This window comes from Periplaneta americana, chromosome 16, assembly GCF_040183065.1.
Source record: "Periplaneta americana isolate PAMFEO1 chromosome 16, P.americana_PAMFEO1_priV1, whole genome shotgun sequence".
NCBI classification, from domain to species: domain Eukaryota; kingdom Metazoa; phylum Arthropoda; class Insecta; order Blattodea; family Blattidae; genus Periplaneta; species Periplaneta americana.
The window spans coordinates 11,647,240-12,137,500 of NC_091132.1; the positions used below are offsets into that span (position 1 = coordinate 11,647,240).

General features: G+C 35.7%; 4 protein-coding genes across 5 annotated transcripts; 3 read left to right on the top strand and 1 right to left on the bottom strand.

The window, feature by feature from the left end:
- Positions 1-4,139: 4,139 nt before the first annotated feature.
- LOC138690931 (uncharacterized) lies at positions 4,140-38,150 on the top strand. Its single transcript, XM_069812498.1, has 4 exons — positions 4,140-4,186; positions 4,318-22,586; positions 24,711-25,019; positions 28,443-38,150. Exons 2-4 carry the CDS (start codon positions 4,434-4,436, stop codon positions 28,551-28,553), a joined length of 18,573 nt encoding a protein of 6,190 aa, XP_069668599.1. The 5' UTR covers positions 4,140-4,186; positions 4,318-4,433; the 3' UTR covers positions 28,554-38,150.
- A 9,074-nt stretch (positions 38,151-47,224) lies between these two features.
- mtDNA-helicase (mitochondrial DNA helicase) lies at positions 47,225-68,192 on the top strand. 2 transcript variants are annotated; one of them, XM_069812740.1, is made up of 6 exons: positions 47,225-47,893; positions 49,897-50,135; positions 51,263-51,554; positions 55,636-55,937; positions 60,559-61,218; positions 64,012-68,192. In XM_069812740.1, the coding sequence occupies exons 1-6, from the start codon at positions 47,437-47,439 to the stop codon at positions 64,141-64,143; spliced, it is 2,082 nt and encodes a 693-aa protein (XP_069668841.1). In that variant the 5' UTR covers positions 47,225-47,436; the 3' UTR covers positions 64,144-68,192. The 2 variants fall into 2 exon arrangements, with proteins under 2 accessions (XP_069668841.1, XP_069668842.1); XM_069812741.1 differs by lacking the exon at positions 49,897-50,135.
- A 3,793-nt stretch (positions 68,193-71,985) lies between these two features.
- LOC138716520 (glycosyltransferase 25 family member-like) lies at positions 71,986-97,270 on the top strand. Its single transcript, XM_069849668.1, has 5 exons — positions 71,986-72,230; positions 80,675-80,906; positions 86,862-87,204; positions 88,897-89,016; positions 97,077-97,270. The coding sequence occupies exons 1-5, from the start codon at positions 71,995-71,997 to the stop codon at positions 97,268-97,270; spliced, it is 1,125 nt and encodes a 374-aa protein (XP_069705769.1). The 5' UTR covers positions 71,986-71,994.
- A 22,610-nt stretch (positions 97,271-119,880) lies between these two features.
- LOC138691064 (melanocortin receptor 5-like) lies at positions 119,881-438,709 on the bottom strand. The gene is made up of 4 exons (XM_069812739.1): positions 438,528-438,709; positions 165,840-166,550; positions 147,987-148,434; positions 119,881-132,724 (listed from the first exon to the last, which is right to left on the bottom strand). The coding sequence occupies exons 2-4, from the start codon at positions 166,466-166,468 to the stop codon at positions 132,437-132,439; spliced, it is 1,365 nt and encodes a 454-aa protein (XP_069668840.1). The 5' UTR covers positions 166,469-166,550; positions 438,528-438,709; the 3' UTR covers positions 119,881-132,436.
- Between the last annotated feature and the right edge of the window lie 51,552 nt (positions 438,710-490,261).

Here is a 490,261-nt window from a genome sequence, read left to right on the forward strand (position 1 = left end):
TACTCTAAACTCCATGTTGGCCTCACTGGAAATTTCCATACGTTGGCAGCACTAGAAATTAGCTGTTTAATTCTTATTTGCGGAGTGTGAAGATATAGTGGAAAGTATTGTGGTTACATAAGAAAAATTAATGTTAAAAACTTCCAGTAGGCAGTCTGAAGAACAAGAGAATGTCCTGAGACTAGTGATAGATTTGATGTACAACATTGATCTTCCCAAAATACCTGTACAAGATATTCTCTATTATCGGCAACTCACTGTTAATGGTTTTTTTTTTTTTTTGTGTATTTAATTTGAAAAGTGGACATGGTTATTACTACATCTACCACGAAGGTGAAGCCCACAAAGGTGCAAACGAGGGTGCATCATTTCTACTAGATTACAGTAATAATTATATGGCTGCAAAAGGGTATCTGTCGAATACAGTGGGGAGAGCCATTAATCCTTCCCATTGAAGGCTTTAAGGAACCAACCTGGACAAATACCCAATGTCCCATCCCTACCTTCCCGTGGTGCAGCTGTTAGTAAGCATAATTTTACAAGCTGAACTAAAGGGAGGGGCTACTCATCAATTAGCACTGGTCAGCTTGATGAGTTATTGACTGATTTTGGTATAATTTTCCTCTATCCAATACCTAATTCCCTCTTTACCCTTTCCTATCCAGTCCTCTGACTGAACTCTTACTTTCTTCAACCCCGACAGTATTAGAGCATTCGAGGCCTAGGGGTTCATTTCACTTTCCTTCCTACCCTGCCTACTTTTCTGTTCCTAGTGCTGACCTGCTATGGCACTAAAATCGTCCTCCAGTGGTTTAAGGAGGGAAAGCTGGTGATCAACAAGATCTCACAGCTAGGTCCAATGGACCCGTCGACCAACAGCAGGTGTGGTCCTCTAGACATTCTGGGGGTTGTGTGTGAATGAAGTAGCCACCAAAACGTTAAAATATGGTGTTCACTTAAATCGGCTACAACTTGCCATTTAATCTCAAAATCTGTGCTTCAGTGGCTGGTCATGATAATATCTTTGAAAAATATTAGAGTGCAAGAGGACAAATGACTTTATTGTCAAACGCCTGGCATTAGAAAACAACAACAGTAATAATTATGTACCGTCTAGTATCAACAAACTCCATCTTTATGTAGACAACTGCCCTGGCCAAAACAAGAACTACACGTTTCAAGAATTTGCCTCGCACTTACTGACACAGGACGCTTTAAAGTGATCAAGCAATTTTTCCCTACAAGGAAACACTCTTATAACCCATGTGATCGGAACTTTGCCATAATCAAACGTCCTATTAGGAAATGTGATAGGATCTACACAGCAAAAAAAGTAATAATAATTTATTTATTCTGGAAAAGCTAAGGCCAGTAGGCCTTCTCTTCTGCTCAGGCAGCCAGTATGTACCCTTGTTACGAATTTCTCCAAGAAATCGCAGATGGCATTCTTGACTGTTCAAGCTGATGGAGCAGATTCTACAAGAGATCAACTATCTCACTTGAATCACAAGGCAGACAACATACAGTGGGGGTACATTTCAACATTTCAACTTTTCACTACTTTGAGTACTCATCAAAAATGAGAGGAGTGATCAAAGCAAGTAACGAGATCAGTACCTCAGCAAATATTAATTCATTTCGGATGAAAAAGTCTGAAATGGTTGAGTTGCCATCTATGAAAGCTTATCCTGCAGGAAAAGTGCCGATAAAAGAAAGTAAAATAAATGATTTGAAAAAAGTTTATATGTATATTGCTCATGAATTTAAGGACTTTTATGATGAAATTTTATTGTGGCCAACATCTCAACACACAACAGACTGGGATGACTGATATTTTGTAGGCTCAGAATTTAATGTTTTCATTTCTATATTTGTTCTCAAAATGTTTTTGTTCATACCTGAAGCAATAGTCATGATCATCTGAAATGAAATGAAAAGAAACTCAAAACATAAGATTATTTAAGGCCAAATTAAAGAAGTACCTAATTTCTCACGCCTTCTATTCTGTAAGTGAATTCATGACATTCAACAATGCTTCATGAATATTTCTGTGTTGTATTAAGTATTGTTACTAAAACTTTGTGTTGTACTAGTAGACTCTTCTGTATATATTTCAACTAGACTGTGACTATAATTAAGACTATGTACTATTAAAATTTTTTTATATTTTTCGTTTGACTTGTTCCATATTCTAGCTGTGAAGCGATGTACGAATACCATGAAATGTAAATAAATACAATACAATACAATCTGAGCACAAAAGTGTATTTCATGTATAATTTCTCAATTAATCAGAAGAGTATCATTGTAAATAGGTACCCAAAACAGAAATTCTCCATTACAATGAGTCAAAATTATGAAATACTTTCACAAAACGAAGTGTTTTTACATGCCAGGGATAACTTCTATCCCCCTCACAAAATATAATTGTTTTAATACAAGTATAATTACTTTATAAAGTACAATATAAAGTTAAGCAAATAAAATAACAGCCTATTAATGTGTTATCATCACCGGCAAACTGACAACAATCAATAACTTAGGAACTACACATCTTATCTTAAGCCTGCTCATGGATATAATTATTATTATAATCAAGATGCAAGACAAACAACAAAGTGTTGAGCCATATTGAATGAGGATAATAATAATTTTATGTATGGTATTCTCTATTTAGGATTTTATCCCCCCCCCATCAGAAATCTTAATTCGCACCCTGCCTATACATAATTTAGCCATATAGCCTATTTTTATGTGATGGTAGTTTGAAAATCAGACAAAATTGAAGAAACGTGTACGGGTATTTAATGTTTTGAAACTATTTTAATTAGGAGGATACTTTTATAATCTTACAAAAGGAATAATTCCATTGAAAATGTGGCTGAATAATAAGACTTGAATCCAATTTTTTTCTCTCTCTCTCTCTCTCTCTCTCTCTCTCTCTCTCAATTCTGTAGTTATGTATCTACCATTTAAATATAACTTTGAAGGTCAATATAAGTTTTTCTTCCTTTCCGATCAATATTTTGCTTACAAAGTTTGTCAAACTCAGGCAGTTGAGGTAGGTCATTACTTTAGTGTAGCAATAACCGGTAACAGGTGGCACCACTTGCAGACAAACATTACAGTGACTGTATTCATAGAGCCACTGTACATCAAATAGGCATATTCTACGAACACGTGGAGCATTACTACGCGTGAACACTCTTGGACAAAAAAAAATCGACTGTACCCTAATGAAATACAGCTGGAAACTGTTAATTTTTTTGGTGTGCGCAGCGTTTATGGAGATAAGATGACAGATGACCTTCTTGTTGAGCATAAATTTTGAACATAATCAGAATGTCATATTTTTGTTCTGTAATGTCATCTATCAGAATAGCTTCGCGAAATCATGTCTAACAATTAGACATTTTCAAAATGAAATAATATCCCAAGTCTAATATATTTATACCAAACGCGAATAAATAGTAGAATATAAGTACTGAATAAAAATATGTCTATTATAATTTCGAATTGAAGTTAATGGACACTATTGACCAAAAAAAAAAAAAAAAACAACGGCTATGCGGAGCGGTGATGTTTCAAGTCAAAGAACCGAGTTCGAATCCCGGCATTGTCCGGACAGGTTTTCTCGTGTTACCTATTTTCTTACACAATTTTTTCGATAATTATAGTAGTAAACAATGACAGTAGCCCTTGCGTCACTTTTCCTCAAAATGATCGGTACTGCCTCATCGCGTGACCCTGCGAGGGAGGGGAGGGATGGGTCAATGCCGCATCAACGTTGAACTACTTACTTTACCTGTCATATTTTGCTGAATAGTGAGCATTAGTATTTATTGACTTCAATGCGCCGTTTAATTCTTCTTCTGTTTTATAACCTCCAAGCATTATTCCTTTATGCGAATATTGCTGCCGTACGCGCTACAGAAGTATTTCTTTCAAGGTGACGACTAAATTGAGGAAATATGCTGTTGATAGATTGTTTAGCAACATAAACAATCGCAAGAATTTATTAAATATTATAGCACAACATTACATTTTCTTATAATCGATTTTCTTCGGCGCAGTAAACTGGATGAACCACCATGTGTCCAGAACGCACCCATTTATTTACGTATTGTGCGGCTTTGTGGTTTTCAAGATGGCAGATTTCCTGCGTGTTTGTGAGGAGTTTGTCATGGTAAACATGAAAATATTTTTGTAAGAGTTATCAAGCAAGATTTTATATTGAAGGAATTCAGAGGATGAGTATATTAATACATTTTCGTTGCTTTTATATTTTTACTGGAACTGTTGTTTTTGTTTCGATAGGTTTGAATGTTGTTATTGAGGTGGAAGCAGATTTCATCCTGTCATGGCGAGGAAGATTCGGCTGCTAACACGGTAGGACATATCATTTCCTTTTATGCAAAGTAGAAATAAAAGACATGTTTAGCGGGTATAAAGATGCCACATCTTGTTATAATAATCAGTCTCTCTTCGAAAATCGCAGCCAGGCCTCATTCGTGCCAGGAGATACCTCCAAACAATCAGGTTCTCCATGGGATTACACTCAGCAACCGTTCAACACTGTGCCTTGTTACACGGGGGACCAGAATATGAATCACAGACATTCATCTGGCCTCCACAATTCTCAAGTCTTGCCTCAGTTTGAGAATAACAACGTTCTTGCTCATTATAAAAATATTAATACAAGTAGTAATAACCATCAGTCTGTTGTTAGGCCTAGAGCAGTGATAAACTGTCAGTCTAATTGTAATGCGTGTTACAATCATTCTGTTGCGAGAATTCCACATCATTGGAATGCATCTCCAGCAGATGCCGTACGATATGTCGCAGGAAACTCCGCAGCTCCTCTACCATCCGATGAGATTTCAAGGTTTGCACCAAATATTGCCAGTTTCACACAGCACGAGGATGCTAATCATCATTTAACAAGTGGTTTTGCAACGCATCTAACAAAACTTTCAAGATATACAAAAGATCCTTCACTAGGCGTTTCATCAGCAGCAGCTTCCTCAAAAAAAGATGTTGCATCACCTAGTGAAGAATGTAGTGTGCTCAGTCATCAGCATCCAACCAGAGTGGAGTCTATGCAGGAGAAGTATATTTCATCTCTATCGAGTGAAAACTCTTCTACTAAGAAAGATGCGTGCGTAACTTGCCGTGGTGCATGTAGAAGATCTAATTGCAAGGTTTACCAACAACAGACTCTTAAGTTTCCTGGTCTCGAACCCATTCCAATACAGCAGTACGGAGTGCCGAGAGAGAATGTGGTGAGATACACAGGACATTCTGCACCCACTATAAGTGGTAATAATGCATCGTGTAATCAGTGGCATCAGCCGCCCGGCCTCTGGCTGCAGAATGGCCGCCCGCCTGGCCTGTGGATGCCTCCACCCGATGACATTCATAACATGGGAAATACAGGTATGGCAAATTTTTGGACTGATAGAAACAATTGTGAGATTTCTGGTCAACAGCTGCCCCCTCCACCTAACTACCATGAAGTAACTTCAAATAAACCAACAAGGTCCCAACAACAACAGCAACAACATAAGGGAGGAACATCTTTGCACGATGGGGAAAGAAGTGACAAACTTCACAATAGTATGGCACAAAGATTTCAGAAAATAGGTGATATGCCACAAAGATATTCGGAGATGTTGATGCGAAGGAAGGCACCAGAGGATATGGTGTCAACTGAGAATTCATTGAGGTATCAAGAACAAACGCCACAGACGAGAAGTCAGCAGCAGCAGCAGCAGGAAGCACTAGTGGATTGCAGTTTATCTCAGGACGTTCAATATCAAACACAAGTGTTGAGATCACTGCCGGTGTCTCAGGGTAGCAAGGATGATAGAGGGCACTGTGAGCCAGTTAGTACAGTCACAGAACTGTGTCATCCAGACATCTCTAGGTCAAATATTACCTCAAATGGTGTTAATACCGGTTCTGCAATACCAAATTTTACCTCTCCTGGCGAATTGCATACAGATCTGACAAACCAATTACAGCGAGATACTGCGAGAAAATATCCTCCATCCAATACGACTAATTTTTCATCATATCCAACTCATGAAGCTAAAGTTCCCCCTTCATCTTCAAGCTACTCTGCAGTGCTCGGTATTGCACAACCTCCATCACGATATAGTTCTAACCTAACTTATACTCAAAGCAAAATATCTAGAAGTAATAATTACATGAGATTGTTTCCAGAAAATTGTGTAGAAGATTCATATAATCCTCATTCTAGCGATGGAGTGAGAAATAGTTTTGTTTCTTCATCGTCCAACAATAGTAATCCTATTGGCAACATGTTGCCAACTGCTGGCATGCCTCATCAGCACATTCCATACCACAAAGAAGTTCCAAGTGCTGGAATGAACTGTTCACTACAACTCCAACCCTCTAACACCTCATTAGGAACAGAGTCCATTATTAGGTACGGCAATATGAAAGACCCAAATGAAGTGTCCACTGCAGTCACAAGTGCTACAACTCAAGTGTCTCCGCACCTACAATCCTGCGGAAGACTTTCATCTGAAAATGCTCCTCCATATCTGTGTGGTAGTGCAACTATGCAAGTTGTGGAAAGTAATCCTGCCTGCAGTATGGGTACGTCTGTAGGCCTCAATATGGACCCCAAACATCTAAATAACTCTTTTATGAGCACTTCTCATAAGCGGGAATCAGTTGTGGCTGGCACACAGCATGCACCTTATCAGAATGTACTAACAGGCACTGGATCTGAGAATTTGTCTGCATGTAACATGTTTTGTGGCCAAGCACCAGGTTCTTCATTGCATCCTGTTCCATTCGGCAGATGTGACGACTCTAATAAGAACTACAGTGACATTCACGTTACAGGGGCAAAAGTAGGAGTAATCAGTAGATCATCAAAAGAAAATTGTCACCTTTCATCGTCTGGCATTTATCTTCAGAATCACAGTTCTGCATTGCCACTGCATCCTGGTTATAATGATTGCAAACCACATTTGTTACCATTAATGGAAGATGCCGGTACAAGCCGTCCTATAAAAAAACGTAAACCACGTACAAAGGGTGTTACAAAACCTGAGCAACTTCAGATGATGGGCAGATGTTGGGAGCAAAGCAGAAATAATCTGCAGATGACATCAGCTCCAGTGCTTGATGTTCGACAGTTCTTAGCTACTTGGGATGAGGAAACTGATGACCTCTCACCAGCTCCTAGGTTGCCAGATGTGGTTCTCAGCAATAGCTCAGCAGAAAACCCATTATTGGTATTAGATTGTAGAAATGTCAATAACAACGGTGTAGCAACCTTATCAACAGTAGACAGAAATTCATTGCTAGAAGGAGGCGACCCAGGGAACTTAATTCATATGTACCAGCAACAGATAGTTAGTCCATCAGCATCAAGTACTGCTAGCAACGATGCAACCAAAATTGAAAATTCTGTATTGACTAGGAATTCCAGCAATGGTGGACCACAACCACTGGGTGAATGCCCCAGTTTAATTCCAATTGACGAAGATAAGGTGGAAAAACTTGATTCTCCAACTACCTATCCCCAGTCTTTAGAAGGATCAGGCCAAAGAATAACTGCAGAAAAACATGAGCAGTCTTTCTACCGGACAGAAGAATGTAGGCAGCCTTTACTAAAACATGGGGGTAGAGATTCTGCTAATAAGTCTGATATTGTTGATAGTTTGATAGAGAACTCTAACCTTCTACCAGAAAATTCAGTCATCAGTTCTCTGAATAATGAAAATGGCATCAGTAATATGTACAAAAAGTCTGATTTCACTGACAGTTCCGCATGCCAGGATTGCCATACTTCAACTGAAGCTTTACAGTCAAGACTCGACCATTTTTCTGAGGATGCTGGTCATAGCTATCAAGAAATGAACATAAAAAGTACAAATGTGTCAGAAAATCAAAACACAGAAGGCCTTGATTTGCAAAATGTAAACTTGAATCAAGAACAAAACAACAGTCATGCTTATAAAGAAAAACATAATTCAAGACGTCTTGAAGCCTTTAATCCAAATCAAAATATGTCATCACCTTGCAATGAGATGACAAGTTCTAGTCACATGTTTGAAAAAAAATATGTTTCAAACTCAGATGTCCGACACAATAGGATCACAAATTTTGAACACAAAAATGAATTGGCAATGATGCCACTAAATCATCAAACAGTCATTCACACATTAAAAGCCCTCTGTACATCTGTGATAGAACGCACCACCCACATACAGCAGACAGATAAAATTAAATTGCTGAATAATACAGTTCCTGCTGCTGATACAAAATTATGTGTAGCTAAAACTGTAATTGAAGAGAAAATTGAACAATTAGAAGACAAATGTAATTCAGATTTTAGCAGTAACGAAGATAATGCTGATATTCCAGCTGCAGGAGACAGTTCTTTGAATTCAGCTTCCAAAACAGTTACAAATAGTTCAGAAGATTATTCTTGCAAAGATTTTAATGTTTGTGCTTTAGAATTGCCATCCTTGCCAGACAAATGCTCCACATCACAGATATCGGGAGAAAATTCATTGGACAAAACATCAAATGAGAAGACAAGCTGTAAGGAAAAAGATACACTTAGAGGACACAAACGTTCGAAACGCCGAAGGAAAAACAGAGCCCCTCGCAGTGTGCTTGCCGAAATGAAGAGATACAAGAGAAAAGAGTCTGATAGTGATTGTAAAACTGATAATACTAATTTTCAATTGGAAGCAGACTATTCAAGTGATGGTGTTTCATCACATTTGAGTCCTTGTTGTGATAAAGGTGTTGAAGAATCACCTGATACTCATTTTTTTGAAAATAAAATCCATCCTGTGATTGTTGACATTGAACAAACCAACAGATCCCTAGAAAATAAACCAATTGATACTGTTGCTTCTATTCCACTTCCTGAGAAGTCATCAGACTTGATCAATGTCAAACCACTTACAGATGGTGAAGCTCTTTCATCTAGTAATAATGATAATAACAACAACAACAACAACAGTGATCCCGAAGGCAGTGAGTGTGCAGAGACCGATAACAGCCAGTTGAACATGTCAGTGGAGAAAGTATCCCCATACAACAGTGACATAGGAGAGGACTTGGATATGTCTGTAACTTCAAGCATTCCAACGACACCGGTCAGTGGGGGTGATGGGGATGAAGATTTAGACGATGACGTTTTGGACGTGGCACCTGAAGTATCAGACATTTTACAGGAGGAAATTAGTTGTTCAGACAGTGAAAGTGATCTTAAAAGTGCCATGGTTCTGCAGTCAGCTAACCCCAAGGAAGTTTATGTACATGAAGGAGTGCACATTCCCAAAGAATCTACAGGTGTCACATCTGAAGAAGAAGAAGCAGATGAAGATTATACTCTATCAGATCATTCAGGTGATGAATCAGGCTATTCAAGAGATGAAGCTCAAGTTGTGGAAGAACCTCATAAATTGAATATTGAAAATGTAACATCAACTGTAATGGAAGAGGATAGAAGGGAACATATTTGTTCAAGATCTCCAAGTAACAAAGATACAGCAGATGATCAGTTAAGTCCAGGGACTGATAATGTGATAAACGAAAATGAATTTGATGAATTGAAATTAAGTGAGAATACTGTGAATCTACCAACTTGTTCCCATTTAATTGACAGTAAATGTTCTGAAGATGCCCATGCTCCATCAGAAATGCAGAAGTTAGATTCAAAGCCTTGTCAAGAGTTAGAAATAGATCAGAACTCAACTTCACGGCAAACTACTCCTTTCAATGTTAATGAAGTTGAAACAAGCTTAACTGCTGAAACTTCCAAGAATGTATTAAAGTCTAGTAATGATTCTGACTCTGAAATTCGAATCACTGACAAAGAGGCCAATAACAATCAATATTCAGAAAGTAGCACATTCAAAGAAATAGACTCTAAGATTGAAAAATCAACCAGAGACATTTCTTCGAAAGAAGACAACGATATTAGCTGTGTTAAAGATTCATCTGATAAATTTTTAGTAGAGAAATCTATCAATTCTATTAATGAAGCAGAACGTGAACCTGACTTTAATTGTTCAGAAAAGTGTGAAAGTTCATTAAATTCAGGACATGGAAATAAGATCACTTCCCACATTTTTCGTAATGAAACATCACAATCATTTGTGTCTTGTCATAAATTGAGTGTAGATCATGATAAAATTTTAAACAATGATAATGTAGAAGAATTGTTACCAAATGAAAGATTAACAAATTCAGGTATCCCAAATAGCAATGTAAAAAATGTATCGTCTGACAAGTTAAAGCCTAAAATTGTTTCTGTTTCAAGTGATGCAAATTGCGTAGAAACTTGTGATAGCAGAGTTGATAATGTTGTCAGTTCTCCATCATTGCCTGTTATGTCAGGGAGCCCAGTGTCTTCTGAGAGAAATGAAGTTGACAGCATTTGTCAACATGACGATACAACTGCTGAAGTAGATAATCCATTACATACCGAACAAGTATCAGTAGAGAAATCATTGAATGAAGAGTTCGAAAAGAATAGTGATGAAATAGTGACTGCAGGTGGATCAAAAAAATCACAAAATAAAGTGAAGTGTAACGAGTCACAGAAGTCACCAGTACTGAAAAATATCAGAAGTTTAGTATGTTTAGAAAATAAGAAAGACTGTATTCAAAATGCTGCTGACATAAATAAAATGACAGAAACAGACAGAAGTGAAAACAGCTTATTGCTTCATAATGATGTCATGGAAGAAGAACTGGATTCTACAATAGCCAAGAAGGAAGGAATATCGGAATGCCATAGTGCTAGTTCAGATAAAGGTGTACAGGACTCTGATAATGATGAAGTGTGTATAAAAAGTGATGGTAATATGGAAAACCCTAATTCATGTTTATCTGAGAGTCATGAACAGTGTAAACATTCTTCATTCAATGAACAAACGTGTGTCTTAGAAGAAACTGATGTAACAAGTTGTGACGAAGATGAACGTGAGTGTGAAACACAGTCCAAAATTAAAAATCCCAAAAATTCTGTTCTACCCTCTTTTAGCTCTGAATACCACACAGACAATGTCGACCAGTCTGCAAATTCCGATTTATTTATCAATAAGTCTTTACTGGAATATAGTGAAAAAGAGTATGAACGTGTTAGAACGGTAAATAGACTTTCACCTAACAAAACATTTGATCAAGATATGATTATAGAAAAATATAAACCACCACAATTCCTTGATGATACCGTACTTACAGAACCAATTAATTTGTTCAAGCGTTCAAGTTCTGATAATTCTTCAGAAGAGGAATTAGTTAAAAATGTTTATGAATCACCACTCAACGCTGAATCTCAAGATACAAAATTATTACAAGAAAACACTAAAATTGAGAAAGTCTCTGAAAGGGAGAATAATGTTTCAGTTGTTGTAACTAACAACGTCAATAGAGAAGATTCTTTTGCCACAGCTAGTGATGAAGAGACTGATTTTGGAACCTCTCATTCCAATGACAGATTGAATGAAGAAAAGTGTGTGAATTTGGCTATTAGCACCAATAAAAATAATACATCAGTTCCTTTTGATAATTGTGATGTAACTTTTAATGATGAAAATGAATGTAGAGACATCGAAACTGATATTGTTGATGATTCTGAAGTTTCCAGCACCTGTCCTGCTAATGTTGATGCAAACAACACTGATACATCCTCTGTTGAAGAAAATAATGGAGCCATTTTGGTTGATGATAATTTTGTTATTGATAGTGCTGTTCTTGCTACTGAAATTGATAACACATGCCTGGACAAGGATCTTTCATGTACAGATCCAGTCAGCAATGTTATTGATAGTGAAGATCCTGGGGATGTTGATATGCTAAATGTCACACATGTTGTAGACACTGGGAACATTGAGGTTGACATTTATCACCATGATATTGAAAATAATGTTACATATTTAGATAGTGATATTGTTCCTGGTAAAGTAGACGACATGGATGGCAGTTTTACAGTTTTTAACCGCACCATTAAAAAATCTAGGGCCAAGATTGTCGATAATGATGTTGCTAATATCAGAAGTGGTACAGAACCAGATTGTGAGGAGGAAGATGTTGAGTCAGCTTCAGTTTGTGATGATAGTGATGCAGATCCTGGTGACAGTACTGCCTGCAGTTTTGACAATAATGAAGACATTGCTCTGGATGGAAATGCATTTAGTGCAGCTGGTAGTGATGGTGGCAGTGATGATAATGGTGATAACATTAATGATGATGATAATGATAACGATAATGATGTTTGTAACAAACTTAAGATATCCTGCACAACAGCTAAAATTACCACTGTTACCATTCATAGTACTAAGCATTCTGAATCTGATAATATTGATGATAATGTAATTGTAGAAAATGAGAAGTGTCTGTTAAAACACAGCTGTACTGATCCTTGTGGTTGCAAACAAATAAATCTCCATCCCATTGATGGCATTGAGAAATATGAAACACTTATGAAAAAAGCAAGCGAGATGTCACAAATGAATTGTTCCCAGGATATGGGACAAAATATAACTCAAAGTGAAATACCATATTCTGACATTGACAAGGGAACAAATTCATTATTTAGTACCACCACATCATCTGAAAGTGTGAAACAAGTTTACAAAGCTTCCAGTATACAAGAAGGTATTATGAAAATTTCAGACTGTAATCTTGACATTCATAATCCAGTTACAACCAAAGAAAGGAAAAAGAAACAATTAACTCAAGAAAACGAGTTAATTCAGGAATCTGTTGATAAAAACAACTGTGATACTTTTGAAAATGAAGTGGTTCCTGATTTTGACTGTGCTTATCATCAGAGTGATTTACCAGCAGTAGCTGATCTTGAGCATAAGAATCTGGCATGTGAAAGTATTGAAGAGTATGAAGAAAAAAATCATGAAGGAAAAAATCATGCTACATCTGAAGTACATAGCAAGTCACTGCAGCAAGGAGAGAAATTAGACGGTGATGACATTGAAAACAGTGAAGAGAATGTAAAATCACTTCTGAAACGTGATGTACCACCAATTATATCAGTTGATTGTGAATTGAATGCAATAGAGAATACACCCAAAGACATACGTTCATCCTTAAGTCAAATTGTAATCAGTGATAGTAGTTATGAATCAGAACCGGCCAAAGATATGTCTATAACTAAGCCAGTTACAGGTGTGGTACAAAACTTTGAGTTAGACATGCCTGAAGATTTATCAGGAGATACAAATTCACCCCTAATTGCATTTGACAAAAATAAGTCTAGTAACTGCGAATTAAAAATTCCAAAAAATATATCAGAGGATATAAATTCATCCATAAAAGAATCTGATAAGGATATAGTAAATGACGGAAAATTGAACACAATGAAAGATTTATCAGAAGACATCAGTTTACCTCCATCTGAATCTGTTGTGGATGAAAAAAGCAGTTGTGAATTAAACATTGCCAAATACGTGTCAGAAGATATAAACTCACCCATTACAGAATCTCATGTGGATAAGATGAACATTCTTAGAAGTGCATCAGATGATATAAACTCTTCCCTAATTGAATCTGATGGGGATAACTTAAGTAATTATGAATCACACACAACCAAAGGCTTTTCAGAAGACATAAACTCACCGTTAACTGAATTTGATAGAGAGAAATTAAGTAATTGTTTATTAAACATACCCAAAGATGTATCAGAAAATAGAAACTCATCTGTAAATGAGTCTGATGAAGAGAAGCTAAGTACCTGTGAATTAAACATGTGCAAAGATGTATCAGAAGATGTAACTTCATCCTTGACAAAATCTGTTATGGATGGGGCAATCAATTCCGAATTAAACATACCTAAAGATGTATCAAAAGATATTGGCTCACCCGAAACTGAGTCTGATAGAGAGAAGTTAAATATTTGTGAATTAAACATGTCCAAAAGTGTATCAGAAGATATAAATTTACCCTTGACAGAATCTACTGTGGATGAGGCAAACAATTCTGAATTAAATGTTCCTAAAGATGTTTCAGAAGATGTAAGATTGCCTGTAACTGAGTCTGATGGAGAGAAGTTAAATACTTGTGGAATAAACATGTCCAAAAGTGTATCAGAAGATATAAATTTACCCTTGACAGAATCTACTGTGGATGAGGCAAACAATTCTGAATTAAATGTTCCTAAAGATGTTTCAGAAGATGTAAGCTCGCCTGTAACTGAGTCTGATGGAGAGAAGTTAAATGCTTGTGGAATAATCATGTCCAAAGATGTATCAGAACATATAAATTCACCCTTGGCAGAATCTGGTGTGGATGAGACAAAAAATTCTGAATTAAATATTCCTGAAGATGTATCAGAAGGTATAAACTCTCCCGTAACTGAGTCTGATGGAGAGAAGTTAAATACTTGTGGAATAAACATGTCCAAAGATGTATCAGAACATATAAATTCACCCTTGGCAGAATCTGGTGTGGATGAGGCAAAAAATTCTAAATTAAACATTCCTGAAGATGTATCAGAAGGTATAAACTTGCCCGTAACTGAGTCTGATGGAGAGAAGTTAAGTACTTGTGAATTAAACATGCCCAAAGATTTATCAAAAGATACTAATTCACACTTATCAGAATCTAGTATGGATAAGGCAAACAGATCTGAATTAAACATTCCTAAAGATGCATCAGAAAATACAAATACACCCTTGACAGAATTTGGTGTGGATGAGGTAAATAATTTTGACTTAAACATTCCTAAATATGTATCAGAAAGTATGAACTCACCCATAACTGAGTCTGAGGGAGAGAAGTTAAGCACTTGTGAATTGAACATGTCCAAAAATGTATCAGAAAATATATATTCAGCCCTGACTGTTGTTGAGTTGAATAATTCTGAATTAAACATTCCTAAAGATGTATCGGAAGTTATATATTCACCCCAAACTGAATCTGATGGAGAGAAGTTAAGAAATTGTGAATTGAATGTTAAAAATATGTCAGAAAATATAAATTCACCTCTAATTGAATATAGTGGGGAGAAGTTAACCAATTGTGAAGCAAACATTTCAAAAGATGTGCCAGGAAATATAAAGTTAACTCTTACTGAATCTGATGGAGAAAAGTTAAGCAATGCTGAATTAAATATTCCCAAAGATGTATCAGAGGACATAAATTCTTCCCTAAGTGAAGATGATGAAGAGAAGTTAAATGATTCTGAAGGTCTATCAGAAATTATAAGTTCATCCATAACTGAATCTGATGGAAAGAAGTTGAGGAATTGTGAATTGAATATTAAAAATGTATCAGAAGATATAAACTCACCCCTAATTGAATATAATGGAGAGAACTTAAACAAGTGTGACGTAAACATTCCAAAATATGTATCAGGAGATATAAACTCAACTCTTGTAGAATCTGATGAAGATAATGTAAGTACATGTGAATTAAACATTCCCAAAAATGTATCAGGAGATATAAGCTCACCTCTTGCAGAATATGATGGGAAAAATGTAAGCAACTGTGAAATAAATACTCCAGATGAAGTATCAGAAGATGTAAATATATTGCTAACTAAATCTGATGTAATTAAGATAAGTGAATCTGGTTTAAAAGCACCTAAAGACATATCAGAAGTAAACTCTTTCTTCACAGATCCTAATGGGGACAACTTAATTAGTTGTGAGTTAAATATTTCCAAGGATGTATCAGAAATTGTAAATTCGCCTCTGACTGAATCTAATGTGGATAAAAGAAATGACTGTGAATTAAACATTCCAAATGATATATCAGAAAATATAAATTCATCCCTGACTGAATCTAATGTGGGTAAGGTAACTGGTTGTGAACTAAACATTTCCAATAATATATCAGAAGATATAAATTCACCCCTAACTGAATCAAGTGTGGTTAAAGGAAATGATTGTGAATTAAACATTCCAAATTATATATCAGAAAATATAAATTCATCCCTGACTGAATCTAATGTGGGTAAGGTAACTGATTATGAACTAAACATTTCCAATGATATATCAGAAGATATAAATGCACCCCTAACTGAATCTAGTATAGTTAAACGAAATGATTGTGAATTAAACATTCCAAATCATATACCAGAAAATATAAATTCATCACTAACTGAATCTAATGTGGGTAAAGTAACTGATTGTGAACTAAACATTTCCAGTGATATATCAGAAGATATAAATTCAACTCTAACTGAATCTAGTGTAGTTAAAGGAAATGATTGTGAACTGAACATTCCAAATCATATACCAGAAAATATAAATTCATCCCTAACTGAATCTAATGTGGCTAAGGTAACTGATTGTGAACTAAACATTTCCAATGATATATCAGAAGATATAAATTCAACTCTAACTGAATCTAGTGCGGTTAAAGGAAATGATTGTGAATTAAATATTCCAAATCATATACCAGAAAATATAAATTCATCCCTAACTGAATCTAATGTGGTTAAGGTAACTGATTGTGAACTAAACATTTCCGATGATATATCAGAAGATATAAATTCAACCCTAACTGAATCTAGTGTGGTTAAAGGAAATGATTGTGAACTGAACATTTCCAATGATGTATCAGAAAATATAAATTCACCCCTAACTGAATCTAATTTGGATAAAAGAAATGATTGTGAATTAAACATTCACAATGATATTTCAGAAAATTCATCCCTGACTGAATCTAATGTGGATAAAAGAAGTGATTCTGAATTAGACATTCCCAATGATATATCAGAAAATATAAATTCGCCCCTAAGTGAATTTAATTTGGATAAAAGAAATGAGTGTGAATTAAACATTGCCAATGACATATCAGAAAATACAAATTCATCCATAACAGAATCTAATGTGGATGGAAGAAGTGATTATGAATTAGACATTCCCAATGACATATCAGAAAATATAAATTCGTCCCTAGTTGAATGTAATATGGACAAGGTAACTGATTGTGAATTAAGCATTTCCAATGATATATCAGAAAATATAAATTCATCCCTGACTGAATCTAATTTGGATAAAAGAAATGATTGTGAATTAAACATTCCCAATAAAATATCAGAAAATATAAATTCACCCCTAACTGAATGTAATATGGACAAGGTAACTGATTGTGAATTAAGCATTTCCAATGATAGGTCTATATCAGAAAACATAAATTCACCCCTGTCTGAATCTAATGTGGATAAAAGAAATGATTGTGAATTAAACATTCCTAATGATTTATCAGAAAATATAAATTCACCCTTAGCTGAATGTAATATGGCCAAGGTAACTGTTTGTGAATTAAGCATTTCCAGTGATGCATCAGAAAATATATATTCACCTCAGATTGAATCTAACGTGGATAAAGTAAATGATAGAGAATTAATCGTTTCTAAAAATGTATCAGATGATACAAACTCATGCACTCTTGAAAATGAGGTGAATCAGTTAAGTAAACTTAATGATGAAATAAACATTCCAGAAGGAGTATCAGAGGAAATAAATTCATCTGTAACTGAATCTGATATGGATGAGATCAGCAGTTGCGAACTGGATATTACTAGAAATGTGCCAAAAGATAACAACTCACCCCTAACTCAATCTGATGTGGATAAGATAAGTATTTGTCAATTACACATCTCCAGAAATATAAATTCACATCTAACTGAAGATGCAGTAGAAAATGCAGATTCTGTTGTAGTTCTAAAACGCAGTACTGAAGTAAACATTTCAGAAAGTAAAGAATTTAATTCACAAAAGTTTCTCTGCACAGAGGAAACCGTTAAAGATGAAATGTGTAATTCTGAAATATTTGCAAGAACTTGCAAATCTCCAATAGAATCAACTAAGAATGAAAGCATACTTGGTAAGACATTAGGACAGAAAGAATTCCTGCTTCCTGTTGAGTTAGGTACAAAGGAAGTTAGAAAGTCTGAAGTAAGAGAACCAATAAATGAGACACACATGTCTCATGTGTTACAAGGTTATCAGTCTCCTAAGGAATGTGAGAAAAGTATGGCTTCATCTAGTGAAACAGAAGTGTCTGAATATTCAGATACAAAGCACAAAAATGCGTCATTCCTAGAAAACAATGAGTCAAATTCAGCTAAAGAGTGTATAGCATTCAAAGACAATCAGGCTCAGGATTCTGCTACTAACATTGACAGTAATGTGAGTCATCTGGAAGGTGTTCTGAATTCTCCGCAGTCTCCCCAAGAATGTAATTATTTCGAGACAGGCTCTTCAGGAGAGACAGATGATATGCCACACCTTGAAATAATTAATACAGAAGTTTCACCAAACAGTTCTGATTCACTAGAAATGCCCTGCCTTGAACTAATCACAGATAATGTAGAGCGAGTGAAGGACATTGAAGATCGATTTGTGCCATTGTGCGGTATTTCTTCTTCACAAGCTTCAACAGAAATGGAGTACAGTACCAATGAATGTGTGACACACAGAAAAGAAAGTACTTCAGCATCAACATTGGAATGTGAATTAAAAAATGAAGATAGTTTTGAACTTAAAGTGACTCCAGAGCAATCCACTGCATTGTTGCAGAATAAGTCAGAACCTCTTTCATTACCAACAGACGACTCACCTGTTTTGACCATAAATATTCCGGTAATGGAAACATCACTGTCTTCTGGGTGTACTGTCAACCTGAGAGAAGAATCTTTAATAAATGTGACATCATCAGAAGAACATGATATGTCTGCAAGACAGAATACTGATATCTCTACGCAGATGCCTATTGATGATGTTGCCTGTGAGGAAACAGTTGAAGTCTCTACAGATGCTAGCCAACAAGAAATAATGACAGAAGAATTTGATTTAAACGAATCTGTTGAACCAGGTCAGGAGTGTGAGATACAAGAGGTTCCAGTGAGTCCGGAAACATTACAAGCTCTGTCAAAATACTTGGATTCAGGTGTGTCCTCCGTGCAAGTGGTTGAAGTAAATCCAGAGGACATGGAGGTGTTACAGTCCAATCTGTCGGGAGAGTGGGAATCTTTTCAGCTAGTCACTTCTGCAGAGGAATGTGTTTCCATGAACAGTGAAAAGTATGAACATAATCCTGAACACAATACAGTGACAAATGGGGGAGAAATAGTTTTGTCAGCTGATAAAGGGAAGGAAAATACCAATATTGATTCAAACTTGAGTGTTTCCAGAACAGATTGTAACATATTCCTTTATAGCAATTCATCAGATGCGGAGATTAAAGAAAGTGCAGTTTTGTCTTCTAAGGTTGATGAGAATGTGAACTCTGCAACATCTACAGATTCGACTGTACCATGCAGCGAATTATTACCAAATTTAGATCCAAATTTAAGAGAGGTTCTGCCTGTTGATTCAGTTTCAAATTGGCCTTACCTCGAGGAGGAGGTACTTTCAGAATTTCCAGCACCAGATACAGACTCAAACAATGTCGCAAGCTCTAGCATTTCTTCTACTCCTTCCACCCATTCACCAGTACCGGCTTCTTGTTCCGATACAGTGCAATCTGACTCATTTTCAAGAGCTGGGAGTTCAACTGAGTGTGAAATAAGTTCATCAGCTATTCACATTCAAAACGATTCAGTGCAGTCGGACTCTGTTGTCATGAGTGGGTTAAAATGTCGTCTTAGTTGGAAAAAAATATTTGATCTCTCAAAAGCAGAAAATGCTATGAAGCAGAAAGGAGACTTTGATTGTAAACAACGTGTTACAAAGGAAAATGATAAGTCTTGCCTGAAAACTGATCAGCAGTCTAAAACAGATTTTGAAATTTCAAGTGCAAATGAGTTTATGAACAAAAATGGACTTGAACCAACTGACAAGTGCAGAAAATTAAGTGGAAATACAAAGAGTCAGCAAACAAGGATTCTTGAATTCAGAAAAAGAAAGCTTGATGGATTAGAATTGGGTCCTGCCAAAATCGAAGTACGTTTAACACCAACTCCTCCACCGAAGGGTGTACCTAAAACTTGGCAAGTAGTGGATGCACCAAAATCTGAAAGAATTTCCACCCAAAGCAAATCAAATGATACGGAATCTGTTAAGAAGAATAACACTGCAGACATTAACAGTGCATCAGAATGTGCCAGCAACACTCCCAGTGTAGTTACACAGCTGCCCATAGTACTAGTGAAAAGGCTGATACTGAAACGGAGGTGTGATGAAGATATCGACATAGAGTCCGATAAGAAAAGGAAAAATTTGCCAAATTCGAATTCCAGTTCTGTGATCTGTGCCAACAATATTGACACCTCTTCATCTGCTGATGGAAAAGAAACAACATGTGGCACTTACAAAGAAACTATTGTAGGTCACGAAAAGGTAGAAAATTCAAAATCTCTTAAAGAGAGTAATGCTTCATCAGAGAAGTTAGACTTAAATACATCTCCATTGGATAAGCAGGATGTTGCATGTAGTAAAGGAGATATTAATAGTTCAAAATCAGAAGAAGAAGAAGAAGAAGAAGCAGGGAGCTCTCATATATCAGACAAAATTAATAATGTAGAATCAGATGTTACTGAAAATGATGCCGATAAGTTAAATAACTGTAGCTCTGTTTCAGATACCGAAGTTATCAGAAATACCAACATTGAAAATAAGGCTGTTGATGTTTGTATTAATGAAAATAAATCTTGTAACACTGTTTTTGATGCAGATGGAAATTCTAATTCTGCATTTAGCGAATTTGATTCGAGCAACAGTACTGCAAGTGAAAATTCTAAACAGCTGCTACCCAGAGTCATAATTAAACGTACTGTAGGTATGGGTAACACAAATAACTACCAGAGTTTCCTTCGAAGTGCTTCTTCATCCAGCAACACTGCTGATAGGTGGCAGCCAGTTGTTCGTCTTGAAAGAGATCCCTCGTTAGATTCTCTGGCAAAAATTCTTGTATCAAATGGTGATACAGTTAGAAGAACAGATAGAAAACTGCGACACGGTCTGAGAATTAGTCTCAAATCTCCACCTGTTCAACCACTTGTTACGTTGGTTCCTTTGTCTTCATTAGTATCTACTTCTACTCCTAGGAATAGAACACATTCAGAATCATCTTATAATCGTTGTCAGAGAGGAAGATGCAAGAGGCAACAAAGTCGAACATTTCTTTCTAGGATAAATTTGCGACGTAGCAGTTTAAATAATAACTGGAATTCACAAAGACTTGTGAAGAAAAGTTCACCCACACCTGAAACTCTTTCCACACAACCAGAGCTCTGTTTTGATTCACCACAACCAAATAATACTCATCTGCCTAATTCAGAATCACAGAGTCCATCAATCAAGCTAACATTTTTTAATAACTGTAACAAAGTACAAAGCAACAATAAAGATGAGGAGTCAGCTTTAACATCAGATGCAAACAAAGATGAATATTCTGCTGTTGAGAGTAGCAGTAAGGTTTTCGAGAATGACGAATATGTAGTTGTTGAAAACAAGAACCATACCAAAGATAACTTAACAAAGATAACTTTTCAGAGGAATAAGAGAAAGGAAGTTTCATTTGCAAAGAATTTAAAAAGAAAAATTATGAAAGTGAGGAATAATGTAAGTGAGCTAAACATGCCAGCTTTCTTAAACCAAGACGACAAACGAAGTACTTCAGTGAGTACAGTAGTAGAATGTGATGCTTCAAACACTGGATTGGAAATTCCTTGTGACGTTGATACAACTCAGGAGGATGGAAGCAAGCAACTGCCCCCTGAACTTGAAACGTCATCAAAAGATGAGTCACGTTCTCTTAAGAAATCCATGTCAAGTAGCAGTTATTCCAGTTGTGACACTACCGACTGCTCCCAGGACCCCCCTGTCTTTGACACATCTGAAAGTACAGTATCTGTGGAGTGCTCCGAATGTGAATCATTGAAATCTGATACCATGTCACACAGTGAGACTCTGTCTAAGACCCACTCCACGAAAAAAACATCAGGTAAAATTTGTCTAGGTAATTCTAGATTAAAAAAGAGGCGATACGTTGAGAACATGTATCAAGAAGATGTATTTCCACTCTTCCAACCTGACAGAATATTATCAGTGTCAAAGAGAAGACGATCGAATTTAAAACAAGAAAGTTCCCACTTTGATAGACAGAGTTCAGAGGAAGGAATACAGAATTTGACTTCTCACTCTAGTATGAATACTTTTGGAAACAACTTGAATGAAATGCTGTCTAATGATCTGTCGGAAGACACAGTTTCAAAAACAGACACTGTGCAAAATGACGCAAAAATGAAAATTAATTTTGATGAAAATTCGTTAGACAGAAGTAAATCTTCGAGAGAAGACATCCACAAAGGAGTTATTGAAGAGTCGGTGAAACACTCCCAGCTGTTTCCGAGTGACACATCCATAGCTTCAGACAGTACTGAAATTGAAAGTGACGGAATTACAGAAAATGGCAGAAAATCGCAGGGTGTTTTTAGTGATTTGAAAATAGATGAATATTCCGAAACACAGAAGGATGCCGCAGCCAACGAGAAGGATGATTCCTGCCAGGCTTGTGGCCATACTTACAGAAACCAGGATGAGAGGACGGCACACATCAGGCGACACCCTTACCATTGTCAGCGCTGTCATCTGGCATTCAGATCAGAGGTAGGTGTCTGCAGGGTAACACAATTCATTTGAAGACCTCCCCGGAAAAAGGATGTAACATCAAATTAATGAAATATGTGACTTAGGTGGAAATAGTACATTATGCAACGAGCCTATAATGAAGGTAATTAAGAAGTGAGTATGGATATTTATGAAACGAGCGCAAGCGAGTTTCATTATTTTCATACGAGCTTCTTAATTACCATTATAGGCGAGTTTCATACGACTTTTTATGCTCGACCATATTTCTAATCTGATATTATTAATTTTATTTGTATCTGAACTTGAGCAATGTTCCGTATGTTGTGAGATGTGCGCAGACGCGAAAGTATTGATTTTTTCCGAGGAACAGATGTCCACATTGACCTTGCTAGGCCATAAGAACCTACAGACATAACATTGAAATTAAATTAGACATTGAAAAACGAGATGACAAATTTAATTTATTTGAATATTATTTACAATTAACGCTAATTATTATAGTAACAGAACATAACCTTTGCGACAGTATTGGATTTCCAGCCTCCGTGACTTTTCGCTAATTCTCTTTCGATTGCATGTCCGAGAATAATCGATACTTGCGGTTTTATAACGGTAGAAAGCTGACCTGTCATTGGCTGAACAGTTGTAACCTGAGTCGTCATTGGCTGAAAGACCTGACATTTAATGAGTAGGTGTACTTTAATGACATGCATTAAAGGTCTGCTACCAGGTGTATAATTACTACATTTCGGCATGGTCGAGCATAAAAGTAATTTTGAAACATTAATTTATAATAGTAAATGATTGCATCCAATAACTGAATAAACCTGTATCCTTGATTAGTCAAGTGGTTCTGTTAGTAAATATAGGCCTACTGAAATGTACCCTTGAAATTATTTTCCTTTCTCCTGAAGCGTGTGTTATAGATTTGTTGTTGTTGTTTTCTAATGCCAGGCGTTTGACAATAAAGTCATTTGACCTCTTGCACTCCAATATTGATTAAATGGCAAGTTGTAGCCGATTTAAGTGAACACCATAATTTAAGGGCTACTTCATCCACACACAACCCCCAGAATGTCTAGAGGACCACACCTGCTGTTGGTCGATGGGTCCACTGGACTTAGCTGGGAGATCTTGTCGATCACCATCTTTCCCTCCTTAAGCCACTGGAGGACGATTTTAGTGCCATAGCAGATCAGCACTAGGAACAGAAAAGTAGAAAGAGGAGGAAGGAAAGTGAAATGAACCCCTAGACCTCGATATAGATTTGTTGGTTACACCCTTATTCCAGGGAGGTCTTCAATTATCTGTCATACTGTTTAAGACATTCTATTGGAGAAAACATGCAGTTGATTTTTAGTTTATTTTTAATATTTGGAGTCCATTTCATACTTCCATTGAGCATGTTTGAGGCACCTAAAATCGAATTTTTAGAGCCTAAAAATTTTAAGTCTACTGACAACATAGCCATTGTACATAACATGGCTTGAAAAACACACTCGTCTGTTTGACTGTGATAAGTGAAAACATTAAGCCAGGTTATGAACCGACTAAACAAGAAGTAGTTGGCAGGGCGAGAGGAAAGTGCGGGTTAGAGGGGTAGCCTGTATAGCGGTGACACATTGAGTATGGTGGGGTGGAGGGGGAAGGAGAACGGAGGTTTTCATTGGACCTCACGTGAAAATGTCGTCTGCTAACGAAAATCTGGCAACGGAATCACGGAGACAGTGTAGCCAAACTTCTCAGTTCCTTTGGAGTACCACATGCATTACGAGTCGCATTTCGTACCAGCGTCATTAGCTCGTGCTTTCTTAAAAACCATGATTTTAATTACTAATATTGTTGATAGTGTTATCGAGAACTATATACAGTAGTTATTTTAAACATATCGGTGACAAATGCTGAACACGCTTTGAATCTTGCGCCACTATGTGACAATAGAGCTCAGAAAGCGAGCAACAGAATGTTGCTTCCGGTTTAGTCGGTTCATAACCTGGCTTTTAGTATAGCGAAATTTTAGTGTAACTGGTGAGCCACCATAAAATTTTTAACGTCCTGTACATATAGACACTGTTGCTTTTCAGTAACCTAGAGTGCTTGAATTTATTTGTTTATACTTTGTTTGTTATTATTTAAATGCAGGTCGACTTCGTGGGTCATCTTTCTGAACAACATCCCCGGACTAGAGAAAGACATCATTGTTTGTTGTGTGAGCGCAGCTTTCCAACGGCAGAACGCCACAAGTTGCATCTCGCAGGCCGCACACATCGCCATTTGGAACTCACACAACGTCGTACCATTCATACCCTTTTCTCTATCTTCACCGGGCACAATTGCCCGGTACTGGCTCCACTCACAGATAGTGAATTGGCTGGACTTAACTGGTTTCCCGTGGAACCCGGCACCATACACTTCTACCATCAGGCCACACCACTGCAGCGTGCAGTCCAGGTAATATAATGCTTGTTTTGTATGTGAGTGAAACAACTAATTGTTGGGGTGGAGGAGCGAGAGGAAGGTGGGTCCTTTAGTCCTACATTCACAGATTCAAGAAACTACTCACTAAAAATGTTCACTACACTTTTGTAAATTCAGTAAGGCTTGAGTTACTGTCATCCTCCGAGGAGTTTAGTGCTCAGAGGAATGCGGTTCCGACTAGTCTAGTGCAGTACTGGAGTGGGAGGGAACAGTGACAGCGACAGTCTGGAAGGAAATACAATCATACTGAAAACATTCGCCCAATTTATGAGAGCAGTATGCCTATTAGTTTTCTAACGTATTTCTGGCGAGATAGAGATACAACCATTCGTACTTACGTGTTCAGAGAAGGAAAGTAATGTAAAAAATGTTATTTATTTATTATTTATTCTGGTGAAGTTAAGACCATCACACCACCAGAAATACAAATACAATAAAATAAATAAAAAAAAAATATAATAAAACTACAATAATATAAATGAAAAGAAGAATCATACTATAAAATTTAGTGATTAGTAGAATTGAATTAAATTTGTAAAGTAATCAATTTAAATATACTCTACTGCTGAACTCACTTGAAAAGTAAAACTACTTGATTTCTATTTTAAGATATCACCAACAAATGATTTTCGCATGACATTATAGGAATCTGTTTTTCACGATACCAATCACACATATTCTAAAATTCCAATAGAATAAATGAAAAACTTTTCCATAGCATTTTTCGTTAACATATTAACATAGCTAACATCAGGGAGATGTTTGAGCAAAAATTGCAACAATATGAAGAGTCCACTGCAAGAATGATGGATGTCTCTTTCTTGTCGAAAATGAACCAAGACTGTCAATGCTTAGATTAAGACATATAGAATGTACATACAGAGTTATATGGCATTAACACTGATAGTAATTGTCCAGTAAAGATCGAAAAATCACAGTTAAGCTTTGAGCGGTAAGCATTTCAAACATTCAATTGCTTCTCCTGCAAAATGTATTCCAAATGATATCCATCATTCTTGCAGTGGACTCTTCATATATTTAATATATTAATAACAAAACCATATAGGCCTAGGTAAACATTATGTAGCGTATATGAAATATTCACACACTACTACAAACTGAAGACTGCATATTTTTGGACGATTAATACTTCCCACTCTGCTCGGTTCGGCTTGGCTGTAGCAACAAAAGAATCTACCTGCAACCCCCCCCACACCGATGGCAAGAATACCTCAGGTCCCAGCACTAAACTCGTCGGAGGAAGACAGTACAGCAGATTCGATGCAGCAGGTAGCTGTTTGTTATGAAAACCAAAGCAGCTTACAAAAACTTTCCTCAAAGCATTTCTTGTTCAAGATGTCATGCTGCCTGAAATACACATTTCCGGCCATTGATTCCCTTTGTCATAATCCTGATGCCCACGTGCATCAACGTTGGTTAGTGTAACCACCAATTAAAATTGCCACCTAACCCTTAATCAAGCATTTTTACGGTGCATCGACCTCGGTTAGGACTTAAATAGGAGGTTAACCATTGTAATCTCTAACCTGCCATATTCGAGTGGTTAAAGGAGATAAACAGTGATTAGTAGGGCAAGTAAAACAAAATGGCGGCCAGATCCATAGGTGATTATTTCGAAGAAGATTATTATTTTACAGTATTTGAATTACTTGGATAGAGATGGTGGAGAGTGTGAAGTTTCTTTAGTAGAAAGTGAGAATTCTTACGAGGAATTAGGTGACAGAAAATTCCAGGAGGAATTTCGTTTATCAAAATCTACAAATGGGTCACTTGAAATAACACAAAAACAGTCATATTTCTTCTATGGATCAGCTGCTTATATTAGGATTCTATGCAACTGTTATTTTCTATATTTTAAGAGGGAACACTCGAATATCTCTTTCTCTACTTCACTGGCTGAACGAAGAGAGGTTATGGATGGATCTTAGGATACTGCTTAGTTCCCTGGTGTAAATGGGGTCTTCGATCGTACACACATTCCTTTTCCTTTATGGATATTCCATCTTTTTTTTTTATATAATATATTTAAATCTTGTAATTAAGTCTATCGATACTTCAACCTCACATTGAAATATAATCATTTTTGCATTCAGTTTTCCATTTTGTACGATTTTAACCTAACAATACTGAAAAACAAAGAAATGCAACTCGCAAACAACAGCAGCCAAAGGCAAACAAATGCAACGCGAAAATATAGGACAACAGTGTACCATCATAGACTTTACTCTGGTTAAATGAGGTGCATAGGCAGAGAGAACTGTTTCTTGTTGGGGGGGCAAAGCAAAACCATAGAATCCCTATATAACGGGGTTATGGGAGACATCATTTACCTCCATGAATTATATTAGGTGACGAATACAATGTATGCAGTTCTGCGTTGTGTAACTTTCTCCATTCTCCTGTAACTTCATCCCCCTTAGCCTCAAATATTTACCTAAGCGTTTTATTCTCGATTGAATACCCTTAACCTCTGTTCCTCTCTCAAAGTGAGAGTCCAAGTGTCACAAGCATACAGAACAACCAGTAATATAATTATTGAAGAGTACAGGGAAAAAACAATCAAAGTCACAGTTCTCTTAAGGGTGATATCATCATATAGTTCAGTATATTACTGTAAAATTTATTGCTGTTCCAATGGAAAAGTAAGAAAATATGACTAAATCCGTAGTGATAATAATTATCCTTTACTAGTCTTGATAAAAAAAAAAAAACATAAATTTTTCAGTAATGTACTGAATTAGATGATATCCTTATGAGAATTGTGACTTCGATTGTTTTTCCTCTGTACTCTTCAATTGTTTTATAAATTCTAACTTTCATTTTTTTAAAGCAAACTGGATGACAAAAGCTTCTCAACCGAATAATAGCAGGCATTTCCTATATTTATTTTGCGTTTAATTTCCTCTAGAATGTAATTTATATTTGTTACTGTTGCTTCAAGGTACTTGAATTTTTCCATCTTTTCAAAGGATAAGAATAGTCTAGCTTGACCAGCCTCATGGGCTAGTGATCAGAGCTTCTGACTACAGTTCATGGGGATCCCTGGTTAGGACACAGGATTTTTTTCTTAAAGGAAAATGTTCTTGTGTTAGTCCATGGTCTGGAAATTAGGTTAGGCTTAAGTTCAAGACCTCTCCTGGCACTTCATAATCATCCTATCGTAATATCATCAGGACAGCATAACTCTGTCTTCCAGGCACCCCAACCGCAGAAGTGAGTTACAAATAAGCCATTGCCAGGAGAGACCAGAAATGTCAAATGACAACCTGGTGGGTGGCATTGGTGGAAAAAAAAAAAGCCTAGCTCGTAATCAAATTATAAAAAAGAGTGCAGTAATCATATTGCTTCTTTTTCCTCTCTCTTTCTCACCTTTAGGATTTACTGTTGAAGAAGAAAGGGGATTGCAGCACTGCAGCGTCTGTGGTCACAAGAAGAAATTTGAGGACTTTGGAAGATGAGGCGAGTAGGTCTTCAGACCCTCCATGATCGTCATTACAAGGCCAGTTGAGTAGTTGTGTGCAAATGTGATCATTTCTCCTGAAAATGAATTTGCATGTGTGACAATATCCTTACGATTTGAAGAAACCTATTAGTTTCTACATGTTTTTGATTAATAGGCTTAAGATTTTTGAAAAAATAATGCTCATTTTGGTCAGTACGAATGATATTGCATTCCATTATACCGCACGTTGTGAACTGAATTTTACTGTTTTGCTGTGCTTTTGGTCGTCATATATCCATACTTTGCATAACAAACTATAAGTAAAAAAAAAAATAAATAAAAAAAAAGTTTTATGTACAACCTAAACATTAAGAGGAAAATGTCGTACTATTTTGAGAGCTGCTTCAAAGAGAAGTGATCTTGAAATTGTTCAAATGCATTAGATTTATCATGTAATTGTTATCCATCATGAAGGACTGTATGCATTTAAATTATTATTATATGCTATAAATGTGTTCAGAGAATTCCCATTAAATAGCAGAATTAATTATTTTCTGCTGTTCGTGGAAGTAGGCCTACTAATGAAATTCTGGCTTGTTTTAATATTTACTATGTTAAAGGATTTATGTTGCTATCCTGCTGAGACGTTTTGTTTTTGTACTTACTTTCGTTAATTGCTCAAAATTATATAGTTTAGTACGATATTATTTATAAAATGTTGAATGATTATGCAGTCTTCTTTGAAGATGCGTATCAGATTTCTCCCGTCTGAATTTTTGGGTCAGACTTTATTCAAATTAAGAGTGTGTTACTTTTATTATTTTATGTAATTAATTGAATTAGATTTGATAGAATTTTGGTAGGTTTGCTGCTATAAGATCTGAATGAAAGCCCTGATTTTATTTTAATTCTCCATAATTTAATGGGTACTGCTGTATTACTCGTTATGGCGTGCTTCGAAGTTCCCATAAAAAGGTGTGAGAATTATCAGTTTCTGCTGTTAAGGTTTAAGAATGTGTGTACTCTTGGTAACCATCTGCTCTTCAACAGTTCCAGTATGCATGTGTGTAAATACAGAGACAACACACAGGTTATATGTGTGTATGTGTACACATTTTATCCATACATAAAGAAATTTGACTCATTATTTTTAAACATAAGTCTTTCAGAGTTCAGCTGTGCCGGATTTTATTCAAATTTTTACATAAGAGTTTGTTAACGATAATTTTTATAAATCGATATTTTAATTCATGCAACTTTTAACATTTGCACACCACTACCATATTTAATGGTAATCAAACATCAGTTCAAAACTTATTCACTAAGTGCATTCATTGTTTGTAAACCATAATCTATTTCCTTCATGTTGCTTAGCATCTGTGTGTCCAATATGACACCAGACGAATCAGATGAAGGTACTAATGATACGTATGTATTTTGCTACACGTATAATTTTGTTATGAAAATGTAACTAGTTTGTTCTGTTACAACAGAGTTACTAAGCAGTAGCCTTGTGTCATGTTGATGACATGACAAAGGAGACATCCAGCTACCAGTGGATTCTATTGTTAGTTTAAAATCAATCATTCCTGTCCAAAATCACTCATGGACATGAGTATAGAATAGGCCAAAGGAGTAATTTTTAAAAATAAAATAAAGCTAGAGATGATGATGACGACGACGATGATGACAGTTTCTTTTCAGGAAAAATGTTACTTTTTCCTTTACTTGATCTCATACAAGAATTTGCTGCTTCAGTAACATAACTGCCTGTGTACAAATGTAATTTTAATGTATTACTCATTATATAACACACAAACCTTCACGTTTAATTCATTAAAAATACCAGGTGTTTTTCTGATTATAGGATACAGAGAATTAAAATTGTCATTTAAAATTTATATATAGTATAAACTTTAAAGGTATGGCTTATATTGTGGGTCATGTTTGTGAATTTAGGAGATTTAGGAAAACAAAAGAACATCTTCTCATTTAGCCATCCTAGTGTGTAGGCCTACATTGTTTATATCAAATGTAATATTGAAACATATCAGTGATTGCATGCCACATAAAATATTAACTTTAATTTATTAAATAATACCAGGTGTTTTTCTGATTATACGATACAAGGATTTATTTAACATTGCCATTTAAGATCTATATATAAAATTTAAAGGTATGGTTATAGGGTGGGTCATAGCAAACTCAGAAAAACAATTGAAACACCCTATATAATGAGATATTCTAAACTAGAGGGCATAATTTCAGGTATGTATTCCCCATATGTAGACAATACGAAAAGTTCATTACAACATGTATCCAGAAATGCTTGGTTTCCGAGTTATGGTCTTCAAAACAGTGATATTCACCGGAACATTTTTCTTCCTGCAGGTAGTTGCCTTTACAGTAGAATTCAAAATGTCCACCTCCTGCTTGAATACAGACCTCACATCGATGTCTCATGGCCCTGCAAACATGATCCCAAATTCCAGGAGTATTGCGTATTTCCTCACAACCTGCCACAATTCGATTCCGAAGGGATTCCATGTCAGGCACTGGAGAGGAATATACCAATGATTTTAAATGGTCCCACAAGTAGAAATCGATAGGGTTCAAATCAGGTGAGCGTGTAGGCCAAGCAATTGGGCCACCTCTACTTATCCATCGATCAGGATACGAGCCAACACAGCATTGCTGTCTGCCTTACCGTGCATGAAGTGCATTTCTGCCTGCTCCTGAGATTTGACTGCATGTTGCATAGTATAATGCCAAACACAACACTCAACGTACCCTTCGCCTCGGAATTAACTGTTAGGGTGTCCTCTGTTAATATCTTCTGTCATGGCGCCTACCTGCGGGAAGAAAAATGTTCCAGTGAATATCATTGTTTTGAAGGCCATAACTCGGAAACCAAGCATTTCCGGACACATGTTGTAATGAACTTCTTCTATTTACATATGGGGAATACATACCTGAAATTATGCCTTCTATTTTTTAAACACTCTGTATAGCTATCCTTGAAGGTAACTATATACTGTTGGATAGTTTTCGTTACTATTAGGTTATACTTACTTACTGGCTTTTAAGGAACCCAGAGGTTCATTGCCGCCCTCACATAAGCCCACCATTGGTCCCTATCCTGAGCAAGATTAATCCATTCTCTATCATATCCCACCTCCCTCAAATCCATTTTAATATTATCTTCCCATCTACGTCTCGGCCTCCCCAAAGGTCTTTTCCCCTCTGGCCTCCCAACTAACACTCTATATGCATTTCTGGATTCGCCCATACTATTAGGTTATACACTTCTATAAAACAATGTTACTACCAATTTTATATTTAGTTTTTCATGATAATTAGTTATGAGTAGAGCCCATGATTTTTATTACTGGATTAACATTATGTCAAAGTTTACATAGATTTTAATATGTTTCGAGGTGCGTAGAAGTGATAGGACCAATTTTTATGTTTTAAGCTCTTTCTGCCTATTTTAAAAATAAGTACCTATTTCCGCTTTATTTTTCATTTTAAACATAAATTGAACATTTATTAATTTATGGATATTTTAAGTTATCTTAATAACCAACATTTTAATTGCTTTCTATTTACACTTCTTATGTGTGAGTTTGTTCGCTATCCCACAAATGTAACTTATTTTATTATATAAACAAATCTTCTCCCACCCACCCACGCACCCACATGCCGTTAGTGAAAAGTACAAAGTGTATTGCCTCTAAATACTGGCTTACTGGAAATAAAATATATCTGTCAAATAATAGGTGATACTACAGTTGTGGTAGACAAAAGACAGTCTACAGACGTGCTCCAGTTACGTCAGTTGATGTAGAACAAACTTTTTCTGTGATAAAACTGTTCTAGTCGATAGACAGTAGAGTTTAACATCAGAAAGCCTATCATGTACCTTGGGGTAAAGTGCAACCAATAGCAAGGTGTGTTGCTTGAATATCATGTAAATTAGCCTTTTTTTTTAAACATGCTGTGCCTTTTTCATGTTAGTCTTAATTGGCTTTTTTTTTACCTCTTATTATGGCCTTTAAAATTCATAGCATCTTTTTCATGTTTTTAATTGCTGTTTTGCCTGCCTGCTTTAAGTATTATAAATGTCTAAACATCCGATCTCTAGTTACAGTTCTTTATTGATAGCAATACTTAAAAATAATACAGATGAAACTTATTTATAAGCTTAAGTAGTAATTCATGTAACAAATTAAAGAATAAAACTAACAAATTACAGACAATTCAAGGTACTTCAAACGACGCTCAGACAAGCCACTCACTGTATTGAATATGTCTTGCACCTCTGTTGGCGAATTTCCCTTTAGTACAGTTTGACAAACAAAATATTTTCTTTTCATGTAACATCCATTACTCCTTTTTATTTAAACTGTTAAAAGTGGAAAATAATTGAAGTTTTACTACCGTAAAAGGTTGACTGTAATGTGATGTCTATTGTTTTCCTAAACTTACTAAACTGATAAACATGATGCATCATGTATGCTATATCTTGAAATTTGTTTTGTATGTCTACATTTTAAATGGCTATGTTAAATCCTATGTCCAGTACTCGATAAAACGTCTGCTATATGCAGAATCTATGGAGTTTAAAATTGACCTGTTTTTATTCAATTTCTTGATGTAATAACAGAGCCTAGTCTTATTCAAGGTAAAGTGTTATACACCAGCATTCGGTTTTATACAAGACTAAGTGGGTCTCACAGCTTTCCTGATAGTTCCGGTGAGGTGGAAAATCTGGTCATCACCTGGACTTGAACCTAGACTCTCAATAAATTATAAATTCCACTCTCTTGTCTTGTGACTTGGGCAGTGCATGGTGGCATTTTCATTATTCACAGTACCTCAGGAGTCATTGTTCATCATTGTTCCACTTGCTTGCAGAACTGACTAACTCTGTTGTAGCATTAGTGTTAGGGAGAGTCTGTTCCATTCTGCATTATCTGCCATATCTCGGTGTTGTAATTGTTGGATAATGTAGATGGAAATCTGCTCAATTATTGGGACCAAAATGAGAACATATATTTAGATTTTAAAAGATTGTTGTTTTGCTTGAATTTATGGAAAATGAAGTTGAAACTATAGATATTTATCTATACATGTTTAGTGATGTGTATATATAATCCCAGCATAAAAGAAGTATCTATTTGGTGTTGACAGGTGACACAATCTGTAAGTTCCTAATTTTTTCTTGCTAAGATCCCCCCCTCCCCCCCCCCGAGTGATTTTTAACCAAAATCAGTATAAAAACAGTATAAGTTTTATTGTTTTCGAAGAAAGTGTAAAATAGTCTGAAAATTGAGAAGCATGCAACTTATTTAGATTCACAGTGTTCATAAAATCAGGAATTGTCAAGGATTAACCTTCTTATGATTAAAAACACTATACATTCCTTTCCTTTCAAGCATTATCTCTCGACACGGAGTGCACATTGCATTATGAGTTGTGTTATGGTTAAGTCTCGGATTTCTAGGCTATAAGAAGGTGTATTGTATAGTTTTGCAAAGAGAGGAAAGTATTTTAGCACACTGTTACATTTAAAGCATTGGATTAATGCATTACATCGTTAAAACAATCATTCCACATTTCTTAAAAGCAATGAAAACACTTTGATATCTGTATAACATTCACATTCATCAAATAGTATTTTGTGCACAGCCTAAAAACACTTTAAGTGTATTGCAGCATTCGATGAAATGAAATATTGTGGAGATTTTCTGGTGTAAACTCTCTTTCTTAAATTAAAATAAAGTACTCTTGAAGAGTGAAACAATTTGATTACTTAACTATTGCAGTATTACCAGCGAATAGGGATTATAAAGAATGGACACTTCGCGTCGGTACCTTTGATGTAGCCGGACTGATTTCAATGACCTTCAAGCCAGCTAAAGCGTCAGATTCTGCTTTCTCCCTAGAGTTGGCGCTGACATCACACCAGCTAGCAGTTGACACAGCGGAAATATAACACATATAATTAATACATCTAGGTACATTATGTACTCAAATAAAATAAATTGGATCCATAAAATAATAAATCCGTCATTAACTGTAATGTCTAGACTCTAGAGTTCCTTTATAACGAGAGTTGAGACGTTGACCCCAACAACAATTAAAATATGTAATGATTTGATAGCACTGAAAATGGAAAAACAAAACTCTTATGAGAAGTAAAACCATATACCTATATTATATTACATACAAATATTAAACGAATTTGATACATAATTTTATGATGTATTATATTATTTTATAATATAATTTATTATATCTGAAATATAAAAAATTATTATTACAACTAGTTCGTCACTGAGAAATAAGGAAAAGCTGTTAACTTGAATTTATTTGAAGCAAAGCGTTACTGGATTATGCAATAAGGTAGGCGATGTTTGAATCCTGTGTCTCAACTCTATTCTCAATTATTATCTTAGCCTATGCTCGATTACACTAACCTCTAGCGCTTGAAAGTAAAACTATACGCTGGCGCACAGAGAAACAAAACACAGGAAAATTCGCTCAGTGTCCATTCTTTATAATCCCTATTCGCTGGTAATACCTCTTCTCTTCAATAAGTAAATAAATAAACAAAAACACTTCTCTGAATAGTTAATGTAGTGTAAATTGAAATATTTTATTAGGATATTTTTAGGTTCTAACTCCTAAATTAGAATAAATGCTTTTATATTCCCGAATTCCCATATTTTGCTCACCAGAACTTGAAATGTAAAATAAAGTTGAAATTTCGACATCAACAATGTAGAAATGGAGCAGGTTCAGACCTAGAAATCTGAGACTTATTTTTGGTACACTGAAACATATTTTTATCTCGTCTATAAAAAATTAATTATCTGTAATCTTATTGCTTTCACTGATAATTCTTTATGTGTCAGAAGAATCAAGTACCTGCGTGGAGAGTTACGGGTTTTGTATTGCAACTATTGAAGACTGGAATATGGGCAAAGGTGAGGGGAGTCGGTATGGACTTTGTGCAATAGATATTTTGGTGAGGTAAAGAGGAAGGAAAAATTAGCAAACTCTAAATCTTGTTGGTGTTTTATTGTCTGCAGGCCTCTTTGTCTGTGTCCTAGTACTTCTTTAGCTGTAAGGAAAGTAGTGTCTTGCTCAAAAGATTTGAGTCTGTAAACTTGGATTCAAATATTTCACATGTATGTGATTGGTTGGCTGCCTGTGCCCAATCATTTGGGAATGAAACCATCCGCCATCTTGCAGTGAATAGTCTTGAATTAGCTTAATGCTGTTAAGGAGGATTGTTAAAGTAGCAATTTCAACAGAAATTAGTGAATTACAAGAAAATAATTAAGCCAGAATATCTTTAATGTAGGTTTTAATCAACATAATACAGCATATGCATTCTTTTGTTTTATAAAAAGAAACATTTGAAAGCTAAAAATAGTGGAAGTCTATGAATTCCAAATAGTAACATAATTATTGTTATATCATTTCCGTAACCTTTAATTTAGGGAAAATTATGGAAATTCACTACTCTGTGTATGTCCTGATTTCCCACATCTTGAAATTCTTCTGTAAAGAAGGCTCATATTTACCAAAATGCATTTGTTTACGTTTCTTTAATTCTAGTTTTGCTACTATCGAATAGTTTGAAAGGTTTTTGGCATGCTTGCTATAATTTACATTAATTTCTTTCATGCTCAGAATTGTGCAATCAAAATTTTGCTCGAATGATAAAACCTTAAATTATTCTTACATAAATGTAATAGCGTTATATCAACAGATAAATATTTTAGTTCTCAATGTGATATCTATATATTGATGTGATACAATCTATTTATAGTTACCAAGTATAATTTGTTACTTTTTCTTACCTGTGATGGCTTCTGTCTATAAAGCCTCGTATACTAAAACTTAAAACATTTATTCTCTCGTTCATTCCAACTTTTGCTAATCCTTTATAGAGGGAGGGAAAAGGAACTGAAAAGATATGTTGAATTACTTATTTATTTTCATTTTACATTAATTGGTATTACTTAAAAATGTATAATATGCTTTTTTTTATTCTACATAATCCCCAGATGTTGAATATTTCGTTAATTGGAAAGCTATTTTGCAATAGCCATCATAGATGTTTAATTGAGATTGAACTTACAAGTTCCCAACAGCAGTGAATTACTGTCGACAGTATTTTTTTATTTCTCATTATATGGAATGTGAAAAAAAATTATTGTAGATTGCTGAAAATCATTTGCAATGTTTTAAAAGAAGTAAACATACCTAACCAATATCGTTTTGTGTTAAATTGTATGTTCTACAAAAACAATAACATTATAATGGAAGAAATGCAATGTGACTAAACAAAATAATAATTTTAGCAAAGAAATTTTTTACAGTGGACGTCAGCATATTGTGGAACATAATATAAAATGAGATCTCAGTCATATTGGCAAGAAAGGAGGAACTGAGGAAGTGAAAAATAAATATTCAACTGAAACGAAAACACACTGAACACCAGACACTTAAAGTCTATAATCATGTATTATTCCATTGACTTTCAATTAATTATGCAGTAAAAGTCATTAAAACCATTAATAAATAAATAAATGTAACAAGAAATGCTATCAAATTTAAAAGTCGGTAAAATAAATGATACCACTTTGCAAGCGAAATGTGTATCTGTGAACTGTGCGGGGTCCAATGCAGGAGATATCACATTCTCGAGTGTAGAAGGCGTGTAAAATCTATTAAGGAAACAATACAGGAGATAGTATAATCGTACCTATGCACAGTGTGCGCAATCCCAAACTATTAAAATAAATGATACGAACATTTTAAGCAACTATGTGCAGATTACACTGATCTTAAAAAAAAAAAAAAAAAAAAAAAAACTTTTTGTCTGCTACTGAGGAAATTTCAAGTGTTTTATACTGAAATTGATGCGCTGATTCCAGATCTGTAACCAGATTTATCATAGCACGTCAGGTTTTTGAGTTATGGGACTGTAACATTAATTCTAAATCTTACTATTCAGTATATACCTGTACCGTAAAGTCAGAGATATAAATTGAGCTTAGTTTATATATTCTTTGCAAATTGTTATATTTTATTATTTTAAATATACTTACAATGTGTGTAGTAAGCACTATAAACTCTGTTAAAAGTGCTTGAGAGCTCTGCTTTTCTGCTTATATTGGCATGTGGTTGATTGCTGTATGAACCAGCAGAAATCACCCATCATGCTCGGACCATAATGACCCTGATACCTGAATTATACCGGATATGTCCTGATGAAACCTCTCACCATGTTCGTCACTTACAGCATCGAGATTTGATGGAAAAAGGTCAAGATGTGAATGAAGAAAGTGCATTTTTAAAGACATACAACAACCTAGATTCTGAAATGCTCTTAAGCATGTAATTTCCTAAAAACCTAGGTGACACTAGTACAAAATGTGTGTCCCAAGCTTCGAGTTCAAGAGCACTCAGTTTTGACTTGAACGTAGTGTCATACATTATAATTAAAAATCTAAAATATTATTTTAAAATTGTGACGTGATAAAAAAAAAGACTTTAAGAACTGTAATCAGCACACTCAAATTAGGTTCGGTACACTTGTTTTTGTTCAGTAGCAAAATTACTGTAGACCAGTGTTATATAATAGAAACAGCTGACACACGATTAAATGGCTTTTAATAATAAAAGGACATAAGTTCATGTATTATTGTCTTATTATGTTAATATTTTATCCCCCTTTTATTTAATATTAATGTATCAGTAAAAGATATGGAGAGATGATGCTTCTTTCTATTCCACACTTCTCTTCCTGTCCCTAGTGATGGACAAAATGAAGCTTAAAGTTGTATGTTTCTCATGAGATTATTTTCCTTTATTATCAGATGAAAGTGTTAATTTACTAGTTTAAAGAAAAGCAAAGACTACATGTGTGTGTGTATATAACAGTACAAAAATATATGCATTCAGTTAGTGAATGGAAGCACAGCAAGTATGGCTGTGGATGAAGAGTTCACAATTAATACAGAAGATATTCTTCGTGTATTAATGCTGTTTTTATATATAGTAGCCTGATTATGGTGTTAAATTTGGAGACTCTTGAATCTAATGATACAACTTTCTGCATTTTATTTTCGTGTTATTTATAGACAAAAAATTACTGATTTAATATTTTGATACTTGCCATCATATTGTAAAAAGAATAATTCAGATATATTTTGATGATAACTGTATGTAATAAATGTGGTCTTGTTAAACGTAGGACTAAGAAATTTTCGCAGTTTTCTAATTCATATAAAATTATGGGACATAGAATATTTCACAAAGTTTGATTTTGATAAATACAAATTATGAAAAATGTAATAAATTTCTCCTCTCAAGTTTTCACCTAAGAACCTCGATTACCATATAAATGATTTCTTGATATAGCAAATGAGTGCTTTTTAATATATATTTCAAATTTATTAGTTCTCCTCCATTCAACAAAAAGTTTAGAAATGGTACCAAGTGAATCAAAAAGAGACCAGTCATTTTGATAAAATGTAGATTGTAGAAATGGTAACAATAATTTAACTAAGGACTAGTCATGGCCTTCTTGTTCCTAATATATGTCATCTCTTCATTTTTTTAATCCCCAATTTGTTGTCTGGGACCACGTGTTAATAACTTGGTGTATAAGACAAAACAAGTGAAATTCATTTAGCAGTATGAGGACAAAGGACTACAGTCTAAGCGTCTAGGCATAAAATTAAATGAAAAACAAATATTACATAAAAAAAGGATTTTTTAATACAAAACTAAGAAAAGAAATGTTTGACATGTGATTGAATAAATTAGATTTTTGCGTGGACTCGTGCATTCTGTGAGCAAATGCCAACTGCTGTCGTCATGGTAACAACACTCTTGCCAATGGAATATTATGTGTTTCATTCATGTAATATAGAGTGATGTAATATATGATCATCCTGTATTTTCTGAGCTCTTGATATAGTAGACGTAATTGAGGCAGTCTCTGGATCAAGAACTTAATTACGAAATCTTGAATTTGAGGTACAGAACATCAGACATTTTGGATCTGGTGTAACAGCCGTTATAGCTGATTTCTGTAACCTGGTTTTACTATCTAGCTAGCTCTCCAAATTCATCACGATGCTGGGTGGGCACTGATCCCATACATTGGCCGAAATTTGATGAGACAATTCCTTCTTCATGAGGATTCAAACTAGTGCGTATTCCATAACGTGAGTCCAGACATGTTGCTTTAGACCACAACGCTATGATGCAGAACATAATAGTAATAATAATATCACACCATATAAGTAATTGAAATATAAAATGTTGAGACATCAGATTGTCAGATTGCAATGCCTTCACTTTGATAACTCAATAACGGTTAAATTTGTAATAAATTGTTTAACATTGTCAGGTAAATCGCACAGAAGAAAAAATGCAGAAAGATGCATCATTGGTCTTAAATATCAGACTTTGTTGCGTTCTATATCTGTTTTCCATCAGTGTTACAATCCTGTGATAATAAACAAAACACAGTAGCAGTTCTAGCATTGAAGGACTACATGGTGTTTAAATATACCAAAATTTAAAAATATATAGAAATTACTTTCTATGTTTTCTTTGTTTTTTTATACTGTTGACTATATTACATTTTTTGTATGCACTATTACTGAGTGGACAAGAATTTGAAATTTCCTTTTTTTATATATAAGATAGATATCGTTACTGTTGTAGAAGTCACATTGTGGGCATACTGTTTGTTTTGTAAATATTTGTCATTAGCATAAATGTGTTGTATAATAGTACATCTTTATATTGTTAAGTTTCCATATTATAGTAGTATATTATTGTTTTTGTTACCTACCTTTGAATTGAAGTAATGCTAGTTCATCAGTACCAGGATCTCTGGTTCGTTGTATTTATGTTGTTCTGTGTTATATTTGGACAGAGTTATGTACAAGAAATTACGTAATTTTCTATTACAAAATTTACGTAATTTTTTTTGCTTAAAATAGTGAACAAAATTTTATCGTCATCTTTCACAGAAATGTGATTTATATATATATATTGCTCATGGGTACAAATGCGAGTTACCACCATCAATAGGGATTTATTTGTTAATGTATGAAATAACAACATTGGAACCTTGTATGAATATCTTTGACGTAGCCATAATGGGGCAGAAAGGTTTTTTTATGTGAATTGTTTTATGAATGGTTAAAATACTTATAAATGATGTTATGAACTATAACGTTATTCTATTCATTGTTGTGATATATTCAGTTTCCGCCATATTATGGGTTCAGGTACACATTTAAGAATACAAGTGGGCTCTGTTAATTTGAAGTATACAGGGTGTTTCAGAATTAAGTATAGAATGATAGGTTGGATCTAGGCTATCATTTTATGTCCTCCTCAATGGGTCATTTTGGAAATACATGCTGCTAAAGTCGTAGGATAAGTAGCCAATAGTGCCTTGGTATGTCATTGTGGGATGGACAATACAGAGGAAGTTTAGAAATACAATAGTGGTATAGTGTCTTAAACACAGGATGTTTGAAGAAGAGAAGACAGTAGAGGTGTGGAGAGTATTCCACAATAAAAGTTCAAAGTGTCCGCCATTGCCTTGGTTACACAACTCAAATCGTCGGACCATGGACCATTGGACTTTGAAGAACACTTCATGTGCTTGATCACCTGCAGCAGCGGCAATTAGTGCTACTGGTTGTTCCGGAGTATTTCCGGGGTTCTGATATACAAGAGGCTTCATGTGTCGTCATAAATAAAAATCAAGTGGTGTGAGATTATACAAACCTTCGATGACAGTTGATAAGAAAAATGCAAGTTGAGAACACATCCACCGAAAATAATAACACAACATGAAATGAGCAGTCATCTGATAAACTGCAGAGCATCGCGTCTTCGAAAGGTGACATACCAATGTAAACAAACGAAAGTAGACCTCTAAGTGCCCTGCTGGCTGCCTAATCTCCAGGTGGAAAGGCGGCAATTTGGCATTGCATGTTGAAATTACTTGTTTGAGACCCTATGTTCATTTTACTTAAAATGATTGCTTAGATCCAACTAATCATCCCTTAGAAATTGTTACTTATTTCGGAAACACCCTGTATGAATTTCTTTCAATACAGTTAGTTTTTGTATATACTGATATTTACATATATCTGTTCGCAACATATTTAGTAATTTGATTTTTGTTACATCATGGATATATTATCACAGGGACATTCACACACATTTTAAGAGTAGATGTTGCCAAAAAAAAAAAGCAACCTGCATACTCAATTATTACCCATTTGATCCTTTCTTTGCTGGAGAAGAAATTGTATATGTCTGGTTAGTATTTTACTGTAAATTATTTTTCATACTTGTTGTTAAGGACCTGATTAATTATATACTATATGTCGTCATATGATTTTTCACTACAATATTTTTACTTTTATGAAACGTAATGTAATATACATAAAGAAATATATTTATATATGTTCCATATTTATTTTATTTTATATGGTGACGTGTAGATAATGCTAATTTTACTTTAATGAGAGAAATATGTTAGTACTCTCAGTTGCACTCATATAGAAAATTGGTGTCAAATAAACTGAAATCTGCTGATAAGAGTCAGTCACTTAATTTTGAAGTGCTCGACTTTGAAAACTAGCCAATCATGATACGAGGAGCATTGTTTCAGAACTTATTTTTTCCATTCTTAAAAAAGTTGAACATGTTGCTCTTTTTTCTCTTTAATAAGTTCTGTAAACGAAGAATTCAATTTGCAACAATAACATAACAGTAGCCACCACAGTGGTCTAGTGGCAAGAGCGCTGAACTTATAATCCTGTGGACCTGGGTTCGATCCCCGACATATCCTCGATTTTTAATTTGTGTTGGGCAAGCCCATGATCTAGGTAACACAGAGGTTTTCTTCAGGAGGTCCGGTTCCTCTGTGGCATTCCAATAAACCTCCATAATCATCTCATTGTGGGTGTAACGTAGACCAGCCTCCTATGGCGCACCCTGGGCAATGACTCTGTCGGTAAATTGGTCTACATAATTGGCTTCATATGGGTGAAAAGTCAAGTAACCGCCCTTAGTTAAAAAAAAAAAACAATAATGTAACAAAACGAGATTTCTCCCATATTAATATGATGTTAAAGAGGAAGTGTTGGTCAGAGCAGACCGGATCTTTATCATTTCACGAAAAAAAATTACTAAGATAGAGAAAACTCATTTTGAAACTATGCTCTTCATATGTTGCTAACTATTGTTGTCTTTGTACCACGATATTTGTATTGTAATTAGTTGGTCTAATGGTAAACTATATAAAAGACAGGATATTCAATACAAGGAAATTGTATATACAGTAGAACCCCGATTATCCGTTACTCTATTAACCGATTGACGGCTTATCCGACTGTTCCTCGCTTCTTCTTTTTTTCTTTTTGCTACAGAAACATTTGAAGTACTACTTTACGTTATATTATTATGTATTTTTTCTAGAGTGTGTTATTACATGCCTTTTCACTTACACAGTATGGTCTACTCAACTTCTGTATAAAATGTACTCCAAAATGTCAAAATAAAACGTGTTGTGCTAAGTATCGAAAAAAGTGCAAATAATTGAGTAGTTTAGGGAAAGAGAAACTGTGACACATCTCGCATCAGAATACGATATTGGTACGGAATGTTACATTTATGCGCGATTTAATAAAAATCAAGGATGAAATGTATAAAGTATGTAAACATACAACACGAGACCTCTACTATTTCTATCTTTCCGCCTACAGCCATTACCGTAAACTGGGGTAAAGAGGATCACATGTGGTAAAGTGGATCATATGTGTATTGCCTAGATAAGGCAGTGCCACATGGATCACACATGAAAAGAAAACCTTTCTTCTATAAGTGCCACTAAAAATAGTTTTCTTTGCATGTGTGATCCATGTGGCGCTGACTTATCTAACAATACACATATGATCCACTTTACCACATGTGATCCTCTTTACCCCAGTTTACGGTACAAGGAGTTTTCTTGCCCCTTAAAAACCAGTCGTTGACAACCAAACTTGAATGAGTGAACTTCTGATGCACTACCTTGCAAGTCAAACACAAGATCATGGAGAAAATTACGAAAGTACAAGTATTATTTACTTAATTTACGGCAATACTTTATGATACGGATTATCCGATTTTTTCGATTAACCGTTCAGTTCACCCCTTTCATTACCATGGATAATAGAGGTTCTACTGTATATGAGATTCTTTAAATTAAAACAAAAAGCCTTCGTAACTACTTACATAACTGTACAAAAATAAACATTTTCTTTCTTCACTTTCATGGTTCATTCTGTGACGAACAGATCTGAACTGCACTGTTCTCTTTCTGCATGTGCACTCTTATTGTACTGGATCAGATTTTCAGTTTCTGCTGATACAGAACATTTTGGAGACATTCATTTCAATCAACATTACGTCTGGGACCATTATAAAGATGTTTAAGGTATAACTCTGTCTAAGTAACGTCTGTAGATTTAATTTAGGTTGTACCTGTCATATATATATATATAACCATATATGGTGATGTTAGTATTTACCACTATGGTACTTAAGAACTTACAGGGATTTTCAGTGTGTATGTTTGGATGTGTTTATTTTTGTATGTGTGTAGTTTGTTATGTGGATTTCATACTCGTGTGAAATACAGCAGATTTGAGGCCTACGGCTGTTTATAAATGAGTCAATATACAATTTAATTTCGTTTTCAATCGTGCTATTGCCAAACCAATGTGTGATAAGTGATATTGTGATTTGTGTGACATCAGCACTGACCATTCCTTATCAGATTATATTAGCAATATTGTTGAAGTGCGAGCAGCACTATGTTATGGTTATTCATTTTGAAGAAAATATTTCAAATTGTTTGTGACATGTCTCACACAATGTGCCTCTGTTTCAATAAATTAGTATATAAAAGATTTCAGTACTTAAATTATTATTGATTCTAGTTCTATAACAGTATTGTTTTTCAGACTCCTAGCTTCAGCTTTTGACTTCTGTTCACCATTTTGGCGACCTTGTGGTCTTATATCCTTCGGTATCATTGATTACTACTTACTTACTTATTTACAAATGGCTTTTAAGGAACTCGAAGGTTCATTGCCGCCTTCACATAAGCCCGCCATCGGTCCCTATCCTGAGCAAGATTAATCCAGTCTATCATAATATCCCACCTTCCTCAAATCCATTTTAATATTATCCTCCCATCTACGTCTCGGCCTCCCTAAAGGTCTTTTTCCCTCCGGTCTCCCAACTAACACTCTATATGCATTTCTGGATTCGCCCATACGTCTACATGCCCTGCCCATCTCAAACATCTGGATTTAATGTTCCTAATTATGTCAGGTGAAAAATACAATGCGTGCAGTTCTGCGTTGTGTAACTTTCTCCATTCTCTTATAACTTCATCCCGCTTAGCTTCAAATATTTTCCTAAGCACCTTATTCTCAAACATCCTTAACCTATGTTCCTCTCTCAGAGTCAGAGTCCAAGTTTCACAACCATACAGAACAACCAGTAATATAACTGTTTTATAAATTCTAACTTTCAGATTTTTGGACAGCAGACTGGATGATAAGAGCTTCTCAACCGAATAATAACACGCATTTCCCATATTTATTCTGCGTTTAATTTCCTCCCGAGTGTCGTTTATATTTGTTACTGTTGCTCCAAGATATTTGAATTTTTCCACCTCTTCGAAGAATAAATCTCCAATTTTTATATTTCCATTTCGTACAATGTTCTGATCATGAGACATAATCATATACTTTGTCTTTTCGGGATTTACTTCCAAACCGATCACTTTATTTGCTTCAAGTAAAATTTCCGTGTTTTCCCTAATCGTTTGTGGATTTTCTCCTAACATATTCACGTCATCCGCATAGACAAGAAGCTGATGTAACCCATTCAATTCCAAACCCTGCCTGTTATCCTGAACTTTCCTAATGGCATATTCTAAAGCAAAGTTAAAAAGTAAAGGTGATGGTGCATCTCCCTGCTTTAGCCCGCCGTGAATTGGAAAAGTATCAGATAGAAACTGACCTATACGGACTCTGCTGTATGTTTCACTGAGACACATTTTAATTAATCGAACTAGTTTCTTGGGAATACCAAATTCAATAAGAATATCATATAATACTTCCCTCTTAACTGATTACTAGAGAGCGGAATTTTAGGCCCTAAAAAGTGGTATTTTAGGCGCCTAAAATAAGCTCAAACTCCTTTATTTAGGCTCTATAAAATAAAAAATAGGCTTTTTTTTTGTTAAAGAATGGCAATAATATAAGAGTATTTTTCATTCACCAATCACATTTCCATAGTTTGCTTCACAGTAGATGATCAGCACCTATTGTGGCTATTGTGTTGCTTACTGCTGTACTTACAAATGGTGAGGAAAAAGGGGTTGTTATCTGTCTTGGAATGTAACGGAATAGGCTACTTATTCGAGTTCAACTCAGCAAGTTTGTGTTAAATTGCTGACAGACAGAGGAAGATATAATAGTAGTAATAATAATAATAATAATAATAACAACAACAATTTGTCTCGCAGGAGTTATTTTACATGCCAGTAAATCTACTGACATGAGCCTGTCGCATTTAAGCACACTTAAATGCCATTGGCCTGGGCCGGGATCGAACCCGCAACCTCGAGCACATAAGGCAGCGCTATACCGACTACGCCACCCAGGCCCCCTCCCTCTCTCTCTCCACTCCCTCTCTCTCCCTCTCCCTCTCTCTTTTTTTTGTGATAGGAAAGACTAAAGAGGACATGGCAGAGAAACATCTGCTGTATAAAAAGATATAAAGTATAAGCAGATTTTCAGCCTACTCAGTATTTACACCTTAGCTTTAACACTGGAGATAAATACATTGGTTTTAAAGGGAGATAGGTGACTGTGATTTTAAAGTGAGATGGAGATATTAGTTTTAAAGGGAGATTGATACATTTTAAAGCAAGATGGACACTCCGATTTTAAAGGGAGGTAAGTTTGATTTTAAAGTGAGTTGGACACATTGGTTTTTAAGGCAGGTAGATGGATTGATTTTGAAGGAAGATGGACATACCAGTTTTAAAGGAGATGAATGGATTGATTTTAAAGCTGAGATTCCTACGCAGGACACTTTCATTCAAGACCGGTCAGCCTGCATTCCAGGATGACGGCAATCTGCTCTGTTTTAAAGTGTTGCTTAACATCAGGAACAGAAACAAAATATAAAAACGTGCATATTAGAATAAGATTGGGGAAGAAATAAAAACTATTATACTTTACAAATGTTCTTCGATATTCAAGTACAAAAATAATGGTAACATTAAATGTTAGGTGCGCCATCCCTAGTGCCCTCACAGACAGACCGCCAGTGTCTGTAACTCATTTTGAATATATGACAGGGTCACCGCTGAGACATCACAGGACAGTCTCAAGACTTAACACCCACTTTTGCGGACGGAAAATAAATTTCTTCCATTGACTACGCCGACAATTGATCCTCGGACTGTTTATTTAGGAAGTGCATACATTATCCGCATAATCTGAATCAAACCACTACCGTCATCACGAAAAGGGAAATTGACTTTATCGAATGTGGATATGCTGTTTAACTTGCTGTAACATAACATATGAGTTGGCTACACTGATTGTGATTGTGAAATTGTTTGGCGGTGTTATGATTACAGAGGATAAAATGAAAAGGTTTTAAAAAGGGAATATTTTCTGTTGTATCGTACTAGTAAAAGTTGCTTTTATACTAAAATCAGTTATGACATGAAGAATATATTCGGAAATCCATTCATTCAATCCAAGAAGTGCAAGAGACCTGAAATAAGTAATGTTCACGTGGTTTAAAACCTTGCTTTATGTACGTCAATTCCACAATAGTGAATTAACAATAAATGTTGGCAAGGAGATTCGTGCATTTTCTTTCTGTAATCCACGGACGACAATGTTATACCACAGTGTATCTAAGTATTCACAGTCGTATACCTGTATGAGCAGACGATATGGCATGCCTTCGAAGTGGCGTAGAAAATACTCCAGTGTGCCCGTAATGTTGCCATACAATGTTACAAACGACTTCAGAGTTGTTAATAAAGTTATTATGTGTCGACACTTTGTTACGAACTTGGAAGATGTATCGTCTGTGTCGGAATCGCAAATTAGAAAAATATTAAGAACTCACGGTCTTAATATTGTTGATGGGTTTACCTGTTTGACGGCAGACTGTCCTGTATGTTCGCTATACATGAAGAACCAAATCGGAAAAATGTATATTAATAAAGTTACAGGTAATTTGTGTTAATAGTAGACTCACATTTTGTATTATGAAGTTAAAACTTTGATAATAAGTTATGACTGCATTCAGTAGCTTTGTATACCATTGAAATGCAAACTAGACAGGATTCTTCATAAACTTAAGTTTAGTCAAAAAATGTATACAAGAAACGTTATGAATTATTTAGGCTTATTACGGTGAAACTTCGATCCCACTACGCACTACACGAAGAAAAAAAACCCACTTAAATGGGCCTGATTGAAAATAACCTCAAAATTGTAACACAGCTCTCGGGCGCGCTTCCGTACAGGGGCAGTGATCACTGCTATAAACCCATCTAACCCGCCACAAATACATTCGTTCATAACTTATATCCAACTCGTGATTTTCTCCGACATTTTCACACGAAATAATCATGTAACCGAGTGATACCACCATGACGTTGCACTACGTGGGAAAGCACTCCTTTCTTTGGTCTAGATAAGTTAAATGTAGTTGTGTGTCTATCTACCAAAAAGCGTACTTGCGAGGCATACCTATCAAAAGTCTGAATAAGCCAAACCTAACTGCTTGTCACTGATCCTAGACCTTACGAAAACTCTCTATCTAACTTATGTATCAAAAAATATATTTCAAGACATACCAGAAGTCTGAACAAACCAAAACCAGTCACTAATCTTCGGATCTTATGAAAACTCGCTTATTTATTTTTCCAGATATATGTGTACTTATTTGTAAAGTTACATCATCCCTCAATTTAATTTTGTCATGAAATAATTAACGCATCAGAAATCGGATGTCAGTCCCGTGTGTGGTGCATAGTGAGATTGTAGTTTGAATTATATAAATTCAATACATGTTGTATTACCTGTATATTGTAAATTTTTATACTAAACAACAATATAATTTTATTATTTCAACAATTACTCTTCACTTTCTACAATTTAATTCTGCTCCCGTCAACAATGGGATTTGCTCTCCACACAGTAACACAGTATTCGTTATTGCACTCCACAGACGACAATGACAATTTACTTGGATTATTGAGAACAACAATGAACTGTTAATTTTTACTAATGTTCACAAAGCACTATTTACAAATCAGAACTGTCAGTTCTCAGTTCACAGGTCTTCTAGCTCAGTCACTCGAGTTCACAGTATCTCGAACCCCAGACCTTAGAGACAGTCCACTGAACTTCGAACTCAGGTCCCTCCAACTGCGGTCCACTGCACTCACACAAGTCGAACTCCGGTCTCGAAGCTGGCTTCACTGTTACACTGACTGGCTGCTTGCTGTCCACTGCTGTAACAACACTGGCTTACTGACTGATTCAAGTTCACTCGCGTCTTGTATTTATAACTAAACCATAGTTGCGAGAGAGTTCGCGATCTAGAGATTTCCACGCGTGTCCATTCTCGAATCATCCAGATATCTCTCCTCTCTGCCGCGGTCGCTCTCTCCCCACTCCACTCTACTCCCTAAGCCACAGCACATGCCACAGGAAGCAGATGCGCGCGTAACCTCCGCGCCGGCCGACCTTGCACTTCCTTCTCACGTGGCTGTCACAATATTGTATAAAGTTTTAGCGGGACTGACCAGCCACTAGGATTAATCATTACCGGTACAGTTATTGTCCCCATGAAGGATTAAGTTTTATTTATTTATTTTTAAGTTCTGGACTGTTGAATTTTGTAGTGCTCCTTTTAAACAGTCCACGTTTCTGCCTCTATATAGGCTAGAAGTAATTGCTTGGAAGTAATTGGTGTACCTAGTTTTATTTTTAAGCCACCATATCAAATGTGTTGTATTTGTTATAAACTGATAAAAATTTCTTCACGACATTGTAGCATTGGTTCACATTAGCATGTAACTTAACTCTTTTTAAGAATATTTCAGTTTTCTTAATAAATCACAAAATAGGCAGGTAAGTAGACATGCATCGTCATGACCTAGTAGATACATAGGCAGTTCTAATCTTATATGAATTTGAGATTTTATAATTTATGTGGTTATAGGATTTTTTATGTGCCATGAATGCAGACATTCTGGTGCTTGGGACAGTTTGGTAAGACTGCTTACTGAAAGAAAGAAAAACAAGTCGCAGTCAACCAAGGATCTTGAAGTTCTTCTTAAAGAAACCTCACCAGACAGGAAGATGGATGCTATTTGGGGGCAGCTGGAGAAGACAACAAGACTGATATCATCTTTTCCAGATGACGCGATTAAGAATATTTTGAAGACATTTAAACTGCCAGTAAGGTTCGCAGAAAGTGTGTTTGTTTAATGCTGTTTGTGTTGAATGTATGTCCAAGATATTTAGAAACTAGGTTCGAATTGTTGTCGAAATTGTTCAGAAACCCTATATTTCACAACGAGTAATTTTTGGAGCATTGAAAATAACCACAGTTTTTTTTTAATTTTCATGGATATCATGCCATAGTAAATGTGTAATTACCCGAGAAAGCTACCCAAGCAAGGGATATAATAGTTTTTTAAGTCAACAAAAGCATGCAAGATGACTGCTTAGTTGCAATGACTATCATTCCTTCTGCAACCGAACTTTTGGTAGAAAAGCAAATCAAGTTAGATTTTATTAATATAGTACCCATAATTGAACGGGTTACATCAGCTGCTTGTTTATATGGATGATGTGAATATGTTAGGATAAAATCCACAAACGATTAGGGAAAAGACGGGAATGTTACTTGAAGAAAGTAAGGAGGTAGGTTTGGAAGCAAATCCCTAAAAAACAAAGTATATGATTATGTCTCGTGACCAGAACATAGTACGAAATAGAAATATAAAAACTGGAAATTTATCCTTTGAAGAGGTGGAAAAATTCAAATATCTTGGAGCAACAGTAACAAATATAAATGGCACTTGGGAGGAAATTAAACGCAGATCTTGCATGTTTTTTTTTAACATAACCTGTTTCTATAAATGTTCGATACCACAACATTACAGAATCGTATTTAGGTACATTATGCACACCATACTCACATCGAAATTCTTTTTGAACTCGTTTAATACTCTCAAATTTAGCATACCAAAGAACATATTGTAGCCATTTAAATCATGTACGATTTTCATTCTTACCATGTATGGAAACTCCCATCTTTTAAGCATAATATTACCAGCAAGAAATTTCTCGTACTATCATAATAGCTTTATAATAATAAATTAATATTATCCATAGCGAAATGGGTCAGCCTGTATTTATTTATCACTAGGTCTGTGAGAGTTATGATTGGCAAAATGATAGGGAGAAAGATTTACTCCAAATACTTAAGTTTGGTCAAACATCGTTATTTTTCATTGCTCCATAATATTTTTGAAGAGCCTCTTAGTTTAGATACCATTAAATAAATAATTATGTTTCAGGATGTTCAGTCGAAAGTGATTGAGCAGATTGGAATGCGTGTAGATGATGCCAAGTCTGCTATATATATTCCACTGAATAATGCAGAAGGAAAAACAGTGGGATTCAAGATTTTAAGGCTTAACAATGAAATAGAAGAAGAAACAGTTCCTCCAGTAGCTTGCAGTGGAGTAATTCTTCTGCAACATGGTAGAAGTCTGAAGCAAGATACCACAGTAATTGTCTCTAGTGTTGCTGATGCTCTAGCATTGGCGTCGTGCAAAACAGGCCATCAGATTGTTTGTTTGCCTCATGGTAAGTTTATTTAATCTCTTGCTGTTGTATTTATTTTACTTTTTATTAGCCGTTGGAATACAATATTATTAATGGCATGTCAGTTTACATTAATTTAACATTGTTACAATGGATAACATGTTGGAAACAGAATATTTCACAGTCATCTGAATGTAAGATAAGATATCACTCACTTATTAAATGGGACACTAATTAGTTAGAATATAAGTAGTCACTTAGCAAATAGTTTACTTTTTTTACCCAATCATTAGGTTCGTTCCAACAAGCGATTCATGGATCAGTTCATGTACGGTTTCTGTACCATCTTATGCGCATGCGTTAGTTGAGCATCTGCTATGGGATTGAAACTGGACTGGATGTTGTTGGAATGTTTTCGCGGATCGTTTTGTACTAAATCCAGAGATGCTATAACTGTCATCATCTTTGCTAATTGTAGAAAATAGAATTTCAATCATTTTCTATAAAAAAATGACAAAAAATATGGAAGGCAAGAATTCCGCTAATTCAATGTCGTGTACTGGAGGGCTCTCATATAAAAAATAGTTCTTTTTTTTTTAATTATTAATGTATGTACGTTATTTATTATACTTTTAATCAAAGCTGCATGTTGAAAGTGTAATTAACTATTTCAATACCGAAATAATTTCCATTCCCTTTCTTTTTGGCGAAAATTTAAATTAAATCTAGCTTTATTATTCGTCTGCACTGTCACTTTTCATCTTTAACCTCATTGATGTGAACAGTCGATCATGTCTTTCTTCGGTATCCAGGAGACGTCGGTGAGCTTATGCGCATGTGCGTCTCGCGTACTCTTTCGTACATGCCTCAATCCACGGACTATTTCTGACTGTTCCGAACCCGTGTCAAAAGCTTGTTGGAACGCCCGACTGCAGTACATGTTTCCGGTTCAGGACTGGTTCGGATTGTGTTGGAACGCTTTTTCTGTACTGCGCATGCTCACGATGGTTACGGATGGTTCCTGACTGTTGTTGGAACGAACCTATTAATGCATAATACATTAGATCAGTGATTTCCAATTACTTCAGAGTTGCTGATCCCCTTTTTATTTTTAAGCCAATCTAAGAACCCCACACCTTTAAATTTTGATATCCACGTAAAAGTAGGAGTTGAGAGATAGATAGTAATATTAACAACAATTAAATTGAACATATAGTGTAGATATCGTAGGAAAAATCGCACCCTCTTTTTGTTTCGGACAATTCTTTCCACAGACGCCAACTCAGAATCTTCTGTTTACTGCTGGGGATCACTTTGTCTTTATAAAGAACCAGTCTTTAACCACGCTTTCATTTTAACAAGATGTTAAAAACAACTATCTGTATAATTAATATGATAAAAGCATGAACAGGCTGCAAACGCAACAAGTAATGATACTGTATTAAGACAAATGCCACAAGCATTTAAACTTCGATATTACAAATGGCTACTAACTTTGCAGAATTGGCGTTAATGTTGACGTATTTAAATATTCATCAACAGAGTTCAGGACAGTTCAGGACAAAAAAAATAATTTCTAAAATTACTTACATATTAGACTGATAAGTGGCTTACTTGGCGATAATGCAGACTTCCAGCTGCAGTTTGTTTCTATTTTTACTGACAGATGGCTAACGTCACGGCATTCTTCCGCCTATACTATTGAAGAGCTTATAAAATGTTGGCTTTGCAAAATTGAGTGGGTTATAAGTTATGAGATGTAAATAATGCCATGAACTCCCTAAATTTGTTTCACGGACCTCCAGGGGTCTGTGGACCACCAATTAGGAAATAGTGCATTAGATGGTTACTTGTAAATTAGACACTTAGTTTCTTTTAAGAGTTGCACTAATTATTTTTTTCATCATCATCATCATCATCCTTCACGAATTAGGCCTCTGTAGACCTGTTTCGGCCCCATCTAGCAGTCTTCTTAAAGGTCTTCTGTCGACGATGTCCTCTAGGTTTATATTGCATCATAATTTTTGGGATTCTTGAATTTTCCATTCTTCTTACATGATCTAGCCAATTGAATTTGTATCTGCTGATTTTTTCTTCTACTGACTCTACTTCTAATTGTTCTAAAATTTCTTCATTCCTTTTTCGGTCTAAAAGAGTATATCCTGCTGTCCTCCTCAAAAATTTCATTTCCGTTGCTTTGATTCTGTTCATGTCTTTTTTCTTTAATGACCAAATCTCGCTTCCGTATAAAAGGGAGGGTAATGCTAGTGTATTATATATTTTTATTCTTGTAGATTTTTGTACTAATTTAGCTTTTAATGCATTGTTTATTATTCCTAGAATTTGTGTAAATGTGGTAATTTTCTTGTTCACATCTTTTTCATTTTGATAAGATATTTCACAACCCAGATAATTGAAATTTTGCACTTGTTCGAGGCATTGGTTATTGTGTATTATCTTACTTCTGACTGGGTCTTGTCCTAAAAATGCCATTACTTTTGATTTTTGTGCTGAAATTTCCATCCCAAAATTTTTTAATATTTTATTTAATGTATACAATCCTCTTTGTAAATTATCCTCTGAATTGGAAATTATGACTTGATCATCGGCATAGAGTAAGGTATTTAATGTTAGAGCACTGGTTATTTTGATTCCTGATTATTTTTTTATCACATACTATCTGGCAAGCGACTTCCTTTCTTGAGTCTTCATGCTACTTTTCTTCCAGTAGGGTCTCCAGATACACAAAACAAAAGAGAACAGAAAGGCAGTTCACAGAAGAATAAATGATTCAGTTTTAAAACTTTATATCTACATAGTCCTTTGTGCACATTAACATGTGTGTCTAATACACTTTTAACTGGTCCCTCAAACATATTCTTGCTGTATGTCTTAATATGTGGTGGAATTTTATTACATAAATTATTGCCAGCATGTGTAAGGAGCAGTAGCGGCCTGCGGTTACAAAGGTTGGCAGTTCTGCATGAAAAATAGTGTATTTAGCAAACGCATACTGTTTATTGCATCTAAACCAGATAATGCGTGTAATTACAGCCCCTTCTCAAAGTTGACTCTTCACTAGAAATTGTACTTCAACCATCCGCGCGCCCTACCCACACTGTGTGCTACATCTCTCCCACCCGGCACAACTACTCATAATGGAGATGCTCCACATGTTGATACCGGAATGAGCAACCATCAGGAAGTTTCTAACGTTCAAACCATTTTAACTCCTACCGAATTTCGTTATGCCAACTTTTCTAGCCTACACCCGTAGCGGCAAACAGGATTATAAGACATTGAGCTTTGAGTTCTCTGTGTAATTTCTCTTTTAATTTAGAAAACGGTTGGTCGTTTAGGTTTGCATTTCATTCATTTTAATATAAAACATTTCCTTAGACACACTGACTATCACATCACACCACCCACAGTACTTAACACACTGGAACTGTAATGATATACAGTAATCCAGAAGCCTATGTGTTCTAACGCAGGTCATAAAGAGATGAGGATGTTCACGGTTCTTTTGTATATTCGGAGAGAGCTGCTTCGGTTGCAGCTCTAATGCAGTCTTATGGGAGGGTGAAGGAAACCAGTTTTCTGCTACCGACTACCCTACGTTGAGCTTCAGAAACTGCTGATCAGAGATCCGAAAAGTACACTACAGATAAAATTCTCGAACAGTTCAAGGCTCCCACAGACAATAAAATCTCGAATCGAAGGAGAATGAATTGGAAGTATAAATGAAACAATGAACTAGATTACATAAAAGCACGCTTTACATTTTACAGGTCCATGTAAATGGCGGTTCTGCAGCTCTGCAGTTCTTATTGTACAGCCACCCCTGGTAAGGAGTAAGGGTATTAAGACTTAAGAGTATGTCTGTGATAATTCAAATGTCCCTCCTCCCCCCAAATACCACCAGGTTATCACTCGACATTTCTGGTCTTCTCTCTTGGAAATGGCTTATTTATAACCCACTTCTGAGGTTGGGGCGCCTGGAAGGCGGAATTACATTACCCCGATGACATTATGATAGGATGATATAACCAAATCACTCTGTAAATTAAGTGGAAGTTAACTGTGGTTAAATATTTATTTCATTGTGATGGTTTGGTTTCAGGTCTGACCAGCTTACCACAACAAGTCTTACCTTCATTAGAACAGTATAAAAAGCTCGTACTGTGGTTTGGAAATGATGTTGTGTGTTGGGATGCAGCAAGGAATTTTGCTAAGAAGCTTGGTGAAAATAGATGTTATTTTGTTAGACCTACAGAGAAGCAGCCTTCACCTGCACTGGCATTGTTGCAGAATCAGGATCTGAAAGCTATTATAACAGGCGCACAACCTATTTGGCATCAAGCTATAACAACGTTTTCTACCTTAAGACAAGACGTTCTGTCTGATCTTCAGAACAATGATAAAGTGAGTAGGCTATTAAGTTTGTGTTTAAGATTAATTTTCGAGTCAGTATTCCTAAAGTCTGTGTGTTGTATCTTGTCTCACTGTGAAAAGAGAGAGAAAGGAGATATGTCTTACTTCGTCTGTATTGTTATGGCGATGGGGGGAGTGGAGCGATGCCGTCCATCCATCCAGTGGCGGAAGGGACTAGTTGATACATTCTGTAGCGCAAAATAAAATTACAAAATATCTCTCTTCGTACTGTGTAGTTCCGTCACTGAGCTTGTCTTTCAGGAAATTGAAATCCGGTAGACTGTACAATAACAAGGTTTTGAAAGGAATCCTGAAAATTTACAACTCTCCTATAATCTCCACCCTTATTTGAAGGGACTTGGTTGTATTGCTACTGAGACAAGATAAACCTTACCAGGTATAGTCATATGCTTTAAGGGTATAAGAGAGAAGGAATTTTTCTCTTTAAATATAATACAAAGTAATGTAAATGAAACAAAAAGACACACGAATCTGTGTTTAAGTCATTTAAATTAGGATTAGATCAGTTTACATTAAAGTAAATGTGACACCAGGAGAAAATTATTCTGTCAGATTGAGATAGGATTTTGTAATCAGTCGTGAAATATACTGCATACTTTCCATTAATATCTTACATAAGAAAAGAAAGTTACAGAAATTGTGAAAGTTTTCAGAGTTGAATGTAAGACGACGAATATCTGCATGGAAATATCATATGTACTTCGATACATTAAAATATATATATGAATGTATGATGTTACAAAATCACTAAGACAGTGAACACGTGTCTGTCTATGAGGACAGGGAATTCACTTCCAAAACTTATGCACATTGTAATTTTTGTAAACTTCGTCAGAGAAATTGCTTTCCGTCTGTGTTGAGTTTGTTATTGCTTCTTTGCTACATAAGTCTGAAATAAAGTACTGTCAGAAAAAGTATTATAGGGCACTTTAATATGGTTTTTACTGTTAATTTACACCCATGTAATATTTAGACTTACTCGTGGATCATCTGGTATGTGTGTGTTTTTTTTTTCTTTCAGAAAATGTATTTTATTCCTTTTGTACACATTGATTTACTTTTATTTCGCAACCCTTCTTAAAATGGCACCTTGATCCCCCTGGTGGTTGCAATCCCTAGTTTGAGAAACGTAGTTTTAAACTCATTAAAAGAAGAACATTACCGGTACAGTTATTTTAATTTTCTTATTAAAAGAAAAATATTACATTTATCTTAATTTTTCTTCTGTTTATACAGGGTGATTCAGTAAAAGAATGCACAAATTAAACAACATTTTGAGTTATGGAACTTGGGATCTGCGAAGTTAGATGAAGGAGATAGAAGCTTAATCATGTCTATTGCTATCACTTACTATTTTCCATATTATATACATTTATTATTTACATATTTTCTTTACATTTTAAAATTATTTTCATATTGTTTGCAAATCTGAATTAACAACGTACGGTACTATTGTGTACCTCACAACAGGTACTCGAAATGACGGCCACAAACATTCATTGTTTACATTTATTATTTACATATTTTCTTTACATTTTAAAATTATTTTCATATTGTTTGCAAATCTGAATTAACAATGTACGGTACTATTTTGTACCTCACAACAGGTGCTCGAAATGACGGCCACCAACATTCATTGTTTACATTTATTATTTACATATTTTCTTTACATTTTAAAATTATTTTCATATTGTTTGCAAATCTGAATTAACAACGTACGGTACTATTTTGTACCTCACAACAGGTGCTCGAAATGATGGCCACCAACATTCATTGTTTACATTTATTATTTACATATTTTCTTTACATTTTAAAATTATTTTCATATTGTTTGCAAATCTGAATTAACAATGTACGGTACTATTTTGTACCTCACAACAGGTGCTCGAAATGATGGCCACCAACATTCATTGTTTACATTTATTATTTACATATTTTCTTTACATTTTAAAATTATTTTCATATTGTTTGCAAATCTGAATTAACAATGTACGGTACTATTTTGTACCTCACAACAGGTGCTCGAAATGATGGCCACCAACATTCATTGTTTACATTTATTATTTACATATTTTCTTTACATTTTAACATTATTTTCATATTGTTTGCAAATCTGAATTAACAATGTACGGTACTATTTTGTACCTCACAACAGGTGCTCGAAATGACGGCCACAAACATTCATTGTTTACATTTATTATTTACATATTTTCTTTACATTTTAAAATTATTTTCATATTGTTTGCAAATCTGAATTAACAATGTACGGTACTATTTTGTACCTCACAATAGGTGCTCGAAATGATGGCCACCAACATTCATTGTTTACATTTATTATTTACATATTTTCTTTACATTTTAAAATTATTTTCATATTGTTTGCAAATCTGAATTAACAACGTACAGTACTATTTTGTACCTCACAATAGGTGCTCGAAATGATGGCCACCAACATTCATTGTTTACATTTATTATTTACATATTTTCTTTACATTTTAAAATTATTTTCATATTGTTTGCAAATCTGAATTAACAATGTACGGTACTATTTTGTACCTCACAATAGGTGCTCGAAATGATGGCCACCAACATTCATTGTTTACATTTATTATTTACATATTTTCTTTACATTTTAAAATTATTTTCATATTGTTTGCAAATCTGAATTAACAACGTACGGTACTATTTTGTACCTCACAACAGGTGCTCGAAATGACGGCCACCAACATTCATTGTTTACATTTATTATTTACATATTTTCTTTACATTTTAAAATTATTTTCATATTGTTTGCAAATCTGAATTAACAACGTACGGTACTATTTTGTACCTCACAACAGGTGCTCGAAATGATGGCCACCAACATTCATTGTTTACATTTATTATTTACATATTTTCTTTACATTTTAAAATTATTTTCATATTGTTTGCAAATATGAATTAACAATGTACGGTACTATTTTGTACCTCACAACAGGTGCTCGAAATGACGGCCACAAACATTCATTGTTTACATTTATTATTTACATATTTTCTTTACATTTTAAAATTATTTTCATATTGTTTGCAAATCTGAATTAACAACGTACGGTACTATTTTGTACCTCACAACAGGTGCTCTAAATGACGGCCACAAACATTCATTGTTTACATTTATTCTTTACGCGTAGGCAATCCATCATGTTTTGTTTGTTGACCTATCATTCACAAGGTGGTTCTGTCGTATTTTCATAGTCACATTACAAAACATGATCTGAGCCAACAACAGACCCTTTCATATTATTTGAAGAGTTAATTTCATTATCGTAATGTACAGTATGTTGTTAACGGAGATTTGTAAATGATATGAAAATAATTTTAAAATTTAAATGAACGTAAATAATAACTGTAAATAGTAGTTGTAAATAAATGTTGTTGTTTTCTAATGCCAGGCGTTTGACAATAAAGTCATTTGACCTCTTGCACTCCAATACTTTTCAAAGATATTGTCATGGTCAGCCACTGAAGCACAGATTTTGAGTTGTTCCGAATCCATTTCTTGATTTGAATTGCACAATGGACAGTTAGGGGACTGATATATTCCAATTCTATGCAGATGCTTGGCCAAACAGTCATGCAGCTACAGACAATTTGTGTGGTAAATTGGGAATCAACTGTGGTTATGATGCAGAGAGTTCCATTTTTTCCCTTGAGATTGTGTTATCAAATTTTGTTTGTTGAAGTCTAAGTATGTAGATTTAATAAATCTTTTCTCAGAGTAATACGTAGTAACAGGTCGTAAGTAGCAGTGTTGCCCTTCTTTGCTAAAGCATCCGCATTCTCGTTTCCCAGGATTCCACAATGGAATGGTATCCATTGGAATACAATTCTTTTATTGAGTGTTATTAGTTGAGAGAGCATTTTGTTATTTCTGCTGTTTGAGATGAAGGTGTGTATCTAAAGACTATTGATAGAATAGCTGCTTTGGAGTCTGACAATATAACTGCATTTTTAAATTTACTGATGTGGGATAGAAGATTCCTGAGACTTTCACTTATTGCAATGATTTCTCCATCAAAACTTGTTGTTCCATATCCAAGAGATCTATAAAGTGAGAAGAGATAGCACGTAACACCTGCACCTGCACCTTGTTCCCTGGAGATCAAGAATCCGTCGGTGTATAAATGAAGCCAGTTTTGTGGAGGGTACCTAATATTAATTGTCTCTAAAGACAATTGTTTCATTATTTCAGTGTTTACTTCTGATTTCAGTATTTATTGTGTTAAATTTAGATTGTACTCTTTATTTAATAGCCTTAAAGGATTTGATTTAATTTGTAAGTTTTCTTTTAAATTGTGGATGTTGATTTGTAAATAAATGTAAATTAAAAGTATAAATAAATGTAGATAAAATGGAAAACAGTAAGTGATATTAATAGACATGTTTAATCTCATTTCTCCTTAATCTGACTTTGCAGACCCCAAATTCCTATCTCAGAATGTTCCTTAGATTTTAGAACATCTCCTATTTCTTGTTTAATTTGTGCACACTCTTTCTAAAACACCCTGAATATTGCGTGAATTTTTTTGTACGAATACTAAACTTTTTACAGGTACAAGGTGTAAAATGGAAAAGGTATCCAGCTCTCAACAGGATTCTAAAAGGACATCGTCGCGGTGAATTTACAGTTCTCACCGGTCCAACTGGCAGTGGGAAGACTACCTTTATGAGTGAATATTCATTAGATCTAGCAGTGCAAGGTGTGAACACGTTATGGGGGAGTTTCGAGATTCGAAATGCTAGACTGGCTCGCACCATGCTCCAGCAAATGGCAGGAATACCACTAGACTCTCACTTAGATCAGTTTGACAACTGGGCCGACAAATTCGAACGTCTTCCACTGTATTTCATGACTTTCCACGGTCAGCAGCCTATTAAGGTGGTGATGGAAGCTGTGGAACACGCTGCCTACGTGCACGATATTGCTCACGTGATAATTGATAATGTGCAGTTCATGATTGGGGTCTCAGATGATGCCAGGCACGTTGACAGATTTTGGAAACAGGATGCCATAGTAGCAGGCTTTCGTACCTTTGCTACAAAAACGAACTGCCATGTTACTTTAGTAATACACCCAAGAAAGGAGAGGGATGTGGAAGATCTTACTATTAACTCCATTTTCGGTGGTGCAAAAGCTACGCAGGAAGCTGATAATATTCTTATAATTCAAGATAAACGTTTAACATCTGTACGAGGCAAGAAGTATTTACAGGTAAGATTTATTTTACTTTTAATTTAAAGAGGAAAATCATTTTATTACCAGACTTAGAATGTATGATGAACTAAGATATGGCCTGTAAACAATGCTCTGGATGGAGAAAGAATAACCTTTTAAATTGGCTATTATATTAACATGGAGTATGCTTATAAACTGTGTAGATACAGAGCAGTCCATATAAACCTTTACCATTTTAATGAGTTATAATTTCTCTTTGAGAGTTACTATTAACTTGAAATTGAATATTATGAGCTCTGTGGTTTTGAGAGAATTTATATTGATAATCCTGGCACAGTAATTGCCGTCCATTGTTGATCTTGGCTATTATTGCAGAATGTATGTAGTGATTAGTTCACCATAATATTGCAACATGCAATACTCGCTTCGTGTTTTTGTGCTGAAAACGTTGGGGAGACTGTTATACTACAGTCTAATATATACAGTTACGAAGCTTGAGTTGTGAGGGTGCTAGGAACAATAGACTGTGCCGGTACTATTTCGCATTGTCTGTGAAGAGGCGATAGTAGCGATCCTAGTGGTTAGCTACTATCTATGGATGCATATTTACTACGTATTGAGCTTAGTGACTGTATATACTAGACTGTACTCATACCTTAAATCACTTTTCACATTTTATTTTTTTTTTAATTTTGGAAAATGAAATTTTTTAAATGAAAGAATGCTTGAAATAATTATTTATTGAAGATTCCTTTACAACTTCATACAGGTATTTTCCTGTTCTACACATCTATTAAGGATGAAAAAAAAAAAATTAAAGGATTTGTAAAGTGTTCCATGGTACATGTTCGTGAACCTTTGATCATACTCTCGTGTACTTTAGAACATTGGAACAGAGGGAATATAGGAGGAAATGTAGCCGTAAAAACTCACAATCATTTAAAAAGTGTATTTGCCATCATTTTCAGGCTTTCCTGATTGAGATTTTATTTCCTGGAGGAACATAACTGCTTCAACAGCTTTCTACAAGGCATCCGGACCAATTGGGGTCCTCTTAATTGCACGCACGCACACACACACACACACACACACACACGCACGCGACCCCCCCCCCCCACTCTCTTTCTCTCTCTCCCCCTCTCTCATGCTACCCTTAATAATATGCCTGTTGTACTTCATTTCCTTGAATTATCATTTACAGGATGCACAAAAATTAATTCATATACTGTGCATCAAGGTAAATTGTTTTTTTTTTTTTTTGCATTGCACAGAAAAACATCTTTTTTATAGTCTGAAAAAATTATATGTTACTAGTGGCATTTATTTTCTGCATTAATTTTCTTGCAGTGGTTATGATGTGCATTAAAATTCAAGTTCTTTGTTTTATGATTGGGATAACATACTTCTCATCAAGCAGTCGATTATTTAGAACTAATTAAACAAAAGTTCTTTAAGATTACACCATTTAATGATTATTTTGTACACATCCTAACCTACAAACATCCAAACCCATAAAATCATAGAACCACCAACTAGTTAAACATTCCATGCAGTTATGGGGTTCTGTCTGCAAATTCCCTGCCATTTTTTTAGGTAGTGGTGACTCTGATATAACAGCTGGTTCAGTCTGCCTATACTGTAAAGTAGGTAGCATTTAGCCTACAATGGTAACTTTCCTGCTTGCTTCTTCTGCTCTCAGATCCCTTAATGTAATGCATATATTTCTGTTAAAATATATATTATTTTAATGTACCGAAGTACATATGACATTTCCATGCAGATATTCTGCGTCATCATACGATGAAAGAGTCCTATGTTCATAGACATCTATGGCATAGTGCAGAGGGCGGCCACTAGAGGGAACCCAAGAGTTGGATCTTAAACTGAGACGATTCTGTCCGACACCGAGATGGGTATCTGATGTGGCTTAGTGGATAAAGCATCAGCACGTAGAGCTGAAAACCCGGGTTCAAATCCCGGTGCTGGAGGGAATTTTTCTTTATTCCATTACTCTTTCATTGTAAGATGACGCAGAATATCTGCATGGAAATATCATATGTACTTCGGTACATTAAAATAATATATATATGATATGCGTAAATCACTTCGTGGTTTAAGACGGCGCTTATTCCGCCGGATCCCGGCCAACTAGTCACTCATTACGAGTGCACCTCAGCACATGTGTGGACTTTGGTCCTAGGTTCATAAATATCTATGATGTAGTGCAGAGGGCGGCCACTAGAGGGAACCCAAGAGTTGGAACTTAAACTGAGACGATTCCGTCCGACACCAGGATGGGTATTCTGTGTGGCTTAGTGGATAAAGCATCAGCACGTAGAGCTGAAAACCCAGGTTCAAATCGCGATGCCGGAGAGAATTTTTCTCCGTTCCATTACTCTTTCATCATATGATGACGCAGAATATCTGCATGGAAATATCATATGTACTTCGGTACATTAAAATAATATATATGATATGCGTAAATCACTTCGTGATTTAAGACGGCACCTATTCCGTCGGATCCTGGCCAACTAGTCACTCATAACGAGTGCACCTCAGCACATGTGTGGACTTCAGTCCTACGTTCATAGACATCTATGACGTAGTGCAGAGGACGGCCACTAGGGGGAACCCAAGAGTTGGAACTTAAACTGAGACGATTCTGTCCGACACCGAGATGGGTATCCGGTGTGGCTTAGTGGATAAAGCATCAGCATGTAGAGCTGAAAACCCGGGTTCAAATCGTGGTGCCGGAGAGAATTTTTCTCCTTTCCATTACTCTTTCATCGTATTTCTGTTAAAAGATTTAATATGCAATTACTGTTTCAGATTGCTAAAAATCGCTACAGTGGAGATCTGGGTGTCATGCCATTGGAATTTGATAAAGACAGTCTTAGTTATGGACAGAGGAAAAAGAAGCCTGCTGACGAAGGTGAACCTCGGCCTCAGAATGACAGTTGATTTGTATTTTAGTGATGATTAATCATTGAATTAAGACTATAACACAGCCACTGAAACTAACCTAGTGAGGTCAGAAAGTTAATGCTGTCGATGAACATTTTGGTTTAAGAGAATTGGAAAATATGGTACAATTTGATACTGATGCAGTAGCTCTAGCCAGAAGTGATAGCAGGCTGGAGAAGTGTCTCTATCACCTTTTCCTTTCGTATCTTTCATCAGCTCTGCACCCAATCAAATTTACTCTTTTCATTTGGACTTCACCCGTTTCATGGCAAGACCCAAGAGATCCAGGATCAAGTTCCAGGCACTGTTTGTGCGGATTGTGTCATAATGGCCTGGATTACTTCTTTTCAGCAAATTTTTATAAATGATCTTGCCTGTGTAGGCCTTTCATGGAAAATCTTACAGCGTGTTTCATAAAGATTTGAGGAATTACAAAACTTCATTGCAACTAAACTATTCAACTTAAGTTAATAAAACCAGTCCAGAATGAACGAGGAATTCAAACAAATTGTGTTGACACCTACAAATATTCATTGTATGTACCACGATAGTCTAGTTCTTGCCACACTCGCATCAGCATGGACCTGTTGATAGTGTAAACCACTGTGATGATACGCTCCCTTAGGTCTGTGACTTTACTCGACATTGATGGGATGAATACCCTGTCTTTGATATAACTAAAAAAAAAAAAAGAAGTCACTGTGTGAAGTCCGGTGATCTTGGGGGCCGCAACGCACGTCCTATCCAACATTTTAGCAGCACTGTGTCCAGGTTGATGGGCGACCAGGTGATTTTTTTTTTTTTTTGCACAGAAAACCTGTTTCTTTAAATTGTTTGTACCAAGCACGAATTGAATTGCCACTAGGTGATTTCTTTTCGAATTCTCTATGAAATGCACGTTGGACAATATGACTGATCTAGTAGTGTGAGATTCTAAAACACAACGATTTTTTCACACGTGTAGCTGCCATTGTACAACAGTAAGTAATACGAGCTGAAACTGAACAACAGTGGAATACAAGTTTCAGCTGCAGCTGAACAAAACAAAATGGCCTAGTGGTAGGAATTTGAAATCTTGGCTTAAAAAAACATACACGCACAATCTAAGTTCCTTGTTCGTTCTTGAGTGGTTTCATTAACGTAAATTCAAAAGTTTACTTGGAATAAAGTTGTTTTTTAGCCCCTCAAAACTTCATGAAACATTGTGTATTGTCATAATTGTAAATGGTTTTGGGCGAAATCTTTGTCAGTGGTGATTAATAGAGAACAGACAGTGCACTCACCATTTCTGTTTAGTCACAACATATTTCACAGTGGCTCTGTTATAGTCGTGAGTATGGAAATTCTATTCTTGCGTGTATGTGTATGTAGTATGAGTTTGTATTTAAATATTTTATGATGTACAGTCTTAGAAAAAGTTTTGTTGCACAGATACGTTATAATTCCCAGAAAGAAGACGGTGCGCATGATTAGACATACAATGAAACAAAACTAATTTTATTACCTCAACTACAATCTGTACGAAACTAGAAAGATATTGAGAGTTCAATGGCTTCAAGACATCACCATGGTAACTGCTGAAACCAGCCAATCAGGACGGCGTTGCTGACTGTTTCACAGCGAGCACGCAATAGCCAGCTGTTTTGTTCGGAAAAGTTCAGTCTTCGTTACTGTGTCACAGCAAGTACTGGTGTTCTGTTGTGGCTGTTGTTTCCGTAATATTCTGTCGGCATGTATATTTATATTACTATGTTAAAAAAAAGATGCGGAATCTTCCATGGCAGTGTTTCTTCTCTGCACGGTATGGTAAAGAATTTAGGTTTTAAATATAAAATTCAATGGCCGCAAGATCTTAATGGAGATAATTGACACTATCTTGTTGTTTCTCATCATTCCTCGTGGTTCTGTAAAACAAGCTTTTACTTAAGTATACATCAGAAAGTCAACAATACATTGCCTGCGTGAATTTTCTAAAATCATTGTCCATATTTTGAGTAATGCAAATTTCATTTAGCGATATTATTGCGAAGGGATTAATTTGTTATTCACCTTGTAGGATCGTCAGAAATAGGATCACTATCATCTTTCGCCCTATTTAAGTCGAGATTAAATGAAATAGGCCTAATTGATTTGCGTCATTATTACTGATACTAATATCTGAGACACCTGACTCAGATGAGCCACACGCCCCACTATTTTCTGTACTGTTCGTCACATTATGACACTCAGATTTATGTAGGCAGACACTTCTCCACGAGACATTATTAGCTGGTGTAAGGTAGTCTGTAGTCCATGGAGCTAAGCATTGTATCTTTCCTTTATAACTTCAGATTTAAATAATAATCAGTGGCGGCAAGCCCATGAAAGGGCCAAGACTGACCAGCGGCTGCTGGCCTCACGGCCACATGCCGAAGCAGAGGTGGACGATCATCCAACCAGAATGGAGGTATCGTGTGGTTAGCACGATGAGCCCCCAGCCGTTATAGCTGGTTTGCGTTACCGGATTTCGCTACCTATCATAGCTCCCCAAGTGCATCATGATGCTGGGTGGGCACCAGTCCCATACACTGGGTGAAATTTCATGAGAAAATTTCTTCCCCTGTGAGGATTCGAACCAGCGCGCATTCCGTAACGCGAGTCCCAGGCAGGATGCCTTAAGGCTCATTCACAATGAAAATTAAACATAATGTAAACTTTAACTTAATGTTACAGTAAAATCAAGAAGTCATACCATCATTCACGATGGGAACATAAACATAACAGCAAACATACTAGGTAACCATGGAAACATAACAACGACGTCATTTCCTCATATTCTGTCGTATACTTCAGCGCTCCACGATTGTGTTCTGTTTGCAATTCACGTAAGCATAAGCATGAAAGTTTGGAGTTTGCAAACTTTCATGTTAACGTCTTATGGTAATGTTTATGTCAATGCTTATGTGAATCATTGTGAATGATCCCATTTGGTAGCCTAGGCGCAAACTTCTGTGTTTATGTTACGGTTATGTTTAATTTTCATTGTGAATGGGCCTTTAGACCGCGATGCCACAGTGAGGGACTTAACTTCAAATTTACAGCATGAAATCTTGATTACGGTTTATACACATCATTTACAACTGTAACATATTCACATTCACTCTTCAATAGTAATAATAATAATATATTATTATTATTATTATTATTATTATTATTATTATTATTATTATTATTATATTTGTCTAGTCAGAGGCCGTATGATACAAATTTACGAGTTTGCGTCAGCTGCGCAGTTCTGACACAGCAGTCAGGCTGCCTTTCCACGTATGAGAGAGAGAACTGTCAATACCTTTCTAGTTTTGTATAGATTATAGTTCTTCTCTTGTGAACCAGGTCGCTTGTCCTCTGACATGTGCACTGCCTTTTTTTCTGGGATTTGTAAAGCATCTGTGTGACAAAACTTTTTCTAAGACTGTACACTGCTCAAAAAATAAATTTAGGTACTCCTTTAGATATTCATAACTTTATTTGTTAATACAAATATTGAAATTAAAATCGAAATAATATGAAAAATCCTTTTATTTTCCATAAAAAAAATTGTAAAAATCTCACTTCTATCCCGTAAAGAAGAAGGGATATTTTCATATTATTTCTGTTTGAATTTCAATATTTATGTTAAAACATGTATAAAGTTATGAATGTATACAGGACTGATTACATTTATAGTCGGAGCAGTGTAGAAGTGAACTAATGCTTCCAGTGACTAAATTACAGCATTGAAGACTCCTACAGGTATATGTGGCATAAAATTTATCACATGTCAATACAGTAGATTTGAAGATCAACTGTATGGTGCTTTGAAGAGTCTCATAACTCTGTATTTAGTCGAGGTTTATGATGATGCAACTGATAGTGTTTCATACGAAAATACAATTGAGTATTTTAACATTCAGAAATATATTTTTTAGAACACAATTTGCTATTGACTGTGACACTATGTTTCAAATGTGCCAGTTTATTGCTGTTGTCATTTGTTAAATGACTTTGATTAAAGTAAATGTTACAGATTCATTTATTTAATTCTCTCCCGTCTTCCTGGTTACTGTCATCCTGTTTGTTCCTCAATAAGTCTTCCTGAATCATATTTTCGTGATTTTGCATACAAAATAATATTTAAATACTTTAAGATTTGCGAAACCCCTAGAACTATATAATGGATATAGTTGTCAAGTTCTTCACAACGGGAAACTTTCTCAGTCTATTCCTGTAAAGAGTGGTGTGTGCCAAGGATGTGTCCTATGTCCAATATTATATATACTGGTGTTAGATGATATAATGAACTCAGTAACCATAGACCGTGTGAGGGGTATTAGGTGGAACATGTTTGAGAGTCTTGAGGGTTTGGAATATGCTGATGATATTTGTCTTCTATCTTAATGTTTCGATCATATGCAAGACAAAGTTAATAGTTTGCAATCAAATTCAAATTTAGCAGGTCTTAAAATTAATATAAAGAAAACCAAAGAGCTCCAGATAAATTTGAGAATGCCAAGACAGCTTTTGGTTGGTAAGCAAGTAATAGAACCTGTGAACTCATTTACTTATCTTGGAAGTATAATCACTTTTTTTTTTTTTAGTAGGTTATTTTACGACGCTTTTTCAACATCTTAGGTTATTTAGCATCTGAATGAGATGAAGGTGATAATGCCGGTGAAATGAGTCCGGGGTCCAACACCGAAAGTTACCCAGCATTTGCTCATATTGGGTTGAGGGAAAACCCCGGAAAAAACCTCAACCAGATAACTTGCCCCGACTGGCAATCGAACCCAGGCCACCTGGTTTTGCGGCTAGATGCGCTAACCGTTACTCCACAGGTGTGGACTATAATCACTCAATCGGGAGAATGTTATAAACAGAATTAAGAGAGCGAATGCTATATTTGTACAACTTTACCTTGTCTGGAGAAATATATCTCCACAAACAGCAAATTAAAAATTTTTAGAAGTAATGTTAAAGCCGTTCTTCTTTATGGATCAGAGACTTGGTTCTCAAAGAAAGCAATCAATGCAAAATTGCAAACCTCTGTCAATAGATGTCTGCAAAGAATTTTGAACATTTTTTGGCCAGTAATAATAAGTAATAAAATCTATGGGGATTGGCAGATGAAGATCCAATTGAAGTACAAATCAGGCTATTGAAAAACAGGCATTAGAGGGAAGCCCGAACAGTGGGTCGCCCAAGAGGCACATGGAGGAGATCTATGAGAGAAGAGGTTGAGAGCACTGGAAGAGTGTGGAATGAGGTCAAGGCTATTGCTGCCAATTGTGTCCGATGGAGATGTCTCATTGATGCCCTATGCTCCACCAGGGAGTGAAAGGACCTACTACTAGGATTTGTTACGGTTGCATGGAACACACTTTGATAAATGCTGCTATAGAACAACCATATTTACTTTTCTTTGCATTCCTACAAATTTGCATCATTCTTAATAAAGTCATAAAAACACTTACAATTTACACTGTAATTTAATGTAATTTGCAGAGACCGGAAGTTTAGGCGTTATGAATCATTAAAATAGGCAGGCAAAAAGGCATCATAAATAGCTAAAATAGGCAGGCAAAAAGGCATTATAAATAGCTAAAATACGCAATAAAAGGCAATTATAGAAACCTTGCACTAGACCCACAACCTTGCATTTTCCACAAAGTGATTTCAACAGCAAGAAAAGCTTTACATAAGTCGAATGCAAATTGAGATTTTCGACTCGATGTTGCAATTACTGTTGGAAGCAAAGAAATCTTCTTCCCAGTAACATTGGATAGTGCATTTTTGTGTTTGGTTGTACTGATATGTTGCGATATGAAATATTTAGCTAGTTACAACAACGTCGCAATGAAAACTGAAAGAAAAATAACAGATCCGCACTCATTGTTGCCTTGTCAAATAAACACAAGCGATAATTAAAACTCTTACTGTTACATATTTTTGCACGCAGCACTCATTGTTGCAAAGAGAATATGAACTAACTGAAAGACAAAAATATACATTCGGTGAAGTCACTTTCATTGTAGCGGTTATAGAAATAAATTGAAATATACCTGTTGACAATTTTTAATAATAAATTAATAAATAATAGATAAATAATCAAATAAAGGCAAAAAAAAAAGCATTTATCTTGTAAATTAGGCATTTATATTAAAAAAGTCAGAAAAGGGCAACATAAAACTGTAACATTTCAATCACAAAGGTATAATTCGTACAGATTTACTTTCAAAATGAAGATAGGCTAGATTTAACACATTTAAAAAGGCATTCTGCCAAAGTTCTGGTCTCTGGTAATTTGAATTTCAGACTTTATCAGACTCATACAAGTTTTTACCCCTTTTAGTGTTCCACTTTGTATTTAAAATTGAAAATATACTCTCTACATAGGCATTTAAGCTTAGAATGCTTAAAAAAAAACAAGAGGAAATATGGGATTTTTTAATACCTGTACCCAGTACGACCATCATAATGGATGAGGTTGGATAGAGTTTGATGTAGGGCTGCATTTATGAGAAGTCTATCGAGTTAGCTCTGTGGTAACACGTCTGCCTCCAGACTAACTGGCCCGGGATCGATTCCTGGCGGAGTCTGAAATTTTCGTGTAAAATTTATACCTCCAGACTAGGAGAGATGGTGGTGCACAACTTCTAATCACCAGATTGTGCACAAATATGCCTGGGTTAAATCCCAAATCTCTCCGCAGCGCATATGAAGAGAAGGCATATATCACTGTTGATAGTGATTCGTCTGTTGAATGGGGATGTTAAGCTTGACGGCACCCTTGGTGCTATTCAATAGGAGTAGGCTACGTGCCAGCATCGAGTTTCCCCTTCTCCCTTCCTCATCTTCATCGTTACTCATTCCCAACATTACACTTACACTCACCCTGCTACACATGCACAGTGTGGCCCACTGAAGTGGTGTGCAACTTGAAAATGGGTCACAGTCCTGCCATCTATCCGCAATATGCGGAACCTGAATCGTGTAATTGTGGCAAGCAGCCTCACTGCCAATGACAAGGTTAGGTAGGATTTGTTTATTTAACGACACTGTATCAACTACCGGAACTATGTTATTTAGCATCGATGTAACTAGAAATAGATGGTATTTGGTGAGACGAGGCAGACGTTCACTTTACGGTTGGGAAAACATCGGGGGGGGGGGCGCTTCCGTACAGGGGCAGCGCCAAAATGGCGCCAAAAAAAAAGAGAAAGAAACTACATAATATAGCAATGAAATATCCTGAACGATTTTGAAGAGAAACGCACCATTTCCGAGAAAAAAAATATACCATCACAACACCTCAAAAACCGCTTAAGGCAGAAACAAAAAAAAAAGTATCATTTATCTCTTATCCTCTTTTTCCACTCCCTCTACCTCCCTCGCACACTCTTCTACACTCTCATTCTTCCATCCTTTTTCCCCTTTCTCCGCACACAACTACTTTATTTCTACTACCTAATTTTACATCTACATTACATACCTTATTATTAACAGCCGAAGTGGGAATCGAACCCACGCCCGAACAAAAGTCCAGAGTAGCAGACAAACGCGTTACCGCCTGAGCTACGCCAGTTACCGTGTAGGGTTAGGATTTGATCTGAGTTTGCCTTTAGTTTTAGTCGCTGGTTGCGCGAATTGTAGGAAAAGTAAATAGCAGGTGTTCATATCACCACCTGACATTGTTTTAAAATTCGCGGCTATCTGATATTACCTTCGTATGCTTTCGTGCTTTAGTGGGAGTGGACAGGAAGTGTGTTAATGGAAGGCTCTGGAACACGTGTTTGAATATTTCCCACCTGATCTTGACAGAATGTAAACACAATGGCGGCAATGAAACGTGTACAGGGAATAAATAATTTTATTTTGATGAAATGGTTGTATACTTTGGTACTATTTATGTTTATTTGTAAGACAACACATTGTGATGAAAGCGAGAAAGTAAATAGGGCGTCTACTGTTGTCATTGCATTGCTAGTAAGAAATAAAGCTCATACGCTACCATATTTTTTGACGTTACTTGAGAGGTTAGACTACCCAAAAGACAGGATTTCTTTATGGTAAGTTATGTTTTCTGTTTAATTTTAGATCGTTACTTAATAACATAACCATTGAATGATATTACATATTATGATTCCAAGAAGTAATACTTTTGAAACGTTTTGACGTGGGTACCGCGTTCTGAAGTGGTGATGTAAAATATACATTACTATGCTTAATTCCACATTAAAGTGGGCGAGTTTTTGTGGAGAATACAAATATAGCAGTTTTGTTACCTGAATAACTTGTAGCTTTAATTTTGAACAAAAATACAATCAAAAGACGTAATTAACGAAATCTATTTGGTATCAAATTAAAGCTTCGCTCCTTAATAATTCTACGTCATTGTTATCAAGTTATCGCAGAAGAAATTTTACATTAATAATTCTTTACAATTGCGTTACCAAAGAAGGATAGGCCAATCTATTCATACCCACGTATCGACCAAAATGCGTAGGCTATATGCAAGGCATACCAAAAGCCTGAACTAACCAAACCTAACCTGTCACCGATTCTCTGCTTTATGAATACTCGCTTTCTGTCTGTCTGTGTAGGGGCTACCTACCAAGAAGCTTACATGCAAGGCATGCTGTCCCGCCTCTCTGCCTGCCATCACTTTCATAACAATTTTCCACCTTTATTCTGGTGCGAAATTGGCGTCGCCACTCAATTTGTCTTTTGTTTATCATACATATGACTCGATTAGAAGCCAAGTATGTAAATACACCCTTCCTCTGTTTAGTAACGCAATTGTAAAGAAATATCGTGCAGTATAACTTGTTATGCGTCTGTCATTTTAGAACTACTATCGTTAACATTTTATTATTATTATTTTTCGTTTATTGATGTACTTAGATTATACGTTTATTTGATGACCGTGGAATAATATTTAACTACAGCCTGATACAAAATCGACCTATTTCCTTATTATGCACAAGTTTTACACAATGTCAAATTCCATGTTAAATGGCCGGTATGAAATGCACAACAATGATAACAATGGGATTGGTTTTGCAAAGAGGCGACTGGGTTAGGAAATAAGGGTGCAGGACCTGTCCTGGTTGAGGATTTTTGGAGCTTTCCCCCAACCCATTAAGAGCAAATGCTGGGTAACTTTCGGCTCTGGATCCTGGACTCATTTCACTGGAATTATCTCTTCATCTCACTCAGACGCTAGATAACCATCACAGTTGATAAAGCATTGTAAAATTACCAATTAAAAAAACTGATATTGAAGTATTTTTCGGCATATTTTGTAGACAGGAAAAAGAAGAGATCCCCCTCTTATTACATTTCCTTATGTTTGTAATAAATAAATTCAATATTTTGTATTTGTTATATATCATTCGTTATCTCGTGAATCCAAATGCTTGTGTGCACTGTAGCATATAGTAAAAACCTTATGGTGCGGGTAAATGAGCTCGCTGGCTACAAGTAGAAGCGTAGGGAGGAAGGTAAGGTTCTCACGTCACTTTCTTCTCTCCTGACATGCAGAAAAGTTTCATGAGATAATGGTCTATACAAGGTAACTATAGTAGTTGAAAAAGCGTCATAAAATAACCAATTAAAAAGTTTTGGGAGGAGTATAAACTGAAATTAGTATAAAGTGAGTTTGATATGGTAGCGGGATAAAACTGAAAATATTGCAAAGAAAGTAAAACTAACTATAGGAAATCAGACCTAATCTAATATAAACAAAAATAACCAAAAAGAACTAAACGATAGGTTGGTTTCTGCAGCAGTTTCCAACCGTCATGAGCTTGTGCACATCAGCTTTACTGTTCATGCAGTTCATTTCCTGACAGTTAGAAAAAATTGCAGATCAAGCACAAACCAATCTCAAATCACATTGACGCATGCACATTAAGATAGTTACGCTTTACTTTTATCCACTGAACTGGCACACACGTACTTTTTGCATTAATGTTTTATGTTTCCATACTAATCTACATTTGGTTATTACAATATACTGTAAAATTTAATTACGTCTTCAAATACGAGATTGGTAAATTATTTTACAGTGCATGAACATTTGAGTAGAGATGGTTTGAAATTAATTTCACACTTATCATTGCTGATGTTGGAACAGTTTTCAAACTGTTGTGAAACCATCACAAACTCGCTGCAGAAACAAACCTATATGAAGAAACCAAACCTAACCTAAACTAACTAAAAATAACTTGAAGTTACTAAATGTAACCTGGGAATACCATAAACTAAATGTACCATGAATAATCTAAACACACTAAAACTAACCTGAAAAAATGAAACCTAACCTAAATAAAGATTTGATCTTGAATCCTTTGTTTTTAATTGAGATAATTAACTTGTCACTATAAATTTGCTATGCCTCATGCTTATGTGAATTTCAGTAGGAGGTCCTTGGAGTCATGACGCTAAATTTTGATCTCCATTACTGGTGATCGCCGTTGCACTACTTATTTGCGTCAACGCTTAAGTATTGCTATTCAAAGCGGAAATGCAATGAGCGTTTTGGGTACTCTTCCAGAGTCCAGCCCTTTGGACGAACTTTTTCTCCTGTAAAATTTTTTTTTATCTCTATGTAAATGTTTATATTTAGTGTAATTGTAACGGTGAAAATATTGTTAATCCAATAATTTTTTATTTATTTATTTTTTTTTTCATAAGTGTATATTATTTTTGGGAGTGTTTTTGTAAGTAATTTTATGAGGTTGTTATTGATATGCTGATAAATTATTTGTAATGATATTTCATTATATAACATATTGCAGTAATAAGTTTTAAGCTAGCTTCATTTTGTAGATCTGTGGTCCTTGTCAGTTTCTTGTTGTTTTAGCTATTTAATTAAGTAAACAATGTTTTATATTAGTTGCTTGTCTTGGTTACATAGCCTAGTTCAAAATTAGAGGAAAACTCATAGAAAATTAAAAAAAAAAAAATGGAAAAATGTCACATAGATCTGGAAAGTCCCCTGTTTGGCTACGAAACGCCTGTGAATAAGAAAACTAATTTCTTAATTTTTATATAAAACTATTATTTTCAACTGGTCTAGAAGTTTAACAGAGAGACCAATAAAGCATTGATGATACGATGATGACAAAATACTGTTACTAATAATTATTGTATAAAATGGCTAATCTTAAAGACAATCAATTACATCTCCTGGAGGGTGTACTGAATGTTGTGCAAGAAAGATTTAAGTATCTAGTCAATTTTATGTCCAATTAGGGGCACACACAAGGGGGGCTTTATCGGGTTTGAACCCCTCTCTTAAACTTTTTGAAAAAAAGTAGGCCTATATATTTAGATGTACTTTTTTTCTTTTCATAATCGTTTTCCCTTCTGTAATTTTTCACTGTCAGAGTAACACAGTCTACATCGACATAAGGCACAGTCCTCCTACCCCTCCTTCAATATAATACCTGTACTTGGTGCTGTGCACGTTCAAATTATAATAATGCTATCTTTATTAGAGACACCTACTGCCTCATAACGACCTTATAATAAAATGAAGCCGACACAATATGAAATTTAATTTATTGTGAAACATATTGAAAAGGTTGTTTTGACAGTTCTGTACTGCAGATGTTAAATATTGTGCATTGTCGATTTTAAACTTATTTTAAGAGTGGCATTCACCCATTTGTTAGAGTTCTGACTTTATTGTGATATGTTTGTTTAAGGTTTGTGGATGTGACAATTGATATTTTTAATATAAACTTCACATTTTCGTTCGGGGTTCTTTGATATGTCTAAGCAAGCACAAAGCTCAATTCTACAATTTTTTAGCAAAAAGTCGTGTAATGATTCTCGTGAGTTTGGTGAAAATTTCACATTGGCAAACGTTTCTTCGTAGCCGCATCATGACCGTCCGACAATAATAATAACAGTAATAATAATAATAATAATAATAATAATAATAATAATAATAAACGATAATAATATAATAATAATAATAATAATAATAATAATAATAATAATAATAATAATAATAATAATAATACACAACATTTAAAATGCAGACATGTAAATTGTAAACAATTTTAATGACACCCCCCCCCCCTTTGACAAAATTCTGTGTACACACTGTGTCCAATCCAAGACATATGATATTGTATATCTGTAAATTATAAAACATATAAATATGAAGTGTCCCGTGCTGTGGCGTCGCTGTCTAAGGCATCCTGCCTGGGACTCGCGTTACGGAATGCGCGCTGGTTCAAATCCTCACGGGGGAAGAAATTTTCTTATGAAATTTGGGCCAGTGTAGGGGACCAGTGCCCACCCAGCATCATGATGCACTTGGGGAGCTATGATAGGTAGCAAAATCCGGTAACGCAAACCAGCTATAATGGCTGGGGGCTCATCGTGCTAACCACATGATACCTCCATTCTGGTTGGATGATCGTCCACCTCTGCTTCGGCATGTGGGCGTGAGGCCAGCAGCCGACAGGTCGGTCTAGGCCCTTCATGGGGTGTAGCACCATGGATTTATAAATATGAAGTTAACAAGTAAATTAATAATGTTGCATGCACTATCTATCTGTGTAACAGAGATATTTTACTTTTTATTTTAGTAGGTTATTTTACGACGCTTTATCAACATCTTAGGTTATTTAGCATCTGAATGAGTTGAAGGTGATAATGCTGGTGAAATGAGTCTGGGGTCCAGCACCGATAGTTACCCAGCATTTGCTCATATTGGGTTGAGAGAAAACCCCGGAAAGAAACTCAACCAGGTAACTTGCCCCAACTGGGAATCGAATCCGGGCCACCTGGTTTCACAGCCAGACGTGCTGTTACTCCACAGGTGTGGACAACGGAGGTATCTATAGCACATTAAACAAAAATGATTTCGTTAAATTATTTATATTGTGCATATTTTTATGAAATTAGTACATAAATAATGTGATACTCATGGATCAAAAAATTTTTGTACAATACATGATTGATTTATCGTACTTTATGATGATGATGATGATGATGATGATGATGATGATGATGATATGATTTATTTTTTTTAAGTGGTGATGGCCCTCCACATTTTGTATTCAGGGACTCATCATCATTATTTACAGAATTCTTTACTACACTAACCAGTTCTCAAAATTATAATCCTGCCCCCAGCTTGAACCCATTATTCATCCTCATATAATATTCTCCTCAACCCCCCATCCTACCACATTTCCACCCTACCTATTCTAACGACCATTCTCCAAATTCATCTAATATCTGACTAACTATTCCCCCTTTACACCAGAGTAGATTACTGTCCTACCCTATACATAATAACAATGGCGGCTCGTGATAAAATATTGCGTGTGTTCACAATTTTGTGTTTAAAAATCGAAGAGAGTTAGAAATCGTACTTTTAGCCTAATATGAAATGTCATGATTCCAATATTTCACTAGCGAAAAAACCGTATATAAATTCAAAACAACATGTAATAATAATAATAATAATAATAATAATAATAATAATAATAATAATAATGGTTGTGAAACTTGGACTCTCACTCTGAGAGAGAAACATAGGTTAAGGGTGTTTGAGAATAAGGTGCTTAGGAAAATATTTGGGGCTAAGCGGGATGAAGTTACAGGAGAATGGAGAAAGTTACACAACACAGAACTGCACGCATTGTATTCTTCACCTGACATAATTAGGAACATTAAATCCAGACGTTTGAGATGGGCAGGGCATGTAGCACGTATGGGCGAATCCAGAAATGCATATAGAGTGTTAGTTGGGAGACCGGAGGGAAAAAGACCTTTAGGGAGGCCGAGACGTAGATGGGAGGATAATATTAAAATGGATTTGAGGGAGGTGGGATATGATGATAGAGACTGGATTAATCTTGCACAGGATAGGGACCAATGGCGGGCTTATGTGAGGGCGGCAATGAACCTTCGGGTTCCTTAAAAGCCATTTTTAAGTAAGTAAGTAATAATAATAATAATAATAATAATAATAATAATAATAATAATAACAATAATGAAACCCAGTCTTTTTATTTCCAATTTTTCCTGGTAAGCCATTTTACCCAGTTCTTTACTATTCAAAATTACTTGAACAGAGTTAATTGTTCACGTTTGTTAAAAATTAATACATACCACAGTGCCGTTATTTACAAATGCGTGTGTTCAGTAATATATTTTGATTCACAACACACTGATACACTGTAGCCTATACCAGTACTGTAATCCCATTTGTATAGATTGATTTCTATAAATACATGCCAGTAAATATTATTCTTAAATAATATACACCACCATACAGATATTTAAATTCATACCACCATCACATTCAGCCAGCACGTGTTTGAAAGCCAAACTATGCTATAGTGTAGTAATTCACAAACTACACTCTCGTAGCAGCACTGTACACACACCCACATGAAGTAAACGTTCTGACAGTGAGATGCTGACACCTATAGGCTATTAAATTTCCTCCTCGAGATATAGCACGTGAATGATAGGGATCGATGCACCTGACATCTGTAGGATAGATTCACTGTTCACTTAACGCTTTGTGCTCTTGACGAGTCATAAGCGGCCAGCGAAAGACAATTTTCTCCCGCGCATGCGTGAAATTCCTGTAACCTTCTTGAAAAGAGCACGGCTTGTACGTGAACAGATGTTGTCAAGTTTACATAAGAAGTTTATGCAAGATGCGGGAAGTTTAAAATACTCGATCGTGATATTATACATCCCCACTACGTCAATACGGTATTAAATAATAAAACTAGTCGTGCATTAATGGAAACAAGGTGTTCACGTGCTCTTGTGCTCTTATTGACGCACCGCCACTGCATAATAATAACAATCACCACGACAAGAGCCACTGGATTAACTCAGTCGGCTAAGGCGCTTGCCTGTCGATTCGAAGTTGCATTCGGGTGCGGGTTCCAGTTCCGCTTGGGCTGATTACCTAGTTGGGTTTTTTCCGAGGTTTTTCCCCAACCATAAGGCAAATGTCAGGTAATCTATAGCGAATCCTCAGCCTCATCTCGCTTATCACCAATCCCATCGATGCTAAATAACCTCGTAGTTGATACAGCGTCTTTAAATAACCAAGTAAAAATCACAACAAATTCTACACACTATTATTGTTTTTGGTCCATTCTCAATTCTACTCCATTATTTACTCTTGTTTCCAGAACGTATGTAACATTTCACACACACCACACTTCTTCATGTAGGTAACTAACCTTCTTGGCCAACCTTCTAACACCCTCACTCCTTTCCCGTTTACCTTGACCCTTCCCTGTTTCACTTGAACCCTTCACACCAATTCCGTAAGTCGTAATATTTCTTATTTTTTAACACTCTTATCTTCTCCTTCTTACCAGTTCCCCTCCCCGGCTCCTTTTTCTTTCTTACAAGGGAAGGGTTTCGGCTCGAACAGGAATTTTTGGTTAAAAATTTGTACATAGGCTTACCTCACAATGGTGATGAAGACCGTAAAAGCATTCATTTGTGTAACTCTCCGTTTGGTTGGTATTGGTCAATACACTTCTTTAAAAATGTACATGAGGATTCTCTATAAAATGCATGAAACAGCATGGAGCACAGTAATAAGCACAACACGCAGAAGCAACACCTGAATAATCTTCTGAACCACACTCCAGTGCTGAAAAATCAAATGCCACCTGAATTACATTTTTGAAGTCCGAGACTTGTTCAGGATTCACGTAACCAGCTGACTGCCAGGAACACTGAAGCATAGGGCAGTATACTGGAGCAGACAACAGGTTATGAATAACAGAGTGCATTTTCATTACAAACACTCGATTTCCCAAGTTAAGTTCTAGATTCTCAGCAAGAGTCCTTATGCAATCTGTTATCCTCTGAGCATATATTTTGTATTGTCTGAGGAAATAGATATTCAGAGGCTGGATATATTTAGTTTTTTTTAGGTGGAATGATCATACATTCCATGTCTTAGCCTTGGAATAATTTATTTCTTAAGGTCGTGTCCTTGTGCACATTCAATGACTCACACAACAGTGTACATTTTTGATTAACTGCAATATTTTCAGACAGAATGTTGGAGAAAAATGTTCTTAAATGGGCTCTAGACATTTTACCACTCGCACTAGCTTCTAGGCTAGGCTAGGCTTACGGGTAAGATCCCCCACCCCCTTAACTTGTGCAGTGTTCTCCCCACCCCTCAACTTGTACAGTGCTCTAACAGACAAACCACACATTACACAAACGAATGCTTTTGGGAGCTTTACAGAGATGTAAAGACGAGCCTGTATACAAATTTTGGATACGAAATTCCTGTTTGAGCCGAAACCCTTCCCTTGTTAGTTCTTTCACTCTTTTCGGTATTGCCCCCAACAGCTGTTCCCGTTGACTTTGCTGAGTTTGCACTTCACTCACTATCACGCACGCATCCTTATTCTTCATTGTCACACACTGATTGCCTTCACCTGACGTCACTAGCTTATCATAGTTTATATCCTTTATGTTTTTACAGGGTTCGTAGTGATCATAATGAAGATAATACTCTAGAAATATTAAAGATTTGGCTCTCATCTGTTGAGGGACAATATCACTCAATAAACTCAGAACTGCTCTCGTCGCCTCCTGAACGACTGTCTGATCAAAAGGGTCCAGCACATTGGTCTTCATTACGTTTCACACATGTTATTCAGTTGCGGGAAGAGGCTTTGGTCGCTGCCAGACAGTTGTGGGCTGATTATTTATGGGTGAGTGTTCGGAGTTCTTACCTTTTGTTATTGCCAATTGTTTACTTATCTTGAAGTGGGTTGCAAGGAGTAGTGAAGTGCATTCCATAACCTCTCCTACTCAATTCCCACCCTCACCTTCCCGTGGTGCAACCTGTTCTTAGCAAACGAGGCTCTGGGGACCGAGTCACAGCGGTAAAACTGTACTATCAAAATGGAGAAAAGTCCATTTCAACATTCTGACCTGCCATGGCATGCATAAATGTTTTGTAAGTGGTGAAGAGTTGATGTGGTCGGCAGAGTTGCCTGATAATTTTCCCAGCTAGGTCATATGGTCTTGCTAACAAACTGCATGTTTGGTCCTCCAAACAATTTGAGGGTTGTGTGTAAGTAACTGCCATAACATTATCTAGGTCCTACACATGTAAACAAAGTATTTATATTACAAAACAAGGCCATCCGGGCTTCCAAGACGTTAAGTCCATTGAAAGCATGTCCATGTGACTTATGTCCTCTAATATTTTTGTCCATTTTCATTTATGTGCACATTTTATGTGCGACCATTTTTTTTGGGTCCATGACTGTTATGTCCACTTTCATTTATGTCCAATTTTCTTTAAGTCCACTTTTATTTATGTGCGTTTTTATTTAAGTCCACTTTCATTTATGTCCACTTTTTAATGTCCACTTGTCATGGATCAAAATGAAGGAGCTGGAGCAGGAGCTACTTGCCAATACTTTTCTCTTTATAAAAATGTTGGCAAGTACACAACAAATTTTGATGGCGAAGTTGAAGCCATTTATACATCACTTCAAACTGTATTTGTTTGGCTAAACCAGTGCAAAAACATAGTCATCCTGTCTGACTCCAAAGCTGCATCCAGTCCATCAGCTCAACTACATCCCCTAAAATGGAAAAAGTAAAAGAAATTCATTGCATGGTAAAACAAATTCAAATGCTAAATAAAAAAGTGGTCTTCCAATGGATCCCGGCCCACTGCGGACTGAACGGTAAGGAGAAAGCAGATATGTTAGCAAAGAAAGGAACTTATATCAACTTAAAAACAAATTTCAAGTTCCCATATGAAACAATAAAGCGAGTCATAAAAAGAATAAGTTACAGCGAACAGGCAAAACATCAAAATTCAAAATGGAAAGAATCATTCAAAGATCCAAAACTAATTCCTGATCTGCCTCGAAAATCTGCCGTGGCAATGTTTAGATTGATTACTGGTCTCCACATTCCTGTTTGTGCAACATCTTGCATTACACACATCTCTCTTTCATTTCTCCAGTATCTCTTTTGCCCATTACTGCCTCAGTAAACACCTCTATCGTATTGGAGTACTGAATTCACCTAAATGCTTACTGTGCACCAGAGAAGAGGACATGGAGATGGAGCACCTGGCTAATTGTGAAACTCTTAGGACATTTGTGGACCTTCCATCAAAATATTGGGAAGCAAGAAGGATGATGACTTCATTGTTAAATCCAGAGCATTAGATACACACACACATTTAATATTACATCAACAGTATTCTTAGCTTCCTGTTTCATTGTTCATCGAAACTATGGAAACAGCTACCCTCTTTCCTCTGCAGAGTACATTGAGCCATAACCATGGATGAAGCAAAATTGATCCAGCCTAAAAAAGGAAAACCTTTGCTATTGTATAAAAGTTTTTGTTATCATCATCATTCATACAGCAGTAATGGGCAAAAGAGATACTGGAGAAATGAAAGAGAGATGTGTGTAATGCAAGATGTTGCACAAACAGGAATGTGGAGAATGGCATACAAATCTTTAAAGAAGGTAATTATACGCATATCGCAGACCCGGCCGAGAATCGCGTCAAGGAATAGTCGCTCGAGTGAAACGCAGGGCTGAAAGTCAGCGAAACCCATCACTAACGGAAACATCATTTTTGCCCCACAGTTCTTTTACATGCCAGTAAATCTACCAGGGGCAGCCCGTCCTTATGTGCTACAGTGCTACAGCACAATGATAATTTTTGCTCAAATAAAGTGTTTGCAATACCAAAGTATCTGATCTGCCATTTGACAATTTCCCGTTGTTATGTTCATGACGCGTTATAGAGTGTTTAGTCTTCGCTCTTTGGTGTCTCAGGGGGTTCGTTGTGCTACTCAAAACTTACATGAGAATGTAGACAGTTAATGCGCATGTGCGAAGCTGAAACAACTGCTCTGATTGGCTATTTTTACGCGGGGAAGTGCTGTAGTCAGCTTCAGCACAGCACAGCTTGGAGATTGCAAAAGTAAAGCGTAAGGAAAGAATGCTTGTTTGTGGAGGAACTCGGAACTATGTACAATGTATTTGGTAATTCAAATGTTCGACTGCTGCTGCCATCTACCAGTTTTTTGAGGTTCCTCCTGAATCAATCAGCAAGCGACGGAAAATTGAATCCCAGAAAATTGATGCCAAGGAAGTATGTAACCGTATAATTCAGGAAACTACTCATCGTTTCCAATCTTTAAGCTACCTAGACGCAACAAAATTGTTAAACAGCGAATTTTTTGACAATTTTTTGCATAATTTTCCAGAACGCGAACTTGAAGTTGCTGTCAACAGCTATACTGTACTGAACAAAAGAATGTTAAAGACACAACTTGGAGTTCTATACGGAAGATCCGACTTCCGAAATATAGATGGCTGTTCAATTGTTACAAAACATAGTCTCCAACAATTCACAGAATCCATTCTGTGAAGTAATGAAGTTGTTAAATATTTTGGTTACAACACCAATCACCACTGCTGAGCCAGAAAGATGCTTTTCTTGCTTGAAACGCATAAAAACGTTTTTAAGGAACACTATGTCCCAGGATCACCTCACTGCTCTTGCAATACTGTCAATAGAAAAGAGTATGATGTCCAGGATGGAGGGATTTAACGTTTAACACCAGGGTAATTGACAAGTTCTACAGTAGGAAGGAACTCCATATTTCGTCACTAGGCGAGTCTCAAATTAAGATAAATGCTTATAAGTGTATACAGTAGGCCAATATAGAGATTGCAGCACACTCATTATTTTGACCACCAGCCGCTACTGAAATCTACTGATATAAGCCTGTCGCATTTAAGCACACTAAGGCTCAACTCATACAGTTGACATCTTTGCGATTATTTTGCAGTTATGTGTGATTATGCTGTGGGTGGTCAGGAATTAGTATTGAATTATGTGGAAATACATGATGCTAACTCACACGGACCACAAACTGAAGTCATTGTCGTTGTCTGTGGTCGTGAGACGTTGGTATCACCCACAGCACAACTGCAGAATTGTCGCTGTCGGTGGTCGAACATGCAACATGCCGACCACATGCCAACCACTCGCCATCGACACCGTATCCTTGGAAATGATAGATGCTTTCTTGGCAAATAGCAATCTTGCAGTGTGGTTGTCTGTGATTGATATGGACTTCAAGCGACGACAAAAAAGAAGCCCGCCTGTGGTCGGTTCCGCCGACAGCACAACCACACACAAACTGCAAAATAATCGCAAAGTTGTCGGCCATGCGAGTTCAACCTTAAATGTCATCGACCTGGGCCGTGATCGAACCCACAACCTCGAGCACAGAAGGCCAGCGCTATACCGACTACGCTACCGAGGCCGACAGCATCCATAAATGTTCCCTAAGTGGTGAAGAGGGGATATGGTCGGTGGAGTTGTCTGGCAATCCTCCCAGCTATACTAAAAGCCAGGTTATGAACTGACTAAACAGGAAGTAGTTAGCAGGGCGAGAGGAAAGTGCAGGTTAGAGGAGTAGCTTGTGCAGCGATGACACGTTGAGTATGGCGGGGCGGGGGGGGGGAGGAAACGCAGTTTTTCATTGGACCTCACGTGAAAATGTCGTCTGCTAACGAAAATCTTGCAACGGAATCACGGAGACAGTGTAAACAAACTTCCCAGTTCATTTGCAGTACCACGTGCATTACGAGTCGCATTTCGTACCAGCGTCATTAGCTCGCGCTTTCTTAAAACAGTAATTTTAATTACTAATATTGTTGATAGTGTTATCGAGAACTATATACAGTAGTTATTTTAAACATATCGGTGACAAACGCTGAACATGCTTTGAACCTCGCGCCACTATGTGGCAACAGAGCTCAGAAAGAGAGCAACAGAACGTTACTTCCGGTTTAGTCGGTTCATAACCTGGCTTTTAGCATAGGTCATATGGTCCTGCTAACAGACAGCATGTTTAGTCCTCCGAACAGTTTGGGAGTTGTGTGTAGGCAGCTGCCATAACATTATGTAGGTCCTACACATGTAAACAAAGTATTTATATTGCAAAACAAGGCCATCCAGTATATTCACTTGAAGCTTTTTAGTAAGATATATCTCGCTTGATAGTCCTATGTAAGCACAGTGGGCTCCCACATTCCGGTCTCCCGACTTGCTGTTATGTGTAACCTCACATAAAGGGGTACCCCTTTCACTGTCTGTACATCGCTGAGGTCTTCATTTTTTACTCCTAAGGTCAGTCAAGAGATGCACTATATTGGATAAAATTAGAAATTATTAAATAAGAGAAATGAAGATGTTTTCCTAGCAGAAAAAATCACAAATTATAGGAATTAGTGGGCAGAACATGTTAATAGAATGGTACCAGAAAGGATCACTAGAAGAATGATGTCCTGTAGACCTAAAGGGAGAAGACATCCGGAAAGACCTAGGAAGCATTAGACAGATACACAGTGATGAATCCATAACAGGCGTATCCCTACTCCTTGAATTGAAGAAGAAGAAGAAGAAGAAGAAAGAAGAAGGCCATTAGAATAATGACAAACTCTCGTATTGACGAACATTGTCGTCCATTATTTATGAGAGAGAAGTTTGTTTATACTGTACATTTGAAATTATTGTTATTCATGAGAGATCATACGTCCTTCTGGTATGATGCCGTAGATATTAATGAATATTGAGTATATTTACAGGAAAGAGATTCTTCATTACGATACAAGGCAGCAAACTGTGTTTAATATGTCGTCTGTTAGATTAAGTTAGACCAAATGTAATTTTGAATGTATGGCAAGTATCAAATAAATGATTTCTCCTTCATTTGTTTAATTGTTTTACCTTTTTAATATGACAATATTGCATTTTTTATGTTCATGGAATGTTAATATAGAATATAAAACATAACTTATATTATTTATGACCTCGTATCAACCAAGAAGAAAGAAATTAGACAGGTCTAAACGTGCTTTGAAACAAGAACCTGTGAACTGATGAGAGAAAAAGAAACTGACAGAGGAAGACTGGCAGGACAGAAACAACTGTAGTCTGGAGAATGGAGATAAATTGATATTAAAGCAGGCACAGAAAGATATGAAAATATTTTACAGCCTGCTAAATGAATGAATAAAATAAATGGATGAATGAATGGATGCACAGACGGACTGACAGACAAATGGATGGACTGACTGACCGACCTGCAGACAGACAAACAGATGAATGAATGGATGAATTAATGAGTAGATGAATGAATTGATAAATGAGCGAGTGAATAAACTTATAAATACGAGTAAATGCTTGAATAAATAAGTGAATAAATGAATGGATGAATAAATGAGCTAATTAATGAGTGGATGAATAAGTGAGTCATTGGATGAATGAGTGAGTAAATGAGTCAGTGAGTGAATGAATGAATTAAATAAGTTAATGACTGAGGGAATGAATGGTTAAGTAAATTAATACATAAAAAAATACATTAATAAATGAATGAATGGATATATACATATTGTACATACATACATGAATGAATCATTACGTAAGTAAGTAAATGTTATATTGCAAGTGTTATGAAGTGAATCGTAATCAGGAAATTAATATTGTATACAGTACAAAATAGAAATACTTTAATAACATAATTTGCATTGCAAGTATTTGGGAAGTGTAATAATTATCTAAGACTTGTATACCTTGCCTCTTTTGATTGTTTCATTGTGTTTCAGTTCCTTGACTGTGATGTCTTCATAACAAATCCCAAGATTCTGAGGTTGCTCATTTCTAAAGGCCACACAGTGGCAGCACCAATGCTCAAGTCAGATGGATTGTATTCTAACTTCTGGTGTGGGATGACAGAAGAATACTACTACCTCCGAACCGAGGACTACAAGCCCATATTGCAGCGTGAGCGTGTTGGGTGTTTTCACGTGCCCATGGTTCATTCTTCAGTACTCATTGATCTCCGCCGAGCCTCTTCCAATGGCCTTACCTTTTTATCTAGTAAAGTGCCTGATTATAAGGGACCACATGATGATATTATCACATTTGCACTTGCTGCTAATAAGTCTGGTATGTATGCACGTTGTTTATCACACTTTGAGAGTGTTTTACTTTCATATTGTATAGAGCCGTGTTTCTTAATCGTTTCTATAAACATACTCCCTTAGGCTTTCAATATTAGTTAAATATCTCACTTTTAAATATCACATTGACAAACCAATTTCAATGTGTAACAACCATTGATGCAGTGGCGGCTGCTGCATATTTCTTAAGAGGAGGAAAGAAGTTAACAGCCTACATGCATACATGTAAGACCAGGTAGTGTTGGGGTTGGCCTTCGCTTCTGTATAGCAATAATCTGTTCTTGTAAACTGAGTTTCCTAAATTGTCCAAAATATATTATGTTTTCACTTCCATTCATTGTTGAATAATTGCGCAAATTAACAATTACAAGGAAATTCACAAACTCGTAGAATTTTTCGAGCACACTACAGCATCACACGTGTTGGAAGAGAGTAGCTACGAACTCATAACCGGAACCGTTTTACGGAAATGGGAATGGTAAATAATCTGAGGAAATCGAAAACACTGCACCCACCCACGTGGTCTGTATTGCCACATATACATTTTACAAGTTCATTATCACATGCTTTTGAAGAATGTCAGTTCTTGTATCATACTATCATTATTGTTCAAAGCTACCAGTGGCCGATTAATTTTTTATGTTAAAAATGATGTAGTTTGGAGCACCTACTTTCAGTTTCAAATATATTTGCACAAAACTGACAACTTGGTTGTTGCCCTGTCTAGTAAACAATGAATAGAAGTGAATTTCAGGGGCCACTACGTAGAACTACTTCCTCTTTGTTTTACATAAACCCGACTTTAACTTTCAAATATCCACGTAAGTTTCAAACCATGAATAGTAGCCTATATAAAGTGCATGTTTCTTATACTGTTATATCCATATCCACGATGTTTCGGACTGAGTTATATAGGGCTTCAACTGTAGGTCTACTACAAATTATAATAGGGCATAACCATAGGCAGAGTTATGGGAGGGTATGTGGGAGCACTGCCCCCCCCCCCCCAAATTTGTCTGAACTCTGTTAACATAATAAAATATTGAATTCAAAAGACTTTTTTTGCTTTTGTTTATGAATGCGATATTATTTGTAAATGCTACCATCTTATCATCTTCCTGGAAAATGGCTGTTTTCACAAAAAAATCTTTGGAATATGGTTGTTTTATGAAAACTACTGAAAATTATCATTCCTTTAACATGGGACTATTGTGTTTTTTTTTTTTTTTTTCACTAACACCTAATTCAGTAGATGGCCGCTGCAGACTTCTAACACAGGAGTACAGGCTGTTGCAAAAGAAACATTACAGTGCTTTCATTCCTCAAACGAAGTATAGGAATTCTTACACATTCAGAAATTTAAAATAAATATTATAGTCTAGACACATGATCTGAAGACATTAATTCGTCAATTTAAGCACAGAAACTTAATCATAAACAAAAGCAAGAAAAGTCTTTTGCATTCAATATTTTCTAATGTTAATAGAAAAAAGAAAAAGAGTTCACACAAGTTTGAGGGGGCAGTGCCTCCCATGCCCCCCCCCCCCCCCCATAACTCCGCCTATGCTTTTAGGGTAGTTTGCATAATTTTAAAATTGAATTAGTCGTGAAGAATGTATATTTTGCCAAATGACTCTTTTAAACTGTAATATGACTATAGGTCTACTTCTTGTTTCAGGTGTACCGTTGTACATTTGTAATGATCATATTTACGGTTTTGTGATGGTTCCACTGGAACAAAGTGATTCCTTAGAACTTGACTTTATGCAGTTAACAAATTTGAAATTGGAAGTACTGGGTACGTATGATTGTTATTCCTTCATTATACTGTATATAGTATTTATCCAGCTCACATTTTGCTTTTCCTTAAGCATCTCCCAAACCTCCTGAGTCCTGAGACATTTGTTGTTTTATTTTAAAGTTCAATATAATTCTTCACCTCACCACTGGCATAGCTCAGTCGGCTAAGACACTTGCCTGCCAATCTGGAGTTATGTTCGGGTGTGGGTTCGATTCCCACTTGGGCTGATTACCTGGTTGGGGTTTTTCCGAGGTTTTCTCCAACCATCAGGTAATCTATGGCGAATCCTCGGCCTCATCTCGCCAAATATCATCTCGCTATCACCAATCCCTCGTAGTTGATACAGCGTCGTTAAATAACCAAGTAAAAAAAATTCTACACTTCAAAAAAAAGTCATTGACATGAGGAAAAATGCTGAAAAAATTTTGCAGGTTACAGTTAGGGCACAAATGTAGGTATGTTATACTATACTTTGGATCTCTGCACATACATCTTAAATCATAATCATGTATGAGGTATGGTATAGTATAATCAGTGGCGGCTCGTAGAACTTGTGGATTGGGAGAGCTGCAGCAGATTTTGGTACATACAAATTTCACTTCTTGATACCATTACTAATAAGTATAGGACAAAAATAAATGCACTACATATCGAAAAACCAAAACTTGCTGACTTAGTTGGGAGATGTCTGTGGCATCGTTTGCTAATCGCTAAAAAAACTAATACCATCGATTTCAGTCTGAATTTCTGATCGGCAGACAGTAAACTTGCAATCTACCAGTTCATTCTGAATTGTCTTAGAATTACCTTTAAACAGTGGCATGTTCCAAATGATTTTTGAGAGGCTGGTTTAGATTATTCACGGACTGTAGCAACCCACGAAATACACCAGAGTCCTTCGAATCGTTTTTTGATCATGTCCCCTAAGGGGAAGTTCATATTGGCCACAAAATTTGATACAATCAATATTTTTTAAAAATAATTTCACGAATTTTTTCTCACTTCTTGATCATGTTTGAGAATGTTTGTTTTGTTCGTTTCACTTAATTGCGCAGCAATATTAGTTTTACCTAACATAGCCAATGAAACAACATTTTTCAGGTGAGATTGCGAAGATTCGTGCTTTGTAATTTTTAGGGGCAAATGTCCTAAATCTGTCACACCACTCCTAGTCAATGCAGCATCACTACCGAAGAGGAGGCAACGACAAATGCTCAGCGTAAATTTCATTGTTATACTTCCTAACATATATGTACTATTTCGGCTGGATGAAGCTTGAGTAAAATTTAAGTTGGGTAACGAACGACCCTTTAATTTCACTTTGTTACATCAATTTTCTCCGCAAGGTAAAGTTGAGAAAAATAAAATTAATATTCTGTAATTCACACACACTCATGCTTGCACATTTTTGCACTGGTTAAGTTACGGTACTAAAACGTCACACCAAAGCAACACTCAGATATACTGATGGTGAACAATTTTCTAAAACTGGAAAAGAAGTCTCTTTCGTATTTTACGTGCTATATCAAAAGGATTATACTCATGCAATCATCTTGAGTTAAGGCAAATATTAGATTCTGCTGGAGGCTGGATATATATGTAATAATAAGGCAAAAGAGAATATTAATTTCGTTATATTAACTCGATAAGATTCTACAACAATAAGTATGTGAAGAGAAAATAAAAATTTTGTCATTAAGTTTCAAGGGAATAGAGAATCCATTTGATGTAGCGTTACAATAGCAGTGTGGGAGGGGAGGAAAGATCTTCCCTTGTTGCCTGGCTCTGCAAGCCACTGCAGCGAAATATGGGTTTTAAACTGCGGCAGTTTCCCTCTCCTTCCCTTCACCTCTCTACCCCCTGACCTAGCAAGACACACACTCTATGATCTGTCCCATCCTGCAGATCCCAGGACGACTTTGAATGCAGTGTCAATTCCAATACAGTCGACGCGCAAAAAGATTATGCATAAGATAATAGTACATATTCCCAGCCAGATGAAATATAAAGCAATTTACCAATAAAAGCTGTAACAATTCTTCTAAAAATTAAAATAAATATTATTTTTATTTTCCTGTCAAAGGCATATGACTCCGTTAAGAGGGAAGTATTATATGATATTCTTATTGAATTTGGTATTCCCAAGAAACTAGTTCGATTAATTAAAATGTGTCTCAGTGAAACATACAGCAGAGTCCGTATAGGTCAGTTTCTATCTGATGTTTTTCCAATTCACTGCGGGCTAAAGCAGGGAGATGCACTATCACCTTTACTTTTTAACTTCGCTTTAGAATATGCCATTAGGAATGTTCAGGATAACAGGCAGGGTTTGGAATTGAACGGGCTACTTCAGCTTCTTGTCTATGCAGATGACGTGAATATGTTAGGAGAAAATACACAAATGGTTAGGGAAAACACGGAAATTTTACTTGAAGCAAGTAAAGCGATCGGTTTGGAAGTAAATCCCGAAAAGACAAAGTATATGATTATGTCTCGTGACGGGAATATTGTACGAAATGGAAATATAAATATTGGAGATTTATCCTTTGAAGAGGTGGAAAAATTCAAATATCTTGGAGCAACAGTAACAAATATAAATTACACTCGGGAGGAAATTAAACGCAGAATAAATATGGGAAATGCGTGTTATTATTCGGTTGAGAAGCTCTTATCATCCAGTCTGCTGTCCAAAAATCTGAAAGTTAGAATTTATAAAACAGTTATATTACCGGTTCTTCTATATGGCTGTGAAACTTGGACTCTCACTCTGAGAGAGGAACATAGGTTAAGGGTGTTTGAGAATAAGGTGCTTAGGAAAATATTTGGGGCTAAGAGGGATGAAGTTACAGGAGAATGCAGAAAGTTACACAACACAGAACTGCACGCATTGTATTCTTCATCTGACATAGTTAGGAACATTAAATCCAGACGTTTGAGATGGGCAGGGCATGTAGCACGTATGGGTGAATCCAGAAATGCATATAGAGTGTTAGTTGGGAGACCGGAGGGAAAAAGACCTTTAAGGAGGCCGAGACGTAGATGGGAAGATAATATTAAAATGGATTTGAGGGAGGTGGGGTATGATGATAGAGACTGGCTTAATCTTGCACAGGATAGGGACCGATGGCGGGCTTATGTGAGGGCGGCAATGAACCTTCGGGTTCCTTAAAAGCCATTTGTAAGTAAGTCAAATCAGGGAGTGCTGCAGCTCCACAGCTCTTATGGACGGGCCGCCCCTGAGTATAATACTACACTCTCAGCACTCAGGAGGCTAAGTAAATGTAGGATTTACTTATAATTAGAGCCCGAATTTATTTGCAGAAATTGTTGCTAAACTAATCATGCAAATATGCACAGATGTTTACTAAAATCTGCGCTGTAAGGCTGCTTGTCCATAATCAAATTTTCGTGAAATTCAACGCTTCACAAGAGTCTTCAAGACTTGCCAATCCATCAGGCTTTATTGCCAAATCATTCACAATACTTTAAAATTTTTTTTATTGTCCTGGAAGTAAAGAATGGTTTAATTGATCAAAGACTTGAGAATTCTTTGAAGGAATTGACCAATGGGATTCGAAAATATTATACCGCGAAGAACCACGCAAAAAAATGTAATAATAACATGGCGTCCTGGCCGAGAAAAGTTGTTTGCTAGTTAATTCAATTATATGACTTAAACTCATGCCTGTGTGCCGTGGGTTCTGTGGAACATCAGAACAAAATGAAGGAAAATAATGCTTATGAGGAAATAGCAGCGCAGTTACCTCCAGTTAAATACCAATACATAATACACTCAGGGACAAAAAAACCGGACACTTCTATATTTGCTTGTATTTTGTTGCCAATTATTTCAAAATGAAACAAAACCCATTTAAACAAAATAACGTTTCATTTAGCACCTTATACGACAACATTTGAAAAAAAAAAAAATTCTCTGATGAGAAAATTTACAACAAATTACAAAGGGCGTATAACTATGGCATCGTTTGGTCTAACTGTTTTTTCATTTTATGGTGCCTTAAACATTAAAAACTCTTTTTAGTAACGGGTATTACTCCCTCTGGCTTGAATAACTGCATCCATATGTCTTGGCACGCTCTCAATTTGGTTAGCAATGTCTTCTTGAGGAATAAGTTCCCATTCTTCGCCAAGTGCTCGCCTCAACTCTTGTAACGATTCTGGTCTCGGTCGTCTATTCTTAACACGCCGTCCCAGCATGTGCCACACGTGTTCAATTGGGTTCATGTCTGGACTCCTTGCTGGCCATGGAAGAACATGGATTCCCACTTCTTGGAGATAATCTCCGACCGCATGAGCAATATGCGGCCGTGCATTATCATGCATTTAAAAACAAAATTATCGCCTACAAATTGGCCAAATGCACAATATGATCAGCCAAACATTCATTTATATACCTATCAGCTGTTAGTCTTCCATTTCCAACAAAAACCAACTCTGTACGAGCATCCGTACACACTCCTGCCCAAACCATCACTCCACCACCTCCATACGGCACATTTTCGGAAATGCAACACTGTGAAAATCGTTCTCCCCTCCTTCTCCAAACTCTTTCACGTCCATCAGGTGAGCACAGATTGAAACGGGACTCATCGGTGAACAGAACACATCTCCACTGTCCATTTCTCCAATCCCTGTGATCATTTGCAAAATGCAGTCGTTCAACTCGATGCATCCTGAGAAGTCTGGGACCAGTTGCAGGTCTACTTGATATCAGTCCACTTGCTTTCAACCTCCTAACTGTTTTGGCCGAAATTGGGCGTCCATGCATGTTAACAAATTGCTGGGCTACACTAGTAGCTGGCAGGTTGCGCTCCCTAAGAACTCTCAACACCATATACCTGTCTTCATTTGGATTTGTAGCTCTTGGACGACCCGAACCTGGTCTTCTGGTATATTCTAGGGTCTCTCTATACCGTTTTATGGCATTATGGGTTGTGTTTCTAGCCATATTCATAACATTTGCAATGTAACATACACTGCGTCCATCATCGTAAAGGGCTACAGCTCGAGCCACATCTTCAGGTCGCATCTTGTTTTAAGACAAATGTTACAACCCCATTTAAACTCAGAAAATGTAAAAATAAAAAAATAACGAATGATAACGATAATGAAGCACAAAATGGTTGAGACAAAATTGTTATAGCTGAGACTCCGAAAGCAAAATTGGAATATTTGGTTGTAATGGCTTGTTTATAAAACAAAAAACAATCAACAATGTATACACGTCTCCATAACAACAGATGGCTACCATAATATTGTATGAGAAGATAATGTTTTGCAAAATACCAGCAAATATTAAAGTGCTCAGTTTTTTTTGTCCCTGAGTGTATATTTTTTGAATGAAGAAGATTCTAACCTATAAACCTGGCAAATATTAGTCGTAAATATTTTGTTTTAAACCAATATGCATTCATAATATTCTTCGTTTTAGAGTTGAGTATAGTTAAGTAATATAAATATTGTACTGTGCCTAGTTATTCTCCAAAGAATATACATATTTATACTGTAATATCATGTTTTAAAAATTTGTCAAATCTTCAGCAGCATAAAACAGTCTTTGGGAAATATTTTTTCAATATTGATCAATCTTTGGCAAGTTTTCTTGTAAGGGAGCTATTGAATTGGAAGAAAATTTGACCATGTACAAATACCTTTAGTCTTATCATATTCGTACTAATATTAGTATGATATAGCTACAAATGAGTTAAGGTTTCGACAAATTATTTGTGAGAACGATTGGCATGAAGTGTGCAGTTAAACATTGATAAACTGATTTGTAACATTCACTGCAAAATATGATTTATTCTCGGTGATCACTGATTATGCAATTCACCCAATGGCATGCCAGTTTGTTAAGCAGTTCACTGACCTCTGGCAAATAAAATTGTGAGACAAGGCATAGTATTTAAAGAGTATCAGTTTTGCATATATTCCATTTTTTTTAATTGGTTATTTTACGACGCTTTATTAACTGCGATGGTTATCTAACGTGTGAGTGAGATGAAAGTGATAATGCCAGCGAAATGAGTCCAGGGTCCAGCGCCGAAAGTTACCCAGCATTTGCTCTCAATGGGTTGAGGGAAAACACCAGGAAAAACTTCAACTAAGTAACTTGTTCCAAACCAGGGCCTGCTCGTTTCAGGTCAGATGTGCTAATCATTACTCCACAGCAGTGGACCTATTCCGTTATGTTATACGAAACTTGAATTTTGCATATAAATTTGGGCTGCAATTATTATAACTGTTAGGTTAATTCCACCATATTAGTGCTACTGGTGTCTTAACTTTGGTAGTATATTTTTATTGATGCTGTATTTAGATAGATCACTCTTCTGGTTAGGGATACATTAATGTACTTTGCTGTATGCTGTATCATTCTTCGATTAGATGTATACACAAGCTTCCTATTCTAACAGTTAGTGTTCTGTAGTTTGTACATTTGAGATAAATATTTGATTCTATCAGCAATTTCCAGTAATTTTTATTATAATAGAGAGTTTTGAGAGAGCAGAAATTTATTACTTGAAAAAATATACAGGGTGTTTCAGAAATACTTTGACAAACCTTGGAGGCATGTTTCTCACACCAAAACAAGAAAAACGTTCATATAAACGCATGTCCGAAAATCCATAGTTTTTTAGTTACTAATGAAAGAACATAATGAAACATCTGTCATATATTGTCAGCTTTGTAGCAAGTGTTGCAACTTTAATCAATTCAGAAACTCATAACAATGAAAGTTTACGTTGAACGCTTTCGAGGTACAATCCAACAACTTAATTTAAGTTTGTAACCAACAATATTAATTTTGTTAGATAATCGAATAATGTTATCAATAAAAGTCTGCTGACGCACCCATTGTATCCTAAATGGCTATGTGTTGCCAAGGAGACTTGTTTACTACAGTCATTTGTCATTTGAACATTTATTATGAGTTTCTGAATTGATTAAAGTTGCAACACTTGCTACCAAGCTGACAATATCTGACAGATGTTTTATTATGTTCTTTCATTAGTAACTAAAAAACTAAGGATTTTCGGACATATGTTTATATGAACTTTGTTTCTTGTTTTGGTGTAAGGAACATGCCCCAAGGCTTGTCAAAGTATTTCTGAAACACCCTGTATTGTATAAGAAGATTAAAATATTACAGCCTACTAGCAATGCAGGTTAAAAGAAAAAATCATAGCATTTTAAAATTTCTATTTTATACACAGTGTTACAAGCTAATTTGTTTTGCCTCATAACTTTCGAATGATTGGAGTAAAAAGAAATCTACTCTATACAATGAAATCGAAATGCATTATTGTGTAAAGGTTTAGCAATATAGTTTTAGGAATCTAAGATTGATTCAACATGAAGTCTGGTATTATGTGTATAAACAAGGTTTATAATGTATCCTTTTTTTTTAAATTGAAAATATGTCTACGAAAAAAAAAACAACAGATGCATAGTTTTACTAGGGGGAAAAGGGGAAGGCAAAGAGAACAAAAGGGAACCAAGGAGAACATTCGGAGAACATGGGAAAGACAAAGAAAACGAGGCAAACACAAGAAGAACAAGGGGACTAGAAAGTGAAAACAAGGAGAACAAGGGGAGTAGAAGGAGAATAAGGGCAACACAGGAGAAACATGGAAATAGACGGAGAACAAGGGGAACACGAGAACAATGGGAATACAAGAAGAACAAGAGGGATATAAGTAGAACAAAGGAAATATACGAGAAGAATGGGGAGGTTGCTTTTTTATGTGACGGTCATTTCCCAAGTTACCACTTATACCTAATGAGGAGAAACTTTTTTAATCCGATAGTCAAATCATATTCAGTTGGTATTGTCAGTTTTGTTCGATAGGAGTTGCCATAGAAACTTTACTGAACATGTGCTACTCTTTTCTTTAAGTTTGAAATCTTTATAATAATGTAAATTGTAACAGAACATAAGTCACATCCTGCAATTAATAAATGAAAATGGTGAAATAGATAATCAGAAGTCCTGCTATCGATAGTATTTTTACTTATGTTTTTCTTATTACCAGTGGAAAATAGTCCTCTGCCAGTGAGTGAACTTTTTGCCCAGTATGTGAGCTATCCAGAACAAGACACAATGGATTTTGACAGTATCTATATGATTAATCTTCTCCGGCGACCAGAGAGAAGAAAGAGAATGCTGAATTGCTTCAAAGAACTTGGCATCAGAGCAACGATTTTGAATGCTGTCGACGGACTGTGAGTACATGCACATTTTATCACAATTTGATTTGCTTCTTAAGAAATACTCAATGCTTATTAGTAGAGAACTGGTTTGTGATTTGTTTTCAGCTGTATTTTTATATTTTTTGATAACATATGTAAGTTTTGTCTCTTGCAATATCTCATGAAAGTTTTTAAACATTCTGCATTATTCTGATGATCTACATATCTTCAAGAAACAGAACTGGCGTGCGTTTACGTAGTCTACTTGCTTACTTCGAAATATTTGTCCACTTTGCTTGTAACGCAATCTTGTCTCAACTAGACTGACCAAACATGTTGTGTAAGCGAGTTCTTAGTTTACTCCATAGAGTTTCTATCAAGGTATATGTAAGCGAGTTCTTAGTTTACGCCATAGAGTTTCTATCAAGTTATATGTAAGCGAGTTCTTAGTTTACGCCATAGAGTTTCTATCAAGGTATATGTAAGCGAGTTCTTAGTTTACGCCATAGAGTTTCTATCAAGGTATATGTAAGCGAGTTCTTAGTTTTCGCCATAGAGTTTCTATCAAGGTATATGTAAGCGAGTTCTTAGTTTTCGCCATAGAGTTTCTATCAAGGTATATGTAAGAGAGCTCTTAGTTTTCGCCATAGAGTTTCTATCAAGGTATATGTAAGAGAGCTCTTAGTTTTCGCCATAGAGTTTCTATCAAGGTATATGTAAGCGAGTTCTTAGTTTTCGCCATAGAGTTTCTATCAAGGTACATGTAAGCGAGTTCTTAGTTTACGCCATAGAGTTTCTATCAAGGTATATGTAAGCGAGTTCTTAGTTTACGCCATAGAGTTTCTATGAAGGTATATGTAAGCGAGTTCTTAGTTTTCGCCATAGAGTTTCTATCAAGGTATATGTAAGCGAGTTCTTAGTTTTCGCCATAGAGTTTCTATCAAGGTACATATAAGCGAGTTCTTAGTTTTCGCCATAGAGTTTCTATCAAGGTACATGTAAGCGAGTTCTTAGTTTTCGCCATAGAGTTTCTATCAAGGTACATGTAAGCGAGTTCTTAGTTTACGCCATAGAGTTTCTATCAAGGTATATGTAAGCGAGTTCTTAGTTTTCGCCATAGAGTTTCTATCAAGGTACATGTAAGCGAGTTCTTAGTTTACGCCATAGAGTTTCTATCAAGTTATATGTAAGCGAGTTCTTAGTTTACGCCATAGAGTTTCTATGAAGGTATATGTAAGCGACTTCTTAGTTTTCGCCATAGAGTTTTTATCAAGGTATATGTAAGAGAGCTCTTAGTTTTCGCCATAGAGTTTCTATCAAGGTATATGTAAGAGAGTTCTTAGTTTACGCCATAGAGTTTCTATGAAGGTATATGTAAGCGAGTTCTTAGTTTTCGCCATAGAGTTTCTATCAAGGTATATGTAAGCGAGTTCTTAGTTTACGTCATAGAGTTTCTATCAAGGTATATGTAAGCGAGTTCTTAGTTTACGCCATAGAGTTTCTATCAAGGTATATGTAAGAGAGTTCTTAGTTTACGCCATAGAGTTTCTATCAAGGTATATGTAAGCGAGTTCTTAGTTTACGTCATAGAGTTTCTATCAAGGTATATGTAAGAGAGTTCTTAGTTTACGCCATAGAGTTTCTATCAAGGTATATGTAAGCGAGTTCTTAGTTTACGTCATAGAGTTTCTATCAAGGTATATGTAAGAGAGTTCTTAGCTTGTGTTACCTGGTTTCTATCGAGGTATATGTGAGTTCTTTTTGAGTAGGCCTTGATTATAATAATAGTTATATCTATGAGCAGGCTTAAGATATGACGTGTACTTCCTAATTTATTGATTGTTATCAGCTTGCCAGTGATGATAATGCGTCAATATTATTTTCTTTGCTCATTTTATAGGTATAAAGTATACTTGTATCAAAACAAATATATTGTGTGAGGGGGAAGGATAGAAGTTATCCCTGGCAGGGATGTTAATATGAATTTATGAGAGGGGGATAAGTTTCCATCAGGGAGGAATTCCCCCCCATCCCCCCGTTAATTCGCACCCTGCTAATAATATAAATATAAATATTTTGTGACATTGATGAAGTATTACTAATCGTTTAATTTAAGCAATTAACGGAGGACATAGTTAAGGCTGGTTCACAATAAACCGGGAACGAGAACCAGAATGAAAACTAGAAGCAGAGGACGTGAATATGAAAATTTTTGATTCACAATAAACCGAGAACGTAGACGACTATGCATATCGATATGTAGGTATGTCAATAACTATATGTAAAGTCGATATTACGCATTCTGATGTTATTTGTGTATAATTGACCAATGGCGTTCTCTCATGAGTACAAGGCAGCCAACATAAACACAGGTTAACCAACTTCGAAATTTCAACTGAAAAATTTCATTAGGTACGGTACTATAAATATGCCCATGCATCTTTATTATCACAACCTATTTTAAGTCTACCATAACGTAAAATAATTAGAGAAGAAACATTTGTAATAGAACAAAAATGAACACAGAAGCGTGAATATGTAGTGTGTAATACAACCAATGCAGTAATAAAATATGATTCGCTTCCGATCGGTATTCAAAGATGCAGCTATTGAAAGTCACGTATTCTCCTTCATTTTCTTATCTTTATACGAGGCGCGCCGCTTATCGTAAACGTGAGGATTTCAATATTAGAATCTCATCAAATAAAACTTGCTCCATGATGCACAGCACAGAACAAAATAATGCATAGGTTATGTCACGGTCTTCTTGCTACAAAATATACGACGACAAAATAGCTTTTAGATGGCAATAGAATGAATCTAGTGGGCTGTGATCGAAAACGTGAACGCCAAAGTTGAAACTTGGTCAACTCTCCGTTCCCGATCTCGGGCTCTGGCGAGCTTTTCGTTAATTGTGAATGCTCACATTTAAATGTATACATTTTAACAATTTTACGTTTTCGTTTTCGTTCCGATACTCGTTTCCGGTTTATTGTGAACCAGCCTTTATTCTACCAGAGCTATACAATTCGGTACCGTAAATTATGTACGGTGTTAGAAAATGGACTTGCATTTCAGGTGTGCGGTAGCCTAGCTTCACTACATTCCACTCAGATGTACGTCTGGCATAGATATGGCCTTGGGCACTGAAATCCAATCAGAGGCAGCGCTAATAGTATTAGAATCTAATATTGTAACGTGAGAGTATTCGACAGTTTCATGATACGATTTTACGAACAAATGACAATCGAAATTGCCCTGGGAAAACATTCCGTTTTGTATTGTATTTTGTTACAAAGTATCTGTACTGGATATATACCTTTTTTTTTACCTAGAAGTCTAAACTTGCTACTTTAGTATTCGGAACGGGTTTGGTATGAATTGAATTACATTTAGAGGTTGCCATTATCTCTTGTTATTACCCTAACTTCTGTGTAGTGAAGTACTGAGTTAGCACTATGAAACAGTACCGGTATTGGGTTTTCGCCCATGACTAGTTTTCGATTCTGTGCTGACTGCTGACCGAAATGTCTGAAACTATGTTTAAAGGGCGTTAAGGACTTATATTAATAGATGCACTAGTACAATCTTCGATTATATTAGCCAGTGAAAAGTGGGAATTAATGTAGGCCTAATAACTAATTTGTGAAGTAGCGGTAGTTAGTCTAAAATATCATCAACATTTTCCGTGGCAGACAAGGCATTTGTCCGGTATCTAGCAGAAATTGACAATTAATATTTGAGGAGAAAAACTCGCTCCGGCGAATCTATAATATAGCAGAAATTGGCCAAAGTTATGTCCCTCTGTTGGAAGACAAAAAGGCAGTTATGTGCCAGCCGTGAAGTACGTGGAAATGACCAGAAAATATAAATATGTTATTGTTAGGGGTGTGATTTTATGGTGATTATTTTACTCTGATTTCGGTAATTAAAATGGTTTAATTTCGGTGAATATTTCATAGACAAGAAGCAATTTCGTGCATATTCCGCACCTTAAAGAAACTTAAAAAATAGCTTTTAAATTGTTATTGAGACAGTCCCTTTGAAACTTATTTTTCGTTGGAATTCTCCATAAAATCTGTTTTTTTTTTATTAAAAATATCGTGATTATGGAGTAATTTCGTGATTTTCAATCATTTCACGAAAATTCGCGGATATGTTTCACTTAATTTTGGGACTTTCATTAAGAGATTTGCATTTTCAATGCATAAAATTAAGTTTTTAACCCATTTCGCGCATATCTTTAATACCAAAAAATCGCACCCCTAGTTATTGTTATTAGTAACAAATATATTCTTCTTAATTGGCACAACAGCCCAGAAGAGCCTTAACCTCCTCGATGAACCTCTTCCATCCATCTCTATCCTGCGCATAGTCTCCTATTCCTTAGTCCTAATATTGATAAGTCTCGGTTTACACAATCACACCATCTGGATCGTGATCTTCCTCTCAATCTGGTGCCATCTGGGTAGTTATATAAAATCATGCCGGCCCCGCTTGTCGGTTTCATCCGTTCTATATGCCCTAACGACCTTAATCTTGATAATCTTACGAAGGATTTTATGCTCGACCATGCCGAAATGTAGTAATTATACACCTGTTAGCAGCCCTTTAATGGACCTCATTAAAGTACACCTATTTATTAAAGTTCAGGTGTTCCACCAATCAGAAAACACCATTGTAGCAATATGAAAGCGCAAGTATCGATTATTCCCGGATATGCAATCGAAAGACAATTAGTGAAACGTCACGGAGGCTGGAAATCCAATACTGTCGCAGAAGGTTATGTTCTGTTACTATAATAATTAGCGTTAATTGTAAATAATATTGAAATAAATTCAATTTGTCATCTCGTTTTTCAATGTCTAATTTACGAGATATTGCACAAGGTCAGTTCCGCTCCCCAGTCAGATAAGAGTAACATGAATATTTATGAATAATTTCAAGTTAGAAATATGGTCGAGCATAAAAAGTCGTATGAAACTTGCCTATAATGGTAATTAAGACGCTCGTATGAAAATTATGAAACTCGCTTGCGCTCGTTTCATAAACATACTCGCGTCTTAATTACTACCATTATAGGCTCGTTGCATAATGTACTATTATATCCGTTTCATTGTGCATTTCATACAAATCCTTGATGTGCATCCACCCTTGCAGCACCAAAAGTCGTTCAGGCTGGTATTTATTTATTGTTTTATACTTTATTAGCATCTCTGCCTTTATTGGTTGGCATATTTTATATTTATAATTTTTTAGGTTTATTATATATTCCTTTATTAGTTAATAATTTTTATATTAATAATTTATTTTATTTATGCATGATTATAGCATTTTTGGTCAAGATACCAATGTTTTTAGTTCATTTATGATTACTTAAGGCTCATGTAGAGGCTCCGGTTTCAGGTTCAATGATTTTGGCTCAAAAATTTCCTTTCAAATATGGCGATTGTGTGCATATATCTTTATTTAAAGTCCATGTCTCAGCCCAATAGGTTAAAACTGGTCTTATTAATTTTTTATAAACCCTTAATAATCCTCTGATTGAATAAATTGTGTCGGATAATCAAGTAGTTTATGCAGACAAATTTTGATGATACGTTTTTGTAGTAATATTAATGGAGTTAGGAATGCTAATTCCATATTTTTGTTTCCGCTTGGTAATTCTGTTCGATCACAATAGTTGATAGATTTGAATTGAACTGAAAAAATATGAAGACGAAACTATAGACTCAATTTATTTCTTAAATTTCTCTGTTTTTAAGGGCTCGCCTTATGCAGGAAAGTGTCATGTAATCTATACTAATAATAAATCTGTAGCCAAAATTTTTCTGGTAATTTTCGATTTTCCAAAAATAATTGGTGTTAACATGTATAATTAACCATCCTGAAACCGAAAATCGCTTTTTTGAAATTTTTGTTTGTATGTCTGTCTGTCTCTCTGTCTGTCTGTCTATCTGTATGTCTGTCTGTCTGGATGTTTGTTACCTTTTCACGCGATAATGGCTGAACCGATTTATATTAAAATTGGAATATAAATCAAGTTCGTTGTAACTTAGATTTTAGGCTATATGGCATTCAAAATACTTTATTTAAAAGGGGGGTTATAAGGGGGCCTGAATTAAATAAATCGAAATATCTCGCTTATTATTGATTTTTGTGAAAAAGTTTACATAGCAAAAGTTTCTTTAAAAATGATTTCCGATAAGTTTTATTCTTTACAAAATTTTGATAGGACTGATATTTAATGAGATAAATGAGTTTTAAAATTAAAATAACGCCATCTAAGACGGTGCAATGAATTAAGAACAAATGACTTCGTCTATAAGGGGCCTTGGACAACAACAATCGAAACAGGGGCCTTGGACATCAACAATCGAAAGCTCTTAGACATAGCCTACAGAGAATGTTTCTGTGTTTGTATGAAGTAATATCAGAAGCTAAATTAACCGATTTGTATAATTAATTATTATTTCACCATTGGAAAGTGTAGTTTCTCTAGATGGACATAATGCTATAATGTTATTACAGTAACTTCTGAGTAAATCGAGGACAGGTAAGATTAAAATAGCTTCTTATGCACAGAAAATTTGATAGGCTATTTTGTACATTCGTTTTCTGTATTTCTTAAAATAATATTTATGTACACCCATTTTAATCTCAGAGAATTAACGAACAACGAGAGTGTATTGATTTAGTATGCAGTAATAGTACGTTAGCTTAGCAATCCATTATTTTATAATTCAAATTTTAACTATGCTCAATTGAATCGTGTTAAAATACATAAAAAATATATGCAATAAATGCAATGCAAAAAAAAAAATTGGGTAATGAGCGAAGCAGATTATGTTGCGCTGTTGTAAAAGTTGTTCCCTGGATCAAACGTCCTATTTTAATTATGTAATTACTTTATATTTATTTCTAACAGGTGCAGCGGAGCGCACGGGTACGGCTAGTAGGAAAATAAGGTATAATTTATTTTCGTGTTTGCTTCTTTTGTTTTGTCCTACTTTCAACGGAATAGCTGAAAGGAAACGTAACTGAATCGATTCTTCTAAATGAATCAGGCTTCCCTCCTCTACATCACTCATTCCACCCATTCAGAATGCCTTTAAGCAAACTTACTTCTCCTTCCAGTTTTACGTCTTATCTGCCTAATCAGTGTGTAAATCGATATTATCTCCCTACTATATTGATACTCAGCGCTGTAGCATCCCAAACTTTGAAGATGCTGTAGTAGAATATCCATTGAGACCACTTACAACGGACTCAAGGGTCTTGTAATAGATGTAGCTGCCAAAGTTTGTCGGTTAGTCGTTCAACAATATGAAAGCAAAGAAAACAAGGCCATGAAGACGGCAATGCAAATGAAACATAATGAGATACTGCCCTGTATTACCTTCTAGAAGTTAGTTTCAGATTAAAATTAATAGTACCACAATTACCCTCACAAGTACTAACATTGTAACTCTCTTTCTTACATTTTTCAGGAGATGAAAATGAAGTTTTAAAATGATCGTGTAAATTAGTATATACAGATATGTAGAGTAACAATAAGATTTTACATACAATTGGGGAGGTTTAGAGTTAACAATGATAGTACTGGACGTGGGCTGACGAAACGCCAGAGACCCACATCGAGTGCACACAATTTCAAGTCACACAGAGTTTGTGTGCACTCGATGTGGGTCTCTGGCGTTTCGTCAGCCCACGCGAGTTGTGTGCATATAAAGGGAAAGATTGAGACGGTGTCGGGTGGAGTTCCCGGGTAGCTCAGTTGGCAGAGCGCTGGTACGTTCAACCAGAGGTCCCGGGATCTATACCCGGCCCCGGAACAATTTTTCCCTTGAAATTATTCAACCTAACAACATTTCTAAATTAGTTTCTGTGAGGTTCTTGCGCTTGTCAGTCAATACGTTTTTGTAGGCAGAGAATGACCTCTGTACATTGCAAGAAGTTATGGGTGCAAACTTGAACATATTTGTTTTCGCTACAAATAACCTTCACTGAACAAAAGAATCCGTATCCCGGGTTCGCGTTTATGACACCGTCCAGTTTATTTTAAAGAACTTTTGTAATGTTTTACAAAGAACAACTGTCATAGAAAATATTTGGAAAGAGAGTAGCAGTGCTTAGCTCTTTACTGCAACAATCGCAGAATCCGACATCCCCATCGAATCTAATAAAATCCTTTCTTTTAATCCACTGTGCAAAGAGAATTTACCTCCCTGAAAGAGGGTGCTTGTGACCTAAATTATTTGTTGGCAGTTTCCTTGAACCCTCTATATTTCCTCTCTATTATTCTCAAAATATCCAACGCAATAAATCCATTTATGACACGCAGTCTGTAGAGGGTCGTAGGTAAAATGTTGCAAAAGTGAACTTCCGTCCAGAGAAAGGTCCTCTAACATCTTATTGTGAAAATCTTAACATTTGATTTCATTTTTCTGTTATTTACTTTTTCTTTTTCAATCTTGATTTCTGCAGCTAAAATAAGGGACATAAAAATAGAGAAACTGAAGTGTTCACTCAGAACCATTAAAATATGCATTTAAACTGAATATAATGTATATTATATGCATTATTAAACTAAAAATAGCTTAAATATGCATTATGCATGTTTTTATCCCCAAAAAGGCCAAAACAGCAAATATGCACGGAAAAAGTACACATATTTGGAACCGGAAAGTAATGAAATGGATAAGTAACTTACTAAGTTTGAGCTATGTTCTGTGTTCCTATAGAAACATGCATTTGCATGAGATTCTCGTCTCTATTCATGACTAATGTGCATAACGTCAGGTTACTATGTTAAGAAATGTTTCTATAAACATGGGTCTAATCTTCAAAAGCGTCAGAGATCATTCGTGAAGCAGAAAAAATAGAGATTGGATTATTTAAAATTATAAAATTAAAACGAAACGAAAATTATAACAGTCTCAAAACTAAGATTTCATAATAATTAGTCTAAGTTATTAGGTTCGGTGTTACAGTTCTCAAAAGAAAAAAAAAAATCCGCTTAAAGTTGCGGTAGAGTATCATGGAATACGAAATGACAGTGTAGATTACGCCAATTTTTATAGCAATTCAACTTTACATACACCAGGGTTGTGTTAGTTGCATATACAACAAGGCGATGTTATAAATGCTCTTAAAATTGCGGTATACTAAGGAGGTTCTGTTTTTTTTTTTTTTAGTACGAATTCATTGTCTAGAGACCAGCATTCCTGACTACAAATAATGAGATTCCGGGTTCGATTCTCGTCTTGAGAATGGAAATTTGTCCTTAAAGAGACTATTTAATACTTTCACTAGAATAATATTTTTCTGAAATATAATAACTTATTTCTGGAACTCATAAAATACCAGGAGATAGTAGACTATAAAATTTAGTGTTCACTTACAAAAAATAGATTTTTCTGATATACTATGTTTCTCGAACTCGTAAAAATCTAGACGCTAAATGAGTGTAGGCCTATATAAAGGATTTCTGTAGGTTCAAGCAAAGATCCTCAGAATCCTATGTCTGAAGGTCGGAACTGCACTAGGCCTATAAACAAACCATGAAAAACAAGAAGGAAGCCAAATATAAATATTGGGGATTGGTGTACCATAATGCAGTGGCCACCCTTTTGAGAGAACATCTATCTAGGGTTGCCAGGTGGGTTTTGTAAAAATTAGAAAAATTCCCGATTTTTAAATACAAATTCGGGAAATCGGTACTTTAGACATCTTAAATGTATTACTTTGTTTCTGAAACTTAATAAGGTTTTTCGGTAATTTCCTACAAGACGGGCAAAATCCAATATGGCTGACGGAAACTACCAAAAACGTTCTGCCAACTATGAAGTTCAAATGCCACCAAACATCACAAAATCAAAGATGGAAAATCAAACATATATTCATGTTTTTAAAAAGAACTAGCCCTTGAAAAAAATGAAAATATGTTTAATTTTCCAGCTTTGATTTTTTTGGTATTTGGTGGCATTCAAACTTCATAGTTGGCAGTACTTTTCTGGCACTTTTCGTCCGCACTTTACCCCCAAAAATCACTAAAACACAAAACATAATAATTGATCACCTTATCAAATAAAATTCAATTCTCATTGACGTCTTCAACGACAACCACTTCACTTCAAGTATACGAGACAGATTTCGAGGCAATCTAAACTTAAGCCATGCAGGCAAGAAAGAACTAAGCTAACACTTTGTCTTACAGTCAACTTCGCATAACTAAACCATATATTTACACAAAATGAAATTCTCATCGAAACACACATTACACCTTAACTTATACGGAAAATTCAGTAAATAATTCCTTGGAACCACAGAAACACAGTTTTCTCCCGAGCAATCAACACAATTCTTATTCACCAGCGAAAAAACTTAACCAAAATAGATACAAAATTTAATAATATGTATGTTCACACTTCTTTTACACATATCATAAAATAACAGGCTCTCAATAGTTTTAGCATTAGACACAATATAACACCACTCACGTCAAACAACCAAGAACAACTGAAAACGCCATTACCTATTCAAAATTAACGAAACTTATAGAACAAATGGCAATTATAACCAATCAAATCGAAAGAAAATCACAAAACTCATAAAATGACAAACTTTCAAACCTTTAGCCATCAGACACAATATAACACCGCTCACGTCAAACAACCAAGAACAACTGACGTCATTACCGATTCAAAATTAACGGAAATTCTAGAACAAATGAAAGAAAATCATAAAAATGACAAACTTTCAATAAGCTTTAGGGTACGTACACGTTGGAGCAACGATAAACGATAAAAGAAACGATCTAGCGACGCTTTGGTATTATCAAAGAATCAAGTGTTCATATCGGAGCGACGAGGACGCGGGAAGCGAACAGTTTGATTTATCAGTAGAAGATATTCTATGCATTCACTTAATGAAAGAAGATATATAGGAAATATCAGCTGCCAAGTTCAAGGTTAATATAACTTAAATACGTACAAAATTGAACCCGTTTCTCATCCCAAAGATAGTATAAATTCGTTGTGTTGTGATTAGTTCTTGTGATCACATAACATATGACCAATAAATACACAATATCTACAATAATTAGTTTAATATGCCGAAATAATAATAAATCGATTAATATTCGGATATATTGATAACCACCGTTAATTATACAGATTAATATTATCTTAATCAGAGATCATATGAACGACAAGAGCGAAGAAAATGCAGTTTTTCTTTTTCGTCGCTTTTATCGTTACTCCAATATGCACACCTCAATAACAATGCATGCTTCAATTCTCTCTGATATAGCATCGCTGCCTCTTTTATCGCTTATCGTCGCTCCAACGTGTACGTACCCTAAGCCATCAGACACAATACAACACCACTCACGTCAAACAACCAAGACCAACTGACAACGTCATTACCTATTCAAAATTAACGGAAATTCTAGAACAATTGAAAGAAAATCATAAAAATGACAAACTTTCAATAAGCTTTAGCCATCAGACAATATAACACCACTCACGTCAAACAACCGAGAACAAGTGACAACGTCATAACCGATTCAAAATTAACGAACATTCTAGAACAAATGACAACTGTAATCAATCAAACCGAAAGAAAATCACGGCGACTCCTAGTATAAAAACCTAGAACATATAAAAGTCACTAAAAACTCACTAACATGTAACCCTAAAATAAAAAAGTTGATAACACTTACTACATTCGACCAGGTGCCTGTCTTCTATGAAATTAATGTTCTACTAACTGAAGAAAAAACATTTTTATTAAACTTAATGCTGAGTTTCATAAAGAGAAAATATTTTCAAATTTACGTCAGTTTGTTTACATTTCTCTGAAGATCCAGCATCTATTAACACTGACACATAATTTTTTACATTATAAAAAGAGTCCAGTTTTGAATTCTGATTTTATTAAAATGGAAGATAATCTGTTCTTACCGTTTGGTCATCTGTGCCTCATTGCGAGCTTCAGTGGGGTTATTCCGCAGAATACAATTACACACATTTTCCCAGCTCTTTAAATAAACTGCTATTTTTTTTTTTTACGGAGGATCCTCTTCAGAATCACGCTTCCCTAAATATTTAGTCGGCAAAATAATTAAAACACCGATTACTTTGAATTTACATTTCATTACTTGGGCCGCACAACAGAAACACGAACACACATTTCCAGTCTGCATTTCCGCTTTCTCATGACGTCACTATCGATTAGTGAGCGAGTGATCATGATCGAGTGATTACTCGTACCATAGAGCTTAACGCAAAGAACTGACCTACAATTTTACAATCGATTAGTCGCATGTTACCAAACGTGCAAAATTAAAACTGTTGGAATTTAAATTTTACAAAATTTAACTTGAAGAGGAAAAGCGGGAAATTAATACCTGAAATCGGGAAACTGGAAATGATAACGTAAATTCTCTAAGCTTCGGGAAATCTGGCAACCCTACCACAATCTGTCAAAGAAATAGTTTCGAAAACAATAGATAGAAAACTGTATGTATTGTTTAAGAAAAGTATTGAAGTTTATTTTATTTTACGACGATTTCTACCGTAGGATACCCGATTTTAGTATCCTACCAAAACTACCAGGCCGCAACTCTACTCATGAGAGCCTGGCATAGAGTTATCCGAGACACCTACTGTCTTGAAGCGCCGACCTAGCTATGCAGTGTGATTCATTATTTCAGTTGATCACCCATGTAGTATGTTTATCAATTATACGAAAATAAAGAGGAGTTTTTTCCCTACCCGCGGGAAATTGACACCCCTGTAGCAGACGAGAACGTTGTGCTTATCCGCTACACCGTAACAGTGAATAGGCGGGAAGGTGGGCGGGAGAACAGCACGTGTAATTCATAGACTAAGTTAGCTTATTTTACGGAAAACATTTGAGAATAGAATCAACTTTGATTTGAACTGGATCGCAGTAATTCTGTGGTTTTGACTCCAAAAATAGACTCATCAACTTTCCTAGACAGTGAATATGAACGAAATTCGATTGAAACTTCGATATTCTGCCACACACAACACTGACGACTGATTTAATTAATTTATCCCGGTAGAGATAAGGACATCTTGAGCTGATGTCTATAATTTAGAAAATGAAATATAACACATAATGCTGTTGCTACTTCTCTACTGCCACTTTCAAACATTCATAAGAAAAAAATATATTTAGCTTTCAATAATTTAATATTTAGAAGATTTGGGTGTATCAAGGCAATATAGAATGAAAAATACAGATATAACACATGCTATATGAAAAAAAAAAATTAGAAATTGTTTTTTAAATGTTTGTTTGATTTGCATGTTAGAATCTGGTTAAATATTTGCATTGCTGTGCTCATCCCTTAGTGGCAACCCATAAATAAGTAGGTCTGTTATTGTTTTGAAATTTAATATAGGCCTATTCATTTAGAAGCTAGCCAGTAGACTACGTAGTTGTTTGTTTTTTCATATAGTGTGTAGGCAGAGGCAGTAGGTATACAAAGGTACAGACAATTATGTTTAGCATTTGTTTATGTACTTTAATTACGCAGAAGTTTGAAATTTCCCTCAAATTGATGCACTCTTGGAACCTGTCAGCGACACCACGATACACTGTAGAACACAAAATGCTGTTCCCATAAATAATTAAAGTGCAACTGTCTTATTGTGCGTGGCTTTCTTCCATAAGCCTCATCCTTAACCATCTTCATATCCCAAAAGAAGCCATTATTATACACCTTACCTTTGAGCCTATGGGTATTTCTGGTCGGTCGCCATGTTGCTATTGCTCGAGGCTTTTATGTAATAAGTTGTAAGAGTTAGGCCCAGTTTCATCAAGCTTCGTTAAAATAACGCTAACAACATATTAACTAACACGTTGTTAAAAATTAAACATCCTGTTGGTGTAATAGTGTTTCACCAACCATTTCAAGTATTTTGGTTAGGTAACGTGAAATGTTAAGAGCAATGTAACAGGAATCAAAGAGGCAGTGTTTGTATGGAAGTTACTGAATGTTCCTATAGTTGTGGCGTAGTCATTTGTTTTAGTCGTTTGTTGTATTTTTTCATTATGGAAGAAACGCTTCCTCACGTCTTGGGTTTCTGCCATCATGGAGAATTGCTCCGAATCAACAGACATAATACGGTTCGTTCTCTCATCGCAGCTTCAATCCGTCAGAATGCTTCCTATGAGGTTTATGAGGAGGTTGGTTGCGTCTCTTCTGATGGCTTTACTAGACGGGCTGATATCATAATTGATCGGCAAAAGGATAAGGGTGTCATTCTTGATCCCACAATCCGTTTTGAGATGCATGAGCAACAGCCACAAGAGGTGTGTCGTGAAAAACAAGTCATATATGAGCCTTGTTGTCAGCATCTTGGAGCACAATACCATATTACACATTGGACAGTTTTTGGGCTCATGTTCGGTGCCCGTGGCACGATCCCACGTGAAACTTTAAATCAACTTAAACAATATAAAATGTCTGATGCAACGATTGATGCCATAGGATCTCACGTGTTAAAATCATCATTAGCTATAATTAGTAATCATTTGTACCCAACAAAATTTTTATTGTAAATGATTTCCTACGTTTTCTTATCGTAATGTTTTTTCTTTTTCTTTCCAAGTGTCACAAAATTGTTTTATTTACTTATTATTCTTTATGAATTGATTAGTAGGCCGATCTTTCGAACCCTTATTTAGGGCGGCTTTTGTTTCTACAAATTATCTAGACTAATATAATTATAATGGAAATCGAGAAAAGGAAACGTGTAAGGAGCAGTAATTTTACCTCGTATGAGAAACATAATTACTCGTATTTTAGTACATCTAGCAACTAATTATAAGAATAAACAAGCGTGGGTTTCTTTAACCCAAGATTTCAATCGCCATTTCGATGTGAAAACGAGAATGTGAAACAAACCAATGTTATGAAAGATTAAGAGAAACACTAAGAAAAATTATGCGCAAGAAACGTCTGAAAACTGGCGGTGGTACTACCTTGACTCTGAAAGTTGATGATAACCTATGGGTGCGAACATTTTTTTTCAATTATCCAGGATCAAGTAGAACCAATAAAAATGAAGATAATTGTAATGCTGAATATAATGGTAAACGTTAATATTATTTTCATAGCTTAGATAGGCCTACATATTTTCACACGTCATTAGTCATAATTACATGCAAATTGTCAAATCAGGAAGTAAAGAAATATCGTTTGAAAATGTGCAATTATGTCTGAGTATTAATACGGAATGATAATCACATAAATGCTTACATTAATAAGCACACATCTTCTCTTTGTTACGGATGCAGTGCTGATATTAATATCAACCATTTTAGTGTTTATGAACATATCTCTAAATAATTAAAAATGATTAAGTAGTGATTGCAGCTAATTCTTTTCATTGCAAATATATCTCGATATAATAATGCAGCTTCTAATATATGTTCCCTGGTAGCCATGATTCACGCTGTAAGATGCGCGTTCACTACATCGTATCGCACTCCTCGGACGAATCGCACGCAACGATATTTTAGGTAGTGTCACTAACGGCTCTATCTCATCGTCTCATCAGATTCTTTATCAGCTGTTTAATACATATGACGTACGATATTGACAGTGCTGAAAAAAGGAGTTTTGAGGTTAGGTCTATTAAATGTTAAATGTTATGTTTTATTTAACGACGCTCGCAACTGCAGAGGTTATATCAGCGTCGCCGGATGTGCCGGAATTTTGTCCCGTAGGAGTTCTTTTACATGCCTAGTAAATCTACTGACATGAGCCTGTCGCATTTAAGCACACTTAAATGCCATCGACCTGGCCCGGGATCGAACCCGCAACCTTGGGAATAGAAGGCCAGCGCTATACTAACTTGCCAACCAGATCGACTAGGTCTATTAATCATGAGTGTTAGCGAATAAGAATTTGTAATTGTTTCATGCCTCTTAATTTAAGAGGAAGAAACGAAAGAGATATTGGTTACGTAATATATACAGTAGCCCATGTAAGAAACGTCTTGATTACTGTAATGGGAACGCCTCAAATTATATAATTCTTTGCAGTTTTCTACAAGCGAAATAAGTTTTCCGTCCGCCATTTTGGCGCGACACTGAACATGACACAACCTAATAGTAACAGTTGAGCAATTAAAATTGATTTATTAAAGAAGGCCATGATCACACGCATCGGAAAAGTTGCTCACCCGAGAAACGTGGACGGATTTACCGTGAGCCGATGCGTGCGATACGATATAGTAAACTACCTTAAGAGAACGTTAAGGATTTAACTGCGATAGTATGCTATGTTAATTTAATAGTGGGTTTAACATGGTTTTAGCAATAACAGTAGTTGATGAAACATCTCTTCTGTTTGTTTACTGTTAAACTGCCTTAACGACATGTTAAATATTTAACAAAGGTTGTTGAAACCAGGCCTTAGAATTTTTGTTGAAGGCGTTTAGTTTGTAAACAATCGCTAATTTTTCTAATGATTAGTACACAATGAAATCTCTCCTTATGGATATAGAGAGTCCTGAAATACGGAAAGATTTGTATGTCCCATCAGAAATAATACAGAAGTAGGCCTAATGATAAAATCAACTCCCATTTAGGACACGGACACCTGTTTCAGTCCTGAAGCTTGCTTTACCTCTCGACTATAGAAAAAACTTCGATTTCAGAACTTCATACATTACGAAAACGAAGGATACATGTCGGAAGTGTTTACTGAAAGCAGGGATTCGTACTGATGAAAACGAAGTCGAGCTACAAGATGACGCTGAAGAAGTGCAGGAATCGAAGGATTGGAATACATGACTGTAATTGGAGCTGAAATAAGATTTTTAGGATCAAGCGTGTAATAGGATAATAAAGAAAAAAAATCATCCTGGTTTAAAAAAGAAACTCACTTGAACACACATTAAGTATGGAAAATACAAATATGACCGAGCTATGCTTTATAAACCAGTAGGGGTGTAACTCTTTGTGAGACCAATATAGTGGTGGGACGGACCACGTGGACAATATGAAGATGGTGATGAGGGTTTAGGGTCATCAGTCGATAACATTCATAATAATTTAATATAAATTTCACAAAGAAGCAAACATATGGACTTTACATTTCAAGAACAATTATAGGTCAACCAAGATTTAATTACTGTTTAAGACTAAAATGGAAAGTGCAGTCTGATCAATATTCTTGAAAGCATGCTCGCACGTGTTACATAGACTTAATTAATTTCTTGCAATAGCCTTTGTTTCGGGAGGAATCGTTGTGCCTGATGTGGTGTATAATCTTTCCTTTTTTCTCGATTGCGTCAATAACCTTCAGAGTGTCACGTTCAATCTACGTAAATGTAAAGGTACGGTCACACGTCTTTACTTTTGCTGCGCAACTTCTGTACTGCAGCTGCAAAAGTTGCGTGTCGTGTTCACACGTAAGCCAAAAGTAGCGCGCTGCACGCTACTTTTCGTGCTGCGCAACCCGAGTGCTGCAAAAGTTGCAACTGGAGGTTGCGAGTCTGTTCACACACAAGGCGCTACTTTTGCAGCCGCAGTCATGCTGCAGGATTCCATCTCCTGTTGACTCCTCAATATACATTTTGTGGTATGTTCGCATTATTAAGAAACTCATGCGAAAGCTTACTTATCTATTATTTGCTTTTCTGTCCTAACTAGTTTTCAGAAATTGGCATTATTTTTACTATAAAGCTTTTAAAAACGCCTATATACTTAAATGATAACTAACAGCATATTCACGTAGCCTAATCAATGTTGGCAACCCTCCTGTTTGAAACTACGCTCGGAAAATTAAAAAAAATGAATTATATCGTCAGCAAATATGCTCAGACTGTGTTGTGTATTTAATAACTGTTACAAATAATTTATTTTCATCACATCTGACATTAAAATATATCCAAGCAATAAAAGTATCATTGACACATTTGGGTGGTAACACTGGTCGCAACCGCAGCAAAAGTTTCAACAAAACCGATATCAAAAATGCTGCGGCTGCAACCCTGAGAACCCTGTTCATTTCACACGTCGCTACTTTTAAGCTGCGCGCAACATGAAAAAGTAGCGGGCAGCAGGTTCGGCAGCCGCTACTTTTCGGGTTGCACCGTTGTTCACACGTTGCAGTACGAGAGTTGCGCAGTTTTTTATATTGCAGCGCTGCAAAAGTAGCGCCGTGTGACCGTATCTTAACGTACCTTACCATGAATGTAGCCATCTTCATGAAAAAAGTGACAGCGTTTTATTTTGTGTAAATAAGGTTTTTAACTAGCTCCCGTTGCTAACATTCACTCCTGACTTTTCCCGTCTGTTGTGATTTTCTTTTACACCGAAGCAGTTTGACTTATTGTGCCTCTGTTATCTGCCCAGAATTAAGTAGGCCTACCGCTCTTGATGTAACCAAGTGTTATGTAGTTGCTCGTCATTAAAAGCTGAAGTAGCGCATATTTGTTGCGTGCAAGCAAATATTTCCACAAAAATTAAGTGGAATTGTTTAATTTTAAAACAAATTTATCAGAAAAAATGTATTGGTGTATCCCTCACGACAAAAAGTCAGTATCAAACATGTGAAATGATCAAACCAAGTATAGTACGCTCCCATGTATGTGAAGCAGACAGACAGAGCTACCTTCACGTTAAAAACCAGGACAAATTCTTGTAAACATAATCGATTTTCGAAAAAATTCGGGAAGGAAGTCCAAACTTAGAGCAAATTGAACATGACGATATTTACGTGACTGACGTATGCATCTCCTCTAGACCCAAGGATTGCGGATTCAAACTCGGCTGGCGTCGATGAATTTTTCAGGACTTAAAAATCCGGAGCGCAAGTCCCTCGGGAGGGACTTTAAGCCGTGTGTCCCGTATCTGAGTGTTCCGGCACGTTAGAAATATACAAACCTAAATTAGAGCCTGTGGACTAAATTTCTCCTCTCTCGCAACCTGGTAATATCATAGTTGCATACTAGATGCTGTTTGAGGCGATGAGCTTGAGCTTTTTACTTGCCCATCTGCTCTCTGTCGAATTCCTTGTAGACACTGAAACTTCCGCTAGGAGGTACCTGTGTTTCGACACTGGAACCATGGGCTGAATGAATGAATGAATGAATGAATTAATTAATTAATTAATTAATGTATAGTTATGAATTTTACTAGGCTGTTCCGCGAAATTAATTGCTATCTTCTAGCACTCTACGTGGAACCATTTTATTGTCATCTGTTAACAGCTCTACGGGAAACCATTATAAGCTTTGAGTGAAAAGAGGGATAATTTAGCACTCATTAGAGATTTTTCTGAGCTTTTCAGAGTAGCTTGAGGATTTTCAGATAAATACTGTTGCTGGTGTGTAGAGTATAATAGTAATTTGTAGATAGACACTAGATTTTTATAAACGTTTAGCGAAATATTATTAGATTTGTCTCGTAGCTGAAACAGCTGGCTTCGCGGGTTTATAAACCAACGAGGATACTACGTGGGAATATCTTGATCAAATATAGAGGAAGCAAGGCTGAATTTTGAATAAAGAACAGCCAACGTTTGATTAAAATCCATGTTACGTGAAACTTAGAATATAAAATATCACTAGATATCGGGTGTTAAGGCACGAATTAAAAAGACCAACTCTGTAATAGTAATATGCATTACAAGAGCGGTATGTTGACGTTTTCATGTTCGAGGAAAAGATTGAAAAAGCGAAACGTAGTTGAGCTTTTTTAATTTCCGAGAACATGAAAACAAACATACCGCTCGTGTATCGTACATTATTTTGTGCGAAGATCGTTTATTACATACCTGAAAGACGAATTTCTAATTAGTTGCAATGAAATCTCCATGTTGGTTTCTGTTTAATGACGCCAACTTCGGAACACCAAAATATCTTTCTTCAACATTGTTGCTATAAAATGTTTTCTGTGTTTACTATACTCCAGCAGGCCGTGATATATGTCTGTCCTTTTTTCCCCCAGTCTATAAATGCGAACTTAAAACAAACGGTAAGGTTATGTAATGATTTATTTTTCATTTTAATATTTTAACAATATTATTTATATAACATATTGCAGTAATAACATTGGCATCTGGAATCTCGTTGATTTTTTTCACGGCTTCCTTAATGTTACTTGTATCAGGAATGCAATAAGTTTCGTGGAGTAGTAGACTTTATTTAATTTTTGCAAATATTTAAAAACAATAATTAACATTGCAATTTAGGTGAAATTGCAGTGGTAAGTTCCCAATTTATAATTATTACTATGTTAAACGTCTCTAAAAATAATATGTTAAAAGCCTGAAGCAGTAAAATGAATGTCGCGCTTAAGCGGTAAGAAGAGGGAAATTGTTGTGTGTGTTACGTTGGGAATACTGAATGTGGTATTTCACACTTACCGCGTATTGGTTCTGTGCTGAAAACAAGCAAATACGCACGATCTCGCACAAAAGAATTTGAACGGAACTTCATGTCAAATATGTAATAAATAATGCATTTAATATTGGCTATATAATATGTAACTAATTAAACACTTATTAATACCTACCTCTTTTTAACAAAAATAGCACATTATGGTACATGCTACCCGTTACAGTTTGCGGCATTATGCATAGAGACCTATCCAGAATACGCATTGATTTATATTTAACAGATGAGAGTTTTAATAAAAAATGTAAAAGAAATGCTTATAATATATGAAAAGTGTTAATTGAAAATCTTTATGTTATAAATATTTGTCTATGCCTGTGAGATAAAAGTTTCTTATCCCACTCATTTTGCATGAGATAAGAACTTCATTACGTCACTACATATTCTTCAGTACCGCTCTCTCTTTTTTAATACTGAATAATAGCAATAAATATCAAACGTCAAAATTTACTAGAACTCACCTTACAAGAATAGAAGTTCCTCTCCTTACCTTGCGTTAAAATCTCCTGGAAATAAATAACGCAACTTCTAGAACATGCTCTAAAATGTGGAGGTGCATAAAACTGAAAAGGAAGGAACAAGTGAATCCACTTTTTGTAGTTTACCGTTTAGTACTCTCACTGACGAGCTGTGTCTGGAAATGGATGATTCACATCTGATAGGTAAAAAAAATTTTTTTGTTATTTTCTTGTGGCTTCTATACTTGGAGAAAAAGAGTTCTAATACCTAAGTTGAAAGATTACAAAATAAATTAACAATGCAAATGACATTTCTGAAAAACAGACAAAAATTGATGATATAAAACTTAGGTTGCTTCATCTTTTGTGATTAGTGCATATTTACTTTCAGATACTCAAAACTTTAATTAGTATAAAATAGGTATTTTCCTACACATCCGATGTCTAGTAACAACAGTAGTGTCACCTGATATTTTCTATCTTGCGCCTTATTGAGATTAGGGGAAGACGGGGCATATTGAACATGTGAAATATTTTGTTAGCCTTTCGTAGAAAGAGACCTGGTTAGAGGGTGCTGAATTGCGACCAGTTTCACAAATAATTTTTATTACAATACAATACGTATTTTTCAAGTTTTGTGTTATCAAACTTGGGATTTTTCCCATTAGAATATATTTTTATGAAGAAAACAATCTTTGTATAGTGTCAGTAGGAAATACCTTGAGATCTAACGAGCGGTGGAGTTCCCAGCGAGGGGATCAGAGCTTTGTTCAAATGTTTACAGTTCAGCATTGGATCTGTAATTAAATTTACAAATGGCGAAATATGCAAATTAATGATTGGAAATTTTTTCACTTCATTGTTTAACTTCAAACAAGAACCAACGACGTTTTTAGAATAGCGCCAGTGAAAATGTGTAATGTTAAGTAAGTAAATGAAGTTCATGGAAAAATAAATTCATATACCCTAAATTTCGTTGAAAACTTGCACATATACGGATAAATTTGTAGAGTTGACAACACTGTTGAACAGTTGTTCTCCAACACTACAAAAACTGTTCACTTATTGGAAAACTAACGATCTTGATTGTAAAAAAAATGATAGCGAGTATGAAAATTCAGGTGCAAAAAGAATGAAATAAGCTCTATTTTATGTCATATAGGCATTTTAGACACTGTAGAGGCTTCCAATAGATATATTTTATGTAAAATATGAACCTAATTTACAATTCTTCATTTTTCCTGTAAAATAATGATTTATTGTTCGAAATCTGTTAGCTACTTTTTGAAGTAATTCAATTTAAAAAAAATATGATTGTGTTTGATTACAATGTTTGTTTTGAATTATTGAGTGTACATTGAAATTTACTGAATTTTACTCTTTTTTTTGTTGTTGTTAAGTTTACCGAATTTGCCTCTGTGCGCGAATGAACTTCGGCAGTTGAATCACTTTACAATAATCTTTCTGAATACATCTCGAATTTAAGTTTTATTTGAGAACCATTGCAATAGGCATTAATTGTGTGAAATATGAGTACATTTACCCGTCAGATATTTGCCCTGTCTTCCCCTATACAAGTATACATTTCCTAGCAATATGGGATACCATAAAAGCATAAATGCTTCAGGCGACAAGGTACAGTACACATTGTTGGGTTGTGACACGAACTGAAAACAGAAACAACTGAAACAATAGACATATCAGTGAACAAGTAATAATTACTTGACAAGCTGCTTGACAACTTTTATAAATTAATTGTGTATTGTGTAAGGTTTCTAGACAGACACACCGTATTTTGCCAGCTTTGTGCTATTATGAATATTATCGTGTTTTTTTTTAATGGATAACAATGAATGCACTTGTTATAAACATTTAAGTAAATATGACATCTTACATACTCAATTTTCGATAAGGTCAAATGGGGTAAGTGGCACTGGGGTTACTATAAGACCATTTACACCCATCCCATCCATCCATCCGCCCATCTTTCTATCCATCCGTTTACTGGAACATGTTTACGACAAGGGATAGGCACCTTCTGCTCATCTGTTTGTCTGTGCTTCTGTATATGGCTTGATGTAGCCTTACGAGTTTTTGGGACTTAGAAAATTCGTAATGAAAAGTATAAAGTAATTATTCTGTATGTAATAATAAATTTCTCTCAGGAAAGTATTTTTTACCTCGATACTTCGTCATCTCATTCTGTCAATTATTCTACGTAATGAAAAATCGCAGATGAAATCTTTGGATTTGTTTGAGATTAACTTACCATTGCATGGGTTTGATTTGAAATAAATACCTATAATTTTTTCACAAAATTGTTACATTTCATGTACAGCGTTCGCTGATAAGTTCGGCATGCAGTAGTTTAGGAAAAATCGCTGTACATAGATGTCTAAAAGCACTTTTCCACCATCAAGAATGGTGAAAGTGCGTATTTGTGCGAAAATTTCCAAAATCAAGTCTGTGATAAGAAAATCAAAGACAAGACAAGAGATTCACAAACGGAATTACACTACAATTGTGTTTATTTATGTATAGATTACACTTCTCTCAAATGGCGGTCAAAATGTAGCCTACAGACAGTCTTTTAAAATAATAATGAAATCATCAGGACCGAGGTAATGGCAGAAACTTGAAATTTGGTACACTAGTGCATCTTAACATTATGAACATACCAATTTCGAAACGAATCAATCTAAAACTGTACAAGCAAAGAATGTTTTTCTTTAACGCGAAAAGTTTTTCTACAAATGTATCTTCTCTCTGAAAATTGAAGATTTTGCACTGAATTTTTTTGTTATGGTTTCCCAACGATTCAATTAAGATCCATGAATTGTATTAGGTCATACATTAAAAAAAGACTTAAGTTTGAAAAACAAAAATAAAAGTGTCAAAATTTTGTGCATTTTTTTACATTGAAATTATTATAATTTTTTAAACCCACAAAAATCTTTCTGTTTTAGTGTTAACCACAGTTTAGTTTCCAGTCACAAATAATTGTTGTTCTAGGACAGTATGTGTGGGAGAAAATACAGTGGATTGTAAAAGACGAACAGTTACAAAAAAATTAAAGCCGATAATATGATTTTAAAGTTTTGATATCTATACCGTTTAAATTGTGCAAATATTTAAAATGGCTACAAAAGCTGCTGATTGTATGGACGAAAATTATTGAAACTTCGTGTACATATTAAATAGACATCAGGTATTAATATTAGGCCCTAAAGAAAAAAATGAAATTGAAGAAATTTCACTTCATTTCTCGCTTAAAGAACTTCTCAATACAATTTCTCTCTCTAAAAAAAAATAAAAATAAAATAAAATAACTGTTCTTATTTTGGAGCATTACTCTGAAGCACAATCTTTGTATTTCACTTACCCCATTCGACCTTAGGTCTTACAACATAAGATATACTTATATGCTATTTACGTGCACTGTTTTGGAGGTATAAATCATTATATCGAAAGATATAATTGATTTGCAATTACACAACGTAGATAAAAAAGTATTTTTCGCCCTGCATTGCATCAAATATTACTTTGCTCTTAATTCAGGTGTAGTGAAACTCTTACAAAGCGATCATGTTTAGTTCATTAAAAAATCTGTCTTTAAGGGAAGTGATATTCAATAAATGTTTGTATTTTAATAACCTTTCACTCGTCAACATTTCTGCTTTCGCAGAATATTTTGTCATGTGCAGCCATTCCTTACACAAAAATTGTCAACACGAATCTTTGCAGCAATTTGAAACACTTTTCCGTTGGCATCAGTTACCGACTTTTTTTGTTTTTTGTTTTTTTTTTGCACACTTTTAAAACATTCTTATAAGTTGCCAACATTTCCTTATTGTTTATCTTCATTTCTCGATTTAATTTTTACTTTCCGTTCCTTAAACTTTTATTCCATGGCTTCAAAATTGAACTCACTTGAGTTTGTCGAACACGCTTGGATTTCCTACCGGTTGTCTTTCTTACATTTCCTTGTCACTTTTTAAAATTTCTTCCGGACAATCCTTGCGACTCGAAACACTTCACTTTTCTCTGCAGCACACGACTTTATATGATAAATGTCTTAATGTGGGAGTAGTAGCTTGATACAATCACTCCAGGTGGTCGTAAAACCCCGAGAACAATCAGGTATGGTGTAGCGAAATACCGGAAGTTCGTATGTAAAGATATAATCGGCGGGACGTTGGCGTAGTTCTTTGCTTACATATTGTGAGGTTCACAATGTCGTGGGACAATGCGAGTGGGATGTGATTTATAGGTCATTAGTGTAATCCTTTACTCACATAAAATGAGGTTGATAATTTCGCAGTACAGCACTTTGTCAAGATTAAAATTTGAGTGATAGGTCATTAATATAACAATTTGCTTGTGGGTGACCCTGCTGCAAAGCACTTGATTAAAAAAAAAAAAGGAATTCCTTTAGATTTTATGATTATAACAATTTAAAATTACTTTTTTTCTACCAGGAACGAAACTCTCATAATCGAAGCGGTTCAGCAGTCAAAATCCGTAAAAGGGTGGTGATTACGATCAGGACCAGGTTTCTTTTGGTGAAAAATTTTCGAATGTTTCGGGAAAAATTAATACAATATCGACTTATTGTCAAAAATGTGACAGTAATTTCATGATTATTTCTATTTCACCATATAATGGCATACACTAATGTACAAGCTGTAGCCACCGGCGTGGCTCAGTCGGTTAAGGCGCTTGCCTGCCGGTCTGAAGTTGCGCTTGGGCGCTGGTTCGATCCTCGCTTGGGCTGATTATCTGGTTGGGTTTTTCCGAGGTTTTCCTCAACCGTAAGGTGAATGCCAGGTAATCTATGGCGAATCCTCGGCCTCATCTCGCCAAATACCATCTCTCTATCACCAATCTCATCGACGCTAAATAACACAGTAGTTGATACAGCGTCATTAAGTAACCAACCAAAAAAAATGTACAAGGTGTAATCAACACATTTCCGAACTGCACTTGTATTTATTGTACCGATAAACATACATGCGCGTGTTACTGAAGATCATTGCTTCATGCCTGTTGAGTTAAACTATCAGACAGCATCAGATTGTCTTTAAGAACTGAGCTTATACACGTGATTTTGTGCAATCATGTCAAGGACCTATTGCGATTTTTCCTGGAATCTCGCCACATACGCCTTATGGCTAGTCTTCTACTCTGTCTTTCAAGTGATGCATTTAGTGTAGATTCCAGGCGTTTCCATGGTTCTATGTAACTTCTCCATTTCATATGTCGTCCACACCTGTGGAGTAACGGTCAGCGCGTCTGGCGGTGAAACCAGGTGGCCCGGGTTCGAATCCCGGTCGGGGCAAGTTACCTGGTTGAGGTTTTTTCCGGGGTTTTCCCTCAACCCAATACGAGTAAATGCTAGGTAACTTTCGGTGCTGGATCCTGGACTCATTTCACCGGCATTATCACCTTCATTTCATTCAGACGCTAAATAACCTAGATGTTGATACAGCGTCGTAAAATAACCCAGTAAAATAAAAAAATGACATTTCATATGCCCTATGTGTTGCCTACATTCAAAGCAGTCCGGAAACTTACTGATTGCCCCTTGTACAATCTTAAAATCTTAATTAGAATAATGTTATACACAACATTCATGACGAAATAAAGCTGTTAGTAATAATAATAATAATAATAATAATAATAATAATAATAATAATTGTACTCTTGGTGAATCAGCCTTATTGTTAACTCAGTTTTATATAAAAAAAAACCAGTCATCAGTGGTCCTGTTGTAGGCCATTAAAGAGAATAGCATAATTCCGAAACAATAATTTGTCTCCCTACTCTTTTGAAAATAACATCTTCAAAAGTAATATAGGTATTCTATTTCTTTAGAATAATTTGTAAGACGTTCTTTTTCGTTTTTATCGCGGAAATGAAGATTTTTCGCAGAAACAGCTTAGTGTATGGTAAAATCTGAATATCGATTGTGTTGACCAGCAAAATTTTGAAATTTATAGGAGAGCGAAAAAAAAAAAATTAATGTTTTGATAGCGAACAGTTGTCTGAGAAATGGCTATTTAAATATCTTCTTGTGAAGTATGTATCCGTGCCAGAACATAAGATGTGTTGGCAGAAGATTCGGAGAGACTTTTTTTATAGGATAAAGTGAAATCTCATTCGTTCATCTTTTTTTGACATACCAGGTTGCTGTTCAATATCATCGATATACTTCTAAGTGCATCTGTCACATTTCGTTTCGGTAATAATAACAAAAAAAACCTGGCCCTGATGATGATGATGATGATGATGATGATGATGATGATGATGATGAAACTTAAGACAGGATTAATTGTTGGTCAACTTCTTCGTAAGACTCCAACGTTACATTACATGTATACAAAGTGTTTAACATGAACATAGGTCCATTTAACATAATTTTTTATTTGCAAAACTTTATACGTTGTACTGTGAACCAGGCTTGTAACTTGTTCGTGTCTTAATACAAACAGTGGGGCGTGCACTAAGGAGAGTTGGGTTCTGCTGTGATTTGAAATGCCGGGATATGTTTATGACAAGTCAGATCTGGTGGTATCAGCTGTCGATGAGTAGGCCTAATATCATTTGTATAGTAATCTTAAAATGTAAAATGTCCCTTTAGAGACAAGGCGAAGTATGTATTATCAACATGACAGTTCCTCCCTTCCCTCACTGTTTTTTCTTTTTAGTAGTAGCCCAAACAATATTCAAGTGACAAGTTATTTGTCCGTATTCTGAACGCTGCTGCTCTTATCAGCCGTGCTGAGCTACGAAATGCTACGCGCGCGATTCACAAATGCCAAATGCGTTGAAGTGAAAGGAGGAATATTTGAAAATTTTGTTTCAGACTGATATATGCTTATTTTATGTTTGACACATTATTTTTAATAATCTTTCTTGTCTATATTTAATTGATTCTCTTCAATTCTGCTGACACCTGCTCATTATTTCTTAGGACACGAACAGTTGTAGCTTTGAAATATTTTGTGGTGAATGAAGACTTTTTTGCTGTTGGATTAACCTAGAATGCTTGTTATCTACATGGTAGACAAGCTAGAAATTAATTTTTAAATTTCAAAGTTTTATTATCATTATTACATTCCCAAGAAACTAGTTCGATTAATTAAAATGTGTCTCAGTGAAACATACAGCAGAGTCCGTATAGGTCAGTTTCTATCTGATGCTTTTCCAATTCACTGCGGGCTAAAGCAGAGAGATGCACTATCACCTTTACTTTTTAACTTCGCTTTAGAATATGCCATTAGGAAAGTTCAGGATAACAGGCAGGGTTTGGAATTGAACGGGTTACATCAGCTTCTTGTCTATGCGGATGACGTGAATATGTTAGGAGAAAATCCACAAACGATTAGGGAAAACACGGAAATTTTACTTGAAGCAAGTAAAGCGATCGGTTTGGGAGTAAATCCCGAAAAGACGAAGTATATGATTATGTCTCGTGACCAGAATATTGTACGAAATGGAAATATAAAAATTGGAGATTTATCCTTCGAAGAGGTGGAAAAATTCAAATATCTTGGAGGAACAGTAACAAATATAAATGACACTCAGGAGGAAATTAAACGCAGAATAAATATGGGAAATGCGTGTTATTATTCGGTTGAGAAGCTCTTATCATCCAGTCTGCTGTCCAAAAATCTGAAAGTTAGAATTTATAAAACAGTTATATTACCGGTTCTTCAGTATGGTTGTGAAACTTGGACTCTCACTCTGAGAGAGGAACATAGGTTAAGGGTGTTTGAGAATAAGGTGCTTAGGAAAATATTTGGGGCCAAGCGGGATGAAGTTACAGGAGAATGGAGAAAGTTACACAACGCAGAACTGCACGCATTGTATTCTTCACCTGACATAATTAGGAACATTAAATCCAGACGTTTGAGATGGGCAGGGCATGTAGCACGTATGGGCGAATCCAGAAATGCATATAGAGTGTTAGTTGGGAGACCGGAGGGAAAAAGACATTTTGGGAGGCCGAGACGTAGGTGGGAGGATAATATTGAAATGGATTTGAGGGAGGTGGGATATGATGATAAAGACTGGATTAATCTTGCACAGGATAGGGACCGATGGCGGGCTTATGTGAGGGCGGCAATGAACCTCCTGGTTCCTTAAAAGCCATTTGTAAGTAAGTATTATCATTATTACATCACTGTACATTTATTGGTGCACTTTATTAATTTTATATAGTTCTGAAGGTAATTCAATTTGAACCACTTGTTGTCAGAGGACACTAAATTAAAACCATACAATATAATTTTAATATGTCCATTATTTTAATAATAGGGCTCAAATGAATATTCGACGTTTAAAATAATGACTTTCTCTCTTCTAGAAAAATGGATACAAATTAGATTTTTTTAAGATATTTTAAAATAACTGCGTCATTTAGACTGTCACATATGTATTAATACGCCCAAAATTTTCATAAACTCAAGATAAATAATTCCTGAAAAAAGTGTACCAACGGAATGAATCTAAAAATATTTTTAAATAAAAAAAATGATTACTAGTTTACATTGCAGTGGATAATAACGATTCTAGGTTCATTCAATAGCAAAACGTTCCCTTATTGAGCTAAAAAATTTTCAAAAAGCTAGTATTATTAGGACCAAATCTATAGTAATCTGATTTCAGGCGTTTTTTTTCTTATTTTTCATATACCATAACAACCGTCTTCCCTTAAATATTGATCATCGGACCTATGTTTATATGACAATTTCTACCTATAAAACTGATTCCTGAAGTGCAGGTCATGCTACATGAAACACTCTATACAGGGCGTAAACGATATAAACTGCCAACAAATACTAGCGATAAAGCATAAATAACTGAAGAAAAAGTCAAATAATGTTTGTCTGTAACTGTTAAGGTTTGCTCAGGAAAAATGTTTTTTTTTGGTCTTTTTTAAAATGAGAATAGACATTTACTTTGCCCGATACGTACTGAAGCAGTCGTTTGTTACTGTATTGTTTTTACCAGTGGCGGCCGCTGAGGCATTCTGGTGGTGGTGCCAAAAATGAAAAAAGGTTTTACGCAAATTACCCAAGTGAAACTGATAATCGCAGCTCACGTTTACATTATGTTAAATAAAACACATTAATTGAACCAGCTATTTTACCAGGTGTGCAGTTAATAATGCATCTAGTAACAGTTACAATAACATTTCCGAAACTAATAACGAAATTTACAGATACAGATAATCAAAACTTTCGCAGTATTGTTAGTCAAATACAAATAACTTTTATAACTAATAAAATTACTGGCAAAAACACACGAGATAAACAGTGATATAGATAATAAACGAACACGTTTGCATTTTATTTAACAGGCCGATGAATCCAAGGCAGCGGCCTGAATAACACATGTTCATGTCCTGCATAGATCTCATGTAGCCTATCGTTAACAAAAGCATAAATACTATTCCAACAGTGTAGCGATATTTAGTTGCCGAAAAATAAAACAAATATTACACAACATTAACAAACAGAGTTACATAATATGAAAAAAATATTTATCTTTCTAAAAAGAACCATGACTATCTCTGCATTCAATATAGTTAAACGGATAATACTTTACACATTCAAATCCAAGTTATGTGCATTAGTTTTGAATTGGCAACATTACATTAACATTTGGCGCGGAACTTTAACTTGTGTTTTCGTGCAAGTCTGCGGTTGATGGTTCCCTTCCTAACGTCTCCAACAACCCTGCCATCTAGCGAAATTTCTGCATTACTGTGCTCTAGCGGGCGGAATATTAACTACTGAGTCAAACTGAATTCGGCTCATAGTCTGCCATAAGAAACGTATATAAACTAGAATCAGTAGCCTTTTGTACAGTGAAGCAGTGCCACACAGAAGTGGCTCCAAAGTTCGGAAAAACGCTGCAAGAGTGCGTCCCGATCTGTGCGCGCGCTCGTTCAGATGAAATACGAATAAAAATGTAGAAATAAACTATTACAACTGCTTTTTAGGATATTATTTTTGTTTATTTCATTGACGGTGCCATGGCACACTGGCACTACTCCAAAAGCCGCCCCTGGTTTTTACTATATGTTGGGCGCAAGGTCACTGGTAGTGGCATTCACTTTCAGTTTAAACGTAAACGAATAAATTAAACCACTATCAGTCTTAAAAACATAGTATTTTGCAAATTAAAATTAAATACTAATAAATAATTAAATTTCACTAGACATTTTGTTCAGTAGACGATCTGTACTGTCTATATAATTTTGGCAGTTTATAGAGTTTACACCCTGTATAGTGTCTTCCACTTTTCTTGCTTCTCTGGTCCCGTATATTTACCCTCATCACAGAATATTGTCGGTGGGTCTTCTGACAGAGTACAACATAGTTAACACAAGTGACACAAACTAGATTAGTATAATCCGTTACAGTTAACAGAGGTGACACTAAGTTGATTTTGAGCACACTGTTCAGAGAGGAGCAGAGCGAAGTCTGCATTTGCAGGGATAGCAGTTCGGATCTTCTCTTCGCCCCGCACTCTTCTTTAGTATAACCAAGGGAAACTTGTGGAAACAGTAAGTAAACGTCCTCCATTTACAATCAATACTGTTATAAATTAGTTATATACAAAAATGAACTTTGGCTTGACACTTTCAGCGAGTTCCAACTTCTACGCATTTCCCTTAAATTTTAACGTACAGGTATGTGTGTTTTTTTTGTAGACGCTGAATAATTTTTTTCCAATATTACGAGTTTGGTTATAGTACATTATGCAACGAGCATATAATGATAGTAATTAAGACGCAAGTATGTTTGTTTATGAAACGAGCGCAAGCGAGTTTCATAATTTTCATACGAGCGTCTTAATTACCATTATAGGCGAGTTTCATACGAGTTTTTATGCTCGACCAATTTTCTAACTTGCAATTATTCAGTATTATTCATTTTATTTGCATCTAACTGAAGAGCGGAACTGACCTTGTGCAATACCTCGTAAATTGTGAGATGTGCGCAGACGCGAAAATATTGATTTTTTCCGAGGAACAATAATGTCATTGACCTTGATGTAATGTAACATGAACTAATTTTGATATAACCTGGAAATTGATTTAGAATTGAAAAACGAGATGACAAATTGAATTTATTTGAATATTATTTACAATTAACGCTAATTATTATAGTAACAGAACATAACCTTCTGCGACAGTATTGGATTTCCAACCTCCGTGACGTTTCCCTCGTTGTCTTTCGATTGCATATCCGAGAATAATCGAAAACCTGAACTTTAATGAATAGGTGTACTTTAATGACATGCATTAAAGGACTGCTACCAGGTGTATAATTACTACATTTCGGCATGGTCGAGCATAAACTAATTTAGAGTAGTCTTACGGAACTCCATCTTATATCGGTACTTTATATAGGGTGTTCCAAAAAATGTTACCACAGAAATGGGGAATTTGTACATCTTTTCTATGTACATTTTTTTGCAACTGATTGAAATAGCAACGAGTTTGAATTTGGAACAACGAAGGAGGTCGCTGCATGGGTGGAAGTCTTCCAGTCACCCACAACGGTATGGAGAAGGTATAAAGCATATTTTAATTGTAACCCTCCTTCAAGGTTTTTTCCTTGACAGATAACTTCTGCATCACCTGCAAATGATATCCAAATACTTGTTTAAGATTATCCACATAGTTTCTCGTGGAATGCTACAGTCTGCGCCGTGCCGCATGCTTGATTTCTTAGGGCTGTGTAAGAACGATTTCATTCTCAGTGGACCGGCCACTGTTCCCTTCGCAATCATTAGTAAGAGAGATAGTTCTGATAAACTTGCTGTAAGTGCGGTAAACTGTCAACCTTGGAGGAAGGTTACAGTTGAAATGTGCTTAACATCTGCATACCACTGTAGGTGACTGAAGACGCTCCAAATTTAATCTAGTTGCTGTTTCAATCAGCTGAAACAAAATTTACACAGTTATATACAATAATATATGTTGATTCTGTATATACAGGGTGTTTAAATAAAAGTATGGCGTATTTGCACACCAGGTAGTACTGATTAAAACTTGAAAAGAAGTTCCCAAGAATATCTGACCGGAAAGAAATCCATTTTGAGATATGGACCAAGTTCTATTATGGCCTGTTATCCTCATCTGTTTGTAGAGTAGTCATTCACTGTAGGAGGGTAAAAGAATATTACAAATAGAGAATGAACTGTTCAGAAGTATCATTCCTTTATTTGGGTAGTATTATGAAGCTAAAAATGTGCTGTGTTGTGAAATTCCTTAGTTGCTGTGCACATTTTTTTTTTTTTTTTTTTAATTTTCAACTAAAACTTACATTATTCTTACGCACTTATCACAACAATTGGCCCAAATCATACGACTTCTAGGAACTTGATTCTTTACAATTCAATTTTGCATCCTAATTTACAGTCTTTTAAAGAATTTACAAGAGTGGCGTGATTTGTAAAAATTGCTGTGATAAGTGCGTAAGAAGTATATAATTTTGTAGTTAAAAATCGAAAAAAAAATTCCTGATATTCGTTTACCCTTAAAAATAAAGAAAAAACTTATTTTACAAACAACTTGAAATTAGTGCAACTCTGAAAATATTGAGAATACGACCCATGTTTATATGACATTTTTTGTTCAGAGTGTCTTCGAAAATAAGCTCCGTAAGTGGCAGTAACTTCTCGTGAATCACCCTGTATATAATATATATATATGTATATATACAGTAGAACCCCGATTATCCGTCACCCTATTAACCGATTGCTGGATTATCCGACTAACTTTCTCTTGTTGTTTTTTTTTTTTTTTTGCTACAGACATATATATAGTCTGTCTTCTTCATATGTACTATTATACGTTATATTAGTACCAGTACATATTTTTTCTAGAGTATGTTATTACAAACCTTGACACTTACATTGTATGATCTGCTGTTAAGAGTTGCCGTACTGTAGAATTTCTATATAAAATATATTCCATGAGTATTAAAAGAAAAGTGTTGTGTTAAGTACCGAAAAAAAAAAACGGAAATAATTGAGTGGTTCGGGGAAAGAGAAACCGTGAATCATCTCGCATCAGAGTACGAGATTGGTGTTACAACTGTGCGCGATTTCACAAAAACCAACAGTAAAGTGTATAAAGTATGTAAATCTACAACACGAGACCTGTTATTCCTATGTTTCCGCTGACAGCCAATACAAGGAATTTCCTTGCCCCTTAAAAACCCGTCGTTGACAACCAGATTGAATGAGTGAAGTTTTGATTCACTACCTAGCGTGTTAAACACAAGAACACGGAGGAAATTAAGAAATGCAAGTATTATTGACTTAATTTACGAAAATATTTCATGGTATGGATTATTCGATTTTTTCGCTTGACCGTTCAGTCCACCCCCTTCATTACCACGGATAATAGAGGTTCTACTGTACTTACACACAAAGTCGTGTAATGGTTGGTCTTTCATTGTGCTGATTGTGACTATAAGCGAGTATTTCTGTGCGTCATTGAACTGACTGGATAGCAGCCTAGATTATATATGTAACAGATATGTTGGGGTTATAGGCTTTGAGGTTAACAACTTTTGTCATGTAGGGCTCTGAGTTCTGCAGTCACAACTGGCCTACGTCTATGTTCATGATACAACGGAGTGGGCTATGGAAATTCAGCTCTCCTTGGCAACGGTTTTGTTGTGAATTGTTTTGTATCTTTTCTTACGAGAAATAAAAACTGTTCTTGAGTTTCATTTACTCAGTATATTGTATTCTAGCTACAATATTGGTGACCCCGACGTGATATGAACACGCACGAAGATACAAAACAATTCACAACAAAACCGTTGCCAAGGAGAGCTGAATTTCCATAGCCCACTCCGTTGTATCATGAACATAGACGTAGGCCAGTTGTGACTGCAGAACTCAGAGCCCTACAGTCAGGTTTACTACGCTGCCATCTAGTTGTTACATAAGGAGTCACGTCATAATACCCATTTGAATTGCATTAGCGACTGTGCTGCCATCTTGTGTTCGTTTACGGCGGATGGGTGGCGATCCTGGCGGTTGTTCTCTTCAAAGTGCTGCCGATTTTAACGTAGTGAGGAGTTATCTGTTACATATATGATCTAGGATAGCAGCAACAGGACTTGGCATTCTCTTCGTCAGTAAATAAACCTTGGTCGACCTACGCTTATGTATAAATAACGTAATGTCTTGCATCTCCGACACTCACTTCGCCGCGTTACAAACGCTCGTCCGTTCACGTGTGGACACGCACTCCGCGGCTCACAGGTCCGTGCTATAGTCGTCTTTTCTCCGCCGGTGGTGGTAGTGCCCCCGAGTGCTCTTCCTCTGCAGCAGCTCCTGCGCCTGCGGGTTGCCGTTGCTCGCCGTCGTGGGGCAGGAGTGCATGCGGTAGATGGTGGTGTTGCACCTCAGCAGGTTGCCGGAAGTGTAGTACTGCGACATCCGGTGGTGGCTGTGTTGCGAGCGCTCGCTGCTCTCCGAGTCGCCGTCCGCCAGACGCAGGCAGCAGCAGTGGCACAGCGTGGAGTGCATCCTGGGGATCGCCATCTGCAACCAGTGTCATGAGCGTGCTTACCAATGGCGGCTCGTGGGTATTGAATTAAGGGGGGGCTGCATTAAGAAACAAACCAAGCAACTTACTTTATTTTTTATATTATTTTTTATATATATATTTGATGTCAACATTTACAACCATGTAATGTGGACCTCACAACTTACTTTATTTAAAGATTAGTTCCATGCGCCTTATCTTTAAGTTGTGTTTAAATGAGACAGGCTCATGTTAGTAGATTTACTGGCATTTAAAAGAATCCTGAGGACAAAATTCCGTCACACCGGCGACGCTGATATAACCCCTGCTGTTGCGAGTGTCGTTAAATAAACCATAATTTAATTTTTTATATGCAGATTTGAGCCTTAGAAATATCTAACTGGCGATGTTGTAGTTGATTGTATAATATATATACATGATACATCAATAAATGAAAAAAAAAAACTGAGCCAGAAATTGAATTCAGGATCTTCAAGAGTACGCACCAGAGCGCTTGCCTCATTTATTGTGATGTCAGATGTTTCAGATTCCATTATGGTTTGAAAACATTCTAGCAATGGCTCCTTCTTCTCATGAACAACATTTACTGTTCTTATTTTAAATCCATCTTGTTGCCCCAGCTGATGGAATTGTCTTTGAAACACATTAATCTAATACAGATCGAGAGAAGAAAGCAGGGATACTGGATAAATTAGCAAAAAATATGCGAGCTTTGTAGGCTATTTTGTTTACCGGCTCTTTCCATTACGACATTCAACTGATGGGCACTTAATTTCACATTTCTCCTGAATTGTTAAGGTACTGAACTGAATAGATTGTAAATATTGTACAGAATTAAACATTGTTGCACTTGTTATACTCACAACATTAAAGAAAATTTATTTAAAACTGCGCGCTACTGACAAGCTGCTGTAAATTTTGCAGCGCCAGTAAACTCTGGATTCATGGCCAGGGATAGCAGGGGGAGGGGTAAAACTAACGAGCAAAGCAACCGAGACGAGACTGGCAGCTCCAGGGGTGGAAGTGGCTTCACCCATAGTCCTTGTCTCTGGTTTCGCTCTGGCAGCACCAGGAGAGGAAGTGACTTCACTAACGATTGCCTGCATGTCATTGAGAGCAAAATTTAAAAAAAAATTCGAGCCGCTAAATAGAGACTGTATAATAAATGTTTTTCAAACATAAAACGAGACAAGAGCCACAAATGTCTGGGGGTGCTGCAGCTCCGCAGCCCCTCTTCGAAAGCCGCCCCTGGTGCTTACTTACAATAGTAATATACGTTACAAGAGCGGTATGTGGACGTTTTCATGTTCGAGGACAAGATTGAAAAAGCGAAACGTAGTTGAGCTTTTTTAATTTCCGAGAACATGAAAACAAACATACCGCTCGTGTATCGTACATTATTTTGTGCGAAGATCGTTTATTACATACCTGAAAGAGGAACTTCTAATTAGTTGCAATGAAATCTCCATCTTGGTTTCTGTTCAATGACGGCAACTTTGGAAAACAAATAGGCCTATATCTATCTTCAACATTGTTGCTATAAAATGTTTTCTGTGTTTACTATACTCCAGCAGGCCGTGATATACTGTACGTCTGTCTTTTTTTTCCCCCAGTCTATAAATGCGAACTTAAAACAAACGGTAAGGTTATGTAATGATTTATTTTTCATTTTAATATTTTAACAATATTATTTATATAACATATTGCAGTAATAACATCGGCATCTGGAATCGTGTTGATTTTTTCACGGCTTCCTTAATGTTACTTGCATTACAAATGCAGTAATTTTTGTGGTGTTGTAGAGTTTATTTAATTTTTGCAAAGATTTAAAAACAATAATTAACAGTGCAATTTAGGTGAAATTGCAGTGGTAAGTTTCCAATTTATAATTTTTACTATGTTAAACGTCTCTAAAAATAATATGTTAAAAGCCTAAAGTAGTAAAATGAATGTCGCGCTTAAGCGGTAAGAAGAGAGAAATTGTTATGTGTGTTAGGTTGGGAATACTGAATGTGGTATTTCACACTTACCGCGTATTGGTTTTGTGCGGAAAGCAAGCAAATACGCACGATCTCGCACAAATGACGTTCACAGAACCCGGAGGTTCATTGCCGTCCTCACATAAGTCCGCCGTCGGTCCCTATCCTGAGCAAGATTAATCCACCTCCCTCAAATCCATTTTAATATCATCCTCCCATCTACGTCTCGGCCCCCCCCCAAAGATCTTTTTCCCTCAGGTCCACCAGTTAACACTCTACAGTAGAACCCCGATTATCCGTCACCCTATTAACCGATCGGCGGATTATCCGACTGTCTTTCTCACGCTTTTTTTTTTGCTGCAGAGAAAATACGAAGTTCTGTACATTACGTTACCAGTGTACGTATTTTTTTATAGCTAGAGTTATTGTAATCCTTTACCACTAGCGTTACACAGTATGTGTAAACGATTAGGGAAAACACGGAAATTTTACTTGAAGCAAGTAAAGCGATCGGTTTGGAAGTAAATCCCGAAAAGACGAAGTATGTAATTATGTCTCTTTGACCAGAATATTGTACGTCCACTACTCTCTCGGAAGGAAGTCCACATTTCCCACCAGAATCAAGAGCCGACTTCCAATATTATCATCAAAATTTATCATCACACCAACCTATGTATGTCACTAATTAACAGTTTTTGGTTCACTGAGAAGCCCACTCTAGGTTGCCCTCAATTCTACGTCACGTATTGTATTTGTATCGATCAATAACTTATTAAAATGTAGTCGGCCTGGGTAGCGTAGTCGGTATAGCGCTGGCCTTCTGTGCTGGAGGTTGCGGGTTCGATCCCGGCCCAGGTTAAGTGTGCTTAAATGCGACGTGCTCATGTCAGTAGATTTACTGGCATGTAAAAGAACTCCTGCGGGACAAAATTCCAGCACACCGGCGACCTGATATAACATCGGCAGTTGCGAGCGTCGTTAAATAAACCATAAATTAAAAGAATGTATATAGCCTATATTAAGAAAGGCTTCGTAGTTGAGAACTTTGTAATGATCCTTGCCTCTAATCACTATAATGGTACCATAATTTGGATTATGAGAGGCAGATGTCCAGACTAACACTGGGAAAAAGATCAGCCATTTGCCGTAATTCGAACGTAACTCGTGATTTTATTTTCTACAATATATACACCACGGCTGCCCAAAGAGTTAAATAATAATAATCTAACAGTTACATTTGTTAACTTCTAAGGCCTTCCCCTCATTATGCAAACTTCAGAAGACTTTTCTGTTAAGTTTTGTATTCAAAAGAAATTTAATGAGGTGTTATGTAACAGTTGATGTAGGAGGCAATCTTTTAGACAAGTTGTTAAAGTTTGTTCTGAAAGTTGTTCAATTTCAAGTACTAATAAAATTCTCAATGCTCTATTGGATACAGTTAATACTTTCTCCCAAGTTGTTATTGCTTCTTGGAAATGTAGTTCAGCTTCAATGTGTCGTTCTTGACTGAATTCATCAACTGCACCTGCTCGCCGTCATATACATGATTCTCTCATTGTGTTATCTCGTTATAATACAGGGCCTTTCATAAGTTTAGGTTTAGGGCAGTGGCGGCTCCTGCGTATTTCTTAAGAGGAGGAAAGAAGTTTACAGCACGAAATGACACCTTCTTGAATGAAACATGCTACAAATTAGCCAACATGCATACATGTAAGACCAGGTAGTGTTGGGGTTGGTCTTCCCTTCTGTACAGCAATAATCTATTCTTGTAAACTGGGTTTCCTAAATTTTGCAAAATATATAATGTTTTCACTTCCATTCATTGTTGAATAATTGCATAAATTAACAATTGCAAGGAAATTCACCTCGCAGCCTATTTCGAGCACACTACAGCATCACACGTGTTGGAAGACACTATAGCTACTAACACGTAATCGGAACCGCGGAAATGGGAATGGGAAAGAATCTAATGAAAGCGAGAACACTGCACCCACCCACGTGGTCTGTGTTGCCACATGTACATTTTAAAAGTTCAGCATCACATGCTTTTGAAGAAAATCAGTTCTTGTAAAGTCGTACTACCATTATTGTTCAAAGTTGCTGGTGGCCAATTAATTTTTTATGTTAAAAATAATGTAGTATGGAGTACTACTTTCAATTTCAAATATATTTTTACAAAACTGACAACTTGGCTGTTGTCCTGTCTAGTACACAATGAATGGAAGTTAATTTCAGGGGCCAAAAAGATCTGCGATACTAACGTAGAACTACTTCCTCTTTGTTTTATATAAACCCGACTTTAACTTTCAAATATCCTTGAAAGTTTCAAACCATGAATAGTAGCTTAGCCTATATAAAGTGCAATGAATAATATTTTTGATTTATAATTTAAAAAAAAGTTTATATGGTGTCTTTCATAGCGTTGCGTTAAAACTGTTTTTTTTGTGCCTCCTCCTAGATGTGTTATAGTCTGGTTGAATGCAGCATCGTTAGATGGCAGCGATAGCGAGCTTGCTGTACGACCAGTTGGTTTCTATTTCCCGCCCATGACTGATTCAGAGGAGGATCTCCTCCCTCTCCGTTCATTTACTCGCTTTAAAACTCTGCTTCTTTCTCTGGCCGCTAGTGCGCTGTTGTCTATGTGTGCTTACTGCAGTAAAGGAGGAATGGATTGACTTTCTTCCACACAAACAATCTCGCACCCTTCTCACAGTTTTCTAGCAGCACATGAGCGCGCATCGTTTAAAACTCGATCAACCGAGATTTTCTTATAGCTGTGAACTTAAAAATTATCGAATCTTCCTTGAATTTCAAGGCACATATTTTATTTGTTATTTATTTTCAAAAGAAGAAAAATGTGATGAGGACGTTCCTCCCTTCCCTCCCCCGAGGAACCGCCACTGGTTTAGGGACTCCACTGAAAGCTGGCCTTAAAATTCGTCTTACATTTTAAATATCTCTTTATCTTGTGATAAAGCTTTGAAAATGCTCAGTATGATATGGTTGAGTCTAATGTAAAATGATTGACTCCAAACTGAAGGGGTGAGAATTACAAGAATACTGTCATTTTATCGAAATTGAGATAAGCGTGTTTTCTTATGTAATCTTGTGCCTATCAGTATTTACAAACTTTGTTTTTCTTATCGTGCAAAGTGCATTTCAAGCCTTAGTGGTTGATCAAGAAAAACAAGTCATTTACCTCCCATGTGTTCCTCACTTGAGTGAGAGGTATAATGCAATTGGTTACACATGGGAGGTGAGGGGTTTGCTTTTTGGTGCCCGCGGATCGGCTTATAAATATACTACTGACATTTTAAAACAATGTAATAATTATGACATCCCAAGATATTAAAAATATTTGTTTAAATATCATAAAGAAATCCATACGCATTTTACATAATCATTTGTATAATGTTTAATTTTTTTAACTTTCTAAATTGATTGTACTATGATTGCTACCTATTGTATTAATTTTTCTCTTTATTCCATATATGCATTTTTTTAATTATTTTCCGGACCTATATGGTCATTTGTTATTACAGGCGGATGTATTAATAAATAATATGACAGTTAAGTACCCTTATAATTCCCAACCGATCATATTGTTACGATTTGTTGTAGGTTAGAGTAATACATTTGTTAACACACTTAAAATTATTACATATTTTGCATTTTTAATAGCATCTTAACTTATGGTATTACAATTTGGGTAGGGGGGAGTCGGGTAGTATCGGACATCGGGTAATATTGGACAGTGCGTTTCTTTCACCTACCACCATATGGTAGTACCTGAATGACATGGTTACGTTTCTCTATGCGACATCACAGAAACGTAACCATGTCAATCAGGTACTATCATCGTGTGGTAGATGAAAGAAACTCCCTGTCCGATATTACCCGATGTCCGATACTACCCGACTCTCCCCTAATTGTAGTCGCATTTCAAAAGTTCTTAAATTACAAAAGAAAGCATTTCGTACTCGTATTTTGGTTTGATGTTCGGACCTGTTAACGATGGATAGGCATGGAGGATGAGAGTTATATAGAATGTACAAATCTCCCGACATTATACGTTCAATTAGGTTCTCCAGACTGAGATGGGCTGGAACATGTCAAGAGGATGGAAAAGGATGAGATACCGAAGACAGTTATGGAATACAAGGTTGAAGGGAAGAGGAGAGTTGGACGACTTAGATTTCGGTGGTAGGGCTGTATCATGAAGGACATCAGAAAGCAGGTGCAATGCATTTGCGCCAGATTTATTGTTTATTTGCAAGTGAAAAGTACGGTCATATTTAAGGGTAATGAGTTTGCGCCAACGACAGTTTTGGGTAAGCATTTTCATTTTTCTTAAGTTGGTAGAGCACGAAATCTACTATACTGTTTTCGTTGTAAGAAAAAATCCCAATGTAAACACAAGCACGTGGCTGTCATACCAGTGATTGGCTCACAGTCGAAACACTCACACGACGCAGAAAACTATAGTTCGTATTTGGAAACTATCATATTGTATTATTTGAAAATAAAAAATTGAATTCTAGTTGTTAAATACAATTAAACATATAACTTCACTCATATGTAAAACGCTATGTAAAAGAAAAGCTACTTTTATATTTTGTTATGTACTATGAACGCGGATGAATACCAACAGTAATACCGAGGTAGTCTGTTCTTGTAACAAGCTGGAGTCACTTGAGCTCGTAGTTGTTCACGTAAGCACGTGGTACTGAAGTATGGCTTCTGCATCCTCGGTGTGTGTGGTTATTAATCATAAGATTAGAAACCCTCTCAAAAGCGGAGAAATACAAACAGTCTTAAATGTATATAATAAGTTATGTGAGTTTTAATTACAGTAATTATAAAGTAAATGTTTCCTAAGCAAACGAATGCATAATAGTGAGGTTAGGTCTACTTGACGAGTAAAGGGAAATGTTTATCATGAAACAGAATGTACAACAATAGGCGGGAACACGTACTGAGAATCTATGGCGCCAAACAGCGGCCAATGAAGCCTCACTTCAGTCACGTGCTATTGTTTATATTAGGATTTTTCTTACAGCGAAAAGATTATAGTGCACGATACCCAGGTGGCGTGTTTTGTTTTAGTAGTATAACTGAGTGGGAGGACATAAACATTGTGAGGGAGACTAGTGACTAGTGAAGGTTGTCGTGGAGGTAGTCCAAAGGTGCAGCAATAGAGGCAGAACTTACTTGTAAGAGATGGTTTTAAGTTTCGTAAGGCGTACACATAATATGTAGAGGACGTATACGTTGGCGTTGTACAGTGAAGAATTGTCCTGCTAAAATACTTACAACTTACTTACTTACAAATGGCTTTTAAGGAACCCGAAGGTTCATTGCCGCCCTCACATAAGCCCGCCAGCGGTCCCTATCCTGTGCAAGATTAATCCAGTCTCTATCATCATACCCCACCTCCCTCAAATCCATTTTAATATTATCCTCCCATCTACGTCTCGGCCTCCTTAAAGGTCTTTTTCCCTCCGGTCTCCCAACTAACACTCTATATGCATTTCTGGATTCGCCCATACGTGCTACATGCCCTGCCCATCTCAAACGTCTGGATTTAATGTTCCTAATTATGTCAGGTGAAGAATACAATGTGTGCAGTTCTGTGTTGTGTAACTTTCTCCATTCTCCTGTAACTTCATCCCGCTTAGCCCCAAATATTTTCCTAAGCACCTTATTCTCAAACACCCTGAACCTATGTTCCTCTCTCAGAGTGAGAGTCAAAGTTTCACAACCATACAGAAGAACCGGTAATATAACTGTTTTATAAATTCTAACTTTCAGATTTTTGGACAGCAGACTGGATGATAAGAGCTTCTCAACCGAATAATAACACGCATTTCCCATATTTATTCTGCGTTTAATTTCCTCCCGAGTGTCATTTATATTTGTTACTGTTGCTCCAAGATATTTGAATTTTTCCACCTCTTCGAAGGATAAATCTCCAATTTTTATATTTCCATTTCGTACAATGTTCTGGTCACGAGACATAATCATATACTTTGTCTTTTCGGGATTTACTTCCAAACCGATCACTTTATTTGCTTCAAGTAAAATTTCCGTGTTTTCCCTAATCGTTTGTGGATTTTCTCCTAACATATTCACGCCATCCGCATAGACAAGAAGCTGATGTAACCCGTTCAATTCCAAACCCTGCCTGTTATCCTGAACTTTCCTAATGGCATATTCTAGCGCGAAGTTAAAAAGTAAAGGTGATAGTGCATCCCCCTGCTTTAGCCCGCAGTGAATTGGAAAAGCATCAGATAGAAACTGACCTACACGGATGTCCTGCTAAAATAATAATCTTAAACGTGAAACGAAAATTTTAGGCGGCCGTAAGCACCAAAGTAATGAAAGAGATCTCGTACAGCAAAAAATACGTGCGTCGTGTAAAGGGAAAGCGACTAGCGACTTAAGTGAAAATCCAGGCATCATAATATCTACAACATTCAATGAGAATCCAGAGTCTTGTGGTAGTGTGTTGCATTTCACTGACGTTAAACTATTACGAGAAGCAATCTACGGAGAACCACATCACCATATAACGAAACTACCAGCAGCCTTACTTGGAGTTCACGAAGCTGTAACTGAATTGCAACCAATGTTCTCCACAAACGAAGATTTTGTATGGTATCGTAACATCTTAAATATTTTTCGTACCAACCTATGAACAAAAAAGTTGCATATTACGATTGAGTTACTGGCGCAAACACAATACGGATATACATTAACCAATTTGGCGCAATTACAAGTGGCGCAATCGTGGTGATCCGCAGTAAGCTTGGAGTTAAGAACTGGTGGTCGGTGGTCAAGGATAGGGACTCATGGCGAAGGATCCTGAAAGAAGCCGAGGCTCGATCTGGGCTGTAGTGCTACTGATGCTATCGCTGGCATCGATGGCACAGTGTTGCAGAGCGTTTAAAAAATATGCTGACACGAGCTGAGAAGCGTCTTGAAATTCAGAGAGGTCATTTCCAACATCTTCTTTAACGGCATGTGATGTATCGAAACGCGTTCCTTCTACTGTACAGTTGGTATTACTGTACATTAATTATCCGCTCGTGCATGCATTCTATTGTACGGATCTACTTTTTCGTGACTCGCTTTGAGTATAAAGCCCTTTTGTTCTGCGCGCGAACTTGGTCGTAACGTTCTTTCAGAAAGAGATTCCAAATCCGGATTGACAGAATGATGTACGAACTGCGTCGGATTGTTATAATTATCTGCACGTGTCTGTAACTCAAAGCCAGAGGGGTTAATTGTATGGATGACATCGTTGTATTCATTTCGCGGCACTAATTAATAAATATATCCAGTTACGTTCTTGAACCTTTGTGAAGCGATGACATTGACAGAGTTGAGACAAATATCTGTTTGGATCTTTTAAAAATAAAGCATTAATTTCATACAGGATTAAAGATGTCACGAAGAAAATAAAAGCAAAGTTAAAGTGTGAATTGTGAGCATCACTGATGTGAAAAATGTGAATATTAAGCTTGCAACTTTGTGCATTGTTTTGTATTATTCATTTACTCAATTGGAATGATGCACTCTTTACGATAGATCCATGTGTCCTTTCAAACAATGAACAGCATGAATACAGGGTGTTTCAAAAGTGATGGTAAACATTTAGGGATGAAAAGTAAAAACGAAGAGAAGCAAAAAAAAAAACACTTCCGGTAAACATGGGTCCGCAAATTAACCGTTTACGAGATAATTCCTTTTTGTGCTGGTTGGAGCCCTCTGAATATTAAGTACTAATTCCAACAAAATCAGTGACAATTTTAATGATGTCAATCTAATATAATTAGTGGTATTATTATGCAAAGAATGTAATTACAAACTCTCTTGTTATTATTATACGTATAGACGTAATTGTTGTTATAAAGTACACTTAATAATAATAATAATAATAATAATAATAATAATAATAATGAATTAATTAATTTATTTATACTGGCAGAGTTAAAGCCATAGGGCCTTCTCTTACACTCTACCAGGTGACAAAGTATACAAGGAGTGAAAATTTAACAAAAAGTTAAAGTACAGGATACTAACATATTACAAAAAATAATAGCATAACAAAATCGACACTAAAGAATATGAAAATAATACCATAATAGAAAAAAGAAAGTAAAATACAGATCTAAAGTTTGGAATATAATGAAAGCAATCCAGTTTGTACAGATAGTTAAGAGGGAAAAACGTAAGGAAGGCTACAGCAAATGGAATGTAATAAAATAGTAAAAAAAAAAAAAATACGAAATTTAAATAGAACCAACAATAAAGAGGGTACGATAATAAATTCATCTGGTGATCAAGAGAAGAAAAAAAAAACATATATTTTTACAAAACTATCGCAGAGAAAAGGGCTTATAAGTGAAAGGAATCTAAATTGAAAAAGTGCGACTTAAGTTTATTTTTGAAACTAGATAATGTCCGACAGTCTCTGACATGTTGTGGTAGAGAGTTCCAGAGACGGTGAGAGCTGCAGAGACGTAAAATTTAAGTCACTATTCGGTTTAAGTACATGCCTGTTTCATATGGGAAGTCATTGTTCTATATTATCAAATATATCCACGTAATCATTTGTATTGCAGGATAAAATAACCACTGCAACAATAGAAAATACTTGTAATAATGTCTAATGAACGGCTTATAGTAATAAATCAAATTAAAAATAAGAAAATCGAAAATATGCTCTTGTATTGTCTCCTGTTAAAATTCGTCGGCCTGGGTGGCGCAGTCGGTAGGGTACTGGACTTCTGTGCCCGAGGTTGCGGGTTCGATCCCGGCCCAAGTCGATGACATTTAAGTGTGCTTAAATGCGACAGGTCATGTCAGTAGATTTACTGGCATATAAAAGATCTCCTGCGGGACAAAATTCCGGTACACCGGCGAAGGTGATATAACCTCGGTAGTTGCGAGCGTCGTTAAATAAAACATAATTTAAATTTAAAAATATTGGCGTCAGCAGTCGTGCGGATTATATTTGTAATCCACTCTAAAAACATATACGAGTATATTGCTATACCGAAAAAAAAGTTACAATCATACAAACACTCCAAACATCAGGGTTAAACTGTAACACGAAAGTACTGAAAATTTCACGCTATCAGCATTGAAAGCGGAGATGCAATGACGTAATAAACGGCAGTAGATTACAAATACAGTAGATTAAAGGTGCCTAATTCCGTGATACCCCAAATCCCGTGATAAAATTTCAAATGACTGCCATGGAGTTGTGATTTCCGACTTTGAAGTTTTTGAAATACCTAACAGACGCCAGGAGATGTCTTCTTTTCAATTCTATTGACTACCCGCCTTTTGAATAGAAACAGTCGACTACAGAAGCTTTCGTTCAGCTAAAGGTGATCAGTAAGTTTTTCTTTCTCTTGTGATCGCTCCTGAAGAAACATTTTATATTTGAGTTAATAATTAATATAGCATTATAAAAATGATATATTACTGTAGATTTTAGTCAGCTGAATCAATGAGTATGACTATTTAAACATTGTGAGACAATAACAATGCTACATGAGCTTTTCCATTTTCGGATTTATTTTCATATTTCTCCTTCCTGGCTCACTCGACAAGTGATGCCAACGCCAAATTGTGAAAATTAATGTCTATGAAAGAAAATAGTTCGTGGAAATAATAATAGAAATAAGTTATAGAAAACATCAATTATAATTATAATAAAATAATAGGGCATGTAATTAACTTAATTACTGCTGTTGTTAGGAATATAAATAATGAGAAATAATTGTTATAATTCAGTTTATTCAAATTTAATTTTGTATTGAATTTAACTTTCAGTTTATTTTGTTTATAATATATTAATATGTAATATGTATTCCTGTAGTTAACGCAAGTATTTTCTATGAAATTTGTCACTTAAGCCCTTTTTCTATGTTGTAATTTCTTGCTTAATCCATATTAAAACAATATACCATGACTTTAAAGTGTTTTTCCAAATACACGTTTGTTTTCTGAGCAGTTAATGAGGATTATTTTAGTATCACGGAATTAGGATATCACTCACGGAATTAGGAAACCACTATCACAGAGTTTGGATCCCTGTCACGGATTTGGGAGCCACAGTGAAGAATCATATATTTTATATCAAACTTGTGAAACTGTTGACACTGACAAGGGAAGAGTTTCGGCTCGAACAGGAATTTCGTATCCAAAATTTGTATACAGGCCCATCTTTACATCTCTGTAAAGCTCCCAAAAGCATTCGTTTGTGTAATGTGTGGTTTGTCTGTTAGAGCACTGTACAAGTTGAGGGGTGGGGAGAGCACTGCACAAGTTAAGGGGCTGGGACACCTTACCCGTAAGTCTAGCCCAGCCTAGAAGCTAGTGCGAGTGGTAAAATGTCTAGAGCCCATTTAAGAACATTTTTCTCCATCGTTCTGTCTGAAAATATTGCAGCTAATCAAGAATGTACACTGTTGTGTGAGTCATTGAATGTGCATAAGGACACAACCTTAATGAATGAATCATTCCAAGGCTAAGAACATGGAATGTATGATCATTCCACCTGAAAAAAACTAAATATTTCCAACCTCCGGATATCTACGAGTATTTCCTTAGACAATACAAAATATATGCTCAGAGGATAACAGATTGCATAAGGACTCTTGCTGAGAATCCAGAACTTAACTTGGAAAATCGAGTGTTTATAATGAAAATGCACTGTTATTTTTTTTATTTTAGTAGGTTATTTTACGACGCTTTATCAACATCTTAGGTTATTTAGCGTCTGAATGAGATGAAGGTGATAATGCCGGTGAAATGAGTCCGGGGTCCAGCACCGAAAGTTACCCAGCATTTGCTCATACTGGGTTGAGGGAAAACCCTGGAAAAAACCTCAACCAGGTAATGCACTCTGTTATTCATAACCAGTTGTCTGCTCCAGTATACCGCCCTATGCTTCAGTATTCCTGGCAGTCAGCTGGTTACGTGAATCCTGAACAAGTCTCGGACTTCAAAAATGTAATTCAGGTGGCATTTGATTTTTCAGCACTGGAGTGTGGTTCAGAAGATTGTTCAGGTGTTGCTTCTGCGTGTTGTGCTTATTGCTATGCTCCATGCTGTTTCATGCATTTTATAGGGAATCCTCATGTACATTTTTAAAGAAGTGTATTGACCAATACCAACCAAACGGAGAGTTACACAAATGAATGCTTTTACGGTCTTCATCACCTTTGTGACGTAAGCCTATGTACAAATTTTTAACCAAAAATTCCTGTTCGAGCCGAAACCCTTCCCTTGTGAGTGTTGTAAAAACTTTAGCTAAAAGTCCAAATAACGTCATTTAGGTATTATTTGAAAATGTTTAGTACAATTTTGGCATAAATATAGACTTCATTAAATATGTCACGGAATTAGGCACCCTTACCCTGTATTCCGCGCAAGTATAGGAGGGTTACTGGCGACACTGTATTTGAATATGGCCCCTGTTTAATGTATTTCGCGAGTAAAAAATGAATTGTCACTCTTTTTTGACATTCCTTCGTGCAAGGCACTGTTCACTGTTTGGGTATACAGTAGAACTTGGTTATAACGACATCCAAGGGACCTTAAAAATTATGTTGTTATAAACGAGTGTCGTAGTAACCGAGATTCATATTATTAATCTAGTGAGGTGGAAAATGAAAAATAACAAACTTAATTAGACTTATTTTAGATTTATGTATTGACTTTTAAGCCTACAATGAACATAATAAAATACACGTAGGCCTATAATTATAAATACAGTATTCTGTATTAAAACAATTTGTTCAGTACTCACCAAACTACTTTACTTAGAAGTGAAGTAATGTCATTTTACTCTGTTGTCTTCTACTTGCCCAATACACACTTTCTAAATTACGTTCTATGTTCATTATTTCAGTTGCAATTTCACTGCTCCCTTCCCTAGCTTCATAGAACATGTTCATAATTCTACTAAAGCGTCACTCACTTCTTTTAGTGGCCATACTGCGTTAAAATGTGTGCACTTAGTGAAAACTTTCTGTCGAAACTGATCTAATACCGCATGAATTCGGGCAGGTTACAATGGGGTGGGGAATCCGCCTGCATTCCAGAGGTCTATGACAGAAGGAGACTGTAAAGAATTTGTCAGGGTCAGATTTCAACAAAATATTTCTTAAGATACTTTGGTTCTGAGAAAATCTTATTCCAAACTGAGGTTGAAAATGACGTTATATGCGAGGTAGACGCATATGCGTTTGTCGTATTAAGCAAGGTAGGAAAGCATATGAGGAGGATTTGGAATTGAACGGGTTACATCAGCTTCTTGTCTATGCAGATGACGTGAATATATTAGGAGAAAATACACAAACGGTTAGGGAAAACACGGAAATTTTACTTGAAGCAAGTAAAGCGATCGGTTTGGAAGTAAATCCCGAAAAGACAAAGTATATGATTATGTCTCGTGACCAGAATATTGTACGAAATGGAAATATAAAAATTGGAGATTTATCCTTCGAAGAGGTGGAAAAATTCAAATATCTTGGAGCAACAGTAACAAATATAAATGACACTCGGGAGGAAACTAAACGCAGAATAAATATGGGAAATGCGTGTTATTATTCGGTTGAGAAGCTCTTATCATCCAGTCTGCTGTCCAAAAATCTGAAAGTTAGAATTTATAAAACAGTTATATTACCGGTTGTTCTGTATGGTTGCGAAACTTGGACTCTGACTCTGAGAGAGGAACATAGGTTAAGGGTGTTTGAGAATAAGGTGCTTAGGAAAATATTTGGGGCTAAGCGGGGTGAAGTTACAGGAGAATGGAGAAAGTTACACAACACAGAGCTGCACGCATTGTATTCTTCACCTAACATAATTAGGAACTTAAAATCCAGATGTTTGAGATGGGCAGGGCATGTAGCACGTATGGGCGAATCCAGAAATGCATATAGAGTGTTAGTTGGGAGACCGGAGGGAAAAAGACCTTTAGGGAGGCCGAGACGTAGATGGGAGGATAATATTAAAATGGATTTGAGGGAGGTGGGGTGTGATGATAGAGACTGGATTAATCTTGCACAGGATAGGGATCGATGGCGGGCTTATGTGAGGGCGGCAATGAACCTTCGGGTTCCTTAAAAACCATTTGTAAGTAAGGAAAGCATATGTCTTATGGAGAATTAGTTGGGACCACAGAATATTTGACGTTATAGGCGAGGTGTCGCATAAAACGAGGTCGCTATAACCAAGTTCTACTGTAAGTGGCTCTAACCTTTATCTCGTGCATCCGTGCCGCGTAGATGATGGGGTTGAGTAAAGTCTTGGAGATTATGAGGAGGTTGACGATCGTGTAGATGAAGAACGTGACGAACTTGTTGAAGGAGTTGTTGTGGTGGAACAGGCAGTCCTCGCACAGCAGCAGGTAGGAGAGCACCGCGGGCATCCAGCCCACGATGAAGGATCCCAGGATGAACAGCGTCGTGTGGATGGCCTTCACGCTCCTCGCCATCTGCTGGTTGTGGGGACCGGACGACGACGACGAGCTGTTGCCGTTGGAGTTGTGGTGTCTGGAGCCGTGGTTGATCTGGCTGAACCTCAAGCGGTTCACTTGGTGTTGCCGAACGATCGAGAAGATGTGCATGTAGATTATGAACATCAGCAGCAGCGGCCCGAAGAACAGACTGGAGAATATTGCGCGAAACTTTAGGTGAACCAAGAAACTGCAAGCAGAACAACAACTTTATCTTTTTATCTACGTTTCATTTGGTAAACAGTCTGTTTTTCCGGAATAATTAAGAATTAAACTTTGACTCCCGCTCGACAAAGTCGGACATCCGCTTTCCGTTCTTCTGTGATACCCAAGAGGTGTTGAATTTTGATTAGACAGTACATGATTTACGTGTACGTTTTCCTCTTTACTGCCCATCCTTTGCGGTTATTATAGACATGAATATTGGTTTTGTATTGTTTTATGCCTGAAGGATTCCTGAAATGTTGTATAGGTGCTCATTCACTTTGATTATGTAATGTGTAGCCACCAGCGTGGCTCAGTCGGTTAAGGCGCTTGCCTGCCGATGTAAAGTTGCGCTCGAGCACGGGTTCGATCCCCGCTTGGACCTACTATATGAAAGATTACCTTACGTACTGTAAATTCAATCTTCACTTCTGCCCGATCCGAAAAGATAAAATTACTCAGACATACTATCTATTGTCTGTGCAAGTGGTTATGTCGTAGGATCGTAGAAAGGGAGGAAATCACGTGACAGTTAATTACTTAACGAGACCCTTTTATTTAAGTTATTTTAAACAGTTGTATAATATTACGTAGACGTCCAATTCCTAACAGAAATTAATGTTCTCAGAAAAGAGCTAAGACAGCCCAGCCACTAGCTGGCGAATAAAAGCTGGTGGGGGAAACCGGGATACGACGTAGGCAAATGGACAACAGTACCTGTGCGAAAATGATTCAATATTGAAAGCTCTTTCGTCACGCGAACATATCTTTGGAACGTACTGTTTACTATGACCGTAAGGCTACTACGTCTGTATATGCGGTCTTGGATCTGTGTGGAGGACGGTTGAACTTCATTAGTAGAAGGGGTGGGAGTGAAGTACAGTGAAACCTCTCATTTACGGACATCAAAGAAACGTAACAATCTGTCCGCATCAGGGAGGTGTCCTTTATTGGGAGGGAGGCTCCCCAATCTAACACTAAATTTATAATATGCATTATGTATCCCTTCACGCTTTAAATGAAATGTATTGCTGTAGTTTAATTCTAAATACAGTCTACTGTACTGCAGTAAATTCTTTGTAACTTTGAACTACAGTAGATAAGACCGAAAAAGGAAAATACAGTACTGTGTTATGCAGTTTTATTCTAGGTCTACAGTTATACTGTAATTTACAGTTTTCAAATTAATCTTTACGTTCAGGTGCCATGTCTCTCGAATCAGAATAACTGATTCAAGTGAAGAGAATAATCCTACTAACCCTATCATGTGTCGAATACAATTTCATGATCGCAGAAACCTTGGATCCATCAGACAGGTTAAATTTTATGATTTTGTTTATCCACCCGCTTCCAGCTAACAAGGGATAACCTACGAGACCCTTATTGTCTTCTTTCATGTTAATGAATTTCTGTACAGTTCTCAAAACTAAATTTTCCATTTTTGTAACACATTAGGTCTTGAAATCCAAGTGCTGTCCGTAATCAGGAGGTAAAGCAAGCTTTAGGACTGTGAAACAGCTGTCCGTGTCCGTGTCTGAGAGTGTCCGTAAACGAGAGTTAAATTTATCATTATTTCTATATTATTTCAGTTGCGACATAAAGATCTGTCCGTATGTGAGGAGTGTCCGTATCTTGGGGGTGTCCGTAAGGAGAGGTTTCACTGTACATTAAAAAATTCAGGTACAATAAAAATTGAAGTAAAAATAAAATGATGTCCCTGTATAAATAGGGAAAAAAAATTAGAGTATAAAAAAATACGAGGTTTTTTACTGATCGATTTCATATGGAATAGCCCGTAAGTAGAACGTCATGACCGCACTGGTAGAAAAGGTGGGTGGGATAAGAAAGGGGAGGAAAAATAGTCGCTCGGAGGAGCTACAGTTCTGCAGGTCTGCGTTAGGCAGTCAGGATGCAAGGTTACAACGGCCTGGTTGTAGACGGGCGCGTGACAGGACTACATGCCAGGGGAACAACGCCGCCGGGTCGGGCCCCAACTGGAGGCGGCATACGCCACAGTGGCGACAAACAAACGTGCATGGCATGGGAGTCCAGGCCGTGGTTTGTGTTAAGGATGCGCCCTTAGCTGTTCCGCACACACACAACTTATTACATTAATTAATGTTGCTGACTGGAGGTAGGACTCATATCCTGCCTCGCTCTCACCTCAACGACCTCACTTAAATATCCTCGGGCGAGTAATAATCCCCGACACTCACGTGGTATCAGCCCTCGGCCGATTATAGTGAACATCTGAATATTTCGGTACACCACTCTTCCCGTCTGCGGCTTTTTCATTGTTTTGCTAAGGCTGATATCGGAATAAGCCCTCATGAACTTACTTACTTACTGGCTTTTAAGGAACCCGGAGGTTCATTGCCGCCCTCACATAAGCCCGCCATTGGTCCCTATCCTGAGCAAGATTAATCCAATCTCTATGATCATATCCCACCTCCTTCAAATCCATTTTAATATTATCTTCCCATCTCCGTCTCGGCCTCCCTAAAGGTCTTTTTCCCTCCGGCCTCCCAACTTTTATTCTATATCTAGCTAGTTCTTTTGCTACTAATGTTACCCCTCCTGTTCTATATAGACTTGTAACATTCCAAGTACCAAATCTCAAAACCTTATATCTTTGCTGTGGTCGTACCAGAGAATCAGTCCCATTCCGAGGCTTATTTGAAGGATTCGTAACAAGCTCCGATTTTTACGGTGTTGGGTTGTTAGCCCTTCGCCCAACCCCCAAGCTGGAGGACCACCCCTCATCGGCTGTCCGCGACTGCTTATTCAATATATTCACAGCTACCCTCCATATCTGGAGGCCGTCTCCTCGATCCGCAACCTGAGGACGCGCCATGCCGTGGTGATAGGGACCCACAATACATGATGAGCCCTCATGAACACTGATCATTTGTCTCCTGAAACGTAACTTCGCTTTTCACGTTTTTTTAGTTGGTTATTTAACGATGCTGTATCAACTGCTAGGTTATTTAGCGTCGATGAGATTGGTGATAGCGAAATATTATTTGGCGAGATGAGGTCGAGGATTCGTCATAGATTACCTGACATACGCAATACAGTTGGGGAAAACCTCGGAAAAAACCCAACCAGGTAACCAACCCAAGCGGGAATCGAACCCGCTCCGGATCGGCAGGCAAGCGCCTTAGCCGGCTGAGCTACGCCGGTGGCTACTTTTCACTTACTTAATTCAAGAATGGGAATCAATAAAGCCTAGAAGCGCTATGTTACATACAGCAGACTTTTACAGATGACCAGATCTTGATGGAAAAAAAGTGAAGTTCTGTGTCTATCATCTGTTCTTATAGAATGTAACATAAAAATTTAAAAGCATTACACTTAGTTAGTGGCAGTAAATGTTAAAAGACTTTAACAGTAAATATGTCGATAAAGAAAATAATTGAGCAGGTAGCAGATTAGGCCTATGTTTTGCGTAATTGGAAAGTCATATTTTACAGTTGGAACAGAAAAAGCACGAGGGAAATTTAGTAAAATATATCACGTAAATTTTCGTCACATCCGTGGTACTGATTTTTTTGCCTTACTGTACTGTAATTAAATTTGTAAATTTCGCTCACTCGTAAAGAAACATGATTGGGATATTGCCAAAACATTATTTTTTTTATCTGTAATAGTTATTTACGATATGAGTGTCGTAACGTTTCATATTACAATACGAGATTGGAAAGTTGTCAAATGAAGCCGCAGGCCGGTCGAGTATTGTAAATTGAAGTATATCGTGTAACGTTTTATCCACTTTGATAAAAAATATTTTTATTATTTTTTTATGGAGAGGCGATTGTGTTATTATTAGTTTATATTTGCGAGAGGCGATTCGTTTATGTTTTATTAGTTTCGAACACGTTAGGTTTTTGTTTATAACAGAAGAGCAGCAGTACTAGGAGAAATAAATAAATATTGTTCAAATGAGTTCAAAGGGAGACTCAGATATTGAATATGCTGCAAATTCTGCAATTGAATATTTAGTATCAAATCGTGAATATATTATTGTTAATGTTTTAATAAATAAAACCAATTCCATTTTATTTTTATTTAATTTAATGTGTGGTTCACATTACTTAACGAGTTACGTAATAGTAGTATTATTACCTAACTAGTTGTGTAATAGAAGTATCATTACTTAAATAGTTGCGTAATGAATGTGTTTACCACATTTTTATTAGATGTTAAGTCCACAGCACATAATCAAAGTGGATAAAGGACTTTTAAGAGTAAATATGTTGATAAAGAAAATAATTGCGCAGGAAACAAATTTAGTATATTTGGCAAGTCATATTTCACGCTTAGAACACCAAAAACGCGAGGGAAATTTAGTAAATATATCACGTAAATGTTCGTCATCTCCGTGATACCAATTTTTTTGTCTGTACTGTAATGAGATTTGTAAAATTTCGCTCACATGACCCGAATATTGCCTAAACATTATTTTTATCCTGTAATAATATATTAGCCACCGACGTAGCTCAGTTGGCTAAGGCGCTAGCCTGCTTATTCGAAATTGCGCTCTAGCGTGGTTTCGATGCCCGCTTGGGCTGATTACCTGGTTGGATTTTTTTAGAGGGATTTCCCCAACCGTAAGGCGAATGTTAGGTAAACTGTAGCGAATCGACCTCATCTCGCCAAATACATCTCGCTATCACCAAACCCATCGACACTAAATCATCTAGTAGTTGATACAACATCATTAAGTAACTAAACGTATTATATTCGTTGGAGTGTTTATTAAGTAATGCCTTTAAAATCCATTATATATATATATATATATATATATATTATTTTCGTTGTTGGCAAATCTATAGCATCTATTAGATGCTTTATGGTTGTGCTAACAGATGGAGTAACTTGTCAACAATGTGACGCTGAAACGTGTGTTCAGGTTACTGAACAGCGACAGTCCTGATGTATTTTTATATTTGTGATGATTGGTTAATTAATATTAACCCGATATTAACCCGACACACTCACATTCATACAAATTTCCAGACTCTAGATCTAGACACCCAGGGAATTTCTCTTCTTCTATCCAGAGCCGAGCCCGGGAATCGAACCCGTGACCTCCTGATCTGGAAGCCAGCATGCTGACCAACAGACCACGGAGGCAGTCCATAATATTTTAACTTTTATTTTAACAACATTATTTTATGTTAACAGAGTAGTTGCTCTTTTGTCTCTTCTAAGTTTTTTTTAACGAGAAACACTTTTTCCCATTTTATTTATTTTTTATCTTGCACCATTTAATTATCATGAAATTTGGCAAATATATTCAAACAATTTCGTCACAGTAAATTAATTTTACCCCTGTCGGTCGAGCTCTCTTAAGCACCCTGATTATAATGCATTCATATAATCGTTTTTAGTGCGTGATTTGAATTCCCCAGTCATGAAAACCGGACGGAACAGCATGCTTTAACTATCCAGTCCCTTTAGCTAATAGTGTTATACGTAGTTAAAATACTTGAAATTCTATCAACACCGTAACCACGACAGTTTTGCAACGTGTGGTTTTTTTATCATGACAGGAATCCTGAATTGTAGAGCTTATGTTGGAGCTGACGTTTCTGAAATTCCGTTTGTTTGTGGCCGCATTTCTGCGAGTGAAATGAAACCAGTAGCGACCATGTCGTCAGAACAGCTGCATTGCTCCGATGTCATGCAGTTACAGCAGTGATCGCTTTTAATCTGAGATATAAATAAACGCTAGAAACGCCGTTTTTAAGAACATGTTACTTCAGTTATGACTAGGCTTCGAGACTTGTATGTATTTATTCACACTGCAATGGGTATATACCCGGTGGCAGTGGTGACTAATTACAGTCAATAATGACAATAATAAACGTATTAATTAAAATACAATTAATAATACTAATAATTAATACTAATAATAATAATAATAACAACAACAACAGGGAATATCCTAAATTAAATGAGACGATCACTTAAAATAACATTTGAAATAAATCTAATTTGTATTTTAAAACTAAGATCGAAATAAAACCCACGAGTATGATATGTTCATATCTGCACAAGTACCTTTCAACACTACACTCATTTCGCTGTCAACTCACTCACTGCACTGGAACTACGACACATTTCACTGATTCTATCCTGATTTCACTAACACTTCAAAAACATTTCACTGTTCAAATACTTTGCACTGCCACTATAAACTATAAAGCTTCACTGACACAACACACTTCACTGACACATCTTCACTGATACAACACTTCAATAACAACATATCATTTACACCCTTTAAATACTGTGTATAATTACCGTCTACTTCGGCCCTAATAGAGCAGTTCAGTGGGAAATCCGCATAACGGCGTACTGAGTATAATGATAAAGCGTACAGTGGGTGGGGGTACTGTAGAATGAATACCAACAAATACGCAAAGGAAAACGCTCTGGATTTGAAGGTTCTGACGAATAATTTGGTTTTTATACAAACCCATTTTCAAACTGTGCCTGAAACTATTACACTGTTAGGAAAGTCAGAGCAAGAGATGCCGGAAGCCCTCAAATTAGTTGAGGAAATGACACAGAGAATTAATGAGACACCAAGTACACCGGTTACTGAATGTGTAAAACAGAAGTGGAAATCAATTTTATGTAAAAATAATGGATATGGAAAGCAAATTAGTGCACATAGAGTCACCCGAGAATAAAGGATTGTGTCTTAGAGACTACAATGATGTTACGTTTTTTCGTTTTGCTCCTATCACGTCATGCGACATAGAGCGCAGCTTTTCACAGTACAAACTGTGTTTGGCAGATAACCGAAAAAGATTTACGTTTGAGACACTGAAAATATATCTTGTAGTACATTACAATTCGGTACTGTAACTGCACTTCCTAAAGACCACCAATAGAATAAATGAAATTAAAATTGCTACATGTTTATTTCCATCATTAACACTGTATATAATTAAACACAAATGCTTATAAAAGACACGAGAATAAATGCTCTTCACGTTCTTTTGATATTGTCATTGTGTAATGTATATTTACTTTCAGAATGTACATATGTGTCTTTTCCCCATACTACCGTACTCTACTCTAAATAGCAACGTTGTTACCTCAACACATCTGTAGCGTTCACTACCTGCAGCGAGTCAACAACCTATAGTACATGCGTAGTAAACTTATTGTATCGGGTCCCAAGTCTCGAAGCCTGGACTTACAACAAAGTACAATGGTGATCCCAGAAGTAATGCCCAAACTTAACTTCATTGGCACGCATTTTATTTTTTCAATTCACTTGCATCAAGATCGTTCAAAATAGTCCCCTTGAAGTGTTATAACTGCTTCCTAACTTTGTTGTTACTTTCGGACGCCGCTTAATTCTCCTTTGAAGTTCAGGTCTCGAATGCGTTGGGTCAAAGTGTATTCAGGTCATTTAACATTACAAAAAGTTGACTCCCAAGTGGATTTTCACTTTCCGGAAAAGATCATAGTCAGATGGATTCATGTCCGGACTGCAGGCTGGCTGAGGAAGGATCGTGTACAAATAAATAAAAAAGGACATATTTATGAAATGAACAGAAATGATCTTGCGCCATCAGATGGCAGCACGTTCGTCGTTTTCAGTCCTGCTGTGCGTTTCATGTACAGTGTTGCCAAGTGAGCTGTATTGTAGCTAAATCTGATGTTTTCAGGACTATGGTCAGCTACAGAATTTTACCGTCAGCGGCTAGCTATTTATTTGGCGTTTTTTGATGATTCCGACAGAAGGAGACGATATTTTTAAGCTTTTTTTCTGTAAAGATATAATTTTTTTGTATGTACTTGCGGACAACAATATTAGTTAATCATAAACCAGAGATTAATATGGTATTATCACAATTTTTCGTTGTGAGAGTATAAAAGTTTTATGTTAACTCGATTTGATACAACCACGTCCATTTTCTGCCTCATCCATTGTTGTTGTACAAATAAGGTATGCCACATTTGTTAAATTCTTAGTCTAATCATGTATGCATTGTTTTTCTAATGAATTCATATATTTAATCATAAAGAGTAGATAATGAACTGAATTATTATTTTCATTTATGATAACTTATATTATGATATATTATTTAATTTATCATTCCGCATTATAGTTTACGTAACACAGACATATTTAAAATTTAAAACCAAACTCATATTGGCAGGCACGTCTCCAGCTTAGTGTGAAATCAGATTATGAACCGACTGGTGTGATTGTGAATATGATATAGTTTCCGAAGTGTCCAGATTATTCTTGAGCTATTTCATTAAATTTTGAAGAAATATTCCCCGTAAAACTCCATACGTTCTAAAGTTTAGAGATGTGGGGGGTGGGAAATGTGTTGAAAGATAAGGTGGGAGAAGTTGCCGGTGATAGCTGGAAAGCTCGGTGTAAAGTGATAGGTATACTGAATGCAAAATATTCAGATTTAATTGTCCATACGATTTTGCATAGAACATAGAGCCTACAAAGTGATACACACTTTCCATAATTTAGTCTACATTTTTATAAAATTCTCCAGTTCCTAAAACTGTATAGTTTGTATTTCAAATTTGGAAGTGATGTGTTAAGAAAAATCTGTAGTTTTTCAACTACAGTTTAGCGGTTTCTTAAGCTCTTGCAGCGGTAAATGGAATTCAGAGTTGGCAACACTGTTCATGTATTTGTGTACAATAGCATTCCTGCCTGTCGAGAAGTCATTATGTGTGCTCTGTTGTCACGAAACACAGTTACAGTAGTGCAAGGGTCTTTTCGAACTCGATATCACAAGAGGTCACCAACTCGCCTAACCATTTGTAAGTGTTATGAACAGTTCGTGCATTTGCAAAGGAAAAAAGCACTGGACGTTGCAGCATAAGTGAGGAAACTGGAGCGTTTGTGGCTGAGAGCTAGCGTTGCCCCGGACAACAGTGTGAAGGGTGCTTGCTACATAGACGTTTGAGTTCGCATCCGTAACTTCACTGAAGCCTAATGACAAAGATGAGAGATTCCATTCTGAAATCCTAGATATGCTTGACAATGACCACACCATACTTGAAAAACTAGTCTTCTCATAAGAGAAGTACTCGAGTTGCCAGAAAGAAATATTGGATATTTCTATATCTTTTATTTTTTTAATTTTATTTTATTGGGTTATTTTACGACGCTGTATCAACATCTAGATTATTTAGCGTCTGAATGAAATGAAGGTGATAATGCCGGTGAAATGAGTCCGGGGTCCAGCACCGAAAGTTACCCAGCATTTGCTCGTATTGAGTTGAGGAAAAACCCCGGAAAAAAACCTCAACCAGGTAACTTGCCCCGACAGGGATTCGAACCCGGGCCACCTGGTTTCGCGGCCAGATGCGCTGACCGTTACTCCACAGGTGTGGGCATTTCTATATCATTAACAAGAACTAATGACGTAGTTATCGAATCTAAAAAGAAACATATGATTACCCAGTGCCTTTAAGCAGAGGCAACCTTCACACTTGTCACGTTACATACGAAATAAATCGCAATATATAAAGAATTCCCATTTGTTTACGTTCATGCGTCCGACATAGAACTCCAAACATCGCAAAGGTCATTAGTTATATATGCGGATATGCCAGTGATGAAATGGCTCCCAAGATCGCCAGATCTTACACCACTGGATTTTTTCTTGTGGGGCTATGTGAAGAACAATGTTTTTTTTTTTGCCTCTTGTGACACTGCAGAAATTGAGACAACGCATCGTCAGTGTAATCTTGGAAATTGATGCAGACATGCTACGAAACATGCGGCGAAAGATGAGAGTATCGATTTCATTTGTGCCTTCTCACTCAGGGTGTACAGTACATATCGAACTTTTAATATTTTAAATTTGACTGTTGTTCTTTAATTTGTAGAAAGATGTACTGGAATTGTATAATTTTGTAGTAATAAACGATTCAATTTGAGCACATCGTTTTGAATACCCTCGTATTTTCTCGGAACAATTGTAATAAGAATTGAGGCAGTCATTATCTGTAATTTTATCTTCCTGTAACTTTTGTATGTTAATTTACGAATTTGAGAGAATCTATTGGGTGTGTCCTTTAATTATATCGACTTTAACGTATTGTTTCATTTCGCATGGAACTCTATACGGTTCGTATTACATACGTTAAATAGACTCGAAATAAGGGAAGATTAGAGAATGCAAGCGTTACTAATTGTCTTATTCCATTAGCGTTTATATAGTTGTTTAGCACTGAAATGAAAAAAAAAAAAAAACTAGGATTTCGATTTTTTTTTTGTGGAAATTAAGCAACCAAATGTTACTTCTCATCGAGTCTGTCATTTGTAAAACAACACGAGCACATATTTTTATGGAAACAAACTGTATTGATACCATAGAAAACTAGAAACAGAATCGAAAAACAACACTCGCTGGCAGTAGCGGCCGGTGATCGAAATCCTCGGTGAGGCCAGATGCAACTAGTTTAAGTGCCTCCGATAGGAAATGTTTGTTTATGATATTAATTATTATTGTTATTATATTATTAATATCATTATTACTGTATTATTATTGTTAGTATTATTATTATTATTATTATTATTATTATTATTACTCGTACTATTAATGAAAAACAATAATTTCATTCACCAAATAAGCTGTTATGCTCTGAGTTTCAGTGATTGTTTCAGTGTGATGAAGCAACCCATATATGTTGAAATTCCCCTTTCTTTCTTTTCTCTTTATTTTTTTTTTCCTTTGACAGCAACAAACAAGGCCAAGAGAAGTTTATTTTGCATCACATTACCACTTAACCATTTATGTGTCCCATACTAGGATGCAATAGAAACTCGCGTTTTAAGATTATCTGTCAGAAAAATTGTCACCGATGTCGTAGGTATCTCGGTAGTCTCTCTCTTTATTTAAAACTTCCTTTATTTCAGTATTATTTCTTCTCGAAAAAGGATACTCTAACAATGAATTAATTGCACCAGCATTATTTCTCTCATTTGTCTCTGTTTATATTTTCCCGAAATATATAACATTTGCCCAGATTCACTACTCTACTACGAAGTACAACAGTAGAACACCCTCGCTTATGTCATAAACTAAGACATAAGGGGAAAGAATAGAGTGGGTCTCTGCCTGCCAAAGAGCTGAAATTTTGTTATTTATGACCTATTTAGGAAGACAAGTCACCACTGCTATTCCCACCCCACTCTACCCTTGAGGCCGGCCCATGGATGGGAAAAGTGAAACCTGACCAGGCCAGACGAATTGTGCCTCAGCTACAACGTTTTAAGCGCAAACTCAAAGCCCGCGAAAGGACATGAAATGCATAAGCCAGACCCGGCACGAACGATTCTGGCCTCAGGAACAAATTTTACTGCAAAACAGGTCTATATACATCACAAGCCAGACCGGCACGAGCGATCCTGGCCTCAGGAACAAATTTTACTGCAAAACAGGTCTATATACATCACAAAGTTTTCAAATGCTTCTACAGCGATATATGCTTCATTCAAATAACTAATACATTATATAGAAACACAAAATTTGATTTCAGTTAAGCCAAGTGACTGAGGCCCGGCCTCACTTGCCTCAGTCAATCAGCCGCCACTGCTCGCTGGTGTATTTCCTCTTCGTTTTGTGTGCATTTCAAATTTTGACTTCTTTTCAAAATCACATCATAAATGATTTGAAATGTGGGGTTTAAAGAAATGTCTTTAAGGACAAACTCCCAACACGGTCGTATACGACCTTCCAATTAAAGACGACCTATGTTACATGGAAACTTATAAAATAGGCATAATACTATATATGTAATCTATAAACCAGCCCGTTAGAAAGCCAACTTATGTGACCTCGCCGACCTACTGCTAGTACGAAGAGAAAAAATTGAAAATGAATATTAAGTCGACACCAGTGCCCTCCATGGAAACCAAATAACCAATCATATGACAATCGATTTTTTTCAGAATAACAGCCCAATTTCCATATCTCATTATAAAGAAAATGACAACTCTTGAGAATGTGCGTGAATCTCTGAACGTGGTCCTTTATATCTTCTGTGAGTGTCATTATTTTCAGAATGATCTAGGCAAGAAGTTGGCTTGACGAAGCTGACAAATGACTGATTCCGTGTGCACAACTCGCTTTAATGAAAGTGTTGTCGTGTCGGACCTCCACGTTCTGAAATTATGCCATTAATCTAATTTTTTCTCCCAATGATGGATAGATGTTCAGATATTTTTCTGGGACGCAATTTGTCAGACATTCTCTATTCGCTATTGAAAAGTTTGGAGGCTAGGAGACCGTTCTTTATAAAGTTACGCTATGGAGTCACTGAACAAGATCAAAAGTGCATTCATCGGTAAAAGTAAGAATATTGGCCTCAAGGAAGGAGGGCTCCCACCGTAATACTGTTTTCGTCAACTAAATTAGGCACACATTACAGGGTGTTAACTAATCTATGGAAGACATTTGTGGAATGGATAGAGCACCTAAAAACAAGAAAAATGTTTAATGGAAATATGTAATCTACTTCCCTTTGTTATATTTCATGTATTAGTTGGGCATGTTTATTAAGACTTTGGATCTGTGAAATTTCTAACTTCTACATTTTTAAACCAATTAATTTGAAACTTAACCTTTACCACACATTCTTACCATGTGGACATGCAGTACACTAATTTTCACTTAGATATTCCAATTAATTTACTTATAATTATTTTTTGTTGTTTTTTAAACACTGAATTTAATTGTCCCAATTTTCAAAGTTTACGTAATTTTTATTTAAATTTATATTAAATTTATTCCTGATAGATATATGTAAAATCTGTCACATGCTTCTCATATTTTGCCAATTACTTCTTGAGAAAAAAAAATTACTCTTTTAGTTGTTAATTTTTCAATTTTTTAAAATACTTATCATGTCCTCAACATATGGTGATTTATGTTAAACTGTAATTTATTACCTTAAAACTTATGTTAGATTATAATTTATTAGCCTAAAACTTATGTTATATTATAATTTATCACCCTAAAACTTATGTTAGATTATAATTTATTAGCCTAAAACTTATGTTAGATTATAATTTATCACCCTAAAATTTATGTTAGATTATAATTTATTAGCCTAAAACTTATGTTAGATTATAATTTATCACCCTGAAACTTATGTTAAATTATAATTTATGTTAGATTATAATTTATTAGCCTAAAACTTATGTTAGATTATAATTTATCACCCTAAAACTTATGTTAGATTATAATTTATCACCCTAAAATTTATGTTAGATTATAATTTATTAGCCTAAAACTTATGTTAGATTATAATTTATCACCCTAAAACTTATGTTAGATTATAATTTATTAGCCTAAAACTTATGTTAGATTATAATTTATTACCCTAAAACTTACTTTAGGTTATAATTTATCACCCTAAAATTTATGTTAGATTATAATTTATTAGCCTAAAACTTATGTTAGATTATAATTCATCACCCTAAAACTTATGTTAGATTATAATTTATTAGTCTAAAACTTATGTTGGATTATAATTTATCACCCTAAAATTTATGTTAAATTATAATTTATTAGCCTAAAACTTATGTTAGATTATGATTTATCACCCTGAAACTTATGTTACATTATAATTTATTAGCCTAAAACTTATGTTAGATTATAATTTATCACCCTAAAATTTATGTTAGATTATAATTTATTAGCCTAAAACTTATGTTAGATTATAATTTATCACCCTGAAACTTATGTTACATTATAATTTATTACCCTAAAACTTATATTAGATTATAATTTATCACCCTAAAACTTTTAGCCAATATGAACTAAAAATTTTGAAAACTTTGTTGCAAGGAGCTTTTTTTTTTTTAGTGACATCAATATGAAATATATTTTAAAAATATAATTTCAAAACTGTTAGCCCTAATGGCACCAAATTTTGTACAAATGACAGTATTGTAGGCATGTTTATGTAATTAAAAATTCATAATTTTGGATGAAAATTGTAGAAGTTTTAAAAAATCACATGTGTCCCCTTAACACATTGATGACGTTGAATTTCTACCACCAAATTTTCCATAAATATGTTCCGTCCCAAAATGTTACAGAATGCTAAATTGTACTATAAAATGCTAAATTTAATTTTTAAAGTGCTACATTATAAAATTTAAATTGCTAAAATCTCCCTTCTCTAGGTACAGTAGAACCCCGATTATTCGTCACCCTATTAATCGATCGGTGGATTATCCAACTGTCTTCATCACGCCTTTTCTTTTTGGTGCAGGAAAAATACGACGTTCTGTACATTACGTTAGTACTGTTCGTATTTTTTCTAGAGAGAGTTATTACAATCCTTTAGCACTAGCATTACACAGTATGTAGTAGGAATGCTTCTGCCGATGTCGACAACATGAACAGCTGTGTGGGAGGGGGTGTTTTCTAAACTTGTAAAATAGTCACAATCTGCCCAAGAACTTCCACACATCTGCAAAGCCGTGCACCATCCAGTGCTATCCTCCTGTTCGAGTGGCCGTACTTCAGTCTTGCGATGCCGACTAGTATTTTAGAGCGAGAGCTCTTTTCTGCCCGCTGCGCGCGCGCGGAGCTCTTTTACCTGTAAAGATTGCTAAAAGATGTACAGATCTTAGAACACAGCGCATCATGACGGAACTGAAGTGCTTAAAGCTTTCAAGGAAGAGTGGAAGATACAATATTTAGACTATGCTTCGAACATGGTGATGAAGTCCAGTGTTTGTTGTGTAAAAAATATATCATTTGCAAAAAAGCAACATAAAACAGCATTATGAGACGCAACATGAAAAAAAAATAAATAGGCATTATTCAGGAGAAGAGAGAAATAAATTGCTTTCGGAATTGACATCGAAGGTAAATTAATTTACATTTGGGTCAGTAGACTGTATCTAGATTCCTTCTATTTCTTTATTTTAAATGTGTTGTTGATGTTTTATTTGTTACTTGTTTCTGGATATTTACTTTTATTAGACTACGTGTTTCTTTAATTTAGAAATAATATTTTATCTTTGATTGCACTTTAACTTATACTATTACTAAGCTCAAAAAGCTAATTCACTTTTATTCCAATAACTATTTTCAGGATTTTGAGCAAATATGAACTAAACATTTTGAAAACTTTGATGCAAGGAGCTTTTTTTTCAATATAAAAATATACTTAAAAATATAATTTCAAAACTATTAGACCTAATTGCACCAAATTTTGTACAGATGATATTATTATAGATCTGTTTATATAGTTTAAATTTCACAAATTTTGGCCGAAAATTGTGGAAGTTTTAAAAATCATACATATCCCCTTAAATGATTGACCCCAAAAATTACAATGGATCTCAATATCTTAATTTAATCAATTTGTTTTTTCGTATTACGTGCATCTCACAAATCGCTCTAAGAAAACTCATTACATAATCACGACTGGAGAGTAAGGACTACATTTTACAATCACACAATCAATATACCCTATTTCAATCAATACTGTCATTATTTTTTCAACAAATACTCAAAAGTACTTAGAGATCACACACGTGGAGCAGGTAGACCCTATTAGTTCCTCCTAACCAATGAAGTGAAGTATTTACATAATAAATAATTGCTGTTAACAAGAAAATGGTTCACATACAATTAACTTTTCCTATTTCTCTTTTTGTTCCTAAAAACCCTTCCCTTTGCGATTTGTTTATATATGTGCATGTATATTAAATAACTGAATAATTAGCCCTATTACATAGCCAGAAATTTAGTAACGCAAGTTATTGTAATAATTGCTGCCTTTATTCGCTGCATGTGCATGTACATCCCTGACGTCTACGTTACGACGCTATATAGCGGATGCGCTATGCGCTCGTGATCAAGGTCGAGCTCTTCTATCATGATTGGGAGCTAATATCGTCTCATCCCTGCCGTACTGTATTACTTGTATGCAAAAAGTCTTCCACGAGTGTCAAAAGAAAACTTGTGCTAATTATCGGAAAAATGTGAAAATAATTGAGCGGCTTTGGAAAAGATAAACTGTAGTACATGTCGCGTTAGGGTACGAGATCGGCGTTACAACTGTGAGCGATTTAATAGAAAACAAGAATAAAGTGGTACGTATTACTATAGGCCTACTTCATTGTGTTTTTTTTACAAATTACAAACATAATATTGCACAGTGTAGTGTCTAGTATGAAGACATCAGTGGTTGCAGCATGACAGCATGTAAATTATGCACGAAACTGTATTATACACTTAATTGATGAAAATCATTCATGGTACGGATTATCCGATTTTTTCGATTAACCATTCAGTTCACCCCCTTCATTACCTCGGTTAATAGAGGTTCTAATAATTTAATTTAATAATAATTTATTTATTTAATCTGGCAGAGCTAAGGCCAGTAGGCTTCTCTTCCGCCCAGCCAGACTCTAATTCTAATTGAATACAATTGCTTACATAGTTATTACATTAATATCTAGACCATAAAACAACATGAAAGTAAATAATGAAAGTTGGATAAGTAATGTTAGTGTGACAATAATAAACATTGGTAAGAAATAGTTATAATAATAATAATAATAATAATAATAATAATAATAATAATAATAATAATAATAATGAGATAATTTAGATATTTATCTGTGATATATATAACCATTAAACATTGAGAAACCTGAAACAGCTATTACTGTTAACAAGAATTGTTAGAAAAATATTTCGTTAGCCTATTCTTGATGTCTGACAGTCCCTGACATTACTCGGTATGGAATTCCAAAGCCGAGGAACAGCCACAGTGAAAGAAGATGAATATGAGGATGTTCGGTGGGAGGGAATGGATAATATTGAGGAGTGCTGTGATCGTGTGTCTAGGTTATGATGGGTGGACAAATTTTGAAAACGAGACGCAAGATAGACAGGAGTGGAGAAATGCAATATGTGAAAGAGAAGGGAAAGACAGTGGATTTTCCTACGATCTTCTAGACGGAGCCAGGACAACATTTCGAGGGATGGTGTTACGTGATCAGCCCGGCGAATATTGCAGACGAAACGGACGCACATATTATGAACACATTGCAGTCTCTGCGCCGAAGTAACGCTTAGGTCAGTAAGCAGAATATCACAGTAATCGAAGTGGGGCATCACGAGTGTTTGCAATAACATTTTTTTCATGGAAAAGGGTAGAAAGTTCTTCAATCGCCTAAACGAATGGATTAATGAGAATACTTTTTTGCAGGTTTCTGCAACTTGAATGTTCCAATTTAAACTTTTATCCATATAAATACCTAGATTATTTACTGATTCACTGAACGGAATTTCGGTGCTATATATTTTAATCAGGGACTGTATGTATTTGAAATTAAAGATTCTGACTTACTGGATTGTGGTGCAGTTTTCTGACTGGAACCCTTCTCCATCTACTGATGAGAAATATATGACGAAGTACGCTATAGGCACGACCCACAGGAAGATGATGCAGACGGTCGTGTTGCGGTGGGTCATGATGGACAGGTAGTGCAGGGGCTTCAGGATGCCCAGGTAGTGGTTGCAGGCGAGGGCTAGGAGGTGCGCCACCGTCACGATCACGCCTCCCAGCCTCTGGGTCTCCAGGAACAGCGCAAAGCAGTGGTTCTGGTACGTGATTTCCAAACCGACCGGCAGCAGACTGTTGACCACCAGCCCTAGGGCTAGTATCAGGGACGTGTAGGCGTCCGCCCCCGCTAGGCTCAGGCTGATGTGCAGTGTGGGCGATAGAGGTCGTCGGATCCAGTAGATGGAGATCAGAATGCGGACGTTGATAGCCAGAGAAAGGATGCAGAAGACCAGGAGCGCGGGCACGGTGTACTTGTACATCGTCTTTATAGTCTCGTCATCGCCAGTGTTGGAGGTGGTGCTGCTGTTGATCTGCGACTCGTTTATGTCCTGGTTCCAAAGGGAGAAGTTGTTTCTTTCTGTAAAGTTGTCCGTCGACACTCCGGGTTGATCGTTTGTTGACCAGTCGGGCATCGTGTGGGCGGCGGTTGTCGTCAGTGGATTTCATTCACCATTACGGTCACTCCAGTAGGTACCCCCTCCATGGATGCTCGACCTAGAATGAGCATAACACAGTAACGGTCTTACTAATAAAAACTCTATATACAGACGTTTAACTGTCTTATACTTATACAATGAGTAGCTCGTTTATAAGTCGTGTGTAAATTCCTTACTAATATTCACTACATACTTCGTGTATAACAGTATAACTGTTACACCACTACGTCATAGTTTCGTCATTACTTCGTTACGAAAGGTAATAGAATATCTGAGGTTCTCTATTGCATCCGGTAGAGCGCTCTAGTGTGGCGTGTTAAATATCGATAGTACAACTGGCTCTAATCGATTACCACACTACATTTTGGTCAAAGATTACAAGCTACAGCAATATTATTCTAATAATTCTATGATCTTTGGTTTCTTCTTCTGTGGTTACAAAGTAACCAGTCGATACGAACAGCTGTTAGAGGGGCGGCCATTTTTTCTCTATATACAACGCTTAAACAAGGGGTTTCGTGTATATAACTACTGCAAAGCAATTCCCATTGTATAGTTACAGCCTGTTTATACGTCCATAGCTTATTCACGGTTTATTAGTAACGTTTTCTGTCTCAACTCTGGATAAGTCTCGTATAAAAACTATACACGGTTTATTAGTAAGACTGTAATGCGATAATATTTTATCAGAAAACCTTCCACCACCTTATACAGCAAATCGTCGTTGATTTTATGAAACCTATGTGTCAGTGCAGAGCATAGATTTATTTTTTTAATTTATTGGGTTATTTTACGACGCTGTGTCAACATCTCGGGTTATTTAATGTCTGAATGATATGAAGGTGATAATGCCGGTGAAATGAGTCCGGGGTCCAACACCGAAAGTTACCTAGCATTTGCTCGTATTGGGTTGAGGGAAAACCCTGAAAAAAAAAAACTCAAACACATAACTTGCCCCGACCGGGATTCGAACCCGGGCCACCTGGTTTCGCGGCCAGACGCGCTGACCATTACTCCATAGGTGTGGACCAGAGCATAGAGGAGAAGGTGGTTGTAAAATGGGACATGGCTGTTTTTCTGAAAATAGTGGCGCTACCTGTTACATACAGTGGCAGAAGTTTCCTTCTCGGTTAGCCTTTGTCTGCAATGAGATACAGAGTGAGAGTTGTGCATGAGAGGGAGCCATCAGTAGCGGCTCGTCGTAAAAAAAATAGGTGAAGTGCTGTTCACATACACAAATGCATGAAAAGCTTTACCAATATAATGAGTAGACCTACAATTCGTAAATTAAGTACAATTTTACTAGTTCTAGAACACATGCAAACAGGAAAATTAATTTATTTCAGGACTCACCCAATTTCTTGCGTACCAAGTCAGTCCTCTGTCTTTTAAAGCCACAAACCTGTCGATAATGTCCTCATAAACTGTCTGAGTTTAACTGAGAGTGGAGAGTAATATCTCTATGCAAAGCTACTGTATGTGGGCTGTATTGCTGATAAAATAACATAGAGCCAGCAGGGGTGGCTGCTTGGACACAAGGAATGAGGATCTCGAGTCAGATAGTACATAATACTATAAAATTTCACAGCCCTTAAATAATAGCCCCCGGCCTTGGAGACCACCTTCAACCCTTCTCTATTTTTAGTACCGTTAGATCTGCAAACTGGTTACTCCACCTACAACAAGTCTGACAGTTTTCCGTAACTGAAAGACTCAGAAGCGCACTTCACTCATAATCTTTCTTTAGTGCGTGACGTCACGTTACCATGGAAACCAAGTGCTCTATGAGAATGGGAGCCCAAATAATTTCACCTCTACAATATTGAAAGTTCCAATAGACACCGCTCGGCGCTCGTAACTGTTGACATTATTCTATTCAGCGGACGGTTACAGGTACTATTTATACAACTAAACACTATTCACGACGACAGAAAAGAAACCTTGTACCGGTAATAACTAGAAATAATTATTAATAAGAGATAAATTGTGTTTTACATGTAAATAGGTGAAGTGGGACTTCACCTACTTCACCTCAATAACCGCCCCTGGGAGCCATGTTCATAATTTATTTATTCTGGTAGAGTTAAGGCATGAGGCCTTCTCTTCCACACTACACGATGAGACAATGACAAAATAGTAATATTAATAATCATACTTAAATATAAAAATCATTTTCATGCACATTAACAAGCTTACATGTAATGAAATATTGACTAAACATGGCACATAATTAAATGATTTACAGTTTATACTGTAATCCTACTTTACTACGGGTGTAATGAAGTACAATGTGTCCCGAAATGATTACCCTGATTTCACACATTTCTTTCCACTGATATTGTAGTTTTCTTTGTAAGTTTTGGTGGCTGCTTTAGTTCCCAATTCCGCCGCTAGGAATGCTTTAGCTACTGAATATGAGAAATGGCTTCGCTACATTAAAAGGGACAGTGTGTACTGAACACATTTCACGAAGGGATCCCTGCAGTGGTCGATCTCGTTGTGTATATTGCAGTCATTGTGTTCCTACTTAACTGTATTAAAATACAGAAAGGACTAGTTGTGATTCCTGGGGGAGAAAAATAAACTTTAAGTTCTGTCCTCAGCTTACAATATAGGAGCAATGATACTGTTCACTTCTTTGCATTGAAACAACACTCGCTAACGGCACTTCATTTCGTTTTATTATACACTAGCCATACCCGTGCGCTCCGCTGCACCCGTTAGAAATAAATATAAAGTAATTACATAATTAAAATAGGACATTTGATCCAGGGAACATTCGTGTTTGATAGAAGGATAAATCGTTTATTATGTTACTTAAATTGTATTAAAAAACTAAAATGCGATCATTTGGATCCAGAGACCACTCATATGGTCATAAAAATTATTTTAGGAAATACAGGAAACGAATGCCTATCAAGTTTTCTGTGCATAAGAAGCTATTTTAATCTCACCTGTCCTCGATTCACTCAGAAGTTACTGTAATAACATTATAGCATTATGTCCATCTAGAGAAACTACACTTTCCAATGGTGAATTAATAATGAATTATACAAATCTGTTAATTTAGCTCCCGATATTACTTCATACAAATACAGAAACATTCTCTGTAGGCTATGTTTCATAGCTTTAGATTGTTGTTGTCCAAGGCCCCTTATAGACGAAGTCATTTGTTTTTTATTTCATTACACCGCCTTAGATGGCGTTATTATTGCAATTTTGAAACTCATTTATCTCATTAAATATCAGTCCTATCAAAATTTTGTATGGAATAAAACTTATCGGAAATTATTTTTAAAGAAACTTTTGTTATGTAATATTTTTCACGAACATTAATAATAAGGGAGATATTTCGATTTATTTAATTCAATCCCCCTTATAACCTCCCTTTTAAATAAAATATTTTGAATGTCATATAGCCTAAATTCTAAATTACAACGAACTTAATTTATATTCCAATTTTCATATAAATCGGTTCAGCCATTACCACGTGAAAAGGTAACAAACATCCAGTAAGACAGACAGACAAAAATTAAAAAAAAGCGATTTTCGGTTTCAGGGCGGTTAATTATATATGTTAGGACCAATTATTTTTGGAAAATCGAAAATTACCTGAACAATTTTGGCTACAGATTTATTATTAGTATAGGCCTAGATTATTATTATTGAACATTTTCATCCGAACTTCGCATTAGAGATTAATTTTTTACGGCTGGGGCATAAAATATCTTTCGAGATATTGAATAATTCGAGTAACAGAACTTCAAGTTATTGAATAAAATTTATACACAAATTATATACGATGCTGCTGGGAAATTAGAATTATCTCGAGATATAGAAGTTCGACTGTCTTAACATTAGCAAGGAATCGACTGAGAAAGAATTCGTAAACTGCCACTTGATACAGGTTACTGGGATTCAGAAGCGAGGGAAGGCACAGATGAACGCAAAGTGGCTGAGTGGCTGGAATAAACAAGGAAAATAGTAAATAGAGAAATAGGATTCGAAACCATTTGCTGAAATTGTTATACTTATTTGCGTATGAATTCGTTTCTGTAGCGTTAATGCAAAAGTACGATTAAGTATGTATGCAAATGTTTGTTGTGCTTTGCCTGCATTACCGTTGCATAGTGGAATGCGTATTATGCAGATTGGAAAGCACACGTCATCTGTCTTGCAGCTGCGGAAATACACGCCTGTTTTGTAGCGTGCTGAAGAACGATGCTATAGTTTTGTTTCAGCAGGAAACGCTTAATGTGCTGACGTGACGTGTTACAGTAGTCGTCCAAAGCTGAATTAAAGGATGCATTTAACACCTCGTGTCACCTAAATTTGAGATACGTTATCTTAGCTGTCATTCCATACAAGTACCGTATGGGAAGGTGATACAATTTTTGACGCATTAAGCTACTGAAATTTGTGTATGTCCTGTTTCCTACAGATAACTACGAGTATATACAGTACACAGTGTGATACATTGAAGGTAATCATATTGCAATGAGGAACATGTTCTCTCTCTTTGTCGATATCTTACACATATTCTCAGTCTCACTCTCACAGTCACACACTCACTTCCACACTCATACATTCTTTCACAGTCTCCCACACAAATTCTTTCACACACACACCGCACTCTCTCTTTCTCTTTCACACACACACACACTTTAACACACACTCTCACTCACGCACACTTTAACAATCACACTCTCACACAAACTCTCTCTCTTTGACACTTATACACCACACTTTAACAATCACACACTATCACACTCTCATACACAAGCTCATATATTCGCTCACACAGAGTCACGCTCTTTCATACTCACACTCTTTCATACGTAGGGTAAATTTGCCTAATTCCGTGATACGATTTTTTAACTAAATGTCCTGGGCTTGGATAACTTGCTTGGAAGTTCACCGATGTTTCAAAAGTAGGCGAAGGATGCACTCTTTCGAGAAAGATGTCTGGCGCTATGGTCGAACTTCAAAGCTTTGACTGACATTCAATTAAAAAAAAATGTATCACGGGATTAGGGGTATCACGGAATTAGGCAACTTTACCGTACATTCTTTCACACACACATAAACACACACACTCTCTCACATTCACACACACACTTTCTCACACTCTCACACTCTTTCACACACGCTCACAGTCACACACTATTTCACACACGCTCATAGTCACACACTCTTTCACACTCATACACTCTTTCACACACGCTCACAGTCACACACTATTTCACACACGCTCATAGTCACACACTCTTTCACACTCGCTCAGTCACACACTATTTCACACACGCTCATAGTCACACACTATTTTACACTCACACGCTCATAGTCACACACTCTTTCACACTTACACACTCTTTCACACACGCTCACAGTCACACACTATTTCACACACGCTCATAGCCACACACTTTCACACTCACACTCTTTCACACACGCTCACAGTCACACACTATTTTACACACGCTCATAGTCCCACACTTTCACATTCACACACTCTTTCACACACGCTCATAGTCACACTCGTTCACACTCACACTTTCACACACGCTCATAATCACACTCTTTCACACTCACACACTCTTTCACACTCACACACTCTTTCACACTCACACACTCTTTCACACTCACACACTCTTTCACACTCACACACTCTTTCACACTCACACACTCTTTCACACTCACACACTCTTTCACACTCACACACTCTTTCACACGCTCACAGTCACACACTATTTCACACACGCTCATAGTCACACACTCTTTCACACACGCTCATAGTCACACACTCTTTCACACTCACATACTCTTTCACACACGCTCACAGTCACACACTATTTCACGCTCACACTCTCTCAAACCCACATTCACACTGTCTCAGACTCACACACTCAGATTGAGGTTGTTTAGAACGCGCTTTAATCTAGAAAGAAAGAAAAAAAGCAGAAAATGCTTGATACTCGTTTTCTCGATTTTCCCATTTTCAACGTTTTGTTACATTCAAAATGCTCTAATGAATGCAGTTCTTCTCCAATCTCAGTGAAATTTTGCACAGAAATCAACACAAGCATGTGAAGTAAACTGACATGTATGTTTTCTTCTGTTATTGAAAGATTCAAATCACTGTGTGTAGAGGATGTGGTAAGTTCAAAATTGAAAAATTAACAATTAAACGGGTAAGTATTTTTTCCCAAAAATAAATTGAAAAATTGTGAAAAGCATGTCATATTTTACTTACATCTACGAGAATCAGGAATACTTTAAATATAAATAAAAAAACATAAACTTTGAAAATTGGGGACAGTTATAATTCATTATTAAGAAAAGAAGAACAAAAATTAATTATAAGTAAACTAATTGGAATATCAAAGTGAAAATTAGTGTATTGCATGTCCACATTGTAAGAAATATGTGGTAAAAGTTTCATATTAATTGGTATAAAAATGTAGAAGTTAGAAATTTCACAGATTCATTGCCTTAAGTGGGTAACAGAATATCGGAAATAGAAAATACTTCACTTCGTCTCCTCTTTTCCTCGACTTTATCAAAATTGTTTCGCAATATGCTATTTGATAATATAACCGTGTTTAAAGTCATGTAATTCCCTTCCATACATATTTCTTTTTCTACACTTAAAATGCTTACTGATTTTTTTTTCAGTTACACTGCATTTAATACAGAGAACTCTTTTCTCTTTGCTTCCCTTTAACGTGTAATTGAGACTAACGTGCGAGGAAGAGATTGTCTGGAGCAGAAGCTGCCGCTGTTGTCGGTAATGTCATAAGTTGTGTACTCTTCGTAATTAATGTAATGGAGGGCGTTCTATGATAACAGTGTGTCACTGGAGTGTGAGCGGAAGTGGCGTGTAATACGCTATAGGCTGCCCTGATGGGGCAGAGCGGCGGAAGCTTGGCGTTCTACGTGGATCCCAGTCTTGGCGGGGCCAAGTGCAATAATGTATCAATCAGTTGTTCAATAAGTAAACAGAGAAATACAATACAAAAGAACTGTTAAATAATGATCAGGATATAAATACAGAAATAAATAATGTAAACAAAGAAATAAAATACAAAAGAACAGTTAAATAATAATCAGGATATAAATACAGAAATAAATAAAGTAAACAAAGAAATAAAATAGAAAAGAACAGTCAAATAATAATCAGGATATAAATACAGAAATAAATAAAGTAAACAAAGAAATAAAATACAAAAGAACAGTCAAATAATAAGCAGGATATAAATACAGAAATAAATAAAGTAAACAAAGAAATAAAATACAAAAGAACAGTCAAATAATAAGCAGGATATAAATACAGAAATAAATAAAGTAAACAAAGAAATACAATACAAAAAACTGTTAAATAATAATCAGGATATAAATACAGAAATAAATAAAGTAAACAAAGAAATAAAATACAAAACAGTTAAATAATGATCAGAATATAAATAAAGTAAACAGAGAAATAAAATACAAAAGAACAGTCAAATAATAAGCAGGATATAAATACAGAAATAAATAAAGTAAACAAAGAAATAAAATACAAAACAGTTAAATAATGATCATAATATAAATAAAGTAAACAAAGAAATAAAATACAAAAGAACAGTCAAATAATAATCAGGATATAAATACAGAAATAAATAAAGTAAACAAAGAAATAAAATACAAAACAGTTAAATAATGATCATAATATAAATAAAGTAAACAGAGAAATAAAATACAAAAGAACAATTAAATAATGATCAGGATATAAATACAATAATAAATAAAGTAAACAAAGAAATAAAATACAAAAGAACAATTAAATAATGATCAGGATATAAATACAATAATAAATAAAGTAAACAAAGAAATAAAATACAAAAGAACAATTAAATATTGATCAGGATATAAATACAATAATAAATAAAGTAAACAAAGAAATAAAATACAAAAGAACAATTAAATAATGATCAGGATATAAATACAATAATAAATAAAGTAAACAAAGAAATAAAATACAAAAGAACAATTAAATAATGATCAGGATATAAATACAATAATAAATAAAGTAAACAAAGAAATAAAATACAAAAGAACAATTAAATAATGATCAGGATATAAATACAATAATAAATAAAGTAAACAAAGAAATAAAATACAAAAGAACAGTCAAATAATAAGCAGGATATAAATACTGAAATAAATAAAGTGAACAAAGAAATAAAATACAAAAGAACAGTTAAATAATAAGCAGGATTTAAATACAGAAATAAATAAAGTAAATAAAGAAATAAAATACAAAAGAACAGTCACAATTTGGCGAATCTAGCTTCATAAGTATGGTACTTATTGATTTCAGTGTTGTCAACCCTTAAAAAATATTGAACTCGAAAATTTCTGTATAGTGTCCCCGTAACTATTGCAGATGATAGATGAAGTGAGGGCGGATGAAGAATATTGTTGGAATGAAAGATTTAGGAAGACGCTCTGTAACGTCTACTTTGTTCATAAAAAATTCCATAACTATCGGACGGGGGACCTCTCGGGTGAAAGACAGCGCGCTGGCTTTGAACCATAGACGTGGAGGCGCGCAGCGGTGGAATTTCGTTGATTTCCGGTGAACGAATGATGCTGAATTAGCTAGGGATACGAAAAGATGTCTCTTATTATTCTTGGATGTAATATTTCTTGTACAAGATCAGTATCTTAAGGTCATAATTCAATAAGTCTTCTAAAGTGGAGCACTGAAAGCGCAGTTATAACTTTATAGACGTTTTGTTCATTTTTAAAAATATAAAATCCCTTTTAATCTCCAGACGCTCCAGCGATGAAAACTCTGGAATGATTTTAGAAGGAAAAAGTGTCCCGAATCCGCTTTGTTCGCAGCTAATCTCTGTGGATGTGCAGAGGGTGGAATGGCGGTTCTTTTCGTGAAATGCTGAGTTATTGCTGAATCTTGGCTATTTTAGTTCTGTTACATGAGTGGCATAGATTAGAGCGCAGAACAATCGCACAGACAAGGCGACATAGCAATTATGTCATGAGATCATGTACAAAGACAAGATTGTGTATTTTACATTTCATTTTGGTAAGGTCAACTAAGCCCAATACTATAGTTCCGTCACTCTTATTTCCGGCAGCCAATCCCATTGCAGGTCGGCTACATTTAAACGTGTGCGTCTTGTGATTCGTTGATGATGACGTTATGCATTGCCTTAGGCTCGATAAATACTTAATATAATCGCCCGCCATTTTGGCTCTTTCGTTGACGTTCGCAGAAAGCACACAAGGACGTTATTTGCCGCTCATTTATTTGCTGAATTGCAGTGCGTTTGATTTATTATCATAGGAGCTACGGCATGATAATGTTTAACGATGTGACAAATAGATTCCTCGTCTGGTAGCTCGGCAACGAAAGAACAAAAATAGCGAACGATACTACTTACCTAGACTTTATAGAGCCTTCACTTCCTAAGACGTAAGCAAAGAGGAGGAGTCACGCCGGAAATAACAGCGTCGCGACTATAATGTTATATATCAATATATTAATTATTTCAATCTTATGGCATAACACAGATATAAAACAAATTAACACAGTATTTTATATATTTACAATAATGATGTATTATCTTACAAACGTTTTCACCCTCCTAGGGGCATCCTCAGGTACAATAGTGTTTGCAACATCAATTTCTAAAATCAATTAAATGAATGTGACCACGTGTTCAATGTAATGCATCACAGTGGAGTAATAATATAGAATATCAAGCATAGTGTGCAAATTGAAGAAAATATTAGAATGAACATACAAATTATACAATTAAATGTTAAAATCGCAGGCCTAAATGGCTCATAATTGTGTATTACGTTGATAGTACAGTAGAACCTCTATTATCCGTAGTAATGAAGGGGCTGGAGTGAACGGTTAATCGAAAAAATCGGTTAATCCGTACCATAAAAGGTTTTCATAAATTAAGTGCATAGATTAATACAGTTTCGTAATTTCTTCCGTGGTCTTTTCTTTTAACATTCTAGATAGGCCTAATAGATCAGACATTCACTAATTTAAGTCTGATTTTCAACGACAAAACTCCTTATGACGGCTGTCTGTGAAAAGATAGGAATAGTAGGCCTACAGGTCTCATGTTGTAGATTTACATACTTTATAAACTTTGCAAATCAAGATTTCAGGTATAATTCCCTGTAAAGTTGATTTGAATAATTTCGAGGGAAAAATTGTTCCGGAGCCGGGTATCGAACCCGGGACCTTTGGTTTAACGTACCAACGCTCTACCACTGAGCTACTCGGGAACTCTAACCGACACCGATCCAATTTTTCCCTCTATATCCACAGACCTCAAAGTGGGCTGACAACCGTCAAGCAACCAACTTCGAGTGCACACTGACTCTGTGTGACTTAAATTGTGGTTTTCTGTTAACGAACAGTGATGTGTATTATGCAAATCAAGATTTCAGGTATAACTCCCTGTAAAGTTGATTTGAATAATTTCGAGGGAAAAATTGTTCCGGAGCCGGGTATCGAACCCGGGACCTTTGATTTAACGTACCAACGCTGTCCCACTGAGCTACTCGGGAACTCTAACCGACACCGATGCAAATTGCACACCGATATTGAGATTATTCAAATCAACTTTACAGGGAGTTATACCTGAAATCTTGATTTGCATAATACACGTCACTGTTCGTTAACAGAAAACCACAATTTAAGTCACACAGAGTTAGTGTGCACTCGAAGTTGGTTGCTTGACGGTTGTCAGCCCACTTTGAGGTCTGTGGATATAGAGGGAAAAATTGGATCGGTGTCGGTTAGAGTTCCCGAGTAGCTCAGTGGTAGAGCGTTGGTACGTTAAACCAAAGGTCCCGGGTTCGATACCCGGCTCCGGAACAATTTTTCCCTCGAAATTATTTATAAACTTTATATTTGTTTATCATTAAATCCTGCACAGTTGTAATTCCTATTTCGTATTTTGATGCGAGATGAACCACAGTTTCTCGTTTTCCAAACCATTCAATTACTTGTACTTTTTTTTCGTAGCACAACACATTTCCTTTTGACACCTGTAGAAAACATTTTGCATAGAAGTTAGATAGTACGGCCCCTTTGAGAGTAGACCATACTGTGTAAGGGTAAAGGTTTGTAAAGAAAACACTCCGTAGAAAAAATTCGTACTATTATAATGTGCATACAGTACTTCATATTTTTTCTACATAAAAAATGAGCGAGAGAGAAAGTCAATCGGATAATCCATCAATCGGTTAATAGGGTGACGGAAAATCGAGGTTCTACTATATTGAGAATGCAATATATTTAATTCTGATTTAGTGCTAAAGCATCAAAATTGAGTCCTAATATAACATAAAAATATTATCGTGAAGAACTATTAACTGTCTCATATTTTGGACACATTATGCTTATAGCAAATAAACTTTCATTAATAAAATTATTTAAAACCATATTTTGTGTAAGCGTATGCATCAATATATTGTATGTTGAACAATAATAATATATTATAGGCCTATGATTAATTATAATGCAGACGTATCACTAAAGGTTGAGTTTGAAGTCAAATGCTGTAGTTGCTTGCTGAGGGGCAAGTAAGATGTTTTGTGCGAGATCGTGCGTATTTGCTTGCTTTCCGCACAAAACCAATACGCGGTAAGTGTGAAATACCACATTCACTATTCCCAACGTAACACACATAACAAGTTCCCTCTTCTTACCGCTTAAGTGACACATTCATTTTACTGCTTTAGGCTTTTAACATATTATTTTTAGAGACGTTTAACATAGTAATAATTATAAATTGGAAACTTACCACTGCAATTTCACCTAAATTGCAATGTTAATTATTGTTTTTAAATATTTGCAAAAATTAAGTAAACTCTACTACTCCACAAAAGTTATTGCATTTCTGATGCAAGTAACATTAAGGAAGCCTTGAAAAAATCAACAAGATTCCAGATGCCGATGTTATTACTGCAATATGTTATATAAATAATATTGTTAAAATATTAAAATGAAAAATAAAACATTACATAACCTTACCGTTTGTTTTAAGTTCGCATTTGTAGTCTGGGGGAAAAAAAGACAGACGTATATCACGGCCTGCTGGAGTATAGTAAACACAGAAAACATTTTATAGCAACAATGTTGAAGATAGATATTTTGGCATTCCAAAGTTGCCGTCATTAAACAGAAACCAAGATGGAGATTTCATTGCAACTAATTAGAAATTCGTCTTTCAGGTATGTAATAAACGATCTTCGCACAAAATAATGTACGATACACGATCGGTATGTTTGTTTTCATGTTCTCGGAAATTAAAAAAAGCTCAACTACGTTTCGCATTTTCAATCTTTTCCTCGAACATGAAAAAGTCAACTTACCGCTCTTGTAACGCATATTACTATTGTATTCATGTATTAACCATCGTATGCTCAACTTATCTGTAACACGTATTTACTAATAAATAATAAATTAATTGGAATAAAGATATTGAATTGAAGATCCATGTTAAATTATGTTAAATCTACTTACATATTGACATTCGGGAGTAGCTATATGTGGTATATCACGATACAAATATATCTTTGAAATGTTAAGTTAAAAACTGAAGTTTAATGCTGTAACCATTGTGCCAGTTGGAATGAATGAGATGTTCTCGGTATCCATGTGATACTATCGTGTACTCAACTTATCTGTAACAAATGTTTAAATTTTGGAAGTTGATAATTGACTAATAAAATAAAATAAAATTTCATGATTGGATTGTATTCTGTAATTTATTTATTTATTTATTTATTTATTATTTTGCTAATAATTGTAACATAAAATATAAAATATACAGAAAAACTTTAGCTCGCCCCTGAAAGAGTAGAACTCGTGCTCAGGGGCGGATCCCTGAATTGAAATTAATAATTATACAATACAATTTGTCTTATGTCTACTGTGCAATTAGAGTATATAAATTTAAATTTACAATTTTTCAATTTTTATAAAATTCATACATAACTTTTTAAATTTAATACTAGAACTATTAGAATTGACAAGATTAGGATATTTAAATATAAATTTGTTATATATTCTTGGGCCTAAATTACTACTATGATTAAATACTGTAACAGTGTTGCATTTTGGTTCAAACAATCTTAAAGAATTCATACCTTTTGTTTCATAACTATGAGAATACAATTCAAAATTATTTCAATTTTTATGTATGAATTTTATTAATACAATATAATAAATTTGTCTTACGTTAAGTACCTTAAAGTCTATAAACAAATTTTGAGATGGAAAATCAATAGGTTTATGTAGACATATTTTAATTATTTTCTTCTGTAATAAATAAAGTGGATTAAAATTGGATTTAAATGAGCTACCCCATCCTACAATTCCATAAATAATTACCGATTGAAATAAAGTTAAATATATTGTACGTAATAAACTTATTGACAAGTAATTCCTCAATAAAATTACTTACATATTGAGAATTGGAAGCGAAGTGTAGCTCCTGGCTCGTGCGTCTATTCACGACTAACCGAGTATTACGTACTGGATATGTATATATACGTATCAAGTAAAAAAAGAATCAAAAGTTAATTAATATGCATCTGTAAAATAAAAATTTAGTTTCAAAATGTACTTATTTTCATTTTAGTCTTGGATTGTGATTTTCTTAGGAAAATAGATGATGTGATTAAATGTAATTAACTAAATTGCAAGGACTTAGACCAACTTTACTGTAAAGGAAACCCAAGAAATACGTTGCCTATAATAAAATTAATTTTGTTTATATTTTCACACTAAATTGCAATTAAAACTTACAAGTTTGTTGCTAAATTTCAGCATTATAATACTGCTATTGGTTGTCTAACAAGGAAACTTTGCGAGTTATTGTCGAGAAAGCGCCTTTTGCAGGCTTTAAACTTGGGCATTGTACATAGAAACTCACGCAGAATACGTGACTAATTCCTTTTTAATACACTAGAGTGGAATGTAGCGCTACTGAGGCAAGACAGACTTTCTGAGAAAAACTTCTCTAGGACATTAATATTGAAAACTTTCGACAGGTTAGGGGTGGGGAAAGGACGACAAAGAATGTGTGTCTATGCAGTACGTTGATTGAAAAATAAACTTGCATATTCAAAATATCCAGGAATCACTTCTGTTTGGGTATAAATTCTCTAAATATACTTTATCAGTCGCTTCTGACTGGTGCAGCATTTTTCTGTGATTTAATTTTCTTAAATGTTAATAACAATAAATGTCAATAATATATATATAATTTATTTCCAAGAAATAGTCTGCCTAGGCATCCTGGGTTGCCAAAAACACCAGAATAACACACATATAAGAAAAATAACGATTACAGTAAAGTAGATGAGTCAAATTGAAATGTGAACTAGCAGCTTAAATTTAAGAAATAATAAATTTGTACATATATTGTAACAATCACACACTAACGGATAGAAGGGGGAGGATTATGATATTCCGTATAAATGATTTTTCAGAATCGCCACAGACCCTTTACTGCTAGAAGTAATTATTTTTGGAATGATGTCATGGATTCCAAATGTTTTGATAGTGTTTACAGTTGATCGTGGGATGATGCCCCTCGCTCCGATCATCATTAAACCATGTACTTCCCAGGTGCCTTCCATCTGATATTTTTCTCGAAAATACGGAATAGTAGGCTCATAAATTTGTTGTTTCTCTTTGTTGACCTCAGATGGTTTGGTCTGGCTCATCTCAAATCTAACAGTTGGGTCCAGTATAAAGCCTTTACTATTAGTCTTGTCTGGAGCCACGGTGTCCGCTCTTCTAATTCCGCCGCCTTCAGACGCAACGCAGTGCACCTCTTCATGGACCTCGAAGGATCTTTTTCTAAGGGCTTGTGCTATTAGTTTTCGGATGTTATGATGACGTGAATTTCTCAAGAGTTCTCCATGCTGACAGGATCCTAGGACGTGTGCTAAGGTTTCAATCTCGTTGCAGTATCTGCAACGGAAACCGTCCAAGGATCTCTCATGAAGACTTCTCACTGGTGCTACGTTAGCATTCATCTTAATTGTGTCCCGCAATTCAGAGGAAGACAGACCGTCCTTAGAAAAAATCCATTTATTTCCGGGAGTATATTCTTGAAATAAAATAACACCTTTTCCCTTATGTGGAAGCGCATACCATTTGTCGTACTCTTGTTTCCTAAGTTTTTGTCGTAGTTTATGGACATTGATGTTACTTATATCCAGATCTTCAGGTGGAATTTTTAACTTCCTTGAACAGACTTTCTTTTCTGCTGCTATGTTCCTTGTAGAAACGACAAGAGGATTCGAGGTTCTCAATAGTGTGTTGCAAATAAAAAAATAAAATAAAAAGGAGAGTGAATACATATGAATATAACCACAAACAGGTATACAAGTATTAACTTAAAAGAACGGAATTAATACATACTAGCCGTACCCGTGCGCTCCGCTGCACCAGTTAGAAATAAATATAAAGTAATTACATAATTAAAATAGGACGTTTGATCCCGGGAACATTCGTGTTTGATAGAAGGATAAATCGTTTAATATGTTACTTAATTTAAATTGCATCCAAATAATTAAAATGCGATCATTTTGGTCCAGAGACACTCATTTGGTGCAATGACAATTCCTTTAACATGTTTCTTAATTTTTATTACATGCAACCATAGTTTAATGAAGATTGACATCATTTAGATTTAATGTGTATATTTTATTTTATTTGTTATAGGTATCCATTGAATTATGGTAATAGCTTAATTTTAACCCTTGTTTTCTATGTATTCAGTAAATGGCGCTTGGCCCACTATGGTTCTGAACCCTTCAAATAACTTAAATTATATTATATAATATTACATTACACATTATATTATATTATATTATATTATATTATATTATATTATATTATATTATATTATATTATATTATATTATATTATATTATATTATATCAGAAGTTACTGTAATAACATTATAGCATTATGTCCATCTAGAAAAACTACACTTTCCAATGGTGAAATAATAATTAATTATACAAATAGGTTAATTTAGCTTCCGATATTATTTCATACAAACACAGAAACATTCTCTGTAGGCTATCTTTCATAGCTTTCGATTGTTGCTGTCCAAGGCCCCTTATAGACGAAGTCATTTGTTTTTTAATTCATTACACGGCCTTAGATGGCAGTTATTTTAATTTTAAAACTCATTTATCTCATTAAATATCAGTCCTATCAAAATTTTGCAAGGAATAAAACTTATCGAAAATTATTTTTAAAGAAACTTTTGTTATGTAACATTTTTCACAAAAATCAATAATAAGCGCGATATTTCGATTTATTTAATTCAGGCCCCCTTATAACCCCCCTTTAAATAATGTATTTTGAATGCCATATAGCCTAAAATCTAAGTTATAACGAACTTAATTTATATTCCAATTTTCATCGAAATCCGTGCAGCCATTATCGCGTGAAAAGGTAACAAACATACAGACAGACAGACAGACAGACATACAAACAAAAATTTCAAAAAAGCGATTTTCGGTTTCAGGGTGGTTAGTTATATATGTTAGGACCAATTATTTTTGGAAAATCGAAAATTACCAGTAAAATTTCGGCTACAGATTTATTATTAGTATAGATGAATATAATCACACAACGAAAGGAATAGTACAATTAGTATAATCAGCATAAGTTACATTGAGACAATGGCAGTTGCCTAGATATTAGTATTGATGGAAAAAACAAAGTAATGACTGTGTAAAATAATAATAATAATAATAATAATAATAATAATAATAATAATAATAATAATAATAATCATAAATAAAATTATATGAAAAAACTAATTCCATGCATTTAAAATATTTCTAAACAACTTAATTTTAAACGACTGAGGACTAAGACTACCCCTGATTTCCTGAAGTGGTTATGTTGACTTTATATTGCGTGTTATTCTTCTGATTGCAATAATAGAATTTAATGGTCTTAAATAGCGAACGTCGGTTAGTCGAAATAACGTTGTCCAAGAACATGATACTTGACGCTTCGCTGTGCAAGTGTGACAAAGACGTTTTTACGACATAAAGTAACGTTGAAAGGGAACAGAATTCCTATTTATCGCCAATCTTAGACAACTAAAGTACCTTCGCTTCAACTCCTGAAAAATAAATTAATGTAAATAGGCGTATATACTGACTTAGCATTTTCACTTTTGCAGGAATGTTGTTTTTTTTTCGCATCGTATATATTAAAATTTTTAAGTTATAAACGCTTTAATATTTGATCGACATTAGACATTAAGGCCCTATTTATAATATTGTATAAGATGTCTGGAAAACGATATTGCACTTTGGTTGTACAACATAGAAGTCTTTCGATAGTGCTTATTATAAGGATAACTGTAAAATTCCTAACAGCGCTACAAAATATGGGTTATTTCGGAGGCTCATTTCATTTTGCGGGAAGTGTGTTTGACGCGTTGTATGTGGCAATGCCAGTTCATGTCATTTTCATATAATAACAACGTTAAACTGCAAAATTAATAGAACATATTTTGTACAGGAGGATTTTTTCGCCAGTGGTCGGTGATTTGATATTGATTTTGTTCATGTTGAATCATCAGTCGTCACCTACTTCTTACTTATTGGATTCTTAGAACCGACATATTTAGGGCAAACAATGTAAATCAGAATTTCAGTTTGAATAGTTCGGTAATGTTAAAACATCAGTGTTGATATCGACATTATAAAATAATAATATTTTTGTTCAGTTTTGGTGACGATTAGATCAAATAAGTACATATAATTATACATATATACATACATAACGTACACATATACATATACCTACCTACCTACATACATACATACATACATACATACATATGCATATAACGTACACACATACATATATAACGTAAGCTTACACACATACATAGGCCTACATACAAAGGTACATACGTACACTGAATTCAAACGTAAACTTACTAGGCACTTGGTCAGTAATTGAGACTCGTTCAGACATAGCTTCTTGTAAATAGTTCTCTTATTCTATCACAGAATATTTCTATATGTCCACACCTGTGGAGTAACGGTCAGCGCGTCTGGCCGCGAAAGCAGGTGGTCCGGGTTCGAATCCCGGTCGGGGCAAGTTACCTGGTTGAGGTTTTTTCCGGGGTTTTCCCTTAACCCAATACTAGCAAATGCTGGGTAATTTTCGGTGCTGGACCCCGGACTCATTTCACCGGCATTATCACCTTCATATAATTCAGACGCTAAATAACCTAGATGTTGATACAGAGTCGTAAAATAACCCAGTAAAATAAAAAAAAATGTAAATATCCCATAATTTCATCACTGTACAATTTTGTTATTCTAGGTTTAATTTGTAATTTAGTAAATACAAAATATTCTTTGTTCTTAACATCTATGATAAATTGACTAGCTTTCATTAGTGAGGTAATCTTTTCGTACTTCCATTTTTATTGTAATTGTAATTGTAAATTTAATATTAATTGTAATTTTATTCTTCATATTGTAGTTGTAATCCCCTGGTAGAGGGGCAGAGAAGGCCTGACGGCCTTATCTCTACCAGGTTAAATAAATAAATAAATAATTAATAACTAAATAAATACTACTACTACTACTACTAAATACTACATAACGTACACACATACATACATACATACATACATACATACATACATACATACATATATACATACATACATACATATATACATAAAGTACAGTACTGCCAAAAAAACCGGACCGACGGAATAATCAAAGTCCCCGAAATGAGCCACTGCGCATGCCACGCCCGCATTCACAAGATAGCGAGTAATCTATTGAAATTGTTGTAGTTTCGACTGCTGACGTAGCCGATTTCGAAAGCCATTAGAAAATAAGCTGGTAAAATTCATGTTCTGGGAATAATAAGTTAATTAAGTAGTAAAATATCGCTGCAATCGAAAAGTATTGGAAATAAATTTGAATAAGGAACAAAAAAAAGTTTCCTTCCCAGGCAGGATTCGAACCACGAAAGTCTTAGTTACCAGTCTGTCGTGCTGTCACTGTGAACAAGGCTCTGAAATCAGCTACAAGGGTAGTTTTTTTTTGCCACTACTGTACATAAATACATACGTACATAGCATACATACATACAGTACATATGTACATACAATACATACGTACATACTTGCATGCATACATACATACATACTTAGTACATAGGCTATATACATACAGTACATACGTACGTACGTACATACACATACATACATACATACATACATAGATACATACATACATACATACATACATACATACATACATACATACATACATACATACATACATACATACATACATACATACATACGTAGTAGGGATGTAGTGCAAAAACTGTACTTGATAGTAATATTGAGTTTATAAACTGAAGTTAAAAAAAAATAAAAGAACCATAGTTCAAAAAATGAAAAAAAATTTATATATTAAGCATGTGGTGATCGTATTATAGTGGCCATCTACTGAATTAGTTTTTAGGAGGAAAAACACCATATGCCTATGGTATAGAATTGGATATTTTTAGTGGTTTTCATGAAACAACCATAGTCCAAAGACTTTCTTTTTTGTGAAAATCGTCATTCTCCAGCCAGGACGATGGTAGCATTTACAAATATCCCATTCATATAATCTTGAAACATTTATCCATGCAATTTTAAACTGTAGTAGATTGGCAGTACTGCTTCTTACGTATGCGACAAAAGCTACCTCAGAGAGAAATACTTTAGCACGTTAATTATGTTAGTTATGAAGCCATCTTTAGGTGCAGAAGTAACTCCATGGAAGAAACTTAAGCAATGAAAGAAGAAGAAGTAGGATATAATAAAAAAAGAAGATTAAAGGATAGGCGCACTTCAGCCCCAACAGATATTTTTCCTTAAAACAACCATTGTTCAGAGTTACCTTCATTTACAATTTCTGTGAGGCAATTTAAGTTATAATACTTGGCTTTCGTTGAAATCGACTCTAGGAAAAGAATCGCGTTGACCATCTTCAGTCTTGTAATTTTATGAATGATCTTCCCTTTTTTAGATACTATCAATAATCGCCTGAACTATCGATATTATTTGAAAAAAATTGATTATCGATAGTTGAAGTCATAACTATGGATACTATTAATAGTACTATCGACTATCGCCCATCACTAGATTGCACTGAGGATTTTCTTAGTCTCAGAGTTTCCTCTTGATATTCAATCAATTGTTGAGGATGGAAGTAGTTGCATTCGCATGTGATTATTATTCTGTAGATTGTGGCTTGCCTTGTAAACAGATGTGTAGTGGACCAGTGCAATAGTTCGCAGCATGTCACGACAGCTGTTGTCTCCTACATTACACACTTCAGTGCACGTTCCCTGTACATGAATATTAAAATTGATTCACTGAATGATGTGGAATTGATATGAAAGCTCTGTATGTATGTAAAATGCATTAATAATAATAATAATAATAATAATAATAATAATAATAATAATAATAATAATGATCTAAATGAGGGGTTGGAAAGCAATGGTGGATTGTTAATGTTTAGATGAGGGGTTTGGACATTTCCATTGCTGGTTGTCAATCAAAAAATTAAGACACAACGTTTCGAAGGGTGGTCCCTTCGTCGAAGGGAGAACTACCCTTCGAAACGTTGTGTCTTAATTTTTTGATTGTGACAACCAATGGAAAAAGTCCAAACCCCTCACCTAAACAATAATAATAATAATAATAATAATAATAATAATAATAATAATAATACTTACTTACAAATAGCTTTTAAGGAACCCGAAGATTCATTGCCGCCCTCACATGTCCGCCATCAGTCCCTATCCTGTGCAAGATTAATCCAGTCTCTACCATTATATCCCACCTTACCTCAAATCCATTTTAATATTATCCTTCCATCTACGTCTCGGCCTCCCAAAAGGTCTTTTCCCCTCCGGTCTCCCAACTAACACTCTACAGTATATGCAGTTCGGGATTCACCCAATAATAATAATAATAATAATAATAATAATAATAATAATAATAATAATAATAATAATAATAATAATTTTTGTATATAAAATCACTCTAGCACCCCCAGAAAGAGTATATTATACTCGCGCTTAGGGAGCTTTCCATAAAATTGTAAGACTTTTATTAAATAACAGAGAAAAAAGCAAAAAAGAAAAAGAAAAACACAGATATCACAATAATTGAAACTTAAAATTTCTGTCTAAACAATAACAATTTTAATTGATTTTTAAAAATAAGCAACATTAGCAAATTGTATGTTTGGTAATTTAGCTGTTATCTTGTATAAAGCCTTGTACCGAAATTTGCTACTGTGATTATAAGCTACAGTTGTGGTGCATTTAGGTTCTGTCAAGCATATGTTGTCTGACTTGTAGTTTTATATTTATGTGAATATAAATTAAATATATTTCGGTTTTTATATACGAAATTCATAAGACATTATTATAAATTTGTTGGATGTCAAATACTTTAAGATCTGAATAAAAAAGTTCTGAGGGATAATCAAGAGGTTTATTAAGGCATATTTTTATTATTCTTTTCTGTAGCAGAGTTATTGACATGAGGGAGGTACTAAAAGCACAACCCCATCCTATAGGCGTAATACAATATTGTAATATAGCTTGTACTAATGCGATGTAAATCATTCGTACAATGTGGATAGTCAAGTTATTTCGTAGGATAATAAAATAGTAAATAATTTTTCTTGATCTATTGCAAAGAAAAAGAACATGTATCTTAACGTAAGTGCTGGTCGATTATTAGTCCGAGACACTTAATGAAACATATTTTTAAATTAATGTGCACATCCTTTTTATTATGTTTTACCATGAGTCTAGAATGGGTTTAAGAATTGATTTAGATATAACTTTGAATTTTTTTTTCATCAAATATATCTTAAAAGAAAACGGAGCACAGTTTGTTACATTTAGAGTCAGTTGTATTAAGAAATAACCTCCGATTAAGACATCAAATTAATCTTCAGTTATTCTTAACTGCGAAGTTTTGGTTTATAATTACTAGCTTTAGGTTATCTCATCTTAACCTCAAGTTAAATATAACTCACGAATTTTCTCAAGTTAATTATATTAACTGATTATATGGGTTTTTAGGCTTTCACGGTAACTGTGATTGGAATTAGACGTTTGGGTAATCCATCGTGTCCTGTGAAGTTTCAGGTCACATTGGATTACCCTAGAAGCCTAATGATAATGTTAACTAATGCTTACGGAAAATACTTCCGAACAAAAGGAAGGAAAAAGTTTCACCTTGTAAGTAAATGGTGAGTGAAGTTTATTTTAATTGTATTTAGACAGACTTTTGTTAAGTTTTAAGTTCCGTTTGTGGTGAAATGATATTATACACTCTTTTAATATTGAGTCTAAATTAAATTACAAATTAATATATTTATATTTCCAGGTTTCCGATTATGCTGGATACCTCATCTGATGATGATATTAAATTTCACCGTCCTCCTCTTGTTTTCAATGAGCGAGAAAATCCAATCATTGAACTCGATGACAAACAATTTAAAATTAGATTTCGGTTACCAAAATTTGTAGTGGAGAAACTTGAACAAAGGTTACAATCATAAACAAAACTAAATCATTCTCTGAATCCAGTGTTCATGATCCTCCTCATGTATTGTGATGCATATCATAATATTAAGAATGTGAAATGGCATTAATTTGTTTATACATTTCACTCATTTGTTCTCAATATTTGTTTGAGTGAGATTCGTAGAACTTTATTTTGAAATGACTGGATGCGTTTGGTTTCACTTATTGCAACTCCGCCCCAGACAGGACAGACATAAAACGGTAGAGGTCGTAATGGAGATGTGTAGAGTAGCATACAGTTTTGTAGCTTTAGAGATGATTTCTTGTCAAGAAGCGGATATAATTAAGCGAGTCTTGCGTATGCCAGTTTAAGTTTGTTGTTGATATGATGTTTCCATGTAAACGGCGATCTGAGTGCACTTCGAGATACGTTACAGTTTCGCCCTTTGGTTTCCGTGGTATTACATTGGTTACAAGATTTAAGCATGGAGGATTAGCATGACGACACAAAGTAAATATCATTGCTTCGTATTTGTTGTAGTTCAGTGCGATGCGCCAATTTTCAAGCCAAGGACATATAATGTTTAATGGTTTCTGAAGATTATTTGAGGCTATGTTAATGTTGCGATGGGTTGTATAAACAGCTGTATCGTCTGTATACTTAGCAATTTCTGCAGTTGGTGCTGCAGGAATATCCGAAGTACATACCGACGGGCAAGTTCGAAAGGGAAACAACTCAGAATTTAAAATGTTGACGAAACTGCATTTTAAACCTTCATGTTACTGTGAAAAAAACAGTTAAGATATTCTAATTTGAAACTTATAGAAATACAGGGACATCATTAACAGAATTTGGAGTAATTTTCACAGCAACATGAACATTTAAAATGCAGGTTTCTCAAAACTTTGAATTTTGAGTTATTTCTCTTTTGAACTGACCCGTCGATACATTGAACAAAATCGAACCTAAGATAGAGCTTTGAGGGACGCCAGAATTAGTGGGTCTAATAAAGGAATTAGTATTACCAACTCAATTTACATCTAGAAGATGAAGTAAAACTTTATGGGTATAAAAATTTAAGTATGAAAGAATGCTGAAAATTTTGGTGAATTCCGTGTCATTAAAATTTGGAGATCCGCTGATTAGACAGTGTCACCACGTGGACCTGACCAATTCTGTTACATATCTTTGTAAAGTTTTCCGTATTGAAGATGGAATGAAAATAAGACTAGAATAAAGTAGGTACAATTGAAATGAGGAACACATGTAGGTCTACAGCATTTCCTGCAGTTGGTGTTGCAGGAATATCCGAAGTACATACCGACGGGCAAGTTCGAAAGGGAAACAACTCAGAATTTAAAATGTTGACGAAACTGCATTTTACACCTTCATGTTACTGTGAAAAAAACAGTTAAAATACTGTAATTTGAAAGTTATAGAAATATAAAACATCATTAACAGAATTTGGAGTAATTTCAGTGAAACTTGAATTTTTCACAGCACCATGAACATTTAAACTGCAGGTTTCTCAAAACTTTGAATTTTGAGTTATTTTTATTTTGAACTGACCCGTCGATACATTGAACAAAATCAAACTTAAGATAGAGCCTTGAGGGACACCAGCATTAGTGGGTCTAATAAAGGAATTATAGTCGCGACGCTGTTATTCCCGGCGTGACTCCTCTTTGCTTACGTCTTAGAAAGTCAAGGCTCTATAAAGTCTAGGTAGGTAGTATCGTTCGCCATTTTTGTTCTTTCGTTACCGAGCTACCAGACGAGGGATCTATTTGCCACACCGTTAAACATTATCATGTCGTACCTTCTATGATAATAAATCAAACGCACTGTAATTCAGCAAATAATTGAGCGGCAAATAACGTCCACATGTGCTTTCTGCGAACGCCAACGAAAGAGCCAAAATGGCGGGCGATTATATATTAAAGGTCTTACTCATAAAAACTCTATATGCAGACGTTTAACTGTCTTATACTTATACAGTGAGTAGCTCGTTTATAAGTCGTGTGTAAATTCCTTAAAAATAATCACTACATACGTCGTGTATAACAGTATGACTGTTACACAGCTACGTCATAGTTTGGTCATTACTTCGTTACGAAAGGTAATAGAATCTGAGGTTTTCTATTGCTTCCGGTAGAGCGCTCTAGTGTGGCGTGTTAAATATCGATAGTACAGCTGGCTCTAATCGATTACCACACTACATTTTGGTCAAAGAGTACAAACTACAGCAATATTATTCTAATAATTCTATGATCTTTGGTTTGTTGTTCTGTGGTTACAAGGTAACCATCATCATGAAATGACAGTCGATACGAACAGTTGTTAGAGGGGCGGCCATTTTTTCGCTATATACAACGCTTAAACAAGGGGTTTCGTGTATATAACTACTGCAAAGCAATTCCCATTGTATAGTTACAGCCTGTTTATACATCCATCGCTTATTCACGGTTTATTAGTAACGTTTTCTGTCTCAACTCTGCATAAGCCTCGTATAAAAACTATACACGGTTTATTAGTAAGACTGTTAGTATTTATCCAGCCTTAGGAAATGCTTTACATCTTCATCAGCGAATCACAAGACGCACACGTTTAAATGTAGCCGACCTGCAACGTGATTGGCTGCCGGAAATTAGAGCGACGGGACTATAGTACAACCAGCTCAATTTACATCTAGAAGATGAAGTAAAACTTTATGGATATAAAAACTTAAGTATGAAAGAATGTCGAAAATTTTGGTGGATTCCGTGTCATTAAAATTTGGAGATCCGCTGATTAGACTGTTACCACGTGGACCTGACCAATTCTGTTACATATCTTTGTAAAGTTTTCCGTATTGAAGATGGAATGAAAATAAGACTAGAATAAAGTAGGTACAATTGAAATGAGGGACACATGTAGGTCTACAGCATTTCCTGCAGTTGGTGTTGCAGGAATATCCGAAGTACATACCGACGGGCAAGTTCGAAAGGGAAACAACTCAGAATTTAAAATGTTGACGAAACTGCATTTTAAACCTTCATGTTACTGTGAAAAAAAAAAACAGTTAAAATACTGTAATTTGAAAGTTATAGAAATATAAAACATCATTAACAGAATTTGGAGTAATTTCAGTGATTCTTGGATTTTTCACAGCACCATGAACATTTAAACTGCAGGTTTCTCAAAACTTTGAATTTTGAGTTATTTCTCATTTGAACTGACCCGTCGATACATTGAACAAAATGGAACCTAAGATAGAGCCTTGAGGGACGCCAGCATTAGTGGGTCTAATAAAGGAATTAGTACAAGCAACTCAATTTACATCTAGAAGATGAAGTAAATCTTTATGGGTATAAAAACTTAAGTATGAAATAATGTCGAAAATTTTGGTAGATTCCGTGTCATTAAAATTTGGAGATCCGCTGATTAGACAGTGTCATCAGCGAATAGGGATTATAAAGAATGGACACTGAGCGAATTTTCCTGTGTTTTGTTTCTCTGTGCGCCATCGGTTAGTTCCACTTTCAAGCGCTAGAGGTTAGTGTAATCGAGCATACGCTAAGATAATAATTGAGAATAGAGTTGAGACACAGGATCCAAACATCGCCTACCTTATTGCATAATCCAGTAATGCTTTGCTTCAAAAACATTCGAGTTAACAGCTTTTCTTTATTTCTCAGTGACAAAATAGTAGTAATAATTTTTTATATTTCAGATATAATACATTATATTATGAAGTAATATAATATATTATAAAATTATGTATCAAAGTCGTTTAATAATTGTATATAATATAATATAGGTATATGGTTTTACTTCTCATAAGAGTTTGTTTTTCCATTTTCACTGCTATCAAATCATTACATATTTTAATTGTTGTTGGGGTCAACGTCTGAACTCTCATTATAAAGGAACTCTAGAGTCTAGAAATTACAGTTAATGACGGATTTATTATTTTATGGATCCAATTTATTTTATTTTAGTACATAATGTACCTAGATGTATTAATTGTATGTGTTATATTTCCGCTGTGTCGACTGCTAGCTGGTGTGATATCAGCGCCAACACTAGGGAGAAAGCAGAATCTCACGCTCTAGCTGGCTTGAAGGTCATTGAAATCAGTCCGGCTAAATCAAAGGTACCGATGCGAAGTGTCCATTCTTTATAATCCCTATTCGCTGGTGTCACCACGTGGACCTGACCAATTCTGTTACATCGCTTTCTAAAGTTTTCCGTATTGAAGATGGAATGAAAATAAGACTAGAATAAAGTAGGTACAATTGAAATGAGGAACACATGTAGGTCTACAGCATTTCCTGACACTGATATGTTTTCTCCGTGCTTCTTACAGTAAGTAAAGATGCCTGTATCTGTATCGGTCTCCGGTTCGTAGCACAGCTGTGTACACTTCTTCTCGCACACTACAAAGACCAAGCCTCGTCTCATCTCTGTGTACCCAGTGTTATAACGTAAGTGGGTGCTTCTCAAAATGTCAATATCCTCTGAGGATGCAACATCTCGATTGGGGTGGGCTGCTCCCCGCTGCGACAGCTGTCGTCGAGATTTTCATCCATGGAATGTAATTCTCGTTAGAGGCCGCAAGTATTTGATCTTGGTCCTCATCGTAATTATGAAAGTTGTGCTCGTTTGAAACATAATGATTATTTTGCAAGTAGCCTTGGTGGCTGACTGCGTTACTCCTGTTGTTTGATTAATGGTAAATACTAAAAAGTGACATTTCTGAAGATTTTGCTTCTTGGGCAACATAAGACTCATAGGTTCGGATTGAATTTTTCTAAGCTAGTTTTCCTGCGTTTTTACTTCCTCATTAACACTGGCAACCTATCTGGCATCTTTTCTGACCCCATACTTTTTACATATGGGCTATTCCATCTCAAATCGACCGAAATATAAAGAAAATTGACCTTGCAATTTTTAAATACAATGAAACTTTTTCTGCCCGTTGACAACTGTGATACAGTGCTTTGTGCAAAGTTTGAGACATTAGAACTTCATAATGTTAAAATTAAAAATATTTAAATTTATCGTATTTTCATAAAATTAGCAACTTTAAACTGTTGTGTCTCCGAAACCCTTTCACCCGATGATCAAAATCATGGTTTATTTTGATGCTGAAAATTAAAGTTTATATTGACATGTAAACAGTTTTTCTTACTTTTTATGGAAATGGACAAATTTAGATTTTTCTTCATTAAGACACCTTTACCGACGAAAATATATTTTAAAAATATATGGTTAGATTCCGCATTGAAAGTACAAATAAACACATATTTTTTACTGGTGCATCGTTGATAAGAAAGTATTGAAAATATAAAATAAAGAAAATAAATAATACTTACTTATTTACTTACTTACTGGCTTTTAAGGAGCCCGGAGGTTCATTGCCGCCCTCACATAAGCCCGCCATTGGTCCCTATCCTGAGCAAGATTAATCCAGTCTCTACCATCATATCCCACCTCCCTCAAATCCATTTTAATATTATCTTCCCACCTACGTCTCGGCCTCCCCAAAGGTGTTTTTCCCTCCGGCCTCCCAACTAACACTCTATATGCATTTCTGGATTCGCCCATACGTGCTACATGTCCTGCCCATCTCAAACGTCTGGATTTTATGTTCCTAAATAGTACGCGCGTGAACTAACCAGCTGACTGTGAGGCGGGAGCTAGCCCAGGCAAGCAAGGCCAGGAGACATAAACACGTGATGTTTCGTCTAGTAGCGCATAGCTGGGCTAGCTTTATCACAAGTTTTCATAAACACAGGAGTAAAATGACGCCCAACGCTCGCTTATCTTCAGCCAGTGCGTGCGGTACTGCGCCGTTCAAGTCTAGGCGTGTGAAAATAATTTATTTAATACCCTCGAATCTTATTGCCGAGCCACTAAGCAAACAATGCCGAATCTCTCTTAATAATGCAATGTTTTTTCACAATATTTTTTACATTTTAAAAAATGGGCAAAAAGCCTAAAAGTAAGTAAAATCAGATTATCTGTCTCTCTGTATACAATAAAAATAAGTATTCTTATCATAACCTACCAAATGTCAGCTTCAAAATGAGCTCCCGTTCAATGTTCTGCAGTAAATGATTCCAGAGTTCTGAGCGCTGAAAGAGGCTTGTTTTTATAAAATACGCTAAATTTGTCGCTCATTAGTAGGAAAACCGTTTGACTTTCGATAGTATATTTTTGAAAATGCACTCTCCTCAGCACCTAGTATAAATAGGGAAAAAAATATAGGGTAATAAAAAATGCGAGGTTTTTTACTGATCGATTTCATGTGGATTAGCCCGTGCGCTTGTAAGTTGGCATTCGGTATTTTAGATGTCGTTGTTGTTCCTGCAATAACTCCTATGTGCAAAATATAAAAGTTTTCAGTGGGAAGGAAAAACACATTCATTCACCTATGGCAGTCGTACATAGGAGACTGTGAATTCTTACATTTTCGAAACAAATATAATTACATATATGAGATTTTATTATTTGCTGTATCACTATTTAAGTTACTTAATAGAGGAAAAATGTGAATATCGATAACTATGTCACATAGGAGTTACTGCAGGAACAACGACGGTATGCTTTTATGACACTCTCTAAATTAGTTTATATATGAATTTTTTTTTTTTTTTTTTTTTTTTTTTTTTTTTTTTTTTTTTTTTTTTTTTTTAAATATGTAGAGTCCACTGCAAGAATGATGGATGTCATTTGGAATACATTTTGCAGGAGAAGCAATTGAAAGTTTGAAATGCTTAGCGCTCAAAGCTTCACTGTGATTTTCCGATCATTACTGGACAATGACAATCAGTGTTAATGCCATATAACTCTGTATGTACATTCTACAGGGACATCATTTTATTTTTACTAACATTTCTAATATTAACCTGCCTATACCTTTGGCTTAAAGGTTGTGAACCGGAAACACAGTTTGATACCCCCTTCCACTAGAGTTCGATGATAGTGGCGTAAGATAGAAACAGATCACTTTACTAGGTATAGGAGAGATGAAAAGTAGTTCATCCATTTACGTAAACTAGGAAATATCGCGATTTTGAGTTTGATAATTTTCATTAGGTTTTTCTTTAGTCAAAATACAGTAAAATATTAACAATAAGTGTTTTTATACTCGAACTGAGCTGTCCATGTGGACGTATTCATTATGCAGCGCATATTATACTGTCTATAACACATTAGCGTACAATATAGAGAATGAAGTTAAATTGAAAAATAATCATAATATGGATATTTAAACACATATTTGAAAGTGATGGCCGTTCATTTCTATACAGGTTTCAGTTCTTTTTTTTGCATATTATCGCACTATAAACTATTGCATCTAATTCCAATTACCAGTTTCGTCCTTCGTACTACTAACTCATGTTGAAATAATTGTGTACCTACTCTATAAAAGAGTACCTTACGTACCTTAAATTCAATCTTCACTTCTGCCCGATCCGAAAAGATTAAATTATTCAGACATGCTATTTATTGTCCATTCAAGTGGTTTTGTCGAGGGTCGTAGAAAGGAGGGAAATCATGTGACATTTAATTACCTAACGAGGCCTTTTTATTTAAGTTATTTTAAACAGTTGTATAATATTACGTAGACGTCCAATTCCTAACAGAAATTAATGTTTTCAGAAAAGAGCAAAGACAGCCCACAAAGGAACGGGCAGAAGTGGGTGGGGGGAAACCGGGATGCGACATAGGCAAACGGACGACAGTACCTGTGCGAACATATTTCTGGAACGTACTATACTCATTAACTCAGTACTGTTTGTGTTTACGAAGACCGTAAGGCGACTTTGACTGTATACGCTTGTGGAACGGTTGTAAGTTTACTAGTAAAGGGGGTGGGAGTGAAGTACATTCAAAAACTCAGGTACAATAAAAATTGAAGTAAAAATAAAATTATGCCCTGTATATGTCTGAAGCTATGCATTGCCAGTCTTGGTTCATTTTCGACAAGAAAGTGACATCCATCATTCTTGCAGTGAACTCTTCATATTTATTTGTAATTGAATTTCGAATATTTGCACTGAGCTCCTTTCCATTTTATTTCGTTTTGTTCATCTAAAGTTATTTAATTTAAATGTTGTTATGACTCTGTACTAGCTCCAGATGTTGCTACAATATGCAGCTGGTTACTTACTTACAAATGGCTTTTAAGGAACCCGCAGGTTCATTGCCGCCCTCACATAAGCCCGCCATTCGTCCCTATCCTGTGCAAGATTAATCCAGTCTCTACCATCATATCCCACCTCCCTCAAATCCATTTTAATATTATCCTTCCATCTACGTCTCGGCCTCCCCAAAGGTCTTTTTCCCTCTGGCCTCCCAACTAACACTCTGTATGCATTTCTGCATTCGCCCATATGTGCTACATGCCCTGCCCATCTCAAACATCTGGATTTAATGTTCCTTATTATGTCAGGTGAAGAATACAATGCGTGCAGCTCTGCGTTGTGTAACTTTCTCCATTCTCCTCGCTGGTACTTAAATCAATTGTAACGAACGCTTCTTCAATAATATTGTGTATTGGATTCCTGGATATAGTTTGAGACGTTTCAGTCATGAAGAATACTTGATTGTAGTAAGTTGTGTTTTGTGTTATTTGGTACTACGGTTATATTATACTAATGTTCATACATTATAATGGAAAATATACGTTTTGAAAGGGGATACAGTGAGCAGCAAGCCTTGTATGATATGGATGATAATTTTGATGACAGTAGTGATGGAAGTGATGCGGAATGCGATAACACAGAAGTGATAAAAGTCGAGCAAGATGAAATAGATATGACGGAATTATATAAAGCGCTTTAGCCGACCGAGTGACGCATAGTATAGGTTAGAGTCTGCTAGATTTATTTTTTGCATTAAAACGAAAATGTGATTTTGACCAAAAAATTGATAAAATTTAACCCTTCTCCCTTTTAAATTTATCAAGAGAGCCAAAATTGGTAATAGCGAATTCAAGGGATAGGCATCCCTTTTCCTACGATGAAAGAGTAATGGAACGGAGAAAAATTCTCTCCGGCGCCGGGATTTCAACCCGGGTTTTCAGCTCTACGTGTTCCACAAATCCCGGCGCCGGAGAGAATTTTTCTCCGTTCCATTACTCTTTCATCGTATGATGACGCAGAATATCTGCATGGAAATATCATATGTACTTCGGTACATTAAAATAATATATATCCCTTTTCCTGCCAATCTAATGATGAAGCAGATATTACCCCTAACCGTTGGACGTTTCTCGGTCCATAACAGGATGCAACAAGTAAAAGATCGCGCACCACCGTTGCATAAACATTTTCGTATTTTGACCGAAATTCACTAGATTATGACTTTTTCACTATCATTCAGCTTATTTAACAGTTTTTGACACTCAAATTTCAAGAAAATTTAGTGTAAAATAATATTTTGTTGATAACATTCAAAAGAGTCAGTTTGTTACACAGTTGGTATAGACCTAATAACATTTATACACAAATAAGGTATTTATTTTTGAACTTAATTATTTCGTCTGTGTACAAGAAAAACACATTAAGTAAAAAAATATTACTTCTGAGAAGAAAACGTTTAAAAATTCTTGACAAAACTGGATCCTCAAAATATTATTTTTAGTAAGTTGTTTCTCTTTATGTGTATTTCAATTTCATTTTCTAATTACTCACTCACTCACTCACTCACTCACTCACTCACTCACTCACTCACTCACTCTCACAAAATATACGCCTTTTTCTCAGAAGTGATATTTTTGTCTTAATGTGTTTTGCTTGTAAACCGTCGATTTGTTTTATTTTGTCAGACAAATTATTTGATTTCCTATAAACTCATATATTTTTCCGAAATACAGGCAAAATGGTAAACATTTCTCTTTTTCCCATTCTTTTAAAATTGATAACTCAATTTCCCCGAAAATGGGAAATTTCTCTCGACTTACAATCACTGTGCGTCAGTAATGAGAATTTTTGTACTGTATCTGACAACGAGAGAAACAACATTTGTGTAGTTATATGTTCTGAAAGTGGTCTTCCTTCTGTCTTTTTTCCATAGCCCACCCACTAGTCTACTAGTAGCATAATAGCAAAATAGATATTGTAACAAAATAACGAACAGAGAATTCAGTTTCAAATGAATTGCCCATCTTGTTCACGAAGTTACATTTCGCGTCTTCGTTGCGGTGTCTATTATTATATTACGTTACTTATTGTGTTCGTGAGGAGCTGCATATTGCAGAAGCCGCAATATGCGCGGTAGAAGAAGTCCGTCATTTCTCAGGCTCAGTATTGCAATCGTAATGAAAAAGAGCGTTAATAGACGCTTCTCATTCTTGACGTTTTCATGCAGAACATTTTTCAAAGTAATTACACGAGTGTGTACATTTTGTGAAGGCTCGCTTGTACATGCTTCCACGATACCTTTAGAGGCCACCCAACCACACATCCGTTCTTCTCTGAGTATTTCGCATCAAAGCATTCATGCTGTGGAGATGCAGTCAATAGCCAAGGACTGTCATCCGTTGTACTCGCTCCTTTTATGTGCTTAGATGCAACAGGAATTCCTGCGAACAATTTTTCCCGTGGCTACATTAATTCACAGCGTGTGCTGCGAATCTAGTGCTTTCTTGATCATGAACAAGGACAGTGAAGGGGAAGATTGAATTTTTTTTCTTAGAAATTGGTTTATTTGATGACACTTTATCAACTGCGATGGTTATCTAGCGTGTGAGTGAAATGAAAGCGAAATTGAGTCCAGGGTCCAGCGCCGAAATCTACTCACAGTTTGCTTTTAGTGGGTTGAGGGAAAACTCCGGAAAAAAACTCTACCAGACAACTTCTCCCAACCAGGATTTGAACCCGGGCCCGCTAGTTTCACGATCAGACACGCTAACCGTTGCTCCATAATGGTGAAGAAAGACTGTAGATTTTAGCCATCCATATACTTTTATGACAACGTAAATCAACACTGATTAACTGTCTATATTTATAATTTGAACTCGTAATGGAAATTACGGGAAAACGGCTGAACGGATTTTAATGAATGACCAGTCATTTTGAAGCTTGGCATCCAAGGATTTTCAGAAAAATAGTAACTTTCAGTGAAGCGTTAGTTTTCCTACATAATTTTCCTATTTTCCAAAGTCCATCTTTCATCAGTTTTGAGAACTAATTGCATTTCAGAATAAAACAAAACATACACTACAATAAACAATAGGCTCTTACACGTAGGCCATGACCTGCAGGATTGCTGACTTATTTAGAGCTCAAATTCAATTGATTATTAAAAACTTCAAGACTTACTAAAAATAATTTACAGATCTGATTCTGCGGTGTGTAATTTTCTGAGTACAGCTGTCTATGGGTATTAAAATCTACAAAACTTAAGGTGGTTTGATGATATTATTATCATTAGAAATGAAATATTATTATAGTTAATGCCATGATGTGACTATTTTTCATTAATTATACATATTAAAGCTATATTGATGATAGGAAAGTGAAACGTTTTGGAGTTATATAAGTAAATGTAGAGAATATCTTAAATTAGATCTTCATTTCTATAATTTACTGAGTGGCGGCTATTATGTTACATATACATAAAACTACAAAACTTACGTAAGATGATAATATTGTTATTAAAAATAAAATATTTTTATAGTTATTAATCAAGTGGGTTGGGTCTTTTTCATATATTTAATGACGGTGTGGTGTAGATATTTATATGCGTCATTTTCTTTAGTATTTGCTCGAGATAGCGCAAAAATGACAGTTCCTAAGGTAAGACCAAAAGGTGTTACTTACTTTTAAAATAAGAGGCCTACAAAGTATTGTAGTCTCCCAATCATTTCAGCAAGATCTTAGCAGGATTAAATGATTTTACCCTCTACATTTCAAGCTCTAAATGCAGCAGCTATACCAAGATGCTATGTCTATTGCTCGAAAGCATAGCAAACCTGACTTTTTTTAACTTTCACCTACAATCTACAATGACCTGAAATAGCTATTGCCTTACTCCCACATGAAAAACCCACTGATCGTCCTGACATTGTTACTTGCGTTTTCACGTTGAAACTCAAAAACTGAAGGTTGATAAGTTCAAGAAAAAGTATTTGGCATAAAAAACACTCAGAGGGAGTATGTTTCGTTATTATGGAAGCCAATAACTGTTAAAATGTCTGGTATTCTTCACTTGAAATGAATCTGAAAAATTTTTATTTGAACGTCTAATGAACTTAGTTTGCAGCTTTTACTGCACAAGGCACTAGTCTTACGAGTATATGAGTAGCGGCTTGTTTTATGTTGATATTATACTGCATGCGAGTTTGATAACCAGTAGAGCAGCGTTTCTCAAACTTTTTTGAAGTGGGGACCACTTTTTAAGTCAGAGCAGTTCCGCGGACCGCCTTGCTCTTGTTCCCTTCGAAAGCAAATTTATCATTTTTGTAGCTTATTTTAATATCAGTATACTTATATTTTAAAAGAGAATTAATTAATCATAATATTTTTCTAATTATATTTTTGTAGCCAATGACAAGTAACTTATAACAAATTCTGTGCGTTGTTGATTCATCGCTTGCCTGTTAGCAGTTAGTTGTTTGAAATCCTTCTTATGTGGTACACGATAGTAGTTGTCCCTGTTAAATAGTGCCCATTATAAATAATGGAAAACTGGCTTCGATCCGGATTTTTGAAAAGAAAAGAACATGATACGCTTCATTTAGGCAGTGTTAATAGTTCAGAAGCTATGTGTGAAGAAATATATTAATTACTTTTGTGCCGTTAAAGAAATATCTAGTCCTAGTAGTAGCTATTCAAAGAAAAAAATGTTTTTGTAAATATGACAAGAGTTATTTGGAACTTGGATTTACTTGGTGTGGCAGAGAGAGTGAACCAAAACCTCGGTGCGTTGTTTGTTACGAAGTGCTTTCAAACGAGTGTATGAAACCCGTGAAATTGAAACGACACCTAGAGACGAAACACGCAAGTGTAAAAAGTAAATCTGTTGGATTTTAAAATAGGCGGAGTCTAAAATTTCTTTTATCGTCATCTGGAAAAACAAATAAAAAATTAATGCAGATACATGCCCGATTTTTAACAAGTAAAGATGAAATTTGGCACGTTCTATTATTGGTGTACGACGTACAGTTACGTGCCCATTTCAATGTGTAGACTGGGTGTTGGCAAAACTATTAAGGAAGTCATCATTACATGAATAGGTTCGATCCTTTGTTATGAATTTGGGTGGTTCCTGGCTGGGTTACAGGCTCGGCGCCAGATGTGCAGGGAAGGACCACATTCATAGTTCATAGTGCTTTAAATCCCTCTTCTGTTGCTGAGAGTAGAGTGGGAAGTGGGTAGACGAGTAGGGTAATAAATTTAATAAAATATTAGTACTGGGAGAAAAAGTGAAAGACGATTGCCATGTGTCATTTCCAAACTCTGAGATTTTAAGCTATAGTGTGATACGCAATTCGTTTGAATTTTATTATTTCTTGTCTCTTTTGAAGGACCACAAGGGCAGAACTCGAGGACCACAGGTGGTCCGCGGACCATAGTTTGAGAAACGCTGCAGTAGAGTATTATAATATGAAGTTACATAAATATGTCGTACAATGTTTTATCCACTTTTTAAAATAAAAGTAATTGCATTATTTTTATTAGTTTTGAACATGTCCTTTGTGGAGAGACGATTGTATTATTATTATTATTATTATTATTATTATTATTATTATTATTATTATTATTATTAGATCTATCACCCCTCACAGTTTGTCGCAGAGGTTTTGAATCAATGTTGGCCATATTATGACTAAGAATGTGACGTCGCGCCGTAGCCTGTGCCGTTGTTACGTCACCTGTGCAGTAGAGTTGGGCAACACGATTCTTTTTCAGAAGTCGATTCCAACGATTCAATCACACATTACGAATCGATTCTAACGATTCGTTCACGATTCTTCTCAGTCTGCGATTCCAACTATTCTTTTGAATCGTCGCAAGACACTTTCCTTTGCAAACCACGCGTAGAACAAAAACGTTCTACATCTCTCTCATAGATGGCATAAGAGGCGAGACATTGGATTGTCTCTTTCTCATTGGCTGGAACCATTCAGCATGTCCTCCATTAGTCTATAAAATTACCCAAGATAATGTCTCTAAATTATAATTTATCAACAGAACCTTATTACGAAGTACATTTTTTGCATTACATCTCTATTTAACTATGCACATTTCAGGTTTGTGTTCATTATTTTCCATACTTAACAAATGCAGTATTTTGATTTCACTCTCGCTCGGGAGCATTCGACACGATACCATGCCGATTCCTTAATATTCTTTTGAACGACGATTCGTTACGATTCTTTTGATCGACGATTCGTTGATACCACAAATCGATACTTACGATTCTTTATTATTAGTCGTTCGAATGAACGATTCGTTCACGAATCGACCCAACTCTACTGTGCAGTGCGATCGCTCTCTTATTCCAGTCATTGACTATGGCTTTTTCTTTCCCCCAGAGTAACAACATAAGATAGCAGAGCAGTTGTTTACGAAATGGTCAGCTAGTAATTTTCTCATTAAGGCCTCGTGGTTCGGTACTGAGCACATTCTCCACTATTTTTCTGTGGTGGAAAAAGCTGTCAGGCAAGGCTAGTCGAATATTTGTTTGTACTGAAGTTTCCTTCCCATTCTTGCTTCACAATCGCTTCTGAACGAGGGACCAGAAATACATTACCAATTATTTGGCATCGCAGACTTGATACAATGTTTTCAAGCCTGGAGTGGGTTGCTAACATGCAAACACAGTTTGCAACCCGCATATTAAACTCCCCGTGAATATTTACAACATTTATCAAGCTGACAATGTGGATTACTCACTAATTAAATGAACCGGGTTAAGAGGCGACTGCACTAATCAAAGCTATACAAACACAATAACTATGATGAAATCTAATTGAAATCCAATTCACTGAAAATCAACCCATGCCTCGTGATACACCTCCCTTCGCTACGCACTCTGTGAATAGTCGATATTTCACAACTATTCAAACTGTTAACTGCTACAATCGTGAATGTATTACTTGTCTTAATTATATAATATTGGTACGCAAGACTTACACAACATCGCGGGCTCGGTTGAAATAAATGATTTAATTTCTTTATCTATTTCGTTTTTAACTCAAATATTTATTATATAGAATGGACTCTTTAAACTCGAACAAACACCGGGAATGACACATGTAAGGTCAATTAAACAGTGTTCATGGGTTAGATTAGAAATGCACAATAAATACTGTATATCACAGTTGTATGAACACTTTTGAGAATAAAATAAAATATTAAAATTAATAAAATTCAGACATGTTTCGGAGACTGCCTCTCCATCCTCAGTCACTCTACCACGACGGCTGGTTCAGGTGATCGACCGCGATGTAGCGTCAGTCTCCTTTAAGCCACGCTACATCTCAACAAACAAACAAACAAACAGGGGTGCACACATTCGCATACATTGACATACGCCCGCGCAAAAACATTTTCAACGGTAACTTCGAAACGACGCGTCAAAAGAAATAGGTTGTTTAACAAATAGAGTTCCTTATTGTTGGATATATCACCCCTCAGAGTTTGTCGCAGAGGATTTGAATCACCCTGTATGTAAATGCAGTTTAACATGAGTTTAATAAAGCAATTTATTATTATTTGTTTTTAACTTTTAACATGTATTTATATTAGACGATTGTTACGATTTCGATTCGCGCCGTAGTGTGTTTTTCTTGTTAGCCACGGGCGCACTGTGTATTAGTGCAAGCAACTGTCGATCCACACACAGAAGGGTTGGTAATAGGCCAGATATAATTTTCTTACAATTCAGATTATGTTTACCAGTGGTGTACGCAGAATTTTGTCAGGGGAAGAGGTCGTTATTAAATTTGTTTACATTTTACATAATGGGTAGTTTAAATTTTGTGTATTATTTTTATTATGTTACGATGTTTATTAATATCATTCTATGTTCTAATAGAACATATTCATGAATATCCTTATAAAATCTTTGAAACGTAATTTTTCCACAGCCATCCAATTTCTAACAAACAACAAGTTAAATTTCATATTGTGTCGGCTTCATTTTATTACAAGGTCGGTACTAGGCGATAGGTCTCTCTATAATAAAGGTAGCATTGTTATAATTCGAACGTGCCACAGCACCAAGCACAGGGATTATATTGAAATAGGGGTAGGAGGACTATGTCTTATGTCGATGTAGATTTTGTTACTCTGACATTAAAAATTTAGAGAAGGGAAAACGATTATGGCTAAAAAAATACTCAAATCTAAATATGCAATTTTTTTTAAGTTCAGCGGTGGGGTTCAAACCCGGTAATCCCCTCCCTTACGTAAGTCGCTGATGTTTACTTAAGGTATGTATTAACGTTTTGGAGGAAAATATACATTTTTTTAACCAACCTTTTTAAGATATTTATCAGACAACATATGAAAGTAGACTAACATAACCATATATCAGAAACTTCAATTTCACTTTTTGATTCCTTAAAAAAATAATTAAATAAAAATTATTCTATTTCTTCAAAATACCATATATTTTCTAAGAATTACTCAATTTTGAAATTTCTTTCACTGAGTTATTGCTGTTTATGCGTACAATGCTCTGTACTAGGATTTTGCAGCTATTACAAAGAAAATTTTAGTCATAAAAACGTCATTTCAAACGTTAATACATACCTTAAAGCATCCTATTGTATTTGGAAAACTAATATATTGTGCACTTTTCCCTCTCGTAGCAAAGGCTTTGAATTTCAAATTGAGTATACCCTAAATTACTTTGGAAGTAATATTTACTGCCGTACCTCCAATTTAAACACGAATAATATTTCAATTTTGGGACTGTTAAAATCAGTCTCCCTTGTTAATTTCCAATGCTATTGTTATAATAATAATAATAATAATAATAATAATAATTGTTGTTATTATTGTTATTATTATAATAATTTTATTTATTTATTTATTTATTTATTTACTTATATTTAATGTGCTGTAAAACAGCCAGTGGCCAATTACAGTTCAGCACAAACAATATAACAAAAACATTAGCAATGATATAAATTATAATAAAAACACAATGAAATAATTAAAATAATGGGAATTAAATAAAATAATAATTACAAATGATATAATGGAATCATATAAATAGTATTACAAAGATATGCAAGATGACGAGAATATTATAATACAACGACAATAATGGCATTGGATGGACGGAATAAAATGGATGACTAAAATACTTAAATAATCACAATTAAAAGTAACCGTAATTGAAAATGAATGGAATCGTGTAAATGAATAAACAACAAAATATTATAAAAGGTAACAACAATAATATTAAAATACATATTTAAACAAAAGACATAAATTAAACTGACATAAAACTCCAAAGTATAGTCTATACTACACATTAAATGGATCCAAGTTCAATCCATGCAAATTAGCATATTTTATATATCTGCAGACTGGAGACAGAGATTTAGAATTTCTATTGTAAAACATTTTATGATATCTTAAACCATTAGCAGGAGTACGAAGACTGATATTGCTTAGGAAAGATTGAAAAACTCCTTGAATGTCATTTGATGCTGAAAAGAATTTCTTCTTCTTCTTCTTCTTCTTTTTATTATTATTATTATTATTATTATTATTATTATTATTATTATTATTATTATTATTATTATTATTATTATTATTAGAAATTTTCTGCTGCTTTCTTGTGACAGGTGTCACGAGACTGCCAGTCATAAGAATAAAGCATTATCTGGCACTGTTCATTCTAATTGTTTGTCTTCATTCGTTTAAAAGAGTTTATGTGCGTATGAAATGCATTCAAGGTATCAGTGCGTCTAATCTTACAGGTTCGTATTGCATACAGATTGAACTTTCTTGTCTCAATTGAAGAGATGGATTTCAAACTTATCAGAAAAATGGCAAAAAGTGATAAAATAAATTTGACGCCCTTAGATCCGTTTGAAAAAGAAAAAGACATCCAGACACTAAGTCAAGACGTGGGAGAGTCTATTAAATAAACTTACACAGTTATAGCCAATGTAGGCTTAAAAAGGATAATTTAAAACGTGAATAAAACAAGTTAGAGCTTTAAAAAAAGGACTTAAAGCACTTTGGAATCCACCTCTTCAATTAGATTTCCGAATCCAGTCCCTGGGTTCAGACCTGGTATTGTGTCCACAACTGCACTGTTATATTTTAGAGGAAAATTCAGTATTTTAGTGACGTAAAGCATTGCGTGCGGTTTGAAAGGCAGGGCTCAGAGAAAGAGAGCTGTTCTCAGAGTCAGTAACTATCATTCAGAACATAATGTTATTGGATTATTACTTTGCCTTTACTGGTGACTTAACCTAATTTATCTGTCCGAGGGGAGCGTCAACTAGAAACTGAAGCTTTTGACGTAGTGACAGTTCAATTACTCAACAGTGTAAACCTAAATTTAAAACAGAATATGAAAAGGAAACTGTTCGCCTCGTGGGTGTTTTGAACATTGTGCTAAATCCGATGTAACGTAGACTTTTATGTCCTTTGGTTTGGAAAACAGTTCATAATTGAGTGCCAGAGTTGCCTAAACCACAATTACACTGAAAAGAGTTATTAAAGCGTAAACTTAGAAGTCTTTTTTAAATTATATGCTGCCAATCGAAAATGATTTCTCCTTTACTGTAATCTAAAGATACACTGAAAAACTATTATATACATAAAACAGAAATATAAATTAAAGAATTGACCCCCGTGTCAGCAAACGCTCGTGGTCGGGAGTTCAAAACCGCTCTGTAGATAAGCAGAAAGAAGAAGACGAAATAAAAATTAATATAAGCAATAAAATAGCACAGATTACAAAAACAAGAGCCTATATCATAAAGAACACTCACAATTGAAAACGTTTATAACCAATATTCACAAATCAGTGACTGTTTATTTTTACTATCTGACCTTCCAAGGCTTGAGCAACAGGCTACAACGTGTGCATAATGCGTGCGTCCGTTATATTTGTAATATTCGTAAGTATGATCATGTTTCCCCGTCTTTCCAAACTCTGTCTTGGCTAAGGCTAAGCGATCGACGAGCCCTGCATTCTCTTGTTCTCTTATTTCAAATTCTGCGCACCGCTACCCCAATCTATTTGGCTTCTCGTTTTCAAAATTTATCCGCATATCATCAGCTAAGTGCAAGATCTCATCATAACAATTTACTCATTATACCCTACCACAAGACATCTTTATATTCTTCATCCTATACAGTTTTAGTTGCTAGAAATTGGAACTCGCTTCCGAGTGATATAAGGGGTTGTTGGACAATAACTTCATTTAGGTCAAAATTACATAAATTCTTACTTAACAGATGAATTGCTGATTAATATTTGTTACTTATAATGAAACTAACATCTGTCCATTCTTATTATTATTATCATTAATTTCTCTAAATAGATTTACAAAACCTCTAATGGCAATTACATTAATATTCTCATTATAGAAATAGAAATATATATATTCTCCCTGTGACATAGTCCTAGTAAGCTTATATTAAATTAATTTTCATCATTTTACTAGCTATCTCAAATATTAAATTAATTATAATTCATTGAATTAAATTAGCTCATAAATTAAGTTACTACTTTACCTTATAGATTTATCTAAATTTAAATAAATGTGTAGTGAAGAATATTGCTGGAGAACCTTTTAAGTGTAGTGTAAATATTTGTAATTTAAATTTATGTACTGTATTGATTAAGGCTGGTTGAGCGGAAGAGAAGGCCTTATGGCCTTAACTCTGCCAGCGAAAATAAAACATTATTATTATTATTATTATTATTATTATTATTATTATTATTATTATTATTGTTATTATTACCTATAGACACAGAATAACACAATTTACAATAATGGTTGTGCATGAATGAGCACATGAAAAAATTTATGTATGTATGTATGTATGTATGTAAGTATGTATGTATGTATGTATGTATGTATGTATGTATGTATGTATGTATGTAAGTATGTATGTATGTATGTAATGCTCAACCAGATTGATTCAAGAAATACGTCGACCTGGTTGGCGAGTTGGTATAGCGCTGGCCTTCTATGGCCAAGGTTGCGGGTTCGATCTCGGGCCAGGTCGATGGCATTTAAGTGTGCTTAAATGCGACAGGCTCATGTCAGTAGATTTACTGGCATGTAAAAGAACTCCTGCGGGACAAAATTCCGGCACATGCGGCGACGCTGATATAATCTCTGCAGTTGCGAGCGTCGTTAAATAAAAAACATAACATAACATTATTTGGTTTCTGGCTCATCTTCCTATACTGTAGAAATACCTCGCCTCTGGAATTCGTTACCTAATGACGTCAGGGACTGCCGGATTTTATCACAATTCAAAATTAAATTGGAAAATTTTGTCTTAGTTAATGTTTTTAGGTATTGCTAGAAGTATTGATTTGTGTTTTTTTTTTCTTTTTCTTGTTTAATCTATATTAAAATTCCAAGTTTCTTGTTTATGTTAGTTAGTTGGGATACAATTAATTATGATACTTAATCACTCATTTAAAGTTTGTGTGACTGCAACCTGTGTATATTTTTGTGTGACTTTACTTTGTTTATAGTGTTTTTTTCTCTCTCTTTATTTCTTGTGTAGCTTTATTTTGTATATAGTGTATTTTTTTTCTGTTTATTTCTATTATTGCATTTGTATTCCTGGTGTTGTGGAAGAGAAGGCCTGATGGCCTTAACTACACCAGAATAAATAAATAAATGAATAAATAAATAAATAGAGGATTTAAAATTTACAAGTTTTTTTACAAGCATTTAAATGTTCCCAATTCATAATATAATTTTCCTCATCACAAATGACGCACTGAGGTGATGGTAATACCCAGTTTATATAAATATTCTTCCAGGCAGTCGTGTCCTTATGGCAGCTACCGTCTCTTTACGGGGGTGATCAGGAAGTATCTCTGACTTGTCAACAAGACCAGCCGATTTCTTGCCATCACTCTTTATTTGAAGATCTGAGAGAAACTCATTCTTAAATGAGCGGTTAACTAATCGTTTCAAGTTTTAATTAATATTTGAGGAAAAAAATTCGCTCCGGCGCCGGGGATCGAACCCGGGTCCTTGGTTCTACGTACCAAGCGATCTGACCACTGAGCTACTCCGAATTCAATCCACAGCACCAGATGGAACCCTCCTCCTTCAATGTTTCTCTTTTTGGCCTGACTCCATGTTAGGTATATATGTTGACGTGTATGTCCAATGTCAACTGCCATTATATTAGGAGCGCACTCAGCTGAGTGACTTGTTTGGCCGGGACTCCGCAGTTACGTGTACAGTAATCTGTACAAATATATGCACTGCAACTATGAGAGTATTATAGATTTATTTTATTAATTTGTCCTACAGAATAATATCTGTGATATTGGCAATTAATATTTGAGGAGAGCGCTTGGTACGTAGAACCAAGGACCCGGGTTCGATCCCAGGCGCCGGAGCAAATTTTTCTCCTCAAATATTAATTGTCAATATCACAGATATTATTCTGTAGGACAAATTAATAAAATAAATCTATAATAGTTTCAAGTTTTGATACGAAAGTTGGGAAGTAGTCCGTAACAATATTTCAGTCCCTTTTTTTGCTAGGGAGTCCGCAATCTCATTTCCTGAAATACCAAACATGAAAAAAGTATATAGATAAAAATTTAAGATAAAAATACAGATTTTCAATCACAAATATATAATTTTAAGAATTATGTGGAGTGTTTACCATATAGATGTTTTTTTTAAGATGGCAACTGAATATTTAATTATGTTTTGGACAATTTCTTCCTGAATATCTTTGCCTAATTTATATTTCCCTTTCCACGTCACAAAAAATTTAGAGACTGTTCTTCGGGATCCCAACAGCAGACCTGTCACTGTGACACTCTGGACGTTGTATTTGTTATGGAAGTAAGGCATTGCTGACTCGTATATTTCTTTTTTCTCTTTATCAACAGCCTTAGGTATTTAGCAATGAATTATTATCTAACCCTATGTTCAGTTCCCTTAATAATTCCTTTAATTTTCAGTTTAAATTTAATTATACTTATGTTAGTTACGAAAGTCGACTTTGGAAAATCTTCATCCATAGTCTCGTTTATCAATATGACCTTCAGGACATTTTTATGTAAGCGTAAGCACGCTTTATTGGTCATTTTTCAGCTATTTTTAGGTCAATAACGTCCTCCCCGGAATAGTAACAATTTTAAGGGCCACGACTCTACTCCTTCCCTGTTCTCATCACTACTTCTCATCTATCACCGTATCATTTCCCCACGACAGGCCTGCCACCTGTCCGCCGGAGTAGCGCAGTCGGCAAAGTTATGCCCGATAAACCACAGTCAACACTGAACAACAAGAATTTTGCTCCGACTTAAAACAACGTGTCCCTTATGGTTTCTTGTGCGCTGAATCCGAAAATGCATCTCTTTTCTTCGTATCACCGTAAGGTTTTTAAGATATATTATGATTTCACTTTTCGATAAGCTTTCCCCCAGGAAACATCTGGCGCGGTTTGGAGGTATAAACCAAAACAAAAGCTAATGTATTTTATGAGTTTATGACTTATTTACAGTTTATTATGGTTGTTGGCATGTTATTTTGTACTTCTATTAAATAAACATATTGGTCCCTTCTATTAAGTAAATTTCATAACAGTTCAAAGTGAGGTCTATGCAATGAACAAACAAGGGTGTGGTTTTCAGTATTTAAAGGAAAAGTTTACCAGTTTGAATGAAGGAAAATTAAAAGTGGGCATTTTCATTGGTCCACAAATTCACAAAGTTATGGCTGACCGTTTGTTTGAGGAAAAATTTTCCGTTACAGAAAAAATGGCATGGCGCGCTTTCAAAGACGTTTGATCAAATTTCCTTGGAAATTCTAGGGCAGAGAACTACATAGAACTTGTTGTGGAAATCATGTTAAGTGCATATGACAAAATGGAGTGTAATATGTGTCTCAAAATATACTTTTTACACTCGACCTGGTTGGCTAGTTGTTGGTATAGCGCTGGCCTTCTATGCCCAAGGTTGCGGGTTCGATCCCGGGCCAGGTCGATGGCATTTAAGTGTGCTTAAATGCGACAGGCTCACGTCAGTAGATTTACTGGCATGTAAAAGAACTCCTGCGGGACAAAATTCCGGCACATCCGGCGACGCTGATATAACCTCTGCAGTTGCGAGCGTCGTTAAATAAACCGTAACATAACATATACTTTTTACATTCTAATTTGGATTTCTTTCTTCCTAACTTTGGAGCGGTAAATGACGAGCATGGGGAAAGATTTCATCAAGAAATATCTGAAATGGAAAAGCGATATAAAAGAAGATAATCATCCAGCATGCTTGGAGACTATTGTTAGTTCCTTGTAAAATACAGTCCCGGGTCTAGTTATAAACAGAAGTCATCGATCGAATTTAATAATTTAATTTAATTTAGGTATGGCTATCATTACTGTTATTATTATTATTATTATTATTATTATTATTATTATTATTATTATAGAACATTATTTTAAATGTAAATTCAAATTCCGAGATTTTTCTCATTATATCCTTGAAATATATTTATTGTTGTGTTTTAAACTATGTTACAGCATTTTTGTATCCAGTACACATTTTTCAAGCTTTATGAGGAATTTTGAATTCCTAGTGTGTTGTAATTTTATCAGTAGCAGCAAAAAATTAAAAACAAATAAGTTTTGTCATAAAAAATTAAATTCAATTTCCCCGAGAAAATGGTACATGCATGATGGGGCAATTTAGATTTTAAATTCAGATTTAAGGCACACATATTAGTAATATTCGCCTATTTTTATGTCTGAGCAAGACAAAAATTTGTTGTTCAGTGTTATACGCCGGCAAAAGAAAAACACAGTAGATAGTTGGAAAACGTGGTGCTTCAGGCGGAGTTCGAATGAGCGACCGTGACCTCCACGAACTGCGCCTTAACAGCCATTGCGTGCACCAGGGTCGTGTAATGAGAGGAAACAAATGATCCGCGATGAGTGTTCAGGAGCGCTTCTCCGGGAAATATTTACATCTTAACAAAGCAATCATCACGCCTGCCCTACTTTTAGCTCCTCTTTGTAAATAATGAAGCTGAGTGCTTGAAATGCACGCGATCCGGCCGGCCTGCTCCTTCCCTCGACTTGTCTATAATCGGCTGAAAACCTACCAAAGACGTGTAACCCCGCACGTAGCTCCTTCACTGACTGTCTGTCTTGAAAGAACGCAGATCGATGTGTGTACAATCCCTTGATTTGGGTTAGGTTAGAATCGTCCAGTTATACAGGGCAGACGGTATACCCGAAACCACCTTCTTAATGTGATTGATAGGCCCTGTATTCCAGCTGCCTAAAGACTGAAGTTAAAGAAACACGGGGTATACAATAGGCCGAACACAGGTGATGCAACAGATAAGGATATAAAGAAACAGGTCTTCGCTTCATGTACGTGGAGTACAGTCAACTCCCGACATTCTGAAGTTATACGATAAACACATACGATGGAAGAGTAATGGAACAGAGAAAAAATTCTCTCCGTCACCTCAGCACATATGTGGACTTCAGTCCTACGTTCATAGACATCTATGACGTAGTGCAGAGGGCGGCCACTAGAGGGAACCCGAGAGTTGGAACTTAAACTGAGGCGATTCTGTCCGACACCGGGATGGGTATCCAGTGTGGCTTAGTGGATAAACCATCAGCACGTAGAGCTGAAAAACCGGGTTCAAATCCCGGTGCCGAAGAGAATTTTTCTCTGTTCCATTACTCTTTCATATTATGATGACGCAGAATATCTGCATGGAAATATCATATGTACTTCGGTACATTAAAATAATATATAGTAAACACATGCTTGAGCCGTGATGTTCATTTTCGTCGTGATCTTTGCAGTGAATAATAACGTGCATTCGTAAGTTATATGTTATATATTACTGTATGTCTCATTTCTACTGATTTGTTGTTTACATTGTATTATGATTATCCAGTTCAGTTTTTTTGTGTATACTGTACTTTGTAAATTTGTAGTGTTTTTGTATCGCAGTTTTACTCCTGGTTGAGTGTTAGAGAAGGCCTTATGGCTTTAACTCTGCCAGGTTAAATAAACCATTATTATTATTACTAGGTATTATTATTATTATTATTATTATTATTATTATAAACAGAGATATATTAATTTAACTTAGAATAATATTAATATACTTAACTATGGTATTAATTACCAAATGAATCCACTTCTCTGTAATTACATAGGCATATTATTCATTATAATTTCAGGAATCTTATTGGCGACATATTGATGTGTGAATCGTTTCGATTATCAATTGCATTGTTGTCTCGAGACAGGCCTCATGGAATGAGGAAGAGTTTATGAAATAATTAATGAAGATATTCAGCCTTGTTAAATTTAAATGCGGGGAATATAAATACAAATATGAAAAGAAATGCCAAAATTTTATTTAAAATCCCAGAAATTCTTACAATCTCAACTATGCCCACAATAAAAATCACGAACAGCATAATCTTTTCATGTAATTATAGACATTTATAGGGATATGATGAATCTATTGTCTTTTTTTTATAACCATAGTACTCCTCTTTGCCCTTTGTTTAAATGAGACGGTATGTAGGCAGAGACCATCTCGCTATCAAGATGCTGAATAACCTAGTAGTTGATATAGCGTCGTTAAAAGCCAACTAAAACATATAAACATAAAATGCTTTGAACACAAGTACTATGGAAATCGAATTTGTTGCATCTCGTTGCACCTGACTTCCATGAACAAGCGCTTAAATCTATTATTCTTGATTAGGTAATAGACTACCTCTGTGGTGTAGGGGTCAGCATGCTGGTCTCTTACGCAGAGGGCCCGGGTTCGATTCCCGGTCGGGTTGAATTTCCTGGTTGATGTTTTTTAGGGTTTTTCCTCAATCGTAAGGCAAATGCCAGGAAATTCGGACCACAACATCCCTGAAAATCACCGGCCTCATCACCGAAATCATATTCATAACAAATCAGTCAATTGCGAGAGGCCATTGTAATAATCTCAAAGAGTCACCCTGAAAAGGGCGGTTTCTTTCATTTTCTTTCCTTTTAGTTTTTATCGCCATTGTACGGCCAATGACTCTAGTCAAGTGCCACTAAAAAAAAACCGTCATACATATACAGTCGTCATCTACTTCACAACAATAGAACCAGTCTCAACAATAGTACACAGGCCTTCGGATTTCAACCAAAGATTAACTCGCGATATGACCAAAGATGTTAAGGCCCAATTGTATAAAACTCCCTGACTAAAGATCAACTTTGATCGAAGATCGAAAAGTGAACCGAGTTCAGACACTTCTTCTATTGTATAAAACTTTTCTGCAATCAAATTACCTTGGTTCAAATGCAATCTAAGTTCACGTGAAAAGGATTTGGCAACATCGCATAAACAGGTCAAATACGTGATGCGCGGACAGGTTTGTTCAGTGTTGCCAATCTAGCGACTTTAACTCTTTTTCAACAACAATTTCTTTTAACTTTTATATTGCTTAAATAGGGATTTAGTAACCTTTTTAGCACCCCATAGTGACAAAATATAATCTTTCTTTGTTGATAATGAGAAATCTAGCAACTTTACAACTACTTTTGGCGACTTTCTTTACACTCTGTTGGAGACACTGGTTTTTTGTGCAATGTAAATAATGGCGGACAATAAGAAGAAGGTTGACTGTTCTCCGAGTTGTTATCATGTTATGGTGTTTGATACTGCTAAACATAATAAAGCTTTATAAAACGACAATTTTCGTTTAGTAATACAGTTAAATGAAAATTTATGAATGTACCTATCATATCCATTAATAATTAATGGTTGTTATAAACATAATATAATTATAGGTTATGTTATTTGATACTGCTGAACACGATAGAGTCTTATAAAATATAAGAATGTTTGTGTATTAAGGCAAGAATTTGAAAGAAATATATGTAAATATACCTATTATATCTATTAATATTAATAATAATGGATATTTTATTTGCACAATCTGTCACTCGTATATTTCAAACAGAAAAGAAATAACTGAACTTGGATCATTTAACTTAATCGGAGAAATTTCTTCAGTCAAAGTTGACTTTAGTTTGAGACAAATTAATCTCAGATTAGACTTTATACAACACAAAATTCCAAGTTCAGTAGGAACAAGGATCAATTTAACCTCTGATCTAAGATTAAATGGTTTATACAGTCGGGCCTAAAGCGAGTATAAATAACAGCAAGGAAAAAAATAGACAACGCTACGTTTTGAAGAGCCTATGCATTGGATCCTGTTAATAAATACGGGTGAAGTCAAAACAAACTGATGCTCGGCGACGACTGTCATTTATTTCTGTTTAAAATATGAAAACCTGTCATTGCCGTATGCCGTGTGTTGGCTATCATCGGGGTTCTGATATTTAATTATGTTCGAACAAATAAACTTTTTCATGCTCTGCACCTGCTGAATTTATTATTATATTAAATCCTTTTGTTTAATTTCAATTTGCATAGAGTTGTCGGAATATAGAATTTTTTTATGAATATCTCTCATACTGGTACTGTTTGAATATTTTCCCGTATTAGTCTTGTTTAATGCTTGCATAATTTATGGACTAGATTTGTTTTAGCATAGACCCTATTCAGTGTTCTTGCTCTGTAAGCCGAAGGTTTGTTTTATTGTTGGCGTATTCATTAGTTCGTATGTAAAGGCCCATTCATAATGAAAATTAAACATAACCGTAACATAAACACAGAAATTTGCGGCCAGGCTACCAAATGGGATCATTCACAATGATTCACATAAACACTGGCATAAACATTACCGTTAGACGTTAACATGAAAGTTTGCAAACTCCAAACTTTCATGCTTATGCTTACGTGATTTGCAAACAGAACACAGTCGTGGAGTGCTGATGTATACGACAGAATATGAGGAAATGGCGTCGTTGTTATGTTTCCATGGTTACCAAGTATGTTTGCGGTTATGTTTATGTTCCCATCGTGAATGTTCTTGATTTTATCGTAACGTTTACATTTTTAAGTTAACGCTTACGTTATGTTTAATTTTCATTGTGAATGAGCCTTAACAGGCGTAGGTTACTCCTATTGTAGTTGGTGAATTTTTATAGATCGAGATAGTTGACTGATTTTTTAGTGGGTTATTTTACGACCTTTATCAACATCTCAGGTTATTTAGCGTCTGAATGAAATGAAGGTGATAATGCCGGTTAAACGAGTCCGAGGTCCAGCACCCAGCATTTGTTCATATTGGGTTGAGGGAAAACCCCGGAAAAAAACCTCAACCAGGTAACGAGATTCGAACCCGGGCCACTTTGTTTCGCTGTCAGACGCGCTAACCGTTACTCCACAGATGTGGACGGGATGTTTTATAATTCATTAAGAGATTCCTGGAAATATTGAATTTCATATTTTATTTAGAATGCCATAAAATAATGTTTTATACACTTTAATTATGTAATGTGGACTTTATATCACTAATAAAAATGCTATAAACACATTCATTACGAAACTAGTTAATGATACTTCTATTACGCAACTAATTAGGTAATGATACTAAAATATGCCAGCTTTACCTTCTTCGACACACTTTCTACATTTTTCTTTGAACACCAATCTTCAATTTTTTTATATTCCACTTCATATCTTACGCGGGATTTCGATGGTACTAAATATTCAATTGCAGAATTTGCAGCATTTTCAATATATGAAGCCCCGTTTGAACTCATTTTAACTATGTTTATTTTTTCTGGTACTGCTGTTCTTCTGTTATAAACAAAAACCTGTTGTGTTCAAAACTAATAAAACAAACATAAATGAATCGCCTCTCGCAGGAGGAAACTAATGCATAATAATAATAATAATAATAATAATAATAATAATAATAATAATACAATCACATATGCATAAAAGACATGTTCAAAACCAATAAAAATGATACAATTACGTTTTACATACATAATCGAAATGATAGCCGTCCAAATCTTGGATTTAAAATATCGGCATCCTAATCAATTGAAATGAACAAAAAAGAAAATGTAAATTAATGTAAAAAAAATACATAATGAAATTTTAAAAAAGAATATTCTGCGACAAGATGTGGTGGCTATCAAAACGATAAAAATTTATTGAAAATAAATAATATACATCAAAGTTGATAAAATGTTGTATGATATACTTATCGTAACTCGCTCTGGTCGTTTTTAAACTTCCGAGATTTTGTAATGCACTTCACAAACGTGTGTTGTACAAAATTTTTTGCACGATCATATTTTTAAAATTCTAAGTACGAGTACAATATATTTTTCATTGAAAATTTAGAGGAATATTATTCCAAAGCCTTCGCAAAACTATACTGTAATGGTAACTAAGTAACAATAAGTGCACTGTAATGGGTCTATTTCAGTATAGTTTTGTTATGAAGGATGGTTTCCCCAGCAACAAGTTTCTGTGTGGGAATTCTGACTTTCAAAGCCTAACAACAATAGCTGTAAATACAACTAAAACACAATCATGCAAAAAAAAAAAAAGTACTTAAAGGTGTATGGCATCCAGCATAACCTTTCTACTGTCCAGCTCATCATATTTTAAATTAAAGTTACAGAAATAGTTACATGCAGGTGTCTGACAAATTTTCATGCAGGACATGTGAAGATATACGAGTATGGTACGTTATTGTGGTTGGATACAGTTGAGTACTAACTTCACTGCCATGTCGTTGGGAATGCCTCAACTCCTCATGCCTGCGAATTAGTCTGTCTTCTTGTGACGAAATTTCGAGCTGAAACGGATTACAGCTAGCGTGCAGTTTGTTAGTGCAAGATTTGCCTCGTACCCAAACCCTCTGCGGGAATCTTCTCGTTGTTTGGGAAAGAGGAAATCTGACACCTCGCCATGCATCATGATTCCCGTTATATTATTATATGGAGCCCCACCTGTTATTTCTCCACTGTAACTAATAATTTCTTCTCTCCCCCGCTGAAAATAATGAAGCTCTGCGAGCGAGAATCTGTTATTGTAACTGATGAATGTGCTAGAAGTATACAGGCGTTCCCTGCACAGCCATTATTTCATGGCTTTTATTTCATTTTCTTTTCTGTAAATCTCGTTATGTATTTCATTAAGAGATTTTGGGTTTAGGCGTTAAGGTATACCCCATGGCATTAATGTTGCGTTTGCGTTTTCTCGTGTTGGATCTAGTTTGCAGTATTTCACCGAAGCTTTTTAATATACAGGACTTTCATTTCAAAACTCCCGAGTCTAAATAACTATATAATTTAAATTGAATTTACGAGGGTGATCCCAGAAGTAATACACATTGCGCATGCGCTCCCTTATCCATGAATATGCATGGTTGTTATTTATTGCGTTAATAGTGAGGGTTATTTCGAACGATTCTGTACATGTTCAATTAAGTTGCTTAAAATCTTCTTTTGTGTATAAGCGATTGAAATGGACGAGGAAAATCAGTCAGGTCACGTCATTGATTGAAATCAAAGATCATTCATTCAAATAGAAACTTTACGTGGACGTATACTTAGCGGCAAAAAGAATGGGCCGGCCGACAATTTCTAAGTTCTAGAGACATAACATTGCGCATGCTCGTCTCGTCAAAACTGTAGTTCACTAGGTAACACATAATTAAACCATTTAAATTTGCTGTATTTTGTTAAGAGTCTAAAATATGTAATAAAATCGAATGGCGGGTTGATTCTAGAAACACCAGGGCCCTTGAAGAGTGAAATAATAATAAAATTGATAAACACAAAATCAACTGAAGCGAATATGAACAGGAAAACCGTGTATTATGTCGAACTAATATTAACGATTACAGTAGCGTAAGTCGTTACGGCATTGGTGTATTGAACAAATTGATAGCAGTAGCTCAAGGTTCGAATCTCGCCCAATCTTCTTTCTTTTATTACAAATTTGCCATCATATTTGTCTCGCGAAGCTATAATTATGTGGCGATATCTCTTAGAATATGCCCAAACTCTAATAAATAATAAACCTCCCTCTCTCTTTCAAGCAATACTGCTATCTGTTAATACAACGGAAAACGATATCCAGAAGGAACACTTTTCTTCCAGCAGGATAATCATCCGATACACACCGCCAACCGGATTCAAAGATGGTTTACGAGGAGGCGTGATGTCGACCCAGTCGACTGGCCTCCAAATTCACCAGATATGAATCCGATTCAAAATTTGTGGGCTGCAGTCAAAAGGATCCTACGCTCTAATTGGGCAGAACAACCACCCGTTCGGACACCTGAGGAATTGGGGGACAGAATTCTAGATGCGTGGGAGGAGATGACCAAGAATTTAGACCTGTTCCATAATCTTGTGGACTCCATGCCGCGCAGAATGAGGGCAGTTGTTGACGCAGGTGATTTGTGGACGAATGTTAAATGTTATGTTTTATTTAACGACGCTCGCAACTACAGAGGTTATATCAGCGTCGCCGGATGTGCCGGAATTTTGTCCCGCAGGAGTTCTTTTACATGCCAGTAAATCTACTGACATGAGCCTGTCGCATTTAAGCACATTTAAATGCCATCGACCTGGCCCGGGATCGAACCCGCAACCTTGGGCATAGAAGGCCAGCGCTATACCAACTTGCCAACCAGGTCGACTTTGTGGACGAGATACTAGTCCCCACCACAGGCCTTGTTTTGTTAATATACTAAAAAATTGTTTGTTTTTGTTAATTTAATTATTTATTTGTGTTTGATATGCGTCCTGTTTTTTTAGGATGTGAAACAAGTATTTTTGTTTATACAGGCCAGGTCTCACCTATTCATAGCCCACAGGTGATGGGCAATAATATTTTTACAAGGCAGGCATAACGAAGTTTCTTAACAAATGCCATTTCACATTTAAACTAATAAATTAAGTAAAAATTAAAATAAAAAAAATAATAATTTCACCGTACCGGCAAGTGAACTCACAACCTCTGGTACGGATGTCAGACTTCTTACCACTGGGCCACAATCTGCTCGTAAGGTTTACTGCATTATAGACGGACGACTTTCAATGAAGAGACACCACAGCAATGCCCTGCAGTGGGTTACGTTTACACGAGTGGCCAAGAGTCGGCCCATTCTTTTTGCCGCTAAGTGTACGTCGCCGGGAATTAATGAATTTCTTCGAAAGAAGTGTATGGTAACCCTACAATAGAACGTAGTACCATTTCCCGATGGTCTCGACGTGTCTGTGATGGTCATATTGCTACAGAAGACAACCAACGCACTGGAAGACCGAAATCATCACCGGACTTCACTACAGAGGTAATTGTTGTCAATGTTTTGGACGAAGACAGACGGATGACATGTGCAGGCGTAGCCATAGGAAACTGCGCCCAAAAATTCGCCAGAACCGACTATAGCTATTGGAGTCTGGTGTGCTGCTTCTCTACGATAATGCAAGACCGCAAATCGCCGAGCCAGTGAAGGCGTATGACCGATTACAAGTGGGAAACACGCTCTCAGCCAGCCTGCAGTCCGGACATGAGTCCATCCGACTACGATCTTTTCCTGGAAATGAAAAATTCACTTTGGGGACAACTTTTTGCAATGTTTATATGACCTGAATACAGCTATGACCCAACGGATCCCAGACCTAAACTTCAAAGGAGAATTACGCTCCATCCAGAAGCTACCAGAACGTTGGGAAGTAGTCATAATACTTCAAGGTGACTATTTTGAACGATTTTGTTGTAAGTGAATTGAAAAAAAATAAAATGGGTGCCAATAATAATAATAATAATAATAATAATAATAATAATAATAATAATACCTTTGGTCCACACCTGTGGAGTAACGGTCAGCACGTCTGGCCGCGAAACCAGGTGGCCCGAGTTCGAATCCCGGTTGGGGCAAGTTACCTGGTTGAGGTTTTTTCCGGGGTTTTCCCTCAACCCAATACGAGCAAATGCTGAGTAACTTCCGGTGCTGGACCCCGGACTCATTTCACCGGCATTATCACCTTCATCTCATTCAGACGCTAAATAACCTAGATGTTGATACAGCGTCGTAAAATAACCCAATAAAATAAAATAAAAATAATACCTTATTGCCAGAACAAAGATACATATTAATTGTTTTATAAAATAACTCTCTAGCACCCCAGAAAGAGTAAGTTACATACTCATGTTCAGGGGGGATTCCACATAAGTTAATATTGAGACGTATATTATTTTAATGTACCGAAGTACGTATGATATTTCCATGCAGATATTCTGCGTCATCATCTTTCATCGTAATATTGATACATTTTATTGAATAACAGAGTAAAAAATAATAAATAAAAGAAAAACAGAAGAAGAAAAAACACATATCACAATACTTGAACTTTAAACTTTCTCTCTTAAAAGCAATTTTTAATAGATTTTTTAAATAAGGAACATTAGCAAATTGTATGTTTGGCATTTATCTATTATCATGTTATAAAGCCTTGGACCGAAGTTGTTGCAGTGATTATAAGCTACAGTTGTGTACATTTAGGTTCTGCCAAGCATATGTTGTCTGATCTTTTGGTTTTATATTTATGTGAATATAAATTTAAAATGTTTTGGTTTTTATGTATGAAATTCAGTAATATATTGTTATAAATTTGATGGAAGTCAGATACTTTAAATTCTGAATACAGCAGCTCTGAAAGATAATCAACAAGGCATATTTTTATTATTCTTTTCTGTAGCAGAGTTATTGGCATGAGGGAGGTACTATAAGCACTACCCCATCCTATAATGCCGTATTGTACTATAGCTTGTATTAATGCGACGTAAATCATTCGTAAAGTATTGATAGTCAAATGTTGACATGGTTGGCGAGTTAGTATAGCGCTGGCCTTCTATGCCCAAGGTTGCGGGTTCGATCCCGGGCCAGGTCGATGGCATTTAAGTGTGCTTAAATGTGATAGGCTCATGTCAGTAGATTTACTGGCATGTAAAAGAACTCCTGCGACAAAATTCCGACACATCCGGCGACGCTGATATAACCTCTGCAGTTGCGAGCGTCGTTAAATAAAACATAACACATTTTTAACAGCAGTCAAGTAGTTTTGTAGGATGACAAAATAGTGAATAATTTTTCTTAATCTATAGCACAGAAAAAGAACATGTTTATCCCAACGTAAATGTTGGTCGATTATTATTCCGAGATATTTAACTTGAGGAGATTCATTTAGAATAGGAGAGTTACAACTATTAGAAGAACAGTTGGATGTATGAAAGAAAAACAATTGGATCAAGTAAGTTTGTGCAATACTTCTGGCATCACCATCGTAATTAAGAAAAAAACACGTCAATTTAGATATTGGGGAGGAAGTTTAAAACCTGACTTAATCGCATAAGCTATTAGATTTTACCCCATCACCCCCAACCCTATCTTGTGAAAGAGTATTCAGAGTTTATACATGTCATTCATATGCAATTAAGACTGGTTTTAAAATTCCTTCTCAATATCTAAATTGACGTTTTTTTTTGTTTACTTACGAGTAAATTCAGTTTAAGTTATTGTATAGGCCTATAGTTATTGAGTTAGACTCTGTAGTAACTTTCGAGGAATATCATTTTTGTTGAAATCTTAAGAAATTTTGTCCAATATTCTCTTGACAATATTAACTCCATACGTAGATGAAATTATTAAGGATCATCAATGTAGTTTTAGGCCTAATAAATCGACTATTGATCAGATTTTTTGTATTTGACAGATATTCGAGAAAAAATGGACCGTATAAGGGTACAGTATATCAGTGATTCATGGATTTCAAAAAGGCATATGATTCGATTAAGAGAACAGTTTTATATACTATTCCAATTAATTTGGTATTCCCAAGAAACTAGTTCGATTAATTATAGTGTTTCTCAGTGAAACAGCAGAGTCCGTATACGCCAATTTCTGTCTGATACTTTTCCAATTCACTGCGGGCTAAAGCACGGAGATGCACTATCACCATTACTTTTTAACTTCGCTCTAGAATATACTATTAGGAAAGTATACAGGAAAACAGACAGGCTTTGGAATTGAACGGGTTACATCAGCTGTTTGTCTATGCGCATGACGTATATACCTTAGGAAAAAAATCCCACAAACTGTTCGGGAAAACACGGGAATTTTACTTGAAGCAAGTAAAGCGATAGGTTCGGACGTAAATCCCTAAAAGACAAAGTATAATATGATTATGTCTCGTGACCAGAACATTGTACGAAATGGAAATATAAAAATTGGAGATTTAACCTTTGAAGAGGTGGAAAACTTCAAATATCTTGGAGCAACAGTAACAAACATAAATGACACTCGGGAGGAAATTAAACACAGAATAAATATGGGAAATGCCTGTTATTATTCGGTTGGTAAGCTTTTATCATCCAGTCTGCTGTCCAAAAAGCTAAAAATTAGAATTTATAAAACAGTTATATTACCGGTTGTTCTGTTTGATTGTGAAAATTGGACTCTCACTTTGAGAGAGGAACATAGGTTAAGGGTGTTTGAGAATAAAGTTCTTATGAAAACATTTGGGGTTAAGAGGGATGAAGTTACAGGAGAATGGAGAAAGTTACACAAGCCACGCATAGTGTTCTTCACCTGGCATAATTAGGAACATCAAATCCAGACGTTTGAGATGGGCAGGGCATGTAGCATGTATGGGCGAATCCAGAAATGCATATATAATGTTAGTTGGGAGGCCGGAGAGAAAAAGACCTTTGAGGAGGCCGAGACGTAGATGGGAAGATAATATTAAAATGGATTTGAGGGAGGTGGGATATGATGGTAGAGACTGGATTAATCTTGCTCAGGATAGGGAGCGATGGCGGGCTTATGTGAGGGCGGCAATGAACCTCCAGGCTGCTTAAAAGCATTAAGTAGGTGTAGTTACTTAGACTGGGATATTCTGAAATAAAAACCCCGGTGTATTAGGAAATAGAAGAAATTAGTAAGAACGGGAGTTCTTTCAAGACGTGTGTTTTTATCTTAATATAAGCTACAGGATGGTCCTCTGGAATCTCCCTTTTAATTGTTTAGAGCAGGATTGGGAACGCTGATTAGCACTTCTGGAGGGTTGTAGACATACTTTTTTGTGAGTGCTTTCGGATTTTGAATAATTTGATCCGGATACTACGCGTGGGCAGAAGGTGAATTTTGTTTTTCTTCTTGTCGATATCCATGTAGTTATTGCCTTGGCATGAAATTTAGAGGAAGGGAAATAGAAGACAAAAATACTAACTGGAAACATGTTAACGCTGAAGATAAGAGAGAAATTTCCTGCACGTCAGATAACATCCACTTGGTTGCAAGTCATAGCATTAAAGGGAAGGGCGTGGGTAGTCCGCCCCTGTAAGTGGACTGTCTTTCCCTCTTCGTTATCGGAATAAACATCAGGTACGGTTCTTGACTGCAACTCCGAGATTACTTACTAAGAGTCTCTTTTTTCTTGGAAGAACTATATTTAAACGGAAATATCTGTAGCCTGTGTAGGATAACGTATGTTAATTTAGTGACCATTCCCTTAAGGAAGGTTGAAGACTGGAACGATAAAAAATGACATTTTTCACTTTTAATTAATTTAATTCGCCACGATTTTGTGAATCAGAATATGCAGTATATAGTTTATTATAGTTATCATTTACGCCCTTTGAAGCATGTTTTTTAGTGGTTTATTTTACGAATCTTTATCAACATCTACGGTTATCTAGTGTCTGAATGATATGAAGGTGCTAATGTCAGCAAAATGTATCCAAGATCCAGCGCCGAAAGTTACCCAGAATTTGCTCTTAATGGGTTGAGGGAACACCCCGGAAAAAGACCTCAACCAGGTAACTTGTGCCAACCAGAATTTGAACCCGGGCCCTCTCGTTTCACGGTCAGGCATGGTAACCTTACTCCATAGCGGTAGACTTGAAGCATGTTAGACTACATAGTAGCAATAATAAAATTTATCTTTATCGTTGTTTTCCTCAAAACGAAATTTTGCAATCTGCAATGTATCTTTTCTCAGAAATTAGAAGTCCAATTTCATTCAAATGTTGCCCAAATGCTTATTTTATACTGTATTACAAAAAGTAAAGTTGAAGCAAGTAAAGCGATACGGTTGGAAGTAAATCCCGAAAAGACTAAGTATATGATTATGTCTCGTGACCAGAATATTGTACGAAATGGAACTATAAAAATTGGAGATTTATCCTTCGAAGAGATGGAAAAATTCAAATATCTTGGAGCAAGAGTAACAAATATAAATGACACTCGAGAGGAAATTAAACGCAGAATAAATATGGGAAATGCGTGTTATTATTCAGTTGAGAAGATTTTGTCATCTAGTCTTCTGTCAAAAATATCTGAAAGTTAGAATTTATAAAACAGTTATATTACCGGTTGTTCTGTATGGTTGTGAAACTTGGACTCTCACTCTGAGAGAGGAACAGAGATTAAGGGTATTTGAGAATAAGGTTCTTAGGAAAAATTTGGGGCTAAGAGGGATGAAGTTACAGGAGAAAGGAGAAAGTTACACAACGCAGAGCTGCACGCATTGTATACTTCACCTGACATAATTAGGAACATAAAATCCAGACGTTTGAGATGGGCAGGGCATGTAGCACGTATGGGCGAATCTAGAAATGCATATAGAGTGTTAGTTGGGAGGCCGGAGGGAAAAAGACCTATAGGGAGGCCGAGACGTAGGTGGGAAGATAATATTAAAATGGATTTGAGGGAGGTGGGATATGATGGTAGAGACTGGATTAATCTTGCTCAGGATAGGGACCTATGGCGGGCTTATGTGAGGGCGGTAATGAACCTCCGGGTTCCTTAAAAGCCAGTAAGTAAGTAAATATTACAAAAAGTGGATAGATGGATTTAATGAGTAATATTATACATAAAGATATTATATTATCGTAATTTTCTCTAAAATCGAGTGCACGGGTCTTCTGACCGTACTTGCTTTGTACTTAACATAAGTCCTACTTTGTAGGTCACCTATGATTATATCCAACCACTCTCTATAAGAACATACATATTAAAATGAAAATGGCACAACAAAACACACTATATACAATATCCTACCCTAAAACAGAAGGTGTTTTATTTGTAACTAAGCCAATTCTGTGCATTATCTCATTACTATTGCTTAAAATTACGTATAAAATCACAAATTAATGTAATAATCTTGCAATTTCTCTACACCTTCGATTATAATTTCTAATTTTATTTCATTTTGTTTTAACTGAAAGTAATTATTGCATAACGTATTTAGTATTGTTTACTGTCTCTTAATTAGTGTATTTATATTGTAACTATGATTCACACCTACTATTAATTCTTTAAAATTGTGTATTATCACTACATAATGTATTTCACATGTAACAAACTACAACCCTAATATACCAAAGGTAAAATAGGTTTTCAATATTTGGATAACAATAATAATAATAACCTAAAACAGACATAAAAGTGTATATCATATTGATACGTCTTAAGATTCATTCATGCTGCATGTAAAGTATTCTGGATTTTTTTTTTCATTTGCAAATTACAAATTCTTTTTTTTTTTTTGTGATTGTAATGAAGATATGAGATTCTCTTTTCCTCAGATTGTAACATATGACGTCTCATAATATGTGTGAAAAAAAATACTTTTTGAGCTAAAGTACACTAAAAATCAGTGTTTTGAGTTGGCGAAAAAAAAAAAGTAATTTCAAAGAACTTATCAATACAGCTGAAAAATTCAGTCAGTCAGAATTAAAATCATGTGGCATATGCAAAAGAGAATATGCAGGTTTTTGGGAAATGTTATCATTGTAAGTTGAGTAGTTCACAAGGTAAACAAAAAACTAAATGGTAACCTACCATTTCTCATTACTTCAGTCTTCAATCTCCCCTTAAGTAGAGTGTCTGTGACTCAGTGCTAGCGCGATGATCTTTCATCCAGGCGGCCCGGGTTCGATCTGCGTCATCTGTACTTTCCCACCGTCATCATCTCCGTTTATTTCCCATATTTTGAGCTTGCGACCGATGCAGAGTTGGCTGCAGCCTGCCACCGAACTTGGACCCCGTGGTATGTGGTCATTAGTTGCTGGTGGTAGTGCTGCGTACCGTGGGCTCTCCTCTGGGGCTCACGGTAGCTCGTGGAACCGGGGTTGGACCGCGATGGGAAAGTAATGAGATTCTGCAGGCTGTAGGGGAGTTCGGTGGCGGTCCGTAGGGGGACCATAGGGCATACACATAATTCCATCCCGAGTAGCACAATGAGCCCGCCCAAGCGGCATACATGTGAGGGCAGTTCCAGCCCGTGACGCTCCCTGTATGAGAGTTATAGTCTCTTTAAAACATATTGTACCGAGCTTAATCTTTTTAGGATTGTTACGGACCGTATTGTTTGGTAATAGTGATAATAGTAAACATGTGAAAGCTAGTATCTCAGTAATTCTGTTCAGTGAACTGAATAATATGTTTGTTATACCTGCATATGCTTTTTATATCTGGTTTTATGGCGGAAAATTGTGGCCACTCTTCTTCTTCTGCTTTTGTCCTGTTTCGATAAAAATGACTCTTTAGAAATTTTATTTTCCGTTTTAATTTCTTAATAATAATAATAATAATAATAATAATAATAATAATAATAATAATAATAATAATAATAATAATATTGATAAGTTCTTTTCAGCATCAGATGATATTCAAGGCGTTTTTCAACTCTATTCAATTTTATTTTCAACGCCAAATTGAGCGGCAACCGGTACTAGATGAAAGTAGGAGAAGTTGCCGTCTTATCAGGGATAATGACAGGTTTACTGGCATTAAAGCGTACAAGCAACAATAGTGGCGAAACGGGTTTATCTGTGAAGGAATCTTCAGAAGTGCTATAATAGTAATTTATATAATATTGTTGACATAGAAGTAGTGTATGTTACAAATTGTATCCTATGCTTATAAAGTGTGTGTATGTATGTATGTATGTAGGTATGTATGTATGTATGTATGTATGTATGTATGTATGTATGTATGTATGTATGTATGTATGTGTATGTACGGATGCATGCATGCATGCGCAAGGTTCAATCAACATATTTCCGAAGTACACTTGTATTTATTGTACGGTACCGTTAAATATACATGCGCGTGTTACTTAAGAACTAAGCTTCTACACGTGATTTTATACGAACATGTCAAGGACCTATTGCGATTGTTCCTGGAATTTATCCGTAAACGCCTTAGGGCGGGTGCACATAGAATGAGACGGGTCGCCTTATAGTTAGTCTTCTTCTCTGTCTTTCAAGTGATGCATTTAGTATAGATTGCAGGCGTTTCCCTGGCTCTAGATAACTTCTTGGTTTCCTATGTTCTGTTTGTTGCCTACATTAAGTGCAGTCCGGAAACTTATTGATTGTCCCTTTGTATGTATATATGTATATAAATGTGTTATGTGCGTACATTGTGAATTAATTTCTTCTTTGTTTCCAGTGTCATTGTGTTAAGTGTTTTCAACCAGTACTATAGCGCTCTCTCTCTTCTTGTGTTACACTGTTTCTGTTCAATATGGTTCCATTTCTTAAGGGAAATTTATTATGCTCTATTCTTGGGAGACTCCCCAGCAAGGGTGGATTTACAGCGGACTCCCGGTGGGATATTTCTTAAATTCCTTTTATGCAGACGCAGTATAAATTCTTTTCCAATAATGCGACCCGCCCTTCTCTTCGGTTCGTATTCCTTCCCTTCGTGTTACCGTAGTTTGCATTACATAAATATTTTACCTGTTTTATTTATTCATTTACTGTATTTGTAGCCGTTGTCATATTTAGTGCTTGCTGTAATAATTAATATCATTTGATTGTAATAACATGTACTTCATTCATTTTTATATTTGTGTTTAGGTTATTAAATGCAGACATTAGTATCGGGCATTTATATATAATTTTCCCATTTGTTTGTATATCCATAATACTCATGTGTTAATATTTTAAATCACGCATTCATGCAATGTAATTAAAAATAAAGAAAATACAAAACAATTAGTTTATCTGCAGGTTCGTGTGGAAATAGCAAGATTGAGTTCATACTGTTGTAACAGTTTTGGTATTTAGGCTGACTATTACACTTTTACTACGTCACACGACTTTTGACCAATAAAACGGTACGAAAGAACGTCTTTCAACCAATCATGGCTGCTTATCGCATTTGTTTCTTTGTTTTCCAACATTTCAAACTGCACTGGTCTGGACGTAAAAAAAAAAAAAATTACAAGCTACTCCAGTCGATGCACAGCACTTTCAAATATGACTCGCATTGGCATTCAAGGACAAGAATTAATAAAGATCACTGGTCATATATGAAGAGCACCATTCGGAAATTCTGACTAAGTTGAGGGATACACCATGTACATCAACGAGTTCACTTCTTTTACGCACACTTCCAATATAACATCAACTGAACCACCAACCACTAAAACATTCAAATTTGAAAATTGTACTTTCAATAATTCTTCCTTTTAAAATGATTCATGTTTATTTTTTATTTCATCATCGTTAATTAAAACGTTTCTTGTTTATTGAATCATCCCTAATTAAAACTTTTCTAACACTTGTTTATATTATTTAGGTTATGTTTGTTATAGCTTCTGTTATATGATATTATGGATAGTCACGTATCAGAGATTGTTTAATACTAAGATTTATTGAAAATCATCTGTCAAGTGATGTTGATTACTGGGTTCCGGATGATTGAAGTGGAATGCAAATGTTTTAATAAAAATGAAACTGAATCAACAAAGCCTTCTTGACTAGTAACAGTCCACAGAGTTCAATGAAGATTCCATAGTTGGCACAACTGATACCGGTAACAAGAAAATATAATCATAAAACACTACTACCATCTAGCGTAATGTTGAGATGGTACAATAATACATTTGAAGACAGTTGTATTTTCGTAAGCCAATTAATATTTTATTGCATTGGAGTACTTTGTTACTTCTAATCTTTATATACTTTTTTCTAATCGTGTAATAGTCAATTAAATCCCACTCGAGTTTTGATTTTCTCTAGATAAATCTGCTCGTGTTCCACTTGCAGATTTATCGATAAAATCAAAACCTCTAGTGAGATTACTGTTGATAAAACATCATGTGAACGGTTTGTATCTTTAGTCAACAATTCGAAGGCTGGCTGGAAACTCGTGACACCAATATTATTATTATTATTATTATTATTATTATTATTATTATTATTGTTGTTGTTGTTGTTGTTGTTGTAAGAATACTTGTCTGAGAAAATTCTTCCTCACTACTGTGACTATAAATTTCGTCTTCTACTGTTACAGTTTGATATCTATTATTCTTGCAAGCATTTCGGCTAACTGCGCGTCTTCGGAAGGCTGCTTGAACAATTGAGTGGTTCACAACCAGAGTGGACCAAGTCCATCTGGAATAGTTCTGAGATATTGAATCTTAAAAGTTTCTGGTTCACGCTTAGCAACTTTCACCTTCCATAGGAAATGCTGCCCTCTGTGGAGTAACAAATGAATTATGGACTTTGTTTGTTATGGCAATGAATAAATCTAAGTTTTCTTCATCCGAGATTGTATTAATTAAGGAGCGGATTCCTATGTAATTAAATATTATTTTTGCATGTGATAAAACACAATTAACAAAGTAAAAAATTCCGAACATGAAGTTTCAAGTTTAAAACCCGAATTTTATTTCACATAAAAACACATATTTTCACAAAAGAATTATGTAAATACATATTTTCAGGAAATCTATTATAAACACACAAATCTCGGAGTTTTTTTACTTAAATAATTTTTACAAGAACTTTTAAACATTTTAAAACTAAATCAATTATATCACTCAGAAGTACTTATCTTTTTAAGAATTCTTGGTTGCTTCGAGTTTCTAAGCGCTATGTAGTGTATCCGTGATCCATTTTTTGTAATAGTATCGCCTCAAGTTCTGAGAACTGCTAGGCAGCATATCAGTGTTATCATTAGATAATAAATTAACATGGACAAGGAGGAGAGATCTTGCAACACATAATTAGGAATGTTTATTGTTGCTGAAGATGATTTCATTCCACGCTTTGTTTGTGAAACATAACAGATAAGAGCTCGGGTATGAACATTATTAAATTTAAACAAATCTCTCGCCTCTCGCGTCAATCGATATCCCTCAAGATATACTGCAAGATGGTTGTTTAAAAACCGATTTGGCTTTCCTATTAGCAAATCTAAGCTTTTTGTGAGACACCATAAAAAAACTCGAAACATCAAAAACCTGTTGTCTGAAACAAGGAGGTGAGTGCCATGAAAATTAAACTAAACTCGCTCGCAGGTTCAGATGTACAAGTACTAAGGGACAAATTCCAGAATGTGTTTGGGAAAAACAGTCGATATAAAAAAATGTGTAAAGTTGCTCAAGTATTGGAGGATGTGCCAGTAGGTGAAATTGACGGTGTTTGTGTTTGTGACATTCCTCTCTTTAAATATGCACGTCTGACGTCCTGTGATGCGGAAAGATCGTTTTCACAGTATATCTCGCTGTTCAGAGATAATCGGCATGCATTTGTGATGGAGAATTTGGAGATGACCTTTGTTGTTCACTGCAATTCTCCGCCAACTACTAGCACTCAAGTGTGGTTGGTGAGTACCTAGAAACATTTTTTTTCCCAAGCTAAGTAAGGTATTTTTGTCATATTTAAAATAAATATTTTTTTTTATTTTTAGCAAATATTTTCGTACTTTTTAGCACATAAAAAATAAATATATATATATATTTTTAGCACATAAAAATCTGCTCCATAGTATCAATCCACAAACTGATCACTGGTGGACTTGGTCCACTCTGGTTGTGAGCGCCTCAATTAATGTTTACCCTTTCAATTATATTGCTGCAGGGTAGGCAGCGGTTAAAGACGTGTTCAGCTTGGTTACTGTAACACTCTTGGTAATAACGCCGGAAGCCCGCTATTTATTTAAGCATAATATATTTATACTTCATCCTTCAGTGTAAATTGCGCCCGTAATGATTCTGGTGCATTTGTTTTCTCCTCCTCGCCTTGGGTTCGGTCTTCGCCTTATAATCTTCTGCTAGAGTGTTCGGTCACGTAGCGGAGAAGGCTAAAAAATCTCCTTTCTGAAAAAGTACGACCTGTTTAAATGTGGAGACAAGTTTTTTTGTTCATCTACGAATATGATGCACTTTTGCCCGTACGAAGTAGTGGAAAGATCTGAATTTATATGATTGGGTGAAATAAGCAGCATTATAATGTATTAATGTACTGTAATATTTAATTATAAGGTCCTTCATTTCGATTACCCTGCCAGCTTTATATGTTTTGAATCTCTTCACCGTCATCAATAGTATAATTATCATCAAGATGCGAGGAATATGAAGGCATGGTAAGGATGTTTGGTGTATGAAATCCCACACCAAACATCCTTACCATGCTCACTGTAACAATCACTAACAGCATAAACGTTTCACGATATTATAGGGATTCTATGAATTTCTGTCACTTTTTTTCTCAACATTTTTTGAGCCCTTACATTTTCAGCAGTTGTTCAATATCAGGAACCAATGCTGACACAGTTTTCGCTCTCAAAATAATATATTTTATGTTTTACACAACTTTTATTTTTTGAGTAAGTTTGCGTTAATATCTCCATTTCCGAATCAGTGCCATGTATCACTAGTTCCTTGTGCCTGTACAACTACGTCCTCATTCCTTAAATCCTTTGTCAGTTAAAGGCTGGGAACGGAAACGAGAACGAAAAAATTGTTAAAATAAATGTATTTGAATGTGAGGATTCGCAATACATAGGTTGGATAAAAAGTAATGGCAACACTGCTGTCACATGACGATGGGGCGTTCGAGAGCTGCCAGCTGTGTGGACATGAACAAGGACTGTTAGATGAGTTAGTGCAGCCAGCGGCGACAGTACTCTGTCAATCTACTGCAGTGTGTAAAACGTTGACTTTCATAGGGATAGTGGGAGCGCCCTAAGACCACGTTTACAGAACTAGAGCGACGTTCCTGGATCAAAATTGAAGTGACACGAGGTCATAGTGCACAAGAATGTTTTCAGGGATGCGTGAAGCATGTGCCGATGCAGCGTTGCCATATCGCACAGTTACACGATGGGTTAAAGCGTTCCGGGAAGGCAGGGATGCCGTTCAGGACAACCTCCGTACAGGACGACCCCGCGTGGAGGACAACACAGTTCAACTCCTTGCTTCCCTGTTGGATGCTGATCGCCGATGGACTGCTCGTAAGTTAGCAGCGGAAGTCGGAGTATTTCACAAAACTGTGCTCCACAGTCTGGGTTACCGTAAAATTGCAGGGCGTTGGATACCCATGAAATTTCCGAGGTTTAACAATGGCACCGCTATGCAGTCGCACAGGCCTTGTTGGACCGGCACCAAAAAGGAAAGATGACGACTTTCGTGGACGAATCGTCGCTATGGACGAAACCTGGGCTGACTTATACGAACCAACCAAATTTGAGACGTCAATCAAATGATTGGAAGCATCCAGGTTCTTCTCGTCCGAAGAAAGTGCGCCCTACACAAAGTGCTGTTCATTGTGGCGTATGACATTGATGGGGTAATACTGCACCACGCTGTACCTCCAAGGCAGACGGCAAACGCAGACTACTACTGCAGGTTCCTGCAGCACCACCTTCGTCCAGCCCTCAGGAGAAAACGACGACACTTGGTGGTACAGAACCCCATCATTCTTCATGATAATGCAAGGAGTCATACCGCTGCTGCTGTCAAGGACCTTTTGCGTCGCTGGCAATGGAAGATTCTGGAACATCCACCGTAGTCACCCGATATGAGTCCATGAGATTACGATCTCTTCGCCAAAGTGAAAGAACCACTGCGAGGGACCCGGTACAATACCAGAGATGTACTTATCCGTGCTTTAGGGCGTTCAATACGGAACATCAACAAAGATGGACGCGCTGATGGCGTACGACGCCTTCCAAACATTTGGCAAAAGGTAATAAATAAGGGGGGCGACTATATAGAAGGTATGTAAATGTTGTATCCCTGTGAATAAAGCCATGTCAGAAATATCGAACTGTTGCAATTACTTTTTATCCAACCTTAGTAAACGAGAAGCTTACTGGAGCACGGGAACAGGAACGAGAGAATTGACCAAGTTTCCGATCACAGCCTACTACATTCATTCTGAATGAATGAAGGTAAAAAAAAAAGTCCAGATCTGTTACAGGAGTGAAAGATCTGTTTTATAAGGTTCAAGCATTGTCTATAAATTTTAATTACAAACTATATAGTGACTATTACGAAAAGTTCGAGGCCTCTAGCGAGCGAATCGCTCTGTGACGTAACAGCTTTCCTGGAAATAGTGTGAAGTTATATTGACTTGGAGGTTGATAACAATGGCCGTGGGAATAAGCTGCAAAGCGGCCTCTGAAATACTCGTATGTTGTCGCTCGAATGTGTGGATGCAAGTGAAGTGATACGGGTTTTATGAATTCATTGCGGTATTAGACATTAAAATGGCTGCGAGGTTGCGACACAAAATAGGAATCACATGGGGGAAAATGGCCTCCATGTTGAGGACAGCGCCACTGAAGCACTGAAATGTGATTTACTTCCACTTGTTCCGTTCCCATTCGCGTCACCATGGGAATGATAGCCGTCCGTACAAATGACTGTCTATGTGCGAGATTTGCTTAATCTGCCAAGTGCTAGTACTGTACTTTAATTTATGTATTTGATCTCGTCGAGTGTAATTTGTCATGGACGGCGAACTACTGAAGTAACATTTCTTGCACAGTATTGGCCTTCAAGTGCAATGGTTTTTATTAGGAATCTAATTTTCGTAATGGACGTTTGCTGTCTCTGTTTCGCTTTGAATTTAATAGAAAAGTGAGCGAGACATACTTCCGTTGGAAAGTGTACAGTTCGTAATCATCTTTCAATGTTTGACTGATTTGTGGAATTAAATGTAAATTAGTTTGACATCAGCTAATAAGCATTTTTGTGTAGCACAACTATTACAAGAAATATTCAATGTATGTGTAGCTTCAGCTCTAATAAACAGTAACAACAATCGAGGTTGCCAGGCAACGATGTAAAACAAAAAAATGTGAAATAAATGAATGAGGTGTATGAACAATTCAATGCTCTTTCATATAATCTATACTAATAATAAATCTGTAGCCGAAATTTTTCTGGTAATTTTCGATTTTCCAAAAATAATTGGTCCTAACATATATAATTAACCACCCTGAAACCGAAAATCGCTTTTTTGAAATTTTTGTTTGTTTGTCTGTCTGTCTATCTGTATGTTTGTTACCTTTTCACGCGATAATGGCTGAACGGATTTCGATGAAAATTGGAATATAAATTAAGTTCGTTGTAACTTAGATTTTAGGCTATATGGCATTCAAAATACATTATTTAAAAGGGGGGTTATAAGGGGGCCTGAATTAAATAAATCGAAATATCTCGCTTATTATTGATTTTTGTGAAAAATGTTACATAACAAAAGTTTCTTTAAAAATAATTTGCGATACGTTTTATTCCTAGAAAAAGTTTGATAGGACTGATATTTAATGAGATAAATGAGCTTTAAAATTAAAATAACTGCCATCTAAGGCCGTGTAATGAATTAAAAAACAAATGACTTCGTCTATAAGGGGCCTTGGACAGCAACAATCGAAAACTATGAAAGATAGCCTATAGAGAATGTTTCTGTGTTTGTATGAAGTAATATCGGAAGCTAAATTAACCGATTTGTATAATTAATTATTATTTCACCATTGGAAAGTGTAGTTTCTCTAGATGGACATAATGCTATAATGTTATTACAGTAACTTCTGATATAATATAATATAATATAATATAATATAATATAATATAATATAATATAATATAATATATTATAATATAATATAATATAATATAATATAATATAATATAATATAATATAATATGTAATATTATATAATATAATTTAAGTTATTTGAAGGGTTAAGAACCATAGTGGGCCAAGCGCCATTTACTGAATACGTAGAAAACAAGGGTTAAAATTAAGTTATTACCATAATTCAATGGAAACCTATAACAAGTAAAATAAAATATACACATTAAATCTAAATGATGTCAATGTTCATTAAACTATGGTTGCATATAATAACAATTAAGAAACATGTTAAAGGAATTGTCATTGCACCAAATGAGTGTCTCTGGACCAAAATGATCGCATTTTAATTATTTAAATACAATTTAAATTAAGTAACATATTAAACGATTTATCCTTCTATCAAACACGAATGTTCCCTGGATCAAACGTCCTATTTTAATTATGTAATTACTTTATATTTATTTCTAACGGGTGCAGCGGAGCGCACGGGTACGGCTAGTTTAAGTATAAAAATATAGGGGTGCCATTTGAAATTTCTAAAGGAGGAGGCTAAGGGGTGGGGGTGAAATCTAAAATGCAATTAAGCCTGGTTTCAGACTTCCCCCTCAATATCTAAATTCACGTATTTTTTTTTGTTTCAATTGAATTCAATTTAAATAATTAATTATTTAGACTGGAAAGTTTTGAAATGAAATTTCTGTATATTGCTGCAAGATTGCTAACAATCTATTAATGTGAACCTATGTTCATTTATTTCATTGACTTGACTCAATAGATGGCTCTGTTTGTGGAAATGCCTACAGTACTCTTATTAAACTATCTGTTAGTTGAATTCGTTTAGAAGGCAGTGGTTGTGATTGCCAACATTAGAACAAGATCGTCAAATCTTGAGTTACGAAAGTCAAATTCTCAGAAGAATAGGACTTTCAAGAAAGTTAAACTTTGCTACAAAAGTCGGAAAATCTTCATCTTCACAGTCTCGTTTATGAAGCATTGTGAGCATTTAAAGTTAAGACTCAGAACAGGAAGTGGCGTACCACACTCTTACTTACTTACTTACTTACAAATGGCTTTTAAGGAACCCGAAGGTTCATTGCCGCCCTCACATAAGCCCGCCAGCGGTCCCTATCCTGTGCAAGATTAATCCAGTCTCTATCATACCCCACCTCCCTCAAATCCATTTTAATATTATCCTCCCATCTACGTCTCGGCCTCCCTAAAGGTCTTTTTCCCTCCGGTCTCCCAACTAACACTCTATATGCATTTCTGGATTCGCCCATACGTGCTACATGCCCTGCCCATCTCAAACGTCTGGATTTAATGTTCCTAATTATGTCAGGTGAAGAATACAATGCGTGCAGTTCTGTGTTGTGTAACTTTCTCCATTCTCCTGTAACTTCATCCCGCTTAGCCCCAAATAATTTCCTAAGCACCTTATTCTCAAACACCCTTAACCTATGTTCCTCTCTCAGAGTGAGAGTACAAGTTTCACAACCATACAGAACAACCGGTAATATAACTTTTTTATAAATTCTAACTTTCAGATTCTTTGACAGCAGAGTAGATGATAAAAGCTTCTCAACCGAATAATAACACGCATTTCCAATATTTATTCTGCGTTTAATTTCCTCCCGAGTGTCATTTATATTTGTTACTGTTGCTTCAAGATATTTGAATTTTTCCACCTCTTCGAAGGATAAATCTCCAATTTTTATATTTCCATTTCGTACAATATTCTGGTAACGAGACATAATCATATACTTAGTCTTTTCGGGATTTACTTCCAAACCGATCGCTTTACTTGCTTCAAGTAAAATTTCCATGTTTTCCCTAATCGTTTGTGTATTTTCTCCTAACAAATTCACGTCATCCGCATAGACAAGCAGCTGATGTAACCCGTTCAATTCCAATGCCTGCCTGTTATCCTGGACTTTCCTAATGGCATATTCTAGAGCGAAGTTAAAAAGTAAAGATGATAGTGCATCTCCCTGCTTTAACCCGCAGTGAATTGGAAAAACATCAGATAGAAACTGACCTATACGGACTCTGCTGTATGTTTCATTGAGACACATTTTAATTAATCGAACTAGTTTCTTGGGAATACCAAATTCAATAAGAATACCATATAATACTTCCCTCTTAACCGAGTCATCATTCTGATATAAGCAAATGTATTTGATCACGTGTACTATCCAGACGCCTGAATTACAATCATGACGCTTTCCTTTACATATTTTGGTATTCCCGTAAATTGATTATTTTAATGAACGCATTAAAGGTGGTACAGCAATGCTCCACTGTTTTGCCTCGTTGCTGATTGTCGTTATCATCATTTATCACTCACTACGGGTGACATGAAAAGAGAGCAGATGTAGCGAAAACACTACATGGATTCCTTTAACATCAAATGAATAAATAGTTTTAAATGCGCAACATAAAGGCTTGTATACAAAGACCACTAACAAAATGGGAAATGACAAACGCTGTGAAGTTGGGGAAGATAGAGAACAGACCTTGGCCTGCCTATCTCGTTACAGAGTTTTACAGTATTTGTCTTACTGTGAGTCACCTCATCATTGTTACATTTTTACAGAATAAACATCTATTAAAATCAAATTTTGCTTTAGTTACCTTGCTAAGAGTATACAAAGTAGGCCTGTTATAATGTTTATGCTCGACCATGCCGAAATGTGTAATTATACACCTGGTAGCAGTACTTTAATGCATGTCATTAAAGTACACCTATTCATTAAAGTTCAGGTTTTCGATTATTCTCGGATATGCAATCGAAAGATAACGAGGGAAACGTCACGGAGGCTGGAAATCCAATACTGTCGCAGAAGGTTATGTTCTGTTACTATAATAATTAGCGTTAGGGGAGAGTCGGGTAATATCGGACAGTGCGTTTCTTTCATCTACCACCATGTGGTAGGACCTGAATGACATCGTTACGTTTCTCTATGCGACATCACAGAAACGTAACCATGTCAATTAGGTACTATCATCGTGTGGTAGATGAAAGAAATTCACTGTCCGATATTACCCGATGTCCGATACTACCCGACTCTCCCCTAATTATAAATAATATTCAAATAAATTCAATTTGTCATCTCGTTTTTTAATTCTAAATCAATTTCCAGGTTATACCAAAATTAGTTCATGTTATTCTCTACATCAAGGTCAATGACATTATTGTTCTTCGGAAAAAAATCAATACTTTCGCGTCTGCGCACATCTCACAATTTACTAGCTATGCACAAGGTCACTTCCCTTCTTTAGTCAGATACGAATAAAATGAATACTTATGAATAATTTCAAGTTAGAAATATGGGCGAGCATAAAAAGTCGTATAAAACTTGCATATAATGGTAATTAAGACGCTCGTATGAAAATTATGAAACGAGCGCAAGCGAGTTTCATAAACAAACATACTCGCGTCCTAATTACTGTCATTATAGGCTCGTTGCATAATGTACTATTTGAGCACACCTACATGGAACCTGCTGTTTTTCATAACGAATTATTGGTTAGAAAGTTCTTCTCTGCTGTATGCATACGGCAGAAACATTGTTACTAGGCCTATTCATTTTTCCGTACGAATAGAAGCGGAGGACTGTGAATGAACACAAGTAACGCGAAAGTCTGACACCGCGAGCGTCCTGTTGACCCCCCCCCCCCGAACCCGCCCTAAGTGTAGCGAAATGTAACACCTTTTACGTCAGAATTTATTCATACCAAGGGACGGTACGGGTTTCTTGACTTGTGATGGTCTTGTATCATCTCGGCTGTAGTCCTACGTCGTGCTGACCCCACATGCATTGTTTAACTTTAGTTTTGTTTCTGGTGATATACAGGGTGTTTCCGGGGTGCTGTTACAAACTTTCAAGGATGATGGCGAAAGGCACATGTATTAATTTGAGGTAAGGAACCATAGTCCGGAAATGACAGTCGAAAGTTATAAGCAAAAATAGTTGTGTGGAAATGGAATTGTAATTTCGCACCACGTGCTCTCCTTCCCGTAACTTTTGTAACAGTCGTGGAAAAATGATATGGGCCGGAAGTCTCCTACGTGGATATTTGGCCCGATAATACTGTGAGCTTGTCTACTGTTCCCATTGGCTCATCCGTATTCGAAAATCAGGTCTGCTTATTCCGCTCTCGTGTACTCCTCCATTTCACTAGGACTGATCGACTGGACACTGCAACTTGTACACACACACTGCTGTCTACAGACGTGCATATCAGGACCGACCATGTCCGTTACACATTACGCTATCTGCATTGCTTTAGTGTAGTTTCCTGTCCCCACCCCTCAGACAGCGCACTGAATGGAATACTGTAAGTATACAACGTAAACAACGTCAGATGAATACAGTATGTGTAAGATGTACAGATAAATACACATAAATAATTAATAATTATATATAATAATAAATAAATTTTCAGTCAAATACACTTTTCAGTTTGTGAGGTCAGATAATCTGTTACATCACAATATTTAATACAAAGTCACTAATATTTTCGACTTTAAAAAGTCTTCATCAGGTGCATGAGAAGCAAACAATTTTAAATTAGGTGATAATTTAAAATTGTTTGCTTCTCATGCACCTGATGATGACTTTTTAAAGTCGAAAATATTAGTGACTTTGTATTAAATATTGTGATGTAACAGATTATCTGACCTCACAAACTGAAAAGTGTATTTGACTGAAAATGTATTTACTATTATATATAATTATTAATTGTATTCACACTTTTCTGAACCAACATGTCTTTTAAACACATAAATAAGGTGTACAGAGGAATAAAATTATTTCATTTCCACACAACTGTTTTTGCTTGTAACTTTCGACTCTGTCATTTCCGGACCAAGGTTCCTTATCTCAAATTGATACATGTGCCCTTTGCCATCATCCCTGAAAGTTTGTAACAGCACCTCGGAAACACTCTGTATATCCACACTGTGTCAGTATAAAATAGGCGCAATCTACGGAGACTGAGGAAGAAACGAAGAAAGGGTAATTAGCTGCTAATGGAATACCTGCTACACAGATGCAAATTAAATAGAGTGGGGAAAGAGTTCCAGCAGCAACTCTCTACGCGATCCAGACTAGTAATTATGCTTTCTTTTGTCTTTGTTGCACAAATCGATAAAGTATATTGCCTGAGGTGTATGTAACTTGTTGAACACAACAGTAGTTAAAGTTGTGTTCAATTTTGCAAGTAATACTAGGTTTAACATGGTATTTTGTATTGCGTTTTTCTGTTTTATGACAATGTACGACATTTTTATACTTATCTTTCACTTTGTACATAATTTGTGGCATGACGCTGGCTAGTGGTTGTTGGCAACTTTGCTGTATTAGGTAGTGATCGCGATCATTTCATTGAGCACTTCACTTGAAATAATGCTTATACAGGGACATCATTTTATTTTTACTAGCATTTTTATTGTACCTGCATTTCTAAATGTACTTCACTCTCACCCCTTCACTAATGTCCTTGCTCCCGTCAGACACACAAACTTACGGCCGCTGTTGCATTCGAAGTCTTCAAGCAGTGAAGTAAACACTGCAGTGTATAGTGTGTTTCATAAATATGATTGCGTTTCCTATAGAAGAAAGAACCTATATTAATAATATCGTACTAAAAATTATATTCAAGAAACGATAAATTCAATTTCAGAGAATATGCTTCAAAATGTTTTTAATAATATGCGTACTGAATTGAAGCCTGCATTGTAATGAACGGCAACCATTTTCAGCAACTTGTTTAAAAATTCAGATTAGCTTATTTTGAATTGGCTAGAAGCAAAGGAATGCTAGTGACATTTGTAATAACATGAGTTAAGTGCATCCAGTGTAAGCAAAAGTATCTAAAATTTTAGTGGCAAAGGGATATTTTAATTGCATCACACATTAAAATTTAAATAAAAAATTTCACCGATTTTACGAAAGCTTAAATATTTAAACCCCATTTTCTCAAAAGTCACTTAAGTGCACTTGCAGCCCTTTACTTATAACTCCCTCAATTTAAATGCACTCTCTATATTGTATGATAACATCAATAATTAATATGCTAAATAAAGTAGACATTACATAACGAACATAGCCGCCTGAAAAGTTGAGTTCTTGAAAAAAAAATGTTACTACTCTACTGTATTTTGATAAATTCCGTAAAAGTGATGATCAAACTGAAAATCGTAATATCGTATTTCCCTACAACATAAATGGATACACTACTTTTCTCTCCTCCTATAGCTAGTAAAATGATTTGTTTACATATTGCACTAGTAACATCAAGCTCCTGTAATGGAAGGGGGCAACAGTGTTTCCGAGTATAGCCAGGTTAATGTTAAAAATGTTGGTAAAAATAAAGTGATGTCCTGTATTTGGTTTCGCTTAAAATACACAATGCGAAAATATACTCGTATGTCATGTTAATGCTGTACTGTAGTTTACTGCGAAGTAAGGAAGAGCAGTTCAACTCTATTATAATAATATTGTAAGGAGACAAAGAGGAACGCAGAAAATAGGAAAGACTGGAGAAAGCTTAGTTTGCAGTGAAAGAGCTACCCTTGAGCATAACATTGCGAGTGAATGAATAATTTATAATGATATTCGTTTATACAACAGCTCGTCTATTGCGTTATGTATTTTGTAGTACAAATTAAATCCTCGTATGACTTGTGTTTTCCTGTCCTGAAAATTCAACAGGGTAAACCGTAAGTAGTGTCATTAATTTAGGGGGTTATTCTTTGAGATATTTCAAACAAAAAAGTTTAATACAGTTTTGCTCCTTTTTGCTTCTTTTTTGAGATAAAAATTATTTTATATTAAATATATCTTAGTGTGTTTTGGGAAGCCATTGATTTAATTCCCAATATGCTCATTCAATTTAAGAGAGCAGTGTATTATTATAATAAATGATCGAAATAATTTTAGTTTTGTCCTTAAATGTATAGAAATTTGATCCGAAGAAATGTAACATTTCGTTCTACGAAGAAATTTTAAAATGTATTATTTTCAAATGACAAGTTAATTAATATAGGACCACGACAAAGACAACAAGGATCACGATAAGGACCACGATCAAGATCATCACATAGACCACGAAAAAGGGAATAAGGACCACAGTAAGGACCATAACATTGATCATGACAAAGACAGCACGTACCACCACGAAGACAACAGAGATCCCGATAGGGATCATGACATGGACCACGAAATGTATAGAAATTTTATCCGAAGAAATGTAACTTTTCGTTGTACGAAGAAATTTTAAAATGTATTATTTTAAAATGACAAATTAATTAATATAGGATCACGACAAAGACAACAAGGAAAACGATAAGGACCACGATCACGATAATCACATAGAGCAGGAAAAAGGTAATAAGGATCATAACATTGATCATGACACAAAGACAGCACGAACCACCAAGAAGACAACAGAGATCCCGATAGGGATCATGACATGGACCACGAAATGTATAGAAATTTTATCCGAAGAAATGTAACTTTTCGTTGTACGAAGAAATTTTAAAATGTATTATTTTAAAATGACAAATTAATTAATATAGGATCACGACAAAGACAACAAGGAAAACGATAAGGACCACGATCACGATAATCACATAGAGCAGGAAAAAGGTAATAAGGATCATAACATTGATCATGACACAAAGACAGCACGAACCACCAAGAAGACAACAGAGATCCCGATAGGGATCATGACATGGACCACGAAATGTATAGAAATTTTATCCGAAGAAATGTAACTTTTCGTTGTACGAAGAAATTTTAAAATGTATTATTTTAAAATCACAAATTAATTAATATAGGATCACGACAAAGACAACAAGGAAAACGATAAGGACCACGATCAAGATCATCATACAGACCAGGAAAAAGGGAATAAGGACCACGACATGGATCACAATAAGGACCGTAGCATTGATTATGACAAAGACAGCAGGGACCACCACGAAGACAACAGAGATCCCGATAGGGATCATGACATGGACCACAAAATGTATAGACATTTTATGCGAAGAAATGTAACTTTTCGTTGTACGAAGAAATTTTAAAATGTATTTTAAAATGACAAATTAATTAATATAGGATCACGACAAAAACAACAAGGTAAACGATAAAGACCACGATCAAGATCATCACATAGACCAGGAAAAAGGGAATAAGGACCATAACATTGATCATGACACAAAGACAGCACGAACCACCACGAAGACAACAGAGATCCCGAAAGGGATCATGACATGGACCACGAAATGTATAGAAATTTTATGCGAATAAATGTAACTTTTCGTTGTACGAAGAAATTGTAAAATGCATTTTAAAATGACAAATTAATTAATATAGGATCACGACAAACACAACAAGGAAAACGATAAGGACCACGATCAAGATCATCATACAGACCAGGAAAAAGGGAATAAGGACCACGACATGTATCACAATAAGGATCGTAGCATTGATCATGACAAAGACAGCAGGGACCACCACGAAGACAACAGAGATCCCGATAGGGACCATGACATGGACCACGACAAGGACCACAAAGACAAGAACCAAGACAAAGATAACTAAGACCACGATAAGGATTGTTGACCTGTATTATACATCGTCTTACAGTGGCACTCATTCATAAAATAATTTTGTGCGAGATCGTGCGTATTTGCTTGTTTTCCGCACAGAACCAATACGCGGTAAGTGTGAAATACCATATTCAGTATTCCCAACGTAACACACATAACAATTTCCCTCTTCTTGCCGCTTAAGCGCGACATTCATTTTACTGCTTTAGGCTTTTAACATATTATTTTTAGAGACGTTTAACATAGTAATAATGATAAATTGGAAACTTATCACTGCAATTTCACCTAAATTGCAATGTTAATTATTGTTTTTAAATATTTGCAAAAATTAAGTAAAGTCTACTACTCCACGAAACTTATTGCATTCCTGATACAAGTAACATTAAGGAAGCCGTGAAAAAATCAACAAGATTCCAGATGCCGATGTTATTACTGCAATATGTTATATAAATAATATTGTTAAAATATTAAAATGAAAAATAAATCATTACATAACCTTACCGTTTGTTTTAAGTTCGCATTTATAGACTGGGGGAAAAAAAGACAGACGTATATCATGGCCTGCTGGAGTATAGTAAACACAGAAAACAGTTTATAGTAATAATGTTGAAGAAAGATATTTTGGTGTTCCGAAGTTGCCGTCATTAAACAGAAACCAACATGGAGATTTCATTGCAACTAATTAGAAATTCGTATTTCAGGTATGTAATAAACGATCTTCGCACAAAATAATGTACGATACACGAGCGGTATGTTTGTTTTCATGTTCTCGGAAATTAAAAAAGCTCAACTACGTTTCGCTTTTTCAATCTTTTCCTCGACCATGAAAACGTCAACATATCGCTCTTGTAACGTATATTACTATTTCAGGCCCATTGGATGATAACCAAGTTCTGTTGTTTCGATATGGTTGAATCTGATAGCCAACGCTTTGTATAGAGCAGCGATGGGCGTTTGAGTGCATTTGCCCTCCGCGCGCACGGGGAATTCCAAGTGCGAGCGCTGTAGTGTGCCAGCAGCTATAACAGATCTTACAGCTTTTAAATGAGCTAAATTTAGGACTTCAGGGAAAAGAAATTCTTAATAGACAATTTGCAGATAGAAATGCAGCTTTTAAGGAGAAATTGCTGTTATGGCTACGTCAAAAGCAAAAGGGAGAAATACAGTATATCATTTCCCACTCTTATCTAAGCGCATTAGATTTTGAACAACGAAAATTTCGAAATGTACGCATGTATTCTATCCGGTCTATTAGAGGAATTTACATCAAGGTTCCACGATTTAGATTGCCTGGAAATGGATTTGGGTATTTTTGCTACATGTTCTGATTCCAACTGATTACTGATAACGTCCCCCCTTCATTATAGTGTGAATTGATTGACCTGCGATGTGATAGAGATGCGAGCGAAATATGATTCAAGGTCGAGTCTTATGCAGTTTTATGACGGATTCCCAAGAGGACGATTTCCCAATCTGCATAAGCTGTGTGAGAAGGTTTTGTGTTTATTTGGTTCCACTTATAGATGTGAACAGTTATTTTCTATTACGAAAATAAACAAATCTCAAACGAGAAATGATGGGCTTTTAACGGCAGTTCTTCACATAGCTTGTGCTAATACAGTTTCTCCAAATCTTGAGAAATTGAGTAATATGAATTAATGTGCAACAGACATGTTTTGTTTTGTGTTTAAGGAATTGTTTCATTACTTTGTGTTCTTATTTAGTTTGGTAGAAAGAATAACATTTTCTTTTGAAACATACAGTACGTACCGCAACTTGAATAAACCGGTTTTCGTGCACTCTATAAGCACACTCCTCTCGTAGTACACCGTGCAAGCACAGAGTGCATAATTCTGCCCAACCTTGGTATAGATGGTAGCTCACTGTACACGTATATTCGGTTGACTGCCAGTGATTTCGAGCAATGTGTAATACTGCGTACTGTAGCTATATCATCACAGTAATGGTGTTGCTCATCACGCATTTATCCGTAAAACAGCGCTCTTTGGCGTAGTTTCGGAAGCGCAGGCATTTAAATTGCGTGGTTGAACTGTAATTAGCTGAGGGCGTGAGGAACGATGACGACACACAAAACACTGTTTTTATTCAAGGACTATCTGCCCGTCGCTGGGACTGCAATTTATGGCATCTAATAGCGGGGGCTAGCGTTTTATGACCTATAAATTACCGAAATGAAGTGTTTTCGGCCGAAGAATCCTTAAACAATACCCTAAAAAAGTTCAAGTTGTTTATTATTGTCTCTGAGCACAGTGAATTTAGTGTTCATTGCACAGATATTGTTAGGTAATAGAAACTCATTGGCGTGTGACTCATTGGAAAGGTGCGCTTACAAGCAAACATTCTGATAGGGGTAGATAAACAAATTATTTTTTTTTCTTTCACCATGTTAATAATGTTAAAAGATTTGCTTTTACAAATTTTGGCCACTCGACCGCAAATACGAGGGCCGTAAAAAATAAGTTCGCCTGGAGCCGTTAACAGAAAGAAAACACAATTTCTTTGGACAAATTCATTGGCACAGACACAACAGTTGTTGAGGTATTTTTCAACATATTCCGAACCGGAACTGAGACATTTGTCATATTATAGGATCGACAGAGAGGTGCAGACACCGATCCCAGGCGGCTGACTTCTGCGACACAAGGATAAAAAAATTGATCCCATGGTATGACAAATGTCTCAATTCGAGTGGGAGATATGTTGACAAATAGCGCGGCAATTGCTGTATAAATCTTTTCATGCAATTGTGTTTTTTTCTGTAAACGGCCCCAGGGAAAATCACTTTCTGGACGGCCTCGTAATTGCGGTCGAGTTGCCAAAATTTGTATAAGCACTTCTTTTGACATTATTAACATGGTGGAAGAAAAAGAAATTAACTGTTTCGTCTGCGCCCATCAGAATGTATACTCTTTAGCAAAAGGTATCTGCTGAACCTGATGAGTGTATTTTCCTAATGTTTGTCTGCTACCTACTCGTACAATCGAGTGATGAATCGTTTATGTTTGTAAATTGAATTATTCTACTTGATATGAAATGTACAATTTTCTATAGCTCAACTAAAATACGCTATTATTCGATTCAGAAGCTTTTGTCATCCAGTCTGTTTTCAAAAAATCTGAAAGTTAGAATTTATAAAACAGTTATATTACCGGTTGTTCTGTATGGCTGTGAAACTTGGACTCTCACTTTGAGAGAGGAACAGAGGTTAAGGGTGTTCGAGAATAAGGTGCTTAGGAAAATATTTGGGGCTAAGAGTGGTGAAGTTACAGTTTATCTGAACTTTCTTCATTACAATGATGTCAGAAATCAGATCCTACAGTATTCCACAATCTTCGTGAATCACCCTGTATATAAAAGGTAGAATAACGTTTAATAAATTTGATGATCGAATAGGCAGTGCTCGTATTCAGTCGTAGTTGCAAACTATTATGATTAAGTGAAATAAACTAGAAAGTGAAATAAAATAAGAGCTACAATGAAATCACATAATATAATATTAACATAGAGAGGAATTTACATAAAGAATTAGGACAATTTATGAAAAAAGGAACGAAGTAAATAAGAAAAACCGTGTTTGTACAAAAAATTACGAAATTAGAGAATATAATTAATATAATATATGATGAGAGATTTATATGCATATATTGTATACTGAGTATTTGTAAATGTACTTAAATTGAAGTCATAGACACGCTTTTAATTTTCTTATTATATTTTAGTGGGCTACATGTTAAACTTCTGGGTGTAATTTAACTACAGAATTGTAGATTGCTAGTTTATCTTCTTCCTTTAGTATCAATTCCCGACTGGAATTCTTGTATATTTCATGTAGATATACCAGGAAGCGTGGGCAACCATTTGTAATGCGGTATTAAAGTATGAGCGCAGTGTATTGGTTGATCGGCGTATTTCTTTTTTAACGTATACCTGTGGATGCCAACAGACGTTTATTTTCAAGTCGAGAATTTGTGATTATGTCGACACAAAAGCGACTGATGCATGGAAAAACCACACTATGTTTTCATAATGAAGCCAGCTGTATGCTGGTTGGACATTCCAGCGTGAAATAGGTGTCTAGTCGGACTCCTAATTTAAAGAGAAGCTATTGAAGTTGCAGAGCAGAATGTAGCGTTTGATATGGTGATTTTGTTTTGTGTGTTTACTGTGCAGTTTTATTACAAAAGTTTATGTAAATGCGTCTCCAACTGTTGTTATTAAGCTACGGGCTCTGAGTATAGATATACGCAGTATGATATTAAATAACATAGTCTGACATTGTGACAATTCATGCATATTATTATTCTGTTGTTTGAAAATATATTGATTTGAAATGCAACTTTTCCTCGTGAATAAAAAGTACAATGCAGTAGCTTTGCAGTTTAGGGAGTACACCACGTGGTTGGAAGAAAACAATGTCCAATCATTCTGTATAATTTCAGCCTTTTATTTTATTATACCGTCCTACTGTTCTGTGCTATGACACAAGCGGAAGCATTGTTAGCTATATGTCCACCATACACAAGTTCCATTTCCGGAAGGGATTTTATGGGGTTGAATTACTGCTGGAGTGAGGGTAGAAGCCCACGCACATTTAACACCATTGATATGAGCCCAACAAATGCAAACAAGACGAAGACCTTGGTTGTCGGAAGAAAAATAAAGAAGGTAAACGTGCGAATTCTAAATGTGGCAATAAAGCAAGTGGACAGCTTGAAATACTTGGGTTATACTGCAAATTAAGCTTTCAGGAATAACTTCCTGTAAAGTTAATTTGAATAATTTCGAGGGAAAAATTGTTCCGGGACCGGGTATCGAGCCCGGGACCTTTGGTTAAACGTACCAACGCTCTCCCACTGAGCTACCCGGGAACTCTACCCGACACCGATCCAATTTTTCCCTCTATATCCACAGACCTCAAAGTGGGCTGACAACAGTCAAGCAACCAACATTTGAGTGCACACTAACTCTGTGTGACTTTAAATTGTGGTTTTCTGTTACGTACCCAATTTAAAGTCACACAGAGTTAGTGTGCACTCAAATGTTGGTTGCTTGACTGTTGTCAGCCCACTTTGAGGTCTGTGGATATAGAGGGAAAAATTGGATCGGTATCGGGTAGAGTTCCCGGGTTGCTCAGTGGGAGAGCGTTGGTACATTTAACCAAAGGTCCCGGGTTCGATACCCGGCCCCGGAACAATTTTTCCCTCGAAATTATTCACTTGGGTTATACTGTTCTCCAACCAAGAGATAAACCGTGAAAGGAATGTGTTTACTATTGCGTCATCTATTGGAGCGAAGTAGATAGATAATATTAGTTATAACGTCAGTTTAAAAATCATGCGCTCTCCTGCATATGTTATTTCCTGTATGGAGGGCTTAAAAGACCAGGAGATTAATAGTGATCTAATTTTGTAATTAGAGTAGTATAAAAATGTGTATATCAGTGTTATGGTTTGTGCTTTGAGAGATAGCCAGTAGAGATACGAGTACCCACGTGTGTGACCTTATGACATCAACATTCATTCACAGCATCACCCTCCTTCGTTTCATTCCCTGGAGACTTTCTCGTGGTTGGAGTACAGTACTGTATGCAGTAACATGAGCTGCTGCCAGGAAGTCAAAAGGAGAATAGCGATGACAAAGGAAGCTTTTAATAGAAAAAAAAAGGAACATATTCTCTGGAAAAACGAACTAAGGAAGAGACTAGTGAAGTGCTTTGTGTGGAGTGAAGCATTGTGTGGGACAGAAACATATACGATACATAGAAGAGAAGAGAAGCACTTGAAATATGGATATGAAGGAGAGAGGAACGTGTAAATGAATAAACGGTATAAGAAATGAAGCTGTGCTAGAAAGAGTGTGTTATGAAAGAGTGATACTGAATCTGATCAGGAAGAGAGAAAGAAAATGGTTTGGTCACTAGCTAAGAAGAAACTGCCTACTGAAGGATGCACTGGAAGGAATGGTGAACAAGAGAAAAGTTTGAAGTAGAATAAGGTATCAGATGATAGACGACATTGAGATATATGAATCATATGCGGAAACTTAGAGGAAGGTAGAAAATAGGAAAGATTGGAGAATTCTGGGTTTTCAGTGAAAGACTTGCCCTTGGGCAGAATACTGTGAATGCATGAATGAATGGATGAATGAATGAATGAATGAATGGTTGACCTGAGCCGATTGTTCTATCTCCAAATTTTGATATGGACGAGAATTGACAGGCAAAGTTTGTCTGGAAAAGAGTTCTTTTTACCTGTCGTGCGACACACGACATTTGATACTGGAAAGCTGACATTTTGCTTTTCGTTCGTCCCTCCATTTATGTACATTATTAAGGACACCTGGTAGAGATTGCCAGCTGTTCCGCATTCTTTTTTTAACCTCAAAGGAAATCGAAGTTTCTCCAGAACTATAGCAGATAGACAAACAGCATTTTCACCAATCATAAAACAGGCCCTGCGGAGTTGATTTGATACCCACAATAAGTAACTAGGATTATTTAATCAACTGACCTTTCTGATAAATATGATGAAGTAAAGCTATCCACAGAATGGAATGGAATGGAATCAACTGACCTGTTCTGATAATTATGAAAGGTAAAATTTAATCAAGTGACCTGTTCTGATAAATATGAAATAAAACTACCGACTGAATGAAATGTAAAATTTAATCAACTGACCTCTTCCGAACCACTGTTTCTGAAATCTCGTTCGTTTCCTTACTCTCCAACCATTTAATAAATTTTTCGTATTCTCATTTATAGTTTTCACTAGATTTTCTCGAAATGAAACCCACTTCTGTTATAAAAGCTTCTTCTAAAATATCTGCTGGTAAATTGATGATTTCTATATTTACCAACAGTGTCAATAAATTCAAGGAACCAAAGAATGACATCACGAGTATATTGCAGGATTTTGTTTCAGAATAAGTGATTAGCAGGCTTCGAGACTTGGGACCCGATACATTAAGTTTACTCTGCATGTACTATAGGTTGTTGACTCACTGCAGGTAGTGAAAGATAGAGATGTGTTGAGGTAACAACGTTGCTATTGAGAATGGAGTACGGTAGTATGGGGAAACACACACATATGTACATTCTGAAAGTAAATATACATTACACAATGACAATGTCAAAAGAATGTGAAAAGCATTTATTCTCCTGTCTTTTATAAGCATTTGTGTTTAAATATACAAAGTGTTAATAGTGGAAATAAACATGTAGCAATTTTAATTTCTGCATTTATCCTATTGGTCGTCTTTAGGAAGTACAGTTACAGTACCGAATTGCAATGTACTACAAGATACATTCTCAGTGTCTCAAACGTAAATCTTTTTCGGTTATCTGCCAAACACAGTTTTTACTGTGAAAAGCTGCGCTCTACGTCGCGTGACGTGATAGGAGCAAACGAAAAAACCTAACATCATTGCAGTCTCTAAGAGACAGTCCTTTATTCTCGGGTGACTCTATGTCCACTAATTTGCTGTTTATATTACACAGTGATTCATATCAGTTATTTTTACATACAATTGATTTCCACTTCTATTTTACACGTTCAGTAACCGTTGTAGGCCTACTTGGTGTCTCATTAATTCTGTGTGTCATTTCCTCAACTAATTTGAGGGCTTCTGGCATCTCAGAATTTTCTAACCGTGTAATAGTTTCAGACACAGTTTGAAAATAGATTTGTATGAAAACCAAATTATTCGTCAGAACTTTCAAATCTGAGCGTTTTCCTTTGCGTATTTGTTGGTATTCATTCTACAGTACCCCCACCCACTGTACGCTTTACCACTATACTCAGTACCCCGTTATGCGGATTTCCCACTGAACTGCTCTATCGGGTCCGAAGTCTCGAAGCCTGGTGATTAGAAAAATGATACCTTCTCTACCTATTTCGCCTTTATTAATGCTGCTATATTGCTATTGTACAGCAAATAGGGTTCGAAACTCGTTTATAATGTTACGCAATTACTGCATTCGTAAAAGTTGAGGCACTTAAAACAATAAAGTATAATATTATACACTAATTTCGTAATTTATTATTATTTACCTTTGTGTTATCAATCATTAATTTTTAAGCTTCACTCTGTAGAAACTATATAGGGGAGAGTCGGGTAGTATCGGACATCGGGTAGTATCGGACAGTGCGTTTCTTTCATCTACCACCATATGTTAGTACCTGAATGACATGGTTACGTTTCTCTATGCGACATCACAGAAACGTAACCATGTCAATCAGGTACAATCATCGTGTGGTAGATGAAAGAAACTCACTGTCCGATATTACCCGATGTCCGATACTACCCGAGTCTCCCCTAGTTCTGGGATTCGACAGGTACGAGATGGATCTGTCTCATTTTTTACCAGACGTACGGAAGTGTGAACGTAAAAAGTGAGGGGGGAGAGGATTTGTGGCGTGCTTCTCTAGTAACGGGAAATAATGACCGGAGATCTTCCGAAATCCTTCAAGCAGGGAAGTGATAAATGGTTGTTGTGTAGATGTAATTATGGGTTAAAGTATTCCTCACCCTCTGGTGCGCCTGTCCCATTTCTAGCACACTTGATTCCTAGTATCTTGTTGAAATATTAGAGGTTTTAAGTCTGATTCATGATTGCATTAATTAAGTGCTGCCACTTGTGGAGTGGTGTACTCTGCAATTAAAATGCAAATGTGACGCTTCGCAAAAGCCGTTGTTGTGGGTTCGAAATTTGTTAAGGTAATGGATGTGAACCTGTTATTCTGTCTTGTCATTGGGTGTAGCCGACTACCATGTCCTACAGTACTTATGTATTATTTCGTCACTTACATTGAGAGCTTTCATAATACTTGATAGAGTTTGAAAACACATTTGACATAGTAAGTATAAACATACTGTGGACAATAGTGAGAACGGAACTAATTAGGCAGTACTGAGTCCCAATGATTCGAAGATTATAGGAAAATAATACAGCGATGTGCTGTGAAGTTACCTGAATAACTAAATAAACATTTTGATGTTATGTTACCTGATTGACTAGTTTCGTAGTTTCGATGTTGTTTGCATCATTCTCTGAATCTTAGTGAATACCAGCGCTTTCTTCTGGTTTCCTGTTATGGTGGGGTGTGTTTATGATTGTATCGAAATGGTGTGTGTTTTGAAATTCAGTTGTGTTTTCAAGATGTGTTATGGGTGTGTTTTTGTGTGTTTGTAAATTTCATATTTTTCTAGAGTGTCACATTTCTGCTTTTTGTTTGGAAGTTTAATATTTTCATGTCAGTGTCTATGTTGCTGTAGTTGTGGTTGAAGTTTATGATGTGTTCTGCTTAGGTTGAATCGTTGTGTGGTTTGTTTATGTCTGAGATATGTTCTTTGTAACGTGAAAAGATCTTCTAGTCTGTTCAATGTAGAAGTTATTACAACTATTGCATGATAGTTTGTGTAAGTAAGTAATCTCATACTTATAATAATCGGAATTTGGTAAAAACATATAGGAACACAAGGAAATAAATCTTCTTTGAATATTATCCAATTTAGCCGAGTCAGTGAAAATAAATGTTAAATGTTATGATTTATTTAACGACGCTCGCAACTGCAGAGGTTATATCAGCGTCGCCGGATGTGCCGGAATTTTGTCCCGCAGGAGTTCTTTTACATGCCAGTAAATCTACTGACATGAGCCTGTCGCATTTAAGCACACTTAAATGCCATCGACCTGGCCCGGGATCGAACCCGCAACCTTGGGCATAGAAGACCAGCGCTATACCAACTCGCCAACCGGGTCGACCAATGAAAGTAATGGGAGTTCCATACAACAGATACATATTCGAAATTGGATCTGACCAACGTATAGTATAAAATTAATAGACATAATAGTTACTTACTTACAAATGGCTTTTAAGGAACCCGCAGGTTCATTGCCGCCCTCACATAAGCCCGCTATCGGTCCGTATCCTGTGCAAGATTAATCCAGTCTCTATCACTATATCCTAACTCCCTCAAATCAATTGTAATATTATCCTCCCATCAACGTCTCGGCCTCCTCAAAGATCTTTTTTCCTTCTGGTCTATTTCAGTAATAATAATAATAATGATAATATAATAATAATAATAATAATAATAATAATAATAATAATAATAATAATAGTTACGTATTTTACATACAACGTCAGTCATAGTATTTTGTAATTTTTTTTATATTTACAATGCAGTTTGAGGTTACGAACGGAAAAAAAAGTAGTATTTTTGGGGGTACACTAACAAGAAAAGATTGAATATTACTGCCCTACACCACCGAGAACGAGAGCCCTAACTTGAGTAGGCCTAATAATTTTTACTGGGGGTGCCAGAGAAACAGCACAACCCAGAGAAAATCTCTCATGCCCCGATCTTGTTCATCGCAAGAGTGGCTGCTGTCAACTTCGGAAATTGAATCAAGAGTCCGTGAAATGGTAAGCACATCAGGAAGTGTTTTGTCCCTTTTATTATAGCTATTTGTTGTTAATACATTGCACAACAAGTTTCAATATCGAATCATTCCTCGTGTGCAAGGACAGACATTGTGATTCAGACTAAAGGGTATAGCAACACATTTCTTTTATTTCTGCAGTTGAACTGTTTTCGAGTACACAATGCGAAAACAAGTTGAATGGAAAGCATTCGCTGCCTTTGCCTTACATGCAGGGGAGGTCTCCTTTGTTCAGCAATGAAAGTACCGACCGATGTCGCGTTCCACTCCAATGCCCGCTGCCCAGAGACCTGCATCCATCACATCTTCACTTATCGGTTTTTTATTTCACAATTTGCCTGTTGGTTCGCAGTGTCCTGTGGGAAAATAAGGCCAAACTTGAATTTGCGTGCAGCTAGGACTCCAGCGGAGAAAGAACATCCTGCGTAGTGTTGCCAATTTTTAAAAAAATTCCGGCTAGTTGCTAATAAAAATACGGTCATATTTATCATCATAACAGCTAGAATTTTAAATCAAATATAATATTAGGGACCATATCAGTAGCGGCTCATATCTGAAGGTTCTTAGACGGAGCCGACCGTATAAAAATCTCCTACAAAAATCTTGACATTTGTTTGTGTTCAATAGTAGAATAAAGATTTTCAGTAGAAGAGAAATACCGAAATTTTATTCGGCTCGTTCGTTAATATATTTGGAACTATTGGTACCGATAGATATTTTTCAGATAGGTTATATAGTAATAACTAGACTTCGTTGAATTGCCACACGGAGCATGCAATCAGGTTGCCGATGTATGTAGTATAGAGGAGGTGAGCGGCCGCCCGGTCTCGTAGTATAAGCAGTTCATGTTAAGAGTTGTGACCGGTCCAAATAGATAGAGCAGCTGCAGCTAATGTATACCTATGTAAGCACTTGTTTTTGCATTACTGTAGTTGGGATAGTCAAAGCTTAACATTTGTTCAGTGCAGACAAGAATTCAATCAAACATGCTACAATGAGAGTGTTGCTGTTCCGAATAATTGCCCCTGGAATACCCTTACCCCCGCAGCCAGTCTTGACCCGTTGGGGAACGTTGTTGGATGCTGTTAATTATTATGCAGAACATTACGGCAAAATAATGGAGGTAATTGCTGCATTGGATAGCACAGACAGTTCCGCTATTGCAGCTGTAAAATCATTGCCTTCTGAACAGCTATTGGAAGATATTCTGTTCATTGATTCTAATTTTAAAATGGTGTCCAAAAGCATCATCCTGTTAGAATCGTCTAAACTACAACTCTCAGAAGCCCTTAATATAGTGGATAAAGTATTACAAACCGTCATCCAAAATAACAATTCACTAATTTCAGAAAAAGTGAAATGTAAGTTGAGAAACATTATTGCTAAAAATTCTGTCTATTAACAACTTCGTATTATAAATGATGTACCATCAGGTCACGACAAGACACCTGAAGTTGGTGTACTAAAAAGTAGTGACTTTCCGTTCTTCAAATATGTACGTATTACATCGTGTTATGTCGAACGTACATTTTCCCAAAATAAAAACTGTTCAAGTGACCATCGGGGGAGGTTACTTTGTAGTCGTTCAAAATGTACGTAACTCTTCACTGCAATGCACTTATTCAAGGATGATGTGAGTATCTTACATTAAATTTTAAGAGTTAATATATCTCACTATAAAATAACTGTGTATTTACATGTTTAGACATTTCCTACTTCAATGATCATTCATTATATTTCTTGAATGCAGGATACAGGTTTTATTGTAACCGCAGTATACTCCTCAGTGTTTACATCAGAGGCATACTCAATCCTTTGCACGTCCCCTTCTCATACAATCTATACTGCGTGCGCAGTAAACTTTGCGATTCTGGTGGCAATTCCACGAAGTCTAGTAATAACCTTTAGTTTCCCTTCCGCACAATAGAAACAGGACGGGGGTTTCCTAGTGAAGTCTGGCTAATAAGGGTACAGCTAAGGCGTAGAGATCTATGCCTTGAGTCGTTGCCAACATTTTCTAGCTCTGAGTTTTAAAAAACTCACTTGGAGAAGAGAAAAGAAACAATGTCTAGCACTCCATTCTTGAGGTTACGTGTCTGCTCTCTCATTCATTTTACTGTAGGTCATAGGCCTAGTTGGTATTTTAGGATAACATTGCGATGACAAGATGGAGTCGTTTAGTTATTCGTTGACACAATATTGGTATCCCTGGTATCCCATAAAGTGAAAGTTTTTTAACCTCCGTCAGGGATGGGAAAACAACACAACAGAAATTCTAACGCGCGAATTAGTTTTGGCTTGTCCTTCGTAATACGAGTATCGGTATTGTATGCGGTTGTGAACTTGTGATTGTGAGAACCGTTTGCGAGTGTTTATTTGAGAACAATGAATTGTGTGTGTAATAATATATCGAAAGAGAGAAGGGCCGATTTCTGTACAAGCAAATGAATTAAGGTAGATCAAGTGCCCATTATATATATACAGGGTGTTTAAAAAATACGGGGCATAATTTCAGGTATGTATTTCCCACATGTAGACAATCAAAATAGTTCATTACAACATGTGTCCGGAAATGCTTCATTTCCGAGTTATGGCCTTCACAACATTGAAATTCACCGGAACTTTTTTTTCCGCAGGTCGTTGTCATTACAGAAGATGTTCAAAATGTCCAGCTCCTGCTTGAATACAGACCTCACATCGATGTCTCATTGACCAGCGAACACGATCCCAAACTCCAGGAGTATTGCGTATGTCTTCAGAACATGCCACAATTCGATTCCGAAGGGATTCCAAATCAGGCACCGGAGACGAATAAACCAATGATTTTAAATGGCCCCACACGTAAAAATCGAGAGGGTTAAGATCAGGTGAGCGTGGAGGCCAAGCAATTGGGCCACCTCTACCTATCCATCGAACAGGAAACCTTCGATCCACGTACCGGCGAGCCGTACGACTGAAGTGTGCAGGAGCGCCATCATGCAAGAAGTGAATGTGTTGACGATTGAATCCCTTCGGAATCGAATTGTGGCATGTTCTGAGGACATACGCAATACTCCTGGAGTTTGGGATCGTGTTCGCAGGTCAATGGGACATCGATGTGAGGTCTGTATTCAAGCAGGAGGTGGACATTTTGAACATCTTCTGTAATGACAACGACCTGCGGAAAGGAAAACGTTCCGGTGAATTTCAATGTTGTGAAGGCCATAACTCGGAAATGAAGCATTTCCGGACACATGTTGTAATGAACTATTTTGATTGTCTATATGTGGGAAATACATACCTGAAATTATGCCCCGTATTTTTGAAACACTCTGTATATATACACAATGGGGGACACTGATTCTACGTACAGTTATCATACGTGCGGCTCACGACAGAATCATCCTGGCTGTGAGATAACTGCGCATGCGGGAATGCGTGGACTTGATTAATAAAAACCTAAATTAACCTAACCTAACCTCGGTATTTGCAAGATGTTTAACCGGAGAACGAAGGGAACTTCTTGATTTGATCTGGAATGTGCACGCGAAATGAGTCATTCAATATGTCGAACATTTTTCTAAGCCGCCTAAATATTTTAAACATTTGTTGTTATTATTGGCAGGATTCCTGATTCGCAGCCGTGAATTAAAATGGTAGTATTATTTGTTATGTGTACACAGTTTCCTTTGTCTAATAAAATTGAAAATAAAAACTGTAGGAATCTACATACATGCATAAATCTTTCCTTTTGATATACTGTAAATCGTCTGGGTGTAAAACGCCTTACATTTCTTAATAACGTGTTGCTCAGTGAACTACGCTACAACTCGGAGACCTTGGCATACTTCTAGCATTGTATACAAGCAGACTTTTAAATAAATGGATGTAGTTTGTTTTTACTTGGTTTGAAACTGTTTAAATTCGACCTAAGAATAATATTAATTGCTTTTTGAAGAAGACATTAACCTTGGTTGTCAGTCACGGTTTTGACATGTTATTCCTCTAATAACCGCCATCTCTTCAACTGCTGTTTCCTAAACGAAGGATAAGCGTATTTAAAAGCAATCCTTCAACATTTACGAAGGTCCATTGAAATATTCTATACAAACACTAATCAACTTAGAAGTAAACGGGACATTGTCAGGAAAAATATTGATAAAGCAAGCGGTGAAATGACTGTCCATTGCTCTGTGTGCAGAGTCTATGGGACACAGCTCCAACGTCCCGTAGAATCTAGCCTACAGTTTTGGGATCGAGTCCCATAAATTCACAACGCATATCAACTTTCTTTTTACCACTTTAGATTTGTTTTAAAATATTTACTTTATCTTCTACATTTATAACTTTTCATTGCATCTTGCTCCATTGTCCTGTATGCAAACTGGGTGTTTGAAGTTACAGTCTGAACTGAAAGTTTGTATTACAGTACAGTCTGCTTCACAGGGGACTTTACCTGAAAACTAGATTTGCGTAATATATACGTTACTGTAGGTACGTTAACAGAAAACCACAATTCCAAGTCACCAGAGTTTGTGTGCACGATGTGGGTCCCTGGCGACTCGTCAGCCCACTCGAGTTGTGTGGATATAAAGGGAAAAATTTTGCACAATATATAGGCCTACGTTACTGTAGGCACTTTAACAGAAAACCTCTATTCCAAGTCATACAGATGTTGTGTGCACTCGATGTGGGTCTCTGGCATCTTGTCAGCCCACTCGAGTTGTGTGGATATAAAGGGAAAAATTTTGCACAATATATAGGCCTACGTTACTGTAGGCACTTTAACAGAAAACCTCTATTCCAAGTCATACAGATGTTGTGTGCACTCGATGTGGGTCTCTGGCATCTTGTCAGCCCACTCGAGTTGTGTGGATATAAAGGGAAAAATTGAGACTATGTCGGGTGGAGTTCCTGGGTAGCTCAGTCGGTAGAGCGCTGGTGAGTTCAGCCAGAGGTCCCTTGAAATTATTCAGAATGTAGGATGTTCATTTCATTTTGTATAAATACTTCTATTTTTTTCTAATTTCAAATGTCTCGCTGATCCTCTTAAAAATCCATTTCATGAGTTTAGTAATAATAATAATAATAATAATAATAATAATAATAATAATAATAATAATAGCTAAATGCAGATGTGTTTAGGTACATATACAGTAAGTCTGATGAGTTAAACAATTACAAATTAGTGTTAAGTAAGATCATTTGGACCAAAGACATAATTAACATAATGAAGGAAAATTGATATATTAAAATTAAAATTCATATTCTACAAAAGTAATCTTAGAAGAAACATCATATTCTAGGGATGAAAAACAGTTTTTTGACACTCGGCTTTTGAAAGTAGTCAATAACTGGTTAAATGGAAATCGGCAGCGCTACCTTGTCATAGTGTTCAGTGATGAGGCACAGTTTACGCGGGACGGAATCAATACTAAGCGTCTGGGAGTGGATAAAAGACATCGTGTATCAGGTTAAGGTACAAACACGCGAAGAGTTGCTTCAACGCATTCTGGATGCCGCGGCGACAATAAGGAACAAATGTGTGAAGCTGCGAAATGCTACACGCGGGTTTCACATCCGTGCGGACCGTTGCCTTGAAATTCAGGGAGGCATTTTCAAAATGCGATTTAAATCCACTATAAATTAAAGCGACTGATACATAAACAATCACTTATTTGTTTTTTAATTATTTTTTGTATTTTTGGTAGTGAAATCCTGAAATAAAAGTTTTTTTCTGCCGTTTTCAACTTATCGTAACTTCGTAATTATGAATGTGATCCCATTAATTTATTTACACTTTTCGTTCTAAATAACCTCAGGAATCACCTCCATAAACCGGGGGAGAACTGTATGAATCACCCTGTATATCCTCCAGCGAATTTGAATAGCCGTGTAACTTAAGCAGAGATAGCGATAGATGTCACAAGTCGCGTTTAACTTTGTACGGTCGAGGAACGGCTATAACTATGCTATTGGATTTCTAACTTGGTTCTTGAATCGTCTCTGAAGATCAATTGTGAGCCTGAGGGAACCTCCTTTAGTGTGACGTATACAGAGGACTTCTCTGATACTTTGGCCGAATAGCCTGACAGAATGCATGCTGCACAGTTGAAGTCGACAAAGGAAAGTTCGCCTCAACAAATTGAACTCTCCACGTCCATGTTATGAGTAATCATAGAATTTTAGGTAAAAATTGTTTTTTTTTTCTGAAGACATAGACTTATATCAAGTTGTATTAACACGTTTCGTGGAGTATTACAACGGTAATAGTGGTATTGTATTGTATTGTATTGTATTGTATTTATTAACATTCCATGGTATTCATACATGCTTACAGCTAGAATATGGAACAAGTCAAAAAACTTAATACTATTATAAAATCTTAATTTATAGTCACAGTCTAGATGAAATATATACAGATGAGATTTACAATATAGTCTACTAGTACAACACATAGTTTTAGTATCAATTTCATGAAGTGTTATTGAATGTCATGAATTCACCTACAGAATAGAAGGCGTGAGAAATTAGGTACTTCTTTAATTTAGCCCTAAATAATTTTATGTTTTGAGTTTCATTTTTTATATCAATAGGGAGGCTATTAAAAATTTTTACTGCCATATAACGCACTCCTTTTTGATAGCACGATAGACTTGCCGATGGAGTATGAAAGTCATTTCTTGACGTGTATTTATGCTATGAACTGTTGAATTAGTTACAAAGTTTTCACGATTACATACGAGGAAGACTATTAATGAAAAGATATACTGACAAGCCATGGGCATTATTTGTAGTTTTTTGAAAATAGTCCTACACGACTCCCTAGATTTCACACCTACTATTATTCTAATTACTCTTTTTTGTAATAGAAATATATTGTTACTATCTGTGGAATTTTCCCAGAATATTATTCCAAAACTCAATACCGAGTGGAAGTATGCAAAGTATATTGTTTTTAAGGTATTGATATTTACTATCTTTTGCATAGATCTAATAGCAAAACAAGCTGAATTTAGTTTGGGGGTAATTTCTTTAATATGATTTTTCCAATTTAACACATTATCGATTTTTAAGCCAAGAAATTTGGTTGTTGTTGTTGTTTCTAATAGGGATCTATTGTTAATTATTGCGCTAGAAATTTGCGACGTTGAATTTGGACAGGATTTAAATTGAATTATGTTAGTTTTGTTACAATTTAATACTAATTTATTGACTGAGAACCAGTCACATATTTTGAAGAGAATTTCCTCTGTTGAAGATTGGAATGTGTTGGAGTTATTGGCTGTAATTACTATACTTGTAGAGCCTAAAAATGCCTAGTTTGATGTTACAACCTGTTTATCCTATGTCCTTTATAAATATTAATAAAACATAGGCCTAGGGTGTGGTTTATATGTATACACGATATACACGAAATGTGTTAAAAACTTAATTTTATACATGACATTATTGTTTGGGGTGGAAGTACAAAAATTAATCTTAGTCCGTTAAATTTACTACAAAAACGAATAATTAAAATTTGTTTGAAGAAACATTTTGATTATCCAACTAAATTAATTTATTCTGAATTTACTGTATTTAATATTGAACAAATTTGTAAATATACTCTGTTAAAATTTTATCATGAAAATCGTAATAAGTTTATATTACAGGCACATAATCATGACACAAGACGAAATAATAATTCAACATTAGTAGAACCTAAATGTTTCACATCTGCTGGTCTAAAGCATAGCATTAATTTTGGCCCTCGGTTGTATAATTCTGTAGCTAAATTACACCCAGAACTTCTAACATGTAACCACTAACATATAACAAGAAAATTAGAAATGTGTTAATGTCTTCAATTTGATTAAATAAATTTATAGCCTATGTGTACGAATTAATCAGCTTATATTATATTTATATTATATAATTTCGGAATATATATTTTTCATAAATTGCCCTACTTTACTTATGCACGATATTATTCTTCTCTATGTTAATATTATATTATATATAATTTCATTGTAGCTGTAATTTTAATTTTAGTTCCTATTTTATTTTATTTTCTATATTCCTCTTATATTAATAATATATCTGAACTGCGACCGAACATGAACACTGCTCATTCGGTTCCCAAATTTTGCTAATATTATTGTATCCTCTTTTATAGTGATTGTATTATTTTATTTCTATTTCTATTGTTGTAATTATATTCTGTAGTCTGGCATGGTAAATGCAAATCCCTTAATGAAAGTCCAAAATTAAGTGAAATGTATCCGCGAATTTTCATAAATTCACGAAATTATTTCATAATCACGAACAAAAACAGGTTTCATGGAGAATCCATATGAAAAATCACTCTTTCTTCTAAATAAAAAGTGAAGGCTTTCTTGGTTATAAAATATAACATGAACATTTCTACATACTTGATCGTTCAGTATTACCTACTGTATAATGTGGTATCTGGAAACGATGTATGCTTAGTTTCAGAGAAAACTTTCAGAGAGCAGCGCAAGCAGACAACGGTTATTTCTCTTTCCAGCAACAACTGCCTTCATGTGATCAAGAAGGCAATGCCGTCGTCCCCTTACAGTGTATTGTGTCAGTGAAGTGTGTTGTGTCAGTGAAGTGTGTTTGTGTCAGTGAAGTTTTATAGTTTATAGTGGCAGTGCAAAGTATTTGAACAGTGAAATGTTTTTGAAGTGTTAGTGAAATCAGATAGAATCAGTGAAATGTGTCGTAGTTCCAGTGCAGTGAGTGAGTTGACAGCGAAATGAGTGTAATGCTGAAAGGTACTTGTGCAGGTATGAACATATCTTCCACACCTGTGGAGTAACGGTCAGCGCCTCTGGCCGCGAAACCAGGTGGCCCGGGTTCGAATTTCGGTCGGGGCAAGTTACTGGTTGGGTTTTTTTCCGGGGTTTTCCCTCAACGAGGAAATGTTGGGTAACTTTCGGTGCTGGACCCCGGACTCATTTCACCGGCATTATCACCTTCATTTCATTCAGACGCTAAATAACCTGAGATGTTGATACAGCATTGTAAAATAACCCAATACAATTTAAAAAATGAACATATCATATTCGTAGGTTTCAGTTTGAACTTGGGGTTAAGAAACAAATTAGATTTACTTTAAATGTTTTTTTTTTAAGTGATCGTGCTTCATTTAATTTAGGATGCTGCTTGTTAATATTTTATACTATTATTTATTATTTTAGTATTAGTTATTATTATAATTAATTGTATTTATTATTAATTGTCATTATTGAGTGTAACTAGTTACCACTGCTATCGGGTATTTACCCATTGGCATAAATAAATATATACAGTACATATGCTTAATATCTCAAATTTACATTTTTTGGACTATGGATCTTTTTTCAGCACTCATCAATTATAATAGTCAGTTGAGAGCTTTTCTTTTAGAAATCTCGTATTTTTTATTGTTGGGAGAAAATAACAATAATTTTAATGTTCGATTCACAACATTACCATTTTAGTTAGTACAACGTATGCACAGAGGATTACATTTATCCAATTATGTTCGCATGGTTGGAATGAGGTCTAAGGATGTAGACCTCAACAGCATGTAGCAGCCCTTCACTCATTGTAGCCATTAAAAAGAATGGCTTAATATGTCATGTTACTTTCGACAAACAAGAGTATTGCTTTAAATCTCAATTTAGAGTTATGAAACTAGTACTGCCCCCTCGTTCTGTCCTTGTCCCTTGAAAGCCAGATTCAAAGCGCTTATTAATTTTCTCTTTGAAATGCCATCGCTGAAAGCATCACATTCTACAGTTTTATAAATTTTAAAGAGTTTCGGCAGCGATGTTTTTAATGAAGATGACAATGTATTATTTCGTATGACATGCGAAAAGCAGAGGAAGGGGTTTAGAGTAACAAACCATACAGTAAATAAAGTAAAGTTATTGATATTTTTATTCTGTTTAATCACATTAATTTAGAGTGCATATTTCAGTATTTTATGGATATGTGGATGAATATTTCAATATTTACGTTTTGTAGTACTGCACTAACGTTACTCAAAACAACCTTGGTCGGATATGTTTACAAATTTGAGTTAAGGCTGGTTCACAATAAACCGGAAACGGAAACGGCAACGAGAACGAGAACGAGAACGGAAATAATGTTAAAATAAATGTATTTAAATGTGAGCGTTCACAATAGTGTCCACACCTGTGGAGTAACGATCAGCGCGTCTGGCCGCGAAACCAGGTGGCCCGGGTTCGATTCCCGGTCGGGGCAAGTTACCTGGTTGAGGTTTTTTCCGGGATTTTCCCTCAACCCAAGATGAGCAAATGCTGGGTAACTTTCGGTGCTGGACCCCGGACTCATTTCACCGTCATTATCACCTTCCTCTCATTCACACGCTAAATAACTTAAGCTATTAATAAAGCTTCGTAAAAAAATAACCTACTACTACTATTCACAATAGTTAATTGTGAATGCTCACATTTAAAAACATGTATTTAAAAAATATTTCCGTTCTCGTTCTCGTTGCCGTTTCCGTTCCCGGTTTATTGTGAATCAGCCTTCATATGTAGCTATAAATTTAGTCGACCTTTGACAGTCGATTGAGTCAATAGAGTATTGATTCACACTGCAAACCAAATCAAAATGAGTTGAATGGACCCAAACCATGATTGAAGAGAGTTATGTTGAATTTCTGCTGAGTGTAGGCCATAAATAGAGTTTGACACCAACTAGTGTAGAAATAAAATCGTGCCGGCATATCAGTTTTGAGTAACACATATCGAGTACGGTATGCGGCAAAACAAATGACACTGAAATGATCGCTCATCTGCTGTCCACGTTTCCCTAGCAACGAAGTATTTATTTATTTTATTCGTCCTGGTTTGACATATTGTGAATTCAGTGTTGTGTTGATTTCTGCAGTTACGGTTATCACAACAGAGAAGAAGGTGTTCATCGGCCAGCATTATTTCCGGTAATACGGAGTGGGACGTCAGAATGGGCCGATCTTGTGCCACCAGCGAATAGGGATTATAAAGAATGGACACTGAGCGAATTTTCCTGTGTTTTGTTTCTCTGTGCGCCAGCGGTTAGTTCCACTTTCAAGCGCTAGAGGTAGTGTAATCGAGCATAAGCTAAGATAATAATTGAGAATAGAGTTGAGGCACAGGATCCAAACATCGCCTACCTTATTGCATAATCCAGTAACGCTTTGCTTCAAATAAATTCAAGTTAACAGCTTTTCCTTATTTCTCAGTGACAAACTAGTTGTAACAATAATATTTTATATTTCAGATATAATACATTATATTATAAAACAATATAATACATTATAAAATTAAGTATCGAATTCGTTTAATATCTGTATATAATATAATATAGGTATATGGTTTTACTTCTCGTAAGAGTTTTGTTTTTCCATTTTCAGCGCTATCAAATTATTACATATTTTAATTGTTGTTGGGGTCAACGTCTCAACTCTCATTATAAAGGAACTCTAGAGTCTAGACATTACAGTTAATGAAGGATTTATTATTTTATGGACCCAATTTATTTTATTTGAGAACATAATGTACCTAGATGTATTAATTATATGTGTTATATTTCCGCTGTGTCGACTGCTAGCTGGTGTGATGTCAGCGCCAGCTCTAGGGAGAAAGCAGAATCTGACGCTCTAGCTGGCTTGAAGGTCATTGAAATCAATCCGGCTACATCAAAGGTACCGACGCGAAGTGTCCATTCTTTATAATCCTTATTCGCTGGTGCCACGTTAAAGAGCAATACCAGGAGCGATTTAACAAATAACACGACAATGTTAGCTGTCGTCGAGAAGTTCTGTCGTACGAGATCAGTTTTACGTCGCCTTGTATGTTCTAAAGACTTATCTTAATTTTCAGTGTATGTTTGTAATTTCAGTACTCTATATGACCGGAAATAATGTTCCACGATAAACACCTCCTCTGTTGTGAGAACCATAATTGCAAAAATCAACACAACACTGAATTCACAATATGTCAAACTATTATAATACTATAAATAAATACTTCGTTTCTAGGGATGATCGATGATAATTTCAGTGTTTCTGTTTTGCCACATATTGTATTTAAGCTGCCCAATGGCCGTTGTTGATCATTGTTTAGTTACAAGTGAATGAAATTCGTAACCGCAAGATACATTTTTTGCTGTTACGGAAGCAGGACAATTTATTTACTACTTCTGGACGAATATTCTAGCTTATCATATCGATCTTAAAGATATCAGTAGGCCTACCCATTTCGTCTGCAATAATTGAGTCGTTCATTCAGAGGGGGGGTTAAGGACACTTGTTAAGAGTTTGCCAGCTTCACCTTGTCTCAAAAGAAATTTAATTTTCTTCAGAACTATAGCAGGTAGACAAACAGCATTTTCACCAATTATATAATAGACTCTCCTGAGTCTATTGATACCCTTAGTAAGTAACTAGGATTATTTGCTTACAGTTGGCAATAATTAAACTCTTAAGTGACAGTTTTTTGTTTTATTTCACTTTTTTTTTTTTTTTTCGTCTGGTTGCATTTTCTAAGAAACAATTGTCAGAATTTTATGAAAGATTCATACCGTTTTTAACTTTTTATGAGTTATTCGACAGCTTAGCATATCGTTTTCTGTGAGGTCCGTTACATGTGGAATGTATCCTCACTGAGAAATTGACAGTTGCAGTTACGTCCTGTCGGCTTTTCCCCCTGCAAGTGTCTTAATGGGGGAGACAGGTGAAATTTTGGTCATTTTCAGTCAAAAATCGTATCTTAGTTTTATTGTGAAAAATGAATCAGAAAACTCTTATTTATATGTTGAGCAAGTTTGAATGCTCTGTGACGCTCGAAAGCATAAAAATTACGCAATATAATTGAATTTTAATTCAAATCAAATTTTACAGGCTGTTTTCTCACACTTTTTCCAGCACATTTCGTCAGGCTTGAAGTGTAAAGGCTCTTTACAATTTTGATGCCAGGAACGTGAAATTTTTACTGCATGTTCTGTACACTGTGGTCAACAAAATTGCGCATTGATTTTATAATTAAATGAATACTTTTTGAAATAAAAAAAAAAATGAAATATTTATAGTGGCACTGGAAAATTACTATTTTTAGATATCCAGTGGTTATAAGAATTTGTTCCGCCTTTTGTAGTAAAGTTATAGGAAATGCGTGATGTTTTTCTAAATATTCCACTGGTCTTACCAAAAAAAAAAAAAAAAATCTGTCATTTTACGGAAAAATTGAGCGACACATTTCATTTTTAAATATACAAATTTTTTCAAAATATTTTTGTTAGTAACTGAGAGACTAATTGACTCACGGAAATGGCACTTTACCACGTAATTGTCTATCACATCGTCATTATGTGTACAAAAAGTCAAAGACGTAGCTTGTAAAATGTAGAAAATAGATATTTCACCCATCAACCCCTTTAAGTGGGATAGAGTGAACGAAGTGAGACAAGTAGCCTTTGGGCTAGGGGCCCACATAAAAATTAAGATGAGTCAGAAGAGCGTTAGCAAGAACGCGTGTACCTTTTCATTGATAATTCCTCACTCACTCACACTCACCTCACTCACCTCACTCTCACTCACACTCACCTCACTCACTCACACTGTCACTCACTCACCTCACTCACACTCACTCACCTCACTCAGTCACTCATCTCACTCACACTCACTCACCTCACTCAGTCACTCACCTCACTCACACTCACTCACTCACACTCACTTACCTCACTCAGTCACTCATCTCACTCACACTCACTCACCTCACTCACACTCAGTCACTCACTCACACTCACTCGCCTCACTCAGTCACTCACACTTACTCACCTCAGTCACTCACTCACCTCACTCTCACTCACACTCACTCACCTCACTCAGTCACTCATCTCACTCACACTCACTCACCTCCCTCAGTCACTCACCTCACTCACACTCACTCACCTCACTCAGTCACTCATCTCACTCACACTCACCTCACTCAGTCACTCATTTCACTCACACTCACTCACTCAGTCACTCATCTCACTCACACTCACTCAGTCACTCATCTCACTCACACTCACTCACCTCACTCAATCAGTCACTCACACTCACTCACCTCACTCAGTCACTCACTCACACTCATCTCACTCACTCGCTCACACTCATCTCACTCACTCACACTCACATTCAGTCACTCACTCACTCACTCAGTCACTCACCTCACTCAGTCACTCACACTCACTCAGTCACTCACTCAGTCATCAGCATCTCTCCTTTAAATGTATTTACGTCACTCACTCACTCAGTTACACATTCACACTCACCTCACTCACACTCACTCACCTCACCTTACCTCACCTCACCTCACCTTACCTCACCTCACCTCACTCACTCACTAACTCACTCACCCACTCACTCACTCACTCACTCACTCACTCAGTCACTCACGGTTTCGACAGTTGAAGTCGACGCAGCACTGGATCTTATTCTTATATTACGCTTACGCAGTTTTTATCGAATCTCCCTCCTTTTAGATGTATTTACGTCTATAAAAGGGAATGGAAAATATATTACATCCGGTGAAGCTTTTGATACCAAATCCAATAGTTTCTTCCTCAAGAAACTTGGCATTTTGAAAGATTGGCGTTTTATTAGATGTGACGTTTATTTATTTTCTTCGGAAAGCACGGCTAAAGAATACCGTAATTTCTGTGGACTTTTATGCATGCATAACAGTGCAGGATAAAAGGGAGATGAGCAATTGTAACATTGCAGAGCTTAGCGTCTGAGTCTCGACTTGACTTCAAGCAATTATCTTCTGCCGATATTGGATCGCAAGTGAACGTATAGGCAGGCTGTCTCAGTCTGAAATGTGTTTCTGTCAGTGGGGAACGGGCTGTTTTTTTTAAATATCATTAATTAGTGATAAAGGTACATGGTTTGATCAAAGTATGCCTTTATTACAGAAAGTAATATTTTTCATCCCGATATACAGGGTGGAAGTCAAATAATCCTGCAGACTGCAAGGTAGGATAGAGTACACTTAAAGGAATAGCAAACCTATACACCATGTCTGGGCTAGAGGTATCAAGAAATAAGAGAAAAACCTGGCTTAACCATGAGAGTAATTAACTGAAAATATGTTTTAATGTTATATAAAACTCTCCAAGTTTTATATACAGTTCAGTATATATCAATGTGAGCACCTCTTGTTAATCTTCAAATGCCCAAACGATATTCCAATTCTCTCCAACTGTTCTGCAACATTTGAGGCGTTATAGGGTCAATTGCTAACCTGATGAGTTGTCTCAGTTGTAACAGATTTTGAATTGGATGTTGTTGATACACAAAATCCGTGATGAAACCCCAGGCGAAGAAATCCAACGGAGTCAAATCGGGAGACCTTGGTGGCCATGCTTTGGGTCCGCCTCTTCCAATCCAACGACGAGGAAAATTTCTATGAAGGAAACTAGTGATAATGTAGTGGAGCACCGTCTTGTTGAAATGTTCATCCAAGGGTTATTTGGGGTACAAGAAGAAAAAAATAACTTTTTTATCTGCTTTCCCCCATGAGAGAATGTTAGCAGTAATTGAAGAGGTGGATTCTAAAGTGTCCTAAGTCTTTTTTTTTAACTTGTTTTATTCACGTTTTAATTTATCTTTCTCAGCCCATATATAACTTTGTAAGTATATTTAACACACTCTCCTTAGTCTTTACTTAGACCCGTTTAAAAAAAAAAAACATATGCAGACACTTGGAGTGTCAAATTTGTTTGTATCAGTTTTTGTCATTTTCCTCATAACTTGTTGAAACCCATCTCTTCAATTTTGTAAACAATCAAATTAAAAGATGCCTTGCAGCACTGAATTCGTTTAATTCTAGGCTCTGTATAATTAACTATGAACCCTTCACTTTACCCGGCGTCTGACATTAACAGTAATGAACATTTAGAAGTGCATAACTTAAAACGGTCTATTTATACACCCAAAGCGAGATAAACTCGTTATGGAAGTAGTGTAATTTTTTTTTTTTTTTTTTTTTTTTTTTTTAAGGAAAGCACGTACAGACACGCTTATCGATGCCTTTCCCAAAACTTTTAGTGAGATGACCGTACGTGGAAGTTTCAGTCGTCGATCCTTCTACGTTACAAAATAATAATTCTATAAAGATGCAACAACTTATCGCATTACATTTCAAACCGAAGAGTTTTAACGAGTCAAATTTGCGCTATATCCATTGACTGTATATAAACTTAGAAGAAACAACTTTTTGTAAACTTTACAATACAGAAACACTAATCAGCTTACATTTGCTAAAGACTCCTGACGCACAATAATGTTAACAAGAGACAGGGTTCATTAAAGAAACCGTATAATGCTTTACCTGTTTGTGAAGCTTCTGTTCTCTATGTATTCCGAAAGCGAAATATAGTTATCAAACAATACATGCGAGTTTTCACACTCAAAATAACGGGAAAATAGAGCAATACTGTAGTCCCGTCGCTCTAATTTCCGGCAGCCAATCACGTTGCAGGTCGGCTACATTTAAACGTGTGCGTCTTGCGATTCGCTGATGAAGATTTTTGCGTTTCCTAAGGCTCGATAAATACTTAATATAATCGCCCGCCATTTTGGCTCTTTCGTTGGAGTTCGCAGAAAGTACATGAGGACGTCATTTGCCGCTCAATTATTTGCTGAATTACAGTGCGTTTGATTTATTATCATAGGATCTACGACATGATAATATTTAACGGTGTGGCAAATAGGTTCCTCGTATGGTAGCTCGGCAACGAAAGAACAAAAATGGCGAACCATACTACCTACCTAGACTTTATAGAGTCTTCATTTCCTAAGAAGTAAGCAAAGAGAAGGAGTCACGCCGGGAATAACAGCATCGTGACTATAGTGGCTTGTGCAGCAAATGCTGCAAACTAAGTTCATTAGACGTTCAAATAAAAATTTTTCAGATTTATTTTCAATGAAGAATATCAGACAATTTGAAAGTTATTTGCTTCCATAATAATGAAACATAACCCCCCCCCCCCGAATGGTTTTTTTATGCCAAATACTTTTTCTTGAACATATCCACCTTCAGTTTTTGAGTTTCAACGCGAAAACGCAAGTAAAAATGTCAGGACGATCAATGGGTTTTTCATGTGGGAGTAAAGCAATAGCTATTTCAGGTCATTGTGGATTGTGGGTGAAAGTTAAAAAAAGTCAGGTTTGCTATGCTTTCGAACAATAGACATAGCATCTTGGTATAGCTGCTGCATGTAGAGCTTGAAATGTAGAGGGTAAAATCATTTTATCCTGCTAAGAGATCTTGTTGAAATGATCGGGAGACTACAAAAATTTGTAGGGCTCTTATATTATCAGTAAGTAATACCTTTTGGTCTTTCCTTAGGAACTGTAATTTTTGCGCTCTCTCGAGCCAGTACTGAAGAGAATGACGAATATAAATATCTACACCACACCGCCATTAATGATATGAAAAAGACCCAACCCCACTTGATTAAAATTTACAAAAATATTTGACTTATAATAACAATATTATTATCTTACATAAGTTTTGTAGTTTTATATATATCCTCTTCAGTCCTGAGACAAATTTAAAGTAAAAAAACAATGTTAAAATATTATTTATTGGATAATTGGCGATACAAAGACAAACAATAATCTATCAAAATTTTTATCATGACCGCAATACTTGTTTTATGTAAGGTATCATATGGGATTCTATGGAGACTTGAATTGAATTGCTATCGATTCAGTTTTATTTATTTTATAAAAATACATACAATTGCTTACAAATAATGAAATGGAAGTGTCTGTATTCCAGCAGCAACACTACGCTTAGAAATCATAACAAAATAATACTTTCGTTAAATAGGCCTATATACATTATATAGAAAACATATTTCCTTCGTTGAAAAAACGATGAGCTGTAAAGATGATCTGTACCAGGAACTACACTACCGGTAAAAAAAAAACATCTGAAGAATAACAGCAACAGAATAACAGCAACGACACTACGTAACATAAGGGGGGTTTAAAAAATACGGGGCATAATTTCAGGTATGTATTTCCCACATGTAGACAATCAAAATAGTTCATTACACATGTGTCCGGAAATGCTTCATTTCCGAGTTATGGCCTTCACAACATTGAAATTCACCGGAACGTTTTTCTTTCCGCAGGTCGTTGTCATTACAGAAGATGTTCAAAATGTCCACCTCCTGCTTGAATACAGACCTCACATCGATGTCTCATTGACCTGCGAACACGATCCCAAACTCCAGGAGTATTGCGTATGTCCTCAGAACATGCCACAATTCGATTCCGAAGGGATTCCAATTCAGGCACCGGAGACGAATAAACCAATGATTTTAAATGGCCCCACAAGTAGAAATCGAGAGGGTTCAGATCAGGTGAGCGTGGAGGCCAAGCAATTAGGCCACCTCTACCTATCCATCGATCAGGAAGCCTTCGATCCAAGTACCGGCGAGCCGTACGACTGAAGTGTGCAAGAGCGCCATCATGCAAGAAGTGAATGTGTTGACGTTTGATCAGTGGAGTGAGTGTCTTCCAAAACATGAGGTATGGTGTTTTCCAGGAAGTTTGTGTACGCCTGCCCCGTAAGTCTGTTTACAAGTACATGGGATCCAACTAATCGATCACCAATGATACCGGCCCACATGTTGAGGGAGAACCGCACCTGGTGATGAGATGGAACAGTTGCACGTGGATTTTCATACGCCCATACATGCTGTTTGTGGAAATTTGTTATGCCATCTCGTGTGAACTGTGCTTCATCTGTACATATAATACTAAGGCAGGAAAGTTCGGATTTACACCACACTGCTGCAAGAACCACTGACAGAACCTAACTCGTGCAGGGTAATCTGCTGGTGACAGGACCTGTACACGTTGCAAATGATAAGGATACAATTGATACTCTTTCAACAGTCTCCAGACAGTCGTATGAGGAACATTGACTTGCAACGCTACCTTTCGTGTCCTGATAGAAGGAGTCATGTTCACACCCTCCAGAATCTCCTCCTGTACTTCTGGAGTTGTAGATCTTGGTCGTCCCCTTCCCAAACCAGGAGAGTTAAATTTTCCATACTCGCACAGACGGTAATGGAGACATACAAATGTCTTCCGATCTGGACATTGTCGCTGTGGATACCTCGCCTGGTACAAACGACGAGCCAGCGCAGCATTGCCGTCCGCCTTACCGTACATGAAGTGTATCTCTGCCAGCTCTTGATTTGAATACATGTCGCACAGTCTAACGCCTACACAACACTGAATGTAACCTTAGCCTCGGAATAAACTGTCAGAGTGCCCTCTTAATGTCTCCTTTGACGGCAACGACCTCCGGAAAGAAAAACGATCCGGTGAATTTCAATGTTGTAAAGGCCATAACTCGGAAATAAAGCATTTCCTGACACATGTTGTAATGAACTATTTTGATTGTCTACATGTGGGAAATACATACCTGAAATTATGCCCCGTATTTTTTAAACACCCTGTGTAGTAACAGACATTTTGCAAAATATTGCAAAATGTTCCCTGTGGCTATACAGACGAACCCAGTCCTAAACCAAAGCCTATACCGTTTCAAGGTACCTAATGCATCTAGACCGTAGTTTCTCTCCAGGTGCGGACACAGTGATCAAATCTGATTGGTAGTTCCACACACTCTCTACTTTTGGCATTGACTTAGTATACGAATTGTTTCTGCCCACAATTTTTTACTAAACTGTCCATCTATTGGAGTATTATGCAATACACGGGTACAGTGATCAAATCTGACTGGTAGTTCCGCACACTCTCTACTTTTGGCATTGACTTAGTATACGAATTGTTTCTGCCACAATTTTTTACTAAACTGTCCATCTATTGGAGTATTATACAATACACGGGTACAGTGATCAAATCTGATTGGTAGTTACACACACTACCTACTTTTGGCTTTGACTTAGTATACGAATTGTTTCTGCCCACAATTTTTTACTAAACTGTCCATCTATTGGAGTATTATACAATACACGGGTACAGTGATCAAATCTGATTGGTAGTTACACACACTCCCTACTTTTGGCATTGACTTAGTATACGAATTGTTTCTGCCCACAATTTTTTACTAAACTGTCCATCTATTGGAGTATTATACAATACAGGGCAGAGTATACTTTTTTTGACCAGCACTTGCAGTCTTTTACTAGTTCCACACCGAATTCAGTCGATGCCATAAAAATGGACGTATAGTCAAACTACTTTAGTAGAGCTAGTTTGTCGTCATTTCTCACCACTTCCTCGTAACTACCTCTACCCTCTTTCTTCATATCGGTGTCACTTTTTAGTGAAGCGTATTATATTGTAAAGAATATTTTGATTGTATGAAAATGATGCGAGCACAATTATACGATAGTATTTATTCTACTTATTATAGAAAACTATAGTAATGTGATTTATGAAATTCATGCTAGTTACCAAAGGTATCGGGAATGATACCAGTAGTGTTGTACGCCTGTATGAGAACACAAACAATATTTTTATTATTATTACGTGAATAGGTAATGTGTAAGAATGTATCAACAGTTACTATTATTTAATTTAACATAGGGTAAGGTTGCTTATATCGCATCACTTTAGCATTTATAATTTTTATTGAGCAATGCAGTTTTTATTTTCTGCATTTCTTTACAGAGATACATTCCCAGAACATTTACATTTCATGTAAAAAATAATCCTTGAATTTGATTTAATATTTTGTAATTAAAATGACATTTTTGAAACACATGTCAGTGGTGCCATTTAGGCAACTAGTTTCCCAAATAGCATCTGCGGTTTCTTAAATCGCACCTCTTTAACTGCAGGGAACAGGATGAAGGAAAGCTTTTAATATTGGACATATTGAAGAGTATTTGAATGAATAATGTAATAAATGCAAATTACAATTTTATTGAAATTAATGAAAGAGAGTAACGCATCTTCAAATGTAATTGAAAAAATAGAGCGTAAATTACGTAACATTTAAACTTTCTGAATGCGTTTTTTATTGTTACACATTTGCCATGTGCTTCACCAGGCAGTTCAGACTGTAAACTGCGTCACCTTTTCTCCACGATTATCTCGAAACCACCTAAGAACTGCTTCATGATATAGCTGTCTGAAATGGTTTGAAGATAGAAACATCTAAAGGCTGGGCCTATGAGTATTATGACGAGAAAGCTGAAACAGGAGCATACCATTTTCCCGAGATAATCTAGCTTCTAAATTTTTGGAATGGGTCGTATAGGTGGACATACAGAAGCAGCACTTTTTTCAATGGCAGATTTGAGTGGCAAATAAAAATGTTTGAGCTATTCGACAAATACTTCACTGTTGATGTAACCTGACTCAGAGCAAACAAATAACGATCCTAGGAGCACCAGCTGATAATGAAGGATGCACTGTTTGACGTTTAAAAATTATCACAGTTGGCACAAAATACCTGGTGCGCTTGTACAACACACACTTGTTGTATTAACGTCCTTTTCACCACTTGATATTGCACCCACCTGATGCATTTCTAGTTCAGTTAAAATTTTTGGGGCCTTCTTTTGTACGGTTAGAATTGCTGCAGTTGCTCATATCGCACCGATGCGAATTAAGAAACTACGTCATAAGTTATTATTTCCTTCATTCTAGCCTATAATCACCACATGTTCGAAAATCCTACTAATTTAGATGTTCTTTAATATCTCTTTAAACGAATAATATCTTAAGATTGTGGATTGCTTTTCATACAAATCCGTTATTTAGTTACAAAATGTTAGTTAAATATACATCCACTTGAGCGATTATATTAGATACACTATCACCACGCTGCTGACGAAAAGAAGTGGCAGAAATCAAGTGACATGGTGGAAGTTCATATAGTAGATTGTAACAATATCACTAGATGCCACATTACTACAGTAACTTGTTTTCAGCTAGCAGTGGTGCGATTTATGCTACTCTACCCTATAACAAATCGGCAATTATATTTGCTTTCCTCAGCCATGCTGCTGACTAGACTGAATGATAAATTCAATCAACTGGAGGCAGCTAGTGACAAGAAAATAGAAGAAACTGGAATGATAACCAGAAAGTGCAGATGGTACAGAATAAGATACCTCAGGCTGCGGACCTATATAAGCGCATAATGGATGACGCGAATAAATTTCTAAGCTATCACATATGATACCGAAGGACAGACGAGGATATAATACCCGCTACTGTTGCCACTGCTACTACTACCAGTATTATTACTGCTACTGATACTACTGGTATTGCTGCTACTGCTACTACTGTACTAAGGTGGGTGCTCCTGTTATGGCCATGTTCCTGATATGGCCACCCTCCTATTGTGAGTTAGTTAACCGAAAAATCCGCTAATTGCAGCAGCATCCAGTGAAAGGGCATCCTGCTATGTCACTTGATCGTTTTCCATCCAGTCAGGTTGAGCAATATGGCGTCAGTTGCCTGTTTTGCGTTTTTCATGTGACCTCTTCTTACTTTTCTCTGTTAAGTCTCCTTTGTTTTATGCATGTTTTTCAAAGACTTGTTTCATAAAAACCATCTTACTCCATTCAGTTGTTAATGTTCTGTTGATTGGTGTTGTCGTTGATGGCGTTTCTTGTACGAGTTGTTCATAATCAAACGATTTTCGTGAAAGCTTACCTGCTCCTGATATGGCCATATTAATGCACCATGGCCATATCAAGTTCATTTCACTTTTATTTTTTCGCCTGACAAATTTACATGCCTTATAGCTGGGATTACGCAACAATTTTGTATTTTAAGAAAAATGACGTCATCACGTGTTTTTTTAATCTGGATCAGTAGAAAATACGTTACGTTGTAATGGAAACTTTTTTTTTTTTTGCAAATGTGCTGGAAATGTTTGGCATTAGTGGACAATACAGTCCATATAACTTAAGTATTCGCTTTAGTGGAAGCTTTAGGAATTTCGTTTCAGATATAAAATAATGTCTGTCAACATGAAGAAGAGGGGATTATGGGCTGAAGAAGCCTTGTCCAAGGCAGTGAGCGGTATGAAGAGTGGAAAATTCTCAGTTCAAGGCGCAAGTAAAAAGTTTTGCGTACCTAGACGTACTTTACGCCGTTATATGGAGAAAGATGGCGCATTAAAGAAGTCAAAGTTAGGTGGGAGATCCAACTTGACACCAGAACAAGAAAAACAGCTGTGCCAGAGAATATTCCGTTTGTCTTCTGTAGGTTATCCATTGACTCCTAACATCCTTAAACTCAAAGTTGTCAGTTTTAGCACAACTGCGCTACCAAACCGAAAACAATCACGATTTGTAGAACATGGAACAAGGGTGGCCATATCATGTGCGCATGTTCCTGATATGGCCACTAGGTAGACTTTTGGAATTTGGGACTTTTTGGACAATTAAAGCTATTTTTATGAAGAAAGAAAATTGTTTTAAGAAAGTCCATTAGACTGAGAACGAGTAATAAAGAAGTGGTTTACATTTTTTTTTCAAAATGGCGGCTAGAAAAATTCTCAAACCTTAGCATGGCCATATCAGGGACACCTACCTTACTACGACTAATAGACCACATCGAAAGAATGTTGCAGACCGAGAGGAAAAACAATTAATTGTTTAATTATAGACCCTTCCACGTCCGTAAAAATGGCGTTACCTATTGGATCACAACGTTCATTGCATGAACTGGTTGGTTACGACGACGCTGAATCGTATTACTGAGCAGTCATGTCCACCAAGAGGCGTCAGGGTGCACGTTGTAATTACATAATGAAGAGTAACGTGTCGAAACGGAGAATGTGAACATCGACGACAATTCAATTGCAGGGAAATAAAGTACATCCTGTTATCTGCTGCTGGTATCGCAATGGCCATTGTGGCTGATACAAAACACGTACTCGTCATGCACATCTGCTTCCCAAATGTATAGCGGTTGGAGATGACTGTGCAGATAAGGACTTGGTAGAAAACGAATGGTGTGTTGAAAGGGAATATTAAAGTTTATGGAGGTGTGGTTTTGAAGGATTCTGAAGTCGTGATATGTAAAGTAAACAGTAGATTTTAATTCCCTGAAGCACTGTGCTCTCAGAGTGGACGTCGGAAGTAAAAATAAAACATATTACATATCGGAACGTTGATGGAGTGTTGATAATATTTTCATGCTAAGCTATAAGGGGATACAGGGGATTGCTTTAATGCAAATGCCAGACAGTAAAAATAAAATACCGTCGTTTTCTAAGTGACATGGAGCTCTACGGAAGGTCGCTAATATTTAATCTCTTCTGCATATAGTAAAATGTAAGGAAGGATATGAGATTTTCCAGCTTCCACGGTGCCTGAGTTCAGAAGCAGAGTTTTGGACTGGAACTTGAACATTTGCAATGTTTCAAAACTGCAAGAAGGTCCCATTTTTAGGGCAAGTTGGTACTACTGTACATACAGGTTTACTATTCTGTTAGATTCGTTATTCTTGGCTATTCAAACAATTGAACTCGAAACAAACTTACTTGCATGTATTTTATCCGATATTGCACCTTTTAAATACAGCACAGTCGTTTGACACTGTTATCTGTAGAAAAATTGTAGGTCTACAACAGTAGTTCCCAGAGTATGGGTCGTGACCCCATGGAGGTCATAAAGAGCTGAGGGGGCCGTGATTTGATAAAAAAAAATAAAACAACAAACGCCTTATTTAAGTATATAATAATAATAATAATAATAATAATAATAGTAATAATAATAATAATTTATTTGAACGATCATAATAATGGTACACTTTTGGTTGGCACTCTCGATGAAGCAAAAGCTTGTGGCCCGGAGTGGAGTTTACATCGAATAATGATAAAGTAATATTACAAGTTTAAGCCTACACTAAAATAATTATTTAATTGTTTAATTTAAATAATCAAATATATGTAAGTAAAAGTAAAGTGATGAATATCCAAATAATAATACAAGAAAGAATAATATAAGAAATACAATGACATTATATCAAATATATGTACTAAGCAAAAGAAAGTGATGAATATCAAAATAATAATACAAGAAATATAATGAAATTATATCAGGTAAAACATAGAAGATTCGGTTAACTATAAAGTAAAAGAGCCGATTGCACCTTTAAAAAATAATAAAATGAAATTAAAAAGTATTAAATAATACAATTGTAAAATAAATACAAAATATTATGCAATAATATAATCGAGTAATATATTATATACATAAATTATATTTTAGTTCTAATTGATATATAGGCCTATGTTATAATTAGAAACAAAGTTGAACATAAAAATAAAAAAAATGTTTCAGTAACCAAAAATAAAAAGAATAATGCGATAAATGGGCCTGTTTTTCAGAAAGTGACTTCTCAAATCTGACCCTGTATTCGATACACATACAGTGATATTTCAAGTTAAGGATTTTTCGCTTTTGTTTTGATGGTTGTCATAGACGAGAAACTTATTTTGCATGAATACGAGGTTACAAATATTATAAAAAATTTAATAGCTTCTTTTGCAAACTCGAGGTGTTCTTGTATTATTTTAATCTAAAACTCTTCTACGGTGTGCGGAAAAAGTCTAGTTTGAACATGTCGTCAGTACATACACATTTCAATCACATTTTTCTCAATATATTTTGGAATTTCTAACTGTCTAAAATCGTTTCAGTATCCATCTGTGACTCTCATAATTCTGTTGAGTTTCTTTCGAAAAATACTCAAACAGTTTTTTTTAATTGTGTAAATTTAATTGCATGTCCGTAAAAAACAAAGTCAGTGTTTTTCATATTACACGTAGCTAAACTTTCCTTGAGTTCTTTAATACTCTGTAATGGATAAAATTTCTTTTTGTCAAGTGGTGTTGGTCAGAAATCAATTTTCTTAATTACAGGTCTAAATATAGCCTACTAGTGGCTTGTGCAGCAAATACTGCTGCAAACTAAGTTCGTTAGACGTTCAAATAAAAATTTTTGAGATTTATTGTCAATGAAGAATACTTGTCTTTTTGACAGTTATTTTCTTCCATAATAATGAAACATACTCCCTCTGAATGGATTTTTTTAGGCCAAATACTTTTTCTTGAACCTATCCAACTTCAGTTTTTGAGTTTCAACGCGAAAACGCAAGTATCAATATCAGGACGATAGCAGTAGCTATTTCAGGTCATTGTGGATTGTAGGCAAAAGTTAAAAAAAATATCAGGTTTGCTAAGCTTTCGAACAATAGCATTTTCGTATAGCTGCTGCATGTAAAACTTGAAATGTAGAGCGTAAAACCATTTTATCCTACTAAGAGATCTTGCTGAAATGATCTGGAGACTACAAAATTTTCTAGGCCTCTTATTATCAGTAAGTAATACCTTTTGATCTTTCCTTAGGAACTGTAATTTTTGCGCTCTCTCGAGCCAATACTGAAGACAATGACACATATCAATATCTACACTACACCGCCATTAAGTATATGAAAAAGACCCAACCCCAATGGGTTAATAAGTATAAAAATATTTGATTTTTAATAACAATATTATTATCTTACTTAAGTTTTATAGTTATATATATATATATATATATATATATATATATATATATATATATATATATATATATATATAGCAGCCACTCAGTAAATTATAGAAATGAAGATCTAAATTAAGATATTCTCTACATTTACTTACATAACCACAAAACGTTTCACTTTCATGTCATCAATATAGCATCAATATTATGTACAATTAATGAAAAATAGATGCATCATGATATTGACTATAATAATATTTAATTTCTAATGGTAATAATGTCATCAACCACCCCAAGTTTCGTAGATTTGAATATCCAATACACAGCTGTACTCAGAAAATTATACACTGCAGAATCAGTTTTTAATAACAAATTGAATTGAGCTCTAAATATGTCGGCAATCCTGCAGGTCATGGCCTTCGTGTAATAGCCTATTGTTTATTGTAGTGTGTGTTTTGTTCTGAAATTCAATCAAGTCGGCCGTGATTCAATAAAATTAGTTCTCAAAACTGACAACAGATGGATTTTGGAAAATAGGAAAATTATGTAGGGAAATTGACATTTCACTGAAAACTACTATTTTTCTGAAAAACTTTGGATGCCAGGCATGAAAATGAGGGGTCACTCATTAAAATCCGTTCAGCCGTTTTCCCGTAATTTCCATTACCAGTTCAAATTATATATATAGATTACATTAAATTCCATAAGAAATAAAATGCTAGCAAAAAATAAATAAAAAATATATATTACACTCATAGATTAAACTGGACAATAAAATAACGACACAAAAGCATAAAATGATAAATAAAATAATAAGAGTCCAGAACATATAACATATAATTTATAGAATTGTTCGTTAGTCTTTTAGAGAATAGAATACAAATAAAAAGAAAATAATGAAAGGTTAAACTCAAGCTAAAATAAATATTTCCATCAATTACTGAAGAGCGTTCGGAGTTTAGAAATTGTTGCTATGTAAAATCAACAAGTCTCTAAAGTCACTAGAAAACACACTGAATTTCTTGAATATTCACATGATGAAAAACATTCCTAATACACACATGAAGAAACAAAATAAATACGTCTTCAGATAATCCAGAGTTAATTCAGTTAAGGATATTAATCTATAATAATAATAAATCTGTAGCCGAAATTTTTCTGGTAATTTTCGATTTTCCAAAAATAATTGGTCCTAACATATATAATTAACCACCCTGAAACCGAAAATCGCTTTTTTGAAATTTTTGTTTGTATGTCTGTCTGTCTGTCTGTCTATGTTTGTTACCTTTTCACGCGATAATGGCTGAACGGATTTCGATGAAAATTGGAATATAAATTAAGTTCGTTGTAACTTAGATTTTAGGCTATATGGCATTCAAAATACATTATTTAAAGGGGGGTTATAAGGGGGCCTGAATTAAATAAATCGAAATATCTCGCTTATTATTGATTTTTGTGAAAAATGTTACATAACAAAAGTTTCTTCAAAAATAATTTGCGATACGGTTTATTCCTTGAAAAAGTTTGATAGGACTGATATTTAATCAGATAAATGAGCTTTAAAATTAAAATAACTGCCATCTAAGGTCGTGTAATGAATTAAAAAACAAATGACTTCGTCTATAAGGGGCCCTGGACACAACAATCGAAAGCTATGAAAGATAGCCTACAGAGAATGTTTCTGTGTTTGTATGAAGTAATATCGGAAGCTAAACTAACCGATTTGTATAATTAATTATTAATTCACCATTAGAAAGTGTAGTTTCTCTAGATGGACATTATGCTATAATGTTATTACAGTAACTTCTGATATAATATAATATAATATAATATAATATAATATAATATAATTCAATACAATACAATACAATACAATATAATATAATATAATATAATATAATATAATATAATATAATATAATATAATATAATATAATATAATATAATATAATATAATATAATATAATTTAAGTTATTTGAAGGGTTCAGAACCATAGTGGGCCAAGCGCCGTTTACTGAATACGTAGAAAACAAGGGTTAAAATTAAGTTATTACCATAATTCAATGGAAACCTATAACAAGTAAAATAAAATATAGACATTAAATCTAAATGATGTCGATCTTCATTAAACTATGGTTGCATGTAATAAAAATTAAGAAACAGATTAAAGGAATTGTCATTGCATCAAATGAGTGTCTCTGGACCAAAATGATCGCATTTTGATTATTTGGATGCAATTTAAATTAAGTAACATATTAAACGATTTATCCCTCTATCAGACACGAATGTTCCCTGGATCAAGCGTCCTATTTTAATTATGTAATTACTTTATATTTATTTCTAACGGGTGCAGCGGAGCGCACGGGTACGGCTAGTCACATAATAATAAACATTTGAAATGAAAGAGAAAACAAAGCACACATTATTAAATCATGGCCTTCTAGATATTATATTTACACCTTTGTATTGAACTTTCACCGCAGCGCCACGGCGGTAACGGTTTGAAGTACTGCTAATTAATGATATTTACGTATTAGTCCTATTTCCTGTCACTTCACCACAATTATACTGCTATTTTAGTCGTTGTTTGTGTAGTATCCACTCGCTTTGAGTAAAATTATCATTATTTTGGAATTTACATATATTTATTTTTTCGAATGGGGTTAAGTACCGGTACGGTAGTGTGAGGGTCGCAAACAAACTCTTGCCCAAAAGTGAGTCGCGTCTTCAAACTTTTTGGGAACCACTGCGTCGGTGTACTGAGGAAAACCATCTACTGCTCATTGCGCTTTATCATACCTGCACTCTACGTCGAGCGCAAGTCGTGTTGTTTTATCAGTTTCCTTTCTCTACTCTTAATGAAGCCTGGATGATGCTTATCGTGTTAGAATAATATTTTCACAGTTTCTGTCGATGGAACAAAGCAGTTTCATCTATGTTGACATTACGTTTATAAATGTTACAATCTCTCTTCTCGGTAGAAACACAGGGAGATTTGCAGTCCTTCAGACTGGCTGTGAGTGGCAGATTGTTACTAGAGTCGAGTCTTCTACAGTATTTCCGTATCATTTTTCACAGTCTCATGTACACCATCATTCTTTACGTATGCTGATCTTCCACTCTGCATCATATTCTTGTCCAGGGTTCGTATTTGTTACGCTCTAATTTCTCGAGGGACTGCATTACGATTCGATTCAGGCATTGACGTTGGTTTCAGTGATTTGATTTGCAACATTTCTTCTGTAGCTAAACGCTAGCGTGTTGTTCTTCCATGCAGGCAAATACGTTGAAGAAGATTTTACCGGGGTAGTCTCGTTTCCCAGTTATATTACCGGTTGTTCTGTATTGCTGTGAAACTTTGACACTCACTTGGACCAAAAATGTTGCAAATCGACTAAAATCACATCTAGTAACAAACTATTAAAATTATTTTCAGAAAGGATACGACTTACGTAACAAGTACCGGGTACTAGGAAACTACCAATTAATTTTAACAGAACTTTATTTCGTGTTTATTTTATTTTAGTAGGTTATTTTACGACGCTTTATCGACAGCTTTGGTTATTTAGCGTCTGAATGAGATGAAGGTGATAATGCCGGTGAAATGAGTCCGGGATCCAACACTGTAAGTTACCCAGCATTTGCTCATATTGGGTTGAGGGAAAACCCCGGAAAAACCTCAACCAGGTAACTTGCCCCGACCGGGAATCTAACCCCGGCCACCTGGTTTCGCGGCCAGACGTGCTAACCGTTACTCCACAGGCGTGGACATTTCGTGTTCGTACAATGGGCCTCATTACGTCCCAACAATGCATGCAATGATTGCTATTACTCAGCATCTGTGAAATTATGGGATAATAGCAGTAGTAATGAATAATGATGATGAAGAAGAAGAAGTGACTAGAATAGTAATATGCGTTACAAGAGCGGTATATTGAAGTTTTCATGTTCGAGGAAAAGTTTGAAAAAGCGAAACGTAGTTGAGCTTTTTAATTTCCGAGAATTGAAAGAAAACATACCGCTCGTGTATCGTACATTATTTTGTGCGAAGATCGTTCATTACATACCTGAAAGAGGAATTTCTAATTAGTTGCAATGAAATCTCCATCTTGGTTTCTGTTCAATGACGGCAAATTTGCAAAACAAAATTATCTATCTTCAACATTGTTGCTTTAAAATGTTTTCTGTGTTTACTATACTCCAGCAGGCCGTGATATACGTCTGTCTTTTTCCCCCCCAGTCTATAAATGCGAAGTTAAAACAAACGGTAAGGTTATGTAATGATTTTTGCAAATATTAAAAAAAAATTAACAGTGCAATTTAGGTGAAATTGCAGTGGTAAGTTTCCAATTTATAATTATTACTATATTGAACGTCTCTAAAAATAATATGTTAGAAGTCTAAAGCAGTAAAATCAATATGTCACTTAAGCGGTAAGAAGAGGGAAATTGTTATGTGTGTTAGGTTAGGAATACTGAATGTGGAATTTTAGACTTTCCGCGGATTGGTTTTGTGCGGAAACCAAGCAAATACGCACGATCTCGCACAAAAGATTTTTTCCAAGGAAACGGTCGTTGTATCTTCGAAAATAATATTGCAGTATTTGGTTGAATAAAAGTCGGCCTTGGGAATCGAACACTGAACGTTCTAATTGTAAATAAGTAATAACCGTTATTCACGCCACTACAGCTTTAATGTTCTCCCCATTATCTATGTTTACACTACGGCTATTAAATGGTTTATTTATTGAAATTTTGAAATGCAGGGGCCTTGAGTTATAGTTAGGGTGGCTTTGACTTTGGGAATCGCAAAGAATGTGCAAGGAAGCAGTCACGCTCTATTATAAGGCGCTAGCGTCGTGTTTGTTTTGATGTGCTGAGGAAACTCACCAAACCCTACTCGAGATAGCAGATCTCTGGCTCCGGGCCACGAGGCTCACAGCAGTTATATCAATGGGCGAGCTCCGGGTCGATTACCTGTCCTAACCGAAGTGTTGCTTGTGGTGCACAAGGTCGCAGCCTGAGTGTTTGTGTCAACGCTGTACTGTCTTCATTAACCTTACAAAGTAATGTACGAGTAATTAGGATAAATAAATACAATTTTCTACAAGATTTAAGTGTGTTTAATGAATGCAATGAAATAAGCTATGAATAACAGTGAGTCCTTTAATAATAATAATAGTAATAATAATAATAATAATAATAATAATGATAATAATAATAATACTTACTTACAAATGGCTTTTAAGGAACCCGAAGGTTCATTGCCGCCCTCACATAAGCCCGCCAGCGGTCCCTATCCTGTGCAAGATTAATCCAGTCTCTATCATCATACCCCACCTCCCTCAAATCCATTTTAATATTATCCTCCCATCTACGTCTCGGCCTCCCTAAAGGTGTTTTTCCCTCCGGTGTCCCAACTAACACTCTATATGCATTTCGCCCATACGTGCTACATGCCCTGCTCACCTCAAACGTCTGGATTTTAAGTTCCTAATTATGTCAGGTGAAGAATACAATGCGTGCAGTTCTGTGTTGTGTAACTTTCTCCATTCTCCTGTAACTTCATCCCGCTTAGCCCCAAATATTTTCCTAAGCACCTTATTCTCAAACACCCTTAACCTATGTTCCTCTCTCAGAGTGAGAGTCCAAGTTTCACAACCATACAGAAGAACCGGTAATATAACTGTTTTATAAATTCTAACTTTTTCAGATTTTTTGACAGCAGACTAGATGATAAAAGCCTCTCAACCGAATAATAATAACAGGCATTTCCCATATTTATTCTGCGTTTAATTTCCTCCCGAGTGTCATTTATATTTGTTACTGTTGCTCCAAGATATTTGAATTTTTCCACCCCTTCGAAGGATAAATCTCCAATTTTTATATCTCCATTTCGTACAATATTCTGGTCACGAGACATAATCATATACTTTGTCTTTTCGGGATTTACTTCCAAACCGATCGCTTTACTTGCTTCAAGTAAATAATAATAGTAATAATAATAATAATAATAATAATAATAATAATTAGACAATGGATGCGGGATGACTTAAGGAAAAGTGAAGTTGTTTCGTATCAGAGTATATGGCACGTGCCGCGCCGTCCGTCTTTTGTGTACCTGGCGAGTACAGCAGCGTTCATAGAAACATTGCAACGAAATGTGTGCAGTTGTGTTATCCTGCTCAAGTATTTAGTACGCGTTGAATAGTTATAATATAATATAATGTAATAATAATAATAATAATGATTATTATTATTATCAATAATTGTCTTATTTTTTGTACTTTGTTTGTCTCATTTATTTTGACCTGCTGTTCACATTTGATTATGCTTTTTTCCTTTCTTTCTGTATGTTACATATTATGTCTGATTACTACTGACTTGTTGTTTACATTACATTATTATTATTTTATTCAGTTTTGTGTGTAAAATTGTAGTGTACTTTGTAAATTTGTAGTGTTTTTTGTAACGCAGTTTTACTCCTGGTTGAGTGTTAGAAAAGGCCGTAGGGCCTTAGCTCTGCCAGGTTAAATAAATCATTATTATTATTATTGTTATTATTATTATTATTATTATTATTATTATTATTATTATTAATAGTGTTGTGATGATGCATTCTTAATGGCAAAACGTTAAATTCACTCAGAGATACGAAATGAAATTAAGAATTATGAGAGTGGCATTTTATGTATTAACGAAGAAAATATCGCGTGTAATGTATGTAAAATTGAAATAAAAACCAGAACAACTCAGGCTATATAGAGAAACATTGCAGCAGTACATCGCACAGGAAATGCGTTGAAATGAAATCTGAGAAACTATCTACATCATCATCATCATCATCATCATCTAGTTGTGCGGGTCTAACGACACGTGCAACATGATGCTCAGTACAAATATTCCTCTGAAGAAATTGAGTGATCCCCATTTTAGAGGTTTTCTTCAGAATTGCTCTCGATACAAAAACTGTTTAAGCGATAGGCGAAGACGATTCAGCTTCGACAACTTACGAGAATATATCGTCGTTTACTGCAACGCTGGTAATTGCATCAATGATGACGAGGACTGGACCTTGCAAGGTATGTTCTACAGTACTACAGTACGTTATTTTTCTTTTCATTCTGAATGTACTGAGATAAAGTATCATGTTGACGGCGTCTGTTTACGTTTAAAACCTGTTGAGCCAATGGTCTGAATGAAAAAAAATGTAACATATAGTAAATGTGCACCTACATTCAACGATAAGTCATCCCGCATCCACTGTCCATTAATAATACCGGTTCTTTTGCGCTGAGTCTCAAGTCAGGCGCATTCCCAAACCCACACTGGCTGACTACTAAGGTTTGCTGCGTACTCAGGTTTCGGACAGGCAACCCTACTCGTCTCTAGGCCAGCCCCCTCCGTGCGTCGTCAGCCGGCGGCACCCGGCGAATGCTATGGAATGATGACGTAATGGAGAAATGTAGATATAAGATGCATAATAATAATAATATGGAAACGGGAGAATTCCGAGAAAAAACCCAACTGCGTCCTTTTCCGCCACTACTGTCACTATGGACCAACTTAAAAAAAATATATATGTTATTTGTTTTTACAAGAACAAATTTCACCTCCCTCCCGTTAAACCCGAGTCACACGGTGATAGTTTACAGGAGTCAAGTGCTTGAAGCCTCTAAACTTGATGCTATATTTGTGATCACACGGAGACATTAAACTTGAAACCATGCTTGAAAAAAAGCGCGCGCTAAATGTTGTATTCGCAGTGGTGTTTGAATTCTTGTATTCTGTTATAGTTAATAACAATCAATAGTGATCTGGCATTTTTAGTTTGGTGAAACTGAAGATGCCACCTGCACATATTCAAGCATGTGTGCAGCTAATTGGCGCCTTGTTATTGTATGAATTACAAAATATTCTTGAAAGAAAGGAAAAGAGAACATGGGTTAAGAAATGGATTCGTAGAAGAATTATGCACGGTGCATCTAATACCTTGTTGAAAGAATTATTTGAAGAAGATCCTGCAGAATACAGGAAGCATCTCAGAATGAGTCCTGTTTTAAGGGTTTTTAACGTTTTTCGAACCACTTCTACGTCTATGTTTTCGAAACCTTGTTCCATGAGTTCACTGACTAGTTTCTGGAATAATAATTCCCGCCTGTTTTTATTGAGGTATTCTTTGTCACGTATATTCCATACAAGTTCACACTTCTCAAACACTTCCAAAAACTTTATGATATCGTTGGAATTCCACTTAGGGGCGCTCATTATTAATTGTTATTAATTTACTTCGACAATAGGCCTAAAACTACAAACTTTCTACTTGCCGAGTTGCTACAAGTTCGCATTCACACGCGGGAAGTGGTGGAGTCAAGTTGGTCACGTGACGCGAAAGTGGACACAAAAGTTGACGGGTCGTCAACTCAAATTCTGCTTGATCGCCAAGTCACAACTTGACTGTCTCGACCATATCACACGGGGAAAGTTGAAGGAAAGCCGACTTGCTCCACGCACTTGACTCCTATAATCTATCCCCGTGTGAAATAGCCTTTAGGAACGACTGGTTTAAATTATATGAGTGCCGCGGAATATTAAATTACAACTTTAGTGTGCCACATGTTGAAGAAACTTGAAAAACACTGCCCTAGAGCTACACCCATCATAGTTAACTATTACGCTTACCACCAACTTGGTGCAGTTTCAACCACACCAGTTGAATTTGCTAAGGTTCGTAGCGTACTCAGGTTTCATACATATTTCTAGACTAGCCCATCCGCATGTCATTCGTCATTAGTCGGAGGAATGCCATGAGTCTAAGATTGTCTTTCCATTGACCTACTGCTTGTTAAGTCTAGCAACTTATGTATTTTATATCTTCGCAACGAATTGAAGTGTTTTCGATGTAGCATTGTACAGGGACATAATTTTATTTTTACTTCAATTTTTATTGTACCTTAGTTTTTTAATGTACTTCACTCTCACCCCCTCTACTGGTAAACTTCCAACCGTTCACCATACAGAACCAAGGCCGCGTATGCAATACTGAGTTAGTGAGTATAGTACGTTCCAGAAATATGTTTGCGTTTTCCAGTGACGAAAGAGCTTTCAATATTGAATCATATTTTCGCACAGGTACTGTCGTCCGTTTGCCTACGTCGCATCCCGGTTTCCCCCACCTGCTTACTGTTCGCCCCTCTGTAAAGTCTAGTAGCTGGGCTGTCTTGGCTCTTTTTTTAAAACATTAATTTCTGTTAGGAATTGGACGTCTACGTAATATTATACAAGTGTTTAAAATAACTTAAATAAAAGGGCTTCGTTAAGTAATTAACTGTCACGTGATTCCCCCCCCCCTTTTCTACGACCCTGCGACAAAACCACTTGAACGGACAGTAGATAGCATTTCTGAGTAATTTTATCTTTTCGGATCGGGCAGAAGTGAAGATTAAGGTACTCTTTTATAGAGTAGGTACAGAATTATTTCAACATGAGTTACTAGTACGAAGGACGAAACTGTTAATTGGAATTAGGTACAGTAGTCTATAGAGCGATAATATGCACAAAAGAACTGAAACCTGTATCGAAATGAATGGACACCATTTTCAAGAATGTGTTTAAATATCCATATTATGATTATTTTTCAGTTTAACTTCATTCTCTATATTGTACTCTAATGTGCTGTAACAGTACAATATACACTGCATAATTAATACGTCCGAATGGATAGCTCAGTTCGTGAGTAAAAACACTAAGTGTTAATACAGTATTGTATTTTGGTTAAACAAAAATCTAATGAAATTATCAAACTCAAAATTGCTATATTTCCTAGTTTACACAAATGGATGAACTACTTTTCTTCCCTCCTATACCTAGTAAAGTGATTTGTATTTTATACCAGTATCATCTAACTCCAGTCTTGGAAGGAGGATCAAGCGGTGTTTCCGGTTCTAGACCTTTAATCCAAAGATATAGCCAGGTTAATATTAAAAATGTTAGTAAAAATGAAATGATGTCCCTGTATAATGAATATGATCTTAATCATCTGTACTGAACTGACATTACATTTTCCATTTTACCCGTAAGTTAATATTTGAATAATTTTATTTATATTATTTAAATATGCCCAATATAGCTTACTATGGAGCAGTTGTGCACTATTTGCATTTCATTGTGTAGTTTGACAAAATGACTCCGGGGAATGTGCTGACGTAGTAGCAATTTGGGACCGATACTAACAGTTGCATTATTTATTTATGTGGACCATTTAGTTACACGAGTTCAAAGCTACTGTTGTTAGCGGGGATATTTATTTGATCATGGCTATTTTTTTTTCACTATTAGCTGTAATGTACTGTTTTAACTTATTGTCCTGAATAATTTATAAATTTTGAAACAAAGCCGCTTTTTAAAAAGGTAATTATTTTATTTCCTTCATTTAATCCGTTGTATTTGACAAAACATATTGTTTATGCTCCCTAATGGAGACGAGAATGGCGTATTAATACATTTATGAATAGCAGTTTTTTTCCCCCATTCGCTGGACTAGTGCGAATTACGGATATATTATTTATGTAGTAAAATTCCCACGTTACAATAAAATAACATCTAAAATAATGTGTTAAATAAAATATTAACAAAGAGATGAAAAATTAGCTGATTTCAGGTTCGAACCTGGATTCAATTACACCACGGCCTTTTACTTTGCCATTACCCTACATTCACCTATTTCTAGTATATTGGTTGACTTAGTCGTACGTGCTATGATTGGTTTCATGTTTGGTGCCTATTATATTTAATTTTGAATTCTTGAAATGTAAACAAAAATATGTTTTATGCCATATCGTTCCTCATTTGTGTAATTTTAAATTAATATTTTTATTGTCTTGATGTAAATCATCAAACAAGGTATGGAATAGTCGTCAATTATGTCTTTCCTAAACTAATGGATGAACCCAGATTTTTCTTCTATTTTTACGTCTATTCTTTCTCCGTATGAGCAGGTTTGCCAAAAGTTTATCTGCTTCTACGTCCATGTTCACTGGAAGACAGAAAAATTCTCTACAAAAATTTAGCAGCGCCACTAATGGCGAAGTGCATCAACATCGGTTGAAAACGCAGTAATCATGGATTACGAAACGACGATTAAACATTAACAGTGGTTAAAATGTAATTTCTGTGCACCATTCATAATCACCGATTACTTAAACATGGCTAGCTGACCCTCATTTAACCAGAGTAAAGTCTATGATGGTACCACAGTCTAGCATATAGGCCTACAGTCGCGAAGCTCAATACGTAGTAAATATGCAAACATTAGATAGTTGCTCACTACTAGGATCGCTAATATCGCCTCATTACAGACAATGCAAAATAGAACCGTTACAGTCTATTGTTTCTAGCACCCTCAAAACTCAAGCTTCATGACTGTATATAGTAGATTGTGATGGTACACTGTTTCTACAAAATGACTAAAGGAAAGCATCCATAGCGCTGCAAAGATAATAGTCAACGTCTAAAAACGACAGCGCTCACTCCGTTCTACATCGAAATGAACGTGTCCTACTTTTTCGCTTTGCATTTGTTTGCCTTTGGGCGCTGTTATATTTGCGAGTTGCATTTCTTTGCTTTTCAGTGCTACTAGGTTAAAATCGTACAAATAGAAAATTTAATGCAAAAATAATTATATCCAAATGTGAGGTTGAAGTATCGATAGACTTAATTACTAGATTTAAATATATTATATAGAAAGGTGGAATATCTATAAAGGAAAAGGATGCAGAAGATTAGTAGGAATGTGTATACGATTCAGGACCCCATTTACACGAGGGAACTGTTCAATATCCTATGATCCATCCATAACCTCTCTTTGTTCAGCCAGTGACATAGAGAAAGAGATATTCGAGTATTCCCTCTTATAGTACAGAAAATAACAGTTACATAGAATCGTAATATACGCAGTCGATCCATAGGAGAAATATGACTGTTTTTGTGTTATTTCAAGTGATCCATTTGTGGATTTTGATAAACGAAATCCCTCCTCAAATGTTCTGTCTTTCCACTAAAGAAACTTCACGCTCATGCTCTATCCAAGTAATTCAAGTGCTGTACAATAATAATCGTCTTCGAAATAAACATTTGTGGCTCTGGCCACCATTTTGTTTTACTTTCTCTACTAATCACTGATTATCTCTTTTAACCGCTCTAATATGGCCGGTTAAAGATTATTGTGGTTAACCTCCTATTTAAGTCGTAACCGAGGTCGATTCACTGTAAAAATGCATAACCAGGGGTTAGGTGACAATTTTAACCAATGATTACACTAACCGACGTTGATGCACGTGGGCATAAAAGTGGCCTCGTCGAAGGAACTTTTATCCTAAGAGTCTAAGAGTCTATTATTATTATTATTATTATTATTATTACTACTATTACTATTATTATTACATAATTATTTTATTGGTGTTGTGAAGATGAAAAGAATTGTCATTGTATTATATTAATTATGTATTATATTGTCTTGTATTGTAGTATTGTATTGCTTTGAATTGTATTGTATTGTATTAATTATGTTATATTCATAGCATTGTAGTAATTTTATATCATACTGGTTGAGTGAAAGAGAAGGCCGAATGGCCTTAACTCTGCCAGTTAAAATAAACCATTATTATTATTATTATTATTATTATTATTATTATTATTATTATTATTACTAGCCGTACCGTGCGCTCCGCTGCACCAGTTAGAAATAAATATAAAGTAATTACATAATTAAAATAGGACATTTGATCCAGGGAACATTCGTGTTTGATATAAGGATAAATCGTTTATTATGTTACTTAATTTAAATTGTATTTGCATAATTAAAATGCGATAATTTTGATCCAGAGACCACTCATTTGGTCATAAAAATTATTTTAGGAAATACAGGAAACGAGTGTACAGAATAGCCTATCAAGTTTTCTGTGCATAAGAATCTATTTTAATCTTACCTGTCCTCGATTCACTCAGACGTTACTGTAATAACATTATAGCATTATGTCCATCTAGAGAAACTACACTTTCCAATGGTGAATTAATAATTAATTATACAAATCGGTTAATTTAGCTTCCAATATTACTTCATACAAACAGAGAAACATTATCTGTAGGCTATCTTTCATAGCTTTCGATTGTTGCTGTCCAAGGCCCCTTATAGACAAGTCATTTGTTTTTAAATTTATTACACGGCCTTAGATGGCAGTTATTTTAATTTTAAAACTCATTTATCTCATTAAATATCAGTCCTATCAAAATTTTTCATGGAATAAAACTTATCGGAAATTATTTTTAAAGAAACTTTTGTTATGTAACATTTTTCACAAAAATCAATAATAAGCGAGATATTTCGATTTATTTAATTCAGGCCCCCTTATAACCCCCCTCTTAAATAATGTATTTTCAATGCCATATAGCCTAAAATCTAAGTTACAACGAACTTAATTTATATTCCAATTTTCATCGAAATCCGTTCAGCCATTATCGCGTGAAAAGGTAACAAACATACAGACAGACATACAAACAAAAATTTCAAAAAAGCGATTTTCGGTTTCAGGGTGGTTAATTATATATGTTAGGACCAATTATTTTTGGAAAATCGAAAATTACCAGAAAAATTTCGGCTACAGATTTATTATTAGTATAGATTATTATTATTATTATTATTATTATTATTATTATTATTATTATTATTATTATTATTATATCCTAAGGACCGTGTATAACTGCACAAAAAAAAACACTACCCTCATCAATTTTCACGGAAAGATGATAAATTTGCACTCACCTAGTTTAGAATCGAGCCCGTGTTCGTAATATAAACCTTGATTGAACCACAAGGAATCACTGGAGGAGCTTATTAGTCGACATATAAAAGTGTGTGACTGAAAAAGTTTTACATTATTTGTTTGGCACTACATTTTGGTTATGGGCGGCTATCTCAGAGGATTTATTACTGGTTTCCATGTCAGCATGCCGTGGAGTGACAATGGGCCCGAAAGGTTTGCGTGCTGAATGGAAACCGCAGAGAGTTGTAAGTGCAATCGGAAAGCGTCTTTGAATACACGCGCAGAAAGGATTCCATTTACTGTAACAAAGCCACGTGCAGGGTAAAGTATCGGAATATTAACTGGAGCCGTGGCTTTGACTGGTGTATGGGAGCATTAACGTTGGACATTATCCTGGCTGCATTTAGTGGATACAGCACATAATAGTGTCTATGCCAGCCCCGTTTATTGTATACGTCGAGTCTAAAGGATAACAGGCAGACACATTAATTTGAGATATTATCTGGTGACGTGAAAAATGAGAACTTTTAATACTTAGTAGCTATAAGTTCGTTTACATTACGTGTTCCTCCCCCCATAAAAGTGTTATTTGATACATATACTCGTAGCATTTTTTATTTTTATTATATTCAGGATTAAGCATCATATTATTATTATTATTATTATTATTATTATTATTATTATTATTATTATTATTATATTTTAAAAAACGATTACACAAACGATTAGGGAAAACACGGAAATTTTACTTGAAGTAAGTAAAGCAATCGGTTTGGAAGTAAATCCCGAAAAGACAGAGTATATGATTATGTCTCGTGACCAGAATATTGTACGAAATGGAAATATAAAAATTGGAGATTTATCCTTCGAAGAGGTGGAAAAATTCAAATATCTTGGAGCAACAGTAACAAATATAAATGACACTCGGGAGGAAATTAAACGCAGAATAAATATGGGAAATGCGTGTTATTATTCGATTGAGAAGCTCTTATCATCCAGTCTGCTGTCCAAAAATCTGAAAGTTAGAATTTATAAAACAATTATATTACCGGTTCTTCTGTATGGTTGTGAAACTTGGACTCTCACTTCGAGAGAGGAACGTAGGTTAAGGGTGTTTGAGAATAAGGTGCTTAAGAAAATATTTGGGGCTCAGCGGGATGAAGTTACAGGAGAATGGAGAAAGTTACACAACACAGAACTGCACGCATTGTATTCTTCACCTGACATAATTAGGAACATTAAATCCAGACGTTTGAGATGGGCAGGGCATGTAGCACGTATGGGCGAATCAAGAAATGCATATAGAGTGTTAGTTGGGAGACCGGAGGGAAAAAGACCTTTAGGGAGGCCGAGACGTAGATGGGAGGATAATATTAAATTGGATTTGAGGGAGGTGGCGTATGGTGATAGAGACTGGATTAACCTTGCACAGGATAGGGACCGCTGGCGGGCTTATGTGAGGGCGGCAATGAACCTTCGGGTTCCTTAAAAGCCATTTGTAAGTAAGTAATATTATTTTAATAATTTTACAAAATTTCTTCCTATTTTGCTTGTGTTATACTAACCTCTGTTTAGAATTTGTATTATTTAAAATTTTTATATTAATTACAACTGTAAACTTTGTTTTTCTGTTGTTTATTTTGACTATTACACTTTTACTACGTCGTACTACTTTTGACTAATAAAATGGTACGGAAGGACGTCTTTTAACCAATCATGCCTGCTTATCGCAGAATTTTATCGCTTCCCTAGCATTTGTTTGTTTTTATATCTATCCTAGCATTTGTTTCTTTGTTTGCCAACATTTCAAACTGTAAATTCTTTACGGTACTATAAAACATGCTTTGCGATCGAATATATTTCCCGCATAGATAGTCGACTGAAAATGACGGCTCCGTTCAAACATTTTGATGAAGGTTACATTAGGGAAATAGAATTTAGTAAGTCAATTAATATCTATTTTATTGTATTAGACTACTTTATTTCTTGTAATCTTTATATATTTTCTCCTCTTTTTATCACCTTCCTGCCATTTGTTTCTTTGTTTGCCAACATTTCAAACTGCAAATTCTTTACGGTACTATAAAACATGCTTTGCGATCGTAATTTGTTTCCCGCATATATAGTCGACTGAAAATGGCGGCTCCGTTCAAACGTTTTGGTGAAGCTAACATTAGTGAAATAGAATTTCAGTAAGTCGATTAATATTTTATTGTATTAGAGTAGTTTAATTCCCCTAATCTTTATATACTTTCTTCTAATCGTGTTCCATTCACAGATTTATCGATAAAATCAAAAACCTCTAGTGAGATTACTGTTGATAATCAATGTACTCGTAATCACTGCCATATAGTTAATTTGACTGTTCAATTTATTACTGTTTTTATTTTTGCCACTATGCTAGACTTTCATTGGTCAATCGCTATTGTCCAGCACATAAGTAAATAAATAAATAAATAAATTAAAAAAGAAATAAATAGAGGGGTGAGAATGGGATAATCCAAAGCCACACTTTTAACAAAAATGTTTTTTTTTTTTGTGCGAGTTCATTTCTTACCAATATGGGTACGCTACTATTAAAATATTATAAAAGTTACTGAACAAAGTCAGTATACGCCGAAGAAATTATGATACTGCACCTAATAGTATTGGATTCTAAACCTTTAATACACTCTCCTGTAAAATTTTGTCTGTGTGGCTTAGAACTGTATCATTCTCGCCCCTTCAAATATATTTTTTTATTGGGTTATTTTATGACGCTGTATCAACATCTAGGTTATTTAGCGTCTGAATGAAATGAAGGTGATAATGCCGGTGAAATGAGTCCGGGATCCAGCACCGAAAGTTACTCAGCATTTGCCCGTGTTAGGTTGAGGGAAAACCCCGGAAAAAACCTCAACCAGGTACTTGCCCCGACCGGGATTCGAACCCGGGCCACCTAGTTTCGCGGCCAGACGCGCTGACCGTTACTCCACAGGTGTGGACAACAAATAGATAAATAAGTAAAAATTATTATTACTACTACTACTACTACTACTACTACTACTACTACTAGTTTTATACCTCTGATTGAGGTTCTGGCTGATATGTACATCTATTATCAAGCAGTACATCTCACTTGACGATATGTGTCAGAGGAAGAACAATTGTTTGTATGCATCTGTAGTCTGATTAGTGCAATATGTAGCTAGTTGGCGATGTGTGCAATGGAGGGGGAAAGGAACTGGCCACCCTATCCCACTATCTTCTGGCCTAGTTGCCTCATAAGTGGTGCCTTGTCGGTGGTGAGGTTCAGACCTGTCTTCGGACAGTTGACTAAACAACTATTATTTTGCTTTTACAAGACATTGAGGCTCTTTGCTGTTAAATAAATAATAATTCGTACTGATTTCTGTCCTGACAAATTTCTCTCCAGACATTCACTTTTAGAATCTCAATGTCCTTTTTCAAATAGTCCATATAGAGGAGCATTGTTTCAAAATGAGTTTTCTCTATCTTAGTATTTTTTTCGTGAAGTAAAAAAAATCCGTCTCCTCCGACCAACATATCGTTATATTGAATATTTCCTTATACTAGCTTTTGTTATAACGACATTTTACTGGATATATAATAGGGTATAGTCGTAAATAAAATGGTACCAGGATACTGTTGAGGAAAGAGCTTTTTTTTTAAATTACTTACTCAGATTAAGGGGAGAGGATGGTATTTTTTGGTGAAAAATGAGTAAATTTTCAAAAAAAAAATTCTTTAAAATACTCTGTGATATGTGTGGAATGCATAGCATAACATTTTGTGGGTATTTGTGCCCTTATCGGATGTTGAGTCGCCATTTTTAAACTTTCTGCGTTATGGATTTTTAAATCACTCGCCCACTTTTATTGTTGTTTCCGGTAAATTAAATTTTCAAAACAATTTTTTTTCTTTAAAAATAACCTTTGATATGTGTGGAATGCATTGCATAATATTTTGTGGGTATTTGTGCCCTTATCGGATGTTGAGTCGTCATTTTTAAACTTCCTGCGCTATGGATTTTTAAATCACACGCCCGCTTTTATCGGTTTCCAGTAACTTCATTTTTTTGCTACATTGCCAGACAAGAATGGATATAATTTCTGAACTATTAAAGATACATGCATGAAATTTAGAACACACATTCTTTAGACTATTAGGAATCTTTTCTCTGTAACAGAATTTTGTTAATTGATTTCATTTTAAAAATACGTCCGTTTGTTTGCAAGAAAGGAAATCAGAAAATAGTTATTAAATTTTAATTGTTTATTTTACAAACGTAGGGACTAATATCAACATTCTGTTACAGACAGATTGTAGAACATGTTTTTGCAAATACATTGAAAAAAATTGTTTGAATCTATCTTTAAAACGGTTTAGATATATCGGTTTTAGTACAATCCTGCATTGGGTATATTTTTTTTTCTTCAAATTTGGACCCCCAAATAATTTTTTTTTTCAAGATATTTTATTTGGTTGAGTTGCCACAGCTATGAGCTCTCTACATACAAAAAATTAATATTTTACACCAAATAGGAAAAAAGTTAAAAAAAATACCATCATCTCCCCTTAATTTCGTTTACCATCATTCTATTTTATTGCACGATTTATAAATATTAATCTACTATTAAGAATAGATCAATTTTCATCGCATCTTTTCAAATGCCTTTCAGGTTATCACAAGAATCGACGTAAAATGTATAATTTCAAAAATTCAATTTTTTTCACTAGTTAGATCAAAACTCGAATATTGCAGTACTGTATGGAACCCCTATCAAATTAAATATATTAACAAAATTGAGAATGTTCAAAAAAGATTCATCAGATTTTTGTTTCTTAAATCATTTGGTCACTATCCCTCCTGGAATAATGAAAGTAGTATCTCGTATTCATCTCTTTTGTCTCTCTTTAATTTTGAAAGTTTGCAACAGAGAAGAAATAATATTGATATAAAATGCCTCCATAATTTATTAACAAGTTCTGTAAATAGTCATCTACTGTCCAGGATAGCAATACATGTACCAAGAGAGAACTGTAGGACCAGTAAAACATTTAATTTAAACTATGCAAGGACATGTTATTATAAATACTCTGCACTTCTTAGAATCTGTTCCTTCTATAATAAACTGAGCAATATTGACATCTTTCAGGATAGAACCACACTCTTGAGAGAAATTTCCGGTAGCATTCAAAACACTCCATAAGTATTTTACTAATAAATAGGTCTTAACTGGTTTGCATATTGTATATTTGGTCTTCCTTCTTAAAATATTTCATATCAATTATCATTACGAACTCGCTCCTAATTCTGACTTAACGTAGGTCTAGTCCCTCATCAGTTGTTGTATTATTGTTACTAATCTGTGACTAGTTATTTGCATTTCATGTTTTCTTCATACTATAAATACTTTTGTTTTTGTTAACCGAGATTTACATGTAATATTTGCTTAATATCTTTTGTTTAGTATTGGATTGTAATTGTTTAAATTTAAATACCATTATTATATGTATTACTACTGTTATTTTCATTTTATCTACTCTGTAATTACATTGTTGAGTGGATTAAATAAATAAATAAACAAATAACTGCCAAACGATGTCGTGTGTAACAAGCTTTGGAGCCCTGAGCATGCGCAGTGCGTTGAACCTGGAACGCAGCAAATTCAGACGGGCCATTCGTTTTACGGAGCTGTACATCCGCACCTGTGTTGTGCACATCAATCCTCCACTCTGATTCGTGTTTGGTATACGAGGCCAAACTTTTGCAATAAACGACATAACGTTGTTTTCTCATTTTGAAGCTTTCGCAGCGGTGAGATATAGTGCAGGTTTTTGGTATGTACACAGCGCCAGAGTAAATTGTCTTGATCGTCGCGGAAGTACTTAATGATGTCGTTTGGAATGAGGGATAGGGCTGAAATGCGTCGCACGGGCAGTAGTCATTTAATCAGCCGCGTTCAGCCAGCCTTGGGAAGTGGGCCGGGCACGGCGTGTCCTTCTTCAGATGATGGACGATCGCAAGATGCTTGGTCCACCAGGCGTGTACTTCATCATGAAGATGAAACCACTTAGCGATTGGAACTTTCTCTGCTACACTGCTTGAAAATTTCTTTTCGAAACCAAAATTCCGGGAAAGAATTGAGCCCTACATTGTTTTTAATAAAATTATGCTATCCGTTAAACAATATCTACGTCTTATAATGTGTGTGGCCTATAGGTTTGTTTTATAGAGCGCGCCTCAGTTTTCACTTATTTTATTTCAAAGTCTGGCATTCGTAATCGTATACGGACAACACTGTTTTTCCTTTTCCAGGTAGAAATTGTGATAATACCTTCTAGAGTGTCGTACAATACAGTAGAACCACGATTATCCGTCACCTTATTAACCAACTGGTGAATTATCCATCTGTCTTTCTCTCGCTCATTTTTTTTTTTTTTTTTTTTTTTTTGCTGGAGAAAAAATATGAGAGTTATTACAAGCATTTACCGTTAGATCTACGCAGTAGAGTTGGGTCGATTCGTGAACGAATCGTTCATTCGAACGACTAATAATAAAGAATCGTAAGAATCGATTCGTGGTATCAACGAATCGTCGTTCAAAAGAATCGTAACGAATTGACATGGTATCGTAACCCACGATTCTATTTACTTGTTTGATGTAACCTGTCAACGGACATTTCCGAACTGTGCCGAATACTCCCGAGCGAGAGTGAAATCAAAATACTGCATTTGTTAAGTATGGAAAATAATGAACACAAACCTGAAATTTGCATAGTTAAATAGAGATGTAATGCAAAAAATGTACTTCGTAATAAGGTTCAGTTGTTAAATTATAATTTAGAAACATTATCTTGGGTAATTTTGTAGAGTAATGGAGGTCATGCCGAATGGTTCCAGCCATTGAGAAAGAGAATATCCAATGTCTCGCCTCTTATGCCATCTATGCGAGAGATGTAGAACGTTTTTGTTCTACGCGTGGTTTGCAAAGGCAAGTGTCCTCTAAGTCGTTCGTTGACGAATCGTTGGAATCGCAGAGTAGGAAGAATCGTGAACTCGTTGACGATTCAAGAGAATAGTTGGAATCGCAGACTGAGAAGAATCGTGAACGAATCGTTAGAATCGATTCGTAATGTATGATTGAATCGTTGGAATCGACTTCTGAAAAAGAATCGTGTTGCCCAACTCTACTGCGCAGTATGTAGTGAGAATACTACCGCTGCCGACAACAGAAACAGTTATTTATAGGAGTTTTGTTTGCCAACTTGTAAAATAGTCTCTGCCTTCAAAGAAATGTCCCCAAGAATCTCCACACAAATGCAAACTCATACTGTGCACCATTGAGTGTGTCCTACAGTTTGAATGGACATACCACGCGCCCAAGTTAAATCTGCGTCCAGAAAGAATGTGAATCAACGTTCCCTCTCCCTCTGGCCTTTGTGACCTATGGGTAAATGTTAAGCTGATAAAGAGGTGTTTACTGTTCATGCCGGCGAGTTGTATGAGATAGTGGTGAATACACGTGTGTAGGGGGTACTGAAAGTGTTTTACCCGTATAAATACTGTGAAAGTGTTGTTATTATGCATCGTATTTCTTACACACATTATATGTATATATACCTCAATCATTGCATTATCTCTTGTAACATGACCTCATTCATAGACGAAACAGTATGTTGTATACTAACAACTAGAGCAATTAGAGCTACTAGCGCTCGTCTGTTGCATTCATGGGACGCAAATTTAACTTGGGGGCGTAGTACTGTGTAACCTCTATGCAAAATGTCTTCTACAGTCTCAAAAGAAAACGTGCAGCGGTATCGAAAAAAAGTGCAAATAATTCAGGGGTTTGAAAAAGGATAAACTCAGTCCCATCTCGCATCATAATAAGGGATTGGTATTACAACTGTACGCGATTTAATAAGACACGAGGTTAAAGTGTAAGTTATTGCTGTACTTCATTGTGTTTATTACATCTAACCAGCATAATACTGTACAGTGTAGTGTGAGTATGAAGACGGTTGTCGTTGGGCTTTTAATATAATAATGTTATTATGAAAATAAATTAAACAACCAACTATGACCGCCATATCATTAATATTTTAGTCATACGGATGACTGAAAAATGGATGGCAGTTACATGTTATCCATAATTTAAAATATTCTAGACACCCTATATAAGTGTTATCGAAACTAAACAGACGCCATTGTAAGCCTGAATAACCATATTTTAATACCTTAAAGACTAATCCGAATAATATTAAGGCATGCTCATAAAAACGCCTCATTGAAAAGAAGAAATAGTTTTATATTCGAATGCAACTAACAAAATTCATGCGAATTTCATTCGTATTAAAGAAAATCTTACTCCTAATCCATCTCCCAAGTTTTATGACTTTATCTAAAAAACCTGCGAATAATTAAATTAATAAAATTATTAATTTTTGTTCCGACGGTTGAAAATTGCTTGCTATGTGTGGCGGTCGCAGCGTTCGTGAGACTTCATAACGATGAGTAATCTCAAACGTCCATCTCCCTGACCTTGATCGCGCAACATTCTGTACGACGGGAGAGCCTACCTGCTGAGCTCCTTTGTTCCGGTTAGTTAGTTAGTTTTATTATTTTCACAGTGGAATCAATATACCTTAAATAATTAAACACATGTTTTTTCGTCTGTAAAAATGAATTGCATTTTGTGTTCTATATTTTTAAAATTATTTTACGGTGGGTAACTATTTAAAAAGTTATATATTTTTTCATTTTAAGGACATTTATAAACAAGGGTGTCCTTTTTCGAATTGCATTGAAATCATTTTCCATCTTCCTTTACATACTAAGAAAACTTCAATGAATGAAACCGTGTTTTTGTTAAACCAATATTTTAAATTCTGATTGCTGGCAAACTATGAAAGATATAAATATAATATTGCTTGAAATTCATATTTAGAACATACAAAATAACGTACCATAATATTTTTAACATTTGAGACATCATGGTTCAATTTTTTTTTATTTTAGTAGGTTATTTTACGACTCTTTATCAACGGCTTAGGTTATTTAGCGTCTGAATGAGATGAAGGTGATAATGCCGGTGAAATGAGTCCGGGGTCCAACACCGAAAGTTACCTAGGATTTGCTCATATTGGGTTGAGGGAAAACCCCGGAAAAAACCTCAACCAGGAAACTTGCACCGACCGGGAATCGAACCCGGGCCACCTGGTTTCGCGGCTAGAATCGCTAACCGTTACTCCACATCTGTGGACATCATGGTTCAAAAACATACTTTTTTTTGCATGGAATGACCCCGTTACTCCACAATGGTGGACAGTACTTATGGTTAGGCGTATGACTAAATTTAGATGTTTTATTTTAGTTTCCTCTCTGCGCAAAAATGCTAATTTGTAAAAGAAGAGAAGCTATTGAAGTATAGGGTATCAACTATCAGGTTCGTGTTAGTACATGGAGTAATATTTCGGAGTTTTGAATTCTTCTCAGCGCGTATTTTACTTTAGTTCTGAGTGGGCGGCTCGAGTCTATCGATTTATTAGTTGCTACACCTCTTACATGTGCAGCGAGCTCATCTCGTTCGAAAATCACAGGACCGGGTGTTGGGCTAGACGACACCGATTCAGGAAAATAGATAATGATCTCCAAAGTGACCGCGCTTCGTTACTCGTAAAAACCCATTGGCAAGTGGCCGGTGCCACATTTAACGACCCTTCCAAGCTAAAGATGCTGTTCAGAGTCGGAGATATTTTTTAACGCCTGAGTTTTTAGAGTTCTTCCATTAGTTGTCCCGTTTGCTGGCTTGAATTACTTTTCTGAGGTGGAGTCTTACGTTAAAGTTAGTAAGAACTGTGCAGAGAAGGCAACGGTCCGAGGAAGACAAGGATATTCGTCTCCACTTTTACAAAGAAAAAAATACTCTATGGATCACGTCATATAGTTGAAATAAGATCCATCTCTTGCAGATCACTACCCATACAATAGAAGCGTATGGTGATTAACTAGGAACGACCACCCCATAAAAATTTATCTAAACCGTAGCAATGTCCACCAGTGGCGTAGCGTCAATGTAAGCTATAAAGCTCAGCTTCCCCAGTTAATAATAATAATTTCATAATAAACCTGCAGTTTATGAACAAAATTATTTATTAATTTTAATAGAGTTTATATTTATGCGTTAAATATTGTGATGCGGCAGCTCAGGATGATTTGTGATGCAGCAGTAAACAAGAAGCCTGCACACACCAGCTTCCAAGCAGACTGGTTTCTTACATTCATTCTTCTGTGTAACCCATCCCGCAGATTCTCCATCCCTTTCTAACTAAACTACCCTTGTCGCAAGGCACGGAAGAAGCTAACTTTTGCATTGAAAGTTTCCGAGTTATCACTTTCGTGAGGGTTTGTTCAGTTGAAGGTTAGTGTGCATTGTGGCTGATATAATAAATAATGAGTGAAATAACAGTTCCCGACACCAATTTACTTGAATTTTTAGGACAATTCTATTATCAAGACTGACTTACGAACAAAAGTGCGATTTCAAAACAAATCACCGTGTCTATTTGTTAGAAATATGTGTAAACCATGAAATCATGTTTTACTACGTACCATTTGAGGTCATGCCTTATTGGTGTTACTTACGAGGTTCCAACCAATCTTCGGACTGCTGACTTGACATTAACTACTATTTATTTTAAGATTATATTTTTGTAATACGTTTTCTCATATGTACATGAAAGACAACTTGAGTTAGCTTCCCCTGCTCAAAATTTCATGCTATGCTACTGATGTCCACCGCTTTGGAGTATGGTCAGCACGTCTGGGTATGAAACGAGCGGGCTTCCGGGGTTTTCCCTCAACCAATTGAAGCAGAATTGCTGGGTAATTTTACGGCCATACTATTACAACTTCTTGGTTCCACCGTTTCAAGCTTATGCCCCGGGGTTGCTGTATAGACCTACATTTAAAGCCTCTGTATGCACTGTATGATGCAACCGAAGACCTCCATGTTACGCGGAACATTGCTGTTGTCTCACACGCTTTATAGACGTCATTATGTAACACCTTGTTACTTAGTTCCCGGGTAATGCGCGAATCAATAGATATCCGTGTAATAGTCTGCACCTGTCTAACTGCTTATTTAGTGCAGTACATACACCACTGTATCCATGTTGTAATTTCGCGTGTCTCTGCTGTGCTGCTTTGGTTGGGGTACCGGAAAATATCAGGAATTTGGTAAATTACGGGAAAACATCTGAATTTCCTATGGATTTGAATTACTTTGATATTTCGATGGTATTTGGGTAAAGGGAGATACGGTAGTTGACGGTGTTAACGCTATGCAGGTTATAACACGAACGCAGAAATTTTCATTCTCTTGTTCTCCTTTTCCAAGTCTTTCACACTTCTACACCTACCTACCTTGCCTCCCGTTTCAGTTACCTGTCATCATATCATAATCTCTTCACACGCACGCAAAATAGCCGCATACTAGCCATAGCAACACATAAGACATCACCGTATTCATCATCATACACAATCTCGCTCTCGCGCTTGTGGAATACCCTACCCAGTGACATCAGAGACTGTCGGAATTTAGTAGCATTCAAAAGCAAGCTTATTAAGTATTTTCTTACTGCGTAGAGTAGGTTTAATTTTTACTTAATTAATAAAAAAAATGTTTCTCTCTTCTTAACTTTCACAATAAACTATGTAGCTTTTATTAATCAGTTAATCTTTTAGTACTTTGATTTTTATTGTATCTGTAAACTTAATATTAATTGTAATTATAATTGTAATTGTATTCTTAATAGTGTAGTTGTAATCCCCTGGTAGAGGGGAAGAGAAGGCCTGATGGCCTTATCTCTACCAGGTTAAATAAATAAATAAATAAATAAATAAATAAATAAATAAATAAATAAATAAATAAATAAATAAAAATAATATTTTATAATTATCTACGTCAAAATCCGTGTTGGCAGCCTTAGTAGTAGTAGTTTATTGACATTTCTGGCTTTGAGCCAGAGGCCGTTTTAGGGTCTTATACGCTCAGGACGCCCTCTCCAGCCATTGGTCATAAATTATATATATATATATATATATATATATATATATATGAGACTGTTTCTGGCATAAATGCCAGTAGGTGTGGGAGTGCAGTGATTGATTCCTTTTGTTTCGATGTAGTCCTAATTTGTTAATTTGCGATACTTGTAGGGGTATAGTTAGTAGGAATATAATATACATAGGCTACATATAAGGAATGGTGAACGGGAGAAGAGTTCGGGGCGAAAGATATCAGCTGATAGACAACGTTAAGGTATATGTATCATGTTAAGATTAAGATTAAGAGGAAAGCAAGAAATTGGAAAGAATGTAAAATGCTGGGTTTGCAGTTAAAGACTTGCTCTTGGGCAGAACGCTATGCATATATATGTGTATGTATGTATATATATACATACATACACACATAGACATGCATACATACATACATCCATACATACATACATACAGTACATACATACATACATACATACATACATACATACAGTACATACATACATACAGTACATACATACATACATACGTACATACATACAGTACATACATACATACATACATACATACATACATACAGTACATACATACGTACGTACGTACATACATACATACATACATACATACATACAATACATACATACGTATATACATACATACATACGTACGTACATACAGTACATACATACATACATACATACGTACATACGTACATACATACATACATACATACATACGTACGTACGTACATACATACATACATACAGTACATACATACATACAGTACATACATACAGACATACGTACATACATACATACAGTACATACATACATACATACGTACGTACATACATACATACATACATACATACAGTACATACATACATACATCTAGTCAGAGAAGTGTGTTGTTTAGAGGAGCCTTTCTTAAGCATCTGGAACCAACAAAGAAGCGGATTTCTGTCTTTACTGTAAGTTTAACAACTTTTAAGTGTAGTAGAGTTATTTTTTTTAAACGTCTAAAATTAGTGACGAAAGAATTTTTAAAAGTGCATAGCCTATATGCCTTCTTTGATAATATTATGAAATATGGAATAGGCCTAAATTTATGGGGTAATGCTAGTGAAACAAATAAGGTACTCGTTCTACAAAAGAAGAATTATATCAGGGGCATAATTTGTCGCTCATTGCAGACCATTGTTTATTCAGGAAAAAATATTACCTGTAATAAACTCTTAGGGCCGTATTCATAGACATTCTTAGCGCGGGCTTCCGGTGGATGATCAGCGAACTAACGTTTTTCGTATTCATAAACCAGTGTTAACGATATATGATATGAATCCTGTACAAGTAATCAGTCGATAGCCGGGGCTAGTTTAGCACGCTCTAGCGCGGGCTAGCGAAATGTCTATGAATAGCACCCATATATTTTGTTGAACGATCATACTGATTCGGTCTGTGCAAGACTTTCTAGAGTAAGTTAATGTCAACTTTAGAAATATTTTAGATCTTGAATCTCAGTGAGGAACACCTAAGCTGTTACGAAACACTCTACAGGGAAGACTAGATTTGCACTCTACAGGGTGATTCACGAGGAGTTAACGTCACATACGGAGCGTATTTCCAAAGACTTTTGAGCACAAAATGTCCTAATCTCAATATATTCAGAGTTACACTAATTTGAAGTAGTTTATAAAATATCTTTTGTGCGAGATCGTGCGTATTTGCTTGGTTTCCGCACAAAACCAACCCACGGTAAGTCTAAAATTCCACATTCAGTATTCCCAACCGAACACACATTACAATTTCCCTCTTCTTACCGCTTAAGTGACGTATTCATTTTACTGCTTTAGGCTTTTAACATATTATTTTTAGAGACGTTCAATATAGTAATAATTATAAATTGGAAACTTACCACTGCAATTTCACCTAAATTGCACTGTTAATTACTGTTTTTAAATATCTGCAAAAATTAAGTAAACTCCAAAACTCCACTAAAGTTACTGCATTTCGTGATGCATGTAACATTAAGGAAGCCGTTTGTTTTAAGTTTGCATTTATAGACTGGGGGGGGAAAAAAGACAGACGTATATCACGGCCTGCTGGAGTATAGTAAACACAGAAAACATTTTAAAGCAACAATGTTGAAGATATATATTTTTCCAAATTTGCCGTCATTGAACAGAAACCAAGATGGAGATTTCATTGCAACTAATTAGAAATTCGTCTTTCAGGTATGTAATAAACGATCTTCGCACAAAATAATGTACGATACACGAGCGGCATGTTTTCTTTCAATTCTCGGAAATTAAAAAAGCTCAACTACGTTTCGCTTTTTCAAACTTTTCCTCGAACATGAAAACTTCAACATATCGCTCTTGTAACGCAAATTACTATTTTGTTTAGTTTTAAGGGTAAAAGAATATTACAGATAGAGAATAAACTATTCACAAATATCATTTCTTTATTTGACTAGTATTCTGAAGTTAAAATTGTGTTGTGAATTCCATAGTTGCCTGATACAGATTTTTTTTTTCGATTCTTATCTACAAAATTACATTTTTCTTACCCACTTATCACAACAATTGTGACAAATCTCAGCATTCTTGGAAATTCTTTAAGACTGTACATTAGAATGCAAAATTGAACTGTAAAGAAATGTAAAGTTGCTAGAAGTCGTATGATTTATAACAATTGTTGTGATAAGTGCGTAAGTATAAGATGCCCGGCCCCAGAACAATTTTTCCCTCGTAATTATTCAAATCAACTTTACGGGGAGTTATACCTGAAAGCTTGATTTGTATAATACACATCACTGTTCGTTAACAGAAAACCACAATTTAAGTCACACACAGTGTGCACTCAATGTTGGTTGCTTGACGGTTGTCAGCCCACTTTGAGGTCTGTGGATATAGAGGGAAAGATTGGATCGGTGTCTGGTAGAGTTCCAGAGTAGCTCAGTTGGTAGAGCGTTGGTACGTTTAACCAAAAGTCCCGGGTTCGATGCCCGGCCCTGGAACAATCTTTCACTCAAAATTATTCAATGTAATTTTTAGTTAAAAATTGAAAAAAAAAAAAAAAAAAAAAAAAAACTGTACAAAGGAACTAAGGAATTAAAAACACATTTATAGTTTCAGAATACTAGACAATTAAAGAAAGTAGCCTATACTCCTGAATAGTTCATTCTCTATCTGTATTATTCTTTTACGCTGAACACTAAAGAAAAAGGGATTTTTTTTACAAAAGAAATTCAACTTAGTGTAACTCTGAAAGTAATGAGAATAGGACCCATGTTTATATGACATATTTTGCTCAGAATGTCTTTGGAAATAAGCTCCGTAAATGGCTGCGAAACCAGGTGGCCCGGGTTCGATTCCCGGTCGGGGCAAGTTACCTGGTTGAGGTTTTTTCCGGGGTTTTCCCTCAACCCAATATGAGCAAATGCTGGGTAACTTTCGGTGTTGGACCCCGGACTCATTTCACCGGTATTATCACCTTCATCTCATTCAGACGCTAAATAACCTTAGATGTTGATAAAGCGTCGTAAAATAACCTACTAAAAAAAACCTTAAATTCATGAACGTTCACGTAGAAAAGTGACTGTTATGTTACAAGGGACTTGTTAAATTTCTCTGAAACCGCATAGAAAAGCGACTATTGTGTTACAAGGTACTTGTTAAATTTCTCTGAAACCGCATAGAAAAGCGACTGTTATGTTACAAAGGACTTGTTAAATTTCTCTGAAACCGCATAGAAAAGCGACTGTTATGTTACAAAGGACTTGTTAAATTTCTCTGAAACCGCATAGAAAAGCGACTGTTGTGTTACAAAGGACTTGTTAAATTTCTCTGAAACCGCATAGAAAAGCGACTGTTATGTTACAAAGGACTTGTTAAATTTCTCTGAAACCGCATAGAAAAGCGACTGTTATGTTACAAGGGACTTGTTAAATTTCTCTGAAACCGCATAGAAAAGCGACTGTTATGTTACAAGGGACTTGTTAAATTTCTCTGAAACCGCATAGAAAAGCGACTGTTATGTTACAATGGACTTGTTAAATTTCTCTGAAACCGCATAGAAAAGCGACTGTTATGTTACAAAGGACTTGTTAAATTTCTCTGAAACCGCATAGAAAAGCCACTGTTATGTTACAAGGGACTTGTTAAATTTCTCTGAAACCGCATAGAAAAGCGACTGTTGTGTTACAAGGGGCTTGTTAAATTTCTCTGAAACCGCATAGAAAAGCGACTGTTATGTTACAAAGGACTTGTTAAATTTCTCTGAAACCGCATAGAAAAGCGACTGTTATGTTAGAAGGGACTTGTTAAATTTCTCTGAAACCGCATAGAAAAGCGACTGTTATGTTACAAGGCACTTGTTAAATTTCTCTGAAACCGCATAGAAAAGCGACTGTTATGTTACAAGGGACTTGTTAAATTTCTCTGAAACCGCATAGAAAAGCGACTGTTATGTTACAAGGGACTTGTTAAATTTCTCTGAAACTGCATAGAAAAGCGACTGTTATGTTACAAGGGACTTGTTAAATTTCTCTGAAACCGCATAGAAAAGCGACTGTCATCTTACGAGAGGCTTGTGGCATTCCTCTGAAGCCAATCTGGTTTTTAAATTCGTTTCCTGATGAAAATGTAAATGAATATGCGTAATGTTACAGGGGACTTGTTGCTCTGGCATAAAATGCTCCACTCAGAAGAAAGGTGGATGCATGAGAGCAGGGTATCGTTTAGTTAAGTGGAATAATAAGTAGCAGGAAGCATCGATTTTCTCAGTCTTCTGTCATGCAAAAATGTAACATCTCTGCCTTTATTCTTACAGTAGATAGGGTGTACCAGAATTCTGAAGTCGTTTGGATGAGGTGGTAGAGGATTAGACACTAGCCCAGTGCATTGATTTTTTTGTTATTGTTCTGCGACAAATACAACTCCATCGGTCAAGCTTTGAACTAGGGTCCGCGAATGCCGTAAACCAGCTTTCAGCGAACTTATCACCAAAGAGACTCATAAACTGCCTTTTATTTGCTGACGATTTAAAACTATTCTAAACTGTGTTCGAACCAATAGATGAAGCGAATTTGCAAACACATTAATAATGTTGCAGTCCACACCTGTGGAGTAACGGTTAGCGCGTCTGGCCGCGAAACCAGGTGGCCCGGGTTCGATTCCCGATTGGGGTTTTTTTCGGGGTTTTCCCTCAACCCAATATGAGCAAATGCTGGGTAACTATCGGTGCCTGACCCCGGACTCATTTCACCGGCATTATCACCTTCATCTCATTCAGACGCTAAATAACCTAAGATGTTGATAAAGCGTCGTAAAATAAGCTACTAAATTAAAAAAAATAATGTTGCATCTAGATATAAGAAGAATTGTCTGTTGCTTAACCCAGATAAAAATACATGAGTTTTTTTCACGGAAAAGAAGCGAAGAAGATATTTATTAGTTCATAAACGGCGTACGTTTAGAATCAGTATCAACAATTAAGGATTAAGCGTAATACTTGACAAGTGACAACTTCAGATACTTGAGGTGTACTATAAGGAGTAACATGAGCTGCTGCCAAGAAGTCAAAAGGAGGGTAGCAATGGCAAAGGAAGCTTTTGATATAAAAAGGAGCATCTTCTGCGGACCTCTGAGAAAAGAACTTAAGAAGAGACTAGTGAAGTGCTTTGTATGGAGTGTGGCATTGTATGGGACAGAAACATGGACATTACGACGAAGTGAAGAGAAGCGAATAGAAGCATATGAAATGTGGTTATGGAGAAGAATGGAACGTGTGGAGTGGACAGACAGAAATGAAGTTGTGTTGGAAAGACTGATGCTGAAACTGTTCAGGAAGAGGAAAAGGAATTGGTTGGGTCACTAGCTGAGAAGAAACTGCCTACTGAGGGATGCACTGGAGAAGAGTTCGGGGTAGAAGAAGATATCAGATCATAGACGACATTAAGATATATGGCTCATACGAGGAAACGAAGAGGAAGGCAGAAAATAGTAAAGACTGAAGAAAGCTGAACACTAAATGAAATGAAATGAAATCTTTTTGATTTAATATTACATAGGAGTGAATCAAGAAGTGTTACCTGTTACTTACACAATTACTTTGGTTGAGTTTTTACAAATATTGAGGAAGAAAGTTTTCTCTTTTTTTTTTTATGTTCACGTCAAACCGTATTATGTCCATGATATTTTCTGAATTTCAGGACAGTCTGATGTAAAAGTGGTTTCAAATATAATTGATTCTGCTATGTCAAGTTCTTCCAGTAATTAATCGTTTTAGTACCATCAACGCGGGCTACTTTGACCCTTAAGGTGTTACTTGAACCCAGAAGAAAAAAAAATTTCATCGATGTAAAATAACAGTTTGGTGTCGAAAGTTGTGGTCTTTTTTCTCTGCAAACTTTCATCTATACAAATATTTTCACCTAAGTTACACCAATGGTCAGTAAAGATTTTTTTCTTCTGGGTTCAAGTAACACCTTAAGGTTCCAAGTAGCCCGCGTTGACGGTATTTTAATTTACGAGTACCTCCTTTAGTTGGCACAAAAACAGTTCTTCTTCTCTCCTGAAAAAATTACATCAGTGGACATAATATGGTTTGGAACGGACATCCTCTTTTATTACTAGGTTTCACTTAGCCATTGACCGATACGCTTTGATAAAAGGTAAGATCAGCATAACGTTTTCTTATTACCTCTTACCGGCACATTATTTGTACGCAACTATAGGTCTAAATTAACGCCATTTAAATTACCGATTAGTTTTCCTCCCGTGCGAGAGAGCGGTCGTATCTCCCCACTAAACACACGCGCTACGGCCGGTTAAAATGCCGGTAAGTTGTGTTTGTCGCGCAGTGTACTTTCCTTAAAATTGTATTGTCTGTAACAAAGCTGCAAAGATACCGCAATAACTTAATCCGGGTAGATTGTAATGTGACTTTATCATAAACGGCGGCTATTCATGTATATCTCTTTAAGGCCTAATTTATTTACGTGCGCAAGCTTGCTGTAGTCATTTGATATACGAGTAGCTACACATTTCTGAGGGGACGCCGGCAGCGTGTTACTATGGCGACCAAATGCCGTCATGCAGAGCGGTGAATTAGATCTAGAAGCGTTCCTCTGCTCAGATGTACGAGTATCCTCAAAATGAGTTACCAGTAATTCTATAAATAGACCTACTTCTTCTGACAAATTTGTAGACAGACTGTTAGCATATTTTCATTCACCATTCTGGAATTCTTTGCCTAGTGACGTTAAGGATTGCCGGATATTATCACAATTTAAAATTCTTCACTCCAGTAAATTTTCATAGTAGGTAATTAAATTTGATTGTATTTTATTAATTCTTTTGTATCTCTAATTTGTTGGTCTGTATCAGTTCTGATTAAGCTGCCATCTTGCTCTTGTAAATTGTGTTAGTGTTAAGTTCTGCCATTGTTGTTGTAGATCAATTTTTAGTTGATTTTCAGTTGTTTGTCTATGTTTTATTTTTATTTCTATTTCTGGTGGTGCGCAAGAGAAGGCCTATTAGACTTAATTCCGCCAAAATAAATAAATAAACAAATAAATAAACCAATCAATCAATAAATGATTAAGTTAATAAATCAATCAATAAATAAGCAAGTAACTAAATGAATAAATACATAAATAAATAAACAAACAAAGAAAAATATATATAAACGATAAATACATAGATAAAATAATAAATAAGTAAATGAATAAATAAATAAATGAGAAATAAATAAATAAATCAATAAATGAATAAGTCAATAAATCAATAAATAAATGAATAAATAAATAAGCAAGTAAGTAAATGAATAAATACATACATAAATAAACAAACAAAGAAAAAAAAATATATATAGACCATAAATAGGAAGATAAAATGATAAATAAGTAAATGAATAAATAAATAAATAAGAAATATATAAATAATTAAATAAACGAATAAACAGGGAGGCAAACAAAGAAATATATATATGCATATATACGATAAATAGATATACATATAAATAATAAATAAGTAAATGAATATATATATATATAAGTATAAATAAATAAGTGAATGAATAAATAAATAAATACATGTGTAAGTAAATAAATAAATTAATTTGTGAATAAAAAATTAATAAATAATAAAGGAATGTGCAAGTAAATAAGTAAATTTTGTTCTACATGAAGACGAAGAAAATTTGTTCCAGCCGATTTACAATGGTAAGATATGAGTTCGTATCATTTTCTCAAATGAAGTTTATTATTTTGTGAGTGGAAGAGATTAAATTTCATCTGCTTCATTCTGAGATGACTTTACTCGTATATACTGAATATAAACAGAGCATATAATACGAACCAAAAAGCATTTATTGCAACACGGTTGCAGAAAATGTGTATTTATGTGGACATAAAATTATTTTAAAACGGGCATGTCTAAAGGCTCATCCTGTATTTGATGTCATATCTTGCAAGAAGACGCTATCAAAACTTTAACAGACCACGAATTTTGTTTTTGATTGCACTCTAATCAAAGCACTCATTTCACAGCTGGCAGGTTTCTCCAAGGTATTGCTAATGTTCAATCATTTTCTTTCTCAACAAGAAAGTAATACGAACTCTCAAAGTAACAGATGACTTTCTAATTATCAGAGGACGGATCTTTACATCTCAAAACTTTTAAATATTAATTTTTGTGTACTGAAAATAGTACATCATTTATTAAAAATTTAATAGTAATATGCGTTACAAGAGCGGTATGTTGAAGTTTTCATTTTCGAGGATAAGTTTGAAAAAGCTCGTGTATCGTACATTATTTTGTGCGAAGATCGTTTATTACATACCTGAAAGAGGAATTTCTAATTAGTTGCAATGAAATCTCCATCTTGGTTTCGGTTCAATGACTGCAAATTTGCAAAACAAAAATATCTATCTTCAACATTGTTGCTTTAAAATGTTTTCTGTGTTTACTATACTCCAGCAGGCCGTGATTTACGTCTGTCTTTTTTTCCCCCCGTCTATAAATGCGAACTTAAAACAAACGGTAAGGTTATGTAATGATTTATTTTTCATTTTAATATTTTAACAATATTATTTATATAACATATTGCAGTAATAACATCGGCATCTGGAATCTTGTTAATCTTTTCACGGCTTCCTTAATGTTACTTGCATCACGAATGCAGTAACTTTAGTGGAGTTGTAGAGTTTACTTAATTTTTGCAAATATTTAAAAACAATAATTAACAGTGCAATTTAGGTGAAATTGCAGTGGTAAGTTTCCAATTTATGATTATTACTATATTGACCGTCTCTAAAAATAATATGTTAAAAACCTAAAGCAGTAAAATGAATATGTCAGTTAAGCGGTAAGAAGAGGGAAATTGTTATGTGTGTTAGGTTGGGAATACTGAATGTGGAATTTTAGACTTTCCGTAAACCAAGCAAATACGCACGATCTCGCACAAAAGTATTTTGTTTTAAAATCAGACTAACTTCAATTACGTGAGTTTGTTTGTAATTACTGGTGATCGTTGTAATACTCCACCTGTGCTTACCTTCAGATTGCCCTTCATATAGCCTATTGTTTTAAAATTATGCATGTTTATTCCTACTTGCATTTTTAACGCAATAAGTTGGTGCATTTTGTGTGTATTGCTAAGAAAGTGAAGAAATTCGGGAACTTAATTAAAGACTCTCTTTGAAGACATAATAATGTTCGTAAACTATATTGTGAAGTGCAATTGCAGCGCCAGTGCAACAAACAGAGAATTACCAACGACAATATAAATTGTATTTATTTATTTATTTTATTGCTAGTAAGTTTGAAATGAATACAAGTTAAAAAATACAATGAAAGATAAACTAGCCCACTCCTGAATGAGTAAGACTCGTGCTCAGGAGGGGATTCCAATACAGACAAAAATGAAATTAAAATTGAGAGTGAATACAGATTAAATAGTGTTTAATATGTTTAAACCCAAACTATAAATCCAATACAAATTTTTTATTAATTTGGAGAGGATTCGTGGTTAAAATAATATTATAATAAAATTTGTTTAATAATCTGGGACCTTGACTCATGCTATGATAAAAAGCTGCATTGATTTTACATTATGGCTCACAAATACGCAGAGAATTCATATTTTTAGTTCTATATTTATGTATATACCTTTCAAAGTTATTAAAATTTCTATGAAAATATTTTAATAAAGTAAAATAATACATTTGTTTAATATTGAAAACTTTGAAGTGTTTAAACAACAATTCAGTTGGGTAATCTTTCTGCTTGTTTAAACAAATTTTTAATACTTTTTTCTGTAGTAAAATTAACGGATAAAGGTTGGATTTATAAGTTCGTCGCAATGTGCTGCAACTGTTCCGTATTCGGTCTTTTTACTCAGTAGGTACACCACCACTACTGGAGTGCCGAAGCTGTATAAAGTGCAGTGATTTTGAAAGAAAATGTTGTTAAACAGAACTTAAAACTTGTAACCTAGTCTTTTATTGAATATAAATCTTGTGTGTACGAAGACATAATTTAATTTGAAATGCTTCCATGCAAATTTCATTGGACAGAGAGAAAGAGCGAGAGAACGTAGCGGCTTTCACTCTGCTGAACGGGTCTTGCATATCTAGCAGGCACTGGGTTAGCGCGATGCCTGATCTCCACCGCGGGCAGTTAAGACATTGTTTCGACTACGAGTTAATATTTATGCCATAGCTTGGACGCCCATTTGGTAGGTCGCGGACGACCGCGGGCACTTGTTCAAACCTCGGCAATGGCGAAGTTGTATTTGTGTGGACACTTTCCACAATTCCCCTCTTGTTAACTTTTACTTTTCGCAAAAAAAAAAAAAAAAAAAAAAATAGGGAATCACTTGAGTTTATGTGGCGCCGTGATGGATGTTCCTCGCGGTTTATCCGAAGGTTGCTATATGGCTATGGTGGTGAGTTCTAGGCGACTCATACAGCAAGTTAGACCTGCGAAGAGGCGTTACATACAATCTGATCCCTGACGGAGAATGACGAATAAGGCTGATTGCTGAGATGTGATAGACCATTACCAAAGTGTGGTAGTCGGAATTCTAGGCTGCAGCGGAAAGCGTAGTGTGGGGGATGGTAGAACTGGCTTAGCTAGGCAGCACAGTTGACATGGAACTCCTTTCATAACAGGTGCACATATGAAGTTCTTCGTAAGTATTCATATTCCGTCCGATAATTACCACTACCAGTGCCATAAGTTATATTCGAACCGTCTACCGTCACATATGTGAGGTTATTGTATTGAAAACTATAAGTATCTGAAGATGATACAAAGAGTGGCGATAACGTTCATACAAGAAATATGTAAACTATGTAATATATAAAGAATTTTACTTTTTGATATTATGATGGATCTCATTGACGGAAATTTAACAAAACATTTATTTGCATATTAACTATAGACTTATCTGAACATCTCCAAAATGAATTGTAAATAGATATTTAACACCCACGTGGGCACTATGCAATAATTGCAATATTACGTCTATGATAACATAAAATATGTCCTATCTTGCTAAAACATTGTACTTTATATTTAAACTATTTTTCGTTAAGAAAGTAGTCTTTTTCGGCAAGGGAATGAATGCATGAGTAAAAGAATGAATGAGTGAATGAATAAATGAATGAGTGAATGAATAAATGAATGAGTGAATGAATAAAAGTATGAATGAATGAATAAAAGTGTGAATGAATGAGTGAATGAATAAATGTATGAATGAATGAATAAAAATATAAATGAATGAATAAAAGTATGAATGAATGAATGAAAGTATGAATGAATAAAAGTTTGAATGAATGAGTGAATAAATGAAAGCATGAATGAGTGAGTGAATGAATGAATAAACGTATGAATGAATTAATGAAAAAGTATGAATAAATGAGTGAATGAATAAAAGTATGAATGAATGAGTGAATGAATAAAAGTATGAATGAATGAGTGAATGAATAAAAGTATGAATGAATGCGTGAATAAATAAAAGTATGAATGAATGAGTGAATGAATAAAAGTATGAATGAATGAGTGAATGAATAAAAGTATGAAATGTTATAAATGTTATGTTTTATTTAACGACGCTCGCAACTGCAGAGGTTATATCAGCGTCGCCGGATGTGCCGGAATTTTGTCCCGCAGGAGTTCTTTTACATGCCAGTAAATCTACTGACATGAGCCTGTCACATTTAAGCACACTTAAATGCCATCGACCTGGCCCGGGATCGAACCCGCAACCTTGGGCATAGAAGGCCAGCGCTATACCAACTTGCCAACCAGGTCGACTAAAAGTATGAATGAATGAGTGAATGAATAGAAGTATGAATGAATGAAAGTATGAACGAATGAATGAGTGAATGAATAAAAGAATGAATCAAAGAGTGAATGAATAAAAGTATGAATGAATGAGTGAATGAATAAAAGTATGAATGAATGAGTGAATGAATAAAAGTATGAATGAATGAGTGAATGAATAAAAGTATGAATGAATGAGTGAATGAATAAAAGTATGAATGAATGAGTGAATAAATAAAAGTATGAATGAATGAATAAAGTATGAACGAATGAATGATTGAATGAATAAAAATATGAATGAATGAGTGAATGAATAAAAGTATGAATGAATGAGTGAATGAATAGAAGTATGAATGAATGAAAGTATGAACGAATGAATGAGAGAATGAATAAAAGAATGAATCAAAGAGTGAATGAATAAAAGTATGAATGAATGAGTGAATGAATAAAAGTATGAATGAATGAGTGAATGAATGAATAAACGTATGAATGAATAAAGTATGAACGAATGAATGAGTGAATGAATAAAAGTATGAATGAATGAGTGAATGAATAGAAGTATGATTGAATGAATAAAAGGATGAATGAATGAATGAATGAATGATTGAATAAAATATGAATGAATGAATAAAAGTATGAATGAGTGAATGAATAAAAGTATGAATTGATGAGTGAATGAAGAATGGAAGGGAAAGCAATTAAAAGGTACACAATAAGATGACAGGTTCTTGCAAGGTCTCATGGGACTTATCATCTTTATGTGAGTTCTTATCCTAAAGGCGATTTGTCTCACTTCGTTCACACTGCTCCACTGACGAGACTTGAGTCAATTTTGCAGGGGAAAAGGCGAAAGAAATTTGTATTTTGTTGTGTAGTGAATTTTTCATAAAAATAAATTCGTTGACTTAAAATATTTTAACATCAACTTATGTAGGAAGAGGGCTGGGGAGAGAACGTAATTTCATAATAGGTTCTACTAGATATTTCATTATCTGACGTTCGTTATAGCGACATTTAGGGTTTACTTTTCAGAATGATGACAAAATTGTGCTCAGAAGGATCTATTGTATGATGGTTACGTACGTTGGCAATCAAAACTGTATTATTTTATGTGAATGTCAACTGTTGCCACGCGACGTTTCCGAGGTAACGACGTTAATACTGCGTGTATCGTTATTTCTAATGCTGCTGCGCTCCTGAGAGGAAATTGAGTGGCTACGCCTGACGCGCGGCGTACAGTGTAATTCAATTTCGCGACGTGGAAAAGAAAGGTGAGCTCACAATACTCCGGTATAACGCAACTTCACGTGTCGCTGCAAGAATAAAGGGAACACGAACGAACGCCTTTAGCAAGACAGAGAACGGAGGAGAAATTGCACTAGCTCAGAACAAAGTGTTACAGTTCTTCGCTGAAATACGACGATCCACCAATAAAACCGCTCTGCGTTCTTTGCTGAGAGTGAGAGTGTCCCATGTCACGAAGTCGCACTTTAGGAGAATTGTTGTTTAATCAACTGTCAGAAGAGAGGTTTGAACCTCGTTAAGTGACACCAATAAGGTATCACTCATGAGGCAGGGGATAATATAGTATGGTGGCCAGTTCCTTTCCCCCTCCATTGCACACATCGCTGAGTAATAACATAATATTTCACTAATTAGACTTCAGGTTTATACAAACAATTGTTCTTCCTCTGACACATATCGTCAAGTGAGATGTACTGCCTGATAATTAACAGATGTATACTTACTTACTTACTGGCTTTTAAGGAACCCGGAGGTTCATTGCCGCCCTCGCATAAGCCCGCCATTGGTCCCTATCCTGAGCAAGATTAATCCATTCTCTATCATCATATCCCACCTCCCTCAAATCCAGTTTAATATTATCTTCCCATCTACGTCTCGGCCTCCCTAAAGGTCTTTTTCCCTCCGGCCTCCCAACTAACATTCTATATGCATTTCTGGATTCGCCCATACGTGCTACATGCCCTGCCCTTCTCAAACGTCTGGATTTAATGTTCCTAATTATGTCAGGTGAAGAATACAATGCGTGCAGTTCTGTGTTGTGTAACTTTCTCCATTCTCCTGTAACTTCATCCCTCTTAGCCCCAAATATTTTCCTAAGCACCTTATTCTCAAACACCCTTAACCTATGTTCGTCTCTCAAAGTGAGAGTCCAAGTTTCACAACCATACAGAACAACCGGCAATATAACTGTTTTATAAATTCTAACTTTCAGATTTTTCGGCAGCAGATTGGATGATAAAAGTTTCTCAACCGAATAATAACAGGCATTTTCCATATTTATTGTGTTCAGTTTCCTCCCGAGTATCATTTATATTTGTTACTGTTGCTCCAAGATATTTGAACTTCTCCACCTCTTCAAAAGATAAATTTCCAATTTTTATATTTCCATTTCGTACAATATTCTCGTCACGAGACATAATCATATACTTTGTCTTTTCGGGATTTACTTCCAAACCTATCTCTTTACTTGCTTCCAGTAAAATTCCCGTGTTTTCCCTAATCATTTGTGTATTTTCTCCTAACATATTCACGTCATCCGCATAGACAAGCAGTTGATGTAACCCGTTCAATTCCAAACCCTGTCTATCATCCTGGACTTTCCTAATGGCATACTCTAATTAACAGCTGTATAGTCTTAGAAAAAGTTTTGTCCCATAGAAAGAAGGCAATGCGCATGATCAGAGGTCGAGCGACCTGGTTCGCAAGAGGATTAGTTGAGGTAATGAAATTAGTTTTGTTTCGTTATATGTCTGATAATGCGCACTACCTCCTTTCTGAGACTTATAAAGTATCTGTGGACGAATTTGTTTTCTAAGACTGTAGTTCTGCACATCAGCCAGAACCTGAATCCGAGGTAGAATTAGGATATAGCAATAAATTATTTTTGCTATCGACTTTATTGCTTCTCAGAATATTAAACTGAAATGTTATGTACTTGTCTATTGGATGGAACCAGTCATCGAAACACTGCCTTCACTTTCCTGGAGGCACTTCAGATACCAGCTCGTTGAATTCATTAAGCCATTAGACATACAGTGATAGACTTCGTCGCAATACAGAAAGGGGGAAAAACAAAATATTTATACCAGTGGCGGTTCCTCGGGGGAGGGAAGGGAGGAACGTCCTCCTCACATTTTTCTTCTTTTGAAAATAAATATCAAATAAAATTTGTGCCTTGAAATTCAAGCAAGATTCGATAATTTTTAAGTTCACAGCTATAAGAAAACCTCGGTTGATCGAGTTTTAAACGACGCGAGCTCATGTGCTGCTAGAAAACTGTGAGAAAGATGCGAGATTGTTTGTGTGGAGGAAAGTCACTCCATTCCTCCTTTACTGCAGTAAGCACACATAGACAACAGCGCACTAGCGGCCAGAGAAAGAAGCAGAGTTTTAAAGCGAGTAAATGAACGGAGAGGGAGGAGATCCTCCTCTGAATCAGCGCATGGGCGGGAAATAGAAACCGACTGGTCGTGCAGCAAGCTCGCTACCGCTGCCATCTAACGATGCTGCATTCAACCAGACTATAACACATCTAGGAGGAGGCACAATAAAAACAGTTTTAACGCAACGCTATGAAAGACACCATATATATATATATTTTTTTTTTAAATTATAAATCAAAAATATTATTCATTGCACTTTATATAGGCTACTATTCATGGTTTGAAACTTTCAACTATATTTGAAAGTTAAAGTCGGGTTTATATAAAACAAAGGGGAAGTAGTTCTACGTTAGTATCGCAGATCTTTTTGGCCCCTGTAATTCACTTCCATTCATTGTCTACTGGACAGGACAACAGCCAAGTTGTCAGTTTTGTACAAATATATTTGAAATTGAAAGTAGTACTCCATACTACATTATTTTTTAACATAAAAAAGTAATTGGCCACCAGCAACTTTGAACAATAATGGTAGTATGACTTTACAAGAACTGATTTTCTTCAAAAGCATGTGATACTGAACTTTTAAAATGTGCATGTGGCAAATCAGACCACGTGTTCTCGCTTTCATTAAATTCTTTCCCATTTCCATTTCCGCGGTTCCAATTACGTGTTAGTAGCTAGTCTCTTTCAACACGTGTGATGCTGAAGTGTACTCGAAAAATGCTGCGAGGTGAATTTCCTTGCAATTGTTAATTTGTGCAATTATTCAACAATGAATGGAAGTGAAAACATTATATATTTTGTAAAATTTAGGAAACTCAGTTTACAAGAACAGATTATTGCTATACAGAAGGGAAGGCCAATCCCAACACTACCTGGTCTTACATGTATGCATGTTGGCTAATTTGTAGCATGTTTCATTCAAGAAGGTGTCATTTCTTCCTGTTAACTTCTTTCCTCCTCTTAAGAAATACGCAGGAACCGCCACTGATTTATACATATATAATTGAAAACATTAAGGTTTAATTAGAACAATGAAAACAAAGTAGTTTTGAAACTCTAAGGGTCGATTTCTAAAACACGGACGAAATCGTGGCTCCAAACCTCGGCTTTTAAACCGTGATCGAGGTCTGAATCCTTATGCGATTTCTAAAACGAAGTCCAGACGCGGCTTGAGAAGAAACCGAGGTTCGTGGGTTTTATATATGGCAACGCAGCTTAGAATCGATTTTTATTCTTGTAAACAGTCGATATTAGAAAGAAATGAACATCGGGATTAATATTTTTATTGAATTCCAGTAAGTCACATTCTTTTGTTCTCAGCTAAGGTATTGTTATATATGCTAATTTACAGAATATATGTGCGTTTAAAATACTAGCATTAATTATAGGGAACGGATTTTTAGGTACCAGAATTATATTTCCAAATAATTAGCACAAGTCGAACGTTTATGTTGTAGTTTATCATTTGTTCGTAGCTACTGCCAACATTAACTGCCTGAAAATCCGGGTCTAAGGAATGAACAACCTAAATATTAACTAGATTAAAGTTGCAATTGAAACAAAAATATTGTAAGGTTCTATTTTCACATATAAAAGGCCTACTACGTGGAAAGCCCCAGTAGCATAAAACTTAAAATAAGAAGACAAAATCACGCTTGCTTCATACATATTCTTGTAGGCCCACATCATATTCGAGTATTAAATAAAATGTCCAGAACTACTGTAAAGACTAAGAATTAAGTTACATCGTCTTACAGACATAAAGGTGTGATTAATATACAATACTACTGGGTGTTCAGTTCAAAGAGTGTCATGGCTCGCTGTATGCCATCACGTGGCTAGCCGGCGAGCCTAGAGAATTTAATCTTCCTACACTTCCGCAGAGGTGTATTACTTATCTGCCAGAGAAGTTGCCTAGCAAGTACGGCGTTCATTCTGAAGAGTACCTACTTACCGATACGTACGGTAATGCCGGTAGTGGCAGGAATGTGAACTGTTTGGAAACATGTGCTGAGGTGAGTTTTTTTCTTACTGTCGGGATATGTAGAGAGGATTAAAACTATTACTTACGTATTTGTTACATTAACTTCGACGGTCAACATGGACACGGAGCATTTTATTTGTATTGTGGAATGTTGCCGTACGCAACCGATGATAACTAATACCCTCCGTACGACTTGCCCGCGGAAAACACAGTTCGAAAGAGGTTATGGTAGCACACAGACCGTAGAGACCGCCATCTGTTGCTACGACGTTCAAGTTATACAGTACACGTTCTCAAGTTCAGATTGAACGCCTTGATTAATAGGCAACTTCTCTGACACAAAAGCTGAAACTCGCTTCAAATCGCTGACTCATCAACAGTGACGTCATGACACACTTTGAAATGAACACCCAGTATATCTTACTTCCCTCAAAGCAACAAGAAGGTGTAAAAAACTTGTCAACCTGGCGCCTCTTGCATTTCGTTTCAGATTACTATTTAGCATTCTTGCTAAATTTTGCGTTGATTTCTTCGAAACTTGAAATATTCACATTAAATTATCGTCGTTATATACAGTAGTTACGAAAGATTATTCCTGTCTCTCATCATTCTAATCCGAGATTTAATATTTGTAGTCACAAATTTTCCTTTCATAGCCATGCAGCTGATCTACTATCTCCATCTTGTATACATGAAGCCATGGTTTTAAACCTACCCCAGCCGTGGTCTCTGCTTCAGACCATGGTTTCGAGCCATGGCTCAGAAAAATGAAAAATACCTCGTTTTATAAATCCAAACGCGGTTTAAAGCCATAGCCGTGGTCTAGACCTCGTTTTAGAAATCGACCGTAAAACTTAATGAAAACACTTCATTCTTAATGTATTATTTGTAACTAAATGTAAATAACTTTATTTAGGCTATTAAAAAACAATTCACATGAATTTATGTTAAAAAAAAACTCATCTACAGAGTAGAAAGGATTAATTAAAAGACAATTACAAAATCTAGGTTTGAAACTATTTATTTTATTTATTTATTATTTTGCTAATAATTGTAACATAAAATATAATATATACCGAAAAACTTTAGCTCGCCCCTGAAAGAGTAGAACTCGTGCTATTGGTTGGTAACTTATAATATTGACCGGGTAGCTTTTTATATTATAATTTCATCCCCATGACTCAAACATTTGTACTAGTATTATGTCATCTATAATATGGAATATTAATTTGTTCATTCGCAACGTCAGCCATGTAAAGGACAATCCACCCATGGGAACAAGAAGCATGGATCCAGGTCAGGACTGTAGGACGGATGAGTCATTAATTTATTTTGACAATTTCACGTTTTCAGCAAGACATAATAAATTACTAATAGGCTACTATTTGTTGTTTGTGCATTTGTCTACACGGCAGGCTGGCGAATAAAATACCTCTTTGTGTGACTGCTTGTTTCAGTTCCAGCGGCTACTTAGAGTTGTTAAGGGGAGAGGATGGTATTTTTTTTAACTTCTTTTCTATTTGGTGTAAAATATTAATTTTTGTATGTAGAGAGCTCATAGCTGTGGAAACTCAACCAAATAAAAATATAAAAAAACAAATTATTATTTGGGGGCCCAAATTTGAAAAAAATATACCCAATGCAGGATTGTACTAAAACCGATATATCTAAACCGTTTTTAAAGATAGATTCAAACAGTTTTTTTGCAATGTATTTGCAAAAGCATGTTCTACAAACTGTCTGTAACATAATTTTGATATTAGTCCCTACGTTTGTAAAATAAACAATTAAAATTTAATAACAATTTACTGATTTCCTTTCTTGCAAACAAACGGACGTATTTTTTAAATTAAATCAATTAACAAAATTCTATTACAGAGAAAAGTTTCCTAATAGTCTAGAGAATGTGTGTTCTAAATTTCATGCATGTATCTTTAATAGTTCAGAAATTATATCCATTTTTGTCTGGCAATGTAGCAAAAAACATTAAGTTACTGGAAACCGATAAAAGCGGGCGTGTGATTTAAAAATCCATAGCGCAGGAAGTTTAAAAATGACGTCTCAACATCCGATAAGGGCACAAAAATGTTATACTGCAATGCATTCCACACATTTCAAAGGGTATTTTAAAGAATTTTTTTTTTATTTAATTTACCGGAAACAATAAAAGTTGGCGAGTGATTTAAATGTTATGCTATGCATTCCACACACATCACAGGGTATTTTAAAGATTTTTTTTTTGAAAATGTACTCATTTTTCACCAAAAATACCATCCTCTCCCCTTAAGATTCTCGGATGCTTTTAAAGAAGGTGAGCGTTAACATTCCATTGATTAACTCGTCGGAGAAATAGGAATCTTATTTCTTATTGCGTAGAAAAAAGTGACAAACGGTGTGTCACAGTGCGCAGTTATTCTGATTTGTTGTATTGAAGCAGTTGCCATGGGAGCGGACTGTACCTTCGTAACGGATTCGCTTTGATCGAGACAAGAATATCCTCTCGCCAATTCACATAATCCCTTTTGCATATAGTTACGAAATACGGACAGTGTGCAGTAGACAGTGATAGATGATGAAGATAGTGATGAAGCTGTAATAAAATGAATATTATAATAATAATAATAATAATAATAATAATAATAATAATAATAATAATAATAATAATCTATACTAATAATAAATCTGTAGCCGAAATTTTTCTGGTAATTTTCGATTTTCCAAAAATAATTGGTCCTGACATATATAATTAACCACCCTGAAACCGAAAATAGCTTTTTTGACATTTTTGTTTGTATGTCTGTCTGTCTGTATGTTTGTTACCTTTTCACGCGATAATGGCTGAACGGATTTCGATGGAAATTGGAATATAAATTAAGTTCGTTGTAACTTAGATTTTAGGCTATATGGCATTCAAAATACCTTATTTAAAAGGGGGGTTATAAGGAGGCCTGAATTAAATAAATCGAAATATCTCGCTTATTATTGATTTTTGTGAAAAATGTTACTCAACAAAAGTATCTTTAAAAATAATTTGCGATAAGTTTTATTCCTTGAAAAATTTTGATAGGACTGATATTTAATGAGATAAATGAGTTTTAAAATTAAAATAACTGCCATCTAAGGCCGTGTAATGAATTAAAAAACAAATGACTTCGTCTATAAGGGGCCTTGGACAGCAACAATCGAAAGCTATGAAAGATAGCCTACAGATAATGTTTCTGCGTTTCTATGAAGTAATATCGGAAGCTAAATTAACCGATTTGTATAATTAATTATTAATTCACCATTGGAAAGTGTAGTTTCTCTAGATGGACATAATGGTATAATGTTATCACAGTAACTTCCGAGTGAATTGAGGACAGGTAAGATTAAAATAGATTCTTATGCACAGAAACCTTGATAGGCTATTCTTTATATTCCTTTCCTGTATTTCCTAAACTAATTTTTATGACCAAATGAGTGGTTTCTGGATCAAAATGATCGCATTTTAATTTTTAATTCAATTTAAATTAAGTAACATAATAAACGATTTATCCTTCTATCAAACACGAATGTTCCCTGGATCAAATGTCCTATTTTAATTATATAATTACTTTAGATTTATTTCTAACGGGTGCAGCGGAGCGCATGGGTACGGCTAGTAATAATAATAATAATAATAATAATAATAATAATAATAATAATAATGAACGCCACTCAGCAAGACATCGACAAAACACAGCTGTGAGACACTGATGTGCAAGGTCATGAAACCTTACCGAGTTGTTCGTATAGTGGTGTATGTATTTTTATGCTTGACTATGCCGAAATGTAGTAATTATACACCTGGTAGCAGTCCTTTAATGCATGTCATTAAAGTACACCTATTCATTAAAGTTCAGGTTTTCGATTATTCTCGGATATGCAATCGGAAGACAACTAGCAAAACGTCACGCAGGCTGGAAATCCAATACTGTCGCAGAAGGTTATGTTCTGTTACTATAATAAATAGCGTTAATTGTAAATAATATTCAAATAAATTCTATTTGTCATCTCGTTTTTCAATGTCGAATTCAATTTCAAGGTTATATCAAGTTTAACGTTTATCTTACTCTCTAGATCAAGGTCGTCGACATTCGTTGCCCGGAAAAAATCAATACTTTCGCGTCTGCGCACATCTCACAATGTACGAGATTGCACAAGGTCAGTTCGCTCCCCAGTCACATAAGAACAACATGAATACTTATGAATAATTTCAAGTTAGAAATATGGTCGAGCATAAAAAGTCGTATGAAACTTTGCCTATAATGGTAATTAAGACGCTCGTATGAAAATTATGAAACTCGCTTGCGCTCGTTTCATAAACATCCTTGCGTCTTAATTACTATCATTATAGGCTCGTTGCATAATGTACTAATTTATTTACGCTGCAAGTGAACATGCACCCGGTGGCAATGGTACAAACAATATAAACAATACACAATAAAATTACAATGCACAATACAATTATACAATACAAAATACAGTTAGATACATAATACACACAATAGTTACAATTAATAATAATGCATAAAATAATCTAATTAATAAGTGAACCTAATTTTACATTACAACCTACATATATTTAGGTTCTACAGAATTTTCACATTGGTACTGATAATAATCTTTCACTTTACTCTCATCTCACTCACTGTACTGTCACTATGACACATTTCACTGACACTTTAGAACACATTTCACTGACACTATAAATTATCACTGATCGGAGCTATTCACTGCACTGTAAAACCATAACTTCACTGATGCAACAGTTCAAATAAGACAAACAAGTACACCCTTATGCGTACTTATAAACAGTGGTGCCAACGTAAGCGTACTGTGGAAAGTTCGCGAACTTAATTGTCAAAGGTGTATCGCAGCGTTGTTCGTGAACACCCTATATAGTGCAAAACGCGACATATTTGTTATAAAAACGCGGAGAGATTGATCTGAGAAGGGGGCACGCATCCATTACGCAATGAACATGCGTATTGTTGGCTGGTTGGATGTGTTCTGCGGAGGATTACGTCTCCCCTTGACTGCACGCATCTTACAGCGTCATCTTCACTGTGCAGCACCTTCCGTATATTCTATCTCATAAATTTGAGCAGCCCAAGCTGCTGTGGTGGTTACGAGATTACAACGTAACCCAGCTTACTTAATTGAGCTTGTCTAAACATTGGCTGTAATAGAAGCCTTGTCTGCCAGCTACATCACTGTTGCTTCGGCATTGTTCAAATTGTGTACGCCGTGTATAACGTGGGAGGTAATTGTAGTGGGAGTAGGTCTACTACTCATTGTGTTACGAATTAAATGAATTATGTTTTTAACTCTCAGCATCATTATTTGAAATAATAATACATGAGTTTGCTCGTCTTCGTACTGGTATTTTCATGGTGAAACATGGAATGTACAGAGATTTTCTGTGAGAACAAGTTTTCTGCTGTTCGCCCCTTCTTTCCTATAGTAGACTACTGTGTTCGGGTAGTTTTCGGGGTGGTTATCGTTCTTGGTGTCTAGATGTTACTATGTTAAAATATTTAGTGGCTTCTGTAGGGAAGTAAAGCTAGTAGGCTTGTGTTATTTATACGGATGGACCGGAAGTGATGTCATTAATGTGAAATAAATAAAGCGATATTATACGATGTGACATAAATAAAGCGAAATTATACGAAATGAAATAAATAAAGCGATATTATAGGAAGTAAAATAAAGCGATATTATACGAGGTATAACAAATAAAGCGATATTATGCGAGCTATAATAATTAAAGCGATATTAGGTCTAAGCGATATTATACGAGATATAATAATTAAAGCGATATTATACGAGATATAATAATTAAAGCGATATTAGGTCTATACGATGTGAAATAAATAAAACGATATTATACGATGTTAAATATATAAAGCGATTTTATACGAGGTATAATAAATAATGCAATATTATACGAGGTATAATAATCAAAGCGATATTATAAGAGGTATAATAAATAAAGCGATATTATACGATGTGAAATAAATAAGGCGATATCATACGAGGTATAATAATTAAAACGATATCAAGCTTATACGATGTGAAATAAATAAAGCGATAAGTACGAAGTAAAATAAATAAAGGGGTATTTATACGAAGTGAAATAAATAAAGCGATATTATACGAGGTATAATAAATAAAGCGATATTATACTAGGTATAATAATTAAAGCGATATTAGGTCTATACGATGTGAAATAAATAAAGCGATATTATACGATGTGAAATAAATAAAGCGATTTTATACGAGGTATAATAAATAAAGCAATATTATACCAGGTATAATAATCAAAGCGATATTATACGATGTGAAATAAATAAAGCGATAAGTACGAAGTAAAATAAATAAGGGGGTATTTATACGAAGTGAAATAAGTAAAGCGATATTATACAAAGTAAAATAAAGCGATATTGTAGGAAGTGAAATAAATAAAGCGATATTATAGGAAGTAAAATTGCGATATTATACGAAGTAAAGTAAAGCGATATTATAGGAAGTAAAATAAATAAAGCGATATTATACGAAGTTAAATAAATAAAGCGATATTATGCGAAGTTAAATAAATAAAGCGATGTTATACGAAGTTAAATAAATAAAGCGATATTATACGAAGTTAAATAAATAAAGCGATATTATGCGAAGTTAAATAAATAAAGCGATATTATGCGAAGTTAAATAAATAAAGCGATATTATATTAAGGAAAGTAAAGTGATATTATAGGAAGTAAAATAAATAAAGCGATGTTATACGAAGTTAAATAAATAAAGCGATATTATACTAAGTTAAATAAATAAAGCTATATTATGCAAAGTTAAATAAAGCGATATTAAACGAAGTAAAATAAAGCGATATTGTAGGAAGTGAAATAAATAAAGCGATATTATTGGAAGTGAAATAAATAAAGCGATATTATGCGAAGTTAAATAAAGCGATATTAAACGAAGTAAAATAAAGCGATATTATAGGAAGTGAAATAAATAAAGCAATATTATACGAAGTAAAATAAATAAAGCGATATTATACGAAGTAAAGTAAAGCGATATTATAGGAAGTAAAATAATTAAAGCGATATTATACGAAGTTAAATAAATGAAGCGATATTATGCGAAGTTAAATAAATAGAGCGATATTATAGGAAGGAAAATAAATAAAGTGATGTTATACGAAGTGAAATAAATAAAGCGATATTATGCGAAGTTAAATAAATATAGCGATATTATGCGAAGTTAAATAAATATAGTGATATTATGCGAAGTTAAATAAATAAAGCGATATTATGCGAAGTGAAATAAATAAAGCGATATTATGCGAAGTTAAATAAATAAAGCGATATTATGCGAAGTTAAATAAATAAAGCTATATTATGCGAAGTTAAATAAATCAAACGATATTATAAGAAGTAAAACAAAGCGATATTATAAGAAGTGAAATAAATAAAGCGATATTATACTAAATCGCATTGGGACGGGAACTAAAAACTAGGTATAGCCGTAAGTAGTTACCAATTATAGTAACAGTAATTTTTAGTATTCTTTACACTTAGACGTTTTGAATCAAGTCAGGAGAGCAGCTACACACATGTGCGACCTCTCGTTTGGTTGGTAATCGCGAGTTATGAAAATTTGTCGTGAGCTGGGAATAATTTCGGAATGTCACTTCATATGAAGAGAAGATACATTGCATGCCTTTCTTTAATTACTTCTGCTATCATAGACTCGTACTCTCAATTTATAACCGAAGCAAAAATAAAATACTCAGACCAACATTACTGTAGTTTCATTCCAGAAACTGGCTAACGTATTCTGCGTGCCGGTGTATTCCTGATAATGTGAAACTTTTTGTTTTGGGTGTCACAGATGCTGATAACATATATTGCTGCTAAAGTCTCTAAGTCGATTTTTTTTGCAGCATTGAAATACTTTTTGTAATGAAGAAGTAAAATATTGCGAGAACTGACAGCATGTATATTGTTTATACCCCGTGTTTTGTTCCTGCTGACCCTTTCGAGGGATTATTCGCACACGGAAGGCTTGCTTTATATAAAGAACATAATATTTTCTGCTTGCTTTGAGATGTCCTGTATGAAATAGGACGACGCCGTCCATCCCTCTCTGTACGTTCCAAATTACTGAGTACCGCACGTAGAAATGGGACACATGTCAACATCCCTGAGCTCTGCATTTCCCAAGAGAGAATATTCCTATCTCTCTGCTAGCCATATTTTCTCTTTAGTTGCCCTAAGATATATTAAAAACTGTGTAAGAACCTAATGCATACAGAAATACCAAAAATGTCTCATTTTTCGATAAATGCGATGGCGAATTTGTGACGTCTGATATTTCAAAGTTATTTAGAAGAGTATATTATTTATTTATGCTGGTCGTATTATATTTTATTAATAATTTTGATGATATTTCAAATGTCATAATAGAGAATATAGCAATGGTTCTCAATCAGAGAATGGAGAACCCGTTGCCTGATTATGAACGCTTGAGTTCTGTCATAAATTGATTTATGGTGTTCTATTCATTGCAGGTAACATAATTAACTGTTACTAGTAACGCTATGTAATTAATTTATACATTTATGTAAATAACAAACGTCCGAAAATTGAAACATGTGACGTCATCATAAACTCATTATGATTCTGTATTACTAGCGCAGATCTCAGTACTAGTAGCAGTAATAGTGGTGATGATGATGATGATGATGATGATAATAATAATAATAATAATAATAATAATAATAATAAATTTAAACTTCGATCTTGCTACGCATCTGATATTTACGGCCCACTATTAAATTAAAATTGAAAAACGGAATAACGCATTTACGCTTTTTTTTTCGGGACCATAATGAAGACAGAAGTGATGGTGGTACCACAGTTTAGTATATACAGTTATGAAGCTTGGGATGATTTTTTGCATTTCTCGCGATAGTTGCTAGCCTCTTGGAGCGCTGGAGTACTAGGAACAATAGACTGTCACTGCCAACGTAATCTAATACAGGCCATGTGACTCACTTAACCCGATCACGAAGGGCGGCGTTTCAACCATATAAATTAGTTGTAATGCATAAAGAGTAACATATATTTCACTAAAATGTAATATAATTGCATTAATAAAATTTAAAACAATGATTATGATACACTTCAGACATAATTTACTTGCGAGTTAAGGTGTAATATTATTTTTGGTGTGAAAATTACGTTGATTGTAAAGGTGCGTCAGAAAGAACGGATGGATTTCAAACTATCGATACGCAACGAGGAGAGAGATATAGTGAGGGGGACCACGACTGTTGGGTCAGCCATAGAATGCAGTTTCAGTTGAGAATATGGTGTTGGTCTGGTGTACAACGTGCTTTCATCGTAGAGACATTTTTGAAAAATGAAGAGTCTGTGATCGCCACTCAGGACTCATTTCGACATCGGATGTCACGCTAGGATTCCAACTCGGAATACAATTTTGCGGTGGGTGGCTTCATTTCGTATCACAGGTTCAGCATTAAAGAAGAAATCACCTGGACGAAATTCTATTGCACTGAGATTGTCCGAGGCTACGGTAAGATCTCGCGCCCTGCAACTTCTTTCTTTGGGACCATTTGAAGCCGTAAGTTTGTAAACACCGATCACATACACTGGACGAACTGAAGACAGCGATTCGTGAAGAAATCGTGGCAATTGCACCAGCTATGACTGTGAAAGTGATGGCGAACATCAGAAAACGCCTCAATGCCTGTATTGAAAGCCAAGGACATCATATGGATAATGTTGTTTTACATAAATAAACTGCATGTATTGGTGAATATGTTGATAACAATACATTTTTGATTTGATGAATCTTTACAATTTTCTTGCCATGTGAAATCCATCCGTTCTTTCTGACGCACCCTGTATGTGTAATACCTGCCTTTATTTCGATTAAATATCGCGAAATTCTTGTACATTCATTTATGCACGATTCAATAATTTTCAGTTGCACCGCACGGATATTTAGATATGTTGAACTAATAGGTTATGTTTACTGTACGAGTTGCCCCTTTCTGTCTAATTTTAGTGGTCTTCAGTGCCCTGCCATTACATGTATGTTATGCCATATGGAAATTATAGGCTATGTTTACTATATTTAACTTATATTCCTATATATTCGCAATTATAGATTATAATTAAACATAATGTTATGTATGATATTCCGCACATTCAATTTGTCTGTATTTTAATACTAAATTTGAGTACTGAATTATTGTATTTATCTACTTCCTAAGAGACGAAGTAACACAATCGTACGTACACTAATTTCATAGGAGTGGTATGGTAAATTTTCTATCTACAATTAAGGAAGGTAAATGTGCTAAATTAAAATCACAATATAAATTATTTTTATTAAACCTGAAAATAGCGTCCGTTCTAAACTTAAAATGTTGATGCGAATAGATTATGTTAACATGTAAAATTCTCTTCACATTAAAATAACACAGTTTTGTAATTATTTCTGCAAAAAATTATGCAAGAAGAAGTAAAGGGAACTTATGGACACGTTACAGTAAATAAAAGTTAGCAATGATACGCAATAAAGTTATAATGTAATATTTCACTGAGCTCCATACACTGAAATAGAAAACCCGAACATACATTATCGTCTGCTCGGGAAAGGGTCTGTGCTGAGGCGATAGTAGCGATACTGGTAGTCAGCAACTATCTATGTATGCATATTTATTAAGTATTGAGCTTCGCAACTGTATATACTAAACTGTGTTTTGTGTGAAAAGATCGGAGAAAATCATCTGTCGGGTATTGTAATACGAGTAAGAAGCGAAGGGACGTATTTGGGGCGGTTTGGGTGAATACAGAGTGTACCGTAAGTAATGCCATTAATTCTGGTGGATGATTCCTTTAGTAAAGAGCAACAAAAAGTCAAATAACATTTTGCTGTGTTTTGAATAGTTTTCCAGAAAAATTTGTATTCTAAAATGCATGAATTACGAGGTCGTGCAATATACACTCAGCAAGGAGTGCATTTGCAAGGCTGTGTTGTTCTGAACAACCCCTTCACCTGGCTTGTTATGAACAAGAGAGTTGAAGATCGCTACCATGTACATTGTTTCTGAACTCATAAGGAAATATACAGATATATACCGTTTCATTTTTGTGTGTAATCTGTGTTAGATTGCGGAGAATGAATACTGCTCATTTCACGTTAAATAAAATCTTGAAACATTTAAAATAAACTCTACAACCTAATTTTAATTAGAAGTTCAGAAAACGCAGACAATAAGATACGCTACGCGTATATCTAAATTGGAAAGATTAAGACAGATTTCTACTCTCCCATTTCAATTGAATTTTCTAGAGAACGTAAACAATAATGATGCTTATGTCACATTATAAAAATATAATTTGTAAACTTAAAAACTCTAAAGGAAAAAATAAAGATACTTATTTTACGTTAAACGAACAAAATTAAGAATATTGTTTTTAAACTCCTCGACTCTTAATTTTAATTAAAAATTACGTGAACACAGAAACAAGAAACTCTTATTTTACATTATACAAATCTAATTAATTATTTTAAAAAATCTCCGTTTGTCGTAGTTATATACTTATGAATTTTAAGGAACCCGGAGGTTCATTGCCGCCCTCACATAAGCCCGCCATCGGTCCCTATCCTGAGCAAGATTAATCCAGTCCCTACCATCATATCCTACCTCCTTCAAATCCATTTTAATATTATCCTCTCACCTACGTCTCGGCCTCCCCAAAGGTCTTTTTCCCTCCGGCCTCCCAACTAACACACTATATGCATTTCTGGATTCGTCCATACGTGCTACATGCCCTGCCCGTCTAATACGTCTGGATTTTATGTTCCTAAATATGTTATTAGTCTTATTCCGAAGCTTATTGTATGGTTTCGTAACAATATGTTTTTTACGGTGATGGGTTGTTAGCCCTTCACCCAACCCCCAATGTGGAGGACCACCCATTATCGGCTGTCCACGACTGCTTATTCAGTATATTCACAGTACGATTATTTAGTCCTGACAGTCGCAGGCGATGTGCGCCTTGGTCAGGCGAGTCCATTTAGTTACGCCAAGGGGTGTTTGGGTTATTCACTCGCTTGCCTTCGGAGCGATCGGATGTCATGCGTGCATTATACCTGTATGTTTCCAGTACAATTAAGCTGTACTGCATTCCTTTGCCGACCGCTCGCCCATATCTCTACTCCGGAACTCTCCCCACTACTCCTATTACTTCCCCTCTTTCGCGTCGCTGAGCTGTGAGGACTAAATAATCGGTCTGTGCTCTCCATATCTGGAGGCCGTCTCCTCTATCTGCAACCTGTGGACGCGCTTTGCCGTGGTGATAGGGACCCACAATACATGGCTACATGTATTTATCTTACTACAAGCATTTTCTTCAGCCAATTAGAAACACTTGCCTCCCAAAAGATATAAATGCACCAGTTTATGGCCAGTGCGGTGGTTAAATTATGTATGTCTTATTTTTCTAATAGCTCTACAGAAAAGCGTCTCGTTTAGGCACAGTGAAAACGTAAACAAAGTGCAAGTAACGTATTGGGGGTAGGAAGAATCGTACGATAAACACGAGGGATGTACAAGATTTTAGTTAAAACATTTATGGCGGAGCATTAATTGAAGTTATATTTTCCAAAAATACACAAAGAAAAGAACACAAATTGCATAACGTTATTATAGGCCTATACACATTTTAACAAACATACAAATTGTAACGTTGAAGTAATTCACTATAACAAATCAAATTTTGCTACTTATCTAACATAATATCGCCGTCTTCTATGGCTGAATTAACGAAACTACAGTATATTGGTCTGAAGTGACAACACTATTTCCTAAACATAATTACAGGACTGTAGTTTTGTTAATTCGGCCACAGAAGATGGTGATATTATGTTAATCATACAGAGATTGAAATTCATGACCATAAAAAATGCTGCTTGAAAGCAACATCATATAAGTAGCAAAATTTGATTTGTTATATTGAATTATTTCAACGTTACAACTGCTTGTTTGTAAATTGTGTATATGATAACGTTATGCAATTTGTGTTCGTTTTGTGTGTTTTTGGAAAAATATAATTTCAATTAATGCTCCGCCATAAATGTTGTAACTACAACTTTGTGCATCCCTCGTGTTTATCGTACGGCTCTCCTCCCACCATACGTTACCTGCATTTTGTTTACGTTTTCACTGTGCCTAAACGAGACGCTCTACTGTATATGATTCAAAACATATGTCTGCGTTTTCTATTTGAGGTGAAATTCCATAAAGAAGTAAACGAAAGAGTTACGAAGTTTTATGTGATTTCTGAGAAATTATCTTTTTGGAGTTATTCCTTTCTTGAAAGTGATGATTCAGTTACTACTACTGTCATTGCAAGTTATCTTGAACCTTACATCTCCTAAGTCTGTCTTTGGAACTGCTCGGTACGGCGTGTACTCATCAACGTAACGGCACGGCAAGGATGCCCCTCCCTCGGGTAACGTGACTCTTTTCAGAAAACGTTGGTTCTTTTACCTTAAGGCTCTCTACTGTAAAAGAACTTGGTTCAATACAGACATCATCTTCTCTCGATACTCCGGTTTTGAGAGGAGAACATAGTTTCGTAGCAAACTTTAATTAACCTGTAATGAGTAAGTATTTAAATATAATCGTGTGTACACTCCTCTCTCATCCGGGCTGGGGACCGGCAATGGCGGAGTTACTACAGCTACTTCTCTACATTATATAGGCCTGCATGACTTACACCTTCAGCTAATAAGTACATATTCTTATAACAATATTTTACAGGCTTATTATTTGAATTTACATTGATTTACAACTATACACAATCCATATTCCTATCATTGCTGCCATCATCGCTTGTTCCAAAATTAATTATTTCGTCAATGGCATCATCCATTCGGAATTATCTTCTTAATCGTAGACTATGTACTACTTTCTGAACACGATAGAATTCTTCGATTGTATCCCGAATAACGTGTTGATCGAAGTCGTCCACTTCAACTTTACACAAGTCTAATTCTGGAATGAAATAATATGTTTAGTAGAACTATAAGAAAATAATAACTTACAATAGTAATTCATTATGTCGTTCACAGTACACACACTATTGTACATAACTATTATAGCAATAATTTCTAAACATTACATAACTATTCTTTCCCGAGTAGTGTGAGGTTCATTCGGTTGTAATTCAATATTATTCTTAATTCTCTTCACGGAACTAATACTTTTGCCAGAGTATTTAGCCGCTCTCTCATATTCCTTAGCAAGAGGTTCCAGCAAATATTTGTTTAATTTTTCCTCCTCGCAACGCTTAATTTTATTATATTTACGATAATTTCTCTTTCTCGGCTATGGATAACAGCGTTACTTTTTCTCCGCGGTGGTGTGATTTCACCATAATTACTACCCTGTGGTTGCTGCTCCATGGTAACACTACTGGTACGCAGTGAAGGAAATAGCTCTATGTTTCTTGACAAGAGATTATGCTGCGGAACATGCGCAAACAACTCAGTTGGCTCCACCCGCGTTACGCGCTTCCTTCCCTCTGCCCCTCTGTCCCCGCTCAGAAGGTTCAAGATAACTTGCATTAACAATAATGATGTTCGTGTTCTTTTCAATTGTGTTACGTAAATATACAGGGTAAAATAAAAAAGAAACCGGACTAGACGTATAAAGATTTGTGTTTGGCTTCCATCCTCTTTGAAGTAGTCCCTTCTGCATTGATGCATTGATCCCACCACTTCTGCCATGCCTCAGCTACTCTCTGAAAGTCCTTGTCTCGAACCGCGTGAAACACCTGTTGCAGCTCGGGCTGGATTTCATCAACAGTGATTGTGGTGTACTCGATATTCTTTTATTATCTTCGGGAGACCCCAGGAGACTAAATAACGTAGAATTTCTAAGTCGAATGAACATGTAAGATGGTTTATTCTGGTATTTAATCCCGGTACATCTGTCGCAGGATCACAGACAATACTTCACACAAGCAATGATACAGAAAAATATATCCCGCTTTACACGGATATTTTTAGACTAACTCTCAAAGTCAGCTACAGATTAAATCAAAGTACAATTCTGATGAAATAGTTCCAACGAGTTTCGTGGTACTTACTCGAGAGAGTTCTATTCATTAACGACTGTTGCAACTTACGAATCGGACCAAGCAGTAAGAATATCTACAATCCTACCATTCCCTATTACCTCAAAAATACCAGCTAGAAGAGCTTAAAGTAATCGGAGTTCTGGTTGGAGCAAGAGGTACCGCTACTCTCTTCATGAAAGATGTGTTTAAGAGGCTTGGAATACCTACAACTATTATTCCGATTGTAACTTTAGCTGCATTGAAAGGATCAATTGCTCTCCTGAAGAATCACCTATATTCGAAATCAAACTAAGTTCAGTAGCATTCTTTACTTTTTGTAACACTTACTTTTCTAAAAATAGGTATATTTTCACTAATCTAAAAAAAAAAAAAAATATTTGCAGTTATGTACTTGTAGGAATTTCATTGTTAAAACAAAATCAATGGTTTTTCGTGAACTTGTAAAAATTTCTATGGTTAAGTACTCTTTGTCCCTTGTGGCAGCTCACGTATGGTGAGAAGATAAAAAAAAATAGGCCTACAGTGTCTGGAGTTCAGGGTTCGTTAATTGTCACACACAAGCATGCCTTATAAAATAATACAATTACATGAGAATAAATTGGCGTAAGTGCATAGAAAAAACGTTGCTCATTAAACTTAGATTTGGTTTTTGGACACACAAAGGGTTAATGCTGTGGCAGGGTTTCATGGAATTCCTGTAATTGCTGTTCGTAATTGTTGTTGTGAAAATAATTGGGGTTTTACGGATGTTTAGGATTTGAAATAAAAGTTTGGTATTTCTTTTCATTTCTGTTTTCATACTCCGCGCATTTAAATTTAACAAGGCGAAGCAAATGCGTATAAACTAAAACGTATTTGTAATTAAGAAATAAGCGAAATTGACTATAAAACATTTACGAGTCAGTATTTGATTTGAATGCTGGAAAATTTTCTACAGTAGAGCGTCTCGTTTAGGCACAGTGAAAACGTAAACAAAGTGCAGGTAACGTGTGGGGGAGGAGAGCCGTATGATAAAAACGAGGGATGCACAAGGTTTTAGTTACAACATTTATGGCGGAGCATTAATTGAAATTATATTTTTCCAAAAACACACAAAACGAACACAAATTGCATAACGTTATCATATACACATTTTACAAACAAGCAATTGTAACGTTGAAATAATTCAATATAACAAATCAAATTTTGCTACTTATATGATGTTGCTTTCAAGCAGCATTTTTTATTGTCATGAATTTCCTTCTCTGTATGACTAACATAATATCACAGTCTTCTGTGGCCGAATTAACAAAACTACCAATCAGAAAACATCATTGTAGCAATATGAAAGCAAGTATCGATTATTCTCGGATATGCAATCGAAAGACAACTAGCGAAACGTCACGGAGGTTGGAAATCCAATACTGTCGCAGAATGTTATGTTCTGTTACTATAATAATTAGCGTTAATTGTAATAATATTCAAATAAATTCAATTTGTCATCTCGTTTTTCAATGTCTAAATCAATTTCAGTGTTATATCAAGATTACTGTTCATTTTAATCTCTAGATTATATCAAGGTCAATGACATTTCTTTCTCGGAAGAAATCATTACTTTCGCGTCTGCGCACATTTCACAATTTACGAGATATTGCACAAGGACAGTTCCGCTCCCCAGTCAGATAAGAATAACATGAATACTTATGAATAATTTCAAGTTATAAATATGGTCGAGCATAAAAAGTCGCTTGCGCTCGTTTCATAAACATACTCGCGTCTTAATTACTACCATTTTAGGCTCGTTGCATAATGTTCTGCGTGTTTATTGTATTTTATGTAGGAACTTCAATATTTTTGACGTGAATACGTCTGTATCTATCAGTTCAGTCCAATACTAGGTGACATCCCAGAAAGTCTAGCGACACATTTTCAGGCCAGTTTTGTCGCGCCTGTAATTTCTAAACTACGCGACATATTCCAATAACGTAAACGGCGATCGACAGACGAAGGATCGGTGTACCCAACGTGACCTTGAGTTGGAGCGGGTGACGTCATCCAGTGATATTCGGGAAGGGGAATGTGAGGGGCAAATTGTTACGTCGCGCTTGAGCCGACGCAGCGTAACTCGAGAAATTCGAAACGATAGGACGTTCGCAGTGGTGTCAAACGATTCGTAACGAACCAGGCTACAATCTAAATTGAGCAGCAATCAGCAATCCATAAGTTAAATTGTAAAAATTCGTGAGTGAATTTATGTGAAGAGAGAAAATTCACAATATCGAGGCATATGCAGCGCAAACGAGACCGGGGGTGTAAGGAAACGATAGAGCACGTTGGTTACTATAGCAACGGAGAAGTTTATCTATCAGTGACGTATTCACTGTTAAAACTTGCGGTTGCTGCCTACCTCGATTTTTTTTATTTCGGATGTCTTTCTAGTTCTTATCTGTTGACGTGAGTAAATTCAGCGCCAGAGACTTACTGCTGTGGGAGGCGTGATAATAACCTAACCTTTTTTTGAGTGTCTGGTGTTGGAGCAGTTCCGTCACGATGGGTTCTCGTTACAATAGAGATTGGCTAGAAAAACAATTTTCCTTTTTATCGAAATAGCATTGCTTACACTACAGTATTGGACAGGTAATCGATGCTTTGCTTGCAGCTAACTGAAATGCATTCAATTCCGTAACATTTACGCGCCGTTTCGTTCATATAATTGTTCCCGGATTGTAATATTGCTTTGTTCAAGGATTCATGGAGAGAAGATCAAAGGCTCCGACGTATATGTTGTTCTGTGTCGTGTTTTGTTAGAGCTGACGTATTAAGTGAAGCGTAAATATTGTGTGTTTAGGTAGCGGAGCGGAGTGTGGGTAGTGCAATATCTGATCTGCGTCATCTTACCTGCTAATGCAGACAAGTCTTCCTATAACAGACTAACTTGTCTTTTGTGGATGACGTAACGCCTGCTTAGGTCGTCACTTTGTGGGATAATGTGGTGTAGTTCAGTGTAAATGTTCCAGAGGAGCGGAATTATTTTGCACCTGGAAAGGAACTATGCAGTGAAATTCCCCTACTTCAAAGAATGAAAAAGAAAAACAAAAGAGAGTGCAATGTATTCTCGATTATCCGAGCTAATGACCGGGAAGAGGTACGCGGTTAATGCGAAAAACGAATAATACGAATGTTTATTATTTTGCATGTACCATGCAGTATATGGGAAGTGACTAAAAGGTATGTAAAAATTTTAGGAATATATTCCAAAGAACTAAGGAAGAGACTAGTGAAGTGCTTTGTATGGAGTGTGCATTGCATGCGGAAGAAACATGGATATTACGACGAAGTGAACAGAAACAAATAAAAGCATTTGGAATGTGGATATGGAGAAGAATGGAGCGTGTGAAATGGACAGACAATAAGAAACGAATCTGTGTTGGAAAGAGTGAATGAAGAAAGAAGGATGCTGGAATTGATCAGATAGAGCAGACGTCTCAATAGGGCCTCCTCGGAGCACTTCCTCCTCTCTCTATTTTTTTATGTAAAAGTGGAACAAGATGCGGGAGCAGTTCGTGTATCTCCGGATGACGTCATTGACCGCGACGTTTGAATAAACATCTGCAACCGCTACGATGTTGTGTCCATCTCCGAGGAAAGAATGTCCTTATTACCGCGAATGTATGAAGAAGTAAAAGCTTTTATAGGCAAAGTGAAATTGTGGGAGTCGCAATATTCAGTGGGTAACTGTTACCACTTTATTAATCTAAGATTGTTACCTATCTTGAATCAAGACCAGTGTAACAAATATAATGAAGTACTGGAGGACTTGAGAAAAGAATTTGAGACCAGATTTAAGATTGCTTGTGAATTTCTAAGATGTTTTTGTTATTTTTAATTATTGAAAATATCACGAACTATATTATTTAACTATTTACTTACTTACAAATGGCTTTTAAGGAACCCGAAGGTTCATTGCCGCCTCACATAAGCCCGCCATCGGTCCCTATCCTGTGCAAGATTAATTCAGTCTCTATCATCGTACCCCACCTCCCTCAAATCCATTTTTATATTATCCTCCCATCTACGTCTCGGCCTCCCTAAAGGTCTTTTTCCCTCCGGTCTCCCAACTAACACACTATATGCATTTCTGGATTCGCCCATACGTGCTACATGCCCTGCCCATCTCAAACGTCTGGATTTAATGTTCCTAATTATGTCAGGTGAAGAATACAATGCGTGCAGTTCTGCGTTGTGTAGGCCTAACCATTATTGTAATTAATATATTAATATTGACTTATCATAAAAATACGTACTTTAACAACCAACAAGTTTAATTGTAATGTTATTATTATTTAATTGAATTTTATTTCATTAAATATAGTGTAAACTTAAAAAAAAGATAGATACCAAAAACCATTTACTACAAATGAAAAATTGTTGTTGTTTAGTCAACTGTCCGAAGACAGGTCTGAACCTCACAAGTGATACCAACAAGGCACCACTTAAAGACAACTAGGCCAGGAGATAATGGGGTAAGATGGCCAGTTCCTTGTGCTTAAATAATTACGTAACATGTATGGTTCTTCGTGCTTCAGATGTCCTATTTTTACTCATTGATATATCATTAGAAAATTTATTATTATTATTATTATTATTATTATTATTATTATTATTGCAAACTACTTGAGAAATTTTATTCCTTTCGATATAACCGTCTATTGTGACAGTACAACTCAAAAGTGCAGCTTTGTGGCATTTCTCCCGCGACAGTTACAACTTAGATCGCTTTTGCTTGTAATATGAATCAACTATCGGCTATCTCCGGGTACTGCGCTTAGCTCTTCTGCTGACTACGCTATCTACATTTGCTCTCTGTGACAACTTTCACGCGTTGGCCTTGAGACGCCTAAGATAGAGGAAAAGGAAATGACTGGGTAACTGGTTGAGAAGAAACTGCCTACTGAAGGATGCACTGGAAGAAATGGTGAACGGGAGAAGAGTTCGAGGCAAAAGATATCAGACGATAGACATCATATGAGGAGACAAAGAGGAAGGCAGAACGCTATGAATGGATGTTGCAATTTGAAACTTGCAGACAGTGCACTGTTGTCGGCGAATCATTGTGGACAATTCCGCGGCAATCAACAAGGCACTCAATAATTAAATGATAGCTGACTCTGTTCAAGTGTATAAAATTGGGACATTAAGATTGGATGAAAACTGAGATTCAGGTTACAGATAAATCAAAAGCACAAGCCGCCTTATCGACTACTTCTGAAACCTTATTGTGCGTATGTTATCATGTCAGTGTTGCCAAGTCAGCGGTTTTGTAGCTAAATCTGGTGTTTTTAGGATTATCGTCAGCTACAAAATTTTACCGTCAGCGGCTAGCTACTGTCTTCGCGCTACGAGTTGGCGCGGAGAGTAGATAGGCGGGACGGGGGAACTTTACTCTACACTCTGACCTGAAAACTTCAGTCCACTTACTTGGGTACAAGGGAACGGAGTCAGACATAAAAGATTCCGCATCTTCGGTGTTGTCGCTATGACTATCATTATCACATTTTTCAAAATTGCTGGAGTATGATCTGTCCATGACAATCGTCTGTTTATGTTCCAGGCGTGTATATTAATTCGAATCTCTCAACAAAGCCATTAGCCCCACCGCCCCCATCCTGATGGACAACAATGAGGGTTCTGGATACATTTATGGTAGTCAAAACTCCCGTAACATTTTTATCGTGCCAGCACTTGGGAAACGTTAAATTGGTAGGCCTATCTATCCGCATTTCGTCCAGATACAAAATCGGTTTTTCCATTTTCTTAAGCTTTCTTATTTGCTGTAGACATCTTCACGTATTCTAATTTACAGTGTTTTCCTCATTTTTTTTTCTGCACACTTCTTCCACCTGAAATCCTTTTTCTTCAATATTCGTCTTAATGTTGTCTTTCATTTCAAATCAATTTTATCTTGTAAAAGGGTAGAATTTTGTTGCAGCTTGGTACTATTTTTTTTACTTGTTATTTAACGACACTGTAATAATTACTAGCTTCTTCAGTGTCGATTGAATTGATGATGGCGAGATGGTATTTGGCGAAATGAAACCAAGGGTTCGCCATACATTATCTGACATTCGCTTGGGAAAACCTCGGAAAAAACCCAACCAGGTAGTCAGCGCAAGCGGGAATCGAACTCACTCCCGAGCGCAATGCAGATCAGCAGGCATACGCGCTACCTCCTGAGCTACGCCGGTGGCCCTTTTTCTTTTTCAAATAAAAATTCTCAATTATATCTTTTTTGTCAATCTCCCGTCGCAGTCATCTCCATTTGCGTTTCGCTAGTCTGGACGTTTCCGTTTTTTTTTCTCCCTCAGGTGTCGACAATGCACTTTCTTCTGTGCAGTCTTTCATTTCATTCCTTATACGCTGTATTGTTCTTGTGGATAGATTAGAGTACTTTTCTACCTTTGCTGTAGGTTTCGTAAGAGGAATGCAAAGGCACTGTTGTTCTTTTTCTTCATCACAGAATTATTTTGCACTTCTAATAATATTCCTTTTTTCGCTATAGATTGTCAATCCTTGTTTCCTCTTTGTCGACATATTTACAATAAACAAAAAAACTGCTATAAACCTAAATAACAGTATACAATAACATAAATTCTATTAACAATATTATTATCAACACTATTAACACGAAAAGCAAAGGATAACTAAAGCAATACAAAGATTTGTGGTATACTGAAAACAATTGTCTTGTTGAAACTAATAAAACACTACAACAAAAACCCCACTATTATTTTCACAAAGTCGCGAAGACTCATAGACACGTGCAGTAGATGTTTGTGAAACAGGAATATTGCAGTGAACAGCGCGGTGCGCATGCGCGACTGTTTCCCCTCCGCCCCGTCTAAGTACTTCAGCCGCCTTCTCCTGGCGTGACAACAGTATTTATTTGGCGTTTTTTAATGATTCCAGGCAGAGAGAGATGATATTTTTAAGTTTATTTTTCTGTAAAGATGTTATAATTTTTTATATGTACTTGCAGACAATGATAGTTAATCATAAACCAGAGTTTAGTATGGAATTAATACACTTTTTCATTGTGCGAGTATACAATATAAACGTTTTATGTGAACTCGATTTGGTGCAACCACATCCGTTTCCTGCTTCATCCATTGTTATTGTACAAATAAGGTATTCCGCATTCATTGAACTCTTAATCTAATGTATGCATTGTTTTTGTAAATGAATTAATGTTTTTAATCATAAAGAATAGATAATGAACTGAATTATTATTTTCGTTTATGATATATATTTAATTTATCATTCCGCATTAAAGTTTATATAACACAGATATAGCCTACTTAAAACTTCAAACCAGACTCATTGTTAGTAGGCACGTCCCCAGCTCAGTGTGAAATCAAATTTCGAACTGACTGGTGTGACTGTGAATGTGATTATTTCCTAAGTGTCCAGTATATTCTTGATCTACTTCATTCAATTTTGAATATGCCGCATAAACTACATACGTACAAAAGTTCAGAAATGTGTGAGAAAAAAAAGCATGTGTTGAAAGATTGGGTGGAAGAAGTTACCTGTGATAGTTCGAAACCTCGGTGTAAATGATGTAAGGTGATATTGAATGCAAAATATTCAGATTTAATTGTCCATGCTGATAATTATACACACAAAAAGAGTACCGAGTGTTTTTCTGTTGTTCGACAATATAAAATTGCCGTTCATAACAAACTTCTGGGCAGAGGTAAATGTTACTTCAATTTCCAGAATATTGTAAATATTATATTTTATTTTTAAATTTGAAACCTAAAATTCTCTAGTGTATGGTTTGTATTTCAAATTTGGATATGATGTGTTAAGAAAAATCTGGAGTTTTTTTAACTAGTTTAGCGGTTTTTTTTAAAGCTTGTGCAGCGGTAAATGGAATTCTGAGTTGGCAACACTGATCATGTCGCAGCTGACAGTATTATCACAGTCTACTATATACAGTCGCGAAGCTTGAGGTGATTTTTTGCAAATCTCGTGATAAAGCGCTCCAAGCGGTTAGCAACTAGAAACAATAGACTGTCCACGGTCGACTTTGGACTGTGTCGTATTTCCATCGAGTGCTAGCTCGTTGGGTATTTCATATTGATGCTTGTGAAATGTTCGTTATTGGTTGTAATGAAAATGTTAATAGCTAAAATACAATAATTGGAATAATAATATTTTACTAGAGACGTAGAAAAATTAAGTTTGTTTGAATGAAATTTATTGATCACGTTTTATTTTCAATTCTGGTGGGATTATTATTGCTTACGCCTACTTTTTTTTTCAAAGGATATGTTTTTAATTATAGCTGTTAATTTTGTTGTTATTTTTATTTGTTACTTTACTAGAGACGTAGAAAAAGTCTGTTACAATAAAATTTATTGATCACGTTTTATTTCCAATTCTGGTGTGATTATTATTGCTTAACATCAACTACGTAAGCCTACACTACAAGTACCGGTACACATAAGTTACTCCATTAATTCATATTTCCATTATTATTGTTGTAAAGGGAAATGAAAATTAATATTTATTGGTTTCATAGTTAATTGTCGCTATAATCTTGAATGAGTGAAGTGATTATAGTAAATTTTAGTTCGTTTTGCACAAACAAAAATAATATTAACCTATTTCTTGCAGGTATCTTCGAGTTTATGGTGGAATTTAATATGCTTCATTAAAATAATAAATTAACTTTATGCATTTAATATTTCAATAATGGAAGGAAGGTGTTAATTTTTCCAAAAGAACACAACGAAAGTGTAACATATTTTGTCGTCTGCTAGGAGAGAGATCTGTGATGATGAGGCGATAGTAGCGATCCTAGTGGTGGGCAACTACCCATGTTTGCATTTTTACTACATATTGAGCTTCGCGACTGTATATAGTAGACTGTGCTATTATAGTGTAATAAGAAGAATTGACTATCCCTATGCACATAGAGCTATAGCCGAAGAAATCCATCAGACAATGGAAGACATCCGTTACTGTTAGGCAATGTACTTCCAAATGTTATACGCGCCAAAATAAGCACTGCGGCTGAGTGATAAATTGATTTTAAAGACCGACGGAACACGGAGCACATGCGGGGAGGGGCAGTGGAAGCCACAGCATTAGCGTTTTCTGAATTTCTAGGAGTTGCGGCATAAGCGATGGAATTTTGTGAGATAGACTCTAGGTAAATATATTTCGTCAAGTGTTTGAGAGTTGGTAATATGTTCTGCAGGAGATTGAGGAGCTAGCATAATATTATTGTACTGTATTTATTTACATTCCATAGTATTTGCACATCGCTTCACAGGTACAGGGACATCATTTTATTTTTACTTCAATTTTTATTGTACCTGAGTTTTTGAATGTACTTCACTCACACCACTTATACTAATGAAGTTCAATCTTCCACACAGATCCAAGACTGCATATACAGTTATAGTAAACAGTACGTTCCAAAAATATGTTCGCGTTTTCCAGTGACGAAAGAGCTTTCAATATTGAATCATTTTCGCAGAGGTACTGTCGTCCATTTGCCTACGTCGTATCCCGGTTTCCCCCCCACCAGCTTTTATTCGCCAGCTAGTGGCTGGGCTGTCTTAGCTCTTTTCTGAGAACATTAATTTCTGTTAGGAATTGGACGTCTACGTAATATTATACAACTGTTTAAAATCACTTAAATAAAAGGGCCTCGTTAAGTAATTAACTGTCACGTGATTTCCTCCCTTTCTACGACCCTACGACATAACCAGTTGGACGGACAGTAGATAGTATGTCTGAGTAATTTTATCTTTTCGGATCGGGCAGAAGTGAAGATTGAATTTACAGTACGTAAGGTACTCTTTTATAGAGTAGGTACAGAATTATTTCAACACGAGTTACTAGTACGAAGGACGAAACTGGTAATTGGGATTAGGTACAATAGTCTATAGTGCGATAATATGCACATTAGAACTGAAGCCTGTATCGAAATGAACGGCCACCATTTTCAAAAATGTGTTTAAATATCCATATTATGATTATTTTTCAATTTAACTTCATTCTCTATATTATATGCTAATGTGCTGTAGACAGTATAATATACACTGCATAATGAATACGTCCACATGGACAGCTCAGTTCGTGAGTAAAAACACTCATTGTTAATACTGTACTGTATTTTGATTAAACAAAAACCTAATGAAAATGATCAAACTCAAAATCGCGATATTTCCTAGTTTACGTAAATGGATGAAACACTTTCTTCCCTCCTATACCTAGTAAAGTGATTTGTTTGTATATTACGCCAGTATCATCGAACTCCAGTCGTGGAAGGGGATACCAAACGGCGTTGATCCAAAGGTAGAGGCAGGTTAATATTAAAAATGTTAGTAAAAATAAAATTATGTCCCTGTAGAATACGGAACATGTCTTAAAGGGAGACTCCACTGAAAATCATGAAAATTTTCCAAAAATATTTTATTGGCAATTTGAGTTCTTTAGAATGTATATTTTCCTACCCCAAATGGATTTAGTTCAATTCTGATTACAAGTATGTTTTAAAATAAGTTAAATTAAGGCCGTAAGGGGGCGTGGCATTTAAAGAGCTGTCAAAATTATTTTTTCATCAAAGAATTCTTTTTTACAAATTTCTGATTACAAATCTAGTAACTTTTTGTTCTAAAGTTGGCTCCCTGAAGTTACTAGATGAATGTAACGGAGGAGAATTTTAATAGGTATGTGTGACATAAATATTCATTTTACTTTCAAATCAGATTTTTCGTAAGTTTATTTTTCTTCATTCAACACCAACTTTTTCATTTCAAATATCAACCAATCTGGATGAAATTTTTACTGCAAGATTTTATGAGGTGGTTGCATGTTTCTATGCATTTATTTTGTAACTAGTGCTGCTAGATTATTTTATTAATATATTTTTTGATGCATTATAGAAAAAATAATGTTTTCAAAACTTCAAAACATTTTTTGAAAGTGGATAAATGAGATACTTCATAAAATAAATGCATAGAAAAGGTTTATGTCTTGTGAATGTGACGAAAAAAAATAAAAGAAGCTTAAAAATTGAGATCTTCCACAAAAAAAAACTTGGGTTTGAAAATATTCCTAAAAGAAATAGAAAACAAAAAATCCAAAGCCAAAAACATTTGGATTTCAAAATTTGAATTTTTGTAGTCCATTACATAGTAAACAAGCTCTCAAAATTTCGTTGAAAATAAAAAGTAATTAGAAAAAATTGTCGTTTTTATTGGAGTATCCCCTTAATACTATTACAAAGTCTTAATTATAGTCACAGTCTAGGTGAAATATATACAGAAGGGTTTTACAATATAGTCTATTATCTGTGCATTTCTAACTGGCAGATCATGGTTACGTACAAACGTACAAACCACGCACTAGTCACTGAACTGAAAACTGTGAACTGAAGCACGGTAATTCCGGCTGTTCCAGCTGACTTTAGTTGAGGAGAATGGTCCAGGATTGGGTAAGTGCTCGTGGCAAATGCAGTCCATTGCTTGGCCTTGGGCCGCCAGTTCGAAATGCACAGGTAATAGTACAACACAAAGTTTTAGTATCAATACTTAATACAACACGGAAATAATCATCACCTACAGAATAGAAGGCGTGAGAAATTAGGTACTTCTTTAATTTGGCCCTAAATAATCTTATGTTTTGAGTTTCATTTGTTATATCGATAGACTTACTTACTTACAAATGGCTTTTAAGGAACCCGAAGGCTCATTGCCGCCCTCACATCAGCCCGCCAGCGGTCCCTATCCTGTGCAAGATTAATCCAGTCTCTATCATCATACCCCACCTCCCTCAAATCCATTTTAATATTATCCTCCCATCTACGTCTCGGCCTCCCCAAAGGTCTTTTTCCCTCCGGTCTCCCAACTAACACTCTATATGCATTTCTGGATTCGCCCATACGTGCTACATGCCCTGCCCATCTCTAACGTCTGGATTTAATGTTCCTGATTATGTCAGGTGAAGAATACAATGCGTGCAGTTCTGTGTTGTGTAACTTTCTCTATTCTCCTGTAACTTCATCCCTCTTAGCCCCAAATATTTTCCTAAGAATCTTATTCTCAAACACCCATAATCTCTATTCCTGTCTCAAAGTGAGAGTACAAGTTTCACAACCATAAAGAACAACCGGTAATATAACTGTTTTATAAATTCTAACTTTCAGATTTTTCGACAGCAGATTGGATGATAAAAGTTTCTCAACCGAATAATAACAGGCATTTTCCATATTTATTCTGTGTTTAATTTCCTCCCGAGTATCATTTATATTTGTTACTGTTGCTCCTAGATATTTGAACTTCTCCACCTCTTCAAAAGATAAATTTCCAATTTTTATATTTCCATTTCGTTCAGTATTCTGGTCACGAGACATAATCATATACTTTGTCTTTTCGGGATTTACTTCCATACCTATCTCTTTACTTGCTTCCAGTAAAATTCCCGTGTTTCCCCTAATAGTTTGTGGATTTTCTCCTAACATATTCACGTCATCCGCATAGACAAGCAGTTGATGTAACCCGTTCAATTCCAAACCCTCTCTGTTATCCTGGACTTTCCTAATGGCATACTCTAGAGCAAAGTTAAAAAGTAAAGGTGATAGTGCATCTCCCTGCTTTAGCCCGCAGTGAATTGGAAAAGCATCAGATAGAAACTGACCTATACGGACTCTGCTGTATGTTTCACTGAGACACATTTTAATTAATCGAACTAGTTTCTTGGGAATACCAAATTCAATAAGAATATCATATAATACTTCCCTCTTAACCGAGTCATATGCCTTTTTGAAATCTATGACTAACTGATGTACTGTACCCTTATACTCCCATTTATATCGATAGTTAGGCTATTAAAAATTTTTACTGCCATGTAACGCACGATAGACTTGCGGATGGAGTATGAAAGTCATTTTTGACGAGTATTTATGCTATGAACTGTTGTTGAGTTAGTTACAAAGTTTTCACGATTACAAACGAGGAGGTTTATTAATGATAACCAGGGAAAGGATTTATATGTAAATACATATTTACTTATAAAGCTAATATAATTTATATTTTGCATTATCTTTATGTTTCACAATGTGTAGGGTTGAAAAATCCTACTTTTATTTTCCATATTTTTCCATATTTTAGAGTTTAGTACATATTTTCGTTAATTTCCATATATTTTCCATATTTCATATAAAACAGTCCATATTATATTAGGTTTAACAATAAAACAAAACAAAATTCCATTAACTTTTAAAAATACATTTCAACAATAGAGATTTAAACACATGTTCAGTAATCCCTTTAACATCAGAGTTATTTGAAAATTAGCAGTCCTATCAACAATGGGAAAGTAAGTTACAAAACTGTATTAATTTAATTTAAAATTTTTAACAGACTTCAGTTGTGCAGCTCAACAGTTAAATGCCAGTCAGAGTACACATAGGTTCAGTTTTGTAAATCATACTATAAAGACGGTAAATATGCCAAAAGTACGTCATTCAGTCAATTTAAAATCAAAACTAACAAGTTACATTTCAGAATTTAAAGAAGATGGTTTATCAACTGACAATAAAATATTATTTTGTAATTTGTGTCAGTGTGCAGTATCATCTACACAAAAGTTCCTGGTGCAACAACACATTACAACTAGTAAACATCAGGCCAACAAACAACTAAATTCCAAGCAGAGACAATTGTTTTTAACACAACCAACAACATCGAATGTAAGATCTGAGTTTAACATCGACCTGTGCCGTTCTCTCATCTCTGCTGATATTCCTCTCTACAAACTAAAGAATAAGGTCTTCAGGGAATTCCTTGAAAAATATACTCAACATACAATCCCGGATGAGTCAACACTTAGGAAGACGTATGCTCCATCCATCTACGATGAGACAATACAGAAGATAAGAGATGAAATTAAAGATAGTTCAATTTGGGTTTCCATTGATAAGACTCCCGACAAAGAAGGTAGACTTGTTGGTAATGTAGTTATCGGTTTGTTAAGTGAACAATATTCTGAACGAATTCTTTTACATTGTGATGTTCTAGAAAAGTGCAATAACAAAACTATAGTTAAACTGTTCAACGAAGCTATGGGTATCCTGTGGCCAAAGGGTATTATGTACGATAATGTGTTATTCTTTATTAGCGATGCTGCCCCTTATATGGTCAAAGCTGGACAAGCATTATCTGTTGTATATCCTAAATTGACTCATTTTACTTGTGTGGCGCATGCATTTCATCGTGTGGCAGAAGTGGTCAGAGACAATTTCCCTAAAGTAGATTTGTTGATTTCATCAGTGAAAAAAGTATTTCTCAAAGCTCCCAGTAGAGTTAACGTGTTGAAAGAAATGTACCCTGAAATTCCATTGCCACCAAAGCCAATTTTAACTAGATGGGGTACATGGCTAGAAGCAGTTGAATATTATGCCGAACATATAGACTCTATTAACAATGTTCTCCTTGCATTGGACTCTGAAGATGCAGTCTCAATTGATACTGCGAAAACAGTTACCTGTGACATAAGTGTGAAGAATGACTTAGCTCACATTCAGCATACATTTTCATGCATCATAAAAACGCTCAAAAGTCTCCAAAATAGGCACCTTTCACTATCTGAAAGTTTTGAAATTATAAATAGTACTGTGGAACAACTGAATCGTGGTAGAGGTAAAGTTGCAGATGCAGTAAGAGCTAAGGTGGACACTGTACTTTAAAAAAACCCTGGATATGAAGAACTACAAAAGGTTGTTGCTGTGATGAGTGGTGAATCAACAGTGAAGATTAACTTGGACTTATCCCCAGCAGACATTGTGAAATTGAATTATGTACCAGTTACTTCTTGTGACGTCGAACGCTCTTTTAGTCAGTATAAATCTATCCTCAGAGACAATAGAAGAAGATTCACTTTTCAGCACTTGAAAGAAATGTTTGTAACCTATTGTTATGGTAACAGACAATAAAAATTGTGTTTTGTTGAAACTACATTGGAAGATAAGGTACGTCCATTATATTTTTTGTTTAGTTTGATTAAAATGTACCAATATTTAACGTACATAGTCATTTTTTTATAATTTTAAGTCCATATTTAATTCCATATTTTGGTAAAAATCCATATTTAATTCCATATTTTGGTAAAAATAACTACATATATATTTACATATTTCATATATTTTTAGTCCATATAAATCCGTTCCCTGATGATAACATATATTGACAAGCCATGAGCATTATTTGTAGTTTTTTGAAAACTACACGATTCCCTAGATTTGGCACCTACTATTATTCTAATTACTCTTTTTTTGTAGTAGGAATATACTGTTGCTATCTGCAGAATTTCCCCAAAATATTATTCCAAAACTCATTACCGAGTGGAAGTATGCAAAGTATATTTTTTTTTAAGGTATTGATGTTTTACTATCTCTTGCATAGATCTAATAGCGAAACATGCTGAATTTAGCTTGGGGGTAATTTCTTTTAATATGATTTTTCCAATTTAGTATATTATCGAAGAAATAAGCTAAGAAATTTGGTTGTTGTTGTTTCTATTAGGGACCTGTTGTTAATTATTGCTCTTGAAATTTGCGACGTTGAATTTGGGCAGGATTTAAATTTTGTTACAATTTAATATTAATTTATTCGCTGAGAACCAATCATATTTTGAGGCGAATTCGCTCCGTTGAAGATTGGAATGTGTTGGAGTTATTGGCTGTAATTACTATACTTGTATCATTTTCAAATAATATGAGAGGACCTACATTTTTTATTGGAGGGAGGGGAGGCGGCAAGATCATTTTATGAACAATAGAAAAAGTAGGGGGCCTAATATTGATCCTTAAGGAATTCCGGAATGAAACAGGATCAAAAGAGTTAAGAAAATGCACTAAAAGTATTACTAGTTTTGTAGGTTAGGAAAAGAAATAGGCTACATTTCTTGGAAGAGAAGCATTGTCCCTAACAGTATAATTTGGAAATGAAATGATTCTTGGGATTTTACATTGTGAAAGAGAATTTATATAGTAGCGAGACATGAACAATGGAGATTGCCAAAGATTAGAAGACTGGAAGCCTTAGAAATTGGTGCGCCGTCGCTGGGAGAATAATTAAAATTACGCAGATATGGATAACATCGTAACGAGGAGGAATTCTAGACTGCAGGACAAATTTAAGTCAGTAGATTGGCTTGGAAAGATTAAAAGTATAATCTGATGGTACTTATCTTGGAACATGAAGGGATTGTGAAAGCGATATAGGAAAAAGGAAGATGTTTCAAAGGTATTATGCCTGTAGGCATGGTTAAACCTGGGCTCCCCTAATGAGTGCTCTCTAGAGAACGAATTCAGTTCGTGGCTTTGACGGTGGTAGATACCAGTGGCGTAGCATGAAATTTTGAGCAGGGGAAGCTAACTCAAATTATCTTCCATGTACATATGAGATAACGTATTGGAAAAATATAGTCTTAAAGTAAATAGTAGTCAATGTCAAGTCAGCAGTCCGAAGATTGGTTGGAACCTCGTAAGTAACACCAATAAGGCATCACTTCAAATAGTACGTAGTAAAATATGATTTCATGGTTTACACATATCTCTAACAAGTAGACACGTATACGTATAATTTAACACTAGCTTACTCTCTGTCATATTTAGAGAAATCACAATATTAACGGTCAATAAATACAGTATTAGTAATTACATCAGTCATCATCTTACATATGTCCTTCATTGACAGCAAGGGAGTCGGTCGTTTGTTTTTTAAACCACACTTTTGTTCATAAGTCAGTCTTGATAATGGAATTGTCCTAAAAATTCAAGTAAATTGGTGTCAGCAACAGTTATTTCACTCATTATTTATTATATCAGCCACAATGCACACTAACACTTCAACTAAACACAACTCACGAAAGGGATAACTCGGAAACTAAATTCTTTTCAATGTTAAAGCTAGCTTCTTGCGAGCCTTGCGACCAGGGTAGTTTTGTTAGAAAGAGATGGAAAATCTGCAGGTAGGGTATACAGAAGAATGAGGCGATTGGAAGCTGGTGTGTGCAGGCTTCATGTTTACTGCTGCATCACAAATCATCCTAAGCTGCCGCATCACAATATTTAACGCGTAAATATAAATTGTATTAAAATTAACAAATAATTTTGTTCATAAACTGCAGGTTTGTTATGAAATTATTATTAACTGGGGAAGCTGAGCTTTTTAGCTTACATTGACTCTACGCCACTGGTAGATATTGAGGATGGGGCTTATTCCTAGAGTTCTCATTTTTCCCTCAACTTCAGACATTTCATTTCACCAGCATTCTTTTTCCTCAATTGACCCAATTAAATAATATGGCAGTTAGACGCACTGCTTTGTCTGTGCAACAACACGACTCTGAACCGGTGCCGATCGGAAACGCCTAGGGCGAAATCCGATTCGTCCAGACATGGTGATCATTAAAGAACTGAGCTATCTGTGTGCTACACTTCGTATATTACACAATATACTAGTAGAATAAAAAACATTGTATAATATTAAGATCTGGGGTAGTAGGTTATCCAGCAGAAACATCGATAAAGTAAGAGCCAAAATACTTACTTACTTACTTACTTACTTACTTACTGGCTTTTAAGGAACCCGGAGGTTCATTGCCGCCCTCACATAAGCCCGCCATTGCTTCCTATCCTGAGCAAGATTAATCCAGTCTCTATCATCATATCCCACCTCCCTTAAATCCATTTTAATATTATCTTCCCATCTACGTCTCGACCTCCCCAAAGGTCTTTTCCCCTGTGGCCTCCCAACTAACACTCTATATGCATTTCTGGATTTGCCCAAACGTGCTACATGCCCTGCCCATCTCAAACGTCTGGATTTAATGTTCCTAATTATGTCAGGTGAAGGATATAATCCGTGCAGCTCTGCGTTGTGTAACGTTCTCCATTCTCCTGTAACTTCATCCCTCTTAGCCTCAAATATTTTCCTAATAACCTTATTCTCAAAAACCCTCAATCTCTGTTCCTCTCTCAAAGTGAGAGTCCAAGTTTCACAGCCATACAGAACAACCGGTAGTATAACTGTTTTATAAATTCTAACTTTCAGATTTTTTGACAGGAGACTAGATGACAAAAGCTTCTCAACCGAATAATAACAGGCATTTCCCATATTTATTCTGCATTTAATTTCCTCCCGATTGTCATTTATATTTGTTACTGTTGCTCCAAGATATTTGAATTTTTCCACCTCTTCGAATGATAAATCTCCAACTTTTATAGTTCCATTTCGTACAATATTCTGATCACGAGACATAATCATATACTTAGTCTTTTCGGGATTTACTTCCAACCCTATCTCTTTACTTGCTTCAAGTTGAATTTCCGCGTTTTCCCTAATCGTTTGTGGATTTTCTCCTAACATATTCACGTTATCCGCATAGACAAGAAGCTGATGTAACCCGTTCAATTCCAAAACCTCTCTGTTATCCTGAACTTTCCTAATGGCATATTCTAGAGCGAAGTTAAAAAGTAAAGGTGATAGTGCATCTCCCTGCTTTAGCCCGCAGTGAATTGGAAAAGCATCAGATAGAAAATGGCCTATACGGACTCTGCTGTAAGTTTCACTAAGAAACATTTTAATTAATCGAACTAGTTTCTTCGGAATACCAAATTCAATAAGAATATTATATAAAACCTCTCTTAACTGAGTCATACGCCTTTTTGAAATCTATGAATAACTGATGTACTGTACCCTTATACTCCCATTTTTTCTCCAATATCTGTCGAATACAAAAAATCAGATCAATAGTCGATCTATTACGCCTGAAACCACACTGATGATCCCCAGTAATTTCATCTACATATGGAGTTAATCTTCTCAAAAGGATATAAAAAATTCTAGGAATACCTGAGAATGCTTCTAACCTGGAAGCGTTACTAGAGATGGTAACCGGTTCGAGTTTGAGAATTATTCTAGAAAGAAAAATAAAATATTTAGGTAATATTCTGTTTAGGAATGATTCGGCAATCATGAAAACATGTAGACTATCTTTCGTATGGAAGCCGCTAATTGGAAATCGAATTGGTTGAAAGAGCTGGAACGAGAAATAAACAGATTAGGTTGGTCAAGTTGGGCAAAACAAATCATGGAGCACTTCAATAATTACACTTATTTTTACAATTTAAATTATTTACGCTGTGTATACTGGAATATCCTATTTATACTGTAGTAAAGAATGTAAGCCTACGTTGATCAAACTTTATTTACACTATTACGCTTATACAGTGTTGTGTATTATAATGCGAAGTATTTTATTCAATAATATAGGATGCGGCAAAACGTCCTCACTAATTTAAAATTTAAATAAAAACATATGGATCAAAATAAGGAAACTGTATTAATATGGACTGTATCTAAACAGTGAGAAATTTAGGTTTACATGCGTGAATCATCAAAATTTCCGATATTGGAGTGGAGAGAACCCTCGTGAACTTCATGAAAAACCTCTACATAACGACCGTGTTACTGTATGGTGTGCGGTTGGGATACTTGGTTCTTACTTTTTTGAAGACGATGGTGCTACTGTGACAGTGAACTCTCACGGTACACTTTTATGATCAACAATTTTTTGGCACCAAGACTCAATGCGCTGCAGATTGACTAGGTATGGTTTCAGCAGGACGGAGCCACCTCTCACAAGCTCAGATTTCTCTCCAAGTCCTGAGACAGATGTTTCCCGGACGCTTAATTTCTTCATGTGGCGACGCCCCCTGGCCAGCACGATCACCAGACCTTGCACCTTGCGATTTTTTTCATGGGGACAACTTAAGGCTGAGGTCTTTGCCAGACCTAAGAAATGCAGTACAGGAAGAAATTGGTCTTATTCCTCAATAAATGCAGAATTTCCGAAATCGCATTCAACAATGCATTGATGGTGAAGGACATCACTTGAGAGACACGTTATTCAAAAAATGAAAAATTCCCCACTGTTAAGATACCATTCATATTAATAAAGTTTCCTATTCAATTCTTGTTTTGCGCATGTCATTTGATATCGCTATGGCAACGCATGTAAATCTAAATTTCCCACTGTTTAGATACAGTTCATATTAATACAGTTTCCTTATTTTGATCCATCTGTTTTTTATTTAAACTTTAAATTAGGGAGGATGTTTTGCCGCACCTTTTATTATAGCCTACTTATTTTGTAAATTGTGTACAATAGTGTAAATAATGTTTGATCGGTGTAAGCTTTCATTTTTTTATGATAGTGTAACAGTGAAACTAGCGTATTTTAGTTTGGATAGTGTGAAGGGAGCTTTTAATAGAAAAAGGAGCATTTTCTGTGCACATTTGGAAAAAGAACTAAGGAAGGGACTAGTGAAGTGCTTTGTATGGGGCAGAAACATGGACATTACGACAAAGTAAGAGAAGCTAATAGAAGCATTTGAAATGTGGATATGGAAAAGAATGTAACGTGTGAAGTTGACAGACAGAATAAGAAATGAAGCTGTGTTGGAAAGAGTGGGTGAAGAAAGAATGATGCTGAAACTGATCAGGAAGAGGAAAAGGAATTGGTTGGTCACTGGTTGAGAAGAAACTGCCTACTGAAGGATGCACTGGAAGGAATGGTGAACGGGAGAAGAGTTCGGGGCAGAAGAAGATATCAGATGATAGACGACATTAAGATATATGGATCATATGAGAAAACAAAAAGGAAGGCAGAAAATAGGAAAGATTGGAGAAAGCTGGGTTTACAGTGAAAGGCCTGTCCTTGGGCAGAACACTAAATGAATGAATGAGTGTGAAGGGCTGTCAGACATTGCCTGCTTTCAGAAAGAGTGCTTTTCGTCTCTAGGATATATTTCTTCAAATATTACTTTTGTAGAATATTTATTTTTAATTTATCAATTTTCGTTCATTATGTTAATCATTCCTTCGATTCAAATTACCTTATTCCACTCTGAATTGTGATTGTTTAACTCTTACAATTACATGTAACTAAATACATCTACATTTTGCTTTTACTATTATTTCATTGTTATATGTATTGATGTTATATATACTAGTTGAGTCCATTCCTGTGGAGTAATGATTAGCGCGTCTGACCGCGAAAGCATGTGGCCCGGGTTCGATTCCCTGTCGGGGCAAGTTACCTGGTTGAGGTTTTTTCCGGGGTTTTCCCTCAACCCAATATGAGCAAATGCTGAGTAACTTTCGGTGCTGGACCCCGGACTCATTTCACCGGCATTATCACCTTCATCTCATTCAGACGCTAAATAACTTAAGATGTTGATAAAGCGTCGTAAAACAACCTACAAAATAAAATATACTGGTTGAGTCCACACCTGTGGAGTAACGGTGACCGCGAAAGCAGATGAACCGGGTTCGAATCCCGATCGGTGCAAGTTACCTAGTTGAGGTTTTTTCGGTTTTTTTTTCTCATGGGCAAATGCTGGGGAACTATGGGACTCATTTCACCGGCATTATCACCTTCATATCGTTCAGACGCTAAATAATCCGAAATGTTGGTACAGCATCATAAAATAACGCAGTAAATATATATGTACTGGTTGAATGGAAGAGGAGGTTTTATGGCCGTATGTCTGTCAGTACGAGTAAAATTAAATCTGACAAATGAATGAACAAGTAGTTTAAACTGTAGGAAAGGTCATCTTAGTAGCTATCAATCTTTACCACCAGAATGCATTTTCAACAATCTTCGAGGTCTGGTTATGAATTATGAATAGAATGTGAACTGCAGCACAAACAAGATGCAAGTATTCTCTGACAATACCTGTAACACGCGCCAAATATGACGTCACGCCAATGTACTTTATTAAGAACTAATCTTATCTCCGTACTCCCTAGGACAGAACGCGATCCCTAATTATGACCAAGCTCGTACAGTAAATGCTGAATTTTTAACGTCAAAGCCGGAAATTTTTTTCTTCTTCTTCTTCTTCTTCTTCTTCTTCAATGCCTGTTCCGGCTTCATAGTGTGCCCGTCCAACGCTTCCTAGGTCTTCTCGGATGCCTTCTCCCTCCAGGTCTATAATTCATCATTCTTCTTGGGATTCTTTCTGGTGTCATTCTATTGGCATGTTCTGCCCACTGATTTCTATAATTCTTATTTTTTTCTTCTAGGGAAAAGATAACACTGTTCTACAAAAAAAAATGAAATTCATTTTTCTGGGTATAACATTCTTGATTAATATTGAAATTTACCTCCTGAATTCAAATCTGTAATTAGTTTCTCTGTGTCACGCATAGTTTTCAAGTTATATGCAATTTCATTTTTTAAACAATTTTCGTTTCCACGCTATGTATTTATGTAGGCAAAATTTGTAACTATTAATATTTTAGTCACTTACAAAATTATTTACAAACATTTTATGCACTGTAAAACAAAAAATAAATACAAGCCTCAATATAATAATTATATTATATGGAAAAACGTATTTAAGGTTAGAAAATGTGAACAAAATACACTTTTCCCTAAGAATTTAAATATCTTATCTTTTTCTCCTGTGTTCAATTTTGCAGTCTCTAATAATGTTCCAGCAGTAGTCAGCAAGAATCGCAGGCATCCATTTCCCTTCATACCGCTTTTCCATGGATATTATATGTTTATGGAACCTTTCACCTCTCAGGAAAATGATATAGATGAGAATCTTGGAAATACACTTTTAAAGACATGTGACATCCTAGATCTCTATATACATTTATCATTTGTTGAACCAATTGTTCGAAGTCGTTAACTCTTTTTCTTCCCAGAAAATTTTGCGTTACATTCTTGAAACAAGACCACGCTCTTCTTTCTTTTGGTGCAAGGCATTGTTCAAAATCTGAATCTTTCTGAAGTCTCTAATTTGGGGACTCACAAACACGCCCTCTTTTATTTTTGCTGCAGAAAAACGAAGAAACGTTTTTGAAAGGTACATAAATCCTCTTCCAGATGTGTTCATGGCCTCAACAAATTGTTTAATAAGGCCTAGCATGATTAGACTGTATTTTGAGGCATCTATAAAAGTCTCCACTCCTGTGGCTCGTATTTGAAGTTCAAAGTATTCATTAGTTCACAAACATCGTTGCAGAATGTCATTATGAGTTGAATTGTGTATATGCAGAAATAATATTTCATGTAAACAAACAATACTCACTTCCTCTAACAAGAATTTCAGGTTAAACTCAAGATTTCTCTCTCTCTCTGTTAGAATCTGTCTATTTTACTTCTATGATTTAGGAGGTTTCTGTGAAAGAGAAATATGTAAAGTTTTACACATTTTATATACCACAGATGTCGGAATATTATGGTTAAAATGAATATTTACTCACATGGTAAGGAATGTCTCCATCACCCAAATAATGCCAGTTTAACTCAATTTTAAATCCTGTGACAACGACTTGCTTATTAACATAAAATTTTACTAGCAACAGGAATGACACAATTTGAAAATGAAAACCAATGAAGAACAAAATTAACTGTAGGCAACTGTTGTTAAGCAAAGTTCACCATCTTTATCACACACTTAAAATGTAAGTTAAATGAGAAGTATATTGTCATATAACTAAAAATCTGTGCCTGATAGCGAATTTCTGTTTTCAGATTTGAATTTGCCATATAAAAATCTTTTGGAATCACATATTTTCATATAAGAAAAATGACCCTTGTAGAACAGTGTAATCAATTCTTCTCTTATTTTATCATTTCTAATTTTATCCGATATAGTACACCCCTTTACTGACCTTAGAAACTTCATTTCAGCGGCCTGTAATTTTTTTCTGTCAGCTGCAGTCATCGTCCAGGTTTCTGATCCAAATAGCAAAGATGGTACTGCCATTACTTTATAAAATTTAATTTGTGTTTCTTTTCTTGCTTTATTTTTCAAATTTCTGTTTATTGTACCACACAGCTGCTGAGATATGGGGAGTTTATATTTGTAGTCACTTTCATGTTTATACGTGAGCTGAGTACCTAGGTATTTAAAACTTGTTACTTGTTCTAGAGGAGTGTCATTTAAAACAATTTTAGTCCTTACGCTGTATTTCCCTTGAAAAGCCATTGATTTGGTTTTATTTTTGGAAATTTTAAAATTATATTTCTCTCACACTTTCTGTAGTTCATGCACTGCTCTCTGCAGTTCACTTTCAGTTCTACTTACAACGATTTGGTCATCGTCTTAAATGTAAAATTAGGTGCTGTTTGAATTCCTCCATTAATTCTAAAATTCCATTCTCTCACTAAATCATCCATATAAATTAAAAACAGCGTAGGGGACAAACTACAACCTCGTCTTACACCTTGATTTACTGAAATTTCTTCACTATATTTTCCATTTCCAATATTGATACTAATTGTTGTATCTTTATATATATATATATATATATATATATATATATATATATATATATATATATTTCAGTACTTTAATTAAATGGTTAAGGTAGCCTCTTCGAATCATAATTTCCAGTGTTTCTCTATTTACACGATCAAAGGCCTTCTCATAATCAATAAAAATGCTATATGAGTTTCTAGATTGTATTCTCTTCTCTTTTCTATCAACTGTTTAACTGTGAAAGCAGCATCGGTACAAGAGCGTCCCTTCCTAAATCCATTTTGTTCTTCTAGCAATAAGACATCGGAAATGTTTCTTAATCGTTTATTTAAAATCCTTGCATATAATTTGTAGCCTGTATTTAGAAGACTAATCGCCCTATAATTTTCACATTTGTTCCTGGCACCTTTTTTAAAAATAGATATTATTCGAGCATATGACCACAGCCTTGGTACTTGACATGCATCCCAACACATGTTAAGAAAATTTAAAAGTCTCTGATTTAAGACTGGTCCACCATATTTTTATTTCTGGTAATTCTAAACTGCGCAATCCGCTTCAATTTTGTTGCACGTTGGTTGCTATATCTCTTTGCACAAAAAGGAAGCTTCATAGCCACGAAATTACCGATGATAAACGTTTGGTCCAAAGCGAACTGCAATGAAGTAGACCTATGTTTAACAGTTCCTAAAAATCATAACCTAATCCCCTGGATGTGTGAAAATTATGAATTGGTTTTGTCTTTTCTGATGGAAGTGCTTTTGGATGTTTTATGAGTTGCTTTTTGTATCGGTTGAACGAATTTTGTGTCAGCTTGTACATGTAATGCCCTCAACGTCATGAGTAATGAATTCAGCAGCTATTCATCTATTTGGACGTGTGGGCTTCACCTCTTATGACGAGGCCATTCAAGGGCTTTTTTTTATTATCCTCTTTGCATATTAATTTCGTCATTTTTTCGTCTGGCTCTAATCGTCAGAATCATGGGACATTCATAGTGACAGTTGAACTTTCAACAAGAATTTATTTTCACTGATGAAAGTGTTATAGTGTGTAATCGAAAAGCAATGGAATGTTAATATAGGGATACACTATATAAACTCCCCAAACAATACAGTATCCTTCCTCTGAAACTGAACATGAAGCCGACCGATCCTTCGGCAAGGAATAAATATATGTATAATGTATACGCTTAAATTTTTAATTGTAGCAGTTTAATTTTAACACTGATAGTATGAGAAAGATACTGTATCGGTAGAGTTTTGACTGTTTTGAGTGTGTGCGAGCTGTGGTCAGCTCTGTGAAAGATATACAGGGCTTTCATTGCAAAACTTCCCATTATAAATAACTAATTAGTTCAATTGAATTCAATTTAAACAAAAAACACGTCAATTTGGATGTTGAGGAGGAAGTCTGAATCCAGGTTCAATTGCATTTTAAATTTCACCCCCACCTCAGCCACCCCCACTTTGAAATATCAAATGGCACCCCTATATTTTTAGACTTAAATTATAAAAGAGCATTCACTTGTTTATACACCTCATTCATCTGTTTTCGCATCTTTTGTTTTCTATCGTCGCCTGGCAGCCTGTATTTTTGTTATCAGCTGATTGTAGGATGAACACACAGCTTATTTTGTGTGTTTTCCTAAATTTAATCAATAAGGATAATTTATTTTCTGTCTCGAAGGATATACACCATTTTAATAGTACATTATGCAACGAGCCTATAATGATAGTAATTAAGAATCGAGTATGGATATTTATGAAACTCGCTTGCGCTCGTTTCATAATTTTCATACGAGCTTCTTAATTACCATTATAGGCGAGTTTCATACGACTTTTTATGCTCGACCATATTTCTAACTTGAAATTACCGGTATTAAGATGTATACATTTTATTTGTAACTGACAAGATCGGAAGTGACCTTGTTCTAGGTCGTGAATTGTGAGATGTGCGCAGACGCGAAAGTATTGATTTTTTCCGAGGAACAGATGTCCACATTGACCTTGCTAGGCCATAAGAACCTACAGAGATAACATTGAAATTAAATTAGACATTGAAAAACGAGATGACAAATTGAATTTATTTGAATATTATTTACAATTAACGCTAATTATTATAGTAACAGAACATAACCTTCTGCGACAGTATTGGATTTCCAGCCTCCGTGACTTTTCGCTAATTCTCTTTCGATTGCATATCCGAGAATAATCGATACTTGCGGTTTTATAACGGTACAAAGCTGACCTGTCATTGGCTGAACAGTTGTAACCTGAGTCGTCATTGGCTGAAAGACCTGACCTTTAATGAGCAAGTGTACTTTAATGACATGCATTAAAGGTCTGCTACCAGGTGTATAATTACTACATTTCGGCATGGTCGAGCATAAAGTAATTTAATACACAAAAACAACTACTACATGAAATGGTCAATAAGTTTTTGTAGCTTTATTTTCTTCAGCTTTAAACAGCCATAATAACAACGACAGTACATTTTTGTGGGTAATTCCTCTTCTTTTATTCATCCTACAAGCTCTGCTCTGTGAATGGCGCTGTGTTATTTCAGTCTAGTTGTGAAGTGATTTCGATCGTTACATTATAGCCTTCTTCACACTCTTGGAATTCACTGCACACACCTCTGCAAAGGTGAACCATGCTGCGCCCATTCAGTCTTACAGCAAGCACATAGAAGTCGCATTTCTCACATCCATCCAGGCGGAGTAAGATTGATTGTCGTCTATCTTTCTGTTTCCTGTTACACACTCGTTAAGGGCAAGGCTTCCGTTTCATCCTTACGTCTTGTAATGTTATTCCTATGAAATATTGAATCGTATTTTTCTGGAATGTTTATTTGATATCTCCCGCTGTATAATGTGTATGCATGATGTTTCTTAAAGGAAATAAATTGCAAATGAAGGCAGATATCTTGCCTTTTGGGCTATAATACTTGGCCTTCGTGAAAACTGATGTTTTTGTGTGTAAGAAATGATTTCATTTATACAGGGTGGAAGTGAAATAGCCTTGCAGATTTTCAGAGCGAATAGCTCATTTTATATGTAATATCATATTGGTAGTTAATAATGTTTCCTCAAATGTTTAACAACGTCTTATTCGGTAATTATTGCGAGTAGGATCATGATTTTTCTCCATATCGATAAAAAATCTAAGGGACTTTCGAGCAGTCAGTGGACGCAAGCCATTAAGATGAACTGTAATACAATACCTGTACGTACTCTCCCTGGTAGAACTCTTGACTCAACCCGTTGCAGAAGATGCGACGAGCAAGAAACGCTTCCTCACGTCTTAGGTTTCTGCCATCATGGAGAATTGCTCCGAATCAACAGACATAATACGGTTCGTTCTCTCATCGCAGCTTCAATCCGTCAGAATGCTTCCTATGAGGTTTATGAGGAGGTTGGTTGCGTCTCTTCTGATGGCTCTACTAGACGGACTGATATCATCATAATTGTTCGGCAGAAGGATAAGGGTGTCATTCTTGATCCCACAATCCGATTTGAGATGCATGAGCAACAGCCACAAGAGGTGTGTCGTGAAAAACAAGTCATATATGAGCCTTGTTGTCAGCATCTTGGAGCACAATACCACATTACACATTGGACAGTTTTTGGGCTCATGTTCGGTGCCCGTGGCACGATCCCACGTGAAACTTTAAATCAACTTAAACAATATAAAATTTCTGATGCAACGATTGATGCCATAGGATCTCACGTGTTAAAATCATCCTTAGCTATAATTAGTAATCATTTGTACCCAACAAAATTTTTATTGTAAATGATTTCCTACGTTTTCTTATCTTAATGTTTTTTCTTTTTCTTTCCAAGTGTCACAAAATTGTTTTGTTTACTTATTATTCTTTATGAATTGATTAGTAGGCCGATCTATCGAACCCTTATTTAGGGCGGCTTTTGTTTATACAAATTATCTTATCCCTCTGGCGTATTTCAATAGCGTGGACGGTTTTCGTGTAAATTTAATTTTAAAAGTCTCTAATTTCAAGCCACTGCATGATGCGAGGAGGTTGCAACAATGCGCCGGAGAACAGCTCACCCAGCGAGACACGCCGAGTTCGTTAACCTCTTACATCCGTTTCACGAGAAGAGTGTGTTAGCGGCGATGTTGCCGGACCGCTGAAACTTCACAAATTTTATTTTCTAATTAACAGTATATTTAATCTCAAAACGTAATATAGGTTTTTTTATTAATGTAAGTATACCTTATCGTATCTTTCAATCAGGAAGGTTATTTCACTTCCACTCTGTATACGTCTTTTGAATATTTGTTAAAAAAATACATTTTGTAAACGCAAATATTATTGGCAGCATGATAAAATATAGCTTTGCTAAGAAACGTAAACTGAAAATATATAATAATAATAATAATAATAATAATAATAATAATAATAATAATAATAATAATAATTTATATAAAACAATTCAAAGTCAGGATTGGAGAAGATTTGTCAAAAGGAAGTGAAATTAGGAGAGGAGTACGTCAAGGATGCCCTTTATCACCTACCCTGTTCAACATCTACTTGGAGGATTTAGTGAAGAACTGTTTTCAGAACATGGGAGGAGTGATAGTAGGAGGAAGAAGAATAAAGTGCATGAGATTTGTTGATGATATGTTGTTAGCAGAAGAGGAAATGATACTAAAGGATATGCTACTGGAGCTAAATGACAGCTGTGAGCAGTATGGGATGAAGATAAATGCAAATAAGAGGAAGAGTATGATCATAGGGAGAAAAATACAGAAGATAAACATGCGAATTCTAAATGAGGCAGTAGAGCAAGTGGACAGCTTCAAATACTTGGGGTCTAATATAACCAGTAACGTGAGCAGTGCCAGAAAGTCAAAAGGAGGATAGCAATGGCAAAAGAAGCTTTTAATAGAAAAAGGAGCATCTTCTGTGAACTTCTGGAAAAAGAACTAAGGACTAGTGAAGTGCTTTGTACGGAGTTTGGCATTGTATGGTGCAGAAACATGTACATTACGACGTAGTGAAGAGAAACGACTAGAAGCATTTGAAATGTGGATATGGAGAATAATGGAACGTGTTAAGTGGACAGACAGAATAAGAAACGAAGTTGTGTTGGAAAGAGTGGGTGAAGAAAGAATTATGCTGAAACTGATCAGAAAGAGAAAAAGGAATTGGTTGGGTCACTAACTGAGAAGAAACTGTCTTCTGGAGGGTGCACTGGAAGGAATGGTAAACGGGAGAAGAGTTCGGAGCAGAAGAAATCAGATGATAGACGGCATTAAGGTATGTGGATCATATGCGGAGACTAAGAGGAAGGCAGAAAATAAGAAAGATTGGATAATGCTGGGTTTACAGTGAAAGACCTGCCCTTGAGCAGAACACTTATGTATGTAGGGGAGACTCGGCTAATTCCGCAATATTAAGAAGTAAATCTATCATTTTTAACAAAATGTTTATTGAAAAATATTTTCAAGGTATGTAGACATGGACGAAACCTTTCATTACCAAATGAGATAAAGAGACCTATTAAAATGCAAATATATTTAGTTGTACATATATTACAGTTGAAAAAGAACAACTCCAGTAATTCCGCAACAGTGCGGATAAATCCGCAATAGGACTTGGCTAATTCCGCAATAGTAAAGAATTATGAAATACATTATGAAAGTAACATAAAAGGAACAATTTATATGTAACAATGCTCACTTTCTTCACAGCTATGTAGCAAAACACGAAAAACAGCCAACTTTCGATGTTTCACTGTATTGCCGACAGAGCTGTCGACCAATATCCTTGATTTTTTCTACAGCACTGCAAAGGACATGCCTCCTGTTGACAGCCTCTCAAAACCTACGTTTACGCTATTGTAAAGTCGCAGTAAAATCATATATGCACTACTGCGGAATTAGCCGAGTTTCTCCTCTGTATTAATCTCAAGACGTAATATAGGTTTTCTATTCATTTAAATGTACCCCACCTTGCCTTCCAATCAGGAAAATTATTTCACTTCCACCCTGTATACGTCTTTTAAATATGTAAAAAAAAAAAAAAAAACATTTTGTGTTACTTCAAAATGAACGACGTGATTGATAATCCCGCCGACTGTGAGGTGAGGAGTGTGATTCGATTTTTGAATGCCCGATATTTGAAACCTGCAGGAATTTACCGGCAATTGAAAGAAGTGTATGGTGATACTGTAATGAATGAAAGAAATGTGAGAAAATGGTGCGAAATGTTCAACAATGGGCGAACAAATGTCCACGATGAAACTCGACCCGGACGCCCATCACTCATTACAGAAGACCTGAAGACTAAAGTGAACGACAGAATCTTGCAAGACAGGCGCACATCACTGGACGAATTGCATATTGCCTTTCCTGACATTTCTCGTTCTTTGCTTGGTGAAATTGTGTCGCAACATCTTGGCTACCACAAAATCTGTGCACGATGGGTTCCACGGCAACTGAGTGACCAACACAAAACTCAGAGAATGGCCTCAGCATTGACATTCTTGATGCGATATCACACAGATGGAGACGCCTTTCTTGATCAAATTGTGACTGGTGATGAGACCTGGGTGTCTCACAACACCCCAGAGACCAAGCGCCAATCACGTCAGTGGCATCATCCCTCATCACCCAAGAAACCGAGAAAATTCAAACAGACTCTCAACACAAAAAGTCATGGCTACTGTCTTTTGGGATCGCAAAGGTGTTCTTTTGCTGGATTTCATGCCAAAAGGCACTACGATCAATGCAAATCGTTATTGTGAGACTTTACGAAAACTACGGCGAGCCATCCAAAACAAGAGGCGAGGAATGCTTTCGAGAGGAGTTGTGCTTCTTCACGACAACGCCCGCCCGCACACTGCTGCTTCAACTCGAGAATTGCTGGATCAATTCGGTTGGGAAATCTTTGATCATCCGCCCTATAGTCCAGACCTTGCTCCTAGCGATTTTCACCTTTTCACTAAGCTGAAAGACTTTCTGGGTGGTACGCGTTTTGGAAGTGATGAAGAGTTGAAGAAGACAGTGAACACCTGGCTTAATGAACTGGCGGCAGAGGCGTATAACACGGGAATTCTAAAGCTAGTGAACAGATACGACAAATGTTTAAATATAGGTGGTGATTATGTAGAGAAGTAAAGGAAGCTTCAGTTATGTAACAGACTTTGTTTTTTCAAATAAATATATATTTTTTTAATTATTACAACAAAACTGTCGTTATTTCCTGGATCCCCCTCGTATAAACCCAAATGTTATTGGCAGCATGATCAAATATATTTTACTAAGAAACGTAAAATGATAAGGTATAATAATAATAATAATAATAATAATAATAATAATAATAATAGTAATAGTACTGCTGCTACTACGACTGCTACTTGTGCTAATAGTAGTACTATTAAATCCAGCATATGCCAGCAATATTCTACAACCCACGTTAAGATTATGTAATCAGAACATGAAGAAATTGTAAACAGCGAACATGAGATATCAGCATTTTATATAGTATGTTGAGAAACTGTATTATGAAATGAGAACAAGAGCGAGTGGTCGTGTATCACGCATGTTGTCCAACATAATGGCACAATTCGTGAGAGAGAATTCTCTCAGAAGAAGTTGCAGCACAGGAAGGCCAAAGGAAATAAAGAGTCCAAGTTGATTAATGGCTGCAGAAGACAGCCTATTACAAGAGGAAGAAACAGTATTTAAGAAGCCGACCCAAATGTAGCGAAACCGCAGAATTCTGTTACTTTGAGAGAGGTAAAACTACTGCATTAAAGATTTACTTACACGACGCAAACTTTATTAAAAGGGGGATGAAAGATGTGAGCTGGAGTTCGCGAACTCTAGGAGCTTAATAGGACCGTTTATAGCTCTGATGAAATGCAGGGATCTCGTGTTCAATGCGTGTTTCTCGTGAATTTATATCAGAGGAAGAGGGCTCCACTGCTGTGATTTTATGGTTAGTGTACGTAGTTTTCATCTAAGCAATCCTCGGTTCGATCCGGATGTGAGCTATGGAAATTGATTTTCCGTCGATGGGTCTCGATGTTTGTTCCTTGTCCTGCTTTTCCTCCGTGGTGGCTCTGTAATTTTAGTACGAAGGAGGATAAAACTTTTTGTGGCAACGTATTTAATAGGTAAGCAAAACGAAATAATTCAGAAAAAATCTACAGAATATTATAGATATTATTAATTTGTCCTACAGAATTTATCTGTAATATTGACACTTAATATTTTAGGAGAAAAATTCGCTCCGGTGCCGGGGATCGAACCCGGGTCCTTGGTTCTACGTACCAAGCGCTCTGACCTCTGAGCTACGCCGAATTCAATCCACAGCACCGGACCGAACCTTACTCCGGAGCGAATTTTTCTCCTTAAATATTAAGTGTGGAGTCAGGCCACAAAGGGAAACATCGAAGGAGGAAAGTTCGGTCCGGTGCTGTGGGTTGAATTCGGCGTAGCTCAGAGGTCAGAGCGCTTGGTATGTAGAACCAAGGACCCGGGTTCGGTCCTCGGCGCCGGACCGAATTTTTCTCCTAAAATATTAATTTAAAAAAATCTACAGGTTTTACCTATTTTTCATTCAACACAGGAACCAAGTCTCTCGACACATTTCCCCCATCGTGAAACCATATTCAGTACACTTCGTTCATAAAACTCCGTTTTCTGGGCGTATAACCACCTGCGCACGACTGATTTCACTTCTTTATCCGAACCAAAGCGTTGGCCTCCTAGGAATTTTTTCATTTGTCCTAAGAGGTGTCCACACCTGTGGAGTAACGTTTAGTGTGACTAGCCGCGAAACCAGGTGGCCCAGGTTCGATTCCCGGCTGGGGCAAATTATCTGGTTGAGGTTTTTTCCGAGGTTTTCCCTCAATCCAAAATGTGTAAATGCTGGGTAACTTTCGGTGTTGGACCCCGGACTCATTTCACCGGCATTATCACCTTCATCTCAGTCAGTCGCTAAATAACCTAGATGTTGATAAAGCGTCGTAAATTAACCTACTAAAATAAAAAAATAAAACCGAAGAGGTGAAATTTAGACGGTGCGAAATTGAAACGGTGAGTTCAGAAACTCCCCATGTCACTTTTTTTTTTCGAAGTGTGTGTTCTTTTTTTAAATGCATTGGTTTAGATACACTTCATCCAATTGTGGTCAGAAATGTCCATATCCACGCTCCTAACAGATATTTCGACAGCCTTGAAGTATTCAGTGATTTCAATATGATCCGAAATCCAGGACTTGGTAGGTTCAAGAAAGTGGAACAAATGTTGCCACTTCGGGGACATTCTTTCCTACCTTGTGACCAGCGTTTTGGTAATGAAATAATTGATTTTCATAATGAATTAAAATATTTTTAAGGGAACCAAAAATATAAGGAAACGTTTAGTGTAACAAAATACAAGCTATTGAGGTTCAGTAGGGACCACGTTGATGAAATTTGTTGATACCACAAGGAGTATCATGCCAAAATATTTCAGAGTATTGAAATCTAATTCAAAACCTGTAATTCCCTCCAAGAAAGCTTACAAAGGTCAGATTCCTATAAATGAAAAGAAATTTATTAAATTATTTCATAATGATGCTGTCAATTACATTCAGTCACTTTTTGGTACTAGTGATAATGATATTCTGTATGGTTGTAAAACTTGGACTCTCACTTTGAGAGATGAACAGAGGTTGAGAGTGTTTGAGAATAAGGTTCTAGGAAAATATTTGGGGCTAAGAGGAATGAAATTACAGGAGAATGGAGAAAGTTATACAACGCAGAACTGCACGCATTGTATTCTTCACCTGACATAATTAGGAACATTAAATCCAGACGTTTGAGATGGGCAGGGCATGTAGCACGTATGGGCGAATCCAGAAATGCATATAGAGTGTTAGTTGGGAGACCGGAGGGAAAAAGACCTTTGGGGAGGATAATATTAAAGTGGATTTGAAGAAAGTGGGATATGATGATAGAGACTGGATTAATCTTGCACAGGATAGGGACCGATGGCGTGATCATATGAGGGCGGCAATGAACCTGCGGATTGCTTAAAAGCCATTTGTGAGTAAGTGATGTTATTGAGGATGTTATTAGAGATTATGACCATGAATAGGTCAGTTTATAGGCGTCATGGTCCTGTGTAACTTTCCACCCTTAATACACTAAATAACTTCTGTTCAACGCGTTTCCTTTATAAAAAAGAAGCGAGTGATTTCAAATGTTCCCCAAGTCAACAACCTTCAAACGTCGTTTAATAAGGTCTAAATGCACATTTTCGTTCTTTACCTTAGTTTAACCTCTCCCTTTTAGGTTCATTTATACGACCCACGCCACACGGGCCTTACAGGGCCGCGACCTGTGAGGAGAGGAATTATTCTATTGGATCACAGACATACTTTTTTGACCACACAAGGACATGGAGGGCTTCCCCGGATGAGGGATCAGCTCAATGCCAGGGCCACCTCCGATACAACACAAACATTTAAGACATTACACAGCATTCTATAATAATAATAATAATAATAATAATAATAATAATAATAATAATAATAATCCGTGGCGCTACAGCCCGTGAAGGGCCTAGACCGATCAGGTGGCTGCTGGCCTCACGCCCACATGCCGAAGCAGAGGTGGACGATCATTCAACCAGAATGGAGGTATAGTGTGGTTAGCGCGATTATCCCCTCCCCAGCCGTTATAGCTGGTATTCGCAACCGGATTTCGCTACCTATCGTAGCTCCCCAAGTGCATCACGATGCTGGGTGAGTTCCGGTCCCATATACTGGCCGAAATTTAATGAGAAAATTTCTTCCCCCATGAGGAATCGAACCAGCGCGCATTCCGTAACGCGAGTCCTAGGCGGGATGCCTTAGACCGCGACGCCACGGCGCGGGACTTGCACAGCATTCACTCACTTGTTTTTCTTTTGACTTTGTCTAGTATCTGTGATACCAGGACAGTTTTTTTATCATTAAATCAGTCAATAAAATCAAATCATATGGAGGGATTAAGGGAAGTATCGCCGTCCATTGCCAGGCTTTCAAGAGGTACAATCCCGGCACCTTATTGCACATACTGATACAAAAACTTATTGACAAATTCATATTTAGCTCATTTAAATCCAATTTTAATCCACTTTATTTATTACAGAAGAAAATAATTAAAATGTGTCTTCATAAACCTATTGATTTTCCATCTCAAAATTTGTTTATAGACTTTAATGTAAGACAAATTTATTATATTGTATTAATAAAATTCATACATAAAAATCGAAATAATTTTGAATTGTATTCTCATAGTTATGAAACAAAAGGTATGAATTCTTTAAGATTGTTTGAACCAAAATGCAACACTGTTACAGTATTTAATCATAGTAGTAATTTAGGCCCAAGAATATATAACAAATTTATATTTAAATATCCTAATCTTGTCAATTCTAATAGTTCTAGTATTAAATTTAAAAAGTTATGTATGGATTTTATAAAAATTGAAAAATTGTAAATTTAAATTTATATACTGCAATTGCAAATTGTATTGTATAATTATTAATTATAATTGTATTGTATACCTATTAATTTCAATGCAAGAATCTGCCCCTGAGCACGAGTTCTGCTCTTTCAGGGGCGAGCTAAAGTTTCTCTGTATATTTTATAATTTGTTACAATTATTAGCAAAATAATAAATAAATAAATAAATAAATAAATATGTATCATTCTAAAATATGATACTTGAAAAATTAAGTTTCTTTAAAAAAATGCAGATTTAACAGATTTTTTTTTTCATCTCCTGAAAATTTTACTTATTTGGACTTGGGGAGTTTTTGTACTCACCGTTTCAATTATTACTTCCGAGACAACGTCCGATGCAGTATGCTGATAGCTTAAGTTAAATAATTGAAAAATGAGTTCTATTCAGTCAATACTTAACATAAAACACAATAAAACATGTTATAATAACATTTACACAGATTTAAAAACAAACGTTTTCGCCAATTTTGATTGGCATCTTCAGGTCGTGTAGGTCTAATGGAACATGTTATAAAAAAGTGAACACTTGGTATATGACGTTAAAAACTAAAGTTACAACTGTAATATCACTTAAAAACAGAGAATAGAATATAGCAAAAAGCCTCCACGATGTGTGAAGAATCACTGTGTTGAAAGAGGCGTGTGTGAACCAAGGAAACAGCAAAACTCTTCTGTCATTGCAGATACAGTTTTCAAGACAGATTTGACGATGCTACAGACAGGTCGGTTTCCTTGGTTCACACACGCCTCTTTCAACACGGTGATTCTTCACACATCGTGGAGGCTTTTTGCTATATTCTATTCTCTGTTTTTAAGTGATATTACAGTTGTAACTTTAGTTTTTAACGTCATATACCAAGTGTTCAATTTTTTATAACATGTTCCATTAGACCTACACGACCTGAAGATGCCAATCAAAATTGGCGAAAACGTTTGTTTTTAAATCTGTGTAAATGTTATTATAACATGTTTTATTGTGTTTTATGTAAAGTATTGACTGAATAGAACTCATTTATCAATTAAGATTGAACTTAACGGAACCAATATGCCTTTGAAATTAAGTTAAATAGTTAAAAAAAAAAAGTGTACCTCTGGAATGTAAAATGTAACTTTTGGAGATAAAGAAAACTAAATAAGGTTTAGCTTACAATGCAGTCGATAACTACCATAGTACTCAAAACAAACAAATTAAAAAAGGGATGAACATTAGGACCAAATCTATGGGAATCAGATGTCAGACAGTTTTTTCTGGTATTACATACACCATAACAACCTTCTTCCATTAGAGCTCTGCAGCTCTTGTAGTAAGATCTCGAGGAGAAGAATGTTCGAATAATATCGATAAAAACTAGCTTTTGACGTTATTAGTATGCCCTCCGTGCTTTCTGCTGGTGATGGATGACATTGCATTTAATCTTGCGTTTCCGCTTATGAATGATGTAGGAAAATAAACTCTGCTCGGTTTTCGTTACGTGGAAAGACTAATTTCGCTGTTGTCAGCGTATTTGCAGCATTGTGAGTCATATTAAGTCGCGTCTGGACGGAAGCCAAGCAAAGGGATGCTTTCTGCGGATGTGCGCCTGGTACAGGAAGTCCACATGGATCATGGATTTCATGGACGAATCTGTGGAGACTGGAGATAGAATCAACATCATGTAGACTAGGGACCGTCAAGTGACTACACTCTCTTGCGTACGTACAAACCCTCAAGCCCTGACGTACGGCTGCGGGCAAGGGTAGCTGCTTCCACAGTGGCGGAGCTAAGAACTTGTATGTGAACCAAATTTGTGATAAGAATGTAAATTAATTTCAGCTTTTAATTGAAGCACGCTTTCACTGTTAATTGCACTATACTGAAAAACAGTACTCTATACAATTTTGTACAGTTAACTATATACGAAACAAATTTTTGCATGTTTGCACAATAATGAAACAAAACAAAATATACACTTTTATACAGATTAATATACTGTTTGTCTTCTTCTCATTGCTATACAATTCAATTAACAAAATAAAACAACAGTACAAACGTTGTTATTCAAATACAATTCTCTAATAATAGTACTTTTTCTTAAACATCAGAGATCCGCTGCGATTTTTGCAGTTTTCTGTTAGTAAGCAGCTATTTAATTCTCGGAGCTATTGTTTTAGTACCAGCCAATCGCAAACATGCTTTCAATTGTTCATCACTTAGTTGTTTCTGTGACGTGACTTTGTAAACTTCATTAAACAAAACAGTGTTTCGCATACGTAGGTTGTCCCGAACATTTACAACGTTCTTGCAGCAAGATTGTACTGTTTAGGAAACCTTTCTCGTGGAAAACAAGTATAGAAATGGTTAATACTTTTTGTTTTGATACTTATCCTTTAGCTCAATATCGCTTTGTAAATCAAGTATTTCTAATTGTAGTTCAGCAGGAATATCCAGGACACTCACTGAAAAAGATATTGCAAATATCTTAAATTGTTGTTCAAGATCTCTAATATCCTCAAATCTACGTTCGAAACTTCGCACAATTGTTGCATTATTCTTATATATTCTTTCATATCCAAGGCTTCTAACAGGTTTCCCATGTACATCCATAAATAAGGCAGTTTCATTTCTAAGTGCGAGAAAACGTTCCAGAATGTTTCGACTTCACCACCTTACCTCGGTGTGGTAGAGTAAATCCCCATACTGTTAATACCATCAAGCAGTGCCCTGAAGTCCCTGTGATTGAGTCCTTTAGACCTTATGAAATTAATTGTTCGCATAACAACATCCATTACATTGCTAAGGTTCATGTTTTTAGCACATAAATATTCCTGGTGCAAAATGCAGTGCACCGGTGCCCCCAAGCGACCTCGATAGGCTCCCCCACTGATAGACTGCAGTGTACAAGTGTACTGCCCTCAGTGGAAGCCGTTAGCAGGCCTGTACGCCCTCTCGCGATCTTGACTCGACTTGGCGGAGCCTGATGTAGACAGACCCTGTGCTAGTTCGTGCGCGATATGCACTTTAACCTGATATCCTTCAGTATTAAAGTTAAGTATGCAAGTTTCCCGTAGGAAATATTCCACATAATCATTGTTAATTAAACAACAGTACATGCAGTATAATAGATATTCCCCATACTTCGTTAAGTATACAGGGACAACCTTAAGTAATGTCATGAATTTCAAGAGATTTTTCTTTGAGACATTCCAAATTTAAAAAGTTCCATATGATTTTTCTCGTTTTTGCTTGATTTTCGAGATAAAACTTGTTTTAGTCTATATGAAACATTTCATGACGTGTTTTGGCAAAACCATTCATTTAATTTCCAGTATGTTAAAAGTCAATTTAATAGAGAAGTATATTATGATAATTAATGATTGAAATAATTTTAGTTTTGTCCTTTAAATGTGCAGAAATTTGATTTCAACAAGTATAACTTTCCTTTCTGAAAAATAATTTTAAAATGTTACATTTGTTGGGATCACATTTCTGCACATTTAGAGGAAAAAACTAAAATTATTTCAGTCATGTATTATCATAATAGAGTGCTCTCTTAAATGGACCGAGAATATTGGGAATTCAATTAATGATTTTCTCAAGATACGCCATGAAATATTTCATATGAAACATTTTTTTTTCTCGAAAAGGAAGCAAAAAAACGAGCAAAATTGTATTACACTTTTTTGTTTGAAATATTTCAAAGAGTAACCCTTTGAAATTAATGACATTACTTAACGGTTTACCCTGTGTATGGGACATTCAATGTGAAATCGGACAGCAAAAAACCTTACAACTGTGTAATTCCTCGAAGAAATAAGTATGTGTAGAGGAGTAGGAGATACTTTATATTATGTGAAGTCTGTTCTCGTTTAAGTCCATTAAGGTGCTATGCATAGACATTTCGCTAGCTCACGCTACGAGCGTGCTAAACTAGCCCCGGCTATCGACTTGTTACTTGTACAGGATTCATATATCATATCATATCATATATCATATCATATATCATATCATATCACATCATATCATATCATATATCATATCATATATAATATAATATCATATCATATATCATATCATATCATATCATATCATATCATATCATATCATATCATATCATATAATATCATATCATATCATCATATATCATATCACATATCATATATCATATCATATCATATATCATATCATATGTCACATCATAGACTATCATATATCATATCATATCATATATCATATCATATCATATATCATATCATATCATATATCATATCATATCATATATCATCATATCATATATCATATCATATCATATCATATATCATATCGATAACACTGGTTTATGAATACGAAAAACGTTAGTTCGCTGATCATCCACCGGAAGCCCGCGCTAAGAATGTCTATGAATATGGCTCGTAGTTTTCTTGTTTCAGTGAGTTAAATTTATCGCAATTCCGTAAACATCTCCAGTTTCAAAGGGCATAAACTTGAAACGACTTATGATAGACATTCCAACAAAAGTATTACGGCTTAAGCTTTGAATTACATATGAAAGGAAAACACTGATGTGTTACATCATATTTAGTCTTAATACTAATGTTTTCGCCCTTTGTAGGGCATCTTCAGGTACGAGATATAACAGAATATCATCAATAATTCAATGCTTAAGCCATAAGACGGAATAAATAATTAATTATATTTTGATATATGTTATTAAAACGAGGCTTAGCTGACTATTCTCAGCATGAATTGTAAATTCTAACAAAAGGTCTTATTATAGCTGAAAGTACGATTTTCATAACTATGCATTAACCATATTCTATATTAATATTTAACAGGAGAATAAGTGGATATATCGACATTTGATAGACTTTCCCACGGAAAACAATCCAAATAAAAATACCTACTGATATAATTCTCTCTCTGAAGAAGGGGAAGGAGAAGAAGAAGAAGAAGAAGAAATTGTATTAATTTTAATTTCGGTGTAGCATGAAGAAGTGCTTCTGTAAAAGAATAATTTCGATAAATTTTATATTAGTTACGCCCAAGTCCCGGGCCGAACCGCGCACGATTTTCTTTTGTACACGTGACGTAAGCAAACATTTTGCTGCACTGCTAGCAGAGCGGCAGAGTACAGTAGTTTGTCTACGCGCGCACCATTATCTGACTCGGTGTATCAACTGCTGTACTAGGTTATTTAGCGTCGATGGGATTGGTGATAGCGAGATGGTATTTCGCGAGATGAAATCTAGGATTTGCCATAGATTACCTGACATTCTCCCTGCCGTTGGAGGAAACCTCGGAAAAACCCAACCCAGTAATCAGCCCAAGCGGGAATCGAACCCGCGTCCGAACGCTTCTCCGCGTCGACAGACAAGCGCCTTAGCCGACTGAGATACGCCGGTGGCTCATAAGATTGTGAAATATTAATTGGTTGAGGAATTCCAGTCAGCATAGTATTATTAAATATTGATCATTTTGGTTGAGGAGTGTCAGCATGAAATTATTAAATACTGTTAAAGATTGTTGAGGACTGTCAGCATGAAATTATTAAGTACTGTTAAAGAGTGTTGAAGAATGTCAGCATAAAATTTTTAAATACTGTTAATGATTGTTGAAAGTCAGCATAAAATTTTAAATACTGTTAATGGTTGTTGAAGAAAGTCAACATAAAATTATTAAATACGGTTAATGATTGTTGAAGAAAGTCAGCATGAAATTATTGAATACTGTTAAAGATTGTTGAAGAAAGTCAGCATGAAATTAATACGGTTAATGATTGTTGAGGATTGTCAGCATGGAATTATTAAATACTGCTAAAGATTGTAGAAGAAAGCATGGAATTATTAAATACTGTTAATTATTGTTGAAGAATGTCAGCATGGAATTATTGAATACTGTTAAAGATTGTTGAAGAAAGTCAGCATGAAATTAATACTGTTAATGATTGTTGAGGATTGTCAGCATGGAATTATTAAATACTGTAAAGATTGTAGAAGAAAGTCAGCATGAAATTATTAAATACTGTTAATTATTGTTGAAGAATGTCAGCATGGAATTATTAAATACTGTTAATGATTTTTTAAGAAAGTCAGCATGAAATTATTAAATATTGCTAAGGATTGTTGAAGAAAGTCAGCATGAAATTATTAAATGCTGTTAATGATTTTTGAAGAAAGTCAGCATGAAATTATTAAATACTGCTTAAGAGTGTAGAAGAAAGTCAGCATGAAATTATTAAATACTGTTAATTATTGTTGAAGAATGTCAGCATGGAATTATTAAATACTGTTAATGATTTTTGAAGAAAGTCAGCATGAAATTATTAAATACTGCTAAGGATTATTGAAGAAAGTCAGCATGAAGTTATTAAATACTGTTAATGATAGTTGAGGGTTGTCAGCATGGAATTATTAAATACCGATGTTGATTGGTTGAGGAATTACGACCACTATTATTAAATACTAATTATATGTTAGAAAGCTTATAAATTTTTGTCATGCTCTGCTGTGTAGGTATAACTTATCCATTTCTTCAGCCCGAATTTATTTATTTCCCAAACTGACACTTTGCAGATACGCTCCGAGGTTAATTTATTGGAAACATTTTCAGCTTTAAAGCCGATAACGTAGATCTACTACCTGTCGGTCATTTTCTCTCCCATTACGTCAGACATGTCCTGTTGGTTTTTGACATCGTAGAAGCACGCAAAACGTACAAAATTGCAGTTGATTCTGACAGGACTTGAGAGAGGCTCATAAAGTTCTCCCTTGCATTTCCCTGTGGATCGTCCGTGTGGTGGCGCTTGTCCTGGAATAGAATCCCCACAGTCGCTGCAAAGTTGTCACAGACAGGTTTCCTAAAGGTAAATAACTACGGAATGGTCATTGTGCACAGAGTGTCTATGAAAACTGGGTAGACTTGTAGTAGAGGACTTGAAACTTAACAAGTTTTGCATATCTATACTAATAATAAATCTGTAGCCGAAATTTTTCTGGTAATTTTCGATTTTCCAAAAATAATTGGTCCTAACATATATAATTAACCACCCTGAAACCGAAAATCGCTTTCTTTAAATTTTTGTTTGTATGTCTGTCTGTCTGTATGTTTGTTACCTTTTCACGCGATAATGGCTGAACGGATTTCGATGAAAATTGGAATATAAATTAAGTTCGTTGTAACTTAGATTTTAGGCTATATGGCATTAAAAAAAACATTATTTAAAAGGGGGGTTATAAGGGGGCCTGAATTAGATAAATCGAAATATCTCGCGTATTATTGATTTTTGTGAAAAATGTTATATAACAAAAGTTTCTTTAAAAATAATTTGCGATAAGTTTTATTCCTTCAAAAAATTTTGTTAGGACTGATATTTAATGAGATAAATGAGTTTTAAAATTAAAATAACTGCCACCTAAGGCCGTGTAATGAATTAAAAAACAAATGACTTCGTCTATAAGGGGCCTTGGACAGCAACAATCGAAAGCTATGAAAGATAGCCTACAGAGAATGTTTCTGTGTTTGTATGAAGTAATATCGGAAGCTAAATTAACCGCTTTGTAAAATTAATTATTATTTCACCATTGGAAAGTGTAGTTTCTCTAGATGGACATAATGCTATAATGTTATTACATAATATAATTTAAGTTATTTGAAGGGTTCACAACCATAGTGGGCCAAGCGCCATTTACTGAATACGTAGAAAACAAGGATTAAAATTAAGTTATTACCATAATTCAATGGAAACCTATAACAAGTAAAGTAAAATATACACATTAAATCTAAATGATGTCAATCTTCATTAAACTATGGTTGCATGTAATAAAAATTAAGAAACAGGTTAAAGGAATTGTCATTGCACCAAATGAGTGTCTCTGGACCAAAATGATCGCATTTTACTTATTTGGATGCAATTTAAATTAAGTAACATATTAAACGATTTATCCTTCTATCAAACACGAATGTTCCCTGCATCAAACGTCCTGTTTTAATTATGTAATTACTTTATATTTATTTCTAACGGGTGCAGCGGAGCGCACGGGTACGGCTAGTATTGTATAAATCGGAAGCGCGTTCTTACGTAGTTACAGAATAAATAACAAAACACGCGTCAGGAAGAATATTTATTACTTACGTTTCAATTCACACAGTTACATTAAATGTTCAAAATTACGACCATAAATCTCGACGCAAAGACAAAGGCGTTGCAATAGATCTTGCGTGTGTACTCAGAGATGCCAACATTACGCCTAGTATCCGCGAGTGCTGCGATAATTCTGTCGATAAGAATCTTTTTTTGTACTCCAGCATTATGAACAGGCTTTGTCGTTAGTCAAAATCGTGCATAACATGCCACATTATTAAACTAGTGTCGTAAAAATGTTACCATGCCAACTAAAACATCAAACTTAACATTATGAAACGATTTGCCATGCTATAATATTTCTGTGGCCGGGAGGAAAAAGGTTTTAAGTCAATTTTTTTTGTGAAAATGAGATTTTTATATATTCTGAAAGCGGAAACAATTATCTACAATCTGGTAAAACGGTTAAAGTCAAATAAGACTCCTGACTGGATTTATAGAGCGTTACCAAATGTCCTAAGTACTTTTTGAATCGAGCACACACAGAGTAAAGGACTTAAGAATATTTAATACTTTATTCCTTACAAACACCACATGTTTACTTTCCATGCTTCCCTATTAAAAAGGTCTAACTTGTATTTTAGCTATTTTATCACATACTGATGCCCTTTCCTTTTAAAACTTTAAGAACCAGGGTAAACAGTCCTGTAATTGTTTAAGACCCATTTTGCATTCCTAATAATTTACATTTCTCATTTATTTTGACATGAAAAAAGTCTTATGTTTAAATAGTCCCTTCTACTCAGTTTGGGTTCTAGCCTTAAAAGGGATTAAGTGCGGCTACTTTTGGAAATAATCAAGAAAATTGTTAAATGAGCAACATTACCTAATTTAAAAGAAATATAAACAAATAATATCCAGGAAAAACCTCTTAATTAAAAAAAAAAACTTTATAATTGACACCAATTTCAATCTTTTTCTACTGGTCTCCTGAAAAGTATAAAATTTTTACTGAAGACCTTTTTGCTCCCGGCCACAGATTTGATACATCATCGTTGTCATAGCAACCTTTTTCTTCATAGACCATGATGTCAAACCACCCATCATTACAAATCTGATGTTATTTCTTTGTTAATTGTTTTATAAAGCTGTCGTACAAAACAATAACCCATGAAACACGTTTATAATGTTATATAGTAATTGCACTCATCAAAATTAGGAAATTGGCTTCGCTCGTTCCTTAAAAATGCTATAAAGTACAGAATGCTTTGTATAGAATTAACACATTTCTTTTTTTCAAAACGAATGATGCTAGCCATAATTTGTTATACCTCAAATGTAGAGTATCTTTGAGAGATTACTAACCTCTATAGCAAATGTTGAAAATTCTTTATTTATTCGGCTGGAAATTCACTTATTGACCAGTTTTTAACGTCAAATTAAGCAGGAGTTCTGACTTCCTGTTACGAGATCCGCAGATGTTTATTCTTTATTCTATATTGTTGGAATTTTATGACATTCTTATTGAATTTCGTATTCCCAAGAAACTAGTTCGATTAATTGAAATGTGACTCAGTGAAACGTACAACGTACAGCAGAGTTCGTATAGATCAGTTTCTGTCAGATGCGTTTCCAATTCACTGTGGGCTAAAGCAAGGAGATGCACTATCACCTTTACTTTTTAACTTTGCTCTAGAGTATGCCATTAGGAAAGTCCAGGATAACAGAGAGGGTTTGGAATTGAACGGGTTACATCAGCTGCTTGTCTATGCGGATGACGTGAATATGTTAGGAGAAAATCCACAAACGATTAGGGAAAACACGGGAATTTTACTGGAAGCAAGTAAAGAGATAGGTATGGAAGTAAATCCCGAAAAGACAAAGTATATGATTATGTCTCGTGACCAGAATATTGTACGAAATGGAAATGTAAAAATTGGAAATTTATCTTTTGAAGAGGTGGAGAAGTTCAAATATCTTGGAGCAACAGTAACAAATATAAATGATACTCGGGAGGAAATTAAACGCAGAATAAATATGGGAAATGCCTGTTATTATTCGGTTGAGAAACTTTTATCATCCAGTCTGCTGTCGAAAAATCTGAAAGTTAGAATTTATAAAACAGTTATATTACCGGTTGTTCTGTATGGTTGTGAAACTTGGACTCTCACTTCGAGAGAGGAACAGAGACTACGGGTGTTTGAGAATAAGATTCTTAGGAAAATATTTGGGGCTAAGGGGGATGAAGTTACAGGAGAATGGAGAAAGTTACACAACACAGAACTGCACGCATTGTATTCTTCACCTGACATAATCAGGAACATTAAATCCAGACGTTAGAGATGGGTAGCGCATGTAGCACGTATGGGCGAATCCAGAATGCATATAGAGTGTTAGTTGGGAGGCCGGAGGGAAAAAGACCTTTAGGGAGGCCGAGACGTAGATGGGAAGATAATATTAAAATGGATTTGAGGGAGGTGGGATATGATGATAGAGATTGGATTAATTTTGCTCAGGACAGGGACCAATGGCGGGCTTATGTGAGGGCGGCAATGAACCTCCGGGTTCCTTAAAAGCCAGTAAGTAAGCAAGTATATTGTTGGAATTATGCAACAGAAATATTCTATAAATTACAAATCGCAAATAAATTTACTAATATTATTAGTTTGTAAATTGTAATGCAACAAAGCCCAGGAAATGTTTTTGTACTTGATAGACGCATGTTGCTTTTCTGTTTTCATGCCTTCATTCATCTCGCACTGCAGGATTCACAACGCTAAAATGAGTAGACAAGATGATGGGCGTGATATTGCTGCTAAAACAAAGTAATTAATTTCCATAACAGTCTACCTGACGACATCGGTAGAGAAGACAGGGCTCTTGATTACATCTCATGAATTGTGAGCGTGCAGTTGCACTCTACAATTAATCTTTGTAATAGAAGGATCACGTTTCCGTATATCGAATCTAAGATAGCTTATATTCTGGTGAATCTTATCAGAAATCTCTTGCACACTTAGAGTGGAACCAACACGCACAGGTCAATGAGTTGGTTGGTTTTCATATAACGACGTAACCAGCTTCCGCCGATGTGTGAAGAACTTTAAACAGTTAGAATAGCTTGTTAAATTCGAAGAATTTTTTCAAAAGAAAGTACTATTGCGACGTTTTGTTCAGTGATCTCAGGATTGATTCCGCTCAGAAACTACAGCGTGTTCATAACGCGTGCGTCCGCTTCATTTGTAATGTTCGATACTATGATCATATCTCACCTTCTTTCGAAAAGTTATCATGAGAGGAGAAATCTGCACTCACTTTCTCTCTTATATCGAATTGTGCACTCTTCATCCTCCTATTATTTATTCTCTCGTTTTCATACTCTCTCTCGCTATCATAATATTAATACTCGATCACAACGCGATAACACGCTAGAAATTCCACTTCACACATCATCTCTGTATTCCTCATCTTTCACTGTTGCTACCTCTCGTCACTGGAACTCTCTGCCGCCTGAAGTCAAGGGCTGCCGAACATTGAAATCTTTCAAATCCAAGTTAGAAAATTATCTTATGACGAGTTGCCAAACTAACTTACTATTATGACAAGTGTTGTATTGCATGTTTCCACGTATTCACATTTTTTTATGTTGTAGTGATGTTTAACTTATTTTATATTTTTGTTTTCATATTTTCCGATAATGGTATATCTCTAATGTGATAAGTTGAGCTATAGTCTATATAATCATAATTTTCCTTACTGTGTGTACTTAAAAATATTGCATTCATTGTATGCTTTGTACTGCACTATTTTATTACTACTATTAGTATTATTATTACTATTATTATTTATTATTATTACTATTCTTATTTTTTTATCATCATTATTATTATTATTATTATTATTATTATTATTATTATCATCATCAATAATTGTCTTATTTTTTTATACTTTGTATGTCTCATTTATTTTGACCTGCTGTTCACATTTTATTATGCTTTTTCCTTTCTTTCTGTATGTTATATATTATGTCTGATTTCTACTTGGTTGTTGTTTACATTTTATTATTATTACCTTATTCTGTTTTGTGTGTAAAATTGTAGTGTACTTTGTAAATTTGTAGTGTTTTTTGTAACGCAGTTTTACTCCTGGTTGAGTGTTAGAGAAGGCCGTATGACCTTACCTCTGCCAGGTTAAATAAATCATTATTATTATTATTATTATTATTATTATTACTACTACTACGTTCATTCACAGTGTTGTGCCCAAGGATAGGTCTTTCACTGCAAATCCAGCATTCTCCAGTCTTTTCTATTTTCTGTGCCTTCCTCTTAGTCTCCGCATATACGTATCTTAATGTCGTCTATCGTCTGATATCTTCTTCTGCGCCGAGCTCTTCTCCTGTTCACCATTCCTTCCAGTGCATCCTTCAGTAGGCAGTTTCTTCTCAGCCAGTGATCCAACCAATTCCTTTTTCTTTTTGAACAAAGGCTTGTGCAGTCGACTGCTTATATTCAAAAGGCTGATAGTCAATAGAATTGAAAAGAAGACATCTCCTGGCATCTGTTAGGTATTTCAAAAACTTAGGCCCAATTGTATGAAACTCCCTGACTAAAGATCAACTTTGATCGAAGATCGAAAAGTAAACCGAGTTCACACACTTCTTCTATTGTATAAAACTTTTCTGCGATCAAATTACCTTGGTTCAAATGCAATCTAAGTTCACGTGAAAAGGATTTGGCAACATCGCAGAAACAGGTGAAATACGTGATGCGCGGACCATGTTATACAGGTTTGTTCAGTGTTGCCAATCTAGCGATTTTAACTCTTTTTCAACAACAATTTCTTTTAACTTTTATATTGCTTAAATAGGGATTTAGTGACCTTTTTAGCACCCCATAGTGACAAAATTTAATCTTTCTTTGTTGATAATGAGAAATCTAGCGACTTTACAACTACTTTTTGGCGACTTTCCGTATTACACTCTGCTGGAAACACTGGTTTTTTTTTTGCAATGTAAATAATGGCGGACAATAAGAAGAAGGTTGACTGTTCTCCAAGTTGTTTTCATGTTATGGTGTTTGATACTGCTAAACATAATAAAGCTTTATAAAACGACAATTTTCGTTTAGTAATACAGTTAATTGAAAATTTATGAATGTACCTATCATATCCATTAATAATTAATGGTTGTTATAAACATAATATAATTATAGGTTATGTTATTTGATACTGCTGAACACGATAGAGCCTTATAAAATATAAGATTGTTTGTGTATTAAGGCAAGAAATTGAAAGAAATATATATAAATGTACCTATCAAATCTATTAATATTAATAATAATGGATATTTTATTTGCACAATCTGTCACTCGTTTATTTCAAACAGAAAAGAAATAACTGAACTTGGATCATCTAACTTAATCGGAGAAATTTCTTCAGTCAAAGTTGACTTTAGTTTGAGACAAATTAATCTCAGATTAGACTTTATACAACACAAAATTCCAAGTTCAGCTGAAACAAGGATCAATTTTACCTCTGATCTAAGATTAAATGGTTTATACAATCGGGCCTTAGAAGTCAGAGACCACAACTCCATGGCAGTCAATTGAAATTTTATCACGGGATTAGGGGTGTCACGGAATTAGGCACCTTTACCCTACTTGCCCCACATATAGCAAATGTAACAGTCGGCGCCTATACTACTACTACTAACTAGTGAAACTTATCAAATTCATGGAACACAATAAAACGCATGCAGCTACAAGCACCGTGTTGCAGAAACTTCTAACCCTGTGCAGAATTCTCCACATAGTTGCTTTTCTCGATTAGGAAAGGGTAATTAAATTCGATTTAATCGCAAGAGGACGGCTGGTTTTTTTATTCGTGATTCGCATCTTGGAAGGAAATGAAGGATGTTGGTTGGAGTTTGAATTATGAACGTCGATAATCTCCGAGCTCGGCTTTAAAATCGAAGCCGTCCGCTCTTCAATCCCTGATTATATTTCTTGCTCGGATATTCGCATCTACGCAGCATTGGCTTCGAATCTAATTCCGTCCGTTGCGTGGGGACAAGCAATTACTGCAGTGTTTATCTAATATTCTGGATCATATTCATAATAGGATATGCATTGTAATTGCTTAGTTAGAGACGGAAGAAAAACCTGTCTGGGTTATGTGGCAGGCTTGTGACATAAATCGCTTCTTTAAGTTTATTTCATTATATTTCTCATGCAGTCACTGTTAAAGCGGCTGAGCCATTTGGATATGCAGCGTAACTACCGTGGATTTACAAAATTTGAAAGATCATTTTTAATTTAATGTCGGGATGTATAACTAGGGTGGCCAATTTTGTTTTAAGAAAATACTGGAGACTAAGTAATCGACAAAATTTCACATAGAAAATAGACAAATTATTCGGTTCAGTTACTAAAACAACTTTATTCTACACTTCGGCAGGTAGGCTTAAATTAAGAGTATTTTGATAGAGACTTTGTCTCTCCTTTTTTATCGAGAAGTTATCATGGCTTAGGTTACATGAGAGGAGAAATCTGCACTCACTTTCTCTCTTATATCGAATTATGCACACTTCATCTCCCTATTATTTATTCGCTCGTTTTCATACTCTCTCTCGCTATCATAATATTAATACTCGATCACAACGCGATAACACGCTAGAAATTCCACTTCACACATCATCTCTGTATTCCTCATCTTTCACTGTTGCTACCTCTGCCGCCTGAAGTCAAGGGCTGCTGAACATTGAACTCTTTCAAATGCAAGTTAGAAAATTATCTTATGACGAGTTGCCAAACTAACTTACTATTATGACAAGTGTTGTATTGCATGTTTCCACGTATTCACATTTTTTTATGTTCTAGTGATATTTAACTTATTTTATATTTTTGTTTTCATATTTTCCGATAATGGTATATCTCTAATGTGATAAGTTGAGCTATATATAAACATAATTTTCCTTACTGTGTATACTTAAAAATATTGTATTCATTGTATGCTTTGTACTGCACGATTGTATTACTACTATTAGTATTATCAGTATTATTATTATTATTATTATTATTATTATTATTATTATTATCAATAATTGTCTTATTTTTTATACTTTGTAGGCCTCATTTATTTTTGACCTGCTGTTCACATTTTATTATGCTTTTTTGTTTCTTTCTGTATGTTATATATTATGTCTGATTTCTTCTTACTTGTTGTTTACATTTTATTATTATTATCTTATTCAGTTTTGTATGTACTTTGTAAATTTGTAGTGTTTCTATAACGCAGTTTTTACTCCTGGTTGAGTGTTAGAGAAGGCCGTATGGCCTTAACTCTGCCAGGTTAAATAAATTATTATTATTATTATTATTATTATTATTATTTATTTTTTTTATTTCTCCCGGGTTACTATTTCTTTGATGACCCAATCTCGTTGAGCCTAATAATACAGGGTGATCCGTTTGGGTATGGATAAAATAAAAATACCGTAAAACATTTACTACTGAAATTTATTTGTTGAAACTTGTAACGGTATGTTTGGATGGTTTATACTGTAATCCGGCAGAATGTAAATTTGGGTATCTTTCTTGAATATGTATGTTTACAAAGCGACTTTCGGTGTAGCAGTTTTTGACTATTTCTGTGCGCATGCGTCGATCGCCTTCGGCCCCCACCTGGATGGTGGAGGCGGAGGGGGGGGTCGTCGTGTGGAGTACGCCAGTTGGAGATCTGCCCTGACACGGGTGGTTAAGACGAGAGGATCAATTGATCTGGAGAGATCAACTGGGTTTGGGTTGTCTTTGGTATGTAATAAGGTTACACCGGAAGTCTGGAGGTTGTTACTGTGGCATGGGTTATGTTGGGTTGAGAGAGTTTTAATGGATGTGTAAAAAGGGTGTTTGTTGTTTGATGAGATAAAGCAAGTCTTAATGACCTGATCTTTAACTGATTAGTAATTGTTCAAATCCAAGATATTCTTGTTACTTTGGTTTGAAAGTTTGTTGTTAAATTCTGTTTAACAGAAAGGAAATAATGAAAGCAGACATAACAAATTTTGGGATTTTCTGAACTTGTTGAAGATTCCAATCAAAACACGGATATAGTGAGTTACCGCTTCAAACTTTGTGCATACAACACTGAAAGATGGGAGATTCCTCAGCGCTCAACATGACCCCCATTGCGCACCCTGCACAACTCATAACGGTGATGCATTTCAGTCCATGTCCGTTGTAATATAAGAGGAGTGATTTGTTGAAAAGCTTGAGTAATTCTTACTCTCAGACATCAGTGTTCCTAGGTTTCTGTGAATAGACAATGTCTTTAATAAAACCCACACGAAAAAGTCGGGAGGGCTTAGATGTGGGGAGTTTTGGGGACCAAGCCAAGATTTAGCTGCTTCTCGTACTGGGTTTCGCCTGCGACCTCCTGCATGTTTCTTTTTTTTTTTTAACACAGACTCTGTTTCTACAAATGATCGATACCACAATATTATGGAATCGTATTTAGATACATTACGCACACCATACTCACGTCGAAATTCCCTTTGAACTCTTTTAACACTCTCAAATTTAGCATACCAAAGAACACATTGTGCCCGCTGTTGATTTGTAGTAGCCATTTTAATCATCTACGATTTTCATTTGTCCTTTCAGATTATGCATAGTTGATTGTCGTATATGGAAATATAACCAGCAAGAAATTTGTCCTACTATCATAATATCTTTATAATAATAAAAAAATTAATATTATCCATACCCAAACGGATCAGTCTGATATTCATGATAACATATGGTGAACTACATAATTCATAAACGATAGGGAATGTATGAGGATACGCTAGTTGTTTTTTAGATAAAACTCGTCGCTTATTTGTTTGTTGTAAATTACGAAACCCTCGATAGATGGTAGCACATGTATACGCTTTATCATGTGCAGCATCTAGCAGAGACTTGTTGAACTTCATGTTACGCTAAAACTGTTATATTTTCTCATCAATTGTATCTCGAACAAAGACATATTCACGTCAATAAAAAAAATAATCAAGTTGATTGATAGAAAGCACGCGTAAGCCTAATGTTCTCGGTTGTAAATTTCCTTACTGTCTAATTGCGCTGCTTCGAATATGAGTGTTTAGGTTATGAGATAGAGAACTTCATTTTCGGAATTCAGGACCAAATTGCCGTAACAAATGACATAGATTCACTCGATACCAACCACGAATACAAAGTTTTCCATCAGTCATCAGGAACAATAGATAGCACAGTAACTCGATGTACAGATTACATTCATCGTCGTAAGTTGGCTCCATCACGCACAAGAAACCAAACTTGGCTTCTGAATGAAGTAGAAAATTGACTTTATTATGACTGAGCACAAAGCTATTTCCCGAATGGAAAACCTGTGTTACACGCTATATTATGATACATCAATACATACTAAAGTATTCCAACAGATGAATTGGACGTTCTTCGACAGAAAATATCAACACAAACTGCCCCAGTCGTTAATATTACCAATTCATCAAACCAATACGTCAACAAAGTATAAGCTGAAAAATGGTCCAAGTAGGTTTCCCTCTCAATTGATTACAAGTTCGTACAGGGTGATTCATATTAGAGTTCCTCGGTAATATAAGAGTTCAGAAAATGAGCATACTCCTAATTGGTTGAATCCAACCTTGACTTCCATTAATTTACAATTATTAATAAATCTAGGTACATAAAATAAGCTGGGTTGATTAAATAATACATTGCTCATTATCTGTAACGTCTACACTGTACAGTCCCTTCATAATGAGTGTTGAGACGTTATATGGTGTTTTTTTTATTTCATCAACAACTAAAATATATAATAATAATAATAATAATAATAATAATAATAATAATAATAATAATAATAATAATAATAATAATAATGATTTATTTTAGCTGGCAGAGTTAAGGCCGTAAGGCCTTCTCTTCCACTCAACCAGCAAAAAGTGTATATACATATGCATGAACTTACAAAGAATCCAACAATTTGATTTAGATGAGAGTTACATGTATACAAAAGTTATTTTCAAATTAAACAACAAAATACTATGAACTATTAATTAAACACTGAAATAAACTGTGTAGCAGAATTAAACTAAAATACATAGAATGTTAATATATTTCAAATAATATTAGGTAATAGAAAGAGATTATTACGAGACAATTAAAATACAGCACAATCAGGATGATGTCTAAAGAAAAAAGTAACAATGTAGTCAGTGATAGTTTAAATCAGTATGATTGGAGTGAAATGCTAATAAGGTTATCTTTTAAGCTGTTCTTAAAGGTGTTTATTGTCTTGCAGCCCCTAATACTTTGTGACAAGGAATTCCATTGACGCGAGGTGGATATTGTAAAAGATGATGAATAACAAGATGTTCTATGAAGAGGTATACTTAGCGTGCCACAGATAAGTGATCTGGTATTTACGTCGTGGTTAGAGTATAGATAAGAGAAACGAGACGAAAGGTAATTTGGTGTTGAAGTGTGCAGAATTCGAAAGAGTAAAGACAAAGAGTGTAAAGTTCTACGTTCTTTAAGTCGGAGCCACGAGAGACTTGCGAAGGATGGTGATATGTGATCATACCGTCGGATGTTGCACACGTATCTGACGCACATATTCTGAGCTCGCTGTAACTTGACTGACAATTCAGAACTTAGGTCACTTAACAAAACGTCACAATAATCGAAGTGCGGCGTTACTAGGGTTTGCACTAGGGTAAGTTTTAGTTGCTGGGGCAAGAAGTTTCTCAAGCGACTCAAACAGTGAATGGAGGAACAGATTTTTTTTATCGTTTCTTTAACTTGAAAATTCCAACTTAGATTATTATCAAAAAAGAAGCCAAGATTTTTTACGACAGATGAATAAGGGATTAGCGTGTTGTTAAGGGTAACAACTGAAAGATTACTGTTATTAAGGGAGTTAACTAAACGCTTATGTCCAATAATTATGGCTTGAGTCTTACTTGGATTAAGTGCGAGTCCGAAATTGGCCGCCCAAGTGGAGACAGTGGCTAGGTCACAATTTAACTTGTCAATCGATTCATTGATCGTATTGGGTCTGGAATGTATGTAAAGTTGTAGGTCGTCGGCATAGAGGTGATATCGGCAATACTGTAAGTTCTTTGATACGTCATTAATGTAGATAGAGAAAAGTAGTGGTCCTAATACGGAGCCCTGCGGCACTCCCGCCTTTGTGCATCTCCATTGGGAGAATTGATTATCAAGTGAAACACACTGTTGGCGGTCACGTAGGTAGGAGTCCATCCAGCTCAAGGTATTGTCTGACAGGTGCAAAGCCTTCATCTTTGCAAGAAGCAAGTCGATATCAACAGAACCAAAGGCATTGCTGAAATCGAGAAGAGTTAGTGCCGTTACTTCACCCCTATCCATAGCTTCACGGATGTCCTCAGTCACTTTAAGTAGGGCTGTAGAAGTGCTGTGTCCATGTCTAAAACCCGATTGATAGTCATCAAGGAGTTTGTGTTCGTCGAGATAGTTCATAAGTTGTCCATGTACAATATGTTCTAATGCTTTTGAAAGAGTGGGAAGAATTGATATCGGTCTGTATTGGTTTACTGTAGAAGGTGTGTTAGATTTAGGTAAAGGTTTCACTAATGCCATTTTCCAGAGAGAGGGGTAGGACCCAGTCATAATTGATGCATTGAATATATGGGTGACGGTCGGCAGGATCACATCTATTATTTTATACAGGAGAGTGATATTTATATTGTCTATACCTTGGGCTTTAGATTTCATACGTCGCAGCGTCTTCATTACGTCAGTCGGGTTAATGTATTTAAAGAAGAATTTATCCCACACAGGTTGGGGGTAAGATCTGAGAAATTCAAGAGTCTCTTGCTTATGTAATGGTTCAGGTGGAGCAGTGACAAAATGTTCATTTAGACTATTGAGTGACAAGTTGATGTTATCTACCCGAGGCTTTGCTTTTGTTAGACCCAGGTTATTAAGGTTACGCCACAATTCTTTCGCACTGACCGAAGGTAGAATAAGGGAATGTGCATGGCGTAATTTAGCATTTCTTACTGCTTGATTACATTTATTTCTTAAAACTTTGTAAGTATTAAAATCTAATTCGTCCTTGCTCCGTCTGTATTTACGATAAGCAGTGTCTCTGTCTGTCATGAGTAATTTTATGGCATCGCACATCCAAGGCGCAGGGTGTCTACCAACTTGTCTGGTTTTCAAGGGTGCGTGTTTATCGTATAACTGAATTACTAGGTCGTTAAATTTTTCGATTTTGTCGTCAATGTCTGGTAAGTTCCACACTTCAGTCCAAGGCAGGCTAAGTGCGTCATTGATTAATTCATCATGCTCAATATGCTTTAAGTCCCGGTATGATGTGATGCGAGGTTTATATTTTGGACAATACAAGGAATATTCTAAAAAGATTATGTCGTGTGCTGAGATACCCGGCGCTGGTAGTTGTCCATTCGTTAATACTAGCTGAGGATTAGTCGTGGCAATAATGTCAAGAAGTGTCTCCGATTCCTGGGTGTGGTGGGTAGCTGCGGAAGGAAGGATGGATATATTGTAAGACTCAAACATGTTCTTAAGTTGAACTGTAGCGTAATTACTTGAATTTAATAAGTTTGTATTGAAATCGCCTAAAATAACAGTATGGTCATAGTGAGGCACAAGATTAAGCAAAGGTGTTTCAAGGTCACTTAAGAATCCTGATTTAGGGGGTTTGTATACAACTCCAAGGAGGTACTTTTTGTTGCTTGCACCGACTTCGATGAATAGATATTCAGGATGTTCTAAGACTTCATTCGAAGACTGGTAGACAATTTTAAACGGTAAGTCCGATCGCACATACATCGCAACACCACCTCCGCGTTTACCGATTCGGTCATTTCTACAGAGGGTGTAATTATCTAAACTTACAAGAGAAGATGATAGGGAAGGCTTCAACCACGTTTCAGAGATAAGAATAGCGTGAAGAGACAAAGGAGAGAAAATAGATTGAACTTCATTGAAATGACAGAGAAGGCTTTGAGAATTTATGTGGGCTACTTTTAAAGTGTTAGGATGCGAGCTGAAAGACGATTTTAACAGGGCACTGGTCGAAGGAACAGGTAGTGGGTTAGGGGTGGCTGGGGTGGGTGGGGGTGAGGCTGTGGAAGGGAATTCAGAAAAGTGAAAGTCGTTTGTGTGAGGGGCTGCAGACAGCAAGTCATTCACCTCGATGCAGTCGATACTGACAACTTACAGAAACTAAATTAGTATAAACTAATAGTAATGCAATAATGACAGAGATTAATAATAATATTGATATGATAACAGTAATAGTGAATATTGCAAGCCTACCACTAAAAATTGAATTACTAACTAAGAAAATGTGGTAGTGTATGATATTATGACCTAGTGCTTGCATATTAACTACGGCAGATCAGAAGCTTTTACGATTTTGTGTTTTACATTCCTAATTTTAACAAAAATAATGCCGTCTGTGGTCCAGCCATTAGTCAGTCCATATCTCGTGATGCAGTCTTTCAATAGTGCATGCCGGGATTGCGTTAAGTCCTCTCTCAACGTTACACCTGAGTTTTTTAACAATTTTTTATTAGTAAACACTTCTCTTCTTTTTCGGTAACTTACGAATTTTACGATCACCGGCCGAGGTCGGTCTCCTTGCCTCCCAACCCGGTGACTCCTATCGATGTCGCTCACCACCAGGTTGACCCCGACTTTTGCCGCGACTTCGATGGCGATCTGGTCTGTGTCCTCGTTGTTGTTTTCCGGGATCCCAAATATACGGAGACTCTGCCGGCGCTGATATTGTTCAAGAGCGTCCTGTTTGTCTTCAAGCTTCCTTTCTAGGCTGGCGATTCTCTCATCTTTCTCACGAAGGGATGCCTCCAGCTTTTCGATCACCTCCGTGTTGCGCGCGAGAGCAGACTTCAGCTCCGACACTATAGAGTCCTTGATGAGGTTGGCAAGACCCGCCAATATGGTGGGATCGCGCCAAGACTCCTCGAACACACGCTTCACACAATCTTCAATGCTTTCCTCCTGTTGCCTGTTTTTTCCACGAACCATGATAGCAGAAATTATCAAACAACACTGGTAGAACAAAGAATACAAAAAATAATAGACGAAATGCGGGTACACCTCCAGAAAAAATATGCGAATGCACGAGCTCAAACTAGCGTTGCTACTCACTGTCCGCCATGACACACACTATACACTATATAATGATTTGATAGCACTAAGCGTGTAGAAAATGGAAAAACAAATCTCCTATGAGCAATAAAACCATAAGGCCTATACAGATATTAAACAAATTTGATACATAATTTTATAATATATTAGGCTATATTATTTTTACATTTGAATGACTTAATGTTTTAATAAACAGAAATATTTGGTGCAGATATTATGGTGGGAATTATTTTTGCTGACAGACGTGGTCAGACATTTCTGTCTCCGAATATACTCGTAAATCTAGTAAAGAACTATGATGAAAGAGAGAGTTTTTCTCCGTTCCGTTACTCTTTCATCGTATGATGACGCAGAATATTTGCATGGAAATATCATATGTACTTCGGTACATTAAAAAAATAATATATAGTAAAGAACTGTTTTCAGAACATGGGAGGAGTGATAGTAGGAGGAATAAGAATAAAGTGCATAAGATTTGCTGATGATAGGCGTTATTAGCAGAAGAGGAAATGGTACTATAAGATATGCTACTGGAGCTAAATGACAGCTGTGAGCAGTATGGGATGAAGATAGATACAAATAAGACGAAGACCATGGTCATAGGAAGAAAAATAAAGAAGGTAAACTTGTGAATTCTAAATGAGGCAGTAGAGCAAGTGAACAGCTTCAGATAGGTCTACTTGGGGTGTACTATAAGCAGTAACATGAACTGCTGTCAGGAAGTCCAAAGGAGGATAGCAATGGCCAAGGAAGCTTTTAATAGAACAAGGAGGATTTTCTACGGACCTCTGGAAAAAGAACTAAGAAAGAGACTAGTGAAGTACTTTGTATGGAGTGTGGCATTGTATGGGGCAGAAACATGGACATTACGGCGAAGTGAAGAGAAGCGAATAGAAGCATTTGAAATGTGGATATGGAGAAGAATGGAACGTGTGAAGTGGACAGAAATGAAGCTGTGCTAGAAAGAGTGTGTGAAGAAAGAATGATGTTCAAACTGATTAGAAAGAGGAAAAGGAATTGGTTAGGTCACTGCCTACTGAAGGATGCATTGGAAGGAATGGTGAACGGGAGTAAAGTTCGGGGCAGAAGAAGATATCAGATGATAGACAATATACCTATCCTTAGGCTGAACATTAAATGAATGAATGGTAATACACTACAATAAACTATACGGAATTCATTTATTCACAGTATTTTGTCGTCCAAAGGCATGTCTTAAACTGCAAACCCAGCATTCTCCAGTCTTTTCTATTTTCCGCCTTCCTCTTAGTCGTCTATCATCTGATATCTTTTTCTGCCCCGAACTTCTCTCCCGTTCACCATTCCTTCGAGTGCATCCTTCAGTAGGCAGTTTTTTCTTAGCCAGTGACCCAGCCAATTTCTTTTCCTCTTTCTGATCAGTTTCTGCGTCATTCTTTCTTCACCCGCCCTTTTCAACACAGCTTCATTTCTTATTATGTTTGTCCATTTTACACGCTCATTCTTCTCCATATCCACATTTCAAATATCATAATGTCCCTGTTTCTGCTTCATACAATGCCACACTGCACACAAAGCACTTCACTAGTCTCTTCCTTAGTTCTTTTTCCAGTGGTCCGCAAAAGATGCTCCTTTTTCTATTAAATGTTTCGTTTACCATTGCTATCCTCGTTTTGACTTCCTGGCTGCAGCTCATGATACTACTGATAGTAGACCCCAAGTATTTGAAACCGTTCACTTGTTCTACTGCCTCATTTAGAATTCGTATGTAAACATGAGAATATTTAATCTGTTTATTTTAGATATGAATTGTTTATCTTACTCAAACTGGTATGATATCAATAAGGTGTATTAGATAGTGATCACATTTTCACTAAACCCGCCTCTATCTTCGTGTTTAGTATTGAACTCTAGGACACTGGCGTAGCTCAGTCGGCTGAGGTGTTTGCCTTCTGATCCGGAGCTGCGCTCGGGCGCGGGTTTGATTCCCACTTGGGCAGATTACCTGGTTGGGTTTTTTTCCTAGATTTTCCCCAACAGTAAGGCAAATGTCAGGTAATCTATGGCGAATCCTCGGCCTTATCTCGACAAATATCATCTCACTATCACCAATCCCATCAACGTTAAATAACGACGTATTTGATAGAGCTTCATTAAATAGCCAATTAAGAAATATAATCGAACTCCTGTCCCTAGGTATGTGTACAGCACAGAAGATCGGAACTACCGAGCTTTATTTATTTTAAAAGTTGTTTATATTTGGTTCCCCTATGATCCATACAAGTTTGTGAAACTTACTCATCAACACCCAGTATATTTGAAAGAATTCAAGTCTCAGAAGTTGAGTGTTTTTGCTTCCTAATGCATAGATGATGTTAAACAATATGTTTTGTGCGAGATCGTGCGTATTCGCTTGTTTTCCGCACAGAACCAATACGCGGTAAGTGTGAAATACCACATTCAGTATTCCCAACGTAACACACATAACAATTTACCTCTTCTTACCGCTTAAGCGCGACATTCATTTTACTACTTTAGGCTTTTAACATATTATTTTTAGAGACGTTTAACATAGTAATAATTATAAATTGGAAACTTACCACTGCAATTTCACCTAAATTGCAATGTTAATTATTGTTTTTAAATATTTGCAAAAATTAAGTAAAGTCTACTACTCCACGAAATTTATTGCATTCCTGATACAAGTAACATTAAGGAAGCCGTGAAAAAATCAACAAGATTCCAGATGCCGATGTTATTACTGCAATATGTTATATAAATAATATTGTTAAAATATTAAAATGAAAAATAAATCATTACATAACCTTACCGTTTGTTTTAAGTTCGCATTTATAGACTGGGGGAAAAAAAGACAGACGTATATCACGGCCTGCTGGAGTATAGTAAACACAGAAAACATTTTATAGCAACAATGTTGAAGAAAGATATTTTGGTTTTCAGAAGTTGCCGTCATTAAACAGAAACCAACATGGAGATTTCATTGCAACTAATTAGAAATTCGTCTTTCAGGTATGTAATAAACGATCTTCGCACAAAATAATGTACGATACACGAGCGATATGTTTGTTTTCATGTTCTCGGAAATTAAAAAAGCTCAACTACGTTTCGCTTTTTCAATCTTTTCCTCGACCATGAAAACTTCAACATACCGCTCTTGTAACGTATATTACTATTTTGTACTGCGTTTTACTTAACAACGCTGTATTCATTTGGGCCATAGTGGAGCGTGGTTTCAGTCCATATTGAGCCCAGTTCTTGAAGTTAATGACGATGGGAGCTTGTATGAAGCATTTATTAAATGTTGAACTCGATAATGGTGTTTTGCTCCCGAGAGGCAGCGGTGTTGATTGCTGCTGCGGCTGCAGGCTGACGTCCTGTCTTCCAAACTCGACACTATCATAACGAACCGCGCGTTCGGCCCTTCACTTTTTGTCGTGGAGTGACATGCCGGATAAATGAGCCGGGAAAATTAAACGAAAAACTTAATCCAGTCACATTAAGTGGATTGCAGAGCCACATAACGAGTAGGCGTAGCTACAGGTTTTCGGTGCAAGTCGTCCCTACCCAGAAAAAAAATTGTTTTAAACAGATATTACGGAAATCTTTCTATTTACGTTGTTTCGTCAATAATCAGCACTGCGTGAAAAGTTTGCCTTCATGGATAGATGGACAGATCGACAGACGGAATGACGGACGGATGGAGGGGTGGGAAGATAGATAAATAAAAATATATGATTTCAGAGTTCTACATCACACAGTAATACAAAAAATAACGGTGGCTTCAATTCATTATGCAAAATTTCAAAAATTTTATCATATGATAAGTGCAATTGTTATAAACTTGATGTGGAAATGAAATTTATGATGTGAAATATTTTACACAAGTGACTATAGATGATAGTATTTTAATATTACACATGAATGTTTGATCGTATTTATTTCTATTTTTTTTTACGTTTTAATTAATTTAACGTCCATTTTTACAGTTTTAATATAGCTTATGATTTTCTCCTGGTTATGAAGGTTTATGTGCAAACTTTGGCACATATCAGTCAAAGCGTGTAGATTTGTATAGAGAACATACATACCCACATTCACTTTTATATATTAATATTTCAGTATAATTGTATGGTAACTTTGTTTGAGACAGCATAAATAAAATACTACGGACACGGATATATTATTTATGTAGTAAAACTCCCTTTATGGCGGATTAAAATAAAATAAAGTATCTAAAATAATGTAAATAAATTATCAAAACAATAAAATAAGAGGAGTTGAGCTCAGGTTCGAACTTGGGTCCCCATATATCACAGTCATTCATCTTACCAAAACTCTACAGCGAGCTACGTATTTAAGTGCTTGAATTTAAGTATTATGAATGTTTCACATTTGCTGTCTATCATGTTTGATTTTGAATTTATAAAAACTAAACAAATATGTGTTTTATGCCATTTTGTATTGTATATTATTGCCCATGACACATTCAATCAAGAAATCGTCTATCATTTATGTAATGTTAATTTAATGTTATTTTGTTTAATATTTCAATAACAATATGGCCGCTTTTACAACGGAAGAAGACGTGATTGGATGACGTCAATAAAAGACAGTTGACCGTAGAATATAAGTAAGGCCATTTTAATATCATACATGCCTTATTTCTTTCTAATTTTTGTTTTCAGTAATTTAACATCCATCTGTCCAATGCTAATGTAGCCTATGTTCTTCTCCAGGTTATAACTGTTAAATATGCAAACTTTGGCAAATATCGGTGAAAGCGTGTAGATTTGTATTGAGTACATACATACATACATACATACATACATACATACATACATACATACATACATACATACATACATACATACATACATACATACATGCACGCACGCACGCATACATACATACATACAGTGAAACCTCTCATTTACGGACATCGAAGGGACGTAACAATTTGTCCGCATCTGGGAGGTGTCCTTTATTGGGAGGGAGGCTCCCCAATCTAACAGTAAATTTATAATATGCGCTATGTATCCCTTCACACTTTAAATGAAATGTATTACTATAGTTTAATTCTAAATACAGTATATTACAGTAAATTCTTTGTAACTTTGAACTGGAGTAGATAAGACCGAAAAAGGAAAATACAGTACTGTGCCATGCAGTTTTATTCTATGTCTACAGTTATGCAGTGCTGTAATTTACAGTTTTCAACTTAACCTTTATGTTTAGGTGCCATGTCTCTCGAAAGAGAACAACTGATTGAAGTGAGAATAATCCTACTAACCTATCATGTGTCGAATACAATTTCAAGATCGCAGAAACCTTGGACCTATCAGACAGGTTAAATTTTATGACTCTGTTTATCCACTCGCTTCCAGCTAACAAGGGGTAGTCAGCTGGGCTAGAGGTAGCCTACTAGACCCTTACTGTCGTCTTTCATGTTAAGGAATTTCTGTACAGTTCTCAAAACAAATTTTTCATTTTTGTAACACATTAGGCCTTGAAATCCAAGTTCTGTCCGCAGTCAGGAGGTAAAGCAAGCTTTAGGACTGTGAAACAGCTGTCCGTGTCCGTGTCTGAGAGTGTCCGTAAACGAGAGTTAAATTTATCATTATTTCTATATTATTTCAGTTGGGACATAAAAATCTGTCCGTATATGAGGAGTGTCCGTATCTTGGGGGTGTCCGCAAGGAGAGGTTTCACTGTACATACATACATACATACATACATACATACATACATACATACATACATAGCTACATTGACTTTTGTATATAAGATATGCGCCCTTGGTTTCAGCAAATGTTGAACGCAGTTTCTCCGCATACAAGGTTATACTATACAGCACTCGGCGGTCATTTTCATTTGGAACTTTGAAAATGAATGTTGTTGTTTATTGCAGCAGGAACCGGAACTAAGCGAATAACAGTAAGATACGGAATAGATGTGATAAATAAATTAACGTAACAGTTAAATAAAGAGAAAGAAAAATTGTACGCCATAAACTTTTTCGGCATTCTAAAACTGTAATGCAAAACTCTAAATTAAAAAAAAAAAACATGTTTTCAGACTTATGTTTTACCATATATGTGACAATTTAAGTATCATTTCGAACATTTATTCTCAACCTCACCAGCAGTTTAGACCTTTCCGATATTAACCCTTACATACAATGATTGTATTGTCTTGATTTTATAATACGCAATAATCGTATACAAAACACGGAACGTGCTTGCTTAGGCATGTGTCAAATTCGCTTCCGCTGCCTGTACTTGAAACACGTCGACTACATTCTGTCCGGCGTCGTATGTTCACCTCAGACTAGTACAAATATACCGATGTCACGGCCCTAGTGATTGTATCATAACTACTACTACTGCTACACGTACAGGGCGAATAGCAGCGTTTGGAGCAGATTCACTTTAATGTCTTTGTCTGCCCTAAGGATTGTGTGTTGCAGGAGTCTGCATTTGAAAGAATGTTTGTCTACTCTGTAGGGCATACTTGGGCATCATGAGAATTTGTGCCTCACTGACCTTCACAGAGCTTATCGCTCTGAGTGACATCATCTTCACAGACCCCTTTCCTCCCTCACGTAGCTCCTAGGCGTGGGCAGGTTCTATATCAGTTTCATAAGCAACATCGGTGGTGGCATAATGGCATTATCAAAGCAGTGTGTACGCGTTAGAAAACGATTATTTCATGAGAAATGGGAGAAAGAGTTTTTTTGCTGTTTAGAAGGGGAGAACATACGATGTATGTTATGTTCTAAAATCCTATTAGGCATTAATGAATTTAATATACAACGACATTACTCCTTATGTCATAAAGAACATGCTGAATTAGAAGGTAAGACAAATTAAATGTTATTTTTCGTACTATTCCGAAGAAAATTTATGATCTTAACATTTGCATAGTATACTAAATACGACATAATACCTTAAACACGCTGCATTAAAAGGTACGAGGAATTAAATGTTGTTTGTACGTATTATTTCCAAAAGAAATTTATAAATGTGCGTAGAAAACGAAATATGATTTTCTGAAATTATTTTAGGTCGAGAACGTGCAAATAATCCTGAGAAACACCAGAATATTCAAGAAAATAAACGTAGACAACGTGATGGAATCTTATTGGCTAGTTACGCAATTTATCGCCTGTGATTTAAATCAATTCAATGATGGAGAAATAGTAAAGAGGTTTATGATTAAAGCTGCCGAATTAATTTGTCAAATTGAATAAAAGTTTTCGAGTCTCTCACGTTAACCAAGCGCTTTCCTAATAATTCGCCACTGACCGCTTTAGCGATTATGATAAGGTGACGCAGGTCACAGCAGTTTATATTTCCCATCCTACTCTGCAGTCTCCTCTCCTAGTAAACAAACTATTTCAAATCGAGTGTCTCACGTAACCGAAAATTGTGCCCATGTATGATGTAGGGATAAGTGGTTTTAAAAATGGCTAGGCCTAGACAACGTTTGCTTACATAAACGCATACATTCGTATTAAGGGGAGAAAAAAGAAAACCCCCACATGTGTCCAACGCGCGAATATCCTACATTTCTACTGTGAATTAGTGTGCCATCCCAGCGGTGAGTTTGTCGATTGGCGAGAATTGCATCGGATTAAACGGAGTGTAATGAGGCTTTCCTGTTGACACGCACATATCCTGCCCAAGTCGGAATGCATTAATGAATGAGTTAGGACGGACGAGCCTCGTTAGGGACGAAGCCGGACCGTCCGCAATTTGGTTTCATCACCGACGTTGATAAACGCACTTTTAGAGACCGAATTGGAACTGTCTAAACAAGCATGAAATGGTATGTGAAACGTAGGCACACTAGCTTGCATAGCTTCAGTTGTTTGTAGTTTAATACTGGCAGGAAGTAGAATATTGTACGTACGTATCACTGGGGACAAGCGCGAATTTTATTTTCTGTGGAAATTGTGTTAATGTTGAAGTACATCTTAATAGAACATACAGGGACCGGCAGAAAGATCTGACTTTTTAGGCTGGCGATAACTGTGACTAAGACAACAGCGATGGCAGGATATTGATGCCATTTCAGTTGCAATGGATCCGTGGAACGCATCACATCGGGCGTTTGCCGTGGAGACGTTTTTTTCAAAACAAATGATTCAGTAGTTCTTACGCAGTGTAGGTTCCGACAACATTTCAATGTACAGTGAGTAAAAAATGTCTCCGCGGAACACGTGTTCACTGTTGTGTAACAAGTGTTAGGAAAGCTCTTGTTCCTAATTTTAGGTTATCTATACTAATAATAAATCTGTAGCCGAAATTTTTCTGGTAATTTTCGATTTTCCAAAAATAATTGGTCCTAACATATATAATTAACCACCCTGAAACCGAAAATCGCTTTTTTGAAATTTTTGTTTGTATGTCTGTCTGTCTGTCTGTATGTTTGTTACCTTTTCACGCGATAATGGATGAACGGATTTCGATGAAAATTGGAATATAAATTATGTTCGTTGTAACTTAGATTATAGGCTATATGGCATTCAAAATACATTATTTAAAAGGAGGGTTATAAGGGGGCCTGAGTTAAATAAATCTAAATATGTCGCTTATTATTGATTTTTGTGAAAAATGTTACATAAAAAAGTTTCTTCAAAAATAATTTGCGATAAGTTTTATTCCTTGAAAAATTTTGATAGGACTGATATTTAATGAGATAAATGAGTTTCAAAATTAAAACAACTGCCATCTAAGGCCGTATAATGAAATAAAAAACAAATGACTTCGTCTATAAGGGGCCTTGGACAGCAACAATCGAAAGCTATGAAAGATAGCCTACAGATAACGTTTCTGTGTTTGTATGAAGTAATATCGGAAGCTAAATTAACCGATTTGTATAATTAATTATTATTTCACCATTGGAAAGTGTAGTTTCTCTAGATGGACATAATGCTATAATGTTAATACAGTAACTTCTGATATAATATAATGTAATATAATATAATATAATATATGTAATATTATATAATATAATTTAAGTTATTTGAAGGGTCCAGAACCATAGTGGGCCAAGCGCCATTTACTGAATACGTAGAAAACAACAAGGGTTAAAATTAAGTTATTACCATAATTCAATGGAAACATATAGCAAGTAAAATAAAGTATACGCATTAAATCTAAATGATGTCAATGTTCATTAAACTATGGTTGCATGTAATAACAATTAAGAAACATGTTAAAGGAATTGTCATTGCACCAAATGAGTGTTTTTCTGGACCAAAATAATCGCATTTTAATTATTTAAATGCAATTTAAATTAAGTAACATATTAAACGATTTATCCTTCTATCCCTGGATCAAACGTCCTATTTTAATTATGTAATTACTTTATATTTATTTCTAACAGGTGCAGCGGAGCGCACGGGTACGGCTAGTCTTTGAATAAAAGATTTTATGTAGTGTAATATACCCCAAATCCTATCGCGTTTTCATATCTTTATCAATGATCTTTGATAAAACATTTTATAATATTCTTTGTCAAATAACTTTGATAGTTTAATAGTAGCCTTCAGAGGATTAGGAAAGAAATAGACATGGTTTTAGTGGAAGTAAAACAATGACTCGGTCTGCTCCTTCCTTATGCCTAGGGAGCGGATTTTTATGTGCTACAAATTTAAATATATATATTTTTACGTGCTAAAAGGTACGAAAATATTTGCTAAAAATTAAAAAAAAAAATATTTCTTTTAAATATGATAAAAATATCTTACTTAGCTTGAAAAAAAATGTTGAGTGCTAGTAGTTGGCCGAGAATTGCAGTGAACAACGAAGGTCATCTCCAAATTCCGCACCACAAATGCATGCCGGTTATCTCTGAACGACGACTTATACTGTGAAAACGATCTTTCCACATCACAGGACGTCAGATGTGCATATTTAAAGACAGGAATAACACAAACACCGTCAATTTCACCTACAGGCACACCCTCCAATACTCGAGCAACTTTATACATTTTTTTATATCTACTGTTTTTCCCAAACACATTCTGGAATTTGTCCCTTAGTACTTGTACTTCTGAACCTGGTAGCGAATCTAGTTTAATTTCCACGGCACGCACCTCCTTGTTTCAGACAACAGGTTTTTGGATGTTTCGAGTTTTTTTTATGGTGTTACACAAAAAGCTTAGATTTGCTAATAGGAAAGTCAAATCGTTTTTTAAACAACCATCTTTCAGTATATCCTGAAGGATATCGACTGACGAAGCCCGGTAACAGGGAATCACAACAATACGTATTGCTTTACTTGATAGACATGAGCGAGAGGCGAGAGATTTGTTTAAATTAAATAATGTTCATACTCGAGCTCTTATCCGTTGTGTTTCACAAACAAAGCGTGGAATAAAATCATCTTCAGCAACAATAAACATTCCTAATTATGTGTTGCAAGATCTCTCCTCCTTGTCCATGTTAATTTATTATCTAATGATAACACTGATATGCTGCCTAGCAGTTCTCAGAACTTGAGGCGATACTATTAGAAAAAATGGATCACGGATACACCACACAGTGGTTGGAAACACGAAGCAACCAAGAATTCTTAAAAAGATAACGTACTTCTGAGTGACATAATTGATTTAGTTTTAAAATGTTTAAAAGTTCTTGTAAAAAAATTATTTAAGTAAAAAAAAAAAAACTCCAAGATTTATGTGTATATAATAAAATTTTCCTGAAAATATGTATTTACATAATTTTTTTTGTGAAAATATGTGTTTTTATGTGAAATAAAATTCGAGTTTTAAACTTGAAACTTCATGTTCGGAATTTTTTACTTTGTTAATTGTGTTTTATCACACGCAAAATAGTTATTTATGGTACTTGTGAGGTAAGTGCATCTTTATTGCACGAGTGGAAAGATTTAAGCACGAGGCGTCAGCCTCGTGCTTAAATTACACGAGTGCAATAAAGATCACGCTCACAAGTACCATACGTAATTTTATCCATGACCATAACGAAAAATTATGTTTTATAAAAGAAAAATATGTTGAAAATAAGTCCTCATGTAATCACATACCATGGCATGGACTTTAGAATGAATACGTGTAGGCCTACTAGGTAGGTCATGATGTAGGAGGCCATGATTAGTAAAGAATGGTATCTAAGGGGTTGGATAAATAACAAATTATAATTAATTATATAATTTTAATATATATTTTTTCACTTTAAACGTGTATTTTCGTCTTTTTGAAGTTTCAGAGATTATTTAGAAGTGTTCACGGGACTAATGTGATTAAAATAATTTCACATCTTACTTCTGTAAACTTAAGAGGAATATTAAAACTTAATTAATCATCGTGTCTGTTTAGCTCAGTTGGCTAACGCGTGTTGTTTTAAAATCCTTTTAAAATCCTATAAATCCAACTTCGCAGGGTCAAGTCTCCTCGCATTCCAAAAGGTAAATTATTACAAAATTTTAAAAAGATGCATATTATATATGGATGTAATGTACAAATTACGACGTAGCAGATAGAGAAAAGAGAAGGAGATTGAGTGTATGTATATTTAAAAAATGGTAATAAAGAAGTAGAGGTAGTGACATCTAGTAACTATTATTAACTTCTCGAATAATAGTTGAATGGAAAAGTATACGTGTGTGCCCGGGTACTAGGAACATACTAATGAACTGTGAGATAAAGTTCAAACTGTGAGGTAAAGTCTTTATCTCACTTGTGGAATAAAGTGATGTTGAATAAAAGCCTACTTTACAAACGCAAAAGTATTTAGTAAAGGCATGTTTTTCGTTATGGTCATGGATAAATAATATTTAATTACATAGGAATCCGCTCCTTACTTATGACCTCCGAAACTGGCACATGTGATTGCGATTCCTCTTGATACTTGGTAGTACGCAAATGAGATGTTGGAATGCATTCACCGACGCGTAAGGATTGCTTGTTGGAGTTCCAGTAATTTGTGCGGTGTGCGCTTCACAATGGGATTCTGTAACTGACCCCGCACTCTGCCTGCACGTAATTGCTCTGACAATCTTCGAAGACACTCGTGCCCACTCATGCATTACAATCTCCTAGCGCCGTGCCACCCTAATTACATTTCTTAGCAACTCCGTGCGTCAGATGCCCCGTGTCTCCTCCTTTACTATTAACAGAATTAAGTTTTCCTCTTTCTGTGCAGCTAAATTAGTTTCATTATTGGTCGCTTCGATATGGTGTCCCACTTCTCTCCTTAATTAAAACGCTGTGGAATATTTTTATATTGGATTTCTTAGCCTAAGTAACTTAAAATACCTTGTGTTTTTCTACACCTTTTCCAGTTGTATTTCAGAAAATATCATATGAAGAGTTCGCGGGAAAAACGATGAATGTCACAGTTTTATTAAGGTTGATGTCATTATCTAATTCAATGGATCACTACGAAATTTAATGTTGTTCTTATGAAAAATGGTAAAAAGGAGAATTATCACCACGAATACAGTAACCCTTTCCTTTATTTTCTATAGAAACAGCATAGAGTTCAATGAAGATTGTATAGTTGGCACAACTGTTAACAAGACAACAGCTCATCATAACACACTACTGCCATCTAGCGGAATATTTGTAATGATGAGATGGTACAATAATACATTTTCAAGACAGTTTAACACATATTTAGTAAGTCAATTAATATTTTATTCTATTAGAGTACTTTATTTCTTCTAATCTTTATATGCAGGGCATATTAAAAGTCCGGTAACACTTTCAATATTTTATTACACAAAAACTACTAATGATAGCACTTTCAAACACACGTCAGTTTAAAGTCAAACTCTCAAAGTTATTCAGCCGCTTAATTTTCAGCTACGAAGCGACATTCCATACGAGTGGGAAAATTAACAAGCACAACTGTCGTGTTTGGGGTACACAGAAACCTCACAGAATCATTGAACATGAGCGTGATTCACCAAAGGTGAATGTTTTCTGCGCGTTGTCATAACGAAAACTGTACGGATCTTTCTTCTTCATTGAGGCTACTGTGACTGGACATTCATATCTGGACATGTTGGAGCAATGGTTGGTGCCTCAACTTAGACAAGATCTCGATGACGATTTCATCTTTCAGCAAGATGGGGCTCCGCCACATTTCCACAATGCAGTTCGTGCTTACCTGAATACGGAGATGTCTGATCGTTGGATAGGACGTGCTGGAATAAGGGACAGATGTTTCATGACATGGCCACCAAGGTCACCCGATATGACTGCATGTGACTTTTTTCTATGGGGGTAACTAAAAGACCGTGTGTTTGTACCGCCTTTGCCACGTGATTTAGAGGAACTAAAAACCAGAATTCGAGAAGCTGCCTCCACGGTCACAGAGGATATGTTGAAAAGGGTATGGGAAGAGTTTGATTATCGTTTGGACATCTGCCGAGTCACTCGTGGTTCACACATTGAATCTCTGTAAGGTGTAAACAGAACTTTGAGAGTTTGACTTTAAACCGACGTGTGTTTGAAAGTGCTATCATTAGTAGTTTTTGTGTAATAAAATATTGAAAGTGTTACCGAACTTTTGATATGCCCTGTACTTTCTTCTACTCCTGTAATTGTCAATTAAATCCCATTCGAGTAAATCAAAACTTCTAGTGAGTGTACTGTAGATAAAATTACTTACTGTATAAGACTTTTATATTAAAATTTAAGCAGAAATATTAGTACTGTATTTAAGTAGTTTTAACTAATTGCTCTAATCTGGCAGTTTCCGCTCGGAACCCACATGGTTATATCCTGCGGTGCACTGTATTGTGTAGCAGAATGACGAAGCCCGCGGACCATTAATTCGTGGAGGAACTCAGCATTAAATGGAGCACACGTTTAATCACCAGTGTTCCTGTGAGGTCATTTGAGTGAAGTAAATTGCGTCCGGCCATAGCGTTTCTATAGTTCATTTGCAAAGCTGTTCTGTGCCACGCTTTAATTAGACAGCAGTTTTTGTTTCATATTACGTATAAAACTAAATTGCAGCTAAGTTGCAGAAGCTCCATTGTTCAAAATTAAACTTAAGTATTATTAAACCGGCTATTGTGTACACAGTAATTTAAGCGCTGCCGTCATCCCGCACAAAAAAAAAAAAAAAAAAAACAGTTTGTAATTCAAGTGCATCCGGTACTCGCCTGTTTATTCAATGTAAAGACTGGTCCACAATAAACCGGGAACGAGAACTGGAAACGGAGGAACACCCTGTGTAGGCCTACTACATTCAGTGTAATCACTCGGATTATGGACGATATAGCATTACATTTTCGGGGCTTCCAGCTGTCGCTAATGTTCGTTTGCAGTGGCTTAATATCACCGCGTTCTGTCAACTGATTCTGACCCGTTTAAATTGATGTTTATACAGACAATAAATTCACGGGGACACACATACAGTCTCACAAAAACACACACACATGGAATTTCTTTGTGCGGACCAAGACTGTAAATGATGAACGTCCGTTTCTTTCCCAGTTTCCGACTAGCTCTTCTTGAAGCCGTTGTTGTGTTAGTAACCTCTTCTAGGATATCCCATTATGCTCCTCTACTGGTTTATCGCTTATACTTCCTGTTTCTTTTGTCTTGACAGAAGGGATATGGCGGAGTATTTCCAGCAACAAAGAATATTGTCTGTACAGCAACAAAGAGCAGACGAGAGAGTAAAATGTTTTGACTCGGATGTGTGCTTCGCTCCTAATGTTAAAATGTTCTTTTCTGTAAACATAGTCGGCGGTTACAATTTCCGTTCTTCTGCGTTTTCGGAAATTCTTACCACGATAATTTGTAATCATTTCAATTCCTTCACAGAAGACATTAAAAATCGACGAGGAATGATACGGTAGTAATGAGGTAACTGTGGATTACAACTTGTAGCCTATGAGCGTATTCCGAATCTCACCGGTGAGCAATCCGATGGCATCACGGTGTTCCGAATTCCACCGATGACGTCATTGATGCTCCACCCAACGAGCACAGAATACATAGAGTAGACACTAGCATCTTAATACCATTGGACGGAGTGAAGCCGGTTTGATGGACCTGACGCCATCATGTTGCTACCAAAACATTGCAAAATAGCTATTAGGCCTACGTTATAGAAGATCTTATGATAATAAGAATTCCATATGTCCCTAATTTCCTGGAGGAATCACACTTTCTTGTTTGTTTCGTAATACAGAATCGCTAGGCACGTATTTTTAGCAAAAATTACAACTCTTTCACCGATAAATCACATATATACAGGTTATTTAAATTGACAGATTTTCAAATTGCACTATGGTATTTAATAGGTACTCTGGAACATTAAACAAACAATAATGATAAAAAAAGGAAGATAACAGTTTGACCTTATTTTGCTACTAGTCCAATAAAAATGCTACCCTATAATAATTATTTTTATAGGTTGATCCATTTGCTTGGATTTAATAATGCAACTTGCTTCTTAACGCAAATTATCATTCGCTTCCTCTTGCCAGTATTTCGTATAGATGTCCCGATTTTGTTTAGGGAAAAAGTGGAATGCTCTTAACCATATAATATTTGATAGGCTCTTCGTTTATAGTATATAATTAGATTATAACGGCGAACAAAAGTGAAGTTTTATTACCAAGTGGGTCAAGTTAGTTCACGACCGAGTTAATGAAGCTAGTAAGTCTGCAAAGCATAAGTCTGATTTCGTGATTATAAAAATAAATTACAATAATATTAATACACTATTTCTTTTTCTTCGTCAAACGAATACGTGCATTCGGTTTAAGAGAAACGTCGGTACACCCATTTTCTATAGCACTCGACACAAACTTCCAACATGGGTTGTTAGGTTAGCTTCGCTCGTAAATGCTAAGTTTACAAAGCGTGTCTGATTTAGTGATTATAAAAATTTGATTACACTAATCCTTTCTCTTAATCAAACAAATACGTGAACAATACGAATCTAACCGACTAACCTAGGCTAAATCATTCATTATCTACCGGTAATAAGTACATTTCACAACATGCATATTTACCCGTGAAAAGTTATTCCAGGAATTTTTTTGAAAACCTGTTTGTGCAGCCATACGCAGTACATGTAGGCATATTGAAATTACTTCATTTATTAATTAAAACAACGATGCAACATCACAATCAACTGCCCATGTGCTAACCAGGAGCCCAATGTTTTGGTAGCATCATAATGGCGACGGTCTACAAAAGCGGCTTCACCTCCAAGCTGTTCATGTCTACTCTATGCATGCTGTGCTCGTTAGCTCCACCGGTGTCGCACCGGTGCCATCAACTTGCAGAGATGGTGGCAGTCTCCATCAGCCGCTATCAGTGAATCTGATTGGTTCTTGTATAGGGCGGGAATTAGCAGACGAATGACATCGTGCACTGTTGTGTCATGGCGGTGTGTTCTGCTGTATTGTTTGTAATGAGCACAACGTAAAAACAATATGTTAATGGCTTATGAGCGAACATGTCAACGGACCAGTTATTACTACCGGTTCAAGAAATAAGTTGTTTATGATCTCTTTTCTTTGAACGAGATGGTAGTACGGAAATTTCGCAAAATTTTGCTAGTGAAGCACAGATAACCACTTACACAGTCGCCATGACAGCTTCGATCCTTCCAGCAGTTTTGATCCTTATTTCGTTGCAACGTGACGTCATTGATGCCACCGGACCGGTGAGATTCGGAATACGCTGTATGTGAGTGAAATTGTTGGGGTGAGACACGTGTCATGTACGTAATTTAAAAGTTGATCTCAGGATTGCCACACGTCCCGATTTCGACTCTGTTTCGCGTTTCGTCATGATGTCAGTCGGGACGCTTATTGTCCCAATTTCTGGGGCGTCTATAATTTAGTTAACCCTATTCCTGCAGCGGGCCCGGGTTCAAATCCTGGTTGGAGCTAGTTGGCTAGTTGTTTTTTTTTACCTGGGATTTCCCTCAACCAATTGAAGCTGAATTGCTGTTTAACTTTCGGCGTTGGACCTCGGACTCATTTCGCCATCATTAATTCACATATCATCATATCGGCCTGGTTGGCGCAGTTGGTATAGCGCTGACCTTCTATGCGGATTCGATTAAGTGTGCTTAAATGCGACAGGCTTTTGTCAGTAGATTTACTGGCATGTAAAAGACCTGCTGCGGGACAAAATTCCGGCACATCGGCGATGCTGATATAACCTCGGCAGTTGCAAACGTCGTTAAATAAAACATAACATTTTTTAACATATCACCATCATCATCATCATCCATACCATAGCCCGGGTTAAGTTCACGGTGTGGCGTACTGTAGGCTACTTGCACAAGAGCGCGGCCGTTCGGCTACGCAGTCATTCACATAATAGGAAATAAATGTGTCTACATACAATTCCAGAAGGCTGTAGTTTAGATTTATTTTTATTTTAGTAGGTTATTTTACGACGCTTTATCAACACCTTAGGTTAGGCCTATTTAGCGTCTGAATGAGATGGTGATAATGCTGGTGAACTGAGTCCGGTGTCCAGCACCGAAAGTTACCCAGCATTTGCTCTTGATGGGTTGAGGGAAAATCCCGGAAAAAACCTCAACCAGGTAACTTGCCCCGACCGGGAATCGAACCCGGGCCACCTGGTTTCACGGCCAGACGCGCTAACCGTTACTCCACAGGTGTGGACCTGTAGTTTAGATCTAAGAAGCAAAGAGATAGCACTCTTTGCTGCGAAAGAATGTATACATAATTTTTTTAAGGATCACACTTTTTCAGTAACGGTATGTCATTTTTCACTAATGGTATATTTTCTGGTCATAGAAACCAGTGGCGGTATTCCATACCGTCTCACTTCCCTCACTGAGTAGAACAAAATAAATACATTGTAGTAAGTAATGAGCCAAACAATGAAGAATTGTAACATGACGTATTGCCATATGTGTAACAACATCAATTACACTCAGGTTTTGAAGAAAATTATGTTCGGCAGTGACGACCTTGACGATGTTCACGCTCAGAGATCCTGCGGTGAAGATCAATCATGACACGTTCCAACATCGCAGTAGGGATGGATTGGATTTCACCACGGATGTTATTCTGGAGCTCTTTGACGGTTTGTGACCGACTTGCATACACTTAGCTTTTCAGGTGCCCCACAGGAAATATTCACATGTGCTTGTCAGGGGACCTGGGGGGCCAATCAATGTCATCATTCCTTGTGGAAAATATGACGCACTGCTTACATAGAAATTCTAGCTGAATACGACGTAGCTGAAATCAATATGGCCTCTGAGTAGGAAAACCACCAAGTTCCCGTACGAAAAATGTGTTTACCCTGTTGGCATACCTTATAGGTGTTACCGTGGGACAGAACCATTTCTTCCGATATTAAAATAACGCCGACATTTCCTTCGAGCACTATCACCATTTTTATAAAAATCTTTAACTATTGCTCGTTGACATCCATTTCATCGATCCCTGTTTCTGGAGTAGTATTGTTGAACAAATGACGGTCATAGTTTCTGCAGATGTCGTAGTATTGTTAAACAAATGACGGTCAAAAATTGTTGGCAACATGCAAACGAAAATTAAGTTTAAAAAGCGCGTTTATTTGAGACGCCTTATATTTTGCTGTTTCAATCAATAAAAGGACCCGTGGACTTAATACGAAATGCATGAATTGAAATAAACACAGACTAATCACAACAGCGTTGCCAGACTCAGCAAGAGCGATTTTGCCATCTGAAGGTAATAAATTATGTAGATTTCACCTAATTGTACTAGATTTCCAATTATTCCAGTTTTATTATTACTGCTTTCTAACTAATTTGCTTTTCTGAAAATTTTAAAAGCCCCTTTTATCTCCAACCCACCTTTCAATTGGGTGGAGTTACGCAATAATAGACCAACCGACAATTTGGAAAAAAAAAAAAAAAGAGATATTTGCACATATCTGTTGGTGGCAGGCTAATTTAACTCGGAAAAAATCAAGAATGCCATATCTGAATTTTGCTGCTATTCATAAACAGAAATTCGTTTATTGCATAAATTTCATTTATTTATTTTGTTTTGAAATATTAATTCAACTGCTGGTCTGTTATTAAAAATCGGTTAGCCTTTTGTTATATTACTTGTGCTATTTTTTGTAATAGTATTAATGTTATACTTCTTGCATAAAATGTTTTATAAAAAAATATTTCAATTGCCAATATCTCGAAACAGTTTTTTGGCGCTTGAATCACTATTGCTTATCACCCTCCAATTGTGCTTAAAATTTAATGAATATAACGCTGTAAAGTAATAGGTATAACAGTGTCATCTATTAATTTTAACTAAAGCTGTATTTTACAGGGAACTAACAATAGTCTACAAGTATGCTGGATGATGATTTTCCTTTATATCGCCTTTCCATTTCAGATATTTTTTGATGAAATCTTTCCCCAAGCTCATCGCTTACCTCTCCAAAGTTAGGAGGAAAGAAATCCAAATAAGAATGTAAAACGTTTATTTTCAGAGACATATTACGCCCCATGTTCTCATATGCACTTAACATGGTTTCCACAACAAGTTCTAGTCGCCCTCGGTAGCGTAGTTTGTGTAGCGCTGGCCTTCTATGCTCGAGGTTGCGGGTACGATCCCGGCCGAGGTCGATGGCATTTAAGTGTGTTTGAATGCGACAAACTCATGCCAGTAGATTTACTGTCATGTAAAAGAACTCCTGCGGGACAGAATTCCGGCACACCGGCGACGCTGATATAGCCTCTGCAGTTGCGAGCGTCCTTAAATAAACCATAAAGGTCCACACCTGTGGAGTAACGGTTAGCACGTTGGCCGCGAAACCAGATGGCCCGGGTTCGATTCCCGGTTGGGGCAAGTTACCTGGTTGAGGCTTTTTCGGGGGTTTTTCCTTAACCCAATATGAGTAAATGCTGGGTAACTTTCGGTGCTGGACCCCGGACTCATTTCACCGGCATTATCACCTTCATCTCATTCAGACGCTAAATAACCTATGCTGTTGATAAAGCGTCGTAAAATAACCTACTAAAATAAAAAAATAAACCATAATTAAGTTAAACAAGCTCTATGTAGTTGTCTGCCCTAGAATTTCCAAGGAAATTTGGGCAAACATCTTTGAAAGCGCGCCATGTAATTTTTTTTGTAACGGAAAGTTTTTCCTCCACCATAGCTTTGTGAATTTGTAGACCGATGAAAATGCCCTCTTTTAATTTTCCTTCACTCAAACTGGTAAATTTTTCTTTAACTACTGTAAACCACAGCCTTGTTTGTTCATTGCGTAGATCTCAATTTGAACTGTTATGAAATTTACTTAATAGAAGGGACCAATATCTGTTTATTTATTAGAAGTACACAAGAACATGCCAACAACCATAATAAATCGGAAATAAGTCATAAACTAATAAAATGCATTAGCTCTTGTTTTAGTTTACAACCCCCAACCCGCGCCAGATGTTTCTTGGGGGAACACTTATCGAAAAGTGAAATCACAGTATATCTTGAAAACCTTACATGATACGAAGAAAAGAGATGCATTTTCGGATTCATAAGGGACACATTATTTTAAATCGGAGTAAAATTCTTGTCGTTCAGTGTAATTTAACTGTGGCTACTCAATTTACTATTTATTTTACTGAATTATCAGACTGAAAATGAAATATTCAGCTCAGCTGCTTTACATTCCGTAAATGCTTTGAGATAAATCCGCATCCGCCTTCTCTCAGAGCGGACGAGGCCTGCTTAGTTTTTTAATCAGTATCGATACACGCAGATCACGGGCGAGTCGAGCTGTCACAGTCTCAGCTCGAAACGGGGACAAGTGCTCGCTGCTGAATAGGAGGGCAAGCAAGCCGGGGTGCTGCAAGTGACAACAATGAAGAATCCTCGTTCCGTTCCGGGAATCGAGCTTTGTGCTTCCAACTCTTAGATGCGTTCCGACCTATCATAACTCGCATCTGCATGAATAACCATTCCCTATCATAATTATACTATAAGCAGTGAAACGTAACTTGCAAGCTATCCATTTCTGTATTATATTCTGTTATTTTTACGTTTGTACACCGCGTTCGTAGGTGTAATTGCACAGGCGAAGTAGAGACCTACGAGTACATTTTTAATAAGGCGCCTGAAACTGTCACCGCTAGATGACAGCATTATCCGGGTGTCAAGATGATCTACGCGCGCACAAGCGAAACAAAGAAGCAGAAGTTGCAAGATGGTGGCTTCTCTGCAGGAGTGTCAAGGTGTGACAGCAAAGAATGTTCACAAGGAAATGCTGCCCGTTTATGGTGAGCATTGCCTGTCACGTTAAACTGCCCAAAATATTGTGTTCAGAGTTCTCTGAAGAATGGACAGGTTCGAACATGGATTCGGTCGGCCAGTGGAGGTTGTCATGGAAATGAATACGCAACAGGTTGGCGCCTTGATTCGAGCAGGCAAGATGAAGGGTTCCATTGTGAGTCTGGGATCCAATGTTGTACCAAGAAGCTTTGGATCCTAAAAGAACGTTTTCCAAATGTTTGGAAATGGATATTTTGTAGCACCACGTGAAGTTACTCGTTTCACTGCCTATGAATAGAATAAAATAGAATTAAGGGGAGGCAGAGGTGAAATTTTCGAACAAAACCAAGATAACTGTATTACTATATTATTCCCATAATAAACTAATACTTATCATTATTTATATACCTTCTCTGGACATATAAATAAAAAGAAATATTGAAAATTTCTTACAATATGGTGCATGGAGCATTTTATATCAAACGATATAAAGTTTTATAGAATTATTAATATTTACAGAACTATTGTACTTAGAAAGTTGAAACTTGGTAATTCCATTACCAATAACATACTTAGTATCCATGATCAATTTCAAACAAATCGGATAAATTTTGTGGATTTTGAAATATTCACCTCTGCCTCCCCTTAAATATCGTTTGTTGTTTTCTGCAAGTGTCTGTTGAAGTGTAAGTAAGTCTGAGAATAGGGAAGTATCACGTACACTGGTTATGTAAGTCAAATATGTATACTTCGCTAATTCAACTCTGTTTATTGAGCATTTTATGCTTCACTACCTCGGAGATGTGGCTTGGTGTTGCTCCCGTTCTTAAATTAATTTAATCGATATGAAGTCTGAAACGGAACCCACAGATGGTTTCTGATTAGCAGGCCGGGTTTTTATGGAGATCGTGAAAATCACGGCTTAATAGATATACAGTAGATTTTTACTAATTTTTATGAAATAAGTGATTCTGATTAATAATATGCGGATAAAACAATCGTGAAATAGAGTTCTAATAGCGAAATATGAACACATTCGCGAATTATTACTATTGCGTCATTTTATAGCGAATTTCATATTCTGAGTTTTTTTCGGTTTATTTTTTCACTTGAATTTGTTATATATCCAAGTAGGCTACATTACATGCTATTCTAGTTGTTCTGATTACATGAGTGAACTCAAAAGATGAAGATTTCAACATTCCACTGATAATCTGAAAGCGTTAATATGAGGGCTGCAAGTTTTTCTCGTTTTTAATGAATGTGTGTTAAATACAGTCTCACTCCAACAAATACATATTGTCTTTTGGCCATACCGCACCTTTACCAGAATCCAACGAACCTTTAATGTTAATTATTTGAAAAGTAATATTCATACTGAGCAGAAATCTGCATCGGACGTTTTCGCTCGAGCGCCAAGTAGTTCATAGCATAATCCTATAGGTAGTGCACATGCATGATGGGTAAAATTGTCACGAGCGATAAATCCTCGAACAGTATAAGCCTAGCGTTAGACATTCGTTCTTGTTACAGTGATGAACTGTGTAGTAACATCATAGATGTTTATCATTTCAAAACTTTGCAGTGTTTAACTAACCTCTCCATAGTATAACTACAAAACTTGCTTTAAAATGTAATATAAATGTTGTAGGTAATTTTTTTTTCCCCCACACAGGAGTGATTTTGTTTCTGCCACATCTGATAGATGTTATTGGATGTAAATGTAATTATTATAAACGGAGAACACAATCACGATAATGCAAGAACTGTATCAAGTTTTCTAGTAGTAGTAGTAATAATAATAGTAATAATAATAATCTCTAATAATTAGTGTATCAATCTTTGCGTCTGTAACAGTTGTGCAGCATGATTATTCGTTTTATTATATTTTCTGTGACGTTATCTCTGTACTAATATTGTTATTAATCTACTGCTATATCAATAATATTTTGTAAAACGTTTCTACATTGTCGCAGTATATAGGCGGAACACTATGTATGGACCTATCATATTATCTATGTGGTAAATCAAATATTGAATAATTATTAATTAGCAATAGTAACTGTATATCGAAGTTTTTCATACTATTTTATTTATAACTTCATGTTCCTGTTTTGGTACGCTGCATTGACTGTTCCATTAAACGTTTGTCATAAACGCAGAATATAAAGCCTTATTTTTACCGTGTCAGCAAAACATATGTGTATCTTATCTGTCGACTTCCATACAAGATAAGACATGTCGGTGAGATGACCTTGTACTGTGCTTCTATTTATTACGAGCGTATCACGACCGATCTTATCTCACTCGAGGGTGCGACACTCGACCGAGTTCAAGCGAGCGATTTAACTCCAATGCAGCACTCTGATACAGAGTTAATACTCCAATTCCAAAATAATTGTATTTTCCAAAATTTCCATTAATCTCCACCAAGACTACAAATCAATCTCCAAGAATCTCCGCTGACACCAATATTAAAAAATCTCCATAAATACCTGCCCCTGCTGATTAGTGTACTTGCCAGGCCTGGAGAACAGTTCTTGAATCTGATCCACTACATACATTTCTCTTTCCTTTCTTTTTCTGATTCTAAGCCGTTACGTACTGTATATCCAAAACACTGTACATATGTTCTTGCTTTACTGAGACAATGGAAAGAAATTGTATTCTTCACCTGACACAATTAGGAACATTAAATCCAGACGTTTGAGATGGGCAGAGCATGTAGCACATATGGGCGAATCCAGAAATGCATATAGAGTGTTAGTTAGAAGATCTGAGGGGAGAAGATCTTTGGGAAGGCCGAGACGTAGATGGGAGGAAAATATTAGAGAGAGGTGGGATATGATGGTAGGGACTGGATTAATCTTGCTCAGGATAGGGACCGATGGCGGGCTTATGTGAGGGCGGCAATGAACCTTCGGGTTCCTTAAAAACCATTTGTAAATAAGTAATAGTAATAAATAATTTTAGTTACAACACCTCATCTCGCCAAATAACTGTATAACTCTTAGAGCTTCAAAAATGCAAGATCTATGGAATACAATAAATGAAATGAAATATCCCCTGAAATAATTTCTTTCGGCTCATTTAAACTATTAATAATTATATTATTATTATTATTATTACGTCCACCGCTGTAGAGTAATGGTTAGCATGCCTGACCGTGTAACTAGCGGGCCCAGCTTCATATCCTGGTTGGGGTTTTTTTCCTGGGTTTTCCCTCAACCCAGTAAGACCAAATGTTGGGTAACTTTCTGCGCTGGACCCTGGACTCATTTCGCTGGCATTATCACATTCATGTCACTGAGATAACAATCGCAGTTGATGAAGCGTCGTAAAATAACCAATGAACATTGTTAGTATAGAGTCTGATCACAAATAAAATTATAATCCTGGTATTTGTTTAGATTAATATGGATGTTGCTATGAAACCCTGTGTTTTAAATTGCTCTTGAAATGTAATATGGAATATGTTCCCGTCGGTTTTTTAATTAAATTTACTAGTGTGATTCGTTCGAACTGTATCTCCAATTAGAACGAGTGAGGTTCAGTTACTGACTGTTGCCGCAAGGCATTTTCTCCGTATCGTTTCCCAAACAAATTACTCTTGTTGAATGTAAATGTGAAAGATCGGGAGATAAAATGAATTAAATGTAAGTTCGTGCGAACATACTTTGGTTGGCTATACACAAAACGTTAATCTATCATTGAATTCACATTTCACACTTAAGGCTCATTCACAATGAAAATTAAACATAACGTAAGCGTTAACTTAAAAATGTAAACTTACGGTAAAATCAAGAACATTCACGATGGGAACATAAACATAACCGCAAAGACACTTGGTAACCATGGAAACATAACAACGACGCCATTTCCTCATATTCTGTCGTATACATCAGCGCTCCACGATTGTGTACTGTTTGCAAATCACGTAAGCATAAGCATGAAAGTTTGGAGTTTGCGAACTTTCATGTTAACGTCTAACGGCAATGTTTATGTCAGTGTTTATGTGAATCATTGTGAATGATCCCATTTGATAACCTGGCCGCAAACTTCTGTGTTTATGTTACGGTTATGTTTAATTCTCATTATGAATGGGCCTTTAGACTATGTGTGTAAATATTCCGTAACTCGGGTACTGCAGGTGAAGTAAAACGGATAAAGAAAGAAAATAACTCACATGTAGTAGTGTTAACATAGACTTTGACGGTAAATAATTTTTTTCCCCCAAAAGAAGTAAGAAACTATATCGACAAAAATTATAAAGCCACCCTTTCAGAAATGATTGATATTTGACTGCTATGATTACATTTTTCACTGCGTTCTCACTTCTGGCATTTCTCATAAAAGCACAAAAAAGATGCAATTTTTAAAGAAATAAATATCAAAGGTCCTTCAATAACTGTCTATTCAAAATACAAAATATTACATTAAGTTACATGAACATATCTTTGACTAGCGCTTTCGCTATTATAATAGCATCTTCAGGTCAGACTTGCGTGATATTAAGCTTTTCATATAAAGACGTGGATGGACAAGTAACATCGAAATGTATTAAGGTACATGACGTGAGAATATAAAAAAAAACTACAATGATAAAAAAAACAAGTAAAATTTGACTTATGAACAGTCGAATATATATATATATATATATATATATATATGACAGTTAAACCTTCATGAGGTCTCAAAATAAATACATAAAAGTATTTGGAGTTAAAGCCTGCAGAAACAAGTATACAGCGTATAGATCAAAATTTGTTTAAAAATTGAAGTCTACAAAATATATATGCAGCTTAAAATTGAGACACAGTTAAAAGAATAACAAATTAAAATATTGTTTTGCATCAGTCATCACGACGTGGCAGCACATTGTAAAATGAGATCTTTGGTGTTGGAGTAGTAAAAAGAAGTAATGTTGTCTGGTCGGTAGCGTGGTGGTGACTATACTATAAGCTGCATACTTGTTTCTGCAGGCTTTAACTCCAAATACTTTTATATATTTATTTTGAGACCTCATGAAGGTTTAATTGTCATATATATATATATATATATATATATATATATTTTCGACTGTTCATAAGTCAAATTTTACTTGTTTTTCTTATCATTGTAGTTTTTTTTTTTATATTCTCACGTCATGTTCCTTAATACATTTCGATGTTACTTGTCCATCCACGTCTTTATATGAAAAGCTTAATATCACGCAAGTCTGACCTGAAGATGCTATCATAATAGCGAAAGCGCTAGTCAAAGATACGTTCATGTAACCTAATGTAATATTTTGTATTTTGAATAGACAGTTATTGAAGGACCTTTGATATTTATTTCTTTAAATTTGTTAACTTGTCGGACCAACATGCCTTTCAAATTATGCAATTTTTGTCATATGAGCTAGCGTGTGTTTCAACCTATTTGAAAGATATTAATTCATTCATAGTTTTCTTCCCAAGGGCAGGTCTTTCACTGCAAACCCGCATTCTCCAGTCTTTCCTATTTTCTGCCTTCCTCTTTGTCGCCGCATATGATCCATATTTATTAATATCGTCTATCATTTGATACATTCTTCCGCCCCGAACTCTTCGCCCTTCACCATTCCTTCCAGTGCATCTTTCAGCAGACGTTCCTTCTCAGCCAATTCCTTTTTCTCTTCCTGGTAAGTTTCAGCATCATTCTTTCTTCACCCACTCTTTCTAGTACAGCTTCATTTCTTATTCCGTCTGTCCATTTCACACGTTCCATTCTTTTCCATAACCATATGAAGAGTCCACTGCAAGAATGATGGATGTCATTTGGAATACATTTTGCAGGAGAAGCAATTGAAAGTTTGAAATGCTTAGCGCTCAAAGCTTAACTGAGATTTTCGATCATTACTGGACAATGACTATCAGTGTTAATGTTATATAACTCTGTATGTACATTCTGTATGTCTTAAGCTATGCATTGACAGTCTTGGTTCATTTTCGACAAGAAAGTGACATCCATCATTCTTGCAGTGGACTCTTCATATTTCAAAAGTTTCTCTTCACTTCCTCGTAATACCCATGTTTTTGTCCCATACAATGTCACACTCTACTAGTCTCTTCCTTAGCTCTTTTTCCAGAGGTCCGCAGAAGATGCTCCTTTTTCTATTAAAAGCTTTCTTGGCCTTTGCTATCATCCTTTTGACTTCCTGGAACCAGCTCATGTTACTGCTTATAGTACACCCCAAATATTTGAAGCTGTGCACGTGCTCTACTGCATCATTTCGAATTCGCACCCTTACCTTCTTTATTTTTCTTCCGTCTTCGCCTTGTTTTGCACTTATCTTCATCCCATAATGCTCAGTGAATTTCGAAATGGAGTTAGATATTATCTTCAGTCATTCTTCCACATCTCAATGTACCATTTCACTTCCACTCTCACTGAATTTCGACCAATTTTCATTTTTCTCAAGGAAGAACTCTATCTAACCTTCCCACACTTGTAGCAAACTCCACATCTGAATACAAGAAATGGAGGGAATAAGCTGATTGATCAGTTATCATATTATTATATCATATTTATAATGTACCGAAGTACATATGATATTTCCATGCAGATATTCTGCGTCATCATACGATGAAAGAGTAATTGAACGGAGAAAAATTCTCTCCGGCCACTAGAGAAAACCCAAGAGTTGGAACTTAAAACTGAGACGATTCTTCCGACGCCGGGGTGGTATCCGGTGTGGCTTAGTGGATAAAGCGTCAGCACGTAGAGCTGAAAACCCGGGTTCAAATCCCGGCGCCGGAGAGAATTTTTCTCCGTTCCATTACTCTTTCATCGTATGAATGATCAGTGTTACCAACTCTCAATGTTATAATATAAATGGCAGTGGCGGATCCGGGTCCATTTGCCACGAATTTCAATCTCAAAAGAATTTTAGAAAATGGCAATTTTTCGTAAAGGAAAAAAAATCAATCTGGATTACACTGCCTATACGAATTGTCACAAATTCTTTTAAATAAAAATAAAAAATTGCACAAGAAGCCTTTCAGATTTGTTTAACTCTATACCAAAATTCACAGATCTAAGTCAACCCATTCTTAGAAAATTTGTAATTTTTTAATAAGTTTTGGTAACAGAAAAATTGTGTTATAATCCACAGTTTGGAAGATAGACAGATTTCGTTTGTAGTAAAAACTTGACTTTTGAAAGGCATTTGGTCACTGTATAAACATCAAGGCGTTTCACATATGTGTAAGGAGAGGAATGAAACATTACTTATGGAGGGGTGTCCTTAAACTTTTGGTAGGAGCTGTACTTCCACAATGTAGAAACACAATTTTCCACTAAAACAAATGACTACACCATAACTATATGCACATTCAGTCAACTTTCGTACAATCACTGCGTGTTTGATTCCTGTAACATTGCTATTAACATCATGTTACCTAACTAAAGTACTTCAAATGGTTGGTGAAACACTATTACACCAACAGGTTGCGTAATTCTTAACAACACATCAGTTAACATGATCTTAGCATTATTAAAAAAAAAAAAAAACTTGATGAAACTGGGTCTTGTCGGCCTCTGTAGCGCTGACCTGTGCTCGTGGTTGTGGGTTCGATCCCGGCCCAGGCCGATGACATCTAAGTGTGCTTAATTGCGACAGACTCATCCCAGTAGATTTACTGGCATGTAAAAGAACACCTACGGGACAAAATTCCGGCACACCGGCGACGCTGATATAACCTCTGCAGTAGCGAGCGTCGTTAAATAAACCATAATTTATGTTATGCTCGACCATGCCGAAATGTAGTAATTATACACCTGGTAGCAGTCCTTTCATGCATGTCATTAAAGTACACCTATTCATTAAAGTTCAGGTTTTCGATTATTCTCGGATATGCAATCGAAAGACGAGGGAAACGTCACGGAGGCTGGAAATCCAATACTGTCGCAGAAGGTTATGTTCTGTTACTACAATAATTATCGTTAATTGTAAATAATATTCAAATAAATTCAATTTGTCATCTCGTTTTTCAATCCTAAATCAATTTCCAGGTTATATCAAAATTAGTTCATGCTATTCTCTAGATTATATCAAGGTTATGTTATGTTTTATTTAACGACGCTCGCAACTGCAGAGGTTATATCAGCGTCGCCGGATGTGCCGGAATTTTGTCCCGCAGGAGTTCTTTTACATGCCAGTAAATCTACTGACATGAGCCTGTCGCATTTAAGCACACTTAAATGCCATCGACCTGGCCCGGGATCGAACCCGCAACCCTGGTATATATATCAAGGTCAATGACATTATTGTTCCTCGGAAAAAAATCAATATTTCGCGTCTGCGCACATCTCACAATTAACGAGCTATGCACAAGGTCACTTCCGATCTTCAGTCAGATGCGAATGAAATAAATACTTCTGAATAATTTCAAGTTAGATATATGGTCGAGCATAAAAATTCGTATGAAACTCGCCTATAATGGTACTTAAGACGTTCGTATGAAAATTATGAAACGAGCGCAAGCGAGTTTCATAAACAAACATACTCGCGTCTTAATTACTATCATTATAGGCTCGTTGCATAATGTACTATAAACTAGGTCTTAGTGAATTTTTACTATTTATTTTTAAAACAGGAACATTTATCCAGGCACCTGTTGTTTGTTACATCATTTCGAGTTATATTCATAAGTGTCCTTGGATTGTTTCGATGAGTATAATAATGTACTGGATTCGAACTCTATCCTTTGATAGTCAGTGAGTGGACTCTTGATGTTTATCAACAAGTGCTTGGTATTCCAACCGCGGAAAACTGCACACAATATGTTTATTAAAAACTCGCTGCATTGTTATTCAAATCTCACCGCAATGCATGGACGCGTTGAGGAAAACTTGAATGCCTTCTCGTGTTGTAACGATTTTATGAAGCGTGACATAGCCTCAGATCTCTTATCGATTCCATTATCGCTTCCCTGTACTTGGAATGCAGTCACAGCTTACATGTCAAGCTAGCAACTATCACTCGTTGAAAATTACATGAAAACGGTATCTCGGAATAATCACGTTTTTCTAGTGCTTTATATTTGACCGTCACATAAGTAACGTCGGATTTTTAAGTATGGTATTTTGTAAAATTTTAATTATTTTTTTTAATAGCTCAATTCAATTTGCAGGACGCTGTGCTAATTATTGCGTTTTGTGTGAACATAAGACAGCCGTAAATTATTAATGATTGATTAAATGGCAAACTTACTAGTGTTAAATTGTATAAGCACGTGAGGCTTATAGCTGTTTCGGTGGATCCTTCACACCATCATCAGAGCCTACTAGATCCCGGCGCCATCTCGACATCGCTGCCTGTTGTAGGGGTGCGTTTGCTTTTTGAAAAGTGTTGAAAAGTGGAGTAATTAATTTGATGAAAGGCCTCAAAGACACCCGCCATGCATTCTAGGGTTAATCGATTAAATCGATTAAATAATTTGAACTGGTAATGGAAATTACGGGAAAACGGCTGAACGGATTTTAATGAATGGCCTGTCATTTTGAAGCTTGGCATCCAAGGATTTTCAGAAAAATAGTAACTTTCAGTGAAGCGTTAGTTTTCGTCAGTTTTGAGAACTAAGTAAATTGCATTTCAGTATAAAACAAAACACACACTGCAATAAACAATACGATATTACACGAAGGCCATGACTTGCAGGATTGCTGACATATTTAGAGCTCAAATTCAATTAGTTATTAAAAACTTCAAGACTTACTAAAATAATTTACAGGTCTGATTCTGCGATGTGTAATTTTCTGAGTATAGCTGTATATTAGATATTAAAATCTACAAAACTTGGGGTGGTTTGATTACATTATTACCATTAGAAATGAAATATTATTATAGTTAATGCCATGATGTGACTATTTTTCATTAATTATAGTAGCTACCTACATATTAATGCTATATTGATGATATGAAAGTGAAACGTTTTGGGGTTATGTAAGTATCTGTGTAGAGAATATCTTTTATATATATATATATATATATATATATATATATAACTACAAAACTTACGTAAGATAATATTGTTATTAAAAATCAAATATTTTTATAGCTATTAATCAAGTGGGGTTGGGTCTTTTTCATATACTTAATGCCGGTGTGATGTAGATATTTATATGCGTCATTCTCTTCAGTATCGGCTCGAGAGAGCGCAAAAATTACAGTTCCTAAGGAAAGACCAAAAGGTGTTACTTACTGATAAAATAAGAGGCCTCCAACATTTTGTAGTCTCGCGATCGTTTCAGCAAGATCTCTCAGCAGGATAAAATGATTTTACCCTCTACATTTCAAACTCTACATGCAGCAGCTATACCAAGATGCTATATCTATTGTTCGAAAGCATAGCAAACCTGTCTTTTTTTTTAACTTTCACCTACAATCCACAATGACCTGAAGTAGCTATTGCTTTACTCCCACATGAAAACCCACTGATCGTCCTGACATTGTTATTTGCGTTTTCGCGTTGAAACTCAAAAACTGAAGCTGGATAGGTTCAAGAAAAAGTATTTGGCATAAAAAAACATTCAGACGGAGTATGTTTCATTATTATGGAAGCAAATAACTTTCAAAATATCTGTTATTCTTCATTGAAAATACATCTGAAAAATTTTTATTTGAACGTCTAATGTACTTATTTTGCAGCATTTGCTGCACAAGCCCCTAGTATGTGTGTGTATATATATATATATATATATATATATATATATATATATATATACAGGGTGTAACAACTTTAATGTTTAGAATTTCTGGAACATGTTCCCTGACACGTTCTACGTCGATTAAACCTAACATACCTATATCCAAAGTTCTATAGGTTTGGACTATTTGTACCCCAAAGTTAAATTTTTGAGTTTAATTTTATCGCTGAATACTGAAAGAAGTAACACCAATTTCCGAAAGTGACATGTCTATGTGATTATTTTTATTAGTACCATATTACATTTTAATATAAACTACTTGTGAGTATGAAAGAAGCAGTGCAAAGTTGAAAAAAAAATGTCCTTAAGATTCCAAACACTGTACTTCTTAAAATATGACAATAGGCACGTGAAAATACCTGTGCACTAGGAATCCTACGATTTGGGAACCGTGCTTGATATGCCAAAACAGCTGCTGTTGCATTGCCATCACACAGTCCATACACATGAACTATGTCGGTGTATTCCTGATGTGTGTACACAAAAGGCATGTTTTAATGGTAAAAATCAATAAAAAGACTAGTCACAATACGGTTTATTTTTCTCACAACTGTTATTTTAAACTGTTGTCTGTTTCGTTTCCTTAGCAACCTAAACAATTTTAATTTAATTTCTCTTAAAAGTAAAATTTCCTTCATTCACTGCTTTTCAAATGTTTCTTATGTATCTCTACTTAGTACTGCCATAAAATAGGCCTTGTATAAACGGTATAATGCTTGGAGCTGCAAGACGTTCTATTTTTTCCAGCTCTGTTATCTCTGTAACCTCTCAATTTCGGATATAGGTATGTTAGGTTTAATCAACGTAGAACGTGTCAGGGAACATGTTCCAGAAATTCTAAACATTAAAGTTGTTACACCCTGTATATATATATAATTATATATAAATTATTAAATATGGCACCTAGAAAGAGCTAGGAACAAATTTATCAAGTAAAGTGTGTAATCAGGAAATCACTAATGCACCAGATTGGTCATGATTGAAGGCAGCTGCAGAATTTCGTCAATTTATCGAGAACGGCTGCTGGGAATGCATCTGCACCGCATTGGTATCCGTCCCGACTCTTATTGCATGCTGTGCAACCACACAGAGACCAATGACGGACAATATGCTGCAGTAACCAGTGGGACAGTGTATGATCGTTACAGGAAGGCGAGGGGTTGAATGTTCCAGTTGCCTTAATGATTGTTCTCCTGTACCCATTGCGTTTACTTACTCTTATCGCTATTGTGTGTTATATTTAACCTATTGAATGTGAATTATGCTATAATACTAGTTTTGATTCATATTTTAATGTTAAATTTATTGTATATGTTATTCATGTCAGAGTAAGAAGTGTCGCGTGGGAAAATGATTAATGCCCATTACTACTTCAGAAATAGTATAGTAATTTCTGTAAATTTCTAATTAAAAAAATATATATGGTGCAATACGTTGTCTGTGGTAAAATTGTAATACTTCCATCCGTTGCCTCTGCAGAAAGATAGCGAATGTGTGATCTAGCGTTTAAAGAGTTTCAAAATAATCCTGAACACTGTTCTTGGTAAGAAATCGAATCAGAAATGTCAGGAAGAATTTTTAAATCAAACTAGAAATATATTACAAACAGTAATTTTTAAATCGGAGTAGAAATATGTTACGAGAAAGAATTTTCAAATAGAATTAGAAATATGTTACGAGTAAGAATTTTCAAGTAGAATTAGAAGTATGTTACGAGTAAGAATTTTCAAGTAGAATTGGAAATATGTTACGAGCAAGAATTTTCAAGTAGAATTAGAAATATGTTACGAGTAAGAATTTTCAAGTAGAATTAGAAATATGTTACGAGTAAGAATTTTCAAATAGAATTAGAAATATGTTACGAGTAAGAATTTTCAAATATAATTAAAAATATGTTACGAGTAAGAATTTATAAATCCAACTAGAAATATATCATGAACAAGAGTTTTTAACCCAACTACAAATACATTAGAAACAAGAAGTTTTAAATCGAACTAGAAATATATTACAAACAATAATTTTTAAATCGGAGTAGGAACATGATAAGAACAAAATTTTTCAAATAGAATTAGAAATATGTTACGAGTATGAATTTATAAATCTGACTAGAAATATGTTATGAACAAGTGTTTTTAACCAACTACAAATAGATACGTTACAAACAAGAAATTTTAAATCGAACTAGAAGTGTTAGCATTAAGAATTTTTAAATTGGACCAGAATTGTGTTCCAACAAGAATTTTAAATCGAACTAGAAATGTTACAAAAAAAAATAAACTAACGGGAATTTTGCTGCGAACGAGTTTTTAAATCGAATTAGAAACGTTGCAATTAAGAATTTTTAAATTGGACTAGAAGTAAGTTACGAACATGGGTTTTAAATCGAACTCGAAATTTATGCGTTATGTAAGAAGAAGGATTTTTAAAGCGACCTAGAAATATGTTGCGAACAAGTCATTAAATCGAATTAGAAATACGCCACGAAAAATAATTTTTAAACTGAACTGAAAAAGTGTTACGAACAAGGTTTTTAAATAGAACTAGGAATATATTAGGAACAAGATTTTTAAATAGAACGAGAAGTATGTCACGAACAAGCATTTTTAAATCGAACTATAAATTTGTTATGAAAATCTGTTACGAATGAAACGTTTTAAATCGAACTTGCAATATGTTACAAACGAGAATTTTTAATTGGAATTATAAATATGTTATGAAGAAGAATTTTAAATCGAACTAAAATGTGTTACGAACAAGAATTTTAATTGGAATTGGAAATATGTTATGAAGAAGAATTTTAAATCGAACTCAAATATGTTACGAAGAAGAATTTTTAATTGGAATTAGAAATATGTTATGGAGAATTTTAGATCGAACTAAAAATATATTACGAACAAAAATTTTTAATTGGAATTAGAAATATGTTACGAAGAAGAATTTTTGATTGGAATTAGAAATATGTTACGAAGAAGAATTTTAGATCCAACTAAAAATATGTTATTAACAATAATTTTTAATTGGAATTAGAAATATATTATGAAGAAGAACTTTAAATCGAATTAAATATGTTATGAACAAGAATTATCAATTGGAATGGGAAATATGTTATGAAGAAGAATTTTAAATCGAACTAAAATATGTTAAGAAGAAGAATTTTAAAATGAAATTAGAAATATGTTATGGAGACTTTTAGATCGAACTAAAAATGTGTTACGAACAAGAATTTGTAATTGGAATTAGAAATATGTTACGAAGAATAATTTTAGATCCAACTAAAATATGTTATTAAGAAGAATTTTAAATTGGAATTAGAAATATGTTATGAAGAAGAATTTTAAATCGAACTAAAATATGTTACGAAGAAGAATTTTTAATTGGAATTAGAAATATGTTATGAAGAATTTTAAATTGAACCAAAAATGTGTTACGAACAAGAATTTTTAATTGGACTTGGAAATATTTTACGAAGAAGAATTTTAAATCGAACTAAAAATATGTTACGAACAAGAATATTAATTGAAATTATAAATAAGTTTCGAAGGAGAAGTTTAAATTGAACTAAAATATGTTATGAATAAGAATTTTAATTCAAATTATAAATGTATTGTGAAGAAGAACTTTAAAGTATGTTATGAACAAGAATTTTTAATTGTAATTAGAAATATATCATGAAGAAGAATTTTAAATCGAACTGAAAATGTGTTACGAACAAGAATTTTAATTGGAATTAGAAATATTTTATGAACAAGAATTTTAAATCGAATTAAAATATGTTACGTAGAAGAATTTTTAATTGGAATTAGAAATATGTTATGGAAAATTTTAGATCGAACTAAAAATGTGTTACGAACAAGAATTTTTAATTGGAATTAGAAATATGTTGCGAAGAAGAATTTTAGATCCAACTAAAAATGTTATTAACAATAATTTTAATTGGAATTAGAAATATATTATGAAGAAGAATTTTAAATCGAACTAAAAATGTGTTACGAACAAGAATTTTAATTGGAATTATGTTATGAAGAAGAGTTGTAAATCGAACTAAAAGTATGTTACCCGGCCCCGGAACAATTTTCCCCTTGAAATTATTCAAGCCTGCTTCACAGGGAGCTTCTACCTGAAAGCCAGATTTGGATAATTTATACGTTACTGTAGGCACGTTAACAGAAAGCCACAATTTAAGTCACACAGAATGGTGTGCACTCAAAGTTGGGTTCTGGCGTCTTGTCAGCGCATTTGAGTTGTGTAGATATAAGGGGAAGAATTGTGACGGTGTCGTGTATAGTTCTTGGGGTAGCTCAGTCGGTAGAGCATTCGTGCGCTAAGCGAAGGGTCGCGGGATCGATATCCGGCCCGGAACAATTTTCCCTTGAAAGTATTCAATGTTTGTTGTTGTTTAGTCAACTGAACGGAGATAGATTTGAACCTCATAAGTGACATCAATAAGGCATTGTTCATGAGGCAACTAAGCCAGGAGATAAGGGAATAGCTACTTTCCCATTTCATCGCCGATCATTATATTAAAATAGAATTATATTTCAATGTTATTCTATCGGCCACCCTAGAGAATTGGCCACCCACCTGCGCCTGCTAGAGCCTACCCTGGCAACACACAACGTTGAACTGTCGTGCTATATCTTTAAAAGCATAAACAATCTTCATTGTCATTAACATTAAGGGAATAATATATTGTCTGGAATGGAAAAAACATTTGTATGAAAAATTCCTTCTTGGTCATAAATAATAGTTTCTCCGTCATAAAAGGAAAGCGACTGTTAGAATTATTCGAATTATTTTCTCCTGCTCCGAGCTAAAAATCGTGCTTCCTACAACGTCCCTGTTGCAATCTTGACTACATGCTTTAGCCATACATCTCGATGATTCCCGAACACTTAATGCCGTTTGCATCAGCATACTTGAATGAGAATATATTTTCTGCGATATCTACAATTGAGTCAGATTTCGCAAAGCAACATCAACCATCCCATTGATAAGCTTTTGGTAAGTCTAAAAAATGGTTTCATTTTCGCAGTGGATACATTAGAATATTACTATACAAGGTCGAGAAGTGCTTGTTACAAAATCTAGGAAAAGTTTGTACTGCGCTTCACAAACGTGTATTGTACAGCATTTTTTGCACGATCATATTTTTAAAATTGCAAATATAATATACTTTGCATTCAAAATTTAGAGCAATATTTTTCCAAAGCCTTCGCAAAACTGCACTGTAATGGTAACTAGGCAACAATAAGTGCACTGTACTGGGTCTATTTCAGTATAGTTTTATGTTATGAATAACGGTTTCCTTAGCAACAAGTTTCTGTGTGGGAATTATAACTTTCAAGGCCTAACAATGATAGCTGTAAATATAAAAAAAAACACGACCGTACAAAAAATAACTTTGTATTTACATGTTTTCAGATTATATTCCAAAGCTGAAACTGAAATTTAATATCGCTATGAATTTATTAAGGACTAGCCGTACCCGTGCGCTCCGCAGCACCCGTTAGAAATAAATATAAAGTAATTACATAATTAAAATAGGACATTTGATCCAGGGAACATTCGTGTTTGATAGAAGGATAAATCGTTTATTATTTTACTTAATTTAAATTGTATTTGCATAATTAAAATGCGATCATTTTGATCCAGAGACCACTCATTTGGTCATAAAAATTATTTTAGGAAATACAGGAAACGAATGTACAGAATAGTCTATCAAGTTTTCTGCGCATAAGAAGGTATTTTAATCTTACCTGTCCTCGATTCACTCAGAAGTTACTGTAATAACATTATAGCATTATGTCCATCTAGAGAAACTACACTTTCCAATGGTGAATTAATAATTATACAATTCGGTTAATTTAGCTTCCGATATTACTTCATACAAACACAGAAACATTCTCTGTAGGCTATGTTTCATAGCTTTCGATTGTTGTTATCCAAGGCCCCTTGTTTTTTATTTCATTACACCGCCTTAGATGGCATTGTTATTGTAATTTCGAAACTCATTTATCTCATTAAATATCAATCCTATCAAATTTTTGCATAGAATAAAACTTATCGGAAATTATTTTTAAAGAACCTTTTGTTATGTAATATTTTTCATGAAAATTAATAAGAAGAGAGATATTTCGATTTATTTAATTCAAGCCCCCTATAACCCCCCCTTTTAAATAAAATATTTTGAATGCCATATAGCCTAAATTCTAAGTTACAACGAACTTCATTTATATTCCAATTTTAATATAAATCGGTTCAGCCATTATCGCGTGAAAAGGTAACAAACATCCAGACAGACATACAAACAAAAATTTCAAAAAAGCGATTTTCGGCTTCAGGATGGTTAATTATACATGTTAACACCAATTATTTTTGGAAAATCGAAAATTACCAGAAAAATGTTGGCTACAGATTTATTATTAGTATAGATGTTTAATTCAATACATTATTCAGATGTTTAATGAGTGGAACGTTGGTACTAGACTAATTACTGGGACACTCAAAAGTTTGGGAAACGTTACCTAAAACTTCTGAAGACAAAAAAAGTTGAAATGAACATCGTCAAAATCGTCGACTTCTTCACGTAACGCAGTTTGAACACTTACCAAAACTTATGTACTTTCTTGTTTTGTTTCATCGCTTTGCTATTATGAGTACGGTATAATATTTATTTTTCACGTCGACAAGCTCGTGTCTGAGTTCGTCGCAGTTTCACACTTAAGTCGTGTCCCCTACTTACCACCTCAGGGTTTAATTCCTTGAAGCTCTGCACTGTTTTATGGCATCCCGCAATACACAGACAACCCCGCGGGCGACGCGCCAGGGTGGACGTCGTAACACACACTAGTCCGCCGCTCTGAGGCGCCCGCCCCACTAACCCAATGCCGCTGTGCGCAGGTTCGCAGGACGTCTTCATTCTTCGCGATGTTATCAGGCTTAATGATGGCAACACGATTGCGAGAGTATTTTAAGCTACCTTATTACAAATGTTTGCTTTTCATAAACTGTGTTGACGCGATATGTTTGTAAAGCGTTTTAATTTGCAGTGTTTGGATGTACATAATGTGTTGCAGGTAATGGTACAGCCGCAGATTCCCAAGTCCTGAACCTTACATGCATAACATATTGATCCCTTAAACGCAATTTGAAAAATGAGGCATATCGTACAGTCTGTCATGTGAAATATGATGCTCCAATGATAGATTCCAGAGTTTTCGTAGAAACACTTCTTTCTAGCATCTAATTGATTACAATCTTATTATATGACTATCCGTACCCGTGCGCTCCGCTGCTCTGTTAGAAATAAATATAAAGTAGGCCTAATTACATAATTAAAATAGGACGTTTGATCCAGGGAACATTCATGTTTGATAGAACAATAAATCGTTTAATATGTTACTTAATTTAAATTGTATTTATTTTGGTCCAGAGAGCAATCATTTGGTGCAAAGACAATTCCTTTAACATGTTTCTTAATTGTTATTACATGCAACCATAGTTTAATGAAGATTGACATATCATTTAGTTTTAATGTGTATACTTTATATTACATGCTATATGTTTCAGAAGTTACTGTAATAACATTGTAGAATTATGTCCATCTAGAGAAACTACACTTTCCAATGGTGAAATAATATTTAAGCAATTAATTAGCTCCCGATATTACTTCATACAAACACAGAAACATTCTCTTAGGCTATGTTTAATAGCTTTCGATTATTGTTGTCCAAGGCCCCTTAAAGACGAAGTCATTTGTTTTTATTTCAGTACAGCCCCTTAGATGGCGTTGCTGTTGTAATTTTAAAACTCATTTATCTCATTAAATATCAGTCCTATCAAAAATTTTTGTATTGGATAAAAATTATGGGAAATTATTTTTAAAGAAGCTTTTGTGATGTAATATTTTTAATGAAAATCAATAATAAGCGAGATATTTCGATTTATTTAATGTAGGCCCCCTTATAACCCCCCTTTTAAATAAAGTATTTTGAATGCCATATAGCCTAAAATCTAAGTTACAGCGAACTTAATTTATATTCTAATTTTCATATAAATCGGTTCAGTCATTATCGCGTGAAAAGGTAACAAACATCCAGACAGACAGACAGACATACAAACAAAAATTTCAAAAAAGCGATTTTCGGTTTCAGGGTGGTTAATTATATATGTTAGGACCAATTATTTTTGGAAAATCGAAAATTACCAGAAAAATGTTGGCTACAGATTTATTATTAGTATAGATATAGTCATCTAACATTAGTATTCTTGTCCACACCTGTGGAGTAACGGTCATAGCGTCTGGCCGCGAAACCAGGTGGCCCGGGTTCGAATCCCGGTCAGGGCAAGTTACCTGGTTGAGGTTTTTTCCGGGGTTTTCCCTCAACCCAATACGAGCAAATACTGGGTAACTCGGTGCTGGACCCCGGACTCATTTCACCGGCATTATCACCTTCATTTCATTCAGATGCTAAATAACCTAGATGTTGATGCAGTGTCGTAAAATAAACCAATAAAATAAACATTATTCTTACCCAATTCAGTGGAAAATGTGGAAACTTAATACCAACTCATTGTACAGGGTGATCTTACAATTTAGGAATTATTTACTCGTATTACACCAGATTTTATATTTGTTATACAGAGCGAATCGTAAGTACCGTAATGTAATAATAATAATAATAATAATAATAATAATAATTTATTTATTTAATCTGGCAGAGCTAAGGCCAGTAGGCCTCCTCTTCCGCCCAGCCAGACTCTAATTCCAATTCAATACAATTGCTTACATAGTTATTACATTAATATCTAGACCATAAAACAACATGAAAGTAAATAATGAAAGTTGGATAAGTAATGTTAATGTGACAATAATAAACATAGGTAAGAAATAGTTATAATAATAATAATTTATTTATTTATTTATTTAGAATATTAACGTGCAAAACAACAGCACAAGGCCAATTACTGTTCAGCACAAGATACAAAACAAAACAAAACAACAAATGATGAGAATGAATGATAGAAAATGGCAGTGAGATGAAATACAGTAATAATAATAATAATAATAATAATAATAATAATAATAATAATAATAATAGTAATAATAATAATAATAATAATAATAATAATAATAATAATGAGATAATTTAGATATTTATCTGTGAGATATACATATATATATATATATATATATATATATATAAAACCATTAAACATTGAGAAACCTGAAACAGCTATTATTGTTAACAAAAATTGTTAGAAAAATATTTTCTTAGCCTATTCTTAAATTGGTTTGATGTCTGACAGTCCCTGACATTACTCGGTAGGGAATTCCAAAGTCGAGGAACAGCCACAGTGAAAGAAGATGAATATGAGGATGTTCGGTGGGAGGGAATGGATAATATTGAGGAGTGTTGTGATCGTGTGTCTAGGTTATGATGGGTGGATAAATTCTGAAAACGAGACGCAAGATAGACAGGAGTGGGGAAATGCAATATGTGAAAGAGAAGGGAAAGACAGTGGATTTTCCTACGATGTAAGGGGGTTATATATATTTTTTTTTTAGATATTTGAAACAAAAATGTAATAGAATTTTGCTCGTTTTAGCTTCCTTTTCGATGTAAAAATTGTTTTGTGCGAGATCGTGCGTATTTGCTTGTTTTCCGCACAGAACCAATACACGGTAAGTGTGAAATACCACATTCAGTATTCCCAACGTAACACACATAACAATTTCCCTCTTCTTACCGCTTAAGCGCGACATTCATTTTACTGCTTTAGGCTTTTAACATATTATTTTTTAGAGACGTTTAACATAGTAATAATTATAAATTGGAAACTTACCACTGCAATTTCACCTAAATTGCAATGTTAATTATTATTTTTAAATATTTGCAAAAATTAAGTAAAGTCTACTACTCCACGAAACTTATTGCATTCCTGATACAAGTGACATTAAGGAAGCCGTGAAAAGATCAACAAGATTCCAGATGCGGATGTTATTACTGCAATATGTTATATAAATAATATTATTAAAATAATAAAATGAAAAATAAATCATTACATAACCTTACCGTTTGTTTTAAGTTCGCATTTATATACTGGGAAAAAAAAAAGACAGACGTATATCACGGCCTGCTGGAGTATAGTAAACACAGAAAACATTTTATAGCAACAGTGTTGAAGATAGATATTTTGGTTTTCCGAAATTGCCGTCATTAAACAGAAACCAACATGGAGATTTCATTGCAACTAATTAGAAATTCGTCTTTCAGGTATGTAATAAACGATCTTCGCACAAAATGATGTACGATACACGAGCGGTATGTTTGTTTTCATGTTCTCGGAAATTAAAAAATCTCAACTACGTTTCGTTTTTTCAATCTTTTCCTCGACCATGAAAACGTCAACATACCGCTCTTGTAACGCATATTACTATTATATGAAACATTTCATAGCGTATTTTGGGAAAACATTGATTGAATTTCCAATATGCTCAGTCAATTTAAAAGAGCAATGTATTATGATAATTAAAGATCGGATTTCTAAGCATAATCAAACAGTAAAATAAAGAAGCAAATAAGCACGAAAAATGGGAAAAATAAGCACCAAAATAACCAAAAACAAATACACGGGCATGTGATGATGAATTAATTATTCTTGAAAACACTGTGGCATATAGTTTTTGCGCAATGTAGATTCGTCCGTCACCCTCTTGTTTGTGTATTTTTCTAAAAACACCCGAAGCTGCACATTATTCAATTTCCATAACGGAATGTCGATATCCGCTAATGCTAAACACACGTCTTTGAGGTTTTGCCTGTCTCTAATTCTGAAGTTTGAATTACATGTACGATACTTGGAAGTAAAGTTTGGAGTACCCACGCAGGGCGTGTTGTACCAGGCAGGGACGCATTCGCAGAGCTTCTGGCACTGTCATGACGACACAGCAATTTGGACAAAGTGCAGTACTATCTGCACGCGTACCGCAATTAGTGTGGTCACGAAGGGGTGAGTGTTATCATAAATCATTCACCTCATGTATTACAGCGCCTACACATACACAGGGATGTAGGGCCACAGCCCTGCAAACAGATTTCCATAATTATGGCAGAGTGCCCTCCATTGAATCTTAAAATGGACATTACGAGTAAAGATGAGCAGTTGAAAATACTTCGGAATGAGAGAGCTGATTAATTTTACTTTAAGCGAAAGTAAATAAAAAAATATATATATAATTTTGAAATATACAGAGTGTTTAAAAAATACGGGGCATAATTTCAGGTATGTATTTCCCACATGTAGACAATCAAAATAGTTCATTACAACATGTGTCCGGAAATGCTTCATTTCCGAGTTATGGCCTTCACAACATTGAAATTCACCGGAACGTTTTTCTTTCCGCAGGTCGTTGTCATTACAGAAGATGTTCAAAATGTCCACCTCCTGCTTGAATACAGACCTCACATCGATGTCTCATTGACCTGCGAACACGATCCCAAACTCCAGGAGTATTGCGTATGTCCTCAGAACATGCCACAATTCGATTCCGAAGGGATTCCAAATCAGGCACCGGAGACGAATAAACCAATGATTTTAAATGGCCCCACAAGTAGAAATCGAGAGGGTTCAGATCAGGTGAGCGTGGAGGCCAAGCAATTAGGCCACCTCTACCTATCCATCGATCAGGAAACCTTCGATCCAAGTACCGGCGAGCCGTACGACTGAAGTATGCAGGAGTGCCATCATGCAAGAAGTGAATGTGTTGACGATTGATCAGTGGAGTGTCTTCCAAAACATGAGGTATGGTGTTTTCCAGGAACTTTGTGTACGCCTGCCCCGTAAGTCTGTTTACAAGTACATGGGGTCCAACTAATCGATCACCAATGATACCGGCGCACATGTTGAGGGAGAACTGCACCTGGTGATGAGATGGAACAGTTGCACGTAGGTTTTCATACGCCCATACATGCTGATTGTGGAAATTTGTTATGCCATCTCGTGTGAACTGCGCTTCATCTGTAAATAATACTAAGGCAGGAAAGTTCGGATTTACACCACACTGCTGCAAGAACTACTGACAGAACCTAACTCGTGCAGGATAATCTGCTGGTGACAGGGCCTGTACACGTTGCAAATGATAAGGATACAATTGATACTCTTTCAACAGTCTCCAGACAGTCGTATGAGGAACATTGACTTGCAACGCTACCCTTCGTGTGCTGATAGAAGGAGTCATGTTCACAGCCTCCAGAATCTCCTCCTGTACTTCTGGAGTTGTAGGTCTTGGTCGTCCCCTTCCCAAACCAGGAGAGTTAAATTTTCCATACTCGCACAGACGGTAATGGAGACGTACAAATGTCTTCCGATCTGGACATTGTCGCTGTGGGTACCTCTCATGGTACAAACGACGAGCCAGCGCAGCATTGCCGTCCGCCTTACCGTACATGAAGTGTATCTCTGCCAGCTCTTGATTTGAATACATGTCGCACAGTCTAACGCCTACACAACACTGAATGTAACCTTCGCCTCGGAATGAACTGTCAGAGTGCTCTTTTAATGTCTCCTTTGACGGCAACGACCTGCGGAAAGAAAAACGTTTCGGTGAATTTCAATGTTGTGAAGGCCATAACTTGGAAATAAAGCATTTCCGGACACATGTTGTAATGAACTATTTTTATTGTCTACATGTGGGAAATTGGGAAATACATACCTGAAATTATGCCTCGTATTTTTTAAACACCCAGTATATAAAATGTATCTCTCATTTTTTAAATATACTGTGACAGCGACGTGAGATTCGAACTCACGACCAGCGTCCCGCAAGAAAGCAGATCGCACAGGCTCCACGGAACATTGAGTGACGTCGCGCGGTGGAGAGAAGAGAGAGGGTGTATTACGTCAACGCGACGAGTTTGCGCGCGCATCTGGTGCTGGTAGAGAGGAGAGGGCTCTGGATTTCTCTGGAGTGCCATCTCTAGAGACGCGTGGAACTTTCGAGGCTACGTCGCTGTGGTTATAAATTACGGTCGCGAAGGAACGACAGCAGTTTTCAGTTTTCAGTTGATTAGTCAGCCAGACAGTGAGAAAGCCAGAGCAAGCAAGCCAGTCTTGTGTACCGGAGTTCGACTCGAGTGCAGTGGACCGCAGTTGGAGGGACCTGAGTTCGAGTGCAGTGGACCGCAGTTGGAGGGACCAGAGTTCGAGTACAGTGAACTGTCTCTGAAGGTCTGTGGTTCGAGATACTGTGAACTCGAGTGACTGAGCTAGAAGAACTGTGAACTGAGAACTGACAGTTCTGATTTGTAAATAGTGCTTTGTAAATATTAGTTAAGATTAACAGTTCATTGTTGTGCGTAATAGTCCAAGTAAATTGTTATTGTCGTCGGTGGAGTGCTATAACAAATACTGTGTTGAGTGAAGATCCAATTGTTGACGAGAGCGTTTAAGGTGAATTGTAGAAAGGAATTATTGTTGTGACGAATAAATTACATTGTTGTTACTAATAAAATTTACAATACTGAAACATTACATTTGTAATAGCGTGGCCAACACACTCTACTCGCTCTCTGCTTTGCCACTTTCATATTCTTAATTCTCGCTACAGACGTCATCTTTCTTATTCTTATTCTCCTTCTTAACCCTGACAGTATTGCTTTTTTTTTTAGTTGGTTATTTAGCGACGTTATATCAACTACGAAGTTATTCAGCGGCGATGAGATTGATGATAGCGAGATGGTATTTGGCGAGATGAGGCCGAGGTTTCGCCATAGATTACCTGACTTTCGCCTTACGGTAGGGGAAATCCTCGGAAAAAAACCAAACGCATAATCAGTCCAAGCAGGAATCGAACTCGCGCCCGAGCACACCTCCGGATCGGCAGGCAAGCGCCTTAGCCGACTGAGCTATGCCATTTATTAATTTTCGCTATAGATGTAATCTTTCCGATTCTTAATCTCCTCCCGAACTCTAATAATGTTGCTGTTCTTATAATAGTTGGTTCCCCCTTTCATCTTTCTTTATTTTATACAGGGCGTCTTAGAATGAATGTAAAATACTTCAGGATAATGTAATTTGGATTAACCTACACCAATTTAACCTCCTGTACCTTTGTCCGAAATGTAACGGTTGAAAAGTGATTGATGGGCGAACTTTTAAATGGAGAGAGACATTATAGACGTATTTCTACGTTTTGAAACATTGTGATACTGTACATTATTGAAAATCTGCATCTTGTGTTGTTCCAATAAGTTTATTTCATAATTGAGCATAAACTCAGGAAGAAAATAAAATAAATACACCAGACAAATTACTAAGGTTGCCCTTTTTATGGATTCCACGAATTGTAAATTCATATCAGGTAACGGTACCGATTCTCTTTACGACCTCAATGAAACACTTGGTAGGTTGCCAGGTTCAGATAATTTCTGCTAAACACGGGAAAGCACACAGATAGATGGAACCCTTCGATTGCAAAACGCCTTCTGTAGTCCTCAACGGCACCCAATATACTGCCATCACAAAATCCATAAACGAAATGCGTGTATGCATATTCACTATGCGAATACACGAATTAAATGTCAAGTGAACGTGTATTCAGTTATGTGTGTTGCGCTGGTGTTCCGGTGCTCAGATGATGCCGTGTGAAAAAGATCTGGCATATCACGTCAAGTATAGCACACGACACCATAAGATGTTCCAGTATTTCTCCCCAACCGTTTGACTTCAGACGTAGGTGTACCAGGTTAAATCGATGTAGGTTAACCCAAACTACAATACATTATCTCGAAGTAGTTTACATTTCTCCTGAGACACTGTGTATATCATCATAGCAAAAGTATGAGGCCATATCAGTACCGTCGCTAACGCGCAAGTCTTCAATCCAGGCTTCCAGGGTTCTGCATCTATTAATATAATATAATATAATATAATATAATATAATATAATATAATATAATATAATATAATATAATATAATATAATATAATATAATATAATATAAATATAATGTAATGTAATGTAATGTAATGTAATGTAATGTAATATAATATAATATAATATAATATAATATAATATAATATAATATAATATAATATAATATAATATGATATAATACAATCTCCGGTCCTAAACCATTTAGAGCAGGTTTACATTATTATTTACAAAATAAGCCTTTAAAGATTAATAGGTTAGGTTAGGTTAGGTTAGGTTAGGTTACGGGGGGGTCTTTTAATTGGAGATTAATAGTTTTGTCTATAATTATAATTATAATTAATATGCAAAATTAAACCGTTTGTCAGCATCATCAAATCCTTACCTGAATGCAAGAACTAGATAACTAACTGTTTTTACATTGAAGAGAAAAAAAAAATAAAGTGAAAAGTTCTTACATTGGTTGGATTGAACACTTGTTACAATACACCTTCTGTCAGTTAATATTGTTTGTACGATGAAAAACGTACATTCGAGCATAACACCGTGTAGTCTGAATGTGTTAAGCACGTAACAGAATCTTGGAAAACAAAAGAAGAAACGAAGTCTAGTGTTTTCTAATCTTTTCTCGATTCTTTTATAATTCAGTTACTACCCTTGTATAGCAATATACTACATTAAAACTTATATCTGCAAAAACAATTAATACCTAATAACTCTCAAAATGCATGTATATTTTCTTATCTGGCCAAGTCGTAATTTATTTTGAATGTCGATCCGCCTGTAACCAGTGGAGCCATCTTCACAATCCCTTCAGCATTTGTGCAGAGTGGGACGCTGTTTTGATTGATTTCCTCCCTAGAATTTACCCTGCTTATAAGCTATAGTTTTTTCTTCAACCATTAGGAAAAATAAACCTCGTTTCGCCAGCATTGGCATCTCATCAGGGCTGTATTCTTCCACCACTTCTTTCAATTTATTTGCACGCCAGGAATTAGCAATGCCAACCGGAGCAGACTTTTCTTCTCCAGCCACAACTTTGAAAACTATGCCACGCCTTTCCAAAGTGCTGTAAGCAGACATTTCTTGCTCTAAAATTTGAATTCGGAGGCAACGTGGCGAAATAAAGAGCTTTTCAGCAGCTTGTACGACTTCCAATTGGAATTTCGTTCGGCTTCCACTATTGATAATCGATCCTTCTAAACTGTGGGACTGGAGAAAAGCATCGGAGTAACAGAGTGTTCATAAAGTTTCTACATTACGAGATATTTAAAACAGAGATAAGAAATACCACGGAATTATGAACTGTTACCACAGTCTAGTATACAGGGTGTTTCAAAAATACGGGGCATAATTTCAGGTATGTATTTCCCACATGTAGTCAATCAAAATAGTTCATTACAACATGTGTCCGGAAATGCTTCATTTCCGAGTTATGGCCTTCACAACATTGAAATTCACTCCAGACAGTCGTATGAGGAACATTGACTTGCAACGCTACCCTTCGTGTGCTGATAGAAGGAGTCATGTTCACAGCCTCCAGAATCTCCTCCTGTACTTCTGGACTTGTAGATCTTGGTCGTCCCCTTCCCAAACCAGGAGAGTTAAATTTTCCATACTCGCACAGACGGTAATGGAGACGTACAAATGTCTTCCGATCTGGACATTGTTGCTGTGGGTACCTCTCCTGGTACAAACGACGAGCCAGCGCAGCATTGCCGTCCGCCTTACCGTGCATGAAGTGTATCTCTGCCAGCTCTTGATTTGAACACATGTCGCACAGTCTAACGCCTACACAACACTGAATTTATCCTTCGCCTCGGAATGAACTGTCAGAGTGCCCTCTTAATGTCTCCTTTGACGGCAACGACCTGCGGAAAGAAAAATGTTCCGGTGAATTTCAATGTTGTGAAGGCCATAACTCGGAAATAAAGCATTTCCTGACACATGTTGTAATGAACTATTTTGATTGTCTACATGAGGGAAATACATACCTGAAATTATGCCCCGTATTTTTGAAACACTCTGTATACAGTCGCGAAGCTTGGGATGATTTTTTGCAATTCTCGCGATAGTTGCTAGCCGCTTGGAGCTCTGTGAGTACTAGGAACAATAGACTGTGCCATTGCCATCGTGATCTAATACAGGCAGATCATGTGACTCGCTTAACCCGATCACGAAAGGCGGCTTTTCAACGATATAAATTAGTTGGAATGCATAAAGAGTAACATATATTTCTTTCACATGTAGTGTAATTGCATTAATAAAGTTTAAAACAATGATTATGAGACATTTCAGACATAATTCACTTGAGAGTTAAGGTGTAACATTATTTTTGGTGTGAAAATTACGTTGTTCGTATGTGTAATACCTGCCTTTATTTCGATTAAATATTGCGAAATTCTTGTACATTCATTTATGCACGATTCAATAATTTTCAGTTGCACCGCACGGATATTTAGATATGTTGAAATTATAGGTTATGTTTACTGTACCAGTTGCCCCTTTCTGTCTAATTTTAGTGGTCTCCAATGTCCTGCCGTTACATATGTACCGGTATGTTATGTCGTATGAAAATTATAGGGTATGTTTACTATATTTAAGTTATATTCCTATATTCGCAAGTATACATTATAATTAAACATAATGTCATGTATGATACCCCTCACATTCAATTTGTCTGTATTTTAATATTACAATTGAGACTGAATTACTGTATTTGTCTACAACCTAAGAGACGAAGTAACATAATCGTATGTAATCTAATTTCATAGGAGTTGTATAGTAAATTTTCTGTCTACAATTAAGGAAGGTAAATGTGCTAGCTTAAAATCACAATGTAAATTCTTTTTTATTAAACCTCAAAATAGCCTCAATTTTTAACTTTAAATGTTGACGCGAACAGATTATGTTAACACGTAAAATTCCCTTCACATTAAAATAACACAGTTTTGTAATTATTTCTGCAACATATTATGCAGCAAGAAGTACACGAAACTTATGGACACATTACACTAAATAAAACTTAGCAATGATACGCAATAAAGTTATAATATAATATTTCATTGAGCTCCATACACTGAAATAGAAAACTCGAACATACATTACGGCGGTCCAGATCGAAAAGGCATTGATTGTGCCGTATTTCGCATTGTTGTGAAAAGTTGTGTAAACTGTGAAATGTTTGTTATGGGTTGTAATAACTGTATATGGCTAAAATACAATAATTTGAATAATAATATGGAACAAGGAGACGTTTGTTGCACTATAAATTCTAAGAAAAACAGGTCAGAGTTATCCTTCTTCCGAAAGATCCAGGAAGGTGAGTTTATAAAATATAATATATGCTTTATGAAAATAATATATGAACCTTATGTATTTCATATTTCAATAGTGGAAGGAAGATGTTAATTTTTTTCAAAAGAACACGATATCGAAAGTATAATACATTTTATCGTCTGCTAGGGAAAGAGTCTGTTATGAGGCGATAGTAGCGATCCTGGTGGTTAGGAACTATCTATGGATGCATATTTCAACTGGCTATGTATGTATATTTAGTAAGTATTGAACTTCGCGACTGTATATACTGTACTAGACTGTGCTGGTATTATATTATTATCCGCCTATTATTTCTGTCTTCATGTTACGAAGGCTTCACTATGGGCTTACACGGTGTCGAAGTAATATAATTTTAAGTATAATATACGCCTAAACCTAAATCTAAATAGATATTATTTGTCCTCTTTACCTAAGATGTAGACCTACTGTTCTGCGCAAACTACTTCACCAGCATTTACTACATTAACCAAACTAAAAGTCCATTTCTTATTCATTTCTAGAGATCAAATATGTGAGCCTCCGGCGTGGCTCAGTCGGTTAAGGCGCTTGCCTGCCGGTCTGAAGTTTCGCTCGGGCGCGGGTTCTATCCCCGCTTGGGCTGATTACCTGGTTGGGTGTCCGAGGTTTTCCCCAGCCGTAAGGTGAATGCCAGGTAATCTGTGGCGAATCCTCGGCCTCATCTCGCCAAACACCATCTCGCTATCACCAATCTCACCGACGTTAAATAAGCTAGTAGTTGATACAGCGTCGTTAAATAATCCGAGGTTTTCCCCAGCCGTAAGGTGAATGCCAGGTAATCTGTGGCGAATCCTCGGCCTCATCTCGCCAAATACCATCTCGCTATCACCAATCTCACCGACGTTAAATAACCTAGTAGTTGATACAGCGTCGTTAAATAATCCGAGGTTTTCCCCAGCCGTAAGGTGAATGCCAGGTAATCTGTGGCGAATCCTCGGCCTCATCTCGCCAAATACCATCTCGCTATCACCAATCTCACCGACGTTAAATAACCAAGTATTTGATACAGCGTCGTTAAATAATCCGAGGTTTTCCCAGCCGTAAGGTGAGTGCCAGGTAATCTATGGCGAATCCTCGGCCTCATCTCGCCAAATACCATCTCGCTATCACCAATCTCACCGACGTTAAATAACCTAGTAGTTGATACAGCGTCGTTAAATAATCCGAGGTTTTCCCCAGCTGTAAGGTGAATCCCAGGTAATCTATGGCGAATCCTCGGCCTCATCTCGCCAAATACCATCTCGCTATCACCAATCTCACCGACGTTAAATAACCTAGTAGTTGATACAGCGTCGTTAAATAATCGAGGTTTTCCCCAGCCGTAAGGTGAATGCCAGGTAATCTGTGGCGAATCCTCGGCCTCATCTCGCCAAATACCATCTCGCTATCACCAATCTCACCGACGTTAAATAACCTAGTAGTTGATACAGCGTCGTTAAATAATCCGAGGTTTTCCCAGCCGTAAGGTGAATGCCAGGTAATCTATGGCGAATCCTCGGTCTCATCTCGCCAAATACCATCTCGCTATCCCAATCTCACCGACGTTAAATAAGCTAGTAGTTGATACAGCGTCGTTAAATAATCTGAGGTTTTCCCCAGTCGTAAGGTGAATGCCAGGTAATCTGTGGCGAATCCTCGGCCTCATGTCGCCAAATACCAACTCGCTATCACCAATCTCATCGACGTTAAATAACCTAGAAGTTGATACAGCTTCGTTAAATAATCCGAGGTTTTCCCCAGCTGTAAGGTGAATCCCAGGTAATCTGTGGCGAATCCTCGGCCTCATCTCGCCAAACACCATCTCGCTATCACCAATCTCATCGACGTTAAATAACCTAGAAGTTGATACAGCTTCGTTAAATAATCCGAGGTTTTCCCCAGCTGTAAGGTGAATCCCAGGTAATCTATGGCGAATCCTCGGCCTCATCTCGCCAAATACCATCTCGCTATCACCAATCTCACCGACGTTAAATAACCTAGTAGTTGATACAGCGTCGTTAAATAATCCGAGGTTTTCCCCAGCCGTAAGGTGAATGCCAGGTAATCTGTGGCGAATCCTCGGCCTCATGTCGCCAAATACCATCTTGCTATCACCAATCTTACCGACGTTAAATAACCTAGTAGTTGATACAGCGTTGTTAAATAATCCGAGGTTTTCCCCAGCCGTAAGGTGAATGCCAGGTAATCTGTGGCGAATCCTCGGCCTCATCTCGCCAAATACCATCTCGCTATCACCAATCTCATCGGCGTTAATAACCTAGTAGATGATACAGCGTCGTTAAATAACCAACAAAAAAAATAGATGAAATTATGTGACTTATTTTGTGATTTTTAACAAGAAAATGTTATAGGAAAGAGTAAAGTGCACTCTGGTTAAAAAAATAACGTGCACGATAATGTCACAAGTTACGTTTTCGAAATAACCGATTGAATTATAGTTCCCTTGACTTTCATATTGAGCTATAGTCCCGTCGCTCTAATTTCCGGCAGCCAATCGCGTTGCAGGTCGGCTACATTTAAACGTGTGCGTCTTGTGATTCGCTGATGAAGACGTTATTCATTTCTTAAGGCTCGATAAATACTTAATATAATCGCCCGCCATTTTGGCTCTTTCGTTGGCGTTCGCAGAAAGCACACGAGGATGTTATTTGCCGCTCAGTTATTTGCTCAATTGCAGTTTGATTTATTATCATAGGAGCTACGACATGATAATGTTTAACGGTGTCGCAAATAGATTCCTCGTATGGTAGCTCGGCAACGAAAGAGCAAAAATGGCGAACGATACTTTTTTTAGTAGGTTATTTTACGACGCTTTATCAACATCTTAGGTTATTTAGCGTCTGAATGAGTTGAAGATGATAATGCCGATGAAATGAATCCGGGGTCCAACACCGAAAGTTACCCAGCATTTGCTCATATTGGGTTGAGGGAAAACCCTGGAAAAAACCTCAACCAGGTAACTTGCCCCAACCGGGAATCGAATCCGGGCCACCTGGTTTCGTGGCTAACTCGCTAACCGTTACTCCACAGGTGTGGACTCGCGAACGATACTACCTACTTAGACTTTATAGAGCCTACACTTCCTAAGATGTAAGCAAAGAGGAGGAGTCACCGTAAAATCATTATTATTACGTTGTTTCGTAATTATTTCTAATGAAATAGATATTAATATACTTTTAAGACGTATGATATAAGCCTAAATCTGTACTGTAAATATTTTGTAATGAAATAGTTATTGACGTAATTTAAAGTGTAATAAGCCTAAATCTAAAAACGTATTATCTGTCCTCTTTTTTCGAACAGTGTCTTCCTCTTTGAAGCTTTTGTCCCCTTTTTTTTATCGATGTGAATCTGGTCACCATATGTATGGAGTTATTCAAATACCCTAGTTTACACAACACACTCACCACACCTGAAGAATTGCAGCATCGGACGGTAGATGCTTTCCAGCAAATGAAGAATGACCCAGGATTGCTCGAGCTCATTCTTGGGTCTTTGTGGTGTAGACTAGTCGGATGCATTCAAGTGCATGGTCAGCATTTTGAACACCTGCTGTAAAATTCTTTAGTTAATATGTTCATGCTGTGCTGTATCTTGTTTATCCATAAATTTCACTATTGTTGAAACAAAAAAAGTTTCTTATGTGTTTTTCGATAACATTTCTGTGGTGTTGAAGTCAAAATTATGAATTTAAGTGTCTAGTGATTGATATATTAAATAAAATTGTCGCTGCTTTTGTTGGAATTAGCACTTACGAGTAGTATTCAGCGAGCCCCAACCACCACAAAATGGCATTACTGTATCTCTTAAACGGTTAATTTATGGGCCATGTCTACTGGAGGTTTTTTGCTTCTCTTAATTTTTACTTCTCATCCTTAATTTTTTACCGTCGGTTTTGATACACCCTGTAGGCCTATATTTGTTGGTATTGTTGGACTACATTTCATCACGGAACGAGGACTGTAGCTAATCAGAACAAAATTATTCATTTGTTTGCCTTTAATTAACTACCTCAAACGTACAAACAAGGGTCGGAAATAGCTATTAATGAACTGAAACAGTATTAACATAGCCCAGTAATGGCTTCGATTCGAGCGTACCAGGCTCCTGTTCTCTTACGTGAAGGGAATATTCCTCTTTCTTCGCTAGGTAGCATGCGTGTTCCTTAAATAGGTGGTTTAGCAGGCGCCGATTCGCTGTTGGTTAGTCATTGAATCTGAGGTTCGCAGGTGCAAACCCGGTCGAGGACAATTAACCTTAAAGGGCTATAAAATCTTGAGTATGGAAGTAAAGCTGGGAGGCCTGTATTGCGTGTGATTATTAGATTCCAGGGTTGCCAGATTGTTTGAGATTTAAAGGTATGTCATTGTAGGGCACATTTGGATAATTTCGTGATACTTACGTTTTCGTGCAAAATAAGGTTCAGATTTAAAATAAATTAATGTTTTTAGCGGGATCATTGTAATTGCTCCAAATTCTGTTAGTGAGGTTTTATAAATTTTCAAATTGGAGTGATTTTTAATTAGATTTTTCACAGCAATTTTAAAACTTTAAATGTTGAGTTGCTTCCCTTTTCAACTGGCCGATCGACTTCTTTTTATCTGTTACTGACTAGGACTATGACACTAATGTACGAAGTTAAAAGTACATGAAGTGTCCATGTGTACAAAGATGAAGTCAGTCAGTGACGGCTCGTAAGCATACATTCGCAACTATCTCGTAAAGAGCTCGTTTGCGGACCCATGCTTACTGAGTCTTTTTTTTATCTTGTACTTGCAACCGTTTCAGTCTGCGCTATAAATTATGATACACCCTGTACAGTATAAGTTATGTCTTCTTCCATTTGTAAATAACAGAGTTGCATCTTTGTTTAAAATCCTCAGAAATTTGTTCAGCTGTTCGTGTAGCTAATTAAGCATAAGTTTTATTCTCTTCTCTTGCTTTCATTATCTCCGAGTTTCTGTTTCTGTAAATATTGTTTTTGTGGTTTCTATTACTTTTATGACTTCATTTAATAATTCCAGCTACTTCTTTTGTCTTAAGTTTACACAAGAATGCAGACAAGCCTTAATTCCCACTGTAGTAATATAGTCTCGTTTGATGCTATTGATTAGTGGAATATTCACTCAACAATCTTCACAGTTATGATTGGTAAAATCTTTTTATGCTTTCTTCCTGCATTTTTTTTTAACTTTTTACCTTTTTTCACCGGCGTTTCACTTTTGTTTCTGTTTTTTCATTGTGTTGCTACATTTATCTTTTAGATTAGCAGGAAATAACCTACCGTCTTACAATAAATTCGACTTTAGCCAATACTTGTATGAATTATTAAATCAATTTAAAACTTTTATTTTTCATATCGAATAACAATCAAATAGTGAAAACTCTGTTGAAACTTTCTCAATCCATTTAACACTAAATAATCTGTCTCTTTCTAGCGTTACTAGAGACTATTATACAGAGTGTTCCAGTTATGCATTATCTTCACTTTTTCATTCGTGCATGTGTTGGGGTATGATACTTATTGCACTCGCACATTTTATAAACATAGTACTACAAAAGCCGCAAGATTGTACTACAGAAATCCCAATGATGATGACGTTCTGATACTAGACTTTACAGCGCTAGACGTCCTTTTTGTCTTCAGTGCAGTCTTCAAAATTTTATTGTTGTTATAGAACTATCGATAAAGTTTTCCTCTGTGATGGTAGTTTCATCATACATGCCTGCGAGAGAATTTTCCTTTCATTCTGGTATTTTAGTGTCAATTATTTTTAACTAACAAAAATAATTTAGTTATTGTGGTGAATTTAAGACCATCAGGCCTTCTCTTCCACACCGCCAGAAATATTCACACATAAACAATTTTGGGACAGCAGCGAAGAAGCTAATTAATAACGTTCAATTACGCAAAACAAGAATTTTTAAAATTACAGTAACACAAAATTTCCGTCACACTGTAAATGTGTTTTTAGTCAGTTAATTTTATACGTTGTTACACAAATGCAGGGTTTTTCGAGGAAATAACAAAGGAATTTTTTTTCGGCTTTGTTCTTCGTGTTGATATCTCACCACTCATACGTCTCAATACCCAATAGTTCTACCATAAATGGGATTCAAACTTCAGACACAAATTATATTTTCGTCTAAACCGTTATTCAAATTATTATGATGTAGGCCTACCGAAGTACATTTGATATTCCCGTTCAGGAATTTTGCATCACCATATGGTGAAGAATGACATACGGTCTTACTAATAAAAACTCTATATACAGACGTTTAACTGTCTTATACTTATACAATGAGTAGCTCGTTTATAAGTCGTGTGTAAATTCCTTACTAATAATCACTACATACGTCGTGTATAACAGTATAACTGTTACACAGCTACGTCATAGTTTCGTCATTACTTCGTTACGAAAGGTAATAAAATATCTGAGGTTCTCTATTGCATCCGGTAGAGCTCTCTAGTGTGGCGTGTTAAGTATCGATAGTACAACTGGCTCTAATCGATTACCACACTATATTTTGGTCAAAGAGTACAAGCTACAGCGATATTATTCGAATTATTCTGTGCTCTTTGGTTTCTTCTTCTTTGGTTACTAGGCAACCACCATCATAAAATGACAGTCGATACGAACAGCTGTTAGAAGGGCGGCCATTTTTTCTCTATATACAACGCTTAAACAAGGGGTTTCGTATATATAACTACTGCAAAGCAATTCCCATTGTATAGTTACTGTCTGTTTATACATCCATCGCTTATGCATGGTTTATTAGTAAAGTTTTCTATCTCAAGTCTGCATAAGTCTCGTATAAAAACTATACACGGTTTATTAGTAAGACTGATAATGGATAAAGCGTCGGCACGTAGACCTGAAAACCCGGGTTCGAGTCTCGGTGTCGGAGATAATTTTTTTTTACCCGAAGATCATTACTAATGAACGACTTCTGAAACTACATTTAAATATTGACTGTTCTTTGTTTGAAAACCTCTACTCCAACGCAACGACAATCATTCATGATCGTTGAAATTTTAAAATTGTTCCATAACTGTGAAAATAACATATGAAACTGAAAACACACGTTTAAGTTTGAAGACAATTCAATATTTTTACACCCAAACCGGCATTTCTTTGTGTATGAAACAGCGCCGTTGTGACAATGCTCCGCATGGGTCAGGTAGCAGCAGTTATTGATCAATGATCGGAAGGGAACACTACATCACCCGCATCATCAGGACTATATTACAGAACAATCAAATTGAAATCGATGATGGTATAATGTTATCAGAGCCAATCGAACAAACAAATGGCGTACTCCAGGGCGACCCCCTAAGTCCGCTTTTATTTAACATAACGACAGCTGACATTGTCTCAACTCTACCAGCGGAGAATGTAAACATGTACGTGTATGCAGACGACATGGTTGACACATCAACGTGCAAGATAGAACTGCAGGAAACTTTAAACAAGCTAGTGCTCTGGGCCCGCACAAATGAGATGCACCTGAACCCGCGGAAGACTGTGACAATGACTTTCCGCAAAGGAGGTAGGCCAGCAGCAGATGATATACTGTATCTAGAAGGGGAACCGCTACTTCGAGTGAATAACTTTAAGTATCTAGGTATAACTTTTCAGACCACAGGAACCACATACACGCTACATGTAAAAGACAAAACAATTGCTGCGATTAGAGCCACGAATGACATCAGTCATCTGGGACAGATATCTGTGCAATCAGCATTAAAGCTGTTTCACGCCAAAATCTCACCAATAGTCACATATGGCCTAACACTCATATGGGAACACCTGAATACAAGCAACCTCAAGACGATCGAAGCGGTAAAGGCAAAGTACCTCAAAAGCTACGAGCTGAGACACACGATGACCCGCTTCGCGGTCCATGGATTCCATCACAAACTATATAGGACAAAGACCTTCCACCTGCCGGCAGAAGACTGCATTTGTGAACTATGCCTGAAGAGTTGTGATAGATATCACGCTATGTGGTGCACACGAAGATCAGTCTCTCTGACACGATTTTGCAACGAGTGATTCTAGCTTCATGCATATTTTGCTTGATTCTCATTATTATTATTATACAGTAGCGTGCAAATTAATCCGAACAACGTAATTACTTATGCAAAAACACTCAAACGGGATAAAAAAAGGATCTAAGACATACCTCAGTAATCTATGTGGCTCCCTTGTTCCTAGTAACAGCTCGGAGACGTTTTGGCATGGATTCCACTAATTTCCTACAAATATTCTTAATTTCTTCATCGCGAAACCATACACCAATGAGGGCAGAAATCATCTTCTCCTTTGTAGAACAATCCATTTTTTGCATTCTTCTTTTGCAAATTGACCACAAGTTCTCAATGGGGTTGATGTCGGGTGAGTTGCGTGGCCAGGGGAGTACCTGAATATTCTTCTTGTTGAAGAATTCTGTAGTTTTTCGAGACGTATGGCATGGTGCCAGGTCTTGTTGCAACACACCTCTGTCATCCGGAAATGATTTTTGCAGCTGGGGTACGATTCTGGTTTCCAATAAGTGAATATATTTGTCAGAATTCATCATTCCCTTGATAGGTATTAATGCTCCAGGCCCTTCATGTGTAAAACAACCACAAAACATTACTTTAGGGGGGTATTTGGGTGCTTGTTGGAGATGAGCTGCTGTTACTTTTTCGGATCCTTTCCGTAGGTAAAAAACAGGGTGGCCGCGGACCTCGAAATGAGACTCATCGGAAAAAAGTACATTCTTCCAGTCATTCACTGTCCAGTGTTGATGTAATTTTGCCCACATTAAGCGTTTTTTGCACATAACAGGGGGTTAGCAATTGCTTCTTAATAGGCTTACGAGCCCTTCGTCCAGCTTCCAAAAGCCTACGCCGCACTGTTGTGACGTGAATATTCGCCCCAGTGGTAGCCATTAACTCGCGGGTTAAGTCGACAGCAGTTAGTCTAGGATTTAATTTACTTTTCCTGACAATTAAACGATCATCTGCAGGTGAAGTCTCCCTTTTCCGGCCACAGTTTCCTTTTTTCTGGGGTGTGATGGATGCAGTCTCCCTGTATCGTTTTATGATAGAATTAACAGTAGCCAAACCGATGTAACATTCTGCAGCAATTTGCCTCTGTGTCATAGAAGAATGCTCTGCTAATGTTATAATTTTAGACCGTTTTCGTGGAGTTGTATCCATTTGTGAAGACGACAGAATGTACACAGGATTGCAGTATTAAGTCTTCAACACAACTGAAATGCTTATAAATACAAAACGACAGGCAAAATGTCACATATTATAAAAACAATAATGACAGACCTTCAACAATGGAATTACACGTACTACAGATGGCAATTAAAGCGGTATGAGCAGCTGTGAGGCCAACAATGACAGAAAATGTAAAAATATGTCGTGTTCGGATTAATTTGCACGCTACTGTAAATCTTTACAAGTCAGTAAGCAAAATTGATGTCGCAAAGGAAAGCAGCAAGAACTTCCCTCCAACAATGGACAGTTTATTGGTGGTCGGAACTTAACTTTTAACGTAAATGTTTCTTTGTCTGTAGTTTAAATTCTTGCCAGTTTCTTGATTATTGTCATTTTGTGAGTGAACAGACATAATGCCGAAGGAGAAAGTCGCAAAACATATTAAATTTGCTTAAACAGTGGGTTGAGGAGAATCCTGCATTACCAACGGATGGGAAAATTGTCCTCTGGCAAGTCTGTGACAAAAATGTGAGTTAATTATATTATAAATCTTTATTATATTATAACTTATAATATCAGTATAACTCTGCAGTAAATATTTTTGTGCGAGATCGTGCGTATTTGCTTGTTTTCCGCACAGAACCAATACGCGGTAAGTGTGAAATACCACATTCAGTATTCCCAACGTAACACACATAACAATTTCCCTCTTCTTACCGCTTAAGCGCGACATTCATTTTACTGCTTCAGGCTTTTAACATATTATTTTTAGAGACGTTTAACATAGTAATAATTATAAATTGGAAACTTACCACTGCAATTTCACCTAAATTGCAATGTTAATTATTGTTTTTAAATATTTGCAAAAATTAAGTAAAGTCTACAACTTCACGAAACTTATTGCATTCCTGATACAAGTAACATTAAGGAAGCCGTGAAAAAATCTACAAGATTCCAGATGCCGATGTTATTACTGCAATATGTTATATAAATAATATTGTTAAAATATTAAAATGAAAAATAAATCATTACATAACCTTACCGTTTGTTTTAAGTTCGCATTTATAGACTGGGGGGAAAAAAGACAGACGTATATCACGGCCTGCTGGAGTATAGTAAACACAGAAAACATTTTAAAGCAACAATGTTGAAGAAAGATATTTTGGTTTTCCGAAGTTGCCGTCATTAAACAGAAACCAACATGGAGATTTCATTGCAACTAATTAGAAAATCGTCTTTCAGGTATGTAATAAACGATCTTCGCACAAAATAATGTACGATACACGAGCGGTATGTTTGTTTTCATGTTCTCGGAAATTAAAAAAGCTCAACTACGTTTCGCTTTTTCAATCTTTTCCTCGACCATGAAAACGTTAACATACCGCTCTTGTAACGTATATTACTATTGTTATAATATAATAATTAATGACATGAGCACATGACTAATGAGAACCATGTAAGTAGGTCTAATTATAATTTAATTAAATTTAAATTTAAATTATGGTTTATGTAACGACGCTCCCAACTGCAGAGGTTATATCAGCGTCGCCGGTCTGCCGGAACTTTGTTCCGCAGGAGTTCTTTTACATGCCAGTAAATCTACTAACATGAGCCTGTCGCATTTAAACACATTTAAATGCCATCGACCTGACCCGGGATCGAACCGACAATCTCGAGCATAGAAGGCCAGCGCTATACCGACTACGCTACCCAGGCCGACCATATAATTTAATTATCAAATAAATTCAATGAACGAATAAGATCATTCCATTTTCATCGTTAATTCATTACATTTAATATTTGAAGAAATTTATGAGAAAATTGTGAATATAATTGAAAATCAACATTTTTTGGTGCATATTTCCAACGTTTTTACTGCATAAATGCATGCTTATATTCACTCGTTTTAGGGCATATAAATCCGGAAACCGACACGATTGGCAGAGTCGGCAATACATGAAAACGAAATGATACAAAGTGTGCGGAATGTTACTGTAGGTGTGTTGTATTATGTGACAGGTTAGGTTAGGTTTGATTAGGTGTGTATTATGTGACAGGTTAGGTTAGGTTTGATTAGGTGTGTAGTATTATGAGAAAGGTTAGGTAAGCTTTTATTAAGTGTGTATATTATTACTGCGTTGGCAACACTGAAACTTACTGTTACATTAAAGAAATATAGCGGTTTTCTTCGTTCACACACGACGATTTTCGTATATAAGTAAAGTACGTATTTAGCGTGAGTTGGGTGGGCTTACATCTCTCCCAGTAGTCAGATCAATTATAGACTAAATACTTTCAATCCAAGGCATTTTGAAGGTATTTTCATTAAGTTCCTGTAGTGGTCGGAATATAAGTGACATTCACCTAAATCCGTCCTTTACTCGTGCATATGGCACCTACACTACGCTGCTACGACACTGGACTATGGTCATGAAAACCTAGGGAAATGGATTTCACTTAGCTAGGTGGTTCAGACGTTTCTGTGTTGGCATTAGAAGAATTATTAAAACAGCTTTGTCTAGTGAAAGCTACCAGCAGCAGGTGGTGACTGGCATTGCAGGTAATCAAATTATGACACGGAAATTTCTACGATTGTAATTTATCGTCACTATTATGGAAGCGAGGTATTATTTAGGACATTCAGGTAATTGTATTTATTTAATAAAAGAGTTTCCATTGCAGCTATTGTATTCTAGTCGATGCTGCACAGTTCATTTGTATTTTGTTCTCTTTCCATTCTGTTGCATTAAGGCAGTAAAATTCGCTCGTTACGGCGGACTCGGTACTCGTTTCCAAAGGAAAATAAGAGGGAGGATAGTAGTGCCTAGTCTACGTCACGGGTTATTTAATGACGATGAATAAGCTGAATGATTTATGTAACATCCGGTCCCGGATGAAGCTAGATTCGAGTGTTTTTTCTCTCAGAACAGATGGCTCGCTGATCTTCTATCTAATTTAATAACATCCCTCGTTCACTTCACAAGAAAGTAACCTGAGAATCTTATAAGAAGATGTGATCTCCGGTTTCTCAGTTTGATCCTGATACAGTTTCAATGTATGTTTAAGCAGTTAAAGAGGGCAAAAAAAAGAAAAAAAAAACATGAAAATTTAAAGGTACAGTGATGGCCCAAAAAATTATAATAAAAAAAAAGCACTTACAAACAGAAAAAATATATTTTCGATTGTTTTTAGAGAGAGAGAGAGAGTGAACGAAAGAGGGAGAAATTTAAGGAAAAATACATCGTAAATTAATCTATACTAATAATAAATCTGTAGCCGAAATTTTTCTGGTAATTTTCGATTTTCCAAATATAATTGGTCCTAACATATATAATTAACCGCCCTGAAACCGAAAATCGCTTTTTTGAAATTTGTGTTTGTATGTCTGTCTGTCTGTCTGGATGTTTGTTATCTTTTCACGCGATAATGGCCGAACCGATTTATATGAAAATTGGAATATAAATTAAGTTCGTTGTAACTTAGAATTTAAGCTATATGGCATTCAAAATATTTCATTTAAAAGGGGGGTTATAAGGGGGCTTGAATTAAATAAATCGAAATATCTCCCTTATTAATTTTCATGAAAAATGTTACATAACACAAGTTTCTTTAAAAATAATTTCCGATAAGTTTTATTCTATACAAAATTTTGATAGGACTAATATTTAATGAGATACCTGAGTTTCAAAATTACAATAACAACGCCATCTAAGGCGGTGTAATGAAATAAAAAACAAACGACTTCGTCTATAAGGGGCCTTGGTCAACAACAATCGAAAGCTATGAAACATAGCCTACAGAGAATGTTTCTGTGTTTGTATGAAGTAATATCGGAAGCTAAATTAACCGATTTGTATAATTAATTATTAATTCACCATTGGAAAGTGTACCGTACTTTCTCTAGATGGACGTAATGCTATAATGTTATTATAGTAACTTCTGAGTGAATCGAGGACAGGTAAGATTAAAATAGCTTCTTATGCACAGAAAACTTGATAGGCTATTCTGTACATTCGTTTCCTGTATTTACTAAAATAATTTTTATGAACAAATGAATGGACTCTGGATGAAAATGATCGCATTTTAATTTTTTTAATACAATTTAAATTAAGTAACATAATAAACGATTTATCCTTCTATCAAACACGAATACTCCCTGCATCAAATGTCCTATTTTAATTATGTAATTACTTTCTATTTATTTCTAACGGGTGCAGCGGAGCGCACGGGTACGGCTAGTAGAAAATGTAATGAATTAAAGATGAATATTGTTGGAAAAATAAAATGTACTAATTAATTAATTATTTATTAATGTATTATTCTGCATTATTATTATTATTATTATTATTATTATTATTATTATTATTATTATTATTATTATTATAATATTTTGGTATAAAAAGCACCGCAGATATTGTATATTTTAGCAACTTAAAATAAAAAAAATAGCACTTTCAAAATCAAATTTAGCAATTTATAGTATTTTCAATGTTAGAATTTAGCGTGTTGTAAGTAAATTCTCTACAAACTTGCCATAGAGTGACTTGTAAATTGAAAAAGAACAAGAACTCTGACAAAACAAGCTGCAACTTTATTTATTAACATTAGAATTAAACGTGAGGTTTGAATAGTTATTAAATGTTATGGGATAAAGGTCATCCTCTTTATTTATAGGAAAAGACTCAGAGACTTCAATTTCGTATACTGCTATAGCTTGTTATTTATTTGAACAATGCATGCACATAAAAGACAGTCGTATCCAACAAATAAAACAAAAGAATATAAAAACACGGCCACCTAGAAAATTTTACTTTGTCGTTAACAAAATGACAAACGTTCAGTTCAAAATTAATACATAACTAAATTACAAAATAAATAAAATAAAGATATAAATTGTGATTGTGCAAAAAATAATATGCAATACACGGGCGTTAAGTGCATTACAAAGATTCGGGAATTAAATAAATTCGGCGCAAGCACGTCTTTTTTTCAAACTTTCCCTCGCCTCTGTTACAGAGCTCTTACCAAACTAGTATCTCAATATAGCCTACTACATATTATGGAGAAACATTTCTATCCAGCAGGAAAAATAATGCAAAATCACCAAAATACTAATCCTATTTATCTCTAGCATTTTGTAGTTTTACCTAAAGAAATGAAGAAAGAGATTTACGGGCATAACTTTCGGTTTACTTTCCTTCAACATACTGACAGAACACAAGAAGTGCTTGTAGCTTATATTATAGAATGTGTATGTTGGTGTGAACTGCAATAACATTAAATTTCACAGCATTGGTGTTTATGGAAGCCATCTGTTCGGATCTTTAGAGATCCAACGTCAGACCTTCAAAACCAGTGAGTGCCACTGATTATGCGGTCAGCATTATGCAGGATCATAGAATACACACCAGGCAAGGGATGCAGCTCGATCCCATTAGGAGGAAGTAAATTTCGCTTGCATGCCGGGGGCCTTGGTTCGCGCTGGAATTATAACTGCATTGTATGGCTACCGTTTGAGACACTCTGGTCTGGAGGATACATTTAAAGGGTTCAGAGCCATAGCGGGCCAAGCGCCATTTATTAAAAACTGAGAAAGCAAGGGTTAAAGTTAAGTAAATCATTTTAATTTTAATGTGCGTACTTCATCTTACTTGCTGTATGTTTCCATTGAATTATGATAATCACTTAATTTTAACCCTGATTTCTCCGTTTTCAATAAATGGCGCTTGGCCCACTATGGTTCTGAACCCTTCATTTGTATGCGTCATCTCAGTCTCTCCTCCAAACCTATATCTCCTTCTCCCACGTTTCCTCTTTCTTGTTCATCTCGTTTCTTTGATTTTGTCTTTCGCATTTTTTTTCTTTGTTTGAAACTTGCATTTATTTTCATTTTTTAATTTATTTTCTCCTATCCTCTTCTATCATTTTGCCATTAATAATTCGTTGTTCCTGTCTGTCTTTGCCTTATGGTGTCCCCCTTTCTCTATTCCCCTATTATTTCTACTAATGTAATGTATTTTTTTCCTTTCTTCCGATCGGCAAACCTCTTTTCCTATTTTCTGTTGTCCAGTTTTTTTCTCTTCTCTTCTCTTCTCTTCTCCTTCTCTTCTCTTCTCTTCTCTTCTCTTCTCTTCTCTTCTCTTCTCTTCTCTTCTCTTCTCTTCTCTTCTCTTCTCTTCTCCCCTCCCCTCCCCTCCCCTCTCCCCTCCCCCCTCCCCTCTCCTCTCCTCTCCTCTCCTCTCCTCTTCTCTTCTCTTCTCTTCTCTTCTCTTCTCTTCTCTTCTCTTCTCTTCTCTTCTCACCTCTCCCCTCACCCCCTCCCCACCTCTTCTCTTCTCTTCTCTTCTCTTCTCTTCTCTTCTCTTCTCTTCTCTTCTCTTCGCACCTCTTCTCTTCTCTTCTCTTCTCTTCTCTTCTCTTCTCTTCTCTTCTCTTCTCTTCTCTTCGCACCTCTCCTCTCCCCTCCTCTTCTCTCCCCTCCTCTTCTCTTCTCTTCTCTTCTCTTCTCTTCTCTTCTCTTCTCTTCTCTTCTCTTCTCTTCTCTTCTCTTCTCTCCTCTCCTCTCCTCTCCTCTCCTCTCTGCTCTCCTCTCTTCTCTTCTCTTCTCTTCTCTTCTCTTCTCTTCTCTTCTCTTCTCTTCTCTTCTCTTCTCTTCTCTTCTCTTCTCTCATCTCCCCTCCTCTTCTCTTCTCTTCTCTTCTCTTCTCTTCTCTTCTCTTCTCTTCTCTTCTCTTCTCTCCATCCCCATCTCCTCTCCTCTCCTCTCCTCTCCTCTCCTCTCCATTCCTCTTCTCTTCTCTAGACTTGTCTCGTTTTCTCCTTATTCGCTTCTCCCTTTCTTTTCATGATCCCTTTTCTCTTTTCAGTTGTTTCTGTCAGTTATTTCCTACGCTTGTTTCTTCTGTCTCCGTTCGTTTGTCTTTCTTTTGCTTTGTTATTCAGACGTACTTCCTCGTCACATCAGAAGGTCACTTCCTCTGCAGGTCTTGCACATCAATTGAGCGCTTTATTTTAATGTAGGAAATTGAAGTTTCTCTCTGACAGGCGATATATTTGGCGCTCCTTTGATCTAGACTTGGAATACTTCGCATTCGTTGGCCCGCTATTATAATGCAAGAGGCTTCTGGAATTTCTGCGGCCATTTATCACACTTGCCGCTCTCCAGGACCGAGGCGAGGGCGGAAAGGAGATTTAGCCAAATCAGAATGTTTGAACCCCACTCACGCCTTCTACCGCGCTATCATGGCTGAGACAGAGTGTGATTACTGAGTAGATCAAATATTGATTTACTGAATGCTACATTGCAAGGTGAATATTGCTGCTGTATCCGCAGTATGCTAAGTGTCCCAACTGGATTGGTTTGCACTACACCATTTCTGCTCTTCAGAAAATGCGTCTGGGGAAAATTATGTCAATTTTGAACAAACGGTGCCATATAAAGACGTATGCTTTCTTATATAATCTACTTACTTACTTACTGGCTTTTAAGGAACCCGGAGGTTCATTGCCGCCCTCACATAAGCCCGCCATTGGTCCCTATCCTGTGCAAGATTAATCCAGTCTCTACCATCATATCCTACCTCCCTCAAATGCATTTTAATATTATCTTCCCATCTACGTCTCGGCCTCCCTAAAGATCTTTTTCCCTCCGGCCTCCCAACTAACACTCTATATGCATTTCTGGATTCGCCCATACGTGCTACATGCCCTGCCCATCTCAAACGTCTGGATTTAATGTTCATAGTTATGTCAGGTGAAGAATACAATGCGTACAGTTCTGTGTTGTGTAACTTTCTCCATTCTCCTGTAACTTCATCCCTCTTAGCCCAAATATTTTCCTAAGCACCTTATTCTCAAACACCCTTAATCTCTGTTCCTCTCTCAAAGTGAGAGTCCAAGTTTCACAATCATACAGAACAACCGGTAATATAATCTACTAGGATGTAAAAAAATCCTTTTTATGAAAAAATGAAAATGAAATTCTTTTTTTATTGAAATCAAGTTTATTTGATTTACATCGCATTTTTTGGTTACATTTTTGTTTAGAAATCATTTGAAATTGTTCTCAGATTTAATGTTTATGACGTACCTAGGATGAATAATTAAGAATCATTCTAAATACTGAGTTCGAACAATATTTTTAAGCAGGGGTGTGATACATAGGAACATATTTTTTAACTAGTTCTTCTGTCTTAAAGCTGAAGGCAACAGAAGGAACTGTTTGTAGCATAACAGGATTTTGCAGCTTGTATATCTGTCTAAGTCCTCTTCCTGTTTTTCACTTGTTCGGACGACAAAGGGATTCAGTTGTCTTCGCTTAATTTTCAGAGTGGGAAATTCTATCTAAGAAAGGCGTCTGTATATGTGTTCGTAACTTTTTTTTGGGTGCCTTTGTTGGATTTATGTTAGCTTAATTGTATTTTATAACCGTATCGGTTTTTCCACACCCAGTTTATCCAGCCGAAATCCTAAAAGAGCTGTCGACAATTTAACCCTTTCTAACCCAAATTAAATTTACAAGCAATCCATGTTGAAACAAATAGCTGTATTAGGACCAATTCAGTGACCAAGTTACGGGAGTGGCAACATTTGAAACAAAACTATATTGATGAAAATGTATTGAAATAGAAGTTATCCAGCAAAATTTACCTTCATATGTAACACATAAGTATATAAATGCTATAAAGTTAATTATTGCCATATGGTATCTATAGGTAAGAAAGGGTTAACTCCAGTAAGAAGTCGTGAGTTGATTGAACTATGGCTGGGAAACATTGAGTGACCAATATGTTATATACTAGTGGCTTGTGCAGCAAATGCTGCTGCAAACTAAGTTCGTCAGACGTTCAAATAAAAATTTTTCAGATTTATTTTCAATGAAGAACACTTGACTTTTTGATAGTTATTTGCTTCCGTAATAATGAAACATACTCCCTCTGAATGGATTTTTTTAGGCCAAATACTTTTTCTTGAACCTATCCACCTTCAGTTTTTGAGTTTCAACGCGAAAACGCAAGTATCAATGTCAGGACGATAGCAGTAGCTATTTCAGTTCATTGTGGATTGTAGGCAAAAGTTAAAAAAATATCAGGTTTGCTAAGATTTCGAACAATAGCATTTTGGTATAGCTGCTGCATGTAGAACTTGAAATGTAGAGCGTAAAATCATTTTATCCTGCTGAGAGATCTTGCTGAAATGATCGGGAGACTACAAAATTTTTAAGCCTCTTATTTTATCAGTAAGTAATACCTTATGGTCTTTCCTTAGAAACTATAATTTTTGCGCTCTCTCGAGTCAATAAATATCTACACTACACCGCCATTAAGTATATGAAAAAGACCCAACCCCACTGGATTAATAACTATAAAATATTTGATTTTTAATAACAATATTATTATCTTACGCAAGTTTTGTAGTTTTATATGTATAATAGCCGCCACTTAGTAAATTATAGAAATGAAGATCTAAATTAAGATATTCTCTACATTTACTTACATAACCTCAAAAGTTTCACTTTCATGTCGTCAATATAGCATTAATATTATGTATAATTAATGAAAAATAGACGCATCATGACATTAATTATAATAATATTTAATTTCTAATGGTAATAACGTCATCAAACCACCTCATGTTTCGTAGATTTGAATATCCAATACACAGCTGTACTCACAAAATTATACACTGCAGAATCAGTTTTTAATAACAAATTGAATTGAGCTCTAAATATGTCGGCAATCCTCCAGATCATGGCCTTCGTGTAATAACCTATTGTTTATTGTAGTGTGTTTTTTGTTCTGAAATGCAATCAAGTCGGCCGTGAATGCAATTAATTAGTTCTCAAAACTGACGAAAGATGGATTTTGGAAAAAAGAAAAATGATGTAGGAAAATTGACATTTCACTGAAAACTACTATTTTTCCGAAAAACTTTGGATTTCAAGCTTCAAAATGAGGGGTCATTTATTAAAATCCGTCCAGCCGTTTTCCCGTAATTTCCATTACCAGTTAAAAGTATATACCTATATAGATATTTTTTTATGTAGGCCAATTGGATGTTGGATACAAATCTCTCATGTCGATATGAGAATTTGAATTTCCTCCCACGGTTTCCGGCCGTAAAATAATTTACGAACAACCCCTCTGGGCGCTCTCGGTGTGAATGCAAAGTTTAGTCTTGCAGATTCTACATAATTCGCACTGCGGCAGTCGAAGATTCAATACCGGCACGTTTTCCTAACCGCAGAAGGCGAGCTTTCAAATAATGGCACAAATGTTTTAATTTTAAAGCTATCTTTTGTATGGAATCTAACAAATAAGTTTGCCTTTGTCTGGATGCCTATTAACGCAAGTAAAAGTAAAGTGTCCCCTTTAGACGCCACAGAAGTACATAAGGGCATGGAGATAGATCAATAAATCCATTTCTTTTCATTCATTTGGTATACTAACACAATTGCAATGTCAACACCATTGTAACAATTACAAATATTAAAACCAAAGGTCACTATGAGCACAAATAAAATATAATCTAATTAAAAATGGACGTGACTTTAATTTCAAATTCGAAATCAAGTCGACCTGGTTGGCAAGTTGGTATAGCGCTGGCCTTTTATGCCCAAGGTTGCGGGTTCGATCCCGGGCCAGGTCGATGGCATTTAAGTGTGCTTAAATGCGACAGGCTCATATCAGTAGATTTACTGGCATGTAAAAGAACTCCTGCGGGACAAAATTCCGGCACATCCGGCGACGCTGATATAACCTCTGCAGTTGCGAGCGTCGTTAAATAAAAAAAACATAACAAACATAACATCGAAATCAATTTAGGGGACTATTTCGTTTATATGACGTCATTCCATTTTCAGCCAATGAAGTGTAATGAAATTTTGAATTCCAACCAATCACAGTAATACATCGCGATAATTTCTGCAGCTCGATTTATGACTATCAATTTATCGTATTGTCGTACTTTTGTTTAGTCAGTGCCGCCAAATGTTTCCACGTAAATCCATGAGCATGAATCCACTGTACTAAATAAAGTGCGAAATTCTACTTCCACATCTACATCTTCATCTCCTAATTCCATGTCCATCGTATCTAAAGAAAATGACACTCCTTCAGAACAATTCTTCATTTAATTAATGTATTAATCAGGTTATTTATAATTATACTACAAAATGTTTAAATTCAATTATGATTTCAACAGATAATGAAACTGTATTTTTGTTATAATAACAAGAGAAAAGAGTAGTACATGTAAATAACATTTTTAAAACTGTATTTCGCTTTTCTCAATTGGCATTACTGAATAACATTCAATTTCTTTATTGCAGTAATCGTTATTCATCTATTTCGACTTCACAATGTCTGAATAGGTTAAGTATTCATAAATATACAATTATTAACATTTTGTGAGCCAATTTTAGGGATATATTATTTTTATTTTATTCACGAAATATTCACTCATGGGTTTATCCGCAAATCTCAGATCTCTTGTGACATTACTATAGGTAGACAATATTTGATCTTATCTGGTGATTTATTTTTTTAACTTGATTATTTAACGATGCAGTATCAACTACTGGGTTAATTAACATAGATGGGATTGCTGTTAGCGATTGATTTGGCGAGATGAGACCAAAGATTCCTCTAGATTACCTGACATTGGCCTTACTGTTGGGGAAAACCTCAGAAAAAGCCCAAACGGAGATCGAAGCCGCGTCCGTGGCAACTCCGAATCTGCAGTCAGCGCCTTGGCCGACTGAGCTACCCCGATGGCTGGCAATTTATTAAAAAGTCTCTTAGTCATTATAGCAAATCAATGCAGAGTTTTACTTAGCCGATAATTTTGAATGTTACGATTACGTTTGTTTCTCATTATTATAATCCACTTTTTCTTTAAAATCCAAAGCGTGTGTGCTGCTCTTGATAAAAATTAAAATGTCCATTATACAGAGTCAACCATAAGTAATTCCATTTATTTCAGGGGGTTGTTCTTTGAGATATTTCATACAAAAAACGTTTAATACAATTAAATATTGTTTCATATTAAACATTTCATAACGTGTTTTGGGAAAGCTATTGATTTAATTCCCGCTATAAATTGCGAACATTAGAACATTGCAAGAGTAATTGAGACAAATAATATAAGAAGATAAAGTGGATGAGATAGTAGAAATATTAGGAAATATTAGAAATAATAGTAAATACTAGTCAGAGATAAAAAGGTTTTAACGTTAAACATAAAAGTAGGGATAACAGTAACGCAAGATGACAATGATAGTAGTAGAGATGGAGGAATAGATGTAGACACGAATGTTATTTATATAAGAGTAAGGTGGACAGTAGTGCATAGTACTTGGAAATTAGATTGAGGGAAGAGAAAGAAGGTTAAGAGTTGTAAATACTGTACATCAGAAAGAAGAGATAGACAGAAGCAGGGTTAAACTTTTGATAATTGGCAGACTGGGGGAGACATAGATGATAAGAGAAATATAAAGGATTTATGACGGAATGTAAGCAAGGTAGTGGTGGACCGTATGTAGAAATGTGAGGGAAACCACTACCTGAAAGACGTTTGATGACAATAAATATGAATATGAATATATATGAAGCCTCCATTTCCAAAACTGTCCACATCCATTCTTAACAATTTTCACGAAACGCCAAAAACTGATAACTTTTTTCCTAATTGTTTGCAGTGTTCGTCATATTTGAAGCTTATTTATGGAAGGAAAGAGGGAATTTAGGCACAACATTCATTAGAAAATTGCTAGAGACATTTAGGTAGATGACGATACCGCCATTATCTCTATTTTTTTAAAAATGGATTTAGACAGTTTTGGAATTGGACGCTTCATATCTAAAAAATAAAATTCCCGCTATGCTGAGCAAATTTAATAGAGCAGTGCATTATGATAATAAATGATTGAAATAATTTTAGTTTTGTCCTTTAATTGTGCGGAAATTTTATCGAAAATGTGCGAAAAAAATATACAGGATGATTCACAGAGATCTTTTTATACTCTGGGACCTGGTGTCTGACATCATTTTGACGAGAAAAGTTCATATAAACATGTCATATTTTTAAAATGGAGTGAGTTACACCCCCCCTGAATGTTAAACATATACGTGGAAATTATGAAGGTTCAAGCATTAAATTATTTACGAGAATGGTACTGAGTGTGTTATAAATGTATTAAAGAATATTGACATTGTTACTCACCAGAAAAATCTGTATTAAAGCCGATTTTCAAAGACCCCGCCTTCTGCAGCAATACATGAAGTCGCCCGAGTGTGAACTGCGCGCGCCGCATTCTCTGAATTCCGTTCTTCGGATACTTGGTAGAAACGTACCGGTGTTGCGTTATCTCTCACCCTCAGCGTATTCCGAATCTCACCGTGCCGGTGGACAACAATGACGTCACGCTGCAGAGGAATAGGAACAAAACTGCTGGAAGGATCGATGGCTGTCATGGCGACTGTGTAAGTGGTTATCTGTGCTACGCTAGCAAAATTTTGCGAAATTTCCGTACTGCCATCCCGTTCAAAGAAAAGAGATCATAAACAACTTATTTCTTGAACCGGTAGTAATAACTGGTCCGTTGACATGTTCGCTCATAAGCCATTAACATATTGTTTTTACGTTGTGCTCATTACAAACAATACAGCAGAACACACCGCCATGACACAACAGTGCACGATGTTATTCGCCTGCTAATTCCCGCCCTATACAAGAACCAATCAGATTCACTGATAGCGGCTGATGGAGACTGCCACCATCTCTGCAAGCTGATGGCACCGGTGCTACACCGGTGGAGCATAAATGACGTCATCGGTGGAATTCGGAACACCGTGATGCCATCGGATTGCTCACCGGTGAGATTCGGAATACGCTCCCTGACCCTGATGTCACGAGACTTTGTGTCGCTGCTATCAGCTGTATTGTAACACACACAGCTCTAGACGTCCAGAGAGAGAGAGAGAGAACTACACAAGGATGCGTGTTACGGAAGGAAGAACCGTGATTTTATCTAAAACTATTCGAAATCAGATAGCCTACATACATATGTGAACTTTTTTTTTTTTTTTTTTTTTCCACAAAGGTGTCAGGAATCAGATCCTAGATTGTCACACAATCTTGTATAGCCCTAATTATATAAGAACAATTGCAAAACACAGAGAAAACAATAGGCTAAAAAAATGCTTAATGAAAGGAAAATATTGAGGAGAACCTTTCGATATTAAATTTTCCCCATGACATAATGTATAGGCCTAATTATATCAGAACAATTACAAAACACAGAGAAAACAGTAGGCAAAAAAAAATGCTTAATAAGAGGGAAATATTAAGGAGAACCTTCCGATATTAAATTTTCCCCATGACATAATGTATAGGCCTAATTATATCAGAACAATTACAAAACACAGAGAAAACAGTAGGCAAAAAAAAAAAATGCTTAATAAGAGGGAAATATTGAGGAGAACCTTCCGATATTAAATTTTCCCCATGACATAATGTATAGGCCTAATTATATCAGAACAATTACAAAACACAGAGAAAACAGTAGGCAAAAAAAAAAATGCTTAATAAGAGGGAAATATTGAGGAGAACCTTCCGATATTAAATTTTTATCACTACATCTAGCGTAATAACGGATTGCAGTTAGAAACTGCGTCTCAATTGAAATTGGTAACTGCGATTATCTTAGTTTTCATATAGGTTAGGACACAGCAACACTATCAATCTCACATTTTGCGTAGTGAATCAAGTAAGTTTGTAAAATTAACATCATGAGACGTTCTAAATACATTAATTTTGTAAGGTATATTTCCTCCTTCGTCTCATTTCACGAATTCGACGAAGAAAAGCCACGTTATAAACTTCATAGCGAGCCATGTTGCAGTGTTAGCCCACCTTTACACTACCCTACTGGCGGAAACTACAGTTTAGCCGGCCAAACCCTGCTTAGCACGCGTATTATCGGTAACACTGGTTTATGAATACGAAAAACGTTAATTCGCTCATCATCCACTGGCAGTAGCTATTTAGCTATGAATGAATGAATGAATATTGTGTATTACGTCATGCAGAATACTGTACAAGAAATCATATGAACAATGGAACAAGGACAAAGAAATAATGGAAAGTAGTGAAGCACGGGAATTTGCAAGAAGAGTGATAAACGTGTGTGACAAGAAATCTAGACAAGAGAAATCACAGTACACCATAAAGAACAATCAAATTTACGTGGATCTCACTATAGACCTACTAGAAAACCAATAAGAACAATCAGTATATTACGTAAGGAAGGCGAGTCTATCTGTTTACTCCAGGAAAACATAGGAAGGAAACAGAAGACAGTAAGTTTAATTTAAATGATGCTGGTAAAGAGAGTGCTTCGAAATATTATCATCACATTTCATTTAGTTATAAAGCAAATTACGACATGTGAAAATTTTTAGCGTTGAACAAAGAATCTCTGTTGCTTGGAAGGTATACTCTTCAATAATAATTTAAAAATTATGGGCTATAAATGGAAAAAATGCATACAATTTGAGAAAAATATTGATTGATAAGCCTATACGAAATATTGTTTATTCATTCTACATGTGCCTCTCAGCAATACGCTGATTCAAGGAACATATTCTATAATACGGCCCAGGGAATTTATAAATACTAGTGGCTTGTGCAGCAAATACTGCTGCAAACTAAGTTCGTTAGACGTTCAAATAAAAATTTTTCAGATTTATTTTCAATGAAGAATACTTGTCTTTTTGATAGTTATTTGCTTCCATAATAATGAAACATACTCCCTCTGAATGGATTTTTTAGGCCAAATACTTTTTCTTGAACCTATCCAACTTCAGTTTTTGAGTTTCAACGCGAAAACGCAAGTATCAATGTCAGGACGATAGCAGTAGCTATTTCAGGTCATTGTGGATTGTAGGTAAAAGTTAAAAAAAATGTCAGGTTTGCTAAGCTTTCGAACAATAGCATTTTCGTATAGCTGCTGCATGTAGAACTTGAAATGTAGAGTGTAAAATCATTTTATCCTACTAAGAGATCTTGCTGAAATGATCTGGAGACTACAAAATTTTGTAGGCCTCTTATTTTATCAGCAAGTAATACCTTTTCGTCTTTCCTTAGGAACTGTAATTTTTACGCTCTCTCGAGCCAATACTGAAGACAATGACACATATCAATATCTACACTACACCGCCATTAAGTATATGAAAAAGACCCAACCCCACTGAGTTAATAAGTATAAAAATATTTGATTTTTAATAACAATATTATTATCTTACTTAAGTTTTGTAATTTTATATATAGCAGCCACTCAGTAATAGAAATGAAGATCTAAATTAAGATATTCTCTACATTTACTTACATAACCACAAAACGTTTCACTTTCATGTCATCAATATAGCATCAATATTATGTACAATTAATGAAAAAATAGATGCATCATGATATTAACTATAATAATATTTAATTTCTAATGGTAATGATGTCATCAAACGACCTCAAGTTTCGTAGATTTGAATATCCAATACACAGCTGTACTCAGAAAATTATACACTGCAGAATCAGTTTTTAATAACAATTGAATTGACCTCTAAATATGTCGGTAATCCTGCAGGTCATGGCCTTCGTGTAATAGCCTATTGTTTATTGTAGTGTGTGTTTTGTTCTGAAATTCAATCAAGTCGGCCGTGATTGAATAAAATAATTCTCAAAACAGACAACAGATGGATTTTGGAAAATAGGAAAATTATGTAGGAAAATTGACATTTCACTGAAAACTACTACTTTTCCGAAAAACTTTGGATGCCAGTAATGAAAATGAGGGGTCACTCATTAAAATCCGTTCAGCCGATTTCCCGTAATTTCCATAACAGTTCAAATTATATATATATATATATATATATATATATATATATATATATAGATTGCTTGTAGATATTGCCAGCTGCCTTAGGAAACGAGCAATCGCAGAAGGAAGAAAATTCCTTTACAACAGGTATTGACTCTAAAAGGGGGAAAAAAAAAACAAACACAAATTAAAGCGGGTGACGAAACGGAAAGAAGTTGTTGGATAAAAGAGATTGCTTCGTAGAATTGTGGAGTTTGGAGCTGTGTTGAAAGAAAGCAGCCTGGAGGAGTCTTTTGATGAACCACTTGGAGATAAAGCCGATGCTTTTACGGGGCAGATGATTTTTATGTGAAATGCAAGGAAGCACAAATAACAAGTTGGACCGACTTCGCGCCGTGTTAACGGAGTGTAATGACAATTATTTATTTAACAGCCCTTTTAAAGTTCACGGCATAATGAAAGTCGTTAACTTCGTCTTATGGCAGAAATAGAGCGCAGGAGAAGATGTGCAAGTGATGGAAGAAAACTTACACTGCAGACTCTACCAGGAAGCTGAGTATATCTATACTAATAATAAATCTGTAGCCGAAATTTTTCTGGTAATTTTCGATTTTCCAAAAATAATTGGTCCTAGCATATATAATTAATCGCCCTGAAACCGCAAATCGCTTTTTTGAAATTTTTGTTTGTATGTCTGTCTGTCTGGATGTTTGTTACCTTTTCACGCGATAATGAGTGAACTGATTTATATGAAAATTGGAATATAAATTAAGTTCGTTGTAACTTAGAATTCAGACTATATGGCATTCAAAATATTTTATTTAAAAGGTGGGTTACAAGGGGGCTTGAATTAAATAAATCGAAATATCTCGCTTATTATTCATTTTCACGAAAAATGTTACATAACAAAAGTTTCTTTAAAAATAATTTCCGATAAGTTTCATTCTATGCAAAATTTTGATAGGACTGATATTTAATGAGATAAATGAGCTTCAAAATTACAATAACAACGCCATCTAAGGCGGTGTAATGAAATAAAAAACAAATGACTTCATTTATAAGGGGCCTTGGTCAACAACAATCGAAAGCTATGAAACATAGCCTACAGAGAATGTTTCTGTGTTTGTATGAAGTAATATCGGAAGCTAATTTAACCTATTTGTATAATTAATTATTAATTCACCATTGGAAAGTGTAGTTTCTCTAGATGGACATAATGCTATAATGTTATTACAGTAACTTCTGAGTGAATCGAGGACAGGTAAGATTAAAATAGCTTCTTATGCACAGAAAACTTGATAGGCTATTCTGTACATTCGTTTCCTGTATTTTCTAAAATAATTTTTATGACCAAATGAGTGGTCTCTGGATCAAAATGATCGCATTTTAATTTTTTTAATACAATTTAAATTAAGTAACATATTAAACGCTTTATCCTTCTATCAAACACGAATGTTCCCATCATCAAATGTCCTATTTTAATTATGTAATTACTTTATATTTATTTCTAACGGGTTCGGCTAGTTATGAATAAAACTCTTTTAAGATTTTGGAAGTGACGATTAGGGACCGTACAGAGACAGGTTAGTTGTCCATAAACTATATTGGCGTAACGTCATGTTGGCGCGTGACACAGGTACTGTGAGAGGACAGTTGCATCTTATCCTGTAGTTGACGTTCTATTCATGATTCAAAACTTGACCTCGGAGGTTGTTAAAAATGCATTCTATTGATAAAGATTGATACTCCGATCATTACCAATTCTTTCGTTTTCAGACCATGAAAAGTGTTTTTTTGATACCAAATTTGATTGAATAGAATTATGCTGCAGTACTGAATTCTTTTGGAATTGCGCCGAAATTGCTATTTAACACAGAGAGGCGCCCAATAGAATCGCCAGCGACTGCATTTTCACCACATATTTCCTTTTGTTTTTAATGTACTTTTCTATATAAACTTTATTAAAGTTAGAGGAGTTTAAGAAGGGCGCGTCAGCTACTATGGCTATTTGCACCCTTATCTAAAATCCTTCACAAAACAGAAACACAATACAATAATCAAAATGCTTAAAAGAACTAAAAAGCGTTGTCACGGTTAAAACGAGGTTCACAAATGCAGTTTCAACAAGGTGATGCATAAAAATCATAAAAGTGAGCAGTTCTTAGACCCTAGCTAGTATTTAAAAGAAACAATAAAATAATAAAACAAATGCCACCAGAAATAAATTATCTGACGCATTTCTAAAATGCTCGGATGTAAAAGGTCCGAATGTCAAGTTTGTTAAAAACATATACTAAACATATGTAACGTCCGGATGTAAAGGGTCCGGAGGATGAGTAAAACGAGTCAATAAAAAACTAAATCACCCTGTGAAGTCCTGTATTCGATAAAAAAATCTCAGAACTGCATTTGTAGAATTAAAATCATTTCCAAGAGCGTCACGTAGAGTCTGCCGAATTCCATATTCCCGACGGACACGGTCATATTAAACTTGTATTAAACTTATAAACATTATCAGTCACTGTTTAAAGGACCTGTTCCATGCTTTCTTTACTCCATTGCAGCCGAGCGTCCTTTTCTTTATAATGGTTAACCATATGAAGTAACGAAAAAAGTATTAAAGCTATTTACAGTTAAATATTAGAGTGGTGAATACTGTATTCAAATTGTCCCGCGAAAGGGTATTCAAACTTCCCCTCGCGTGAATAAAAAGACATAATACAAAAAACTATCCAACAGAATGCACCACTACTCGACGAGACGATAGGTAATGAATGCAGGAAACATATTTCACATATATATATATATATATATATATATTCTAGAATTTATAACAAATTAATAAAGAAATACCTACATCTACTTAATAGAAACAGTTTTAAATTTAAGAATGTATACAGTAAAACCCCGATTATCCGTCACCCTATTAACCGATTGGCGGATTATCCGACTGTCTATATCTCGCGCTTTTTTTCTTCTTCAGAAATAAATAACTTATATAAAGTACTGTTTTGTATATCATATTAGTAGCACAGTCTAGTATATACAGACACGAAGCTTAATACGTACGTAGGGAATATGCATCCATAGATACTTGGTAACCAGTAGGGTCGCTACTATCGCTACTACCGCCTCATTACATACAATACGAAAAAGTACCAACACAGTCTATTGTTCCTAGTACCCTCACAACTCAAGCTTCGTGACTATATACTAGACTATGTTAGTAGGTTCTACATAGGCTATTATGTTTTTGCTATAGTGTTTTATTACAAGCCTTTATCGTTACACACCATTGTTCACTGTTCGAATTGCCGTTCTATAATATAACTTGTATATAAAATGTCTTCCACGGGTGTTAACAGAAAACGTGTTGTGCTAAGTATCGAAAAAAAAATGGAAATAATTTGAATGGTTTGAGAAAGAGAAACTGTGGCTCATCTCGCATCAGAATACGAGATTGGAGTTACAACTGCGCGATTTAATAAAAAACAAGGATAAAGTGTAAAAAAGTATGTAAATCTACAACATGAGACCTCCTTTATTCCTGTCTTTCCTGAGGCAGTCATTACAAAGGGGTTCCTTGTCCTTTAAAAACCCGTCGTTTATAACTAGATTTAAATTAGTGAACTTCTGAGTTAAATACAAGACAATGGAGGAAATTACAAAATCTTTCATGGTGCGGATTATCCGATTTTTTCGATTAACCGTTCAGCCCATCCCCTTGATTACCACGGATAATAGAAGTTCTGCTGTACAAGTAATTTGTTATTGGTTTGATGTTATTTTATTGTAATTTATATACGTAAATTTATTATGTATCGAATCCTTCCCTGAGCACGAGAACACATTCTTTCAGGAAAGTGCTAGAATTTTGTAAATTTACAATTTCTTTGTATTGTATTTTTGGCAATAAATATTATTATTATTATCATCATCAGTTTATATTAAATCCATTGTTTACGCGTTAATTTCACACAATATTAAGGCAATAGTACACAATCTTATAAACCACAGAAGCTACGATTCACTATCTACATTGATCATACAAATAGCTTCACAGAAACTTCGATACACTGATAATAAATTTGCAAACTTATACCATTATGTTATACACAGTGTGCACAATATTGCTGCTATTAAAGTATAACATTGCGACACGAATCTCCCACAAACAGTTGCAAACGGTTAAAGTCATACAAATTACTCCGGTGTACCCTACTTTAAGTGTCAAATTAGAGTGAGTTGAATTTTTCATAGCAACATGAAGCTTTAAAATTCAGTTTTCTCAGAACTTTAAATTTTGAGTTGTTTCCCTTTTAAACTGACCCGTCGATATATGCACTATAAAATTTGGACCTTTGGTTGCAAATATCTTGAAGCGCATTTATATAATGGTAGCATTTGATTTTCAGCTAAGAAATAAAACATGCAAATATGCTAAAATCCACCCCCTAGTGATAGGGATAACAAGAAGATATATTACAACTTCTTTTTGCATTCTGTAGGCCTATTACAACTTCCGTTGAACTAGATTTGATCTCGGACCTCCGGAATGAAATTTGTCCACCTCTGTGGAGTAACAGCATGTCTGACCGTGAAACGAGCGGATCCGGATTCAAAACCTGATTGGGAAAAGTTGCCTGGTTGAAGTTTTCTTCCATGGTTTTCCCTCAACCCATCAAGAACAAATGCTGGGTAACTATCGGAGCTAGACCCTGGACTTCGCCGGCATTATCACCTTCATATTATTCAGACGATGGATAACCACAGCAATTGATATAGCGTCGTAAAATAGCCCAGCAAAAAAGTAAAAAGAAAGTTGGTACCGTATATTTGTTATTGTTTTAACAGTCTGGTCATGGATTCAGTAAATCATCATTTTTGGAGTCGACCTGGTTGGCGAGTTGGTATAGCGCTGGCCTTCTATGCCCGAGGTTGCGGGTTCGATCCCGGACCAGGTCGATGGCATTTAACTGTGCTTAAATGCGACAGGCTCATGTCAGTAGATTTACTGGCATGTAAAAGAACTCCTGAGGGACAAAATTGCGGCACATCCGGTGACGCTGATATAATCTCTGCAGTTGCGAGCGTCGTTAAATAAACCATAACATTTTTTTAACATTCCTTTTTGGAATATACTGGGTGTTTCCGAGGTGTTACAAACTTTCAGGGATGATGCCGAAGTGCACATGTATCAATTTGAGATAAGAAACCCAGGTCCGGAAATGACTGAGTCGAAAGTTATAAGCAAAAATAGTTGTGTGGAAATGGAATTGTGATTTGGCACCACGTGTCCTCATTCCCTTAACTTTTGGAACAGTCGTGGAAAGATGGTATGGGCCGGATATCTCTTACGTGGGTACTTGACGCGATAAAATCTGTGAGCTTGTCTACTGTTCCCATTGGTTCATCCGTATTCGTAAATCAGGTCTGCTTATTCCGCTCTCGTGTACTCCTCCATTTCACTAGGACTGATCGACTGGACACTGCAACTTGTACACATACACTGCTGTCTACAGACGTGCATATCAGGACCGACCATGTCCGTTACACATTACGCTATCTGCATTGCTTTAGTAGCGTAGTTTCCTGTCCCCATCCCTCAGACAGCGCACTGAATGGAATACTGTAAGTAGACAACGTAAACAACGTCAGATGAATACAGTATGTGTAAGATGTACAGATAAATAGACATAAATAAGGTGTACAGAGGAATATAGTAATATGCATTACAAGTGCGGTATGTTGAAGTCTTCATGTTCGAGGAAAAGTTTGAAAAAGCGAAACGTAGTTGAGCTTTTTTAATTTCCGAGAATTGAAAGAAAACATGCCGCTCGTGTATCGTACATTATTTTGTGCGAAGATCGTTTATTACATACCTGAAAGAGGAATTTCTAATTAGTTGCAATGAAATCTCCATCTTGGTTTCTTTTCAATGACGGAAAATTTGCAAAACAAAAATATGTATCTTCAAAATTGTTGCTTTAAAATGTGTTCTATGTTTACTATACTCCAGCAGGCCGTGATATACGTCTGTCTTTTTTTTCCCCCCAGTCTATAAATGCGAACTTAAAACAAACGGTAAGGTTATGTAATGATTTATTTTTCATTTTAATATTTTAACAATATTATTTATATAACATATTCAAGTAATAACATCGGCAAGTTTGTTGATTTTTTCACGGCTTCCTTAATGTTACTTGCGTCACGAATGCAGTAACTTTAGTGGATTTGAAGAGTTTACCGGTACTTAATTTTTGCAAATATTTAAAAATAATAATTAACTGTGCAATTTAGGTGAAATTGCAGTGGTAAGTTTCCAATTTATAATTATTACTATATTGAACGTCTCTAAAAATAATATGTTAAAAGCCTAAAGCAATAAAATCAATATGTTACTTAAGCGGTAAGAAGAGGGAAATTGTTACGTGTGTTAGGTTGGGAATACTGAATGTGGAATTTTAGACTTTCCGCGTATTGGTTTTGTGCGGAAACCAAGCAAATACGCACAATCTCGCACAAAAATTATTTCATTTCCACACAACTATTTTTGCTTGTAACTTTCGACTCGGTCATTTCCGGACCAGGGTTCTTTATCTCAAATTGGTACATGTGCCCTTCGCCATCATCCCTGAAAGTTTGTAACACTAGCCCGGAAACACCCTGTAGAAGATGTGAGACATAATAGACACTTCTTTACTTTCAAGGCGGGATGAAGCGTTGTAAATTAAAAACGTAAAGAACAAACTTACGTTTGGAGTTAGAGAACATAGTTGAGAGTCCTAACATCGCAACAAACTTGGCAATTAACGTCACTATATTATATCCGTCAGCCATATCGCATCATCGATAATCGCTCAGATTGGCTGGTACAAAACTCGGGCGTGTAGAGAACACAGGGAACAATAGACGATGTGTTGCACCGTCATGCGGACTGAATGTGGACGTGTTGTTGAAATATCTGCAGCGATGACACGTTAAAGGAAAGCATGCCGGCTTATTGTCACGCGTCACACTATAGAAAATAGTTGTGTAGCAATAAGAGCTGCACCCAGACCATTGTGCTGTCTGAGGAAGCATTCCGAGCTAGAATTCCAAACAAACTGCGTGCAGATTACCCTGGATATTATTAGAGCTTACTGTTATCATCAGTAATCATAACCATCATCCACCTGCATGATTTGGACACATTTGTCCGTTTTCATTCCACAGAATTGTTCTCGTCATTTCATTCTGTCGTAACAGAAGCGTTCATGAGTATTTCCGAGTGAAATTTATATCGTTTGGGAAACATGGTGGGCTACTCAGAGCGTCATTAAAAATAATAAATTTTCATTCATCCTAGCGACATTAACATTCAAGAAGGCGGTGATCAACATTTCGTATTATTGTGGCTGACTATTGAGAATAATTTGCAAAGGTTACGAGTAAAATAAAGAATTCATTAACGTTTAGGCCGGTAACTATAACATCACCGGAATCCAGAAGGATCTTCTTTTGTTTAATAAATAAATAAATAGATAGATAGATAGATAGACAGACAGACAGACAGACAGACAGACAGATAGATAGATACATTAATTAATTAATTTATATTATAAGTTACATAATTATTTCAGTTAAAAATAATTTATTATATATGAGTGAATGTTATTATTTCATTAGTGTGACGCTAATTTTTTAAATAAAAAGTTGAAAGTAACGTTTCATTTCTTTTTTTTTCCCTCGCTGTTATTTATACTCGCTTTAACATCTTTGGTCATATCGCGAGTTAATCTTTGGTTGAAATCCGAAGGCCTGTGTACTATTGTTGAGACTGGTTCTATTGTTGTGAACTAGATGGCGACTGTATAATGTGATACTGATTTGTTATGAATATGATTTCGGTGATGAGTGAGGCTGGTGATATTCAGGGATATGTGTTACGGTTGAGGAAAAACCCTGAAAAACCTCAACCAGGAAATTCAACCCGACCGGGAATCGAACCTGGGCACTCTGCGTAAGAGACCAGCATGCTGACCCCTACACCACAGGTGATCCATTTCTTATTGTTATTGCTGTTGTTTTGTTATTTTTAGTTGTATTTGCAGCATTTTGAATATTATATTGATGTTACGAAATTATTACGAAAATATTAAATTAATTATCATGAAATAAAATATGTGAAACGAAAGAATGATAATACCATAATTAAAGTGAAGTTGAAATGTTATCCAATAACTTTAGAATGAATTTTGACCCCGCCATGTTCCCTGTAGCCCTCGAAAAACAATATTATCATCAGTGGCGTATCGTCAATGTAAGCTAAAAAGCTCAGCTTCCCCAGTTAATAATAATTTCATAATAAACCTGCAGTCTATGGACAAAATTATTATTAATTTTAATAGACTTTATATTTACTCGTTAAACATTGTGATGCGGCAGCTCAGGATGATTTGTGATGCAGCAGTAAACAAGAAGCCTGCACACACCAGCTTCCAAGCAGACTGGTTTCTTACACTCATTCTTCTGTGTAATCCACCCCGCAGATTTTCCATCCCTTTCTAACTAAACTACCCTAGTCGCAAGGCTCGCAAGAAGCTAGCTTTAACATTTAAAATAAGTAGTTTCCGAGTTATCCCTTTTCGTCAGTTGTGTTCAGTTGAAGCGTTAGTGTGCGTTGTGGCTGATATAATAAATAATGAGTGAAATAACAGTTCCTGACACCAGTTTACTTGAATTTTTTTAGGACAATTCTATTATCAAGACTGACTTACGAACAAAAGTGCGATCTAAAAAACAAATGACCGACTCCCTTGCTGTCAATGAAGGACACAACCAAAAGACAGACGCATACTTACGTAATGATATTAATACTGTATCTATTGACCGTTAATATTGTGATTTATCTAAGTATGACAGGGAGTGAGCTATTTGATAGAGATATGTGTAAACCTGAAATCATATTTTACTACATACTATTGAGACCATGCCTTATTGGTGTTGCTTATGAGGTTCCAACCAATCTTCGACTGCTGACTTGACATTGACTACTATTTATTTTAAAACTATATTTTTGTAATACGTTTTCTCATATTGCATGAAAGAAAACTTGAATTAGCTTCCCCTGCTCAAAATTTCATGCTACGCCACTGATTATTATATAGGCCTACTGAGATTTGTAATCAATGCTAGTATATGAAAACTTATTTTAAATCGGCTCTTAACAACGCTGCGCAGGTTTTCCCTCAACCCAATACGAGCAAATGCTGGGTAACTTTAGGTGCTGGACCCCGGACTCATTTCACCGGCATTATCACCTTCATCTCATTCAGACGCTAAATAACCTAAGATGTTGATAAAGCGTCGTAAAATAACCTACAAAAAAAAAACAACGCTGCGTCAAGTGAGCTAAACTTTGCATATCAACTATTTTTCTCCAATAAATAATACTTATCTAACATCCACTGGAACTAGCGGCAGCATTGGGATTAGCGGGTGTGTCGTACTAATGTACACCCTCAACAGTGTATTCTACGTTGAACATTCAAGCACATTAGATTGAAAACTACGTATTTCCAGTTTTCGTTATCTGCACTAATAAGAGTTTGTCTATGTCGGCGGACTTTTGATTCACCCTGTATATGAACTGTCGATCCATGTCCATGGGCATTTATGGTTGAGTTGAGCTAAAACTTATAAGACATTGTAATACACAACTGTTTTAATCATAAGCATCAGCTCATGTGTTGTAGATAAGTTAAACAACTATTTGTAATTTTATATTGTACACAATAATGAGGACTTTAAGCAGTTGTTAATTTTAACTTTATTTTAATTCTCAACTTAAACCATAAAAGCTGCTTGACAGCAAATATGTCAATACATTTCAAGATCTTTGTGTCCACTGTGTAACCTGCGTACACCTTATGATGACTGCTTTGCGGTCGAAAACGTTAGTCAAAGTTTGATGAAGTAAAGAATGGCGTTTTAGTCCATTAATAATAAAATGTAAGTTCATAGACTGATGCTATCCAGTAATTTACTTATTTTACAACTATTGTTTTAATATACAATTTTTTTATCTTTTTTCTTGAAGATTTTATTGAGAAAAAAATAACGAAAGAAAGTTAAGAGAATTCCTTAGAATAGGGACCTTAAGGTAGTATTAAGATGTGTCGCAAGATCAATATTGAGCCACGCAAAGCAATGCGTTGCCCATTTCTTTTGCTGTACAGTTTGGAGTGTCTACATCTGTACACGTCCACGTGAACTTTAAGTTTCTATATTTTTATTTACTTCTTTCAAGTAGGCCTACTTTTCATGTGTTTGCTGCGGGAAGTGAAATATTTTTTCAGTATTACTTTATTGGAATGAATTAATAATACGTTATTTTTTTGGTGGAGAACTCTTCACTTTCAAAACAAACTTATCTATCAAATCATACTGTTTTTGTAGTTGAAATGTTGTTTGTTTTGAATCGATTGGCACAACATTTATATTTAATGGAAAAGCAGCTTTTTTGATGAGATTTAAATCAATAACGGATCCTTGAGGTCATTTTTAGTTTGTTGAACTTCGTGTTTGATTCATTGTTTCATAAAACAAATACGATATGTACAGGGTGGACATAAACTCTCTATCCATTTTAATGAAATAATGGTGATTCGGACATAAGCTGCATATAAGGTTCTTTCTATGGTATGTAAATATGTAATTTATCGTAATTTAACACGATCGCCATCTATTTCACAGCATTGTGTCCAACGTTTGAATGAAGCCCTAAAGACAATCGTAAGCATGTCGCCAGAGTTCGGTGCAGAAGTTTCTGGAATTTGATTCTTCCGGTCCTGTAGATTTCTTACTTTGATTTTGTACGCTCCTGACTTGATAACCCTCAAGCAAAAAGATCTAAGGACGTCAAATCAGGTGACCGTGATGGCCATGGTCATACTTGTGTTGAATCTCTGCTTATTCATTGGCCAAAATTTATTAAAAAAATGTATGGTATGCCTTTACATATTGTATTTAAAATAAATATTATTACTCATTTTTTAATTATTTTTCATACATTGTTTGCTTACTATGTTAAAATAGCATTCTCTTGGTTATAGCCGAAATCCTTTGTGTTATAGGTCGTAAATAGGGCTCTACTCTAGCAAGGAATGTCTCAAATTTAATTCTTGACATGCGAGATCCACCTTTAAAGTGGAATTCGAAAATCAGTATTTATTCTTGGCCTAAATGTTCTCCTCTGCCTACATATGAATTCTTCTCCACTGTCATACTTGAAGATGAACTAATTATTACATTAAAAATAATGTTATTTCTATGCTTTTAAAGAAGTTTATCAAATCACAAAAATTGTTCGAAAACGTGATCGCTATTCTAATTATTTTACAAATGAAAAATGTTATGCAATAATTCGGTTGTAAAACAAATTAAATTGTTAGGTATTATAGTGCTTGTCACTTGTCGTAACAATTTTATCAATACAGTTTTTGCAACAATAATGTCTGGGTTATTTACTTATTTATTTACTAATTTATCAACAGTAATCTCACTAGAGGTTTTGATTTATCTAGAGAAAATCAAAACTCGAGTGGGATTTAATTGACTATTACACGATCAGAAGAAAGTATATAAAGATTAGAAGTAACAGAGTACTCAAATACAACAAAATATTAATTGACTTACGAAAATACAACTGTCTTCAAATGTATTATTGTACCACCTCAACATTACGATAGATGGCAACAGTGTTTTATGATTATGTTTTCTTGTTACCGGTATCAGTTGTGCCAACTATGGAATCATCATTGAACTCTGTGGACTGTTACTGGTCAAGAAGGCATTGTTGATTCAGTTTCATTTTTATTAAAACATTTGCATTCCACTTCAATCATCCGGATCCCAGTAATCAACGTCACTTGACAGATGATTTTCAATAAATCTTAGTATTAAACAATCTCTGATACGTGACTATCCATAATATCATATAGCAGAAGCTATAACAAACATAACCTAAATAATATAAACAAGTGCTAGAAAAATTTTAATTAGGGATGATGAAATAAACAAGAAACGTTTTAATTAACGATGATGAAATAAAAATGAATAATTTTAAAAGAAACAATTATTGAAAGTACAATTTTCAAATTTGAATGTTTTAGTGGTTGGCGGTTCAGATGATGTTATATTGGACGTGTGCGTAAAAGAAGTGAACTCGTAGATGTACATGGTGTATCCCTCAACTTATTCAGGATTTCTGAATGGTGCTCTTCATATAAGACCAGTGTTATTTATTAATTCTTGTTCTTGAATGCCAATGCGAGTCATATTTGAAAGTGCTGTGCTTCGACTGGAGTGGTTTGTAATTTTCTGTTTTTTGACGTCCAGACCAGTGCAGTTTGAAATGTTCGCATACAAAGAAACAAATGCTAGGGTAGTGATAAAAATAAACAAATGCTAGGGTAGTGATAAAAATAAACAAATGCTAGGGACGCGATAAAATTAAACAAATGCTAGGAACGCGATAAAATTATGCGATAAGCAGCCATGATTGGTTGAAAGACGTCCTTTCGTACCGTTTTATTGGTCGAAAGTAGTGTGACGTAGTAAAAGTGTAATAGTCGCTAGTAAAATGGTAATTTGAGCATCATGCGATAAGCTCCTGGTGGTAGGAGAGAATCCACTAAGCAAGTAAGTAAAAATTAGTTCACGTAATGTGTTTTCTGCTGGTTGAGGTTGTTGAAGAATGTGTCATGCATGAGATCTGTTCCATTTCCTTCTCGTGCCCGATTATTGTACTTAAAACAAAGCTTTCAGTCTTCGCTTAGTGGCCGGTGTGTACTCATCTCTACTCGCCGTCTAAACTATTTCACCGTGGCGCTGCTTCTTTGACGCTTTTGTAAGCAAGTGAATGTAGTAAATCGTCTGTCGCCGTCATAATGTTCTAAGTGACAACCAAGTCTGTCTGGGGCGTTTGAATTCTGGACTAGCATTAAAATAATTTATTTCTCCACCGCCGGCCACTTCGGGTATTGTGGCTGCCCCTTCTTTAACGCACAGAAGTTGTAAGCGTATATCAGTTTGATGTCATAGCATTTCCCGTGATACATTATACACTATCTACCAAAAAATAATTGGGCACTGCTTTGCCCCTTTAGAACCTCGTGGTACCACCTCTTGTTGCTATAACAGCAGCCACCCTGTCAGGCATGTTCTCCACTAGTTTGTGTAGGATATCCACTGGAATGCGTCGCCATTCCTCTTGCAACATGGCACTCAGTTGGACAATGGAAGTTGGCCGCATCTCCCTAGACCTCGATCGCCGGTCCAATTCGTCTCAAAGGTGCTCAATGGGATTGAGATCAGGACTCTGTGCAGGCCAGTCCAACCGGTGAACATTATTGTCTGCATACCACTGCATAGTAGCCGCCGAAACATGGGGCGAACTTCCATTGTCCAACTGAGTGCCATGTTGAAAGAGGAATGGCGACGCAGTCGACTGGATATCCTACACAAACTAGTGGAGAGCATGCCTGACAGGGTGGCTACTGTTATAGCAACAAGAGGTGGTACCACGAGGTTCTAAAGGGGCAAAAACGGTGCCCAATTACTTTTTGGTAGATAGTGTATAAGTGTTGGGTCTACGTTACTTACACAGGTGGATGACAGTGACTGTTACACATTTACTACGTCATACTACTTTTGACCAATAAAACTGTACGAAAGGACGTGCTTCAACCGATCATGGCTGTTTATCGCTACAATTTTATCATTTTCCTAGCGTTTGTTTGTTTCTATCACTTCCCTAGCATTTGTTTGTTTTTATCACTTCCCTAGAATTTGTTTCTTTATTTGCCAACATTTCAAAATGCAAATTCTTTACGGTTTAAAAAAAGCTTTGCGATCGTAATTTGTTTCCCGGAAAGATAGTCAACTGAAAATGGCGGCTCCGTTCAAACGTTTTGGTGAAGCTGACATTAGTGAAATAGAATTTCAGTAAGTCAATTAGTATTTTATTGTATTAGACTACTTTATTTTGTTCTAATCTTCATAGTCGACCATGCCGAAATGTAGTAGGGGAGAGTCGGGTAGTATCGGACATC

Bases quoted from the DNA above. Each gene is read 5' to 3' on its own strand.
- LOC138691064 (XM_069812739.1), bottom strand. From the start codon at position 166,468: ATGCCCGACTGGTCAACAAACGATCAACCCGGAGTGTCGACGGACAAC. The intron at 148,435-165,839 runs GTAAGTCAGAAT...TTCTGCTTGCAG, and splicing joins GAAAACTGCACCACAATCCA to TTTCTTGGTTCACCTAAAGT. The intron at 132,725-147,986 runs GTTAGAGCCACT...CACTGGTTGCAG, and splicing joins CACGGATGCACGAGATAAAG to ATGGCGATCCCCAGGATGCA.
- LOC138716520 (XM_069849668.1), top strand. From the start codon at position 71,995: ATGGCGGCAATGAAACGTGTACAGGGAATAAATAATTTTATTTTGATG. The intron at 72,231-80,674 runs GTAAGTTATGTT...ATGTTTTTACAG, and splicing joins AAAGACAGGATTTCTTTATG to GGTTCGTAGTGATCATAATG. The intron at 87,205-88,896 runs GTATGTATGCAC...TTCTTGTTTCAG, and splicing joins ACTTGCTGCTAATAAGTCTG to GTGTACCGTTGTACATTTGT.
- mtDNA-helicase (XM_069812740.1), top strand. From the start codon at position 47,437: ATGTTCACGTGGTTTAAAACCTTGCTTTATGTACGTCAATTCCACAAT. The intron at 47,894-49,896 runs GTAATTTGTGTT...ATGTGGTTATAG, and splicing joins GTATATTAATAAAGTTACAG to GATTTTTTATGTGCCATGAA. The intron at 51,555-55,635 runs GTAAGTTTATTT...GTTTGGTTTCAG, and splicing joins GATTGTTTGTTTGCCTCATG to GTCTGACCAGCTTACCACAA.
- LOC138690931 (XM_069812498.1), top strand. From the start codon at position 4,434: ATGTTTAGCGGGTATAAAGATGCCACATCTTGTTATAATAATCAGTCT. The intron at 22,587-24,710 runs GTAGGTGTCTGC...ATTTAAATGCAG, and splicing joins ATCTGGCATTCAGATCAGAG to GTCGACTTCGTGGGTCATCT. The intron at 25,020-28,442 runs GTAATATAATGC...TCTCACCTTTAG, and splicing joins CACTGCAGCGTGCAGTCCAG to GATTTACTGTTGAAGAAGAA.